The following is a 498,902-nucleotide window of genomic DNA, read 5'->3' on the forward strand; positions in this document are numbered from 1 at the left end:
CTAAAAAAAAAAAATTGAAGGGAGGTGTTGGCGCCCGCAGGCAAATAGATTTTAGAAAACATAAAAAAAAATTGGAAAAAAATTTACAGTAGATACACACATTACGAAGTTCAAACTAAAATGTCCCGAATCTTAAACAGAAAAAAACTTTTCAAAATATTTAGTTCATTAAAGAATTATTCAAAGGGTACCAGATTGTCAATGTTAAAAATTTGGGTAGAGTGAAAATAATAAAAAAAAAATTGAAGGGAGGTGTGGCGCCCGCAGGCAAATAGATTTTAGAAAACAAAAAAAAAAATTGGAAAAAAATTTTACTTTAGAAACACACATTCCGAAGTAATTGTTGAAAAACATTTTAAATGTTTAAAGAATTTGGCTACAATGAAAATCATAAAAAAAAATTGAAGAGAGGTGTTGGTGCCCGCAGGCAAATCAATTTTAGAAAACAAAAAATAAAAATGTGGAAAAAATTTTACTTTAGGAACACGCTTTAGGAGTACACGGGTATAGCCGGTTAATCTTAAAAAATATTTTTAGATAAAAATCTACTAGAGTTCAATGAATTGAAAAAAAAATTGTTTGAGAAATCTGCGTGAAATAACACTTAACAAAAGAATACGCTGGAAGCTAAATACTGCAATACATATTAACTACAATCCAAAAACTAAGTATTGTTTACATTATAATAATACGAACAGTTATTATAATCAGAGGTGTATCACCGTAATACATGTATAAGAAAATGTATAAAAACGAATGTAATTTATAAAGGATGCAAAAAAATTAAATGAGAAAAAGGTCCTGCACGGACTCTACTATTAGATTGTAATTTATGAAGGACATAAAATAATGTTTAATTTAAAATAATATTGTGTTTGGCTGGGTCTACAGTCAATATTAAATTACAAACTATAAAGTCTAAATGCAAATAAAAACATAGTTTTAGTCTTTGTAAATATGTGCGGAAAAAAATTAGATTTAGTACAATGTAAAAAAATGTGGAAAGGAAACCTTGAGAATTCTTTGAAAATAGGATATTAAAACACAAAACTATATATTAAATTAAAACTATTGATTTTATACATTTTCTATTTACAATAGGTAAAGTAAGCATTGAAAACCTTATAAAATCCTAATAAAATTATATTTTGTTATATTTTAAAATACTTTTATAATTTGTTGTGTTAAAAAAATCATTATTTAATGTTGGCTGTATTTAAGTTTTTAATAACTATACTGGTACAACTCTAGCTGACAGTCTTTAAGACCGTGTTAAAAACTATGATAATTAGTTAACGTCTAATTTACTGTCCTATCCTAACCTAACCTAACATAACCAAATTAATAATATTTAAATATTTTCTTTCATTGTTATGTTTATAATATCGAATACCATTATAATTTGTAGGAAAAGATCATCGCAAAGCTCATGACCAGTGATTGTAGTCGTCTATCATCGCACCATAGCTTCAACTAACCATAGGTTTACCTAACTAACCTTCTTATGACTTATTAGGACACTTGAATAAAAAAGATCCTGAGTTTCAGGTTGCCGAACTTAAGTGTTTGATTATCAAGTTGATCCTTTGTTTGTTGACACCTTAACCCATGCTATGGATGAAGCCCATAGATATGGATAGTCCACGCCTATTTTAAATACATTTCAGGCCGCGTTCCCGGAGGGAATATATTGATAGTCGATACTCGACTTGGCCTCAATTGTTCCCCTCGAAGATCAGACCGCTGATAAGACTATTATGTCCTATCCATTATGTTATATCTTTATTATCTATGATGGAGCCATACCCAGCTCACTCGTGTAAACAATTTGAAGCACATAAAAGCGATCAACGAATCTCTACCCATCTTGTAATGATAAAAAACAGAGTGCCCAATTTTAAGTGGAGCACTCTAGTTTTCATCATTACCAGCTATCCATCGACCGCCGCCCAGAAATACGGATTCCCCGACGGAACGCAACCGCCGCCCGTAACTACAGATGGCGCTATCCGAACGCGCTCCACCCGCGGGAAAAACTGAGATTTCCTTATGAAAATAACAAATTACAAGGACAAAAAGTACATATTCATAATCAGTGCTTTTCAAACTATAAGATGGATACTATCGAACACTTCAAACCTGTAGCTGCATCACAAAACACAGAGAAGTGTCACACGATATTCCAATCGGGACCGGCAAGCATTGTACTACATAAATACAGGCCGCCGACCGCCGTATCATCATTGCAAACCCTACCCACTCATGGGTAGGCCAACAATTTTAAATAACCACCCTCACCAACTTTCGTCCTACTAGTAGAGGCAAAACCCTGGTATAGTTAACGGCATAACCTTCAAAGCAAAGCAAAGCGTATCATCATCATTCTCCCCGCTGAGAAAAAGCGAATAGTGAGCCGGACGGTATTTTAATACCGCCACGAACGGACATTCTACAGTTTGTCCCGGCATATACCCTCCACCACCGCCGCAGTGAGTCGCGAGGTATATATTGTCGTTACGCGTCCACCGTTACTGAGCGCCGCCGTCCGAGCCGAGTCAGCCAGTTCCATCCGACCAACGTACGACCACCAACGGAACAGATTGTAAAAGGTCCAACACCGTTTGCCGTTTTTTTTTTATCAGCATACAGACATCCGAGCCAAGTCACACTGCTGAAGCCGCCCAGCTGTTCACGCCGGTAATAATTATATTACCGTGCTACTGATCCCGTCATAATGAACACCCGACCAAAAACCGTGAGTTTTATGTTCACGCCTTCCCCCCCCCCCCCCCATCCATGTTTTATGTGATCCTTTATTCAACTATTTTATCTGTACACTCGTAAGAGTATAATTAATTAATTCAAAATAAATACTGTACAACAAATTATTAAAATTGTGTCTGTATGAAAAATAATAAGTTTTTGAGAATAAACGCAACAACAATTCAACCAAAAACACCCTGCGTTTAATTTTCATTACAATCTCATATCTCAACCTTCATATTCTCTATGCAAAAAGTAAATTTAAGACAAATTTGTAAATCAATGCACAGTCTCTCTATTGTACTAATATTTGTGATTTCATTAATTTTCAGTATTTTGTATAGTTAGTAATGATTAGTAAACCTAACCTACTGAGGCAATCTTGAGGCATTTCCTTTTAGGAAATTAATTAAATCTTCAAACATAACTCTTAATTCAAGAGTTTGTAACTACTACAATCATAATATAATATGAGTATAGTATATTTCGTAATATTTTTTTATACTATTTACTGTTAGTGAAATATTAAGTTTGTATTTCTAATATAATATATTTTATGATATTTATGGACGACACTTGCACCATGGCCCCTCGATATAGTAATGTGGCGACCCGGCACATCTCTTTTAGATAAATGATTAAATACTTAATCAAGTCTTCCAATTTACTAAACATTTATGTTTTGTAGATGATTTGAAGAAAAATTTAAAATTGAAGAGAGACTGTGTGAATTAACAAAATTTGTGGTATGAAATGTTTATTTGAACACCTGTTATAATGTATTATATTGAACTTAAGTTAATTTTTTATAATGTACTATAGTAAACATTTGATCATTTATTACAATATACGTATATTATACATAGATTTCAAGTATGATTTTTTTAATTTTTTTTTTTTTGATAGTTACCTACCAACTACAATACAAGACACTTTATTTTTATATTTTGAAGCAATATATATTTTGGATTATTTAGATCTATATAAACTAAATTTCAGACCCATAGTTTAGTATTTAAAGTTTGTATGATCAAAGTCGTGGAACCAAATTTTATCAGACTCTACTAGAATGTTGTAGTTAAATTAAACTATAATAAGTATGCGGAATAACAGTACCTAACCTTCTATTATAATTTGTTATGAATATAATATTTTAAGTAATAACTCAAATTTAGCACTTTTACGATACTTAATACATTTTCCTAATATTTTAACAGAAATTAAAGAGCTAAAAATATGGAAATACCTATATTATGTCACGGTCCATAGTTCATAGTTTTGTTTCATTTATAATAATAATGCTTTTTAATATACTTTTTCATAAATTAATATTTATTACAGTTGGCTTTTATGATTTGTTTGAACTATTAGTACGTATTTTTTTGGGGAGATCCCTATTATTACAACACCGTTACCAATATGCGTTTTTTTCCGGTTAGTTAATATAATTGCATGTTTTCATGATTTCTTCGTATTTATGCTTATTTTCTTAAAATGTTTTTATATTTTCGGTTCATCCGTTACCTACCTACATACCTACCTACCAAGTGTGTAAATAAAGAATTTTTTGTGTAAACCAATTTGAATTATTATTTATTAATTTAAAAAAATTTAAATAAAAACGTTTTCATTCAGTATTTTTTTGAATATTTTTTAATATTTCAGTGCATATATTTGCCTGTTTTTAGTGCATACATGCAGGCAAATATTTAACACTTTTTCATTGCATTAAATTCACATCCCTGCTAATTACTTTTGTCCAATCATAATACCTACCACAATTAATGTTAAATGTCAAATTGTCAACAAGCAACTGCTTCTTCAACTTGATAACACTTAAGAGGATCAGTGGCGTATTTACGGGGGGGGGGGATATGGGGGATAGATCCCCCCTTGGCCTTTTTTTTTTTTTAGTCTGTTCCCATAAACCTTAATATACCTACTAGTATGCAAACCGCAACTGTAATTACCTGTAATCAGTAATCACAAATCACAACTAACGATGTATGAAATCTGATATTATTATAATTAATGAGGAGTGAATATAGGCAAAATTATACACAATCTCTTATCTCAATGGAACAAATGATAACGTTTGTCCCTGATTTGTATCCACAGTGTCATGTATTCTATTATTAGATCATAAACAAATGTACGATATTTTGATAATATGATCTAATATACCTAACCTATAGTAGGTAATATTCTATTACACAGTAATTGTTTATGATAACCATTAATCTATGCATACTATTGGGTGTTCTGTTTATACTTCATTGCTCAAATGATAATAAATTGAGTATTAAAACAACTATTTAAGAAATATTATATTAATTCGCGATTGAAAGTGATATTTTATGGTCAAATTTACTTTTATTTATATACGGTATTTTATTTTTCAATATAATTTACCTACTTTTTTCAATGACATCAAAAAAGAATACCTTGTTATCATTTTTCACAAGCAATAAAAAAATTCGAAGAGAAAATGAAAATAACAAGACTGAAGTAAGTGCTAATTTTTGTGAAATTTGAAATGTAAATTCAAGTTTTTGTGATATTTAGGTGAACTCACCAGTAAGAAAAATTACAGAAGTAAACAAGTCTGCATGTACCACAAATTCTTTAGAAAGTTTTAGTGAGGCATCGAATTCACGATTACAGCAAGTAATTAATTTCATTGAATATATAAAAAGTTAATTGTTCAAATTTCAAATTTGTTTACTTTGTTATTCTTAAAAATAAACTAAATTAGTTATGCTTATATAGGTTTATATGCTTTTATGACCAGTGGTCACAGCTTATAAATTTATAACTCACTTAAATAGATCTCTTAAATTATTTAGGCATTATATTATTTATATTATATATTATTATATATTTATTAGCTTCAAATAGCATGTTTTACTTGACATATGGAAACAAATACAATTTAATAATTTGGCTTAAAAATTGTTTAATATATTCTAGTTATTATTGTGGCATTAATATAATAATATGTTTCAATTATTTATTAAAGGATGATTTTATTTGTGAAAATAATCAAACGCTCGGCAATGCTAATGACATAGGTTATTTTGTAGAATGTTTATCTTTAACAGATGCTGATAAAAAGCTTGTAAGTTACTTACTAGTTGATAAATTATTTCAATACTTAACACATTAATATTTATTGAATTAGTATTTTTTTTAAATTATGCATATTTATTTTTATTTAATGTCTATATTTTAAATTTAATTTTATAATATTTATTAAAACTAATTAGTTTGTTATTTAAAATGATATTTATTCAAGGTGCTAACTAATCTATGGGTACCAGATGTTGAATATAAATTCCCATTGCTTGCAAAAAATGAAAAACGTGGCTTAAGATTTCAGCATAAATGGCTAAAAGAATTTAATTGGCTGGCGTATTCAAATGTCAAAAATGGGACATTCTGTAAATACTGTGTACTGTTTGCAAAAAATTGTGGTGTTGGAAGCCAGCCTTTGGGTAGCCTTGTTACTGTTGCTTTCAGCAACTGGAAGAAGGCAAAAGAGGTTTGATAATTTAAATGATTTATTCCAGAGACATTTGCTAAAATATTTAATACATTTTTTTTTTAGACTTTTCGGGCTCGTGGAAGTTTGAAATATCATACATTGTCTGTTCTAGACTCTGAACACTTTTTAAAATAATAGAAAAAAAGGAACTGTCTATAATAGAACGCATAGATAATAATAGGTAGGTAATATTAAATGCATAATATGATAACCCTTACTTTAAAGTTTAAATTTTTGAAGTACATTGATTCTGTGAATTTGTTTAGAATGGTACAAATTGAAGAAAATAGAAGGAAAATAGGACCAATTATTGAGTGTATAATTCTATGTGGTAAAGAAGAGTTGGCTTTGAGAGGACATAGAGATTTTGGTGATATCTTAGTAGATGGTAAGCATAAATATAGAAACTAAAAACTAAATTGTATAAACTTTTACCATTTAATAATAATAATACTTAAGTATAATTAAACTGAATTATCAATGTCATATAACTATTGGACAATAATGCTCCAGTCATGCTAATTATGGATTTACAATTATTATTGTAAAAAACATGTTATTATTGTTTGCAACTTTTAACTTTTATTTTTTAGATGATTCAAGGCAAGGCCATGGTATTCTCAAGTACAGAGCAAAAGGAGATGAATTTTTGCGTAATGTTCTTGAGGGTTCAGGGAAACGTAATAAATATACGAGTCCAATTATACAAAATGAAATAATTCAGTCATGTAACACAATTTTACTAAGGAAACTAGTTAATGTGATTAATAAATCTAAATGTTTCTCTGTTCTGGCTGATGAAACAACCGACATATCGACTAAAGAGCAACTCAGTATATGTGTTTGATATATTGATAAAAACAATAAGTTGCATGAGAACTTTTTACGATTTTTTGAAATTGATAGCTTGACTGGTTATGACTTGGCTAACTCAATATTAAATGGTAATTGTAAATAACACATTTATGATTTATTTATTTATTCACTTTATTTATTTATATTATTTAATTACATTTTTTTGTTGGTAGGCTTAAACAGATGTGGAATTGATTGCAATTATTTATATGGCCAAGGCTATGATGGGGCCAGTAATATGGCTGGTCGATTTAAAGGAGTACAGACTATTGTGAAATCTAAATACCCCAACGCTATATAATATGTACATTGTGCAGCACATTCGCTGAATTTAGCTGTTTCAACAGCTAGTGGCATAAAACCTATCAGAAATTGTTTGGGGGTGATCGAAAAAGTTTATAATTTTTTCAATACCCCTAAAAGAAATTCTGTTCTTTTAAATACCATTGAGAATTCAAATAATGCACCCCAAGTAAAACAACTCAAACGGCTTTGTGCTACTCGTTGGATTCAACGTTATGATTCTGTAAATGATTTTTCTGAACTATTTTCATTTGTTCTCAATGCGTTAGACATTATATCTGATTGGAAAGAATCAACAGATGCTGAAATGCTTCAGAAAGCGTTAAAAGATTCAGAGTTTATGATTTCTTCGATTGTTATAAAGGTTCAGATAATATCTATTTTATATACATTTAGGTACATATATTGTGTTATTTTTAAATTTTGTTTTAGGTATTATTTTCTTATGGACTTCCGCTGTGTAAACAATTGCAAAAAGTTCAAATTGATTTGAAAAAGACAATACTCATAGTAGAAAATGTAATAGCTACTTTAAAATGTATCAGAGAAAATAATGAAATAGAATTCAAAATTATCTATAATAATGTCAAAGTAATCTTTTACTTTAATATACTGTTTAATATTTAAAATAATATTTATGATGTACCTACATCATAAATATACCCCCAAATATTTATTAATATTTTACAGAAAATGGCAGATGATGTTGGAATTGAATTGCTAGAGAAAAGAATTTCTTCTAAACAAACACATAGAGCTAATCCAAATTTACAAAATCATTCTACCGAACAATACTATCGTGTAACAGTATTTTTACCATATATTGATTACTTTATATCACAACTTACTGAGCGTTTTATAAATCATAAAAGTATTTTTGAAGGTATAAACTAGTTATTACATATTTTATATTATATTTTCAAAAAAAAATCTCTATTGACATTATATTATTATAAATTATAATATAAGTACAAATACTGAATAGCTATATAAATAACTAATTTGCCAAAGTATTTTATTATTTGATATTTACTGTTATAGGGTTCGATTGCATTTTTAAAACCCAGCCATTGCCACTAGAGATAAATGACCGAGAACAATTTAATAAGCTTGTGAACATATATTCACCCGTTGTAGATAAATTCAATAGCATAGCCGAATTCAATATGTGGAAAACAAAACTATTTACAGATAATATCATTCTTAGTTCAGGATTACAGGCATTAGAAATTTGTGATAAAGAATTTTATCCCAACATTTACATGTTGATAAAAATATTTTGTACGCTTCCAGTGTCAACAACAACTCCTGAACGATCATTCTCTAATTTAAAAAGAATTAAAACTTATCTCAGGAATAGTATGAATGAAGTAAATTTGCAGATTTTAAATTATGATATATTATTGAAAGTATTTATAAAATTGTGTATTTCATTGTTATTATAGACTAGACTGAATGGCTCTATTAGCATGCCATACAGAAACAAAGATTACACCAGATGAAGTCATTGATGAATTGTCTCTGAAAAATAGAAGACTGGAGTTTGTTTTGTAAAATCACTGCAAATAAATGGCTATATGTGCCTATGTGTTATATATACCTATGTAGATAATAGATATCAATGATCAATATAATTATATGATATTTTACATTTTTACAGAACAAATTATTAATTAGCTAAATATTTTATAAATTTATTTCATTGTGTTGATTATTATAAATCTATATTAAGCTATTAATATATTTTTTATTCATTAGATTATTATGTTAAACTTAAAATGCTATTCATTGATTAATATTGTACCTATACTTGTACCTATATTGTATACCTATACTTGATTAGTGATTAAAAATTAGGGATTAGCAAAAAAAAAAAAGTCTTGCATGACTGGTTTCTTTGAAAATGTATTTCTAATTTCTATATCCCCCCCCCCCCCCCTCAAGAAAATCCTAAATACGCCACTGAAGAGGATGTCAGATTTTTAGCGCACCATTTATTTCTCTCTCTGACCCACGCACAATCATTTTAGTGTTTTCTTAATCGTACATTTGGTATGCTACGCGTGGGTCAAAGATGGAAAACAAATAGTGCGCTGACATCCCAACCAGCAACAAGTTTACACGAGTGAGCTGGGTATGGCTCCATCATAGATAATAAAGATATGGATAGGACATAATGGTCTTATCATCGGTCTTCGAGGGGAACAATTGAGGCCAAATAAAGTATACCTATATCGAGTATCGACTATCAATATAAAGGAGCCTCAATTGCCTTCCCCTCCGGGAACGCGGCCTGAAATGTATTTAACATAGGCGTGGACTATCCATGGTGTCAACAATCAAAGGATCAACTTGATAATCAAACAATTAAGTTTGGCAACCTGCAACTCAGGATCTTTTTATTCAAAGTGTCCTAATGAGTCATAAGAAGGTTAGTTAAATAAACCTATGGTTAGTTGAAGCTATGGTGATGATAGACGACTACCATCACTGGTCGTGAGCTTTGTGATGATCTTTTCCTACTAACCATCAAGGTATTCGATATTGTAAACATAACAATGAAAGAAAATATTTATCAACTGATTACGTTACGTATTACCTACGTATTGTTAACATAACTATTCTACCTTTACACTTTTTCTTCCCCCGTCTCTCACAGCTATATACAGGTTCAGCCACTCTCATTCCACTCCTCCATATGATCGGTATTCTGTCTATCCATCTCTTCTTCAGTCTTCTCGCCCCTCATTTCCCCCCTAAATTAACTTCTATAGCCACTCTCACTATCTCTTATCATACAGTGACCGAACCACCTAAACATATTCTCTCTTGTTTTCACTACAATATGTACACTACCCTTAATTAATTAATTTCTTATTCTATCCTCTTTTGTACCTTAACACCTAACTTATTATTCTCATATCTGCTACCCTCACTCCACTTACCTACCCTAACCTTACATTTCTTTTTCATCTTTCCCTTTCATACACCAAACATTCTGAAATCCTGTTGACCCATTTCCTTATCTTCGCCATATCACACACTTCCTAATTCCTATTCACTCAGTCTCTAGTTACCTACAAGTCATCGTACTTGATTCTCGGTGAAAATATTTAAATATTGAGCGAATTCCCTACTCGAAATAATTACTTAAAAAAATAACATACCTCGCCAATTTTCTAATTTTTAACACGACTCTATTGATAGCCGGAATAGTGTTATACCAGTATAATTACAATACAAATATTGAAAAATTTCGGGCAATACATCCTTTGATCAATTAACAATAATAAAAAAAAACTTACTGAGAAATAAGAAAATACATACCCCGTGACGGAATCAAAACTGCTACGGAACTTAGTCTTCGAAGCACTGAAACGTTCACACATTTCAATCTGCTTATGATATAATATTATTCCCAGTTTGAAAATTTTCACTGACGAATACCATTTCTGAAATAACACGCATCTTATGCAGTAAAATGTTCAACAATATTCTAATGACCTATTCGTTACAGTCTACAGATATTATATAAACCTACCAATAAATACCTAATATTAATTTTTATTACACAGAGTTTGTATTTTTAAATGTTGTATTCAAGGATTTATAATTTTTATTTTTATACCTAACAAAAATTACATTTATTCACAAGTCAGTTATCAACTAGAACTCGACTACGAGTAAGACAGCGTTTGGATTGTTCGGACTGGCGAATAATTTATTATTATTATACATTGCGCCTTTGGTAGGTAGTAAACGTATATGCTTCTACGTTACTGAGTTAACAGATTTTCCATGACAATAAAAATTTAATTCAAGTCTAAAAAGTAAGTAAATGTAAGCCCCAAAATAATATGAAAATAAACTAACACAACAATCGCTTAAAAATTAATTTAATTCAAATAATGAGATGAACCTTATTAGACCATTTAAATTTTCCAGAACAAGCCCCCAGTTGGTCGCATGCCAATTTTAACCATAACTAGACCATAAGTTTATAGACATTCTATAATGCATTATCCTGCCGGTGGCCCTAGACACTGTTGGGGAAATAATATTTCTTTAGTAATTAAATTACGATACGAATTATAAGTTACGTAGGTACTTATCCAATACTCGACTACCAGAATTTAAATTAAAGAATGTGATATACCTAGGTAACCTATCGATCGATTCTAAAACAGAAACTTAACCTAGGTACAAATAATATCATAATATCAAATAGTGAAATGTGAAAATTTGAAGAAAATTTCCTATAGGTATATCCCGTAAAACCCCCAAAATAAAACGTACGTTTGAGGTGTTCTCTTAAAACCCAAATGTTTAATACCCGTATCCGTGTGCGTCGAAAATGTATGTTTCACATTTAACGAAAACTAAAACTATCGTGACGGAACGGAATTACGAAGAACGTATAAGACAAAAATAATCGTCACCAAGTGGTAGGTATAATCTGCTATGTACTTACAAATCATATTAAATAACATTAATCATTATGTATTTTCTTATTTTATTAGGTATAGGTATAAAAACCTACCTTCCTACTTATAAAACCATTGCCTAATCATTGATTTCAAATTTTAAAAATTATTCTACTATAACAATAAATTAACAGTTGTAGGCAAAGTATTATAATTTAAGGTATTTTTCATAATATCTTAATTTTCGTACACCTATAACAACTGGATTTTAAAAACTACTCTACGCCTAGCGAGTATATAAGTTTGTCTGACAATAAATATTTACATTAAGTCTACCGCGTCAACAGAGTAGAAGAACAAAACTTACGTAATTATTTATTATTCCGGCGAAACGCGTTCCCTTCGAGTGTATAATATTGTCTAGTGTCAGAGCTGTGCATCTCCGCCAAGGAAAATGCATATCTCCGATCCAAAAGTTCAGTCTGGATGTATTGAGATTAATGACATTTATAAAAATAGGCACCTAGCTTAATAACCAGAATGGAACGAAATATGTGAGTACGTATTGGAATCGCTGTTCGTCTCAGACGATTGTCATTTGCCATAGATTATTTATAATTATAACCTCACCGTCCTAATCATAGCAAATATATATATGGTCCTAACCGATGGATGATGGATATTTTTACATTATCTTCAAAAAAACATTTATTTGTTTCTATGCGGTAAATTGAATTCAAATTTACAATATAGATAACGGTTTTTTTACTTGGTTTATTAACAAATTCTAATTGATATAAAATAATAATTAAATAAAAATAGTTTTATTGATCCCAATACTTAAAAATAATGTTTCAAATAAAATAATAAAAAGAATTTAAGAAATATTTTAAAATAAAAAACTTTGACAGTAATTCCATATTGGCAAGTGTTGTTTTCTATAGCTGAAAACTGAATAGTTATAGTATCGAACATAATGGGTACGTAAAAAATAGAAATATAAGTAAAATAAATTACCTTTATTTAATTGTATTTAATTTTTTTTTAATAAGTTTTTATAAAATTGACTTCAACCCATATAAATGTTCTAATTTTATTTTTCAATTCGTTGATAATATATGAAACGAATTTTTTGCTTGGAAAGCAATGTCATAGAAAATTCAGAAAATGCAGTTTATATTTAAATCCGTGGCCTAATTGTAAATAATAATTTCTGATGCATTGATGCTGAAGATTAAGGGGGTGGACAATCAGTCGTACCGAAATCAAACATCTTAAACACTTAATATAAACAATTTTTCACACACGCGTCATAGTATGAAAATAAAAAATATTTATAATTCATATTTATACCGATTTTCTACCGATTTATGCCGATCTTCTATATTAATAATAATTATAAATATATAGCAATAACAAATCATTTTTGAATAGCGGCCTACCGGAAAGTTCCCAGTATCCCGCCGGCTCAGTCCACCCCTGGTTCATATTGTAACCAAATAATCTATTATAAACACAGTTACTTTTTACAGATATTATAAGTTAAAATTTGGACGAAATTACATATTAAAACCAAGAATAACGATTTTAGTTATTTTGTTGTAATTTAAAAATAGTAGGTATTCGCGGATTTATGAAACTTTTAGAGTATATTATTATAATATATATACACGATGACACTTTCAAATGTAATTTTTTAGGCAAAAATGACTTTATCCTACTAAATTGTATGTACTAATGCCTAATAATAAAATAAATTACTTTAATCTCAATATTATTTATTAGTTAACGATGTCTTTGCTCAGAATCGTTTTTCGTTTGTTCGTTTTGTATTTTAATAATTTATCCATGGATATATTATTATTACTAATAATTATAGTAGGTGTGTTTGTTCTATTTCATTAATTTATTTAATACTATACCAATAAATGTATACGTCCCTAATCCCTATGATATAGAATATAGATATTAGGTGAACAATAGAAGTTAAGTATGTGACACTAAATTAATAGTTACCTATAACTTATAACGTTGTATTTGGAAAAAAAATTATCAGTTATTAATTAAAATTGTATCTTATGACTATTATCAGTTATAAGCTATAACATATATTTCTATAAATTAAACCAAAACATATATATATTAAGTACCTTATATAGGTAAGCTCCTATTAATTATAATTATTCTACGAACAGGGACTGGAAAAACGACGACGACGTTTATATCTCGCGTATTTTATACATTTCTAACTAAAATATGCGCATACAACACTTGGATAGCACATTTTTCGTGACATTAAATATTTATTTTAAGTCTTAAAAGTAAATTTAAGCCCCAAAAGAATATAAAAACAAACTTACTTTAATTATCGACTCTTTCGGCGGAATCCGTGACGTGTGTGAACTGTGACACCCATGAGGAAACGCTCCAGATTACGGAACTTAGAATATTGTAATTTATGAAAAATAAAATTATACGAAACGCAGTAAGTTTTTTGCTCAAATTTTCGTTGCTTATTGAAATTTTAGAATTTTTAATCGACTGTGTCTTCTGCAACGACTTGGAGATTTGCCATAGATAAATAAATAAATTATATAGATATTATACTAGGTACGTCAATATGATGAATCCACGGATATAATATAATGCAACTTTTTATATCAAAGAGTTCCGTGTTAAGGACCAATTTGTTTATTGAAATTTGATATGACAATAAAACCAAAATAGTTTATAATTTTGAATTTGAATTATAATAATATGATATAGGTATTATTTAAATTATTATTTTAGTTTATCAATTTAATTATTGATTAAGGTGGTGAATATATATCAGAAGCACAAGAATTTTTTTATAAGAGTATATTGTATTTTATGAATTATTAAATAAAAATGTGATTACTGGATTTTAGAGTTAACATAAAGCCAAACGTATACAGTAAATTCATCAAATACCATAATACCAACTAGATTTCTGAAATTCTAAGTATATAATTTTAGATTCTGAGCGGATCGATGACTGTATTAATTTTATAATGATGTGTTCTTAATTTTTTTTAAATTTTTAAATTATTTGTATTTATTTGTTAATAATAATTAAAACTTAAATATTAGCAGTAATCTTGTTCCTTTCACAAAATGTTTTTTAATTATTTTTAATTTAATTTACATTTATACGTTTGGCATTTATCCCAAAGTGATCTCTTAATTCAATTATGATTTAATAGTTACATTCTCGGTTACATTAATTGGATTATAAATTAGAATAAACTAAAGTTTCCAGCTTCTACTACAACATTATTTTATATTTTATTTTATGTTATTAATTTTTTAAATGCAGTCTGCACCTTGTGTTGGTGATTTTACACGTAATATAAAAAATGTATACTAGTGATGAGTAGGTTAAGTTACCAACCTGATTGTTTAATCAAATTATTTTCACGATTTCAATAAAAAAATATCTATGAAGTAAAACATCCGCATTTCTATTAACTATAAATTCATAATTGTATGAACTATACATGTTACATATATTTTTCGAAAAAATGATTTGTGTATTGTTATATTATATTATAATGAAATTAATAATTATAGTAAAATATATAATTGCAAGACATTTAATACCTATATCTATAGCCATCTATAGGGTATAAACTACACTAAAAAAGCTGTAAGTATGCTAATAAAATATATGGGGTGTATAATGTATTTATGTATATAAAAATATAAAATATAAAGATTAATAATATTATATTGTTTTAAATATATCGCGCAAACCTAAAGTGATACCCGGCGTATAGTATAACATGCAAAAAGTTGCGTATTAAACTTAACTAACCTATAACGAAGATGGTCTCGCGTATTTTATACATTGCGCTTTTGGGATTAAACTTATAAATGCTTCTACGTAACCCAGTTAACAGATTGTCCGTGGCAATAAATATTTAATTTAAGCCTAAAAAGTAAATGTAAAATAGTAATAATATGAAAACAAACTTACGCGTAAGCATTAACTCTTCCGGTGAAACCTGGCTAGAGTGCCGCCGTCACCGAAGAAACTATCTTTATCCATCTTCATCTCGCTCTGAACTGAAACTTGAAAGTATCAAAATATTTTATGAAAATAACCTGAATACCTGATCATAACGAAATGTGTGAGTTTGTGTTAGAACTTACATTATAATGTATACGGCTCATAACTGTCGGTCTATATCGATGGCTTATTACTTATTTGTTCACTGAAATTATTAAAATTGTTTATCGTCGCCGACGAATGTCGACAATTGACGATTGCCATAGATATTATAAAATATATTATTTACTATGATAAATCCATAGAACTTTATATTATACTAAGTATCTATACAGTCTATTGATAAATATTAAATCGAATGTACTTTTACAGAAAGTACTTTGTGATCAGCAATGTACCTATTCTGGTTATCTATTTCAGTTATAGTTTGCATGCCAAATGACTACCGGGATTTAAATAAAAAAATGTGATTTATAGGTAATCTATTGGCTATTGATCTATTATAAAATAGAAATTTAACCTATACCAATAATATCACGTTTTAACAAAATCAATTTTAGTTTTTGGTGTAACTTTAAGTCAAATGATCGTATAGATAGCTAAGGTACATGCAATTTCCCCTGATTGTTTATAATAGCATTTTCTATACACCACCAAAATATTTTGACTTGTTTTGGCTGTTTGCGGGCATTTTCAGTTTCCATTTTTTTTAGTTTTATTTTCTATAAATGTCAATAAAGTTTTAGTAGTGGGGTCAAAAAGCATGAACATTTAATAAAAGGCTCCTGATATATTGTTACAATAACATGTGAAATTTTTAAAATAAATAGGCACAATTTATGAACTTTAAAATTGAAAAATGATATTTCAACTTTTGTAGCTAAGGTTTGAAATTTGAAAACAAAGTTCCACGTAAATAGATTATTCTGTAACCAAAAAATCTAAAAAATTTTTTTAGAAAAAACACATTTTTTCTTATACCTAGTTATTTTATATTTTTATAATCAAATTGGACGAAATCAGATATTTAAACAAAGAAGAACGATTGTAGTTCGTGCTATACCTATTTTAAAAATATTATTCGTGGGTAATTGAAACGACTAAAATATATTATTATATACAAATATGACAATAAACAAATAATAATAATTCAACTTAACCGTATCTATTCATACGTTGCAGATCACAAAGATTTCTGTAAAAGAACACACAATTTATCAATTGACCATATAGGTACTGAGTATTATATAAGTTTAATGGATTTATCATAATATACCTAATATATTTTGTATCATCTATGATAATCGCCAATAATTATCGACATTAGTCGGAAACGATTAACAATTCTTTGATAATTTCGGTGAACAAAAAAAATAAAATGAGCCAACAATAGACGGACAGTTTGTTAAGCAGTAGGAATATATAATATTAAAATATAAGTTTATACCACGAACTCGCACATTTGAGTGCGTTCAGGTTATTTTCATAAAATAGATACTTTCAAATTTCAGTTCAGAGTACTTTTTAAACTTGAATTATATATTTATTGCCACGGACAATCTTTTTACTGGATGACGTATCTATAATCACTAGAAAAAATTATGTAAATAAAAATTTAAAAAACAACAAAATACCTAGATACTCAATTTGAAGCTTCTAACGCAAAGACCATACTGTGGCATCCACTCACTTCCGTCGCAAGATACCTAGATTGCATTGCTATACACAATAAATGAATTATGTAGGTATCCTAGCTGGGCCCTATCTAGTTGATGCTATGAACTGTGAATTATTGCTTGTCAATGAATGGTTTTATAGAATGACACACAGAGTTTAAAATCACGATAATTATTATATGATAAAAATTAAATAAATCAAACATTTAATAATTGTAATATATTTTTCTTAATCAATTATATAACATACATTTTATCTATGTCATTATAGGACCATCAAGAACAGGTTTATCCACAAATTTCACGGACAAATCTTGAGATGTACCTTCAAGTTCTAATATCACTAGTGTATTGGCATAAGGTGATGGTTTTAAAAAAGGAGCTGGCACATAAAGTGTAACTTGAGGTCCACCAAGTGGCCAATACCGACCAAGGTTTACATTGTTTAAAAACACTACACCCTGTAAATATCGAATATTATTTTTTAAATTGTAAATATGTGGATAAAAGTCGACTTAACAGTATTAACTTGTAAGAACACACCTTTGTCCAGCCTGAAGTGTCCAAATAAGTGTCTAAACATTTTGTATAGTTAACTGTTAATGTAAACTGTGTTTTATAAAATGCTGGTAATTTAACACTGTTGACGTTTTCAACTGATTTGATTGAAGAAATCCATGATGTACCATTCAAAGGATATGCAGTCATTTTCCAAGGGCTTAATATTTTATTTCCGAGAATCACTTGATCAAAAATTCCCTAGAAAATATAATTAGTATTATTTTACATACAATATTTTAATTCAGTAATTATACTCAGTTGGTAGTTAAAATAAATATAATACAATCTAATTCAGTGATTGTAAATATTACCACTTTTGTTTCTATAAAGGTAATGTAACCACTCGCCAGTCTGTACACAATTTATCAAATATTAACTTCTATGGTAACTGGTAAGCATTATATTATACTATAATACTATAGTATACTATTATAAATTATACTATTTCAGTCTCAGACCATAAATAAAAAAATTTATTGTCAGCTATTATTACCTTCCTATCTTCAATTAAGTCTCCAAAATTCATCCTTCCCTGATTCTCAATTAAAATGCTTAGGTTTTGAACAGTACGGTTAATGTTTAAGCTTATTGTAGTATTAGCTTTCAACCGATTCATAGTACCCACTTGTACCTAAAAAAAAATTTGAACACTCATGTTTCTAAAACTATAACTGCAATGTAACTCTACTTGATCCAGGTAAATGATTGCTCGATCTCTAACCGTGTTCACAGTTAGGTTTACTGGATTTTCAACATTTTTTTGATCATCTGTTAATGTTGTTTCATACATTACAAAACCAGTGTTAATATCTAAGTCCTCAAACGGTAAAGGAACATCACTGATCACTGGTTTAATACGTTGAGCAACCTTTTCAAATATGCTAACCAAAGGTCTTAAATAGAATTTTCCATAGGCACCTTTGGGTGCAGGATTTGGTGATATCTCGTTTGTCACAGCATATTTCTTAAAAATAATTAATTAATAAACTGTATATGTATATTGGATAGTTAACTGTTATTAAAACTCACGGCTTCTTCAAGTGTCTGTTTAATTTTGAAATACTTTTCTGTAGGGTCTACAGCTTCATCCAATGGAGCATTATAATCGTATGAGGTCAACTGTGGTAAGTATCCAATACTTTCTTTGGTGTCATTTGTATTCGCTCCCGATGTGAATCCAAAATTTGTACCGAAAATTTTAAACGAAGCATTAATTGCCAACATTACTTTCATTTGTTTTACAACATCGATGGGGTTGACTATAGATACTGATTCTTGCCAATGAGTTAACCAACCGGGATAGAACTCTGAGTTCACTAGTGGACCTCCTTTTTGAACCTTTCTCATGAAGTCAAAACATTGAGAAGGTAAAACAAACATATAAAAATATACTATAATTCAAATCTGCAATAAATTTAATATTTATTAATTCAATTTTATAAATTGGCACGTCTTTCAGTGTTTTGATGATATTTTTAAATTTTTTCACACACCAAATAATCTACTTTGACTTTTTGTAATACTAACCGTTTGATGAAATTCCAAAATCTACAGTTGCGTATACTTCTGGAATAACGCCACAGTCAAAGTATGACTGACCACATCCATCAATTGTAAAAAGCGCAGCCTTATTTTCTATATAACTCCTAAATAAATCACGTATCCATAATTTATACCCAGAATCGAAGGCATAAAAACTTCCATACTCATTTTCTACCTAATGAAATTTATATATATTTTTTTCATCCTTGATTGACAATAGAACATTAAAGATATCTACCAGGCAATCAGAAAAAAATTCCCAAAATATTAAAAAAATAATTTCTGAAAAAATTTCTAACGCTGTATAAGAACAAATAAATGTGGAATTGTGAAAATACAAAAACAAAAATGATTATATATACTTACTCGTTATTAGTTATTACTTGTTAAATTCCTGTTCGGTTTTTAATGTAGTATTAAAATATAATTTTGATCTGCAACATCATATTATGATTCAAGTTATTAACTTTGCTTATTAAAACTGCTTAGTACTGCTTACTTTCAACTTTTATCACTATTTTGTCACTAAGACAATAACGTTCCGAAAAGTGCAAAAACTAGGATTTACCACATTGTGACTAAAGTGATGAGTACTCACTGTTTTAAAACACTAATACCTTAAATATATCTTTAACATTAATTTAAATATCACAGTTGGATTAATTTAATTATAGCTTAACGGAACCAGTACCGGTTTTTCAAATTTTTCTCAATTCTATAAAATTTGAAAATTATTACGAAGTTCAAACTAAAATGTCCCGAAACTTAAACAGAAAAAACTATTCAAAATATTTAGTTCATTAAAGAATGATTATTCATGGGGCACCAAATTATCAATTTTCAAGTCAATACAAATTATTCAACTAGAGTTACAGTACTAAAAAAAAAAATTGAAGAGAGGTGTTGGCGCTGTAGTAAACCCAAAAGCCATTATACTATTTTAAATAAAATAAGTAAAATAATAAATTATACATAGTATAATTTATGAGTAGAAACGTAGGTATTAATATAATCCTAAATAACATAATCCTAAAGGGCTAAGTAGATTGCGCACATCTGTTGGTCACTATGTAGCGTACTGTAAAAGAGGGCCTAACAATTGGGAATTATTTGATGACACTATCAAAAAGTCAAAAGCAGTCAATCAAAATACAGTTGTATTGTGTGAGCTTCTGATTTATACAGTATAATAAAATAAATTATCAAAGCATTTGTATACCATAAAATGTACAAATAAAACATTTTGATTAACTGAATTCAAATTGTATAGGTACTACATTAAAATAACTTGACAATAAATTGTTATCTATTTAAAAAAATTCCAACCTCCAAGTGTAACCAATTTTAAAAAATAAAATTTAATAAGATTGTTTACGAAATTTCTATTAAACGTTTGAAAAACTCTGTGTAAAGTTCTAATAAATACTTAAATATAATACTGCAGAAGTGTAATGAGTGGGGAATAAAATACTTCATACCTGTACTTATACAATAGGTGCCTATACCAATGGAGGTAGGAGGTATTTTATGATTCAACCAGCTTCAGCTGCCTGAGAAGAGGCCGAAAACTTATTAAATTGGGATAATAAAGCAAAATTATATGTTGATTTTGATTCAACGTGGATGCGTCTGAGTAAAACTAAAGTTAAATTAATTAAAATATCAAATGGGGAACTTTATTTCAAAATTTTCTTAACCAGAAATTACGTTTCGAAAACCTTTAATTTAAAAATATAAACTTGGTGCAACTCGAATTTAACTTTGTACACAGTTTTGTATTATTACCAAAATTAAAATCTTAGATTTAAAACGAAAAATTTTTACGAATTCTCAACTCAAAATAATTTGCTAACTTTCGTGATTTTTGAACTTTAAATGCTTATAAAAAAAACGCGCGAAATAGTCGAACGTGGTTTGTTCGCGAACCAGACACGTGCGAATTTCCGGGTATATCGTGCAAATTCGTGCTAATCACGTGCTACATTTTGGTATATCGAGTTTGTTATTATTTTTAATTTTTCACGTTGGGTGGTGCTGGTGAGACGTCTCTCCAGCACCGCACATCATTTTTTGTCACAGAGTTGTATACTTTGTCATGCAAATTTTGGCGATAGTCATGCAAATTCATGCTAATTACATGCTAATTTCCTGTAAAAAAAAATCGTAAAATTTTTGAATGGGTGGTGCTGGAGAGACGTTCGTCTTAAAAATTCTGGGGGGCTACAGCACACCTAACAAAACTATTAATTTAAAATAACCTATAAACGCCTTATATCTAAATAAATAAGGAATATTTTTTGGAGGGGTCTGAATCGTAGTTGGGGGGTGGGGGCTATAGCCCCCCTCTCCCCTCCCCTGTAGTTTTGCCTCTATACATGGGCCCTATATATTTGGTCGCACACCCACCAATATGTACCAAGTTGCGGCACTGCTTGAAATCTATGTATAATATACGTATATTGTAATAAATGTTCAAATGTTTACTATAGTAAATTATAAAAAATTAATTTAAGTTCAATATAATACATTATAACAGGTGTTCAAATAAACATTTCGTACCAAAAATGTTGTTAATTCACACAGTCTCTCTTCAATTTTAAATTTTTCTTCAAATTATCTACAAAATATAAATGTTTAGTAAATTGAAAGACTTGATTAAGTATTTAATAATTTATCTAAAAGAGATGTGCCGGGTCGCCACATTACTATATCGAGGGGCCATGGTGCAAGTGTCGTCCATAAATATCATGACATATATTATATTAGAAATACAAACTTAATATTTCACTAACAGTAAATATTACGAAATGTACTATACTCATATTATATTATGATTGTATTAGTTACAAACTCTTGAATTAAGAGTTATGTTTGAGGATTTAATTTATTTCCTAAAAGTAAATGCCTCAAGGTTTCCTCAGTAAGTTGAGGGACCGTAGTTGAAGTGCTGTCCACCAATAAAGTACCCGAAAAAAAAAATAACGATTAATTCAAATATAGAAGGTACTTATATCATATACTTTTATCAAAGTATGATTGTGTTAGCCACAGTCTTGTGTAAATGATATTGTCTTATGTTTTCCCAATCTAATTATACAAAATACTGAAAATTAATGAAATCACAAATATTAGTACAATAGAGAGACTGTGCATTGATTTACAAATTTGTCTTAAATTTACTTTTTGCATAGAGAATAATATGAAGGTGGGCTGGGCTTTTAATATCAGAGTATGGGGGACAGGGCTGGGAATTCATATTATGAATTGAAATATTTAAATAATAATAGAGATTCGTTGATCGCTTTTATGTGCTTCAAATTGTTTACACGAGTGAGCTGGGTATGGCTCCATCATAGATAATAAAGATATAACATAATGGATAGGTATGTCCTTAGTCTTATCAGTGGTCAGATCTTCGAGGGGAACAATTGAGGCCAACTCGAGTATCGACCATCAATATAAAGGAGCCTCAATTTCCTTCCCCTCCGGGTACGCCGCCTGAAATGTATTTAAAATAGGCGTGGACTATCCATATCTTTATTATCTATGGGCTTCATCCATAGCATGGATTAAGGTGTCAACAATCTAAGGATCAACTTGATAATCAAACACTTAAGTTCAGCAACCTGCAAATCAGGATCTTTTTATTCAAAGTGTCCTAATAAGTCATAAGAAGGTTAGTTAGGTAAACCTATGGTTAGTTGAAGCTATGGTAATGATAGACGACTACTATCACCGGTCGTGAGCTTTGCGATGATCTTTTCCTACTAACTATCAAGGTATTCGATATTGTAAACATAACAATGAAAGAAAATATTTAAATATTATTAATTAGGTTAGTTTAGGTTAGGTTAGGATAGGGCAGGAAATTAGATGTTAACTAATTATCAATTTTAACACGGTCTTAAAGACTGTCAGCAAGAGTTGTACCAGTATAGTTATTAAAAACTTAAATACAGCCAACATTAAATAATGATTTTTTTACCACAACAAATTATAAAATGTATTTTAAAATATAACAAAATATTATTTTATTAGGGTTTTATAAGGTTTTCAATACTTATGAGTTTTTGTAAATAGAAAATGTATAAAATCAATAGTTTTAATTTAATATATGGTTTTGTGTTTTAATATCCTATTGTCAAAGAATTCTCAGGGTTTCCTTTCCACATTTTTTTACATTGTACTAAATCTAACTTTTCTCCGCACATATTTACAAAGACTAAAACAGATATCTGACTATGTTTTTATTTGCATTTAGACTTTATAGTTTGTAATTTAATATTGACTGTAGACCCACCAAACACAATATTATTTTAAATTAAACATTTTATGTCCTTTATAAATTACAATCACATAGTAGAGTCCGTGCAGGACCTTTTATCATTTAATTTCTTTGCATCCTTTATAATTTACATTCATTTTTATACATTTTCTAATACATATATTACCGTGATACACCTCTGATCATAATAACTGTTCGCATTATTATAATGTAAACAACACCTAGTTTTTGGATTGTAGTTAATATGTATTGCAGTATTAAGCTTCCAGCGTATTCTTTTGTTTAGTGTTATTTCACCCTGATTTCTCAAACAATTTTTTTTTCACTTCATTGAACTCTAGTAGATTTTTTTGTATAAAAATTTTTCAAGATTAACCGGCTATACCAGGGAGTACGCTGAGTACCTGTGTACATAATATATAATTTGAAAAGAGACTGGCTAGGTTCTCTCACGTTCCCCATTAAATTAATTTTTTTATATATTTAACTTTTTTTGATTCTTTTATATATATTTTTTTTTTAAACATATAGTGTGTACTGAAAGAATTCAGATTTGTTTGTTCAATTAATATAGTATTAAAACAATTTTGTTAATTTAACACAAGAAATCGATAATATTTTTAATATTTTTAAAAAAAATTAACTTAAATTATAAACTTGTATATTTTATTATGATTGCTTCTAACAGTAATTCAAGAAAGATAATGTGTTTATTGGTGCAAATGTATGTTTTCTTGCCAATTATAAAAATATTGAGTGCTGAGTGGGTATAATATTACATATAAATAATAATGTTTATTTTAGTAACAGTAAAAATCTGTATGAGGGATACATTTTCAATTCAGAATTAAATTAAAAGTGTAAAATTAAATGTTATACCCAAAATACGTATTATAAGATGTAACAACTAATAGTTATTAGGTTAAGTTGCGTTCAGTTGTATACGACTTAAGCAATTATTATATTAATTTATAACTTTTTATTTTTAAGTTAGTATTGCTAACCTGTGGTTATAATTTATAAGCGGTAGTTATGTTTTTAGATATTTTAAATTAAGATTTTTGTATTTTAGAAACACTGGTATTTAATTTTTAAATAACCTAGGAATATAACATAATATTATTATATTATTCATATTATTATAATACAATATTTAAATATAATATATTATGAACCTACTGCCCTACTATTTCTAGACGTTTACATGGCAATATTAAAATTCTATTAAACCTATTAGGTACGTAAACAACATTTATTAATATGACAAATATTTAAAATTTCAAAAAAGGAGACCCTCGTTTTAATACCCCTCACTTTGTTTTTTTGGATAGCGCTAGGAGTTTTTGTGCACAAACGTCGGGACCTGGTGCACATTTCTGCACAAACGATGCACAAACGTTTGGCACATTAAAAATTTCAATTTTCCAAAAAGAGGGTGTCTCGTTTCAATGGTCCCCCCACTTTGTTTTTTGGATAGTGCTGGGAGTTTTTGTGCACAAACGTCGAGACCTGGTGCACATTTCTGCACAAACGATGCACAAACGTTTGGCACATTCAAAAATCCAAATATTCAATGTGGGGGGCTACCGTTTCAATGGCCCCCCCCCCATTTTGTTTTAGGGATAGAGCTTTCAGTTTTTGTGCACAAACTATTGGACTTGGTGCACATTTCTGCACAAACGATGCACAAACGTTTGGCGTGGTCAGAAGTTCAAATTTCGAAAGTGGGGGGGGGGCATTGAAATGGACCTTACTGTTACTCTCCGGTAACATTTTTTTGGATAAGGTGGGAAATCTTCTATTAAAATGTCTAATGTTAGCCACGAAAGGGAAAATTTTCTTGAATTTCTAACTAAAAAATAGATTGAAAATATTCTTAAATTTTTTCAACATTTCAACTTTAAATACATATAAAAAATAATTGAGCTTATGTATTTTTTAACTTCCATTAAGGCACCCGGTGCCTATGCAATTTTGTCCTCAAAAATACACTCTGCGGGAATAACGATACCGCCTTGTAGAATCAACCAAATTTCATATTTTTTTTTAATTGCTAGAGGGAAATATTCTACAGCCCGCCTCGATCTCTGTTTTTCAATATTTTATTCTCAAACTTTATAATACGTCTAAAAAAAATACAAGATAAAAAGCATTTTTTTACAAATTTTTTAATACATTTATTTGAACTAAAATACAAGATCAGAGATCGATGCGGGCTGTTGGAAGTTTTCTTCTTTCAGGTAAAAAAATAGTCATCAAAATCTGACAATTCTACAAAGCTTGAGAGTTATTCCCGCGGTCAAGTCATTTTTTTCGATATAATACAAGTCAGTATGCGTGTGAAAAAGTATAGGTCTATTTTTCTCTAAAAAACAGAAGTGTGCGGAATCCCCTTAGTTAGGTTAGGTCACTTTTTTAAAATATTTTAGAGCAGTTTAGAGCTTTTTTACGCAATTTTATTACATTTTAACCATCACATTATATAGACTTTTATCGTACAAAATTAATCAAAATAAACACAATAAATCATTACAATATATTCACTAAATATTCCATTACATATTATATAAGAAATAAATGCACCATTTTTTTCCCTTTAAGATCCACTATCAAACTTTACTAATTTAAAACGAATTGCCTAAAATATATAGGTTGCCATAGACCCAGCATACTAAATACTAATCAATACGTACATACATAATTTGATAAAGGAAAACATATATTAAATCGTAATAATAATAATAGCAATATTAATGATACAATATAAAGGGAAAGAAGAAAATTGTGTTACATAATGTGGTTGTACTTGTGCAGATGGAATAAAAACTAAAATAAGTTTTAATTGTAATGTGTAAGGGATAATTATAATTATTACAAATTGCATCAAGGCTATAACATAAATGATAAATAATATGTTTAAAAAAGGGGAAACAAATAAAATACATTTATATTATCCCCCATCATGAGTGCAATTTTTTTTAAACAATAAGTACGAAAAAATCCATAATAATAATATTATATATGCTATTACGTAGGTACGTTTAGTTAAAAAGTTTTTGAAAAAAACCGTTTTTCGTTATAGTACAGAATCTTTTTATCCATTCTACTGGGCTCCAATCATTATCTGCAAAATAAATTGGTACTAGATTTGTGGATTGCATTTATTAGATTGTCCTACCACAAACTCGAAGATCCCGATTGCATACTTATATATGCATAGATATTTTTTATCACAGACCATGCAACACTTTATTTAACACAAATCGATTGTAATATTATTTTTACAGGGAAGATATTGACATTTTCATTTATCATAAACTAAAAAAATAATTTTTAAAATTCGTGATTTTAATAAATATCACTAGTACTTTTAACCAAGACATAAAAATGTTATAAAAATGTATTTTAAAAAAACCAAAAATATATAGTGCCCAACAGCACATGGCACCCCGGACTTGAGAATTAATATATTATGTCCCCAGGCAGGGAGAACCTGTTCTTGGTATGCCATTTACTTGAGTAGTTGGCAGTTGAGCTGGAAAGGCGATGAGGTTATTCACACTCTTTGCATTGTTTTTAAGTAGGAATATAACCCACTGATGTTCAATTATCGCTATGGCCGATGCCGGTAAAGCATTTACTGCTGAGGTCATCAAACTCTTTTATCATCATAATACTATTAAATATGTCATTACCAAAAAAAAACCTCAATAAATATCTGTACCCATGTACCCATTATATTACCCAAAATTATACACAACAACAACACTCAAGTCTACACGGTCTTTTTCGGTCTTTGTGTATTGTAATTTAATGTGGTTCGGTCCGGTTCGGTCTATAGTGATCTGCATTTTGAACGTCGATAGTATAATTTTACATATAATTTATATTACGTTGAAAAATCATTATCATGATAAAATGATCGTTCGGTCTGGCTTCATTTTTATTTTATCAGCCTGTTCCGGTCCGGTCCTAGTCTTTGCTAAAATGTATCGGACCGATCCGGTCCTGGTCTTTGTCAAAATATATCAGCCCGGTCTGGTTTAGCTTCATTTTTATTTTATTGGTCCGGTCCGGTCCAGTCCTGGTCTCTGTTAAAAATTATCAGTCCGGTCCGGTCTATAAAAAAACGGACCGTGCAGAGCTCTAAGTCTCATACTCATTATGAAATCAAATGACAATACAATATCTAATAAACACTATCAAAACATAATAAATATCTGTACCCAGGTACCCTGATATTATTCAATATGTACAAAAACTACTAATAACTAATAAGTAATAACCATTAACCATATACATATATATTATATATATATACATGTATAAATGTCATTAGTCTTATAAAAACGTATTTTTATTATACCCATGTACCTATGCAACAACAATTTAATATGGAACCACAAGGTATCAAAGGTCAATACTATAAGTAGAACCCCCATTTGATTATGTAAACACTATAATTAGTTACTATTACATAATCTAAAATAAATTAAAATTTTTAAAACACTTTAATATACTTCTCTTTATTTCTTCTTGTTCTGTGAAAATAAATTACACTGTACTGGTTTATCTACATTCTACATTAGGAATATAAGTCATCACTCATCAATAACTCTTTAGGTTAAATATTCAATAGATTCAACAAATAATTCATCAGGTATTCGGGAGTAATATTTTAATTGAATCTCCACTTTTATTCGAAACCTACAATCTTACTTATCTCGCTGTACGTATACATTCTTAGTAATCACGTATAAATTAAATTTAAATTTAAAAAAAAAATAAGTGTTTTATGTAACTAAACATTTTTTTATTTTTTTTACGTTGACAAGTACCTAGTTCTTTACTGGAATTGAGTAGTGCTAATTTTTCTGCAACTATCCATAATTTAGCTACCTTAACACGTCTTATTTTTAACACATCGTTAGCATACATTTAAACGATATTATTTAATGCACCAAATCTGATTTTGCGTTAATACCGTTGACGCCCAAAGAGAAATATGAATAATAGAAAGCCACGAAAGAACTTGTTTTACAATAAGTTAATTTTCCGTCACCTTTAGCACCAATATAAATGATTCAATCTTCACCTTGAGAGTAGATTATGGTAGAAAATGGAGTCTATAGACTTATAATAGTTTGTACATTTGGCCCGATTTGGGAAGGTTTAAGTAAAATTTCATGAAGTGGAAACAGTAAATAATATACTGTGCGTAAACAAAAATATTAACACAGTAATATAATATGTATATAAATATTTAGGTCATTTTAAATATAAAACAATAAAAAATACTTATTTAAAAAAACGAAAAATTGTACGCTCTAGAGATCACTTTAGCTTAAAAATTAGAGTAAATTGACCTCTTATAAAAATTAAAGGTAAGATTATGATCAACTATTCTAAACAATATCATAGGTTTTTTATTATATTTTAATTTTAAAGCGAGTTATGAGTATTTTAAGATGTCAAAGATGTATTTGCTTTGGGGATTTTTTTTCCGATTACCGGCTGGATATGGAACCCCTATGAGCCCCTATGAATCTTTAATTTATCACACCCTAGCCACTGTTATAAAACACGATTTCCTTATTGTATGTTATATTCAGTACCGGATCTAGAGGAGGTTGATACAGGGCCCATGTCCCAGGCGCTAATCATAGAGGGGCGCAAATTTCAAATTTTAAACTCATAAAGCCTATAGCATAGGGGTGCTAATATTATGTTGTGCCCCGGGTTACATAATTTGTAGATCCAAAGATATAACTTATATTATTTTTTATTTTACGTTTTTATGAAAAGAAAACAATTCAACAAGAGTGTTTCCTAACATAATTAATTCATTTAAAATGTCGGTTATAATTGCAATAAGTTCTGTTTTCTGCAACATGTGAACGTAGTTTTCTAGTATGCAACGAATTAAAAATTGGTTGAAGTCTGAGAACAACTATGTTGCTAGCAATGGTTTACTGACTTGTCCTTTTTAAATATTAAGAGGGATATTTCAAATAATATAAAAACAGAATCAGTGTTGGATTACCTCCAGTACAAAAACAAAGAAAATAGGTTTAAATTAATACATTATATCAGGGGTCTACACAGACTACAACCTATTTCTACGGCGGGCCAAATTTGAGATACGCTTTGGAAACGCGGTCCAACATTTTTATGTATTACTATTATAAGCTGTTATGAATGGCATCAAAAGAAAAAATAATAAGTTAATTTAATTCAATTAATTCGATTAATTAAAAACAATGAAAACTAAATGAGAATAGTATACCTATTAAATATATTATTTTTGAAACATTGATTAGCTTGGCGGGCCGGTGCAAAAACTTTGGTGGGCCGGATCCAGCCCGCGGGCCGTAGCTGGAGACCCTTGCATTATACTCTTTTTTCTTTTTTTTTTATTGATCTTTTTAAGCCTGGTGACTAAGGCTATTAGCTTGTTTGTAGGTTTATGCAGTAAGGTTGGAACAGTAGGTTTTTAACACGTGTGTGTTTGCTTGGCAGAATTTCGATTGGGCATTCGTAGGTTTCTACCATGCCCGGTCGGGGGATGGCAGCCACTCTCTCCAGACAGATGTTTGCCCGGCCAGAAGTGCCGCCCGTGACCGAGATTCGAACTGACGCCTTAGTCCGCCCGAATATATTCATATCAACCAATATCAAACGTCTATTATTTGGATTTGTTATATGGTTGTAAATTGTAAAATATTATTTTGTAATAATACGACAATTATTTACTTTGTAAGCGTAATAATATATACAATTAAATAGGTAATAAAGTTGAAGTTATAACAAAACGTTGTTACTAATGATTTTGTTATAAAGTGTTGCTATTGGGTGGCTTCTTTTTTCACGCGTCGCATGTCAAATTAATTAATGTATATCCGCATACATGCTTATTGTAAATTTAAATTACAGATTGTATGTTTTAAAATAAAGTTTAAGAAAAAAAAAAAAATGATTTTGTAATTAATGATAATTGATAGGTGGTGTGGGGGGAGGGGAAACCCTCCCCCCTCCCACGAGTTAAGTATACATAATTTTAGCACCCCTAAATTTAGCTCTAGTTGTTCCTATGCTCCGGCGTCTGTCCGGTGCTTTGTTAAAAGTCAAAAGCCCTGTTTGAGTGTCTAGTTATCCGCAGTTATTACACATTACCGGTGTAAATAGATAAACAACTGGGCAATTCCACTACAATGAATTTAATTATGTATGCCGTCGTTATTATGGTGATTTTTTGAGTGTAAAAAGGGTAAGTCAATAGCTGTATGCGATTATCTAGTTATCAGTCATCACTGGTGTAAGTCGAATTGCGTTGCAAGTCGCTGCAGTCTGTCTGTCAAGCTCTTTTTTGTGTGCAAACAAATTTAAAGTTAAATACCGCCCCGGACATTTTAAGTTATAAAATAGGTTGATTGTAAACTCAGCCAGGAAATTTAAAATAATAAAAAAGGACGGTTGTAAACTCGGCCCGATAATTATTTTGACCAATAAAATATAATAAGCACGATATAATTTAACCAACAAATAATCAGAGGTGTTCCCATAGGGTATACTACATATACGCCGTATACTCTCAAGATATTTTGTCAGAACTATGGGTATACTTGTATACTCTCAAATTATATACAAAAGTAAAAAAAAAACTGGTTTTGGTTACTCAGAAAATGCAACGAAAGTTAATTATTATTTATGACGCTGATAACGGAAATATGACACTTATATCTTACAACTATTATTAGATTCTCAGAAAACAAGAAACGAACTATCGCGTTAGATAGATTAGATTAGATGATGGAAATGCGTCTGACTCTGAACACGATTAATTTAATCAGTACATCCGTTACCGCTGACTTGTAACATTTTATTATTATTATAAATCGATTGTGCGTTGTGTGATCTACCGTTCTTTGTTTACCGTGAATAAGTTCTTAATTCTTTTATTAATTATTATTTACTAACGTATTCATTTTATTTGAGCAGTTTTATTAATTTATTTAATTGAGTTTAATTAACTATCCTAATCTGTTTTACTGTATAAAGTGTTATTTAAATTTTTATCAAATATGAGTTCGAATTTTAAACGTGAAAGCGGAACACTTGATAGTTTTTTTATGCCCCGAGAAAAAAAACCTAAAAATGCGACTAATACTGCCATTTGTGCTACTAGTTCACACGAGCTAGTGATGCCCAATGAAGATAATTTTGTTAGTGATAGTCAAATCGATAATCAAATACAAGATGTATGGGATACTTCCAAAATTTGGCGGACATTAGGTTTTTCTGAATTTGAAAGTGTAGTTGACTTCCGTTCAAGAAATGTTTTTTCTAGTTGCATGAAAGCATTAAATATACTCCCAACTTCAACAGCTGATTGTGAACGAGGGTTTTCCGATATGAATTTGACAATAACTGATTTAAGGACTAGATTAAACATTGAAAATGTGTCAGATTTGATGTTCATCTCTATCAATGGCCCTTCAATTGCAGATTTTAATCCTAGACCTTATATTAAAATTTGGTTAAGAGATCACCGTTCTGCCGTTTCCACTCCTAGAGGTAAAGAAAGAAAAGAAATAGACGACGAAAATAAGATGCAGAAATTATTTTTTAACAATTTATTTAATTAATTTTTTTAGTATTTGTATATTTTCATATTTTATTGACTTATAAAGGTAATTTCAAGCTTTTTTTAAAAGTTTGATTTTTTTTTCATATTTTTAACACATCCTTTATAATTATAGACCACAGTAAAAATATTTGTATATTATTAAATATTCATGTTTATTACTAAATCATGGATCTTCACCTTGACTAGAGTCTTAGTATACTCTCAAAAAAAATATTGGGAACACCTCTGCAAATAATAAATAACGTATCTATATTCTATATTATATTATCGGAACAATTTGTTGTTAACGAATGTTATATATATGTATCAATGAGTGAATACGTCAAACACATGGCTTTTTACTTTAAAAAATAGATTTATAGTATAAGTTATAACCTTACATTATTAATTATTACACTACAGTTTTACTTATATTTTTACACTTTTATACACTTACAATTTTATATGGATACATTTTACTTATACTTTTTAATACTGAAACATGTTACTTTTTACACAATTTTAGCGAGTTTTACATTTATATAACGAACTTCATACCTACTATGAATACAAATATGAAAATAATTTTTGGAGGATAATGATAATCGTCTCTTCATGGTATCCTCTGGGTAATGCTAAATGGTTCTTAAAAATATTATACATATATTTTTATTCGGGCCGAGTTTATACGTCAATCATTTTTGCCTGTAAAAACCCCGGGCTGAGTTGATATCTAAATAATTTTTAGCTGAAAAAAACACGGGCAGAGTTTACAATTTCTCGAGTACGTCCTATGCAGCTTATCGGGACACTAAATTAATTACAGTAATTAAAATCAATTTTAATGTTTAATACACACATCTTAGTTATTATACATACCGTAATTATTGTATGCTATTCTTATTTCTGTAAAAACAAATTACACTGTGACAGTTTTCATTTTAATTTTGGTTTACCTACACTCCACATTATATAAATCAGTTACAATCAGGGATATATATTCAATAGGTTCAACAAATGATTCATCTGGTGAAATATTTTAATTTAATATCCACATGTATTCGAAACCTACAAGGCTTATCTTACTTATGTCGATGTACGTATACATTCTAAGTAATCACGTATAATAATTGTATAAATACAATTGAAATTTTTAAAAAAATAAGAAAATAAGGGTTTCTGTATTTCATCAATAAGGTAAAGAGTTTTTATTTTTTTACGTTGACAGGTAATTCTTTAATGGAATTGAGTAGTGCCAATTTTACTGAAACTATCCGTAATTTACTACCTATATAGCCATTTTATGTATATTTTTTTAAGTGTTTAGGAAGAGAACCCTTTCATTTAAAAAAATTAATTCACACCAGGCCCCATAAATTCCTGAGCCGGCACAGATTAAGAAATATATTTTTTTTTAATTTCATAATTTTGATTCGCTACCAAGCATACCTATAACAACATATATCCATAAAATATATGACCAATAATATTATATTATACAAAAAATAAATTATAGTTTTTCAGGAGTCGTTTATATATACCACATTTACGTGTTGAATAGTAAAAAGTAAGTAATAAAAAAAAATAGATTAAGACACTTCTCCCATCAATTCCTCCGTAACCATTAACAGGTCTAAACTAAACAAAAAGTATTCGTTTTTCATAAACACGTCATTAAAATTAAAAATTCCAAAATTTGACTTCGAGACGCACATCCTTGGGTTTAGGTATATACCATATTTCAGAACCATGAGTACAATTGACTTGGCTGTGGATCGCTTATACATACATAAACATTGCTCTTTAGTCTTTATTATATAGATTATGTTATTGGAAAAGTATATTCTATAGTAAAGTTTATATCAGTTAGTATAAAGATTATTAAAAGCATGTTTTAATCATTTTAATGGTGAAAAATTAAACACGATGGTTACAAAAACGTTTTATAATAAATTAAATTGAATTTATACGTACGCCGTGTTATTTCCACTTTAAAAAGATAAATAATAATAATTAGTTATTAACGTGATATTATTTTAAATGGACCTATTGTAAAATATTAGACACAGAATAATAAAAATATTCCGGTATAATACTATTGAGAATGGCATTTTTAGTACCAACCTATCAATACAATTGATAAAGCTCGATTTTTTCCAACGTCAATACCTCATATTCTCATAAGTCATTACCGGGTAATTTAGTCACAATCCAACGACCGATTGACCCTCGGGGCGGGAAGCCGGGGGCTACGACACGATTGAACATAAAACACCTTTTTAGGGACACGATTGAGCAAATTTGTCGGCATATCAAAGGATATATAAATACAAAAGAAAACCTACACGATCGAGCATAAAAATCTCTGCAACGTTGCCATTTTCAACTATGAACTACCTATATTACACAAAAAATATTTATTTAAATAATTATAATAATTCAAAATATGGTACGAATCAAAAAAATAACATGATTTCATAGTAAATAATTATTATTATTTCGTGTCAAGCAACCTTGTATATTATAAATACGACTCGGATAAAATGAATTGAAAATTAAAATTAACAGCAATGAGTTGGTAAAATTAAATAAATAAATATGAATAAAATAAATCAAACAAATAAATAATAAATAAACAATAAATAAATATTATATAAAATAATATACGGGGTACAACGGTAGATCGCTTCCACGCAGTGTACTCCGGGAAACAGTTATCGACTAAAGACCGCTGAGCACGCAGAGAACCTTTTAGCTTTGCGTTAAAAGGTGCGCAATAAAATCTCTGCACCACAAGCATAACCTCCCTTTCTATAGTAGATAACGGACACATTTCATAATTATGTTTATCGAACAATGATATTATTTTTTTTAATTTTTTTATTATTTTATAATTTTGGAATTGTATCTTAATGATCTTATATTTTCCATCAATGCTAAATGTTTAAAACGTTGTAGTATATTATTAAGGATAAAACTAATATTTATTGCTCCGGAACTAATTTATTAATCGGTAATATTGTCGATAAAGCTGAGCTGAGCTCACGGCTCGCGGTTCGTTTAAGTTTGCAGTATCATAATAATTGGTGTAATGTTACGAAATTTCGGCAACGTGAATGTGGCAACGTTGCATAAAATATTCTATGCTCAATCGTGTTGCCAAAAAGGTATATGCTCATTGCTCAATCGCGCTTTACCGAAACCGGGACAGTGTCGCTACGGCAGGCGTGCGGACTGCGGGGTATCGGTTGCCTTGACCGTTGGTTGTAGAGAAATATAGATAGCGGTCAGTCGGTCAGTGGTAGACGTTTGATAGCAATCGCTGCAATCCGGGACCGTATCCGTAGGCGTATTCGCGTATCCAATATTGGGCCGCAAACCTAAACAGTGAACTGATTCATACCTATGATGCTACTCGGTGAGTAAACATTTGAGGATGGTTACAAAGGTTATGACTTATAATTAGACGTAAATTCAATAAATTGAATTGCAAGATTAAACACATTAAAAAATTTAAAATGCACATACTTTTTTTATCTAGAAATAAAATAATAAACATACCATTTAATAAATATTATGTAATATTGAACGGCGTATGATTCACAATCTAAGAAATATCAGGATGACCTAATATTTCCCTTCTACAAAAAATGTCATCACGTACAATTTTACAATGATCTATTGATGGGAGTCGAACACTTGCGTGATTTAAACTTGTGTTGATGTTGATATAATATTGTTAATTCAAAATGGTTCAACATTTAATTCATTCAAGTATTTATTTAAAGCAATTAAAAAAAAAAAAGGTGGACAAGTGGGTACCACTCTGGTGTACAGTAGTTTTTATCGAGTATGTCATTGAAATGGATGTTATATTTAAAAACTAAAGCTAGTGAAAAACGATTCTGCGTGGAGACGGTGTATCAGACTAGCAAATACTAAACAATTAATAAAAATAAAAAATATCTCGTGAGCCATGGCTATTAAAGCGTTACTTCCTAGTAAACTTTTTATTTGTTTTAAGTAGAAAATCATATAAAATTAATCGAGCCTCTGAATATTTAATATTTTTGAACAGCTATCAAAAACCTTATTTGGAACTTTTCAATATATTTTCAGGATTTTTTTAACAATTGAAAAATTATTTATCATTTAGGTATAATTCAAAAACAAATTTTATAACATCGAACATTTCTATAATGACTATAAATAACTCAAAAATAGTCAAAATATTTTGGAAATGTTATCATGTATGGTCACATTAATATTTTATGAAAATTTTAAGTGTCTACAATAATTAGTCTTTGAGTTCCACTAAAAATATTAAATTGATTTGTCGACTATTCCCTTGTTTCCACAAATTAAATTGTGCGTCTATAAATGCACCAACTATTGACTCACTTTCCTATCAGAAAAGATGCAAAAGTTGATTATCGAAAATCAGAAAATTTTTACTGGTCAAAAGTTGGGCCAGGGAAACGAAAAAACAAGGTGGGTAAGTGAGTGTCGCTCTGCTGTACAGGGAGATACAAGTGGGTCACTGTAATGGATGGTGTTAAATTTGAATTTAATGATATAATAGCATTGTATAAGAAAAATGATTCTGAATGAAGACGGTCAGTCAGCCTATGATTTTAGTATATTACTAAGTTTATTTGATGATATTATTGTAAATAAAGTAATTTATGAATAACCTATTTACGTGAAATTTTTTTTATTCATGTATAAACCATTTATTTAATGATGTACGAGTACAAGTAGGTAGGTAATAACAATGTAAATATAATATAAAATATTATTCTAGACTGACAAACCGTCTCCGCTCATAATCGTTTTTCGTATACAAATACAATAATATTATTATATCATTGAATTCTAATTGAATTCAAATCCATTACAGTGGTCAGTGAACTACTTGTAACTACTGTGCAGCAGAGCGGCATCAACTTACCAACCTTTTTTTTATTTTTCTGTTTATTAATTGATGGACGTATTGATACTCCCACTCTACTCTCCAAAATTAAATTTTATAAATATCTTTCACAAAAAATAACTCATAACGTACCTTCCGTTTCTGGAATAAAATACAAATTATAGTTATTAATTATTTAAAATAGGTATTCAAAATATTGTTCAGCTATAAGATCAAGGATTGAACTAAAAACTAAGAATCCTTAAAATTGAATAATTTAGGTACATAAAAAAAACCACATTAACTATCTGAATTATATTAAAAATAATATGAACAATAAACATTACTGTCTCTAACTCTATACAAATTTAAAATTCATCTAATAGATCATATTTTAGTAGGAGACCAACTTTGAAATTGTATAGTTTTTTAAGCTCTGTCTTGTACACTTATAGTATAGGTATATAATTTATAGTAGATTCGAGAAAAACTTTTTAATTTTTAATTTTTTTTTTTGGGGGGGGGGGTTTTCCGGCCTTTAAGACCATCCCGCAAAACAAATTTCCCTCCAATTTATTCTATTTTCTGCTATTTCCCTCCAGTTTGCTCCTGGATCAACCTCTTTAACATCTTTAACATCTTTCCTCACACAATCTTCCCATCTTAGGCGTGGTTTGTTTATTTTTAATTTTTAATACCTATATTAATTTATGGACGTATTGATACTTCCACTATACTCTCCAAAACAAATTTTAAAACCATATTTTACAAAATATAACTGATAACGTACCATTTGTATCTGGAATAAAATAAAAATTAAAGTTTTTAATTATAAAACATTCATAACATTTTACGATTAATGATGAAAATGTATAATCTATAATATATAACGACGATTATTACGACTTATATACCTTGTGAGAGTTCGGCCTTTTTAGGGGCTTATTATCCATCCACTACATGAGGGAAACACTCATATAGTGACCCACAGGCCACACCGCGTGTTGCCCCGAAAGGCAAGTCGATGAAACCCGTGGGCTTTGTACAGTTCACTTATAAAATAATAATTTAAGTAAGAATAATAGGTGAGACTCTTCATTAAAGTAAGAAATAATAAGTGAGAATGTTTTCAGGTAATTATGAATTTGTATTTTTAGGTTTCATACTTAATATTATGTTTTCAAAGAATAATAAGAGAGCATAATAAAAACCACAAGATGATTGAATAATAATTTAAAAGGGCAGCATGGAAAATGTTTTAAGTTAACAGGAAATAATAATATGTGGACAGTCGCCAGACGTACATTTTTTTAAGGGAAAGAGAATAATTTTTTGTGCTCGTTACAAGGCGTATACTTTTTTTGATGGAGATGAGCAGGGAAAGATAATATTTAAATAATTTGAGCCGCATAGACCACTGGGTCACCAGACGTCGGGCATTTTTTGGGGTCATGTAACAAGGTGAATAGATATGTTAAATCTATACTATTTTACGTAGAATTGTACATTCTTTCAAATTAAAACTTATAATTTGATGTGTCTTGTGCTTCTTTAAATATTTGGCAAAATTGTATACATTTAATACTTTAAAATCCGGTGTATGAAATTTAAATATCCAAATATGAAATATTTACAACCTCCAACCACTCTCAACATCCTCAAAATTTTAACGGAAAATGGAATTGAATTTTTGTGGTATAACACTGGTTATAAGGAAGTGTTAGAAGAATTATGACGAGGTTTGGCCAGATCTCAGTGTGAAATGCAGGTTCGTTACACATCATCAATGTCGACCACTGACAAGTTGTTTGGTTTTGCTTGTGTGTCACACTCACTTGTCGCCCGTATTCATGTTACCGAATATATTATCTTGCATGGTGGTCTTAAAAAGTACCATTAAAATAAAATATCATAGAAAAGTGGATTTTAATAAAAAATTATTTGGCACACGAATTTTTTTATACAAATTTGAAATTTCACGGAAATAAAATTATAGAACTAATAATTCAGTGAAACTATTATTTAAGTAAAACGTACCCATTGACACTAGAAAAAAAATATTTAAATTTTATTGTTAGTTATATAAGTTATACAATTTGATAACCTATGGTTTATTATGAATTATCAAGTATCAATATTTACAAATACATAGCAGGAGATTATTTTTATAATTTAGCATTTTATTGTTTTTAATTTAAACTATTCAATTTGATTTCTATATAATGGATACATTTACAGTGACTGGAATCAAAAGATATTTTTACAAAATATTTAGTCGCAAATTACGAGAACTACATTTTATTCACTTGTCAGCAAAGAAAAACCAAAAAAAATCGGGTAAGTGGGTAACGCTCTGCTGTACATTAAGTATCTATTCTCTAGAGAGTTACTGTAATGTATGAGTTGAATTTGAATTCAATAATGATTAATCATTGTATACAAAAAACGATTCTAAGCAAAGACTACCGTCGGCCTATAATATTGTTAAGTAAATTATTGTATGATATGATTGCGATTGAAGTAATTTATTTTACTATTAGGCATTAGTACTACAATGGGTTGGATTAATATTTGCCAAAAAATTGCATTTTAAAATGTTTTTGTGTGTATATTGTAAACAATATAATAATGAAATCCAAAAGTCTCAAGTACCCAAAAATAATATTTTTAAATTACATAAAAATAACTAGGTACCTAATATCGATATTCTTGGTTTTAATAGTATGTAATTACGTACAAATTTCAACTTAAAATGTCGGTAAAAAATAACTGTGTATGTATTTTTAGATTTTTCGGTTGCAGTATGAATTATTGATTTTTTTAAAAACTGATTTTTCGTAAAAGACCCAGTATGTATTTCCTTAATTTTTCGTTTGTTATTCCTGACACTTTTGAAAACTATTGGGCATATTTACTTTTGACCTCCTCAAAGTACCAACTAGATTCATTTTCTTATCAGAAGAGATGCTGTTGAAGAAAATTAAAGCATATTAACTGTCCCAAAAGATGATGACAGACACCAATAAAAAAAGTAAAATCATTCAGAATTCTATAGTTTTTTATTTTTTGGGCAAAAGTGGTTTCACTGATTAGTGATTAATAACTACGCCTACGTCCACGCTTCACTATCCATAATACCATTACAACTTATTTTGGTAACACCTATTGTATAACAAATTATTGTTTTCAAGCGAAAATATAAAAAAAATCAATCATTTGTAAATTTGAGTCACAAAAACATTCCAGTTTTTTTTTTATAAATTCATCTCAAGCATTTTGAATAATTTGTAGAGTTATTTTTAATTTTAACAATTAATAATACTAAAATACTAAATAGATCGAAGTTACTACTAAAATCACCCTGAATACTTAATACCCAAATAATGTAAATTCATGCCGAAGTACTGGATGGTTTCTTCCCTCAAGACACTCAAGCCATTACACATAATTTAATTTTAAAAAAACCATACATTATGCTTATTGTACATTTTTTTAGTATAGATTGTATAAAGTCTAAACTAAAAATAAAAAATAATAACCCTAAATGTGGCAAATAGAATCATTTTTACTATGTATTCCAAAACTCGAAATAAATAAAACACATTATTGTTACTGATACTTACTCCTATTATATATAAAAAGTAAATAAATAATACGTACATCCTAGTGCTTGTTCTGTTAACGAAAATGTTTAATTAATTTATAACTATATGTAAATAACATTTTCAATAAATTATATAATATTATATTCATATATACCGACTTAAATTATGATTAAAGTAAGAATTTTAGATTTTCAGAAAAAAATTCTCTCAGATTATTGTTTTTTTTTTTTGAACTCAAAGTTTGGTTTATTGCAACTCCAATTCTCCAATTTCAACGATTGCTCTCTTTTTCTTTAAGCTTTTTAGTATTGACTCTTGAACTATTTTCCAGCGTCTTACTCTAATCACATCTATGAATGTACGTTTTTCTCCCATAAATCTAAGTACTTCTTTGTTTGTTTATTTCTCCATCACACTTATCCTTTTCATTTCATTTTTTTGTATGAATAAGTCTGATATCGTCAGACCAGAAGTCACTATTATCTGGCCAGCGTATATCTAGTCTTTTCACCTCTGTTTTTTATATTTTCCAATTTTCTTGTTTTAAATATTATTTGTACGTTCCACGTTCCTATTCTCTGCATTTTACGTCCATCACATGTATTTTTTAGAGTAGCTCCCACCTGGATATCCGAATGGGGGGCTATTTTACGTCCGGACAAAATGTCTACACTGCGAGAATCCATTTCAGAAAACAAAAAAGTAGTTGCCTTTCTAGGGATATAAATGTGATGGTATACCCATAACCTAACTTTGCTATCAGCATTGCAGCACAAACCCTATTTCTAGGGGTTGGTGTCCAAGAATGTATACCCTTATTGGTTCGTTAGGAGCGCTGCTGTCCACTAGAGATTATTGTTATAAAATGTTATTCTAAACTTTAATAATGAATATGCCATATTAAATATAGTGCCGTTAATTAAATAGACAAATAAAAACTACCCTTATGAAAAAGGTTCAACGATATTTCGACACGAACAACAGTAGTTGTGAACAATATCGAATCGTATAGCCACTATAGCCACTCCTATTAAGACACGATATAACGCTAATAATATGTTCCGGAGTAATCTATACCAACTATATTTAACCAAAAATATTTATAATATTGCAAAAATGTGAAGCTATGAACGCCATACGTCATTCGTTTCTTCGTTTGTCAAAGTGATGATACCTAACTATAGTGAATATTTATTTTATGAATTAAAAAAACTGTAATTTTATTTTAGTCATATCGGAGATAAGCATAAACAATCACATTAGATTCCAAGAGTAATACCAGCTATAGCTTTAAAACCAAAGTCTCGGGACTCCCATTAAATCGTATGCTAGAAGCAGCTGGTACAACTCTCAAATGAAAAGAGATCAATGCTCATACTACCTACTGAATGATTATTTGCTTTTTCCATGTATTGGGTTTTGAATTTTAAAGTTAGATAATTAAAGACAACGATTTAAACGTCTATAATTAATAATAGTGTTTGAAAATCCTAAAGTTTTTCACGTCATGTTTGAATTATTTTTACATAACATTTGACGTTTTAATATCATCTAAACTGTTTTTCAAATTAATAAGAACAGAACCAATTACAAACACTGTGTGCTCTAACTGTTTTTGGATTTTCATCTGGTCATTCCAGAAGAGAAGAAGTAAAAATATGACAACAAACTTAAAATATACTTACTAAGATTGTCTGCAAAAAAATATTATATATAATATACGTTTGTATTGATAATATACATATAAAGTATACGGCTGTTATTAATAATATATATGATATATAATTTTTATTAATAATATAATAATATATGTTACAGTTAAGTGTTGAGTCTGTTATTTTATGAAATAACTAAAACGTATAGGTAATGTATGTGTACTATAATTTATATTTAAACAGCTTATTTTATATTATATTCCCGAGGTTCACTTCGTTATTGTGTCTAAATTGTACAAATATGTACAATATTGTTATTTTACTGTCCAGCATAATAATAAATCGGATAAGACTGACGTTCTTGTTCACCTTATTTTCTATTCAAATATAGAAACATTAAAAATAACAACAATTGAAATTTTCATTGTCAACGTGACATTTTTGGAAAATAACTTATCATATCTACTTAAAGAAAGATTTTAAGAACAAAATGTAAGTACTCTAATGTATTTGATCTTTGGTCTTCAATGTATATTTATCTATAAATGGACATTGAAGCTAAGACGAATGGATTAATATTTAATACTATATAATAATACAATCTTGAAATTTCACACAGAATAAAATATAACATTTTAATAATTTTTAAAAGAAAAAAATAATTTACGTACAAATCCGTGCTTGAAAAAAATTAAATAATAATGAATTATTATAGAAAATAGCTATATAATTTTGATGACTTCGGTGAAAATGCCATTAATTCATATTATATTTTTTTATATTTAATATAATATACTATGAAATCACAAAAAGTAATATTAATGGCATATAAATATACAATAAGTTCAATAAAAACACAACAATTACTTACTATATAATTTTTCTAGATAAAAAATACAAAATATGGTGTTGATTTAAGTTTTTATTTTTGTATTAATTGGAATACCACTTATTAAACATAATTTGAAAAATATAGGCAAGTAGAGCAGGTGTCTAGAGGTGTCAAACAATGTTATTAGAGTAATTTATTTATTTAGGCATTAACTTTCATTTGAAACTATCATGGTGTATGTACAATATAATAATATACTTAAAACTTTCAATTACCCACGAATAATATGCCACCACTTAGAGATGTCTGTCCAAATTACATGTATAATTTTACTCTACTGCACTGCAGGAACAGACTTTTGTTACATTACGATAAAATATAAAAATACAAGCCTATTAACCCGGCTTTGCTCGTCAGTTACATAGTTTACATTTTTTTTATATTCAATAACTTGTGGTAACATGTAATATGTTGATAGATTTTAAAATATAATAGAATATAAAATTAAAAAAAAATTTTATTTTATAGGCTATCAAATATCAAACATAATCATCCCGTCTATCAGTTCTATCCTCGGGTAAAAAATGGGAAATTAACAATACTATGTATATTGTAAGTATATATTTAACGCACTTTTTAGTAGACATAAAATTATATTTTCTTAAAATCATGGTTAGCAGGCAACCGGACTTTGCATAGCACTTTGAAAAATTAATTTTCAATAAATAGAGTTTGCGATCAATATTTTTTGGTTCAGTGAATTAAAAACAGCTCTTTGATTTGTCTATAAATTAGTATGTTTACATTGTTTTTTTAATTATTATTACACTATTTAAAGCCTAGCCATGTAATATATATTTAATTTTTATAATGTAATTTAATGTATGATATTTACAAATAATTCTAATGATTCTATACGCATATTATAGTGATTCTATACTCATATTACAATTATAATAATAATTTGTATAATTTAACTTGATTTATGATATTTACAAATGATTCTATACAGAGTTACTAATTCTAAAATTAGTCAAAACCTCTTGATAAACCACATTCATAGTTTTATTTTGAGGTGCATAAACGTGCATTTGAGTATAAAGGTCTTTCAACTCTAGAAGGATACTACATACAATTATCCATGTGAGAAACAGTTATTTTCCAAATCCATAATTTCACCTTTGGCGCAGTCAGTCAGAATTTTCAACTTAATGACGTTCTTTTTCAAAGACTTTACTTGTAACCTTGTGCCATTGAACAATTTTGGTACATTCAAATTCCGTATACAAATAATCGGAGCACTAATTTTTAAAGTGAGCTTGTGCGGTAAAAATCTGGGAGGATTCAACGAATTAAAAAATTCAACCGGAAAATACGTTGCTTGATGACGATCAACAACAGAATCTATAGAGAGGTAAGTGTCTTTCTGAGCTGTAAACACGCCGAGAATTTGTTCGTTGATTTTACAAACTGTGTCATTTTTGGGAGCTTGAATCACACGTTCTTCCATCCATTGGCTAGTTTTTTTAAAAAGATTTCCGATATACCCGGGTAGACTTTTGAAATTGATTTATCTGCTCCTGAAATGGAAGTGGTGAAAAAAGCATGAATTGCTACTGTAGAACTATTCTTGTGTTGTGTCCTGTTTCAAATATTCAACTGTCCCTGAAAATGTGGGTGCTCTGGTGTCAATTCCTAAAACTACTAGCATGTTTGTTGTGAGTTTTAAAATTTGAACATAAGACCATAGGATATGATTTTTTAAGATAAGTATTAATTTCGTTGCTTTTTGTTCCCCTTGGTAATATTTGCCTGAAGTCTCCCTTGAAAATTACCATTGGAGCGTGTGATCAAGAGCATCCATTCCAGCTTTATTTGCCATAGTTTCTTCGCCCTTACTATAAGGCTTGTTGCTTTAGGACTTTTGCCCATGAACTCTGCTTTTTATACTACATAATGGGCTATCCCTTGATTGAAGGACTAGTGGAAATTTAAATGCCGAATGAGCTGTTTTACCAGTTTTCGATGATTTATCTGCGATTCTAGATGATACAACTGTCAAAGATATTTTTCGTTGCATTCTCGGTTTTGAAAACAAAAGGTTGACGACAAATGTTTTGCTAGTTGTACTAGGCGCAAATAGAAAGAAGAGTTGTCCAGAGTTTTGACTGATGTTATTTAAAATGGTATTGTAAACCAATTTGTGCTCGTTTGATTGAACAAAAGGTGACAGTTCATCAATATTATAAGATGTTACTGTCAAGTTGTCACTATTATAGAGACCATCATCATCAGTTCTGGTAGGTGAAATCATTCCAAAGTAAGTCAAACGTTTTCCAATTATTTTAAGCGGTTCATTTTCGATAACGATCAGTGTTTCATTCAAGATGTCAGGATTAATATTTACTTTTAAATCACAGAATTCTTGTCTCACTCGCAGAAGAATATCGTATGACACGATTTCTTTGTATTTGTCCCACATCTCAACTGGAGTTGTAACTTCACAAACTGCGAGCATTATTAGAATAAATATATTACTTAATATAATTTGGCTGTAGTCTAGTTTAGAGCCAAACATGGGGTAATCCTTATTTTGTCACTCAACCTTGTACGTATAGCAACTGGTATCACCGAAAATGTTATCTTTAAAAATTAAATCCATCAGTTTCTAGACTTTTAAATGAAAAACACATGCAAAATGTCATGACGATCCTGAGGTTTTAGATTTTAGAAACAGGAATTTATTTCAGACCAATTGGGATTGCAAGTCAGTGTAATAAAGATATCTGGTTACCATTTTTGGTAACGTAAACCATTGCATCTTGCTTGCATTGTTGCGTATATCGAGGGCCAACAGTGAAGGATGATGGCAAAATCACCTTTTGGCCCATTTCCATTGGATCTTTATCTGACTGAATAGAATGAAGATCGAAGTAATTTTCAGCCTTTAAATTGCTTTGATTCGCTTTGAAGGTTATTATATTGCTCGAAGTATGATGTCTATTTTACTAAATGCTTGCCCAATAATAAGAACAGCTACTTCATCTAACTTTGGTGCATTAAAATGACCTATATGCTCGAGTGATGGTGTTCGATCTGCTCTAATAATTACTTTGAAGTCAATGGAGTTCAGTCTTATGTTTCAATAACAGTTTTAAGCATTTAACGTATGGATTAACACTGTGCAAAAGTTATTAGCCATTTTTTTGCCTGGCAATACTAACTAACCGTAGGTACTCATATTGCCAATAGAAACATGGGAACCATCTGCATAGTTGATCAAAGCATCAATGAAAGTTCATAATAATAAAATATGCTAATATAGCAAATATATAAAAACAATAATACTTATACCAACGGGCCCAGCATATTTTTTTTTAGTAATAAAATAGTAATAGCGTTTTGTAAAAACGGTAATATTAAAGGGGGAAGACTTTAAAATTATTTAAGGTCCTAAATTCCACGACGTTACAATATAATAATAATGATAATAAATTAAATATCAAAATAATAATAATATTAAAAATAGTAATAAAATACGTATAATAATGTCTATATTGTCATATTCAACGTTATATATTATGTGCATATTGGACATAAGTGCACGATAAATAAACTTTTGAATACACGGTATGCGATTTGGAAAGAACTCTATAAAAAGTGGCATGCAATTCGGACTTTTTTTTTAGTCATTTAGATAATATTAAATATACACAAATATGCAATAGGTAAAATAAAAAAAAAACGAACTTTTACAAAATGCTAGATAAAAAAACAAAAAGATGTAGTTAAGTTTTAGATTCTGAGCGAAGCGATGAATGTATTGATTTTACAATGATGTGTGTTTTTTTTTTATTTTTGTGTCTGTAATCACCTTTTAGGACAGGAGAGCTTGGATTTTCTTCTTCAGTAACTTTTCTGATAGGAAAGTGAATCTAGTTGGTACTTTGGGGGGTCAAAAGTAAAAATTTCTCAGTAGTTCAAAAGCTACGAGAAAAACAAAAGAAAAATTAAGGGAAACGGGAATTTTTACGCAAAATCTGTTTTTGAGAAAGTCGATTTTGGTTTTTGGTGTAACTCCAAAACAAATGATTGTAGGGACATGAAATTTTGACTGAATGTTTATAATTGCATTTCCTATACACCATAACATTTTCCAAATATTTTGACTTATTTTGAGCTGTTTACGGACATTGTAAATTTCCATTTTTTTTAGTTTTTTTTTCTATAGATATCATTAAAATGTTATCTGTTAAGTAAAAAAGCTTGAAAATTTAATAGAAGGCTCCTATGTTATTGTTTCAAAGGCAGATGAAAAAAATTTAAAATCCTTAGTCACCGTTTTTATTTATAAGCATTTAAAGTTCAAATTTTGACAAAATACGGAAAAATCACGAAAATTAGCAAATTATTTTGAGTTTAGAATTCATAAAAATTTTTCTTTTTAAATCTAAGATTTGAAAATGTAATATAAAATTACTCATAAGTTTGTCTACCTATAAAAAAAAATGTCTACAAGAAACTTAAATTAAATTTTTATGAGCGTCTGAAATTTATATTTTTACAACATTTGATATGCACTCGATTTCTCATGTAACAATTTTCTTATTTTATTGTAATTAAAAAACGAATGACTGTAGATACTTGAAAATTTCACTGAATGTTTATATTAGCATTTTCTATACACCATAAAATTTTGAAAATATTTTGACTCTTTTTGAACTGTTTACGGACATTGTCAGTTTTCAATTTTTTTAGTTTTTTTTTCTATAAATATCAATAAAATTTTATATGTTGGGTAAAAAAGCGTGAAAATTTAATGAAAGGCTCCCGATATATTGTTACAAGAGCAGTTGAAAAATATTGAAAATACATTAGCATAAATTTTTTTTAAAAGCATTTTAAGTTTAAATGTTGACAACATTTATCAAATTTCAAATTTAATAATTATTTTGTAGTTAAAAATTTATAAAATGTTCAACTTTTAGGGCTAAGGATTGAAAATTTAAAACAAGGCTCCACGTAAATAGGTTATATATAAATTACTTTATTCACAATAATATTATCAAATATACTTGGTAATATCATTGGCTGACTGACCGTTTTCGCTCAGAATCGTTTTTCTTATACAATGATATTATATCATTGAATTCAAATTTAACACCCATCCATTACAGTGACCCACTTGTAACCTACTGTACAGCAGAGCGACATCCACTTATCCACCTTTTTTACTTTAATTATAATATGTGTATATTTATTAAAAAAATAAATCTAAATTCATGAACCTATAAATACTCATTGATGATTGACGTTTTAAAATATTTTTCCTACCTACTAAGATTTATAAGGATAATTTTATAATTTATAATACCTATTCTTGTTTCAGTCTGGTAATAAGGATAATAGGGAACACTGTGTACTAACTACTAACATATTGGGCGTGTTTTACATTAGGCGCTTAACTAAATGTAACCTGGATACTATATTTTATAAACAAGTCGTTTTCGCTGTCTTGGTTATATTTTTGGTAATAGCTTTTGGTTTTGGGTTTCCTATAGACCTATAGACCTATATAAACCTATAGACCATAAACTAAGAAAAGTAGATAAGATTAAGTTAAGATTATTAAGATCTTCTTAGTTCATGCTATAGACTAATAAAGTTAATTAGTTTATAGGTCTATGGTTTTAGGTTTTTTGTAACCATCAAAATGAAATGGTTATATTGATCAAATACAAAATAAATCTCCTGGCGAACAAAATATTATTATCATCATCTCCCCATATTGTATATAATTTGCATATGCTTTGCATAGATATATTAAGGAACATTTGCTATAGGTATTCCAGGTATTTGACTTTAGTTCTTTATAATAATATGAACAAGGCGCGGCACTAAATATATTATATGAATTTATTCTGTATTATACTCGAAAACGGAAAATTAATCGTTTTGTACAATATTGTAAACTGAAATATCGTATCTACGGGTATGACGTTCCTGATTATTTACTATGGGCTTTATACCTATATAGACTGGAAACATCACAATAATAATTATTATGACTATTTCATAATATCTTGGTAGAAATCTGATTAGTTTAAATTAAGATCGTGCGTGCTAGACGTGACCGAATCCGCCGTTTGTAGTAGTGGTGGGAGAAGGAACCGTAGACGTCGTCACCGTCCTTAGGTGGCAGCACATTACGGATGAAAAATTAAATTCGACAACAAAAAACATGCCTACGAAACATGACAAATACAAAGGTTTAGAGTGATTTTAGAGAAAAATACCAAATTATCAAAATTAAAGAACACAACATTTTCTAGGGCATGACATATCCGTTTGTAGATTATACAACTGAAACGATAGGTATTTAAGATTAAAAAATTACAATTGTTGACAACATAAAAAGATCGTATTTCTGTAACAGATATGTCATTCCCTAGATTATATTGTGTTCTTTAATTTTGATAATAGGTTATACTACTACGCTTAGTATATTACTTTCGGAATAAAATCTATTTTTCGAAAATACGTTTTTATACCGAAATATAGCTGCGCTGACATCCTCTTAATATAAAATATCCTAGGCCGACAGACCGTCTCAGCTCTTAATCGAGTCAAAACATTTAATACCTATGACCAATATTAAATGTTAAAATTAAATAATTTATAATATAATACCCATATCTACAACCTACGTATTATATTGTATAATTATTAATTACTAATTATATTATATTATTATACAGGAGCTGTACGGTCAAAAACCTGAAAATTTAATACAAGGGTACTCGTAAGTTGCTGTTAGTGGAAGTTAAAAAAAAAATTGAGCGTAAATCCACAATAGTAGATTATGAGCGTCTAAAGTTAGAAGGTTGAGAAAATTATTTCGAGTTGTAAATGCATATCATTTTTTCTTTTTTATATCTATAAGATCAATACCTATATCTAACAATAATGGTGTTTAAAAAAATTAACCCGCTCGAAATTCTTCTAATGCTGCGGGCCGACGAGAAAGATAAACAAACTATAGCTGGCTAGTAGGTAATACACGTCGTCTGGGAGATTTTCTCGGAGATCGGTCTCTGCGTTGAAATATTAATCGTATTTAGCTCAATACCAATTCTCAATCATCCAAACGTGCACGTACAAATTATCTTCACCCAAAAAATAAAATATGGCAACTAACTATTACAACATCGCACGCTACGCGGCAAACGTCATATTACTCGAAACCTTAGAAGACATCGCAGTCAACAAAATGGAAGGCACTTACGCTGACGAAAGCGACGAATATCTCGTGCGTCTAGTGACCCTTCGTCTGTCTGCCATTGATTCGGTCGCACTACTGCGAGTGGCGACGATCAGACCCCGGAGTCGGATGAACAAAATCCGATTCTTGGAGGCGCAGATGGGAAGGAGTGTGACGAAAACGTCGAGGTGTTTCGAAAATTTCGGAAGCAGAAGAGGACCATTCCGTTTTGCTGGCGAACATTTGTGCGCCGTCGTCGTGCGGGGACGCGCCGTCCTCGGAGTCGGGGCCTGTCTATCCCACTCCGACTCCCGAGGGCAGACCGCTCGACGACGTTTTGGATGATGAGAACATCGGAAGAACATCTGGATACCCGGCGGCATCACACCCGGAAACTGCGATCCACTTCGTCGTACGAGGTGGAAAGGCGTCGGACGCTTTTTCCGCGGCCTTTGCTGCCGCCGATGAGAAGCCGTCTGCAGCTCGCCCCTGGGCTGAAGACGACGGACAGGATGACGGCGACGGAATGGAGGGGAGGATGCGAGAAAGAGCACGGACGGTGCGCGGCGGTAAGTCACCCGCGCACGTTCTCCGACCACCCGCGGCGCGACGGGTTCCGCTGGCGTAGCGCGCTCGATCGTCGTTGACGCGCGAGACCCTCTGGCGGCTCGGTGAGCGCCAGGCTGCAGTTACGGTCACGCGGAGCGGCGGCGACGGAAGACGGTGACGACATGGAGGCTATATAGTAGAGGTACCGGCGTGGGCAACGATTCCGCCCCGACGGTACACCGACTCGGTATGGCGGCGATGGTGACTCGGTACGACGGCAGCGGCGGAGACTTCGGCACGGGGTGAGAGGTATGGAGATTTGCGTGCTAGGAACACGGGGACGTCAGCGGCGCCGGACTCGCGGAAACTTAACTGTTTCACAGGATCTGGCGGTGCGCGACTTCACCGCGGCGGTGGAACGAAGACGCGGCTGAAGGGACAACGCCTGGGCGAAAATTACCGAGAGTCAATGATCGCGCTGTGGTCCGCTGACTTTCGCATTTTCGCTCAGCGGTAATCCCACATCGGCCGTTTCGCTCGTCCCCGCCGGTTCCGCAGCACAAAATCTCACATCGCTCGCTCCGCGTCTTGGTCTTCGCCGTCCGTCGGCCGAGTCGTCGTGCCGTCGACCGTCGACGCGCACGACATCGCGCTTTAGCCGCCGTCCGTCGCCGTCAACCGTTGTCGCTCCCATGGCCGTCTCGGTCTGGCCTCGCCGACTGGGCAAGGTCGTCAAGCGACCGAGCAAACGCGCCAGCGAAACTCGTCAATCCGCGGGACAGGTCGGAGAACGTGCAGAGGTGACCAGTGGCCAGCAAGACTGCATTTCGGCACCAATCGCCATCTCGCATTCTCCCCCCCCCCCCTTGTTTATTGTGCCTATCCTGTCCGTCGTATTTTTTTTTTTTTTTAATTTTATTATATTATTTCAAATTGTTAAATTGTTCACATATTATTGTAAATTTCGATTTTTTTTTCTTTAAATATCAAAAACGCATAATATTGTGTAAAATATTATATTTATATTTTTTTTTAGCTAATGTGCTAATTTTTTTGAAAATTGTTGTTCATACATTTTCTTACTATTTTTGGTTAATAATTAATAAACATATTTTGATGTGAACAAAAAAATATCTTTTTTTTTTCGTTTTGTCGAGTGTATAATCAATTGTTACAGATTTAACGACTAAAAAAATCGTTAAAATATATATTTTAAATAAAAAAAACTCTTTCGTCGATTATGCAATGTATAATTACCGTGGACCTGCAGTATAAACGCTACACGTATATTATAATATAATTTAAGCCATCAAACACTAAAGGCGACAAAAACTGCTGAATAAATCATATAATACCTAATGCATTACACCGGCGGTACGACATAAACGACCAAAACCAATACAAGAATTGTAAATAATAATAATATAATATGTATTATGTAGAACGTGCGAACGTGCGAACGTCAATATAGTCGAATAGTAATATAAAATAATATTTAAAAAAATTTAAAATTGAATTTTACATAGGTAAAATAATAGTATAATTTGTATATAATATAATAGCTGCATGTCGAAAAATCATATTGTTTGAAAACTTTCCGGTTTAGGTTTGAACCATTAATAGGCGTGCGCACGGGTGCAGCGAATGCTAATTTCGCTGCACCTGACAATTTATTTTGGATTTAGTGGGCTGGTAGATATTTATTTGAAAGGTATACATAGAGTGAATAATTGTAAACATATTGAGTTTATAATTAAACTGTGCGACGGCCAGGTCACGTCGTTAGGTATGCAATCCGACTGCGTCGAATCACGGACAGGGTTCATTACTGTCACCAAAAACCCAAAATTAAGTAATAAATTACGTGAAAAAAATTCATAACATTTGGGACGCATATATTCAAGCCTTTATATAGTAATAGTGACACTACGGCGGCCATCTCCTCGATGTCAATCGGCCCGGTACTCGTCAATGTCAAAGTACGGCCGTGCGCAGCCTATAAATTTAGCCGGGAACGCGAATACAATCCGAACGGGGTCGTACGAAATCCGTAAAGGCGGTGAAACTCGAATTTTCGATAAATATGATAAGGCAGAAGTGATAGCAAAAGGTAAATAACGAAAAAAATAAAAAAACGAAATAAAAAACGCGAAAAAAGAAAATTTGGTTTAACACGGCCGCCGCAAATTAATCACAATCCCGGAGGCCGTCATCGCAACCACGAACCGCATGTCATCCGCATCAACGCCTTACCTACCTACCTACCCGCCCTACTAACCTACCTACCTACCGAGTTGAAAACTGGAGTCAGATCTATGACTCTTAAACCGTTTCGACGTCCCGGCGAATTACGAACGCGGTTTAGGCGTCCGTCAAAGGGCGTTGTAAAGGGCGACGCGATCTCGTCGGACAGAGGACCACCGGCTCCGCCGTCGAATACGCGAAATTCGCGGAAAAAAACGAACCCTCCGACGCATGTACTTATGCCTGTATATAGTAATACCTACGCGACAGCGGCAATATTGGCCGTCTGCTTTCCGCGACGCCGCTCTGCCCCAGGATTCGTCGCGAAGGAAGTACGGCCACGCACGGCCTATAAATTTAGCGGGGAACGCGAATAAGTCTTCAACAGGGAGGGCAGACATGTCGAAAAGGGCTAAAAATCGAATTTTCGAAAAAATACGGCAAGAAAACCATGCGACGGCGATGCTCGGTTTGTACGTAATCTCCGTGGCGGCGGGCCCGGCGGGAAAAAAGTACGGCCGCGCGCGGCATGTAAATTTAGCGGGGAACGCGAATAAGGTCCGAGCGGGGACGCGGACAGTCCTCAGACGGAGTAAAGACGAAAAATCTGAAGAAATTTTGAAAAAAATCGTCAAAAGTGATAAGGAGCGGTGACAACGCAGCGACGGCTACGCCGCCGCCGGGAGACCGCCCATCCGGGAAACGCGATTTTTTCATTGCTCGTTCATTTAGTTCAAAAATTATACCTAGTCGGAACATAGATAATATTATATTATCTATGAGTCGGAATCGGAGCGCCACACGAGTCTCTGTTTTATATAGGTGGAGGATTTGGTATAATTTGTTACTAAACATAATATGATTAAGGTGGGCAAATATACACCACTCTGCAATGTCTCTGCTGTACTGTAGGTGTCTTGCGTGTTGACTGTAACTAATGTGTTACATTTGACTCCAATTATATAAAATCATTGTGAGAAAAGACTACGGTTTATAATAATTATTACTACTAAATATATTTTATAATAGGACTGCGTTTATTTATGTAATTTAGTTTATTACTAAAAATTATATTAAATTTGGATTTGAAATTTGAATTTGAAAAATTCAATTACCAACAAAATTTTAAAATTACATCGAAACAACTTGAAACGTTATTCTTCTTTAAAATATCTACATTTGACCAAAGTTGAACTTAAAATATCTATACAATAAACTGTATTTATATATTTTTTATTTTTTAGGCACAATTTCAACTACTTATGAGAAACTACTTAAATTTTCAATCCTTAGCTATCAAAATTGAACATTTTATATATTTTTAACTACAAAATAATATTAGGTAGGTATATAATACAATAAAATAAGAAAACTGTTCGACGAGAATTCGTTCGATTAAGAAGAAATATCTAATGTCAAAAAAATGTCAACTTCAAACACTAATAAAAAATTAATTAAACCTCCTAAACTTTTTTGTATTCAAATCTTGTATTTAATTTTCAAACCTTAAATGTAAATAGAAAATTTTTTAAGAATTTTTAACTATAAATAAATTGCAAACTTTCGTGATTTTAACGATTTTTGTCAAAAATCTAACTTCAAACGCCTTAAAAAATATTGTGGGTTTATAATCAACTCCAATTTAATTGTTCAATAACAATAACTAATGAGAAACCTCGTATTAGTTGTATTACATTTTCAAGATTTTTAACAAACCAAAAGTTTTTATTAACATAAATTTGAAAAAAGGTAGTCAAGTGGGTACCGCTCCAGTGGCGTTATTACGGGGGGATTTGGTTATCGTACCCTTCCAACCCATGACTAATTTTTTTAAACTGGCGAACCATATTTATATATTTATTTAATTATATAAATATTATTATTTATAAACTTATTTAATTACATAAATACTAGCTGATCCTATGCACTTCGTTGCCCGTTAAATGTACCAACTCTATATAACTCAAACTTTGTTAAATTCGTTATTTAATATTCGGTGTATGGTGTTCAAAATTTATCTTAACTTTTCTGTTGCCTAGAAGAAAAATTCTGATTCGCAGCAGCATATTATCAGGTAGGCAACCTACCTGCGGTAGATCGCGGACCCAGTGCTGTTTGTACGTAAGTGTATGATAACTCTAAAGTATCAAAGTTATACCAAATTTATTTTGATATAATACGGTGGATTAATATAATCAATTAATACATAATCCTAACTTAACCTAACCGTACTAAAATCCGATGAATAAAAAAAACAAATTTAACCCTTTTTAAATTAGATTATCTTCTTCCCAGAGATCTGCACACGAACATTCATTTATATATAATATAGCTGATCCTGCGCACTTTGTGGCCCATAAAAAATGAAAAAAAAATTGTGATTGTTCAACACCTTTTTGGTGTAACTCACTGCAATAAGTGCAACTCAGCCACCCTCGTAGGCAATGTGCGAAAATTCGATTTGATGCATGCTCATACCTGATCTGCGCGATTAACCAATAGTAACCATTTATAAACAAATATTTCCATCGTAAATCTCAAAATCCCTGTTTGAGCACTTCTATTAATTGGTCATATTGTGATGTTATATAGCCTTAGTCTTCCTCAATGAATGGACTATCCAACAAAAAAATAATTTTTCAATTCAAACCAGTAGTTCCTGAGATTAGCGCGTTCAAACACACAAACTCTACAGCTTTATATATTAGTATAGATTATTATTTATAGGTTACTATATTGTACTAACATAGTATATTATTTTATAGAAACAACAAATAAAAACCCAAATCCCCTATGGTAGCTGTAACTAAGATAATATTACTTCGTAACACATACATATAACCGTTCTTCTTAATTAACAAACACTAATCAATATTGCAATATTACACAAATATATTGAAATATTACAGTTTAACTCGAATTTTGTGAATTATTTTCGGAAATTCAAAGTTGTATTTCAACAAGTTAAGCACAATGATGGAATCAGAATATGTCGGTCTGACTTAGTTCCAAGGTGATAACATTTTGAAGTACGGGATTTTACTTATACTACGCATACGCAGAATATTCCATGAATCTACATAGAAAATGCAGTTTAGCTTCATGCAGAAGAACATTAGTGATTACTAACCTAGTCCAACACATTATTGTTACTGATACTTCCTCAATCTTATCAGAATCTAAAACTTTTAAAATATATGTTCTATTCAAAATAACATTACAGTGTAAGCCGTTCCCTGTTATATACAAAAAGTAAATATTAAATAACTTATACGTACAATCATGCTCTGTAAACAATATTGTTTTAATTAATTTATAACTGTAATATTATGTACATTATATTTTCCATAATTAGATTATGGTTAATTGATAGACTACGTGGAGATTAATAAATGGACAACTCATCGAATAATTCTTTTTCTTTTATCAATATGGTACGGTGGAGTCTCGGTGTTGTCGTTGTGTTGCTGCAACGACAACTAGGTTCAGACCATTTAGTCGTTACATGTTGCTACCACTCGTTAACAATACTTAAGAAGGCAGAACAAGACTTTGCTAGCTATAATACAAGAGATCTATATAAGAAGGTAAACTTCTTAAGTAAGGAATGGAAATAATGGAATCATCCCGAAAAAGCTCTAAGAGAAGTTGATGGAACACTGATCACACATAAAAAAGAGATAGCAAATAAATTGGTGAACTAATCTAATCAGTTATTCATCTGTACTATATATATCAGATATTTGAAAATATGAAACAATACAATCTGTCTGGCACCGAGTAGAGAGTTAACTCGGGGACAAATAAAAAACCTAAAGAACCATAAGGCACCTGGAGAAGATGGTATTCCAGGAGAATTACTTAAATTTAAAAGTATGGGAACTGGTTTGCTTGACCATGTGGCTGAACTTATAAAAAAAATTTTGAAATAAAAAGTAATCCCAGAAGAGTGAAAATCAGCGCTGATATATAAGGGATTATTATACAGGTTTTAGACAAAACAAATTTACTACCGACTAGATATTTATTTTGAAACAAATTTTCCAGAAATGTGGGAGTTTGATAAAGAAGTACATGTATTTATCGATTTTAAGAAGGTGTATGATTGCATCTATGATTGAAACTCTGTTGAATATACTAAGGCAGTTCAAACTACCCCATTAATTAATTACCTTGATAAACGCAAACATCTAATCACGGAAATATAGAATTGGCATTATTGTATCACAAGGGGTACCAGGAACGACTAGTTTAAGGCAAGGTGCACTATTGAAGAAAATGGAGTACGATTGGGTGACTGCATAATGGGAGTTACGGATGTAAAGTGTGGACTTAAAAATAATATAATATAATTAAGAAAACAAAAAAAGACTCCAATGGGCAGGACATGCTTTGAAAAAATAGAGAACTTTAATTCGGATGGTTCAGTGTAGAATACCATAAAGAAAAATACCACAAGGACGTCCATGACTAAGATAGGAGGATCAAGTCATAAAGGATGTACGAATGGTGGATACAAATGCAATGATTTACATATTCCACTAATTGATAGGGAGAAGTGGCATCAATTGTGTTTTGTTGTATGACCTCAATGGTCGACTATAAAAGAAGGAGAAGAAATTAATTATATCATCAAGAAAGTAACACATTTGAACGTGTCAAGAATTTTGAACGTGACATTTTTGGAAAAAACTTATCATACTTAAAGAAAGACTTAACGAACAAAATGTACTCTAATGTTTCTGATCTTTGATTTACAATGTCTATTTATCTATAAATGAACATTGAAGCTAATGGACGAAAGAATTAATATTTAATACTTTAATACTTTCTATAAATCTCACACAGAATAAAATATTACATTTTAATAATATAAAATAAAACAAAAATATACGTACGACACCATTCTTGAAAAAAATTGAACATTAATGAATTACTATTTACTATAGAAAAAACTGTATTAAAAAATTAGAAAAGTGGACTTTTAATTTAAAATTTCATAATTTATAACCTTTTTCAAAAAATACTGATAGTAAATAACATGCATAATATGAGTTAACATGAAATCTACTTTTTTAGTCGATATAGGTTATTTGTATGATGTAGTTTGAAGAAAATAATATTTAAAATGCATACAAAATAAGGAGCTGCCTATGATTTATTGTGACTATCAAATATTAAATAATAATAACAAATGTTCAATGGATTTGTTTTCTTTTATAGAGTATCCGGTTTTTGTATAATTTTAATGACATTGGTGAAAACAGCATTATATATGCATTATATTATATTATATATGTAGGGAAAGCGATGATTTCGAAGGACCATTCAATAGATTGACGTTATGGTAAGCGTATCTACCGAAATGATTGAAGGCGTCAGGGTAAGCAACTATATTTGCATGCACGATTAACGCTTCAGACAACGACCGTATGACAGCGCCTACTTCCAATAATATATAGGCAATTCAACACACAGCCCAACGATGTGATGGTGGGTAGCAATGACTCGACAACGGAAAACAAGGAACTGACACACACTGAAACGCGAAAAGGCTACAAGGTATACAATGGAAAATATGATTGTGCAGTTTAGTTGTACGGGGGTTTCCCTGTGGTCGGATCGGTATGGTGCAATGACCACAGAGTGCACAACAATATGATAGAATCTTACAACTAACTCATGCTACGGAAGTCTGTCCATTTGTTACGATATCGGTTGAACGATCCAAAATATCCACGAATCAGTGACTGAGGTGGAGGTACATGGTTGGTTGATCCACAACGTATTGCACCTGGACGACCTGAGTTGCCACTCACACAACGCACAATGGTTGCTGGCGTACATATGCTAACGGAGAGTGATGCCAATAATGAAGCAGATGATGCTAATTATATCGCGATGATCACCGTACGCTCAATTCTTATTAACTATACAGTCAATCCGGACTACACAATAGAGACGTGAGGTATAATATAACAGGGACCAAATAAATAAGTAATCGCTGAATTGTAAGCGATATATGATTAATTGGTAGTCGTTACATAAATTATCTGCAGATTGAATATCCGTGAAACCGGAGAAAAATACAATGATTATTGTGTCATCTTACTGATGCCGACAATCATGAATAGTCTAACATGTATATAATTTAAACGAATACGAACGAAACGGTAGGTAGCTGCATTAATAGCGAACGTACCCAGAATACGAACTATTTTAGGTTATGTTGACACAGCGTAAAAGAGAAACAAAAAAAATATATAAATTATAGCGCTGTTTACATTGATTTAGCAAAAACATAAGAATTACTTTTGTATGGAGTGGATCATGTGTATTATGCATGATGGGGGTGAAGAGTGGGGAGAAAAGAGTTGTCCATTGTGCATGCTGTGCGTTATCGTCGCTACAAATGTGGTAACGGAAATGCTGATGAAAGCGGCATGAACAATATACCTACTATGAAAAAGTTATCGCATAAAGCTGTAACTGCAAAAAACCAGAATAAAATGGTTTTTATCAAAACCATCAAATGGTTGGATAAAACAGGGCGTGATGGCAAATGAAAACAACATCGTTAAGCAACACACCCCATAGAAACGCGCACAGATGACGCGTCTAACGATATCGAGCCAATCAGGAGTATACAGCCTTACGTCTTCACTGCGGTGGTCGTAAGAACCCGAAGAGGTTCAGCGTCTCACCGGATATCACAGAACCTAAGAAGCAGAAACAACATGGTCGTCCACGTTAAGCACGTGAACGACGGCCAACGACGAACGCAGATCGGACCAATTACAACCATCGCCGAGGATGACAGTGACGGCAACGACTATTCAAAGCCCGCAGACCATCAGGCACGCACACAGCTAAAAAAATGGAGGTTCATAGTAGATTTTTGGGGAGGTCATAACCTATATATAAAATTAATTACACAACTATTAATTTTCAGAGGAGGTTGAAGTTGAACCACCCCCCCCCCCACACACACACTTGTATACGTGCCTGCCGACCATACCAACGCCGCGAAACGGACAACCAGATATCGACACGCCATATCCATTATCCACTGACGACGCGTTGCGAGTTGCCACCTCACCGACTAACGAAAATCATACGACGAGCACTTATCTCAGGGTTAATCGGTTATCGACAACGATCTTATCCAGACATCCGACGAATGCCCTCGACATGCCGCCGATCATGCCCACTCATCGTGAATTGAGCAGCCTCGGTACGTCGGGTGTATCGGTCGTGAAACAGCGGACACCAGGCAGCGGTTGAAGTGAACATCTGAGCGAACGCTCTCCCTCTGTACGGCTGATACCCCTATAGTGGCCGTGAAAAACCATAAAAACGGCCCTTTTCAGGACCTCCAAACCTGAGTCCTCCCGAGTGCACCTACTTAGGTCACGCATCCCAGCCGGCCCTTGTACTCAGACGCCACTTATTCGAACAAGACGTGCCTAATCCCTAATTGTACTAAAGACAGACATTCCTTAATTGTAAGCGAAGATCCCGCTCGCCGAATCGAAGTCATCGAGTCGATGGGCGTAAGATACTACGCACCCCGTATTTATGTAATTTATCTTTTAAATAGAAATAAAAACCTGATTACTTATAAACCTGAGGATTAAATTATTACGAAATGGCGACTCACCATTCGGGAGCACCGTCTCAAAGCGTAACACTATAGCACAGTAGCACACATACACTCAATATGCACAGTAAAAATTACAAAAATTACGTACTTTTAAATGCTTCTAGATAAAAAAAAACGATAAGTGTGAATAAGTTTTTATTTTTATATTAATTGGAAAAAAAGTTATTAACCATAATATGAAAAAGGTGGACAAGTAGACACCGCTCTGCTGTAGAGTAGGTGTCTAGGGGGTCGCTGTAAAGAATGTGTCAAATTTGAATTCAATGACATAAAATTATCATATAGGTTAGTTAACCTCTTCTCCCCCCAAGTACTGACTAATTCATTTTTCTACCAGAAAAGATAAGAACCGAAGTAGAAAATCAAAGTACTTTTACTGTCTTAAAAGATGACGACAACCACAAAAAAAAACCACACAGATCACTGTAAAATGAATAGATGTATCGCTCCGCTCATTATCTAAAAATAATATACATCTAATTTACTTTCGTAATCTATAAAATGATAGAAGTAGTATTTAGTTATAACTGTTTATAGATTCTCGACAGTATTAAAACTATATTTTAGCTATGCCACTCCATAACTTATGAAAGCATGATAAACATTTAACTTACCAAAGTTATCTATAAAATGTTGGAAATAATATTTAGTTTGCATATAATAACTGTTCATAGATTTTAGGCAGAATACAAAACTATATTTTAGCTATGTCACTCCATAACTTATGAAACATATGAAAATATGATTAACATTTAACTTACTAAGGATATCTATAAAATGTTAGAAATAATAGTTAGTTGATAACATCATTACCATTTACAATCATAGATAAGATCTTAGGTAGATCTTATAATATCTATGATATCCATTCTTATACTATCTATGTTTACAATACACAAATACAAATATGATTGATTATGATTTTATACAGGTTGAGAATCTTATATACCGAGTATAAGGTCTACGATTGCTTCAAACAAGTTTAAATGTTTGATTTGATTAGACTATTGTTTTGACGGCGAACGATAAAAACGGATACGATCGAAACGCAATCGTCAAGACAATGAATTTTATTGGCTGCCAAAAATAAACATCCTAGAATTCAGCAGAGTCTACGGGGTCTATTGCTCCTTCCCATGGACATCTTATGCACAGAGAAAGACCTGTAATGTGCCAAACCTGCGGAGAACCTCTCACAGTCAAGCACCTCCTCGTCTACTGCCGAAACCATATAGATACCATAGAAAAAGGCTATAAAAGCCTGATAACCTCGAAGCCCTTAGCCCAGTTCAAGACAACACCAACAAAATCATCACATTTCTAAAACTTATTGATGATATGTAAAACTTAATCTAAGGAAACTATTGCATTATTTATATTATGTAACTATTTTTTTATTTTTGTAGCAAGCTAATAACCTAATAGTTGATGCTGTACATACCAAGAATAATAAAAAAAAAATACTATTTCATACAGGGCCGTGGTAAACACGAGATGGGGGCTTAAGTTGTTCAAACCTTCCCACCTGGAAAGTATTGGTATAACTGTATTTACAAACATCTAAAACTACCAAAATATTTTAAAGTATTTTTATTATGATTTACTGATTAAATAATAATTTAGATTCATTAACACGATTCACGAATGACATGAGAATTTTTGAAAACCCAGAACCACAAAACAGTATACATTCTACCATCCATGCAATTTTTTGGTGTCATTTAATAACTCGTAAAAATAATAATAAATTAATTTATAAATATTTTTCTGTGTTATGTCCAAATAAAATCCAAGTATTATGTATAAGTTCCGGTACATCCGAATTGCATGCCAAAAAAATAAATATAAATCGGGTCGTCCGAATTACATGCCATCTCTTGGAGGGGTCTGTCCGAATTGCATGCCGTCTCTTGGAGGGGTCTGTCCGAATTGCATGCCATCTCTTAGAGGGGTATATCCGAATAAATAACTTACTTTTCAACTGGAGGATCGTGATTTTGTTACATTACAATAAAACATATAAATATTGTAGAAGGTGACACTGTGAATAAGAATCATAAAATAAAACTCTTTACAAAAATTTAGTTTTGTTTATTTTGTTGTCGGCAATGACATGTATGCCAACTTTTCTACATATAAAAGTCTATTAATTTCATTATTTTGAAATTCCGTCATCACTAAACTTATACTTTTTTCTTTTTCTAATATTTCCCGGCGTCTATTACTTAAATTTGAACTACGCAATTTTACATATATATCACATTGTACTTGCTTTAAGACATCAACTAATTGAAAAATATTAAGACTTGGGGAGTAAAACATGCTATTCAGCTTGGAATGGAATGATAGTAAATAAACGTGTGGTGTACGGCATGCAATTCGGACAGACCCCTCCAAGAGATGGCACGCAATTCGGACAAACCCCTACAAGAGACGGCATGCAATTTGGACATTTTTTTTTTTTTGGCATGCAATTCGGATGCAGCCATAAGTTCAATTACTTATATTTACCGTTAAGTTCATAAAATCAATGATTGTTTTTTTTTTTTATTAATCAACCCGCGACAACTTAGGCCACTGGGTGGGTTTTTAACTGTAGGTGAGGGTACTGTAGAATTAAACACGTGTGTTTGGCAGATTATTTATAGTCGGGCTCACGAAAAGTGAGCGCTGGCGGCCGATGGGTGGTGCTCAAATTATGTCTGGGCCAGGGGTTCTCAGATTTTCTAGTATTGTATGTTGAATGATGATATAATAAAATACGTATATCAAATATTTAAAAAAACGCGCAAAATTGTTTTGGTTATCACTGATGTAAAACGGCCGTTGGAGATCGCTGTATTCAGCGCTCACTTTTCGTGAGCCCGACTATAGTAGGCACCCATAGGTATCTGTCATGCCCGGGTGGGGGATGGCGGCACTTCTCTCCGGACACCATGACTTTTGAAGAAAAATGCCACCCGCAACCGAGGTTTTGAACCGGCGTCGGTGCGCGTCGCAACCGACGCCTTAGTCCGCTCGGCCACTCTGTCCCCCCAAATCAATGATTTAATTATATCTAATTTACTTCATAAAAAAGGATGTAATAACTATACGATTTACATAATAATACATTATGTTAGTTACAATTAACTTACCTTTGGTAGGAGCTACTTGCGTTACAATCTCTATTAAATTTTAAAATTATCCATATAAAATTATATACAACTATGATTGAGTAGCATAAGCCATAAACAATTGATTATTTTAATTATTTACGTATCTCTAATTATACAATTATGGGCTATTAAATATTGTATTAAAGACTAATAGCTTACAATAAATTGATTTATTAAATATTTAGTTATTGTTTTTCTTTTTATAGTCCGGCATTGATCTAACACGCTGGTACTGTCATGGTGTATTAATTAATATAAAAAAAACTATATGTGTTTATCCTCTTTTTTTGAATACAAGGGTCACTACTGCCGTTTTGAATATATCCGAAATACATCCGAAATTATTTGACATAATATTTTTAACACTGAAAATAAACAAAAATAAAAACCCATAATATTCGATTTTATGATTTTGTGCAGTGTAAGCCTGTAAATGTATCTCTATTTTAATACTATTGAGTGTAAATAGTATAGAAAAAGCTTGAAGTACAAAATACGCTACGTAGAAATGATTTCTTATAGACGGCGATAAGCAATTTCGTTTATAATAACTAACCATGTATAAATATATAATCAATGTAAATAACTCTCTTTTCAAAATATTTCTTTGGAATGCAAATGTCCTCCGCCAACACAAAAAACGAACTTCAAACTGTTTTGTTTGACCACAAAATCGACATTGCCTTACTAACAGAAACGCAATTCATTGCAAAATTCATAATTATCTCTTGTACAAATCCGATCATCCTGATGGAATAGCTCGTGCTAGATCGTGTATAATCGTATCCAATTCAATACAACACAATGTTCTAATACCATACCAAAAATCTTGATATTCCATGGGAATTTAACGCGTTAAACGGTCCGCACTTCCACAGTCGCATAAGAAGTATTCAATTCAATAAAATACATTAGCGATGCACAAAATAAAGATTCACTTTTTTAACATAATAAAACATTTAAAAAAAATGTGTATTAACTTTTGATTTAACCGAGTTAACCAAACATTAAATTCACTTTTAACTTTTTTTAACTTTATTTGAGTTGAATAAAAAATCATTAACTTGCCCAGCCTTGATAATTTGTTAACTAACGAATCTTTTAAACATTATTATAAGATATTATCTCGATAACTACTATTTTCCAGTTTTGTAAATTTATTCATTTATTTCAAAAAAAAATTTATTTAGGACAAGCCTTGAAAGACTTATTCTCGAAAACCATTTCCCAACAAAAAAAATCCTGAATATATTATTTTCCCGATAGAAATTTTCTGAAGATTTGCTTATAGTAGGTAGATACTTATAAGTTATAGCTACCTAATAAAATATTTTAAAATTTTAAAATGTAATAAGTACATATTTTGTGCTTTTATACTAACTACCTATTACTTTCAAATTATATTATTCAAAATTATTTTTTATTATTTGTTAATACATGTAACATTTATATACACACGTTTGAAGATTCTTTCATATAATAGCTATAATAATTTATGAATACGACAATTTTAATAATAATATTACCATTACATATATCTAAAAACAAAACAATACATTTTTATTAGACTACTTATATATTTACTACCTCATAATTACGATATAATAATGTTCACATAATAATAGACTATAAAAAAAATGTAACCTTCCGTCCAACTGTTTTGTATAGCTAGGAACGTTATTCAATTTTAAACAACTATATTATAAATTATGTTCTCAGCATATATAGAAAATAAATAAATATATTAATGATAATACTAATTCATTGTGGCTGGACTAAACCAAAATAATATTTCTCCAATATATCAAATAAATTATATGAATTATAGAATAAGCATAATTATACTTCAGCTGGATATACTAAAATTAATTTATACAAATTTGATATACAGAAAATGTAATGTTTTTCTTAAATCAAAAATATATCCAATTTTTAAAACATCTTTAGATATTACAATTATTTTACTACCTACATCATAATATTTAGTAGGAACATTTAAAATCTAATAAATAGCATACATTTTGTTTTTTTCTAAGGTGATAATAATATAATAATATTTGATTTTAGTTTTAGTTTTTACATTAATTCTAAACAAAATTGCAAAGCACTGATGTTAAATATCAACACAATAAAAAATTATAATTCGAATATAATATAATATAATCATAATATATCAATAAATTAATTCATACCTATTAGAGCATCTGAATTTGAAGTAACTGGCATAACCAAAATTGCCACGCTTAAAATTGCAAACGTGTTTAAACTAATCTTTGAAAAAATCATTTTCGTTTAGTTAGTATAATAAAATAATAAAAATAATGTGAACCTTGAACAATAAATGAAAGAAAATAATACTTCTCGATTTCTTTTATAATAGCGATCTACACCTATTCCTCAGCATAAAATAAAAAATGTTCACAATAGGCTGTTTATTTGTTTATCATACATGAGAATAATATTATTTTCCATTGTTGTCGACAGTCAAACCTGTTTTTTTTTTTAATGCCTGAGTAAATAATGTGTATTTAACATTAAATTCAATGCATGGATCCATACAATACCGTAGGCAAGAAATTAATGTGGGGCCCTGTCCATCATAGGCAAAAAATACTTTAAAATATTTAAAATAAATTAGGAATTATAATAGCCATAGCATATCAGTATGCTTTATATCCTATTTACTTCAATCGCTCATAAACAATAACATAAATAATGTTGTATTTAATTTACAAAATATAGACAGATAAGTTTAGATGGGTTATTAACTATGTTCATGTATACAACAATACAATATAGATAAATAATAGTCATCGAAAATCTAAAAGTGAACACCCCATCACAACGACGTAAGGACTAAGGAGTTATACGATTATTTTGTTAGGTAGGTAGTTATTTTATATAATTATACGAATTAATAAAAATTATAATGTTTAATAAATAATAATAGAGAATACTATGAATTGGTTATGAACCTATTTCAACAATCAAACTCATCCGGTAAAACTGTAAAAGTGTCACATTGTATTTCAATCTATTTCTCAGTTAACTCTGACTAGTAGATACTAGGTAGATACCTATTTATAAATTATGATCCATAAATATAAATACTATCGTCGATTTCCTACTGTAATCAACTAGAAAAATAATGCTATGATAATGTATATTGTATACCTATATACTTAATACCTATTGTACTTTTGTTATTATATTTAAAATTGAAAGACTTGGGAACCTATATTTTTTAATCATCTCAAATTTGAATGAAAAATATCTTCATTGGAGCATCCAGAATTTAAAATTTTATTGAAAACAGTATAAACATACTTATAAATTTAATTAGTGACTAGTTGAATGGGAAGAGGGAAGTACATTTTAGCCACTCAAGAAAAATGTTTGTGATAATTAGGCCACCCTAATTGTGTTATCGTACACCGTCGTTAGTGACGTTATTTTTATAACACTGTTGTTCACGTTTGAGCGAAACCCTCACATATTAATATAAATAGTATTTTTGATAGAAATAAATAGAAATAAATTTGTTTAATTATATAAGTATTAAATTATATTTAGTTCTTAAAAATAAATAATTAAATTTAAAATATATCGAAAATAATGAATGCTTTTAAGTTATAAATGACTTAGGTAAGTACCTATATAATTTTATTCTGAATATCAATTGTCCATATCAAGTTCTGATTATTCTGTATTTGTACATTCTGTACAAATATGAAAGGTGTGGATATCTAGCTTTGGCATTTATTTGAACAACGAGTCTGCAAAACATATTTTTTACTATTAATTTGTACATATTACAAAAATAGAAAAACTTGTAAAAAAAATGAATTATTTTACCTTTGTGAATCGATTTTTTTCTTGATGGACAGTAGTAACATTTCGTACGGCTTGTAACTACTATTGTATCACTTGCTGTTTCCTCATTCGACTTATATCCAGTCAATTTTATAATATTTTGACGAAGTGTAAATGATTTAGTAGGAATTTGTAAACGTCTAGTCATGTAATTTTTGGTTAGTTCTTTCCCTAATTATTTCAAAAAAAAGTCTTCGACGGATTACTTTCTTTGTATTCTTGTAATATATTATCTTAACTTTCATCAATCAAACCTTTTTCGTGCATTGTAGATATAGCATAACATTTTTGTTTTTACGTGGAACATAGGATAATAAAATAATATTTTTCCCATAGCCGAATATAGTTGAATTTACCTCTCTTTTCTTCGTACCTAGAAAGCATTTTGGAATTTCACGTTTATTTTTCCTGGTGGTTCCCACAATAGTCAATTTATGATTTTCCAATAAGTCAATGGCCTGTGGTATGCAGGTTGCAGGTATACCAATTGTCTGTATAGTTATGTTTCGTCCTGTTTTTTTATATTGGAGAAATTAACCTTTTTACAATTCTGGAGGGACTATTATCACGTTTGAATGGTCCATCTGGTTGGGTGCCAACGTATACTATAGTATAATTGGTATACCAATTTGACGTGTAATATGTTTTAGAGTCGACTAATGCTTGTATTTTTATCCCATACTTATTCGGTTTGCTCGGTATATATATTGCCGAAAACTGCATCGACCTCTAAAATCTTCCAACATCTCATCAATGGTGCAATTTTCACCGACGAAACAAATACAATATACATACAAAAAGGTGGGCAAGTGGGTGTCGCTCTGCTATTCAGAGGTTACAAGTGGGTCACTGTAAAGGATGGTGTTAAATTTGAGTTCAATGATATAATGTCATTATTGTATAAAAAAACAATTCTGAGCGAAAACGGTCAGTCAGCCTATGATATTACTAAGTATATTTGATGATATTATTGTGAAAAAAGTATATACAAACTATTTACGTGGAATCTTGTTTTAAATTGTCGACCCTTAGCTATAAAAGTTGAACATTTTATACATTTTTAACTACAAAATAATAATTAAATTTTAATATTGATAAATTTTGTCGAAATTCAAACTTAAAATGCTTATAAAAAAAATTGTGCCTATGTATTTTTAATATTTTTCAATTGCCATTTAAGCAATATATTAGGAGCATTGTATTAAATTTTCAGGCTTTTTAATCCAACAAATAACATTTTATTGATATTTATACAAAAAAAAACTAACAAACTTTAAAACTAACAATGTCCGTAACAGCTCAAAAAGAGTCAAATTATTTTCAAAATTGTGTGGTTTATAGAAAATGCTAATATAAACATTCAGTGAAATCTACAATCATTTGTTTTTTAATTACAACGATATAAGAAAATTGTTACATGAGAAATTGAGTGAATATCAAATGTTGTAAAAATATGAATTTCAAACGCTCATAAAAATTTAACTTAACTTTCTAGTAGACATTTTTTGGTACTTCCGTGTTATCTCGACTACCCAAATATTCCCAAGACTACCTGTTGGAATCATCCAGGTTATCTCGACTACCTCCGTAGACCGTAATTTATTAATAAATATATATTCCCGCGTTGTAATGTACAATAAGCAGATTAGTTGACATTAACCACTTTCTGTTTGGTTATTCCCGAACTGTAATCTGTATTATTGTTATGTACAATTTAATTTTGTCTTCGATGTACAATGGTTTTTATTTCGTCAGTCATTCGACAATCGTCCTATTTTCCGTATTGGAGCTACGTCTAGTTAAATATATCGTTTAGTCAATATGAATTTTTTTAATTTGCCATCGTCCGAGAAGGAGGCTGTTAATTTTCTCCAAGAACGCGGAGTGTTGCCAAGTGCACGGATTTGTCCGAACAATCACTTGGCAAAATTGTATTTTGGAAATGTAATATTAAAAAATGCCAAAAAAAGGTAAATATACGTAATGGTAATTGGTTTGCGAAATCACGAATATCGTTTATGACTGCTGTGCGATTTATATATGGGTGGTCAAATGAAATGACTAGTATTAAGTGGTGTGAACAAGAACTTAATATAAGTGAAAATACAGTTATTGACTGGAATAATTACTTACGTGAAGTATGTGCAATGGCGATTGAAAATAAACCACAGGGGAAAATAGGTGGACCGGGGAAAATTGTCGAAATTGATGAAAGTTTGTTTTCGAAAAGAAAAAATCATGTTGGGAGGGTACTTCCCGAACAGTGGATATTCGGAGGAATTTGTCGCGAGACAAAAGAGTCATTTTTATTAAAAGTACCTGACAGAAAAACAGGAACTTTACTTACGGCGATCAAAAACAACATTGAGGAAGGTACCACGATCTATTCAGATTGTTGGCGTGCATATAACACCGAATTATTAAAATCATCCGGCTTCCATCACTATACTGTCAATCAATTTTGTTGACCCAACCACAGGAGCACACACCCAAACAATTGAACGCCTTTGGGGATCGGCAAAGTGGCGAAACAAAAACCATAGGGGAACAGCTCGCCATCATCTAAATGCATACGGTATGAATGGGAGTTACCCGTTTCCGCCAAAAGCGTACCTTTCCTTTTTCCCCCAATTCACTTTTCCGCCAAATCAAAAAAGTTAGTCTAGTATTTAAATATTATGTATACAATATGCATGTCAGTCATATTTTAATATTTTATTATATTATATAAATTATTATTTTATTTTTATTTCATATACATGTCAGTCATATTATAATTTTAGGATTCATAAAAACAGTTTTTTTTTACTATTATTAAGAAGTTTATACTATAATGATATATATAATATAACATACCGTAATTTCAACTTACTGATAAATTTATCACTGATTATTCCTTGATATTTCCCAAACGCTATCGATTTATCTTGCTAATCTTGCTTGTTGTATCAGTTATTATATTGTTACAGTTGACAGTTGTACGATACGTACAAACCGACCGTTATTGTATAATAATAAGCAGCCTAGTCGCTTTCTAACCGTTCTCGATAAAGTATAACTTACTATTGAATTTATTACTTCTTTTGAACCTAATCGCGTTGTTAACAGTAAAATATAATATAACATTTTAGTGTATTTCGTGAATTAAATTTTTAATTTTGTCAATAAAAACTACATTTTTGATTTTGAACCATCTATAAAACACACACCGTAACAGAATGGCTGACATCATTGAATTCATTGAAAGTAAACGTGGAAAACCATTATTAGTTTTAAATAATTATAAATTTTGTATTGGATCAGTTAACAAATCCACTGGTTCAACTCGTTGGCGATGTATTACAAAATATTGCAAAGCAAAAGTGTACACGGAAAATAATGTTCTAGTACATGAGTACTTTTTTGATTTGGCGGAAAAGAGAATTGGGGGAAAAGGGAAAGGTACACTTTTGGCGGAAACCGGCCATGCCCGTATGAATCATACCTGACTAAATTTGTTTGGCGACAAAACCTTGGTAACGATCCACCGTTTAATAAGATTTTAATGGATATTAAAACCTGCTTTCCTCCTCAAAAAAATTATTAACTACATTTTTTATTTATTTTTATATTATATTATTACAATTTTTTCTATACACATGTTTATGCCATTTTATCGTGTTTCAAAATAGATTTATATTATTATTCAGAATAGATTTAACCTATATATTTTATATATTTTTATTGCGGTAGTCGAAATAACACGGTTGATCATATAATAGGTAGTCTTGGAAATATTTTGGTAGTCGAGATAACACGGTTGTGAACCTAAAGTAGTCGAGATACCACGGAAGTACCCATTTTTTTTTTGATAAAGGTAGACAAACTTATGAGGAATCTTGTTTTTAATTATTAAAATTAAAAAGAAAATTTTTTATGAATTTCTAACTCAAAATAATTTGCACATTTTCATCATTTTTACGTATTTTGTCAATACTTGAACTTTAAATACTCATAAAAAAAATTGTGACTATGGATTTTTAATTTGTTTCATCTGCCTTTAAAACAATATACTATTAAATTTTCATACTTATTTAACCAACAAATAAAATGTTATTGATATTTATAGAAAAAAAAACAAAAAAAATTGAAACTGAAAATGTCTGTAAACAGCTCATAATAAGTCAAAATATTTGGAAAATGTTGTGGCGTATAGAAAATGCTAATATAAATATTCAGTCAAAATTGCATATACTTACATCCATTTGTTTTAGAGTTGCACCAAAAACCAAAATCGATTTTCTCGAAAAAAGATTTTGTGCAAACATTCCCGTTTTTACCTTAATTTTTCTTTTGTTTTTCACGGCGCTTCTGAAAACTACTGGGAAATTTTTACTTTTGATCCCCCCCAAAATACCAACTAGATTCACTTTCCTATCAGAAAAAATACTGTTGAAGAAAATCTAAGCATTTTTACTGTCCTAAAAGATGATGACAGACACAAAAATAAAAATTTTTAAATTTAAAAAAAACACACATCATTGTAAAATAAATACATTTATCGCTCCGCTCAGAATCTAAAATATTACTAATCACACATACTTAAACAAAAAAGCCAGAATCGAAGATTTTATAATAAATAAATATCAGTAGATTAGATTTTGTAAAATTAGTTATTAATTTATTATTATAACAAAACATAATACATAATATATATTATAATAGTATCTAATTTTTTTACCACATTTTCGATAAGCGATTTTTAATGTCTGATTATTATTTGATTAATCGCATTTTATAAAAACTGTAAAATAATTGATAAAAAAAAATAATCATCGTAATAATCGATTAACCGAAATAATCGAACAGCCCTAGCACCACCAGCCCGAGATTACGCAGTCAGCGTCGCCGCACTGCCACGGACATTTCCGACGACGCGCTGAGGGCGCGGCTATGCTCCACGAAAAACAGCGAACTCGACGACGTGCCCATCTCAGGACTAATCGACTATCAGGGTTATCTAATTTATAGACTCCCGATGAACGTCCTCGACGTGCAGTCACGACGATCGTCCCGAGGTGTGTTGCGTCAATCGACCGCAACACAACGCCAGCGAAGAGGCGGATATCGACGAATCCTTCCTCGTCAAAGATTGAGCCACGAGAAAATCTAAAATTGCCCTTCTCAGGGCAACCAATTGTTGAGTCACGCCAAGCACGCCTGTCTAGGCCACCCCAACAGAACGATACCCACCGATCGGACGCCACTTTCATAAGTGGGCCGAACGTGTATGGTCCCGACCCCCCACCCAGCATTTGTACATATTATATTATAACAATATTCCCGATTTTGTACGAGAATCTTGGTCATCGTCTTGCACGCCACGGGGTTGATGATTCTCAACCCTTTATACTGTACATACATTTAAACTCTTGCGATAGAAATAAATCAATCAATCACGCACTGAACATTGCACAAGTTCTTACTTTATATACGAGGCGGCATCTCGCCCACCATGGGTAGCGTTTCATATTTTTATCTAAAAATAATGTAGTAATCTAAAAATGAATACCTATACTCAAACGTCAAGAGATATCAAAATTGAAAAAATAAAACTTTAGAAAATCTTTAATAATTGTTAAGAGGAAAAAATAGGTACTTATAATTGAACAATTTTTTTGTTTTATTAATATAATTAAAATATTAATATTATCATGACTTTAAATAGCTCAAAAGAGTCAAAATAGATTAAAATTGTACCATTTATGAAAAATGCTAATATAAATATTTGGTGAACATTTCAAGAGTCTAAGATAATTCGTTTTGGAAATACAACAAAATAACTAAAATCAATTCATGGGATTACCACTAGGTATATACCTATGTAATATCATAAAAATTATAAGTTCAAACACTCATAAGAAATTAATGTTTTGTTGAAGTAAACTTTTATTTTGTTATAGGTAGAAAAACTTTTACTGATTATACTTGTACCTACTTGGTTTTTTATTGTATATTTGTAACTTCATTAGCTTATTTTAAATATATTGCTTATTGTTTAAGAGGACGCTACACCCGCATGTGTTGTCTTCGTCTTACAAATGTACAACATAGCAAAAACTGTTTTGCGCGGGAAAGAACTTAAAAGGCTACATTCACAGCTAAGAAACGAGATTTCCACCACATAAAAAGGAGAACTTTGGCTGTGCAACGTTGTTTTTATTTTTTTGATATCACTTATTTGTAAATGTCTTAACTGTTTCAAAAACCATTATTGTTTGTGTTTTTTAAACTTGAAAAACATTTTTCATATATAAATGATATCAAAAAAATAAAAACAATGTTGCATAGCCAATATTTTCGTTTTTATGTGGTGAAGATCTCGTTTCTTAGCTATGAATGTAGCCTTTTCAGTTCTTTCCCGCGCAAAACAGTTTTTGCTATGTTGTACATTATTTTGTAAGACGGAGACGGGAGATAACACGTGAGGGTGTTGCGTCCTCTTAATTATGTATTGTCCAAGAAATAAAGTAATAAAAACTAACTATGATTTGTTTGAATTATAAGTATATTCTAATTAATAGATCAACTGTTCTATATATATATATAAATATAATATATCATTGTACCTACAATAATGCATACCAACCATCAGCATTAAGCAACAACATTAGTCGCTTCAGCTACATATTGAACTGAAAAAATTAATGCATTGTTCTATTATAAAAAGAAAATTATTATAAATACAAATCTTAAAGAGAGAATAATGCTGTTTCTTAAATATTAATATTTTATAAATTCTTACTTGGTAAGATAAAGTAATCATGATCGATCAAACGCTTTTGGAACTCCATTGTTTAATAAGTAGATTTTAAAAATAAAGTAGATCTCTAAAATCGGCGTTGGTATAAAAAAAATTAGGAACATTAATTGTTTAAGATAATTGACGTACTAAAACATTTTTTTTTTTTATTTTTAATTTTTTATTTACAATCCGTTACATAAAATGAACAATAAGTAAAATAGATAAGTGAATAAAAGTGGCTTGAGGAAAGGACAGATTTAAGAAGCCTTCCAGTGAAGACACTTTGTCTACTAAAACATAAATACATATTATATACATTAATGATACATTTTAATTTTTCGAACTCTACAATAAATATTGTATGTACAACAATAATATTGTACAATATTATTTGAATCAGGACCCAATTCTTATCACAGGACCCAACAGTCCCCATCACAATACGTTGGCAATGCTTCAAACTGAATCAGAAAAAATCTCTTATCAATTTCCTGACAACTTACTGCCATTATCCCGTCGTTAAACAGAATCATAAGAAATCATTCATTGGTAAGTTTGTCAAAAGCTATTTGGCTGTTAATAATTCATGTATTTACATAATATACTTTGGTAAAATATTAGGGTTCTTGAAAAAAGTATGTGAATTGTGATGTATGCAAGTACCTACAACAGTAGTTAGTAGATAATATTTTAAATACTCAAGAGTGAATATACTGTACTGATTTTCTGTCTGTTGTACCCACAGTCACAGACTAAGATATAATATCTTAGTCCGTGCCCACAGTATATTATGTAGAGATTTTTGAAGTTGATTAAGTGAAGAAATAAAATCAAAATCATTTTTGAACTTCGTGTGTGTGTGTATTATACATTTATACATAGTTGGCAGATATCTGATTCAAACTTTAACGTCTTAAAAGGTTATTTGAATTCTAGTTTAAAGATTTTTGATCTTGAAATTTTCACAAGCTACCATCGTTGGTAGGTATGTTATAATTGGGTATCAGGCACTTGTCCAAAAAGGGTAGACAAACATACTGTATATATATGATGATTACACAGAAAATGGTGAGGTATTAATGTATTATTAATATTTGTATTAATTTTATTTACAGAGCAATTATGAGGGAACGAGAACGTTATAAAGATAAAGGACATGATCGTACTAAAGATAAACATCGTGATCGTTCCACTAGTTTAACTAGAGCGCGTAGAGGTAGGTCTCGAAGCTCATCACCAAGAGCAAGGCGTGAACCACGTGAGCATTCAAGAAGTCCACGGCGTGTTCGTTCTCGAAGTACTTCACCGAGGGCAAGACGTGATGTGCGCAAAAGAAGCCGCTCTCGTCAGCGTCATTCAAGATCAAGATCACCAGTAAGACGACACTCAAGAGAGAGACGTCGTTCTAGAAACCGTGATTTAAGAAGATCGAGGTCAAAAACTCCACCAAAAAAAGACAAAAAATACACAAGGTCTGTCCAACATACTGCTCCTAAAGTTACAGAAGAAGATCTGCGTGGAAAAACTGCCGAAGAACAAGAAATGATGAAAATGATGGGATTTTGTAACTTTGACACAACTCATGGTAAAGAAGTAGACGGCAATAATGTTGGTGATGTTCATGTTATACTTAAACGTAAATATCGACAGTACATGAACCGTAAAGGTGGATTTAATAGACCTCTAGATTTTGTAGCTTAAGTATAACAGTATGTCTACTGTAAATTTAAATTAAATAATCAATTGTATAATATTTGACTAACGATAATACATTTTGCTTTTACTTTTACTTTTAATAGCACAAGTTTAATTATGTATGTAATAAATTATTCTGATTACAATGTCTATAGCATGCAATATAAACTAATTTTACTTTTATAAAACAGCATTTACAATATGCTACTATGTATAATTAATCATTTATTTTTTTTGAAATATTGAAAACCTAAATTTAATTTACTATAGTAGGTAATATTTTTTCTACAATACATTATCTTTAAGACAATATTAATATTTGTTTCTTTGGGATAAAAAAAATTTTTTATAAGTAACGTGTATTTGTATTTGCCTAGAATCTAGATCACCAAAATCAACATTTTTAGACTTTTTCAGTACCGTCGTTTGATTTTTTGAATGATTATAAATTTAAATAATACAATCAACATATAATATCTAGTATAATATTGATAAATATATTTTATATTCATGTGTTTTATTATCAAAATGATCATATCTACCCATACAAGATAAGTTTGTAATTACATTTATTTTGTTTGTGATTTTGATCCATTGTTTCTTCACTCTATTAATGTACAGTTTGATTTGTAAAATTCCGGCAAATTTACATTCCTTCAACACTATCTGTGTGAGCATCAAACGTTCTTCAGTTGTGATTTGTAATTATATAATGTAAATTACTAATAAATAATAATAATACATTATTATAAAAAAAATGTTACCTTTAGCGGTTGCTTATCTTGTTAAAACCCAATATTTTTTTATGTTTCTTGCCACTCTATCTCTCAAAACACCAGTAGCCAAACTTGAATTTGTTTATCTCAAAAATTGTATTTTCTCCATCCTATAAAATAAAATATCATTTGTAAAATTATGATATAGAAACCACAAGATAGTCTATCTTAGTCCTTGATTGAAACTCATAAAATGTGTAACCTCTATTCAATGCAACACAATCATCAGACTACTTATTAATGAGCTATTTTTATTTGCTTCTTTAAAATAACTGATGATATATTATCCAGTTAAAGTGCGAAATTTGTTCATCTAAATAGATAAGTGTTTTTCTATCTTAAAACTATTATTTGCGTTTTGAAGATGAATTTACTATGTCCATTGTCCACACATATCAAATCAATAAATTGAAAAATCGCTATTTAAACACTGTAATTCATTACAGTGTACTTATTTGTAGCTGTATCAATCTTAGTGTGACCGGACATCACACATTAGTATTATCACACTTGAAATCTACAGCATCTTCTTTTTCAAATGGTACCGCATTTATTCAATATTTTAATTTTTGTGTAATTATATTTATTATTAGATAAGGTTTAAGTTATAAAATATACACCATTGAGGCGTAGTTATAACTATAACTACCTATTAAGTAGTATTTAAATGCTATTTTACTATTTATAAATATTAACTTTGCATAAAAATAAAATGAATAGGCGTAGTAACTAAGTAGTAATTGTTTTATCCAATTGTCAGTAATTATTACTGTGTGTCTCCCTTTTGGATAGGACAATTATTATGGCCACAATAATCAATCTTGCTATTACTATACTCCGTTCAGAATAAGAACGCACCATGCTCACGCATACGGCAGGGCACATGGTGTCAACGGCAATGGTCTGTGGAGTGAAGAGGGTGCGCAAATTAGAACCAGACGTTGTCCGCCGCCCGATGCGTTCTTATTCTGAACATAGTATAGATAAAAAATTTAATTACATTTGCTCGTGGACCAGAGTCCAGAAGTTATGGAATAGAAGATTAGTTCCTATTGATCCTGGATTATTGTTTTTCTGTAAGACATGATTATTTTGTTTTTATAAAATGATATACATGCAAAATTAAGCATTCAATACATTTAGGTATAAAACTAGATTTATTTAATTTGAATGTTTATTTATTATTATTATTGATATACATAACTTACAATTATTTAAGATAGGAGTACTCAAATTAGTAATTACTCCTACACTACTAATTGTTGATAAAACTGTCAACAATGAATATAGCAGAATAAAATGGTCAAACATATTAAGGTAAAATAAAAACAATTTCTCCAAACAGAATGAAAATAATTTAGGAACGTAGGATTAAACACTGTGAACAATTCTACAATCCCATTTTAGTTTAAACAGGTAAAAAAAACAAATAAACCAACATTGGTTTTATTCATAACCACGATTAGTCTGTTTCAAGTTACTATTCACGAAGACGGAAGGTCCACCTCTACCCCTACGTCCTCTGTTGAAATTATTTCCACTTCTGTATTGTTCATCCCAGTTACAATGATGATCATTACGGATTCTATTTTGATCACTACGATAAGTTTTGTTATGTTCCCTGAAGTTTTCTTCTTTACTATAATTCTCATTACGGCCTCTATAATTATCGGTTCTAGGTCGGTGGTTATGACTGAAGTTTTCAAATTTCTGCGGTTGGTAAGAATTTTCCCTACTTTCGACTTTTGTATCTTTTGGCTTATTTTCCCAATCCTAAATAAAACAACAAAAAACAAATAGAAACCACTTAAAAATTTAAAATATGAAGAAAAAAAATTTAAGTAAACAAACTTTATAATGGTTTTGCTGTGGTGGTCGATTATCATTTAAAAATTGAACTGGTCCCATATGATTATATTTGTTAATGGTTGAATGTGATGATGGGGGAAGAGGAGCTGCACTTTTTTTGTTATCCTCTAATTTTTGTAAGTTCTCATAGTGTTGAAAGTCATCAAAAATCGAAGTTTCATGTCTATAAGAATGTATTATTCTTAATACTTGTACACCCTGATTATAAGGAACCTCTTGTGTGTCTCTAGAATGAGTCACTGGTTTGTTTTCATTGTTTTCCAGACGAATATGCCTTAATTGGTTGTTTGGTACGTCTTTTACATATATCCATCTAAAAAGAGTTAACAATTAAATCTCATAATCTATTTAACATTAACAATTGATTAAAATTACCGAACACCAAACTGCCCTTTCCATTTATCTTGACACCATACTGAACTAGAAGAATTATAATCAACAGCTGATATCATTTCTGCTACGCCACAAAAATGTCCAGATCCATTTACAGAGTACAAAAGAAATATTTTTTTTTTATCTGATGAACTAAATGCTTGATCTAATCGTCTATTTCCATGATCGGTAGAGCACCATATCTCATATTTAATTGATCGATGAATATCATCTTCAGAATAAGATTTAATAATAAAAAATCTTGATCCTTCAGGTGGATTAGAATACTCAGCAGGATTATAATGATTTTTCATTTTTAGTTCGTCAATTAATTTACGCTTGGTGTTTTCTTCTGTTGGAGAATTTAAAATCTGTAGTGGTGGTGGTGATGACATGATTATAGTTGGGGGCGGTACATGTCTAATATGATCGGGTGGAGGTATGTGAGTAGGTATTTCTGCCATAGGAGGAGCATTATAGGATGGAACATTTATATGATCATTCCAATTTTGAGGTTTTGTTTCCACAACTACAGGAGCTTGAATAACGGGAGCTTGAATAACAGGAGCTTGAATAACAGGAGCTTGAATAAGGGGAGCTTGAATAAGTGGAACTGGAACCTGTACAACTGGAGGAGGAGGAGGTTTAGATATAGCCTTTGATTCCCAGTGAACATCATTTTTACCAGATATTATAGGTTGTGGAGGCATACCCGGACTTTTCTTCTTGGTTACAGAAGGCAATGACATAATGGGTTTCACTGGTTGGTTTGGGACAGCAGCCCATGTTGATACTTTTTTCTGTTGTATACCACTATTATCTCTATAATCATTTACACTTAATGCTTGTACATCTTGTTCAATGGTTTTTATTTGTTCATTTACTGGAACTCCATACATTTGATCTCCAGCTCTATAATATCCTTCAAATGGCTTTTGAGCAATGTAATAGTTATAGCCAGCAGTAGGGGTAGGATGATTGTACTGAGCATTATAAACACTGGGTTGATTGTAAGTCTCTGGGGTAGGCAAATATCCTCCAACATAAGTTAACGCTTCAGGAGCATTTGTCCAAGATCGATCACCCATATTATATGCAGCTGGTGTTGGATATTGATATGGAGCTGGGTTTTGATACTGGTAATACTGCTCTGGTGTCATAGCATTATTATAACCCTGAAATATGTTTGTAAAATAATTAAAATTGTTAATTTAATATAATATATTATCAAATCAAATATTTAAGGTTTAAAAGAAAAAGAAAATTTATTTTGATAATATTTGTTACACAAACAAGTTATAATTTAAAAACCTATAATTGAATTTATATTACTAGGTACACAAAAATAATGATTATTATTTATTACTTACAGGTTGTTGTTGGAGTTGTGGATGCCAAACAGTTTCAAATTGTGCAGCCTCTTTTACTTTGTTGGGATCTTTTGCTCCATCGACTAATTTACAAAACACAGAAACAATTAATACTGGTTATAGGTATATTTAGCTTAAAAGATTTTTTCAGTAAAAGCAATTTTGTATGCTTTACTAATCAATATTAATTAAGTCTCCAATCTATGTACATCAGTACATACCAACCATAAAGTAAACTATCTACAAATTCGCTAGATTAAACCGGTGTGAAAAATAATGCACCGGGATGTTTGGACCATATCATTTAAATGGTTCATCATCTCGGTGCGGGATTATTTTAAACCTGTCTATAGTTTAGCGAATTTCTAGAATGAGACAATTCTCATGAAAACTGATGTAAGTATAGAAGGTATAAATTACATTATTATCGTTGTTGTCATATTTACCTTGGTGTTCTTGTCCCTTGACGCGCTGAACGAGTACATAGAACATGACAAATAAATACAAAATAATACCGAAATATTATAAATTGTACCAATCGCAACAGCCAGTACCTACGTAAGAATAATGGTTATATTTCACCTGTTCAGAAACGCCGGCTGACATTACGACCGTGTCTATAGCGTACGAATACCACCACCGCGGTCGTCGTGATCGGCAATCAATCACGTTCGACCAATACGACGAACGACTGCAGACTCTCTAGGTGCACTAGGTCGGGAGACTTCTGAGACATTCGACGTACTATAATAACAGGGAAATCGGCCGTCAAACACACATATACACAACAATGGCGGATTCGGGATTACGGCGAGCCGGAAAACGCGTAAACATTCGCCGAAGCAGTCAGAAACTCAGAACACAGATTGCCTGATGCGCGAATGCCGATATAGGTGGTTTATATACCAAGACGGTATAAGACGAAAACACCAAACAGTAAATAAACAATATAAAAACAAACAGAAAAAAACACACGGTACGATTGATAAGTAGTGGGGGTTATCGAAGAAGAGGAGGGTCGTGGACCGTGGTTGAATTCGTCGGCAGAGCGCGCGAGAGGGCGGGCGTCCCGCGCTTGTGAGATTTAAAAACTATATACCGCGGCCGGATAATAAAAAATGAATTTGTCATATTTTATCGATCGTAGCCCGCAGGTCATTAGGCCGTGCCGGGCAGTAATCAGGTTTTCAAAATAAAATACGGGAAAAAATGTACAGTAATTTATGCTCTTGCGGTGGTATACCTATTGAATCCGCGAAACAAATATATCATTTGACAGTTATAGTTGTCCACTTGTCCATATTATATTTTTTATGTCATTAGATGCGTCAAGCTTAATGCAGAATGTACTAATCCCTAAAATTACCTTATCTCCATAGATATTTCCATACTTTTTTTTCCCCTCATTATAACATTTATTACCTTATCAGAGGCTATAATATCTTATACCTTCACTAATGTTCAAATATACCGGTTTTGTATTTTTGTATCTGCCTAATTCAATTAGGTCTATTTTCATTACCCATATGACTATATTATTATTATTATCTATATTGTATTACTTTATCATGTTTGTTATCTTACTATATTGGCCGTAATATTCTCTTGTTATAAATATTTACACATAATTTATTGTCGAGCTATAAAAGTTGTACACTGAAAACTAATAAAAATAAAATTATAGGCACTATTTATAAAAGTCATTATTTATTGTTCTTAGCTAAGAACAATTTGAAGTTTTTATATAAAATAGTCAATGGTTATATGTATAAATCAGGCCCATGTGCAGGGTTTCTGAAGGGGGGATGTATATAAAATAGATATGGTTAAATAGTATTATTTAAGTATTTATATTAATTTTGTAAGTAGGTATATGAAAGATGTTTTAGTTTATATCAATAGTATACGACGACGCTCGGAGAGCTAGTCAATAGTATAAAATACAAATAGATTATTTGGCTATCTGTATTAATTAAGTATTGTTATTTTTTTTATTAACCTATAGCCCATAGGTGTGGTGTGTGTGTGTGTGGGGGAGGGGGTTAAGGTTGGTTGAGGAGCAAGTGTTTATGTGGTGCGAGGATTCATTGCTAAAAGCCGGATGGTCATCTAAGCAGGGTGCGCGAGCGACGCTGGACTATATGCTTGACTGCAGCACACTGCACAGCATAGAAAATAGATTAAAATGTCATGACTGGTGCATAGTCTGCGGCTAACCATGGTGTTACACGCTAGACCGCGTTAAAACGACATAAAAATAGCCAATAGGTAAAATTTTATTTTTAATAAATTTTTTTTTATTTCGATACTAGCTGGCCAAACAAAAATGACTCACCATAAAACAAATAGGAAAAATGAAATCCAATAATAGCCTTCCACCCCAGTGTAGTCGATCCAGACACAGTGACGGTTTTGTAAAATTTAATACAATCACATTGGAACAAGTCATTGGTCAGAAATTACGTGGTACTTGACATTTGACAGTGATTCGTATCAGAACCAGCCTCGTAGCTACAAAACATTCCTAGGGTGGGACAATATTGAATATTAATTACTGGTTATTATATTGTACTAGTATACTACTATTTAGAATTTGAGCAGATCGATGAATATATTGATTTTACAATGATATGTGTTTTTTTTATATTTATTTTTTTGTAGTAATACGTAAGTAGTCGAAATAATTCTTCGATTTTTAACTTGTGTATTTTTTATTCTTTTCCGGTGGTAAAGTGAATCTAGTATTAGTGCAACAAAAATATGACCGTATACTATATATACATAACATTTTTACTGAATGTTTATATTAGCATTTTTTACACCATAATATTTTGATTTATTTTGAGCTATTTGCTTATTTACAGGTATATGACATTTTTAAAATAATAAATTAAATTTTTTTTTAAATTTATGTCGGTAAAAATTTTTTGCTCTGTCAAAAACTTGAAAATGTAATACAAGGTTCCTCGTTAGTGGCAATTAAAAAAAAACTTGAGGGTAAATCTACAATAATAGATTATTTACGAGTGACTGAAGTAGGAATTTTAATCAAATTCGCAAAAATCACAAAATGTTGAACATTATTTTCAGTTAGAATTTTTTAAAAAATTTTCTTTTTATATCTTAGATTTGAAAATTGAATACAAAATACCTCATAATAGTTTGTCTATCATTATTAAAAAAAAAATGTCTATGTTTATTTAGAATTTTCTAAAGAAATAGAATTCTATAGAATTAGAAAAAAAAATATAACTATTTACTCAGTATCCCATACTAATTTTAATGTTTATATACTTATTAATCATAATTCATAATATTAATGAACAGTTATTACTTATTAATTATTATAATATTTTTATTAATTCATAGAATTACTGCTGAATAATATGCTGCTTGAAAAATATTTGATATTATATGTGTAGATAATTATTAATATACAAATAATGAATTTGATTATTATATTTTAGTTGTGGACCATTAGGTAACCAAATACCTAAATAAAATTAATTTAATTATTTTGTTGGATTTCATCATTGATTAAACTATTAAAATATTAATAAACTATAATGTATAAGTATACTGTATACAGCATGATGAATAGAAGTATAGAACATTGAAAATACGAAAGATATAACTATATAAGTTGTGGGCATGAATTAAGATATAATAGTATGTCTTAATAAATTCGTGGTTGTGCCGTTGTGGGCATCATTTAAACTTATAGTTGGCGGTAAATACTTTCTTGACAGGCGTCAACTAAACCAGTACCATTTGCTCGAATTTCACTTGGTCACACTGTGTTCTTACCAGTGTTTGGCGACTGCAACCATGGTCCATTAATATTAACAATACATTATGATAACACAACGCCCGCCCGCCACGCTGCGTACGGCAACGATGAGACCGTCATAGCATTAATCGTCGACGTCATCCCATGGTCTTTCTCGTTCGGCGTCCGCCATTCTCTTTTCGGTAGCAATTCCCGTACGTACGTGACGTGCCGCTTACCAGTCGGATTTTTTGTATTTTCCTCAAATTAGTTTTCACTAAACACCGACCGTAAACGATGGCCGCTGGAAAGAAACAGGTACGTTTTTTATACATGGAAATATGACCCCGTGTTCTTTTAATTTTGTTGTGCTACACGGTAAACCACGTGTTTTCACTGCCGCTATGTTAATAATTTGTAAACGGATGTATGGAATGACTAGATTTTTGGAGATCATTTAGAATTCTTGAGATGCCTTATTTGTTCACTGATTCACAGCCGTATATTGTTTATTCTGAACTAGGTAACTGATAATTTACCGGTGTTTTTAGGTTGGTTGAACACGATTTTGTTTTTCAAGAGCATGTAGTTTTAATATATTTTATTATACCCTACTACCCTATAACAAACTGATATATTATGTGTCTGTTAAACGCTTTTCCTATTTATTTTAGTTTTTTTTTTAATGCAGTAGGGTAGGTACTTTTAACTCATTAATCGTTATAGAATCCAAACTTTAAGATTTTCTCAATTTGTTTCCATACAGTAGGTAGATACCTCATCAATTTTAGTTGTAGGTGTACATCATAGATCATAAATCTGCTTTTCTGTAAGGTGAAGTCGAGTAAACTGAATTTTGAAAATTTAATTGTAATGTTCACAAGTGCGCTACCCTACTGTCATTTAATTGATTTAAGTAATTTGTTATAAATTGCCTCATATTTTAAATGTTTGTATATCTATTAAAATTAAAAATAATTTATTTTCATTTCCCTCTGCTTATTACTTTTATAATATACCTAACTTTAAATGTGTTTATTTACATTTACTCCAAAATGTCTGGTGCAAATGTTAAATTATTTAGCTTTGTTATTCAGAATTGTTCAAATTTGAAAATAAATATGTTAGTTATCCAAGTTGTACGCAGACATCCAACATTTTGTGATGTAGGCATCGCCCTATACATTTTGATGTAAAATGCATGACAATATAAATGTCGGCTGAAGTTTCATTTTTGCTATCATCGCGCATGTTCCCCATACATGAATGACAAGAATAATATAAAATGGATTATGTAGATTATTATAGCGTACAATTATTTAGCTTTTATTGAGTTTTATTCCAAGGCTGGTGAACATTTGATCACAATTGTATGCGCAGTGTTAACTAGCTGCCATGGCTGTTTATTTAGGTAGTCATAGTACAATGTACATAATATTAATAATATAATTTTTACCGACACATCAAAATAGGAATTATTTGTATGTACGATGCATCAAATAATAAAAAAATGTCATACACTATGTTTCTTAATCATGCCTCTTACAAATGTATCTCACTGCATACATAAGCATATTGTGCTTATTTTTTTTGTAACATGTATACCTGGGCAAATCATACAAAAAATAAACGTAAACAACTCAACTCCCGCCTCCATTTACTCCGACCTCTTCTAAAATCAAAAATAAAATATTAATTTACAAATCTATCATAAGACCAATATGGACCTATGGTATTCAAATATGGGGCCCAGCGAAACCTGCTAACATCCGTCCCATCCAAGCCTTTCAATCTATCTCATTAAGACTCTTAACCGGTGCTCCGTGGTATATCACAAATTCAGCTCTCCATAATGACTTAAAACTTCCAACAGTAAATGAACTTGCTAAAAACTACTATAAAAAATTCCATTCCAAATTAATTAACCATTCTAACCCCTTTATCAAAAACATGTCTTCTCTCACACTACCTCTTAATATTCCTCGACGGTTAAAAAGAAATTGGGCTAGAGACCTTCTAATCTAAATCTAAAAAAAAAATAAAATAATAAAATAAATTTCAATGCCCAACTCAAATTTTCTGAGGTTCTGTCACTGGACAGTCTCCTCTTCATGTGTTTCATGTCACCTTAATCACTATCATCATTGTTACTTATTGTTTTATGTGTAATAAACAGACTGTAATATATTTTTAATAAATAAAAAAAAAAAACATGTATACCAACAAATTGTTCTCTAATAGGCCAAATTATAATCATAAATAATTGATAATAAAAAATCCTAAAATGTTTGGTGTGTGGTAAACCAAATTTAACCAATATTTTCTATTAAAATACTTGTATTGTTTGAAGTACATTTCTACTTAAGAATCTAATAGGTACATAATCTTTTTTATGTAAATTACATATTTAATTATAGGTATTGCATTTTATTCTCATAAAGATAATATTGTTGTTTCCAAAATGTTAATTATATCGTTAAAAATTATTATTTTTAGAAAAAAGCTTTAGAAAGCATCAACTCCAAGTTGGCTCTTGTCATGAAGTCTGGAAAATGCGTCCTGGGCCTGAAGCAATCATTGAAAACCCTAAGACAAGGAAAATCTAAGCTGGTCATCATTGCTAACAACACATCTCCGTTAAGGTGAGACTGAGAAGTAGGGAAAACCCCTGTTTCTTATGGTTTTTATTTACAATTTCCGATTTTTGGGGTTTACCTATGGAGTAGTCTCAAGTTAAACCATGATTTTCTTTTTTTTCTGTATTACTGGTTTATTGAATGCTTAAGTAATATAGGTGGTTGAAACCTATAAAAAAAGGTAAACCAGGTAAAATCAATCACCTATATAACTATATCATAATATTTGAAAAAATATATATTTTTTTTTCCTCAGAGTATCAGAGATTGAGTACTATGCCATGTTGTCCAAGACTGATGTTTTCCAATACTCCGGCAACAACATTGAATTAGGTACCGCATGTGGTAAATACTTCAGGGTTGCTACGCTATCAATCACCGATCCAGGTGATTCAGATATCATCAAAACTATACCTACTGACCAAGCCAACCAATAATTGCTATGTGTATTTTGATTTAATAAATATTATTTCTCAGGATCAGTATTTGTTTATTTTATTATAGTCATAAGGACTTTTTTCTCAGCTTAGAATAAAAAAATGAATGTCAAATTAATTGCCCAGTACCTACTGTATCATAAGCCGACCGTTAGTGATAGATTTTTGTTTAGTTTTTACTATTGTAAATATTGACAAAATAACGCAAATCACTAATCAATTTGTATCTTAAGTTTAAAAAAAATAAATTTTTGATGACCTATTGTAGGTCTAAATGATTTTTATAAAATGTTCAGTTCTTCATATTATATTCTTTTAACTATTTAATAATATCAAAAATATAGCATAATATAATATACCTTAAATTTTTTAACAAAATTAAAAAACTCACTTTAGAGTTATGTTGATGGCTAAAACTTTTAAATTTGATTAGGCTTAAAAGTCTGATATAAGAACAAAGGTTCTTCATACCATTCTAAGGATATTGATAATAAAGTAGCACAACTCTTGGGATTCTTAATGGCAATTTGTTTGTTCTAACTACAAAAGGTGGTAGGTACTGGTCATTTATTTTTATTTTAGACCTCTAGCTTAATTAATAATTAACATCATGTAATAGATAGATCTGACCAATAAAAAAAAAAAATTTGGTACTATAATTAAACCATGAAAATACATATTATATCTTAATTCACGAGTTAAAGTATGACAAACATTAAATTGATAACAAATAATTGGTGCGAGGAAATTTCGAAAAAAATATATTGATTATTCTATAAAATTGTAGGAAGTAAATCAGGCTTCTGAGGCTTAGCAGAGCACGTAAGCTCCATTAGTTAAAAAATTACAGTGAATAGACCTCTTATAAAACTTAAAAGTAAGATTATTGTGATCAATCTAGGCAGTTTCATGAACTTTTTATTTATATTTCAATTCTAAAGCGAGTTATCGAGTATTTTAAAATTGTAAATTGTTTGTACAACTTAAAATACTTTAACTCTCTTTAAAATTAAAATATATTAAAAAGCTGATGTGATCGTCTAGATACTATTTGCTTTGTTATGCACTTGTAAGACGGAGACAACAAATGTCGGTGTAATGTCCTCTTGAGGAGTAATATTTAAGTAATTCGCAAAACAAACATTTGGAACATGGTGTGTTTCTAAGAATCTGTAAAGCCATGTCGGGCAACCGTCACCGGATGCAACTCACGAACGCACATGTCAATAGTTTGCGAAAAAAAATTTTATAATATTCTTGTTTGCAGAACTTTAAAAACTACTAAAAGCGGTAGTAAACTAAATATATTTCCTGAAATTTTTTTTAGAAAAAATGGCTGAATTTATAAGCTTTAATACTAGACTATGCTGTTTAGTCTTTAGTAATCACTGTTTAGTGTTTTCATTTTTTAATCAAAATCAGATGTGCCCAAATTAAATATAAATGTAATTTATTATTTCATTGGATTTTTTAGAAAAAATCTGAGTATTAATGACCTTTAAAAAAGTCTAAAAAACCAAGATACTTTGTCAGTCACATACATAAAAAATTGAAATCGGACACTGAATCATGTGTAATTTACCACCACTTATTGGTCTAGAACTCTAAAGCGTATGAAAAATACGTTATTAATATTTTAATATGTTTTTACCATTAAACTACATTTAAAAACTATTTGCAAATTGCCAAAAAAAAAAATGTTTAAATATTGATTAGAACGAAAGTTATTTTATTTTTTAGGTCTTCCTGTTACATCTTCTATACTCTATAGCAGGGGTCGGCAATTAATTTTTATGGCGGGCCAGATATTTAAAAAAACAAATTTCGAGGGCCAAAAAAGTCTTAAACATAATTTTATCATTGATGTATTTATTTTTGTATTAAAAACACATTTTAAGAGAAAGTATTTAATATTTAATTATTTATAAAGTAATATATTATTACTGCAGCACGTTCAACAACAACACAGATAATGATAAACTGTTATTATAGTCTCAGCGCCTCATAAAATCGATTTCAATATTAGTTTAATTTTTGTTGTGAAGGGTGGGGGGAGTGATGCATAGGATATATAGGAAAATTAAGAAAATTTTTGGCGGTCCATTTTTTTCCTTCCGCGGGCCGCCTATTGCCGACCCCTGCTCAATAGTATGTTAAATTTTTGCATAAAATAGGATACATATTATAAAAAATATATAAAGAAAACATTAGACAAAAGGTCTAAATGTAGTAGTCTTTTTTAAGACATGATTACTTTCATATGACTTTAAACCCTTATATTATTAGAAAATACTAGAAAATTATTTATACTTTAAAAACTATACTTGATTATTAAACTACTCATTCTTTAATAAGTGTTTAAGTAGAACATTTAATTTGGCACTAGAGAATTGTCTAAAAATGTTAAAAGACAAATTGTGTAGGTATGTCATAGACAGGCGCGGTTCTAGGACTACATTTTCGTATGGGCAACAGTAGATTTATAATTAGGTTTTAACCGCGAATAATATTCCTCATTTCCTCCCCCTTCCCCAATATGGGGCACCAGAAATTTTGGTATGGGCAGCTGCCCACCCTGTCCATACGCTAGAACTACCACTGGTCATAGATTAAATAACACTTTCATCTTATCCATTAATTAGTAAAAAAATATTATGCTTAAAATAGTACTGATTACCTAAAACATTTGAATATTTCTACATGAATTTAATAACTGTTCAAATGGGTTTTATTTTTTCTAAAATAGATGGTATTCAAAAATAACAAACAGTTTTGTACATATATTTCCACAAATTATATTGATTTATTACACATTGTAATATTTATCTCCTTGCACTAGTGTGTTTACCACTAGAGCAATTTATTTTCCATCTCTATCCTGTGTCTTGTAGGGATGATAAAACAAAAAAATATATATAATGGGTAGGTAACTAATTGTAAATATTTATATATTACTAACAATCATTATAGTAGCATTAGAATTCAACAAGGGGTAGTCATTCAAAGAAAAAAAAGGACAAAATAATAAATAACAAGGGTTAACATAAAACACCAAAACCAAACATAACAACCCCCAGAGAATAATGAAAAGAGTGAATCATAATAAATACAGCTATGGTGTATTATTTGATGGTAGAATGAATTATTTCTTTTGCCGCATTCATTATATCAAGAGCCCCCTTGGATATTAAATTCTCTGCTAACTCTGTACCCAATTTTAATGCTGTATCCAAATCTAAATAACTAATTTTCCCTGGTGTAACTCCTACAAATTGTCTAGGTTGTTTGTATGGACATTTCTTTGGTGGTTCTCCATCTTCACTTCTATACTGATCAATATGACTCTGTATAACTTTTTTATCTGCCAACTCTGCAGAAGATGAATACTGTAATTCTTCTGCACCATCAAGGCTCCATACGGCACCATCCAAAGACATAGCATTTTTTGTTAAACAAACAGTAGACCTTATACCAACAGGTGCACTGCATCCTCCGCCTAATCGTGTAAGGAAACCTCTTTCAGCAACAACCTAAATACAAATACAACAATGTAATATTGACATGTTAACATTTTTATTGTGTTAAATTTGAATTCTATGTGTCATTGTATATGAAAAATAATTTTGAGTGAAGATGCTGGGTCGGTCTAGGATATTTTATATTATATTAATATTAATATTGCTGGGCACATTATACTAATAATATGTAGTAGGGAATGCGTGGAATCGGAAGAGTTTTGGTCGAAAAACAGTACTGATCTCTTGTGAGCCGGAGTATATCAAATTAAAATTCATAAATAAAAACTAGTATTTATGCAGCTGGATCCACATGAATATATAAATATTAAATAATAAATTATAATATCCATCAATTTTTAATATTAGTCAAATATATTACTTGTAAAACAGTTTCATAGTGATGCAATGGTTCAAGCATTTCTAAAATATAATCGTCTCCTAAACGACACTCGACAGCCAAAGCTCCTTGTCCGACAGCATAAAGCATAACATCTGAATCAATTATTTGGGACACACGTTTTTCCCATCCCATCCTTTGAATTCCAGCCAACGCTAAAATTATGCCACTATAATTTGTATCTGAGTTATTACCAGTAGATTGACTACTGTCCAATTTCTTCAATCTTGTGTTTAAATTTCCACGTACATCAGACACTTGAAGATTAGGAAATTTTCTTTTCAACTGAGCTGTGCGCCTTAAAGAACTAGTTCCTAAAAACATAACATAAATATATTATACAGAATTTATAAGAAAATAATTAATGTATAGCATTCTTGATTATTCTTACACATTATAACTGTACATACTAGTACTACTATACTTTACATGATTAAGGATTGGATTAATATATTTTACCAGCAAAATGTTGAATCTGATATTCTATGGAATGCCAAAAATGAGCATGAAAATTAAATGTATTCACCTTACCTACTCTCCCAAATCCCTTTCAAAGTTCCTGCCTATTTTCTCAACACATAATTCCCTTTTCACTTCTTACCTTCTAAACCAATTATAGTTTAAATGAATCATTAATATGCTGTTATATGTTTATAGCCAATTCTGAACCATCTTTTCTTTATTGTAAATACACAATATGTATATACTTTTAAAATGTTATTAGATATTTGTTATTATTTTATACCTCTATGCTTTAAATAGGCTTACAATATACATACATTATTATTATAACAGTCAGAACTTCAAGTGGCACAAAACGTCAGAGTCCAATTTTATTTTGAGCATTCCTTGAAATGCTATCTTGTACAACTAACCTAGTATAATCACATATTTGCGTAATCAAAATTTTTATCTCTAAGTTTTATGAACTTTTTTTTTGGGGGGGGGGGGCTGCGCCCTCTCAAGCCATCTTAATTTCTGCCAATGCTATTGGAATAACTTTTTTTTTTCTATTTTCATTCAAATTATAAAATTTATGAAAAAACACAAAATAAATGTAATTCATTCAATAATTTAAATGCATATCAGTAAAATAAAACTGATAAAATAATATTAAAAATCTAAAATGCTTAAAATATGCAATAATGCAATATAAAATGTTATAATTGGATCCTTCATAAATAAAACAAAATAAGTACAGCACTATAATAGCTCCTAGTCTGTTATTTTTATTTGTATTCTATAGTAACTAACAAAACCTATAGAAATTAAGCTAAGTTTAGTCTATTAATTTAAATATATCACAGCTAAGCAAGATTTTTTAGTGACAGTAATACATTGACTGTCATATACTGATAAATTTTAATTGTAAACCGTTTAAGTGGTTTTAGATTGATATCAAAAATAAGAATTAACTCTGTATAAACAATATGTTTGAGAACTTTAATTTAAATAATAAGCATCTGTAATCAGTAAGCATGTCATGATTATTCACAAACTCTAAGACTAAAAATATCATGTAATATGTTCAACAGGTAAAGAAAACATATTTTTGTGTGGCATCCACTTAATGTTTTAAATTTACTGAAATATAATATATTTAATATTGTATAAGAAAAAAATGAACAAAATATTTTACTGATTTATATTTTTTTTAAATTTAGTTATTAGTCATAAGTGGTACATGACCATACTATACTGACCCACTATACGTAAATGTATTAGCCATTAGGAAATATGCCATAAAATATTTAGAACCTCTGTGCTACAAAATGTTATCTTTACTACACACTAAAATTCAGTTTATTTGGTTCTGCAATGATAAAAAAAAATTGTGATAAATGATTTGTTGGCCTATGATCTACAATTTAAATACTTTTAACTGTGATTAGTCATCAGACATAATTGAATATATTATTAACAGAAAAATATATCTAAATTGATTACAGGTTGGGTATACAGAGTGATTCACCAAGTATGTTCAGTACTCACCCTCTTTTTTAATTTTTCTGAGTATAAATTATTTATACAGGGTAATTCACCAAGTATGCTCACCCACTTTTTTCTTCAATAATGGAGTTATTAAACATGTGATTTTTGGAAATTTTAAATATACCTAGGTACTTTAAGACCATAATATTTTCAAATTCTTAAGGTTTTTTTTGTACTACTTAGGTAGTATTCTGTGAAGATACAAACTTCTATTTTTCAAACGAGAGCCACCTGTTCTACTGTAAATTATTTAGCAGATATTTCTGAAAATGTTGAAATATCAAAATCAAAATTTGAATGAGTAGTTGAGTTACTTTGTATTCTAAAGATTAAAAGTTCATGATGATGGATTTGTAAGAATATGTGGGGGCTACAGCTTGATAACCATATATTTCAATAAGTAATAACTGAGAAACTACTCATTCAAATTTTAAATTAATTTCATATACGTTTTCAGAAAAATTATCCATTATATAATTAAATTTGTAATTTATGTACAGTAGAAAAGAGGAATTCCTATTAAAAAAAAATAGCAGTTTGTATCTTCTTAAGAAGTACAAAAAAATCTTAAGAATTTAAAAATATTATGGCCTTTAGGTACCCAGGTATATTTAAAATTTCCAAAAATCAGATGTTTAATAACTCCATTATTGAAGGAAAAACAGGGTGAGCATGCTTGGTGAATTACCCAGTAAAAATAATTTATATTCATTCAAAGACAATTAAAACAATATTTAATATAGGTAATTCTTCCTTATTTTATATCTGGTATACACTTTAAATATTAAGGGGATTCGTACCGTGATTTTCTGTTTTTGTCTAACACACGCGCGACATAGTATTTTAGACGTGTTTTTTGCCAAACATACCAATTGATCTAATGAAGCGATAAGAATTCTAAAAACAAATTTGAATTTATCATTAAGTCTACTTTAAATCGACTTTCCTACATTTTTGATTTTTTAATTTTAACTTATTCGAAAATTGAAATAGAACAATTTTTAAATACTCTTTTTTAGGAATTTGGGGAGTTATATCAAAAATGTGGGAAAGTCAATTTCAAGTAGACTTGATGACAAATTCAAATCTGTTTTCAGAATTCTTATTGCTTCATTAGATCAATTCGTATTTTTGGCAAAAAACATGTCTAAAATACTATGTTAGACAAAAACAGAAAACCACGATATCGAATCCCCTTAGTAAAATGATTGTTGCTACTAAAAGTTGAATTATTAAGCATGTTATTTCAACTACTAAATTTTATATATGTACCTTATTACCAATATAAAAATTACTAATCAAATTAAAACATTACAGTTTGGGATATTCATAAGTGTTATCATACAAACAATGATAATTTAAATGGATCATAGAATTGTATACATATTCATTAAAGAGAAGTATATAAAAATATATAAGTACCTAAGCACATAATTAATATTCAAATTAGTATTGATAAAACAAATTATAAGTGCATGTATTAACAGACAGACAAATAGAAATGTGTACCTTTATAAACAAACAATACAGGGTGTCCCGCGAGGATTTACCCATTGCCATATCTCCTGAGATAATAAATATATCATAAATCTGTTTTTTTTTATTAGACTCGCAGAGACAAGGACTACACATATTTTATTTTTTAATTTAATTAAATATTTGATAAAAAAGTTAGAAAAATTATTTTTTTATTTTTGAAAATATTGAAGACAGCCATTTTATAGAGTTTATTTTCATTAATCTCATGGTTTTTAATATTTTTTTTAGTTTATAGGTAAAACGGCAAAAAACCGGTATTTGTCCTGGGTGCAAGTCCCCTTCTTCGGCTAATGGGTATATCCTCACAGGACACTGTATAATTTATTCATAACATATTAATACTTTATAGTAACAAATATAAAGAAACATATGGAAACTAATTTTCAGAAAAGATGATGAATATTCTTAGCATATTTATTAAGCATCGGGAATAAAACATTATAAGCTCTGTTTTCTTGATTTTCCAATCAATTTAGTATCATAGTATGACATTTTTAGAGTAATATTTAAAACTCAATAGAAAATAGATGTTTGCAAAAATAAAATTTATCACAGTAAAATCAATGTGGCTTTTCAGCTTACATGTAAAAATGTAACCTATAGTTTGTTTTATATTTTGAAACATTAATTAATTACAAATAACAAATTTATTATATTTACTATTTGGTATAACGTGTGTATCAACATCATAACATATTGTATGTCCTTCACACATTACATAATTATTGATTACTTACCAATGAAGCTCTTTGAAGGTAATGAGTCCAGTTGATATTCTTTACAATCATCTCGAAGTACTAAAGCATCTCTTGGATCATCTCGTTTTAATATAGCACCAATTGTTGTTCCAATTTCCATCACAGTTGGTAAATCTTTCAATGAATGTACAATGAAATCAACAGTACCGCTAAGTAGAGCAACTTCAAGATCCTTGGTGAACAAACTTTTTTCTCCAATTTTTGGTAAAGGCTTGTCCAGAACTCTGTCACCCATTGTGGTCATGGAGACTATTTCAAATTCTATTTCCGGATGTAATTCTTTTAACTGGCTAATAACAAACTTGGTTTGGATTAATGCTAATTCACTTTTACGTGAACCTACACGGATTGTCTTACGGTCGCTTCTATCCATGATCAATTTATAGTGAGATGAAAATTAGGTAGATAAATTATTGTCACTGCAATAGATTTACCAAGACTTATGAATACAAAATTCTAGACCATTATGGTGCCTGAAACATGAATTATACTTTTCGTTATAAACAAAAATTTACATACAATTATATCTATTGTACTCACCATTAGTCTGTTTTAATGACATTCGTTGCTGAATGGCATTACTAAGGCGAGTAAGGCCACCTAAGTGCTTATGTATTACGTAATTCAATAGTAATTTAATGTGTTTCAGATTTTAGAAAGGAAAAGCGAAAGGGGGAACTTTTGAAAGGTGATTACTTTATCAATGCCATCGTTATCAGTGTTGAAATGGCAATGCAAGATATTACAATTTCCGTTGGCTACACTGTGTACACATATGCTACCGTGGTTTAGTCATGTGATCAATATTTTGGAAAGTGTAAAACAATAACATAAGTCGTCAAAAAAAAAAAAAACATTCTGTTTTAGCCTTTAGAGTTTAGGTACTATTTATTTTCTTGCATCATGAATGAAACGAGAACCAATTCGAAATTGCCGAAATTGTATTATTGAACCGCCGTTGATGCGGCCCATCAAGTAAAGTAATCAATTAAAAAAATATCTGAGGTTGCAAACAAACTGCAACAAAATGCCGTCAGAATCTAAGATTCCTGCCCAAATGGAGAAACCAAATCATTATTCGTAAGACTTGAATTTGTTCATGATTTTCTGTTTATTATTTAGCCGTTCATTAATTGTTGCACATATAATACAGATTTAGTAAATAGTATTGCCTGATATCATCCAAACTTTTTGTATTATCGTAGATATTTAAAAGAGTTTCGCGTTGAGCAGTGCCCATTGTTTTTACAACATAAATGCACACAACATAGACCCTATACTTGTTTCAATTGGCATTTTATGAACCAGCGGCGTCGTAGACCAGTCAGAAAAAGAGATGGCACATTTAACTATAGTGCAGATGATTATTGTACACAATATGATGAGACCACAGGAGTTTGTACTAAAGGAGACGAGTAAGCAATGACCTATTGCATGTTAATATATATTTTACCTTTTTAATGAACCTATTATTGGTATTGAATGTGATTTTTTTTAATTTTAAAACAAGTGTGTTTTAAAAACTTCAATTTTTCCGTATACAGAACTGAATTAAAACTGTTACTTTTACTTCCCCCTAATAAAAACAATTTAATTCTGTTTATTATTTTAATTTTTAAAAACATTAAGTCATTAATTTGTATATTTATAACAAAATTAACTGTTTTTAGTACCTAACTTTTTGTTTGCTTATTCTGTATGTAGGTACTATTTAATTTATTATACAATATTAATTATTATGCAGTTTATTTCATAGGTATGTCACTCAAATTTTACATAAGATAGTTCTAATCAATGTATGTTATATGTACCTACTAATTGATTAAACTGCCCTTCTTTAAGTTTCTTAAATCTATTTCAATAATTGCCTTACATTTTACACCAAAAAATCTATTTATTCATTTTTCATATTACCTATATAAAATTATAGATATTAAGTGTAAACACAATAAATCTACAAATATTGCTAATTCTTTTAGTTATATATAATATATTTTAAATGGCAATTGCTCATAAAAAGTATAAATGTTCCATCTTTATATAAAAAAACAATGTATGATAAACAAATGTATAATAATCAAAATAATGACAACACTCAGGTGCAGATCCAGAAGGGGGTGCTCTACCATCTCCCTTTGGTATGTTGCTTCCTGGAAAACAAATAGGTACTCTACACAACATGTATTTGTCAGTAATCATTTCTAAACAGAATTGGTACCAAAAAAAAATTGAGTTGCCTTTTGAATAGTAAGCACATTCATTTTGAGGACTATAATAAGACTTACCATCAGTATGGTGTTTACAGAATACGAGACCTTAACTTTAGCACCCTTCATAAAGAAATCCTAGATCTGCCACTGGTAACTCTTAAACTCATTTAAAAAAAAATACAATTTAGTCATCTAAACATTATAGTTATTTCTTTTTTATTTCTACTAAGATTTTGAATTATTTCATTGTAACCAGAATCAACATTATTTATTTTATTAACAGTTATTATTTTAATGTTTAAATTTAATCTTAACACATTTGTATTATATACTTCTCCCCATACTGAACAATTTGGGTTTTAAATATATATATATTTATGTACCAATTTCACCTACGTATGAAATAATGCCTATAGGAGACACAGACAAATAACAAACAGTTTAACCATATTGTCGATCAAGTTATAGTGCAATGAATAACCAAGTACTTGACCAATTGGGGTTATTTATCAATATTTACAAATTATGTTAAAAAATTACATTAATTAGCATGTAAACATATTAAAAATGTTAAGGTATATATTTTATTGATATAAATAATAAAATGTTAATCTTTAAATTGAGTGCAAGTTTATCTCATACTATTTTTTATAACTTAAAACCTATCCAATATATATCATGTTTTTAATTTTTCGTTAATCTACATAAGTATAAATATATATAATTTTCTTTCACTCGTGATCATTGAACTGTGCTTGAGTGAACAAAGAAAGAAATATGACTATTACCTGGTTGTGTATTTTGCTTGTATTTAACACACATGTTCCATGTAGCACATTCAAAGTAATAGCTCACCCAATTATTAGATTTTTAATTTCATTTAAAGAAAATTTTTATATGATAATATTTTTAAATTTTTAACTAAATAAAAGGTGCCAATATTTACACCGAACAGCTGGTGATACAGAGAGACGTTACCATTTGAGATATTATAAGACATGCATGTGTGTTCATGATACTGACAGTAGGGGATTTTGTACAAAAAATGGGCCACATTGTGCTTTTGCACATGGGAATCATGATTTAAGACCACCTGTATATGATATTAACGAGCAAAAGGTATTTAAATCATTTTAGTGTTGAGTATTTTTAATAATGAATTCTATAACTTTTATTAGGTAACTGAAAATGATGATGATAATAATGTAGATTTAGATGGACCAAATGTATTAGATAAAGAAAAAAATTTAATGAATGAAGATCCTAAATGGCAGGGTAGGATTTGTATATAATTTAATCTCAATTATTTATATATAAACATTACCATTCAGTATTAATAAAATATATTTTTACTTCATAGATACTAATTTTGTTTTATCAAATTATAAAACTGACCAGTGTCAACGCCCTCCTCGACTTTGTCGACAAGGATATGCATGTCCTCAATATCATAATAGTAGAGATAAGAGAAGGAATCCAAGAAAATACAAGTACAGGCATGTTTTTATTATCGTAATAAATATTTGTAACTAACAAAATTAAAATAATAAATTAACTTAAATATTTTAGGTCTACTCCATGTCCTAGCGTAAAACATGGAGATGAATGGGGTGAACCGAGTAATTGTGAAAGTGGTGACTCTTGTGCGTATTGCCATACTAGAACAGAACAACAATTTCATCCAGAAATATATAAGTCTACAAAGTGTAATGATGTACAACAAGCTGGTTATTGTCCTCGTGGAGTATTTTGTGCTTTTGCACATGTTGATCGTATGTATTTACATTATAGTATTATAATCATAATGAATTGACTTAATGTAATAAATAATAATTAACTTAATTATTTAGAGGAAATGATTATTGCTCGCGAATCAGCTGCCGGATTAGATTCTTCAACAGATTTAGCGGATATATTATCTAACGCTGTGCCTTCAATAGGGACTGAATGTTTAAGATCTCCGGTAAAAAAAAAAAATAATGATAAAAATTGTTCATCGGTTAGTAATTTTTTAATTTTAAACACTCGCTCATATTTGAACGATGTGTTATGTTTGTAGAATGGAAGTGGAGATCTTTCAGAATGCACTTCAAGTATTGGCTCTCCTAATAAAGCTCCTGGTGCTCATTTGTCTAGATCTGAATTTAACGTACAACAATTTCAAATAGCTCATGAAGATACCATACAAGCTGTAATTATTTATTTTTATTATTTCATGTAATTTTCTATTTATATATTTATTAATTTTTAGCTTTTAAATTCATTTGATTCTCAATCATTGTTACCTAATGTTGAACCACAAAGAAGACATAGTTCCATATTTGGACCTGTTGTATCTAATGGTAATAGTAATTCTTCATATATGAATCATTTTTCTTCTTATCAGCCAACTACTACAATGAATGGTTTGTTTTTAATTTTTATTTGGTTAAAATATTTTTAAATAAATTAAAATATAATATTGTTTACATGTGTATTATTATTTTTATTTTTTTAGGTAATTTAGATGATTTAGTCATGGAAGATAATTTAAATTTCTCTGTTGATCGAGAAAATGAATCTCCAATATTAAATAATCCTCTTTCATCAAGTTTACAAGCATCTGGTAAATTAAACTAATTATACGCTTTATAAATCGTATAAAGTGTATAATTTTTTTCTTATGTATGAATATTTCTAGATATTTTAGGAAGTTCAGCTCCAGTTAATATTCCTCTTACACGCCATAATAGTATTGGTCATTTTTCACCAACAATAGCTTCTCCATTAAAACATATGCAAAATAATATGATACAAAAATCTAGGTATAACCAACAAGATGGTTTAGGTCATTTAAATATTGTTACTGGCAATAATTATGGCTCAACTGGTTTGTTTGGTATTGGTTCTCCAGGGACCGCAAACACATTTCCAATTAGTCCTTCAAATTCAAATGAAGTAATGATATTTTTTGTTGGATAAACCTTTTAGCTTAAGTCTTTTTGTCTGTAAAATGTCCCACAACTTTTTGCATTTCATTCTATTTATATATATTATATATATATATATATATGTTTGAATGTTTATGTTGTTGACTATTATCAGACCTTTTTCAGATATTTTAATGTTTTTTTTAAATAAGTAACTGATTAGAAATTACTACGTACATTTTACAAAGAGTACATTAATATGACAAAGTTATATTATAATATTATTATATTGCAATAATAATACTTATGTATGAAAAAAATAAGATTTTTCAATATTAATATTTAATTAAAAAAAACTAAATATTAACTTGATAACATGGATATTAATACTATAGTTTTTTTCTTTGGTTTTCATGTAATTTTACAAATGTTGAATCAATTTAAGTTTAAATTGAACTACAATCTATTATCAGCGGTCAAAAAGACAGAAGTTAATTGACTATAATGACATAATATAATTAAAAATAAATGTATTTATCAGCAGTTTGTTATTTTTAGGTTCAAAGATTGCAAGAAGAATTATTAAACTGTAGATCAAAATTAGTGTCTTGGGAATCTGAACGAATGACACAAGTTAGATGCACTTATGAAGCATGGCAAAGAGAGACTGAAGATTCAAATAATAAACTAAAAATTGCTGAGCAACAAAGAGATGAAGTGAATATAATTAAGTACAAATATTATTTTATGGTATTAATTGTAATATTTATAAGGCTATCAATCAAGCAAAATCATTACAACAAGAAGTAGATTTATTACAAGGTTCGCCTTATCTTCACGGACTGCGTAGGGTCTCAGAAATTAGAAATTTATCATTATCTGTATTAAAGTCATTACAGAGTCAAATGAGAAATGATTTAGAAGAAATCGAAAAGGTAAATATTGATCCTATGAAGTCAATATTAAATATTTGAGTTAAAATTTTTTGAAATTGATATTGATATGAATAAACTTATTTACAAGTATTAACAAACTATAATATGTATTTACATATTTATATATAACACTTCATATTATGTTCTTGTATTTAATAAATAATAACTTTTGTTTGGTTTAGGTTTTATACTTACAAACTGCTACCAAATGCATGTTATGCGAAGAGCGTAATAGAAGTGTCACATTGGGACCTTGTAATCACTTTGTGTTGTGTAATCAGTGTGTGGATACGATAAAAGATTGTCCTTATTGCTCGACTCCTGTTTTATCTCATACTAATACATCAACAACACAGGCATAGATAAAAAATTATATATTTTAAGCAATCAAAAACTTAATAATTATGATAATATTAATAATACTTGATTAAAATAACGTAAACCTTAGAAAGAAAAAAATTACAACAACTAATCAATGCTAGATGCATCAAGTATTATTATAATTTTAATACTGTATTAAATTATATATTAGCATTTTACAATATTAGTATGAGCCTTTTATATAGATTTATAGAATATAATTCTATAGAATATAGAATTTATATTTGATATTTTTTTTATAAAAAATTGTTTTTTTGAACTTTCTTTTTATACTAAAATATTTTACAGTTAATATATATTTATTAAATTTCTATAGTTTCAAGATAATATTTTAATTTAAATATTAGTATTAATATAATAATAATAAAACTTAAAACGAAAATTCATAACAATAATTATGAAATGTGTTTGTATTGTGTGACAAACCAATGAAAGTTACATTTAAAATATATATATATATAGTTTAGAACTAATATCATCAAATAATTTTGAAATATTCAAATTATATCTATATGATTAGGTAAATGCTAACTTTGTAATTGCTAACATATAATTAAATTGTTTAATAATATATTTTGAGTAAAATATTTTGCTTATATTCTTGATCGTTGACATTAAAATTATTTAACAATATTAACTTTTTACTGAAATCAGAAGAAATATTCTTGCAAAATTAGGTTTTCTAATTTATTTTAAATTAAACTACATTTCGTAATTCAAATAGTTTAAAAAATAAAACAACTTTTTTTCTTGTAGAGTGAATCATTAATTCCATTTTGCTTATAGTTTAAATAAAAATCAAATGAGAAAAATTATTTTACAATATTTGGAAGTTTGATAGAAAAATTATATATTTTATAATTAGTTTAAATATTTTTTCTAAACAACAAATATTGTACATATTAAGGTTTTATGTTAATCGATACAAAAATTTGCCCATTATATTATGACACAATTATCATTGAAATTCATTGCTTAAAATAATTTTTCAAATCTATAATTAATGATGTATACCTAATAAATTTCGATTTAGAACTAGTAAAGAATCATGTCTTTAACATTAGAAATTATTGTATTACCTATTTATTACATATGAGTGAATTTGAACAATCATATATTATATATTTTTATTTTGACATTCAAAGCATAACACAATTTTAAAAAGTATTAAAAAAAAATTTTATGAAGATCCTTTTAACAAATTTTATTTATTTTACTAGATCATTATAGTTGAAAAAAAATAGTATATGATATATGCATTGGTTTTATTTTAAATTATTTTATTGTTTTATATATTTTTGAATGTGATAGTTGTTTATCAGACTTTGAAAATAATTTATATTCTCATAAAAACAACTTTTCAAAGAAATTGAGAGATTTTAGGCCCTTTTGATTTTACCAAATCTTATTATTATTTATTGCCTATATTTATTTAAATTATTTCTGTGGTAATCATATTTAATTCCTATTTATGTCATAATATATTATTTTTTTTAAATTTAAGATTAAATATCATGGTTTTGTAGTGTTAAGCTGTAGTCCGATGTGTTTTACATTTTCATAAATACTGTATTTTTTTTATTAGGCCTACCAAATAATTGTGTGTTTTAGCGTGAATGGCCATTAATAATTTGTTGGTATAAAATGCCAAACTAAAAATGAATAAATTGCATTTTTTTCACAATTGTCTGAATTGTATTGATTGATGAATTATTTATATTCAAACATTCTTAAATATTTTTTGAAAATATAATGAATAATATACAATTATTGGCTTACAAATTAATATCCTCTTGATTATAGTTTCACTCGTCAGGTTTAATAACTAAATTACGAGATGAAAAAAAACATAATATTTATTTTATTGTGAACCACCGTGTTATTATTACATGATTATTTTGTTGTAATAAAATATCAGTATTATATTTTAAATTTAATTATGTCACGTGTATACATCCGCATAGACTATAACTGTGAACGTATTAATATTTTGTATAATTTAAAGTTATTTTTGTGAGAGTTTTGAGTGTATTTAATTTGTACCTGAATGTTTATAAGTCAGTTTAATTTAAGACGTAATGATTTTACACAAAAAGTTGTGACTATACAAAAAAATCAGAAATTCTGTTATAGGCTTTCATATTATGTTATGTTTGTCATACAAAATCCTAGAATGAAAAACATAATAAATGTACTGCACTCTGCAGACATAAAAATATACAGTATATTTTATGAACTTTATTATTCATGTAAATTGCCACTTTGGTAGCAGTAGCAGCTGTAAATTATTTGAACGCCATTTTCATTAGTCATTACTATTTAGTAATTACGTTTTAAATTGTAAATCCATAAGTCTACTGTTTAAGAATGTTTTGAACAATTATTTTATTTATTCCATATCTACCATAATAAATGTATGACTTAAGTATTATGACCTATATACTTATATTTTTCTCTATTTCTGTTCAAAATTATTTTTTTTGTATGTATCCATGTCATGTTTTTACAAAATATAGTAATTTACTATCATAATTATATTATAATCATTGCATTTCGAAAATGAGCTTTTATTTTACTTAAAAATATCCACACCAATGTTTAATATTCTCAACTAATAAAATACGACAACCTAACCGACAAGAAACTAATCCAGCCAGTAAAAGACAGTAGGAGAAGACAACCGTATGAGTGGTTTAAATTTGTCAGAATCAAAACATATTTTTAGTAAATTAACTTCCGAGGTACCCTTAAAGACTTATCTTCTATTCTTCTATGTTCTGTGTAGGTTATATGTACATATTACATTTAATTATACTGTAATAAATATATAAATAACTAAGTAGTAGGTATACAATCTTAAGCTATTATTTAGTATAGTAACCTCATTGGGCTAAGAGTTAGAACAAGTGGATTGTACTTAGTAAGTACCTACATATTAATATATTATATCTAAACTACTATAGGTCTTGTTTGTCCTTGTCCCCTGCTGCCTTATCATATTATACACTCAATCTAGTGATATGTTGAATTATTTTTCATTTTTCAACAATTATATATCTATAAAAATAAAAATAATGGGTAGGAGTGGTAGGACCTTTGAAATATATATTAATTTTCTGGACCCTTTAAAAAATGTTGATAATCCGTGTTAGCTTTCTTCTTCATAAGTTTCGTCAAAATATTTTAGTCATGGTAACAATATTGTACAGGTGCATACAGGGTGTTACAGGAAGAGCTGAAAAAAAATGATGCTACTTAAACGTATGACAAAAATTGGGAAAATTATACGATGAGTAAATAATTTAAGAAATATACTCATGTCAGCAAATTCCCAAAAATAATATTTTGAAAAAACTCATTATATACGTTCCAAATTAATTTAAACAAAAAAATGTTGACATTTTAAAAGATTCTAAAAATTAAGCTACTTGACTTAAATAAATGTTTTTACCATCAAAACTGTTCTTATAACCAGTTTCACAAATTTGCTATTTTGAATTTATCCAAAAAATTGAAATCAAATTTTTATTTTTTATTTTCAGTATTAAAAAAAGTGGATGTCGCTCTGCTGTACAGTAGGTTACAAGTGGATCACTGTAATGGATGGTGTTAAATTTGAATTTAATGATATAATATTATTGTATAAGAAAAACGATTCTGAGCAAAAACGGTCAGTCAGCCTTTGATATTACCAAGTATATTTGATGATATTATTGTGAATAAAGTAATTTATATATAATCTATTTACGCGGTGCAATGTTTGAAATTTTCAATCCTTAGCTATAAAAGTTGAACATTTTATAAATTTTGTTATTGTAAAAATATATCAGGAGTCTTGCATTAAATTTTCAAGCTTTTTTACCCAACAAATAGTGTTTTATTGTCATTCATAGAAAAAAATAAAATAAAATTGGAAACTGATAATAATTTTCAAAATTGTATAGTGTATAGAAAATGCAAATATAAACGACCAGTGAAATTTTCAAGTATCTACAGTCATACGTTTTTTAATTACAACAAAATAAGAAAATCGTTACATGAGAAATCAAGTGAATATCAAATGTTGTAAAAATATGAATTTCAAACGCTCATAAAAATTTAATTTGACTTTCTTGTATGCATTTTTTTTTCTGATAAAGGTAGATATACTAATGGATAATCTTGTATTACATTTTCAAATCTTAGATTGAAAAAGAAAATTTTTCATGAATTCTCAACTCGAAATAAATTGCAAATTTTCGTGATTTTTTCGTATTTTGTCAATATTTGAACTTTAAATGCTTATAAATAAAAATTGTGGCTAAGGATTTTGAATATTTTTCAAATGTCATTGTAACAATATAGTAGGAGTTTTGTATACAATTGTCAAGCTTTTTTACCCGACAAATAAATTTTTATTCACATTCATAGAAAAAAGGTAAGAAAATTGGAAACCAGAAAATGTTTCTAAACAGTTCAAAACAAATAAAAATATTTTGAAAATTTTATCGTATATAGAAAATGCAAACATAAACAAACAGTAAAAACTTCATGTATACGTTCATTTGTTTTAAAATTACACCAAAAACTAAAATTCGTTTTTGTCAAAAACCAATTTTGGGTAAAAATTCCCGTTTTTCCTTAATTTGTATTTTGTTTTTCCGGGCGCTTTTGAAAACTATTGAAGATTTTAACCTCCCAAAAAAACCAACTAGATTCACCCCTTCCCATCCAACAAGATACTGAAGTTGAAAATCGAAGCAATATTTTGACTACTATAATCGTGTATACAGACACAAAACAAAAAAAAAATAAATAAAAAAACACATTGTAAAATTTTAAATTAATATATTCATTGCTCCGCTCAGAATCTAAAATAAAATAGGGAACATATACCTAATTGTTGAGCTTTTCGGCAATCGGCATGTAGATTGGTATAAATGAAAAAAACACCCTTTGGTTTGCAAGCTGTCACCACGAGTGATTTGTTGCACTCGATCATCGATTTCGAATTCCATCATTATACATATTTTTGGTTTAGGATATATCAAGAAACTTGAATGCATTTAATGATAACTTATTGTAAAATAAGTTGTACATAGGCGCCCGTAGAAATTAAAGGGGAGGGGGAAATGTTAGGATTTGAAGAGAAATATTATAATTATTTTACTATATGTCTATATTAAAACAACCTTTTTTATTATATGAGTGTACATTTTATTAAGTTACAACTCATACAAGTATATAGGTACCTACATAATATAGGTAATGTTACCTTCATTGATTCTCAAAAACAAATCTAAAACATCTATATATATTATAGTTATTTTATATTTTTACAAGATTGGATATTCACTCGATTTCTCATGTAGCGATTTTGTTTTTTTATTGTAATTCAAAAACGAATAACTGTAAACACATGACAATTTTACTGAATGTTTATATTTTCATATTCTATACACCATAACATTTTGACTCTTTTTGAGCTGTTTACGGATATTATCAGTTTTTTTCTATAATCACTCAGCTTAAAAATGTATAATCATAGGTTCGTGTTAAGTTATTCTATTATTAGTCTTAATGTATAAAGTTTAATTGTATACATACACAATCATGTTTTTGAAATTAGCGTTTAAAGTTTAATTTTGACAAAAATTCATAAAAGCCACAAATATTTCAAATTATTTTGTAGTTAGAAATTTATAAGATGCTCATTTCTTCAACTAAGTATGTAAAACATATTCTCTTAAGTAGGTAGTTAATATTTTGCCTTACCAAAAACTTTAAAAAATATATTAACACATTATTCGTGGGGACTTATAAAATTAAAAATGTTACTACCTATATTATGCAATGATATTTTAAAATATTTACATTAATTTGAAATTTTAAGCTTTTACGTTTTTGTACCATGAACCTTTTCACACTGTTCTACACACAGGCGCAAAAAGTCCTAAGCCCTCCCCCCCCAAAAAAAAAAAACTAATGATCTTACTACTATAAGTTAAAAGCATCATAATAAAAAAAGGTGGGCAAGTGGATGTCGCTCTGCTGTACTGTAGGTTACAAGTGGGTCACTGTATAATGGATGGTATTAAATTTGAATTCAATGATATATCATTGTATAAGAAAAACGATTCTGAGTGGAGACGATATGTCAGTCTAGGTATAAGACATATTATACACTTATCTATAGTATTAAAAAAAAAATTGACCTATAATAAATTCCAAATTAATCATATCACAATATCCATTAGGTACATATAACGCGTTATACATCAACAACAAACCGTGATACTATCATCATAATATATCGATGAAAATATTACAAATTAGAAGTTTCAAGTGCCCACGAATAATATTATACAATCACAACAAAATAACTAAAATAGTTATTCTAGGTTTTTATGTAATTTCGTCCAAATTTGAACTTAAAATGACTATACAAATAAACTGTGCTTGTGTATTTTTTAGATTTTTTGGTAACCGAATTATCTATTTACATGGAATCTTGTTTTAAATTTTCAATCCTTAGCTATAAAAACTGAACATTTTATAATTTATTAATTACAATGGTTGATAATTTTCGAGATTTTGATAAATTCTGTCCAAATTTGATCTTTAAATGCTTATAAAAAAAAACTGTGCCTATGTATTTTCAATATTTTTCAACTGCTATTGTTAAAATATATCAGGAGTCTTGTATTAAATTTTTACACTTTTTGGCCCAACAGATAAAACTTTATTGATATTTATAGAAAAAAAAACTAAAAAAATTGAAAACTGAAAATGCCCGTAAACAGCTCAAAAAGTGTCAAAATATTTTCAAAATTGTATGGTGTATAGGAAATGCTAATATAAACATTCAGTGAAATTTTCATGTATCTACAGTTATTCGTTTTTGAATTACAAGAAAATAAGGAAATCGGTACATGAGAAATCGAGTGAATATCTAATGTTGTAAAAATATGAATTTAAAACGCTCATAAAAATTTAATTTGACTTTCTTGTAGAAATTTTTTTTTTGATAAAGTTAGACAAACTTATGAGGAATCTTGTATTAGATTTTAAAATCTTAGATTTAAAAAGAAAATTTTTTATGAATTTCTAACTCAAAATAATTTGCAAATTTTCGTGATTTTTCCGTATTTTTTCAAGATTTGAACTTTAAACGTGTATATTTTAATTTTTTTCATCTGCCTTTGAAACAATAACCTAGGAGCCTTCTATTAAATTTTCAAGCTTTTTTACCCAACAAATAAAATTTTATTGATATTTATAGAAAAAAAATTTAAAAAAACTGAAAACTGACAATGTCCGTAAACAGTTCAAAAAAAGTCAAATTATTTTCAAAATTGTATTGTGTATAGAAAATGCAAATATAAACAACCAGTGAAAATTTCATGCATCTACGGTCATTTGTTTTAGAGTTACACCAATAACCAAAATCGATTTTGTTAAAAATCGATTTTGCGTAAAAATTCCCGTTTTTCCTTAATTTTTCTTTTGTTTTTCACATCGCTTTTGAAAACTACTGGGAAATTAAAATTTTGACCTCCCCAATGCACCAACGATATTCACTTTCCCATCGAACAAGATACTGAAGTCGAAAATTGAAGCATTATTTCGACTACTTATCGTGTACACAGACACAAAAATAAAAAAATAAAAAAAAAATAAAAAAAAAAACACACATCATTGTAAAATCAATACATTCATCGTTTCACTCAGAATCTAAAAACACACATCATTGTAAAATCAGAATCTAAAATTTGACAAAATACGGAAAAATCACGAAAATTAGCAAATTATTATGAGTTGAGAATTCATGGAAATTTAGACATAATTTTTTTTTATAAGCATTTAAAGTTCAAATTTTGAAAACATTTATCAAATTTATAATTATTTATTAATTATTTTGTAGTTAAAAATGTATAAAATGTTTAACTTTTATGGCTAAGGATTGAAAATTTAAAACAAGGCTCTACGTATAAATAGGTTATAATTAAATTACTTTATTCACAATATCATCAAATATACTATATACTTGGTAATATCATAGGCTCATAAATTTGTCTACCTTTATCAAAAAAAAAAGGTGGGTAAGTGGATCTCGCTATGCTGTACAGTAGGTTACAAGTGGGTCACTGTAATGGATGGTGTTAAATTTGAATTCAATGATATAATATATCATTGTATCATTTACGTATTTTTTCAATATTTTAACTTTAAAAGCTTAAAAAAACTGACTGGATTTTTCATATTTTTTATCTGTCTTTGAAACAATATATTGGGAGATTATTGAGCAATTTATAGACATTTGTAATTTTGAAATTTTTTAGTTCTATAAATATCAATAAAAATGTTTCACTATGTCAAACTGCGATTTTGCTATTTTATTGTAATTCAAAAACGAATAACTGCAATAGTCTGTAAACACATGAACATTTTACTGAATGTTTATATTATTATGTTCTATACGCGATACAATTTTGAAAATATTTTGACTCTTTTTGAGTTGTTTACGGACATTGTCATTTTTAAATTTTTTTAGTTTTTTTTCTATAATTGTCAATAAAATTGTATTTGTTGGGTAAAAATGCACGAAAACTTAATACAAGGCTCCTGATATATTGTTACAATAGCAGTTTAAAAATATTAAAAATACATAGGCACAATATTATAAGCATTAATTAAACTTCGAATTTTGACAACATTTATCAAATTTTAAATTTTATAATTATTTTGTAGTCAACAATTTATGAAATGTTCAACATTTATAGCTAAAGATTGAAAATTTAAAACAAGGTCCACCTTCCACATAATAGGTTATAATATATAAATTACTTTATTCACAATAATATCATCAAAATTTATACTTAGTAATATCATACACTGACTGACCGTCTTTTCTCTCAGAATCATTCTTCGTGTACAATGATATTTTTAGTTATATTATATTTTAAGTTACAAGCACGAATTAAGATATATATAAATAATTAACTAATTAATTCGTGGTTACAAGACAAACTATATTATAATATATTATATATTAGTATGTCAGTAACATAATTCATTAATAATTTATTTAATAAGGTTATTTATAATATATTGTGTATAATATTATATTTACAATATATAAGATGATATTAATTCAGCTAAATAAATAATTGTGTACCTGGTTAAAATGAAAATCTTTTGATATAAGTGAATAGCAAAAATGTATTTAGCAGAGCGTGGTTTCGATCCACGGACCTCTGGGTTATGGGCCCAGCACGCTTCCACTGCGCCACTCTGCTAGTTGAAGAAGGGGTAATAAATAATGATATTTAAGCCCATGTACCATTATCATGATTCAGTTTATCAATTTAATATTTATCATAATAGTTTAGACTTACTTAATACTGAACATCACTTTTGTAATTTTGGCATAATTCTAGTTTAGCTACCTATCGATTTTCAAATTTTTTTTTCCCCCAAATTGTGTGTTTTAGGGTGCTTTATAAGAATGTAAAAAAAAAAAGCCCGGACAAATTTAGTTTTGAAGTTATTGATCGGAAACTTTAAAAACTTCATTTTTTCGTTACGCCCATTTTCTTAAAAAAAAATACTTAGAATTGAATATTTTTAAATTTTTTTTTTCAAAGTGTGTGGTTCTTAACGCTTAATAGATTGGTAAAATCAAAATTTACCTAACATACTTACTTTTGATGTTTTGCACGTAAACATTGAAAAATACCATTTTCAAAATTAATAATAAATCCTTTCTAAAATTACCTGAAAATCAGTTTTTTTAATATTTTTTTTTTTTTAATATATAGGTACAGTTTTAGATGGAAAAGTTTTTAGTGAAATCAGAATTGTGCTATCTGGCTTAGTTTTAGAGTTATTAAATTTCAATTTGCGGAGCGGAGCGTAGCGACGAATGCCGCTATATGCGTATTATAGGCATATATAGGATCACTTCTAAGGCCTTCAAAAATTAAAGTAAACGCGCCTTCGGATGAACGAGAACTAACTAAAGGATAAACCCATATTTTCCTGTTGATTTTTTTCTTCTTTTTTATCAATAAACAGTAACCCAAAAACAAAATAATGTTTTCGTCTGCCATGGTTGACATGTCAGCACATACTGAAGAATTTTTGTTCATGTCGCCAAGTTGAGAAATATTGTGCGGTAAAATGACGGTCGTGTGTTGTTCAATATTTTTACTGCACGTATTATTTTTGTTTATGCCGTAAAATGTCGCGTGGTAAAATAACGCCCGTGTGTTGCCTAGCTGAAATTTTTTACGGTTATACCTGACATTCTGTTGAAGGTTTTAGAACCACTTTTGTTAATAAAAAATAAGTATAAAGTTCTTGAAAAAATAAAAAATAAAGCTAATCTAATCCTTATATATATAAAAGAACAGGCATTTTTTATGTTCCAATTTTGTGACTACACTATACTTTTCCAATTTTTTTTCAAAGAGTTGTTCTAAATACCTTCCTGAGTGTCACCACGTCGCCCGATTTTTAATTTTTTTTGTTTGAGGGGAGGGAGTAGGGAATCTAGATATTATATACATAAAATCCAAATATCACTGACTCACTGTCCACTGATCGCTGTATCTCAAAAACTATACAACGTTGAACGTACGAACTTGAAGTTTGGAATAGTGGTTCTTCTAATACTTTCATCGTGCAATAAGAAAGGATTTGCCAAAATTCAAATTTAAATTAGGTGCTCAAACAGGGACATTGAAGTTCATATGGGAAATTTAATTTTTATTTATTAATAGTTCCCATTGGTTACAGTCAACAGTAGAAATTTGTGTTTATTTATTATTGGTTGCCATTGGTTATTTGGGCAGATCAGGTTTGTACCTGAGCTTGCATCAAATCGAATTATTGAACATTGCCTACCAAGGTGATTGGTGAAAGAGTTGCTATTTGTCCGCGTTCCGACGTAGTGGCTGAGTTGTACTTACTGCAGGCTGCTGCAAGTTACACCCAAAAGTAGTTGAGCAATCATAATTTTTTTAAGATTTGCGATTTTTTACGGGTAATGAAATACATGGGTTCTGCTATAAAAATATATTTACCATTAATAACGCTAGAAACATTTCAATACGTTTTCATTAACCGTTTTTTATATTTACTTGCCAATCACATTAAACGATAAAATTTGAATACAAAATTATACGTATCAGTGTATCACATAGTCCGAAAACAAAATAAACAACCTGCAATCACGGGAGAAGCTGTGACGGGTCAGGTAGTAATCTATATGTCGCATCCACATAGTGAAACCACTCATTTCATTAACTGGATATCCAGATAGTGAAATTCGTCCAGATCGTGAATTTTGACGAAAATACATTATATGGACATCCATTTCATGAAATGAACAATACCTATATCGTGTACTTTGTGTAATTATTATTTTATTATATAATGGTTCCTAAACTATCTTTATACATTTATACGTATATTATATTTAATTTTTCACGATTGATTACTATATAGGTAATTTTCTATATTGTTCTATACACAAAATTATAGCAATATTATAGTCAATAAATTATATCATATTACATTATATTTTTATTTTATTTTATAAACAACAGTGTTACCATGTCCTATATTAAGTGTTATAAAATATTCATGAAATTAACTATAATTATAATATTTATCTATACCTATATTTCTCTATTGTTTTATTACCTAACAAAATAATTAATTGATAAACTTAAACATACCTCAAACGGCTTAAACTTTACATACATTTTGTCCTTATTATTTATTTTTACACGACGATTGATTATGACATCGACTGTTACATTGCATATTATTTTTAAAACAAGCACACCTACTTGATTGGCAAGGATTTTTCGCCTTACACGAACAAGACAAAAATCCTTGACCTCCTGAAATTTTTTTAATCATTTCTCGCACCGAAAATTCAACATTTTTATCAACTTGATCAGTAGTGAGAAATTGAGTTGTTGATTTTTTTCAAACATTCACTACTGAACCATCCTTTGAGTAAACCATATTTTGTTCCAAGTTTATGTAATCTTTTTTTTTTTGTTCCGTGATCACACAAATTATGTTTGGGGGATCTGTAGGTCCCCTATAAACTTTTGGTACTCCAAATACTGAAATACAACACATTGATTTATTTCAAAATCGTCCGTTTTTTTGTTGTTTCCCTGCTTAGGGGAAGTTTAAGCCGTTTGAGATATGTTTAAGTTTATCAATTAATTATTTTGTTTGGTAATAAAACAATAGTGAAATATAGGTATAGTTAGATATTATAATTATAGTTAATTTCATGAATATTTTATAACACTTAATATAGGACATGGTAACACTGTTGTTTATAAAATTAAAATATAATATACGTATGGTTTATGAAAAATAAAATAAAAATATAATGTAATATGATATCATTTATTGACTATAATTGCTATATTTTTGTGTATAGAACAATATAGAAAATTACCTATATAGTAATCAATCGTGAAAAATTAAATATAATATACGTATAAATGTATAATGATAGTTTATGAACCATTATATAATAAAATAATAATTACATTTTTCATACATGGTACAATTTTTAAAATATTTTGAGTTTTATGGGTTATTTATAGAAATGTTTAATTTTCAATTTTTATTTGCTTTTTTCTAAACTGTCGTTTTTTTTGTGATATTTCAACATGTTTTTGAAAATTGAATACAGAGTTCACCATACGTTGTTACAATAGTATTTTAAAGATTTTAAAAATACATAGGTATGACTTTTTTTATAAGTATTTACATTTTAAAGTTCAAATGTTGACAAAATTCATCATAATTAACATTTAACACATCTCTTACTCCTATAGACATGTACTGTACAGAAAAGCTGAACGCGCACTCTTAAATTGTATTTACCTAAGGTTAGGTACTGCCGGTACTGAGTATATTTGTTGACTTAAAATGAGCGTAATATTTTTAGTAATGAGCGTAATTTTGTTGATAGAAGTTTGCCGAAAACAATGCGTGAGTCACGGCTTGACGATTTGTTTTTTACGGAGGTTTCGCTTGACGTTGTAGGGACGTTGCAGGAACGTTGCAGGGACGTTGTGGAGATTATAACGGAGGCCGATCAGAACACATGTAACAGGAGTGTATGTTGTGGTCGAGATGGCCGCCGAAAAAGTGGCTACGACGACTGCCGTCGCAATCACTGGCTCCAAAATCAAAGAACAGTAGCGAGTAGCGCGTGCGACCCTGGTACTCGGAGTCCGCAACGTATACCCGGGTCGCACTATCGCGGTTGCGCGGTTGCGCGCTATTCGGTAAAAACGCTTCGGTAAAAATTTGCTCGTTTTTGTTGGTGATCAGTAGGGCTCGGATGTTGTTGCACTAAAAATGTTATAAAATTGATTGCATTATTGCTTTGAAAAAAACCCAAAATTGCACTTAAAAATTGCAATAAAAAAATATTTTGTACCAAAAAAATTAAAAAAATATATTAACAAATTATTTTATGAAATGGATTAAGTCATTTTATTAAGTAATATTTTAAAGTTTTATTAGGTAGGTTTTAAACGAGTAGATAATAAAAAAGATTCAAATTCAAGTCAGTTGTCATTAAAAATCTGGTAAATTGTCCGGTTTTCTTATTTTTTCAGAAACCTACAAATAATTTTATCAAAATTTAAAACTTTTTATTTAAACTATTTTTTATTTTTTTTTTTAAAAAACTTTACCTTACCTTAAAAATTATTGCACTGTACTATAAACGACTTCTTCAGGTTCTCAAACTGTGATGACCGCGATATCTACTATATTAAATGATTTTTCCAGTTACCGCCGACGACGACGGTCAAATAAGCCGTCACGAGTCACAACCAACAAAGCCCGACATAACCATAGATTAAACCTGTATAATCTAACAAAAAAAAGTGAAAACACAAAAAAATACATAAAATTGTATTGAAAATGACGACAATCAACAAAATTGCAATAAAATTGAAAAAAGGTCAAAAATTGCAAAAAGTTGCACTTAAAATTTTTATATATTAATTGGTACTCGTTTGAAACAAATTTATAACCTACTTAGCAACGAATCCGAACAATAGAAAAAAAGTTGCAAATGCAACAACATCCGAGCCCTAGTGATCAGAATAGATGTGTGCTTACCCGATCACTATTTCCTAAACAGTATCAACAAAAATCGAAATGTTTGGAAAATTAGTTTTTCGAATTCTTTGTTTTTAACATTGAAATGTTATTTTCACTCACTTTTTTTTTTAGATTCTGTATTGGTTTTAGTGTTTTACAATGAAATAATGCTTAGATTTTCCACTTCAGTATCTTGTTCGATGGGAAAATGAATCTAGTTGGTACTTTTGGGAGGTCAAAATCCTTAAGTTCCCAATAGTTTTCAAAATCACCCGGAAAAACAAAATAAAAATTAAGGAAAAACGGGAATTTTTACGCAAAACCGGTTTTTGATAAAATCGATTTTGGTTTTTGGTGTAACTCTAAAACAAATAATCATAAGCACATGAAATTTTCACTGAATGTTTATATTAGCCTTTATTTCTATACATGAAAACATTTTCAAAATATATTTACTTGTTTTGAGCTGTTTACGGATATACTCAGTATCCAACTTTTTTAATATAAATGTCCTTAAAATGTTATTTGTTGGGTAAGAAAGTTTTTAGAATGACATTTGAAAGATATTAAAAATTAAATTTTTTTTTTATAAATATTTAAAGTTCAAATATTGACAAAATTTCACGGAAGTGTGCAAATTAAATTGAGTTAGAAATTCATAAAAAATTTCTTTGGAAAAGTAATATTATTATAAATTTCTCATAAGTTTGTCTTCCTTTATCTAAAAAATAAATGTCTATAAACAAGTCAAATAAAATTATTATGAGCGTTTGAAGTTTATATTATTACAACATTGGACATTTACTCGATTTCTCATGTAACAATTTTTTTGTAATTCAAAAACGAATAATTGTAGATACATGAAAATTTCACTGAATGTTTATATTATTAATTTCTATACACCATACAATTTTGAAAATAATTTGACTCTTTTTGAGCTTTTTACAGCCCATTTCAAATTTTAATTTTTTTAGTTTTTTTTTCTATGAATATCAATAAAATTTTATTTGTTGCGTAAAAAAGCGTGAAAATTTAATGCAAGGCTCCTGATAATATATTGTTACAATAGTAGTTGAAAAATATTAAAAATACGGATGCAATGCATGATATTATATCGCATTGAATTAAATTTTAACACCAACCATTACAGTGACCCACTCTACAGCAGAGCGGGTGTCGATTTGCCTACTTTTTTTTTTTATTAATATCTTGGAAAATATATTTATTTTTTTTGGTTATCAAACTATATTATTGTATGTAATGACATTGTATAAGACGTATCATGTCGTGTACCTACCTAGTTTTCACTACATAAATATTACTTACTAGTTACTAGTTACTATACTTAGAAGTTGTCAATAAACTAAACACAAAAATAGTCGTAAAAGACGTACGATTATTAATAAATGGAGATAAGTGATAACGATGACCGGTCGACAATCGCTTTGCCTTCCCCTGCAAGCCGCGCATATACCTAGAGGCTAAAATAGAATCAGATTTTATATTATCTTCATTCTTCGTCCTTCTAAAGTAGGTTGTTGGTACTCGGGTCAACGTCGTTATTACTTTTTTTTTATTATTTGTTATATACATGTCACACAGTGTATAATAATAAATATATATATATATATAATATATATTTAATTAGTAATGAATGTTATTTGATGGAAGAGTTGGGGGAGTGTGGGGGCGAACCTATTTTAAATAGTTAAGGCTTAAGCCCCCCTAAATTTAAGGTCTAGTTACGCCCATGGGCATTGGCACAACTAGTGGGGGGGGGGGGGGGGGTGCTTTGGGTACTTATTCCTTAACAACTCCTAAGTCAAAATTGGCACCCACTAAAAATAGTTTAAAAATTTGAAAAAAAATTGATAATTTTTCCAGTTAAAATATTATTACAACACAATAATAATTTTTATAATACAACAATTTGTTATTTATAATGTTGAATTGGATGTGTTGATTTCAATTTAGTAGAATTTTAATTTATTTTGTTTTAGTGGTTAATATAGGCAAACACCTACGTGAAACTGGCACTACAAAGTACAAAGTTGGGCACAATAATCTAAAACCATTCCAACAAATTCTACTCGGACTTGTTGGGATTTGTTGGAAGCTATATTAAAATTTATGCAATTTCAAATGTTGTAGTGCCAACTATACATGACTAGCACTACATATGCAAAAAAAACTTTAAAACTCTACCAACAATACTCATATAACATTGTTGGAACGTATTTCAAAAGTTATTCAAGTTCAAAGTTTATAGTGCCAACTTCACAACCAGCACTACGAATCAAAAAAAAAACGCTGAAAACAGATCCAAAAATATACTAATACAGTTTTGAGACATTGTTGGACTTTTGTTAGACATCGACTAAAAAAATATTCTGAATTTAAACAGTGTTAAGTAGTTAAGTTTGATTCATCAAAAAAAATGATATCTCAATTAAAATTTTTTAACTATCGTTATATTGGGATCTGGTGTCCAACAACTTTAAAACGTGGTCCAAAAAACTTGTTTACACATCGTAGAAGAAGAAAAAATACTCCAACAACTTTCCTAAGTTTTTAAATCACCATTTTCTTCTAGCACTATAATTTTCATTTTACACCTATAATTATTCATATTGAAAATTTTTTTTTTCGTTTTATTAAGTTCTGGTGTCCAACAACTTTAAAAAGTGGACCAACAAACTTGTTAACACATCATAGATAGATTTTTAAATCTCCAATTGCCTGCCTTGCAGCCCTACAAATTTTCATCTTATAATTGATATTCCTATTAAAAATTTTTATTTTCATAATTTTGAGACTAAAACTGAAGAAATAATTATGATAATGCAAATTAAAAAATGTTTATTTGTATAATGATTTACTTTTTATAACACTTTGACTTCACAACATTTGTTATTGTTGTTTTGTTAATAGCATGGTGTGTGTGGTTTTATCTTTCTTGTCTCTTTACATCTATTAACTCGTTGTTAATAGATGTTGTACTAGATGTTAACTAGTTGTTGGACACCAGAACTCAATATAATGACAGTGTAAAATTTTTAATATAAATATTAGGTGAAAAAACGAAAAATGTAGTGCCAGAAGAAAATGGTGATTTAAAAACTTAGGAAAGTTGTTGGAGTAATTTTTTTTCTTGTAGGTACGATGTATTAAAAAGTTTATTAGACCCCGTTTTAAAGTTGTTGAACACCAGATCCCAATATAATGGTGGTTAAAAATTTTTAATTGAGATATCATTTTTTTTATGAACCAAACTTAACTACTTAACACTGTTAAAATTCAGAATATTTTTTTAGTCGATGTCTAACAAAAGTCCAACAATGTCACAAAACTGTATTACTATATTTTTGGATCTGTTTTCAGCATTTTTTTTTTATTCGTAGTGCTGGTTGTGAAGTTGGCACTACAAACTTTGAACTTGAATAACTTTTGAAATACGTTCCAACAATGTTATATGAGTATTGTTGGTAGAGTTTTAAAGTTTTTTTTGCTTATGTAGTGCTAGTCATGTATAGTTGGCACTACAACATTTGAAATTGCATAACTTTTAATATAGTTTCCAACAAATTCCAACAACGTCCAACAAGTCCGAGTAAAGTTTGTTGGAATGGTTTTAGATTATTGTGCCAACTTTGTAGTGCCTGTGTCACGCAGGTTAGGCAAATACTGGTGTTTTTTTTGGGTCCCATTGAGCCACAAAAAAACCTAGAGCTTAAGCACCCCCTTGTTCAAATGTCTAGTTGCACCAATGTTTATGGGAATACACTAATACACTATACAACTTGCACCGTTGTAAGTTGCAAGTGATTATTGTGACTGTCTGAATTCATTAGTATGGCTATGGACCATTAAACTATTATAAAAGACCCATGCTGTTAACGCATAACTAAATAAACTAATATACGTATACCTACGTCCTACGCATAACAAATAACAATAAATAAAAATAATAATATAATATGGCAAGGTATCTTCTCCACATCGTGGGCAGTGACATGGCACCACGATTTATTAACAATTTCTTTTCTTGCAGCGACCTCTGGTCCGAATTTTGGGCGGCGAACAAGAGCAACAATTTTTTTGGTAGATAGCGTCCGCGGTCGTACGGTTATCGATCCGCCACAATCGATTGGTCAACTCCACTATCATTTTTCCCCACCGCTCACCGTACCATTGTTTATCAACACAAGTTTGAAATTCGATAACAGGGAACCCGGTAAAAATAAATCAATACGATATTACGATGATAAAATTCGGGGTATTCGTCGTAAATCATTGCCGTTCACCGACGATAAATTTGCCCGATTGACTTGCAGCTGGCCGTGCAAGGACTATGTCTTGACCGCCATCCGTCACTATGTTGCCCGAGGTGGACGGTATTGAACAGTTGTACAGGCGATTTTTCCAGGAAGCCCAAGAATTACCCAAGTGAGTTCTCCAACTTGACCACAACAATACGTCTTTGCCGTTTGTCTTTTGGTAAATCATCATAATTAATAATTACCCACGATTTGTCTAGGAAACAACATGCTAAAAAAAATTGTCAGAAAGCTCAAAAAGGATCAAAACTGTACAAGGTAAGGCTATCAATGTTATTATTGTTATTTAGTACTCAACTGAGCAATTATTATGAGTTTAATTTTCATAGGATGGAGGGTGGACCATGTACGTATCGGGAAATGCTTCATCCTTTGCAGTACTATCGGCCGCTCGATATGCTGTGTTTGATAGACATGCTAAAAAATCTGATGAAGCATACTGGAACTCATCATCAGCTCCAATATGTATCAAAACTCTTAACCGAGTGCTACAATCTTCAAACAATGTTCAGGCTATTTCGTGTTCAGAAATTTTCATCCCTAAGGCTAGTTAAAGAACATTTTATGGAACGCATTTTATAACTAATAGCTGTTGTTATTTTTAGGTAGTAGGCATAGGCTTACGTAGTGTATTTGAACTAATTAAAGAAAGTAGAGTACCTTCACCAGACATATGTACTAAAGCTTTAATGGCTTTGTTAGATATCATTCAGTACCAATCTCCAGAAGCTTTAAAAGATGAACCATCAGAAGTTATAGGTAAGTGTATACCAATTCAGAAGCTAAATTGTATACAATTTTATATTTTTAATCATTAATTATTAAAAATTGTATAGATCCATTATATGAACTTTTATTGGATATGGCAACTGGAAACTATGATAACGGGACTTATGATTTTAAAGCAGTTTCGTGTTCTTGTCTTATAAGTTTAGTAATAGTTAGAGGAGATACTGGTAAAATATTAAACACTTTGACAACATTAATCATGTGCCCAAATAATGCATCCCCTAGAAAAATAATTGTAAGTGGGTTTATAATTCTATGCATGGACATGTTTATTAATATGATTTTTTATAGTTACCAAAAGTCTTAACCAGTCTGCAAAAATGTGTCCGTGTTCTTACTCATGGGGATTATGAAACTCCTGATTGGATGTCTAATGGAGTTCCAAAATCATCTGAAATTATAACATTAAATTTGAACTATTTACAGAGTACTTATTAAACTTTAAATATAACTATATTCCAGTATAAATAAAATGCAAAGTTCAGTTTCTAAATTTTATTTTTTTTTTATAAGATGTCAAAGGAATGGTATGTGATGGAGATTATTTGTATACTTATTCAGAATACGGGTTTCATAAAATTGGTACTGGTTTTGGTGGTACAGTTAGTGGACATCCATATGTCAATGTAGCCCGTACATCGAGTCTTACTTTAAATTCTAGTGATGTTTGTCTTGGATTTTATCAAGTTAGTACAAAATGTTAATTTAATTACATCAATATGCATTTTTATTTTTTTTTTACTTCTGTTTCTAGAAAATGTTATACTTAAGGGTTTATTATGCAAACCAGACTTGCAGTCAAGAAATTGAGTTTTTAGATAGAGAGACATTTAAAAAATTAGGACGAGTTCAGCTAGATACTTCAGTAACATTAGATACATCTTGTAAACCTGTATTCAATGATAAAGATAGATTATGTTTCCTTGATCAATCTGCAGTAAGTATTTTATTAGTTTATAATACCTAAATATAATTAACATTTTTTCCCCTTGAATAGAACAATTATGTGATTAAGAGTATTGATCCTAGTACTGGGAAACTTGTTAATGAAGTTCCTCTTCTATTAAGCCGTCGTAATGTAAGAATTTATGGCGTTTCTGAATTATGGGATTCTATTACAGCTGAAAGTGCTATTAACAGTGCTACTGATGAAGAAGTATCTTCTGTTGCCACTTTAAAGGATTGTTTTATTATATCAGTTAAGTCTGGAAAAGTAAGTACAACATTTATGGATAAGGAGTTGAAATTCATATTTGTTCTTTATTTTCAAATAATTATTTGTTAGGCATTGCAATGGTTAAAATCTAATGGACAAAGTACTATGAATTGTTATCGTTCTGTATGGTCAGAGTTAAGTTTACCTAATCCATGTAAAATCATCAAAGTAGCAGCTGGTCATGATGGCTTACACTGCGTGTTGCTTTGCGACACGGGATCAGCTTATTTCTTAGGAGTATCACGACGTGGAGAAGATTGTGATAATGGAAGATACAGAAAGCAACCAAGAGTACTGAAGCCAAAAAGGATAACTAAAATAGATGGACAGTTTATTGTGGATGTAGCTTGTAATAATGGTACAACGGCATTAGTGACTAAAGATGGTCTTTTGTATATGTTTGGAAAAGATGATACTTATTGTGATATACATACTGGTAAATATTTATATTTACAATTTGAATACTCTTATTGATTTTTATCATTTGCAGGTCTTGTGAAAGATTTAAAGAATGCTAAAATTGTTCAGATAGCTTTAGGAAAAGCACATGCAATTGCATTGAGTGCTAAAGGACATATTTATAGTTTTGGCATTAATAACAAAGGTCAATGTGGACGTGATATATGTGTCCCTCAAACTAATAAAAACAGTTAAATATTATTTTTCTTTCTTTATCAACTTTTATAATGACATAAATTAATATGTTGATATAGATTATCCCGAAATAACCAATAATGAATCATTAAACCAAATTAGTTCTGTGGATGAACAGAGTATATTTGAGAATGATTGTGATGATAATAAACCTTGTGAAGATACTTGTAAACCAGGACAACATAACTGGAAACATGAAGTTTGCATGGTTTGTACTGTATGTGGTGAATGTACAGGGTATAGCTATAGTTGTCTTAGCAGCATACGATCCAATCGTAAATCTGGCCAGTAAGTTATTCTTAAATCGAGTATTCTATGTAGTCAACAAATAATTTACTAATTAGTGCTTTTGGTACTCATTACTAATTAATCATGAGTCATTATGAAACCTACTTAACAAAGAATTGTCTTTCATAGAATGCTACATATTGCACAATATTATGAGTAGATACCAGAATTGTATGAATTTCCATATTCATACTCAGTGTATGCACAATTATGAAGGTTTGAAATGTGGGCGTTTCAAATCATACTGATTTGATAAATGAAATTGTATTTTTTATTGATGTATATTTTAGGGGTTAAGGCCTATTTTGTTATTAAAGAACAGCATTTTTATATTTTATACACTTACAACTGAAGTTTTTGAAGTTTTTTTGTGCATTTAGGAGCGTATTTTTCCATTTCGACCATGCATATTTGCATCATATTTAGCACCTTCTTAGTGCATATAATTCTGGTCTCTGATTATAAGTTACCATTTTCAATTTTTTTCCTGATACCAGAAGTCACTATTTTAGTTCAATTAAATGGTTTATAGTAGAATAATAGTCACTCTACTATTTTTCCCACTTTAAAAAGAATATAATATATTCTATCAGTTTTTGTACAACTTATAAGTTAAAATGCACTGAATAAATCTGCAATAACCATAGTTTTTTTCTACCTTGATAATTGGTGTCATATATCAGTTTTCTATATATTTTATTTTTCAATTGTTTAGGGAATGCGGTTGTGGTGAAGGAGATGCTGGATGCACTATATGTGGATGCTGTCGTATATGTGCTCGAGAAGTTGAAGATAATTCAGAATTAGCTTTGCTTGGACCAAATGGCGCTGGTGATATAGCAGGAATGATGCGACTTGATGTCATATTTGGGATTGGAGGTATAAGAAGTTTAATTGATGTTCTTTGAGTAACATTTATAATTTTGGTCATTAACTTATAATTTTTGATCAAAGATAAAGCAAAAACATCCCAAGAAGCAAGGCTTGAAGATCATTTAAAAAAGCGATTGAATAAACGTGAACAACGACAAAAATTTAATTCAGTACTAGCAGATTCCTCTAGGGATGCAGATATTGATAGTAGTATACAAACTGCTAATAATACAAACATTCATTTTCAAACTCATAACAGTATAATAGCTCGAAGTTTTGTTGGTATATACTTAAATATTAAATATATCTTAAATCTTTAGTTTTTGTAAAGTATTAGTGCAAAGTATTATCAATGATATTAATACATTTTTAATTTATTAGATGATACAGTTAATAATCCAGGGAGTGATATAGAAAGGGATACTGCTAGAATGACTATTTTACCACCTGCCCGAATATTTTTACCTACAGACTGCCCGGTTATTCAAATTAGTTGTGGCTTACATCATACAGGTAATACGTTAAGACAAAATGCAATTTATTAATTTATTTAAAATGTCTATATGTTTTTATAGTATTGTTACTGAGCAATGGGAAAGTGATAACATTTGGTAGTAACTCTAATGGCCAACTCGGATGTAGTTTATCACTCAGTAGAAAAGGCCCAACTGTATTAAAAATACCTCGTTTAAAACATCCTATTATTAGCGTGTCAGCCGGTAGCAATCATACTGCATTGGTATCAAAAGATGGTAAACTTTATACTTTTGGAAGTTATTTGGTAAACAATTAATATTACATTTATTTATTTAATATTATGATGTTTATTATAATAAATTTTTGTAATGTAATACAGAAAAGTCAACTTGGTCGTGATAGTGGATGCAATCATGTACCATTGAGTGTAGAAGACATAAATCCACCTCACACCAGAAGAGCAAGAGTAGTTATGTGTTGCGGTAATCAAACAATTGTAAAAGTTGATGAGGCGTTAATAAATAGTAAAATTTTATCTATTGCTGCCAACAATGATACTATTTGTAAGTATTTTAAAATTAAACGATTTTAATTTAAACACTAACCATTCATTTTATCGCATGCTACTTAATCATTTATTTTTCTTAATTATTTGAATTGCTTTTCCAATAATCAGTGGTGATGACTTCAAATAAATGCTTAGCTATTAACAAACAAGACGGAACTTGTAATAGTTATTCAGGGAATAATCAGATACAATTTGACGAAAAACATACTGGAATGTGGTGCTTTGACTTGTTATATAATAACTTATGGCAGTAAGATATTTAATAATAAACTTCTATAATACAGTGTTTCACCAAGCATATTCACCCCCATTTTTCCCCTTAATAATACATTTATTTTTATTCTGATTTTTGGAATTTTTAAACTATTCATAATCATATATATAATTATTGAGATTTGTTAAACTATTTAATGAGTATGTACTAACTTCTGTTTTTCAAATGAGAACCTTTTTACCGTATATTATTTAGTGGGTTATATTTTTAAAAAATCTTAATATACTTAATTCAAAATTCAAACGAGTAGTTTTTTAATTATTAAAATGTTTATACTAAAGATAATATTTGTTGAAAATGGATTTCAAAAATATAAAATATAATTAATATTGAATCTAGTATTTACTATACTTTTACCATTTTTACAAATTGTAAATGTCTATGGATTAATATGGATTAATAACATTTTTAAATCACCATAGCCCCATAACTTCCAAAGTCCAAACCCATTATCATGGATTATTATCCTTAGTACATAAACTTAAAATAACTCCAAAACTACTCGTTTGAATTTGATATAACAAAATTTTTAGAAAAATTATTAGCTAAATAATTTGTGGTATAAAAAAAGATTCTCATTAAAAAAAAAAAAAAATAGAAGTTTGTTTCTCCATAGGACACTTCTTTAGTAATACAATAAATCTCAAGAATTGAAAATATGGTCTTTAAGTATAATTCAAAATTCTAAAAATCAGTTTTTTATAACTGCATTAATGAATAAAAAAAAATCATGAGCATGCTTGGCAAATCACCATGTATGTACTCAAAAGTTATAAGTAGAATACGGATTTATACGCTCTAAAAATGATTAAAATAAGTCATATAACATTCAGATAAAAATGAAAATGATGCAAATATCCAATGAATATTAATAATAATAAATAATAAATAATGTTAGAGAATTTTAAATTTAAAAAAGAAAAATAATTGTAGAAATAATAAATATTATGTAACATTAATGGTTTGAATAAATACTTTTCAACATTTCAAATAACAACATTATAATTATTAATATAAATGCTTTTTATTCTTTATTCTTCAAATGAACTATTAAATTGCTTTGATGTCTGTCTGTCTGTTAATAAATATATATACTATCTTCCATATACAATGAAATTAACTCATTTATTTGTATTATTCAGCTCTTACCTGTTTTCTTTTGTTGATCTAACTGATTTTGTTTCAAAAACTATGTTTTTCATTTATTTTATGTCACAAAATATTATTTTCATCTGAAAAAAATTGCTTGTTTTATTTGTTTACTTAGAAAATTAATTTATGTATTTTAAAACTAAAAACTACTAACTTTTGTCTTATAACATATTTTAGAAAAATTATAATTGAATACTATTTTAATGGTGCAATATTATTTTAATATAAAAGCTGTACCATTTAAGCATCTCAGTGTTAATTATTGACAGTACAGTTTTAATTACAAAACAGCTCACTATATTTTTGTTTTGTAACTCGTGGACAATAAGATTATAGATAATCCAGTAATATGTTTAGTATTTGATGGCAATCTCTCTCTACTTAACCTATATTTTATTTTTAATAATATATAGGCTAAAGGCTTGCAGGCAAAGGTACATAATATTTGTAAATTATATATTTAATTTCTCAGAATTATGCAATAAATATGAAAAATAGCATTTGTTAATGACTTGATTAATATGACGGATAAAGATTACTAACAAAAATCTTAAAATATAAAAAGAATAATAATATGCAATCCGTGATCTAGTTATAAGCTGGAACTATTAATAATAACATTTATACAATATTTATTTGTTTTATTTATTAATTTCAGTATTAGTGATATAAGTGAAAAAGTTGTGGTTACATGCTACAATGTGAATAGTGCTTGTAGGAGACATAATGATACTGGTTCTTTGTTGAATTATGAATTAGCATTACCACCTACAGCTGGGATTTCAGTATCTCGAATTCAAGTTTTAGTCAATTTACTGACTTGTATGGACATTTTAGCCCAAAATTCATCATTGTTTCCTATTGGTATAGCATCATCTCATAGTAATATACCAGTTGCATCAAATACGATAGAGCCAAAAAAAGAATTTTTACACATCAACCGATTTGCAAGTATGTGTAATACTTGCTAATTTGATTTAAAATATTATTATTCATTTTTAAAATTATATATATTTTTAGGTTTAGGTGGTGGTTGGGGGTATTCTGGACATTCAGTTGAAGCTATTCGGTTCTCAGTTGATTGTAACATTGCATTAGTTGGTTTTGGTTTATTTGGAGGAAGAGGAGAGTATACAGTTAAACTTAAGGTAATATAGATTCATCAATAATTGTTATAAGTTATAAAATAATGATAACATTTTAGTATAATATAATATTTTGTGTAAAATGAATTTGCCACGCTAATTCAATATATTTTTGTGTAGATTTATGACATTGGTGTAGAAGGTGGTGAGCGAGAAACTGATGGTGAACTGTTAGCAGAAACTGATGAACTTACTTATGAATGTGCTCCTAGACAAAAAAATCCAGTTTTACTTGATGACCCTATTGCTCTTTTTGTAATTATTATTAATTTAGATAAATTAATAATATTTTATAATTGTATTTTTGTATTTATTCAGGCAAATCGATGGTATGTGGCATGTGCTAGAATAACTGGTCCATCAAGTGATTGTGGGTCTAGTGGAATGTGTAGTGTTACGAGTGATGAACAGTAATATAGTAGTATTTATGTTCTTTAATTGTCATTATTATAATAATTTGTAATTTTATTTATTAGAATTACATTTACATTCAAATCATCTCGAAGATCAAATAATGGTACAGACATAAATGCTGGACAGATACCTGAAATATTATACAGAACTGTTATTCCTGATTCACTATCAATATCAACTATACATACAGCAAATAGTGATATTCATATTTTAAGTGATGCTTTTTCACACTCAGTTAATAAGGTATTGAATTAAAATCGATTTTGAGTAATAAATGCTTGTTTTAAATATTTATTAATTATTATTGTTTATTTGCTTTACAGTGTTTTGTTTGCTTAGTGGTTTACTGTTGTTTTGTATTATACTATCTTAATGTAAAAGTTTGTGTGTATGTAATATTATATTCTGTGTTTTATCCCCTTCAAAATAACTGTGTTGTGGTCTTAATTATTTCCAAGAACATAAAGGAAAAATTGTTTTATATATCATAATACGCCAGTAAAAATATTTGGTGAAAATTTAAAGTCTACAGTCATTTTTTTCTGACAAAAAAAAAAAAAAATGATTTTTCGAAAACTGGTGTTGCTCAAACATTCTTGTTTTTTGGACTATTAAGAAAAGTATTGGTTATTTCCTTTATTTTACCCTCCAAAATACCGCCTAGCTTAAAATGTGCTACCAGAAATGATGCTCAATGTTATAGATTGAAGCAAATGTGATGACAAAAAAAACATCATGGCATTGTAAAGCAACCTATCCGCTCTAAATCTGAAGAATGTATTTTTTGTATATTTGCGTTTGAAAAATATTCCATTTATCTCCACGTATAGTGCACTACACACTCACTCGCAGACACTAGTAATTTGGATTAACTAGAAATTGAAAAGTATGCTTGTACGTGACCAGTTTTTTTGCTCAAAAACATGCCTTACTGGAAAAACTTTCACGCCTCGTAAAGTGATCAGATTTCAATAGGTATATGTATATTTTTTTTATTTTGAAAGAGGAACATTTCTTACAGGGCGCATTAGACTTGGATTTTCAAAATTTTATTAATTGTAATAACCATATACGATTTTGAATATGACCGATTTTCACAAGCTTTTGTTATTTTTATTATGTTTGTTTTAAGCAACGAAATTCAAATTCGAAATCCAATGCCCCCTGTAGGAAATTATCCTGTTTCTAACGAAAAAAAAAATCAAATCAGATCATTTTACAATGAGTGATTTTTTCCTGTAAAGCGTGTTTTGAGCAAAAAGTTATGCTTTTTATTTTTGGTTGGCGATGCCATTGACGCCATGAGTGCGCATGCGGCGTGTGCGTAGATAGCCCGGTACCCGCTGCATCAAACTCACACTAATCATCATTGACGACTAATGTCAATGCCACGGGCGGCGGCAACGAAATTGCATATTGCCTAAACATTGGCCCTTATTAAAGACACACGAGCAGACCCCTTATTAATAAGTACAAACTATCCAACAACAAAAATCTAATTTAATATTTATTAATATTATAAATGCAAAATATAAATATAATGAAAACCGTAATAAATTGTAAAATAGGTACCTATTGAATAATTTATAGGTATAAATATAATTCTTGCGTCGAAATATTTTTAGTTACATATTTTGGTACGCGAGTTCATATAGGTTGGGCACTGTTTCAATAAACTGAGATACGTTTTTAGTTTTAAAATTAACAATTATTCAATAAATGAGTAATAGGCCTAACCTAACCTATAACCTATGCACTAATAGCCCTACAAAATTATTAATAATATGTATTGTGCAGGGGCCATTGTCTCGGCGGATAAGTATACCATAACGTTATGTAGTATGGTATTATTATTATTTATTTTATTATTTTGGCCTATATATTTTGAATTTGGGTGGGTAAGCTAATTTTAGATTCTGAGCGAAGCGATGAATGTATTGATTTTACAATGATGTGTGTTTTTTTTTTAATTTTTTTAATTTTTTATTATTTTTTTATTTTTTATTTTTGTGTTTGTCATCACCTTTTAGGACAGTAAAAGTGCTTCCTTCAACAGTAACTTTTCTGATACGAAAGTGAATCTAGTTGGTACTTTTGGGGGTCAAAAGTAAAAATTTCCCAGTAGTTTTCAAAAGCGACGTGAAAAACGGGAATTTTTACGCAAAATCTGTTTTTGTCATTGATTTTGGTTTTTGGTGTAACAAATGACAAAACAAATGACCGTAGGGACATGAAATTTTGACTGAATGTTTATATTAACATTTTCTATACACCATACAATTTTGAAAATATTTTGACTCTTTTTGAGCTGTTTACGGCCATTGTCAGTTTTCAATTTTTTTAGTTTTTTTTCTATAAATATCAATGAAATTTTATCTATTGAGTAAAAAAGCTAGGAAATTTAATTGAAGGCTCCTAGGTTATTGTTTCAAAGGCAGATGAAAAAAATTAAAAATCCTTAGTCACAGTTTTTATTTATAAGCATTTAAAGTTCAAATTTTGACAAAATACGGAAAAATCACGAAAAATAGCAAATTATTTTGAGTTGAGAACTCATAAAAATTTTTCTTTTTAAATCTAAGATTTGAAAATGTAATATAAGATTACTCATAAGTTTGTCTACCTTTATCAAAAAAAAAATGACTAGAAGAAACTTAAATTAAATTTTTATGAGCGTCTGAAATTTATATTTTTACAACATTTGATATTTACTCGATTTCTCATGTAACAATTTTCTTATTTTATTGTAATTAAAAAACGAATGACTGTAGATACTTGAAAATTTCTCTGAATGTTTATATTAGCATTTTCTATACACCATAAAATGTTGAAAATATGTTGACTCTTTTTGAGCTGTTTACGGACATTGTCATTTTTCAATTTTTTTAGTTTTTTTTTCTATAAATATTAATAAATTTTTATTTGTTGGGTAAAAAAGCGTGAAAATTTAATATAAGGCTCCTGATATATCGTTCTAATAGCAGTTGAAAAATATTAAAAATACATAGGCACAATTTTTTTTTATAAGCATTTAAAGTTCAAATTTTGATAACATTTATCAAATTTATAATTTATTAATTATTTTGTAGTTAAAAATGTATAAAATGTTTAACTTTTATGGCTAAGGATTGAAAATTTAAAACAAGGCTCCACGTAAATAGGTTATATATAAATTACTTTATTCACAATAATATCATCATTCATCAAATATACTTGGTAATATCATAGGCTGACTGACCGTTTTCGCTCAGAATCGTTTTTCTTATACAATGATATTATATCATTGAATTCAAATTTAACACCATCCATTACAAGTGACCCACTTGTAACCTACTGTACAGCAGAGCGACATCCACTTACCCACCTTTTTTGTAATATATATATATATATATATTTATTATTTTTAGTATCTATAATTCAACTTGAAATTTTTACAAATTAAAAACACATGTAACTAGGTACTTGTCTAGTATGGAACTAAATTCGCGCATCAGTTCATTGCTCACACGCATTGACCTAAATGAGTCGTAGTCGTGCTCTGTTAGGTTATCGAAGTTAAAATAAAAAGCAGTTTCCGCTTTACCATTGACACAATCGTCATAAAAAAATTACGTATATAATATTGTATGTAGTATTTAGTCAATCATCGGTTCTGTCTTTTAAAAGTTTTGGCAGTAAACCCGATGGACGCACTCGGGCTTTGGGAAAGGTAAATATTAAAAACAGGACGCACCCTAGACATCCCCAAAGTTGTAACCATAATTTAAAATTATAGGTTACATTACGAAATGATCAGCTGTCATTATTGTTATGTAGTAAATATATAGTTACAGTGTTTAATGTTTATCATTATTGTGTGGACACTGGGCACTGGACATCACTTGTCAGTAGTTGTCACCCGTTAATGTTTGTTTTGTTTTATTTATTAAAATCATTGTTAATTAAAATGGTTTAAATGGATTTGTTGTGTTTAGTTATTAGGCATTGCCATTTTACCCAACGAAATATTGGACGAATTAGCTGAGACGACGAGAAAAATAGACCTCGTTCGTAAATACATTTATTATAATTTATTTCTAAAAGTAATAACATATATTTTTATTGTGTTTTTTTTTAATTACCTTTTAATCACAATTTTTAACTCCCCTTTTTGCCTACATATACCATAATTTATATATACGCTACAACTGCATGTCCATATGTATCACACGTTCTTCCGGGCGTTTATATTGAAGACGTTTCATAAAAAACGATTACTAAGAACCTAATAGATATGCATATCAATGCATATTATATGGGGTACATCTTTTCTCGTCACGGCCGATTGATTGGCGTTTTTTGTCGTCAAATCCCTGTTTACTTAGGTACACGTCCTAACCTACCAGGTCCCGGATATATTACGCCATCAGACGTGTTTATTTAACTACCTACACTGGTAAAAAAAAGACGGCTTAATTAGGTGTATATTTGATTGCCTATACACAGTGCCATATTATACTTAAAAAGTTATAATATAGGTAACAAAATTATTATATGGACGTAATTCCAAAAAATGTTCTCTCAAATTAGTTTTAGAGAAAAATATATTATGAATAAAAATACTATTATAACGTCTGTATGCTTTTATCGTTTTGCTGACTTAAAATGTAGGTCGATGTATTTTTGATATGTTTTGTAGAATTGTAGATTGTGTAATGTGTTGAATGTTGTGTAAATTGTGTTGTATTTGTAAGTCTCTGGCCTAAAAGTTATTGTACCTATGTTAAATGTATAATTCATTTGTGGCGTTGCATAGTCGAACAGATTGGAAATTTTAAACAAGAGTGTCTAAATACCCATCTACTATTTATATTTTGACTGTAAATGTTTGTTCCCTAGGAATGTTTTAATGCTTTGATAACGTTACTTCGATGGTCATGGACAACAATCAATAAAAATATATCAGATATGTGTCTTCCATATTCACAGAAAAACTTTTATATGGATTTATCGAAAAAAGATACATCGTCAATTTGTGAACTTAAACGACTGATGTTTATAAGTAAATCGTGTTTCCATTTACTTCGTTCTTATATTCACGAGATATATCCAGACCAAGGTGCTGATGATTAATTTACAAAAAATATTTTAGTGTAAAAAGTAATCAATGAGTATATTTTATATGTATTTCAGTTGACAAAATTAAGCTACCTGAAACTGAAGCTCTCGCCAGTTGCGTTGTTGAAGTTCGACAACTTTTGCAAAAAATATTATCAGATATTCGTCCACACGAAGTCTTAAAAAATGTTGATAGGATATTTATTGACAATAAAGGTAATATAATTTGCACTACCTAGCTAGTTTTAGATTTCGATCTCTATTTTCGGTATACACTTGGAGTTGTTGAAAGTATGAGACCGTAAATTGATAATTAATTGTATCCTATTGATAATTTCTCTTGAAACAGAAGTTAATTAGTAAAATAATGGAATGACGTTATTTTATATTTCATGTTATTAGGATCTTTTCACTAATATGGTTAATTATGTTAGGAAGTTAAACGATTCAATGTCACTTCTACGTTGTTTCAAAAACATGACGTAGGTAATTTATCCTTATCAAAATAAGTGAACAGGAAAAGTTAATTAAACGTAAAGAATGAGATACTAAAATTAAATGAATAAAAATTATATTATAATGATATTATAATTTATAAGCTATGCGATGAAAAAAAAATCAACTTCCAAATTAATAACCAAGAATCAGATAATATTGCCATAAATCAACTAGAAATGATAACATTTAAATTGTATTTGTTTATAATGCAAAAAAAGATTGAATTAGTTTATAAAAATATATAAAAGTAGTTAATTTTTAAATATAAAAAAAAGTTAAGAACGATTGATAATACTTTGTTTAATGTTAATCTTTATATATTGATTAAATATTAATTTTAAACTAATATTAACATAATTTAAATTCATTAGAAACGTTGTTTAATGTTTATAGTTTATCCACATAAAATGTGAAAAGGTATGCATAGGGTAAGAAATTTTATTTGGTGGTGTAAATATAGTACCTACCTATAATGTAATAAGGGAGGGCTTGTTTATAAAAAGTATTGCAAAGTTGTAAATTGGACTATTATAACTTATAAATATAACAATTTGATCGTTTCAATAATTATTAAATAATTTATACAATACAATTTAATATGATATATTATATATTATACTACTAATAAAACATATCTACTAAATTTAAAATTTAGGTTAAGATGGGTTTAAAAACAAATTTGTTAGAAAAAATAATGAATTATAAAAAAATTAAGGAATTGCTTTTCTTTGTATAGGTATTGAATGACTAACCTCGTCATTGTGTAGGTCCCAGCAATCATTACAATGTACAGGTACATTTTATTTCAATGATAAATCATAGTTTACGATGAACAAAGATTCTGAGTGGATTAGTCAGCATAGGTACATTTCTAAGGATATTATTTTATTTTTGTGCTTGTCATCACCCTTTTGGGGCAGTAAAACTGCTTCGATTTTCTTCAACAGTATCTTGTTTGATGGGAAAGAGAATCTAGTTAGTGCATTAAGAAGGTCGAAATTTAAAATTCTCAGTAGTTTTCAAAAGCACCAGGAAAACAAACAAAAAATTAAGGAAAAACAGGAATTTTTACGCAAAATCGGTTTTTGACAAAAACGATTTTGGTTTTTGGTGTAATTCTAAAATAAATGATCGTTGATACATGAAATGTTCACTGGTTGTTTATATAAGTATTTCATATACACTATAAAATTTTCAAAATATTTTGATTTGTTGTTATGAACCGTTTACGGACATTTTCAGTTTCCAATTTATTTAGTTTTTTTTTTCTATGAATGTCAATAACATTTTATTTGTTGAAAATTTAATACAAGGGTCCCAATATACTTTTACAATAACAATTGAAAAATATTAAAAATCCAGTCACAATTTTTTTATAAGCATTTAAAATTCAAATCTTGACAAGATACGTAAAAATCACGAAAATGTGCAAATTATTTTTAGTAAATACATAAACAATTTTTCGTTTTAAATCTAAGATTTGAAAATGTAATACAAGATTCCTCATAAATTTGTCTACTTTTATCAACAAAAAAAATGTCTTCAAGAAATTCAAATTAAATTTGTGTATGAGTGTTTGAAATTCATATTTTTACAACATTGGATCACTCGATTTCTCATTTAGCCATTTTTTTATTTTGTTGTAATTCAAAAACGACATGTTACATGTAAATTTCACTGAATGTTTATATTACCATTTTCTATACACCATACCATTTTGAAAATATTTTGACTCGTTTTGAGCTGTTTACGGACAATTAAAAATTTTAATTTTTTTAGTTTTTTTTCTATAAACATCAATAAAAATGTATTTGTTGGGTCAAAAAGCGTGATAAATTAATAATCAGCTCTTGATATATTGTTACAATAGCAGATGAAAAATATTACGTTTTTTTTATAAGCATTTTAAGTTCGAATTATGACAAAATGTAATAATTATTTTGATGTTAAAAATTATGAAATGTTCAACGTTTCTAGCTAAAGATTGAAAATTTAAAACAAGGTTCCATGTAAATAGGTTATAATATATAAACTACTTTATTCACAATAATATTATCAAAATATATACTTAGTAATATCACACGCTGACTGACCGTCTTCGCTCAGAATCGTTTTTCTTATACAATTATATTATTGAATTCAAATTTAACACCATCCATTACTGTAACACTTGTAACCTACTGTACAGTAGAGCAACACCCACTTGCCCACCTTTTTTTTATTTGTAATACAGTATGTTGAACTCATTTTCAACCAAAAAAATGTAGCATTTGTTATATGTATAGTTATAAATTGTTATTGTAATATTATTTCATATAATATTACTATTTACCATCTGTAATCCTGTTATTAACTTATAAGTCAATTAATACCGATGTACCGTAGAATGGCGTGAATAAGTTCGGAATATAAATATTAAATAGTTTAAAGTTAATTTAAAGATTACTAACATTGAATTGAGTATAGTAATAAATAATAATAATAATAATACATAGTACCTATACTACCTGAATAATTATGTTTAAATTACAACAAAATAACTGAAATCTCAATTTTTGTTAAAATATCCGATTTCATCAATACTGAAGATTATAATGTCTATAAAAATGGTGCATTTGTATTTTTAGGAATTTAGTATCTCGTATTACATTTTTAATCCTTAAAAATTTGAATTAAAAATGTTATACATTTTGAACCACAGTATATTATTTTGCTGATCTTTGTGGTTTTAAAGATTTTGGCAACATTAGAAACTTAAACTTAAAAAATTTTAAATTTAAAACATTTTTTGGCCACTTTTTTAACTGTAGCGGTTGCTGAGTGCCAAGAAACTGGTTGAGTTGTAGTATATGTAATATGTATAGTATGCATTCTACACATAGGCATTGTTGTGGCACAGTCACTTAAATATTTTATGGAATTGATAACTGTTTGGATATGAGCAGATTTTTACATGACTTTTATGTTTTATGCATTACGGACATGTTCATAGCTATTATAATCTATAAACCCAGTATCTTAGTCCTATAAATATTGTAGATGGTTTTTTTAACTTTGTTAAATAATATTATCTAATACTACGGAAATTCAATCATTTTTATTGGATACAATTTTTTATATACTTAACAGATAAAACAAGATTTATAAAAGTACCTGTACATAAAAAAAGTAGGTAGCTGACAAAGGAATTTTGAGATTTTTTATGTAAAGTTATAATAATATTTTATAATTAATCTTGTATTAAAATGTCAAACAAAAATGACCTCTATAAAGTGCTTACCATCTGTGTCTACTTTCCAATCAATAAAAGGGTTATTTGAAACTTTTTAAGTACCTACCTCTACTCCAAAAAATATTAAACGAAAAAATAAATAATTATAATTTAATAATCCTTATAGCTATGGCTCAGAATCTAAAAATAAAATGTATAGAATATTATATTTACTTAATTTTTTTTCAAATTTTTTTTGACAGGTAGTGAAGTAGTGAAAATTATGAAGTGTATTAAATGGTTAAATCAAATATTGAATGAATGTCATATGACATTTGTGTCATGTTACCATGCATTTTACCCAACACCTCATTTGAAATTATATTCACTATGGGAACTATTGATGGACAAAAAAAATGTAAGATGTTTTTAATAGAACTGCCGTCTACAATATGCATTGTTTTAATTTTGTTATAATTTTGTTAGAGTGATCATAAGAATAAGCTACTCACTGCGGTAGTGGCTGCATTGTGTAACACTACATATAGACTTCGTGAACTTATGCCAATATTGAAACCAACTAAACTTGATAAATCTGGATCATCAGATCAAGACCACCAGTATTATTATCCATTATTAGTTAACGCTACCACATCAGCAGCCCATAATAGTTTAAAAAGTGAACCGAATTGGGAAGTATTACTCACACATCTTTTAGACATAATAGGGTTACCAGTGCGAAATGTGATACTGAACGGAAAAAAACCTGATAACGATTTGAAATCACTTTCTACTAATTGCTCGCATCTTGTCGCGAGGGTTGTAGCTGAACTATCATCTCAAGCTACTTTATCTGAAGTAATAAAACGGACTTACTTAGTTGTTCAATTTTAAGCATTACAATTTTCTTTTTTTTCAGGATGGAACAGAAATAGTTAATGAAAGAGAAATTTTGCTAACCACTCCATCTAGATTTGCTAAAATCAATCAAACCAAAACATGGAATGCTGGTAATGGTTCTCCTGATGCCATTTGCTTCTGGGTAGATCGTGCCGGTATTGCTATTGCCGGTTGTGGGGTGTTTGCTGGAATTGGAAATTACGAATATGAACTTGAACTGTTGGCTGAGGTTATAAATAATTTACTTTAAAAATATTTTTTTTATTTTACGATCAAAATATATGTACTTAATATTATAATTTTTATAGAAAAAACAGTTGGAATTTGATGAACCTCATGGTAATCGTTGGAAAAGTTTAATAGTAACTAGAGGGTCATTTGGGCCAGATGATAGTGCAATGAATTACGTTGCGGATCTAAAATTTGATCACCCAATACGAATTAAGGTAAAAAGGAAAATTTAATATTCGTAATGATTAAATGCACACATTTATACATTTGTTTATTTACAATTATTAGGAAAGAGTTAAGTATGCTATCCGTCTAAGAAACTATGGTGGCCGAACAAATAACGGTGACATGGGGTTAAGTTGTGTAAAAGGACACGACAATACACTTTTTTCATTTAATACATGCTCATTAAGCTTAAATGGAACCACCCAATCTCGTGGTCAAATACCTTATATACTTTATTATAGGTAACATGAATATGATGTACAATTTTAAATTGATTTCTAATTTTAAATTACCTTTTGTTAGTAACAGTCATGATAAGAATTGCGATTTTGAACGTAAAGTGTGTAATAAACTCAAAGCTCGGGAGAGTACATTATCATTGTTGAAAACAGTTGTAGAAAAGTCAATGGAGTTAATAAATATGAGCGTTGAAAAATTAAAAAAAGATCCACTTGTGTATAAATATTTAGGAGAATCGGCTATTGTGAATGTATTACTTCCGTTGGTGTTGGCGCATATTGGCCCGCTGACATCTTTTTCCAAAGACGCGAAGGTATAATAATCTTTAATAATTATTTATGTGGTATGATGTTAGAAGCTGTAGAGTAATATAATTTAACGATTTTTGCATGCATTATCCATTTCCAGAGCGCTATTCATGTCTTGGAGCTCATAAACAAGTTGCTACCGGCTGTGACGTCCATTAATTTGTACTCCGCTAACAAATTAGACGTAATGCATAAAGACCTGAGTGATAAATTGGATGGGTCAAAACAGTTCGGAAAGTTCAAATCCTCCAAAACTGAAATCAGAGACTCCAAATGCACAACAACGTCCCATCATTATGCATGGGTTGAAAGCGATCATCCATATACAGCTGCGACCGTGTCTAATTACAAGTACTTACCTAATTAATTTATTATCATTGTTGTTATTCAGTTATTATTTACTGTTAAATTCATATTAAATTACTTTGGTGTGTTTTTTGTTATTAGAGTTAAATTCCCAAAAGAAGTCAAATGGTTGTGTCTAGAGTTTGATCCACGAAGTTGTACTGCACAGACTGAAGATTCATTGCAACTTTACATACCAAATTATCGAGATTATAGTGATGATGATAACAAACACGTAGTTACTACTCCTTACATACCGGTTTTGAAAAAATTTAGTAATGACCCAATGGAGTGGCCGTTTGCTGCTGTTATGTTGCCCGGTATATATTATATTTAGATTTAAAATTTGTTAGGCACGAAAACATTTCGTTTTATCAATGTGTTAACATATAGGTAACGAAGTCATGTTTTCACTGGAAACTGCGTCGGATTATCTTAAGAACGACAGGATTTCTCGGTATGGATTTCGTTGTCTAGTAATTGGGTACGAAGTAGAAGAGCTAAGTAAATATCAAGCTCTTGGCTATGGTCTCGTTCATTTGGAAACTGAACTTTCGTTCCTCGGAGGGATGTGCGTCTCAACACTCTTAAAATGTGATATAATTTTACCCAACGGTAATTATACACCCTTGAAAAGTTTGAAATTTAAAAATAAATAAATAAATTTACCAAATTGTATTCGTAGACGATTCCACGCATGGCTTGGAACAAGGTTCAGTATCAGCTGCTGATCAGGTGTATGCTAAACACTCGGGGTTATTGAAAAAAGGATTTGCGTTGGCGCCATTTCTTAACATTCAGCAGGTCATGGACGGGGTTTTGCCATTGAGGTGAGTGATTAGAATAATATTACATTAGTCCTGCATGCACGTGGACTATAATCCATTATTCCATTGGTTATTACGTAATTTATCATTATAATTTATAAATACTCATCGGGAAGAATTGAATAGAGAATAGGATAACGAAAATACCCGGAGACCAGTGTTTTTGTTATAAGCGCAGTGTTTTGTTATAGTTTTAAGTTTAAATGTAGGAATAGAAACTAAAGTAACTTTGAAGTACTAGGTAGGTACTTAAATATTCAAATAAAATTGATTTACTACGACTTCGAGTGAAATTAACTAAAATAAAATTATTCAGAGTATTTCATTAATTTTAGATTCTGAGCGAAGCAATGAATGTGTTGATTTTACAATGATGTGTGTTTATTTTAAAATTTTTTTTTTTATTTTTGTGTCTGTCATCACCTATTAGGACAGTAAAAGTGCTTGGATTTTCTTCAACAGTAACTTTTCGGATAGGAAAGTGAATCTAGTTGATACTTTGGGGGGTCAAAAGTAAAAATTTCCTAGTAGTTTTCAAAAGCGACGTGAAAAACAAAAGAAAAATTTAGGAAAAACAGGAATTTTTACGCAAAATATGTTTTCGAGAAAATCGATTTTGGTTTTTGGTGTAACTCTAAAACAAATGACCGTAGGGACATGAAATGTTGACTGAGTGTTTATAATTGCATTTCCTATACACCATAACATTTTCCAAATATTTTTACTTATTTTGAGCTGTTTACGGACATTTTTACGGACATTGTCAATTTCCATTTTGTTTAGTTTTTTTTTCTATAAATATCAATAAAATTTTACTTGTTGAGTAAAAAAGCTTGAAAATTTAATAGAAGATTACTCATAATATTGTCTACCTTTATCAAAAAAAAAAAGTCTACAAGAAACTTAAATTAAATTTTTATGAGGGTCTGAAATTGATATTTTTACAACATTTGATATTTACTCGATTTCTTATGTAACAATTTTCTTATTTTATTGTAAATAAAAAACGAATGACTGTAGATACTTGAAAATTTCACTGAATGTTTATATTAGCATTTTCTATACACTATAAAATTTTGAAAATTATTATCAGTTTCCAATTTTATTATTTTTTTTTCTATGAATGTCAATAAAACACAATTTGTTTGAAAATAATTTGACACTTTTTGAGCTGTTTACGGACATTGTTAGTTTTCAATTTTTAGTTTTTTTTTTATAAATATCAATAAAATTTTATTTGTTGGGTAAAAAAGCATGAATATTTAATATAAAGCTCCTGATATATCGTTATAATAGCAGTTGAAAAATATTAAAAATACATAGCCACAATTTTTTTTTATAAGCATTTAAAGTTCCAATTTTGACAACATTTATCAAATTTATAATTTATTAATTATTTTGTGGTTAAAAATGTATAAAATGTTTAACTTTTGGTTAACATTTAAAACAAGGCTCCACGTAAATAGGTTATATATAAATTACTTTATTCACAATAATATCATCAAATATACTTGGTAATATCATAGGCTGACTGACCGTTTTCGCTAAGAATGGTTTTTCTTATACAATGATATTATATCATTGAATTCAAATTTAACACCATCCATTACAAGTGACCCACTTGTAACCTACTGTACAGCAGAGCGACATCCACTTACCCACCTTTTTTTTCTTAAGACGATTATTCGACTTTTGTTAAGTATTCTACAATTGTTCTTCGCAATACATAAATTGAATAAAAATGTATTGTTATTCAGAGATATTCTTTTTAAAATACAATGCATATAGCTAAAGTAATATATAACAGTAATGCGTGAATGATATTGGCGGATAAGCATTAATTAAATCGTAAATAGAAATAGTATTAAAAAAACTTATTTTATCTATAAATAATCCCATTATTTTTTTCAATAACAATTAGCATTTATCTATTCTGTGACCGTAGGAAATCCTTCAAAACATAAACCTACATTACTGGTATACTATCAAATTGAATTGAAATATATATAATATATGTTATAATTTTATTAACTTTTTAATTTATTCTCTTTTTCTTTGTATTTTCATAATTTCGAAAACTATTTTGATACAAACGATTTATGAATATTCATATTTGTTTTCAAACCAAAAATAATGTTCTGAATTTTAGTCTTGTATATTGTTTTGATATATTTAGATTTGTTTTAATATAAAAGATTAACAACAACAAGAACTGAGAAGTATACCATTTTAGACGCACTTTGAGTCAATAAATTAGTATAGAGTAATGAGTAATTTTAATTACGTTAATTATTTTCAAATGTGGCATAGCGTTAAATATACTAAATATAATTAATCTATATGACTATAAAGTTTGGTTAATAATTTTTTCATACCTTTTTTTGATGATACAGTTTTTTAGATTGTTATCTTTATTTTCTAATTTCTAATTTAAAATTGTAATAGTTCTATTAAATATTTTCTATCCGCTTTACTACAAATGTATGTTTTAAATTGTTAACATAAAAAATTAAAAAAAATTTTGACGTGAAAAATATCATTTATTAATTAGTATTATGCCGTGGAATGTCGGTCCTCAGTATTTTAAAGACAATGTCCTAATCTATAATATGTCATATTAAAGATTAAGAAAATAATACATAGCGATAAGTTTATTATCTCCTTGATATTTTAGAATAATGTAGTATTCGTTGTCTAATAGTTATCTAATGTCTACAATTAACTTATTAATTCAGTAAATGTGTTAACTGCAAGATTCAATTTTTGCAATTCCCCGTTTCTCGTTATTCCCTTAAGTTTTTTTTCTCATGATAAATTAAAATCTTGACAGGGCACAATGGGATAAATTAATTACTAAAATAAAATTTGTATACGTATGCACGTTTAATATTATTATAAAAGGAAAACATTAGATATTTATTGTTCAGAAGCAAATTGTTTAACTCAATAAAACACAACCCGTTTATTTGTTCACTGGCGACTGGTGGAGATAATAACATACCTAGTTATAGTATAATTATAATTATTATGAAACATTATTGCAGTCAGTCGTTTGCCTACAAAACATGATCACAAATAAAATACAAAATACCGATCATATAGAAACTGACGTCTTAGGCCAAATTTGTTCATTTGTACATAATATATTATTATTATATAATACGGAAAAAATCGGAATAGGTTACAAAAATCAAAAAAAAATCATAAATATAAATAAACACCATATAGGAGTCGGGAATAAAAACCCGTTACAAATCACTGGTCAACGGTTGTGTTGCTCTCTGATGTTGGTAATTAGTCGTAGACCTATACTGACTGTCCGTCGAACCCGTGCGCTCCACGATCACATGCAACTCCGTTTCTCTGTAAGTCTTTCCCTCGGGCATGACCATGACATGTCTGCGCTTGTCGCTCCTGCCGCCTCCACCGCCACCGCCATTCTTCAGTATCGAACGGTTCTTGAGCGGCGACGACGCCGGCACGTTGGTCCACTGGCCCCGTTTGCGCTTCTTGTACCAGGCCCAACCGACGAGCGTGGCCGTAAGTGCGGCTACGGCCACCACGGCCACGAACGTCAGGTAGTAACGGCCCATCAATCCGCCGCCGCGTCCGCCGCCCGCCGAGCAATGCGCCTCGTCGTACTGCTGCGCTTTGACCAGCTGACCGAAGTTGCCGACGCCGTCGTCGTCCGGTGTCGCGCACCACGCTGTCTGCTCAACCACCCAACTGGGACGGTCGGTGTTCCGCGGATAGTCCTTGGAGAATGCCACCAGGTCGGTGCGCCACCGTGCCGGGCACCCGCACGCACGTCCCACGATTAGCCAGTCCATGCGCGGCCTGAACCCGTTGGTGTCGAATACCAGCGCGTCGTCCTCGAACTCGGCCACCGTGTTGTTCTCAAACACGAACTCCTGATAATCGGCCTCGGCCACCTTGTGCGCGTCCACCGTGACCCCGGCAAATGCGCCGCGCTCCAGCCGGCCGAACGCGTTGTCTTCGACGAACGCGGGCCCGCGGCACTTGACCTCGAACGCGCCGCTTCTCACGCACCCCGCCCGGCTGTTCTGTACCCGGAACACCTTGGGCCCGTGCACGCGGAACGCATAGCTCTGGACCACCAGGAACGTCACGTCGTCCAGGCGGAACTCGTCGTGCACCGTGATCTCGGTGAGCATGCGGCTGGGCGCCGCGCCCTCGAACCGGCACCCCTTTAACACGAACTCGTTAACGGCGAACTTCTTGAACGCCTGCTGGTCTACCTGCCCGAATACTGTGTCCCTGAACTCGATCCGGCCCGTCGTCCCGGTCAGGCTGCTGAACGCGAACGGCCGGACCACATCGATCCGGACTTGGTTGAACGTGACCGACCGTAGTCGGCCGCGGAACGCGTAGCTGGGCACCTCCGGCACTGATGTCACGTTCGTTATGGTCACCGTGAGCCCCTGGTGGTGATGGTGCTGCTGTTGCTGTGGCGGCTGTCCCGTGCCGCCGCCACCGTTTTCCGACCAACCGAACGCTTCGTCCGCCATTTCCAGCCGGCGCACCGATTCGATTTCCACGGTCCACAGCGACCTTGCCCCGTCGAACGCCATGGCCATCACTTTGACCCGGTCGCATTGTGTCACGATCACATTGGTGGCTACTCGTGGCACGTGTCCCGGTCCTTGAGCTTTCAACACGAGATCCTGAAACATTAAACCGATAGTTGTTATCACTCATAATGCTTTTTGTGGATATTAATTATGTTATAACCAGGCTCGTTTAAAATCGAATTGCTTTTTATTTACGTTACAACGCGTGTATAGAGTGAGCGGTCTAGTGTAGGTGGTCTACCCCGTATGTATAATATGTTGGTACGAGTTTGCATGGGATCCGGAGATGTTATTTTGTTCTACACGAAAATTGGTAATAAATTATAGTTTATCCGGTGCCGTATAGCGTTGGGGCGGCTAGTACGACGACGGCGGTCAAGAAAAACAATGGTATACGCGCGACCGAAAGGATTAAATGGCCGTCCCGGACCCCAAACGATCCCTTTGTCAATTTTGGAGGTCTGCATTTCGCGTACAAAATGTGTGTTTGTGTGTGTACAGAGTTCTTGATGTTTCGGATTAGGTGGTGGCTTTTGTGGGGAAATATTGTGCAGTAGTGCTATTTGCAGCAAAACTTTCGTACAACGAAAACACGTCGGCTAAGTGCCTTCTCGGTCGCTGGAGCAGCTTGCCTTTACCGCTGCGGGGTGAAGGGTATGGCTAGAGGATAATTCCTTGAGTTTTATTTATCTGGGGTCGATGGGTGCATGGTGCATGTAGTCACAAAACACGATCGCTTCGGCGGTGGCGGAATTCCCAGTTCGCGGTATCTTAATCGTACGTTTACATTTCTTTCATATACTACAAACGCCGCCGTACACTTTAAACGAACACGCGGTTGTTATCTCACCTCGGGAATTGTGGATTCTTCTCCCCACTTGCCATTTCCCAGTAGCCTCCACCAATACTCGCACCCCACGAGCCACGACTAATAATTAATGTCAGTTTATTTAACGGTGCAGGGTGCCCTCTCCACGCCGCCACTGTCACCGCAACGTTATTTCGCGAGCTTCGGTATATTTTATTTTTTTTCCTCCCGGTCCGGGAAATACTTCGACAGCGTTCGCTAACGATGACATATGTGTACCCGACTGAAAATAGATGTTGGGCTTTACATCATTGAGGATTTTAAAAGTGACCCGAATGCGCTCTTATTTTGTTCACGTCCCGGGCTTTTGTCCCGATCGATCTTCCGCTACCCCGGAACCCCGTCCTCCTCTTTGTATACTTGGTTTTTTCTTTGGGTCTTCTCATTAATTAATCGCCATCGGATAATCGTGTCTCGACTCATTTCTTTAGGAAAAAAAATTGTTGAACCAAAAACCTGTCATTAAAAGAGGCAATGAGAAGCACCGCGTGTATTTTTTTCATTTATTATATAAATAACATTTCTCCCCCTCATTTATAATGTTATTATTAATGTAACAAAATCTAGGTAAAAGAAATCTTTTTAAAAACAGCTGGTCGAGGGTAAAAAATTTGCAGTGAGGTGACACTTTTTTTTTTTTATTTATATAAAAGGTTACCGGCTTACACAACACGCGAAAAAGTAATTTGTGTAGCGTTACGTTGAAATTATCATCAACTATGCGTTACGACACGCCCTTCTCTAAAAGAACGGTGCGACGAGGGATGGAAGGGCCCGAGTTAAATATATTTAAATGGAAATTTCAAAAATATCACAAGGAGAGGAGAAACATATCGTATAAAAAAAACCACACCTGTTCCAAGGGGGTCTAAAAGTTTTTTTTGCCAAGTTTTCCGTCATATCGCTTACACCGCGTGGTCGTATATACTCGTATACAATTTATGGAAGTAACGCCAGCTACCCATATTATACTCATATACACTCATTTTATTTCACATTTACGTCTATATTTTTTTGTGTCCGAATTGACATGGATTTACCTGCGATTCGTGAGGCACTTTGCGGCACGAGCACCGGACTTGTGACTGGGAGTCATCGCATTCGCACTGCGGTGTGTCGCATAGACTTTGAGCACTGGCCACGTGGCCACTGATTACCAGCACAGCCGCGACCAGTGCAGTCCACTGATGCAACGGCGTCATCGTCCGCCGTCGTCCGACCGTTCCCGCTGGTCATCGCCACTTGTCCATTTTAGGCCTGCCGCGCCGCCGTCGTAAACGCGTCTGTTGACCATTCACTGTACTGAAAACAATACACAACCGACACGTAATATTATACACATGAATAATGTTATTTGCTTTTCGCCCACTTATTCATTATATTTGTATTCCTACTTAGTACATTGCACACAGAGGTGTCACGTATATAATGATAATGACTATACCTAAAGATAACGAAAGAAAACATGCACTCGAACCCAATCGCACGAACTATTATAATATGTGTCAGTATTATAGTGCCTAGAATTAATACAATTTAAACTAATCTTTATAACTCAGTTTTTTCATGCGTTTTTTGTACGGAGGAATAAATAATATTATCCTGATTGTATTTCGGTTTTAAGACTGGGAAGGAATAAAAATAAACACAGCATTTAAGTACATTTTTCCGAGAGAGTTAATGGTGAAGATGGTGGGAATTCGGGTGTAATAATAAGAATTAAACATTACCAAGACAAGGAATAAATACGCCCTCAGAACTAGGGAGGTAGCCGAATTACATCTTAACTGTAATGACAAAGTGTTTGCACGTTTGAAAAACGAGCTCCCTTGCCAGTGATGGACGTTCCCTTTTCCCCTAAAAGCGCTGTAGATGTGTTAAAATAGTCTCGTAAAATATTATACGCTTATGAACTTTTGAGTAGGTACCACTTTGCTACATGGTTTTGTACAGTATATAGATAGTCACTTATTTCCCACTCTGTCGTGCCGTCCGTGGCATGTACGTGAATTAGTCGCATAAGTCGCTGGTTTCTTGTGTATATTCTCCCTGTGTATGCTATAATGCTTACGCTGGCTTGTAAATTTACCGTTTCCCCCTCTCTGAATCGATTATTCTAAACAAGCACTTAGATATCAAACAAATAATTTTGAATAACTTATTGACTCTGCTGTGAGCGTTTTAGTATGGAATAAAATAAAATATACGTTCAAGTACATGCGAAAAAATACATATTGTTCCTAATTAACAATTCTCTTTTGCACCGTTGTCGTCATGTGTTCCCCTGAGCATCCTTCCGGTGGAGCAAACATACTCGAATATCCTTTGACAACGAACCCTTGACCCAAATAAATTGTATTCCCATACAATGAGGGTGACAAAAAAAAAAAAATCATAATTCCGGTTTGCAACGTTTACCCAAACTCCCATAATAAACGTGCCGATTTCTAGTACAATGCGACGGTGACGAGGGTTAGGACTGATCGTTAAAACATTCTTCGACACTTTATGGGCCACAGGAGGCGCTTTTCCGCGGCGATTCCTGGCCGATTAAACGCTCCTAGGGTTTAAGTCGTAAAAAAACAGAAATAAAAAAAAAATGGATTAAGTCACGTTTTCTGCCTATCCCTAATAAAAACCCCTCTGAATAATTGCGGTATTAACCGTATCAAATATAAATAAAACATTCGTACGCCGAGATTTATTTATCGAATTTGTCTGGGTCTTGTATATTATTATTTTGTGTGTGTGTGATTTTTTTTTATCGTAAAATGTCTATGGTACCATAATATTATTATGTACTTATTAAAACGCTGGCTTGGGTTATGCATACAGCCCGAATATTCGTAAACAACCCGGTGTAACGTTAAACATATATTAATAATTTCCGAGACGCCGCAGAAAGTTCTTTTTACCTTACTGGCGGGAAATATTAAGAACGAAGCACATTTATATATACGGGAATACATTATTATTATCTACCTACCTACCCTCAGATAAGTTTTTTAGCTTTTTTTTTTAGATGCACGTCCGTATAAACCTAACCGTGCTATCCATACACAACGCGACAATGCGTAGTACAACGAGTAATTTAAAATGCTTTCAAACACGTGTTAGGAGGTGTAATAATATTTTATATAGGCACTTAAAGTTTTTAATTTCATGTTATTTTAATATTATTATTTATTGTAAACTCCTACTGCGTATAATAGTCTTGTCGGGCGTACCTCTGTGGCTCTGTCTAATCCGATGCCGTTGTTATATTATAAAAAAAACTATGATTATAAAGAATCTGAAAGAAATGATAGACGCGTATCGAATTTTGTTGTTGTAAATATAAACCTTGACGACATAAGTCAAGAACTCAGCGACAGCCGCTGTTCTGCAAAAATATTCGTTTATATAATACGATAATATTTTATATATATAATTATTATACAAATAACAGGTATTCGTTAAGGGCCATGAAATTCGCGTCTCTAAATGTGTTTTCTGTTTATTGCTTATACAGTTCTACAGTTTAGTTACAACTCAACGACGCTGGAAGCGTAATGTGTATATTTTCGAAGCACTTGACGTGATTATCAAGGAATCGTGGGGGGGAGTATAGGAGCTGCAGGTGTCGTGGGGTGTTTGTTTAGAATATGGAAAAACAATAATTTTCTATTTACTTAAAAATCACGCAATGTTTACCGCCGTTTTTTGCAACGGAAAGAGAGAGAGAGAGAGAGAGAGAGAGAGAGAGAGAGAGAGAGACTATAGCAAGTTGATCTTCACTTCTTCTTCGTTAAGATTTTTTTTTATTTTACCCATTTTACATTTTTTGTTTTTCATTGTACAACTCCTGTGCATTTTAAATTGCCATAGAATAGTAATGTTTTCCGGCTAACTATCGAATCGATAAATATTAGATATACATGCGGCGTTGATGCGAGTACATGACCAACGTGTTTAGTTGTTGCAATAATTAATAAATCATCATAATATTATAATACGTCCGATAATTGTGTTGACAGTTCACACACAATCGAATGTGTGACGTGTAATCACGTGCGTGTTTAGAACGCTGGAATAAAATATTGCTCAGACCTTTGACGAAAACCACCCGCGTATTCTGTAGAATAATATTATTATAGAAACAAATCCAAATCCCAATCATATGCACATAACAATATTATACACCTTTATTTAAACTATTCATTTTAGCTCATCCTTGTTTAGGTAGTTATTACCTATCATTAATACTTTTATCATATATTGGGTCGAATTTTTATTTTTATGGAGGTACGGACGATTATTCTACACTGTTTAACTATTGCCTATTGGGATATGCATTTATGATAAATCTTATTGAAAAACAAACATCACTATACGGATAGAACGTATCCACTGACCTACATTTAGGGTACTTTTGTTTTCGCAAACACGTGTTCATCCATCCGTGTTTTGATGTTTGTTTAAAAATATTATAATTGCAAGGCGCAAGTAAGTGGAAAATCCCTCAAAATTCTGCCGCGCGTACGCTGTTTTAATTTTTCAACCGATTATTTCTTTATAATGTATTTTTATATTTTTCAACCAGGAGGTAAAAGAAATTTGTAAATGCACATTAATTTAAACTAAGTGTGGAAAACTGGAAACACCGTCATCGTAGCTTTTCAAATAACTTCCGCCTAGGCAAATCTCGTTTAAACACACAAACTCCTCTACAAAAGATAAAACGTTGCGATGTTTTTCCCGTTCTATATAAATATACTATTATTCATAGTAGACGCGGTTGCGTGGATATGTATAGTGTAACTTTCTTAGAACCCCGAACTTAAACCAAAATTATTAACTTATTACTGCCACCCTTTGTCGGGTTAATGTTTTACGTATATATCCGCCCCCAAAGGATAATTAATCACCTTGTCGCCTGCATCTTTCCAAGTTCGCAAAACCGCCACGTCAATAATTACAGTAATGCAATTAAGATGCGATTTTTTACTGCCCACCACGATGTATATAGATCTATTGAAGTAAATAATATTTTATTATTTTAATGCAAATTCGATTGCTAAACGCAATTTATTATTACAAAACTAGGCTATTTCTCGCTGTGGTTACCAAGGGTCTAGATACATTTTGAAACATTTAAAATTATTTATACGATTTTCAGTGGAATTAAACCTTATCCGATAAAATATGAATGATTCAACAGCCGTTAAATATTATAATGTTTATACTGAACAAGTCCGTACCTCCTATTACTTTAATACTTTTGTCAGCTTTAACTTAAGCGTGTCAGAAACTTTTCACGAGTTTATCATATTTTAACTCTGTGAATTAGGGGGGAAAATCACTGTTTTGAATTCGAGTTTTGTGCGTTATTATCATCTTTGATTGGACTGTCTGTTTTAATTACTTTTTTTTATTACTCGTTTAATTTCGTTTATAAAAGAAAGTAAAAAAAAAAATTAAATTAATTCAGAGAAATTTGTATGAAATAAGCGACGACTTTGTCGGCAAAACTTTTATTTTTATTTATGATTAATCACTTTTAACTTTCATACCATGTTTCCTCCCCCCTCCTTCAAATATAACAATAACGACAACAAAAACAACAACAATAATAATGATACTATATAATATGTGAGTGTGATGTGTTTGGTGAACTGTTTGACTGTTATAATTAGCGGTGGGCAATGAATGGAAATATTATTACAAGGAGAGCAAAACTTCTATAATATGTACACCGAAAGTTTTTCGATTTTGCTCCGTCGGCGGCGATGGTAACGGTGGCTGCCTTTTCAGTTTTCACCGAACGAAATTGATTTCTACAAAATCCAATATAATATATATATATATATTTGTCCGAACACCGTGGAGATGTCGGTGAAGCTCCATTAATTTTTACCCCACACAATGCGCCCGCACGAATGATTAATGAAAAAACGTCGCGTTGTACTTAAATATGATATCGTATCGTTTAAACAAGTATGTGTGTACGTGTATGTATTTATTGTATATAAACGTTAACATTTATACACTATTGTATTTTCTCGAGGAAAAAGCGTTTACACGTGAGAGGATGAGGGTAAAAATGTATTTCTCTAAGTGCAGTGCGAATATATTATATGTTTTACCCGTTACCCGGTTTTGTTTTTACTCGCGTCTCGCGAGTTTGCTTATTTTTATTCAAATGTTTGTACATCGTGTAACCACGTTTATCGATTTTTTTTTTAATTGGGCGTGTATTGTTAAGCTATAGATCGTGTAATAATGTAATACATGTAAGTACAGGTTATTGTGGGTTATCGATGAAAATGGCTAAATATCTAAATTATACACTGAAGAGGTCGGTATTTCAATAATTGATGAATTAATTAACATTATTTGTATTTAATTCCACGAACGAGACACGCGCATTTTTTTTTCCTACACAGGTCTCAAAAGTTCACACGGTAATAAAATCGTATTTTTATTTTTAATCGTCCCCGCAGGTCGAAGTTTGCAACCGGCCTCCGGCATTACATTATACGTACATATTTTTACTACCTGCACCTATACCTATATAATATGCGTGTTATTGTCTTATCGTTAAGATTATATTACAATAATTACAGAATAATATTATACATAATATTATAATATCAATCTAAAATATCGACCCCATTATAGTATAATACGTATATACTTATAGACGGAACGTTGAAAATATAAGTGTGAAATACCTATGTCAATAAGATTTATTGTAGGTACTCTAAAGTATTTCGTCCGTGCGAAATATCCTCGGTAAAAAACGTTAAGGCGACGAGTTATGTACACATATTATGTTTATAACATTTTAAATTATTTTACGAAAAAAACAAAACTTGTCGATAAAGAAAATACGAAAAAAAAAATTTACGATCGCGTCGAACTTAACTCGCGCGCACTGTGTTTATTGTACCGCCGTTTTATTTTTGCGCACTGTTACTGATGGCAATGGACGACCGTACCGTCGGAACACCGTCGTGGACACTGATACCGTCGAACGAAACAGCGGCGGTCGCGGCGACGGCGGCGGCGGCTGGCGGACCGAGAGCGCCTCGGCCGCCGCACTTTGCGCGGTGAGTTTCACTGCACTCCGACTCATAAGCAGTCGAATTTTTTTCGAGCCGCGCGGTTCGTATTTATTTTTTCGACGAATTTTTTTCCTACTTCTGTTTGTCTGGCCTTCGTAGCGCGATAACAACAATAACGTATTATTATTAATTTTGTAACGCCCCAACGTTAGTTTTTTAATATATCACGTTTTCCACGATATTTTTGAAGGTATAATATTTTACCATATAAATGCATATTGTTTAGTTACCTGTATTGTAAAAGGTACCTACTTGTCTGCCGATATTTCTATCAGAGTTTTCTCCGTCTATTATGTTAGTCGTCATAATTTTTATCCGTGTTGTGATGGTACTATCACTGGTACAGTGGTATACATAACACCCAATACACACAGAACAACAGCGTATTATGCGATGGACGCGTCGTACTTTATCGTCGATTGTCATCGATATCGCAAAATATAATATATTATAATATCCAGAAAGAATGCGGGGACGATACATAATAAACTGATGTATAATAATAATATACACTTTATTATGCATATAATATTATATACGAACTAATATAGTACCACGACCGTCTTTGGTCTCGTAAACATTTGAGTTTACTGCTTTCCCCTTCCGGCTACGAATGATTTCATTTTTTTTTTTTTTTTACTGTGAATAATGTAATGAAGTCGTACGAGCCGGACGATTCGGAAATCCGATATAAAATTAGGAATTATTATTGTATTATCCAATGTAAATATAAATCTGCATATGCAGTGTCGTTTTGAAGGGGTTTATTGTTATAAAATATTTATTTACATAATAAATGCGATATTATTTCTTGACGATATCTTTCCGATTTGTCGTATAATATATTTTAAACTCATAATATTATCATAATATATTTTGTTTTTCGTTTTGTTTATTTGATATATGATCACGTGAACCCGTATGATATAATACACCTAATATGTATTATAATATATTGTAAATGTATATATTATATCGGCAGTTGTATACTATTTGTGCGCTTGCAGACTGCAGTAAAATATATAAATTATATTATATTGTGATGTCGTGCAACAATCGCAGTGCGAACAGAGCAGATGACTGCGCGGCGGATTTGGTTTTCGGAGAGCAATGCAGTATAGTCGTGTATTTATTTTACGGTTCGGCAGTCAATTCGGATTCTGCCAAATTCGCGAACGTTGTTTGTGGTGCAGGGGGAATGGGGAACGTGGGGAATTTTATACGGTGCCCTCATAAAATCTGTCGTTTTATCGTGTCGCGCGAATAGAACCGAAACGTGATAAATATAAATTGTTATCACGCGATTGGTGCTGCGGAGAAATAAACACGCGCGCGTGCTATATAATAATAGCTTAATATAAGCCGACGGACAGACAAACGGACGGACAGACGGATGGTGAGCGACCAGGGTGAGGATGAAAGACGGGACTTTATACAAGGCACTACCGACACACGCCAGTGGCGTACAACACTGGCGAACACGAGGTATATCCTAAAGGGGAAGCACACGCTAGGGGACGTATAATAGAGTATGGCCTATATATATTATTATTCGATATAATGACGGGGAAATGGCCCTGGGCCGTAACTGATTACGACGACAATGGCTAAACACAATATATAATATAATATATTATATATGTTTATTGTTTATTGTTTACGGACACAGTACTGCAAACATCAGCGCGTTGTCCAGCCGCTTCGATTTTTCGGTTGGAACCATTTTATTGATGTTTTTTCTTTGGTAGAAATTGATAAAACGCATTCTTTATTGGTTTTGAGAAAATTCAATCATATTATATTATATAAACATATTATGTACTCGTTTAACGGTTCTTTACTTTAAGCTATATTTTAGGAACCAATTGCTCACTACTGTATAATATATTTGTAAAGGTCGTATCATCGTCGTTGCGGTCATTCAATTTATAATTTACGAATTTACGATATAGGTGTTACTATATTAAGTTTATTGTTCCCATACGGCATACACGACACACACGAATAGAATTTACATACAAGCATGTTGATATTAAAAAAAAAAAATATTCATTTTAGACTAATAAATTCTGAATATTGACTGATGAGTGATGAGCAATAATTGATAATCAAGGAATAGACAGTTGTAAATTATGATTTTTTTAAAAACAATTTTAGTTATATTGTTATTGTCGTATTGCTTCCTGCACATATCCACATTTAGACATTTTGCTCTCCGGTGATATATACAAATTGACGCCTCCAACGGGGGCCTTCCCACGGGGAATATGGGAGATAAATCTTCATGACATTTTTAGATTTTAAGCAAAGAAAATAATCTATTGGTTTTTTCAATAATGACTTGTGCTTTTTTTAAAAAATATTGTTTAGTAATTTCATGAACCCTTCCTTTCGAAGATAAAATTGAGTATATTTCACTAGAGTCTTGACTTATTCATCATTTAAGTTGTTTTTTTTATATATTTAGGTAGATACTCTATGGATCATATATATCATGGAATATACTATATTATAAAATATACAAATTCATATTATATTTTTTCAATATACATAACTGATTATAAATAATTTTAATAAAAACAATTATTGTTTAGAATCTTAATAGTTAAATTGATGATAAAGTTTGGAACATTTTTTTATTTTATAATTATTATTGAAAATGTTAATGTATATGTATTATTATGTATTGTTTATGTATTATTTTACTTCCAAGTTTAAATAACCAATAGGTTTATGTTTGCATATTTTAGAATTTTAAATGTAGATTTTGAGCTTTATAGTGCAAAGTTATGAGTGTTTTTAATGAACTTAAGTCTATTGTCTATTGAATCACAACAAATTTTGGAAAAGGAACTATTATTAGGTATATTCTATTAGCCATAGTCCCCCTCCCCTTAAATGCTGCCCTGTGTATCGTAGTATATTTATGGTGGTGTTTTATGCGATATGCATAATGAATTTACAATATATTGTGTCGTGATTATTTTAATATCACTGGTATATTAAAACTCTAGGAATTTATAAAGCTGAATATTGCATGTACTATTATACATAAGATATATTATTATCTTTCATATCCCGGAAAAAAAACACTGATGTTTTCTCTTGTACTGTATTCTGTTTTGCCTTATTTGAGTTATTATATGCTTGGGTTTAATATATATATATATTTATAGGTATTTGGTAAAGTTGATTACATGTAAAAAGGTAACTATTTTTTAAAATCGATTTTATTCCTAGTTTTGTTTATTAGTTACGTTACATGTTGCTGTATTATATTATATAAATATCAAAATCGGTATATTATGACGTTTGGCATAATATAGGAATAATTATTTCGGATTATCGATGTCTAAATACTTACATCATGGCAACGTCTATACAGCTATATAAAAACAAAACGATGATGATAAAATTAAATGATAGATTGATACAGACATATTATTAGTGTATGTGTATCTATATTTTAATTTCATATATTATATTTAATAAAAAAATATATCTAAAAACCATTAAATAGTTATTATGTTTACCATATTAATAATAGCGCTGTTATTAATATTAATATCACGACTGAACCAAAAACATACACACACACATATATGGATTATATATTTATATGTATGGATTATAAAACGATAACAACTAATGAAAAAAGCAAATTAATATCATATAAATTATCAAACAAGACTACAAGAGATTAATTTAATTTAATTTTTTATGAATAGGTATATCATTAATGTTCGTAGTCTGTACAAATCTCAAATCATATTAAGAATTTCGTTATAAATAAATGAATAGTCGTATAATATTATATATATTTTTAAATATAAGTTAGTTTGGTCAATATTCAATTGAATATTGTGTGTAGATTGTAGGTGTATAAAAATACTTTTTAAAATCAGAAAATAACAAATACATCTGTATGTACCTATGTGTGTTTAATGTATTTAATATTTTAATAGTTAATCGTAATTCAATTTACAACTTCATTTATTATATTCCTTGTTGGGTATAATAAATAAATAAGGCCTTTCATTATTAAAGGAATTAAATACACGGTTGATTTCATTAATGCTCGTTAATTTGTTAATGAATAATTTAAATAAAATATGTTTTGGGTGGTTACTTTATTGAATCTTTGTTGCTCTAATTATGGATATTATACTAGACAGGCGCATAATATTATACTTTAATTAGCTAGCCGTTAACAAATTTATTTTTTAACGAAATTATGATACACAGTGGAGGAGTAGTGAAAGTGAAATTTAGATCTTAAGTACCTCCGGGTAATGCATGCGTGCACAGTTCCTATATAACAATGCTTATCATATGATATCGTTGTTAAGGCAACGCGTTATTTATAAAGTTTAAATTATATAAAATAAACAATTTTTGTCAAAACCGTAGGTGAATATCAGCACCACGCTATATTATATAATTGTATCGTGACAATGAGTTTTATTTGTTTTCCGACGAAACATCGTCACGCCGTCACGGTGTAAGAATGCGAGTTTGAAGAGTGCGCATGTAATGTAATATAAACGCGCATTAAGAAAGTGTATTATTGATTTACTATATTTGTATATTATATATTATGTATATGTTGGTTATCAGTAGTCGTATTACCAAAAAATAATCGATGGTTGGATTTCAAACACGTGTTTCGTATTGTGAAATCCGAACGGTTGATGATGTATTCATTATTAGAAATAATAAAATAGTAATACCTAATAAATGTAAAATGTAAACTACCTAATACTTATAAAATGTGTAATATTATTATATTGCGATTGCTGCAGAACTCGCACGTGTTGATTCGACAGTAAATAAGAATAATGCATAGGTATACATTCTGTGTATATATAGGCGGGTGACGTTAATATAAATCCATTACGTGCGCCGTTCATAATATATATTTTAGTGCGATGTCGTAATATTTAAACGATCTCAACCGGAAAACCTACAGTTATCGTCGTTGTTTATCGATATCGCAACCTTCGTCGTGTGGTATATATGGGGGGGGGGGGGGGATCAAGATGTAAATCCGAGAGGGGCGTGTGACTGTTATTGAGACTGCTGATAGATAGCAGATGCAACTGGCGGCCGCGTCGGAGCCTTTGTGGATAACTGCAGCCTCCCGGTAGATGTAATATTATATATATTACTATGTATACACTAATGTTAGTGTATTTGCAATGTAAATTTCGGTTTTAGACGCAAAAAAAACCATTTATATTGTTTTATAAAATCTATAAATAGAGAATATCAATATGCTTATGTGCTTCTATATAACCATCGAGTTTTCTATTTCTATTTAAAATAGAAGTTCGACATGTTCAACTTTTAAATTTATTTTTGTTATATTTTTAATCTTTTAGAGTTCAGACCATTTAAATTGAAATTTGTTACTCAAAGAACCGACACATTTGGTTCACATAATAGCGTGCTCTGAATAATAATTAATAACTTACTCGATACGGTCAAGTAAATTGTACTATGCAGTAAGAGGTGTGTAGTTGGGTATGTTAATATATTATTATAGAATATATAGACAATTTTTAATAGATGTGAAAGTCGCTAGTGTATTGAGGAAAAAACGATAATTATTTAAAAATATTTTCCTTTAATAAGTAACAGTTTCTTACCCAAAATAATGATAATTAAAATAAAAAATACCCATTGTGCTTCGTGTTATAGGTGTATTGTTTATCTGATTGGTTTTGTACTTTGTATTTATTCGAGGAAAAGTTTATTCATATCTATATATATACACATTTTATTTGTTGCATATCTCAATGGATAATCGGTAAACCGATCAGTTTTTATAAAATTTGTTTCGTATAATACCATTAATTACTTTCTATAGTTAAATACTTTCGATTAGAAACTGGTAATTATTTTTATTATTACAATTTCGCAAAGTTATTTTACTCGGTGAAAAAATATAATCAAAGGGCTTGATGAAAAAATGAATCGGGTTCTCTCTTTTTTATCACATGATATTGTTATTTTTGTTTAATATTTCATTACAATGTATTGTGGAACAAAATATATTCCCAAGTCTTTAATAAATATCGTTGAGGAATATGAAAAAATTATGAAACACCTATGAATATTGCAGATTGTACTCAGCGTTTTGTTTTCATGTCGTGTAGTGGAGTCTATGTTGAATAATATTATAATGTACTGAGAGATGACCAACCTACTAACCTTGCATCCTAATTATTTTGAAAAAAGGCATCTCTTACCCGTTCTGCTGCCGGAAACGATTTACCGGACCATACCTCCAATCTATACATCAAACAATTCAGTATTTTGTGGTTTAAAAAAAAAATAATAAGAATAAGAAAAGTTAACCGACGCCTTTGTCGATGTTTTCAATGAATCGGAAATGAAAATTTTCCCAATCTTTAAAACGAATTAGCATGGGTATACAGGCATATTACTAAAATATAAGGATAGAGGGGAAAATAGCACGGTTGACGTTTTTTTTTTCAGTGTATACCATGATAATGGCTTTGTAACTTACGATTAATAGATTTCGTGCGTGATCATTGCTATATCAATAGCCTTATCGAATCTCGACTAAACGTATGTAATAATCATAGATTGCAGTATTTTTTATTGATAGAGAAGGTTAAGTTATAAAATATTGAAAAAAGGAAAATATTAAAATAGCTATTATTAACGCGTACAGTCCATGCACATTTAGACAATTCTCTCCTATAGTCCTATAATATCACCGCCTGAGTTCACTCCTTTAGACATCCTTCTGAGTGTGTGTGTGTCTGCAATCTTATTATTATATAACTATTGTTATTGTTATTGTTATTGTTATTGCATCATTGTTTATACGTCATCATAGTATGCGCATTTATCGGGTATACGTTTATCGAATAGGCCTCGTATAAGACTTGTACTATTGTGTGTGATGTGTGTACATGGCACAATGCAAAAAGTCACGTATACACTGCGCGGTTTTATATAATGTTCTGCAAGGATCATTGACAAAAAAAAAAACAACGTTAGAAATCGCTCTTAATTTGATTGACGAAGAATCTTATATAGTTTTCTTTTTTCATAGTCCATAATTTCGCAACTCTCGCCCTTGTCTTCTGTACATCCTACAATTGATTAAATATAATTACCTGCAGTTAGTCGTTTAAATTTAACTTATATGAATTTGCATGCATGAAATAAACTCCAGGTGCTTTAAAAATATATACCATATACCACTTTAAAACAAGTGGACACTCTCATTTATTACTCTGAGTGTAAATAATAATAAAAAAATTGTATAGTATTAGCTACATGTTAGAGTATAATATATTTTAATATATTCATCACATTTATTTATATTTTTTCAGGTAAGTGTGAATTGAATGTATTTCTAATGCTGAAGTAGAGATGATTGTGAGTATATATACCGATTTGTACATTATAAATCTTCTAAAATAAATATTAAACTTTTTTTGGCAAGTATAAGTTTCATTAGACTATAGTAAGTTATTTTTACGGTGTACCACTGTACCTGCTGTGTTTTTTAAAACAGGAATTTTTAATAATACTATTATTCAAATATTTGTGTTAAATAACAAAAGTTATATTTTAACAATGATGAAAGTATTATACTTTAAAGATAAAATAATTTACTGCACGTATAAATGATTGCTTTTATTCACTCGTTTAAAACCTAGCTATATTTTAAAATGCGTGATATTATATAATTATTATTCATACATGATTAAAATATTTTATAAAATGCTTATAGATCTGTACGAATTTCTGTTCTGTAGACATTTTTGTTACGTTCACATTGTATAATAATATATATACAATCTGTCTAATTGTGTTGCGTTATACGCTCATGGCATATGCCAAGTCGGTCGGGAATCGATTATAGTGCATTCGCTCAATGTGACCGTTAGTATCAAATGCATTGCATTACTGAGAAAACGAATACAAAAACATTATTGAAATACACTTCTAAAGATTGAAAGCATACCTATTATATAGGTACAGACATCGGATGTCGGACATTTGTCCCGTTTCGCTTACATATGTATAAAAGTGCAATGTTGATTTTTTATTTCGTAATTAGAAATAAAAAAAGATATATTTATATGTCATATAATATGTACCAATATATATATATATTTTTTTTTTATTGATCATGAAGCACGGCAACTATGGCCATTAGCTGTTTGTTTTTGTTTGTAGGGGAGGAATTGTAGGTTAGTAAACACGTGTGTTTTTGGTTTGGCAGATTTTTTAGTGGGCACCCGTAGGTATTTACCATGCCCGGGTGGTGGATGGCAAAACTTCTCTCCGGACACCGTGATTTGCCCGAAGAAAAATGCCCTCCGCCGCCGGGTTCGAACCGGCACTGGTGTGCGTTGCAACCGACGCCTTAATCCACTCAGCCACTCCGTCCCCCCTATATATTTTTATATGCAAGTATATAGGTATGTTAGATCTACATTATTTGTAAATAATAATTCATTGTATCAAAAAGTCGCTACTTAGCGGAACATCATATTATAGCTCAGGCTGCTAGGGTTATATTGGGCGTTAAAAACCCAAAGTTATACGTATATCAACAATATTATCTTTATTTGTGAACTTATAGTATCTGAAGTACTTGTTGAGTTAACATTTTTAAAACTCTTAAAAATATCTGTTGTAAATAACGTTTTTTAGATGGTTTAAGATGTAGAAAGTAATTACATTTGTGTGCAGTTTCTAGGTTTTCTGAAATTAAATTTAAAACCTTAAATATAAAATCAAAAAAAAACAACAAATTGTATAGCGATGTTCTATAAGTTAAGTATATAAAGCATACATAACTAAATAAATTATGGTTGAAAAAGTAAAATCTCTTGGATTATAAATCATTGGTTATAATGTAATGTAGAAACGTTTTTATTTCAACTGATAATCAAACTATAGAGATACGTTGGGTCGCTGATTTTTGGTAGTTTACAGAAGATTGATAAAAATATCCGGATATTCTATAAATTACCTTCCTAAAGACATTTGAGTCCAATTTCTGACTAACTTATTATATAAAAGCTAAATGCGCAGCTTTTGAAATACACATAATATACTATATAGTATATATAAATTATATACCTTCCCTAAAAAGTAAAAATGTAATAAATATATTTACAGACTAGAAAAAGATAATATACTTTGTAATTGTAAAACTAATTTCATACAAAATCTTTAAGAGGATGTCAGCTCAATATTTGTTTTCTTTCTCAGACCCACGCGTAACATAAATAAAACGATTTTATATAAAATTTATGATTTTTTGAGTAATCTTGGATTAAAATCAGTTATTACAAAAATTAAAGTGGATAATATTTTTGAGGGTATGACATCAGTTTTATATTCTATTATAATTTTACTTTGTATTCGACTTTTAAATTAAAAATTAATGTTAGTAAATTTAAATTATATTTAAATTAGACAATATTTAGACAAATCGATATGTTATATACTGTTAAAAATATTATTCTCTATCGTTTTTGTAATGGTCAAATTTACTTAAGATTACTCAAAAGCGTAAAAAAAAATGATTCTGCGTAAATGCGACTTCTCCATGTTGCGCGAGGGCTAGAGAGAGAAACCAAACAGTGCGCTGACATCCTCTTAAGTGTTATTAAAAATAAGAATATTAAATTGAAATAATTTGAAAAATAATATAATATTAATTATAAATGTAAATTTTATATTTAAAAATAAACTCATTGTTGTATATAATTAATATGATAAAATAATAAGTAAAAACCCATATATCATCTGCAACATTATGTGTCAAGTTCGTAGAGATACTATACATCACGTAATTCAAAAATGCAACTTCTTTTATATTAACAATTCTTACGTGTACCTAACAATTTAACAGAAACTCTCAATGAAGAAAACAGATCGATTTAGATTTTTTAACTAAAATAAACATTGTAAATAACTTGTCAATTATATTACGTCATTGAGTCTTGTACGATTGTATACTAAAAACTTACATTTGTAGTTTCATTTATCTAAAATATTTTCTAGGCCATAGATAACCATAGATAACCATAGTTGTTGAATTATTGAAACCTAAATAATTATAATAAAAATCAGAATATAAGATAACAATTTTAACCATTTGTTACTAGTTACTACGTACAATTTATCTTTCAAATAAACAAATAATGTCGATAAAAAAAACTTCATATAGGTAAATTTTTTAGAAACTCCGAGTCCAAATGGGTGATACAAACATCAATTAATATTTTTTATCTTAATAGACATGGATAATGAATAATGATAGAACGTTTGTAACGTTTTAACGTTTGTATTTCTCTATGAAAAAAATAATTCAATTTTTCTCTGAGTATATTTTAAACATATAACTAAAACCAGAAAAAAAATATTAAAACTGTAATTATTGTTATTTTAAAATCGTTAACGGAATGATGTAGTTTTCTACTGTAAAATTTTTTAATAAAACTCACATTGATATTATATAATATTTCCTCTGTTATTCGTGCATGCGTTTTAACCATATAGCGTACAAATAAACGTTCTGTATTAAATTTATCCGGGGAACGAGGATGTGTTTTTTATCTTAGATAAACAAGTTATTGTATTATATACATATACTTACCCTAACAAGATGAAATTCTATTGCTCAACTATATATATAATATATATACGTGTTTCCATCTAGTTTGTAGTTTGTTTATTCGAATAAATATTATCTACAATGTATATCCATGTGACTGCCGCCAGTCGCCACACGTACATCATCGCATCAACTGCCGGTGGTATTGTGGAACGTTATGTTATGCACATACGCATTCGCTATTTGTCTTAAATGTTCCAAAAGCGATGCGGTTAACGTTCGAACGTATTATTTGGTTCTTGTATCATTACGTATACATACACGTTCAACAATAGGTATACCTATATACTTATTGTATGTACGCGCGCATATAACAGGGTTTCGTTTATTTATGTTTCATTGTAAAATTACATACTATTAAAGAGGAGAGGAGTGTGTTCGCATATGCGTCGGTGGTGGGGGTAGAAATGGTGGGTGAGAGTAAGAAAAGAAAAAAAAAACAAAACTACCCGACATTTATACTTGTCGGTAAAAATGTACGAAATTTATTATCCTTCCACGGCTATACCTCTATATATGCCATGTTTAATGTATATATATTTATATATATTATACAATATAAATATATGTAACGGTGGGTCACCACCGTTTGCGTGCTGCTCATCGCCGTGAGGGGTGGTGCCCCAAGTGTTCGGGTTGAAGCGGACGGCGAGTAGTTGACGACGGGGCAGAGGGATCGCGATGCGTTACGATTTTATAATATATATACGCGTGTTCCGACCTGGGAAATGTTAGAAAACAAATCAAACTCGATTTAAACGTTTGGTGAAATAATCTTTTTAGCGTCTTGAAAACCACCCGCGACGGCACGTAGAGTATAGGTACACACATTTACGCTTCACATACATATAACACAGACGTATTATATGTATATCATATATATACACGAGACGTATAAATCTCCGTCGTCGACCCGCCTCGAATGGATTATCAATTCGAACGTGTCGGCGACCGCTCTTTTCCCGAAAAGAGTTCGATTGAGAGAAGGAGGTTGGCAGTGAAGTATACCAGTTTAGACGGGTGTAGTGTATATAATAAATATGGTGTAGGTACATTATAATATTATATAGGTGATGCTAACGCCAAAAACGTACGTATTTTTATTATTTTTCATTTGCCAATTTACACGCTGGCGCGTACAGTATAAGGTACCTGTACATGGTACACCCCTCCATCGCAGGACCGGCACGAAATATCGTCAGTATAATATGAACGTGTTCTATATAATATATTATGTTCGCCGCAATATAATGCCCGTTATGACGATAGAGACAGTAGACAAATAGACCTGTTTATTCGTGCGATCATTCTGCTCCACCTGCACGCGTATAGCGTAGGTAACGTGAACACACATGCACGTATAATATGATATATATATATATATAACGTGGGTATACGAGATACGTGTAAGTTTTTTCCCCTGATACGTTTCGCTATATTACGCGAGTAGAATCGAATTCAACGACACGCAACCTGTGTTTTTTAGTTTCCGAATTATAAATGAATTACTGAAAGCTCTTAGTTTCGATTATATGACATACAGCACACGAGATATATAATATGTATATGATCCACTGAATCGGATCGCACCTGAAGTAATCGTCTACAATATATACGTTGGTGAACAGCATAGTATAGATGTGCGCATCGAGTGCAATTTTACTCGAGTCAGATTGGCTATTGGGTCCTGCAGACATCAATTGTGTAATAGACCGTTTGGTCGTTTTTATATCGCATCGTAATATGAATAGCGATTCTTCGCTATTTACCCCACCACTCCTCTCGTAGTATATGTGAATATAATATGTGTATAATATATATATATATATACATTTTCACTTCGGTGATTGGGTCGTTTTCCAAAAAGCTCATCCCATCGTCTTTCGTTCTCTCACTGAACCCACGGGTTGTCCCGTAATAATACCGATTGCACTCGATTCTCATGCGACCCAATACACACACACACACACACACACACACACACACACACACACACACACACACACACACACACGAGTTTGTCAAATTTAATATAATAAAACGAAATGCAGTATCGTCGTGCTCCGTGTCGATTTTTTTTAATATATACCTTCATAATAGTATATAATATAATATATTACAGTTGTCTACGTACTCCGCCGCCGTTTTACTTATATATATATGTAAGCTTAACGACTATTCTCGTTATTGTTATCGTTTGACAACGTGTGTGTGCTTTTTTTGGTTGTTTTTGTTTTTGATTCCTAAACGCATTTCTGGCGTGTGTCCGTTATATGTTAGTATTTTATCGTTTTGAAGTGAAACATATTATTCCGTGCGCCGTGGTGCCTCGGCGTAACTGTTTCTCCGCACTCTCAGAACACGATGCACAAATCATATAATGTACAGAGCCGATAACATCGGTCGTTTAATTATTTTATATAGGTACCTATGTGTAGTATCGGTCGGCGGCAATAGTTTCCCACTCTCGAATCATGCTTGTTACATCGTCGTTAAATAGCCCATTAAAAACCATTGCGACGCAATACTTAAACAGTGACTTCGTATATTACAGGTACACTCTAGCCGTGTTATCTTGTCCAGTAAAGAGTATGGTATATATTAAATACTTATATTAAAAAATTGTACTAAACATTAAAACTAGAAGACATTTTTATTTTTCATTATTTTATGCACTTAATATTAAATACATTCCTGATGAAAATAAAATATATAAATAATGTTTAGTTAACTAAATTCATTGGAAACTCCTGGGAAATTGTACCTACGATCAACATATTACTAACATACTGTTTTGTTATTATAATTACTACTGTGAGAACTTCGATTTACTATAATATTATCATTGATAATCTTATAAAAAATATCTCCCTTACGATGTTTGTTTAACCTGCTCTATGGTATTGTTTTATTGGTCGGTATTTATCACGTGTTGTTTAAATTTGTAAATTATATAACATTTTCCGTTTAGAATTTCGAATATGCTTATTGAATTTGGGTACGCAATCACACATAATAAAGCGTTTGGATTGGCTGCGCCCTGAATCAAATGATACAATCACAAACTTGTGCATTACGGTATCATTTCCCAAAAATGTACGAAGGCATTTGAAATTTAAATGCTAGTGTCAAAAATTGTCTTACTGCGCTTTATGTGGTTATATAATCAACGGTTTTCCAAACCTACTAATATTATTATAAAATTATGTGAATACAATAAATTATAATTTTTAAATAATATAATGGTAAAAAAGTATGAAACTATTTAGTCTTACAAGCAACCTATTTATGAATAATATAGGTAAATGTATCCATCCTATACCTTGACGCACAGCCCGTTGCGTAATATTTGGGAGACGGATGGCAGGTGTCTTCGGGCCGGAGGTGATTAAGACTTACCTTCAACAATGCACATCACCATATTATATATTATTAACATACACCTACTAAAAATTTAGAACTAACGTGAAAATCGTTTTCTAAGACTGGCCATTGGAAAGAATCGTGGATACCACCTTCGCCGTTGATTACCATAGACATTATACCACCTTCGCCGTGGAATGCCGTAGACATTATGGTCAACTTGTTTTACACAGTTACAAACTTACAGTGGTCTGAGTTTAGAACCTCATCGGATTTCTAAGCACGTGTCAATCTGCGTATTATTCCATAGTGAGGTTTTAGAAACTCGTGGCCTCCCGTACGCCAGTAACTACCAGGTAAGTTTGGTTGAGTCGACCGCTGTTCATATCACATTACATATTGATGGCCATAGATTTGCAATATTTTCCATCGGTCATCAATCATCAGGCTTCCAATAACAGTAGTTTTCTCCACGTCCATCTCCCCGCTGTTCGATTTACGATGATTTTGATCGAATCGTTTCTCCGTTTCTCCGTCGCTCTATAGTGATAGTAATGTGGTACCTATGCTACGAAATTGTAGCAAAACTAGTCTTAAATGAGCTTTTATATTACCTTCCGCCCGATGAAATATACCACCCATTTACCGAGGATTATACGCGCTGGTTAGATGGTTATGGTAAGATGCACATCAGTCACTTATATTGTTCACAGGATCTTAGTAGGACTTCCGAATAGCGACAATTTCATGCGCCCTAACGATGCTTATTTAGAATTTATTGTATTTACGTATAATTTATATGCAGGTATATACTTATACTTATATAACTATTAGACTATATTATATTACTACCTCTATCGTAAGTATATTGTATACAATATACATACAGATTTGGATAACCCAAGTAAACCTTGGTAAAATGATCTCATAACATATACTAAGTATTAAGCATTATTGTGTATAATCGTCATTCGTCACTTTGTGTTATACATAAACAATAAACATAGTGGTATGTACCTACTTCTATACTTAAATCTTATGTGGACATCGTACCGGATTCTATACATAATAACCGTAAAATAAAAAATTATGAACAGAAATGACCATCAATCATATTACCATAGGTATAGTTAATTATTCGAATGGCAATTATTATTAAACATTGTAAAATAAAAAAAGATTTTTTAAATATCAGTAAGTTTATACAATCATTTTATTAGTCGTGTATTTAATGGGATTATAAAAATATAATAACGTTTGAAAAATGGTATTAACTCTGATATAATAATAATTTATTATAGTTTATATAGCATGTTGGTTGGAATTTAGTCTTGGTTTTTTATTATTTATTAGTATATAATTAAAAATAATAATAATATACCTAACGCGCATTATTGAATATTCATGAATATGTAATACACAACAACATTGGTTAAATTTAATAAATTATTAAAAAATAATCTTATACATTTACAGATTCTAAAAATTTCTATTCATAATAATAATAATAATAATAATAATAATAATAATAAAAAGCGGGTAATTGGGTAACGCTATGCTGTACATTAGGTGTCTAGAGACTCACTGTTATGTATGTGTTAAATTTGAATTCAATAATCATTCTATATGAAAAACGATTATGATTGAAGACGGATAAGCCTATTGGTATTACTAAGTAAATTGTATGATATTATTGAGATTAAAGTAATTTATTTTACTATTAGTCATTAGTACTACTGTAGGTTAAATTAATTTTTTCCAAAAAATGCATTTGAAAATGTCATTATGTGTATACTGTATAAAATATAATAATGTACTCTAAAAGTATCAAGTACTCAAGAATATTATTTTTAAATTATAACAAAAAAACTAAAATCGTTATTCTTGATTTAGTTTGAAATTTTGTCCCAATTTAATTTAAAATGTCTGTAAAAAATAACTGTGTTTGTATATTTTTTTAGATTTTTTGATTATCAAATCTTAGATATAGAAATTGAACATTTTTTAATTTTTGAACTACAAAATAATTACAACATTTTCGAGATTTTGATAAATTTTGTCAAAATGTGAACTTCAAATAGGTACTTATAAAAAAAATGTAGCTTTGGATCTTATTAATGTTTATCAACTGCTATTATAACAACTTATAATGAACAAATTATTACATGTTCAAGTTTTTTGACCCAACTAATAAAATTCTATTGTCATTTATTTTATAGAATTAAAAACTAAAAAATTGAAAATTGAAAATATCTATAAATGAGTCAAAACGAGTCAAAATATTTTAAACATTTTACGATGTATAAAAAATTATAAAATTAACATTTGGTGAAAATGTCAAGTACCTATATATACCTTTTTTTTTTTTCCAGTTTTGAACCGACGACGCCTATATATACCTATACATACATATATATACCCTTAATAGTTTTTGAATATTAACAAAATAAGAAAACAGTTGTATGAGAATTTGTTCATTTACGGTTGAATATCCAATGTCAAGTACTCGTAAAAAATTAATTTGACTTTCCAGTTAAATTTTTTTTTTGTTATTAAATGTAGGTTAATTTAAGGGAAATCTTGTATGAACATTTCAAATCTTAGATATAGATAGAATAATTTGTATGAATTTCTAATTCGAAATAATTTGCCAATTTTCGTGATTTTGGCGAAGTTAAACTTAGGACGCTCATATATAATTATTTTGGAGTTACGCTTAACTTTTTTTATTTCCTCTTACAAAAACTTATGAGGAATATAGAGTCAAAAATAGTCAAAATGTTTTAAAAACGTAATCATGAAGAGGAAAATATACTAATAGAAATCTTTGTTGATAATGTCAAGTACTAATCTAAGGTTATTTGTTTTTGAATTAGGTACAACAAATTAGGAAAATCGATTTATCCAAAAACTGTTTTCGAGTAAAAATTCCCGATTTTCTTAATTTTTGTTTTGGATTTTCTGATTCTTATGACAGACCGAAAAAAAATACACACATTATTATAAAATCAATATATACATTGCTTCGCTCAGAATCTAAAATTGTAATATAATTTATCAATTCATATAATTTATAGAGTATTATGAACATTCAAATCCTGCATAGGATAATATTATTAATTATTATAAGTTATAATTTTAATGCTTTTAGTTATTTTCAATAAAAAAATGTATAATTTATCCAATGATATTATATGCAATTGCATTGACCATATATTTATATTTGACGGTACCCTTATACATTATAGGTAGGTACGCACCTTCGTGTTCATTTGAACCCAATCGTGAGTATAGTGAACTCGAAAAAAACAACTAAAACCACTCGTTATTGTACCGCAGTTTAATTTTTCAATTTTTCATCATATTGTATTTTATTATTTTAGTTTATAAAATATTCAATATAATAATATAATAGTAAATAGCATTTAATGGAATATTTTATCGAGCCTTTCCGGCAACAAATACGCGCATGTGCGTATTTTTATGGCATTTTGTAGGTCTACATGTAATATTAAAAATAATCGAATAATATTATATTGGTTATGGAACATAATATCTCCTTAAGTCCTGGTAACGAAATTCTTAGGAATTTTGTTATTAGTATATATTTTAATACATATAACTGATAGATTTGTATAATATACTGCAGCTACCCATCGCATTGCAGAGTTTGCTAGTTTGTTTGTTAGTAAATTAGTTGCTTGCAACTCCAGTAGTTTTGTGCTTAAGCTATATTGCAATGATAGTTTTTTTCTCTAGTATTTTAATTAATCAAAAAATATTAATATACCTATAGTGAATATGGTAAATAGTTAATAATTCGCACATTTTACGTTAAATAGATTTAACATTGTTTTGTATTTTTGTATACCTATATTAATTGTGCTGCATTGTTTTTGATCAAACTCGATTTACTTTTGAATTGAACTCTGTACGGTTAGGTTGAAGAATATAATAAATAATATTTTTAATGTAATAAATTATATTTTATATATTTATTTAGTAATACTGAACAAATACAATTATACCTATTATACCTAGGTTATGTTGTTTTCATTACATTTTCAAATAATAAAATTTACCTTTTTTTTATTTTTTTATTTTCATGTCTTATTATTTTAGTAAATACAAAAAAATAATATACTTTTTGACATAAATTGTAAAAAAATTACTATTTATTTTTTCTATAAAATCATAAATAACATTTTTTTAAGAATCGTATACGTAATTTCGATATTTATAATACTCACTTACACTCTCTACCTATACGTTACAAGACCTTAAAAATATTTAATGTATTTTTCGTCATGACACACGCTGTTTTCGTAATACGAGTTTACACTCTCTAGTGTACTGAAATGTGTTACAGCCATGTTTAATAAATTGCATATATAACACGCCTATAAATTAGTTATTTTATCATGATAAATTATATGAACATTTGTTCAAGGCACTGTAGTACTTGAAATATACTGTATAATATTGCCATTTGTTACGCAATATTAATTTTGTTTGTCAGTAATTATTGGAACTTAACTTAAAAGTTGCACATGAGATGATTCGATTTTTGTATTATTGTCGAACTATGCGCGTTTATTTTGTGCATTTATTATATTATACACCAAATGAACAATATGTCGATAGTTCTACACAGTACATGGTGTAACCTTATATGGATTCGTGATTTTTTTTAAATAGTGTATGCACAGTGAAAATGATTCAGAATATCGTTTTTGTTGTGAGCATTGACACGTTCTTCGAATTTTATTTCTTATATAATAAGCGTGTACACAAACATAGTCAAACTTTTCGGCAACTGCAGTGGAATGACGTCGCATTTGACGTTGCTCATTAATGACAACAGTATAAACATAGCACAGTCTACGGTATAAAAAAAAGCGACTTCAGAGACGTATATATTATATATAGGTTAGTTGTATACCTGTTCTAGCGGTTTTGGAGGTTGAACGAGAAGCGAAAAAGAGATGGAGAATAAAAACGTTTGATTTCTTATCGTTGGTAGTTATATATAATCGGCTTAGCGATGTTGCTCCTTTCGTTTGCTTGAATTATATAATAAATATAAGAACTTACTGCGGAAGGTTAAGGGGGAGAAAAAATAAAAAAATAAAATAGAGTAAAAAATAAAACTCCCGTATACCGCAATAAACAAAAAATAATAAACGGGTGTTTTTTTTTTATATATACAATATTTTACCTGCGGAACACCATTAGGGCGTATTGCCCTACCCCCGAGTAAGTAAGTTCATTCCGTCACGGGTTAACGGGCTGGTCGAAGGGACGAGTGTGATGGGGTAGCGGTGGCGGTGGGTGACGCCGGGGTTGGTGTGCCGCGTACGGAGACGACTAGGGGTGTGTGTATATATATATATATATTCTTGGGATTTTGTCGTCGTCTGCAAAACTTTTTCCTTCTCCCACTTCTTCTCCTTAGCGACAACCTATCCGCCCCGCTCCCGTCACCGGCCCCAATTGTTTACTACGACGGCGACGACGAGCCCGTCGGTTTTTAAATTGGCCAGTAAATCACGTTTATTCTTCTTATTCCTCCGAAAGAATAGAGATAGAGTATATGTGCGGCTCGTTAGGAGCATCTGCGACGGGTTCTCGTATATCTATACATCTATCCACATCCAAGCGTATATATATATATAATATGTATACAATATTATATATTTAATATATTATATAATACATATATATATATTATCCAACCGTCAGGGCACGGGCTATGAATCGCGCAATGTTGTTTTTATTGAGCTGTCCGGGTCGGTTATTTCTCGAGTCACGCGTAATTCGTTTACCCATTACCGTTATTATATTTTCAATAACATCAAAATCCTAGAAGACTTGACTTTTGTATATATATTATTTTTTTATTCCATCACAAACGATGGTTTTGTCATCATCGTAGATATTATAATATATAATATTATATTATGTGTACATCGAAAACACACGCACGTGACCTTTTGTTCCCGATGAAACGTATGTATTTATGTGCACCAAATACTAACTAAATTTCAAGTACAGTTTTCGTGTGTATTTAGGTACACATACCATGTTGAATTGGTATAACAACGGCAATCGAATATAATATAGGCAAACGTTCGGCGTTGGAGATCAAAATGTTTGCTCTAATGCTCAAATCGAGTAAACATTTGGTCGAACTTTATAGGTTTCGGGACATTGTGAAATATAACTTATACATGCGAAGTATAAAATATATTAGCAATTATAATAATACACACACAATAAACTTTGTATATATTTTAGTTGTTTACATTGACAAATAATTTCTCGTTTACATTGGAAACGTATAATTTAAATTGTTATTTTCGTAAACATTTTGATCGTGGGAAACGTTTCTTATTATCCCGTTGAAAACATTAAATTCACAGTACTATTCAGTACGCATTTTGCTTTAATATATTATTTACTTAGCGATGGTTGAAAACAATAGAACATGGTTATTTTTGAATGGATTTTTCATACTGTCGTTAGTATGTAACGTCCCAAGAAATGGTAAAATATGTTAGTTGTATTCTAATTCTTAATTTTAATTATATTCTAAAAATAGTACGCATATGTATTATTAATAAAATGATACTAATATATTCTAATGTGTAGTTACACTATAATTGGGCATTTTTTTTATTGATATTACAGTTTTTTTTTTTTTTGATTCCACTTTAAAATATTTTTAAATTATTTTATATAAAAATTTGTTTGCTATAATTATTTTAGGGCAGATTATCTGTAGACCCAATGAATTTCCTAGTAGTTATTTTTAAACACCTTGAGATCTAAAACATCGCTTTTGTAGTTAATTTTAAATGTAAGGGTCAGTTGCCACGGGCAACGCTGTAGTAGATGACTCCCAAGAAAACACGTATTTGTACTTGTGTACTAATGACTCAATACAGTTTAGGAGCCAAGAAGCTGACAAAACAAAAACAGACCTTACTAGAGTTGCATTCTGGGATTTGAAGTTCTGTCCTTATATTTTCTCTATCTTGACCAAATAAGCTAAATAAGCACTGTTTTATTGGCTAATGCTACAAATAAATAACCCGGTACAATTAGATGTGATTAAATTTCAACAACGTGTGTTTAACGTCTTCATACATGGATATAATATAAGGCATTTTATTATTTTTGGTTATTACGAGGATGGATTTTTTATTTCACGCATATGGTGCTTACCGCTTATAGTGTATTTTATTGATCGAAATGTAGCATATATTTTTAACAGTGTACGAAGTAAACTCAAATTTAAAACAACTACCCAAATTGGATATAACTTTTCTGTGACGATAAGAGGTTTAAAGTGTGTTCTTACTTGATTCCTTTCTCAACGTTCAACAGTTTTTGAGTTTTTCACGTATGTTTTGTTTTTATATTATTATTTATTACTATTACTATTATTCAAATCCCTTTCACGAGAACAATTCCTATGTGTATCTACTTTCGAACGGGCGGTTTTTCATGGGTCCTACTAGCATTGGACGGGTGAATATAAACTTCAGATAAATATGCAATTTTTCCTGCCATTTCACATCTCATCGGCGACCGCCCTTTCCAATTTATTTATAAGTTAGGTGACATACGGGCCAAATAGTTTTTGTGGGTGTGCAAAGTTCTTGGTCTTTCTCTCTCTCTCTCTCTCTTACCTTCTCGTAGTATTTTTCACTTGGATGGTTTTTTTTCCTAGCCCTAGACACGAATTCTCTCGACAATATATCCGGCTGCGAATAATTGAAACCGCCACGTTCTTTTGTGAACTACGACAAAATACGTGTGCACGAAAACTTTTTTGGCCGTCCAAGTTTCATAATTTGATTTCTTGCATACTCGTGCAGCAGCTCGAATTTCCATTGAAAAAACTATTCGTTAGACGTGCGCTATAAGAAATCAAACTCCGTCTATAATGAAATCGAAGGAGAAAAACACAATTGAACAAAACTTTGGAATATTATATATTTATATTAATTTTCATTCAGATTATTATTATATTCTTACATCCGATTTTGCTCATGTTGAATAATTGTAAATTGTCCTATTCAAATTCTTAACTCTTTATTCCACATTCTTTACATTATAACTACTATTTATGGTGATTAACTCTTGTTCTCGATAGTTTGTATTATTATTATTATTATTTATTATTTTTTTGTTTTGTTTAAAATAATTAAAAGACGTTGGAATCTACTTTGTATAATATATATATAAATATATTTATACCTTATATGGTTCTGAAAACCAAGTTGTCATGGTTGTTATAAACTCAGGACATGATTAACCTAAACTAATAATAGGTATATGTAGTTCAGTAGTTGGATATACTATTGCAAGTTCTCAGTGAACGGTTGTTTGAATTAAAAAATTATGTTAGGCCAACCATAGCATTAAGTTACTAAAATAGTGTAGAATTCAAATCATTTTATATGGTTATCGCAGCACAACTTATCATCTGAACGAACTTTGTGTTCCTGTCGAAGTAAAAAAAGTAGTGTGTATCACCTAGGTACTGTAATTTATAGTTCGGGTAACTAAATAAATGGTTAATGTAAGTTGTAACTTAATATTTTTTGTCCATGTTCACTATTAGTTTAATAAAAATATATGAAGTATCTGATGTCTTATCGTTCCTCCTATTTTAACAAACTACCTTGGGAATATTTATTATATTATTTATCTACTTAGAAATATGGAATTAAAAATAACGGCGGCCATTTTTTTGAAAAAAATGTATTTAAATATAAAATTATTGTGATAAAAAACAAAAAATAAATATATTTGTTTGAAAAAATGTAGTATTATGATCACTTCAAAAGAAAACCACGCTATACTGTAGCAGTGTAGCATGTTAAATGGATTGCCTATAGTACCTATATATAATGTATATACAATATACATCAATTCTCGTAGTTTTTTTACTCACGCACCACTGCAGATTTTTAATTACTCATCATATATATAATCTATATACATTATACAACTTATCGAAAAACGCAAACAAAAAATACTATCTGAAGTATTTCCAAGGACATATTATATACATTTTTTTCTTTAGGTACCTATATGGCTATATATACTCATAATTAAAATGTAACCTATATAATTATTTTCCCCATTTTTAGCTATTATGTACTGTTTTTTTCCATTGAAAATACCTTTATAATATATCTTTGATAGAAGTTATTTATACAGTGCGTAACTCTTACAGTTAGTAATGTACGTATGAAAAAAAGATTGTTGCACTATATTATAGTTCTTAAATTTTCTTTTTATCTTCAGGAAAAAATTACAAAGAGATTATAGCATCATCATATATCACATATTTGACTATCTATTTAGTATCCTATGATTATTTTTCTTCGACGACATTTGGCGTAAAGTCCTTTTTCCTAGATGAATAACTCAATGATTTATGAAGCTTTTGCTGTCACAATGCAGTTTGGATATGTTATTTTTTCATCGTATTGTATATTTCGTTGACTTTATAACTTATTAATTTAATTGCTGCCATTTTTAATTTTTTTTAAAAGTTTTATCTTTTTGTTTGAAAATATGAATATTCTATAAATCATAATATTCTACATAGATTTTATGCTTACACTTGGCGTTATTTTACTTTTACATAATATTTCAAAAATATTGTTATACAAACAAAAATAACTATCGTTTAATTTGTTTATTTTTAACTTAAGTAGATATTATATTTTTTTTTACATCTTACTCGATTGGTATTAAAATAGATTCTTCATTTTTACGTCTAAATACCAGTTTAATTTCTTTCATACAATTTTTAAATTTTTAAATGTATTTATATTTTGTATTTTATATGTTCTACAAAACGTATAAAACAGAGTATTGTAACGGAGTAATGTATTATACAATACAGTAATAGAGCGCTCGGCAAACAAATTGTGTCGTCTGTTTATCATATAAAATGGATTTAGAACGCTAAGAGCATTAAAAAAAGGGATTATAATGTGTGAAATAAAAGGAAGGTATAAAAAAGAATATTTGAAAAAGAAGTCATTCGCATGATCATAAAATTTAAACATCTCTTGAATGTAAGAAGGAGCAAAATAGTCCCCAGTGTCATTCAAAAGAAAAAAGAGTATAGTCCATTTTTGTGTTTTACTCCCGATGGAATTGAAATCGGACCTATCTAGATTTTCATAGAGTAAAAACTTTTAACACATAGTTTAATGTGTGTGTGTGTGCGTTTATTTATTTCTGAGGAATGTTTTCCCATTTTAATTTTTGCGTGTGTTAAAAACTGAAAAATAAGTATCTTACATAGTTACATATATTCACTGTATAATAAAAATAAATTATCAGTTATTAACACGTGATAGTTTTAATTTAGGTAAAAAATGTTTGTGCGATGCTTTTAAAAAATACTCACGTCACAACAATGTGACTTATTGTAAAATACGTAGTGGTAAAATGTGTGTACATCCACTATATTACTAGAATGTTTAATTAAATAAAATATATTTAGGATAATTATACATATTATAAGTTTATTATACATTTATACATACATTCTCATTGATTATGTATTTTCCATAAGTAGGTATATTGATGAAGTTTTCATGATGCTTATTTATTGACGGGTTTATTTTTAGCTCTAAAGAAGCATATAACAAACATAATCAGTCTGTAAGAAATTCGAGAAATTCTTCTTTTAAAGTATAGTTATTTTCAAATGTTAATGACACATAATGTCATAATAATTCATTGAAGTTTATTTATTTTTCAATTAATTTTTAATTTACATTTTATTTTTAAAAACGGCAATTGTGGTATTATATACCAATCGAATATACATAATATATATATGCATATAAACGTAACCTACTAAGCATATTTTATGTATAAATATCTTTTATTTTTATTTATCATTTGAAGACAACAACAAAACTGTTCAAAAAAGACTTGTTAAAAAATGCAATCCGATTTTATAGGTACAATTTAGCAGGGTCATAAATTATATAGCTGGTGTCCTTTATATTCAACCGAATTTAATATTAAATTATTTATTTATGATTTTATAGCGTATTTAATATGGGAGTGTGTGTGTATTTTTTATTTTAAAGTTTTTCACAAATAATACTTTAATAACAATATTACATTATATGTCTTACGCGTACCCATACAATATACATTAATAATATTACTCGTTTAAACTCATTTAAACATTACATTTGATATAACTTTTTTTTTTTGAACAATACCTACTTTTATTTTTGGTTTTAACACTGTGTATTGTGGTATTTTTGTTATTTATAATGATTGTAGTTAACACTTTCAGCGCAATCAGCAACAAACGGGTTTTTCTTAATTTTTGTATAGTGTAGTTTGTTTTTTTTTACGTTTGAAATAGAACTTGGTATAGAGTTTGTTTATTTTTGATTAATATATACGAACTAAGCACTTAATACATTAAGTACGCTAACAATTAAAGTTTTCATTTTACATATTTTTTGACTTATTTAAAACTAATTATAATTCATTAATACATATAAAACTTATAAGAGTATAAGATCTACATTGATGTTTGATATAATCAGTCTTAGAAACTCGTTGGCCATATAATTGTTGGTGGCATGTGATACTTAGGCTTAGGCGAACGGTGTGGTACCTTAAATACTGCAGAAAGACACAAGAGTAGACGACTGAATTTTTCTATTGGTAACCCGTCAAGGAAACTAAGACCCGCAATCCGTCTACGTTCAGTCATAGAAAAGCATATTGGCAGACGGTGAATAATCTTGTTGCGCGGAAGGAGTTTTAAGTAAATAACTGACAAAGCACAAAAACTTTCGCTGAACTCTTTCAAGTCGCCTTGATTTACCAGCAAAATATGTGGATCCCACTAAACGCAAGGATCGGTTGAACAAAGCACAAAACAACGTTTTAACGGACGTACTTAGTCGTATATAAACTTTACAACACACATTTGGGGGGGGGGGGGGAGGAAGCCCTGCAGGGTCATAGTTACAACTTAATTTAAACCCAAGATTCATGAATTAATACTCGTAATAACCACGAGGAATATTAGTCTCAATAAAAAAAAAATTAATAATAAATCATAATAGTTATCATTGTAGTTCTGCAATCGCACGTATATTAATTTATGAACCGATCAGTTATATATACCTAGGAGTTAGGCCTGTCCTAGGTACCTACTTGTATTTCTTTCCGTTACATTTTCAATGGATATTTGTTCTTCGAATTTTCAGTATACCGGATTGATTGTCCCTGGATATTTGTCTCAGTCCACTATTTCATACGGACATTTTTTTGTTTTGGTCCTTTTATCCATGGTCGTGCAGTTATTCAATCATTACACTTTTATGTATACTGTACAACTTATAACTTATAAGTTATATATACACACACAGTGATGCAACAGTATGTGTGGCATAATACCGTTGATCTTCAATGGCCTCATCAGCTTTATAACATTGTTATATATATGTTTTATATTATACTTTTGTGCAAATTCCTGATTCCAACTTTTAATTAAACCATAATTGTGTAATTAACAATTATGGGTCGTCGCTCATTAATCAGAGTGACATTTCGATAATAAGAATATTATAAAAACAGATTTGATTTTGTCCTTAAGTTTACTTGAGATCGACTATCTCAGATTTTTCATTTTTCATTTTAACTTCTTCAAAAATTAAAATATTCCATTTCTTTTTTTACAGTACGATTTTTGTAGGATTTAGGAGGATGAAACCATAAATGTGGGAAATTTCGATCTCAATTAGACATGACGACCAATTTAATTCTGTTTTTAGAATTCTTATAGTTTCACTAGATCAATTGGTACGTTGGAATGAAAACACGTTTCAACTATATAACTACCTATGTTCCACGCGTGTTAGCAAAATCATCGCTTCCAATCCCATTAAGGAGTGTCCTATGGAGGAACAAAATTCTGTTTTTCTAATGACGACTCCTCTTTTTTCTACTGTAAATTATTTATCGGATAATTTTTCCGAAAATGTTGATGAATCAAAATAAAAATTCGAAAAGGTGGATTGGAGTTAATTAACTTTGCGCACTAAGGATAATGGACGATATGAGTGATTTGAAAATGTAATGATTAATATTAATCATAAATTAAATCAGAATTTTTAATTTGTAAAAATGGTCCAATAGTATGATAAAAATACCAGATTCAAAATAACATTAATTTAATTTTTTTTAAAACCGTTTTTAAGGACTACTATCCTTAATATAAACATTTTAATAACGGGAAAACTACTCGTTAAAATTTTGAATTAGGTAACTATATCCAAATTTTTAAAAAAATGATCCACTAAAAACCTTATAGTAAAAGTGAGAGGGTGGGGGGAGGGTTAAAATCAAAATTTAAAATAAAAAACACCACAATAGACATTACTTAAGTAGAACGCAAAATCTCTAGAATTTGAAAATCTGGTTATTATATAATGCATAGGTAGTTGTGGTATATTCAAAAATTGCAAATATCAGAATTTGAATAAATTCATTGTTAAGGGAGAAACGGGATGGGGGGGCCGAGCAATGAACGTGCTTCGTGAGTCACCTTGTATCACTTGCTATAATTATTATTATCCGTGCGTTATTTTATCATTACATCGCATGTCCTCGCCCGAAATCGATGTACGCCGCCAAGCCCGCGTTCCGTTTAGGAATCTCGGATTTCGTTTTATTTTTTTGTCGAAAACTACGATACCGTTTCCTAAGACGAGACTCGTCGTAACATACTTATCGCGTCGTCGTATTTCACACAGGTATAAACGTGTATGTATATATATATATTTGTGTACCGGAGCGGGATCCAAGTAAATTGTATATAATTTATATAGGAACGCGTGCCTCATATTATATATATATAAGTTTCGTGCTGTAAAGCGCGCGCGTCTCAGGCGTTGTGTGCGTTCCACGAAAAGCCGGCGAAATAAATCGCCAGCGTTTTCTTCTCTCCCGTCGAGCAACAGCCAGGCCGTCAGCTTGCCTCGTCCGGGTGACGAGAGCACGTTTCATTAATTCCGCCGGGGCATTTTTTTCTGCTCGCTCGACTTCGCGGGCGACGGTGTATATACACACACACACACACACACACACACACACACATAATATATCTATAGGGGGAAAGACTCGTTTAAAATACGACGCGAGGGTAATGTTACGAAAACAAGTAGGTACCTACGCGGACGATGCGGATATGCGGGGACCGAGTGCGAAAGAGCGACGACGAAAACTTATATTTATATATTGTGTGTGTGTTGCATTATACGCGTTGGGCTTGCTTGTCATACGACGACAACGACTACGACGCGACTTACCCTACTTCCATACTCACCCGTTTTCGCTTTTCCGCAGTACCTACGTGTAAATGTGGGACATAGGACGTGTAGGTACAATGTGACGTGTAATGACTAATGTCACATTCTCCTTATACCGTCGTCCGTCGAACGGGTTGAAATTGTCGTCTATACCTGCAGGGCCACAGACGACGATCCGCACTATCGCCACCGATACTTGCCATCATCCACTCGGTGCGCACTGGCAACACCGGAAGTAGTTGCATCGTATTTCCTATATAATATAACTATGCATATACGCGCGCTTGCAGGTTGCTAAGTGGTTATATCATATTATTATTATACCGTGTGTGCGGTTGTTCTTCTCGCGCTCACACCAGAAACTTTATGTATAGTAACATAAACTTCGTATGTATATGTGACATGCGAATAGAGTATATATATATACTTACATAATATAAATAGTATGTATATACGCGCCGACCGGAAGTACTTCGCAAGTTCGGCCGTGTTCGCGCGTTTCAACATTTTATTATATACGAATTAATGTATATAATGTATATTGTGTATCCGCGTAAAAGCTTTTGTATAGTTTACGAGAATATTATATCCATATGATAATATATAATATATGGTTCTGGAAACACATTTAATTCCATTATATGCACATAGGCATTTCATAAAATGTCGATCGCGGATTAAGTCGATGTATTTAAAAAATTATAGTCTGTTGTTTATTTAACTCTAAATTATAAAGGTATTAACTATTAATGTTTCGTAAATATATCGTATACATTAATCTCACAGAATGTCAAAATAATCAGGAAATTAATTGTTTATGTACATGGTTATACAATAATTATCATACAATTTTGCAAGCTATCGTGTAAATAATATATTATAATATATTATCTAATATCATCTATATTTCTATCCATCTATCGACCATACGAGTTTAGACGAACCTAGATTTGTATACATTTTGACAACAATTTTAATATTTTTTCATTGTCAGTTGTCAACATAAATAACAATACTATAGCTGACTTATATATGGCATAGGTATTTTATTATATTATAGTGGATTTAGATACTTTACCAAGTACTTTTACCAAGGCGTTTAAAAAAAAATCATAGAAATCATGAACAATATGCTCTTCTAATATTATAATGTTAAATAATATAATATGTATAATACATACTTTAATGTATAGTATCGTCTATACTATAGTATCAGTGACTTACATACTTTTAGACATTCTATTATATGGGTTATTATATCGACTGGTAAATAATAGTTTTTTATGTTTGTCGGCAGAGTGGGGAGTGTTGGAGGAGTTGGAGGAAATCCAATTAAAAGATAACGTTTATTGCGGAATAATAATAAAAAATCTTTTATTTTTATTTTTATTTTAGCTAATCGCACCATAGTATTATTTTTATTTTATGTGTATAGTTTATTATAAAAACCTACTAATAAAATGTTATATTACATGACGTATGTAACACCAGTATATATTGTATGTATAATATTTGTATTTCGCTGTCTTCGAATAACAACGGTAATCAACCGATTAAGTACGCTCGGTAGTCATTATATTTATTTGATTTATTTGTGTAGGTTCATTTATGGTGCATTAATTACCCTTTTAATTTGTGGTGGTGCGTTCGTATATAATACACCGCTTGCAGCAGTGGTTCACAACTTACAAGTACTTATTTAATATACTTTAGTGTTCTTACACCTTTATACACTCGTATATATTATAATCGAGTCTGAAAATTAAACTTTTTGTTAATTATGCATATTGTTATAAATAACATTTTTTGTGTAATTTTTTTTTTTTTTTTGTTAAAATCTTGGATTTAAAAAAATATGAAACTTTGTAAAAGCACTTAGAATGTGTCATGTTTTATCTATTGAATCTCCAAAATCGCATACGTTCTGAATGTACTGGACACTGGTTTCGTCGTTTTTATTTTCATAATCTGAATTTACTACGTACGTTACACCAGCCCCCCCGCCCATTTTCAAAATCTTGAAATTGTATTATTCTAACTTTGAGTATGCTGTTTGTACATAAGCAGTGGCATAGTCGTATAATAGTATAATATTCGTATAAATACATTGTCGTTTGTGATTAATTGTTAATTCTGTATTACAAATATAATTTCGTATTCATTTTTTTTATGTAAATAGTAAATACTAACATTTAAAACGTGACAGCTTGGTCAATATGGATTAATTAATATTTGTTGGTTTATTTTTATTTAATTCCAAGTGCACATGATGTATAAATATTCAATTAGTCATGTCGTTTACCATTTATTACACAGCATCATTTTTAATATTCATTACATTTTAATATTGTCTTTTATTGTTGATGGATTATTCTTTAGTTAAAAAGAACAGTTTTATTATTATTATTTATTTTTTTAATGGGGTGGGAGGTTCTCCTCTACAACGTTAATGATTAATTATGGTAATCCTGAAACTGGAATTTTGAGTTAGTCTAGTCGAAACCCAGCCAACATAATATTATATTTTGTACCTATACGATGACGTCATTATAAGCGGATTTAATATTTATCAGTTGAATATTATTATTATTTATTACCTATGAATGTACTTAAGAGTGTTGTCTCCATCTTACATACGAACAACAGACTATTTGTTTTCACCAGAAACAATTTTGTGTAGTTAGTCAGGTTAGTATTATTCTCTTAATATTACAGCCAGTTGATCTATATCAAACGTATGTATTAATTAGCTGCACGAATTCATCGTTTTTACGAAATGTTGATGTTTAAGCGAGTTATGATTGTTTATTTAAAATTATCTTATCATGCTGCATATTTAATTTGTGAAGCAAAGAAGAAAATAATTTTTTTAAGACTCTAATCGTTTTTATCACAGTATTGTGATAATGAACACCCAGAAAAAAAAACATCTGCGTATTATGTCCACCATGTGTATAAACGTAGGACGGCATCCTTGAGTTTGCAATGAGAACTTTAAGGATTTTAAATGCCAGTTTGGAATTTATGTTTAGAATCTTTCACGGAGAAAAACTTGAGAAATATAAACAAAAGTTTCAGTAATAAATGGAGACTGGAGAGTTTTTTAATTGTTTTATAAGATAAAGTTTTGCACGTATCTTTTAATTTATAATATAATTAATGGCATTCCACAGAATACTTGTGTACATTATGCGTATACGTGTCAGTAGTCTATTTCTTAGTGTTAGATTATAGAATGTTTATATTTTCATTTCATTGGTATTGTTATTCTTGAAAAAAATTGAAAAATAAACCATTAGCTCATGATTAAAGGAAAGATACTTTAACATTGCATTTATAACATTACTCTATGTATATATGATTAAATTATTATTATTATAAAAACGTATTATTATTATTATATTGTATATTGTTTATTTATTTTTACATCCCACGAATATTTATAATGAATTTTATCTACCTAAACCAAATCTGAAATCTGTCAACAGTTATTATACTATAATCTCAAGGGATTAATGTTATATTATAATGTTTTCTGGAATCTTGTGTAAAGAAACCATCCAATGTTAGAACTTCATGGATTTAGTGTTTGATTTTAGTCACTTAAAAGGTTACACTATTCTTGCCTTAAACGTCTTATGGGTCACCTGGGGGTATTACAAACGGATATGTGGGATTTTAGGAGATTGTGGTGAATGGATGGTTTGGAGTGAAATCGTTTTTCGGTTTCAGTGACGTTTTGAACTGTTGGAATGGAGAGGTCATTATGGAATGTATTATTTGGTACATAGAAAGGGGATTTGGTTATTTGAGAGAATCGTTTAGGCTGGAATGTTTAGATTAAGTTTAAGTTTGAGGGCTCGGCTGATTCCCAGAGTTGGATTCTATATGACCAAATTGGATTCGAAGTTTATGTACGAGATTTAACAAATATTTTTCTATCGTTTTTAGTTATTTCTGTGACTATAATATTGGTAATGTTTGTATATAATTTCTTATTAACCATTGGCGTTTTTCGTGTTTGTTATACGTTTTACCATACTAGATAGGTCATAGCCTGCCTAAAGATCTGTTTAAAGCCATGTTATACACAAATTAAGAACATGTGTGTATTCTTATGTATTTTAAAAAATGTATAGTAAAATAACTTTAATTTTATTTTTATATAACTTTAAATTCATACATTTAATTTTAATCAATTATTATAATTGGAGTTTGGTTTCACTCCAATATAGGCACTATCTATATAATTTTCTTCAAATAATGCGTAACATATATTGCTCAAGTAATTATATATAAACTACATTTTTAATTTTATATGAAAAAAACAATTTAAAATAAGTATGTGTAAGTGTTTATTTAATAAAATTTAAACTGTTTGTATAAGTCATCATTTTTCATTTTTGCCGTTTTAAATTTTTTGAGTGAAACTACAGAGTGAATTTTCTTGTAGTTTTCAGTGAAAGCTGAGTTTAGATGTCCATCAATCATCGCCTTTGACAATTTCTTTCTACTATTATTCCTGCGCTTCATTTTTTTCTCAGACATGATTTGCTAATATTTTGAAAAACTACTCAAAAAGTTTTGTGTTTCAATATACCAGCAAAGATTTCTGAAATGCTGCTGCAAATCCTTCTGAATAAGGTTTCACAGCTTATAATCATACCTTGTGGCTTGTTTAATTCTTCCTGAACCATCGCTTGTCACGTTAATCTTTTATGTATTTTCACCTTATTTCTTAAAGATATGTGGGAGATTTTCTCACTGTAATGTTTTATTACAGATTAGATGAACACATCATTATTAGGTTATATATGTATGTACCTTGCGGTAATTGAAATAAATTTGCTTTAGAATTATCTGTATCTACCCCATTGAACCGTTAAAAAAGTATAAAACAATTTTAAATATAAACCGATGCATAATTTATTATAATATGTACATACTATTGTTTTTTTTTTTTCTGTTATATAGTATCTATTCCTATACAGATAATATTTTGTATCTAAATTAAAAATCTGATTTTTTTGACGTCCATTTATGTTAATTATAAATAGATATAAATTTTTTTTTTGGACTCCATGTTATTTATCATGTAGGCACATATTATAACCATTCAACTGTTATCAATACTATACAAAAGCTGTTGACGATCAAGATTTTTTCGCTGCAAGGTATGTGAGACATAATTTGATACACAACGTGCTAAAATCAAGTCGATATTTAAATTATTCGCTTTTCAATATATATATAAAATAAATAAATAATATATTCCAATTTAAAAAAAATATACTCATCATAAGTATATATTATACTATGATTTGAAATAAAAATCACCTTTCATTCAATAATATTATTGTGTTGAAGAACTTTTTAGTGTTGAAACATATTCAGCATATTTTAATTTGTACGAACAACAAACTGATTAATAATCATTAACATTAGTTTAAAATTAAATTAGGTGTAATACATTATAACAAACATAAACTTTACAAATATTAATCACTTTTTGTTTACTTTCAGTTCTTAAAGTTTAAATATAACCAAGTTAAAAATCAAAACGTTTAGTAGTGTGTTGAGCGCTGCGAGGGTGTACTTAATGACATTTTACGTGGTGTTTTTTTTAGATAAGTTGAACGTAAAACGTGAAATCCTTTAAAAGAAAAACAAGTTTACTTCCTTGGTAGACCTATTTTTTTTCATAAGTATAATAACGTTTCAGTTTTTATATATTAACAATTCAATTTTTCGTTTTTAAATACATTACCACTATTATTTACATTAATTTTGATAGTGCTTGTTTTCCTCATCGTGTTGACTAACGAATTATAGATTATTTTTCATTACATTACTAACCATGACCATTCAAAGTTTTGTAAATTAATTAATGGTTTTAATTAGTATAATTGATCTAAATTTATTCCACCGTCGTCGGTCTTTTTTTCTCCAAACACTTGAAACTGAAATCAGGAATTCATTGAAGGTTATATTAATTCCGTTTAGATATAATTTTGATAGTTTGGATTAAAACACTTATCATTAAAAAATATTTGCACTTATACTGTGAAATTTTATATTGTACTTATCAACTAAAATGTATTATCTTAAAATTTAAATTAAACATTCAATGCCCTTTACTTTTGATAAAGTATTAACAGGTTATTAACAGATGTTCCCGAACGAACATTTAGCTTATCAACAGATCTGAGAATGCAATGGATTAAAATAATGTTTTTTATTTTATTTTATGTTTGTGTATTTTACCTATATGTCTGAGATAGAATACGTGCTGCAAAAGTTTTGTGTTGCAACTTCTTAGATAGTTACAATTTTTTTGCGGGTACTTTAAGCAGGAAACGTTCGATGTTTTGTATTGCCCTTGATTGTAAAGAAGCAGTAGATACAGAAAATTCATAGCTCATAAGTTGAATCTGTTTTGAGTATAATGGTTTATTATTGCTACCAAATTATAAATGTTGATGCACTACAATTTTGCATCTATTGAGTAAATGAGAAAAGTACAAGGCAAGTCCTTTTTTTGTATATCTACGCACATATTTTTAATATATCATTCATATAATTCAAATATCTTGTCGGTTCTTGTTTTAGAACAAAATGTATCCGTGGACAGCATATAGGGAAATAGGTACAATATTACACTTCATAATATATGAAGAAACGTATGTTTTTGATCATTATACAATCCAATATAGCATATATTATAACATATAAAATCCACACATTTTAAAATTAAACATACATAAATGTTAATAAAATTACGTAACAAAAGTAAAAAATATAATCTTTATAAAAGTATAATTTGTCTTCATCTGTGTGGCAATATAGCATAATATTATGTTATATAAACTATTACCTTTCATAAAATATACAAGAAAGATAATATAAAACTATTTTGTTCTATATTATAATAAAGAAAATTCTAAACAAGTAATCTTGTCTTATAAATTCACATTATTATTAGCTTTACAACAACATAGCTTACTGAGGATTATTGGTATATATATATATATATATATATACAGAGCGTTCTGCGGTATTTTAATTATTTCCCGAGTGCAGTTATATTAATTGTTACGAGTTCCATTATAAAGTCCGTGCGCAATTACATTCTGTTTAATTATTTCAACCAAAAAGCAAGTAGTATGGAGTTATTTATTTTTTTTTTAATTTAAGAATGTTTTGTTCGTTATTGTTGAACGAGTACATATTATAAAGTTGTCGATTTCGAATGAAAACCATTTTTAACTTTGTCGTTTAGTAATTTTTACAACGCTGTAAAAGCTATTACGATCTTAATGCACTTTATAAGATTCTATCTCGGTTTATAACACTGCGGTCTATATTATACTGAAAGTTATTAGTGCTAGAGCACGGTCAAGTTAACCCGCAATACGACGAGTGGTCTTATCTTTATAATATATTATATAGTGTGTTTCTCGGTCTTGCAGTCTTGAGAGACGTTCGGAAAACTAATAATTCATCAAAAGACATAAATTTTTTAACTTTCATTTTAATTACAAACTCCCGTTAATTTAACATTCTCGTTGCGTTTATATCACTATATTACAGTGGATTGTGTAAAGGGTTCTATTTCTTTATGCAACGAAAATAATAATATATTCGTTCGTTATCATAACACGGGTTCAATTTAATTTTACATCATATTATTATTATTATATATATATATAATATATATGTATATACCATTCGTCGAGGAATTTAATTAAAATAATTTTATTCAGTCGGGCACGTCAATTGAAATGGTAGTTGGTATATATTTAAACAATAGTTGTTAACATTTAATTTTGTACGTTAATTATTATTCATTTTATAAAATACCATACTATATATTTATATAGGTGGTATACCTGTAACGGGCATATTGATAAAAAATCATACCTATCATGCTTATCAATTAACATAATTTCAATGTTTTTAGATTTGGTGTACGCAGGTATTCATTAAAAACATTTGTGGTACGTTTAAAAATATAAGATTATGTTTTTTTTTTCATTTCATGCAAGCCCTTATACATTTATATACATATTTTTCAACCAATTTTGTTTTTATGTTTTCTTTAAACTTTTAAGTACTTACTTATAACATTACATTTTTACTGTTTTTTTATATTGCTAATATTTAGTATTATTTAGTTCTTTATTTTTTTTTAATTCATTCTCTATAGACTATATTTCTCTATAGTAAAAAAAAAGTTGACGTTTAAAATACATTAAATATTGGACCAATAGTTAATCGTTTTTATTATAAGATTCTAAGTATTTGGAGTAAATATTATGTAAGGGTGTTGTAGTGCTGTTCAATTTTACCGTATCCTTTTTACTATTTTACCTTTCTGGTTTTCTTAATTCAACTTTAAAAATTATTAGTTATATTCAATAAACATCTTAATGTTTAATAATTAATATTTTTTACTAGAATGGTCACAAAATGATTTTGGTTCAGAACTGAGAAAATATCTATATTAAGTAAAAAGGAAATAAATCACGTAAAAAAATTTTAGAAACAAACTTATTACAAAAATCTACCTTCAATACACGAGCGTTTTCCGTTCAATAAAAATCACTCTGTTTATTAGGGATATTATATAATAGATGGCTGTAGAATTGAGTTTCCGATGCGGGTCGTGATGACAAACATTATATGCGATACTCCATAACATATAATATTAAACCATAGTATATAATAATAATAATAATATTATTATCTATTATGTTGGGGCCCACGTGAGTGGTATACGGCGGGACCTTTCCCGGGTCCATGATGCGGCGTTAGTGCAGAGGCGGTGCGCGGTCCTTTAATATTCCCTTTGAAATTCTGCTCCGTCGGAAAACTATTCCGATAACCCATTTAGCGTGCGCTTAAACCGAAATCGCCCTGAAAACCCGATACGATGCCGAGCGATATCGTTTCGTTGAAATGCACAGCAGCTGGTTTTCCTGGCTCGTCATGCAGTTACACGATACCCCTCATCTAACAACAACTACTATCTTGTACACATATTATTATTATTATTATTATTGTATAGTAACTCCGTTCCTACTTAAGTAGAAATCAAACGACGCTACGTCTAGGTTATGCGTAGGTTGTATGGGTGTCATGCAACCGACGAAATCCACTGATTGTTGAATAAATAATTATATTATACGCACGCGTGGTTTGGATCTCTCCACAGGAACTTATTCAGCTGAGTCGCGTGCAGTTTCGTTGAATATAAAGTATATAAAAACATTTTTTTGGACCCCGTCAATTCGCATTCTTTTGCTCAGACTTTGCGGAAGAAGTAGGAATTATAATATATACTAATAGAGTTTTAGATTTCCTAATAAAACAACATGTACACTGCAATTATTATATGTATAGTAAATATTTAAATAGCTTGTGAAATTTGGACCCCCTTCCACAACATGTTATTTTTATTGTATATTAATATCGTACCGTATATACCTATCATAACCTAACCTATATACGTTTTGAGCTGATATTTATTCTCTGCAAATTGCATTGCCGGTTCAATGAGACGGACACCTTCGCGTCGCGTTTCCATCATTTTCGTTATAGCAGGCTAACGTACACGCGGTAGTTTAATGATATACAATACGTGCAATATTATAGTACTGTTGTATAATGTATACATTGTATATACGCGATTTTTCGAATTATCCTCGACTGAGTGTTTATATTTATAATAATATATTATTTGTATTGATATGGGTATCGTCGCACAGAAAATACGTTTTTTTAAAAATCTCCTGCTCCTCTTCGTCCACCTCCTCCTCCTCGTCTGAAGGCGTGGCGTCGAGTGTCACCTCCTCGGCTGCCACTTTTACCCCTAGAGCACGAGTTTCCATAATTATATTAGTATCATATAGGATCACCAGACCCGCATTGAGCTCTTTTTCGGCTACCCCATTCAAAAAAGCTTTACTATAGTCATGGCATGGGTAATAATACGCCTGGCCCCTTACCCTCTTCCCGCTATTGCTGCCAACACCGCACACACACACACACACACACACACACACACATGCACGAACGCACGCACGCACAAAGAGAGTTCAAAAAGCCCGGGACTTAACTATATGCTATAATATGCTCTGTTATTATTATTATAACAATTACGCTTTGCGCGTCATATTGTTTTTGGAGCTTGGCCGTGAAAACGGCAAAACGGTTTGCGTTTACATTGTGTTTATAAAATATATACACGCACACAAAATTATATATATTATTATGCTCACATTGTATATTTTATGTAATTTACACGGTCTCGACATTATAATAATATGGTCATGTGTGTGTGTGATGACTGACAAATGTTGAAAAACAGTTTATTTCGTTTACGCCGGAATATAATATACAATATTATACGCGTTAACAGCACCTCGGCGCACCATCGTTTTGATAAGATGTGACATTATAATATATTGACATATTGTACACATAGACGACGGCTTTTCGCATAGTATCTGTTCGATCGGCCTCGATTAATATTGTCGAACGCACAAATTAATTTCGCCGCAGTACCTATACGCATTACGCATAAATTATATTTGATTTCCGAAAACGATTTCGTCAACCCTGCTCCGGATTAGAATTTTCGTTGGAAATTATTCACGATTTATTTCCAACAGCGACAGTAGTTAATATCATAACATAAGTATACGCGCTACGTAGACATGCAGTGCGCGCGCGCAATATTCTAATTTCGCACGTCGAATAATTATTATGTTATTCGCCATATGCATTCTGACGGTACACGTTTACCAAAGCGTCATATTTTAATATACATATAATAACTGTGTATACATTCTGCATAATATAATAATTTATACAGTTTGTTCCGTACAGAAATCAACGCATATATATGAGACGTCGGAGCTTGAACTTTCGTCGGGCATATTTTATAGAATCCGGTGGACTTTACCAACGAAATACGTCAATGCACGATGTTATACTGTATATGACGGCATGGGACGAAATCTGGCTGAGTATTGTGCTATACGCCGATAAAAATAACTATAATGGACGTGCGATTCCACGATCATATTATTTTAAACGTCGACCGTATACATTGTTTATAATACCTATGTATAAGCACTCGTATATTATATTGTGTACAATGAATTACTGCAACGACTCGCCATCGAAAATGATAAAATCGGTAAATGTTGACTATACCGCGGTCCACTCGAGTAAATACCTACATTTTATTACATTCACAACTTATTATAAACATTAACTATGCATAATATATTATGATGAGTATGCGAACACATAAAAGTTGTCAGATATGGAAACGGAAATTAATATTATAGTAACGTAGGTATTTCCATTTGTATTCGTATATTTTGTTATAGTGAAATTAATGTTTGGCGAGCTTTAATAAAAACGAAAAGTGGTGCAATATAATAATATATACACGTATACCTTATACCCATATACATTATTATATTCCTCTCACACATTCAAATGCCCAAGGATAATTCGCCCTTCAATCCCTCTCCCTCACCACCACCCTACCGCACGGTCGAGCGAATGCGATATTTTATTCGCCCTTTGAATTCCACCGCAAAAACCTGGTGGCTTATATCATGACCCAAATGATCCTCACCTCCGCGCACGCCGTCTTGCCTCTCAAACGACTTACAGTTCAACTGTATGGATATATCTGGAAACCATCGGTACACATACGCGCATATATATTACATATATATGCTAGCAAGCACACACGTGCCCCCATCCTCGAGCAGGGTCCTGTGAGCAGGAGACGTGACCTGACTCCCCATCGACTCTCTATCCGTCGACGTTGTCGGAACTCTGCGATTTTCGCTTTTTGCTCTGCTCTGCAACAACGGCAGCGCCCTCTCCTGCATCGCCAAAATCCCCATTACTCGCAATAGAATTCTCACACACGTGTATAAATATTTAAATGCGTTTATTATTCATATTTACACCCACCGCCGCCCTCGGAGTCTTTTCGCCGGCCTATATATACATGTACGGTATATCTTTTGCACACGCACACACACACACACACACACACACACACTCACACTGCGTTTGCTACTTTGATGTTACGTTCGTGAAAAGAGGCGAATTTTCGCATAGTGTGTCGAATGTGTACACAGACTACAGAGTGTGTGTGTGTGTTGTATTAATTCCAAATTTGCGGAAAAACGGTACACACAAGATTTTCGAGTGCGTTTCTGCCCCTCGTTTGTATATCTAGACGTTCCGAATATAATATGTATAAGGTTATCGTCGAGGGAACTGAGGGACATTTTGCAGTTCTGTGGCGGGGAGAGGAATGAGAGGATACAGTAAGGTGGTATATAGTATATATTATATATATATAGCGGCACGTTCCGGCGATAAATTGATGCGAATAAAGCGGGTCGTACGGAAGCCGTTAAAGAAAACCAATGAGCAATGACCTTCCGCACGCTGATTTCGCCTTGAAAAGTTAAAAATACATATTATACGCGTGATTTTTCGATGAAAAAAGAACCCCGCGGCCGCCGATCGCCGGTAGCGGTAGATGACACTATTTAGTTGTTATTAAAGAAAAAAAAATTACAAAATAGTTTTCATTGTATAAGAGCCATTATGTTTATTGCGTGCGTATACAAAATGTCTTTAGTCGGCCTTTGTGAGCGCAATTCTTCCGACGCGTTTTGGTTTGAAGTATCGCTGGTGTTGCAGACGTGCTCGGTGTGTGTCGTTTTATTTTCATGCGCTTTCTGCTATAAGTCTTGAAGAAACATAATTTCTACTGTACGATGAATAGTTGGTTGTCCGTTTTTTTGTTCAAACCGACGCTCATAATTAGGGACCTGAATTAAATGCGCTAAGACCTATCAAAAAATAACCAAAAATGTCTTTATGCCCTTAAAACTTACCACGATTTTTATTTGGCACTCAATTACGCATCCGACAGGAAAATTAACTTTCATAATTTTTAGCACTTTATCTTAACTAAAATAACAATACCTAGTACAAAAACTAAATACCAAAAAATAGCACGCACGCATGTATATGCAATAAATAAACATAAATACAGTATATTGAAAATAACCGCGATTGTGATGTATCTTCAACTGACCAATTAGTTGATTTTGTTTTTGTCCTGGTAAGACACCACATCCGCTAATCGCTGGGGATAGATAAATACGTTATCGCTATCATATATTATACATAGAGGTATAAAACGATTGATATTTGGTGCAGATGAAAAATATCTAAAATATGTATTAATACCTATAACATTAATTGCATTAAAAATGTATAAAATGATTTGAAAATGCTTGGAAAAAATAATTGAAAATTTGAGTAAAATGCAAAATTAAATTATAATACCTTTGAATGGTACCTGTTACACGAAACGAACTATGTACCAATTTGGAACGCATTGTCCTGGACCAGCCAATAAATAATGCATTTTGTGTTGAAATCCGGGCTGTACTTGTAATATATTATCGCGGTTATCGCTCGTTTTCAATTATTATACAATGTTGTTACCATCCTCAAGCTCTGAAAATCAAATTCAACTATGAGCATATAGTATTCTGTTGCATTATATTGTTTTTAAACAGGTTTTGAGTTTTCCTGAAGTTGGTGAGTGTGAATGAGGGTGTGTTGGCCCGCGGTTTTTCAAACGACGCAATTGCGGCGAAGGTTTTGCGTGCTCGCCACTGATAAACGATGGTGACGCATGAGTGTGTGTGTTCGCTCTGTATAATAAAAGTCTAAAAGTTTTGCGGCTCGAATGTGTGGGAGGCGTGCGAGGCGGGGACACTCCAATTTGCAGCTGCCGGCTGAATTCGGATAAAAAGTGTGCCTCCCCCTCCTCCTCCCCACCCCCGCCCATCATCACAGCAGCTTCACGCACGTGTATAACACCGCCAGGCGATATAAGCGAAAATCCCCGCGCAAACAAACCGTTAATCAAAAAGATTACATTATTATTATTGTTATTGCGATAACTGCGGTGCGAATTTACAGTGGGGCCGACATATATTATTATACTCGCTAAGCAGTGAAACGCGGTCGTATACAAGCCATAAAAAAAAAAAAATATATAATAATAATAATAATAATAATAAAAACCTAACCCCGGTAAAATATGCGTCTGTCGGGCACAGATTTTCATCACAAACTTCTTGGCCCAGAACGATAATCGCCCAGATGGGGAATCGTCCATAGTATTATTCCGCGTCTACTATACATATACATAATAATAAGAAAAATAAGATATAAGAATTTGAGACGCGTGGCGACAGGCACGCGTGCCCGCGGTTAGGTTAAGTTAAATATTTTTATTTTTATTTTTAAAGAAGACGACGGTCTTAGTCTGCAGCGTAGGAGTCAAAACTTTTGCAGGGTTTGACGTAGACAAATGTGTTTATTCTTTATTTTCGGTTACAAATATTTTGTTCATCTCCCCCCCCCCCCCCCCCGCCGATACTTTATACTTTGTTGTTGTCGCCGCTGTCAAGAAACAAACGTTATAGTTGTTAGATGGTTGTTATAGTGTTCGATCGCTTAGTTTTCGACGACTTTCTTAGACAATACAGTCACACGGGAAATTACTACGTCTTACCTATATATATATTATTGATACAAACGTTTTTTTGTAAAAAATGGCTGTGGCCTCCGTGTGCAAACAATAAGAATATCGAAATACGTTTTCATTTCTTAATCGAAATTTAAAAACTATACTTAATGGAAGTGTTGGTTTTTATATTTCAAAGGTTTTTGATACCTATTTGAGATTCCGAGTGGATTATTGAGTTGTACCAATTAAATGTTTCGTTTGATAATAATTAGTCAAAATCAAGTGAAATAAATATGAATAAATATGTAGGAAACGCGACCTTTTTTGGAAACTTAGCCTTAGTATAAAAGCTTCTTTTTTTATTCAATTTGATAAATATCACGTTTTTATGTTTAAAAAAAATAATGCAAACTATACTTTTGTAATATTATAATACATCGTTTCTTCATGTTCCGTACTAAAATAATGTTTGTATTTTTATAGTATGATTTTACACTCAAATTGACATGGTTATTTTATGTAATGAACTTTTTATTTTGAAAGTCGTATAAAAAAAATTATTTTCTTCTTCTTTTTATCAGCTGCAAAACATTCAGTCTAATCGAATTTCCCAGCTGTCTGCATGCTGATATAAGTGAATGAATACAATACGATTTTACTATGTGCATAATATACGTTCTATGCGTTGTATTGACTGGAGTGACTAGTTTAGTTTAGGTATATATTCATATGGAATAATGTACAAGTCCGTATTGTGAAGCATAATTGCTGTTAAAATAGTGCAACACGAATTTTGTTAAAGTATTGCGTGTTTATATTATATTATTTTAGGTATAATCGCTGTAGGCACAACATTGGGTAGTGCACATGAAATAAATGTGTTCATTACTCATATTACACTTGTTTCTCCGTGACGATAGTGCAGGTCATGGCTGAGGTCAGTTTTAATACACTTAATATTTTACGACCAACATAACTAAAGGTTTCGAATAAGTCTCCATCCAAGTCATTTATTTCACCAAACATTAATACCTACAAGTATTGTATACAAAAAAACATAAAATACGATTTTTTTTATTCTCATCAAATCACTTAATGTACCGTTTTAACATTGTTTTGATGTGCACCCAATATATGTTTATATGGTTTCATTCAACGCGTGTTCAACTTCCGATGTCGTATTTGTTTTATATATTTATAGCTTGCTGTCTACTACGTAGCGCATATATTGCACTGCGTGAATGTATTTTAATTTTGCGGCGAAAAATAAATACTGCACATGTAAGGGCACCTCGTCGCATCTTTACCACCCCGTTATGCCCGATGAATTATGTTAAAAACGTATATACTTGTATATAGAATGTTTGTATCCCACCACACGGTTTTGATCCCGTTTTTCTTTTGAGTGTACCTAATTATTACTATAAATATGTACATATTATATAATGCCGTAATAATATATAACGCATCATGTTATATTTTTATCATTTTTTTTCGGCACACCGTATAAACAAAAAAAAAATGATAAAACAGAATAAATATTAATATATTCTTGTCGTTCTCGGAGGTTCCGCGTAATAATATTATATTATATATACACCGTGATGAACGTCGAATTTATAAAGCTTTCATCATGCGTTTTTCGTATTCCGCGAAAAGCGTATTTTTAAAATGAATAATTAAAATCAAACTCTCTATACACTCGATGTAAGAGCAGAGGGCGCGCGACGGATGGTTCGTCCCGTGTTTGGAACTGTCTCTATAGCCGAATACTTATACACCGCCATTTAGGAATGTCAATATGTTATACGCAAATTTTGTTACGGGTAAAATTTAATTAAATCCTTTAGACACACACACACAAACCTCTGTACGTCCCGCCATCTTAAACGGAAACGTCGTCGTGTATGGTATATTATTGTAAACGTTCTACGAAATACCGACGTGTAGAATAATATAGGAGCATCGAGTGCAGAATATACGTCCGCGTAACATTATATTGCTTCGATTTTTACCGGTGATCTTAAGTCTCAATGGAAATGCGCCGCATCCGTCTCATGATTAATCATACAACAATTCGACTAATACGTTCAGCCAAAGTTAGGTATGTCTGTCCTAACTTGTAATGTATAATGTATTGTAATATTGGATTTGGATACATTGTAATTGTAACCACTAATCTGAGCCTGAGAACTATAGCCTGACATCTAGAGTATTTGACAAGTTTACAATATTCTCTGCAAACTCTCTTTGGTATTCGTTGCAAATAATATGTATTAGGTAATACTATTACATTTTACATTTTACGCTACTGTGTAGTTTTAGATTCTGAGCGAAACGATGAATGTATTGATTTTACAATGATGTGTGTGTTTTTTTTTGTGTCTGTCATTACCTTTTAGAACAGTAAAAATGCTTAGATTTTCTTCAACTGTATCTTTTCTGATAGGAAAGTGAATCTAGTTGGTACTTTGAGGGGTCAAAAGTAAAAATTTCCCAGTGGTTTTCAAAAACGCCGTGAAAAACAAAAAAAAAATTGAGGAAAAACGGGAATTTTTACGCAAAATCTGTATTCAAGAAAATCGATTTTGGTTTTGGGTGTAACTCTAAAACAAACGAACGTATATACATGAAATTTTCACTGGTTGTTCATATTTGCATTTTCTATACACAATAAAATTTTATTTATTTTTAACATTTTCAGTTTCCAATTTTATTAGTATTTTTTTCGATGGATGTCAATAAAACTTTATTTTTGGGTAAAAAAGCGTGAAAATTTAATGCAAGGCTCATGATATATTGTTACAGTAGCAGTTGAAAAATATTAAAAATACATAGGCACAATTTTTTTTTATAAGCATTTTAAGTTCAAATTTTGACAAAATTTATCAAATTTTAAATTTATTAATTATTTTGTAGTTAAAAATTTATAAAATGTTCAACTTTTATAGCTAAGGATTGAAAATTTAAAACAAGGCTCCACGTAAATAGGTTATATATAAATTACTTTATTCACATTAATATCATCAAATATACTTAGTAATATCATAGTTTGACTGACCGTTTTTCTTATAAAATGATATTATATCATTGAATTCCAATTTAACACCATCCATTACAGTGACCCACTTATAACCTACTATACAGCAGATCGACATTCACTTACCCACCTTTTTATGAATTGATTTCATCAAATCAATACGATAAAAAAAATTATTGGCCGCGAAATAATTGTTGAAAAAGTAACATCAAATCATCGGCGTTAAGCTTCGAATAGCATCAATCATTATTATGGTGAAATTTAAACTTTACGGAACGCGTTGATTGCTTTCCAATGCCTATCGAAGTAATGGTCTGAGTTTAATTGGATAATGGATTAAATTTTATAAAGATGAAAAATAAAAATTTAAAAATGATTTTGCACATTCTCAACAAGTAGAAAAAATGCATAACTGCTCCTCGTGTAAGTATTGACAGAATTTAAATGATATCGTTAAAATTACACGATTATATTCTATTCATATTCTATTTTATTGATATCCATATTCACTCAAAAATGTATATAGATATTCTGTTTTAAATTTATGAATGCGAGATTCAACGACTGGTAAACTATTATCAAGTATATTTCAGTGGTAGATTTTTTTACCAATAATAATTTATGTTGAATCGTCTCATTTACTAAATATTATAAAATAGTGTATATGCTAATAGTAGAATAATTATTGCAACAGTCACTTAAATTTGCATACCACTTTTTATTTTCTAACATGAACACTGTGAATTATTTGCTTTTCACACCCCACTTTAATCTTTTAATCAAATTATGTTAACGTGGCGTTTTGGATAGGCAATTTAGCTACATTACTGTGGTGGATATAATTTTTTCTATATTTTATCGTTAATATATCAAAGTACGATATAAGTGAGCACTGATCAAGAATAATTTAGGTACAATAATTAATACATAGGTTATATTTCCTTAACGAATATAAATTATATGTAATTCCAGAGAGTTGTTGTACATAATGATTATATTTTTATAACGACTGGCAATTTTTTGTAACTGAGAATGAAATAATTAGTAAAAAATATTATAGTTAACAATGTTGAGTAAAAAAAATTGTAATTAAAAATACAGTAGTATAACAACTATTTACTATAATTTGTTGCATATTTCAAAGTTGTAGTTTATTAATAGTGTTCGTCATCATAATATGTATTATTGACAATGCAAATTTGGCATAGTACATTTTATCGTTTTGGTGGTGATAGTATCCAACAATTCACGTACGATATTTAATATATTTAGATAGTTTTGAAAATATGAAAAATGCGTAAACATAATATGATGGCCGTCGTTGAAAACATATAATGAGTGTAGATATGTGCATTAAAACGCAGAGGTCGGAAACTGGAAACTATGTGTTTCGGTTGTGTAATTTTTTTTCTAGCGGGACGATAAAACTATTCCGTCTGCGAAACAGATTGAGTTTCAACGGTCGAAACGTTCCACGCACTGGTGGTCGAATATTTTCTGCGCGCGGAATCCCGTACTCGGTTCGTTTTTTCGTCCATATTTTCATTTTCGATCGTGGTTGTATAATATTTATTTTGTCAGCATTTTGGTATGGCAGTCCGAATGAATCTCGCATTACATTTTCTTTTCTATTCGGTTAGGCATGAGACTAATCTCTTCGGTTATTGGCCGATCGGGACCCAAACGATTTCCCGCGCTCCACAGCTGATCAGTATACAAACATGATATTATTATCGTGTAAAATCAGCTACGGGTGTAACCCGGCAACTACGCTGCAGTATACGTATAATATAAAAATTGTAGAATCCCATTCAATCGCGTTTATCGGATTCTGTCGGTGTAATCATAGGTTGTCATATACACGTTGATATACGATTCCGAGTGAGACCATCTCTGAGTATATTAGTTAGGAACTTCACACACACACACAAATAGTTGTGTATGATATATGTGTATATTATGTAACAGACACTCGATTTTTCCCGCACAGAGAACTTTATACAACAACAATACTCAGGCATGCGCGTGCCCGTTAAGTTAATTTGTTCGCATCGCTTAAAACGTCGTGCACTTCTACCTCCTCTCGACACCATATGCCAAGTCACTCAAATACTTCGTCTTGGTTTCCCGAGATTCTACACTTAGATGTACATAATACGCGCTAGCTAGGGGACAAATATAAGATATACGTCGCTGTAGTATAACATAGGCGTATCTCGGTTTTAGCGTGTGACTTGGTTCACAGGCCAATCGGCGTCGGTGTACTGTTGTATAGCTTCGTGAACTAATTCGACCGAGATCGGAAGTCACTGCTTGTATAGTGGTTTGGATAAATAAAGGTAATTGGTATATTTTCGAATGTGGTTCAAAATACTACTCCCTACATGACTTTCCTGGTTTATTTAAAATCGGTCGAATAGTTTTTTAGTATTTGAGATACAAACATGCATTCATTTATATATATATTAGGTATATTGAATATATATTATAAAAGTCTCTTTTATTTCTGTAACTATTAGCAGCCTTATATATAAATTTAAAACAAATATATTCGATTTTCGTGAACCAAAAATGAGCTGATGGCTTGCCAACTCTTCTAGAATAACAATTTAAGCACTTATTTAATAGAGGCTTGTTTTCAATACGTTATGTTATGTTGCAGTAGTTCGAAAATTGTTCGCCATACACATTGATTCGTGCATGTGCCTATGACGATATAGGTTATATTCCGGTGACTTATAGTTTTATTTGACGACACACCTATACGATATTAGGTACGTGTATATTTTTTTGCCGTTAATATAATGCGCCATCCTTAGTGATGTCCGAAATCGAAAACGGTTTCCTATCTATAGATAACAGAGATAGTGAACATTTTGTAGCAGGCGTATTTACATATTTTAAATCGATTTTCAGCCCTTACACGAACTCTCTTCCCTTGACGAACTCGGTGCGTTTAATATTGCGCTGCATCCGATGTCATTTTCTGTGTATTTTTGCATCATATGGTACAGTTTTATATTATTGTAAACGTACTACGCACAAACACCGTAGTAGGAATAACATTTTTATTGCAACACCCTGTATACATTACCATACGTTACACGTACATAATAATATTTATATTACTATTTTATTTATAAAATGGGACAAAACAAATGTGAATAATATGCCTAGGTACCGGAAATGACAAATAAATAACGCGCACATTTTTTTTCTAGTTTTTTTCATACCTGTTATAAAAACACAGAATAAATAAAGCCTTTGTCGGGGTCATGAAATTCTATTGTGGTCCCGTTATAATATAATCGGCCAACCAGAGTACTGCTTTAATTGTGTAGATGTAATCCATTTGTCTTTCACGTTTAACATACTGTATGATTTATCCATTCTGTTGTTTTTATATTATGTTTTTTGATGGTTATGCATTTATGACATAACAGGACCGGCACATTAGATCAACAGCGATCTATTATGGACAGATCAACCTGTCTTTCTTTTTTTAAAAAAATATTTTTTGGCATTTCTATAAGAACACTTCATTACTATCCAAAAATGTCCACATTTTAGTTTCTGATCAGAGCGATGCATGCTTTGGATTTACAATAATGTATGTGTGTATATTTTTTTTCTTGTTGAACGGTACTTTTAGATGCAGTAAAAATGTTTAGATTTTCAACACTGATGGTGGTTTCTGGAGGCAAAATGTTTTTTGTTGTTCTTTGAAAAAATTTTTCAAAATGATTCGGTAAAGCAAAAAAATAATTACAAAAAACGATAATCTTTTTAGAAAACCCTTAATAGACAAGTGTATTATAAGATTTGTTTTTGAAAAAAATTAGTTCAAACTAATGTATTGCGTAATAGAAAATGTAATAATTATAATATAAATATATAATAAAACATCCCTGGAGAAATATATATATAGGCTGACAGACGGTTTCCTCTCAAAATCTTTTTTTCCGTATGCAATTGAGAGTTCGAAAAAAAGTTATTTTATTATTTTACTAGCTTTCCCATCCGGCGTTACCCGACACAAAGATTTGTTTTTTTTTTATAAATATGTATTTGCCAGTTAAAAATGCCAACTCTATATGATTCAAACTTTGTTCAATTTGTTATTTAATATTTGGTGTAATGGTGTTCAAAACTTTAAAATGTACATCGATAATCTTGAATCTCATAATACTTGTGCAATCACCAGTTTACAATGTGAATTTTGGAAAATGCAAGCCTCAAGCTATCATTGTTTAGGCTCTACGTTGATCAGTCGGTGATTCAGTCAGGACACGTTCGATTATACTATATTATAGCCAATACATTATATAGTATACAAATATGCAATGAAGTATTATGGTCATCATGCCCGTGAGACACGCTTCACGCTTGTGATTATGTGAGCAATATATTTTAAGATAGGTACGATGTGCGTACATAATTAAGAATGTTTTATTAACACGTTGAGTGCCACGATGTTAATGATTTTGCATGTGTAGGTTTCCGGAACAATGGTCGAACAATTTGCGTTAGGAATACCATTTTTACTAAGTTATAACTTATATCGTTTTGATCAAATATAAAATACAAGTTTAAAATTTTATTCAATCATAATAAGTATTTTATTTTTGTGGCCAATTACAACTTTCATAATAAACAAAAATATAATATTATTTTGTTGTATTTTACATTCATCCCAATTTTATACTTTTCCGGTGGATTTTCCTAAAATTGTCTTTCATATAAACCTTTACGGTAAACAATTATAAACAATTACGAACTCAATAAAAAAAGAATCATCCAAATCGGTCGTGCTGTTTCGGAGTTTATCCTGAACAAAAAAAGTGACTTCATTTTATACTATGTATTAATGATTGATTCCACTATAGTTATACATAGGTATTACATAATTAATTTTATATTTGATGTAATTAGTAAATTGATACCATTTAAAATTTAATTTTTCCTCCACGTTCTTTTTTGTTATTAATTATTTAATATTTTAATTTGTCTGAATTTAAATATGAATTATTAAATTTGTAAATGTGAAAGTAAACGTTTTAAAACAAACAAAATCAATGCATTTATTAATAAATATATTATAAATAATAAATATTATACCGGTACTTATTATATTTTACAGTAAAGTATTTTTAAGTATAGACTCGAAATAATAATTTTTTTATAGAGTTTTCAGTTAAAACTATTCTATTAGTGAGTAACAACACATTTTGTGATTTTTTTTCTTTATAAATAAGTTAAAAGTAAAAATATTTAACATTCTATGTATGTTCCTTTTGTAATTGTGTAAAGTACTTATATATGACTGCAATTTCTATTGTGCTCATTGCTTATTCGTTCCACCGCAGAAGAATAAAGAATAAACTTTTGCTTCACTACATTAGTTCAACATCTAAAGGTCAATACGTTTTTATATTTATATTTGGACAAAAGCATTAAATATATTTCATGGAAATTATTTACGGTTTACTAACGATAAAATGTGTTTTTTAACACAATTTATTATACCTATATAGGGCGCGTCACCAAGCATGCATACCCAAATTTTTCCTTTAATAATAAATTCATTAAAATTCTGATTTTTGAAATTTTTAAATATACAAATTTTTTCAAATTCTTCAATTTTGTTGATGTACTTAAGGAGTGTCATGAGGGGATACAATTTTTTTGTTTTTCAAATGAGAACCCTCCTTATTAGGTACTGTACATTATAAAGTGGATATTTTTTTTAAATGTTGTAGGTACTTAGTTCAAAATTTGAATTAGTTGTTTCTTATAGTTTTTAAAATCTATGTACTAAGAATAATAGTTCTTAAAAATGGTTTTACAAAAATATAAATTGAAAAAATATTGGATCTAGTATTTATTATACTTTGAAACATTTTTACAAATTATTAATGTCGATGGATTAATATTAATGATTAAAATGTTTAGATAACCATCAGATAGCTCCAATGGCCCCATATCTCATAAACCCATAACAATGAGCATTTTATCATTAAACACAAAGATAAAAAACTCAAAATATACTATTACAAATAATTAGATTCTAATACGCAAAAATTTTCAGAAAAATTATCCACTGAATAATTTACAGTTGAAAGAGGTGTTCTATTTTGAAAAACAGAAATACATCTTAAACATTTGAAAACATTTTCTATAAGTAACTTTTTTTAAAAATTCCAAAAATCAGATTTTAAATAATTGCATTATTGAAGAAAAAAGGGGGTGATCATCATGCTTGGACATCCACTATAATGGATAAATTATGATTATGATTAAACAAGATTTTATCTACCTGCTTTAAACTAAATGCAATGATAACTGTTTTATATATAAAACAATTGAAATTATTATACCTATATCTACTCAATCAATTTTTCACGAATACAATTACGTATGATTTTTTTATGTCTATACCTATACAAAATTGAAAACAATATAATGTCGCAAGTATATAATATTCATATAATATATTGGCGTATACTCATATAATTATTAATTATAGCCATTGATTAAAGGAAGAAAACATATTTTCGTTTCGACATTTTTGGTTATAATATCATTATAAACCACCAAACCGTTGTATAGACGAATTATAATATCAATAGTAGTTTATTTTCACTTAAAATTATATTATAGGTATTGACATTTTGTGATTATATATATTTTTATACTCTTTGATCATATTTTATAATATAACATTTTCATATTTTATGTACTTACCTAGAATTTAGTGTTACATAATAAAATGTATAAAATATTATAATTGAAAACGTGATGGTATTTTTAATTGTCAAATTTATCAAATTTCGTACTGTTACCTAATTTAATAAATTGTTATTTTCAGAATATCAGTTTGAAATTATTCATTGCATATTTTAAATAAAAGTTTTAATTACTTATTGTGATGAATACAATTTGATAGACTTTTATTTTACTCTTATTTGTTTACGCAGCACAATACAACATTTGACAGCCATTTCCTTCCCTAGACGGGTCGTTGTTAATTTCACGCCGGTTTCGTTTCCGACAAATTTTAATATCTTATAGTGTCCATTTAAACGAGTGACTGGGGAAGTCCATTTAAACGGATAATATATAATATTTATATTTAATGGGTAGATATTTTTATTTCTGCAGTATAAGTAAAATAATTGAAAATAAAATAAATATGAATTTTTTTATACTATGTTTGGTGGGACCTTTATAATTGTTTTAAATTAAATGTATTTTAGAACATGCGAAAATCGCATTGAGTATTGAAAGTAAAAGCCGCATAGCTTTTTCAAAATATTAAAATTGATTTTAATTCATCTTACAATACCTATTTGGTTGTGCGTTCAACGTGGTTTGTTTTTAATCATATCTGTTAGGTATATAATACCTACTTATAAGTATTTCGGAAAAATCAGTAGCGTTTGTGCCAGTCGTTTATTTCGATGCAAATATTGCACATTCCTTTTTTGATGTACATTATTATACATTTTGTATAGAAAAAAACATATATTCTCAAAGGACGACATGGATAACAATACGAAACTTCACTTCTTTTGATTTGCCGCGATCGCATATTAAATCGACGCCATGGCATACACATTATTATTTATAATGTAGATTACATTTTTTTTTTATTAAGTGTGATAATGGCGGAAGGGTGATGACAGAGTAGTACAATTTACCGCCTCATAAATCTCCATCTAACATTAATTTTGTATAATATACTCGTTATTTATATAATTTTAATTAAGCGTTGATTCTTAGAGACAATGTCGACGAAATATGATAAAAACTCTGAATGTGATGAGATAATTATTTTTTTATTTTATTTTATGTGAAATTAACGTAGATATTTGATATCAGTTATACGAACGCAATCGGTGAATGGTTTGGGAGTGTGAAGTCCGAAGGGTTTGTGGTCGGACCCCTCTTTGACCCTCAGAGCTAGGACACGGCTGTGCTTTTATGGTATATAAAACACTGCTATATAGTGACTGGTTACACTGCGTTCGTGTGGCATTATATTATTTTTGTACATGTTATTCGCGTTTGTAATTATTTATCATTATCAAGATTATTGTTACCTGTGCGTCACAAAATAATATATTTCTCATCCAGAAGATCCGGAAAAATAAATAAAAATTAGCCATTTTGACTTTTTATGACATAATTTATTCGATATCGTTACAGGTATATATGTATATATTTCCATTATGTATATTTTATTTATGTCTTGTCGTCGAAAAATGAACGCGCAAGTTTTTATATAAATGCATAGTAATAATAATATATATATTATAGTGAAACCGCCGCCATTGTCGTCACCTGCTGTAGGTCTCGTCGGCACGGCTCGGGTTTTCATCGAAAATTCATTCGGTCGTGTTTATTATTTTTTCACAAGACGATTTCCGACTAAAAAACATATTGCACTTTGTTCGATGGGTTTATATATAGTATACAAGTCCCGACCGACCGTCCACCGTCGTATATATATATATTTATATATAATATATATGTGTATCGGTCTGTCCTACATACTGTTGAATTATTTATAATGTGACTGCTTTTCTTCCCCACCACACCCTTCCGATCTGTTGTAGCGGATAGATCTTACGCAGACACATGCGCACACATCGACTCATATTATATACGGTAATACACATATATATATTGCATATATATTGCTGGACAGACGACTAGCAATATAAAACGCGGTCGACAATCGCGGAGGTATTTTTTTCCATACATATATGTGTGTTTGTTTTTTTTTCTAAAATTCATTTAAAGCGACTTACAGAGACACTGACGGCGGCGGAGTGACAACTGACACATCAAAGGACGGTTGCAACCAGCCCGTCGTTTGTGCGAATTCGTGTTTTTCGTCGATCTTATCTATATATATATACATAATCCCGAGACTACAAAATCTCGTGTTTCGCCTCGGTCATTGTGAACGGCTCTCTGGTATTCTGGTGTGTGTGTGTGTGTGTGTGTGTGTGTTTGTGTGCCTCTCTTTCCACCCCTCCCTCCTAGTTATTCTCTCTTTCGTTGTGTCTTGTTGACGTGGTCGAGAGTCGCGAAACAAAGGATATAGCAGCTCATTAGTGTTTATTATAACTAAAATATGTTCGTTCTTTAAAACTTTTTACCGACTCGCAAAATTGCATTCGTTTAAAAAGCCCTCAATGTCGCAGTGTACGGCTTTAACTTTTGAATATTAAAAAAAAATTGTAATTTATACAATTTGTTCGTTATACATACCTACGCAGAAAACGGTTTTATAACAAAAATATATTCGTTGGTTAATTATGTATTTTTGTTGTGCTTCTATGTTGTATATCTTGTTACCATTGTCTATTTTTTTTTTTTTACCTCGCAGCTATATAATATTGGCGAACAAACTCAATATATTATGCGCAGAACCAAGAATTTATTGTTATTTTGATATATTTATTGAAGCAAACTTGTGGGGTGTTTTCGTATAATTGATACTAAGTATAGCAGTTTACAATATTTTAGATGTACAGGTATGTAAGATATTATTTTAGAGGAAAAAAATTATAATGACCGTCAGTCCAAATGTTTGGTAGTAGTTTTAAGTTTTTAATTATATGAACGTTCCAGGAATTTAATTTTGTTTACATTATTAAATCTTGTTGTTTATTTTACAAGAATACAATTAAATTATGATGATAATAATAATAATAATAATAATAATAAATAAAAAATAGATGGTTAAAGGTAACTGAAAATTGATTTGCATCAGTCAAAAATGTATTTTTAAAATATCATTATAACTTCTGAATTAAAAACCTATCCGTACAATTTAAAGCCAAGCTGTGTATTTAATATAATATGTAGGTATAGTATTTTTATTCATACATCGTGCAGTAACGAAAAATTGTGTTAGAATAATATTAAATAGACAATTTTTCGATAAAACAAGTCGTTATTCTGGAAGAGTATATACTCAGCAGGTATAAGAACACAATAATAATATGTTTTCGTACATAAAGGCCTTCATATTAAGTGTAATATAAATTCTGATTTATGAACTTGGGAAAAAATGGATTGAATTTTTATATTTAATAAAAAATGCAACAGCCATTCGAGCTGCTGATTTTTCCGATATTATATATTGTTTTTATTATTTTTTTAAAGATCAGAAATAAACACTAACGTAGTGCATATCATTATAATAAAACATTTTCATAAATTAGTTTTTGACGACGTGCGATCGCTAAAACTTGAATTTCGATAACACGAATTCGTTAGCTGTGCCACGTCCACACCATCCACAAACGCCTATTTGATGTACCACATTCCATGTCTTACACCGTCTCAGAAATAATAATTTCGTTTGTTGACCTGTTCGGAAAAGTAAGCGGGGACGTCTGCAGAACTCGGTGCACGTTTATATTATGATCTTATCCACAACGCCGCGCGATCATAATGTATTGAAATTAAACAGTTATCGGAAAAGTGGACTTTCGGCAGTCGCATATTTGAATTATCAAACAACCCCACATTGTAATATTAATTTTACCATCGCGACGCGACGGATAATTTATCATACTTATGAGTTATGAGGTTCCGGAAAATTGTATTTAACAATGTCGTCGTAACCATTTACCAACGCTTGACTCGTATGTTTTGTTGAAAATCTTTTCTGATTATACCTACCTAACCTATTATCTTAGTATATTATATTATATTCCTTCTGTCCGCGTGTAAGTATTCAAACTTCTCCAAAGCAGCTGCACCGATTCTGATGAAATTTTTTGTGTGTGCTTGAGTGGGTCTTCGAATGGTTTGGATTCACAATTGGACACGGTAGGCCTAAACCGGGGAGGTGCTCAAACAGGGATTTCGAGATTTATGTTGGACATTTTTGTCTATAAATGGTTACTATTGGTTATAAGAGAAATAATTAGTAGAAATTAGTATTTAATTATTATTGGTTGCCATAGGTTTTTCGGGCAGATCAGGTACAAGCATGCATCAAATCAAATTTTCGCACATTGTCTACCAAGGTGGCTGAGTTGCACTTACTCTAGCAAGTGACACCCAAAAGCAGTTAGACAATCACATTTTTTTTTGAGAGTTGTCATTTTTTACGGGCAACGAAGTGCGCGGGATCGGCTAGCATTATATATATTTTTTAACTAGCGCTTAACACTCGAAATATGAAATTTCCACAATTCAACCCAATGTCTGGATAATTTCGTTTACATCTGCGCGATTTCGTGTACAAACACGGGCATGGGGTGTTGATAAACAGACAGACCGAGGGAGAGAGTACAATAGTCGTTATAATGATTTTGCGAATACCGAACTTGTGCGCGTCCAAAGTCAATAGTATAGGCTTTTGGCGGATAAAGGCCACCACTATGTACATAATATACATTATATTATTTATGTATATTGCATACGCGGTAAAATAAACACGCGGGAATTAGTTCGAGGGGAGCTGGACGAGAAATATAGGAATTCGACCCGTCGTGGTCGGGACTTTTGTATCCGTGGTGTGTGTGTGCTCGACAATGGATTATAATATTTAAAGTGACTTGCGACGACGACGACGACGACGACAACAACCAACGAACACCTAACCTCGATGCATTATACGACGTATGTAGTGACGAATTATGTGCAGCTGAGCCCACTCCCACGGTGCCGAGAGTACTGCTGCTTACTATTACTATTATTGTCGTCGTTATTGCGTTCGCTAATTTTGCGTACGTGACCGGAGTAGTGTTCATTATACTATATAATATATAGGTATGTGGTCTTAACCGAACGAGCCCTGGCAAAACCGACGGCCGTGCGCGTCTTGAGTGCGCTTCGACGGGCGGACGACGAGCGCGAGTGCCTATTATTAATTATATATAATATATTATATACACGCGAGGTCCTCGTCCCAGACGATGTTTGCCGTTTATGTCGGTGTACAGTGTTTGTGTTTGTATTGTTTGACGTGCAAGTGACGTACACCATGCGAGTGTTAATAATATAATAAATAAGTGTTGTGTATACCGAAATGACGTATTGTTTCAATATAGGCGCCCCGATCACACAATGCGCATATCATTATTATATACATAATAATATATTACCCCTTTTTTTTGTGGTACCGAGGAGGACCGAATGGTATCGAGGATCGTATACTACCTGGAGTACCTCTACACTTACATATTGAGAGTGAAAGGTATAAGTATTATTCGATTTCGATCGACGCATTAAAGTTTTTGTCAAATATTGCTGCTCACAATATATATTATGTAGAGGATCGCAGACTCGATGGTACCGAAATGTGTATTGATCGGGGTGGGGTGAAGTTTGTATGACTGCTCGATCCGCGGTATAGGCCTATGATTTTTGTGAAACGAAAACTTGTCCTCGCTTTCGCGTGAAATGCCTATAGGTACCGCATTTCCCCCCGGAGAGCGAGCGCAGCGATTGTGTGACTGGGTGGGTAAGACGCATAAAAACGTCAATACTCAGTTTTTCCAGTTGTTTATCCCCCTCCCCCCCAGTAAACGAACAGACGTTAGAATATGATTATCGTCCGTTGGTGTCGAAGTCTTCGTGTTTTTCTTTTAACCCGGCTCTCGGGTCAACGTCGCCGGTTTCCGTGTACACTGCGCAGTGTTTTGCATAACAAAATAATTTCGGAATAAAAACTTTGCACATTTTTATTTATCGTCACAAACGTTTTTATTTGCATTGACATTTGACGTACATTGTTCGGGAGTTTTGCTATTATGTTTTTTTTTTTTAAACTCACTATACGATGGTCCTAATTTAATTTTTCGAAAAATGTGTATGCACACCTACTATAATTTCGCGTCATTGTTAAAAGTCTAATGATATTCTAGTTTTTATATTCAAGTTGTAATTCCCACCTGCAGTATAAAAACACCGGACTGCGCAGACAGACAAATAGACTATACTATATTATTTACAAATATTGCTATACCTAATATTATATTTTTGATTCGAGTTAAATATGCGATTAATCGTTCGAAATACCAAATGCAATTTAACGCAGTTTATATTTGTTCGATAGTGAATAAAATGCATTACATGTACATTTTTCGTTTCCATATACGTTAGCGTCTCCACACAATAATATACATCTAAAGTTTTCGAATCGAATTAATTCGTTTTAAGTCGTCTTATTCAAGCCGACCGTTGTTCACTTCTGGGCGAGTTTTTTAACGTCGTGGAAGGTAATCGAGTTCCGCCGACAAAACATTTTTGTTTAGCGTTCAAGAGTCTTGCAGCATGTATAAAGCCGCGGGTTTCGAACATTATATAGCATTCTGCATAAAACGATTTTTTTCCTCAACGCATAAAATCATGTACAAAAGTTCAAAGAAATGGACGGGCGAAATATAATTTTGAATATATTATACGGTACAAAAGCTTGTTGGCGACGAATTCCAGAGAATAACATATAATTGCGCGCTCGAATTCGAATTACACATTCGCGAGCATCCAGAGGATTGCGACCTCTGCTGCGTCTAAAGCTCAGGAGGATACTGCACGGACCACACACACACACACACACACACACACACACACACACACACACACAATCGAAGATATTATATTATATATGCTTCAAAAAACGTATTTTGCTTCCTTTCGAAATAACCATATTATATATAGGTATTATATGCTCATATTGCACACGTATATATTATAACATGAATTATGTCGAACGGGAATTCAAAAATTATTATTTTCCGCTTACCCGTATGGCGAGAATCGGCTGGTGGGTGTCGGTAGGGTCGGTCCGAAAGAGGTATACAATAAGCTATAATATTTGTAATATACGATGCACCCGAAATAGGTTTTATATTATAAGGTACGTAATATTTTATATCTTCGAAATATGCGCGTTTTCCTTTTGTCACATTATTTCGACGCTGTTCCGCGGCAAAAGAGTCAAAAGTCCGCCGTTATTTAGTTGTTACCTGCTGCTGATATACAATAATATCATAATATTATAATATACAGAGAGATCCGTTCAAAGTGTAGACATGCAGAGCTCGGTGTACTACAAATTTGCCATGTGCACGATAATAGTTATAAACTATATATAGTGCTCTAGACCTTTTGGGATGGAAATTAAAAGTCACCTCTCATAAAAAAAAAAAAAACATTCAAATCGGATTGGTTTGCTACCGACAGTATTAACCACACGGTGGCCGCCGGTTGGGTCCAACCCGTAGAAGTATATTTTTAATACTGTTCTATTTATACGATATATATTAAATTGCTGTCTCCCCGACTGTATATAACAATAATAATATTATTATTGTCTTGTCCGCGCACGTTTCGCGCTTTGTATTTCTTATTTTCCTTAAGTCCAAAGCATCCGGCGTGTCGTGCATCATCCGAACGGCAGCTGTGCGACCGTTCGCGTTGCCGGTCTCGTTTTCGGCAAGTGCTTTTTAATGAACGTCGCTCGGCCCTGTCAAACTCCGTTTTAATTAAACTCGTCCGCGCGAGAACGTCTCGAAACGTCATTGTCCGCGGCGCCGAGGAAACAAATACACAACAACAGTACACTGCTTCGTCATTTTTCATAATTTTTTGTATTTTCATTAAAAATAAATCACAATCATCGTTTTATACATTTTATAATATTTCGTTTTTATCTTTAAAATTATAATATATCGTTTGTAAGTATTGTGTGTATTAAATATTTTAATGTAGGTACCCATTTATTATTTATATAACAATATAATAATATAATAATATTATTTAAATAATAAATGTGTATATATAAATATATATATGTATTATATATTATATAATTATATTCTGAATGAATTTTTTTTTTTATCGTGGACTGGGTAATATTGTGGTCTGTGATGTTTGTTAGGGGGGGTGGGGGCTGAGGAATTTTAAACATTTTTTTTTTTTTAAACGTTTAAGAACGACACTATTTTAAATTTGTCTATGATTTCCTATATTATATAGTAGTTCTTATGAAAATGTGAAAAAAAAATATTGAATTCCTCAAGTTTTCTGATATATTATATTGCACGATTCACGATAAAACAATCATTCAGTATATTTACATGACACGTAAAAACAACAATACAAAAAAAACTAAAACAGGATAGAATAATAAGCATCACATAGAATATCGTGATGTAATCGTAAATCATAAACAGATTATATATATTATATACCGTGTGTCCTCGAAAACTGTGCACATTCAGTTACCTAAATCACTCAGTGCCCTATACATATTTTGGAATTCCGTCTGCGGGGGATTGATGATCAGACAGTCTAGTTTCATGTCCCGAAAACAGAATTCAAAACAGAATGTTTAAAGTACACCGAGTAATGTGAGTAATATAATTATACAGCGTAATCCTGTTTTCGAGGACACGCGGTATAAGCTGAGGACACACTATAATAGTAATAATAATAATAATAGCAATAATAATAATGACAATAATATTAATAATAATAGGTATGTACAAAATAACGCGTTTTTCGGCGCGTGTACCTCTTTCAAATATAGCTCGCCAGATGGCTTGCGGCGCTACTGTGCGGAGTTTCTCAGGTTAGAAATATAAAAATAATAAAACATTTATGATCGATAATATAAAATAACGTTATCGTATGTAAATCGTCCAAACAAAAACGAGAAACGATTGACGACGGCGAAATCGATCGATAGGAATAGTATAGGGTTGTAGCCGAAAGCCGACGAGGATGTGATTGGCAGCAGTGGAGAACCTTCAGACGAACGTAGGTTTGTCGGGTACCGGCGGCGGTTGCTGCGGCGGTTGGGGTGGCGGACGGTCTTCGGTGGTCGATCGTAGGTCGGTCAGCTCGCAGTAGATGTCCGTGTACGATTCATCGTCGCGCACATTTCCTGCGCCGCCGTACAACAAGTCCACCGGGTCCACGTAATCGCTGTTGACCGACGGCGACGGAGACGGCGGCGGCTGTGGCCGGCGAGCGTGGTGAACCGCCACGTCGGTGGACGCCCCCGCCCCGGCCATCTTGATCCTGGGCGTCCGGAGTCTATCCAGCGACGGCGCGCCCGTGCCCACCGACTTGACGTCCCGTGGCCGTCCGTCGCCCGCGGCCACCGCTTTGGTCGTCACCGTGGACGTCATGTCGTCCAGCCCCCCTCCGCCGGCCGAGTACCAGCCGCCGCCGACGCCGCTGTCGCCGCAGCAAGTCTCCTCCACCCGGATCAGGTCGTACAGGTGTTCGATTATGCCTCGCGCCTCAGCATAGTCGTCCGGGTCGTCCAGCTTGTCGCGCAGGTTCTGCAACATTTCGTGCGTTAGCTCTTCCGGTACCGTCTGCGTGCCCTTGTCCTGGTATACGATCACCCGCATGGCGCCAACGTCACTGCCACAGCCGCCACCAACGCCGCCGCCCAACTTCAGCCGCTGCAGTTCGGTGTACTCGTGCACGGACATCCGGGACAGCGAGTGCGCCGAAATGGTCCTGCAAGCCGTTCCGGCGCCGCCACCGCTGCCGCCGCCACCATTCGGAGTGAGCAGTGACCGGAGCTTGATGAAGTAGCCGCGGGCGTTGAGCCAGGTGACGGCGCTCACCGCGCACACCGCACCGAAACCGCACAGCACCAACAGCACCACCGTGGTGATGACTCCTCGTTCCGCGGTCGGTGTCAGATAGTCGATCGGTTGATAACCACCGTTGCCGCCATCCCGCGCCCCGGTCAGCCGGTCCCGGACGCACCGGTTGAACGCCGTCCCGGCGTCACGGTCGCACCCGGCCGCCGTCGTGAACTCCGTGATCCGCAAGTGGTCGAGCTCTGCGCCCGTCAGGTTTGCGCACTGCGCTCCAACCACGTTTACCCGGCAGTAGTTGAGGTCAGCAAACTCGTCGTCGTCATCGTCGTCGTCATCGGTACTGTTGTCGCCGCCGGCCACATCGACGAACCGCCACGGGCCGCAGCCGCATGACCCGACGAACGTGTTGCCGGTGATGTTCGTCTCGGACGCCGCCCTCTGCAGACGGACCGGAGGCGACCACTTGCCGCCGGCCGGAGACTGCAGGAAACTGTTGTCGCTGACGTGTAACGTCGTCTTTGTGGTTGACCCAGTTTCCGGGCTGAACGCGGTCGACTCGTAAAACGCCTCGGCCTCGATCTCCTCGAACGTGTTGCCGTGCACCAGTACCACGTGCAAGTTGTGCAGTACGAACCCGCGGCCGGCCACCCGCGTGAAAGTGTTGCCGTATAACTTCAGTTCTGTGGCCACCGCCACGGCCGAGCTTTCCACCGATTCAAACCTGCAACCGAAAAAAATTGTGATATTACTCAGGTTTAAGAGGCCGTAGTCGTACAGATTTATCGCAATACAGCGTATACAGAGTGATTGGATGCGCTATATCGCTGAGCAGGGCACCACCCTTCGTGCCGACCTAGCTGCAATGACCTAGGAGGGGGTAGGGGGGTTCAGCGGTCGTTCGCTGCTGCTATAACTTTAGGGTTGCGACAAATTAATCGCCCCGTTTTATATAATATTATGTATATATATATATAGGTCAGCCCGTGTAGGTGTGTATATATGTTCACGTAATAATATATTGTTTTATTTTGCACTGGAGGTAGGTATTTTATTATTATTTTGTAATCGTGTCACCGCGCACGCATTGCACTTCGGCGCGACGTAACGCGCTTATACGAATATAATATACGGTTTTTTTTTTGTTTTACACGACTATTACATTAACGCAATTCGTAGCTTCTCGCCTTTTATTTTATTTAATTTTTTTTTTTTATCGTAAAAATACTATTTGGCGAAAAAAATATAATTAATGTCTGTGTACGAGCTCATACCGAGTGTTTATCAGTCGTTCAAAGACCATTGAGTTTTTTAGCTCTCAGAGATTTGTCATTTTTATATATTATTTTGTATACGTGCGTTTTTCCCACAGCCCCTCCTCCGTCACTCGAGTGATGATACAATTACTGAAACAACTCTTCTAGTGGCTAAAGTGTATTATGCAGTTGTAGCGGCTGCGTCGGTATATAGTAATAACGTAGTCGAACACTCGATTTTCCATTAACCGTGCACAAAATTATGCGGAACAGAATAAATAAAAGAATGCATAAAGAGCGGCGGAGCCGTGTGCATACACATCCATTGTTGTCGTTACGACAAAAATCGTAGATTATACGCGCACTTCACGAAGTCTCGTGATAGATACTCTTGACATATACCCTTTAAAAGCTAACCATACAGTGATATGAAAAAGGGGAAAATATTTCAGAGAGAGAGAGAGAGAGAGAGAGAGAGATAGAGAGAGCGTAGATACCTACTCATGCGTGTACACGCATCGAGGAAACTTTTTTGGCCGTCATCCAATAAAGTCTTGGTTTGCAACTACCACGTGTAGTATTTGAAAAGATTTATAAAAAAAAAATGTATGAATGAATATCTATAAAAAATAGTAATCGCCAATATATATACAATCATTTTGTATCGGTATCGCCGTTTCAGTTTGAAAATGTTTTTTTTATTGGAAATCATTATGAAAAATAATATATTGAATGTAATAAATTATTATTATTATCATTATGAAATACGAATTTGCATTATTAAAATAATATTTGTCAACGATGCCATTAATCTTTTGAATTATATATATTTTTAGTCGTTATAATAATATGTATATACATACAATCTGAGAAAAAAGTACCTGTAGCGTATTAAGACGTAATAAATTTTACTTAAATAAATATCTGAAGTACGTTGTTATCTTTGTATTGCATATAGTTATTGAAACTTTTGAAGTACAAATTTATGTCCTTAAAGAACACATTATTTGCTGACTAATTCGTATAACCAGTATTTTTATATACATATAACGCGTATATATGAAGTGCACACAAATGATAAATGTACACAACTTTATAATAAACTCAAGTCGGCGGCAAACATAATTTTCAATATTATATAAGTCTATATAGGTAGGTACTATATAGTATTAATAAATATCAATATTAACAAATCATTATTACTAAATACGTAGTATAGGATTTGATTTTATGATAGTTAATTAGGTAAAAAGAAAATTAACCGTTTTATTAGCATAAAATTATAGTTGAAAAACAAATGTAAGTACTACACAATCCAATATTCAGTATAATAATAATTGTTTTTGACTAGTTTTGAAATAATAGTAGAAACACACAATGCAGTAGGTACTCTCTCTCTCTCTCTCTTTGTATATATACACACACATAAAGCGGGAGTTTTGGTAAACCGTTTTGGGGTGAAAACCGTTTAAGACACAATATAACGTATTTCATATACGTATATAGCTGTTCGTACGGCGCCGCGTCTTAAGTATGTATAGTCGTAATGATGGTTGACCGTCGGTGTGGTAGTGGTTGGCGGGCGACTACTACTGATTATTGATAGACCCCCGCGGGCGGCTCTCCGAGATCCTAGACCTGGGATTATATAAAGTGTACGCGGCTGTAAAACGTACGCGCCAGCTCGTCGATCGAGTGCAGACCATGAATAATGATTAATGGAATCGTTTGCGAAAGTGAGTGGATTCAATAACAGCGGAAAGCGAGCGGCCCCGCGAAGTTCCGGTCAACGGTGCGAGAGTGAATTCACAGGATTTCGTTTGAAATGGAACCGACGAGGTTGTGCACATCCATTTGTATAGGTACAGCTGGGAGAGCCGTAGCTGAGTGGTACACGACTACGATTTTCCGCAAATAACGGTAAAAGCGTGCTCGTATTTATACTCATATATGTATAATGCCCCGAAAACGATACTTTCGAAAACGCGTTTTTCCGGGATATACTCCCTTTTGTCCCCGTCCGCAATTAAAGAGGTATAGCCCCGAAGTGTATATACATATGTATAGGACGTTATACTGTGTAAGCTCATTCCCATAACCGTAGCGACCATTTGCAGGCTGTCGTTTTAATTCGATCCTATATCGCATACACGAACTATATATGACCCGGGCTCGGAGGTTATAAATTGAAAATAAATAAATTATTAGTTTTCACTGTTATTATGAATTTAAAAATTATAAAATATAATTTTGTATTCTAATTTTCCAATATTTTGTCACTCACATATTTACACAGAATTTATTGAGACTGTTTTTTATTCTATTTATTGTAACTCGACATTTTTTTTTATTAAATATTGAAAACACTACCTATATGATTGCAGCATTTAGAAGTATAAATAAGCAATATACCTAGTGTTAAAAACACAAAAATCGCTCAAACTGTTTTAACTTTTAAGGTTAGTCGCTGATAGAAATATGTTTATACGCATGCGTGAACGCTATAACTATTGATCCCTGAATCGCGGTACACGTAATAATACACTAATAATAAGATACAATTATAAAGATAATATCAACAAACCGGTCCGTGTGAGGACGTTTGTAAATACGTATAGGTACTCTTCGGCCGATATGTGCGACCAGCGCGATATCGCCGACTTTAGGGAGGAAAATTAATAATATAGCACGATAGAGACGTCTTACGCAACGCTTTTTACAATTTATCAGCAGTCCACGCTCGTGTGCGTGTACAATAATAATAACAGTTATATAATGCACGTCTTATCTAATGCACTTTTACGGCGGGGCGGAGGGGAGGAGGGAGAAAGGAGCTCGGCGACTCGAAAGCGAAAATCTCGTTAAGAAAACATTTTAGATTCTTGTCGCGTATAATGGATTGCTCGCGGTTTGATTGTATATTATTATTAATGTGGGTAAAAAAACGGGTTCGCGCAAAACACGTGCCGCGTACACCGCGTGACGGTCCGGACTCGCGGGGTTAGTTCCCACCGATAGTCGTCGTCGCCGTAAGTACCCCTATCATAATATTATCGTTATACATTTCAGAGTTGTTCAAAGTTTGTTCGGGAACGAGAGCCGCGCACATAGAACATTATATTATAATATCGCGTTGTGTGTAGGTATAGATGTATGAGGGGGGCGGGGGGGGGGGGAGGCGCACAGAGCGAGATGACGACCTGCAGATATTCGAGCGGAAATAAGAGTTTCGAAAACAAAAACTATGATTGTGCGCACCGCCGCAATAATATACTCCACGCAATTTATATACAATCACGGCGATAATGGTGCGTAGCGTCGCGAAATACTATGGAGTCGGGGACCACGGTTCGAAGGACCTGGAGCATCCGGCGAAAGATAATATGATGTAGGCGCGAGGTATACCGATAAGGACTTTGTCTACCGTATAATGCTGAATTCGTATTCGAAATAGTGCAGCCGCTGCACTATACGGATATCAGAATATACACCAATCGTTTAGATCGTCGAATTTATACTGAGATACTCGCGTCATCGAATAGCGGAATTATTATATTTTTTTCTAGAGTCGCGCGACTCTATTAAGACCGCGATATGGCTAAATGTGTTAATATTATATTATGAATAATGGAAACGATCAGCTGTTTCAGCCGATGTGCAGAGTATATGTTGTAGGTATACACGAAATCGTCCGGATTGGAAATATAATAATAATAATTTATGAGGTTTGAAAATGATCGATAAAACCGATTATAGATTACACGTCTCCATAATATTATTTCATACAGGGGGAGAGGTTCCTAGCTGACATTATACCGACAAAACCGAAAATAAATCGCAACGTCAATATACGGCTTATAGAAGCGGTTTTGAGAAGTTCTGGCGACGAGACAAGCCGCGCCAATTGGAAAAGTGATGGCAGCTTTAATTTCAGACGGATTTATTTAACCCTTATCATGGAAAACCGCGTACACGAGTGATGTTTCGCGGTGATGAATTTTTAATTAAAACGCAATCACTATAGATAGACGTGACTTCAGATTTCAGATTGAACCCGAAAAAAGTAAAAATCGTAAATCCGTTTTACGATAATATTCCAGAATCGCAAATAATAGTGGAATATTTTTGAAATCGTTAACAACAATAATATTATATCGTATTGTTTTCGCGCCAAACGGCAGTGCATTATACATTACGAGGCCGACGCTCGGCAAATGCTGCATACATGGTGGGCCACCGTGCTCTTCTGTTTCTCTTTCTGTTAACCTTATGGGAATAAACGGGAAAACACGGTGTCCTGCTATATGTATATATACAGTATATATTATAAATAATGTATTTTATAGTGCATATAACTGACGCCCGCGAGGGTCGGCGATATGATAACGTTTCAAAAACAAACAAACAGACAAAACAAAAAAACACAACTTTTGAAATCCCAGCGTACACTCGATATAGATATATTTAGGTATATAAATTATATATATATAATACAATATATAAATATCTATAGGCGCGCCACTCGTATATATTTTCTCTTTCCAGCTCCCTCCATATCCATTTACCGTACTTTACACCGCCGAGTGGTTTTTCCAGGACCGGTGCGCTTTATATACTTTATAATATATATATATAAGGAACTATATATGGCGTAACCGCTAGGGACATAAGTGCTCATCAAAAATCTTGACGTTTTTACGGTGTCTCTTCAATTATTATGACGTACCTAACCAGAGTTTCGACTACCCCCTCCCCCCACGACGCACATGTGGTGGACGGGCGGGGGTGTATCTGAAAGTAACAGCTGCTGTATATTACTCACATAGGTATAACATATTATATTATATACCTATATATATTTTACGGGCGCCTAGCAAAGATTGCTTTCCGAAAACTCACATCCGTCACATCCCATCAGAAAGCCTACTGGTCGTTTACGCACACAATATAATATATAATTTTTATTTTATTATATATACACCGCCACTATAGCCACTATAATATAATGCTATGGTGTGTGGAGTACCTATATGATGTATTTAATACATGTCGACGCACGTACCGGGTGCGAAGAGTGGGGACGTTGAGAAACTTTTTTCGCGCACCGTCGCACTAATGAGTAAGGTGGCTCGAAAACCGACGCACAAGCCGAGTGAGAGGGAGAGGGATAATATTATATTATTATGTGTACGAGTATAATAGTGTCCCCGTCTAATAAATTATTATCGTTGATTATATTTTTCACGTAGGCAACTATATTATTACGGAGGTACCCGCAGACGAATAAGGCACGGCGTGCACAGGGCGTCGTATTATTTATTATATTATCATATATTATAATACCAATGCTATGATATTGTTCGTTAATTATATAGGTACTGCGAGAAGGGACAAGTAAATAATGTGCCGCATACAATGTACATTATATATGTATTTTTTACGGTGGCTTGTATATCCGTTTCCATTTCGTCCGAAAGGTCGCCCCACAAACTTTATGTGTATAAGCTATACTCTATCCGACCCGAACGCGCCTAATTAATATTTGCCCATATATGTATATAATACGTGTATTGTGTGTGTGTGATTTAATGACCAGGTCCGCAAAACCGTCATCTATCACTCACCGGGTCTGGCGCGCATTTAATCGCGTCGTATATATAGATGATGAATATTGTATGTACAAGGGATGACCGCTTTAACGGACCAACGAGCTTCAGTATATTATATTTTAGTGTCGGGATGGTGCGCGAAGAGCCCGTAATGGTGTCGTCTGGAAAAAAGACCCTTTGGCCGTCCAGACGACGATATATTTTATGGCGACGACTGCGACTATACTACCAATAGCCGAGGTCATTTCTTTTTGTGCGAACGGCATTTTTTTGTTGGCGCCCTTTTTTCTCCCTTTTAATCTGTCACGAATCGACGTGCCGAAAAATTATGGTTTTGATATGTGGTGCTTCTCTCTGTCTCCGTCTCTCTCACTCCCTCTCTACGCCCTTACAACCGAGCATGTCCGCACAGCAACGGGGCACATCACTCATTTGCGTGAACACAGGAGGACATAAAACACTACAACTGCTCGCAAGTCCCCCCCACCCATCCCCCCAGCAATACGACCAAAATTTATTGCCCCGATTTCGATCCCAGGTAAATTGGAAAGAGAGCTGTATGATGATATATGTTCGGTTTAAACCACGAGTATACATTATATAGGTACGTATTTTTTTTTTTTCAATTACCGTTTTTTCTATGTCCCCGGAGGTTTTACGAATATTATTAAATTAATGTATTGCTGCAGTACATCGTCCGTGGTTTGATCGAAATCCGAAATCCTTTTTTTACGAAACAAACCCATTCGGTTAAATTCGATTACGTCGAATATGCATGAAAAAAAAAAAATACTACACAATAATTTGTTATATGGTAATATTATGTTATATTTATCATTATGTCATCTTTTATTATTATAATAACGATCCACTAATACGATTGTGTATATACTGTGCATATTATTATTATTAGTATTATACAACTGAGACCATATCGATCGACGGACAAGTTATACGCGGACGAGATTTATTTGCACAACGCTATCCCGTGTTTAGTTATTAAACGGCCGATCGAAGATTATTTATTTTAATTTCCATTTAATTGGAGGTCTCGATTATTATACATAATACATATAATCGTACGTACAATGTACATTGTGCAAACTAATGCACGTGATTCGATAACAATGTTATTTAATTATAATATTTTAGCCATTTATTAAATTTCTCTGTAGAATTCTAATCTTGTTCGCGTATTCGATTGTCTGTAATTATTATACTGCAACGATGAAATAATAATAACATAACCAAAAACCTATATGATAATGGTCCACACTTAACGACGTTTCGAACAATCGGCGCACATCGCGTTTGTTTGAAAAAGATAATATTATGTATATTATATTATATTTTTTATGCATTTTCAATATATTGCAATATTATAATATCGACGACTGTCGCAATAAATAAAAAAATTGTTAGTTTTTTTTTCATTATTAAAATCTCTTTATGCGAATTGAAACGAACACACGACCTCGGAAATAATACATTAATAAAATATAACAGTGTGCTGTTAACATAAGCATATAATTGCATGTCAGATGAATTTATTTCATAAGAAAATATCGTTGCGACACACAAATTTACGACGGCCGACTAACATATTATTCGCTACGGATCGGCGGAACGCGTTGAAACACGATTGCATATAAATTGTGCACTCGGCGGGCCAGAGGAATTATTTTTGCCGTCCTCCGGCGACGGAATGTCCACGGTTAGGGGACTTTGGGCGTAGGTCGACGACCTTTTTTATGCGGTCGAGGGTGGCAGATGGATCTGGGTTGTAACTCTCTCAACAATTTCGTACCCTTACCCCCCCCCCCCCCACCGGTTGTCATGTTTGCGCATTTCTATATATTATAGTTTACCATTGAAATCACGCGGTTGATATTATAATGTCGGAATAGTAAACTTATAGTGGACCACTGCCCCGTTGGACTGGATTAGGTACTTATGGTAATATTATATATTATGTTGATGTAAATCACTGCATTTTGCAGGAACTTATAAGTTATAACCCTCGGGCAGGATGTTAAGGTTCGTAAAAACGGCGAGATCTCGCTAATATTTCTTCGTGAGAACCGTATAAGCGTACTGCTAGGAAATTCAAATCACGGCTTCTCTTGAAAAAGTAGGCTCTTATATTATATTATTTAATCACTATATTATCCCGTCGTTTCTCGACTTCCATAGACACCAGAAATAGCTAAATGCTGTATTATATCATAAAAAAAAATAAAATTTTTTAAAATTTAAATTTTTGTAATTTCGTTTAATTAGATGGTTGTAATTGTTAAACAATATTTTTACCAACTTAATGTCGTATTTTTACACATTCGTAATGTTTTATTTCCGTAACAAGTGTATTGTGCTAGTGGTTTGTCTCATCAAGTCATAACATTAGTACAATTTATTACAAAGGCGTCGCGCGTCGTGAGGCGACTCTTTAATTTTTGATCTGTTTTAGTGGTCACGATAATCATAATATATTTATAGTGTACTATTCGAATAATATATTTCTGAACAAAAAGCATCGGACAAGCATATTAGTATATATACTATAAAATATTTTTTTTAACAAAAAATACCTACATCTATATAGTTTTCTTCGGTATATAATATTCCCAAGTATGTTTTATTTTTCGATAACGTTTAACGACAACATGTTTGCGTCAATCAATGTTTCTTACGGTTTTATGAGGGATTTATACTATATTAAATTTGGAGTAGCCTGGCACCTCCATCTTACCTGTGCTTTGGCCTGTTATTTCGTCTCCGCGCAGCGCAAGTTTACTACCTATATAATATAATAATAATACCAAACAGCGTTAATAACGTTTTGTCATTGATCGAGTGGCTCGGAGTGCGATGAGACACAATAACGTAACGACGTTATATATTATTATTATACAATTTTTTTGCGCGCCTGACTCGGAATCGTCGTCGCTTTGGATACGAATAATACGCTGTTATTATGATTTATGTTTGTTATAATAATCTAATTACAGCTGTATAAGAGTGCCGATCCATGTGCTGCAGTCGAATCGAGTTCCTGGTATTTAGTTATTTTGATTGCAATCTCTTGTAGTGGAAACATCAAAAATGATTACATAATATACTCGTGTTTAGTTGGCAAAAAAAAAGAAGCGAAAAATAACTCGATTGCCGCCGCGCATATTGTTTGATTATGTAATGCGAACGTCACTATTGTTGCTGCGCATCACCGTCACCACCTGACGTCATCATGCCCTGCACATTAAATAGAGGGAAATGGGGGGGGGCACTATTTAGTACCACGAGGCCAACATGGAATTGAAGGGCCCATCCTTTTCCAAACATTTTTTTTTGAATACTCATATTAAAAAAATAAAATAAAATATACATTTGTATCACGATAAATTATATATTTGTAAAACATTTGCTAGCATTATGATCACGTTTATTATTTAGATAAAATTGTGAGTGTGAACAATAGTTTCGCGTTTTATTTTTATCACAAAGAGGTGCCGGTGTTAATGTTTTTTAAAATATATATGTATAACAATAATACGCATAGGTACTTATAATAACTATGCTAAATGGTAGTATATCTAATCAAACTTTTTTTTAGAAGTGAAGAGAATAGTTAAAGTTTAAAATTTGGGCCCACATTTCGGTGCCCTTCAATGGATAAAAATCCGTCTACGAAATCACCGTTTATTATGACTGACTCATATTTCCAAATGATTTATTTTAGTGTAATAGAATATTAGTATATTAAACGACGCTCGTCGTCACCGCCATTGGTGACCGGCGAAGTAATATTATTACGAGTATAATATTATAACGAGAAACTGGAAATACACGTCCAATATTTTTGTCTGGAGATAATCGACGAAATGATTTCGATCAGAGCCGTACCTGCATACAATATTCCATAGTATAATACTTGATATATGTGTACATTGTGTGTGTTTTCCATGTACAACGGCGTGAACATCTGTGGCCGCCCCAGATGAGATTTTCGCTGTTACGACCATAATACATGCAATTCTTATTAAATCTCGTTTTGCCTACACTTTATATTTAGTTTGGTTAAGAATTTGAAATTTCTCGCCGCACAACACGAACCGAGGGTGATCACAACTCGCACGGTTCTGCTCAGAATTCAAACCCTCGTAGTACACACATACGCAGTTATACGCACGTAATATACGTCCGAGTTGCTTTTAAGAGTTAATAGATAGCTATCGCACATTTGTACAAATATTGGTTTTGCCTACGTGAATTTCCCGCTATAGCGCTATTATGTTCAAACATAATAATAGGTATAATAATTATCACGTATATGTATACAAACGTAATTGCGCGACTATAATTTTTAAATATTCTATAATACCCAAGTCGTTTTGCTTAGACAAACATAGTCCGTACTCAATTTTTTTTTTTATCGTATTGGACACGATCGCTTGTGTACTATGTGATACGATTCGTTTATCGAAATCGTATAGTGCATAGAATAAACGGATATATTATTATAACCACCGTGCATGCGAGGACGCGATTACATTATACAATGTGGTTAAAGACGTTATTATTATCACAGCTCAGTGGCGGGTCTAGAACGGGGACGAGTAACGACGAGATAAACCGAAGATATAATAAAGCCGTAGTAAATTTCATAATTTACTGTCTCGGAAGCAATTCACGTGTATGACACATAAATATAACGTCGCTGGTAGGTATATGTATAGTTCGAAACAATTTCGTTGCCCGGAAAAGTTTTCGGTTGGAGGAAGAGTTTCGATATTTTTTTCAAAAGCCACGTGCGAGTGGAGAGCAACATTATATATAATATATTATAAGGAAAATTGGCATTCGGTTGTGCGGTGTTGACGTTTCTGGTGAAGGTTCCACCGTCGCGGCGTACATGCCACCGAGTTGAAAAATGTAGTGTTATTTGTTGACTCGGCATGTAACGACGACGACGACGACGAGGACGAGAACAGTCGCGGAATTCGTCTCATTTATTCCGCCGCACAACAGTAGTTGTACCCTACAGCTCGGTTTTTAAATTAAAAAGTTGCTACTTAGTTTTTATTGTCCCGTGACGTTGTTGAATTAAAGAATGGGGAAAAAAAAGAAAGAAATAAAGAAAGGATGACGCAAAAAAATTATATATAAGAATGCTTAATAATGTGTACTTTTATCTCGTCGTCGCGGACAGAATGAAATAATGGCGAAATACAGTTTTTCACGGAGGAACGCCGCTGTACAGCTAAGCCGAGTGTAAAATTTTGTGAGAAATTCAGTTTTCTAACGTCTTCCGGCGGGTTCGCGTGCGTTTTAAGGAATGAACGCCCACCGTTCGCTTCGTCTGTAGTACCATTAAACAGGACCGATATATATTTAAACAATATTATAATAAAATATTGAGTGCAATGCGAACGATGAAGTCGAGGCGAGATGATGTGTGCTAATTTTTCAAAAAAAGGGACTTTTACGACGCGGGCTTTTCTCACCTAAATTATACACAGTAGAGAATCGTCATATTTTGTAACTGTACTTGTTGCAAATCGTTTATAAATAAAAAAAATGATAAGGCACCCCACCGAAACTTAAAATGTTTGCTAACGAAAAAATTACCAGTTGAACATTCGATTATTATTTGTTTATCAACATTTTTAGAAATGTGCAGAACATTAGAAACACATGTATCATAATATACTATTTTAGGCATACCTAGGTATACCTCTTCTAAAGGAAAATGTTCAAAAGAGATAATTTATTTTAAAACAGTGCGCATGCGGGTGTAGACCGTTTAAGTAATAACTCTGTATAATATTATATACTATATCATAATAATATATATTATATTTGGTAAAGTAAATCGAAAATGTAAAAAAATTACTATATTATGTAGGTACAAGACAATACTATAACGCGGCGATACGTTAAATTGGGATCCAGCAGCCATATAGAATTCGGTGGTGTTGGGGGGGGGGGGGAAGGCAGAAACGCCCTGTGATTTTTGATGCCTACGCGTTATATTTGATGACGTGTTTAATAATGCGTTTCGGTGCCGGAGTCAAGAGCCGTGTCAATTATTACGGTTCGACGTGTTCATATGATATCATAATATGTCATTATGGCGTGCTTTTGTAATAAGGGTGCTGCGTGCGTCGATCGATATATTATGCCGAATAACGGCTATTAACGCACGTCGCAAAGGCCAAACCGCGATACGTCCCCGTCGTCGATGTCGTTCGTAATAACAATAATAATTAATAACAGTGTGTAATATATAATAACACAATATATGCGCATATACATCGACACGCGGTTAATTTGATTGGATCATATACGATGTTATGGTTTGGTAGGCACATATATATATAATATTATAATAATATAGTCGCTAAATCATTACAGACGTGAATTCACTATAATATGTGTATATAGGTACATATCAATCGATTTGAACGCGTGATATAATAATATATACGATATTATTTTATAATACGAACGTTACCTCTCGCCGAGCACATGTCATCATCGTCGCATAATGTTATAATAATAATAATAATGTGTAGGCGCCCTCCCATATAATGGCACATTATAACATTTCGAAGTTTAAGTACATGCGAATATTTAAACAATTACGACGCGTACGCGTAGGTCGCGGTGTGGCGATAACACTAAAGCGGTATCTAGGTCTAAGAAAATGGCTACAATTTAAACGAAGTATTTATATAATTTCTACGACGAGCATATATATACGCATCACGTGTTTGGGTTTTGTGCACAATTCGTATTGCATATACGCTGCACACCGTAGGAACGCGTGATGACGGTGACGATGACCAAATTCATATCGGAATAGGGTCGTTAGAAGACATGGCATAATTAGGGAATTCTAGGTTGCTATATACATTTGCAATTTTTTTTTTGTTCCATTACGGTTACTTACAATTATTCAATTATATGCTTAATTAGCTACAGATGTGTTTTATTAGAACCCGGCATTTAAGGTATTTAAAATGCAATCTTTTTTTATCCACATTGTTTCGTTGCAATTAAATCTTGTCATTTTATCTCTATTCTAAATTGGATTCAACGAAAATATATTATTTAGTACATGCCTGAAAATGTTTTATTCATAATTTTTGGTATACAATAGTTTTTATATTTTTCTAGTTTTTTTTTTTATATCGTTGTAGGTATACCTCAGCAATCATCATGTGTGCGTATAAGTTAATGCAGTTAGAATAATATACACCATAACATAAATACATAGTTTTGTTAATTAAGAGGACTTGCGTACTACGCGTATTACATTAGTTTGTTAAGTTAAATAAAAAATTTAAAAAAATTAGCATACACTACAACACAAACACAGTTTTCTTGTGTGCTCACACGCACTATACAACTACGATTTCGCGTGTCATTTTCTATAATGAAGTTATCCGTTGTTTTAAAGCTACAGCGGCGCGATCCGATCAAACACGAATTTAATAAATAATTTAAAACACATGTTAGTATGATGATTACATTTTAAATATCATGCCCCGATATACCATATATAATAGTGACTTAAAATCATTACGGCGTGTTCGATGATGCGCATATTTTACGTCTCGAAAGAGAAAACGATTTAAATTTATAATTATTATTATTAATATATTTGAAAGTAAACATTTTTGTTTTCTTCAAAACTTTCGTATATAGAGATAGACGTTTTTGTCCGGGCATTATAATATTATAATTGTATTGAAGGTATTCAAGTCGCACGAGTGTCGTTATACTATCCAAAATCAAAACGTTCCCAGAAACGCGTAGGTACATTATAATGTATGGTTATTATCACTTTACTCACTTGGACTGTTCGATGACTATGCTCTGCACGACGGACATGATAGCGTGGCTCTGCATTTCCCGGATGATGCATCTGGTCATTCGCAGATTGGAGATCAGTGTCGAATTTTGGAACGCTTCGCCCTCCACCCGATCCACGGTAACGTTGGTAAGCGTCGCGTTGCCGATTTCATTGATCGGAAACGCTTTCCGCTCGATCGTGCCGAACGTACAGTTGGTGATCGACAGAATATCGATGGGCGTGTAGAACGCGTACGAGGGCAATTTTTCAGCGTTCAGGTTTTCCAATATCATCTGTTATAAAATTATGAACAATATGAGAACAGATTTGAAAAATTAGGTTTTTATCGGGCTTGTAATTGTAGGCGTACATAGGTACCTATAAATTTTTTTTAAAATGCAATATCACATATTAAAATTATATATCATTATTATACAAAATGTAATTAATAATTATTTGGGTTGAATTTAATTATTAAATTGTTGGTCAAAATATCAAATACACCATGATAAAAGACAGTGGAAAACTATATAAGAATGCTGTTAACAAATTTCCAAAAATAATATTTTTAAAAAAGTTATTGCGTTCCAAATTAATTGAATCAAAAAAAAATTCTAAAAATAAACTACTCGACTTAGATAAATGTTTTTACCATCAAAATCGTTATTATAATCAGATTCACAAATTGGCTATTTTGAATTTATTCAAAAAAATTTAAGTCAAATTTAAAATTTTTTATTTTCAGTATTAATAAATAAAAATAATTTTTTTTATAGCACGTGTAGGGCAAGTGGCTATAAATGATATGTATAAAAAAAAAATTAAAAATAATGATTAGAACAAAAGTTATTCTAAAAGTCAGTTCTTTCTGTTACACCCTGTATATATACAGTGCGGCGCAATGGAGATATTTATCTTTCCGTTTTATAGAATATTATTGAACTTCAATTCGTATAATTCGATATATATATTAATCAAACGGTTATAACTCATAAATCAAATATGGCGTATATAAAGTTGCGGTCAAGTTCGGTGCTGATGTAATTGTTATCGGGAGCCTATATCGCGAGTGTGATGGACGGAAAAGTCGCGCCGACGATTTTTCTCAGCCGTTAATCTGCAGGCACCCGAAATAGTCGCAGAAATTTTGTCGTGCAGGTATCTGTTAAAAACACTCGTGTGTCGCCACGAACTTGAGTTCCGAAAATTATTGCCGAGCATTATTATACGACGTGGGTACCTATATATATTTTAGTTTAAAAACGCATTATTCTCGCGCTGTTAGCAACGTTATATTATATATTTTTCAAAACTTTTAGGTCCGTAAAAAACCTACAAAATTTATGATCTCTATGTTATATATAATTCATTTCAAACTTTTAAACCTCTTATATAAACATGATAAGCCATAATATATCCGCGAGACCGTCGCCCGTAATGTCGTAAAATCTTCAGGGCTAATATAATATATAATATATTAATATTATATATAGTCGTTGTTTGACATTAATTCTTTGAAATTAGTTTTCGGTCGTTGAATTTCAACTTATGATCTACCGCCGGCTCCCGATGATGGCCGTTTTCAGAAAACAGACGAGAGTAACGACGAAGACATTCATCGATATCTATACAGTTGTACCTCGGACGAAAACAGATAATCTTTTATATGACTTTTACGAATCTCAATTGAAACGGATGTGATGGGTATAATAGCGGAACAGCAGATTTAGCTGTAATCATTGTACGGTCGATGATGCACAATAATAAGTGTATACGAATAGTTACAACGCGCAATATACGAGATGAAAATATGTGGGAAATTCGCAAAATGACAGGAAGCGTATAGTCACGAGGTCGAGCTGCGAACTGGATGACGAGACTATAACTGGGTCATTGGACATCGTGGGACCATATCGCGGAGTGGTTAATCGATAATGTAATCATTTGTTAAATACTTGCAGACACCTGCTAAGCATGTCGATTTACCGGAGAACTCGAAAACGGAGGTGGTGTTATCGTGGACTTATATCGGTTTATACGTAGGGATATAACGATAATAATATACTCGTGTTCGACAATAATCACCTTTTCGATCGACGAACCCGTGCCGGCGTTCTTGAACGTATTCTGGGACAAGTCCAGGACGCGGATCCGGCGGAACACGAACGACCGGAGCTTGGACACCACCTCGCTGCCCAGACGGACCACGTCGCAGTCCTCCACCAGCACGTCCACCGTGCCGTCGTGCGGATGAAACGCATTCGTGTCCAGATACAGCTGACGGACATGGCTGATGTTCACCGTGAAGTTTGTGCGGGCGTTCTTGGCCAGCACCCCTTGCGACCGGATCGTCGCCCGGTCGAACCCGCTCACGTTGAACAACCGAAGACCGGCGAACGACACGAGCACCTTGTGGTTTACGGTCAGATTGCACAGGCCGTCGCCGTTCAACTCCAGCACCACCAACGATTTGTTCATGTTCTTGTCCGGTTCCCAGATCATGTCCTATAAGACAGAACAAAACAAACGACTGTTAATAACAACACGACATTCAAGTATTGTCAAACTATATAGACAAAGAGTTTTAAAAATACACTTTTTTTTTTGAACAAGTTTCGAGTACTGAACCCAAGCGGGTATTCGTTATAGTTGCGTATTTGACAAACGTCTTACTAGACGACCGATACATAAAATTAGTACATTAATGAAATACAGCAATATATATAGACTTTTTATCAATATACTAATTTATAGTAATAGGTCCAAAATGTTTTGGTCGTGGAGTACGATAATATATTGGTGTATCTATTAGGTTCACAAAACACAATTGTGTACTTAATTCGCATAAAAAAATATCTATATATGTAAAATATATAATATTATCTATTGTATATAAACTGATTTTCTGACGTACCTACGTTATATTTGAACACGGTACTAAGTTATTGCATTCGATAAGCAAAAACTAATAATTTAAAATGAATGCAGGTCCTTGACAAAATTGCGAAAAAAAATCTGTGTACGGATAACGTGACACGAATATATATATTATATACTATATACAGTGTGTTATTGAAAAAACGTATTTTATTTTTATCAATATTTCAGTAGGTACAGATATATTTTAACATATTTCTTTTTATATAAAATGTAATCTTACTCGTCAACGAACTAAAACGGATCAACTGTAATGTTTTAAAATTGATTAAAACCAGCTGTTCTATACATTTTAAAGAATGTTTTTAGTTGGTACCTTATAAATTATATTAATTAACATATTTTATTTTTAAATTTGGTCCGACCTTTGATTGTACAGTTTGTTGGTATAAATAATTCAATACCTTCCAAACGAAACATTTCGAGCACGTGGTTTCGCGGTGTTGTACTAAAATAATCAATAAAACGCAAATTACTATAGTGGACATGACTGATTACGGTTGACTACGGGTACCGTACTATTTAACCCGAGAGAACCATTTTACACTTCCAGGTAAGTGATGGACAACCATATTCTTGCGTTTAGGTCAACTAAACCCGACTATTCAACATTTTCAGGGTTTCAGGCTTTCTAATTTGTCAACTCACTGTATTTTCGAAATTTATCATCAACAAAAATATATACAGTTGTCCTCGCGGGCTTCGTAATTAATTGAAATACCAATTACCATTGCACCTAATCCCAAGGACAAAAATAACAAATGTCAAAAGCTCATAAATCATATCCAAGTTTGAACGCATAAAGGTACTAGCGTATAATTATAATTTCTAATAGAAAGTTTTTCCTTCCTACTTATATGTATTGTACTAAAATATAATATTATAAAACCGTTGATTTAAAATCGTACGAGTAGCGCGATGCTACAATTTTAATATTTATATCCATATACATTTTAAACGTACCTGCAGATAATTACTCTGATACAAGAACGCAACTATCGCGATTTCTAACAATATACATTTTTTCATACGACTATAGTTTTAACATAGATTATATTGTATAATCTACTTAAAGGTGCTACACATTATGATAATATAAGTCATATTATAATAATTTACAGATATGTTTTCAATAATTTCATATCATGTATGATTGGTAGGTACACGAGTATACCTAATGATTTATCTGCTGAAGAAACCCTTCACATATTACATAATACACATGCGTCATGTTATTAAAATCGCATAGTTTATATTTTACGAAAAAAAATTGTATATACATTCTGATAAAAATGGTGTCTACGATTACTGCTGTGGTCCTAATGCCGAAATGCTCCATGAATTGCGATACTCCGGTTTTGGCACACGAACACGGAGAGCTGTGTAATCCCGAGGGATTACGCGATGCTTGACAAACGTGGTAGATTACGTGAAAAATGACGTGCACTGTTGCGCACATTATTTTCCTATTAAAATTGGCAGTGTGCGAGCATTCTTTTGTCTCCGTTCGGCTCGCTGTTTTGCTCGATCCTATCGCGACCGTAAGTCTGATTTAATTTATGTGGACGAATTCAAAGTCTATTGTAACGGAGCCGGTTAAAGTGTGTACACGTACCTACGTACATATTATTATAAACACTCCAACGTGTATTATGACTTTATATAAAACCATCATATTAATGTTATTTAAGTTTCAGTCTGTCGACTACAGTACCATAGACACCAGTGAGTATTGGTACATACATTACATTGCATAGTGACTTGAGCATATATCCACTGTATCATATTATTTACTATATAATATTATTATATTATGATTGCGGTTATATGATAGATACGCCATGCAGGGACGAGTCGACACAATTTTCATGTTACATAATGTTATTTTCAAATTTTGAGATCGTCGTCGTTGTCAAATCCGAACCAAGTCATGCGAGGAACTCTATATACGTTGTGTAAATAAATAGTTCCGAGAAATAGTAAAGTCAGAAAATTTAAAGCTGGAACGCGTCGATGTAAAATGTTCGGTACACGCTAAACGCATATCGGCGTAGATCTGATCGATCAGAATGCATTCATCAAGACGATCGAATGCTGTCGAAGATTGGTATATATATACGTAAAACATTGAAATGACAAGAAATACGATGTCAATGCACATCATCACGAGAAACGCTTTGAATGCGTTCTATAATAAATTGGAACTCGAGAGTCATTGAACATATATAGCTATATAAATCGAAAACATTTTTTATTTTCAAACAATTTTTATTTTGTGTAGTATATTAAAACGTAGTTTGAAATATTATACAACATAATACACCCATTTTCGATGACAAAAACATTTTTGTTAAGTTGTTAAGGATTCGTATATTTTTTAAACAAAAAAAAATCGTATAACGCGTCATTATTGGTTTGTATTTTTTTGAAATTCGATATAATATACATAAAAAGCGTATAAAATTTGTTCGTTAACTATACAACGTTATTTATATCTTAGTCTTACGACGTTTCGGCTTAAAGACCCACGAAGACCTCTCCGGAGTAATTTCATATCGATTGAGTGAATGTATAATATGAATAAATATATTTATAGCTGCGACGAGTGTTTTTTCTGTAAGCGCACTTAAAATTTCTCAATTTCCACCGTTGTCGTTTATTTCCGAGTGCGATTTTAATAATGCGCGGAATAAAGTTCACGATAATTGTGGGTGAAACGAGAGAATGAAAATATCTTTGAGAGACAACTGCATATATATATATATTTATATATATTATATATAGCAATCGTTATTTGCATATGAATCCCTAGGCGAAATTAAACTGGACTTTAAACGAGACACGGTAGTCTAATAAAATAGTTCCCCGGCGCTCGAATACATCGTTGAAACACTAACTTTTATGCTCACAATCATGTAAAATATATATATATATATGTTTGTACATTTTTTCTTTTCTTTCTATTTTTTTATTTTCGTCGTCCCATTTATGTACCATGGTACTTTATATCTATAATATATAATGTGCGTGTGTGTGTGTGTGTGTGAGCGTGTGTGTCGGCTGACAAAAAATTGCCTTACCATCAAAACCAGGACTAATATAAATCCGGTTTAATTGTATATCGGTTGATTGAGCACGGCGAACGGCGGGCGAGGGAGGTAGAAAATCGTAATGGTTCAAAGAGGCCCAGTGGAATTGTAAGAAACGATGTGCCTTTCCTTATTTTCTTTTCGACTTCCAGACAGCAGTTTTTTTTTTTTTACAGGATACAATTTTCTTCATGTACGTGATCCGAATGCTATTTTTTTTTTTACGATACCGCCCCCAGAGTTATGTCGGTAATTTTTTTTTTTACCTCTCAAACGAAATTTACGTGCCACAAAGGAGAGGTTATTTTTGGTAAATCACCAAACACTGATCTGATAGGTTAGTAATAAAGTTATCAATTTTTATAAAGTAATACTTTAATCTAGAAGAATGCCGTATTTATACCAGCTATACGCAACATCATGCGGTTTATAGACGTATATGTATTTTGAAATTGTATAACGTTCTGTTTAAGTTGCAACCATTAATAAAAACGAAAAAAAACTGTAATCCTCACTGATGCCTCTAAGCCTGCAATTTTTGTTTTGCATTAAACCGTATAATATAAGAGGGAATTATATTTTGACGGTATAAATTTGCCATTTGCCGAGCCGTATACTGTGTCACCCTACCGTTAAGGCACTTGGAGTTAAAAGCACCTTGTATAGTAAGAAGCTATTAAAAATCCAGTCTTAGGAAAAAAAAACCAGGCTATTTGGGCGGACAAGGTTATTTCACGGGTCATAGAACATAATGACTCATTGGCGGGAAGGGCGAGTCCAAAGAACAGAGATAAGTCGTAAAACAAAAGGACAAAGAGTTTGACCGTTCTTTTTGATCAAAATTACCACCCCAATAGGTACAAGTTCCATTCAGGGCTTTGAAGTTTTCACTGGACTGCGGTCTTTGTACTGCAGATAGTGCATGAAGGCGAGAAATACACCACATCTCATCATAGTATATTATATTCGACGGTTCAATTATTGTTTGCCATGATAATTTTTATTTCATCGCAGTTGTTAACTATTATAATTTTCCGAAACTCAATTTTCACAGTTATAAGGATAAAAGTAAAAATTATAATGAATGAAAAATTTTTTTGCATGTATAATATTTTTTAATATTACTGTCAGTAAGAAAGACAAGAAACATTAAAATTTTTTTATCTGAATTTGTTTGTTTTATAAAATAAATTACTATTTTCCAATTTGATTTAGATATTTTATTCACGGCATGATATAATAAAAATAACGATAATATATTAGAGCTTACTAGGAGATAATCATTTTTTTAAATACTTTTTCAAAATGCCAATTATAGTTTTTATAGCATTTATTAAAAACATTCCCAAACATTAATAATATGTAGTTATATATAAGTACTTTACACACACACACACACACACACACACACATATAGGTATATATACTTTGTATTTAATAACATACCTAAACCGAAAATCACTTGTAATTTAATTTTTATTAGCATTAAACCTAATAATCATTTGATGTGACGGCGTGTAATAACGTCTTAAACGTATTTAAAACGTAAGTCATACAATGTGGTGTCAAACAGAATTACAATATGATATTTTCATATATATTATAATATACTAGCTAAGCCTGCATAGAGATGTCCGTGTCAAATTAAATGCCCGTGGATTTACCCCCGTATTAAGCTTCATTAAATGTTGTAAGATTACACCCTAACCTATTTTTAACACAGTAATTTCGGTGGTTTTGACCAAATTTAAAATGCTGGTCTAACCATCATAACTATTTTCTTGTCCATAACCACGACGGCAACCCTAGATGAACAAAAAAATTTTTCGTTTCCCGCCAGCTGTCCAATATCCCCGTGTGACCATTTCTTTATTTTCAAAATTTGACAAAATCCTTTATTTTAGTTTATCCTTACACAGTGGCACGAAGGTACCATTAAAATTTAAAGCCTCTACAGTTATTATAGTTTTGGCTGTAGCCTATAGGTACGTCGTTTGTAAATTCATCAGTCAGGACGTTTTCTTATACATACCATTTCTTTAATATACATATTATATACTACTATATACAATTATACACCTATAGCGAAAATGTTTTATGGTATACGCATTCGACTATATAGTGTAGCATAACATTATTATGTTATTAACGGTGCAAACGGAATTCACTATGTAACCCGATTTAGACGTCCAGTTGGCGGTTGCACGCGTTTCTTCCTCGACGAGAAAATGTATGCGTACCACAGGAGGCACAGCCGAGTTGAGAGAAAAAAAGAGGTCGTAAATAAATTTGCTATTCTCTGCGTATTGGTGCCCATCATATCTATAGGTTGGGTTAGGTTATATATGTAATATATACGAAACACTCGAGTTGATTGAGCAACGGTGATGGAAGCGATATAGGAAAATCGCCAAAAAAACAAAAAAAAAAAACAGGTGTACGCAATATACAGTATTTTTGTATACCCACGCGAAGACAAACGTTTCCCACCCACACACACTCACGTTTAAATGCACCCGTTCCTATTGTTAAGGCCGAGTATATATTTATTTACATACACGTGTGGTGGCAGTGCACTGAATTCCGGTTCATTAAAATCGGGTGGCCCCGCGTGCGATTAAAATTCACCCGAAAGCGCGCACCGGAAGCGACGAAGAATAAATAACGCGGGTCGGGTCGTCGTAGTCGTCGCCATTTTACGATGTGATGGAAATTTAACGATGTCTGTATGTGTGTGGTGTGTTGCGTGCGGGTGGAGTAGCACTGGAAATGTATAATAAATGTATACAACGTGTGCTTTGTATGCTGTTCTTATATATATGTATATAGTTTTTACACGATAATATACAGGGCGGACGTTTCTTCGTCACATCGGCCGTCGACGATTTCAGGTAGACTCGATTTTGGTCTTCACCACTGTCGCGGTTCAATCAAGGGCAGGTTCGATCTTCTCGAGTTTAACCGATTTTCAAATTGTTCACCGTATAATGATTTCGCAATTTTTTTCTCAGCCGTTCTATACCTACTTATATAATTCGATATTCCTAGGTAGAACATAATAATATGTCGTTGCCTACAATAGGATTTCGACGGTTTCAGACCATAACACTATAGCTATAGTATATTCAATAATCGATCTTTATATGATATATTTATGGAATGTTTCTAAAATAATGTTCGAATACACAATGGTATGATAAAAAAAAAAAAAAAAATTGAAGACGTTATATCGTTAGGATGACTCGACAAGTGAATAATAAAACCGTAAATCAAATTTAATCTTAACTTTAAATCTACCGAAAGACCACTGGTGGCCTGCAATGACTGCCGAATGACCGTCTTGTTTATGTAGGGCCGATGTGCTGGACTATAGTGTCGGGGCGGAAGATGTAGATATATTCGTTCGGGACGTGTGACTAAACGAGAGACGATGGCTTCGCGAACAGGAAGAACTCTGGGGGAGGGGGAAAGGTTATAGTGGAAGGGGTGGAAGTGGGAGGAAAACACGCGTGCACAAAGCCCCCTGTTCTAATTACGTGCGAACCGGAGAATCACTTTACGGCGGGAGACGGCCATTAATTTAATCCAACCGTCACCGCCGCCGGTCATCGTCGTCGTCGTCGTCGTTTGGTCCGTATAATAATAATCCGGCGTGTTTATTAAAATAATAATAATAATAATAATAATAATAATAATAATAATAATGAACATCGGTCCTTTCTCCAGATTTCTGCTACCAGCAGAACCGCTACCCTTCCTCCATCGCTAAAACACAATCCCGGTCTTAACGGGATCCAACGAGCGACACGTCCGTCCGCCGCCGTACGCCCTGCGCGTGTCACACACGCCGGCCGACGCGGCATTAATTTTTATACGGTTTGGAAATAAAACTTACCGCCAGAAGACGGATAAATAAAAAAAAAAAAATACAAAACAATAAATCGTTTCCGTTTCTTTTCCGTAGTCGCACCGCCGACGACGACGCAGCTGGCAATCGGCCCGCCACCGCGACGGGTTCGTCGGACTGTGTGCGCGTGTACAACGAATATATGATGACAAAACCGAAATGCGCACACATATAGTCCACACGCGTCGAGTTATGGCCACAAGAACACGCGTTACGTAAAGTCTAGTCTCGATCACTCGAATTTTTTCTCGCCCCTCGTTGAAGTGTATTTAAGTTGTGATTTACGAGGCATGTATATAGGTAACTCGAACAACACACAAGTCGAATTTATTTCTCCATTCCCCTCGAGATTCGAGTTATCGCGACTCGACTATAATATAATAATATAACGAAGCGCGATAGTAGTGATCCGTTATATGCAACGCCGGCGATCGCTGCTGGTGCAGTGCAGTGGCGTCATTTATTTGAGGGAGTGGCAGGGTGGGAATTTGCCCCCCTCTTGCCATTAACGGGCCGGGTATGGGCTAGTTTGAGCCTTCACTTAATAGCTAATAGGTCATTTATTTAAGTATCCCTCTACATATGTAATAAGTATTTAGTCATTGTCATCTCTCGAAAAAATAGGTTATTTGTGCCTATATGATACTAGTAAGTATAAAATTATGCAATAAGGCTATTTTCATTGAGATGAAAATGCAATTGTAATGTGATGTAATGTAAATATTTAATTGTTAGCGAACGGTTTTTTTTAAGTTTTATTATGATCCGTTCAAAAATGTTGCCCCCCACCAACCTTGAAAAACTGAAATGACGACAGCAATGGCGCAGTGTCGTTTTCCGATACAAATTCATGGGTCGAATTCGGAGAAATATAATTAATTAAGTATGATCAACCTGACCAACATAATATACTGTCGACATGTAGAGACAGCGATCACAGACCCGGGAAATCTGTGCCTATCATCGGAATCGAATTTCCACAGATAAGCCGTCCGAACTTTGATGAGGTCACGCGCGCTTTTTCCGAGTGAATATACGTCATATAATACGCAGACGAAAATGCACGTGCAGTCTCTTAGTCTAAAAGTATTTACGTATAATAAATTCAACAGTATTTATAACATTTTTGGTACAATTTATGGCCGTTTAATAATCCACGTTCCGTTAAAATAGTATTCGAAACACTCGTTTACTTCGCAAATACCTGTGCGAAATAACGCAATAGCAATTTTCAAACTTATTTAATATACCTGCCTCCCGGAAGTTTGCTAATAAGTTTTCCACTTATTAGTAGTTATAAATTAACTTTAGATATTAAAATTATTAAAATGCGTTAAACTAGAATTTATTAATATTTATCATTAATTTATCAGAGTTACCTTGAAAAGCTCGGTGTATCAAAAGTATACGCTTCTCAAAAGCAACTAGGCTACAAAATATTGAATTAAACCGACAGCTTATTCGTTTATTATATTTAGTAATATAATTGTACCATAATGATAACACGAGTAAAATATAATTACAATTTATAATGAACGGTACGAACATGATATTTTAACGATATAAACGTTTCGGGTCAACAAGTCTATATTACTATTTAGGTATATGTATAATAAGAAAAGAACATATTTTTTGTTACTGAATGTTATGATTATTAATTTGCCCGATAATTATATTTAAACAGAATTCCTACATTAATGAACACGTGGTAAGAGTTTCTCGGTTTTTTTGTATAGCATTAAAATGAATAAGAGTAAAAAAAAAAAATTGTTTCGCCGTAGTATCATCCATTCCCCGTGTGTCCTTCTCGTCTTACATCAACGGTTTTATAAATTAATATTAATATATTATGTGTATATTATTATGATGGTGGTGTAGAAAAGGGAAATGTTTAGATTATTTATTAATATTTTACTGCTAATTATTATGCGTGGTATAACGAGTCTGGTACAAATTTTCATAAGACGGTATTAAATAGCCAACGAGAGAATTTCAAAGTAATACAACCATTCAAGTGGAAACTACATATAATTAGGATTTAAGATTACAATATTTACAGCAGGTAAAATATTGCAGAGCACTGACACGAGCTGTATAATAGGAGAACCTTAAACGTAAAATATAAAATGTGTTCAATTTTTATTTTTCCCGTATCGCGGAGTATTATTATTAAACGGTGTGATGAAAAAGAAAATATATGAATCACTCTTCGGTTGCATCATATCGTCAAATGTATTATTCCTTTTTTCGCACGTGGAAAACGTGACTCAGCTTCGTATTGTACGTGCTAAATATGAGGACTGTATCGACATTCGACGAGTGTATAAGTGATTTTTTTATACATCGCTATGAGTTATATCCGTCACGGCGAATAATGTGTTTTTGACAGCAGAGATACTATTACAAATGATTATGTATATACGACGCTGTGAAATATTTTCAAAAAAATAAACCCAACACGTATATATATATCCACGACAAATCGAGAATGATTTTGGAAATAGGATATTTTATCATTTCAATTTGCTCGTGCTTTTACGATTTCCTCTGAATTACTAACTTTGGAACGCTTATGTAACGTATTTTTATAATTTAATGACTTTCGCGCGAATCACAAAACAGAAATAGGAAACCTGCTTGACACGAGGAAATTATTATGAAAAATAGTGCTTATAATTATTAATGTCATAATATAATGCGATACCGACATCCGTATCAAATATTAAATAACGATATAGTGTGAATTCTGACTTGCGTGTTTAGAATATTATTATATTTCTGTCGCGTAATTACAATATTATTCCTGATAAAATAATCAAGGAGTTTCATTATATTGAACACAAATAACAATGCGTACGTGGTATACCTACATTGTAAGACATCAAAGTATAGTGTTGGCACACACACACACACACGTGTCATATTTAAGTTTTCTTGCCCGTAACACCGCCACAACTACGCCGCGATGAAAAATCTTTATCTGAGGTAAAGTTTTTATTATTATTATTATTATTATTATTTTTTATTAACGTTCTTTGAAAGGTGCTTACCACGTACGGGTTGCATAAAGAGTTGTAAAACGACGGTTTGGTATAAAAAAAAAAATAAAGGAAAAGGAATATAAAGGGGTTCCGAAATGGTACTATTAAGAAGCACTTTTCACAACTGCAGTATAGCGTATACCTTTATTTATTTATACATTTTGTAAATAAGATCGAGCGATGGCCGTTAATACGAGTGCGTGATGCAACTGGGAAGCTCTAAAAAAAAGTTCAAAAAAAAAAAAAAAAACCTTTAATAATATGGAATCGGACCTTTACGCTATATTTGAAGATTTTAATTATAGATAAGAAACGCGTTTATGATGATGATATTTGGAAAAGCCAATGTTTGTCGGCGGGTTCAAGAAGATGAGGAGGAGGAGATTTTTTTTAACCATAGCGTATTGTTACTATATTATTATATCGGTGCACTGGATTTGTCGCAAAGGGTGGCGCAGGCCCCTTATTTATATATATATAAAAAAAAAACTTAAATTTCAGCTTAAACGATTTTCCGTGTTCGTCGCTGTGGAGTGAGTAAAAATAAGATAAAGTCAAGGAATATATTGGCTTGTGGGATTTTTTTTTTTTTTATACAAGTTATGAATAATAATGTTAAATGTTTGCGGAATGTGTAAGTATGTATATATTTTTGAACTAACGTTTAAAAAACTCGCCGCCGTGACTTAACGCCTATATACACGCTTTATATTCTAAATATTTTACTTTAAAATTTAATAAAATGTGTGGAATATGAGAGACGGTTGTTTTTATACGGAAATTGAATACCTATACTTTATTGTATGCTAGCGTATAGGTATTACGGCGGATGACTATAATATGCATTGAAAAATAAATTTGATCTCACAATTTAAATAAATAATAAAAAAAATGTACACAATCAAATCTTGACGACGGGTGTTGTGCATAATGGTGACTTCAGTCGTCGTTGTCCTATGTATATGGGTATTATATCATATAATATAATGCCAGAAATGTGGAATTAATTACTATCCCTAGCAGGTTACCTACCTAATATTTTAATTACAAGCGTAGCAAATCATTTAATAATATACAAATATAAAACGCATCGACGATTCTAACCCTCCCACCAACATAATTGGCAGTGTAATAGCATAATATATAGCTTACTTATATGGTTATAGGCACCATAATCCTCTCCCCCCACCAACTGGCGTATAAATTATTAGATTAAACAATGCTATTTTTTTTGTTATCATGCGCACTACTAAGTTATAGCGTGTATGTTGTAAATTAACTATATATGTATATATTTCAAATCACAATTAAATAATAATAATAAAAAAAATATTTCGTAGATTAGCAGATTAGCAGTGTCAGACAAGTGATGAAAACGCCGATAATATTATGAGTGTATAGCAATGAAAACTCAAAATCCGTAAAATTGTATATTCCTATATGCGTTGTGCAAATGTACGATATACCATATACCATGCAGACCCGCATAGGTATATGCATAATATAATATAATATAGGTATATGTTTGCCAAACTCGACCCCATCGTCAGCCATGATTACCGCGAGCGCGGTAGGCGGCGAGGCGTATAGAACTATATAATAATACAGTCTAGAATATACGTAATACGCACAATATATTAAATAGTTGTACAAGAAGGCGCACGTCTCGTTATACCTTACTGCAGCAGGTTTATATATAGCGTCCATACTTAGGGTGGGTTAGAGAGGAATGATAAATCGCGATACGTCATCAACGCTGGCAAGCGATTTTGATTAGACGCCACCGGACAAAGGAGACAAAAACACCAGTCCATTTATCACGCGAGCCTTCAACCCCTTCGCCGACACTTCTTATCGGCTCCCAATTAAGTAGCGCGTTAGTACCTCTGTGTATCACATACATATACCATATCCAACGTATATACTCGACGCACTTTGTACGTACAGGGTGAGTCCGGAGTAAAGTAATTACTTGTTTTCCTATGCGGTGAGAACACACATTATATCGTTGTTTGCTCCGTAAATATAATACATTGCACGAGAACACCGCCACGCCCAATGTTTTAATTTCCACACCAAGAACAACAGTCGCGAAGTGTCCGATACATATTTTTTTAGGTTGTGGTGGCGGTCGGTGGAGGTGGAATATAGTGGTCGTCGTCGCGCTGGTGTACGGAGGAGTGCGTGCAAAACAACATAATTTTGCCCCAGCGGCGGCTTTGTGGCGTACCCCCACACCGCCCTCGACCCCGACCCATGGGCGTTAGTATTATTAAGCCATTATTATATCGTGATGCCTTAACCGTTCCGTTTTATGCATATACATACAACCTTCCGACGTAACGTTAAGATACGTATTATATGTGTGTGTGTACAAACTATTATATATATATATATATACGACTACCAGACTGCCACAATGTAGACTATACCACTACCACTATTATACCGCTGTAGCTGAGTTATTGGTACTGCCGCACTAAACGCCACCGCCGCGCCGCTGCTATATTATATACTATGCTAATGTCTACCTCGTCGTCGGCGTATCCTTCGGGACGGTTTTAATAATATTCGGTCGCCCTCAGGATAGAGGTCCCTTTTCCCGAAAAGCACACTGCACGCGCACGTTGTAAAGCGGTGGTGGGAAACGTTGTAGGGAATCGCTAATTAGGAGAGGTCCTCTCCACTCACCTCCCACGGTATTTGTCATGGGTGTGGTGCTCGAGGAGGTGGCCGTGGAAGAAGCTAAACGATGATGATCGAGCCGCTTCCCTTTCACCATCCTCTCCGGAATGAGATGTTTCGAGTTGTTCTCGGACCCCTTTCACCCCCGCCCCCACGCATAATTTACTGGCCACATAATTAGACCTCCCGAATCCCGGTCCGACTGACACACGTTAGATCTGTAAATTGCACAACGGGTCCAGCAGGCAGCAATTTACACGCGTTACGCCACAGTTGTCCTGACACTCGGTCAGATCTGTATGCGATTACGTTTTTATTTTTTACTTTTCCATTTTTTTAGTTTTGGTTGCATTCGGGAGAAGTTTTTAAGACGTAAAATCGCAAAGGTGTATATAATCCTTTTCCTTTTAGCACGCCCGAGTTGTATTTAATTAAAGTTGGCAAGTTGCATAATATACTTTAGAACAAATACACTATCTTTTAAACGTCAAGCTCACTTAATAAACGAATGAAAACAATTAACGTAATGCGAATACTATTGTACCTATATATCTTGTTTTTATTTACAAACCATTAAAGAATTATATAAAATTCAGAGGCAAGTGCCTTATAAAAACATTAAAAACTGTATCTCGGTCTCATCCTTTTTTATAACTTATGTGTAGCGCTCATATTTTATACTTGTATATAGGTTTCCAAATAATAAACGTCGTTATATGATCGCAATTCGGCGGTACATCGATCAAAACGTGTGTTAAATTATAACGTTATCCGGTAAACCTACTTGGACACGTGGCCGCTTATATGATAATATGTCTATTAAATTCGAAATGTCCTTAAAATAATATTGACACATCAGCTGTGTGCCTTGAAAACATATTAAAATATGTACCAAAATAATATTATGTATTGTATAGAATACGCAAACGTTTTAGTGATAAAATCTGTCTGGACGTTTCAATAATGCTAGTGCGGTCATAAACTCCCGGGTCAAAGCCACTGTAAATACTTAAAGTTTCCCGGATCCGTGTATATATATTAAATATCTCTCTATATATATATTGACGTAGATATTTATTCAAATACCCGAGAATCGGTTGATTTATTATTGCAAACGGTTTGCTTGGGATGTGCCGGCGGCCGATGTAACTATATATATATATATATATATACACATAACATGGAGTCAGTAACCTGGTAAAAAAATAAAGTGAAAAAAAATCACTTCTTTTCTATACCATATTTTTGATTTGTATTAAAAACAAAAAACTTGTATAGGTACTACATTTTAATATAATATAATGACCGTAGTTTTATGATAATAATACCAAGCATAATATATATCGATTTAGTGATTACTGATTAGTGATTACAATATATAGTATTCAACAACAACAATGCACCATCGCCTGATTCCGCGTATTGAGTAATAATAACGAATATATTATGTACCTATAGTCTATACAATACATAATTACAATATCATATCTACCTTAGTATTATACGTTATAATTTAATTTTTAACTAAGCAAATGTTATTTTAGCGTTTGTGCTTTGTAATCAGCAGGTTGTTTTTTAACGTCCACGTGCCAAAGAGATCAAATTATCTACAATACATTTTATACGGACAGTAATTCACGTTACAGGAAATGCGAGAGTGCCGCGCGTGTATATACATATTATATGACTCGAGGAAGTTTTCTTTGAACATCGATAAAATAAACAAAACTTTTGCGATGTGTGCTCACGGTAGCAGACCATTAATTCCGGCACTCTTTCCTTTCCATCCCAACGTACATAATGTCTATAAAGGTGCCTAAAAACCGTGTGTTTGAACATCGAAGTTTATATTAAAATCCCCGAAATTCATTACCGCAGCGTTACGCGTTCACTTTTGATATGCATTTTTTCTTTTTTTTCATTTAGACATATATTATAACATCCACCATGATGCACGAAATCGAATAATAAATCTGACAATATTATCGACCGCGTAATTCTACTAAATGTATGTATTTGTTTTGAGATCGAAAAAACGGTGAACAAACGAATACGAACAAGTCGTAAGAATTGGTGACAATATTTATGGTATATTACATTCCATTTTCTTGTTTTATTAATTAAACTAAACAACTGCATACGACTCTTTTGCCGATTGCGAGTATGATGTAGCGCATAATGGTTGGTGACGAGCGATGAGTCGGTATAATTACGTTCAGTGTGTAAGATGAAAATTAAATGCAGCAATCGTTCTACGCGCAATATATTACAATACGTAGCTTTTGTTTTTGGCATTGTCGAATAACCATTGTCTGTCGTACAGAAACAAAAAAAAAAACAATAATGTAATAACCAAATTAGGAAAACCGCGGTATATATTATATAGTAGCGTGGTAATTAACAGCAATATACGCGCGGGTACGCCCAGCCGGACGGGGTAGCCGGAAAAAACAGAATAATGATAATAATAATTCAAAAGTAATTTTCAAGATAATATATACGTGTATAATGGGAGGACGAGCGAAGGAGGAGAACTACAGTCGTAGCCGTCGTCGTCGTCGTCGTCGTTGTTGTTAAAGAAACACTTAAAATATCAATTATTAACTGCGGTAAAAGATCACACGGAGAGAAAGGGAGAAAGAGCGCGCGCAATGACTTTGGTGCAACGGGGGTGGTGCAGCAGCGATAAATTATTCACTTTTCGCGAGGTTTAAGCGCACGTACTGCGCGTAACTACACTATATTATATACACTATAGCTACGTCCCGGCGTAGGCTTTATAATTATTATTATTATTATTTCCATCGTTGACCGAAAAATGTTTTCTTCTCTTGGTTTCAGTTTGTGCGGGCATCGCAGTTATAGGGTCGGAGGGTGTGCCGGAGTAATGAAAATAAAGAGACCGGAATGGGGAAAAAAAGGAAGTATATTATTCTTTCGGACGATTTATTTCTCTTGGAAATGTTTTAAAGATAAAAATTTATTATAACGCAATACGCGATCTCGGTGTGTTGTGCTGCGCGGGGATATATAGATATAGGATGACGTGGAACGTGCCGGCTAGCCTGTATATACGATGGTAGTCACATGTATAGTCGGCGGGGAGTGCCGGTTGGAAATAGTCTTTGCCATCGGTAAAAAGTATTTTTTTTTTTTTTTTTTATCAGTGTGTATCGTTTAAAAGGCAAATTTTTCTGTTTTCCAGAAAATATGCGCTCAGCTTTAGATCTCCCGCCGAAAGCGATTTGAGCGCGTTCGTTTTGCAACTCCGTATATACGGGACTTTGCTTGCTATTGCGGATTCAAATTTCAAGGGAAACTGTTTCAGGGGAGTGGGGAGTAGGAGGATTCGAATAGCTTGTCGAGTTGTAATATAAAATATATGGTCGTCATATGTTGTTTCGATTATTCAATCTGAAATAATAATTTGAAATTCACTAAAAATATGCACAATACGCAGCATTCGTTTATATCCACAACGCAAAGCATCGCGATATCAGTGGAATCGTTTCATTTCTCTTTTTTCAAATAGTTGGTTTGAGTAAAATTTTTTAGTAGTGATAAATGCGAACGTTTAAACTGTATATTATCATAATTATTAAAATAATTATATGTGCACACTGAAGTGCATAATATTATAATATAACGTATCAATTATTATAATCTGGGTTCTAAGAAGAGCGTGGATCATTCTACTCCACGCCACCCTACCCCTTAAATTTGCTACTCTGTGCGTGATATATTATATCGCACACGCACACACACACACATATATATATAATATAATTATATATATATATATTTATATGTTTAATCATTTATATAGTGTGGTAATGAACGACGCCTTCCGTCCGCCGAGAGATTTGCTGTGCGCGCCGGCCATTTCTCGCGGATATATTCAAATGCTCCTAGTGGACCGGTCATTATAATATATACGCACTTAGGTCGGTCGGGACGTTCGTCTCGCATAGCCCATGTCGCTATATAGTGTACATACACTGTGCACTGCGCAGTATACACGTCGGAAGGGTGTCCGTAATACATCTATATTATATACTGCGTTGTTTTACATGCGTCTATGGGTTAGGTCAGGTATTAGCCCCGGACGAATCTCGTCATTTCCACACGAAAGAGTTTCACCTCACACGTGATTCGGACCCACGTCGTTGAATAATAATTTATCGTCGACGATTATCCAAACGGCCAAACGGAACTCGCGGTGCAGGTGCCCGGAGAGACACACGATTAATGTCCAACGATGATATCGCGTTGCCGTACACACTTTATTCATTTATTTATAATTTATTTTAATTACATATACCGCGGGAATTGGCCTAATTACAACATAGTGTCCTAATAGAGTATTCTAATGCGCGAAACGTTAGAGTTATTAAGTTCAAAATGTATCAGAAAAACAAATAACATTAATTTAGAGAAAAAATACATAAAAATAAGTTTTGTTTTACAAATTCGTAATTTAATTAGATCAAATAAACAAAGAAGTGTCTGAGTTAGACGTACATCGTACTAAAAGGTTCATGGCTCAAGCCATAATTCTTTGAGAATGGTGGGATGATAAAGGGTAAGAATGACATGACTTATGGGATTTATATATTGAGTCATGCAAAATGTGCGTTACAGTATACAGCTAGGGTTATATGGTTACACAATATTACGTTTACTGTTATTTTATTTTGTTACTCAAATCTAAGTCAGTGACTGGAGTTTTATAATTACAAAATGATAATTTATGTATGTAAAAAATGATATAAAAAAACGACCCCGTGCGAACGATTGCGCGTTCGTTTTTTAGTAAATAATTTAACCGAAATGCGTTCGTACCGTCGGGATTGCAATAATATGTATATAATATATGTATTGGAAGTCTGCCCCAGTGAACGTTTGCCATCCGACCCGTTTTCACTGGCGTCGCGTATATACAGATTTCATTTATTAATACAAACGAGCAAAGTTTTATTTTTTACTGTCCCTTTTGCTCGATTTATGTTAAAAAATTAGCTATTTTTTCCCCCCCAGTGGATAAAGTTGCAGGCAGCGCGTGGCGTCAGAATTGGGTACCGTGAACGGTGTACAAGTCATAATTAACGTCGCTGAATTATTGACAAACGTTAATTGATAACCCGTCGAGTTTATACCATACTCGTATATAGTGGTGACGGCGGTGGCGGTAAACTTTGAAGGCGGTGTTGGCATAGTAAAATGCCAACGACCGAAATTAGCCTTTGATCCGCGTATAATATTATACACATAGGCTGATCGCCCTTTTTCGCTAATGACCGACGTGCAACCAATTATCGTATACCACGTTTCGCTATGCAATATACCACAGAGGAGTGTACAGAGCACAGACGATTATAAAATATACATAAGTGGTCTTTAATTTGTCTAGGGGACCTTCTCAATAATAATAAACGTGTATTATACACGCTTGATATGCTAATCAAATTTATTTACTTTGCATCAGACCGATGCACTCGAGAACACGCCCTTTGCCGGTTTTTTCAAAACGGTAACTTGCTGTGAAACCAAAGAAAAATAATATTATATCATACAGTTAGTGATGAAAACCACCGGGGCGATTCGGACACTATAAATAATAATACGGTGTGTCGGTATGTGTGAACGACACGGTTTGAGATCAGATCAACGCGCTGAGTTGGACAACCCGACACTATATTGACTTCAAATTATGTTATTTTTGACACGGCGTTATGGATAGGCAATTTAGTAGCAGAGCTGTAGTTGGTGCATCTCATATGGGGTTAATAATAATAAAATATATTAAGATGGAAAGTAAAAATTCATCGAACTACCGATGTACGATATTAATTAAGGGAGCAATTACGTATTATAATAGTGAAGTGAAAAAATTACCAATTAGAAAATAATATGTTGTTTTAAAATATCATATATTATTCGTGTCAATATAAATAAATGAAATAATATACCTACCTATATATAATATAATTGTAATATATAGAAGATCGACCTTTCCACTTTTCGAATATCGACCACTTTTGTATATAACTGAGCGCAGACATCACGTTTCCGACGTAATATTATAACAATAATATAATATACAGCACGTACGATATACATAATATACGACGACGGTTGAACGTTTTCCATTAGTCATTCGGCGCGAGACTTCAACACACACAGACGAGCGCACCAGTTCCTCTGTCTTCTGGTCTTCCTCGTCTTCGTTCGTCGTCGTCGTCATCGTCTGTTAGGTCGGGGGGTTAGCGCATTAACGATGGTTATCTCACTCCCGACACCCTTTTCCTCTCAGATGGTTCACTCACCGCCGTCCCGTTCTTTATACAATACTGTATATTATGTATACATATAAATAAATAGCTGCAGCTCCTAGAAACTCAATCCCCGAGATAACCAAGAAACGGAATAAAATAAATTCGTCTCGATTATTTTTCGCCTTATCTCTCACTCGCTCCTATTTTATATAATATTATTAAACACATTCACCATTTTCGTGAGTACAATAACAATACGCGTGCATTCCATATCAGTCTCCAGGCTAACCCGGAGCACACGGTATAGACGGAAAACGCGCGCTCGACCTAAAACAATACTGCAACAATAATAACCTCCTGGATCTTATCGAATTGGCGCCGTATAGTCAGAAATCAGTGTTTATACAACATAATTAATTAGCGATATTAGTTATTATAAAAAAAAATCATCTACTCAAATTGAAGGAAATCGATTTAAAAGTGAGTCCTATATAATATGACTGACACGGCAGTTAGAGTGTTACGATTATCGATTTACGCCATTATCAGGTGCTGCTCATACTCGACGAGTGGCCACTCCGTTTTCGCTTACTTCAGTATTACATTCGCGATACGCCAAATATAAATAGGATTCCTCGCTTGGACCATTCTCTTTTTTCAGCCATTGTCGTATTTTCGTCCAACTGAGTGATTTTATTATCCCACAGAAGTTCAGTGGAACGTAGTACGAAGACAATAATTGTCAAAATGTTATACGCGTATAATATGTACGCGCGTTGTATATGGAGAAGTTCGATTAATTATTGCTTTTCGACGAGAACGCCCCGCGAGTGTGCGCGTGCGTTATGTGTGCGTCTGTTTGTATATACGTATATATATATATATAAGATACGGCGAGAGTTTCCCAAATGGATACAAACTCTAACGAAAATAGATGTGGCCCATCAATTTTGTTAAATTTTAGTGCGGCCATTAACGTCTCGAAGCGAACATTTGGCTCCGCGTAAAATTGATGATATTCGCCTTACAATACGAATTCGCGGGTTCATACTTTATATACAATCACGAAGCTCTTATACTCGACCTAACAGTCCCTATACACACACACATGCCTACACTATAACCTTCTACTCTGTCGGATGCTATATATAATAATAATATGTAGACCACGTATACGCGTGTAGGTACCTACTCTTTTACATTTTTTTAGGAAAATTGTCTGTAGTAAAAAGTACTAAGCACTAGGTAGGTATAGATGATAAAATATTGCGGCAGTACTGAGAGTAGGAAATTAAAATAATAATGTATATTATATACACATATATATATAGTATCTATACCTTGATGATAAATATAAATTGAAAAGGGTAAAATCCATGATTATCATATGAATAGATAATAAGCGTTATGAATGTAACTCGTGGGCTCTTGGCTATTAACTATTGCATTAAGATGGGCGACTAATGTTTCCACTACAAATTATTCGTTTTTAGTATGATCAATTTCAAATTTTTATCTTAAAATAACAATACGAAGTTCTTCGCAATTATTCTGACATTTTTTATGATAATATTTTGTACATTGTATGAAATTTAGAAATTATTATGAAAGTTATTGAAACGTTGTATTAAAATTCAAACTGAAAGTTTTTGGGAATATTAAATAAACCATTAGTTGATTTCAAGTTAATGCCGAGGAAAATTTGATAAGTTAAAATTAACTGAACTTATTAATCTGTTGATGCCCAGCCTAGATATTTAATTAAGCTGTTATACTATTACTTACTTTTTTACGTCGCTAACTAAACTATTTAACTTAATCCTTTGAATGGAATGTATATTTTTTTAAATGTCATTATATTAAGGTTTGAGTTATTATAAACTATTAGTAAATGACATAATAATTCGATATGTGTTGTACTCCAAAAAAAAAAAAAAATGAAAGTAATAAATCACGTTTCAACTCGAGTTTGAGTTTTTATTTTTAAGTATCGATTTTATTTATTACTGAATTATTTCGCACATATTTCGTACCTAATTTTATAATGCCAATAGTATTTAATATTTTTAAGGGCTTAGTGTTTAAGTGTTTAATGTATTTTACATGTTGTAATATTATTATATATATATATCATAATTTATAACATTTATTTATGTTTTGTTTTTCAGGTAAGTTTTTACTGAATTCATTTCTAATGCTGAAACAGAGACGATTGTTGTGAGTATTATATATTATGCATTACTTTGACCTACTGCTCATACTAAATATGTATAGCTGTATATAGCCTAGATTACATGATGAGTATACGTGATATGGATACGGTATGACGTATGTTATGTATTAAATTCGTCAACCACCTCGATTATACGTTTACCTACTATATGTGTACTTACGGATTCGTGTTTAATGTATTTATTTCGTCCATTCTGTGGAAAACTCGTTTTTATATCTTATACCGTCCGCCATAATATTTCCGTTCCACTCCTTCGCCGTACGCGTTTATTTTCGTCCGGTGGTTCTAAGTATAATTGTTATTCTACATTGTTAATGCACAATATTACCAGCGACTGAACTTCCAGCCGAGATTACGAAATGTAAATATTATATTACTGCGAATCCGAAGTATTAGCTGCAACCGTTTTAGTTTTAATTTTTTACATTATATTTAAGACTGCAAAATTAAACAATGTAATATATACGCGGTGCCAGGTACAATATGTATAGGTACACTCGTTTTTCAGTGTTTCTATACATTTAAAACAGTGCTTTATAAGATCTTATATTTTGTGTGCGTATATATATAGTTCGTGCACTGTGAATAAAAATTGTAATTAACTTTAATAGGAAAAGTGAATTTATTTTTAAGCTCAAGTCAAAATAATACAAATTAGTTTCAGATTTTTTAATTGTGCACACAGATGAAGTTATGACCCCACCTGTTTAGTGCTTTTCGCATACTGTATTACGCATGCGGTGTCGGAATAATACCGACAAAAAAAAAAAAAACGGAAACATTTACTTTGCCTTTAATTTTTTTTTTTTTTTAATCCAACTTTTAACTTTGCGCAGAGTTTCTTGCATAATTTAATTAACCAAGTATATTATAAATGATATATTAACTCTGAACTTTTAGAAATTTTTCTTTCTTTGGGTTGACCGATTTATGAAGATATCGCCGAATCATTAGTTCACACAGCTGCACGTGATATCATATCATATATTATTAGAATATATCTGATACATTATGTCAGGGATGGCCACTAACCTTAACTCTTAGGAGCCGCAAATTAATAAAGCCAATTCTAGGCTAGCCACATTCTAAGCAATGTTTATAAAATTAAGACACGTTTTTAATTTGATATCATTTTATTTTTTACACTACACATATACACTACTATAATTAGATTTAACGAATTTAACTATATAAGCGTTGTGTACTGCAATGATTCACATGCATAAGTATAGTGCCAAAGATCGAAATAAGTCTCTAAGCACACTCTTTTGTTAGTGGGTCTCCACAATTCGGGCTATGCATACTAAAAATCACCGCCACCGCCGCCGTTCCAATCTATAACGACGACTGCAATGATAACGAAACCGACGGTGATAAAAACCCTATCATGCCATTCTAACGGAACTATATTTATTAATTTTAGCCTAAGCTTGGTTCAAGAGCCACACGAAACCGATTTAAGAGCCGCGTTGTGGCCACCCCTGTCCCATATTAATATTTAAATACGATAACGTGACGTATGTGCGTGCACGTGTGCCTCTACATATGTATGCGCGTTTGTTGATAAACGTACAAAAACACAACTGACATGGTCGACGGGGGCGAAGGGGTTAAATCACGAGACCGCCATCGCGTATGCAGTATAATATTATTATCGTAATTTTCAATTCAGCGCGGTGCTAAAAACCGTTTACGTTTCGGCTCGTCGGAGCATATTTTATTCACACGCACGCGCACATATATGACGTTAAGGGCCCACGTCATATTATATTATATATAACGAGCATTGTGTAAAATAATACGATATACGCATAATATATATTATTTTCGCGTCTATATATATATGTTTTTCAAGTGCGAAGGGGGGGGGGGAGGGCTGCGAAAACACGACACGGTGCGTGCGCGATGAGTGGTGTGCGTTTGACTGAACAAATACAGAGACGCTGCAGCAGCCACCGCACAGATTTAATAAACGCGAACAAATGACACGGTTTTTGCACGCCCGCCGCCGCCGCCGCCTCTGCGCGAGGGCAGACGGGCGCCGCCGACGCAGTACTGCAGTTTTCGTGTTATTATTATCGAAAACCGTTCGAGTTATTATAAATTATTATAAATTATTATTATTCATTACGTAGTTATAATATTATAATATTATTATTATGACGGGCGGATTCCGGTGAAATATTTTGACGAGTCAAATAATATAATATTACATATTTTATACATAATATGATTATGTATTATGCACGATCGAGCGGAATATGCGGGCGGAGGAGCGTATACCGAAAACCGTGACGAAACATAGGGAAACGCGTGGCCCATTGTATAATTACGGTTCATAGTAATTCGACTATGGTATAATTAATCCGAGGAATCGAAGACGTGGAACATATTTTGGAAGACGCCCAGTTCAAAAAAGCGGAGCAAAATTAATGTAAGAATTAAAATCACGGGTTGATGGGATGTTCGACGAATGCTAAACAACGGTTCGACGATATGTTCGTGCTATTGGTACCCCGAAGTCATGATTTCGGCTATATAGCCCATAGCACTGCAGAAGTATATGGGGTCCACGTCGGTTTATTATTAGTAACGTTGAAATAATATACTGTGTTGGCCGAGCATTTACGGTACACTCGTTTCAATTTTGAACCGGCGCGCGGCTGATGCGCGTGTGTAAATCATTTACATTTAAATGGTATTCGACCGCCACGACTCGGTGCGTTGGCATGACGGTTTTTCGACTTGTTATTTCTCAGTGTTTTTTTTCGTTTCGTATTTTGGTTTCTTTCGACTCGCGCAAAGTCGACGGGTAAAAAAAAAAGAAAAGAATATCTCGAATATCCGTCGTTCAGACTTACGCTCACAGCTGGAGCTGTCTGGTGTGGACAATAATATTTTTCGACGGTCCGCAAGACACGTGTCAACCCACACACACGTGTGTTTATAATATAAAACGCATTCATAATATTATGCGTGTACAGTGCATCATCTAGCAATTTCTGGAACGCTGCTCGAGTTTTAATAGGAGATCGCCGTACAACACGGTCGGTCGCGATGGTTTGTGATTTATTCGGTGCATGCATTATTATTATTATTATTATCATCCTCATACTTGTCACAGACGTATAATGTTAATATAATACTCGCGCGAGTACTATACATACTAAGCATCGAGTTGAGACTTCGATATAATATTGTGATATTGTGTTGCATATTATCAGCCCTAGTGTATTATTACTATATAAGGTTATAGGGTCTAGAATATATTCAACAGTAAAACATACCTATGCTAAAATATACATTGACATAACCAATAATTTCCAAATTTCAATCGGTGAAACTGAAATATATTTTCATTTTTAAATAGATTGAATGAGAAAATCAAAGTTACTTCTTAAGTAAGCTAAATCGTTCTTGTTGGTCTTACTTTCATACAAATCCATAGCAATTTTAATAGATTTTCACATTTTATTTTTTTTTAAAGATAAAATCACTGATTTTATGAAATTTAAATTAACAGAGTAATATGACGTAGATTCCAGAGCCTTTACAGACTTTATATAACTTCCGTTTAAATAAGTATAATCAACATAAAACATCAATTTTTCGTTTATATAGTTCAAATATATTCAATAATATGCTTAATAACAAATATTTGTATCTCGTTTAAATATATGATTATTCGCAGAAGTTACTAAGTAAAGTTGTTATATCTTGGGAACAGCAAAAAAAAATTTAAAAATATATATCAACGCATATAAATCCTAAGCCTAACTATTATTATTTCATTATGTTTATTATATACTATTTATTATGACTCGTGATAAAACATTTAAATAAATTCAATAATATGATAATATTTAATAATTTATTTAGATATATATATTAGTAATATATACCTGCAACAAATTATTCCCATTAACCACTATATTAAAATAATTTCGAATTTACAAGCATTCTATTATATAGCTATTGTGTACGATTACGTACTATTGTTTATCATTATTTCAGTGCCGTGAAAATATTTTGATCAATAATACACCCGACGGCGACATTGTCCTAACTAATAGGTACGCATTCAGTTATTGACTATTGTGGATCAATATATCTATACCAAAAAATTCCAAAGGTTCAAATAACCCTGCAATATTATACTATGATATAGTACGATGTATACACAAACATACCACTATAACATATATATATAATATATATATATCACAAATAATAATATTCATTATTCAGGGTAATTCGCCAAGCATGATCTCCCTTTAATCATTTATTCAATTTCTGATTTTTGGAATTTTTAAGCATACTTAAAGAATATATTTTCAGAGTCTAATGGATATTGTATATCAGTTAATGAGCAGTATCCTGTGGCGATGCGGACTTATTTTTGTTCTAAATGAGAACCACCCTTTTTTAGTTTCAAAGGTTAAGCACTTGATTTTTTTTTTTTGAAAATGTTGATTTGTCTAAGTTGAAATTGTTGAGTCATTGAACTTTATGTATAGGTATTATAAGGATAATAACCCTTAAAAATGGTTTTACATGATAAATTAAATATATGTAATATTTAGTCTAGTGATTTCAATACTAATACAATTTTTACAAACTATAATATGTGAATATAGATTATATGGCATAAATTATTATAGTTGGTCATATTAATTACCTGCTTTAATTATCAAAACGTTATTGCTGCAGCCATATATTTAAAATACCAATCTACTATTCTTATAATAGGTACGTACAACCTATAAATACAGAAACTATATACACGTTCGAATTTCCATTTGTATACTTCAACATTTTTATAAATCATCAGCGTAACAGTTTATAGTTGAAAAGTACCGTTACTATGTGAAAAAAGTTTGTATCACCAACGCGGGACATTTCATAAATGGTAAAAACCATCAAAGTATTTGAAAATATGGTCTTAAATTATACATACAAATTACAAAAATCAGAATTAAAAAAAACTACAGTATTTTAAAATAAAAATGGGGGTGGCCATACTCCACGAATAATATTGTATACCTATATAAAAATTTTACTATCTTTTTTATTTTTAATCTTTTTTATTTTTGGTATTTTTTACGTTTTTGCATGACTTTGTGCATTTTAATTTCGTATTGCGAAGGAAATTATATTTTTAATATAGCTTATATGTATACAAATCGGATTTTGAAGCTGTAGTTAATTAGTTAGAACTTGATTAGTAATTTAAACTTGTTATGAGCGGAGTGAAGTGGCAACACGGGTACCTGCCTGCAAAATGTTGCTCTACTATTCTGCTTATTTGAAAACTAAATAAGTACTTAAAGGTTAACTAATTAACTATTCGTTCTAAATTTGTTATTATACTTGAACATTTTCAAAAATATTATCTAATTCGTAATATTAAAATTATAATATGCAGTCTTTCAAAAATGTAAGCAACTTAAAAACTATACGAATTATAGCGTAAGGCATGTATTTTTTAACATTCTTTAACGACTTCAAAATATTACGTGGAAACGTTATTTTTCGAAAGCAATTATACTTTTCGAAATAATAATAAGTGTTTCAAGAAACTGTACCCTACAGTAAGTATATGCACGATAAAATATCGAAATATGGCCGCCGAGAAGCGATTCTCGAGAGTTTTCGTAATATTTTAAACTTTTGACTGTTACATGAAGTATGTTCGTTTTAACAATACATAATAATACCATGCTAATACCGCTTATTAAAATATTTGTCCAATAAACGTGCGCTGTTTCAGTTAATCTGTGCTGGATGTACCGAACTATAATGCCCAATTTTAAACCCATACACGCCTTTACATCCATTCCGTATTAATTTATTATAATTGTTTTAATCTCACCCTAATATATATATATGTTTATTGGTACTTATTATGTATAACAATATCATATTATATAACCACCGCCGTTCCGATATATGATAATTTTGTAATCGTACAGCCGAATATGTTCGTGCGTTAACTGGCTCATCGGCGACCGAAACGAAAACGTTTTTCGATTCGTGTAATGACGCACGCGTGCTACAACGCAATGGCTCATTATTATTTTAATATTATACACATCGTATTGTTATTATTATAATTAATATTTGCGACGTTTCATTTTTCGTTTTATCGAATAGCCCTACGCCATCATAGTCGGACGAGCCATTTTCCGATGTGCAAAAATATGTATTACGTTTGGCCGTGTCTGCTGCTGGTCGGGTCGGTTTCGGATATTTTAACGTCCGCACAATAATAATATATTATTATGCATTTCTGTATAAATCGACCGTACAGTATATGTATATAGGTAGTACCTATTATAATATATTATTATGACATTCGCGCGCGACTATCGACGATATCCGCCAGGCGCCGCGTTTATTCAAAGCAAACCGAACGATATTTAGCATATTAGTATTATTATATAACCGGCGCGGTGCATTGTTTTACATATCATTATTATTATATTATTATTCGGCACGTTTCGCGTGTGCTGTTCGTGGGCACCTATACCTATATTAGCTACAACCGCGAGTGCGAGACCCGTTATTGCTGCGGCACGGTGACTGTCGCAGAACGAACTTAAAATTTCTACAAACAATTTAGATCGAACGGTTGCATTGCTGCTGGGTCATATCGGATTTAGGATTGCAACTCTGCGTCCGTTATGATAATATATGCATATAGTGTTTTTCCGCGTATGTGTGTGTGTGTGTACCGCAGCAACTTCCGTGTGGAACAAAATAACATTTCATCGTAATTTTATGATTGGAAGTTGTCCGCAGAGTCGCATATTGTGACATAATAATATATCGTCCGCGCGCTCCCGTCCGAAGCCAATTTGAAAATTCGACTGTTTGAAAAAAAAAACGCAAACACACTAATAATAACTAAAATTACACAGTACTGTTTTCTCGTTACGATGAAATTCGATTCAGCCTTTAATAGCAATATATTCAATTAATGTTGATATTATTGTGTTTGTTATTCCACAAAAACTCGTGTTCGTCATAGAATGTTTGCGGGTGAATATACAGGTGTCACAGTATTGTGTCGACAGAATAGTGCTCAAACGGTTGTACGAGCGTTCTGCAAAAAACACGGCTTTTTATTTTAAGCTAATAAACATGTATAATACATAATTATGTCTTAAATAGATGTTTTTTTATGCTTCAACAAAACATTCATTCAATTTTTTTTTATGATAAAACGAGTGATAAACCTACTAAAAATCGATGAACGGAGCATGGCGATATGTTTGCTTGAATTTGACAAGCCCTATAATATAATATACAATACGTTTTGATAATATGTGTAAATACATTACAGAAACAAAAATAACCCACAGTAATTGTTCGTGTTTTTATATTATTCTTGAAATAATTGTACATTAAACGTAACAAATTTTGTAGGCGGCTATTTTATCGTAGTGATCTATATAGGATTTACTGAAAATATATCTAGACAGCGTATTACAGTATAGACACTCATAATATAATGTTAATTAGGTAGTAGGTAGGTACTTATAAACACAATAAATTCTAAATAACATCGACGGTGCTTGAAGATGCATACGAATAATAGCTGAATTGGCATGCTTACAAATAATTTTTGAATGAATAGGTATTTTCTGACATATAACTGTATAAGTTATATGATATCAAGTTACCATGACGTACCGCCTTCGGTTCGCCATCCTCAGGAAACAAATGAGTTTTGTATTTTAGAGTACAACTTAAAAAATGGTCACAACGTACGATATTAGCGCAGGGTTAAAATTATTAATTATTCTCCACGTATTGCGGTATGTAAATAATATTGTAGGTTAGGTTAGAAATGGTATCCGTATATGCGGCTCGTGTGAAATACAATATTGTTTTCGTAAAATAATTTTACTGGGTGTCAATCAGTGATAGAGCTACTGAAGTACAAGTGCAAGTGTGTGTACATATAAATATATATATATATATACACGAATACACGATATAATGCTATATGGTGAGAGTGTTAGTTAAAACCAAAACTTTTCAGATGTAAAACTGGAATGTACGTATTAAAAGTGATTTAATATTCACGCGTTAACCCAATATGTTATCGTATTAAGAGCAATAAGTTAGACACACGGGAAAATGAATATAAGTATATATTATATTGTAATACATATATATGTATTTATATCGTAGCACGCCTGTATATGCAAATGTACGGGCAAACGTCAAGTCTAATTATCCCTTTACGCTGCGCAGTCTCTGGAGTATTAATTGTAGCACATTCGAGCTTTCACCGGTTATAACTGCCAATATAGGCACCTATATATTTATACATTATATTGTTTTAAAACAATTATTATACTTATCAAATTCAGATATGGAAATAATTATTTATTTATACAGGTAGATTATATATTATAATAGTTTAGAAATAACGATTAGAAATTTAATCGGGTGTAACGTAGCAGTGTCTGAACGAATATTAAAAAAAAAAAAAAAAAATGTTTTTACTACTAGCTCGAAGTTCACGCTCAGAAAAGTTTTTTTTTTCCATGCGACGATTTATCAATGTTTTCAAATTTAATGTCATAACACACCATTAATTGCTTACGAGTGGACGAAGCGAGACGCGAGCGCACAACTTTCAAATTTCTGGTTTTTCAGTTTTAGAATGGAAAATCGACAGTCTTCGGAATAAAAAAAAAAAAAAACCAATAACGTTTATCGCCGCAGCGAAAACCCGCTAGCCGTATACGTATAATATAATATAGTACAGAATAAAAACGGTTTGTTTTTCGCAGACCTATGTAATACACGCATGACATAATATTATATTTGCGGCATAACGGAGTATGATTTCAATTACCGAGATACGAAAACAATTCGCTAGCCTTAAATTCGACGGGACACAAATATACGCTTTTTAAACGAACATTCTTCAAGATCTCGCCGCAATTGATAAGGGTCCCATCCCGACTGGACGGTGTACAGAGGACGAGGGCGCAAAAGAAACGTACTTACTTAATATATTATTAAGAAGAGGAACACAGAATATATTATTATACTTGGTGCGTATATCTAATATCATTATGTGTAGTAATAACAATATAATACGGATAGCGTTATTTTCGGACGCGCTTTATGGATTCCGGTCAGGGCGCGAACCCGCGGCAGACAACTACACTATAATACGGCTTTAATTTTTCTCTGTTATATTATATTATATAACTTCCATAGATAATATTATATTATACAAGCTGCAGTTTAATTAGATTTTTCGCCGTTTGTATTTATTTATACACGCACGTCGCGTACGAACGGTTTTTTTTTTGTTCACTTGCAGGGTAGGTAGGTATTTAGTGTGCCGTGCAGTATAGTAGAGTAATAATTGCAGTAGAGTGCGCAGAGTAATTAACGCAGTTTTTTTTTTTTTTTTCGAAAGAAATTGAAAACAAACAAATTAGTTCTCATTAGAATGGTGTATAATATCATCATCGCGGATAGAAGCGCCCCCCGAGAGCCTTTAAATAACGGCGGCCGTAAAACTCGCCGAAGCTATTACGTCGCATAATAGAAAATTTCAATCAGTATACCTGTTCGCGAGCATATAAGAACTGAATGCCGCGTTGCTATATTATGAATATATTTTAATATATGTATAAATACGAGTTTACTCATAAAATAATCCCCGTTGTACCTATATCCTTTGGACGCGAACACTGCAGTGTATGGCGTGCGTATCTAAAAGCCTGCAAGAAGGGTTATAAATTCTAATAAATGCTTTTAGGTATTATTATTTTTATTTATTCGTGTATGCGCGCGTGTGTGTATGCAATTCAATTAGGTAAATCTTTTGAAAATATTATCTCGGACAGACGAGATGTATACTGTAAACGTAACGAAAACGGCGAGTGATGCTAATTTTCCATTTCGAAATTTTATGGTCTTTTAGAAATTTCCCTTGTTTATTATAATTATGTTACGACGTTAATCGCGCCGTTACAATGTCGTAATAAACAACTTTTGCACTCTACCCGAAATAACTATATTTATATTTTAAACAAATGTCTTCAACTAGGTATGTAAAACAACGAAAAAAAAATATGGGACGATTTAATTTTGAAAATATTTCAAAACCTCTCACTTAAACGGTGAATTATTATAGCTATCGCGTGCCACGCGCATTATATTCTCTAAGCAGTCGACTAAGTGCTTATAACACGACTGCGTGTCGAATGAATCGCGCGTATAATATAATCACTATACATGGGCTGTATATATATATATTATAATATATATACCTGCCCGCACAGAAGACAGAAGACACGTGTAATTTCGTTTAAAAACCACCTCGTCCAAATATTGTATATTACACCGTCTCGTTTGCAAACGTCTGTCGGCACTCGTACACACACACACACGCGTTGAATGTGAATATTGACACGATTTTCACCACGGCGATATACATCTTTACACGAAGAAACACGCGAATTATACGCATCGTTCGAAAGCGTTTATTTATATTGTCGTCCTCCGAGTATAATTCGTCTTGTACACTTGTATAAATAAGACGTCGCCCGTAAATGGTTCCTACCTACGTTATATATTATTATAATTTTATGCTGTTTTAAAGACTATCGAAAGGGTTGTGTTTACAATGTTTGCACGTGTCTTGTGGCTACGCGTCTGCAGTCGGAAAACGATGTTGGCGAAAACGGTCCCGCGAGAACCCGATGGTCTATACTCTGTAGACTATACACCCTTATAGTGAAAATAATATATATTGTATATAAATGCTAGTAACGACTGTTGGCAGGTAACGACTATTGGCAGGCCGATTGAGTGAGTGCACGCCGCAAACAACGGTTTATGTCTGTCCGAGTTAGACCGGACAATTTTTTAATTTTCAATTACACAGGTATCATCAATATTTTCTTATCCCACAGCTCTCGAGGGGTTATACCAGTTTATACGATATAAAATACATAAGCAATTTGAATATCGTAATAATCGAGGAGTTGCGCTGGCAGTGTTCTGAAATTCAGGTATACCTAGGCACGTTAAATGGAACAAATTTCCGTGCACGATCTTGGTTAGGTACCTAACCTATTGTATAAATAAGACTTCGGGCGCGATGTAGGTATATTATACTTTATTATAATATGCTGTTTTAAAGACTATCGAAAGGGTTGTGTTTACAATGTTTACACGTGTCTTGTGGCTATATAGGTAACCGCGTCTGCAGTCGGAAAACGATGTTGACGAAAACGGTCCCGCGAGACCCGATGGTCTATACTCTGTAGACTATACACCCTCATAGTGAAAATAATATATATTGTTTAAATGTGAGTAACGACTATTGGCAGGCCGATTGAGTGAGTGCATGCCGTAAACAACGGTTTACGTCCGTCCGAGTTAGACCGGACAATTTTTTTTTATTTTCAATTACACAGGACGTATTATCAATATTTCAGACGATTCGAGTAGATAGGCATGTATAAATCGTATTCCCATTAAAACCACGCGCCGCATATAATAATAATTATGTAACGTGCACGATAAATGCGTACCTATACCGATTTTACGTCATATAGTTTGTCGAGTTAAATAGATCGGTGACTGAAGCGTTTAATGTTTCGTAAATCTAAATCGCTTGATCGGAAACGGTAAAGTATAACAACTATATTATAATATTACATAAACGACGGTTAAACGCATTCATTTCACTATCGGTTTTGAAAACAAATGAAATCCTAATATAATTTTTGGATCCTTAAAACGGCAAAGATCAATATGATGGCTATTATAATACTGTGTACGTGCAATTGTTATTATTTTCGTAGATCATTATTGGTTCGTGTTTCTTTTTCGACGATGCGATTGTAATATTATAATAAATAGCTAACCTACGTGTAAGCGCGCGTATAATATGTTTAACGACATTATTATTGTATAGGTACAAATGGCAGCGTCAACGACGAACGCGTAATATATTAGTTTATGCATTATCCACGTATAAAATTGCCTTTATAATTTTTTTTTATTATTATTTTCAACTGCTCTACACAAACGTTAATCACGCGGTGTTGTATTATGGGTGTCCCAAATTGTCTTATCCCGCAGCTCTCGAGGAGTTACACCAGTTTATATGCGGTATAAAATCCATTAGCAATTTGAATCGTATAATAATCGAGGTGTCCGAGGCTGGCAGTGTTTTGAAATTCAATTATATCTATATCTATACCTAGGCACGTTAAATAGGACAAATTTCCGTGCACTACCTTGCAGGTTAGTTACCTATATTATAAGCCCGGTGATACACGTTTAATTATGTGCGTGGAAAGGGATGCTCCATGAGATACATCGGTGGATATTATCCAGATAACCGTACAATATCATATATTGTACAGTGACAAGTTGTAACAGAAGCATCATCGCAGCGTGTACAAATCAATTATGTTCCCCTAATTTCCGTTGTACACGCATTGTTGTACCTACAACATATTATTATTAGCATCATCGCTGTTATACTGTACGAAATCTCATCGCTCGATGTTTGAAATAGGACACGCGCACCTATATAATATATATATTTCGCAGGGCTTAAATCACAGACAGAGGACACGCGTGTAGAGTATTTGATTCGACACACGTTGGCATGCGCAAATAAAACCGTACGAATGACAGTACATAATATAATATTATTAGTGCAATATATGTACAATATGTATAATATGTTAATACGGGAGAGAGGTGATGGATGGGAGGAATAGTCTGTTCGTATGTATAGTTGAAAACTACACCTACGTTAGCGTTTAATATCATGCACGTGTATTTACCCTTAGCTGTACGATGCGTTGTGAAGTCGACAGAGAGATGGAAAGAGAACGACGGAGAGATAGAGAGAAAGAGAGAGAGAGAGAGAGAGAGAGAGAGAGAGAGAGAAATTGGTTCTGCACATATTATTATCGTTTGGCCGGCTCGACGTCGTGCGGTCAATCGCTGCAGCTCTGTCACCGTCATTATAATATTATAATATTGACACGTCCGCCCGAATCTAAAGCAGACGACCTCCTACGACCCCTTGCCCCAAACCTCTCACAATAACCCTAAACATTCCGTTCTAGTAATATACGATGGTATACAATAGGTATATAACACACAAATATTACATATAAATTCGTATCCGTTCGATGGTATACAGTGCAAGCCGCAAGGATGCATATCGTTACCAATATAAGCCTTCAAAGGCGCAGCAATACGATATCATGATAATATGCGCGCGAGAACGTATAAATATTATATACAGTGTATATTGATAATATATTCAGCTATTGTATAGTTGATTTAATTTATATTTGTTGTGTACGATTTAAAAAAAACATAACTTCTTATAAGTTATATAGTTTTCTCGGTAAACTTTGATAGGGCGTTCACAGAAAGCACGACTTGTCCATAAGTTATTGTGAATAATATTGATTCTAGAACTTTTCATCGTTATTATACGTCGTTATAATGATGCGTACTTATATTAAAATCGTCATGAAAAGATGATTTAAAAATTTGAATTGTTTTCTACGTTGGTGATAATATTCGAACACTGTGTATAAATAACATATTAAAAATGCACGTTATTTGTGTTATCAACTGTATAATATACCTTATGTTCATCTTATAAAATTATGACAAAGTGCGTTATTATAATGTCAACAAGATGTTTATTTAAAAGTATATTTATTACATCCTGCATCCGTGCTTGTAATGTTATATGTATATTGCAATATAAATTCTTAGTATAACTTTTTGCTATACTTTTATATTAATGATTATTGATTTCCAATACAAATATTGCATTACAATTGTTTTCAAGTGATAGGTAGGTATTAAAATTCAAATGGTACGGACTTATGTATTTATTACTTTTATATAACATAATCTATTATAGTGCGTTATGTCAGTCACGGTGTTACATTAATAGTTGTGATTTTCGAGTAAGATTTTTTCATTCCTATGCTTTAGTTTATTTAATCCAAAAATCTTTTTTTTCTGGTTATCAATTATAGTTTACTTACAGGATTTATAGGTTTCATTCGTTTCTTCTTTAGTGTGAGAAAATATAAATGTAAGTAAGTTGTTTATGTTTTTACTCCTTAAACTTAGGTTGCTACTCTAAACGAAAAATAACTACCTATTACATTTTAGACAAATGGTAGGAATTAATTTTATAACCGTCTTATATAACTTAAGGACATAATAAATATTCGTTCTATTTGACATATTTAATATTTATCGAGTAAAAGACGATGGACTGTTAAAATCATGACCGACACGATTAGGTTCTAGTCCGAATAAGAAATTAAATAAAAATAAAAAAACTTTTAAGTTTTTATTATTGGGTTCTATATTTATATTCGTAGAAGGTCCGCTGATGAGATGTTTCCAGTACAATGTTTACTTTAATCGTTTTTATTTATTTTGTTCTTTTTCCATTGCAACGAAATATTCAAATTCGTTCGGATTCAACTCCACTACGAGACTAAAAACTGTATATTAATCGCACAATTTGACGCGGTCGCAAAAATAATATAAACAGTAAAAAAAATGATTTTTTAGAACAAAATAATATTTTATACTTAGATTGAGTCGGAACCTATTCGCAAATTGGATGGTTAGAATATACGTACCCAATCCGCGGGCTCGAGATAAATAATATTGGGGTATAGTGTTGTTTGTAGTGCGATGGAGTGCGGCGCTGACGAGAAGATATTTCGCATAATATTCATGTCCGGCGAATCGGATCGGTGGAAGCGCGTGACTCATATCATTATGGCCAGAATTTATTAGAGAACGGAAGTTTTCGCGTGGACCAAATTGAAACAAATTGTCGCGACGACTCGCCGGGTGGTGCGGGATAACGAACGTAAAACTGCGACCTTTATATTATTATCATTATTATTCCGTTCGTTAGCAGCCGTTCCGAGGGTCGTTTTAAATAATAATAATAATAATAATATTCATTTTGTGTTATTGCGCGTATTGTAATGTATATTATTATTATTATGTGTCCGTTCAACGTGCGAGCGTTAATCGAAACGACGACGACGACGATTATAACAATAACGGGCCCAGTACAAAAGTCATTTTTCCGATATTGTGTGCGTACACCACCGAAAATGAGAACGGTTTTGCGAGAAACGCACCCCGACGCCGATATTATATATTAATATCGCAAACTTAAGGAGCGACAGACCGACGATTCTAAAATGTGCAAAGTACCGGCAGCTGCAACGGAATTAATAGTATATTAATATACGTTCATAATTTGTGTGATAATTATAATAATAATAATTATTATTATGAAAACCGAATAACTGTAAGTCGTACTGCGGGCGGGGCCGAGAATCGTCGTCGATGCAGTCGTGAAATTTAAATCATATTACAAGCTTGATAATATTATTAGCTATAATGCATATTATAACTATAGTCGAGATGTTAACAAAATATATTATGGTATTACGCGGCTGCGTGGGACTTTTAGGCGTAAAACGTATTATAATGATTACAATAACGGGTAGGGGAAAAAACAAATTTGGCAACACGCCATTCCAGTCAAATAAAATATATAATATAATTAAAATGACAAAAAAAATATATTATCGTACAATGTATACGTAAAAAAACAAGTTCTATTTATTAGTTTCTTTCTTTTTTTTTTTTAAATTACATTAATGTATTATTATAGATACGCGCGGTATCTATATAATTATTACGCGTGTTCGGAGGCCGCTAAATTTAATACTGTCTTGTTCTATACAGTAAACACACGGTAAATGGTAATATTATATATTACGTAGTGTAACAACTACTGTATTACAATGTTATACAGTTTTATGACATTCAAATTTATATTCATTACGATGTACGTCTATTGATATTATAATATTTATCGTATTTTTATCATTATTCATTATTAATAGGATGCGATGTACCTATTACATATTATTATAATTGTTTCGAACTACTAGTGGATACGGTCCAAAAAATTGCGTAGGATTGTTTTAAGTGACTTTTAACGAAAAAATGCGATCGATAGTTGGAGAGATGTCGTTACGTCGACGTGACCAAATATATGGTTCGTCTTTGTACAAAATGTATCTAGCTAGTTGTTAACGTTGCAAAGTGCAGTAATAAGTACCTATTATGATTTTTTTTAAAGCAAATAAAATATATTAAACTGCAGTTTCACTATAAAATTGACTGATCAGTGTTCTTTTAAAATTAAGTCAGTATTTCCAATAGCATATCGATATAATATAATATTAATATAGCTCGTATGTATATAATGTACCTACACATGATATTTAAATAAAAAGCGTCACAGTATGGTTAGGGAAAATTATCATAATTATCGAAACATATAAAATACAATTTTCCAAAAAGCTTAACCAGCAAAACAAGGCAAACAATGTTTTTTTTTGACCGCTGCTGCTTGTCAAACGCACCTAAACAATTTTTTTTTATTAATCGCTGCGTATCAGGGTCGGTACATATTATCATTATAACATTAAAAAAAAGTATGAATATCCGTTGAAACGGAAATTTTGGATTTGCAAAACTATACGGACATTTGTACACGGTTTTGAGCGAGTGCCGCGGCGGGCATTATACGTCATATTATAGATTATTTTTGTTCTACCGTAATGTATAACGTAGGCAGGTGCATAACTGCTGTGTATATATTATACAAATAAAAACATTTTTTGTTTGGAACAACATTGTTATTATAAACGCAGTGGACTAAGCTGAGAATGTATTGCGGGATTATCCTATATGCGAATGTTTTAATTAAAACGCGTAGGTATACGTAATACATTGAGCTAATTGTGACAACCGTAATAATGAAATCTAAATATGTGTTTTGGATTATATAGGGCTCGTCGGATAAAAACAAGTCATTGAAAAATTGCGACTTGCGTTAAGGCGTAGGCACTATATACAGCTGCACTGTGTTAGAATTGACTAAAGGTACCTATTAGGACCGTTCACCTTATTATATTCATTGAAAAAAAAATTGCGTACGACCCGATGCGGTTACCTATATATCATAATTCATAAATGTCTCTATTAATTTTAACTAGGACGAGGATTAGCCTGTAATAAAAATAAATTTTTGATATAAATTATTGTATTGACTTTATTCGAAACAGAATCGTACTTAATTTTCTAGATTATAACTATTATCATAATATATCGTCTCGCGTACGCCGTATAAACGTTTTCTGCTCCGTTAACAATGTTATTACATCATGTCTGTGTGTGAGTATTGTCCGTATATATATGTATTAAATTGATAAAGTACCCACCATAAAAAAAGGGAAAAAAGGATAAACTATAAATAATAAATATTTTATTGTATTATTGTGCAACGATACAACACACGAGTATATAGCGTAATGTTGTATAGTTCAAAAGTTATTTTCAAATTTTTATTTTTAAACTTTTGACCAAACTCTAAAGTCCCCACCGAATGCTATCGTATATATAAATAGTAATAATACGTCTACATACCTATATGGTGCCCTGCAGGAATGGCTTACTTCATAATTATATTACTAAACGTGGATCAATCGAATTAATTGCTGAAGTTAGGTTTTACCCATGACTAAAAAAAAACCCCGTATTCGACATTTTATTTTATTTGCTGCGAATCTAAAAGTCAATGCACAGCACATGTGTGTCAGAGTATATGTATAGACCATCATTAAAAAAAAACTGACGTTCAAAGTATGTGTCGCGTATTTACTCTTCTCTCTCTATTAAAACCTTTGGCGAGTACAGCACATACACACGTTAAGTCCATCATTATATGTATATATAACGTGTGTTGAATCGATACCTACAACACGTATAAGAATACACACACACACATGTATACAGTAGTTTATATTTAAAACTGACTAGGCCCGCGCTGTCTAGGCATCCGAATTATTGCGTTCGCCCCTCCCCGGCCGACTTTTATTATTTATTTATTTTGTTTCATTTCGGTTTTTTTTTTCTTTTTTGGAAACCTTACAGAATACAGATTCTCTCGGCCGGATTGTTTCGTGCGCCGCCCGGGGGATTGATCGGGGCGCGTCTTTCTTGGCTCCGGAAAGTCCCAGAAGTTATTTATCGCTCGTATGCGCGTCCGTCTACACATTATATAGGTACCTATATACATATGAGTATACACTTGTATTTTGTACATAAATGTACGTACATAGCGCTGCCACACACACACACACACACACACACACACACACACACACACACACACACACACACACACACACACACATATATTGATATTACATTTTTTTCACGAAAAAGAAGCAAATAATAATATCGTTGGTATATACACCGACCATCTCAGACCCGACGGCGATACGCGTATAACAGCCGAGACGGGCACCGGCGCAACCTCATCATTCGCATCCATCGAATATATATTATTATTATTATTGAAAAACACTAAATGCATTTCTCGTTTTATATGCAAATCAAAAATATTATAATATACAAAATAATACTATGGACGTCATAAATTTTCAGCGGTCGTCATCGACTGCACCGCGTTGGATTCCGCTACAGTAGGCACAATCCGAGTCGCAGGTTTATATTTACATAGTTTATCCTTGTGTTGTGTATTCATACCTGCAGTGGTGATGAACTACTATTGAAATAATATAGTCCTTCGAAAAATCATTGGAATGACTTTCACAACGCACGACCAAACAGTTTATACCTTTATACATTTTTATGGTAACCAAATAATCGCGAAAACTCAAAGCTTTTTTGGGGGGTCATACAGCTATGTGGTTTACCTACTATTTTACATATTATTTGGGATATTAGTTTCCTATTACAGTATTACTGTATTATAACATTTGAAAATCGCTACGGTAGAAAATTTCCAGGCTGAAAGTGCGTACTCAAATCCGTATTAGGTATGTAACACGTCATATAAAAAAACAGCTGTGGATATTATGTAGGTACCAAAATACACAGCGATATTATAATAATCTATATGCACAAATTCAACGACCCGTATTGGCAAGTATCCATTGCTATTCGATTCAAGCACCTGTAAACTACCGACATTACCACCCGTCAAGAACCCACCCCCCCCTTCCCGCATCACTACCCATCAAAATGAGGTCTGGCACCGGCCAGACTAAAACAATTTAGGTGCTTGGCGCCACTGATGCACACGTCATGGACATCGTAACACGCTCGAATAAATAATAAATTGCGCGCTAACTGCAAACGTGTCGCGCACAAGCCGACGGCGGGTTGAAAACGCCACTGAAATTACCTACACGATTCCATATGTGTATATACATACCTACACGCAGTACGAATACATATATATATATATAAATAATATAAGTTCGACTGTCGCGGTACGAGGCGGTTACACCTCGCTTGTATATTATATTGTCTCCGAGCATAAACGAGACAAGTTAATTTACGCACCACCGCCGATTTCCCTGCAATAAACTCGGTCACGTGACCCTCACGGTATATATTTTGCCAGAGCCGCGAAAATCGGGTGGAAAAATGCGATCCGGGGAGGAAATGAATTGCTCTTCACCGCAGTTTCCGCACGCCTATCGCACGCCGCTGTCACTCTGATGCAACAGCATCTCTCTCGTCCCCCGATGACGCCGCCGGCCGTCACTTGATCTAAAAGACGTGTTCTATATATATATATGTCGGAAAAATTTACTAATATATTTTTTTCCCCCACCACATTCCTGCGCGTATAAACGACAGACGTGTGTATAACAATACAAGACAATTAATAAGTTTTCATCTACGTATCTGTATATTTTGTACTTCATGTATATAGGTATACTCATATAATATTATGTTGTGTCATATTTATTGAATTTAATTTTTATTATTTTCGAGTATTGCGTCCAATTAGAGCAAAATATAGTTCTAAAGTTAGTTAAAAGGATAGAGAAAAAAACAATTTTTTAATAATTATATAAAAAAAGTAAATATTAATATACGTATACATATATGCCTATAGTAATAATAATAAGAATAAAGGTGGTAGTAGTATAAGTTTTAAATTGTAATTGATTTGGTAAAAATTGAATGAAAATATATATATATATATATATTAAACTTAGACCGTACAATATGAGAAATGCGCCACACTTGACTAGGCTTTTGTTATTGTCTTTAGTGCATCATGCACTAATGCAAGACGGCAGACCAAATAGAGTTAAAGTATTGAAAAAAATAAATAGATATCGTCTAATAGAACTTGATTATTAGTATAAAAGTCGAAGAACCTATAAATTGCCTTACGCATTATTGTCAATAAGATAACTATTTAACGTAAATTCTTATAATATATTATGCGTACGCAATATCGTTCACGTCGGTCGACGTAACCATAGTTGATATCAGGACGTAAAGATCTATAATAAAAATCTGTAAAATATATACATGTATATTATATGTTCTTCATTATCGTTATTGAACTTTTTCAACCGGAGTGTCGCCACTGTATTCTTGGGTTCATCCTTTTTGCGGAAGGTCCATTCGTCGTATGTGCATATAATAATATAACGTTTCTTTGCGTTCTTATCTCGCACTGGAAAACACACAAACACGCACGCACCCACATACACCCACAGGGGCGTTCGCGTTTTTGTCGTCGCGCATAATGCTCCTAAACAAACGCTCTCTAGAACATGAAAAAAAAAAAAATTGAAAACGCGACTGATGTTTTTTTTATCTCCGTACATCACACGGACGGCGGCGGCGTCGAGTGATAAGAGTTCACTCCGCAAATGGAAGCACACAGGCCATATCACAATCACGGTTATACGCAGCCACCAGCACGCGTTACGATACGATTATCGAGATGATAATATTATGATCTCCTGACCTATATATTATACGGGTATTATAAACGACCGGGAACGGAAACCGAAACTCGCGGGCGCCGTTTCATTAGCATAATATACTTACTTATATTTTGCAAGTCGGACGCGCGAGTCTGTGTACCGTGTCACGGAATGTTTTAAGTCGCACACGATATTGCAGTGAAATTAATGAAACGAATCAGATCCCGCCGATAGGTCTTGCCGTTGCGGTGCGATACAGATACTGCCAATATTGTTATCCCCTGCACAGCTCTCGTCGTGAAAATGTGAAATTAAATATTAGATGCTACGTAATATATTCTCGCGGCTTGCGATTCACTCGATTTAGCAGTTGAACATATTATTCTGCGAATTTATATCGCGTAATAGATTTTCTTATAATATGGTATTATAGGTACGTCGTACACTGAAACAATATATCGCAAAACAATGCGCGTGTGTACACATATTGTATCGAGTATTTACATATTATCTTATTGTCGAGCAAAACATAATATAGTCAAAACGAACACGAAATGTCTGATAGTGGGATAAAATAATTAGAGATTAAAATAGATCGGTAAATCTAGATAGCGTGGGGTCGCGGATAGGCCACTAAACGTACTTTTGGCGACGACGGTGCTTCTTTGAAGTATTTTATTTTTAATTAGTTACTTTTTAGCAATAACATCGATAAATCTGTGGTTCGACGTCGACCAATCGACAAGTACCGTACAACATACACTGAGACGTAGCAGATTACTGCAGCGAGTTTAGTCTGTCTCTCTCTGTCTCTCTCTCTCTCTCTCTCTCTTTCTCTCACTCTCACTCTCACTCTCTTTCCTTCTCCTTCTTCTCGTTTATTTTATTTTATTTTGTAATTACTGGTAAAACTTTTTTTGTTGCGATAAGAGCGCGCAACTATATTTTATTGTACAGAGTATAAAAACTTCTTTGGGCTTCACTTCAGCGCATTGAACATGCAGCGCACTAGACATGCTCCGCCAAAATCGTATTGTTTTTAAAGGCGATGGGTTAACGTGTAAACTATTGTTGTATTATAATTTATAATAAACGGACATAATGTAATCGGAACGCACCGCCGTTTCGCAAAGGACATACGCCACTCAAGTCACCAGTCGTGTATTATTTTAGCGTTTATTGTTTTATTTTCTGGTGCATTGTTTTCTGCCCGTACAGTACCGCTATAAAGTAATATTGTTAAAATTAATTCGGTCGAAAAATCTCTGAAAACTTAGTTTCTTTTCTTTTGATTTTTTTTTTTTATAAATAACCCGGAACAATTATTGTGCTCCGGTAGTCATCCCTTTTTATCGCCACTATATTCTCCTGTGTCATATATTTATGAACATTTCAAATTAAGAACAAACTTACACTAAGTTGTCTACAACTATATTAACTACATATAGTTGGTTGAAAAAGTATTTGTTAGCACGTTAGTGAGATATCAAAATTGTTAACCATCATACCACAAGACGTGTAAAACTATAATAATAATTGTAGAGCGAAATAATACGCTAATATATTACATTTATAAACATATAAAGTTCTAAAACTTTATTTATTCTTTGTTTGACATTTTATTAATTATTATCAAACAAGATTATCGCGTTATTGTTAATGTTGTTATGTAAATGTACATTATTTAAATTACGATTTTTAAATATTATTAACACAAAAACTGTCTGTTGTGGTAGAAATCGTTGTTGATACGAAAATTAAAATAGGTAGCTAGTAATAATTTAACTTTTAATTAAGAATAAAAATCACTTAAAACTTTTATCTATGTTCTATAAATGTAGTTAAAAATATAGCTCTTATAGGAATAATTGAGGAATTGGAACAACAAATATAAGGGGGTACAAGATATGCTTAACACGAACGTCGAGTAATAAAATGTGTCAGTTATTCATGCAATACCATACATTATATATTATACATAATACAATTTATTATTATTATATTTATTATATTTATGTATATAATATCTATAATAATATATATTGACACTTCAGAAAAAACACGCATGATGTTTGGTACAAAAGGACTTTGGTCATATTTATATTAATATAATATAGTAGCTATAATTATACTTTTTTCAGCCAACAGATACTATAAATGGTTGTACTGATAACGGATATTACTCTGGTTATTACAATATTATTGCAGAACAAATAGTTTACAAACTTCAAATTGCTCAAAACTAACAGTTTCTGAGTTGTATCGTTTGTATCAGGCATCAGAGGCATCAGGTGATTCGATTTTCAAACAAAATCAGCTGTTCAACGAGCTCATGTTCAATGGTGTGGTATGCTTTGTATTAATATTATAACATAAGTCTATGTTTCACAATAAATTCTTGCACACACACTTATGTACTCACAATCAGTGGTGAAACGAGCCTAAAATAACCACTTAAAACATAAAATCTACCCACTCACTCACCACCAGTAGCGGATTTGATTCGTCTTTTAGGGTGAGAGGGGGAGAGGAAATATCCTTTTGGTCCATAAATTTTACTTTTAACTATTTACCCACTTAGGCCTGTACAGTTGGAAAAACATGTATTCAATAGTAAATTTTATAAGCCATGATTATAACTTATAAACACTCTGAACCAATACCGATATTTGAAAGAAATTATTATTTATATGTAGTTTATGATGTCTAGGGGGAAGGGTGCATGCCCCTCCCCCCCTTTAACGGTGTACCCGTAGTCACCGCAAATCGAATATTCAATACCATATTTTTTTGTTTTAACAGGTTGTTAACATTTTTAGCTATCACATAATTTCCTAGTACTAATACATATTTGTTGTTTTTCACTATCATATTGAGCACACACCCCCACCTCTAAATCCTGAAAGAGAATCCAAAATCAATAACGGCTTTTCAAAGTCCACGTCGGTTTTGCCACTGTACACAGTATTAATAAATACCAATGGGCAAAGGCATTAAATCAGTAGCGTGCTAGTCGATACTCGGCGTCAAACATCAATTAATATACCGCGAGGTAATAATTTTTAATATAATATGATGATGCGTTCAATAATAACTGTACAATGATTCGTTTAATTTTATCAACGATGCATATTAATGTATACGTTCACATTAGAAAAGAATAACAGAACGACTGCAGTGTAATGTGTATAGGTATACTATATATATATATGTATGTGTGTGTGTCTTTTGCCTGTTAAAATTTAATTCGATTTCGCTCGTTTTACCTGAACCGTCGCGACGTATTTGGAATCCGTCCAAATTACTACCTCTGTAATACTACCACTCGGGAAGGCTTTGTTCGTCCGTGTTGATATATATACGATATATATATATATCGTATAGATACCATACGGTCCAAACGGTTTGCCAGAATCCCCGTCTACCTTATACTATGCAGTATACCATAATGATACGGTACAGCAAAGAAACGTCATTTTAAAACGCAATTCCCTCTCATCCTCCAAACTGTGTTTAAAAAAATCGGTTTCTTGTTTTTTTTTTTTGGTTCAATACGTCTGACGATGACGAGCTTCCGATAAATTTGAAACCCGTCATTATTTGGATATCGTTACTTGTTTTATGTACACGGGCACGCGTTGCTTGTTCTATATACTTCTATCGGACGCACTATAATGCGTGCCAATTGTTCACGGAGATTCGATATTTTTATTTAGCAAAATGTATATTATATGCGATTCCTTAGCAAACTCAGCCACGTTCGGTGTTTTTTCATAGAACATTTATCAATCGACAAATATACAGGATAAATATGGGCGGATAGGCAATTTTTGGCCAATCGGGAAATTTAAAAAACGACCGCTACACGAATAGAGCCCGCAAGGAGTCATTGCGTCAAACGATAGAAAAAAGGGCCCTGTAGCCCAAATGTGGAGGGGGCACATCAGGAAATTCCTAAATTCCCCTATATCCGCCCATGGTAGTTGCAGTATTGTTCACGAGAGACGTATAAATGCAGAATATTTAGAACTGCATTACCTGCATGGAAATGTCGTTATCTTCTCGTTTTTTACATATATTATATATAGGTACAGCGAGTATACTCAAAATCCGTCCAGGGCAACGCTAATGAAAGGTCGTGTACGTTTTCAGACTGTAGAAATCCTCTTACCAAAAAATTTCAATCCGATAAAGATTTTCTCGAAAAAAAAATAACATAGAGTAGGTGCGGTTGCGGTACACATCGATGACTACATTTCTCGATTAGGGTTTCGTTTCCGGTTAAACTTTTGAAATCGTATCAACAAAGTAGACTTTATAATATGCAATTTGTTAGAGGTTAGATATAGGTAACACATTGTCGTATACAGGAATGCGAAAGCAGTTATGGCGCGTATTACATAAAATATTTCATCATTTGCATATTTTAATACAAACTATTATATCCAATAACATATAGATACCTTGTAATGAAAACACATTTTTTCCAATTTTGTCAGGTCTTATATTATATTTACATATGAATATTATAACTTGCATAAAGTAAATAATATGGCATTTATTAATGATATATGTTTAGGGAATTTAAAGTTTAAAGTACTGTTTTACGTATTATATTAAATTCTCATATTTATACGTTACGGAATTCGGAATACACGTCATGATTGGAACACATTGGAAAACAAAAATTGTACAAATATTTCTAAAACTATAATTTTAACTATTTGAAAAATGACGTTATATATAATAATAATAATATGTGGACTGTATACTACTGTATACTTGACGTGAAATTATTACGATCTTGTTTTCCATGAAATTAGGTATCCGGCCGGTGAACAAACTAGGACATTTGTTAAACGAATCGCACGGAATTTATAACGTCCTTTATCGAATCGATATAATAATACAACAGGGACGCAATCTGAATTTTGGTGGCTATATAGTATTTTCATTTTTGTTTTTGTCGTTTTATATTGCGTTAACCGTCTCCGTGTGCGCTTGCTCTTAAAACGGTATGAAAAAAAGTCGCCGAAAAGTTTTTCAACATTTCATGCGTGCGAGGACCGTGGAAAACACAAAATAAAAGCGCAATAAAACAGTCCATTTTATCTGCTCTACTCGGCTTTTAATGTCCAACTTTGGAAGACCGCTATTGTCGGGCGGGAGGGGCAAATAACTATCGTTAAACGTCGCTTTGCGTCCAAATCCTATACCGCTGTTGGAAAATGGCTATACACGTGTGAGTATATATATATATATTTATTATATATACTATGTACACACACATAGTGTAGAAGCGCCTCCGTCGTGGCGATATAAAACGGTCGTGATGGTGTACGCACGGCCGTCGCCCAATTTTTTTGAAAATTTCCACCGAAAACTTTATATTATTACATAACGTGTCACTGCAACGTTGTAACTTTGATATTGAAAAAGTGTTATTTTTATTAAAAATGTATATTAAAAACGAAGCCCACGCCTAACGTTTCGACAAAAATTAAAAAGATAATTAAAGTTAAAACGCTATGTTGTTTTTGTTTTAGTTTTCGTACCTGACATTATTAATAATATAATACAAATTAAACAGTAATGATGCTATATATATATATATATACGCTTATAGAAAAATACGTTATAATAACCGTAACACTTTCTTAATTACAATATGTGATTATGTGATACCTATATTATAATTTTTTCTAGAGTGCCGCGAATTATTAGAAGAAATCTGACTTTTAGATAATGTTTCCGTAGAATTTATAAAAATCGTTTATTAAATGTAGGTTTATATACCGTAGGGACGCACGTGCAATTCTCCAAAAAAGATTTCAGATTATTATTATGCTCATCGTAATTAGTAATGCTAAGTTATTTAGTCGACGATCTCAAAATAACGACAATTATCATTAACTCGTTATGCTAATGTTTTCGTGAAGTAAAACCTACCAGGGATTATAGTTATTTAACTAACCAATATGTATATTTATATATACAAGGTGATCCATTTAAATGTATACGCTGATTATTTTAAACATTTTTAACTTTTTTATAGCAGTTTATTACATAATTAATTTATGTCTTACAATATAACATTTTAGAAAAATAATTTTAATCGTTATTATTTTTGGTGTTTTTTTTTTACATTTTTAATGACAACATTTCGAATGAGTGGTGAATTAACGTTTAGAAAAATGGCACAGCGATATTCCAAAAAATGTCTGTCTTGCTCATGTAATATATAAATTCTAAACTTTAAATTTTGACTATACTCATTCAAAATGCTATTTTTATAATACGTCGAAGTATCTACTCATAAAAAACATGTTATGCATCGAAAATGAAATAAAAATGTTGTCATACAAAAAAGTAAAAAGTTAAACAATGATAATGGTTTTCAAAAATGTTGTTTTGCAATAATTAATCTAAACAAATAAATTATATAAATTTCAGAATAATTAAAACTTTGAAACTATTGTAGTGTAAAATACATTTTAATGGACTTGTACGTTGATTACTCGAGTGCGTTCACCGTATTACCTAAACGATCAATGGTCGTTAGAAGTTGTTATTTAAAAAATAATATTCGTAACTACTCGTGTAAAATAGGTATGTTAACCATGCACGTTATATAATGTGGTCAGCTGGGTCACCCCTACGAGTTCACTATGGTCGGGCAACTGTGTTGTTGTTGTTGTTGTTGTTTTCAAATCTGCGAGGCAACCGAGTCAAAACTTGAGTTTGACACAATAGTTTTGCTGATTTTAACTTTGTCGGAAACAACAAAGACACTAATAATGTGTAGGCACTTGAAAACGAAATACATCTATAATGTTGAATTTCATTATACAATTACGCGGCCATAGAATAATTTGGAAATCGTCACACATAGATGCAGCTGAAATGGCGTAGTTCACATCTACTAAATTTTTGCAAAATTTTGCCACCGAATTGTGCAATATCCATTACCCATTGTGTGATACCTGTACACTTATTAGTTATTATTGACCGACTTGATGCGTACTACATACCTCGTGCGTAACTCACGACGACTTGTTTTTATTCATGTTTTTAATATTGTGGTACGTATAATATAATATATATATAAAAAATAGTTAATTCAAATATATTCCACTAATATCGCAATAATTCGAATTATCGCATGTAAGCGTATTTTAAAAATTGTGATATCAATAGTATCATAAATTACAGAGGGTCCTACGCACGTTTCGAATATGTCGCATAATCCTGTGATACGCTGCATTGTATAATAGTACGTGTGTTATCATAATGTCGATACAAATATTGACATTGTCTTTCCGGGTACGTTTTCCCTTATCAGTATGATATTGTTTATTTATCATAGACAGCTGGTGCGACGTCGCAAACGGTTCATTTAACGTAGACGAGAGCATTATTAAAATACTCTGCATACAACAATTTCGCGATGATTTATGAATGTTATGCGAGTTTAATATTATGATATACGATGGTTAGACAGTGTAATCATAATGACAATATTATAACATTATCCGCACAGGCTTTAAATAGGCTTTCAAACGATGACATTTATTGCACGTCGTTTTTATAATCTATAACAAACAATAACACTGCTCCAGTACAATAGGGAATTGTAAATGCGTTTGATAGCTAAAAACGTCATAATGTAGCAGATGTCTTCTATATATTCATTGTTGACAAAGGAAGTTCAAAAACAATTTCATATTCGTAGTTCCACCTCGGCGTCTTGATCTCTCGTCGATCTGCTTCGAAGTACGTATGAGGTCGCGACAAATGCCGACATAATATATCCGATCTACTGATGTGCCTTCGTCCGTCTGTAATAGCTAATATGCAGTAACTATCTTCAGGAAACATTACTGAAGCCCACCGAAGTACACGATCGAAATATTGTAATATAATATTGTATTATTGTATATTGTATATTTTATAATATTGTTTGTAGTTTGTCTTCGAAAAACGAGACATTAACGTTAAGAAAAGAACACACAATATGTGTTTATTCACTTACACGTCTTATATATATATAATTTTAGCGTTTATGCGATTTCAAAACATTAATTTCCGTAATTCATAAACTCCTAACGAATTCGATGAAATTGTGCTTCTGTTAACATTCTTACTCCCACGGACTAAAATATTATGCTGTAATGTTTAGAGGAGATAACTCGTAGATTGCTCTTAGCGTATGTATATAATTAACTGTATCTTATACAATAACTGCAGTAGGTAATAATATATTGTGATGAAGGAAGACTTAGTAGACGCTATAAAGCTTTTGTTACAATTATAATATTATTACGATGAGAAATTTTTTCTACGAAATACTTTTATGTGCATACATTCGTGTACTAAAACCTTGTAAATTGGTATTACAATTTTTAATCCGTTTAACGGTATTACCTCGAAAACGTTAATACGACTTGTTTGTCCGCTCGTCGAAAATCATCATGAAATATGTTCGGTCGAATATAATGACTTTTCCGAAAGATTTTGCGTTCCGAATAACTTAACGACTCGGTCAAATTCAACCGTCCGAACGACCGCCGTATAATTATTACAGAATAACATGGCGAAAATAATATAACGTTTTACATATTTTTTTTATAATGATGATAACAATAATTGTTGTGGGTTAGCATTCTGTCGTGTTTCGTGTGGAGGATACACGCATTCTGATATTATTCTGATGACATACATTGTACAGTGTCATTATTGACCGACTAAATAAGATGGGAAACAGGTTTCACACATAAATAACGAAAACATTGAACTCGCGCGCGTGTGTGTGTGCAGGAAATATTTTTTTACATAAATAATGGTTGTATTATAATATTATTATAGACGAATTTGATTAGTCAAGAACGATGGAAATTGTAGAGGTCTCGTTTTTCGTTCTTTTTTCGTTTGCTTTAATCTCTTCGAAAATTCTCTCGGAGTCGCTTTTTGCGCGAGTCCCCACGTCCGCACTTGTGTCGAAATCGTGCTCGGTTCTTACGCCCATTCCGAATTATATAGTGTCCATTTCGAGCACACCCGGAGATCGTTTTCAGATTATATAACGTGGGCATTTTTCATGTCCTCGCGAAACGACGAAAAAAAAAAAACGCACGATAAATAAAGTCCATACCGTCTGTGTTTATACAATAATAATATATTCTTAGTCGGCGGTCGCACGTACAATTTATTCGGGACAAATAAATAGGCACAGCTGCAGCAGCAGTGGTCAGGTGGGTATGTTGGGTTATTTTGTTTACAAATGGAGGTAGATTTCTTCAGCGCCCGAACTGTGCTAAATTGGATTTGGACTTTTTCTATACACCTCGGCAAAGTGTCGATGGGCGTTTAAACGCAAAACCGATAATGGTGTACATATATTATAATATACGTTTGAAAAATCCTCACGATTTTCAGCACCCGAAGTGCGAAACGCTCGAACGACGCGTTACGATTTTTTTCACACGACATTATATTATTATTACACCAACTATACACACGGCGGCATTCACCCCACCCCCTCCCCCTCCTTCCCCATCGACTAAAAAGAGCGCATCTCCGTCACTCGTAAAAACCGATAGCGCTGTGTGTCACCGCCGCCGTTCCCGAAGAAGAAGAAGGCTAAAAAGTTTCCGGGAGACTGATAAAAATGTAAATATAAAAAAAATTGTTCGCACGCGTCGATGTGTGACGTATAGGACTTGGACCGTTCATAATGCACTGCGGAAGGATGTGATTTCCACGACAGCATATATCATCAGTCGCATATACAGCTTCACATAGAGAAAAAAAACCACGTGTATTATATTATTATGACGTCTGTCTGGTTTGCGGGAAAAACGATCGAAATAAACTATAGAAAACACAAACGCCGAATAGTTTTTCGTTTCGATAAATCATTGAAATGTATTTATTCACATCGATTTCGTTGACAAACGAATCCACGCTACGAGGTCCGTGTTCGCTTATTATGTATACATGCGAATAAAAGAAAAACTATATAAATGATTATACGTTTCATAAAGAACGATTTCCGCCGTAACATAATAATATATTGTTTCGTTTCGTCTGTTGTTCTTCGACAAATTAACATTCGTCTCTCTTTGAACGTCTTTTATTTACTTTCGGCTGCGCAATAAAACCAATTCAAACAATGCATATACATATTATTATATTAAAAGCGAGCGCGTGGCATCCGGATAAAAATGTTTCTACTCGACGATCAACATTATATTATAAGTTATTCCTACTTTCTGCGCACAACGCACCATAATAATTGTACACAGGTCGTGTTTAAATATTCCAGCGGGTTTTTTTTTATCGGTCAGCGTGTCACAAAGTTCAAAACGAGATGTACAAGTTTATAATATTATTATGCCAGCCATATTACCGTGAGACAACAGCACTAACAGTAGGAATAATAATATTATATTAACAATCAGTGTTATAATAATGTATACAACGATAAGAACAAATGAACAATAAATGTAAATTTAATACACTCCGGCCGCACACCCGTAATGATTGAGATGATAACATAATATACCAGCTAGGTAGTAGATACATAAGACGCGGTTTATAACCCCCACCATAATATAAAAATATTGTAACCGATATCATATCCATATACCACAAAAGTAGTAGTGTTCCCCCAAGGCGTTGTATTTTTTTTTTTTTAGATTGTTTGACTATTATATATATATATAACACATACCGGTGGGGAGCGAAAAAGTGGAAAAACAGTGTTATCATCTTCTAACTGAAAACGGAGATAAAAATAATATTTTTCTTCTTTTTTTTTTTTAAATGTGTTGTGTTTGAAAATTGCTGTCTTATCCCGTCGTTTCCCTCCCTCTCTTTCTTTTCGTTCGATCCCTTCGATTATTACGTATGCCTGTCAGGCACCGTTCGCGCCGATCGGTATGACTATTGAAAACGCGTCTATACATATACCTGTATATGAACATAATAATAACGTTCATCCTTATATATAATATAGCACACACGGCTGAATATCAAAAACGAAATTTTTCTTTATATTTCCCCTCACAGGCCATGTAGGTATAACAAGGAAAAAATATATAACGCGTTTGCTCTGAACAATATACCTTGAACATATTATATATTATCGTTCTATTAAAATGGTACGACGTTTGTTATGTATTACATATAAATAAATACAGAAGACTTAGTATTAGGTCAGACAATTCGTTCATCTAAATAGATTTGAATACCTATTATGACTTATTCGATATTTTTCTAGTACCTATATCGATGTATTTATAAGCCGACTAAAATAAAAAAATGTAACATTAACGTATCCTGGTATTTGGTATACTCAATAGTTATAGCATAAGGACAATAATTTATAATATTAATCTATTTGAATTTGCTTTTTTGGTTAATCGCGTCAAACATTATTTTGATCGAACTCTATAAAAAATTCTATTATGTCTATTTTCTTTTGAACACGATCCGCGTTTATTTTTCAGTTAAATATATTCGTGTTTTTTATAGGTTGGAATAATTTGCTCGGAATTTCATCACTGAATATCTAATATTATTGTAATATACAAGAAATCAATAAATAAAAAAGACACGTGCAAGACAAATTCACGACACAATTACTGGGCCGAGTTTTACGCGTATTTAAATAATTGCTCTGTATAATATACTCTCTCGATAGATTGCAAGGTTTATATTATAATAAAATAAAAAAAAATAAATGTTTTTAACCAGTTGAAGAATACGTTTGTGAATTGATAACTCGCCAACTTGATTTTACACTTTTGTCAACCAAAACGTTGTGTGGTTTCTATGCATACAATATTAGAAACCTCTTCGTTTTGTTAATTTGTAAAACAAAGCTCGTCAACCGTTTCTTGTACGTCACTGCAGTTGTACCTAGTTATAATAGTTTACGTTTTATATTTTTAATATTACTATTTATTTTTCATTGTTCTATGCCATGTCGTACTATATTAATATACTAATGTCTAATAGTAATTGTTCTTGACGTAAAACAATATCGCGAATCTACGCTGCGACAACGTTATTATTTGACAGACACAATAAAAATTCGAATAATCATTATCGATTATATTATTCTAATATATAGATAATATAGGTACATTATATATATGATATGTAGTTTAACAAGCGTTTTTTTTTTTACAAGTATATTGTCGTCGTATAATATATATATTATATTATTAAAGCGTTATTATATTTCACTTTCATTATGGGCTACATTATATTGTTCGGCGATAGATACTCTCTCCCGTAAATTTATATAATTGGTTCGAAATACTGCTAATGATATATAAATTAATTACACTGTCCAGAAAAAAGTAATAATTCATGGCAAATGTTGTTAATTTCGTTAATAATGATGATCGATTATAGCTGACAATTACACGTAGAGGTGGTATATACCCTATCGCAGTTGACAATGACTAATAGCGGTTCAAAAGTATTGTACAGTGCAAACGACTTGCACGGTATTGGAGATTAAGTGTTCCCCTTTAATACCTACCACGGTGAATCGCTAAACGTGTGAGTTCGCGACAATGTAAACATCGTTAACAAATTTCATTGATATTTATATTAAGCATAACGTAGGTGTACCTACGTATATATTATTATTACAAAAGCGAGCAAGTACCGAGTCTTACTCTCGTTTTTAAATAATATTATAATATAATCTGTTGGTTAATTGTATGATTATTAGAATATTTTTCTCTCGAACCCGTGAATTATGTACAACTACTTTTGTTTATAAATATTCTTATTATATTTGTGGACCGAAAAAAATGTCTCGCAAATGCTGCATTGCACATCGCTGGCTTTCGTGGTTGAGAGTGTGGGGCCCCGAGTGTCGCCTGTCACATCACTCTCTGCCATGGAAACGTCAATGGATTTCCACGGGCCCGGGGTCTTTATCGTCATATATACAAGCTCGCTGCTTGCAGTCGCCGAACGTATTCGTGCGACGGTGCTCTGGCTCGGTTTAATGTAATAATATATTGTAATGATAAAAACGCCGTGGGAGCAGATGTTCCGGAAGCGATGCGTATTTTCAGGCTCGGTTTCCACTTGATTAAACCCGGCGCGGAAAATTAAACGCAGCTCTAGGGGTAATTAGACCGAAATTCGCGGCAACAGCAGCGCGCGTGTGCCACACACACACACACACACACATATCCAAATGCTTGCGTATAATATATCCTTGTAAATGTGTATAGGTGTATGTGTGTGTGTGTTTAATTCCGAGTGGTCTATTCGGAACAGACTCGCTCCGGGCTCGATAAACGACGAGGGAAAACGTCTCCTCAGCCGCGCTTGTGCACGTACATTTCGGTAGACTGTTTTAGGTTTGTATTTCGAGATTGTATACGAGACGAAAAAAAATTCTCGACAGCGTGGATGATATAAACTCGTATGAAGATGATATAATATATAATATGTGTGTGTGTGTGAGTTACAGTAAAAAGCTCACAAAAGGTTTTGTCCCGGCCGAATGCACAAAAGTAATATAACGCGTGCATTCGTATTTATATTATATAGTTAATTCTATAAATAATATATAAGTACCTACATAGGTAGTTAATAATACTCTGTTTCATATAGATGGGGCAGCAATATGGACGGCAATACAATTATTATTATGTTTCTATGTCAATTCTTCACTCCTATTTAAAAAACCCTTCTAAATTGAATCGTTATTAATATAACAATAGGATTTCAATAAAACACTACTGTTTGGGCTTAAAACAATGCACTATACATCCAAATACTTCACTGTACATTATGTAATGACATGTACCTATTTAAGTCATTTTTCGTACAACTTATTGGTTGATATATTATAATTAATGTTTAAAATATCATCATGTCGAGATTTCAATAATAACAAAAATGGGTGGCCAAGTGTTTAGAAATAATAGATAGGTGGCACATGGCAATTTCCGCCACGGACTGTCGTAAATTATTTTAGTCCGTCCTTTGCATTCAAATGTTTCTATTCGGGTTTCACTGATTTAAGGTCGAATAAATAAATCGTGATTGGTGGGGACAAACTCAACGGGACGAAAAAAAGACAGCCCGGCCGGCGACGACAAACTAAACGCGCGTAACTTGCGTACATATATATTATTATATTATAATGATTTAGTGCGTACACATAGACACGGCGTGTATAGAGAGTGGTGAAAAAGTGAGTGCCCGAGTGAGGACGACAATAGTGCGTATACGAATATAAAAATATAATGTTTGAGATGAGCGGTTGTTAAAATATGTATTAATATACACGCGGTTGCGGCCTATCTCCTCGAATAGCTCGGCATAATTATATCGTACACACACACACACGCACAAACAGCCCGTTCGGAATGTCGCTAATGACCGACGATTCTGCCGCACAGACTCCAAATTAAAATTCTCGACAACCCTATATCCGGCCGCCGAAGCCTCGACGACTATTATACATACACGTATATATATATATATATAGGTATTCGCCATTAAACTCCTCTTCTACGCGACTTCCGCGTGTATATATCATTGTATTATGTGTGCATATCATCATGTATGTGTGTATATTATATACGATCATCGGAAAGCTCTGTGCACTCTGGAGCTCCTTAACAAGTGTATCCGTCGTCGTCCCTAACATATATTATTTATATATATATAGGACATAGGTACAGAGTGAAATGTTAAGCGCGATCACCAGCTCGTTCTTATACATGATTAAATCATGTGCAGTATGCGTTCATTCGAATTCTGATTTTTAAGTGTATATGAGCTGCAGTACTTATAAACAGCATATATTATATTATTATATTATAATAACTATATATACTTGGATTTGTACGGGACTCGAGGACTGGTGAAAGATACCATTTTTTTCTTCAAACGAGTCTAGTAAATCCATAGACTTATAATATAAATCTATAAGTACAACACTCGTTTCACATTTGGTGTACTGCAGTTTCGATGCATCACAATTTTTACAAATAAAATCATCTGCTGAAAAACAGAAGATATCCTCACTTGAAGAATATAAAAGGTAGTATCGCCGCGGGACATATAATGAACTAAAAATCAGAATTTCAATCTCGTTGAAATTGGATTATTAGCATCGTGCTGAAAAAAAACCACTATAATATGTATACGTGTACACATAATATGATCCGTATAATAACTTAACCTTTTTTTTATACCGTAAATTATGAATAAATATAATGTATACAATACAAATTATTATGTACCTATACAACAGTCGTATACGATAGTCTGTGGAATTCGTTTCGGTGGATCACTTTCGTCGCTGACCATTGCTGGTCATCATATACCGTAGCTCGCCTACTGTCGTGCGAGCGTCTCTACACTGTGCAACATTCTTAATATAATATAATATTGTCTATATTATTACCATTCAAGTCAATTCGAAAGGATCGGGACAATGGCGTATTAAAATATTATAGGTGCGCGTGTACAGCTAACAATGCTTGGGAGACGGCGCAAGGCAATTAAGGCGATTGTACGTTCCCGTTTTGTGTAATTGAAACAAAAGACGGTTTGATTAAATCTGGAAAGTCCCAATATTGTGTTCTCGATAAGTACCTAATAATATCTACCTATATAATACAGAATGCTATACCGTGCGTTTTATTAGAATACGAGAGTATCCATATGCAGCGAATATAATTTCAACGCATTTTAGCCGTTCCAATATCGCGATAATGATAATTATTTTTTTTTTTATGTATTTATTAGGATAGCAACTTTTAGTGTTGAATTAACGACGCCGTCGCGGTCGACGATATATCTATTGAAATGTTCGTTCACCTAACGCATTTTTTCAGTGGTGGTTTTCGATACGTTATAAATATATTGATAATTATGCCATCGTTTATTAGGTATATTGCTATGTACACATTTAAAGTGGAACGCATTAAAGCTCTCGTATGTATTATATTATACATAAGTCGTACATAGTAATGGCAAACACGTCGCTGTCATTATATCCGTATAGAATATTATAATATAAACGATAAGTGGTGCTGCAGTGTGTCATGTGTATGTGTCTATAACGGAAGCTTTTTTTCTCTCCTACACACGACCTCAGACATCGATTTCTCGAACGAAAGGGCGATAGAGAAAAAAAACTCACCGCCACTATACTTTGATACGAGAAGTACTTGGAGCAGAGCGCCCGGGTTTATAGGCTTCTGTTGGAGAGAGACGTGTCCCGCAACCACTGATCTTAACTAATATCAGAATATATACCTAATACCAATACATATGCCTACATCGTATATGTAAATGCCAAAGACGAGAGATGGGAAAATACATTTTATATTTTTGAGAAATAAAATATATAAATATATAGATATCGCGTGTACCTATATACGAGGGTCTGCCTGCGAGATAGGCGCATTAAGATCAGCCTACACTCTTTCAAGCTTCACGACGCCCAAATTCAATAACCGCACTCGTATGCGGTAAACCCTGTGGACCGCGTTATTCCTATGTATCAGCCATATCAGGTCTTTTCCATATTATACAGTGTGTTTGCGGTGTCATTTATACACTGCTGCTGGGGCATTATCGGACGACAGAGTTGGATATAATACTCGATTTCCGTGCGCATAAAACTCGTCCGTTATGTATATATAGGTGGGTACAACAGATTTTTTTTTCAAGACGTTCCTCCGCAGTGGTGCGCAATATTCTGTTAATTGGATTCCTATATTATCAACGCACAACGTTATAATACTATTATAATATCTGCAGTTATGTTTATATTATAAACATATAAAGTGTCGTAAAATATCGATTATTTTTTAAAAGCTGTTAGAAGAAAAATCCGTTTCACCACTCCGGTGAATTCAACACACGAGTTATTATATATCCCTCGCGCAAATCAAAATCCCATCGGATTTTTATTATTTACATTTTAAACGGTGTAATGAATATCATATAAACTGTTTTGGTTCAATATTGCAGTTATCGACATCTCGACCAAATAAATACTATATTACCCCCCCCCCCCCCCCCCCCCCCAATAGTATAATGTCCGTACGGTTTGCCGAAAATACAATTCTAAATCCGTTGAATCATCATTTGGCAATGTTTTCACAGTGTGAACCCTCTGTATATTGTTCAAGACTACACGCGATTCCGTCCGCACAAACGGACACGTCACTATCGTGGGGGACCGGCGGAATGAATAAAAGCCCTTTGAAAACTATATTTATGTTTATGTATAGTATAATATATTGACTCTTTCACGCGGTTCGTGGAGAACTTTTATTTGTTCACCCTATTCTTTGCGCGCGCATCAATATTCATTATGGTATTAAAACAGATTAATGGTTATATAAAAAATAATAAAAATAACATGTTTGTATACGAACATTGACGGGAGACAGGTTTTTGTTTTGAATTCGAAATTACAAATAAAATATATAATGCTACCCGGCTACGCAGACAATTGAACAATCCACTAAAATCTAAAAGCGAAATTTCACCGTGGTATTCTACTGTTATGATTTATTAATTATTCTTATGTTAATTATTAGCCGTTATAATTTCTACGTCTATTTCAATGAACTCTATTTGATTCATTTTAAATGATATACTAATTGAAAATAAAGTAGGTTCCTATAGTACCTACATTATATTATTATGTTTCTAACTCACCGAACCAAGAATTTCATGACGTTCATTTATTGTTCATTTTTCTAAATAACAAATTTAATTGTTTTCATCATACCTAGAAAAAAAAATAAAAACCGTTAATTTTTAATAATTGTCACGTATGGTATTAGAATAATGTATACATAGTGTATGTGTGTGTGTGTGTATCATTGTTTATTTATTGTAAACTTTTTATAATATCACATTTACTATGTGGTATACAATGATATTGGACGAATATATTTTGATCTTTACCTGTCATATGATCATAAAATATTGCTAAGATTTTTCCTAGTACGTGGGTAATACATTGACGACGTATGTGTATATAGTTCACAGAAAGACGAAAGTAATAAATTTATAAAATAAACATGTGCCTACAGTAAATATATAATAAACAGTAATATATCAGTTTCCCTCAAACCGTACGATTTTTATTCAAATTTTCGATTTGATATGCTTTCTCTTCCGATGTGCAAGTAGAAAGAAACGTAAATAAATTATTACCCGTCAACAACGCAGTCAAGTTCGTTTATTTTTGTTCATCTCACGTTTACGCGAAGTAAAATTTGTGCTATAGGTTTACCTAATATATTATACAGCGCGATAAACAATAGCAGCTCAGCGTCCTCAATTAAGCAAGTTGTTGATTATTATATATCACTTCCTATAACAGTATGATAATATTTGTTATGGAATGTGTATTATGATATTATTATAAGAAAATAATGTTAATGAAAATCATTTAGTGTGGCTTTGGCTAAATATCAGTTGGACGTTTCAAAATAAATATAGGCTGCAGTTTAAAGGTCAAGACATTTATGGATGAAACAAATACCATGATACTTTTAAAAGACACCTAATTTATATTCAAATAAGCTGAAGTGTTGTCGCTGGATAGTTTCTCCGACCAATCAACATGTATTACTATTATTATTATATTAGTTCTCATGCTTAACGTACCACTAAAATAAACAGATTGTATGGTAAAAAAAAAAAAAATTGAAAAGAAAGTGTTTAGATACAATTTTATTGCCGACAGTAATTATTTTTACGAAAAAAAAAAAATGTGTACATATTAACGGAAGTCTAACGCAATATTATAATAGCATGAATGCATGATAAATATTTCGTTGATACCTACCACCTAGCTACTTGTAAAACAGTAAAACAAAAAGCATCGCCATTTTCCTATTTGTGTTTTCGTTTTTAAATACAGTTTAAATAAATCAATTTATTATGCGTTTAAAATAATTGTAATTATACTATGAAGTGATCTTCGGGTGTCTTAAAAATATCTATTGAACTAGTTATAAAATGTAAAAGAGTAATCGCACTAATCATATCAAGCAATAAACTATAAATAATATATCAATAATAACTGTTATAGTTTATAATATAATATACAGATACCTATACACTATAATACACATAATAATGTATTTTATCATCCTTATCGTGCAAAAAAGCTTTTTAACTTGGTAAAATCTATTAACATTAATAATAATAATTAAAAGCTATATTATGTTCTGTAGGTATTCAGTTTGATTATTCTATTATTTTTTTTCTATAATAGTGGATATTATATAATATTAATTATTAGCTGATTCAGTATATATTTTCTATTCGATAATAATGTACATACTATACAGAGAGTTTATGTTTTTAATTAACTTATGATCTTATCAAATGCATTTATATTATGCAAATTTGTTTACACGAATTTACTAACAGCATTTATATAATTTAATAATCAACTAAATCATAATTATATTTTCCGTTTTTGTTTGTCCTTCGAATACTCCATTATTATAATACCCTATAATCTATATTTTCACTATAAAACTTAAATTAGAAATGTATTTCTCAAATTTTGTTTTAGACGAAAATTACGAACTAAGTAGGTATAATAATCAACTAACGAAATTACTGTCATCTGAAAGTGGTGATAATAATTGTATGATATACAATTATTTAACTATAATATTGTTACATTAGTCTATAATATAATTTTGAAACGATATTTTGAGCTCATTTCTTAAGTCAACAAAAAAAAATCTTAACATCCAAACATCAATGATTCCGGAGACTCCTAATATAATACAATTCGTCATAATTCTTCGACTAATTAATAACGAACCATCATATAGCGGTTATATTTGACCGCTTCAACTTTCACAACAATATGTGTGTACACTGTGCATGATAAACAATAAAGACGGTGCGCGATGGTGTAGAGCACTCTTAACCTTAAAAACGATGCTTTGTGTTTTCTTTCATTTAAAAGTATTTAAATTGTGTACATGTACAATGTGTACATTTTTTACTGCAATATAAGATTATGTGTATATAGTATGTTACATACAACAGGTTTTTTCATTTCGAGAATACACGCTACACATAATACAATATGTTTATAAGTTGGTTTATCACACAAGAGGTACATAATATGTACATAAGTTGTTTTTGAAAATGTATTTTTATATTTAATTACAAAAAATCATAATATAACTATTTATTATTTATAATATATTTAACTTAGTTATGTCATTTTACAAAATAAACACGTTGTATCACTTTTCATTTCATCCTGTTTTTAAGTTTTGTAAGTGTTTTTTTTCTATTATTTCAAATTCTAAGGTAGGGCAGAATGGCTTTTGGAAAATGTTAACAGCATTTACAATTTAGAAGAGTATAGGGAATGAGAATGAGTATACCTATAGGTATAGAAAAAAATAAAAATAGTGGGTTAAGTATTCTCTTTACAAGTCAAGTGTATACTATATATATATATAATCGTGTATATAATCTCTCTTTGTATATATGTAATTCATATATATATATACTTATAAACAAATTTGTATTGCATGAAAATTCATTACATCTATAATGTATCCAATACATCAATGCTCTATATAATCCAAACACAAATTTTAGATCACATTTAGCGACAAAATTCTAAAATACCATTATATTATAAAAACATTGTACAAATAATGAATTACACAAGTTAACCGTGTATATTATATATATTTATATTACTTTGTTAGCACAAGAGAAATTTGAACTTGTGCAATTTTTTCTTTCGTTGTATAACATTGATTATATACTGATAAGTATGTAGGTATAGATTATTACGATAGAACAAAAAAAAAAATACAATCGATTATTCACGCGCTCCCAAGATCTACATTATACACAACGATTACGGCGACGATTCGAAGATAAAAATTCGATAATTTTCCGTCCCTGCAACTTTCTATAATGTTGACGTTAAAAAATATTTTCATATATTATATAATATTATATTATAACTCGGTGGAAAATAAAAAAGAAAACAAAGCGGCATTTAATTATTTATGTTGTTCCGGTGTAATTACTATTTGCTTTTTAACAAGATAATATGCTTTTTTCCGTTTTATTTATTTTTCCACTGTATATACGTCCGGACTACCGACCCCAGGGATACTACGGCATCGTTAAATGTACAGAAAAATACGCCGAAGTATCGTTGCGTATATAATAATATAACAAAAGACCAATAATAGCGTCATTTCGCGTTCGGGTGAATGGATTAAATATAAATTAAAACGGGTAGGTAGGTACATAATATTGTATATATACATATATATAACCTAACCTATGTATTATGGGTATACTGTATTATACATAGCTACCGCATGGTAATCTTACAAACGTTTTATATTATAACATGTTGTCAAACATTTTATTTATTTTCATCTTTTCGTATAAGTACATAGATGTATATTATGACGTATATAATACGATATTGCGTTGTATAGAGGAATATGCCTATATTTGATAACTATATACATAATGTCTATTCCATATTCGTGGTAGATAATATGATAATATATAGGTTGAATTATTGTTAATGCGATGAAAGACATTGATATAATAAGAAATTAAAAAAACAGAAATAGGTGCCAGAAAATGTATATTAATATTATGACATTGAGTGTATTGAATAAATACTCAAATAATAGTAAATACCAATACTACGGACTTTGTCGACATATAAATTAAAACCTGTAGGTACATAATATTATTTATATATATATATATAAACTAACCTATGTATTATGGGTATACTGTATGTATGTATGTATATATACCACATGGTAATCTTATAAACGTTTTATATTATAACATGTTGTCAAACATTTTTTTTTTTTTCATCTCTTTCGAATAAGTAAATAGGTATTATATAGTATGACTTATATGATACGATATGGCGTTGTATAGAGGAATTTGTCTATATTTGATAACTATATGCGTTATATCTATTCCATATTCGTATAATATAATATGATAATATATAGGTAAAATTATTGTTAATGCGGTGAAAGACAGCATATAATAATAAGAAATTAATAAACAGAAATAGGTGCCAGAAAATGCATGATGATACTGAAAATCTATTATGAGACCGAGTATATTGAAAACACTCGCACAATAGTTAATACCAATACCACGGACTTCGCCGACAAGATGAATATAATATTATACGACAATATAATAATATGCACTCGAAAGTTTGACGGATGTAAAAGGTGATTTAAAGTTTTGGAAAACTATTTCGTTCACATTTTCTACGTTATTCGTAAAATATCCTCGAGTTTCACATCTCAAATCTAATTTATTCATTGTGTCTTACAACCTCAGTTCCGAACTTAATGTTACTCGGTCGTCCCAAATTCCACTGAACAAAATAATATTTAAAAAAAAATAAAAAATATTATCTTTTAAATTAAATGTAAGTTGAGGTACAATACACATAATATTTATTATATACTTGGGTAAAATAATTTTTTTTTTTAATTTCAAGCAATTGAAAACCTCGACAACTGCACTTAATTGCTTTTCGGAAATACAATTTATTATTTTGAGAAAAACTATATCGTAAATTGTTGAACTAATTACTATATATTTGTGTATAGGTAGTATATACATAGTACCTATTTTTATTTAATTATTTTGTAGTACTCAGCAAAAATATCAAATACACGAAAAATACAAGTGTTTCAATCAAAAATCCTCCGACTCATAACCAATGCTCCACCATATATTTCAAACCATACTCTTCATACAGATCTTCACGTTCCTAAAGTCACTGATACAGCCAAGCTATATTACAAAAATTTAGGAATCGCTTTCAAAATCACACCAATCCCCGTATGAAAAGCTACTTTCTATCTCTATCAAAGGAAATCCTCCCAGAAGACTCAAACGACAATGGCCCCGTGACCTTATAAAGTAAACATAATATGAATACTTAATACCTAAATAATGTAAATTCATGCCGAAGTTCCTTCACTGGATGGTTTCTTCCCTCAAGACACTCAAGCCATTACACTTAATTTAATTTAAAAAACATACATTATGCTTATTGTACTTTTTTTAGTATAGATTGTATAGGTTCTAGATTAAAAAGAAAAAATAAATTTATTTTGTAGTAATAAATCTATTAATATTATTTATGTAACAATATATATATATATATATATATATATATGTTTGAAATAAAAACGCATTAATTAAAAGTGCAATAAATGTTTATGTAGTAACATATAAATAGGTTAAATACAATAATATTATGTACTAATTACATTATATTATGTTATTGGCAAATTGTATGATTATAATATCATGATAATAATATAATCTATAAGGCCTATTATAAATAGTTACTATGCCTACACACAAGTACACAACTATCGGAATTGTATAAATTCATCAATATTATAATTACCTATATAATATAACAATATATTTATTATATATTTATGCTACAGAAAAAGTACGATAACGACTAAACTTAGAACAATTGATCTACTACCAACTATATCGGTTAATATCCAAATTTCGGGTCTTTACTTATCGATCTTGGTAGATCCTAGATTTAGATATACGAAATAATTTCGTCCAATTCGGTATGATTAATTTAGTTCGGGCGTTTATAAATGAAAGTTGTTAAATCTTATAATACAGCATAATATTCGATTTCATGGTTAAAGTATGTTTAAGAGTTTAAGAACCGATGTATTATGTTAAAAAAGAAAATATTCAAGTCCAATGCGACGAAAGATATGAATGTATTTATAAAATATATACAGGTGTAATATTATGTAAACAAATACAATTTATTAATTTGTATAGTTAAATTAAATTTTTTTTTTAATTCTTTAATTATGTAAACATACCTACCTATACCTAAACCTATTATAATTAATTAAGATTTATCTTGCCATTTGAGTAGGAATAAGTAGCAACATTTATAATACAACAGTTATGTGAAGTTTCACCATTTTAAAAATATAACAGAAAATCAAGATGATTATTAGTTATTACTATTTACTTTCTAGTTTCTATACATTATTCATTCATAACGAAAAAATAATATTAGTATTGTGTCGTCTAGACTAAAAATATTAAAATCAATATTCCTTTATATTAATATTACAATTTTGTTCTATGTATCTATTGATGTAGGTAGTATTTTCTAATATTACAAATTACAAAAATACAACATTCCATTTGTCTATTTAAGAAAATCTAAAATCTTTATAATATCATCAAAATAGTATTTCTAAATAATTTTATATTTTCCAACATATTTTACAATTGTATTTATCAATAAATTAGTTGAAATTAAACATGTAAAACAGTTTTAAAATACTAATTTTAAAATCATTGTAAGTGGGTACTTGATTTGGGCATTTTGTTTTTTTAGCATATTTTTTTTATTCTTGGAACTTTTACCATAGTTGATTGATTATCCTAAGATTTACCATTTTTTGTAAAAGTTTTTTGTAAAAGCCCAAACTTAAATAATCATTCGAAGTTTGACCGAATTAATTTGTATATCTTAGAATCTGCCATCGTTAAGAGTCCGAATTCGGACATTTACCAACTTGGCTTTAAAGGTTTTGTGTACTCTTACCGTAGGTAACTTAAAATACATAATATATATAGTATGAATAATATTCAAATTCATAGAACTGCATTGTAAACCGGTAAATAATAATAATTGTGGACGACGCGTAAATGAATTTGTGCAAATAATAATTTTACTATCTAGCTGTAAAATTTAATATTGAAATTCTTTCAGTGTTTTCCAATACACAAATTTTTCGGTTTAAATAATCGCGTATAAAAAAAAGTTACCAAAATAAATCCCGTCTATTGTTACTATAAAATATACATTTTCATCGACGATAAACGTATTTATTAAATATTATTATGTAATATTGTTAATGGAATTTAATATTCAATCCGTTTCAATAACGATAACATTATTGCGTTGTAATGTACGGTGTTCCGGCATAGTATTTTTTCCTATAACATTTTTTCAACTAGCATTTTGTTTGTGCCCTTTTTGACTAAAAAATATCCAAATTAGTTATTTTAATACAATACATAGTATATAGCTGCAATATTGTATAAGTATTTTTGTAAATACATCATTAATTTATTAAGTTTTTAAACTGTATACAATTTAAAAATATATATATATTATATAATATTATATACTCAAATGTATATCATCGTGCAGTACAAGCTTATGCAAGTATGTACCTTGTTTCTTAAACTTTAAAACTATCTATCTCCTATTGTTTTTCGTTTAAAAATGGTTACAACAATGGAATACTTTATATTTTAAAACCCTATAAAAAAACTGCCTTACAATAAGTACGTTTTAATATATATAATGCATTATATTATATAGGTAGGTAAGCACCTAAATATGAAATTCAAATTCTTCATTTAAATATCGTATACGGGTTGATAATACGATGGTTTCTTGATAATTTCTATGTAATTTTCAAGGGAAATTCAGTCCACAGTAGCCATAAATAATATAAAATATAATGTTTGCATTATACATATTTTACATCCCACACACAATAATATAGTAAAGCCAATGATATTATATACACACTATACTCATAGTCGTTTATATTATTTAGTAATATAGTTAGTGCATTTATGTTGTTATGCTATAATAACTATAGTTATACGTTATACCATATTATAGATTTAAATAATTGCGTTTGTGCTATCAGTTGCATAACTAACCAATTTATATATATCATGTGCGCAATAATAATAATAATTAATATACTATATATAGGTACGTATAGGTACTCCAAATTTGTGGAAATTAAATATACTCCCTGCAGGGAAGTCGTACTGCACTATATATATATATACCGAGGAGCATTGCCCTCATAATGCCCACGTACTAATATTATGATAATAATTATCGCATTCGAGTAATAATCGCTTTTATATTTGCGTACTAGTTATGTGTTACACACTGATACCATCGATCTATGGTCAACTGCAGTGTACGGTGTAGTTATTAAACCCTAAAAAACAAGACGAAATCGTTCGAAGTTGTTAATATTATATTATAGTTCATCGTTTAAATAATGATATTTGATCGTACTCCAAAAAACAGACGATCCCGCGTTCCGCAATAATTATGAACGAAATTTATTTATTTATTCAATTTAATAATAACAGACCAAATTATTTGGAATATATTAAACTACCCAGATATATTATATAAGTGCCTATATTACCGAACGAATGGTTTGAAATTGTTATCATGATTATACAATAATAATTATAATATTATAAAATATAGTATGGAATCGAAAACAACGTGTACCTACGTAAAATTTGACTGATTCAAATTAAGAATTGTATGTATTCGATACAACGGCATTGAAATGGTATTTCTAATAAATTGTTATATAATAGCGAGTTGTTTATGGCCGGAAAATAATTTTGAAATTAAAAAGGGAAACTTTTACTTCGCAGTTGTAATTTTTTGCTCACCAAAGGTTTTCTCAAGACAGCATTCGCGTATGCAGAACGTATAGTATAGTGTGTATACGGACATAAATTTGACATAAACTTTGTATATATGTATATATAAGTTGGTCACATTCTTCAGCCACAAGTTTTATTATTAATAAATTCAATCGTAAAAAGTTTGGTTATTGAAAATACAAAAAAAAGTTTGTCAAGTGTCCGCACATAAAATACAATTTTAATACGAGTGTATGTACTCATATAAATAATCCGATTTAATATGAGTGGCAGTATAATATACTATAAACCCGATGCCAATAATATTTATAATCTATTTTGATTGGCCGTTGCATATTATCTAACACTCGACGACAGTAGAAGAAACTATAATGGATTCAATTTTGTTTTCGTAAAACATATTATATTATACGAAACGTCACGCTTAAAAACGTTGTCTTTCCGACAAATAATTATCACGGCATTATAAATGCACTTTTCGTAATCTCATTTAACAATTGACTGGCGATGATGATTATCGAGTGATGATAATCGCAGTGTATCGATGATGATATTGTATACTATATAATATAGTATATTATTATGTTATATAATTGCCACGCCATCGACGTAACGTTTTAAAAGCGAAAACAAAGACAATTAACCATTTTTTTTTTTGTGTTCTCAAGGCGTATGAACTAATTATAAATCTTTTTATCCGTAAAGATTATATTAATATTATTATGCACTTTAATTTCGTATGCGAAGCGGGTGAATCTAATCGTTAAGATGTCATCATAATATGACCCGTTGAATCATAATATGAAAAACGAGACGGTTTTTTTTTCCAAACACCAAAAAGACATGTGTTAGGTACCTATATAAATGTTTATTGTCCAATTAAAATAATAAATTGTAGATTCTTGCTAAATATTTTAAGGATTTCAATATTTTTTTTAAAATTATAAATACCTACGTGTTTTTTGAATCTGAATGTTTTCGAATATTTATATGTAAAACTGTTTTGATAAAATTCGTGGTTGCGTGTGTAAAATTGCGGTGCGCTCGTCCTCTAGTTTAAACTTTAAATGCGCTTAAACGTAATTCAGGTTTACTATATTATAATTTTATGATTGTATACAAAAATGTATCGACGTCGTTTTCAGAAAGAATATTAACTTTAGGCTCGTCCTCAGGGTTTTGAAGTAAAATATTTGGGTTGCTGGTAATAAAAAAATTGAGAAAGATTTCAAAATAAAAATTATATATAATATATATTTAATTTGTGTTCATTTATTTTGTTTTAAAAATACGACGACCGTCAAAAAGTGTCCACTACTATACAAACATATTTGCGCCTTGAATTAGTACCTATCTTTACTGATTAAACAAAACGTTAATATAATACAGAAACTTGGTGGTAGTGAAAAGTCCGTTCATATATAGCTATATAGGAAGTTCGCATTTAAAGACAACGTGGCCGCACACGTGAACTAGATTATTATTTACGACGACGAGGCACGAGCTCGCAATTCACATATTTACAGCTATATAAATGTAGACGATATGTAAAATATAATATTATTATTATATAATTGACGTGCGCATCCCGAAAATCGTAAATGAAATATTATCTTATCGTTTTTGCGTGCTGCGCGGAAAGCGAAAAGGCCTTTGCCGCATATATACCTAACATATTATACCGTCCGGAATATTACAACCGTGACGTGTGTATCTTTTGGTCGCACCGTACGTGTCATATACAAACATATTATATATTTCGTATATGCAGAGGGCACCTCCCCAACACGATATTATGATGTCGTGCGTGCATGCCTATGGTTCGATTTACGAGCCTTTGTGACACTGCTGCGAGATCCGGTGCCGGCGGGTGGTGGCCGGATAGCGGACGAATTTGTCCGCCGAGCGGAAAACCAGTTGCGATTACGAATTTTCCGGGCGGCGGCGACTTATCCGGAAGTGCGCAGGCGACCCTGCGGGGCGCGTTTCCGACTCCGGAGGCCGTCGGGAAAACGAGGAAGTCGCGTGAACGAATCGCCGGGGGCGGTGTAAGGGGGGGGGGGGGGTATATAATATTAATGATTTAATATAAAATATGCGTAATATATATATACGTGCAAATATCGCGCCTAACAAATGACAACAATAAACGCCGTGGAAAATATAATATATGCGCATGGGGACCGGTGAAAAATTCAGCGGACCGTAAAGAAAATTCTCGCCCCGGGGTGGTACACGCACATATGGTCACCGTCTGCGCAGATCACGTATCCGCCGCACCGCGCACACGCCGATCCGTATTATATTAATATATCATTATTACATCGATATTTTAATAATATTATTATGATGATGCTTGATGGACGCTGCGGCGACGGTTTTATAATATTTTATACTATATATACGTGCGCAATCATATCATCGTTATTATGTGTATAATATAATATATGTATGATTTTTTTTAGCCGTCGTCACACCGTGATTGCGCTCGCGTAATAATACAGCTGAGTCTGCAGAAGGTTATTTTTTTTTTACAATCCATTTTTTCTCGCGTTTCGCTGTTTTTATTTTAATTTTTCGCTCGTCTACCGTACCAAAAACCGTTTTCGTTATATACACACGAGCTCTCGTTTAATACGACATTATAATATTATTATATCGTCGCCGTATTGTTTATCACAGTGGAGTTTTTCGTCGATCTTTCCCGCCCAAATATAATATATAATGTAATAATAACTAGTCCAATCAACGAAAACCATTTTCCGCGACCGTGTCACGTACCTATATATATAATATATATATCATAGTGTAATATCATTCCATCTGCGACGAAATGAACGACTTATTATATTATTATTATTATTTATCAAACGATAAACGCGCCTAAATGAGAACCTGATTTTCTCCCGTTTCTTTTATCGTTATTATGTCATCATTATATTATCGTCGTCGTATTATTATTATTATTATTGTTGTTCGTTTATAATATTATATAGACTGTTATTGGATGGTTTTCGAGCCGAAGGATTGCGCGTTATTAAATACGAAGGATGACAAACATGTTTATATTATATAATAAACGTAGCACCAAAGGACTGCCTACACGTATCCAAATTATATCGAAGAGCGTTTCAGTCCGTTCTGCACGCGCACGACGATTATCTCCGTGCGGATTAGCGGGCACGAAGTTAGGTATAGAGCAGTAAAACTGCAACAGCAGACCGTAATATAATCGCTGAAATTGGTATAATATATAAGCTCGTGTTGTACATTTAAATTTATGATAATTGAATGTACCGCAACGTTATATAGCTACGAAGAATAATACGAATTTCATAGTGTCCGATGATCCGGACACACTTCTATATCGTCTATCGGCCGGTTTGTTGTTGTTAGTAAGATCTTCGAGTCGAGTCCTACCAACGCAGTTCAACAACTCGTTAAAGTCCAATTATATTTTGGCCAATAATTTGTAAGCACAGATGCTTTAAAGGAAACCGTCAAGAGGCAGAGAAGTCTTATATATTTATAAAAATATTTATTATGTAAGAGACTTTATGATTGCAAAGGTATAATAATAATTTGGATCGCATCTCACGCATGGAAAATTACCCATAGTATAATATATCGTGTACCTACCTAGTTATTATTTATTGATATTATGAACTATAAGATCCATATATATATTATACATAATTATTTATTATTTTAGTAGACTTGGTCAAAATCATTGATCTCTACGATTACACATATAATTGTATATTATTAAAATTGGCTTATTTACTATATGTAAGATTTAGGTACATATTAAACAAAGGCATGTAATATGAGCTAATCCTAATTTTCAGCCACTCTTCAGAAACTTCATTTATCTAATATAGGTAATACAGATTAGAATAGGCGTACTTCCATTTTTTCCGTTTAGAATTAAAAACGATGGGAAACTGTTTCCACAGTGCTTCTCTACCACAGATTTATCCACAAGGTACCTGACCTGGTTATGTACTTATATTATCCAGCGGAGTACTTGTATTCATTTAAATTTGCTGAATAAATATTGAAGATGGAAGAATTGTATTTAATTACCTACTATATTAGACGTATGCATATTCACCGGCTCTTTAGTGGCTATCGATCCCTGTAATCCTTCCTTCTCCCCGTAATTAAGCCACTGTATTACAGACTAATCTATAATATTAGTGTACATAAATTTGATGAAGGAGAGAGGAGAAAATATGAAACAGCCATTATATTTAGGCTGCTGTTGACCGTCGTGGCCTACGTAATGTCTTCCAATTATATACGTTATAATATATACACTGTTGTATATTAATGTCCACATTATAACCGTAATTTTAGTTTAACGCGTTCGTTATGGAAATATCCCATAATTATGGCATGATATATTTATGAGATCCAATTAGGTACTTATACATTTTGTTATAATGTAATATATAATATTATTATGCAGTGGTCATCAGCCGACGATCAATTCCATTATCGATTCCCGCGACGTCGTACATATCATAATATCATTATAATATATTATACAGTTTATGATGTGTCTCCCATTTATAATATGTTACCATACATGCGTCGAAAGCAGCATCCGTATATAATATAAAGTGAAAAAAGAAAGAAGATTATTAAAAAAAAAGTTTTTTAATATAAATAGACTTATATTAGGGAACTATGCTCCGCGGGTTTGTCGATAAGACTTGTAGTGTATGATCAACTGAAAACATCCAACCATTCTTGCAAGTTTAAGTGAGTTTACCGTTACTTCAACACTATGATAACCTCGCGAGATGTGGAATTGATGACTTAGTTTATTGTATACATACACATCAAGACGCCCGGATTTCACTGAAGACATACTTTGGTTACAGCTAGGGAACAAGTGCAAAGTTTTAGTCACAAACTTTAGCGTTTGATAAACTCAAAGTCAGTTTATATATGTATTACCAAACATCGCGCAGCTTGATACCTAGTATACAAAGTATATAATATATTATATAGGTACATATATATTATTATTTCAGTTTTTGACATTTCGACTCAAGACTGCAGGTGCAGTGTAAATGTTTAAATTTGAAACAAAAAATAGGTATATTGGCAATATTAGGTATATTTGGTATATTTTTACTCAACAATTTGGTATACAATTTTATAATAAATGTATAAATTATTGTACATGTATTCATGTATATTGTCTTTGAAATATAGTATAATATTGCGCAAGAAAAATAATGTATAATATAATGACGTGACCAAAATACTAATAATTTTATCCAGGACACTATATTAAAGAAATACAATACTTTTATTTAAGTGGGTTTTTTCTTATATTGAAAAACTCAAATTACAGTGTACGTATAATACTATAATGTGACTTTTAATCTCATAATATATAGGTATATAGCTATTATCGAAGCACATACGCGTATGATTCTGATGGTCCCTGTGGCTTATTGCAGCGGACAATCGTACAGAACTTCTGAAAACCATCAAACTTAAAACCGAAATAAAGGGGAAAAGCAATAAATAGGCTACATAAAGTTATATAAAACTCGTATATAGTTGTTCAAACTTCGGATTGATACTTAGAAACTTACACTTACAAAGATTGCTTAAATCGAACAATGTCCAACTCAATTTTGAGGATTAACGGCACTCGTTCTGAAGTGGAAATCAATCTGCTGCAGGGCCAATGCAATTATTGTATGTTTTCTATGTCCATTCAATCGATGAAATCAAATTAGAAAATTTTTTCCCTCGACGCCCTTTGCTCGCGTGCGGTATTTAATATTTTATAATATATCTACAGTATTATAATATGCAGTCACCTGCAGTCTTAGGAGTTTTGGATTTTATATTCATAAATACAGTGTTGAAGAATAGGTACCTATCGTACCTACCTATGTAGTAAAATAATTTTCCTCAAACCCGTTTTTCATTGTCATAGATCCTGTACACGTGTACCTACTATTATATATTATTTAATATTATGTATATATATATATATATATATATATATATATGAAACGCGCATTCAATTTAAGCTATTTGATGCGTTATATACATGTTATATATATATATATTACTGTGGTAGAATGTAGGTAAATAACTTCGACGGCGGCATGTAGCGGAGCAGATTGTACTTTACTACTTCGGATAACTAAAGTACAAAACATTCGACGTATAGTCTGCAGTGGAATTGAAATTGGAATATCTGTGGTTGATCGGGGGCAAGGTTCGTTGACGGCGAGGAGAGGCAATGTGACGGATGCTATATTATTAGTTGTGACAATTTATTCCTCGTTAATAACAAAAGCCCAATTTTACAGTATTCGCGCGAATTTCTAATGGAAATTGATCTCTTTGCGTTCAAAGTCAATACGCGAGACGGATTGCATATATTATTATCATGACGTACCTATACGCCACTATTTAAACGTTTTAATGGATTTTGCGCGATGCAAAACAAAATTCAATCGCTCAAATATCTAATAATTAACATTTTATCAGGTTTGTTTTGGGAAAACATTTATATCTGTATTTTGATTATGATAAAATTGTTATCATGATGCTGGATTTAGACGGGGATCTAATCATTCTTGCAGTACCTACTCGCTAACGTGGTTGGTACCTGAGTTCACAACACTATATTATTATAAGCATATCAATCTACAAATATATTTTCGGCAAACAAAATATTTCTATCATAGTTTTACCAACAAAAAAATCTTAGTATTTAAATATATTAATAAAAAAAAAAAGATATTTATTTTTATTATTTACACATAGATTGTGATGACGAAGAAATTAAAAACTGATCTCGATACATTAAAAGTCAAAAAATCATAGTGGTGAAATATAATAATCATTCGTTGTATCTTATTTTAATCTTGATTATTGCAACTTGCAATTATAGGTAGGTACTATTAAATTACTGTATGAGTTCTTCTAAGTAATATAATATAATTATTTTTTATCAACGAAGAAAAAGGATTTTTATCACACTTACAGAAATAATATATATTTAGAATGTTTTAGAATAAATGTAAAGCACAGTGTTTTTTATTTTTTATTTTTAAGTGCATAATTTGCAGGGAAGAGTACCTATATAATATAATACATGGCCTATATAATTCTAATCCATACACACAAAGAAAAAAATATATAAAGCTTTAGTTGAAATTTATGAATACGTAATAATATTATAATATGATATTATTTAACAGGAAGCTGACTTTTTAATTTATTTTATCACTCGTTACATTGTGTTTGTATGCATTAGTGATAAAATAAAAATTGAATACTGAATTAATTGGTTTAAAAAGTTTCGAGTTATCCATGCTATGACTCATGAAATAAAATTCCTAAAATTATAATGAATTTGTATAAGACAAAAAATAATTAAAACCATAAATATCGTATGGTATGATGGCCGTCGACTGAAAAGTAAAATCCAAACACTTATACCACACGTGTTGTTGGTCATACACTCAAATACGTGAGAACCGATACATTTCTGGCAAGGGCCCAAGTATAGATCTCTTGGGCTACACTTTGCAGTCGTACGTAATTGTAATAATTGTTTTCAGCCAGGATTAGAGTTATATTAAAATAATACTCTTATCACAATCACGACGAAGGCACGTTGGTATATATTCTATATACCTACATACAATCGATTTGTACTACGAAAACACAATCGTCGTTAAAATAACAATGTTATCTTTGATTTAATAATATAATATACATGGGGAAATTTTTTTTTCGTGATTCGTGCAAAATCTCATCATTAATTATATTACATTAATTAAAATATTTTATTGTTAAAAGTGAAATTATTAACAATTTTTAATAAGCAAACAACATTTTTAACAATATTTCAAAAATATGGAACAGACGAACAGTATACGTCATACGATAATATTTTCAGTTGTCTAAATAATGATGATGCGCCGCATAAACAAGATATGACGCATTGTCTGGGCTTCGCGATAAAAAAAAACCACCGGTATACAAATTATCATATGCGTACCAACCCCCGACCTTAGAAGCTAAATTATAACATAAAATATAATATCAAAAACCTCGCCAATATGGAAATAATAAGAGACTATTATTGAAATACATCCGAAAGCGTATATTAATCACAACACAGTAGCGGAAAACGAGGACCGCGGAGTGAACGGAGAAAGCCGTCGATGGTCGTCGGGAAACCGCCGTAGACAATATATGGGTCGTTGACTTAAACACGGGAAAACGATTAAGAGATTCGTCGACACTTCAAAACCCGTCGCCGCCGAAAATTTTGGCGTAGATAATATCATATTATTTACTATTATTTTTTAAGCCGTCGACTGCGTGCGGTTATTAGCCTGCTGCAGCGTTAAATTATTTACATTAGAAATACGATGAATTTATACATTACGTTAAATTACTATTATATTATATATATTTTATATTCGTACATGTAGTTTTTTTCGGAAGCATATAATTAACAAATTAGACAGCCGCGGGGTTCGGCTTCGATGATGAAATTCATTAGGTTTCTTGATGTCTCCGGAGTGGTCGCAATGGTATATCACATATGGTATAGTAGTTATTGTGTGATGCGTGTTTCATTGTACTACGGCGGCATTCGAGGAGTATGTGCTTGACGTAGAGCACGAGGATGGGTCTTAGTGGCGTATTTGAGGGGTAGTGGGGCCAGTGGTGGCGAATGCCCCCCGCATGACTTGAAAGATAATAGGTTTTTATATAGTTGTAATAGGTACATACTATGATATTAAGGCGAAACGAATTTTTTTTTTATATTGCACATGTTTTCATAAAATAATATGAAAACATATTATGTTATAGTTGACTGGAGTTTCTAATAAATTTGTTTGTGCGTCCTGATGATGAGCGTTTACTTTGTAGTAGTCAGAGCAATAATCTTATCGCATAAACAGTTACATTATCACCAAGCCCGGATAACAGGGAGCAGGGGGACACGTATATGTAAAGGGCCCATAGTCTTCTCGGCTTAAAATGACATTGAGTAGTAATTTGTACTTTTTATGGTGTCTACAAGAATATTAATTTTTTTCTTGTTTGAACTAACAGGCGTTGGGGCCCGTCACCACCCACTTACCATGTTCACCACCACGGACATGGAATGTGGGGGCACATGACCATTTTTTCATTAGTTGGTTTTGTGTATTATGTATTACCCCTGGGCCCATAGACTTCTGGGACACCAATTATAATAATTTTTGTGCCCCCCCCCCTTTTATAAAACTTAGGTATAATAATATAATATGATAACATGCCATCGAATACACAACACTATATTATAATATTTAATTATAGGGTTTTTTATTGCTCTAGGTGTCGGCTATTTATTTATTTTCTCTGTTTCGGGAGCATTACTATACGTGTATAGTTTGCCGTTGTGCACAGTAATTAAGCACTATTGTTGTCGACCGCGTAGTCCACGTTGTCGAATTGTTACCATAAACAATGTTATTATGTATGCGCCGGCGTGAGATCTGGCAAACACAGCTGTCGCGGCCCGTGGAGTACATCGATCAACAATAACTGCAATATCGTATATTGTACGTAAATAATATTATAATATAGTATCGAATACCGACTGAAACTTGAATGGACCCGGCGCATTAATCGTTTTAGCACTCGGGCGACGATCTAACGATATAATATAATAATAGTAATAAAAAACATCGCTCATGAGAATAATATATTGACACTCTGTTCCTCATAATAACACTATACACTGATTTATGGCAAGCATAATATTATAATATATGACATTTACGATTTACCGTAGGGTTGCCATACGTCCAGGTTGTGAAAATATAGCGCCCCGATGTCCCGATAAAGTGTTTCGGGACGGCTAATTTTCCTGGGATTAAACTTTATTAATCTATATAATATGTTACCTAACATTTTGTGTTTTACTAAATAGGTAATGATATTAAAACTGTTGGTTGACCTTAGAAGGGTGGTAATTTTTACCATAAAGATATTGTACAAAAGATGTTTGTCTTATTTTAAGTGAAAAAATAATATGGTATCCCCAGTTAACCGTACCTACCTATATAGTATAGATATCAATGTTTTAATTCAATATTAATGACGAAAGTTAAAAAAAAATCCTCATAACTACCTATATATAATGTTATACTGCAGAGTATTCACCGTGCACCACTTAACTTTGATCAGTGATTTACTTATGACTTATTATCGAAATTTAAAAAGGGTCGTCGTGTACTTACTCGGTGTATAGTTTCTTCTCTGTCATACTATGCTCAGTTAAAATCACGGCAGAGAATAGATAGTAACAAATTCGTTTCATATAATAACGAGTATAGAAATGAAATTTAACTATGCATATTTCATAGATTTTTGGTATAAACAGACATTTAGAGGTGTTTGGCAATTTTTTATGGTACTCATCTGCGCATGATTAGATTGCAATTATTTTATTTTTTCGACAGTTTAACGCAAAACGTCGTTTATACATCAATCGCTTGGCCACATACGTCTTTAACGCACACTCATCAGACTAATATGTATTCATTATTGTGTATCTATTATGTTAATATAGGTAATCACGTTTTGGTATTATTTTGTAGTCATTTCATACCTATATTATACATTACTATTCAATCTATCTATAAAAACCATATAAAACGTATAAGTATACTGTGATACCTAGTGTGTAAAGTATTATATATTGGTACCTACTTGTATTATTTGCAATATTCAATCTCATAAAAATCAATTTTTCTCCGCGTATCTGATCCATATTATTGTGTCTAATGTCTATGCACGATTTACGAGCACTGCAGTACTTGTACATATATGGCTGATATTATCGTACTTAAATGCATTTGCATACATGCATATCGTTTTCAATTATTACTCACTACTACGCCTGATCAGCCACATTCGTCGACACGCCAATTAGACGACTTGTGCTGGGGCACTCGATGTGTGTGTGCGTGTGCGGCAGTGTATATTATATTATAATATGCGAATTTATTGAAACCATCACAAACGGCCAAATAGTATTTGATATCCAAAATAACCTGGTCCTCGTCTCATGCTGCGCGCTTAAAGTCCTAAGTCACAAAACGCAGCTACTGCAGGCTATATTATATTCACACTTCACGTTCCGATATTTATCCACATATTCTTTGCCCGGCTCCTCGACGTAATATTATTCTTATATTCGGACGACAACCGTTGCGACCCACAGATTGTTACGTAAGTAGTTACACTTTTTTTACTATATAGACAAAACCATCGCGGATTCGTATATATTATTATTTTACATAGATCAGCGTACAGTTTAAATATAATATATATTATAGTTGATTTTATTAAACAAACTTTGCGCGTATAATATGTACAATTACAATTAAAATCGAATTGTACGAACTTGCATAATATATACCTACGCACTTTAATATGTAAAATAATTTCTAAACGCATCGCGCTGGAATTTGTACGTTTCAACAATATCGATTCGCTTACAATTTCGAGAATATTCGTAGGGCTTTTGAACTTTTACTCGCATCTATTATTAGTTATTACTAAATGCATACCTAATATACATTTTGAGAGTACGCAGCTATAACTATTAATAAACAAATAGATAAAGGGACCCTTTGCAGTCTAGGGTCTTCACAATAATAACAATAATTATAATAATACATGTTCACTTTATATTGGCTTTAATAAACTGTGAAGCATAGTATGTCCGCCGCATATCTGCAGAACAACAAAATTATTAAAACAATTTTGACCAACGTGATATATGTATATTCTGTTGTATCGGTCGGTTTTTTACGGATAAAATTATTCTTGATATTTTAATAATTTTAATATTTATATAGATACTCGCGATAGGTGCAGTGGACATAAATCACATAAACGCATTTGTATGTGTCAAATGTGTACAACAAATGCATAGCATATTATTTTGCTTTCACAAAATAACGTCAGTTTTTAACTGCATGAAATATTATAATCACATATTTTACCATCAATATACTTTACAATAATATTATTACCGAATTGTGCAAAATGTGTTGTGATTTTCATATATTTCACATTATAATATTATAACAACGCGCGTTGTATACAAGCGCATCGCACATGCGCAGTATAATAGTAATCGCTGTACCTATATATAATAATCATATAATATAATATTTAAATATAAAAAAACTTCGTGCACTGACAGTCGTCATCGCGGAAACCCATCCAAACATAATACATCGCGTCTCCGTCGGTGCCACCAAGCATGATATTAGAAAAAAATAAACTAACTTTACACTCATAAAAAAATCATTCGAAGCGAAACCTACGAGTGGTTCGGTTGAACGAAAAAAAATTCGAAACGAATCTGAAAGATATCTGCAAGACGTATTTATTATATTATAGTTACCGGCACGTGTGGTAGAAAGCTCACGGGCATCGTGCATCTAACCCCCGAGCTTATATTTGATATAAAAGCTACAAAGCCTAAAAAATGATAACCAATAATATTGCATGTATTGACAAATTCGATTTCGTTGAAGTGTTAACACTGTTGTACGCGAGTATTGTGTCACAATAATATTATTAATAGTACACTTACTTAGGTACTTTATTTAACAAAAAAAAAATCACAGATATCGCGACTACCTTTGAAAACAAAACCGCTCTATTCTATATAATATTAGTTTCCAAACGGATAAAATGCGTGTAACAAAATATCGCACAAGTCTTCGAAAAACGCGCCTCTCGTGCTTGGGTACATTCATTCGCATCGATATGTGTGTAATATTATTATAATCACAATACGACGATATTATTACCTATAATATTATATTAATTTATAGATAGATACCTATATTATACGATTGGCGCGCAACACGACTCATTCGACTTAATCCGCCGCTAATCCGCGACACCCACGTGGGCACGTTTCGTGTTATCTAAACGGACGCGATGATATCATGACTGTACGACGTGGGTACAACGGCCGAGGTATAATGATAGCGATAACAATAATATTATTATTGCACGGGATCGCATTTGCATATAATATCGGCTATACTGCGGCGAGGTGCACAGACACCGCAGGTACACGGTACGCGTATATATATGACGATAATATTATGCTATATTAATATTTGCCCTCGTCTCTGTACACGTCGCGTACAATATTATAATAATTGCACAGGCGCTGCACAAATATAAATAACAACTGTGTGTGTGTGTGAGTGGGTGTAGGCGGGTATATAGGTACAGGCGAATATCGCGTGGTTCGGAGGGGCTGCGAAACTTTGTCATCTATGTGTGCGCTCGCGACGGTAATAGGAGACACTCGAGGCACGTGTGAGGGTGCAAGTGTACGATGTAAATATATATATATATTGTACATAATATAATGTGCGTGTGTATATTGTGTTATTACTATATTATAATGTATACGCGGCGCTGTACGAGCGCAGAGAGAGAGAGAGACTCGAGTGGCCCTCGTAGTCGGAAATGATTACGGTACAAACGGACAATCCGCCGTGCAATACACGACGCATAGGTATATAATATAATATAATATCACAGACATTATATTATAACAACAACAATGTGACGCGTACCACCTATTTCCGCGTGTTCGTTGTTTTTACAAGTGATATATTATACTACGGTGCCTATATACGATGATGAGCGCCTGGTTCGCGGTACACCGCGTCATTTCTGTTTATATTATATTATTATTATTGCGTAGGAACAAGACCCGCGTGCGTTGTTTGTGTATATTATTGTATAAATGCAGTGTGTAAAAGTGTAAAAAGTAAAGCCGAGCAGCGTTCTCTCTTATGTATAGCGAGTGGTGAAAATTCGCGCAAAAGCGAAAACGAAACGCTCGTGGCACACAAACATAAGTATATAATATATACCTACGGGCGACGAAGAGCGTGTTGAATACAAAGAGAGACTACAGGGGAGGCCTTTTTTTCGTTTTTATTTTTTATATATATATAAATATTCGTTTGCGCCGTATATTATAATAAAGTCTGTCAATCCCAGAACGCTACCGTGGTCCCGGCGGGACGTTAATTAATATATATATACATATATATACGCTGTGCGAACAATACGCGCCACGCCATTTTGAACAAACAGCTTTTGGGTCGCCCGTCAGTCCGTCGTCGTTGCAGCTGCAGCAGACCGAATATATATGACCCACATACATATAATATATTTGTGTGTGTGTGTGAGAGTGTGTAGAAGTAAATATATCCGGATCTATATTAATGGTTGTTAAGAATTAAAGAAAACAAACAAAACTTAACTAGGACATTATTAAAAAATAAATAAATATTTTCTTCTGACAGTTGATCATTAGCCTCAACAATCAATTGGGAACTTTTTTTGTATTAAAATCTGTCGTTTGAACAGTTCATTCGAAAAATGAACGTTTAGATATATTTTACCACACTTAAATAAGTACCTATAATATTATAGTTATCATAACTAAAAAAACAAAATGTTTTGTCACAGTATCACAAAAATATATAATTTTACCACAGTCGAATGTTACTAAAATAGTTCAACTTCGTGCGGGTAAAAATAAAAGCTCACGAGTCCTCGATTACTCAATCGGATGTTGGATGTTTCATATTATTTGAACAGACGATAAGAAAAACATTTATAAGTTGATAATAAATACACGTCGTCCAAATGACGACGATTCTTATGTTTTTCTTTTCATTCAAACTCAACTATATATTATATATATATATCGATATTGTAGAAACAACAGACGCGGTAACGAAGATAACGGACAATAATATATGTTCGTCGACATGGATATTTTATCAAACTTTTTATAAGAGAACGCGTCGGCGACCGTCATGGGTGCGGATGATAACGTATATTGAACGATTCGTAGTACATGCCACATAATAATTGGACTAAAATCGAATTCTGTAGTATAATAATATTATATAACCGAGATGATAATTGGTGTGACGCCACTTTGGAAATATGACATCAGCTGAATACGTAGTGGTGAGTGTTTGAATAATATAATATATCTGCAGTGTACAATATATATTATGCATAATATATATTTCAATATAATATAGTGCGTGTCACATTAAAATCTTCGAAAAATCGTAGGTTCGCGGCAGTACATAGGTAGTGCAATCTGCACATCGCAGTCGTCTGATAATATGGTTTTGCGGTTTTTTCATTTGCCGGTCAAAAAAAAAAAAAAAACGAAAAAAAACTACCCACCGCGAGCTTACCAGCGCGTTTCGGTCGCGATATTCATCGGAACGCGAAGAGATCCGCCGCGGGATGTGGCTCCAATGACAAGACGTGGTGGAGCGCGCGGGTAAACAGCAGCATCATCAAGCCAGCTATATTATATCTACGTGTTAGGTATAATAGGTATATATATATATAGGTACCTACGTCGATATATAGGTATCTAATATTGTACACGTCGGTGACGAGCCTCTGCAAATCGTTTCGGATGATTTGATACGAATCGAAACCGTCGGGACATAGATATAATATATATAGCTGCAGTGTTGTAGACGAGTATAATTATAATAATATATCTATATAGGTACCTGTTATTTGCAGCATTATAACGACGCAGCTACATTCGAAGACCGGCGAGTTTTTTTTTTTGTTCCCATATATATTACGACGCTCATTTTCTCTATATAATATGCCGTTTATTGTTTTTTTTTAATTTCAAATAGCTGCAGCGGGTACACAAAACTGCACTTTTGAAACGACAACAACAACAACAACAAAATGCTGTGTTTGAGACTTATTATTTGACTAGTTGCAGACACCGCGATTTTCGAAAGCATACACGCCCACCTAATATTACGCATACCAATCCGAACAATTTTCGTGCATTTATAATATTATTATAATATTTAATAATATCGAGTGTTCAAAACTTGCAACGGCTGCGACGCAGTGTATTTATAAGCTTTTGAATTGTTTAGACGAGCGGGATAGTAGTACCACAGATTATATCAAACGTTTTATATAATCTGTGGTAAAGTAAGTATATAAAAAATATTGGCGAAAATAATGTCCACTACCGTTCCTCCCATCTATAGTAACACGCTTGTACATGTGCTCACAAATGCACTATTGTTTCAATATGAGATGTTATTGAATAACAAAACGTGCAGTGTGTGTACAACGCACAATTAAGAAAACCCGTGTAGTGCAGGTTAGTTTGGGGTGTGTTTAATGTGTATTGTAATATACAATTTCAAACAATTATCTATAAGACGTATCACTTATATGTATCAATTTATACTGATTATCAGATTATCTACTCTTCCTCGTACGCTTTAAAATCCAATACATTCTCCTGTACACTAGTTTCGTTCAAAATCTAGGTTTAGTATCCTGCATAATTAGTGTTAAGTTCAAATCTAATAACAGGAGCTAGGCTAGGAGCGTGTATACGTCGATTGAAATGATTTTTATAAACGTTTAGAGAAACAAATGTTTTCCAATGGAAAAATACCAAAATCATTTAAACCTTAAAAATATGTTGCTCAGATGATATTGATGATTATCATTCATCCCTCGGCAGTGCATAAAGGGCTTGTTAGCACAATACTCGCTGCAGCCATCGGTCTGTTGCAACAAACACGTCGTATATATATAAACCTATATATAACATATAAAATATTGTTCTTGCCATGAACTAAATTCGAACGTGCTGCAATACTGCAATACTTACGGTAGTTCTGGAATAAATAGGTTCGTTTAACTGGACGTGACGAAAATAATCGAGACAATTTTATTTTAGTTTTCACCGATGTACACAATTTGTCGACAGCCGCAAATTTAACGAACGAGAGAGAATAAAGATAAAACAATATGAATAATGTATATATATAATATACATGACGTATATAAATATATTTTTCTGGTATAAACATTTTTCCGAAAACTTTGAATACAAATCAATCTGTCAGTATGTATAGGAGGTGCGTAATTGAGATTTATGTATATAAGGACGAGGTAAAGGAAAAACGAATTTTTTCGTGTGAACTGTAAATATATAATATTATATACATAAATGTACCGCCACAGTTAGTTTTCAATACAAAATCCAAATACACATTCGTCATATACCACTCATATAAGACTATATACAAGTGTATATCAATGCAAGTTAACGCTTATAATAATATAATATGGGTGGTAAATATACGCAATATCCGTCAAAATCGTTTTCTCTGCGCTGCGAGAAAAAAAATCTGAAACACGACGTGCACACATATATTTTAAATCACTTACGCCGTTTAACATAACAACATTTAAATTATATATTTTATAACAAAATGTACGCAAGATTACATCCAGCGCGATGGATTTCGTCCGAAACAGCGGCGGCGGTCGTTCGTATTCGAATACGATGTATAAAGAATTTACATTATTTTTCTTGGCCTTTACACATAACACTATATATCATTATTATAATATAAATACGGTCGACTCTCCTTAGATCTGACAGTCCAAGGGTAACAAAACTCTAGTTGAGAATTCCAGCTATCGATCCCACTTAAACGCAACTTATTGTTACATAATATTATATGTATCTGTCATCGCATACTAAGCATATTTTTTGCTCGGCAGATCCCATGCAACACTATAATATTATGATAATATACAGGATTATTATTATTGTATTGGGTATAGCCGAGGGTATAGCGGATAAGACGATAACAATGTGTATAACCCCCCCGTGGTCAGAATCCCGTATGATCTACATCAAACATATAGGTCTATTTAATGAAATGGACTGATGGCAATATGTTGAAAGAGAGGTCTAGGGTCTGAACACCATCTATTTATTAGAAAATGATAGCATACAACTTGGTCCATGTACACATTAATACCGAGAGAGGGAAAGAGAGTGAGGAGGAGTGAAGTTTAACAACAGAGGTCAAGGATTACAACATTTTTCGAAAAAGATAGAATACACTTTACGTCCTATCTTTTGTACAGGACTATCTCTTTTTAATCAACGTCGATACTAGGCAACCTTTGGCGGGTACTGAGGACGCTCACTATATAATATACCTAATACGACTATAATATAACATCAAACTATAGAAAAGGTAAGTAAATGCAATTGTAGCACCATATAAAAGGCGTAGCGTGATGAATTTATATTTTCCATGGGGGGAGGGGGCTATGGCATATAAGTTATAATATATTAATTTATAATAATATGTACTTTACAATATTTTACATCGTATTGGTTGTTAGCTACGAGTTTTATTATTTGTTTTAAAATACCTAATTAAATGTTACATATTTCGGAATACTGTTTGCCGGCGCGAGTTGTGGTCAATCACTGTTTACCGACATTTTGAAATCGATTTAAAACTACTTGTCGTTGCTTGACCAGCCGTACGAAATTGAAATAAATATATTGTTATGCCGCGTGGTGTGATGAATGGTATCCGGTACGTTTTTGGCGACCATTCGGCATTGTTTGAAGCCGATGTTCGGTCATGTCCGAATCATCTTTATTGTATGCCGTCCCAAATTTTTTTCATTGAATATCATACTATAACGACAGCTCGCGGCAACGTCGCGAAATGGCGCATCGTTTGAAATTTTCAATTTTACCATGTGAAGCCTCTATTCGAGCCTCGAAAACCAAAATAAATAAATTGTGTGATGTAAAATGTATTGTGTACAGTTTGTTTTGTATTTGTCTTGACCACGAGACCCGTGGTATCGAGTGGGTGCAAGGGGTGGCTTTTAAGTGGTGAATTCGTCTCGAAATCGATTTTTACTGGACTACTATAATAATCGAAAATACGCACATTATACTCTTAATATTTAGTAACCATATCACATAAGTATTATTTGAAATACATAATGGTTTTTATATAACGAATAATATAATTCAACATCGAATAATATTATTTATGTTTCATAATACTATATCATATGTTTTTGAAAAAAATTTGCTTCATAAAATCCTGGCCCTTTCTATATACATTTTAAGGGTCATCAGGCGTTAGTCGTGGCACTACAGGAGGGTATGATACAATAGAATATGTTGGTCTTAAATACGTACGCACCGACAGGCAACAACACGCATAATATTCGGGGACCGGCACAACAAGTGTTCTCGGAGACCGGTTTGTTTACGACCATATGCGGTATATACACACGTATATATGCGTATATATCAAATATTTTTTTTCTGGTTCGACGTCTTCCTCGAGCATAGTTACACGCATGACATTGAAATTATTAGAAACACGTGATCGTACACTGCGGCAGCAATAGTATAATATTATAGAAATAATATTCTCGTAGCATTTCGAACGCATTTAATACGATGACAACCACGGACGGGCTTCGAGAATAATTATTTTCCGAGTGTGTTGTGTGTATTATATAATACTGTGTACATAATAATAATAATAATAATGTATAACATGTATGCGCGTTGCATATTACACGCAATTTGAGCAGTATAATATACACCATAACAGAGTAATATACAATAATAAACTGGCGATCGATAGTGAATTAATATCCATAACTTTTGCCATCCGCAGCATTTCGCGCACTACGAAATATATAATATGTCACTAACCATTAATCGTGTTGTGGACTTACCACAGTGACGTTGGACATGACTGTGAAATATAATAATAATAATAATAATATAATATAAACATTATTATGCGTCAAATTTAATGAAACGCACTATGCCTTGATCACACAATGCGCAGAAACGTGTCCAACGCGAATAACGCACTCACCATATTATTATTACTATATGTATACCTAATCATATATTTTGTTAATTGGATTGTATTATAGTAGGTACGTATACTCATTTTATATAGACATGATGTACATGATAATGTGATGGTTTGTTTCAATGTATACGTTACATTTTGATCGAAATATTATAAAAGCGACAAAATCCTCCACCAAAAAAATAAAAATAAAAAGGTTGGGTTGGGTTAGTAATTTTATTATAATTGTATATTAGAGGGTAGTTTATTGAACATAATGTTTTTGAAACCACTCAACAGTTGGAATTCAAGTAAAATACCGATACTTTTGTCACCCCATAATAGAATATTATACTGCAGTTTGTATACAAAAATGCACAGTAGATATTTCCACGAAATCATCAACGACCGATATATGAGTAACAGGACAAATCGCCAGCCTAACCTTCAGGCAGCCCTTTTATATAGTAAGGCATACGCGTGTAAATGCGATTTAAAATGCTAACATATTTTATTCATTATTCATTTTATTTTTTACTAGTTATAATAGTAATGAATAATGTTATTTTGTTTCGAGGTTATTTTATCGATGTTGATTTCCGTTATGTGGGGGGAGTGGTGTATTCCGTTGCACATAAACCTATACGAAATCATTTAAAAACAATATATACTTTCGTTATCAGACCGAAACTTACGCATATAGTACCTACTTCGTTTTCTTCGTGGACAAGGATAATATTTAATACTGTAATGTAATATAGCACAACATAATATAAGCCTGCACTAATAAGGGGAGTGTTTTTTTTTTTCCATTTAAGAATACGCGCAATATAATATATTTATGTACGAACTACTGAACATCTGCTTTGTGATCCTCTACACATCAATTCATATTAATTATGTACTTACTGCAGTTTTATTTTTTATTTTAGATTTCCTAGAAACGCATTTAAATATGCAAGTAAGTACAGCAGATTTGCTCTCCGTCGAAAATCGAAACTCAAAATAACCCGTTGCATGTATAGACTAATTCACACGGGTCGTCAATTTCTTCTTACTTTACTATATTATAATATTGTCGTTATTTTAACTTGACATTTTAGTCGTTATTTCATATTATGCACGGTATGTAATGGAATACTATTATTCATAGCAAAATATCAAATATCAAACCTACAAAAATGTCTTCAATAAAATCGAGTTCGGAAAACATTTAATTCAAGTACATATTAATATAGTAACAGTAACTACATACTACCCAGTTACATAAAATATAGCGTATAGACAAATACGTATACTTAGGTAGTTACATCCTAAGTTAGCAATGAATGCATTTTTTTCTACTCAGATTAGAAATACTCGTAACTCGTAAGTTATAATTATTATTAATTATTACTCACTGATGTTGTAAACGCATTAAATGCCAATGCCTATACTCAAAACTAGCTATAGTGTGCGTTAGTCATTATTTGTTTTTTTAATTCGGTAAAAAATATAGGTGCGAAGTGATTAGTAAAAATAGTATTACCACAATAATATTCTTTCACCTTTCGTTATTTTCGATTCATAAATGATGTTATTAAATTTTTTTTTCACGCATGCAAGCATAATATTATAAAAATAATTAATCAATAAAACGCATTTGAAAAGTTTTTGAAAGTCTAAACGAAACGTTTTGTGGCGTAATAAAATATGTGTACCTAGTATTGTAGTTAGAAAATCATGTGTCTTAATAATGACGGGCTAGTTATCGTCAACAAAAAAAGTGTATATTTTTTCGAATGAAATAAAACGTTTTTACTAGATAGATTTTTGATGACCACCTAACCTTGATCATCGATGGCATCAATTTGTATGTGTTTTATTTTTTGCTTTTAATGTTTAAATCATTTTTATCTTGTTATAATGTCCAGAAATATAAATATAATATATTAACCGGTTTGAATATCGCCCGTGGGTGTTTATAACAGAGATTAAAACCGGGAAAAAAACCATTTACCTGCAGACTCGATTAAAAATTTAAAAATTTTAATCCATTTTCACTGTCACTGTCAATTAATACAAGCATATAATACTATGAATATCGAGCAAATCTGAACGAACCTGCAATATTTTATATATATTATATAAATTTTTTAAGGTAGGTTAATTTTGTGTATACATTTTAAAGGAGGTGTGGCTCACTCGGAACTTATATATATAATATCATATTATTATAATAATATTATATCTTTGTACAATAGAACGTTGTGCGAAGGAAACCGTACGCATCGTTTTAAATTCATATATAATAAAATATGCATATTTTTTTTATTAACTTTGACTTGCATACAATACTTTTTGGTTGACCGATCTATGAAAATAAAAAATAAACTCCGATCGGTAACGGAAATCTGTATAACAATGCGGAGCACGCAGAAAACTGCGTGCACATATATATGAAGCATTAAATTTAATATATTTTTTTTTTATTATAATATTATTACACACACGTACATGTATAATATAATATATAAGCGTATATATAAGAATCCCAATAATAATATAAAAAACGGCCAAAAAGCGCACATAATACATACATAATACATATTATAATATAATATATGCTTTCGACGGTTTGCGATGCCGGTGCAGCATCACAAAAGGCGTTCGGATAAAACCGATAAAAATGTGACATTTCTTTATTTTTATCCCGATCTACGTTATTATTATTATTATTATCATATTATGCTATTATAATAAACCCGTTAAGAAAAGGAAAATATCCGTCTCCGGGACGCTCGCTCGTCCGCGACGACAATAAAACGGACATTTTTTTTTTCATCATCGAACCCGCCGCCACCGACCCGACGCGCCATTTCCGGTCTGCGCTAGAGGAGATATCAAAAAACCAAACGACTATGGGATGCTCGTCCGTACATATTTATATATATCGTACGTATCATATATTGTGGTACGCATCGCGGCGATATTCTTCACGGATTCCGCTTTTAGCCGCTGTGGTGACGGTGGTCCACGTGCCACCGGGTCCGTTGTAGTCCTTATAAAAATATAATAATAATACGGCGCAGTACATACTTTTTTCTCCCTCTCGGGTACCCAAGAGACAGTGACAACTATAGCTACGTCACTAGACGATTTGTTCTGCATCAGCGTTTTTGGAAACAGTCTTTATATAATATATAGGTACGATTGGACCACGGCTCGCGTTTTTTTAACGGTACACCGCAACAACACTCTTCTAATCCAAACTTTTGAACAAAAAACGCCTATGTTTATCTATGCGTATTGGTTAAACAATATTTTGTACACAGAAAAAGTATGCAGCTCGTTGAAAGAGCGCAGCTTATTAAAAATAAAGGTCGGTAATTCGGCGGAAGTGTCAGTTTAACCGAAGAAAATTTCAAAATAATCAATTCGAATAGAATATTTTTTAACTAACTTCAAGTTTCTCCACTGATGACACTTTAAACTATAATTGTTTCAGGTGCAATGTATTAGCATACAAATTAACGCTGGTTTTAGTGTCGGAGTGAATAGAAGTATTTTGGAGAAGGAGTGAGGAGGGGGTTTATGTGTTTATGGAATTATGTGTTTATTGATTTAGTGGTTCAAGTCTCCCATATTGTCGAAAATTTAAAAAAAAAATCCACATAATATATTTACGAAAAAAATGCGTTTCATACACGTGTGAAAAAAGATAAGAATTCTGGTTCTCACTTGACGTCTCGGCGTCTAACCCTCCGTCTATTATAATTATAGAAACCATGCCGGTCTGGTTCTGTATACATTATATACATACTATTCGTCGTCGTTGCGTATGTTATAGTCTTCGCTTATACACACCACCCTCGTTCGCCCAACCTATAGCCATGCACCCCGGCGTGTTTTGACACTCGGCGTGTACGTGACCGTGTGTCACAAAAACGTATACAATAGTAATAATAATATATTATAAATCGTTGTTTACGACATTTTTTTTTCTCCATACGGCCTATAATATGTGTATTATATTATACGACGACAACTATGAGAGACACACGCACGCGAGCACACACAAAGAACCGTATATTGTATAAATACCTACCGTAACCAATCGTCGCATAAGATACGCGTGCGTCATGATTAGAAGAAAAATCACAGACAGATATTTCGACGACGGCGACGACAACGAGCTATTTTTCAATACTATACATCTAATGACGCAATAATAATTATTATATAAATATATGGGTACCTGTGTTATTCGATATCGAGACTATAATGGGCCTTGTTGGAATACAACGAACGAAAAAACGGTCGATTGATCAATAATTTTAAATAGGTAACTATTGTATGGCCGTGAGTTTATGGTGGACTAGTTTATTATAGTTTATATATGGACAATAATACAAGATGATATGTTATTCAAACGGTAAATCTGTCGTATTATATTCAAATGAAATTTCGATATATGTAGGTACACCTAGTAAGTTCAAAAGTTGTCTGATCTTCCCGATATTATATCTTGCATAAAATGCTATAACTGTTACGGATCCGCGCAAATAGTGATTGAAATTTGTGAGATTTTGCCCCTAAAGCAGTAAACTCCAACCCCCTATTTTAACTTATACGCGGATCAGCTTTTATTTGGCGAAATTATTGTAATTTATATAGGTACGATTATAATATAAGGAAACGTTCGCTTAGATAAGTATATGGTTATTATTGTATGTATATATATATATATTTATGACACACTGCTTTGTATGAAAAAAAAAACTCTTCTGCTCAACTAACTTTACACTTGACTTGCTCGTGTACATATAATATGTTTGATTTTAATTTTTTAATCCGTTCAATTAATAAAACACCGTGACCTCCTCCGATGGCTGACGTGTCGTCGATTTATACTTCTGACTGAGCTCGGTGTATAACTGCATTAGTATACTGTATTTGCTGCAGCCCAGCATACACTACCAGACCCAAACACAAAGGAATTTTTACGTCAGATTTTGTTTACGGTCTGTGATCTTATATATATTATACACCACCGCCGTGTTTCGTACATAGTATGTATGGTGCGTCGGAGAAAAATTATTTCGTTCGTGTGTCCATGAGAACGGAAGTCGAGCACTGTGGCAGGGTCTCCTAAAATGTTGCGGTTCTCCGTGCCTACCGTCGTCCCTGCAGTTGTGTATATGTCACCGCAACTATGGTACCAAACTAAGTAAATCCGTTCTAATATTTCTGTAAAGTGATTTCTCAAGCGTAGAAGTTGTTTTTTTCGGTAAATCAATGTTAACAATATCATAAACTATTTTAATATACGTTAATTTTTTAACTATTTTTTATAAACTCGTTTATTATACGCAAATATTAGTTGCCTACTCGTTGTAAAAAAGTTTGTATCCACCACATGATTGGGGGGCTTGGAATATCTCAAAAATCAAAATTTTAATAAATGCATAATTTAAAAATATATAGGTAGGTACACTCGGTTGCTTAGAAATCACCCTATAGGATGTACAAATGCACTTATCCTACGTATAGAAATTTTATAATACGTTTAATCGTAATATTATATACCCTTATTTTTTCGATACACCATGATGACGACCAGATGATATTTAATATATATTTTATACTACTGACGATTGCCACCGGGCGCGGTGTATTTATAGTCGACATTGTACGACTTAAGCATGGCCTCCGACGCGTAAAATATATATATAATACTACGCGATTTTACGGACTAAAAATACAGCCAATAAAATATACTACATATATATCGGTATCACCGCCAAGACTGCCGTTTTTAAGTCACGGCACTATTTTTGGAAAATTTGATTATAGTCGTGTTATATCTGCAAATTACGCGGAATAATTATTGGAAGCGACAGATTCAAAAATACTTAAATTAGTTTCTAATTATGCCAAAAAAAAAAAAAAAAAAATGGTAAGTATATCTACTGTAGGTAGTGACATAATATGTTTTATCGGAAAAATAACATCTACACAGGTACTACATAATATTATTATTATAATTGGATGTGCTTAGAACAATATAGTTATTCTGTTCACCAATATAGGTACTGTGCATTTTTTTCACACAATTACATAACAAATAATTAATGTACATAATTTTATAACGCATGCATATGTATTAAAACGGAAATTAAATATTGATTGCGTTTTGTGTTTATTCACAATAAATGAACACTAAAATGCTATAAAACCAGTAAATAGTTATTTAATATCATTTGTAAACATAAGCCGATAGCTGTAATCATGTATGTTCTTACAAACGTTGATTCAATTTTTAGGGAACTATAAAATATACAAAAAACTTAGAAAATTAATATTAATCCAGCAACCATTCAGCCATAATAGACAACTCAAAGGATGTCAGACAACTTAGTTTGATAACACCATTATTTATGTACATATGAGTAATTTCAATTAAAATATAACTATATATAACTAGGTATAAATAATAAAAAACATCTAAAAAAATTAATTTAAAACTGCAGCTTATAAACCATTAATAATTTTGATTCATTTAAAACAATTATTTAATTGTGCTTTTATTGATTCTCTGAATAAACCTAAAATTTCCTATAAATACCAACATCAATGCCATTATTAATACATTAAAATAAGTTTGTATTTTAACGAGTTTTATATTCTAAAAACGTGTTATAATTGTGTATACGGAAATTATTTGTTATAATAATATGATTAGTCACTATAACTGCAATTAATGCGTTTTATCAAAAAGAAAAAAAATCTATGTAGGTACATTTACGATAATTAATATATTCTAACGACAGGTGCTATATTTAATATAATATAATATATAAATACCCTAATATTATACCATACCTAGTCCATAGTCTATTATACAATATTATAATACATTAATTATAACATATAATTATGATTGAACTATTTAGAACTCATTAAACAGGCGCAGATAATTGATAAGTATAAACGTTAATGCTATAATTAAATAAATTAAGTTGTCTCTACCAAGAAATACTTTTAAAAACAAATTACGCTTTTAAACAATAAATAATTGTAGCCATAAACAATGAGCATAAAGCGGAGGTATTAGGTGTACAATACATACCTATCTATAAATACGTATATATATTATAATATATTAGAATGCATATCCACTTTTTAACACTTTTCTTAAGTTTGGTTTCACGTCTGTCTGTGATCAAATCTTGCGCGCTCGATTTGAGGCACTTTTTGAAGATGAAAAATTCTGAAAATTGGTATAGACCTTGGTCTTGGATGACAATACAATAATCCGTTGTCATTTTGGGACATGGACCAAAAAAAAAAAAAAGGATTGTCCCCACGACGTCGCCGTAATATCTCTCGCAGATATTGAACTTTCTCTCTTCCCCAAAAAAAACCGCAACCTCTTACGAAGCAAGTATAGGCGTGTCCTATCCATTATTATAATATCTATGGTAACAACGGTAATTATTACCAAATAACATTATACCGGTATTCTGATATAGGTACCGAAAACATATTTCTTAAACGTTTAATAAAAATATTTACTTTCAACTAAAAAGTAGAAAATAAAAAATAAAAAAAAAAATTTTAAAAACACACTTTTCCATAAAAACATTTAAAAAAAAATTTTAAAAATTGCACTAAAAAGACAAAAATAATTCTCTGTACTTAAAAATAATGAAAAATTTATTGATGAAAAATTTAAAAGTGTGTGGTGCTCATACACTTGACATATATTCCCAGTCACTATCTTATAAACATGATTGAACAAAGAAGTGTATGTGAGACTTTCCTTGGCTTTTAAATTTTTCATCAGTAAATTTTTCATTATTTTGCTCTTATACTTGACATAATATACTGCCAGTCACTATCTTATAAACAGGATTGAACAAAGAAGTGTATGTGAGACTTAGCTCGGCTTTTAATGTTTTGTATGATGCACCACACACTTTTAAATTTTTCATCAATAAATTTTTCATTATTTTTAAGTACAGAGAATTATTTTTGTCTTTTTAGTGCAATTTTTAAAATTTTTTTTTAAATGTTTTTATGGAAAAGTGTGTTTTTAAAATTTTTTTTTTTATTTTTTATTTTAGAATGCATAACATTTTACATTATACAGGGTGAAAATATTGATTTATCTAAAACAAAATTCGAACGACTTGTTGCTGATTCGTTATTAAACCTAATGTAGAAATAATAGTCTACGATATTAGATTTAGAATAGGTGTAGGGGGTCAGCGACAGGTTAGGTTACTTTCAGTATAATAGTTAGTTAATATTACCCTAATAACATTTTGTATTTTGTAAACATTTTCCTAGTACAATCTAATTAATAACAAGTACTAGACTAAAAATTACAACTATTTTATATTTCTTTTTATATAAAACCATTATTAAGGATTTAAGGACTGTACTATTGTAATAGATTAGTGCACAAAGTTTAATAAATCAACGAATCAATACATTTTGATTTAGACGCATCAACATTTAAAAAAAATACATTTGATTAAACAATTTAAAAGGATGGTTTTTGTTGAACAAATTGTTTCACCACAGAGTACTGGCCTTCAATATTACATGTATGTATTTCAAAATATGTAATCTCTCATTTAAGAGTTCAAAAATTATAATTTGATTAAATGCATCGTTTAAGGATAAAATGCGGGACTTATTGGTGAATTTACCTATATATATATTATATATTATTTATAATGTAGGTCCGGCGTTACGTCATGACGGTGTTCGTGTTCACAATCCGCGGTCTCGTCAGGACGTGTACCTAGTATAATACGTTCGTGAAAACTTAAAAAGTCACACGAATCGCTTGAAAGTATTATAGAAAAAGTATAAATCTACGTTAAAAAAATGACAAATAACTTTACCGTCCTATACAAAGTGAATATTATTCTTATATATATTTAATAATATCTATACATGGCACTTACATGCTGAAAACAGCCTTCACTCGCTCCGCTTAGAATATAATAATATTATTATTATTATAATACGCCGTCGTCGGAAAAAAACATATTATATGATATTATAGTATTTTAAACGAGAAAAACGCATAAATCACGTCGATAAGCGGACGGAGAGAAAAGGAGTCGGTAAAGGATATTATGAAGGATTTCGCGGCAAAGGCATGCGAAAACATATATATTATGTTATATTATATATTTACGCTACAGTATAATATAATATATTATGGCCGTACTTATAATATATGGTAGAAGAAGTAAAATGCGTATGTGTGTGACATGGAAATAGACATCACAGTCGTTCATCGGTAGTTTATTATACGTGAAGATCTCGCGGGTTAGACTTTATTATTATACACATAACATTGTAAACCTTTCGCAAAGTCAAAATTTTCGATTCAAGGTTTTCCAAGAAAGGACATTATTTTTTGAAGTCTTAAACGATATTAAAAGCAGAGACAAGAGACCATTCTGTGAAATAAACGTAATAATTGTCAAATAAAACGATCGTTATTCAAGCATAAAAGCGACGAAAAAATATCAACTCTGACTGTAATCATATCATGAATTATAATGAATTATAAATTATAATATATAATGAATTCAGCAATTTTTTTAAAAATATAAATTTGTTATCTGAGACAACCATTCTAGATGATTATAGCACATTAGTTATCCATAAATAATGTAATAGATGAGTAATTTCTTATTCATATAGGTAAGATAATAGATGAGTAATTTTTAATATTGTTATAAATCACTGATTGATCGTCTCGTTAGTTGTTATTCCTATACGGTTTCTTAAATTCAACTATAACGCGAAACGCATTTTGTGCAAATTCCATTCACTGCAAAACTTACCTATCATTATTGGTGCGTATAATATTGTTTAAACATGTAAATATGATGACGATAGTAATTATCTTTTTTCCGGAATTAGTATAATATTTTGCATCGTATAATATTATCTGCTTTTTTCTCCGTCGAAACCGGACCCGCGGTAGTATTTTCGAATAATAATAATATTGAAAGTCGGCGACCTCACGAGTCCGGGGAAATCGACAAGTTCATAATAACATACTTTACCGGGAGTCGTATACGCTTGTATACATTATAAATACCTCCGCCGATGCGTGTTTAGTGTTTTCAAACGACAATCGCCTCCTCCTGTATAACATTATGTAGACAAGCCGAAACGATTGAATCCGTTTACACTCCGTAGTATAACATACAATGATCGTCTGCCGCCGGACGCTTCGGGGGATAGATATATATATATATATATATATAATATTATGTATAACACAACACCGGGCGTGCGCGACGTATTCTATACGCACCCAACCCGTTGTAATGACGGTTTTATGGAGCTATTAAAACCAGTCTGTATATACACGGTCGCGTCTACGATTTTAATATTCCAATATATGTATATATAAGAAAAAAAACGTGTAAGTCAATAAGTCGAACCGTACAAATAATAACGATGTCCCTTCATCGCGGTCTACATATAATAATATGCGCTCAGTACACGCGCATACGTAATAATAATATAATGCACATTGTAATACATTGTATAATAGAGTGTAATACGCGCAGTCGGTGGTTTACTCGTTTTCGTCTAGCTCCGGTTGCGATGTGCGCGCGGTGTATATATATCTCATGATATTTATATAAATATAGCGACCGACGAGGGGTGTGTGACGTCGTATGTCGTATGCTGGACGGTTACACGCATCAGCTGATCACATTTAAATATCACGATCGATAATAAGTTGTTATATTATGTTTATAGGTATAGGTATTGTAATATAATTTGGTGTATCACAATGGGATAGACTATATTATTTGAGGTTGTACATGTATAGACTTCGAGAATGATGATTTTATCAAGTTATATAGACTTTCAGGCATCGGCATGACGTGCGTATAAAAATAAGGGTTTTGGAGACAACAAATCGAAAATCGAAAAAGCAACGAGTTTAAAATTGAACGAGATCGAAAGATTATAAGTACCTGGCCCTTAAAAAACCTACATACGTAAAGTAAGTTTTCAATTCCATTCGCATTGGCTAGTTCTCAAAGTTTGTACTGCACAACAGGCACTCTGTATATTATCGTATACACGGTCGTATATCAGGTGCAATGTCCGACTCTTATCAAACGAGTTTTGTTATTTTATTATATATATATACTATTTACTTTATAGATACATGTAATGTGTTTTAAACGATTTCGTCGGTAAACGGCTCCTGCTACAACACCGTCTTCGTCGCTCGTCTCAATGTAGTTTATATTATTATTATTATCATTACACTTTGTCGTCTTTGTGTGTTAATCACACGCACAATTCAATTCTAACGTGAATCGTACACTGCACTGCGTGTATTTCATTCTGAGTGATTATTTTAATAGTAAGCACTCATTATCTCGAAAAGTATTATTAACGTTTTTTAGAAAATGTTATTTTGTATAATGAAAACAAAATTCAAAAACATAACTAATACTTTTCGAGATAATGACTTCGTTTACTTTTAAAATAATGGCTAGTATTTTAAATAATATCGTGATGAATAATATTTAAATGTCTATAACATATTATTATAATATTGTATCATAATACAGCCTTACGGTTTTTGTGTAAAGTGAAATAATAATATTATGCTCTACCATTCGGCTACCGGTACCCGGTATGATATGATGCTCCCCCACATAGCTCGTCTGGGAATATAATGTTGTTTTATCATTGTTTTTCCCCTCAGAACGCAATCTCGTGGGTTCCATATGTTCATAGTATCAACAGTAAGACAATATCAGTGTTTGGATAGCGGTTTAGACTCGAAAGTCCAGACCGTACCAGGCAATATTCGCTATACCTACAATCGAATTGTTATAATAACTAAATTCTATCCAATACGGTCAAACGTTACTTCTGATTTTATAGTACCAACCTAGTAACAGCGTGTTTTTTTCATTCAAAATTATTCGATTCATATATTAATAAATGGTAGTTACAGAGAAGATGATGGATATGATAAAAGGTGCCTATATAATATTATAATATTAATAAAAATAACACAATCCTATAGTATAATGTCAATATGTCATATATTAATATATTATTGTACTTAAATTACTACGTGTCTCAAACTTATGTCGTTAATATGAATCGGATTTAACTAGGTAGGTACGACAAAAGGTATAATACACATTTTCGGTATTCGTTAAAAGACAAAAATTTAACAACAAAGTATCAACCTATAAGTATTTAACATTAGGAAAAATTACAACTTTAAACAGCTTCGCCGTTAACAATAATAATTATAGTTTCAATGTCAAGTAAACAAGTCAGACCTTGTCCGTTTGCAATATGGTATTAAAAAAAATATACATACATATTGACGAATTGCCATTAAAGCTTTCAAACGAAGTTCACGGTTAACTACAGCTGATGTACACTATTGAAATGAAAAATTATATTTTTTATGTTTAACAATTAACACATATACCGATAAAGAATATATTATGATGTGTAAGACATTTTTTTTAATGCAACAATTTATGTTAGAAGTCATTACGACTGCATCATAAACTTTGCATAGAAAATGAATAGTAATACATAGTACCTACCTCTAAAATTAATTTGATTTTTAATGAGAACTATTATAATACGAATTGACAGGGCACACATATTTAATATTCAATGCCATCAATATGATTACCATGATGCTTGCAATTATATGATCGAGTTTATAACCATATTCGTTTAAAAATCAATGGCGTTCTATAGTTCCGGCATAATGTGATCTTTCATACATTTTAATTGCATATTTTATTTGATATTTACGTTAAATATAAAAAAGAAATATTACGAGATACAATCAACTACCTATATACTGGAAGTTCAACAAAAAATTCAAATCTAAATTACAAAATATATCTTGAATCTGAATAACAACTGAAGCCGTTTGATTCAACTTCGTCCCGTGTCTTACACCTTGAGTATACAATATATACTCAAACAGAGGAAATAAATGTATTAAGAGAAATATCGAGTGTCCATATTGTTTTTAAAAATATATTAATAATATTACACAAATTTTAAATGAATAGGTGAACCGAACTACCAACTATAGGCTATACACCGTATATTTGTAATGATTAGTATTGAACCAATATACTGTCCAATTTATATTGGTATCTTAATTTTCAAAAGATTTGTTTTTATCTTCCAAATATTGACCCTAAGTAGGAGATTGTATTATTTAGGACATGTATTTTTAATCCTAGATTGATTGTTATAGATACAGTCGTGTTACGCAGTGCGTTTAGACCCTCTCGGATTTCTGTCTTAATTTATTAGCGGTAAAATATATATATACACATATATTATATTATGATGGTTCTCCACGGACAACAGACGTAATACTTCGCAGTACGCGTACGATGTACATGCCGTCGGTGTATTGACGAGGCATAATTCAAATTACGAATTTGATGATAATAGTGATTTATCGCAACGGCCGAACAATTCATTCGCCTGAATAGCAGCGCCGTATACGTACGAGAATCTGGTCGGACAGATCAAATCAATTAGCGCTTATCAAGAACACAACGGTCGTGTGTATATTATATATTATATAATTTCGTAGTGGTTACCCACTTGCGGGGGGCGACCGGGATACACCGCGATCGGTGCCGCTCGGACGTTGTAACAACAATATAAATCTACACGAGCACACACACACGCATGAATGACCTCTGCGGCCCAGGTCTAAACCGGTGTCGAATTAATCACCGCGCACTGTAATAATGGTATAACTACACACAGTCGTACTGCTGCAGACGTACGGCAATAATATATAAGGGAGACAAGTAATCCGACAACTATACGACTGCAGTTGTATCAGAGATCGCTTGCGATTCGATTCGGTACCCATTAAAATCGTTTATAATTTTATATTATTTTATATTATTATTAAACCGGCGATCTGCAGTAACCGGTGAACGAATTCCCGGCGCAATCGATGCAAATCGCGGCCTACAAAATGTCGCATAATTTACTATCGCGATAGTAATCCGAGATACTGCGTGTGCGATGTGGGTTTACGATCGGTGTACGATACCCGCCCACCCGCAATACCCGTCCAACAGATGTCCGTATTGTCTAAACAAGCGTACGACTTTCGGAGTGACGCGCGCGATCGTCTGTGGCTATTGGACAGGATGTTCGAGGGGGTTGAGGAAACCGCGATTTAGCGGTTACGCTGACCGTCGAGATTATAATTATAATAATAATATTATACATATCGAGTATCGCACTCGCCCTCACATGATAATGATAATAATATAAAATAATTTATTATATATCACGTGTGTTAGTTTACCGAGAAAGAAGAAATCGCGATAGCTCGTCCAACATCCTGAATACCTACCATAACTACCTACTGGAAACCGCCACCGCCGCCTATTAGTAGTCGAGAATAAATTATAATAATAATAAAAAACCTAGACCCGAGCCTAGACCAATTATTTGGATTCACATCCGTCAGAATGATAACGTCGTTCCGAGATGGGTGCCTGGATCCACCTATACATGCATTGTTCATTTTATTAACATAACAGGCTAGGCTCGAAATACAAGTAACTTGAATCAACAATGCCATGTAACGAGTCATTACAATGAGATAAATTTAGTCATTTAAAGATACGACACCTGGTCAAATAATATCAAGATTTATATGAGTAGAGTATGTCACAATATATTGGGAACCCCTTTGTCATAAAGTGGAATTAGTAGGAGTATCAAGCAATGTCGTCGTCAATTTGTCGTCACACATGCATTGTAACTTGTAAAGTACGTCTTCACACATATTACAATATCCAAATTATTATCTAATCTAGTCTTTTTTTAAATCGTGTATATTCTCAAAAAGGGTTGTACCTTGTACCAAGTGCCAGTGGATAATGCATGGTAATACTTGATATTTACATAATATAATATGTAATGTTATGCTGCTATAATAAAAATCTGCTCGTTACGTGATTGTTTTTACTATCTAAGGTTCTGCTCTAATTTTTTGAACTGTATCTATTATGATAAGTAATACATAAAATATATATTTTAATTTCTGAATAACAGACGTCAAGTCGTAATAAATTATTTATTCCGACAGTAGTGGAAGGTTTTTTTCTGGGGCCCCCGGACAAATAAAGTTTATGGAGTCCTAACTTAAGGCCACTAACTTTAAAAGCGGGATGTGTTCCTGGGAAAATGCTCATTATGCCCCCTCCTCCCCTAGCACCACCACTTAATACAGACGAATAATATAAATATGAATTTGTGCTTTCAATCTTGACGCATCACCTAGCGAAGAATCCTCCGAAAACTGTCCTACAGCAATCGATCAAGACTCGTTTCGTCTGCACCTTACAATAGATTGAACCACACACTCGCAAACGGCGATGCAAATACATTCTGTTATAGATCCACGGCCAAGATTTTGTCGCAAAACACATTACTAGGCTTACATGTGTAGCAGCTACGCACACGCAGATGTTAAAAACGTGAAAACTGTGAAGTAGAGAATGGGATGGTGGTGGCTCCGGAAAATCGGGAGCGACAAATGTTGCAAGACTGGCCGACGGAAAATCCCTGTACGCAGTAAGTAGGTACCGTGAACAAAATTGTCAGCGGTCGTTTCGGCTATGCTTACCACGGTCGAACTGCGCAAGTCTACCTCACTGGGTTTTGGCGACAGCATTTCGAATGTATCAATTCGCCAAAATCCATTGTGAGATTCCATAAATCCACGGTCTTCCGTATGACAGCATCAGAGGTATTTTCGGCCAAGGTGCCCGCCTTCCATATTATCATCGTGTACGATATCGTTGTGATATAAGCTGTTGACCACGATATTTTTTATATCACTGGTTGTTATCGCCACCGGCCGATTCACGACGATTTTCGACAGAAATGTTTTCGCGTCACATCCATTACTGCATAATGTATATATTATTGCGCAATAGGTACCGCCAACCATAGGCGTGATCTGGGGTAAACCTAAAAATCTATAAGCTAAGAGGACACTATTGCCCACCCCCAGATTATGTGCCTCAATTCCAATCACGTTGTCGACCCATATGTCCTTTCCTCCCGAAGAGCGGTCTACCTCACTGCCTATATCCGTCTATTTACCGTCTTGGAAGCCTAAAGAAATAATCTCAAATAATTGACTACCTAATGACTGATATTAGTTAAATCATATATTATATACATCGTAGGTGCTCTCGGGCCTCGGCCTACCCGCCACATACTGCCCACTAGCTCAAGCTACACAGTGGAATATATTTTGTATCTTATATGGTCTAGCTACATCTATTGTACTCTGGTAATCGACTAAAAAGCTAACCTTTTCGCCGGAAAACGCGCACTTGATGGTCAAGCGGTTTTCGTCGTCCTGCTCGCACTTGCATTCTTCTCTCTGGCACCACGAGGGCTGCTGCTGACCGTCGTCGTCCCGCGGTCGGACGCCGTCGCCGCCGGTCGGCAACAGGAGGCACGCGAGCACAACAACGACGGCTAAGGTCGGCCACTCGGCGGCCATTTGCTCCTTAGCCGTACATAGATGAATACGGACAGAGCCGCACCGCGCGAAGACGACTGCGGATACGAAACGGCACTTTTGCGTTGCGCGAGGCGACGGACACCGGATACGACGATGGCACGTGGAGGGGGGGGGGGGTCGGTGCAGCAGATATCCTCGGACGGAAAACAATATTATAATATTACGATTTTTAACGGATGACAATAACGACAATCATAATGAACGGTCGACGGTAACATGCGAAACGCACACGCGAAAAACGTCGCGACGGAATCGCACGGAGAGCGCACTAGGCCACCGGTGCCAAACAGCAGACGGACGCCAAGACAGACTCGCGGACCGTACACGATCGACGGACGCGCACTGACGCAGCGGCGACCGGTAGACGATTTTACACACTGTTTGTCGTTACACACGCGCAGGCACGCGACGTTTTGTCGTATTTGCGTACGGCCGCCGCCGCCGCCGGATCCGTTTCTCCCACTCGAAAAACTGGTTTCGTCGGCCCGCAGCAGCAGCTGTAAGCACGCCGCCGTCGCCACTACCGAACGCCACCGCCGCCGCGACCGACCGCCCACGAGACGAACGCCGGCCAGACGGTTAGCTATTATGTTATTATTATTATTATTATTACTACTATTATCATTTCGTACGTACGTGTTGCATATTGTATAATACTTTACGTATATGTATATATATATATATGAGTATAAAACACGACGCCCCTATGATATTATTATACGAATATTTTTTTATCTCCCGTTTTGTTAACATTATTATTGTTATTGATGTATTATTTTTTAAATTTTTTTTTTTTTTACGAGCTCGTAATTGAAGGATTGTATTTCGGTGTGATGCGCCGAACGCGAAACGCGCACACTCCGTCGGAACATAATAATGTCGTATTATTATTACACCTTCTATAATACTAGTTACTACTGTGTAGTGAGGCGGTATTTTCGGAGTGGGGTTATATTGTAGAGACGATTTTTTTGGAGCGCACACGTAGCTACTGCGTCAATGTTGTTTACTAGCGTTACCGTCCCAGGTATAGGTTTAGGTACTTACGCAGTTGTATTTCCATTGTCGAGGGAAGCTCTGTAACATACATAATAATGTATAATATGTAATACACGGGATGATCGATTTTATTCTCGGATAGTTCGAAATCTTAAAAAAACTGACTTTATACTGATAGATACTAGATTTAGAGAAAATCATGTATAATTATGCCAGGTACATAATGTCACCTGTACTTCGAATCTAAATTCTAAACCAACGTCAATCGTTATAGTGTTTAACTCCAATACATATTTTTTTCATTCCTATAGGATGGTGTCGCAAAATGTGGAATTGGGACTGATGATAACATCGTCCATGTAGAGTTATTATCTTCTCCCATATCCTTAAGTTGTATTAGTCAGCTTAAAGTTTATTTTACTGTTTACATAATATTGCAGTTAGGCATAATATTAGTATCAATAGACTTAAATATACGTTTCATATTTGTGTTTTAATGTTGTAATTAAATATTGAAATTGTTATTATAGGTATGTCCACGATAACATTTTCGGGGCATGATTGTCAAAATTGGGCAAACATGTCCGTGGTAAAATATTGTCAAAGATCAAACATGTTCATGATCAATGTTGTCTTTATGACTTTATTATAACAGCCAGAATACAATTTCTGGTTTTTAGAAACAAAAAATCAAATAATTAACACATACCTTATAAATGTGAATAATAAATATTTTGAAAAATGTTCGATAAGTACTTCTTTGATTATTTTTATGCACCAGACATATATTTAAATATTTTTTTTGCAAATTAATATTCATTTTTTGAATTTCATTTGTTGACGTAGTTCATGTATTTATAGAGGTATTCCGTATTCACAATATAAAAGATGTTCTATAGCGATTGACTAGAAGGTTAACTAATGTTCCAGGATTTCCTTTTATTCCTTTTAGATACTATTTAATCATTTTGTGATTTTATGGAACCAGGGACCTTTTTGATTTTGGAAAATTTGACTGTTGTTATTTTTGTAGACTACCAGTATGTTTATGTATCAATGTATGCATATATGTATGTATGTATGTATATATGTATGTATGTATGTATGTATGTATGTATGTTCATTGTACCTATGTGTGTGTTATTTGTATGTATATTAACTTCCGATGATTATAATAATTAATGGAAGAGATGAATTATTAATATAATAGTTACATTATTTTATCAAATTCGTATGAATATTAATTGTAATAGATAATAATAATTGTTTTCAAATAAAGGCTTATGAATATCTTTAATATTTCTTGGGAGTCTTTGATATTAAAAATATCTATTTTTAAAAGTAAAATGCAAAATAATTAATAAATTCTCTGAATTTTATACCTAACTACGCAGAGTAATTTAATGGATACTACAAAATGCATTCAAAAATAATTTTTGTATTCTGTATAATTTATACATCGAAATACGTGAATGTATAACAGTGGAACGATTTTTCCTGTTTAACAATTTTTATTTGTTTTAATATTATTTAAATTATATACAAATACAACCTTAGTACTATAGTCTAAAGCCAATATATACATACATATTACAGAATTACCAATAGGCTATAACTAATGAATGAATTGACAACTTGTTATTATTAATAGGAATTTGAGCCGGTTCTGGTTGTAGGTGCAAAATGCTATAATTATTTTAATTGAACAATATCGGTATTAATAAAACAATTGAATGTAAAATATTTTATCATAAGTATTATAAAAACGTTATAAGTTATAAGTTATAACATATAATAAAATATAAATATCATTACGTTGGTACCTAATGTACCTATTGTACTCATAAAATAATATTATGAACCAACAATATAATATATTATATCGAATCATTTATATTTGCAAGTGTCTATATATTATATAGTATTTATATTGTCATATCTCAGAATTTTGGTATAGCAATAAGGGCCTAAGTATAACTAAAAAAAAGTTTATGCATAAAAATCATAAAAACTGTAACTTATTAAAATTGTATTTAAAACCAATAAAACAAAATAATAAAATCCTTTAAAAATAGTTTGCATAATATTAAAATTTTGTTTGAAGTACAACAAACATAAAACGAAGTGTGTTTTTTTCTAATAATAAAAATGTTATTTATTATAGCCTCGTTAACCTTTTCATCGCAGAAAAAAATAAAAAATAATTTTAAATTACGGAACATTTTATAATTATATTTACAAAGACTATTTGATTAATGAAAATAAAATGAGTTATTCATTAGTAGACAATTCTATTATTTAATTCTGACATACCTATATTGTCGTGCAATAGATAACTATAATGTTTAATTGTATATCGTATTCGATTCTGACATAATATAATATGTAAGATACTAAGATGTACCCTTGTATTTTATTTTGAATCAATAAACACAATAATATTGTTTGAAAATATTTCTATTGATTAAGTACGAACAATTCCTTATGAATTACATCGAAAATGTATGATATAAAAATATAAAATCATACACCATGGCATGGGGCGTAATATATAATATTATATAATCATATCGTTAAGTCGAAACGAGTACTCATACGACACTGAGATTGTGCTGAAAAGTAGACGCGACAATCAATGTTTTTGGGACATGGATGATAATTTATTCTATAAACTAGGTTAGTTTATCTACTTGTATGTGTATGGGTTTTACAGGATCATATACCTACTATATTAAAATTACATTAACATATTAATGAGTTGACACCGTCGTCGTCGGAGCGATGTTATAGTTGGCCGAAACTGAGAAAATTATATACTATACATAATAATATGTATGCACTATGCAGCAGAGTTGAGTGTAGACTATATTATATTATACCTATACTTAATAATATGATATTATGTACTCATAACTCATTTACATAATATATTATATGAGAATATCATAATGAATTATGGGGTATTTGCAGTTTGGACCACGCATGTTCGCAAAAATTGTAAAATTAAATTTTACCACCCTCGGACGCATAATATAATGACTAATAATTCAATTAATGCATTATATTATGTGTATCGGTTAGTGATGACATTACGATGCGAGATGAAACGAATTATTTTCTCTTTTGAGACGTGTGTCAGTATTTTAATAATATTATAATAATGTAGATACATACTCACATGCTGTCAACTATATTAATTGAACGTTCGAAATTATATTACATCGAAAATTGAATTGAGGCTGGCACTAACTTTTTGGTAGTGTACGTTTTTGTGGTATTGGAGGTAAACCCTTGTCCGCTTAATTATTTCAAGTGCCCGACAAAGCAACAACCTTCGATTCCATCAATTTAGACCTTTCCGCGCAATAAATAATTTCATATTTGTATTGAAATACTCATAAATATGACCTTTTTCTGTATAAATCGACGATCGAAATATGGTACATTTTAAGACGTAATATTATATTAGACGCATTATATATATATCATATAATAATATACCTATATAGTTGGTGAATAAACCTATACAAGTTTTGTCACCGAAATCGTATACTTAAATATTTTATTATAGATGGTTTGAAAGTATATATAGAAAGCAGGTACCTACTTATTTATATTTTGTACGTACCTTTTCGTATTGATAATATATATTTATTTGAGAAACAAGTTGGAAAAGCTCATTATGCGAGCGTTTAAATTAACGATTTCTAAACGTATTTTAAATTGTAATACAATGCTATACTATATAATTCGATTCACTATATAAAATTAATTTGGTAACCTTTATATTTTGGTATTTATATTTATTAACATTGGCGAACATGAATCTAATATACTATTCTATGTTAATACTCATATATTTTGATATTTTTTTAACATACATTTTTTTTTTTGGACTGGGTACAACCATTTTTATTTAGTAACTGATTTTGGGTTACACGTTGCTTATCACCATAGAAACAAAATAAATGTAAAAAAAAAATTTCCACTAATTATATATTAGGTACCTGTACAATTGATAGTCATTTATTAATACATATTTATGATTTATAAATTTTCTTCGAAGTGGAAAATATCGAGTACCGTGCTAACAGACAATAGACCATTTTTTTTTCATCTCAATATCATCAATCCTAATTAAATTTCTTTATACCTACAATACAGCGGACAATAAACAAATATATTAATATTTCCAACAAACGTAACGTTTTACTGATAACTAACGGACGGCTCGAAATATCAACACAATGGGGTTATTATGTGTTCTACATTTTTATTTAGAAACCTAGAGCTTTAGGTATGATATATTTATATATACAGAATTAAATACAAGCAATCAGAGTACTCGTATAAATCACAACATGTATATGGGCAAAACATTGTTAATTAAATTAATCCTGCTAAGAAATATTAGGTACGTTATAAATAAAAATCATTTGTTTTGTTTTTTAAACATGTTTAATGTTTTTATAATGTACAACTCAAATAAAATGAATCAATTTTGTATTAAGAACCAAACGATGGATGTATTAATTTAAAAATGATCAGTGTTTTTTTAGCGTCTAAATAGCCACCTTTAGAAGCAGTAAAAATGCTTAAGTCTTCAACATTATGAGAGGTTTCTGGAAGAAAATTGGGTCTAGTAACTAATTGACTAAATTCTAGTTCATAAATCCTTAGTATTTTTGTCAAAAACTGAAAAACGGGAATATTTACACTTCCAACGTCAGTTTTTGCTGAAATGTGGTTTTTTTGTTGTATTTAAAAAATAAACACCTAACCGTAATTTAAATTTTATTTTATTAAGTATATTTTTTTTTAGGAATTTGAATAAGTGTTATTTATCATGTAAATTATCACCTATAATAATTTAAATAAAAATATTAGTTATTTTTAATAATACCATTTTAAAATAATAACGAACTACCTATCATTGATTGTAATAATTATGTATTGGTGATAAAAATTATAACGTGTTTTTGAATAAAACGTAATATTAAAATTAAACTTAAGTTACTAATTAGTAAACAATAAATTAAACAAAAAGATTTTTTACTTAAAAATAAAGTATAATTGAATTATTTTATATTAATCAGAGAAATAACGTTTTAATCAAACTGATCCAAGTCATTTAATTTTAAAAGAGCATTCACATAGACAATTTTTTTTTATTCTTGATGCTATTTCCGTCTTTATTGTACTAATGAGTTTAAATTAAAATATTATCACTATATTTATTAAAAAGAGTAAATTAATATTATTGTCTATACTCTTATTTAGATTTTAAATTTGTTTAGATTCAAAACATTTTTAACATTAAATTTGTTTGATTATTTTTAAGTTAGTAAGATATACCTATTTATTTTATATTTATATATTAATAAATAATCATAAAAATTCTGCAAATTAAAAAAAAATATAGTATAAGTATATATTAAATAACTGATTAAGAAAACACATACGTATTCAAATTAAGATAATTTAGCTTAATTAAATTCGTATATAGTATTCGGGTTATGAATTGTTACCTCTAAAATATATTAAACAAACTACTTATATTTATGTATAACTATAGTAACCTAGTCACTAAAATATGTTGGATACGTGTTAAAGATGTCCCTTAAGATTAACTATGTAACAATGTTTACAAATACGTTGTAACTTGTTATGAATTGTTTATATTTTATGTAAGTCGTAGGTAGTAGATACTGTATTATAATTGTTTGGTATTATAGGTAGTTAATGAAATATTGCTCGTTAAAATTAATGTGATTTATTCATCGATGTTTGAATTATAGCCTACTATTATACACCTACTTGGCTACTCATATCGAAATTATTAATAAATTACCTTCAGATTATATATGTTCATATTAATAATAATATTATTAGGTATACCTGTCTACATTCCTCACGTTTATTATACCGGGCGATACGAGTGATAATACATAAAAAAAAGCTGTACAGTGTAGCCTGAAACTCAAATATTGATGTACAAAATATTCATAAAAATTTACTAACTCATTTAATGATGAAAACTTTTAATATATTTTAATTATTAACGCTATTCACAAGGGTTAGAATTGAAGCATATTTGGTGGCGTAACGATTTTCCGTGGAAGTCAATGGGTTCGAAAATATTGTATTTTAAATTTGTATCTAAACTAAACATGTTCAAATTAATATTTTTAATAATCAGCCTATACAATTTTTATCTTTTTTTTTATTTTGTTATTTCAATGTACCTACGTCGTGTTTTATGTGAATCCATTTATGGCGACAACTGACGAATATGCATAAAATATATAGTTTTAAGTACTATAATAGAATTTGCCGGTGATTAGGAAAAATATCTGCATATATGCTTATATTAATTTTCGTCCAAAATGTAAATGGCTGGATTAGTATATAATATTATATATTATGCTGCAACTCGATTAAGGGTGATTTTTCGGATCTATATATTTATAATAACTAATAAGTATTATATAATTAATATAATATATTATAATATATACATATAACAACCGAGATAAAATAAACCATTTTTTACATAAAATATATTTTGCTGGTACGTATTACTGGCGGCCATGTAATATATTATTTATATTATGTATTACTGTATTAGGTATAGGTACACGTCGTGTACAATATATACAGCATTATTTTCTGCAGCTATACACATTTGATTCATAGCGAAATCTCTGCTGCGAATACAAATCGTATCCTGGCATCATTTCACAAAACATCTATACATATATTATACTCATCCTTGCACTGTATGTGTGTATATAATACATTATGGCCTACCCTTGAGAGTTAACCACATTAGAGATATGTTAAACTTTTAGGCAAGTGTAAAATTGGTCCCGCACGTGTCGTTCGACTAGCAACAGATTAGTCGTTATTTGCTGTCCAAACGAATTAAATGTACGTTTATTCGAAAACTGGTATTTACATTTTATAATATACATGGTAATGCCTATATACTAGGCCTGGATAGGACACAATAATGAAATACCAAACGGTAACGTGAGCGTTTATATAAACGCGAAAATGGCAAGCTGAATACAATATACTTCGTGTTGGTGTGGTTTATATATTTCAACAAAAAGCACATTATAAACTTACACTATAGAGTACCAATATATTTTAATTTAATACAATTAATATACAATTTAGAGATCATGACTTTTAACATATTTTTATTGAGTTCCATTCCGTATACTATATTGTATTATAATTAACTGTTTATATGCATTATAATGAACTAGGACAATGAACCGATGCCGTTGAATTGATTCCGTGGCTATTATAATAGGTGTGTTCGAGTTGATTCCCATTTCCCTTATTGTTGTATATCAGTAACGAAAATACCTGTTATTTTAATCCAATAAAAGCCAAGAAAAATAATTTTTTATGATAGAATTGATGAACAATTAGTTTTCTGGTTCATTACCAAATGTCAGTTTTTAAAAACAATGTGTTTCAAATTCTTATCTAGTGCAAACTAAAATATGAATCCCTATATTTGTTTTACTATCACTTACCTAAAATATACAAAAAAAAAAATCGTGTCATGTTCCATGGTTAGTTTCAAAATATGAAGAAACTAAAAAGAAAAACATTTTTGAGAGATTTGTCAGCCAACCTCATCACGGTGTCTCTTGGGTAGGTAATGCAGCTAATATAGGCTGATGTGTTCATTCAACACATTATTATATGCGTTTATTTTATTACTGCGATCTACAACAATAGGATAATCAACTGGTACATATCTTTTAATAGCTCGGGAATCAACTAAAACATAAAGTAAGTCTCGGGGATTAACTTGACAACAACGACTTTTGCTACTTTTGATTAAATTACCTAATTCCGATCCACACGCTTGATGGCTTGATGGCTTATTGAAATAAATTATTTTGCATACAACTTCATTTACCTCGTTTTTACTCTTACTATATAATATTGTTATTAGTCTGATTTTGTAGTATAAACATGTATTGCTTTCGTGTTTGTATAGACTTCAACGAGACATTGTATGAGAAGTTTTTGGCGGGTGCAGTCGGTTATAATATGTCAGGCGTCAGCTGCGCTTTGATCGCCGTAACTTTAAATTTTAAACTTGGTATTTGATCTCAGATTATGGTTCCGGCCTCTTGTTACCTATAGAAAGAAAACAAAATATCAAATTACATCGCAGCACGAAATTGAACGAACGGATTTTGTAATGTTATTAAAGCTAAGAGCACACCCCAACGGGTAACGGAAAACAATAGGGGAAATATTGGAAAACGTTTTATACCAAAGGTTTGCCAAAATGTGCCCATGCCATACTTATACGTTAACAGTAAAAACTGAAATACTTCATTCAAGTACAGCAGTATATTATTAGAGTAGCCAAATTTTTCCAATGCCCCAGTATACATATTATTATGTAACTATAATATTATGAAAAACAGACACGAAACATAATAAATTCAAAGATATTTAGTATAGTACTCCTATCCCCTAGTTTAATTAAATTCACAACATATACTTTTAAAAGTCCTGCTTTTACGCGAAATTGTTTTGAAACGACCAAAACTAAGTGTAAACAACAATTAAACGTAGTAACATATTTTATTTATGAATATTATTATGATATGCTTAGACAGTTCACGGTTCGGTAGATAATATCCTACTCGTCATAAACTTAAGGTTGGAAGTCTTTTAAGCCCAACTGACGCGTATATAACTTTGAGAAATTAAATACATATGGTCCTTGAATACCTTAATAGATCATAAAACGTTTCCAAACTATTCACAACGAATAGCACACATTATATATTATATAGCAAACTTATCAAATATTGCTAAAGAATAACGATAAAAAAGTTTAATAGTAATTATTATTTTGGCGATTGTGATATAGATGTTGAAATTTGATATTATATATTGAAAAGAAAAAAACAATAACCTATTAATTCTCATTCTATGAGCTCGAAATCAACTCTGTTTAGTATCAGATAACGAAATAAGATTAAGTAAAAAATATATTATATTATAACATTTCTGCAGTTTCTCAGTTCAATATAATATGTACATAACATGGGTATATTATATATATAGTTTATAATAGAGTTAGTGATGTTTAAGTATATATAACATTATACAATTCGTATATATAATATATTATATTATATTATGTTGTGCAGACGGTTGTACACTAATGACGTGTATTGACACGTAATAACGTCTCCGCGTCAGTTGATCTCCTCGTCTGTGAATTCGCATATTCGACGGCAGTGACATAAAACATTATTATTATACATCCGCGATAGGATCTCTAGACCTCTTCTTCTTCTTAGGCGCGATATCTTATCCAAAACGGTTTTGGAACGTCGTTGCGTGCGTTTTATTTTCTCCATTCGTCCACGTCCGTCGACGGTTTTTTTCCTCATTTACCCTCGCGCACCGACCCCTTTGCTGGCTGCTGTCGTCTCCACGTTCATCGATCATCGGCAGAGGCGGTGCGGTGGAAAAAAAACCGAACGCGCCGAAAACCACCATGGGAGGAGGCTGGAGAGGTACCGACGACGAGACGTCGTCCCGGACCGCAATAAGGGCGTGAGCGTGACGCTGACAAATAGTCAAATTGATCGGAGACGTGAGCCAATTTAAAAACCTCTCGTCTATTACGTCACCGCGCCTTCTCGACCGGGCTTGTTATTATTTCTGTCGTTTATTTGCCCAAAGAAGTGTTGACCTGCCGCTTTCTGAGTATATACGTATTAATAATATATATATATATTATGTATTCAGTACAAATGTACAATAGTATATAATAGTGTGATGCAAGTCCCTCAGCGCTGTATACTGTATCACTTAACACCTTTCGAAACGTTCAAAATGTGTTTTTTGGCTCATAATTCGTTTTCTCTTCCAGCCAGAACATTTAATTTTCCCTGCACTCACACTGAACTCTTGGACGAGTGATGCTGCGCTGCAGATGTTCTCTAAACGAGGAATCCATATGAACACGTGTGTTTATGAGTACAAATAAAACGATCCAGAGTTGATATATATACAGAGGCATATACTCGATTTTTGTAACGGCGTTAAATTGTTTTGGGTCTTATTGTCGCGAAAAAACGACGAGTGGATAAGTAACGATTGAACTACGCGACACATTCGTAAAGAATTGCAGAGGGTATTTACACACCCCCTGCACATGTGGATACACCGCGAACGATTTCGTTTTTCGAACATTCGCAATTCGCATATTATTTAAATTAAACCGTGTTCACCCGTCACCTATAACTCGATAGCGTGCTAACCGTTTTTCCGTCAGACAATGGTCCCAATCAACTGGCTTTTATCGGCTCTACGCGTTCCATTGAAACTATAAATGTATATTATATATCGGGAGGCTGCTACACTACACCGTAATAAATTGTAAGTTATACCGTACATGATTATGTGATGTTTCTGTTCCGGTACATATTCGAAAACCTTGGCCGTTTCTCGTATATTACATTACATTTAACTTAATCTACAAACACGTAATGAGAACTTATTCAAATTATTAAGAGATTCGTATTGATATATATATTAATATATTATAATAACATTAAACATCACTAGGTTATTTATCATTTATTTTACGAATTATGCCGCTTTATAGCTCCAGCTTAAGACGAAAACATGGATTTCGCGTATTTATAGAACCTAATGTGTGTGTTGTGTGTGTGTATGTGTACCCGTGTTGAGGACGGGAGCCCTGTACATATATAATTTCATATAATATATGATAAATTGATTTTGTTTGACGAATATTTTACGACTACAATATTTGACCATTAGCGTTAAATTAAAATGCTGTACCTTTATTGATAAAATTTCAGGTCGGGTATTCCACTGCGTATATATAATTCGTTGACCGTTGTACATAATATATGTCGTGTATATATATACGAGCGGCTGATGTTAATATCGAGGTATTGAAATGGCAGTCCAGCTATAAAATTAAGTATTAATAAGAAAATATAAGTTATTTGTTAAGACTTGTTGATGATATATATATTATCATGTGTACTTGTCTGTAATGCAACGTGTCAGCGTGAGACCTGAGCAGTTGCATTTGCAACTTCGGTGCACTTAATTTATATAAGTTCGTGTTTGTCCGTTGTATCAAGCCACGAGTAGAATTTCAAACAAATCTCCCTGCGGGCCCGCTCGCTATACGAGTTAGAATGGTTTACTGCAAATTTATCGGTGGTTTATTTCCAGTCATAAACAATTTTATCGTGTCATGGCCATTAAACGGGACGCACTTAAATACGTGTAGATTCGTTTGCGAATACGAAGAAACGGAAAAGTCTTTATCATCGGGTAGTGACAATATATACATAGGCAGGTGATGATTAATAAATCCACCGCTGCGTTGTTAGATGATTTTTGCCGGTTAAAAAATTCACGAAAATGTGCGTCAACGCCTCTCCGCGTACAATATTATACATTTATATTGGCTATGATTATATATAGGACATGTTTACTTTATGCATCCTTTTACGTGACTGCATTAAGTGCATATATATGTGTGGCCACTACATGACGGAACAATTTTTGCACGGCTGTTTTTTTGTCGTTATTGAGCAAACGACTTGGATATCCGGAGAAAAATGTAAACGCTTTTAAGGATACGAAAAAAAAAATGGAAAATGTATTCATAAATGATCCCATTAGCTAGCACATAATACCTATACAGTATAACATACACATTTGTATAAACATATATTTCAATATAAATCTAAGAAAGAAATATATTATAACGAACAAATCGATTATTAGTGACAATGACATTGTTCGGTATAATCTGTGGTGATTAAAAGTTGGAAAATTCCAATCAATTTTCAAGATAATGAATGTTACTGATCACTGATGAAATTTTCGATAAGCTCATAATAAATAGAATTAGTACTTCATTGAGACTTAGTATTTTTAAGTCCCATAGTAAATATTGTCATCAAACAATTTGTGTTAAACATTTTTTTATGTGTTTTCTTCTTGAGGATCTTCTCAGTGTATGAATATTGCTGTTCAAGTATTCCAATCATATTCTACAAACTAACTAGACCGTTTCGCGATTTTTTTCCTATTTAATATCGCTGCATGTGGTAAAAAAAAAGTGGGTGTAGTATACTCGATACCTAAAAAACACCGGCATATATAAATAATATAGAGTTTTGAATAATCTCCTGTGACTTTGTTGCTCTACGCAGTTCTTGTTTGTTTTATATAAACTATAAATTAATTAGGTTTTTTTTACTTCGATCCATGCTAAATCGCGCGGCGTTGCGTGAACACAACATTATTTTTTAATAGCAATAATATATATTTTATTTTTTCTTCTATACGATTATCTTCACTATATAATAACAAATATTATACAATGTATCATTGTCTCCCCCGACTCGTCACCTGCACGGCTTATTATACCCTCGAGCCCGCAGGAACCACAACAGTATAATAATATGTTTGTCTGCGGCCGTCACGTAAATGCATAATAATAATGATGTAACACACGGGACCGCATATAACGACGTCGATTCGTAACTTGGGGCGCGGCAGACTTGATAGGAGTTATACGCGGGCGGTATAATGTTCTATAATGGATCGACCCCGTTTGGTAATAATAATATTACCGACATTAGAGGTAGGTATAATAATATAATGTGCCACGACGACGACGGGGGGATTGGTGTGAATGAGACTCGACCACAACCGTGGTTTATACATATTATACGATACATACATTATCGCAGCTGTTATTATACTATCGTACTTACGTTTTACTATAGTTTTAGTGTCAGAATCGCAAAACGTCGTATAATAATATTATATATACACTACAAAGTATATTATATAATATCACACATATTGATCGTCGTCAATCGATTGGTATAATAATAATATTATACTCTCCTCGAGGCCGCATTAATAGCATTTAATTTGTTACCATCACAAAGTACTTGAGCGTAGGTACAGTCGTCGTGTCGTCGAGGAGTCACAAAACCAACCCCTATACCTCCCCTATGCATCCAAGATTCACCATATTATCCGAAACCCGATGAATGGCACTCGCAGAAAGAGATAATATATTATTGTACGAAAGTGTGTGTGTGTGAGTGGTGTATACAATGTGGTTTTTATACGACTTGACGTTCACCCAAGCACCGCCACGGCCACCCTTCAAGATTTGTGCAAATGGAAAACGTTCAGCCGGGAAATCCAATTACAAAAACCACTATTCAATTGTCTAAAGGTCTTTGTGAACAGAGTCCGTTGTTTTCCCTAAACTAATCTCGAAAATTTATTATATATTTTTTTGCCGCTTCATTCCAAACTGTTGCCAGATTACATTATTATTATTATTATTTTTATAGGATACAAAAATGTGTATTTATAATATACATTTACACTATTAATTTTTTATACGGTTTCCATTACGCGTTCCGTAGTCATAATGTAGCCGTTGTAAATTCTGCTTTAATACGACCCTAATGCAATATGTTATCTATATTATAAATTATAATATTCCATGGTTTTAAATTAAATCATAATGCATACGAAATATAAATATATTTGTGGAGTTATGCGAAGCTTACAGTAATGTATATGTTTATTTATTTTTATGACAAAATCGGAACTCCCACTGAAACAAAACAAAAAAAATTACGATAATAAAAGCCATAGTGACAAACTTTTTTTAAAACGAATTACATATTATGTTTCAAGACAAAACAATATTATTATAATTTCATTCATGAATAATAATACCATAATATACCTTTGCTGTTACTTAACAATCCGCAGCAACATTATTATATTTACTATATAGTCTTCCGCTGTTTAAAAAACAACCGTATTTAAAATGAAAAAAAAGAACAATTATAGCTATATATGATTGAGATTTTAAATCTTCGTCCGTAGAGTTGAGTACCTGAATTTTTTCCAACAATTTGAATCGCGAAAGGATGTAATAATAATACGTCATAACGTTACATATTATACAACTATTACTATAATATATTATAGTTACTACTTACTATACAATATATTATACTTACGTATATAACGTGTTGAGCTATGTTACGTTGATCATTGTATTGTCAACGTGCAATTTATTATGTAAATGACGTTTTGTACGTTGACGTGTATATAGACTGTAGGTATCGTTGACACACACGCGCTTAGATGTGGATCTTTTTTCGTCTTACACGTATAATTATTATTATTTTTAAAAGAAATATACAATCTGTACCCGGAGGGCACAATAAAAGAACATGTGCTAATTTACAGTTGAATCACTCGCTAGAAGAAGTCACCCAGTAGTGACACTTCCTGTTGATTTTTTTTTATTAGATTATTAGACTAATTATTTTAATTTATTAAGAGGTCTCTGCACTATTTCCTTTTTAGGCAACTAGGAGGATGACTACCAGGAATTTCATTACATGATAAGTTATGGACTAATAGATTTGTATGAGGTATAAGATGATCGCGAAAATGTTTATAGAAGCGTTTTGCTTCATCTTGGACGGTTTTTGATTGAGCTCAGTGCGAAGTGTGTAATCTGATATGTATAGAGGAGAGTTGGTAATTTTTCTTGGAGTAATATTTTGAAACGTCTGTATTTTTTAAGATTGGATATTTTGGCATTGTCTCACAGTTGAAGACCATGTAGGTTTTAATAGGGATTTGTACATAATTAGTTTAAAGTTGGTTTGTTTATTTTTAATAAGGAGTATCTTAAGCATTATAAATTATATTTTGTTGTTATGTCTACGGTTTCAGTGTTGACTTTTACAGTCACACACGCGTTTGGTGCTGTTTTTCCTCTCACGATTCGTGTCGTCCTGTTTTATTGTTATTATATATAAAATATTTATATTTTTTTCGTTGGATCAATAACAAAATAGAACACACGCGAATATATTATTATATCAAACATGCATACGTAGGTATTTTAGCCTTGTAAGTATACAATATAATATAGTAAAATATTTGTGTGGTATTATACTATTTTGTATTGTGTTATCATAAGGGATCGGGTATAAATGCCCTTAAATGTTTTCTTTAAAAAAGTGCATTTACGACCTAAAATCTCTAAAAATGCCTTAAAAATATCAAAAAATACATTATTTATTAAATAAATTAAAATTATTATGAAAAATTGTAGGTATAGGTAGGTACGTTTATAATTATAAATATTAAAAAAATGATAATATATTATAAATTATTATCACTGTAAGATAATACTCCGATAAAAGTTGTTTAGTTGTATGCAATGAAATCGGCTGATTGGATGGCGTGTGACATGAAGTTAAATTCCATACTTGTCTAAGTTAAAAATGAAAATAACTTACATTACGTTGTGCTATGTAGTACTTATATTTCAATGAAGTCAATATTTTTAGTCATAATACAAGAAATTAGGTCAAAAATGTCCTAAAAAGTATAAAATCAGCTAAAAATGCAAAAAAATTTGTGGTTAGAACACGAAGTACTTGTAACACATTTTTAGCTTGGAATGCATCGTGCGTAAGACATAACAAAAAAAATATAGTTATTATTAATTATAACGATTACATTTTTATTTTCTGTTATTAAAGTAGTGTTAGTTTATTGATTATAATATCAGGTTTATTACTATAATAACCTAATTTATATGCGTATACGTGTAATATATAATATATTAGGTATTTAATCATAATTCACCATCAGAATAGTAAGAAGTTTTACGATGACGTGTATTTTAACACGACGAGTAAATAATATTATCACAAGCATTTCATGATTTCAATTTTGAACAGCTAACGAGTCTTTAAGCCATTGGGTAGTTGAGGGGCGAACACTACTCTAAGCCGCATCTCCCCACGATACAGTGAAACAAGAAGACGAAAAGTACGTCTACGCTTACTTGACTAATAAATAACCACGACTCTCGACTTTAAATTATTCAAAGTGTCTGTATCCTTATTAAAATCTATAATTCACACATGCGTGTTATTAAGTCGAATTCGTAATACGGCGGACCCGCAGTAAGTGAAATGTATAATATATAATAATAATAATAATATACTCAGTGCGAACACGCGTATCCTGTTATATATATATATATTATATATATGGACACGAAAAATAATCGTCGTAGTGTTTTTTAGTTATTTATTTATTTTTATCATGAACTGCGTCGCCGTCGCCTAAACGTTGTTTTTTTCGTCATATTATTGTGTATTTTTTCGGTTGTGGCGCATCGCTGTGATATTGATAGAATACGATCATTTTTGTAACCGCTACTGAATTTTTTATTACTGACCTAATAATAGAATATACTGCTAATAGAACCACGCTGTTTAGATATAATAATACAAGTATAATAAGTCGAATGACAACTATCGCTGCAGCAGCTGCGTATAATATGGCATATCCGTCGATCTACAATAATAGTATAGGTAGAATATAATATGTGAGAGTACCCAAGCTTCAAGGTTTTTTCGAGCTATTCCTCCGTAATGTCATCATGTCGCTGGTTTATTTCAGAGAAATAATATTTTAGATGGAACATATTATATTTTATAATAATAGTTAATGCCGCATTTAGTTCTGTTTTCCAGGTTAAATACGAGCATTTTCACGGAAAAGTAATATTTTCCGGACTTATCAAATATAATCACAATATGGATCTGAAAATCAACAACGATTCGTATGGCATTATTGCAGAATACTATAAATAAACATGTACATACACCGAGCCCCTCGCGTACGTGCGTTTTGCAAAAATTATAGTGTTTGGAAAATTTGAAGACTGCCATTTCGAACACTGCAAACACATAATATGAGTACCATATCATATAGTATATTACATTAATCTATATTCAATAGGCATTATAAATCACGTACGTTCCAGTCGCCGCCCATTTATTTAAATAGGTGTGTACACCGAGTGCGGCCTTTATATATTATTATGTCAATTTCGATTCAACCGTTCCATTCGTTTTAAATGTCTAATAAATATATTATATTCGAATGATATTGATTGTTAATGGCGGGGTTTTTATTTAAAAATATTTTTTACGAGCAATTAAAAATACGAATCACTAATACGAAATCTCTAGTTGACTAATTTTTATGAATTCACCAAACTGAACAAAGATAAAAAAAAAACAAATAAAACAATTCGTCATTTTTTTAATACTCACTATAGTCACTATTTTTCACGCATAAATTTATTACCAAACTTTTATTACTCTTTATCTTAATAAACATCATAATTTTCCATTCGTTCGTACACAATATTATTCAAACTTATTACTTAAATAAATTATACACGCTGTATATTTAATATTATGTATATAAATATTACTACAGCGTTTAAAACGAGAGTAGCTTTAAACTGTATAGTTTTTAATTGTAATATTTTATAACGTTTTAGTGACTTATTCAGTAAACATAAGTACGTAATTACTTTTAAGTTATAATAACTACAAAATGTGCATCGTCATAATGAAATATTAAAATATATGCTCCATATGTATATGCACGAAAATATATTTCGTATTATTACTGCAGTCATCACCTAATATGTAACATTCATACAGATATATGAATAGGTATTATACTTATACATAAACATATAATATACACGATATTCATAATATTATAATCGTTATATTATAATATTATTGTTTGAGTGAAATAATCAAAATAATAATTAATATTATAATATAATTACCGCATGACAGTAAATACGTTTTTTTTTTTGCAAGTACGCATTTAATAATAAGAAAAAAAAACGATAGGTACCTTACCCATACAATTTATGCTGTACGCGCAGAAATATTTTAAATCGTAATAATAATGATAATTATATTTTTATTATCATCCAAAACGTTAACGATGTCGAGTATAGTAATATAGCAACTAGAAAAATGATATTATTGTAAAGTACTCAAATTAATGGGTGACAAATATATATACCTTCTACACGGAGACAATAATATAATAGTATATTGTTAGTAATTATTTTTAGCCTTTCGATATCGTTTTACAAACTTTCATTTGGCATTGGCCTGGCCATTCGTCACTATCGTCGGTCTTATTATAATATTATGTTATTATAATACGCGGCGTAAGCGGATTCACGAGAGATCGTTCCTCGGTCTGTTTAAGTGCAATATTATAACACAATAGGTTTATTATAAATAATACATTTTAGATACTGAGCGTAGCGATGAATGTATTGATTTTATAATGACGCGCATTTTATAAAAATATTTTTATTATTTTTTTTGTTTGATGACACTTTTTATAGTAGAATAAATGCTTCAATTTCCATTTAAAGTGTCGTTTGTGGTAACAACAGTTTGTACTTCGTGTGGTGAAAATTGAAACATCTTTTTCATAAAATCAGGGATTACAAAAAAAATACCAAGAAGATGGACCATCTTCTCTCAGGAGAATATATATATATACTTATTTATCATTGAATTCAAGTTACACATCCATTACAGTGACCTATTTAATGAGGAGTTACACTCAACACCTACAACTGTACAACACAGCGATTACCTCCATGGCGGATATTTAAAAAAAAAAAATATATATCGTCACAAAAACACTGATTATTATCTTAGAAGTGTAATATTTTTACATGTATGTAATTCACATCGGTGTCGTTTCATTACAGTTTTTACAGTTTTTAGGGTCAAAGGTTATATGAGTGCTTATCTTTAATGTTATCATTAGAATATACCAATCATTATCCACTGCTAAAATCATCCGCGTTATAATATAACTTACCTACTATAATACTATTATCTGCAGGTACCTAACTTTTTTTATTAATGTTGTGGTATCCGACAGTCATTTTTCCGAAATGTCAGATGTTGTTTTACGGTCGCGCTTTCAGGTTCACGTCGTGATTTGGCAAATCGGGTCCGCGCAGGCAATTTATCATTCTCAAAAACGCAGTGCGCAACCTACGCGCGTTTTGTTTACAGCACAGTTGGAATGGAAAACATTATTTCTATGCGATCAAATAATAGTAAAAACACCGTCGATATACGTTTAAACCCGGTAACCGGTATAGGGACACCAGCCGAAATACGAACGCAAATTGGGTGTTTTAACGTCAGACGACACTTGATTTATTTTCAAACACTGCGTGCCCGAGAGAGAGAGAGAGAAAGAGATACAAAAATATAAAAACTTGGTGTACTCGTCTTTTTCCAAGTTGCGAGAGCGTGTCCCGTGAACAACAATATCTATGCCTATATTGGTATCCAGCTCAAATACGGTATTATTATATCTGTTTTTTTTTGTCCAGACACAATTTTTTACCTATCATTTTTTATCACGATGAACAGTAATTTTTCTCTTCGCGACGGCGCGTCTCCTCGCTTTATTCTTTCCATCGAACATTTTGAATGTCAAAACGGTCAGTGACGATATAATATAATATCATAAACAATATATATACACCTGTTGTTCTATTAAACATCGAGGTTAATAATAATATTCGACACCGTGATGCGTTACGTACCCATTCTTTAGTAATTTTTTCTCTCTATTATTAGAATGTTTCATACGTCTCCAACTTCGTCGATTAACCGATACTGTTTTTCAAATGTCAAAGAATAATAATTTTGAAAATTTTCTACTGACTCGTCGAACCTTGAGAGACGTGCTTGTCCTCCCAAGCTACAAGCAGTACAATAGATTATGCTGACAAAAAATATTCATACATAGCATAATACCTAGTAAATGGTTGTCATATTGTATATAAAACACTATTATATTATTATACTTACCTGCTATAGCACCAATGTATAATTTATTGTTAATTTCAAAATGTCTCAATCTATATATTATAATAGATATGAAACAGTATTTAACGTTATGACGGTTGTACACGGCAAAAAGAGATGTACACGAATAGGAAATGCGTAGGTACACATCAAAACATGTCTTATTTCGTACCCCGTAAAATGTTATGTCGTATCAAAAATAACGTTGAATATGATATAATAATATACATATAATAGTAGAATCTAATATAATAATAATGTAAAGTACATAGGTACTTGAATATAATATAATAATAATGTACAGTACATAGGTACTTGAAAAGTTAAAACACAATCGTCTCTTTGGTGTTTGTATTACAATAATTATTAGATAACCAATACTTATTTATTTTTCTAATTCGTTGTTTTTATCGTGTGTGTTTACAGCGTGGACGGAAACGAAAACCGATTTCTCAGAGAGTTCGTTAGTTGCGCGCCTCATTCGGCCGGTTGTCGGTTGGCCAGGTGGCTCCAACCAGAGTCGGTCGTCGAACCGGATTCGTGCGAGCTTTCGCTGTCCACGGCCGAGGTGCGGTGTGGATGGCCGGCCAAATTCACCGTCCGGACGCGTGACCAGTACGGTAACCCGGTTCAATCGACCGGGTTAAAGGTATATAATATTAAATGCTTGACATAATATTTATTGTATAGCTGTACAGGCGGCAGCACACGAGATATTTGAGATTTAGTTGTGGCGAGGTGAGTCCGGAATTAATAACGTTCTACTAAGTCCTTCAGATCTAGAAAACATAATATCATGCTCGTCCTCGCTGTAAATCGTTCACTCTCCTCGTTGATTAAAGTAACTTTTATAAAGAAACGAATGTATTGTATTATTTTCCTGCTTTCAATACATCGAGAGATCAGTTTTTGAAAAATAAAACGTAATATTTCAACCGATCAATAACGTTCTAATTATTTCAGTCGTTAAAATTATAAAATACTATTAAAAACGATACGGTTGTGAAATGTTTAAATTACAGTGATATTAATACGAGGTCTTACAGTACCGCGCGGCGTGTTTCTATAATTTTAATAATAATTTCTAAATTCTAATGTTTAACAACGAAATGAGTTAATTAACCTATTTAAATTGGAATACAGTCTTGTAAAAATATTAGAATTAATTGTTTTCGTGAAAAGTAATCATTTTAATGTATTATATTTCAATACAAGATAAATGCCAAGAGTGTGATGTCGACAACAAAATACTTTTTACTCTGCCGCATTGAAAATTCATAGAAATCTGTTACATTATTGCTAGTGCGACTAAATACGGTGAACGCATTAAGTGAATGAGGGAATTTTAACAAAATAAATGTAACAAGTGTTTTGTATTACCTATAGGTATCCACTTTAATTAATAAATTGTGTACGCTTTTCTTAAGGGGGTGGGTGCGCATATTCCTTAATTTCCTACCCACTGTAACACCGCAAAAGATAATAATGGCATAGAGTTAACGGTACGTCGTTTTTTTCATTAGCGATGAAAATCGTGTACCTAGCCAATACGTAAAATAGTATAGGTACGTTTTTATAGTTATAACACTGCAACCGTTATAAGGGTTTTGTTATTTGCAAGGGTTAACAAGACGTCGGTATATATCTTTTGAATGCGATTTCGTTTATTACTTTTGAAAACCGTTTCGTTTATTAATTATTATTATTATTGCTAATGTTTTTTACATATATAACAATATATAATAGGCCGGCTGTGTTAACGTTTGTTCCATGCAAATTATAAAATTAGTGTTAAACAAGTCATTAGGAAAACATAATGAAATATTGCTGGCAACAGTGAGTACGTTTCTATGAAAAAGGTTTTAGTGAATTTAATTTCCATTTAATAATAATAGTAATAGGAATTAAATACGTTTAACATTTGTTTTACGCTCGGGTTATTTTTATTTTTAATAAAACTTATTTGTTTTGAAATTGAACGATAAAAACTCTATTTTCAATTTAAATTAATACAATTTTATATTCAAACTTTAATTAGTATTTAACATACGTATAATACGATAGTTAATTAAATTTGAGATAAAAAGAACTGTCGGTCATAAAGTTGTTGAAAAACCTTAACTTTCATATACTTACGGAAAACACTTAAGCTCGCTAGCAATACTGAAGTAAGTACCTTTAATATTCCTGTTTACTGATTTAAAAATACATAACAGTTTAAAAAATATAGTTATTGATTGTTTGCATTCCACGATAATAAAATTGATTAGTTCCGTGCACCTACCCATTTCAAAATTAATTGACTTTTCGTAACCAGGTTATCTGAAAATTAATAATATGACAAATGTCAATGAAATAACTATAATATTACGAAGTAAAAAAATTTAGTTATATGAAATAAATTGCAATCTTTTTTTTAAAATTTTTTTTTATTAGATATATGTACACGCTTCAATGAAATAAATTATTATTCTAAAAGTGTTAGATTATATACAAATTGTGACAGATTTAAGTTATAGTATTTTATCTGAAATTATGTGTTGGAAAAAATTAAGTATAATATATTCTCACTGTTGAATTGATTGAGGAAATTCTGATATTGATGGACTGTTGAGAAGATGTTGATTAATATATTGATACTTGGAATATTTTAATCCGTATGTCTGTTTACTTTCGCACTTCATCGAAAATATCTGAGATATATACCGGATAGTTGTGTCTATATTATAGTGCACATGCGAATTAATATAATATAATACTTTTTTGTCTAAACACAACAGGTGGAATTCTTCACTCAATCGAACTGCAAATCCAAAGCCAACCCATACATAGACAGGGGCTCTGGTGCGGTGGACGACAAGTATTTCGGTGGACACCCTGTTCCAAAAACTTACGTCCCATACGAAACGGTAGTCAAGGACAAGTTCAGATATCAAACCATTACATTCATGAAAGTACGTGGATATGATAAAATAATATATTATTAGTTATATTACTATTTACCATCATCGGTGATTTGTCGAAAACACAATCCATAAACTTGCACGCGCAGTTGTGTACATATTATTATTAATTAATCTCAAGGAACCTATCGAAAGCTTATTATTGTAATGCTTTTGCTCTTGTCGGTCTCACGTAGCTGTTCGTATTCGCCGTTTCCGACGGCAGCGAGTTATGATGGTAATTAATTAAGTCCGCGTTTAATCAGAATCATTACGGCTTAAAGGTTTTCCGCCCGACGAGTGCAACTAGCGAACAGTGCCAAACAAAAATACATATATTTTATTAATTCCGTCTCTGTGAACCACCGTATATACACTTACCTACATGAAATATAATCATTTATATACTACATTATACACAACGTCATCGGTCTATTGTTGTACGGTATTATATTATGCACTGCCGAGATAAAACAACTTTATTATAATATTATGTTGATTTTAATAACTCAATCTTTGTATCATTGACGGAGTCTGTTATTGTACGACTACAAATTATTATATGATTAATTGATAGAATCAAAACGTCTACGGATCTTAAACCATAATAATATACCGTATGTCTTATATTATTTTACAGCCGTTATGCTACAGCGATAACACTTATAGTTTAAAAAAAAACCACTCATCAAATTATATGCAATTGTATTAACCTATATAATGTATTTCAGCATTACGAGAATTATTCGTTTGAAGAACTCCGCCTGGCGTCACCGTCGGCAAAAGGCGACTCGGAAAAGCTGCCGATGGAGTCGCAAGGCAACGGTACTTACACCGTGTACTGGACGCCGATTGCCACCGGATATTACGACATCAGGGTGGAAGTGGACGGATATCCACTGACGAAACAAGTATTTAATACCATACGACATTTAACGTAATAATGTACCTATTATGGCCTATACATAATATTATATATATTAATGTCATCTGACGTAATAATAATTGAAGGAAACCACGTGTATTTGAGAAGTGTTAAATTAGTATCATATAATTCGCTCGCATACTAATCGGCTACATAGGAACCATATAGGTAATTTTAGTTTATCTTATTTCGGTGCGTCAAAGCGAAGAACGTATTGGGATTTTCAAGGGGTTGCGCGTGAGCAGTGCAACTCGCTTTGCATATTATGATAATATTTATGGTCGTGATAAATCGAACGCGTCGATCGGACGGCGTATCCGCCCCACGTCCTTCCCGCCGCAGAGTATTTATCACAAAAATCACATCCACCTAAGAGCGAGCCCACCCGGTCTTAGACAAATGTCGAACAATTTCTCAACGGGCATCAGCTTCGGGATCTTTTTTTCGAACGCGATGATTGCTTTTCGCAGAACGTTTATTATAAATAACATAATACCGGCACACCCGCCCACCGCGACCCGTCCGATTCGAATAAACGCGCATCGAAAAAAAAAATACGCCGCTTCGTCGTACCACGATAAAACATATATTATTATAATGTTATTTTATATACGCGCGCACGTCCGCTATTCCGACGAACAATAATTTCCATCGACTAACTAAATAAATAAAAATATGTGCGCAGAGTGCATACACCATACCTATAAATCATTATATAATAATAAGACGACGCGACGAGCTTTTACAACCTTAACCACATTACCGCTGCGCGTGTTTACAGACGAAACACATCGACGTGAAGGAAGCGCCTTTCAATGGCGCCAAGCCCCCGGATCACGGGCAGGCGCTATCGTCTCCCGCCGCGAAATTGCTGCAGCACGTGGGCAAATACAGCGCTGGACTTCGGATCCGCACGCACCCGTCCCTCCAGTCCGAGCAAATTGGATTCATCCCCGTCAAAGGGATCATCGGGTACACCGACGAGGTGAGTGCTCCTCCGGACAGACGACAATAATATTATTGTCTGCAGCGCGCGAATTTATAAGCTAACAACATTATATTATGATATTGTGATGTTGTCGAGACAAAGGTCGCGTTCTGTGACGGAGAGCATACAGATGTAATTTTATTTTCTATAACCGATTTTGCGGAACGCTTATTGTTTCGTCACCGTAGAAACGAATAAAATGTAAAAATTACCTACTGTGTACTTATTAATACATAATTATAATTCATACATTTTCTTCGGAGCGGAAAATATATCGATTATCGTGCTACGTTTATCCATTTAGACTCTGATTTTATCATGACAGTAATAATATGGTTTGTAAATGCACACAAAATCAACGATTGTATAATTAATTAATAAAAAACAACACGTAGTTGTAAAAAAAAAATGATTTGTGTCACTAGCTGATCACTGTTGAAAATAAATAATGAATAATGTTATTGATTATTTTCAATAAAACTGGCACAATTTGATTTGTGTCACTCTTCATGATAACAAACTAGTGACTATGCAATAAGAGATGAACGACTAGATAGCCTATGATAATTTTGATATTTAATTAAAATGTCATTCTTGCACATAAAAATATGAGTATTTTTAATCGTTTTTGATTACAGTACACACTATTATTATTTTTTAATAATCTATTAATGTAATGCTGTGACCCATTATTAAGCAATGTTTGTTCTTGATGGTAATTTTTTCTATTGTTACCTTCTAAAAAATTATTACAATAATGAATAGCTAGACGAATTGTTTCTGATTTCAACTTCCTATTTTGTTTTCGTTTGCAGGTACGTTTAATAATAGGATTTTTCATTCAACTTATGGTACTTATCAAATCCACTACAACCCATTTAAGTGTACACAGCTCACACTTTATACGTGACTTCACCCTATTTCGTTTCAGTATTCATAACTTATATTGAGTCGATTTTTCTGGTATCTCATCAATACTATGATATTTCCTAAACGCATTTTAATAATCAAATTATAGTTACTCGGCGTTTTGAATAGGCAATTTAGCTACACTCCTGTCGCGGGTGCATTTCTTTGGTATTATGTGTTTTGAATAGGTTGAAAAATAAAAACAATAATAATATTTACAGTTTATATAATATTATATACAGTATACATTGCATATTTTCCAATAAAGCCAACACAGAAAACTATAAGACCTTATCCCCCCCCCCCCCCCCTTAGCAGTCTATCCTGTATTCTTACCATAACCTGTAGTATATTAGACGTGTTCATGAGTTAACAAACGTTTATCGCCGTCATGGTGTTTTGCATAGCGATCGAGTCTGTTTTATTTTTAGTTTTTACCAAATTAAAGCGTTCTGCAGTCATGTTTTATTTTCAATTTCCAGTTGTTTCCCATGTGGCGTTTAAAACTTTAAGCCGCTAAAGGCTAAACAGAATTTAACATCAATACAGTTACACGATGCACATTATAATGGCTGTAGTGAAAAAAATGTACAGTATAATAAGTAAACTCGAATAAAACTTCGGGCTGTGACGAAATGACGGCTTATCCGGATATTGGCTAAAATAATCAAAAGCAAAAATGCGAGCAACCTGTTATCAATTAATATGTTAATTGAGTTATATAATATTCTGAACAATTTTATGGGTGGAAAAAATGTATAATTAATATGTACATTAAAAAACCATTTATTTTATTTTTATTTTTGAGTAATAAAAAATAACAGTTTTATATTGAATGGATTTTAATTTGAAAACGAATAAAATAATGATTAAAATTTACTACATAGCTTGTATAAACTGAATATTTATAAAATATATCAAATTAGTAGATTACTTATTATCACTTATCAGATTCAATATTTTCATTTTTAAGTTCCGCATTCCTTTTAGTGATGCATTGATTACTAATAAGTACCTATACTATATACTTCTCTATAGCATTATTTATTATTGTAATTTTATTTTATCGATAATGTTACTCAATGGGAGTTGCCCTACTCAATAATTACTATATACCTCTACCTATACTTAGATAATATATTTATGAACACTTATATAATATGGCTACAAATATAACATCTTTGGTATAGCTTAGTTAATTATATACAAAAATATTTGTCTAATAAAAATATGTTTGTCATGTAAAATAATGGTTATTGAATCAATTAAATTACCTATAATATACGATAGAAACCATTCGTAAGTTCGTAATTATTTTTGTTATGTGTTTGAAAAATATTTAAGCTTTTCATAATTACAATACAATTGCGATCGTTCGTATGGACGTAAAATTAAACGACTTGTTTAGATTTTCAAATAGCAGCAAATCTATAGTTTTTAGTAATTTCGGTCCACGTAAAAATAAATCCACCAGTTATTTATACAATATATTATTATATACTCTATATGTACGTGGCACTATAGATTTCCGTTATAGGCTTATGATATAAAAATAATATGTGTAACCTAATATGAATCTCGGGTTGAAAGCATAGTTTTGAAAAAAACATTAATTTTATATCATCTAGTTACATTGCTTTCGTTTAGTTTTTTTTTAAAATGTTTTTGCTATTTTTCCTTCGTCTCGTTGATCGCAAACACAATCTTCACAGATGAGCAACGACGACGGTGATTGGGTTCTGTTAAACTCGGAATCGGTGGAACGGCATTGCCAGCGGAGCGCGCCGCACATCGAAGCGTGGTGCATGAGGGCCAACAAATATTTGAACAGCGAACAGTTCTTGTTGCCGGTGAATGGGAAAACCGGTGGACCGAAAGCGCCCGCCGCAGCCAAGGGAAACTGCAGCGACAAACGTGCGGTCGTCGCGATTCCGGACATACCGAAGCCGCCAAACAGAGAAATGTACGTACTTACCAATATATAATATACAATATTGCCATATCGGTTATAATATTATATTTTTGAAGGTTGTGTGATGTGCGTACAATCAGTGGTCTTTGGGTTGGGGTTGGGGTTGGAGAACCTGTTATTAATACGGTTAATTCGGTGAGAGGATTTTTAGAGCCGCTTGACTAGTAGTCGTGACTGTAGTTGGAGAGATCCAAGGAAGATGGTTTAAATAATCAGCTAATATATTTCGTACATTTACACACCCTCGTCTGGAAATTTCAGCTAGTGGCTCGACATTTTTCCTATTTTAATTTCAGAAATAAAATATTGCGTTTTCTATGCTTGCGTAGAATATATAGCTGCTTCACTATAAACAATTTTAAAGAGTCGAGTGCGAAACTAGTATCGAAATAATTATTAATATAATAACAATTAACATATTTTGTATAAGTAACACAACGGGCATTCTAAAAAGGCATAATGATTAGTGATTATTATATGGTTGAAAGTGTTGAAACATTATTCTATCATGTTTACCGTACAATGACACTATGTTAATAATGATTATCAAAAACAACAATGTCATAATGGTCCGTGTTTTTTTATATATTATTATTAATAATGAGTAATGACAGTATTTTTATTACTCGTTTTAACCATATTTTTATAACATGAACTATAAATAAAATTACCTTTTACATTTTTACCGGTTTCCAGAACTAATGGAATAATAATAATCTCGTACAATATATATATGAAAATGTAATTCGAAAACAAATCCAAAGTTAGAATTGGACAGCATTTTCACTTTCATTCATTTTTAATTGTACATTTGTTACAAAACGTATATATATATATTATAATATATACAAAAAGATGATTATTATTTTTTTTATCTCTTTTAGTTTTCTTATAAAATGTAAAACAACATTAAAGTTTTTTAATCAAACTTTGACATAATTTGAAATTGTTTAGACGTTCGCGGGACGAGCAAAATCAATAATTCGTTTTCAATTATACATTCAGATTTATAAGTGTTGTATTAATTCCTTAGTGCATAAACTCGAATAAATATTTAAGGCAACGTCCTTTACGTTTCCATTACTATATTATACGAGTGTGTATTATAGCATGAGTGCTATACGTAATTTAATCATTATGCAAAGCATATTTTTATTTAATTACTCGCTCCGGATTTTAATTGACATTACTTTAATTGAAGAACAAAACTTATTTATAGTTGTGTACCTAAGTTACGTATTAAAGTTATTTGCTCAATGTATGCAGTTTTGTGCATACATAAATCCGCGACTTCAAATATGTACACGTATTTGCATATTGTGTTATTTTTAGTCGTTGTTATGAATGTAGCAAAACCCTATCGTGTACCAGCAATATTTGTTTTAGAGAACCGCGTAAAAAGTAAAACAGGTTCGGTTGCATGCGCTTGAAAAAACCAAAAACGAAAACGTAAATATCATTATGTATATCGATCTCTATATTGTTACGAATAAAACATATCTACGAACAAAAATCAATGCGAAAACGCGATCCGGTCAGTTATTCAGTTCATTGTACAAACAGATGGCCGTGTGTATAAATTATATTATATATCTGAATTTAATGACGGTCGCAAAGTCCATATAATTTCTAATAGTAAATACAAATGACGTTAATGGTCACTAAAATGTGGACTCGGAATTTCCGAAACACAAACTTATTGCATAAACACCAATACCTAACCTATAGGTATATATTAGCGTATATACGCCAAATTCGTTTTTCTTTAATTTAAAAATTATTACTGCACAGCCGTCACACACGCATTATACATACACACTACACAAAATTATAGTACTTGCACATGTATTATACATATTTGTATATACTTTTCATGAGCATCCGTTAATGTGCTCTAATGTTGGCACAAAAAAAAATGTTAAATTAACGGAATAATATAAAACGCTTGATGTCGCTATAATATAAGTTATGTAAATAAATAGCTTTTGTCTTTAAAATCGATATTAGTAAATAATGAGGAAAAAAAATCGGGAAAATGTTCATTCCCACCGTTATTGGCATCGGAATGACTAATATAATATACCTGTATACGATACACATATTTACATATATTATATTTGATGACTTATTATTTCCATCAATCCTTCTCCTTAGGCGTCATATTATTATGGCCATTAATAAAAATATATTTATTCATTATGTTAATAATAATATGAGGTATCAACGCGGTAGGCTGGGTAAGTTATTTCGATATTGTTAAAATGAACCATTATTTAAAAAAATAGACTGAATTATGGAATAATGTTAATTATAATAAATTAATTAATAATTTAACCATGACATTTTTATTGAAATTAGATATTTTTATTAAATATTATTTTTCATTCAACCTGGTTTTTTTAAATTAATAATTATAGTTAAATTAAAAAAATCCTTATAGGATAACAATTTAAAAAGGATAAAAAAGCTAAATAATAAATTGATATTAAAAAAATGTAATTTCAATCAAAAAAAGTTTAGTTAAATTAATAAACCCTTGTAGGAAAAAACTAAAAATCTAAAAACCTAAATAGGATAAAAAAAAATCAGTTGAATACTGGTGTGAACTTGGCAGCGCAACTAGAAATTTTTTACCGGTGAAAATAATGTCCAACAATGATTGTAAGTTGTCCAACAATGTCCAACAAATTTGTTGTATTGATTGGATCGATGTCTGCTAATGTTGCGCTGCCAAGTTCACAAGGATAAAAAAATGTTCACGTAATACGTAATGTAATAACTTATAATACATAATATATTCGTCAACATTTTTTTTTTTAGTTATAGTATTCTTAGAATATACTATATATAGTTGCGTTAACAGCAAAATACAGTTTAAAATTAAATATGAAATTGCATTGAATATTTCTCACTCTGCCATACATGATGTGCAGGGGGAATTGAAAAACGGGCGGGAGTTATCGTTGCGCTATAAGACGTTATATCTTTCCATTCGTATTTTTGTTTTATTTTATTTTTAAGTATAGTCATTATTAACTCTGGTTCTTAATTTATGGTTTGGGATACGGAGTGGACTACGGCCGCGGTGTCAGTTGTAACGCACACCGTCACCGGTTTGAATTCCGGCCACGGGTGGCATCGCTCTCTGGGCAAGCAACTGTCTAGACGGCGAGACCACCATCCCCTAACCAGGCATGGCAGAAACCTACGGGTGCCCAAATAGAAATTCTGCCAAATAGGCGTCCAAACTCTGCCTTTGGGCCTACTCCCAGATATCGCGCCGAAAAATCGATGGTTTGACTATTTCAGGTGTGATACCGTCTAAACATGAGTAGGTACCGATAATAATTGTCATTACTCATTATGCCTGATTTTTTTTTCAACGTCTCTCCGACCTAAAGACTCACGACTCACCACTGCGTATAATATTGCGTTTATCTTTATAATGTAATGTGTTGCATTTTGTTGCACTTGCAATAATTATTATTCCTACTCTGCAGACCCAAGTCTTCATCGATGCTTCCACCGCCACCACCGCCGCCACCACCACCACCACCACCTCCGCCACCGCAACAGCCGTCTCCTGACCACTCTGCAGGGCAGCCAGTCGACTACAAAGTCGTTGTGTGCGGCGCCTCGGGACACAACATCCGGAATCAGCCGACGTTCAAGGCCACACCGGTCGGTATGCTCGTCCAGGGCAACATCGTTCAGGCCGTGGACAGGGTGACCAACGGCGAGGGCGTGTGGGTCAGACTTTCTGACCAGTGCGCCGCGGCACACTGCGGCGTTTCGTGCGCGACAGCCTGGTCGCTGGCGGCTGACACGTCGCAAGTCATCTACTTGAAACCGGAAAAGGATCAGAGTGAGTTGATATTAAAAGCAGTATGTCAGGGTGCCTTTTGTTTGTCTCTCTCCGGCCAACGCGCAACATAGACAAAACGCATTCACTCAAAATATATATATATATATATATATATTAGTAATTTCAAGAGTAAAATCTTAAATCACCCATTTCAGTAATTATAGAAAATAATATTTTTGAAGGTATATCAATTTATGTAAACAATGTCACAAAAAATATTCATTTAAATTTAAACTTTTTTTTATTATATTAAAAACGAATTTAAAGTCAAATAATAATAAAATGTAAAATCGATATTTCAAACCATCAAAAATATTATAACCTCAATAATTTTCGTAAGATGCGTTTTTACTCTAAGATTAATTAAACATTATTAAGATTTGTCGGGAATGTGTTTTGCGTTATATCTATGATATTCTATATGTCACTCTGTTGTTGTGTGTGGGTCTGAGAGAGAATAGACAAATATTGGGTGTGCATTTTTTTAATGCTAATTATAAACAGCAAATATTTTTAGTCATTATTGTGCGTTCCCTCAAAAGCGCCTATGGTATGGACCATTGCAAACGTTATAGTGTACTCCGTTTTGAGAAAATGTGGTCACTTCGCGCATACGACTAGAGCTGAGGAGTAGGTATTTTGGTAGTTGCGGCGGGGGAACGACGCGTTTTGGTTTTTGCGTAACCACATTCTCTTGGCGAACGGAGTATATAATATTATATAGCTATATGATAAGGAGCGCCATTAAACGTATTAATATACAATGAATATTCAATATAGGTATAAACAATACACTTATTGTTTATAAACGTTGAAAAATAAACTGAATACAATATTTTTAAGTTTTCCTTCAAATATAATGTTGACTGCATTATCGTTGAAACTAGTCGAATTTTAAGGCCGTCTATTGGGAGTGGTTTGTAGTAATCTCATGGACAGCTAGTCCCCATAATAATCCCCTGCCATAGCCATCGTCTGACTAAATCCATGCAGGTCAACTGTGTGGTCGAGTGCACCGTGGCCACATCGAGACTGTATTTTTGTTTCGCTTGTTTTTCACAGTGTATTATTATGCCCAGCTATAATTTTGATTTTAAAAACGATTACGCAAATTGAATATTTAAAGAAAAACAATTTATCATTTCGAGTCTATTAAATCAAGTCTTGAAGCCCTGAAAGTTTGACCGGTCATTATTGTATTAATGCGGATGCATTAATTATAAGCCACTATGTCCCTTATCTTCTAAAACCCACTGCTAGGGTAAAGGCTTTACTGCAGGAAAAGCGGTACAATTAATCAGGATAACCTAACCTATCTTATTGTACCTACAATATGTGAGAGTTCAATATTCATAGATATAATAAAATATCCATACGACTCGATGCGGAAGAAGCAACCTTTTTACACACCACTGCGCCTTTTTGGTAACGTATAAAATTATAATTAATTACCTACGCATTTGGCATATTATATTAATACTACTATATTTTATAACGCTGTTTAATGCGATAGAACTACACAAGTCCGTTATCATTTTGATTGAAATTAATCAGTATAAAGTCGTAATGATTGATAAGTAAACGCCGTTAATTTTTATTGAATATTGTTCGCCAATATGACATATTGATATGAAATATTTCAATTTTAAATAACTTATGAAATTATTACAATTGGTACATATTATTTTTGCATATACTCGTTTCAGTATATTATTATTTTTTTATATTTTGTATAATATGTAAATACAATTATAAAATCACGTTGTAGAAAATTTTTAACTATATAAATGTTCAGAATAAATTACTAAACACAGGTGTATTTACTGCACTTTAAAAATCAAACTCATAATCTCACGCAAAACTATGGTCGTTTAGAATAAAATTATTGAAATTCCATATTCCAGTAAAAAAAATTCTGTACATGTCTGTAATGTTACTATTTGTAATGATCGTATAGATAAAACTACCGAACTAAATCGTTTTCTACCCAAGGCTGGAGGAAAATACATTTTCATCAAAACGAACGTCACACAAAAGTACCTATATTTATTAAATAAACTGAAATGCAAATTTTCTAATAACGCGCATTGCTTGGTATAGTTAAACTGTCTGAAATACTATTACTAAGAGTCGGCATGTCATTCATGCATTTAGACTGTCAAAGTTCATCAAAATATTATTCAGACATATTATATATTTATAGGTTAGTACGCATATATTTGAGTATCGAATAGGAAAACAAACAAATTTAGTTAATATATAAATACATTTTATTTAACAGTTTAATTTACGTTAACCCGTCGCCACTCGCCAGGATACTGTAACGTTCGTTATCGTTTATTAAATACTATAAAATACAATTAGACCCACAGTGTGGGTACGACCCATCATGTTATCGTCAATTATTAATTTTTTAAAAATCAACTTTCAATCAACTCGTATATGAGCCATACTTATAAACTGATATATATATATATATATATGTATATATTTAATAATAATATGTGCTAATGTGGTATAAGTAATTGTATATCGGTAACTATATGTAATATTGTGACATAATATATTCAAATCAACGTGGTTTTAAAATGTTCAATTTCTTGTGTACGAAATACAATAATATAAAATACTAAAATAAAGTAAAATTTTAAATATAATATGTATATTATAATTTATAACCATCGATATGCTAATAATAATAATATTATTACAATAATGCAATTATAATTATAGCATAACTTGTCTTGTACCTATAATAGTGGGTTTGTGGTTTTATGTTGGTTTTAATTAATTGCTCGATTTCGTGATCGTGAAAGTTTTCAAAAACATAAATTACGAAATTATTTAAATTTTAAAAAATCGCTCGAATGTCGAAAAAATAATAAACGACCGCTCTGTGCATACCTACAACACATCACACACACGTAAAAAAAAAACCAAAGTAGGTTACTTTGAGGGGTGCACATGACCGACGAACTGCAGTCTGATTTACTCACGGTTTAATAACAATTTGACGATAGAGTATCAAAATTCAGCGGTAGGACTACAACCACCGTTGTAATACCTCCATGTGCACATATTATTATTTTGATACATATAATAATATTATAATATAGTGTACACAAATTTGGCTAAACACACTCCTCTTTCGATGAAAACTTAAACAATAAATATCGCACACACACACACAACATTTCCATTGTTTGCCATATCATTAGTGCACAGAACGGTACCTGCAACCGACCTTCCTTCCACCTCCCCTCCCCTCCCCCCCCCCCCCCCCGCCAACAAAACGCCAGCGCGATGCCGTGAAAACGTTTCACGTTGATGAATTCCGCGACTCGAACATGGCTAATTTGTTTGTTGCACTCGTATGTATTATAATAGTGTTACAAGCGCACACAGATTGTTTCGAATTTCGGTCGGTAAATTAAACGCGTACAGTAATTCAATTTGCTGCGGCGGCAGCACCGGCAGACGGACGCGCGCATCCGTTAAACGATAATTAAAATCTCCGCGTGCGTGTTAAAATATTATAAACGTGTAGTATAGGTAAATACGGTAGCGAATTTCGCCGGAGTCGGAATTTAATAAATCGACGTGTGCCCCATAAGCATCTACCGCCAGCGACGAGGTCCTTATACCTAACCTGTGGTAAATACCCGCGCTGAAAAAGGGGTTACACACTCGCGCGCCGCGATCGGGCCGCGTGCCAGGCGACTTTAATATATCTGGACGAAAGCCCAAAATTATCAATTACTATAACGCTGCAAGTATATATAATATATATATATATACATTATAAATGCTTATTTTACGCGATATATCTTGTTAATAAGTCACCGCGGGCTCGTAATATATATATATATATATTTATAAATTATATATTGTAGCTGACGCCAAATTATCGATCAAAGACTGCGCGGCAGGTACTCGCTGGCCTCTATATTAGGTATGTCTTGTGCTGTTTTCGATCGTCTTTTAAAAGGGAAAACCGTTTCGCGAATCCACGACCAGTCGACGTCCATCGTTTGCTGCTGCAGATATAAACGAAAGCCCACTCCGCATTTATGATGACATTCATATAATCATATCTCAGATTTGAACAAGATACGTGTCTTTTTGTGCACACTAAAAAATGAACCTGTTCTTAGTAACCAAAACTTCGAAAGTACATTATAATTATATTTTTATTTGGTATACATATTAATATAGCTAGCTCGTATAGCTGGTACCCATGTGAACCCCATGACCCACGAGCCGTGGCGCGGGTGTAAGTTAAGCCGTATAGTGCGTATAATGTTTTTTTCGCAAATACTTAGCACATTTGTTTTACGTAGACAGTCGTCGGTATTTCGTTCAACATAATATTACATAAACTCAAAATTTTCTCGGGAAAAGATAATTGGGGCCTTTAAAGGTAAAATGTCTATGAGAAGATCATGAAAAACGCAAGGAGTAGAAGTTTTTTCTTTTGCTGCAATACTATAATACGAATGATTTCACATATTTTCTCGAAAGTAATACATTAATTAATTAATTTTAAATAATTATATTTTATATTCTTTGATTTTTTAAAATTAGATTATGTCTGAATTGATAAATTATAACAATATGTAGGTATAGGTATACATTTTCTTTTTTAATTTAACTTCAAAATCAAATATCTTTTCCGATACATTTTTCGGAGATGCTAAATGAACCAAACTCTTACCTATTTTAATGACTTTAAATGTAAAATGGCAGATATCCAATCCCCTTAACCCTATTCTTTCAATCTTATTTTATTTTATATTTTTGAAAAATCGAAATGGTACTTATAAGTTAGTTAAACCAAAAACTATATTTAACCTTTTAAATAATATTTTTCTCAATAACCAAATCCAATAGTTATGGCCAACTTTAAACTTATTTGATATTTTTTATTCATTAAAACTGTAAGTATTTATAGTACTTTTAGGTATATTTTTTTTTTTTTTTAAAAATCAAGAAAGTAAAATATCTGAAGGTTATTATTATTAGCCATTTATATTAAGTTTTTAATATTAATAATAAATACATAGGACGTGGATTACTTTTATCATAACTGGCTCAAACAGCAATTACAAATTTAAAGTGCTTTTATTATATATCTTAACATATTTTATTATAGATGTAATTTTTTTTTCTTTAATATTTTTTTTTTACAAACGAAAGCAACCACATAATATTCTATTTATTTCTAAGGATTTGTATTTAGTCTCTTATTTTTCAAAAATGTGGTCAGTAAATATTAAATTATGAAAAATATATAAAAAATATACAACTGGCTGCCGTCAATATTAATGATACAGTTGATTAAGTTTGAAATAAATTTGAAGAGCTTCACGTATATTTACATTGGTCGTAATGTTGTTTTAATATCTAATTAAATGATTATTAAAATAATATACTTCCACGTAGTTCCTACTTTTATAACTATATGAAGTTATATATTTTGTTTTAATTAATAGAAAAAATAATAGTCGTGAATGCAAATTGTACACATTAAGTAATTAAACGCTTCATAATAATATTATAAACATTAAACATATTACTGCTGGTAATACATGGACAATGACATGGATCGTATTTAGATCGAAGAGACCAAATACAAAAGTAATGTTGAGTTACATATCGAGTTTTTGTAGCATAATGAGGGTTTGTTATAATACAGTGTGCGGGAAATTTCAAGAGGACTTTTTCTTTGTAATTGTGGAAGTTTTTGAGTTTTAAAGTTCTGCTGGTTTATCATAGCTAGATATGTCTATATCTCGGTTTTATATATGTACTCGTTTTAACGAACTAGATATTATGGTGAACGCACAGTGCTATAGATTGGCCTGTACGCTGTTTTCGATAAAAAAATTATAAAATTACGTACTATAAATTCTGTAACAAGGAGGAGGGGGGGAGTTAAATTATCAAACATTTCGTGTACCTACTTATAGACTATAGTTAGACTACATAATAATAGTATTATAATGATAATACTGTGGTAAAAAAAAAATTACAATTGTTTAATCGGAATTAGGTTTTAAAAAATTCGTAAACAATAAACATATTATATCTATCTATTTTAAGCTACTAAACATAAAATTTATGATTTCGTGTATTACGGTGCGATTTTACGCATTAGGTACATTACAATAATAGAGCGTTAACCAATGAGCAACATGGGTACCTATATATGTACATCAGTATAGTTTTCGGCGAGCGGTTAGAGATAGATTTTAAAAATTTTCCAAACGGGAACCACTTGCCCAAGTGTCTACTACATATCTGTCTACCCCTGTGCCGGTCTTGACGAAACGCAAAAGCGAAAGTCCTTTGAACCGCACCAGTCTATATTATACGCATAGCCTCTGTATATGATATGTATATACGGTGTATCTAATATACAACAGCAGCCGCCGCAGGTGGATCTCCGGTTCGCTTTTCCCCGCCGGTCTCGTGTTTATTTCATATAATAGATTAACTCGACTATATATATTATTATAATACACTGTACCTACCTACCTGCAGCGTAATCTTGGTCGGTCTCTTATATATTATATCCGTCGTCGCGCGGCCGGCAACTTTGTACACGAGAAAAACGTCAATAGCACACACGTTGACGACTTGTAAACAAAATTTCAAAGGACACAGTTAAAGAGCTTTGGTCGGAGTTAGTGCGGCGGGCTCCCTCGGGCTTAAGGCTTCCCGGTTTGTGTACACCCCCACCCCCACCCCCACCCACACCGCGCCACGTTACCTTCGGCGGCTACCTCGCACGCGTTTCTCATTCTCTTTTTGTGGCCACGCCGCGCCCGTTTGTTTAAAGTAAATATAACTACCGTATATTATTATTATTATTATGATGATGAAAAAAAATGTTCTCGAAATGTAATTTTCCGTTTGACATAACTCGACGAAACGTAATATTATCTCGTTTACGGTATAATAATATCTTTGTTATTATATTACAACCCGCAGATATGATAATGCGACGACTTATAAATAATGTTTTTTTCAACAAAACGTCAGCCGGTATATAATAATATTTTATTTAAAGGTGCTGCGCGAGTGTCTTAATCGTGGTGATATTTGTTCGACATTAGCGTTTGAGTTGCAGAACACGTCGTAAAAAACACACACTTCGAAAACAAATTTCGTCGACAGCTGTAGAGTTACCCAAACCTGACCTGACCGATTAGACGACCGAGTCTCCTGGGAAAATATTATATCATATGACCAGCTGTTTAGTCTATAATTGTTACACGTAGGGTTTTGAATTTGAAATATTTAACTTGAAATAGGTATTTCAAAATTGAAAATTAGGGGTTCTTCGGCCGGTACAATATATTAAATAATAATATACAGTTTCTTTCCCATAAATACGCATCACGATTATACCACGTTTACCATGGTGAGGTTACACATTCACTTAGAATTAATATTCGTCCACACACGTCATACCTATAACTCTTATGATTTTATGATAATCGCTTATTTTAAATGTGGATTTTTCAGTACCTCGAGATGATTTCATTATATAATGTGTGCACAGCGTACATATATCGTTATTGTTTCCGCGTACTTTTAGTACGGCCTTTGCAACCACTATTAATATTGGTGTTTGCGTACCAGCCATAATAATATTATCATGCAGGTACGCACGCGCGTGCGCACTGGCGTGTTGTTATTATATTTTCTTTCCGTGGTATCATTTTCGCTAAAAACTTTACAAAATGCTACACAATTTTCAGTGCCACACACGCATACTTACATAATATTATTATCATACGTACGTATTATGTCGTCAGCCGTTATCCACTCGCGGTCTTCGTATATAATATACATAGTTGCCATCTCGGCTACCGAAATATCATTATCTATAGGTATATAATTTTGTTTTGTTTTTTCAAACGACGGAGTCGGTACCGAAAACGTAAACGACTGCAACCTCCCAGAAAGGACATTTTGAAAGAACGCATAAAAATAATAATATAGTAGGTAAAAACATATTATAATAATATTATATAGGCTATTCGCATCCTTGGGAAAATACGTAAGAAAACCGGGTGGGCATACCTACCCGCGTTGTCACGTCATGTTTATAATACATTCTCGAATTCTCGATCACCGTTATAAAATATTATAATAAGTTATATTATTGTTGTATATTATAGTAATATGATAAGTTCTCGTTATAAAATCAAACGCTCGCAAACTTAAGCATTGTCAGTGCGGGCAGTGCGACGTTTCCTCTGCAACAATATATTATTATATTATTTCCCATTTCCTGCTCGGCGAATCGTCGCCTTAAGCTCTGTTTTATGATTGTTGTAGAGACAGCAAACCACGTCGCGACGGTCCCGCTCATGATTTTTCCGGCCATATTATATTATATTAATTTAATTAAATACCGTACACGCGTTATTCTAGACACGAAATTTCCCGGGCCAGCGTACGAATCGCATTCCTTTCCGGTCGCAGCATGCGTGCTCGGGGAAAAATTATTAATAGACAAATATTACACACATATAGGTACGACGTACGATTACATGCCACTACCGCCGCCGTATAGACGAAAATGACCTCAAAACAATGTGCCTGGGGGTGTATAGGCAATACACGAGCACGAATATCGGTATCAACGGAGGATATACAAACCATTCTATTGAAGTGTTACAAAGAATGTCGATGTAATAATTGTTTTTCACATTACATTAGCGTTTTTCGTTTAGGAGTACCACCCATCCATCTATAATAGTGATTGTTTTTGAAAAAGTAGAATATTTTAGAAAATTACAACAACGACTATATAACTGTAAGCTTAGGGACTTCTAGTATTTGCATATTTTTTCTGAATTGTTTAAAAACTATCAGAGTCAAATATAAATCCTATTCATGTTATATAGAATTTAAATACACAATTTTACTGCGCATATTTTTGCATATTTGAATGTTTTTTCTTATTATAGTATATTTTAACAGCGTGTAGTTTTCAAGTTAAGTTTTCACTAGAGGCCATTTATGAAGGCTTCTATTAATGAAGACGATTTACACTGTTTAAATTCATTCACACCATCGTGCATATCATCGCCTATGAATAGTATAGTATATTATAATACCATGTACACTGTACAGTATAGTATATCGTATTTCCCACCTGAGGCCCAAATTTAACGGCGATTAGATAAAATTATGTACTAAATTAATAATTGTATAGACCGATGTCTATCGCTTTTACTTGACGTGTACCTAGGTTTGTGTTGTTTAAATGTCAAAGGTACAACAATCGACTAGAAAACGTCTAAAAAGTTTTGTGATTGAGTTTAAACTTTTAAAGATGTATTTTCATCGGATGGACATATTTTCATATGACATATGCTATTATTTTTTTACACTCTATGGAATAAAAGTGGAGAGTAATAACTAACAAGTGATTAAAATATGTTTTCCAACATCTAAAACTGGAAAACAAATCCGAGCAGTTCAGCGAAATGAAAATAAAAATAACTAGGTAACACAACAATTAGTTACAAATAAAAACGCAGGAAAAAAGAGTTCTTTTCATCGAGATTTATGCGAAGCTTTGCTTTCGGAAAATATCTCCCTAAATAAGTTATCGAATAACGATTTCAAATTATTTAAATATACCTAACCTAACCTACTAAGGTTGAACATGACAACGTCTTATTGGTTTTAAGCTATGCAGCCGCGTGTAATATGGTCAACGTCGGGATTCCGATACAGACCCTCTAATCTAATTTATTTAATGTGCTCTGCTCCTGCTCTGCATCAACTAGCTGAAAACCTACGAGATAGATTTCCGGATGTTGGTTAAGTAGTATCTTCTGTAAAACAGGTATTTTGAAAAGCGCACCTATACGTACACAGTCATTTAAAAATATTACAAACAATGAAATACCATTACCGCCAGAGCACATATTATAACGATATGGGGTTACTTGGTTTAACGCTATATTGTATTATTGTGAACACATTGCGGAAATTCAATCAGATGTACAGACGTTAACGAAGCTGTTTCAATTCGCACAGCTAAAAAATTTTTGGAAAATAACAGTCTGCCATGTAATTTAACATTTATAAAATTAATTAGGTATTATATTGATATACCTAGTCTATAATAATAGTCACCTTCGCTAATGAATAATTTCCTGCAGCATACACCGAGGAATTCGGAGTCAGTGGCGTATACATACATTTTGTTTAAGGGGGAAGGGATCAGACAAAAATTTAAACCTAGGTACCTGCACATTAAAAGAATAAATAACAAAATGTATGTAATATATAAGCATTTATTATAGGCTATAGCATATCTATAAACATTTAAATTTTAGTGAAAATAATTTAAGTACAAAGTTTGTATTATTAGATAATATATTAGATTAATACACGGAAAATAAAACGATTAAACTTTTGAAGCAAAAATTTATTTTTTATAATAATTATTATAATACGATATATCGGTCTGCTGAACCTTTTTTCGATTACTTACTTATAGTTGTCAGTAGCCCTTTCAAAAATTCGAAATTGCGCCCCTGCATCAAACAATTATAGTACAAATTGAATTGAATTTTTTTTTTTGATGTTTTCTTGTAACGCACTAACTCGACTAAGAACACTATTTTATAAAATTAAAGAAAAGGCCTACAGAGGGATATACCCCTCACATCGCCTCTTGTATACGCCCCTGTACTTAGGACACACTCAATCGGTTACATTCAGCAATAAGGATAATAGTATGATATTATATAGCCACCCAAATTATCAATAATATTAATCGTTATGAATACGATTGTCTACAGCCCGCAGGTTAGGTTAGCTAATTGTGGAGATAAAAAAAAAAAATCGCCAATAATTGTAACGAAATCTGTCAAACCAGTCATCGATGATAGGACTCAAAAACGGCGTAGTAGAAGTATCGAAATCATTATCACTATCACTCAATTACTGCGTATTCCCTACGACAGTAGTTGTTATTATATCCATGGTTAGCCATGTAGGCATATAAGTGTGATAATGCGTCGAACGAGCACTGCTCGTCCATCGATGAATATAATATATTGAAGGCGCCACTCGATGGCGTTTCGGGCGCATAATATTATTATTACGTACATGTCGTCGTAAAATCAATCGAAATTTACATTCGAAATTGTTTACAGAAATGGAGCGACAAGACCTGCAGTGTTTCGTGCAGCGAATAGACAACGAGGTTAGAGACCCTAAAGTGACCAACAGGAGCAACAACGCCAACACGCAGCCACCACGTTTCAACACGAGTTCGTACGTGATCGAGCAGTTGGACATGATGGGTGAGACACCGTGAAGTTATTATATCCCATCGTGTTTGTTAACGATAACCTATAACTATAGTAATTTAGTACAATCACGCTGCGTTTCTTCTATTATACTATCTATGTATTCACTATGTTTCTTAATATCAATTCCTATTTTAATTTAATTTCGAAGTCCTACAATAATGATAATATTATGTTTTCGAAGACTCTATAGAGTTAGCTATAACACGATATTCTAGACGATGAGCTAAAAGGTTTTTCGTGGCAGGTATATACTTTTTATGGTGACCATTCCTATTTTCAATTCAAGTACTGGATACTCCCAAGTCCCGATAATGATAAACTTCTGCAGACTGCAGTAATAGATATGAAATGCGTCGTTTTTTAATTTTCAGACGATAACGATATCAAAATCGAAAAATTGGAAAAGCAGTACTCGCCTAAACGGAAAAAGGACGCGAAAGCGATAGAAGGGTAGGTGGCGCGCGATCGTCGATGGTGTTAGTCTTGTTTGCACGAATTGACTATAATCTCTTGACTTTTCCAGACTGAACGCCAACCCTTTGCCGATACCATATCATCGACCCGTAGGCCAGGACAGTCGTTTGAGCAACGGAAACATGGTAATGATGCCACCGAGTAGTCCACGCAAGACGGCCGGCAATAAGTACGCCGCGGAAAAGGCCAAACAACAACCGTACAAAATCGCGTGCAAAGTAGACGTGACGGGTGAGTAGATTAATTCATATTTACTATAATATTATTATTTATTACTACCGACGGTTTGATAATTATTCCGCCCAACGGCGTATTTGGGTACCCCCTCATAGTCCTATCACCATCCGAGTTACATTAAAACTGTAATAACTTAATAAAGTCATAAATAAAAAAAAATAAAAACATTTCGAACATTATATATTAAAATATAACCAGTTATTTATATGAAGTTGTAAATTATTTTTCTAAAACAAAATATATTACATTTTACAAAATATATAAGTGGAATTTAAACGTTATTACTTTATAATTTCAATTTTAAATAGTCAAAGTATAACATTAATATATTTAATACAACATCCAATTTTATATTTTTTTAGATTTTTTTCATCAATGACTATACATTTGAAAAAGTTTTTTATATTCCGGTGCCAATATCGACTATTCTTATCTCTTACTCATGCATGATCGTTTAACTAGTTGAGTCATTATATGTATATAATATTATCAAGTATTATAATACCTATAATTTGTATATAATATAATATAGTGTAAACATTTAGAATGTCTCATGTTTATTTTCTCAGAAGTCAGAATCAATACATTATACACTTGATCATTATTTTTTTTATTATATTTACTATTCGTCGACATACTATTATCAACTTAAAACGTACATAGGTACCTGCGTTTTTTTATGCATTATACAAAAATACCCATCCATGAATAAACATTTTATTGGAATGCAAAAAATTATGATAAATATATCAAGGTGGTGTCAAGGGTCACACCGTATAAACGCTTCGGATTATGTTGATAAATACAAAGATAGATTAAGCCAAAATACGATGAGATGGATACCGGAAAAGAAAACTTACAAGTCACAACTCAAATACTGAAAGTACATTTTCATAATTTAATTAAAAAAATAATAAGTCAACGATTATTTTGAGATAAATAGGTTAAATCAGGATAATTAATTAGTCAAGTTAAGTCAGCTAAGTTAATAAGTTTAAAGATTTCATTATTTCATTATTTACATATTTTTAATTAGATTTTTATTTTTTAAGTCTACGGCAATAATGAATAATCTGAGTTGAAAAGATTAAGATTTAATTTCCAATTTCAGTTTCAACTTTAATTTGTAAGACTTATCACAGTCGAATAATAAATATATTATAATATAACTGTGCGCATGTACCTAGTTCATCTATGACTGTGCATACTAACCATAATGTAACTATATATACGTTCCAGGTTCCAGAAGAACGACGTACAATCATTCGTTATCGGCGTCAAGCGATACCACAGCACCACCGACCACCAGTTCATCCTCGGTTGATACCCATATGACCTCAAGCTTGTCCACGTCCGTTGAAAGCTCAGCAGATCAACCGGAATGTTTGACTGTACGTTACCACATCCATACCGCATTATTGATGTCAAATGTCGACAACCCTTGACCCCATCTCGCCGATGGTTAATAAACGAAAAAAAAATGTAGTAATCCCTCTTGGTTCTGACGTCAATCATTAATTGAGGAGCCTCAAATAAAACGCACTTTTTCCATTTTTAAGAACATATTTTATAAAAAAAGTTTCCAGGGAATTTCGTTAAAATGTAGTGGTGCTTAAAACAGATTTATAATTCTTATACGATTATTGTTCAATGGCACATCGTGAACAATTAATTTGTTTCAGAATCAAACATAATTATAAATGTATAAATTAATACATTTGTGTTTAATTTAAAATTATGCCTACAGAATAATTACCTACAGAACTATCGAATTTTTTTTTAAGTATTTAAAGTATTATTACATTAACTACTTATACATTTTATAATAAAAAAAATAAATTCTTAAACAAAACCTACATATTTTAATAACGATTATTGTCTGTTGTGTTAGTCACTCACTTTGCTATAATGAATCTAAACTTTAGCATAATCTCCTTTCGTATGGTCTACCCGCATTAGTGGCTTTTTAATTGTGAAACAAGTTTGTTAATTTGGTCATAATTAAATCAGGAAACAGAGTTCTAAAGAAACCTTTGTAGCAGTATAAGTTATCTCAATTATTTTGTATTGTATTTTTTGTAAACAGAAAGTAGAAATTTTCCCTGGCGTTGCACAAGCAGCCACACAAACGACGCCGGAAAATGAGAGAGTCAGTTTTGTACCTAATAGTAAAATAAAACAGAAGTTGACACTAAAAAATCGTTCAAATTCAAAGAATGGATTAAAAACTGATCCTGTCTCTTCACCAGAATCCAAAGATCAACCAGATATAACCTTACAAGAACCAAAGTAAGTTAATTTAAATACATCAATGTTTTACTAAATAAGTCGCTGGTTTAAACAAATAGCGATTAAACATTAACCACTTTTAAAATGCAAATATATGTTATAAAAATTGAATAATTATAATTTCAATTTCCGTCTGATAACTATATTTCTAAAATAATGTTCTGTGGAAATTGTATACTTAAAGTAGAATATTATATAGTATTTGCATACTGTTAAAATTAATTAATTTTATAAATGTATTTTAATAATATATTATATTAACTGAGTTTATAATATTAAGTTTGTTATATCCGCATAGAGTTCATTTACAAAGACAAAAAACCGTATAAATAATATAAAAATAATAATATTTACATCCCCGCAGGTATTGTTTTTTAAATGTTTTATTATTTCCACACCAACACGGTTTTCTACAATTTCTAGGTTACATCGAAATTTTTCTTTTTTTGTTTGTCGATGATAATTATTTTTTAGAAATGCCTATAAAGAATGTACCTACTTAAACCGTTATGTTATACCAACTGGTAAATCAAAAATCTAAGACTAATAACTAATAATTGACTGAACAAGATTGGGTTGGAAATATCTTAAACATTAATTTTACAGCAACTAATTGTGTGATTAATTATACGATTTAGACAAACCGTGAAAATGGCGTTAAGTCCGTCGATGGCAGAGAGCCTCCGTGCCGTGTTTGCCGCGTTCCTGTGGCATGAAGGCATCGTCCACGACGCTATGACCTGCGCGTCATTTTTGAAGTTTTATCCGAGTCTTCCCAAGAACGGAGCGGTGGTGACGAAACGGATGACTGAAAGGTATGTGTTAACAGGCACAGAATAATGCAAATCGCGTATTTATATTATTAGAATATCTCTGATGTGCAGTACGTATTAACGAGTTTAAAAATTTTGACTTATAGGTATAATATATTATTATATTAATAGCAAAAACGCTGTTTTACACATTAGTATTAGATACATATTTGATTATCTTTTTATCTATTGTATCTTATCCAGATAATTTTGTTGGATATCTTTATACAATACCGAGTCCCTTTAGGTATGAGAACTATAATATTATGTATTGTTAAAACATACATAATAATATTATGTCGGTGATCTAAATTTGGTTAGACAAAATAACAAGGGGGGTATCGCGTTGAAATCGTGTGCGGGATCACAGCCAATTTTTCAACTAGAAATCTGACCCACATATTGTATACCATAGAGCTACACCCGGATTCTAGATCATGCGGCATATTATTACGATGACGCGATTATGTGAAATTTGATGTTACACCTGCAGGAACAAGGACCGCGGCCCGCAGAGGCATTCGGTGGAAGTGACGACCGGCGCAGGCGGTTACCGGCACATCCGACCCAACGAAGTTAACCGGCCGAAACCCGGAATGGCGTTACCCGCCGAGGGAGCCATCACCGAGGAGAGCATGACCAGTTCTGGTAACTCGGAACTAGCAGACAGCCATCACGCGCAACCGGAACCGTCCGGTGGTGGCGGCGAGTGCCGGACCACCGTCAACTTTCTGCCGCCCGCCCTCAACTGCATGGTCAGGTTGTGGGATCAGATCGCGGCCGATATGCTACAGGTAAGATCTCTGATATATTATTATAAAAACATACTTACGACAAACCAATATTATGAGATACTCACAATAGAGTGGAAACGTGATGTCGTTTTTCAAATTCGTTAACATTTATTATTATTACATTATTATAATATATTATTTACTATTTATTAACATTACACTAACCCCCTCCTACAAATAAAAATGTAATACCTAATTCATATTATATCTACACTCTATACTGGAATAATGATCATGTCCTATACAATTTAATTTGATGGTTATTTTTTCTTTTTTAACAAACAGACTGTAATATTCTACAGGCCAAATTGAATTCCGTTTTTAATTAAAATATAAAATATAGTTTTCGGTTACCTGAATGTCATGGTTTTTTTTTAGAAAATACAATCGAAATACAATCATTTCATTCGTACACTAAATAATATAATTTAAAATATTTGATGGATAAGTAAACGTTGCTATTAAAATTTAGTACAATGGCATAAATATTTTACGGAATAAAAGTCACAATGGTAACAAATGTTCATGGAATAATAATGTTCTCTTTACGACATTCGTAAAAGTTATGTTCATCGTACAATATAAAATATTAAATACGAATCTGTTATAATTTATTAAAATTAATTTTCCCATTTGTATTTGTTTAGTTTTCCATTATTGTCTTTATTGGCTGGTTTCGCATCAGTATTGTTACATTTAGAATAATATAACAAAACAACGAAGGCAATAAAAGAAAGACTACCAACAGATCTTGTTGAAAACGATGAGTTTTTTTTCTATAACTAAACATGTTAAATATTGGTAAAATAATAAACGAAACGCTTAGATATAAATAGTTGTATGTATCTATTACGGATGAATAAACCGACGTGCGTAATATTATTCCGTTAGATTTATGTACGTTCTTGTGCAGTATTTTGCAAATATTTTCTAGGACTTTTTCATACCCTTTGACTGTAAGCTTGGATTCAGACTGAATTTATGAGGTTGAAAGTGTTTTATGGACTCTGAGAATAGTGTCCAGTTTTAGTGTCTGAATAATAGACGTTTATTCAAACTGACGTTTTTTTTTATCCAAGTTCAAAAAACACATGGTACTGTTTTATTATACTATTATAAGAACACATTTTTTTCCACTTAAATATGTTATAAAATGCAATTATAGATTTTTATGCTACACCTATGTTACTCCATATTTCTATTCAATAATAGAATACATTTTAAAAACGTTATCTATATAATAGTTTATTAAAAAGACGAAAGTAAAAATATGATTATTAGCTAATAATTGTTACCTATATAGTCAAATAGGTGTGTAGCCGTAACTATAAAAGTATTTTTTATCTCTGATACCGCAGTCTATATCAGTGACAGATAAATACCAAATAAGGAAAACGTAAGGATTTTGATATTACTTTTGAATATTTGATAAGATAAATATTAATACCAAAGAAAATTTAACATAATCTGTTAAATTTTCTTTGGAATATTTTACTTTACAATGCAATAGCCGGGTAGAAACATACGGAGAAACAAACGAGACTGCTGTGGAACGTATATTTGTTGCGAAACAAAAAAAGTTTACTATAACTTTAGTAGATTTTTCAAAAATAGTTAAACTTATACAGCTATAGATATAGAATTGATAATGCGATGAGGGGTTTATGAATAGGGGGAAATTGCTCATTTGGTGTTTGTGGTCATAAGTGTTTGGGGGCAAGGTTAGGGAAAATCTGAATTATTTTCTATAACTATGAAACCTATAACATTATAATCTACTAGAAAAATATAAATTTTGTGTTTCGCAGATAATAACTTCAGTTGGAGTGGTCCGCAAGTCTTCTCCTAGGCGGACAGCGGACGGTAGCGGTGAAAACGGCGAAAACGACGGCGACAGATCGTCAGTGGATCCGACCACACACGCTCACAACGAGCGGATATTCCGGCGACTGATGCCCAACTACCAGGCCAAGGAGCCCATGTCGTGCGAGCTGTGCGGCGACACGTTTGCCGTGCCCGTGTCCTATCACATGCTTACCACTCACCCGGGATGCGGTCACAGCAGCGGCGGGCGCGGTTACACCAGCAACGGTACCTACAAGACCGGTTGGTCGGGCGCGTGCGGCGAGGGTGGTATCGCGTGGTATCTGCTCTGCGAGTCCTGCCGCGGCGGTTACATGAAGCGCGCCAAACCGCCACAGCCGTCGGCCGCCGCTTCCGGTTCGGCAGGATCGGCTCCTCGGGCCCGGAAGACCGGCGCTCGACAGACGGTGATCACCTACCCCGCGGCCAACGACGACGACGACGGTCATGATTTCTCCGACTCGGACGACGAAGGTGACGACGACCGTGGTGGCTGGAACCCCAAGCCGCTGCAGCCCAAACAGCTGCACGGTTAGTACATTATTATATCCATCCCGACCACCCACTTCGTCGAGCGTCGTCGCGATCATCACAATGTTCCGATGTGACAGATTTATCCGTCGCGAATTCTCGGAATCGAATTCTACGGTTATATCCGACGATTACAGCGTTTTTAAAAGTTGTTCGAAATGTTCAGGCGGAATGTTATGCGTCAACATTGTGCGTGCACGATGATTTATTGATTTTACGAGAAAGTAAAATATATAAAAATTAGTTCTCAAGTCATCCGCGATATGAAACTGAAATTATTATTTAAACTACTCGAGTAACAATAATTATCATGGTCAATGTACGTGTATAAACAAGGTTTATGAGTTCCTATAACACTGCCAAACGTGAAAAAATTAGTGACACGGCGTAATGTATAGATAGTATTTAGATGCATATAAGCGCTGTGAATGGTTACTGCAATTCGACGAAATGTATTATACTATACGTTGTTAATTTCTGTGGAGCTATTCGTTAGGTTAATAATAATAAAGTGATTTATATTTCTTAAGATAATGGATTTCCAAATGCTCATATTGTTGGATACGTTCATTTTTTTTTTTTTTTTTAATGTGTAATTGGATCTAGAAAGACCTGAAAAAACCTTTTTTTTAATCAATATTTTTATTTTTATAGTTTATTGACACTTGTGTTACATGTATAATATAATTTTTTTTAATTTTATTTATTAATACTGAAAATTAAAAATTAAAAACTGATGTTTTGAAAATTCAAAATAGCCAATTTATAAGTCTGGTTTTTAGAAAATTGTTGATTGTGAAACATTTTCTTAAGTTATGTAGTTAGTTTTTTTTATTTTTTTGAAATATCATAACTTTCGTTAAACTTGATCTAATTGTAAAAAACATTTTAAATTCAAAAAGAGAATTTATTAGTAGGCATTCGTTAAAATCTACATATTTTTCAAAATTTGTTACTTTTCAAATTAGTCTTACTTCAAAAACTATTGACATTATAAAAAATCATAAAAATTAAACCACTTACTTAGATAAACGTTTTTACATTAAAGTTTTCTAAAAATCAGATTTATATTGGCTATTTTGAATTATTCAAAAAACAATTTAAAGTTTTTGTTTTCAATATTAAAAATAAAAAAAAAATTATATTATTATATACTTGTAGCTCAAACATCAAAAAAAAAAAAAAAACAGAAAAATATTGATTAGAACAAAAGTTATTTAATTTGCCAGGTCTTCCTATTACATCATGTATACCTATAATATCATTAATATTTAAACATTATAATTTGTGCATTTTAATCAGGAATAAACTATAACGACGAGCTGGTCGACAGCCTACACGTGACGTTCAAAGAGAACGCAATGTTTCTGTTGGACTTGGCCAGCACTAGCGGCGGGAGACTGACCGGCGACGAACCGACCTCAACATCGGGACCTTGGTCCGTAGGCGAGTTCAAATGTCTGGGCAGCCTCGAGACTCCTGCAGCCTGTAAAGAACTGCTGCATTCCGACACCTGCAACGATGCTCTTCTACAGCAACTTCACGACTGCGATTCAGCGGGGGTACATATTTATTCATCTCAACCTCAACAGGAGTTTTCGTTTTTATTTTTAATATGTTCTTCTGCCCGTCCAGATTTTGTCCGCGGGCCAAGATGTAGTAGATGGAACCGTGATGCGGAGCTTTCACCGGTCTGTGTCGATGGACATCGAGAAGTCACCGCTAAGACGCCAAGACATGATTAACCGTCGAAAACGGATCAATAGTGCCATCGACCCTGGTACGTAGTCTTTGATCAACGTCAAACTGGACACGGTGGAGTGCATTTGTACTATATCGGACAGTACACTTCGCGGCAACTTTTTCGATTTTCGTGATTTTTTTCATATTTTGGAAAATAGTTATTTTCTGGTACATTTTCAATACAGTGCTATATAAAACACATTTTTCTGACACATAAAAAAAACAATTGACAACTTTAATCTGGGTTAAAAAATATTTTTTGATTATTTCAATTTTTAACAACAGATGGGTATATTATCAACTGTTTATTATTCCGGTTTGAGTTTTTAGTGATTTACAATAAAAATATTACATTGTAAATATGAAAATATGAACTCTTATAACATAAGCAAAAATATGCAGAATCAGTAAGATATTTTGCTGTATCATATTATGTAATACCGTTGATTATAGAATAGTATAGTAAGTTATAGAATACAATCAATGGTAATACAATATAAGAACATGTATAATAATATAATATATAGGCCATTTAGTGCAAATGACTCTGGTCTCTGCCAACTTAAAATAGTTATATAATTTAAAATATCACGAGTGAATTCACGATAGCGTATCACAAAATAGATGAGGAGGAATAAAGACATAATATTTTTATTTTATATGATTATCTTCTAGACAATGGATTATCAATGGTATGTATGCCCTCGGCGGCCCTACAGGCGCTCGTTCCCAGCGTCGACAACACTACAATGGTGGGTTGTTCAGCCGACGGTATAGTATCGAACAACGAAAATGTGTCCGAAATAAACGTTTTCAACAGACCGTCGATGGCGTTTATTGTCGAAGCACACAATTTGGCCGATCTCAAATGGGCGATGAAACAAGCGGTGAGGAAAGCCGCATGCCGCAGTTACGCTCTACAAGTAAGAATAATAGTATTAATATTATGATTTTACTGAATTTGAGAAACTATATGTTTTTAAAAATTCACAAATACGTTTGCTATAACCAGTAGGTACTGTAAGTGTTCAATGTCTAATGCTTTGAGCATATGCATTTTTCTTCAGAAAGTAAATTGAATACAATTTATAAATTTTGTTATATTTACCTGCATACTATATATCTTTATAAATCTATATTTTCTGTTTTCTTCTGAACTACTCTCCAGTGGCACAACTAGGATTTATTTTCAGAGGGGGTTGTACAGAGTATTATAAATTTACCTATAAAACAATATTATATCATATTCAATTGATTTTTTTAAACTTTTCAAGTTCAACTTTAAACTTTTTTTTTTGGTTTCCTAGTTTAATTTTTTCATTGTATTTTATCAGGCACTTAACTGGTTGCTGCATGAAGTGTCTCGAGCATCGTGTCTGCACGATCTCTTGTGGTGGTTCGTGATAGCGCTGTCTGCCGAAGTCCGCACGGTGGACGGGACCAATGACTCCACTGACCCACGATGTCGACATCCTCTAAGTGATTTATACCTAGCTGGTGAATCCGTCAACCCACTACCGCAGGTGTTCTATCAGTTTTTGCAGACTGTCTCCGATCTGATGCTGTACTTACCACCGGGGTCTGCGCTACAGATGATGGCCGTCCGCTGTTGGGATATTAATTTTACCGCATCCGATCACATGTTTTTGCACAGGTAATTGACAGTAATAATAAATTAATATTTTGGAGTTATATTGAATTTTTATTCCGGTTTTTTCGCTCTCAAGGAGTAAAGTATTTAGTAATATCAGCAAAATATTGTCGCACAGTGAAGATTATCAAGACATTTGCGAAGACACTCAACCAGGTGTATCTTTAGTAAGCGATCATGAATTTATTATAATTAGCGTACTTTTATGGGGAAATAAACGTTACTGTATTTTACTTAACAGACTGATAACTTCGTTGTGTCGTCACTCAAAGATATAACAGAAAATACAGAAATCTCTGCAACTAGCAGACCGGCAATGGTCCCAAATTTAATCGATCGGACGACCGAAACGTTTTGGGAATCAAGCGAAGACGACAAAAACAAATTCAAAACAATCACGATACAATGCAATCATGCGTCTGAAGAACCGAAAGCACTTTACGTTCATTTCGATAATTGTCGCGATTTAAATGTAAGTATATACCACATTATTCGCAGAGTGGGCGTTTATGGGTCTTAAAAACATTTTTGTTTAATTATTGTTTTTGAATAGAACAAAATATCGACGGTAGTATTTTCGTCCGGCCAAACCATCGAACAGCTGAATAAAATACAAACAATCGATGTCGATACTCGATTCAGTGGTTGGCTTGGAGTTTACATACATGGTAATTTGCGCGGTTGTTAAAAGACACAAACCATTGATTTATTAATATACGACTTATCCAATATTTTCGCAGACCAATCGCACAAAGTCCTCTGCGTCGAAACACGAGGGGCAGACACGTCGGTGCGTGTAAGACAAATCAAAGTTCTCGGAACTGTGTCGGGAGAGTCTCTCTCGCACGGTCGCCAATACAGTTATTCTACCATACAACATCGGCAATGTGAAAATGAAACACTAAAAGTGTTCCGATCTATCACATTCCAGGTAAAGAAAAAATATTTAAAATATTTACACATGAATCGTTTTACAATAATTCAACTGTCATCTTAAGGTTTTCGGGAAACTAATACAAGGAAAAATGACGTCAATGGATTCTAGTGTTGAAGACAGCAAAGATCTAAAAGAGCATATGGTCGGAATTTTGTTCAGTCAAAGCAAATTGACCCATTTGCAAAAACAAGTAACCATTTTCAAACCCTTAATGTGATCGACACGTTTTGCTTATAATATTTGTAATATTTTTTTGCGCCAGGTATGCACTCACATAGTAGACGCCATCCAAAAGGAAGCAATCCTAATGCGCGAAGAGTGGGAAAAGTCCGTTTGCAAAAATGATACCACATCCAACAATGGTACGGTCACACCGACTGACTCTTATTGTTTCGAAATGCTGTCGATGGTATCAGCTCTAAGCGGGAGCAACGTCGGTCGATCTTATCTAGCAAACCAATACGATCTGCTGTCGAACTTGTTGAGCTTATTACACACGGGCAGTGCCAGAGTCCAAAGACAAGTAATGACTTTTTGGACGATATTAATTTTTGAAAGATAATAAATATAAACAATATAACAATAATATTAACAATTAATTAAAACTCAACTGATTTCCAGGTAACGTTATTGCTCAAAACGAGTATTGCCTGAAGTATCTCCAAGCGCGTTGGCTTCGTTGACCGGATCTCGACTACCTTCTACCGGGTTTTCCATCGAAAGCCCACCGTATAAAACCTACCAGGTAGGACTGCTCGATAGTTTCTTGGGCATCATTGCGAAAGCGTTGATATTGCAAGTGAAAGTGAAGGGTGCGAATGGAAGCAAAGTCGTTAATTCGCTGAAGCTCCATGACGTCGATTTGGACGAAGACGATTCGTTGTGGTATCTCAAAGGGGTTTCTCACAGAAAACTGGCCGATGACATCATACAGATCTTATGGGATTTGTCAAACGTAAGGCCATAGAGGGCTGGATGCAGAATAAAATAACTAATAATCTTTTGATATTATTTTTGTTTAGGGAAAGTTGGGCGGTAACAAAAACTGGATTGACACGACCCGGGCAGCGATTGCCGAAAACATTCTGAAATTGACAAGAATAAGCAAAGAGCATAGGACAATGGATTCGTGCATCAAAAATTCCGTATTGTGGTTGGCTCTTGCTTCACACTGCGTGTTGCATCCGGAGCATGCAGAGAGGTTATCGTCTGGTCAGTGGTTTAAACCGGAAGATTCGAAGCCAGTTCCACCGAGAGTGAGTATAATATCTCAAGAAGCTAGGCGTTAGACCGTATGACCGTAGGTGACAATAAAATGTCTGAAGCTTCATTTAGACAAGACTTAGGACAATTATAAGACCCAGTGTAAAAATAATACGGTAAAAAAGACTTTCCCATAGTTGTGGTTGAAAGTTTGAAACATAGAAACCTGCATGTTCCCAGGCAGACATCATTGAAATTAAAAACTTAGTTTACTCTGTTAGGTTATTGTCGATTTGTCGACCCGACAATTTTTTATCAATACACTGTACCTACGTATAATCGAATTAATCCTATTCAATCTGACTATTTGGAATAATTAGCAACCACGACTTACGTTTTTGAATTTATCTGTCGGTATAATGGCATTGCAGTATTGCTATGCTATATTATAATACAATTAAGTAAACGGATAAAATACATTTTTAGCCGCTGTGTACGAATCACGACGACGGCGAGACCGCAGCATCGATACAATGTCTCACGTGTGGAAATCTTTGTGTTGACTGCGACAGGATCTTACACTTGCACAGGAAAACCAAACATCACCAGAGACAAGTAAATACGTTAAACACGGTGACGACACATACGTTACTATCGTTACACGCTTGCAAGATTAGAGACACGATGACAAATAATACATTATTAACGTTTTGCGTTTTTAGGTGTGCAAAGAAGAAGAAGAAGCAATCAGAGTCGACTTGCACGAAGGATGCGGACGGACCAAACTATTTTGGCTACTTGCGCTAGCCGACAAGGCCACTTTGCAAGCGTTAGTCGAGTTTCGCGATACGACGTCCGGCTCTTCAGACTTATCGGCACCGGTTGCCAGGGCCAACGTGTTGCAACTTGCCAGAGTCGGAGTCTGTCGGTATTGTGGCATGGTCAGCAACGACGGATTGCTCGCCATCGGTAACGTCTGCGCCAACGACGAGTGTCAGGTATAAAAATGGATATTATCGTCATTACTTGTACATATTCATTTATATTTCTAGTCCCCCACACAGTGATATGAATAAAAAATAAAAAAAACAGCGTTTATAATTTCGATTTAAACAGTTCAAACGTGGTGTTCGAAATCAATTTTATTCCGATCGTACAATTTTATGAACATAATATTATATTATATATTAATTTTTTTTTTCAATAACTACGTTTACTTTATCATATTTTCATTTCCGTTCGATCACTTTGTTTAAATAAAATTATTTACAGTTACACGCGCAAACCGGATGTCAAAGAATATTGAAATGTGGTCATTTGTGCGGGGGCATCAAAGGTGAGACGAAATGTTTACCGTGTTTGCATGGGTGTGCCTCCGACGAAAATCCATCGCTCAAACAAGACGCCGATGACATGTGTATGATTTGCTTCACGGACGCCCTGTCTGCTGCACCGTCCATTCAGGTATAACTATATGGTCAGAGACAATTTACGATAATAATGATCGATTGCGAGTATAAACGCAAAAAGTAGATCAACCTTCGATGCGGCGCAGAATGTGAAAAAAATGTCTATAAAAAACATTATTATCGTTTCAGCTAATCTGCGGACACGTGTTCCACTATCAGTGTTGCAAGAGAGTGCTGATCAACAAATGGGCAGGACCCCGGATCACGTTCGGATTTCAACAGTGTCCTATCTGCAAGGTGAGTATCGCGCGTGTAGCATAATATATTATTATCGACACCAATCGATTGACCTCTTTATATTTGTGCTCGTGTGACAGACTCAGATCGAGCACGCGTGCCTTGCCGAAGTCCTGGACCCGATCAGGGAGCTGATGGCCGACGTCAAGCGAAAGGCTCTGATGCGTTTGGAATACGAAGGCGATTGTACGATGAAAAGCGATCACGCGGCCGTATATGCCATGGAGAAGTATGCGTACTATGTGTGCTTCAAGTGTACAAAAGTAAGTTGAGCACATCGTCAATCAGGGCGCTCGCAGACAATTTCACCGGGTGGGAGGGGGGCAGGCATGGCCACTCCCGTACCCCCGTGGGCGCCCTTGTCGTAAATATATAGTTTCGTAATCACGAATCGAAGGAAAAATAATATCACTGAGAGCAAAATTGTTTTAAAAAAACAAATATATCGAAATAATATAAACCAAGTTAGGAGGATGTTTATAAACACGAAAAAAACTACATTCTTATGTTTATTAAAATTTTTTGTAAAATGGGATTTTAATGTTATAACCACGTTTAATTACTATCACACAAAGTTGAAGTTACAATATTTAATACTAAAGAATTTTTATTTTTAATCAATATTTCATCTTAATAATATTATATGTGTTTATCCAAACTTATTTATTATAGTCTTTAGCATTTTGAATACTTCTCACTTCTCAGTTCTATGCGTTTTATAAGTTTATTAATACAAATTCCTTAAACGTTATAAAACTATTTACAATATCGATTACTAATTACTTTACCAGACTAACTGTATAGAGTTCACCTACGCACGAGTCATGGTCAAGTCTCCCGCGTGATGATCCTTGACTCGGATTTCCCTTAATTTAAAATCTGTATGGATACTGTTTTGCAAGAATACTAGTACAATATACGATATCATCACACACACACACACACACACACACGCACACACACACACAAACGAGATTTTAATAAATCGTTTCGTTGCGTTTCGCAGGCCTACTACGGTGGCGAAGCTCGATGCGAGTTGGACGTGGGTGGGACCGATTACGACCCCGCTGAACTGGTGTGCGGCGGATGCAGCGACGTGGCCCGAGCTCAGATGTGCCCCAAACACGGCACCGACTTGCTCGAGTACAAGTGCCGGTACTGTTGTTCGGTAGCCGTGTTCTTCTGCTTCGGGACGACCCACTTTTGCAACGCTTGCCACGACGACTTTCAGCGAGTCACCAACCTGTTGCCCCAGGAACTACCACCGTGCCCCGCAGGTATGCGATTATTGTTGTAATAATAATAATACATATATGATATTGTTCCGTTGTCTGCCTAAAATATTTACGTATGTTTCTGGCATGAGGACATACCTAACACCCAAATTCACATGTACTCGGTATGAAAAAAAATAATCATAAACACTACATCGATTTTAATCTCGTCTAATATTAGACTGAAAAAAATCAGCGCATGGTTTTTTTCTATAATTGTGCACTGACTATCTCACAAATACAATGTACATTTTTTTTTAAAAATAATATCATTTGACGTGTTCAAAATTTTTATTGTTTTTCACTTGTAATTACTGTTAACCCAATTAAAAAATATTACAAACTTACTCTACCATGAAAATGTACTGTATCATCATTCAAATGAGCTTGAGAAAAATCATTTTCGAAAAATAGATGAAATAAACAGTAAAATATATGACCATTCAACAGGGTGATCATTATCTACCTAGAACATTGACCAAAATCATATTTTAAAAATGTTTTGTCAACTAGCTATATCGTTTATTGACATTGTCTTTGTTTCGGCAGGCCCGAGAGCGACGGCTTTGAACGTAGACGAATGCCCACTGCACGTCAAACATCCGCCAACGGGTGAAGAGTTCGCGTTGGGGTGTGGAGTGTGCCGAAATGCTCATACGTTTTAAGAAAAACTATAACGACTCGATATCACAATATTACTGTATTGTAACATTTATAACACTGCACCAGAACTCTGCCCGGTCCATAATAATTGTTGTTCATCCATGTTTGTAAAAATACCCATACATTTTTCTGCCTTCTGTCTTTCTGCTGCCGTTTCTGTGACAAGCCAGAAGGTCGAGAACCACACTCGCGAAAAATACTGCGATTGTTACTTCTCAAACAACTCCTTAAAAAAAAAAAAAAAAACACTTTGACAGCAATCGATTCCTCCTCGCAACAACAAATCAAATGCCACACACATGCCACCTTTAAATTAAATCCGTACCCATAGAATCGTTATAATAATAAATGCGCTGGAACTCCCAAATGGAACCGGTATCCTCTGGTATATAACATTATACGGATCGAGCAGAGTTCTCGTAATATTACGCGTCGTCTGCAGTCAAAATACGTATTCGTAGACATATTGTTAAATTTTATAATTTATTTACGTTGTCAGCTTTTGCAATATTTCGATACACTTAGCATTGTGTGACTATCTTGATTATATTACGTACACTTCATTATAATCCGCAATGTCTGTACTACGCGAATCTTCACATAGTTTAATTTATTATTATTATTATTATTATTATTATAATTATAAAATATGTTCGTTTGTTGTAGTTAAAAAAATTATTATGTTTAAGTGTAGTGTGCCAATGTCGATATGATATTATTATTGTCTCCTTTTATGAATACCTAAGTATTATTGTTATCGTGTATAGAACGATAATATGATATTATTATTAAATTATATGTACCGCGTACACGTACTTATCGTAGTCGCGTCGCGGTCGTATAGGGTAAAGAAAGGTCTGTTCGTGATACAGTAAAATAACGACATGAAATTTATAAACTGATAGTAAACAATCAGCGTACCCAATCAACGATTGTACGTCGACCGACAGTATTACCATAATAATATCGTTATCATTTGACGATATTCGTACGTTTACCGGTTAATAGGTAATAATATTGTCGTTATGCAAATGCTGAAAGAAATATCACGAAAATACCTCTCTTTACAATAATATAATAATATATGCTCCACTAACCCACCCGTCCATTGTCCCCCTCGATTGAATCTCGTTTGAATCTCAGCGTCGTCTCTCTATAGTACAATTATTTTCGTCTGTTACGTTATGTTTGTCGATCGACATTTATTCTATTGCGCAGCAGTTTCGATACGATTAGACAATAATATTATTATAAATAAGCGTGCAGTAGGTAGTTTAAAATTGAATTATTAATTAACTTCGAGGGTACCGACGCGTATAACATACGGCCGGTACCTATATATATCGGAAAGGCGAAGTACCCGACCGAGCTCAGTATCTTTTCTCTAATCTGCCTGTGTATATGATCTATATTATTATCTATATAAATGCTAACGAGTGTTCGTCGATTGCGCCGAGTATTTTATGGACCACCGCGAATCAGAAAGTTACACATAAATTGCGCTACAAAACAATGAGACATGATATATTTTAAATGAATTATTTGCGGAATTTACATTTTATATTATTATGATGCCCCGAGGCTTTTGTGACTTAAAGAAAAAAAATAAAAATCAATTGTAATATCCGTGTAAACGTAAATAATTGTAGTTTACATTAGTACAAAATATATTTATATAGGTACATAATTATAATATAATAAACTGTGTGAATCTTATGCGTTGTTGTACTTAAGGTTTTTTTTACGATTGTGGATTGCTATATATGGAATTTAAAAAAATCGAAAAGACGTGTTTCTTTGTTTTTGACGGGACATTTTTTTATCACAATATCGAAAATTTTAAGCACGTATTTGTACCAACTGCAAAATCAACTTTATTTTTTGAAATTGTAACGACTATATGTAATAAAATAAATGCCTATAAAATAGTTAGCAAACACGATTGTCAAAGATAGATCATTATTTTTAATTTTAATATACGAGTACACTCATAAAATAAGTACTATTATAATAGTATAATCATAATTAATTCATAACTCTAAATTTTCTTCTTCACAGTTACTTCATGCATAATAGTAAGTTAGTCAAATTTAGTCAAAGTCAAGGTAGGTTTCTTGGAAATTCCGTTTATTGACTATCTATATAATCATTAAAAAAACTTCGCGTACAATGACATAAGATACCCAGTATCCACTCTATACGGATCAAAAGTAATCTAAACACACGCATGGACACAGAGGTCATACGTTCAACGGAACAATCACACTATGACGATTTATTTCGAAAAAAAAAATATTGAGTCAATGACCAAACATTGTTCTGACCCCAGCGATATCTAATATGATAAATAATAGTTTTATTAACTAGTGATTCGATAACGTACAACACGTAGGTACAACCCAATTTCAATAAATCATTAATGTTGTATGAATCGTATAATAATTTAACTTGGTCAGCGAGATTAGATACTTTATAATATTGATAAAACTAAATAGGATCCGAATTAACCTTTACTGTAAGTTTCACCTAAAGTCACCACATAATAATACTATACGAACCCATCGTATTACTTTACCGAATGATACACAAACACACATTGATCAATATTATTATGTTCTGAATTAGGTCGGCGCAATTGATGTATAACCTTTTTGTTTCGTATATTTAATATTATAATTTGTTTTTTTATTTTGCCTTCGATTATTGGCGCAATCGATTCGCGTCTTCGACCACAACTATATAATGTTTACTAATACTATATAGTTTTCTTATTTTTTTTTGTCGGAAGTAAAGAACTTCAACGTTCACTCAGCAGTTTTTTCTTACATATTGTTGCGCACCTTACTTCAAACCGTTTAGAATATAATAAATAAACATATAACAATATGTACATCGCCATATCGGTGTACGGTTATTTCTTTTTTCCACCGCTCGTAAAATGTTTGGCACAATACGCTCCCGAAAACTAAGAAAAAAATTTGCTCATCACGACGCTGCTACAATAATATACCTTATAATATGTACAGCTCACGTGATTTTTCGCTATATTAAAAATATGTTATTGAGTTGAATACTCATCAAAGCGCCTGTAATCGATTGTTATAAAATTGTATTTATCGATGCGATTGTTTAATGATAATAAAAAAGTTTTAATTTCTATCGCTGTCCCACATCGTCGCCCCCCCCCCCACCCCGTCGCCCCCCGTCGTCCAACTGCGTTTTAAACTCGGTTTTTGATAAACATGTTTCAAATAGAGTTTTTTTTCGCGTGATTTATTTTATTAATTTGTTTTCATCAAATGTATTCGTTTAGAACAAGATGTAATTCCAAAAGCTTAGCATAATATTATAATGTTTATTACGTTTTGGTTTTTCGTTTGTGTTTTAAGTTGTTTGTAATTATTTTTTTCCTCAATTATTATTACCTTATTATTAATAGTTATATTATATTTACTTTTTACCAAAATCTAAATGTGCAATATATTATGTGTTCGATGTTTTAAATAAAATGCAACTATGATCTAATATAAATAGATGTTTTTTTTTTTGTTGTTGTTGCACTTACTCTCGAAAAGAGGCTCCAATTTATAAATAGTCCGCAAAAACAGTTTCCTACGGGAAGAATGACTTTGAATAAAGGCAAATAGATACAACATAATTGTACAAGATTATAGAACAATAGATTCTACTGTGTCGTAGTTTTTTTGTCATTATTTATAAAAACTAATTATTAAGTTCACAATCTCGTAGAGCCTGTTTGTAGTATGAAACAAGCTGCATTGAAACTTCTAAAGTCAGGATATCCTTGTGGCTAGTGATCAGATTGTTAAGACTCATTTCTCGTATGATGACATATAAAAGTCTCAAAACTTTCAATCAGAACGATATAATTCTCATTGCTGTGTTTAAGGTAATAACTAGAACTTCACTATAAAATAAATTATATTTATCATCCTCTAAGCGGCTTAAATATTCATATATAAATCATAATATTAACTAATTTAATTTAAAATGTTCAATTGACAATAATTATTCAAGTTGTAGGTGATAAGACGACGTTGACTCCTTACTGCAGTAGAGATCAAATCGTACGACGAGCAGTTCGTAAAGGTCAAATCAAGAATTATAAATACTGTACCAGTGCCGCAACTTGGTACATATTGGTGGGTGTGCGACCAAATATATAGGGCCCATGTATAGAGGCAAAACTACAGGGGAGGGGAGAGGGGGGCTATAGCCCCCACCCCCCAACTACGATTCAGACCCCTCCAAAAAATATTCCTTATTTATTTAGATATAAGGCGTTTATAGGTTATTTTAAATTAATAGTTTTGTTAGGTGTGCTGTAGCCCCCCAGAATTTTTAAGACGAACGTCTCTCCAGCACCACCCATTCAAAAATTTTACAATTTTTTTTTACAGGAAATTAGCATGTAATTAGCATGAATTTGCATGACTATCGCCAAAATTTGCATGACAAAGTATACAACTCTATGACAAAAAATGATGTGCGGTGCTGGAGAGACGTCTCACCAGCACCACCCAACGTGAAAAATTAAAAATAATAACAAACTCGATATACCAAAATGTAGCACGTGATTAGCACGAATTTGCACGATATACCCGGAAATTCGCACGTGTCTGGTTCGCAAACAAACCACGTTCGACTATTTTGCGCGTTTTTTTTATAAGCATTTAAAGTTCAAAAATCACGAAAGTTAGCAAATTATTTTGAGTTGAGAATTCGTAAAAATTTTTCTTTTTAAATCTAAGATTTTAATTTTGGTAATAATACAAAACTGTGTACAAAGTTAAATTCGAGTTGCACCAAGTTTATATTTTTAAATTAAAGGTTTTCGAAACGTAATTTCTGGTTAAGAAAATTTTGAAATAAAGTTCCCCATTTGATATTTTAATTAATTTAACTTTAGTTTTACTCAGACGCATCCACGTTGAATCAAAATCAACATATAATTTTGCTTTATTATCCCAATTTAATAAGTTTTCGGCCTCTTCTCAGGCAGCTGAAGCTGGTTGAATCATAAAATACCTCCTACCTCCATTGGTATAGGCACCTATTGTATAAGTACAGGTATGAAGTATTTTATTCCCCACTCATTACACTTCTGCAGTATTATATTTAAGTATTTATTAGAACTTTACACAGAGTTTTTCAAACGTTTAATAGAAATTTCGTAAACAATCTTATTAAATTTTATTTTTTAAAATTGGTTACACTTGGAGGTTGGAATTTTTTTAAATAGATAACAATTTATTGTCAAGTTATTTTAATGTAGTACCTATACAATTTGAATTCAGTTAATCAAAATGTTTTATTTGTACATTTTATGGTATACAAATGCTTTGATAATTTATTTTATTATACTGTATAAATCAGAAGCTCACACAATACAACTGTATTTTGATTGACTGCTTTTGACTTTTTGATAGTGTCATCAAATAATTCCCAATTGTTAGGCCCTCTTTTACAGTACGCTACATAGTGACCAACAGATGTGCGCAATCTACTTAGCCCTTTAGGATTATGTTATTTAGGATTATATTAATACCTACGTTTCTACTCATAAATTATACTATGTATAATTTATTATTTTACTTATTTTATTTAAAATAGTATAATGGCTTTTGGGTTTACTACAGCGCCAACACCTCTCTTCAATTTTTTTTTTTTAGTACTGTAACTCTAGTTGAATAATTTGTATTGACTGGAAAATTGATAATTTGGTGCCCCATGAATAATCATTCTTTAATGAACTAAATATTTTGAATAGTTTTTTCTGTTTAAGTTTCGGGACATTTTAGTTTGAACTTCGTAATAATTTTCAAATTTTATAGAATTGAGGAAAATTTGAAAAACCGGTACTGGTTCCGTTAAGGTATAATTAAATTAATCCAACTGTGATATTTAAATTAATGTTAAAGATATATTTAAGGTATTAGTGTTTTAAAACAGTCAGTACTCATCACTTTAGTCACAATGTGGTAAATCCTAGTTTTTGCACTTTTCGGAACGTTATTGACTTAGTGACAAAATAGTGATAAAAGTTGAAAGTAAGCAGTACTAAGCAGTTTTAATAAGCAAAGTTAATAACTTGAATCATAATATGATGTTGCAGATCAAAATTATATTTTAATACTACATTAAAAACCGAACAGGAATTTAACAAGTAATAACTAATAACGAGTAAGTATATATAATCATTTTTGTTTTTGTATTTTCACAATTCCACATTTATTTGTTCTTATACAGCGTTAGAAATTTTTTCAGAAATTATTTTTTTAATATTTTGGGAATTTTTTTCTGATTGCCTGGTAGATATCTTTAATGTTCTATTGTCAATCAAGGATGAAAAAAATATATATAAATTTCATTAGGTAGAAAATGAGTATGGAAGTTTTTATGCCTTCGATTCTGGGTATAAATTATGGATACGTGATTTATTTAGGAGTTATATAGAAAATAAGGCTGCGCTTTTTACAATTGATGGATGTGGTCAGTCATACTTTGACTGTGGCGTTATTCCAGAAGTATACGCAACTGTAGATTTTGGAATTTCATCAAACGGTTAGTATTACAAAAAGTCAAAGTAGATTATTTGGTGTGTGAAAAAATTTAAAAATATCATCAAAACACTGAAAGACGTGCCAATTTATAAAATTGAATTAATAAATATTAAATTTATTGCAGATTTGAATTATAGTATATTTTTATATGTTTGTTTTACCTTCTCAATGTTTTGACTTCATGAGAAAGGTTCAAAAAGGAGGTCCACTAGTGAACTCAGAGTTCTATCCCGGTTGGTTAACTCATTGGCAAGAATCAGTATCTATAGTCAACCCCATCGATGTTGTAAAACAAATGAAAGTAATGTTGGCAATTAATGCTTCGTTTAAAATTTTCGGTACAAATTTTGGATTCACATCGGGAGCGAATACAAATGACACCAAAGAAAGTATTGGATACTTACCACAGTTGACCTCATACGATTATAATGCTCCATTGGATGAAGCTGTAGACCCTACAGAAAAGTATTTCAAAATTAAACAGACACTTGAAGAAGCCGTGAGTTTTAATAACAGTTAACTATCCAATATACATATACAGTTTATTAATTAATTATTTTTAAGAAATATGCTGTGACAAACGAGATATCACCAAATCCTGCACCCAAAGGTGCCTATGGAAAATTCTATTTAAGACCTTTGGTTAGCATATTTGAAAAGGTTGCTCAACGTATTAAACCAGTGATCAGTGATGTTCCTTTACCGTTTGAGGACTTAGATATTAACACTGGTTTTGTAATGTATGAAACAACATTAACAGATGATCAAAAAAATGTTGAAAATCCAGTAAACCTAACTGTGAACACAGTTAGAGATCGAGCAATCATTTACCTGGATCAAGTAGAGTTACATTGCAGTTATAGTTTTAGAAACATGAGTGTTCAAATTTTTTTTTAGGTACAAGTGGGTACTATGAATCGGTTGAAAGCTAATACTACAATAAGCTTAAACATTAACCGTACTGTTCAAAACCTAAGCATTTTAATTGAGAATCAGGGAAGGATGAATTTTGGAGACTTAATTGAAGATAGGAAGGTAATAATAGCTGACAATAAATTATTTTATTCATGGTCTGAGACTGAAATAGCAGTGTTGGGAAAGTTCCTTTTAAAAAGGAACTCGTTCCCGTTCCTCGTTCCTACTGTAAGAAAGGAACTCGTTCCCGTTCCTCTTTCCTGTCCCGAAATAAGAACGCGTTCCCGTTCCTTTTTAAAAAGGAACGCGTTCCCGTTCCTTCATGTTCCTTTTTTTGCAATTTGAGTGGTGGTCAATGGTGTATTTTGCGAACAATTTTTAAGTCAGAAATAATCGAACCAAGAGAGTTAACCGATTATTTCTGACTTAAAAATTTTTCGCAAAAAACACCATTGACCACCACTGAAATCGGTTAACTCACTCCTTTCTAGGAGCACCGATTTTTAACAAAAATGATTTGTCTTAGATTTTTTTTGTTATAATTCAAAAGTTGTATAGCGTAGACTTGAAACTTTATATATATACATTCATATTGCATAATTGCATAATATTATACATTTATATTACTATAGTAGTATAGTATACAGTGTATAGTGTGTACTATACACGATACACCACACATAGAGACATGCTATAGGTTATAGGCTTATAGCCCATAGGAGTATAGGACATAGTATGATACAACAATCTGTTTTTTTTTTTAATTCAATTTATTTGAAAAAATATTTTTATACTGACATTTTGTTTTGTTTGAGAAGAACTAATTTGGCGCGCGGAACCGGAAACGACCCGGAACACGACACGTAGTCGACCGACGGCGTCGCGGCTCAGTTTTGGCGCGGAAACACACTATATGCGCTTCATAAAATATACTGTGGCACTCAACGTGTTAAAATTTTTTCATTATTTGAGGAACGGAAATTTTCGTTCAAGTTCCTTCAAAATAGGAACTCGTTCCCGTTCCTCGTTCCTATATTTTAAATGGAACGCGTTCCGAGCTTCGTTCCTATAAAAGGAACGCGTTCCAGGAACGCGTTCCTCAAGGAACGCGTTCCTTCCCAACACTGTGAAATAGTATAATTTATAATAGTATACTATAGTATTATAGTATAATATAATGCTTACCAGTTACCATAGAAGTTAATATTTGATAAATTGTGTACAGACTGGCGAGTGGTTACATTACCTTTATAGAAACAAAAGTGGTAATATTTACAATCACTGAATTAGATTGTATTATATTTATTTTAACTACCAACTGAGTATAATTACTGAATTAAAATATTGTATGTAAAATAATACTAATTATATTTTCTAGGGAATTTTTGATCAAGTGATTCTCGGAAATAAAATATTAAGCCCTTGGAAAATGACTGCATATCCTTTGAATGGTACATCATGGATTTCTTCAATCAAATCAGTTGAAAACGTCAACAGTGTTAAATTACCAGCATTTTATAAAACACAGTTTACATTAACAGTTAACTATACAAAATGTTTAGACACTTATTTGGACACTTCAGGCTGGACAAAGGTGTGTTCTTACAAGTTAATACTGTTAAGTCGACTTTTATCCACATATTTACAATTTAAAAAATAATATTCGATATTTACAGGGTGTAGTGTTTTTAAACAATGTAAACCTTGGTCGGTATTGGCCACTTGGTGGACCTCAAGTTACACTTTATGTGCCAGCTCCTTTTTTAAAACCATCACCTTATGCCAATACACTAGTGATATTAGAACTTGAAGGTACATCTCAAGATTTGTCCGTGAAATTTGTGGATAAACCTGTTCTTGATGGTCCTATAATGACATAGATAAAATGTATGTTATATAATTGATTAAGAAAAATATATTACAATTATTAAATGTTTGATTTATTTTATTTTTATCATATAATAATTATCGTGATTTTAAACTCTGTGTGTCATTCTATAAAACCATTCATTGACAAGCAATAATTCACAGTTCATAACATCAACTAGATAGGGCCCAGCTAGGATACCTACATAATTCATATATTGTGTATAGCAATGCAATCTAGGTATCTTGCGACGGAAGTGAGTGGATGCCACAGTATGGTCTTTGCGTTAGAAGCTTCAAATTGAGTACCTGGTATTTTGTTGTTTTTTAAATTTTTATTTACATAATTTTTTCTAGTGATTCCATCACCACATACCAGATGACGATACGTCATCCAGTAAAAAGATTGTCCGTGGCAATAAATATATAATTCAAGTTTAAAAAGTACTCTGAACTGAAATTTGAAAGTATCTATTTTATGAAAATAACCTGAACGCACTCAAATGTGCGAGTTCGTGGTATAAACTTATATTTTAATATTATATATTCCTACTGCTTAACAAACTGTCCGTCTATTGTTGGCTCATTTTATTTTTTTTGTTCACCGAAATTATCAAAGAATTGTTAATCGTTTCCGACTAATGTCGATAATTATTGGCGATTATCATAGATGATACAAAATATATTAGGTATATTATGATAAATCCATTAAACTTATATAATACTCAGTACCTATATGGTCAATTGATAAATTGTGTGTTCTTTTACAGAAATCTTTGTGATCTGCAACGTATGAATAGATACGGTTAAGTTGAATTATTATTATTTGTTTATTGTCATATTTGTATATAATAATATATTTTAGTCGTTTCAATTACCCACGAATAATATTTTTAAAATAGGTATAGCACGAACTACAATCGTTCTTCTTTGTTTAAATATCTGATTTCGTCCAATTTGATTATAAAAATATAAAATAACTAGGTATAAGAAAAAATGTGTTTTTTCTAAAAAAATTTTTTAGATTTTTTGGTTACAGAATAATCTATTTACGTGGAACTTTGTTTTCAAATTTCAAACCTTAGCTACAAAAGTTGAAATATCATTTTTCAATTTTAAAGTTCATAAATTGTGCCTATTTATTTTAAAAATTTCACATGTTATTGTAACAATATATCAGGAGCCTTTTATTAAATGTTCATGCTTTTTGACCCCACTACTAAAACTTTATTGACATTTATAGAAAATAAAACTAAAAAAAATGGAAACTGAAAATGCCCGCAAACAGCCAAAACAAGTCAAAATATTTTGGTGGTGTATAGAAAATGCTATTATAAACAATCAGGGGAAATTGCATGTACCTTAGCTATCTATACGATCATTTGACTTAAAGTTACACCAAAAACTAAAATTGATTTTGTTAAAACGTGATATTATTGGTATAGGTTAAATTTCTATTTTATAATAGATCAATAGCCAATAGATTACCTATAAATCACATTTTTTTATTTAAATCCCGGTAGTCATTTGGCATGCAAACTATAACTGAAATAGATAACCAGAATAGGTACATTGCTGATCACAAAGTACTTTCTGTAAAAGTACATTCGATTTAATATTTATCAATAGACTGTATAGATACTTAGTATAATATAAAGTTCTATGGATTTATCATAGTAAATAATATATTTTATAATATCTATGGCAATCGTCAATTGTCGACATTCGTCGGCGACGATAAACAATTTTAATAATTTCAGTGAACAAATAAGTAATAAGCCATCGATATAGACCGACAGTTATGAGCCGTATACATTATAATGTAAGTTCTAACACAAACTCACACATTTCGTTATGATCAGGTATTCAGGTTATTTTCATAAAATATTTTGATACTTTCAAGTTTCAGTTCAGAGCGAGATGAAGATGGATAAAGATAGTTTCTTCGGTGACGGCGGCACTCTAGCCAGGTTTCACCGGAAGAGTCGATGCTTACGCGTAAGTTTGTTTTCATATTATTACTATTTTACATTTACTTTTTAGGCTTAAATTAAATATTTATTGCCACGGACAATCTGTTAACTGGGTTACGTAGAAGCATTTATAAGTTTAATCCCAAAAGCGCAATGTATAAAATACGCGAGACCGTCTTCGTTATAGGTTAGTTAAGTTTAATACGCAACTTTTTGCATGTTATACTATACGCCGGGTATCACTTTTAGGTTTGCGCGATATATTTAAAACAATATAATATTATTAATCTTTATATTTTATATTTTTATATACATAAATACATTATACACCCCATATATTTTATTAGCATACTTACAGCTTTTTTAGTGTAGTTTATACCCTATAGATGGCTATAGATATAGGTATTAAATGTCTTGCAATTATATATTTTACTATAATTATTAATTTCATTATAATATAATATAACAATACAGAAATCATTTTTTCGAAAAATATATGTAACATGTATAGTTCATACAATTATGAATTTATAGTTAATAGAAATGCGGATGTTTTACTTCATAGATATTTTTTTATTGAAATCGTGAAAATAATTTGATTAAACAATCAGGTTGGTAACCTAACCTACTCATCACTAGTATACATTTTTTATATTACGTGTAAAATCACCAACACAAGGTGCAGACTGCATTTAAAAAAATAATAACATAAAATAAAATATAAAATAATGTTGTAGTAGAAGCTGGAAACTTTAGTTTATTCTAATTTATAATCCAATTAATGTAACCGAGAATGTAACTATTAAATCATAATTGAATTAAGAGATCACTTTGGGATAAATGCCAAACGTATAAATGTAAATTAAATTAAAAATAATTAAAAAACATTTTGTGAAAGGAACAAGATTACTGCTAATATTTAAGTTTTAATTATTATTAACAAATAAATACAAATAATTTAAAAATTTAAAAAAAATTAAGAACACATCATTATAAAATTAATACAGTCATCGATCCGCTCAGAATCTAAAATTATATACTTAGAATTTCAGAAATCTAGTTGGTATTATGGTATTTGATGAATTTACTGTATACGTTTGGCTTTATGTTAACTCTAAAATCCAGTAATCACATTTTTATTTAATAATTCATAAAATACAATATACTCTTATAAAAAAATTCTTGTGCTTCTGATATCTATTCACCACCTTAATCAATAATTAAATTGATAAACTAAAATAATAATTTAAATAATACTTATATCATATTATTATAATTCAAATTCAAAATTATAAACTATTTTGGTTTTATTGTCATATCAAATTTCAATAAACAAATTGGTCCTTAACACGGAACTCTTTGATATAAAAAGTTGCATTATATTATATCCGTGGATTCATCATATTGACGTACCTATAGTATAATATCTATATAATTTATTTATTTATCTATGGCAAATCTCCAAGTCGTTGCAGAAGACACAGTCGATTAAAAATTCTAAAATTTCAATAAGCAACGAAAATTTGAGCAAAAAACTTACTGCGTTTCGTATAATTTTATTTTTCATAAATTACAATATTCTAAGTTCCGTAATCTGGAGCGTTTCCTCATGGGTGTCACAGTTCACACACGTCACGGATTCCGCCGAAAGAGTCGATAATTAAAGTAAGTTTGTTTTTATATTCTTTTGGGGCTTAAATTTACTTTTAAGACTTAAAATAAATATTTAATGTCACGAAAAATGTGCTATCCAAGTGTTGTATGCGCATATTTTAGTTAGAAATGTATAAAATACGCGAGATATAAACGTCGTCGTCGTTTTTCCAGTCCCTGTTCGTAGAATTATTATAATTAATAGGAGCTTACCTATATAAGGTACTTAATATATATATGTTTTGGTTTAATTTATAGAAATATATGTTATAGCTTATAACTGATAATAGTCATAAGATACAATTTTAATTAATAACTGATAATTTTTTTTCCAAATACAACGTTATAAGTTATAGGTAACTATTAATTTAGTGTCACATACTTAACTTCTATTGTTCACCTAATGTCTATATTCTATATCATAGGGATTAGGGACGTATACATTTATTGGTATAGTATTAAATAAATTAATGAAATAGAACAAACACACCTACTATAATTATTAGTAATAATAATATATCCATGGATAAATTATTAAAATACAAAACGAACAAACGAAAAACGATTCTGAGCAAAGACATCGTTAACTAATAAATAATATTGAGATTAAAGTAATTTATTTTATTATTAGGCATTAGTACATACAATTTAGTAGGATAAAGTCATTTTTGCCTAAAAAATTACATTTGAAAGTGTCATCGTGTATATATATTATAATAATATACTCTAAAAGTTTCATAAATCCGCGAATACCTACTATTTTTAAATTACAACAAAATAACTAAAATCGTTATTCTTGGTTTTAATATGTAATTTCGTCCAAATTTTAACTTATAATATCTGTAAAAAGTAACTGTGTTTATAATAGATTATTTGGTTACAATATGAACCAGGGGTGGACTGAGCCGGCGGGATACTGGGAACTTTCCGGTGGGCCGCTATTCAAAAATGATTTGTTATTGCTATATATTTATAATTATTATTAATATAGAAGATCGGCATAAATCGGTAGAAAATCGGTATAAATATGAATTATAAATATTTTTTATTTTCATACCATGACGCGTGTGTGAAAAATTGTTTATATTAAGTGTTTAAGATGTTCGATTTCGGTACGACTGATTGTCCACCCCCTTAATCTTCAGCATCAATGCATCAGAAATTATTATTTACAATTAGGCCACGGATTTAAATATAAACTGCATTTTCTGAATTTTCTATGACATTGCTTTCCAAGCAAAAAATTCGTTTCATATATTATCAACGAATTGAAAAATAAAATTAGAACATTTATATGGGTTGAAGTCAATTTTATAAAAACTTATTAAAAAAAAATTAAATACAATTAAATAAAGGTAATTTATTTTACTTATATTTCTATTTTTTACGTACCCATTATGTTCGATACTATAACTATTCAGTTTTCAGCTATAGAAAACAACACTTGCCAATATGGAATTACTGTCGAAGTTTTTTATTTTAAAATATTTCTTAAATTCTTTTTATTATTTTATTTGAAACATTATTTTTAAGTATTGGGATCAATAAAACTATTTTTATTTAATTATTATTTTATATCAATTAGAATTTGTTAATAAACCAAGTAAAAAAACCGTTATCTATATTGTAAATTTGAATTCAATTTACCGCATAGAAACAAATAAATGTTTTTTTGAAGATAATGTAAAAATATCCATCATCCATCGGTTAGGACCATATATATATTTGCTATGATTAGGACGGTGAGGTTATAATTATAAATAATCTATGGCAAATGACAATCGTCTGAGACGAACAGCGATTCCAATACGTACTCACATATTTCGTTCCATTCTGGTTATTAAGCTAGGTGCCTATTTTTATAAATGTCATTAATCTCAATACATCCAGACTGAACTTTTGGATCGGAGATATGCATTTTCCTTGGCGGAGATGCACAGCTCTGACACTAGACAATATTATACACTCGAAGGGAACGCGTTTCGCCGGAATAATAAATAATTACGTAAGTTTTGTTCTTCTACTCTGTTGACGCGGTAGACTTAATGTAAATATTTATTGTCAGACAAACTTATATACTCGCTAGGCGTAGAGTAGTTTTTAAAATCCAGTTGTTATAGGTGTACAAAAATTAAGATATTATGAAAAATACCTTAAATTATAATACTTTGCCTACAACTGTTAATTTATTGTTATAGTAGAATAATTTTTAAAATTTGAAATCAATGATTAGGCAATGGTTTTATAAGTAGGAAGGTAGGTTTTTATACCTATACCTAATAAAATAAGAAAATACATAATGATTAATGTTATTTAATATGATTTGTAAGTACATAGCAAATTATACCTACCACTTGGTGACGATTATTTTTGTCTTATACGTTCTTCGTAATTCCGTTCCGTCACGATAGTTTTAGTTTTCGTTAAATGTGAAACATACATTTTCGACGCATACGCCATACGGATACGGGTATTAAACATTTGGGTTTTAAGAGAACACCTCAAACGTACGTTTTATTTTGGGGGTTTTACGGGATATACCTATAGGAAATTTTCTTCAAATTTTCACATTTCACTATTTGATATTATGATATTATTTGTACCTAGGTTAAGTTTCTGTTTTAGAATCGATCGATAGGTTACCTAGGTATATCACATTCTTTAATTTAAATTCTGGTAGCCGAGTATTGGATAAGTACCTACGTAACTTATAATTCGTATCGTAATTTAATTACTAAAGAAATATTATTTCCCCAACAGTGTCTAGGGCCACCGGCAGGATAATGCATTATAGAATGTCTATAAACTTATGGTCTAGTTATGGTTAAAATTGGCATGCGACCAACTGGGGGCTTGTTCTGGAAAATTTAAATGGTCTAATAAGGTTCATCTCATTATTTGAATTAAATTAATTTTTAAGCGATTGTTGTGTTAGTTTATTTTCATATTATTTTGGGGCTTACATTTACTTACTTTTTAGACTTGAATTAAATTTTTATTGTCACGGAAAATCTGTTAACTCAGTAACGTAGAAGCATATACGTTTACTACCTACCAAAGGCGCAATGTATAATAATAATAAATTATTCGCCAGTCCGAACAATCCAAACGCTGTCTTACTCGTAGTCGAGTTCTAGTTGATAACTGACTTGTGAATAAATGTAATTTTTGTTAGGTATAAAAATAAAAATTATAAATCCTTGAATACAACATTTAAAAATACAAACTCTGTGTAATAAAAATTAATATTAGGTATTTATTGGTAGGTTTATATAATATCTGTAGACTGTAACGAATAGGTCATTAGAATATTGTTGAACATTTTACTGCATAAGATGCGTGTTATTTCAGAAATGGTATTCGTCAGTGAAAATTTTCAAACTGGGAATAATATTATATCATAAGCAGATTGAAATGTGTGAACGTTTCAGTGCTTCGAAGACTAAGTTCCGTAGCAGTTTTGATTCCGTCACGGGGTATGTATTTTCTTATTTCTCAGTAAGTTTTTTTTTATTATTGTTAATTGATCAAAGGATGTATTGCCCGAAATTTTTCAATATTTGTATTGTAATTATACTGGTATAACACTATTCCGGCTATCAATAGAGTCGTGTTAAAAATTAGAAAATTGGCGAGGTATGTTATTTTTTTAAGTAATTATTTCGAGTAGGGAATTCGCTCAATGATATTTAAATATTTTCACCGAGAATCAAGTACGATGACTTGTAGGTAACTAGAGACTGAGTGAATAGGATTTAGGAAGTGTGTGATATGGCGAAGATAAGGAAATGGGTCAACAGGATTTCAGAATGTTTGGTGTATGAAAGGGAAAGATGAAAAAGAAATGTAAGGTTAGGGTAGGTAAGTGGAGTGAGGGTAGCAGATATGAGAATAATAAGTTAGGTGTTAAGGTACAAAAGAGGATAGAATAAGAAATTAATTAATTAAGGGTAGTGTACATATTGTAGTGAAAACAAGAGAGAATAGGTTTAGGTGGTTCGGTCACTGTATGATAAGAGATAGTGAGAGTGGCTATAGAAGTTAATTTAGGGGGAAATGAGGGGCGGGAAGACTGAAGAAGAGATGGATAGACAGAATACCGATCATATGGAGGAGTGGAATGAGAGTGGCTGAACCTGTATATAGCTGTGAATGACGGGGGAAGAAAAAGTGTAAAGGTAGAATAGTTATGTTAACAATGTGTAGGTAATACTTAACGTAATCAGTTGATAAATATTTTCTTTCATTGTTATGTTTACAATATCGAATACCTTGATGGTTAGTAGGAAAAGATCACAAAGCTCACGACCAGTGATGGTAGTCGTCTATCATCACCATAGCTTCAACTAACCATAGGTTTATTTAACTAACCTTCTTATGACTCATTAGGACACTTTGAATAAAAAGATCCTGAGTTGCAGGTTGCCAAACTTAATTGTTTGATTATCAAGTTGATCCTTTGATTGTTGACACCATGGATAGTCCACGCCTATGTTAAATACATTTCAGGCCGCGTTCCCGGAGGGGAAGGCAATTGAGGCTCCTTTATATTGATAGTCGATACTCGATATAGGTATACTTTATTTGGCCTCAATTGTTCCCCTCGAAGACCGATGATAAGACCATTATGTCCTATCCATATCTTTATTATCTATGATGGAGCCATACCCAGCTCACTCGTGTAAACTTGTTGCTGGTTGGGATGTCAGCGCACTATTTGTTTTCCATCTTTGACCCACGCGTAGCATACCAAATGTACGATTAAGAAAACACTAAAATGATTGTGCGTGGGTCAGAGAGAGAAATAAATGGTGCGCTAAAAATCTGACATCCTCTTCAGTGGCGTATTTAGGATTTTCTTGAGGGGGGGGGGATATAGAAATTAGAAATACATTTTCAAAGAAACCAGTCATGCAAGACTTTTTTTTTTTTGCTAATCCCTAATTTTTAATCACTAATCAAGTATAGGTATTTTAAAAGACAATATTAATCAATGAATAGCATTTTAAGTTTAACATAATAATCTAATGAATAAAAAATATATTAATAGCTTAATATAGATTTATAATAATCAACACAATGAAATAAATTTATAAAATATTTAGCTAATTAATAATTTGTTCTGTAAAAATGTAAAATATCATATAATTATATTGATCATTGATATCTATTATCTACATAGGTATATATAACACATAGGCACATATAGCCATTTATTTGCAGTGATTTTACAAAACAAACTCCAGTCTTCTATTTTTCAGAGACAATTCATCAATGACTTCATCTGGTGTAATCTTTGTTTCTGTATGGCATGCTAATAGAGCCAATCCATTCAGTCTAGTCTATAATAACAATGAAATACACAATTTTATAAATACTTTCAATAATATATCATAATTTAAAATCTGCAAATTTACTTCATTCATACTATTCCTGAGATAAGTTTTAATTCTTTTTAAATTAGAGAATTGATCGTTCAGGAGTTGTTGTTGACACTGGAAGCGTACAAAATATATTTATCAACATGTAAATGTTGGGATAAAATTCTTTATCACAAATTTCTAATGCCTGTAATCCTGAACTAAGAATGATATTATCTGTAAATAGTTTTGTTTTCCACATATTAAATTCGGCTATGCTATTGAATTTATCTACAACGGGTGAATATATGTTCACAAGCTTATTAAATTGTTCTCGGTCATTTATCTCTAATGGCAATGGCTGGGTTTTAAAAATGCAATCGAACCCTATAACAGTAAATATCAAATAATAAAATACTTTGGCAAATTAGTTATTTATATAGCTATTCAGTATTTGTACTTATATTATAATTTATAATAATATAATGTCAATAGAGATTTTTTTTTGAAAATATAATATAAAATATGTAATAACTAGTTTATACCTTCAAAAATACTTTTATGATTTATAAAACGCTCAGTAAGTTGTGATATAAAGTAATCAATATATGATAAAAATACTGTTACACGATAGTATTGTTCGGTAGAATGATTTTGTAAATTTGGATTAGCTCTATGTGTTTGTTTAGAAGAAATTCTTTTCTCTAGCAATTCAATTCCAACATCATCTGCCATTTTCTGTAATATATTAATAAATATTTGGGGGTATATTTATGATGTAGGTACATCATAAATATTATTTTAAATATTAAACAGTATATTAAAGTAAAAGATTACTTTGACATTATTATAGATAATTTTGAATTCTATTTCATTATTTTCTCTGATACATTTTAAAGTAGCTATTACATTTTCTACTATGAGTATTGTCTTTTTCAAATCAATTTGAACTTTTTGCAATTGTTTACACAGCGGAAGTCCATAAGAAAATAATACCTAAAACAAAATTTAAAAATAACACAATATATGTACCTAAATGTATATAAAATAGATATTATCTGAACCTTTATAACAATCAAAGAAATCATAAACTCTGAATCTTTTAACGCTTTCTGAAGCATTTCAGCATCTGTTGATTCTTTCCAATCAGATATAATGTCTAACGCATTGAGAACAAATGAAAATAGTTCAGAAAAATCATTTACAGAATCATAACGTTGAATCCAACGAGTAGCACAAAGCCGTTTGAGTTGTTTTACTTGGGGTGCATTATTTGAATTCTCAATGGTATTTAAAAGAACAGAATTTCTTTTAGGGGTATTGAAAAAATTATAAACTTTTTCGATCACCCCCAAACAATTTCTGATAGGTTTTATGCCACTAGCTGTTGAAACAGCTAAATTCAGCGAATGTGCTGCACAATGTACATATTATATAGCGTTGGGGTATTTAGATTTCACAATAGTCTGTACTCCTTTAAATCGACCAGCCATATTACTGGCCCCATCATAGCCTTGGCCATATAAATAATTGCAATCAATTCCACATCTGTTTAAGCCTACCAACAAAAAAATGTAATTAAATAATATAAATAAATAAAGTGAATAAATAAATAAATCATAAATGTGTTATTTACAATTACCATTTAATATTGAGTTAGCCAAGTCATAACCAGTCAAGCTATCAATTTCAAAAAATCGTAAAAAGTTCTCATGCAACTTATTGTTTTTATCAATATATCAAACACATATACTGAGTTGCTCTTTAGTCGATATGTCGGTTGTTTCATCAGCCAGAACAGAGAAACATTTAGATTTATTAATCACATTAACTAGTTTCCTTAGTAAAATTGTGTTACATGACTGAATTATTTCATTTTGTATAATTGGACTCGTATATTTATTACGTTTCCCTGAACCCTCAAGAACATTACGCAAAAATTCATCTCCTTTTGCTCTGTACTTGAGAATACCACGGAAATGGCCTTGCCTTGAATCATCTAAAAAATAAAAGTTAAAAGTTGCAAACAATAATAACATGTTTTTTACAATAATAATTGTAAATCCATAATTAGCATGACTGGAGCATTATTGTCCAATAGTTATATGACATTGATAATTCAGTTTAATTATACTTAAGTATTATTATTATTAAATGGTAAAAGTTTATACAATTTAGTTTTTAGTTTCTATATTTATGCTTACCATCTACTAAGATATCACCAAAATCTCTATGTCCTCTCAAAGCCAACTCTTCTTTACCACATAGAATTATACACTCAATAATTGGTCCTATTTTCCTTCTATTTTCTTCAATTTGTACCATTCTAAACAAATTCACAGAATCAATGTACTTCAAAAATTTAAACTTTAAAGTAAGGGTTATCATATTATGCATTTAATATTACCTACCTATTATTATCTATGCGTTCTATTATAGACAGTTCCTTTTTTTCTATTATTTTAAAAAGTGTTCAGAGTCTAGAACAGACAATGTATGATATTTCAAACTTCCACGAGCCCGAAAAGTCTAAAAAAAAATGTATTAAATATTTTAGCAAATGTCTCTGGAATAAATCATTTAAATTATCAAACCTCTTTTGCCTTCTTCCAGTTGCTGAAAGCAACAGTAACAAGGCTACCCAAAGGCTGGCTTCCAACACCACCATTTTTTGCAAACAGTACACAGTATTTACAGAATGTCCCATTTTTGACATTTGAATACGCCAGCCAATTAAATTCTTTTAGCCATTTATGCTGAAATCTTAAGCCACGTTTTTCATTTTTTGCAAGCAATGGGAATTTATATTCAACATCTGGTACCCATAGATTAGTTAGCACCTTGAATAAATATCATTTTAAATAACAAACTAATTAGTTTTAATAAATATTATAAAATTAAATTTAAAATATAGACATTAAATAAAAATAAATATGCATAATTTAAAAAAAATACTAATTCAATAAATATTAATGTGTTAAGTATTGAAATAATTTATCAACTAGTATGTAACTTACAAGCTTTTTATCAGCATCTGTTAAAGATAAACATTCTACAAAATAACCTATGTCATTAGCATTGCCGAGCGTTTGATTATTTTCACAAATAAAATCATCCTTTAATAAATAATTGAAACATATTATTATATTAATGCCACAATAATAACTAGAATATATTAAACAATTTTTAAGCCAAATTATTAAATTGTATTTGTTTCCATATGTCAAGTAAAACATGCTATTTGAAGCTAATAAATATATAATAATATATAATATAAATAATATAATGCCTAAATAATTTAAGAGATCTATTTAAGTGAGTTATAAATTTATAAGCTGTGACCACTGGTCATAAAAGCATATAAACCTATATAAGCATAACTAATTTAGTTTTTTTTTAAGAATAACAAAGTAAACAAATTTGAAATTTGAACAATTAACTTTTTATATATTCAATGAAATAATTAATTACTTGCTGTAATCGTGAATTCGATGCCTCACTAAAACTTTCTAAAGAATTTGTGGTACATGCAGACTTGTTTACTTCTGTAATTTTTCTTACTGGTGAGTTCACCTAAATATCACAAAAACTTGAATTTACATTTCAAATTTCACAAAAATTAGCACTTACTTCAGTCTCGTTATTTTCATTTTCTCTTCGAATTTTTTTATTGCTTGTGAAAAATGATAACAAGGTATTCTTTTTTGATGTCATTGAAAAAAGTAGGTAAATTATATTGAAAAATAAAATACCGTATATAAATAAAAGTAAATTTGACCATAAAATATCACTTTCAATCACGAATTAATATAATATTTCTTAAATAGTTGTTTTAATACTCAATTTATTATCATTTGAGCAATGAAGTATAAACAGAACACCGAATAGTATGCATAGATTAATGGTTATCATAAACAATTACTGTGTAATAGAATATTACCTACTATAGGTTAGGTATATTAGATCATATTATCAAAATATCGTACATTTGTTTATGATCTAATAATAGAATACATGACACTGTGGATACAAATCAGGGACAAACGTTATCATTTGTTCCATTGAAATAAGAGATTGTGTATAATTTTGCCTATATTCACTCCTCATTAATTATAATAATATCAGATTTCATACATCGTTAGTTGTGATTTGTGATTACTGATTACAGGTAATTACAGTTGCGGTTTGCATACTAGTAGGTATATTAAGGTTTATGGGAACAGACTAAAAAAAAAAAAGGCCAAGGGGGATCTATCCCCCATATCCCCCCCCCCCGTAAATACGCCACTGATCCTCTTAAGTGTTATCAAGTTGAAGAAGCAGTTGATTGTTGACAATTTGACATTTAACATTAATTGTGGTAGGTATTATGATTGGACAAAAGTAATTAGCAGGGATGTGAATTTAATGCAATGAAAAAGTGTTAAATATTTGCCTGCATGTATGCACTAAAAACAGGCAAATATATGCACTGAAATATTAAAAAATATTCAAAAAAATACTGAATGAAAACGTTTTTATTTAAATTTTTTTAAATTAATAAATAATAATTCAAATTGGTTTACACAAAAAATTCTTTATTTACACACTTGGTAGGTAGGTATGTAGGTAGGTAACGGATGAACCGAAAATATAAAAACATTTTAAGAAAATAAGCATAAATACGAAGAAATCATGAAAACATGCAATTATATTAACTAACCAGAAAAAAAACGCATATTGGTAACGGTGTTGTAATAATAGGGATCTCCCCAAAAAAATACGTACTAATAGTTCAAACAAATCATAAAAGCCAACTGTAATAAATATTAATTTATGAAAAAGTATATTAAAAAGCATTATTATTATAAATGAAACAAAACTATCAACTATGGACCGTGACATAATATAGGTATTTCTATATTTTTAGCTCCATAATTTCTGTTAAAATATTAGGAAAATGTATTAAGTACCGTAAAAGTGCTAAATTTGAGTTATTACTTAAAATATTATATTCATAACAAATTATAATAGAAGGTTAGGTACTGTTATTCCACATACCTATATTATAGTTTAATTTAACTACAACATTCTAGTAGAGTCTGATAAAATTTGGTTCCACGACTTTGATCATACAAACTTAAAATACTAAACTATGAGTCTGAAATTTAGTTTATATAGATCTAAATAATCCAAAACATATAATATTGCTTCAAAATATAAAAATAAAGTGTCTAGTATTGTAGTAGGTGGGTAACTATAAAAAAAAATCATACTTGAAATCTATGTATAATATACGTATATTGTAATAAACGTTCAAATGTTTACTATAGTACATTATAAAAAATTAACTTAAGTTCAATATAATACATTATAATAGGTGTTCAAATAAACATTTCATACCACAAATTTTGTTAATTCACACAGTCTCTCTTCAATTTTAAATTTTTCTTCAAATCATCTACAAAACATAAATGTTTAGTAAATTGGAAGACTTGATTAAGTATTTAATAATTTATCTAAAAGAGATGTGCCGGGTCGCCACATTACTATATCGAGGGGCCATGGTGCAAGTGTCGTCCATAAATACCATAACATATATTATATTAGAAATACAAACTTAATATTTCACTAACAGTAAATAGTATAAAAAAATATTACGAAATATACTATACTCATATTATATTATGATTGTATTAATTACAAACTCTTGAATTAAGAGTTATGTTTGAAGATTTAATTAATTTCCTAAAAGGAAATGCCTCAAGATTGCCTCAGTAGGTTAGGTTTACTAATCATTACTAACTATACAAAATACTGAAAATTAATGAAATCACAAATATTAGTACAATAGAGAGACTGTGCATTGATTTACAAATTTGTCTTAAATTTACTTTTTGCATAGAATATGAAGGTTGAGATATGAGATTGTAATGAAAATAAAACGCAGGGTGTTTTTGGTTGAATTGTTGTTGCGTTTATTCTCAAAAACTTATTATTTTTCATACAGACACAATTTTAATAATTTGTTGTACAGTATTTATTTTGAATTAATTAATTATACTCTTACGAGTGTACAGATAAAATAGTTGAATAAAGGATCACATAAAACATGGGGGGGGGGGGAAGGCGTGAACATAAAACTCACGGTTTTTGGTCGGGTGTTCATTATGACGGGATCAGTAGCACGGTAATATAATTATTACCGGCGTGAACAGCTGGGCGGCTTCAGCAGTGTGACTTGGCTCGGATGTCTGTATGCTGATAAAAAAAAAACGGCAAACGGTGTTGGACCTTTTACAATCTGTTCCGTTGGTGGTCGTACGTTAGTCGGATGGAACTGGCTGACTCGGCTCGGACGGCGGCGCTCAGTAACGGTGGACGCGTAACGACAATATATACCTCGCGACTCACTGCGGCGGTGGTGGAGGGTATATGCCGGGACAAACTGTAGAATGTCCGTTCGTGGCGGTATTAAAATACCGTCCGGCTCACTATTCGCTTTTTCTCAGCGGGGAGAATGATGATGATACGCTTTGCTTTGCTTTGAAGGTTATGCCGTTAACTATACCAGGGTTTTGCCTCTACTAGTAGGACGAAAGTTGGTGAGGGTGGTTATTTAAAATTGTTGGCCTACCCATGAGTAGGTAGGGTTTGCAATGATGATACGGCGGTCGGCGGCCTGTATTTATGTAAAACAATGCTTGCCGGTCCCGATTGGAATATCGTGTGACACTTCTCTGTGTTTTGTGATGCAGCTACAGGTTTGAAGTGTTCGATAGTATCCATCTTATAGTTTGAAATGCACTGATTATGAATATGTACTTTTTGTCCTTGTAATTTGTTATTTTCATAAGGAAATCTCAGTTTTTCCCGCGGGTGGAGCGCGTTCGGATAGCGCCATCTGTAGTTACGGGCGGCGGTTGCGTTCCGTCGGGGAATCCGTATTTCTGGGCGGCGGTCGATGGATAGCTGGTAATGATGAAAACTAGAGTGCTCCACTTAAAATTGGGCACTCTGTTTTTTATCATTACAAGATGGATAGAGATTCGTTGATCGCTTTTATGTGCTTCAAATTGTTTACACGAGTGAGCTGGGTATGGCTCCATCATAGATAATAAAGATATAACATAATGGATAGGACATAATAGTCTTATCAGCGGTCTGATCTTCGAGGGAAACAATTGAGGCCAAGTCGAGTATCGACTATCAATATAAAGGCGCCTCAATTGCCTTCCCTCCGGGAACGCGGCCTGAAATGTATTTAAAATAGGCGTGGACTATCCATATCTATGGGCTTCATCCATAGCATGGGTTAAGGTGTCAACAAACAAAGGATCAACTTGATAATCAAACACTTAAGTTCGGCAACCTGAAACTCAGGATCTTTTTATTCAAAGTGTCCTAATAAGTCATAAGAAGGTTAGTTAGGTAAACCTATGGTTAGTTGAAGCTATGGTGCGATGATAGACGACTACAATCACTGGTCATGAGCTTTGCGATGATCTTTTCCTACAAACTATAATGGTATTCGATATTATAAACATAACAATGAAAGAAAATATTTGGTTATGTTAGGTTAGGTTAGGATAGGACAGTAAATTAGACGTTAACTAATTATCATAGTTTTTAACACGGTCTTAAAGACTGTCAGCTAGAGTTGTACCAGTATAGTTATTAAAAACTTAAATACAGCCAACATTAAATAATGATTTTTTTAACACAACAAATTATAAAAGTATTTTAAAATATAACAAAATATAATTTTATTAGGATTTTATAAGGTTTTCAATGCTTACTTTACCTATTGTAAATAGAAAATGTATAAAATCAATAGTTTTAATTTAATATATAGTTTTGTGTTTTAATATCCTATTTTCAAAGAATTCTCAAGGTTTCCTTTCCACATTTTTTTACATTGTACTAAATCTAATTTTTTTCCGCACATATTTACAAAGACTAAAACTATGTTTTTATTTGCATTTAGACTTTATAGTTTGTAATTTAATATTGACTGTAGACCCAGCCAAACACAATATTATTTTAAATTAAACATTATTTTATGTCCTTCATAAATTACAATCACATAGTAGAGTCTGTGCAGGACATTTTCTCATTTATTTTTTTTGCATCCTTTATAAATTACATTCGTTTTTATACATTTTCTTATACATGTATTACGGTGATACACCTCTGATCATAATAACTGTTCGTATTATTATAATATAAACAATACTTAGTTTTTGGATTGTAGTTAATATGTATTGCAGTATTTAGCTTCCAGCGTATTCTTTTGTTAAGTGTTATTTCACGCAGATTTCTCAAACAATTTTTTTTTCAATTCATTGAACTCTAGTAGATTTTTATCTAAAAATATTTTTTAAGATTAACCGGCTATACCTAGGAGTACGCTGAGTACCCATGTACTCCTAAAGCGTGTTCCTAAAGTAAAATTTTTTCCACATTTTTATTTATTGTTTTCTAAAATTCATTTGCCTGCGGGCACCAACACCTCTCTTCAATTTTTTTTTTATGATTTTCACTCTACCCAAATTTTTAAACATTGACAATCTGGTACCCTTTGAATAATTCTTTAATGAACTAAATATTTTGAAAAGTTTTTTCTGTTTAAGTTTCGGGACATTTTAGTTTGAACTTCGTAATGTGTGAGTCTACTGTAATTTTTTTTTTTTGATTTCTAAAATCTATTTGCCTGCGGGCGCCCACACCTCCCTTCAATTTTTTTTTTTTTAGTACTGTAACTCTAGTTTGTGTTGACTGGAAAATTGATAACTTGGTGCCCCACGATTAATCCTTCTTTAATGAACTAAATATTTTGAATAGTTTTTTCTAAATTTTTTTCCAATTTTTCCAATTTCTAAATTCTAAAATCTATTTGCCTGCGAGAGCCAACACCTCCCTTCAATTTTTTTTTATAGTTTTAACTCAGCCAAATTTTTTAAACATTGACAATCTGGTACCCTTTGAATAATTCTTTAATGAACTAAATATTTTGAAAAGTTTTTTCTGTTTAAGTTTCGGGACATTTTAGTTTGAACTTCGTAATGTGTGTTTCTACTGTAAATTTTTTTCCAATTTTTTTTTATGTTTTCTAAAATCTATTTGCCTGCGGGGGCCAACACCTCCCTTCAATTTTTTTTTTATGATTTTAACTTAAGTCAAATTTTTTAAACATTGACAATCTGGTACCCTTTGAATAATTCTCTAATGAACTAAATATTTTAAATAGTTTTTTCGGTTTAAGTTTCAGGACATTTTAGTTTGAAATTCGTAATGTGTGTATCTACTGTAAATTTTTTTTTTTGATTTCTAAAATCTATTTGCCTGCGGGCGCCCACACCTCCCTTCAATTTTTTTTTTTTAGTACTGTAACTCTAGTTTGTATTGACTTGAAAATTGATAACTTGGTGCCCCACGATTAATCCTTCTTTAATGAACTAAATATTTTAAATAGTTTTTTCTACATTTTTTTCCAAATTTTTTTTTATGTTTTCTAAAATCTATTTGCCTGCGGGCGCCAACACCTCCCTTCAATTTTTTTTTTATGATTTTAACTTAAGTCAAATTTTTTAAACATTGACAATCTGGTACCCTTTGAATAATTCTCTAATGAACTAAATATTTAAAATAGTTTTTTCGGTTTAAGTTTCGGGACATTTTAGTTTGAACTTCGTAATGTGTGTTTCTACTGTAAATTTTTTTCCAATTTTTTTTTTGTTTTCTAAAATATATTTGCCTGCGGGCGCCCACACCTCCCTTCAATTTTTTTTATTTGTACTGTAACTCTAGTTTGTATTGACTTGAAAAATGATTAATGAACAAAATATTTTGAATAGTTTTTTCTAAATTTTTTTCCAAATCTTTTTTTGTTTTCTAAAATCGATATGCCTGCAGGCGCCAACACCTCCCTTCAATTTTTTTTTTATGATTTTAACTTAAGTCAAATTTTTTAAACATTGACAATCTGGTACCCTTTGAATAATTCTCTAATGAACTAAATATTTTAAATAGTTTTTTCGGTTAAGTTTCAGGACATTTTAGTTTGAAATTCGTAATGTGTGTATCTACTGTAAATTTTTTTTTTTGATTTCTAAAATCTATTTGCCTGCGGGCGCCCACACCTCCCTTCAATTTTTTTTTTTTTAGTACTGTAATTCTAGTTTGTATTGACTTGAAAATTGATAACTTGGTGCCCCACGATTAATCCTTCTTTAATGAACTAAATATTTTGAATAGTTTTTTCTAAATTTTTTTACAATTTTTCCAATTTCTAAATTCTAAAATCTATTTGCCTGCGAGCGCCAACACCTCCCTTCAATTTTTTTTTTATGGTTTTAACTCAAGCCAAATTTTTTAAACATTGACAATCTGGTACCCTTTGAATAATTCTTTAATGAACTAAATATTTTGAAAAGTTTTTTCTGTTTAAGTTTCGGGACATTTTAGTTTGAACTTCGTAATGTGTGTTTCTACTGTAAATTTTTTTCCAATTTTTTTTTTTGTTTTCTAAAATCTATTGGCCTGCGGGCGCCCACACCTCCCTTCAATTTTTTTTATTTGTACTGTAACTCTAGTTTGTATTGACTTGAAAAATGATTAATGAACAAAATATTTTGAATAGTTTTTTCTAAATTTTTTTCCAAATTTTTTTTTTGTTTTCTAAAATCGATATGCCTGCGGGCTCCAACACCTCCCTTCATTTTTTTTTTTATGATTTTAACTTAAGCCAAATTTTTAAACATTGACAACCTGGTACCCTTTGAATAATTTATTAATGAACTAAATATTTTGAATAGTTTTTTCTGTTTAAGTTTCGGGACATTTTAGTTTGAACTTCGTAATGTGTGTTTCTACTGTAAATTTTTTTTTTTGATTTCTAAAATCTATTTGCCTGCGGGCGCCCACACCTCCCTTCAATTTTTTTTATTTGTACTGTAACTCTAGTTTGTATTGACTTGAAAAATGATTAATGAACAAAATATTTTGAATAGTTTTTTCTAAATTTTTTTCCAAATTTTTTTTTTGTTTTCTAAAATCGATATGCCTGCGGGCGCCAACAACTCCCTTCAATTTTTTTTTTATGATTTTAACTTAAGTCAAATTTTTTAAACATTGACAATCTGGTACCCTTTGAATAATTCTCTAATGAACTAAATATTTTAAATAGTTTTTTCGGTTTAAGTTTCAGGACATTTTAGTTTGAAATTCGTAATGTGTGTATCTACTGTAAATTTTTTTTTTTGATTTTTAAAATCTATTTGCCTGCGGGCGCCCACGCCTCCTTTCAATTTTTTTTTTTTTAGTACTGTAACTCTAGTTCGTATTGATTTGAAAATTGATAACTTGGTGCCCCACGATTAATCCTTCTTTAGTGAACTAAATATTTTGAATAGTTTTTTCTAAATTTTTTTCCAATTTTTTCAATTTCTAAAATCTATTTGCCTGCGGGCGCCAACAACTCCCTTCAATTTTTTTTTTATGATTTTAACTTAAGTCAAATTTTTTAAACATTGACAATCTGGTACCCTTTGAATAATTCTCTAATGAACTAAATATTTAAAATAGTTTTTTCGGTTTAAGTTTCGGGACATTTTAGTTTGAACTTCGTAATGTGTGTGTCTACTGTAATTTTTTTTTTTTAGTACTGTAACTCTAGTTTGTGTTGACTTGAAAATTGATAACTTGGTGCCCCACGATTAATCCTTCTTTAATGAACTAAATATTTTGAAAAGTTTTTTCTGTTTAAGTTTCGGGACATTTTAGTTTGAACTTCGTAATGTGTGTTTCTACTGAAAATTTTTTTCCAAATTTTTTTCCAAATTTTTTTTTTGTTTTCTAAAATCTATATGCCTGCGGGCTCCAACACCTCCCTTCATTTCTTTTTTTTATGATTTTAACTTAAGCCAAATTTTTAAACATTGACAACCTGGTACCCTTTGAATAATTTATTAATGAACTAAATATTTTGAATAGTTTTTTCTGTTTAAGTTTCGGGACATTTTAGTTTGAACTTCGTAATGTGTGTTTCTACTGTAAATTTTTTTCCAATTTTTTTTTTTTGTTTTCTAAAATCTATTTGCCTGCGGGCGCCCACACCTCCCTTCAATTTTTTTTATTTGTACTGTAACTCTAGTTTGTATTGACTTGAAAAATGATTAATGAACAAAATATTTTGAATAGTTTTTTCTAAATTTTTTTCAAAATTTTTTTTTTGTTTTCTAAAATCGATATGCCTGCAGGCGCCAACACCTCCCTTTAATTTTTTTTTAATGATTTTAACTCTAGCCAAAGTATTTAAACATTGACAATCTGGTACCCTTTGAATAATTCTTTAATGAACTAAATATTTTGAAAAGTTTTTTCGGTTTAAGTTTCAGGACATTTTAGTTTGAAATTCGTAATGTGTGTATCTACTGTAAATTTTTTTTTTTGATTTCTAAAATCTATTTGCCTGCGGGCGCCCACACCTCCCTTCAATTTTTTTTTTTTTTAGTACTGTAACTCTAGTTTGTATTGACTTCAAAATTGATAACTTGGTGCCCCACGATTAATCCTTCTTTAATGAACTAAATATTTTGAAAAGTTTTTTCGGTTTAAGTTTCAGGACATTTTAGTTTGAACTTCGTAATGTGTGTTTCTACTGTAAATTTTTTTTTTGTTTTCTAAAATCTATATGCCTGCGGGCTCCAACACCTCCCTTCATTTTTTTTTTTTATGATTTTAACTTAAGCCAAATTTTTAAACATTGACAACCTGGTACCCTTTGAATAATTTATTAATGAACTAAATATTTTGAATAGTTTTTTCTGTTTAAGTTTCGGGACATTTTAGTTTGAACTTCGTAATGTGTGTTTCTACTGTAAATTTTTTTCCAATTTTTTTTTTTGTTTTCTAAAATCTATTTGCCTGCGGGCGCCCACACCTCCCTTCAATTTTTTTTATTTGTACTGTAACTCTAGTTTGTATTGACTTGAAAAATGATTAATGAACAAAATATTTTGAATAGTTTTTTCTAAATTTTTTTCCAAATCTTTTTTTGTTTTCTAAAATCGATATGCCTGCAGGCGCCAACACCTCCCTTCAATTTTTTTTTTATGATTTTAACTTAAGTCAAATTTTTTAAACATTGACAATCTGGTACCCTTTGAATAATTCTCTAATGAACTAATTATTTTAAATAGTTTTTTCGGTTAAGTTTCAGGACATTTTAGTTTGAAATTCGTAATGTGTGTATCTACTGTAAATTTTTTTTTTTTGATTTCTAAAATCTATTTGCCTGCGGGCGCCCACACCTCCCTTCAATTTTTTTTTTTTAGTACTGTAATTCTAGTTTGTATTGACTTGAAAATTGATAACTTGGTGCCCCACGATTAATCCTTCTTTAATGAACTAAATATTTTGAATAGTTTTTTCTAAATTTTTTTACAATTTTTCCAATTTCTAAATTCTAAAATCTATTTGCCTGCGAGCGCCAACACCTCCCTTCAATTTTTTTTTTATGGTTTTAACTCAAGCCAAATTTTTTAAACATTGACAATCTGGTACCCTTTGAATAATTCTTTAATGAACTAAATATTTTGAAAAGTTTTTTCTGTTTAAGTTTCGGGACATTTTAGTTTGAACTTCGTAATGTGTGTTTCTACTGTAAATTTTTTTCCAATTTTTTTTTTTGTTTTCTAAAATCTATTGGCCTGCGGGCGCCCACACCTCCCTTCAATTTTTTTTATTTGTACTGTAACTCTAGTTTGTATTGACTTGAAAAATGATTAATGAACAAAATATTTTGAATAGTTTTTTCTAAATTTTTTTCCAAATTTTTTTTTTGTTTTCTAAAATCGATATGCCTGCGGGCTCCAACACCTCCCTTCATTTTTTTTTTTATGATTTTAACTTAAGCCAAATTTTTAAACATTGACAACCTGGTACCCTTTGAATAATTTATTAATGAACTAAATATTTTGAATAGTTTTTTCTGTTTAAGTTTCGGGACATTTTAGTTTGAACTTCGTAATGTGTGTTTCTACTGAAAATTTTTTTCCAAATTTTTTTCCAAATTTTTTTTTTGTTTTCTAAAATCTATATGCCTGCGGGCTCCAACACCTCCCTTCATTTTTTTTTTTATGATTTTAACTTAAGCCAAATTTTTAAACATTGACAACCTGGTACCCTTTGAATAATTTATTAATGAACTAAATATTTTGAATAGTTTTTTCTGTTTAAGTTTCGGGACATTTTAGTTTGAACTTCGTAATGTGTGTTTCTACTGTAAATTTTTTTCCAATTTTTTTTTTTGTTTTCTAAAATCTATTTGCCTGCGGGCGCCCACACCTCCCTTCAATTTTTTTTATTTGTACTGTAACTCTAGTTTGTATTGACTTGAAAAATGATTAATGAACAAAATATTTTGAATAGTTTTTTCTAAATTTTTTTCCAAATTTTTTTTTTGTTTTCTAAAATCGATATGCCTGCAGGCGCCAACACCTCCCTTTAATTTTTTTTTAATGATTTTAACTCTAGCCAAAGTATTTAAACATTGACAATCTGGTACCCTTTGAATAATTCTTTAATGAACTAAATATTTTGAAAAGTTTTTTCGGTTTAAGTTTCAGGACATTTTAGTTTGAAATTCGTAATGTGTGTATCTACTGTAAATTTTTTTTTTTGATTTCTAAAATCTATTTGCCTGCGGGCGCCCACACCTCCCTTCAATTTTTTTTTTTTTAGTACTGTAACTCTAGTTTGTATTGACTTCAAAATTGATAACTTGGTGCCCCACGATTAATCCTTCTTTAATGAACTAAATATTTTGAAAAGTTTTTTCGGTTTAAGTTTCAGGACATTTTAGTTTGAACTTCGTAATGTGTGTTTCTACTGTAAATTTTTTTCCAAATTTTTTTTTTGTTTTCTAAAATCTATATGCCTGCGGGCTCCAACACCTCCCTTCATTTTTTTTTTTTATGATTTTAACTTAAGCCAAATTTTTAAACATTGACAACCTGGTACCCTTTGAATAATTTATTAATGAACTAAATATTTTGAATAGTTTTTTCTGTTTAAGTTTCGGGACATTTTAGTTTGAACTTCGTAATGTGTGTTTCTACTGTAAATTTTTTTCCAATTTTTTTTTTTGTTTTCTAAAATCTATTTGCCTGCGGGCGCCCACACCTCCCTTCAATTTTTTTTATTTGTACTGTAACTCTAGTTTGTATTGACTTGAAAAATGATTAATGAACAAAATATTTTGAATAGTTTTTTCTAAATTTTTTTCCAAATTTTTTTTTTGTTTTCTAAAATCGATATGCCTGCGGGCGCCAACAACTCCCTTCAATTTTTTTTTTTATGATTTTAACTTAAGTCAAATTTTTTAAACATTGACAATCTGGTACCCTTTGAATAATTCTCTAATGAACTAAATATTTTAAATAGTTTTTTCGGTTTAAGTTTCAGGACATTTTAGTTTGAAATTCGTAATGTGTGTATCTACTGTAAATTTTTTTTTTTGATTTTTAAAATCTATTTGCCTGCGGGCGCCCACGCCTCCTTTCAATTTTTTTTTTTTTAGTACTGTAACTCTAGTTCGTATTGACTTGAAAATTGATAACTTGGTGCCCCACGATTAATCCTTCTTTAGTGAACTAAATATTTTGAATAGTTTTTTCTAAATTTTTTTCCAATTTTTCCAATTTCTAAAATCTATTTGCCTGCGGGCGCCAACAACTCCCTTCAATTTTTTTTTTATGATTTTAACTTAAGTCAAATTTTTTAAACATTGACAATCTGGTACCCTTTGAATAATTCTCTAATGAACTAAATATTTAAAATAGTTTTTTCGGTTTAAGTTTCGGGACATTTTAGTTTGAACTTCGTAATGTGTGTGTCTACTGTAATTTTTTTTTTTTAGTACTGTAACTCTAGTTTGTGTTGACTTGAAAATTGATAACTTGGTGCCCCACGATTAATCCTTCTTTAATGAACTAAATATTTTGAAAAGTTTTTTCTGTTTAAGTTTCGGGACATTTTAGTTTGAACTTCGTAATGTGTGTTTCTACTGAAAATTTTTTTCCAAATTTTTTTCCAAATTTTTTTTTTGTTTTCTAAAATCTATATGCCTGCGGGCTCCAACACCTCCCTTCATTTCTTTTTTTTATGATTTTAACTTAAGCCAAATTTTTAAACATTGACAACCTGGTACCCTTTGAATAATTTATTAATGAACTAAATATTTTGAATAGTTTTTTCTGTTTAAGTTTCGGGACATTTTAGTTTGAACTTCGTAATGTGTGTTTCTACTGTAAATTTTTTTCCAATTTTTTTTTTTGTTTTCTAAAATCTATTTGCCTTCGGGCGCCCACACCTCCCTTCAATTTTTTTTATTTGTACTGTAACTCTAGTTTGTATTGACTTGAAAAATGATTAATGAACAAAATATTTTGAATAGTTTTTTCTAAATTTTTTTCCAAATTTTTTTTTTGTTTTCTAAAATCGATATGCCTGCAGGCGCCAACACCTCCCTTTAATTTTTTTTTAATGATTTTAACTCTAGCCAAAGTATTTAAACATTGACAATCTGGTACCCTTTGAATAATTCTTTAATGAACTAAATATTTTGAAAAGTTTTTTCGGTTTAAGTTTCAGGACATTTTAGTTTGAAATTCGTAATGTGTGTATCTACTGTAAATTTTTTTTTTTGATTTCTAAAATCTATTTGCCTGCGGGCGCCCACACCTCCCTTCAATTTTTTTTTTTTTAGTACTGTAACTCTAGTTTGTATTGACTTCAAAATTGATAACTTGGTGCCCCACGATTAATCCTTCTTTAATGAACTAAATATTTTGAAAAGTTTTTTCGGTTTAAGTTTCAGGACATTTTAGTTTGAACTTCGTAATGTGTGTTTCTACTGTAAATTTTTTTCCAAATTTTTTTTTTGTTTTCTAAAATCTATATGCCTGCGGGCTCCAACACCTCCCTTCATTTTTTTTTTTATGATTTTAACTTAAGCCAAATTTTTAAACATTGACAACCTGGTACCCTTTGAATAATTTATTAATGAACTAAATATTTTGAATAGTTTTTTCTGTTTAAGTTTCGGGACATTTTAGTTTGAACTTCGTAATGTGTGTTTCTACTGTAAATTTTTTTCCAATTTTTTTTTTTGTTTTCTAAAATCTATTTGCCTGCGGGCGCCCACACCTCCCTTCAATTTTTTTTATTTGTACTGTAACTCTAGTTTGTATTGACTTGAAAAATGATTAATGAACAAAATATTTTGAATAGTTTTTTCTAAATTTTTTTCCAAATTTTTTTTTTGTTTTCTAAAATCGATATGCCTGCGGGCGCCAACAACTCCCTTCAATTTTTTTTTTATGATTTTAACTTAAGTCAAATTTTTTAAACATTGACAATCTGGTACCCTTTGAATAATTCTCTAATGAACTAAATATTTTAAATAGTTTTTTCGGTTTAAGTTTCAGGACATTTTAGTTTGAAATTCGTAATGTGTGTATCTACTGTAAATTTTTTTTTTTGATTTTTAAAATCTATTTGCCTGCGGGCGCCCACGCCTCCTTTCAATTTTTTTTTTTTTTAGTACTGTAACTCTAGTTCGTATTGACTTGAAAATTGATAACTTGGTGCCCCACGATTAATCCTTCTTTAGTGAACTAAATATTTTGAATAGTTTTTTCTAAATTTTTTTCCAATTTTTCCAATTTCTAAAATCTATTTGCCTGCGGGCGCCAACAACTCCCTTCAATTTTTTTTTTATGATTTTAACTTAAGTCAAATTTTTTAAACATTGACAATCTGGTACCCTTTGAATAATTCTCTAATGAACTAAATATTTAAAATAGTTTTTTCGGTTTAAGTTTCGGGACATTTTAGTTTGAACTTCGTAATGTGTGTGTCTACTGTAATTTTTTTTTTTTAGTACTGTAACTCTAGTTTGTGTTGACTTGAAAATTGATAACTTGGTGCCCCACGATTAATCCTTCTTTAATGAACTAAATATTTTGAAAAGTTTTTTCTGTTTAAGTTTCGGGACATTTTAGTTTGAACTTCGTAATGTGTGTTTCTACTGAAAATTTTTTTCCAAATTTTTTTCCAAATTTTTTTTTTGTTTTCTAAAATCTATATGCCTGCGGGCTCCAACACCTCCCTTCATTTCTTTTTTTTATGATTTTAACTTAAGCCAAATTTTTAAACATTGACAACCTGGTACCCTTTGAATAATTCTTTAATGAACTAAATATTTTGAAAAGTTTTTTCTGTTTAAGTTTCGGGACATTTTAGTTTGAACTTCGTAATGTGTGTTTCTACTGTAAATTTTTTTCCAATTTTTTTTTTTGTTTTCTAAAATCTATTTGCCTGCGGGCGCCCACACCTCCCTTCAATTTTTTTTATTTGTACTGTAACTCTAGTTTGTATTGACTTGAAAAATGATTAATGAACAAAATATTTTGAATAGTTTTTTCTAAATTTTTTTCCAAATTTTTTTTTTGTTTTCTAAAATCGATATGCCTGCAGGCGCCAACACCTCCCTTTAATTTTTTTTTAATGATTTTAACTCTAGCCAAAGTATTTAAACATTGACAATCTGGTACCCTTTGAATAATTCTTTAATGAACTAAATATTTTGAAAAGTTTTTTCGGTTTAAGTTTCAGGACATTTTAGTTTGAAATTCGTAATGTGTGTATCTACTGTAAATTTTTTTTTTTGATTTCTAAAATCTATTTGCCTGCGGGCGCCCACACCTCCCTTCAATTTTTTTTTTTTTAGTACTGTAACTCTAGTTTGTATTGACTTCAAAATTGATAACTTGGTGCCCCACGATTAATCCTTCTTTAATGAACTAAATATTTTGAAAAGTTTTTTCGGTTTAAGTTTCAGGACATTTTAGTTTGAACTTCGTAATGTGTGTTTCTACTGTAAATTTTTTTTTTGTTTTCTAAAATCTATATGCCTGCGGGCTCCAACACCTCCCTTCATTTTTTTTTTTATGATTTTAACTTAAGCCAAATTTTTAAACATTGACAACCTGGTACCCTTTGAATAATTTATTAATGAACTAAATATTTTGAATAGTTTTTTCTGTTTAAGTTTCGGGACATTTTAGTTTGAACTTCGTAATGTGTGTTTCTACTGTAAATTTTTTTCCAATTTTTTTTTTTGTTTTCTAAAATCTATTTGCCTGCGGGCGCCCACACCTCCCTTCAATTTTTTTTATTTGTACTGTAACTCTAGTTTGTATTGACTTGAAAAATGATTAATGAAAAAAATATTTTGAATAGTTTTTTCTAAATTTTTTTCCAAATTTTTTTTTTTTTCTAAAATCGATATGCCTGCGGGCTCCAACACCTCCCTTCATTTTTTTTTTTTATGATTTTAACTTAAGCCAAATTTTTAAACATTGACAATCTGGTACCCTTTGAATAATTCTTTAATGAACTAAATATTTTGAAAAGTTTTTTCTGTTTAAGTTTCGGGACATTTTAGTTTGAACTTCGTAATGTGTGTTTCTACTGTAAATTTTTTTCCAATTTTTTTTTTTGTTTTCTAAAATCTATTTGCCTGCGGGCGCCCACACCTCCCTTCAATTTTTTTTATTTGTACTGTAACTCTAGTTTGTATTGACTTGAAAAATGATTAATGAACAAAATATTTTGAATAGTTTTTTCTAAATTTTTTTCCAATTTTTCCAATTTCTAAAATCTATTTGCCTGCGAGCGCCAACAACTCCCTTCAATTTTTTTTTTATGATTTTAACTTAAGTCAAATTTTTTAAACATTGACAATCTGGTACCCTTTGAATAATTCTCTAATGAACTAAATATTTAAAATAGTTTTTTCGGTTTAAGTTTCGGGACATTTTAGTTTGAACTTCGTAATGTGTGTGTCTACTGTAATTTTTTTTTTTTAGTACTGTAACTCTAGTTTGTGTTGACTTGAAAATTGATAACTTGGTGCCCCACGATTAATCCTTCTTTAATGAACTAAATATTTTGAAAAGTTTTTTCTGTTTAAGTTTCGGGACATTTTAGTTTGAACTTCGTAATGTGTGAGTCTACTGTAATTTTTTTTTTTTGATTTCTAAAATCTATTTGCCTGCGGGCGCCCACACCTCCCTTCAATTTTTTTTTTTTTAGTACTGTAACTCTAGTTTGTGTTGACTTGAAAATTGATAACTTGGTGCCCCACGATTAATCCTTCTTTAATGAACTAAATATTTTGAATAGTTTTTTCTAAATTTTTTTCCAATTTTTCCAATTTCTAAATTCTAAAATCTATTTGCCTGCGAGAGCCAACACCTCCCTTCAATTTTTTTTTATAGTTTTAACTCAAGCCAAATTTTTTAAACATTGACAATCTGGTACCCTTTGAATAATTCTTTAATGAACTAAATATTTTGAAAAGTTTTTTCTGTTTAAGTTTCGGGACATTTTAGTTTGAACTTCGTAATGTGTGTTTCTACTGTAAATTTTTTTCCAATTTTTTTTTATGTTTTCTAAAATCTATTTGCCTGCGGGCGCCAACACCTCCCTTCAATTTTTTTTTTATGATTTTAACTTAAGTCAAATTTTTTAAACATTGACAATCTGGTACCCTTTGAATAATTCTCTAATGAACTAAATATTTTAAATAGTTTTTTCGGTTTAAGTTTCAGGACATTTTAGTTTGAAATTCGTAATGTGTGTATCTACTGTAAATTTTTTTTTTTGATTTCTAAAATCTATTTGCCTGCGGGCGCCCACACCTCCCTTCAATTTTTTTTTTTTTAGTACTGTAACTCTAGTTTGTATTGACTTGAAAATTGATAACTTGGTGCCCCACGATTAATCCTTCTTTAATGAACTAAATATTTTAAATAGTTTTTTCTACATTTTTTTCCAAATTTTTTTTTATGTTTTCTAAAATCTATTTGCCTGCGGGCGCCAACACCTCCCTTCAATTTTTTTTTTATGATTTTAACTTAAGTCAAATTTTTTAAACATTGACAATCTGGTACCCTTTGAATAATTCTCTAATGAACTAAATATTTAAAATAGTTTTTTCGGTTTAAGTTTCGGGACATTTTAGTTTGAACTTCGTAATGTGTGTTTCTACTGTAAATTTTTTTCCAATTTTTTTTTTTGTTTTCTAAAATATATTTGCCTGTGGGCGCCCACACCTCCCTTCAATTTTTTTTATTTGTACTGTAACTCTAGTTTGTATTGACTTGAAAAATGATTAATGAACAAAATATTTTGAATAGTTTTTTCTAAATTTTTTTCCAAATTTTTTTTTGTTTTCTAAAATCGATATGCCTGCAGGCGCCAACACCTCCCTTCAATTTTTTTTAATGATTTTAACTCTAGCCAAATTATTTAAACATTGACAATCTGGTACCCTTTGAATAATTCTTTAATGAACTAAATATTTTGAATAGTTTTTTCTAAATTTTTTTCCAAATTTTTTTTTTTGTTTTCTAAAATCTATTTGCCTGCGGGCGCCCACACCTCCCTTCAATTTTTTTTATTTGTACTGTAACTCTAGTTTGTATTGACTTGAAAAATGATAAATGAACAAAATATTTTGAATAGTTTTTTCTAAATTTTTTTCCAAATCTTTTTTTGTTTTCTAAAATCGATATGCCTGCAGGCGCCAACACCTCCCTTCAATTTTTTTTTTATGATTTTAACTTAAGTCAAATTTTTTAAACATTGACAATCTGGTACCCTTTGAATAATTCTCTAATGAACTAATTATTTTAAATAGTTTTTTCGGTTAAGTTTCAGGACATTTTAGTTTGAAATTCGTAATGTGTGTATCTACTGTAAATTTTTTTTTTTGATTTCTAAAATCTATTTGCCTGCGGGCGCCCACACCTCCCTTCAATTTTTTTTTTTTTAGTACTGTAATTCTAGTTTGTATTGACTTGAAAATTGATAACTTGGTGCCCCACGATTAATCCTTCTTTAATGAACTAAATATTTTGAATAGTTTTTTCTAAATTTTTTTACAATTTTTCCAATTTCTAAATTCTAAAATCTATTTGCCTGCGAGCGCCAACACCTCCCTTCAATTTTTTTTTTATGGTTTTAACTCAAGCCAAATTTTTTAAACATTGACAATCTGGTACCCTTTGAATAATTCTTTAATGAACTAAATATTTTGAAAAGTTTTTTCTGTTTAAGTTTCGGGACATTTTAGTTTGAACTTCGTAATGTGTGTTTCTACTGTAAATTTTTTTCCAATTTTTTTTTTTGTTTTCTAAAATCTATTGGCCTGCGGGCGCCCACACCTCCCTTCAATTTTTTTTATTTGTACTGTAACTCTAGTTTGTATTGACTTGAAAAATGATTAATGAACAAAATATTTTGAATAGTTTTTTCTAAATTTTTTTCCAAATTTTTTTTTTGTTTTCTAAAATCGATATGCCTGCGGGCTCCAACACCTCCCTTCATTTTTTTTTTTATGATTTTAACTTAAGCCAAATTTTTAAACATTGACAACCTGGTACCCTTTGAATAATTTATTAATGAACTAAATATTTTGAATAGTTTTTTCTGTTTAAGTTTCGGGACATTTTAGTTTGAACTTCGTAATGTGTGTTTCTACTGTAAATTTTTTTTTTTGATTTCTAAAATCTATTTGCCTGCGGGCGCCCACACCTCCCTTCAATTTTTTTTATTTGTACTGTAACTCTAGTTTGTATTGACTTGAAAAATGATTAATGAACAAAATATTTTGAATAGTTTTTTCTAAATTTTTTTCCAAATTTTTTTTTTGTTTTCTAAAATCGATATGCCTGCGGGCGCCAACAACTCCCTTCAATTTTTTTTTTATGATTTTAACTTAAGTCAAATTTTTTAAACATTGACAATCTGGTACCCTTTGAATAATTCTCTAATGAACTAAATATTTTAAATAGTTTTTTCGGTTTAAGTTTCAGGACATTTTAGTTTGAAATTCGTAATGTGTGTATCTACTGTAAATTTTTTTTTTTGATTTTTAAAATCTATTTGCCTGCGGGCGCCCACGCCTCCTTTCAATTTTTTTTTTTTTAGTACTGTAACTCTAGTTCGTATTGATTTGAAAATTGATAACTTGGTGCCCCACGATTAATCCTTCTTTAGTGAACTAAATATTTTGAATAGTTTTTTCTAAATTTTTTTCCAATTTTTTCAATTTCTAAAATCTATTTGCCTGCGGGCGCCAACAACTCCCTTCAATTTTTTTTTTATGATTTTAACTTAAGTCAAATTTTTTAAACATTGACAATCTGGTACCCTTTGAATAATTCTCTAATGAACTAAATATTTAAAATAGTTTTTTCGGTTTAAGTTTCGGGACATTTTAGTTTGAACTTCGTAATGTGTGCGTCTACTGTAATTTTTTTTTTTTAGTACTGTAACTCTAGTTTGTGTTGACTTGAAAATTGATAACTTGGTGCCCCACGATTAATCCTTCTTTAATGAACTAAATATTTTGAAAAGTTTTTTCTGTTTAAGTTTCGGGACATTTTAGTTTGAACTTCGTAATGTGTGTTTCTACTGAAAATTTTTTTCCAAATTTTTTTCCAAATTTTTTTTTTGTTTTCTAAAATCTATATGCCTGCGGGCTCCAACACCTCCCTTCATTTCTTTTTTTTATGATTTTAACTTAAGCCAAATTTTTAAACATTGACAACCTGGTACCCTTTGAATAATTTATTAATGAACTAAATATTTTGAATAGTTTTTTCTGTTTAAGTTTCGGGACATTTTAGTTTGAACTTCGTAATGTGTGTTTCTACTGTAAATTTTTTTCCAATTTTTTTTTTTGTTTTCTAAAATCTATTTGCCTGCGGGCGCCCACACCTCCCTTCAATTTTTTTTATTTGTACTGTAACTCTAGTTTGTATTGACTTGAAAAATGATTAATGAACAAAATATTTTGAATAGTTTTTTCGGTTTAAGTTTCAGGACATTTTAGTTTGAAATTCGTAATGTGTGTATCTACTGTAAATTTTTTTTTTTGATTTCTAAAATCTATTTGCCTGCGGGCGCCCACACCTCCCTTCAATTTTTTTTTTTTTAGTACTGTAACTCTAGTTTGTATTGACTTCAAAATTGATAACTTGGTGCCCCACGATTAATCCTTCTTTAATGAACTAAATATTTTGAAAAGTTTTTTCGGTTTAAGTTTCAGGACATTTTAGTTTGAACTTCGTAATGTGTGTTTCTACTGTAAATTTTTTTTTTGTTTTCTAAAATCTATATGCCTGCGGGCTCCAACACCTCCCTTCATTTTTTTTTTTATGATTTTAACTTAAGCCAAATTTTTAAACATTGACAACCTGGTACCCTTTGAATAATTTATTAATGAACTAAATATTTTGAATAGTTTTTTCTGTTTAAGTTTCGGGACATTTTAGTTTGAACTTCGTAATGTGTGTTTCTACTGTAAATTTTTTTCCAATTTTTTTTTTTGTTTTCTAAAATCTATTTGCCTGCGGGCGCCCACACCTCCCTTCAATTTTTTTTATTTGTACTGTAACTCTAGTTTGTATTGACTTGAAAAATGATTAATGAACAAAATATTTTGAATAGTTTTTTCTAAATTTTTTTCCAAATTTTTTTTTGTTTTCTAAAATCGATATGCCTGCAGGCGCCAACACCTCCCTTCAATTTTTTTTAATGATTTTAACTCTAGCCAAAGTATTTAAACATTGACAATCTGGTACCCTTTGAATAATTCTTTAATGAACTAAATATTTTGAATAGTTTTTTCTAAATTTTTTTCCAAATTTTTTTTTTTGATTTCTAAAATCTATTCGCCTGCGGGTGCCACACCTCCCTTCAAATTTTTTTTTATGATTTTCACTCTACCCAAATTTTTAACATTGACAATCTGGTACCCTTTGAATAATTCTTTAATGAACTAAATATTTTGAAAAGTTTTTTCTGTTTAAGTTTCGGGACATTTTAGTTTGAACTTCGTAATGTGTGTTTCTACTGTAAATTTTTTTCCAATTTTTTTTTTTGTTTTCTAAAATCTATTTGCCTGCGGGCGCCCACACCTCCCTTCAATTTTTTTTATTTGTACTGTAACTCTAGTTTGTATTGACTTGAAAAATGATTAATGAACAAAATATTTTGAATAGTTTTTTCTAAATTTTTTTCCAAATCTTTTTTTGTTTTCTAAAATCGATATGCCTGCAGGCGCCAACACCTCCCTTCAATTTTTTTTTTATGATTTTAACTTAAGTCAAATTTTTTAAACATTGACAATCTGGTACCCTTTGAATAATTCTCTAATGAACTAATTATTTTAAATAGTTTTTTCGGTTAAGTTTCAGGACATTTTAGTTTGAAATTCGTAATGTGTGTATCTACTGTAAATTTTTTTTTTTGATTTCTAAAATCTATTTGCCTGCGGGCGCCCACACCTCCCTTCAATTTTATTTTTTAGAACTGTAATTCTAGTTTGTATTGACTTGAAAATTGATAACTTGGTGCCCCACGATTAATCCTTCTTTAATGAACTAAATATTTTGAATAGTTTTTTCTAAATTTTTTTACAATTTTTCCAATTTCTAAATTCTAAAATCTATTTGCCTGCGAGCGCCAACACCTCCCTTCAATTTTTTTTTTATGGTTTTAACTCAAGCCAAATTTTTTAAACATTGACAATCTGGTACCCTTTGAATAATTCTTTAATGAACTAAATATTTTGAAAAGTTTTTTCTGTTTAAGTTTCGGGACATTTCAGTTTGAACTTCGTAATGTGTGTTTCTACTGTAAATTTTTTTCCAATTTTTTTTTTTGTTTTCTAAAATCTATTGGCCTGCGGGCGCCCACACCTCCCTTCAATTTTTTTTATTTGTACTGTAACTCTAGTTTGTATTGACTTGAAAAATGATTAATGAACAAAATATTTTGAATAGTTTTTTCTAAATTTTTTTCCAAATTTTTTTTTTGTTTTCTAAAATCGATATGCCTGCGGGCTCCAACACCTCCCTTCATTTTTTTTTTTATGATTTTAACTTAAGCCAAATTTTTAAACATTGACAACCTGGTACCCTTTGAATAATTTATTAATGAACTAAATATTTTGAATAGTTTTTTCTGTTTAAGTTTCGGGACATTTTAGTTTGAACTTCGTAATGTGTGTTTCTACTGAAAATTTTTTTCCAAATTTTTTTCCAAATTTTTTTTTTGTTTTCTAAAATCTATATGCCTGCGGGCTCCAACACCTCCCTTCATTTTTTTTTTTATGATTTTAACTTAAGCCAAATTTTTAAACATTGACAACCTGGTACCCTTTGAATAATTTATTAATGAACTAAATATTTTGAATAGTTTTTTCTGTTTAAGTTTCGGGACATTTTAGTTTGAACTTCGTAATGTGTGTTTCTACTGTAAATTTTTTTCCAATTTTTTTTTTTGTTTTCTAAAATCTATTTGCCTGCGGGCGCCCACACCTCCCTTCAATTTTTTTTATTTGTACTGTAACTCTAGTTTGTATTGACTTGAAAAATGATTAATGAACAAAATATTTTGAATAGTTTTTTCTAAATTTTTTTCCAAATCTTTTTTTGTTTTCTAAAATCGATATGCCTGCAGGCGCCAACACCTCCCTTCAATTTTTTTTTTTTTAGTACTGTAACTTTAGTTTGTATTGACTTCAAAATTGATAACTTGGTGCCCCACGATTAATCCTTCTTTAATGAACTAAATATTTTGAAAAGTTTTTTCGGTTTAAGTTTCAGGACATTTTAGTTTGAACTTCGTAATGTGTGTTTCTACTGTAAATTTTTTTCCAAATTTTTTTTTTGTTTTCTAAAATCGATATGCCTGCGGGCGCCAACAACTCCCTTCAATTTTTTTTTTATGATTTTAACTTAAGTCAAATTTTTTAAACATTGACAATCTGGTACCCTTTGAATAATTCTCTAATGAACTAAATATTTTAAATAGTTTTTTCGGTTTAAGTTTCAGGACATTTTAGTTTGAAATTCGTAATGTGTGTATCTACTGTAAATTTTTTTTTTTGATTTTTAAAATCTATTTGCCTGCGGGCGCCCACGCCTCCTTTCAATTTTTTTTTTTTTAGTACTGTAACTCTAGTTCGTATTGACTTGAAAATTGATAACTTGGTGCCCCACGATTAATCCTTCTTTAGTGAACTAAATATTTTAAATAGTTTTTTCGGTTTAAGTTTCGGGACATTTTAGTTTGAACTTCGTAATGTGTGTGTCTACTGTAATTTTTTTTTTTTAGTACTGTAACTCTAGTTTGTGTTGACTTGAAAATTGATAACTTGGTGCCCCACGATTAATCCTTCTTTAATGAACTAAATATTTTGAAAAGTTTTTTCTGTTTAAGTTTCGGGACATTTTAGTTTGAACTTCGTAATGTGTGTTTCTACTGAAAATTTTTTTCCAAATTTTTTTCCAAATTTTTTTTTTGTTTTCTAAAATCTATATGCCTGCGGGCTCCAACACCTCCCTTCATTTCTTTTTTTTATGATTTTAACTTAAGCCAAATTTTTAAACATTGACAACCTGGTACCCTTTTAATAATTTATTAATGAACTAAATATTTTGAATAGTTTTTTCTGTTTAAGTTTCGGGACATTTTAGTTTGAACTTCGTAATGTGTGTTTCTACTGTAAATTTTTTTCCAATTTTTTTTTTTGTTTTCTAAAATCTATTTGCCTGCGGGCGCCCACACCTCCCTTCAATTTTTTTTATTTGTACTGTAACTCTAGTTTGTATTGACTTGAAAAATGATTAATGAACAAAATATTTTGAATAGTTTTTTCTAAATTTTTTTCCAAATTTTTTTTTTGTTTTCTAAAATCGATATGCCTGCAGGCGCCAACACCTCCCTTTAATTTTTTTTTAATGATTTTAACTCTAGCCAAAGTATTTAAACATTGACAATCTGGTACCCTTTGAATAATTCTTTAATGAACTAAATATTTTGAAAAGTTTTTTCGGTTTAAGTTTCAGGACATTTTAGTTTGAAATTCGTAATGTGTGTATCTACTGTAAATTTTTTTTTTTGATTTCTAAAATCTATTCGCCTGCGGGCGCCCACACCTCCCTTCAATTTTTTTTTTTTTAGTACTGTAACTCTAGTTTGTATTGACTTCAAAATTGATAACTTGGTGCCCCACGATTAATCCTTCTTTAATGAACTAAATATTTTGAAAAGTTTTTTCGGTTTAAGTTTCAGGACATTTTAGTTTGAACTTCGTAATGTGTGTTTCTACTGTAAATTTTTTTCCAAATTTTTTTTTTGTTTTCTAAAATCTATATGCCTGCGGGCTCCAACACCTCCCTTCATTTTTTTTTTTATGATTTTAACTTAAGCCAAATTTTTAAACATTGACAACCTGATACCCTTTGAATAATTTATTAATGAACTAAATATTTTGAATAGTTTTTTCTGTTTAAGTTTCGGGACATTTTAGTTTGAACTTCGTAATGTGTGTTTCTACTGTAAATTTTTTTCCAATTTTTTTTTTTGTTTTCTAAAATCTATTTGCCTGCGGGCGCCCACACCTCCCTTCAATTTTTTTTATTTGTACTGTAACTCTAGTTTGTATTGACTTGAAAAATGATTAATGAACAAAATATTTTGAATAGTTTTTTCTAAATTTTTTTCCAAATTTTTTTTTTGTTTTCTAAAATCGATATGCCTGCGGGCGCCAACAACTCCCTTCAATTTTTTTTTTATGATTTTAACTTAAGTCAAATTTTTTAAACATTGACAATCTGGTACCCTTTGAATAATTCTCTAATGAACTAAATATTTTAAATAGTTTTTTCGGTTTAAGTTTCAGGACATTTTAGTTTGAAATTCGTAATGTGTGTATCTACTGTAAATTTTTTTTTTTGATTTTTAAAATCTATTTGCCTGCGGGCGCCCACGCCTCCTTTCAATTTTTTTTTTTTTAGTACTGTAACTCTAGTTCGTATTGACTTGAAAATTGATAACTTGGTGCCCCACGATTAATCCTTCTTTAGTGAACTAAATATTTTGAATAGTTTTTTCTAAATTTTTTTCCAATTTTTCCAATTTCTAAAATCTATTTGCCTGCGGGCGCCAACAACTCCCTTCAATTTTTTTTTTATGATTTTAACTTAAGTCAAATTTTTTAAACATTGACAATCTGGTACCCTTTGAATAATTCTCTAATGAACTAAATATTTAAAATAGTTTTTTCGGTTTAAGTTTCGGGACATTTTAGTTTGAACTTCGTAATGTGTGTGTCTACTGTAATTTTTTTTTTTTAGTACTGTAACTCTAGTTTGTGTTGACTTGAAAATTGATAACTTGGTGCCCCACGATTAATCCTTCTTTAATGAACTAAATATTTTGAAAAGTTTTTTCTGTTTAAGTTTCGGGACATTTTAGTTTGAACTTCGTAATGTGTGTTTCTACTGAAAATTTTTTTCCAAATTTTTTTCCAAATTTTTTTCCAAATTTTTTTTTTGTTTTCTAAAATCTATATGCCTGCGGGCTCCAACACCTCCCTTCATTTCTTTTTTTTATGATTTTAACTTAAGCCAAATTTTTAAACATTGACAACCTGGTACCCTTTGAATAATTTATTAATGAACTAAATATTTTGAATAGTTTTTTCTGTTTAAGTTTCGGGACATTTTAGTTTGAACTTCGTAATGTGTGTTTCTACTGTAAATTTTTTTCCAATTTTTTTTTTTGTTTTCTAAAATCTATTTGCCTGCGGGCGCCCACACCTCCCTTCAATTTTTTTTATTTGTACTGTAACTCTAGTTTGTATTGACTTGAAAAATGATTAATGAACAAAATATTTTGAATAGTTTTTTCTAAATTTTTTTCCAAATTTTTTTTTTGTTTTCTAAAATCGATATGCCTGCGGGCGCCAACAACTCCCTTCAATTTTTTTTTTATGATTTTAACTTAAGTCAAATTTTTTAAACATTGACAATCTGGTACCCTTTGAATAATTCTCTAATGAACTAAATATTTTAAATAGTTTTTTCGGTTTAAGTTTCAGGACATTTTAGTTTGAAATTCGTAATGTGTGTATCTACTGTAAATTTTTTTTTTTGATTTTTAAAATCTATTTGCCTGCGGGCGCCCACGCCTCCTTTCAATTTTTTTTTTTTTAGTACTGTAACTCTAGTTCGTATTGACTTGAAAATTGATAACTTGGTGCCCCACGATTAATCCTTCTTTAGTGAACTAAATATTTTGAATAGTTTTTTCTAAATTTTTTTCCAATTTTTCCAATTTCTAAAATCTATTTGCCTGCGGGCGCCAACAACTCCCTTCAATTTTTTTTTTATGATTTTAACTTAAGTCAAATTTTTTAAACATTGACAATCTGGTACCCTTTGAATAATTCTCTAATGAACTAAATATTTAAAATAGTTTTTTCGGTTTAAGTTTCGGGACATTTTAGTTTGAACTTCGTAATGTGTGTGTCTACTGTAATTTTTTTTTTTTAGTACTGTAACTCTAGTTTGTGTTGACTTGAAAATTGATAACTTGGTGCCCCACGATTAATCCTTCTTTAATGAACTAAATATTTTGAAAAGTTTTTTCTGTTTAAGTTTCGGGACATTTTAGTTTGAACTTCGTAATGTGTGTTTCTACTGAAAATTTTTTTCCAAATTTTTTTCCAAATTTTTTTTTTGTTTTCTAAAATCTATATGCCTGCGGGCTCCAACACCTCCCTTCATTTCTTTTTTTTATGATTTTAACTTAAGCCAAATTTTTAAACATTGACAACCTGGTACCCTTTGAATAATTCTTTAATGAACTAAATATTTTGAAAAGTTTTTTCTGTTTAAGTTTCGGGACATTTTAGTTTGAACTTCGTAATGTGTGTTTCTACTGTAAATTTTTTTCCAATTTTTTTTTTTGTTTTCTAAAATCTATTTGCCTGCGGGCGCCCACACCTCCCTTCAATTTTTTTTATTTGTACTGTAACTCTAGTTTGTATTGACTTGAAAAATGATTAATGAACAAAATATTTTGAATAGTTTTTTCTAAATTTTTTTCCAAATTTTTTTTTTGTTTTCTAAAATCGATATGCCTGCAGGCGCCAACACCTCCCTTTAATTTTTTTTTAATGATTTTAACTCTAGCCAAAGTATTTAAACATTGACAATCTGGTACCCTTTGAATAATTCTTTAATGAACTAAATATTTTGAAAAGTTTTTTCGGTTTAAGTTTCAGGACATTTTAGTTTGAAATTCGTAATGTGTGTATCTACTGTAAATTTTTTTTTTTGATTTCTAAAATCTATTTGCCTGCGGGCGCCCACACCTCCCTTCAATTTTTTTTTTTTTAGTACTGTAACTCTAGTTTGTATTGACTTCAAAATTGATAACTTGGTGCCCCACGATTAATCCTTCTTTAATGAACTAAATATTTTGAAAAGTTTTTTCGGTTTAAGTTTCAGGACATTTTAGTTTGAACTTCGTAATGTGTGTTTCTACTGTAAATTTTTTTTTTGTTTTCTAAAATCTATATGCCTGCGGGCTCCAACACCTCCCTTCATTTTTTTTTTTATGATTTTAACTTAAGCCAAATTTTTAAACATTGACAACCTGGTACCCTTTGAATAATTTATTAATGAACTAAATATTTTGAATAGTTTTTTCTGTTTAAGTTTCGGGACATTTTAGTTTGAACTTCGTAATGTGTGTTTCTACTGTAAATTTTTTTCCAATTTTTTTTTTTGTTTTCTAAAATCTATTTGCCTGCGGGCGCCCACACCTCCCTTCAATTTTTTTTATTTGTACTGTAACTCTAGTTTGTATTGACTTGAAAAATGATTAATGAAAAAAATATTTTGAATAGTTTTTTCTAAATTTTTTTCCAAATTTTTTTTTTTTTCTAAAATCGATATGCCTGCGGGCTCCAACACCTCCCTTCATTTTTTTTTTTTATGATTTTAACTTAAGCCAAATTTTTAAACATTGACAATCTGGTACCCTTTGAATAATTCTTTAATGAACTAAATATTTTGAAAAGTTTTTTCTGTTTAAGTTTCGGGACATTTTAGTTTGAACTTCGTAATGTGTGTTTCTACTGTAAATTTTTTTCCAATTTTTTTTTTTGTTTTCTAAAATCTATTTGCCTGCGGGCGCCCACACCTCCCTTCAATTTTTTTTATTTGTACTGTAACTCTAGTTTGTATTGACTTGAAAAATGATTAATGAACAAAATATTTTGAATAGTTTTTTCTAAATTTTTTTCCAATTTTTCCAATTTCTAAAATCTATTTGCCTGCGAGCGCCAACAACTCCCTTCAATTTTTTTTTTATGATTTTAACTTAAGTCAAATTTTTTAAACATTGACAATCTGGTACCCTTTGAATAATTCTCTAATGAACTAAATATTTAAAATAGTTTTTTCGGTTTAAGTTTCGGGACATTTTAGTTTGAACTTCGTAATGTGTGAGTCTACTGTAATTTTTTTTTTTTGATTTCTAAAATCTATTTGCCTGCGGGCGCCCACACCTCCCTTCAATTTTTTTTTTTTTAGTACTGTAACTCTAGTTTGTGTTGACTTGAAAATTGATAACTTGGTGCCCCACGATTAATCCTTCTTTAATGAACTAAATATTTTGAATAGTTTTTTCTAAATTTTTTTCCAATTTTTCCAATTTCTAAATTCTAAAATCTATTTGCCTGCGAGAGCCAACACCTCCCTTCAATTTTTTTTTATAGTTTTAACTCAAGCCAAATTTTTTAAACATTGACAATCTGGTACCCTTTGAATAATTCTTTAATGAACTAAATATTTTGAAAAGTTTTTTCTGTTTAAGTTTCGGGACATTTTAGTTTGAACTTCGTAATGTGTGTTTCTACTGTAAATTTTTTTCCAATTTTTTTTTATGTTTTCTAAAATCTATTTGCCTGCGGGCGCCAACACCTCCCTTCAATTTTTTTTTTATGATTTTAACTTAAGTCAAATTTTTTAAACATTGACAATCTGGTACCCTTTGAATAATTCTCTAATGAACTAAATATTTAAAATAGTTTTTTCGGTTTAAGTTTCGGGACATTTTAGTTTGAACTTCGTAATGTGTGTTTCTACTGTAAATTTTTTTCCAATTTTTTTTTTTGTTTTCTAAAATATATTTGCCTGTGGGCGCCCACACCTCCCTTCAATTTTTTTTATTTGTACTGTAACTCTAGTTTGTATTGACTTGAAAAATGATTAATGAACAAAATATTTTGAATAGTTTTTTCTAAATTTTTTTCCAAATTTTTTTTTGTTTTCTAAAATCGATATGCCTGCAGGCGCCAACACCTCCCTTCAATTTTTTTTAATGATTTTAACTCTAGCCAAATTATTTAAACATTGACAATCTGGTACCCTTTGAATAATTCTTTAATGAACTAAATATTTTGAATAGTTTTTTCTAAATTTTTTTCCAAATTTTTTTTTTTGTTTTCTAAAATCTATTTGCCTGCGGGCGCCCACACCTCCCTTCAATTTTTTTTATTTGTACTGTAACTCTAGTTTGTATTGACTTGAAAAATGATAAATGAACAAAATATTTTGAATAGTTTTTTCTAAATTTTTTTCCAAATCTTTTTTTGTTTTCTAAAATCGATATGCCTGCAGGCGCCAACACCTCCCTTCAATTTTTTTTTTATGATTTTAACTTAAGTCAAATTTTTGAAACATTGACAATCTGGTACCCTTTGAATAATTCTCTAATGAACTAATTATTTTAAATAGTTTTTTCGGTTAAGTTTCAGGACATTTTAGTTTGAAATTCGTAATGTGTGTATCTACTGTAAATTTTTTTTTTTGATTTCTAAAATCTATTTGCCTGCGGGCGCCCACACCTCCCTTCAATTTTTTTTTTTTTAGTACTGTAATTCTAGTTTGTATTGACTTGAAAATTGATAACTTGGTGCCCCACGATTAATCCTTCTTTAATGAACTAAATATTTTGAATAGTTTTTTCTAAATTTTTTTACAATTTTTCCAATTTCTAAATTCTAAAATCTATTTGCCTGCGAGCGCCAACACCTCCCTTCAATTTTTTTTTTATGGTTTTAACTCAAGCCAAATTTTTTAAACATTGACAATCTGGTACCCTTTGAATAATTCTTTAATGAACTAAATATTTTGAAAAGTTTTTTCTGTTTAAGTTTCGGGACATTTTAGTTTGAACTTCGTAATGTGTGTTTCTACTGTAAATTTTTTTCCAATTTTTTTTTTTGTTTTCTAAAATCTATTGGCCTGCGGGCGCCCACACCTCCCTTCAATTTTTTTTATTTGTACTGTAACTCTAGTTTGTATTGACTTGAAAAATGATTAATGAACAAAATATTTTGAATAGTTTTTTCTAAATTTTTTTCCAAATTTTTTTTTTGTTTTCTAAAATCGATATGCCTGCGGGCTCCAACACCTCCCTTCATTTTTTTTTTTATGATTTTAACTTAAGCCAAATTTTTAAACATTGACAACCTGGTACCCTTTGAATAATTTATTAATGAACTAAATATTTTGAATAGTTTTTTCTGTTTAAGTTTCGGGACATTTTAGTTTGAACTTCGTAATGTGTGTTTCTACTGTAAATTTTTTTTTTTGATTTCTAAAATCTATTTGCCTGCGGGCGCCCACACCTCCCTTCAATTTTTTTTATTTGTACTGTAACTCTAGTTTGTATTGACTTGAAAAATGATTAATGAACAAAATATTTTGAATAGTTTTTTCTAAATTTTTTTCCAAATTTTTTTTTTGTTTTCTAAAATCGATATGCCTGCAGGCGCCAACACCTCCCTTTAATTTTTTTTTAATGATTTTAACTCTAGCCAAAGTATTTAAACATTGACAATCTGGTACCCTTTGAATAATTCTTTAATGAACTAAATATTTTGAAAAGTTTTTTCGGTTTAAGTTTCAGGACATTTTAGTTTGAAATTCGTAATGTGTGTATCTACTGTAAATTTTTTTTTTTGATTTCTAAAATCTATTTGCCTGCGGGCGCCCACACCTCCCTTCAATTTTTTTTATTTGTACTGTAACTCTAGTTTGTATTGACTTGAAAAATGATTAATGAACAAAATATTTTGAATAGTTTTTTCTAAATTTTTTTCCAAATTTTTTTTTTGTTTTCTAAAATCGATATGCCTGCGGGCGCCCACACCTCCCTTCATTTTTTTTTATTTGTACTGTAACTCTAGTTTGTATTGACTTGAAAAATGATTAATGAACAAAATATTTTGAATAGTTTTTTCTAAATTTTTTTCCAAATTTTTTTTTTGTTTTCTAAAATCGATTTGCCTGCGGGCGCCAACAACTCCCTTCATTTTTTTTTTTATGATTTTAACTTAAGCCAAATTTTTGAACATTGACAACCTGGTACCCTTTGAATAATTTATTAATGAACTAAATATTTTGAATAGTTTTTTCTGTTTAAGTTTCGGGACATTTTAGTTTGAACTTCGTAATGTGTGTTTCTACTGTAAATTTTTTTCCAATTTTTTTTTTTGTTTTCTAAAATCTATTTGCCTGCGGGCGCCCACACCTCCCTTCAATTTTTTTTATTTGTACTGTAACTCTAGTTTGTATTGACTTGAAAAATGATTAATGAAAAAAATATTTTGAATAGTTTTTTCTAAATTTTTTTCCAAATTTTTTTTTTTTTCTAAAATCGATATGCCTGCGGGCTCCAACACCTCCCTTCATTTTTTTTTTTTTATGATTTTAACTTAAGCCAAATTTTTAAACATTGACAATCTGGTACCCTTTGAATAATTCTTTAATGAACTAAATATTTTGAAAAGTTTTTTCTGTTTAAGTTTCGGGACATTTTAGTTTGAACTTCGTAATGTGTGTTTCTACTGTAAATTTTTTTCCAATTTTTTTTTTTGTTTTCTAAAATCTATTTGCCTGCGGGCGCCCACACCTCCCTTCAATTTTTTTTATTTGTACTGTAATTCTAGTTTGTATTGACTTGAAAAATGATTAATGAACAAAATATTTTGAATAGTTTTTTCTAAATTTTTTTCCAATTTTTCCAATTTCTAAAATCTATTTGCCTGCGAGCGCCAACAACTCCCTTCAATTTTTTTTTTATGATTTTAACTTAAGTCAAATTTTTTAAACATTGACAATCTGGTACCCTTTGAATAATTCTCTAATGAACTAAATATTTAAAATAGTTTTTTCGGTTTAAGTTTCGGGACATTTTAGTTTGAACTTCGTAATGTGTGTGTCTACTGTAATTTTTTTTTTTTAGTACTGTAACTCTAGTTTGTGTTGACTTGAAAATTGATAACTTGGTGCCCCACGATTAATCCTTCTTTAATGAACTAAATATTTTGAAAAGTTTTTTCTGTTTAAGTTTCGGGACATTTTAGTTTGAACTTCGTAATGTGTGAGTCTACTGTAATTTTTTTTTTTTGATTTCTAAAATCTATTTGCCTGCGGGCGCCCACACCTCCCTTCAATTTTTTTTTTTTTAGTACTGTAACTCTAGTTTGTGTTGACTTGAAAATTGATAACTAGGTGCCCCACGATTAATCCTTCTTTAATGAACTAAATATTTTGAATAGTTTTTTCTAAATTTTTTTCCAATTTTTCCAATTTCTAAATTCTAAAATCTATTTGCCTGCGAGAGCCAACACCTCCGTTCAATTTTTTTTTATAGTTTTAACTCAAGCCAAATTTTTTAAACATTGACAATCTGGTACCCTTTGAATAATTCTTTAATGAACTAAATATTTTGAAAAGTTTTTTCTGTTTAAGTTTCGGGACATTTTAGTTTGAACTTCGTAATGTGTGTTTCTACTGTAAATTTTTTTCCAATTTTTTTTTATGTTTTCTAAAATCTATTTGCCTGCGGGCGCCAACACCTCCCTTCAATTTTTTTTTTATGATTTTAACTTAAGTCAAATTTTTTAAACATTGACAATCTGGTACCCTTTGAATAATTCTCTAATGAACTAAATATTTTAAATAGTTTTTTCGGTTTAAGTTTCAGGACATTTTAGTTTGAAATTCGTAATGTGTGTATCTACTGTAAATTTTTTTTTTTGATTTCTAAAATCTATTTGCCTGCGGGCGCCCACACCTCCCTTCAATTTTTTTTTTTTTATTACTGTAACTCTAGTTTGTATTGACTTGAAAATTGATAACTTGGTGCCCCACGATTAATCCTTCTTTAATGAACTAAATATTTTAAATAGTTTTTTCTACATTTTTTTCCAAATTTTTTTTTATGTTTTCTAAAATCTATTTGCCTGCGGGCGCCAACACCTCCCTTCAATTTTTTTTTTATGATTTTAACTTAAGTCAAATTTTTTAAACATTGACAATCTGGTACCCTTTGAATAATTCTCTAATGAACTAAATATTTAAAATAGTTTTTTCGGTTTAAGTTTCGGGACATTTTAGTTTGAACTTCGTAATGTGTGTTTCTACTGTAAATTTTTTTCCAATTTTTTTTTTTGTTTTCTAAAATCTATTTGCCTGCGGGCGCCCACACCTCCCTTCAATTTTTTTTATTTGTACTGTAACTCTAGTTTGTATTGACTTGAAAAATGATTAATGAACAAAATATTTTGAATAGTTTTTTCTAAATTTTTTTCCAAATTTTTTTTTGTTTTCTAAAATCGATATGCCTGCAGGCGCCAACACCTCCCTTCAATTTTTTTTAATGATTTTAACTCTAGCCAAAGTATTTAAACATTGACAATCTGGTACCCTTTGAATAATTCTTTAATGAACTAAATATTTTGAATAGTTTTTTCTAAATTTTTTTCCAAATTTTTTTTTTTGTTTTCTAAAATCTATTTGCCTGCGGGCGCCACACCTCCCTTCAAATTTTTTTTTATGATTTTCACTCTACCCAAATTTTTAACATTGACAATCTGGTACCCTTTGAATAATTCTTTAATGAACTAAATATTTTGAAAAGTTTTTTCTGTTTAAGTTTCGGGACATTTTAGTTTGAACTTCGTAATGTGTGTTTCTACTGTAAATTTTTTTCCAATTTTTTTTTTTGTTTTCTAAAATCTATTTGCCTGCGGGCGCCCACACCTCCCTTCAATTTTTTTTATTTGTACTGTAACTCTAGTTTGTATTGACTTGAAAAATGATAAATGAACAAAATATTTTGAATAGTTTTTTCTAAATTTTTTTCCAAATCTTTTTTTGTTTTCTAAAATCGATATGCCTGCAGGCGCCAACACCTCCCTTCAATTTTTTTTTTATGATTTTTACTTAAGTCAAATTTTTTAAACATTGACAATCTGGTACCCTTTGAATAATTCTCTAATGAACTAATTATTTTAAATAGTTTTTTCGGTTAAGTTTCAGGACATTTTAGTTTGAAATTCGTAATGTGTGTATCTACTGTAAATTTTTTTTTTTGATTTCTAAAATCTATTTGCCTGCGGGCGCCCACACCTCCCTTCAATTTTTTTTTTTTTAGTACTGTAATTCTAGTTTGTATTGACTTGAAAATTGATAACTTGGTGCCCCACGATTAATCCTTCTTTAATGAACTAAATATTTTGAATAGTTTTTTCTAAATTTTTTTACAATTTTTCCAATTTCTAAATTCTAAAATCTATTTGCCTGCGAGCGCCAACACCTCCCTTCAATTTTTTTTTTATGGTTTTAACTCAAGCCAAATTTTTTAAACATTGACAATCTGGTACCCTTTGAATAATTCTTTAATGAACTAAATATTTTGAAAAGTTTTTTCTGTTTAAGTTTCGGGACATTTTAGTTTGAACTTCGTAATGTGTGTTTCTACTGTAAATTTTTTTCCAATTTTTTTTTTTGTTTTCTAAAATCTATTGGCCTGCGGGCGCCCACACCTCCCTTCAATTTTTTTTATTTGTACTGTAACTCTAGTTTGTATTGACTTGAAAAATGATTAATGAACAAAATATTTTGAATAGTTTTTTCTAAATTTTTTTCCAAATTTTTTTTTTGTTTTCTAAAATCGATATGCCTGCGGGCTCCAACACCTCCCTTCATTTTTTTTTTTATGATTTTAACTTAAGCCAAATTTTTAAACATTGACAACCTGGTACCCTTTGAATAATTTATTAATGAACTAAATATTTTGAATAGTTTTTTCTGTTTAAGTTTCGGGACATTTTAGTTTGAACTTCGTAATGTGTGTTTCTACTGTAAATTTTTTTCCAATTTTTTTTTTTGTTTTCTAAAATCTATTTGCCTGCGGGCGCCCACACCTCCCTTCAATTTTTTTTATTTGTACTGTAACTCTAGTTTGTATTGACTTGAAAAATGATTAATGAAAAAAATATTTTGAATAGTTTTTTCTAAATTTTTTTCCAAATTTTTTTTTTTTTCTAAAATCGATATGCCTGCGGGCTCCAACACCTCCCTTCATTTTTTTTTTTTATGATTTTAACTTAAGCCAAATTTTTAAACATTGACAATCTGGTACCCTTTGAATAATTCTTTAATGAACTAAATATTTTGAAAAGTTTTTTCTGTTTAAGTTTCGGGACATTTTAGTTTGAACTTCGTAATGTGTGTTTCTACTGTAAATTTTTTTCCAATTTTTTTTTTTGTTTTCTAAAATCTATTTGCCTGCGGGCGGCCACACCTCTCTTCAATTTTTTTTATTTGTACTGTAACTCTAGTTTGTATTGACTTGAAAAATGATTAATGAACAAAATATTTTGAATAGTTTTTTCTAAATTTTTTTCCAATTTTTCCAATTTCTAAAATCTATTTGCCTGCGAGCGCCAACAACTCCCTTCAATTTTTTTTTTATGATTTTAACTTAAGTCAAATTTTTTAAACATTGACAATCTGGTACCCTTTGAATAATTCTCTAATGAACTAAATATTTAAAATAGTTTTTTCGGTTTAAGTTTCGGGACATTTTAGTTTGAACTTCGTAATGTGTGTGTCTACTGTAATTTTTTTTTTTTAGTACTGTAACTCTAGTTTGTGTTGACTTGAAAATTGATAACTTGGTGCCCCACGATTAATCCTTCTTTAATGAACTAAATATTTTGAAAAGTTTTTTCTGTTTAAGTTTCGGGACATTTTAGTTTGAACTTCGTAATGTGTGAGTCTACTGTAATTTTTTTTTTTTGATTTCTAAAATCTATTTGCCTGCGGGCGCCCACACCTCCCTTCAATTTTTTTTTTTTTATTACTGTAACTCTAGTTTGTATTGACTTGAAAATTGATAACTTGGTGCCCCACGATTAATCCTTCTTTAATGAACTAAATATTTTAAATAGTTTTTTCTACATTTTTTTCCAAATTTTTTTTTATGTTTTCTAAAATCTATTTGCCTGCGGGCGCCAACACCTCCCTTCAATTTTTTTTTTATGATTTTAACTTAAGTCAAATTTTTTAAACATTGACAATCTGGTACCCTTTGAATAATTCTCTAATGAACTAAATATTTAAAATAGTTTTTTCGGTTTAAGTTTCGGGACATTTTAGTTTGAACTTCGTAATGTGTGTTTCTACTGTAAATTTTTTTCCAATTTTTTTTTTTGTTTTCTAAAATCTATTTGCCTGCGGGCGCCCACACCTCCCTTCAATTTTTTTTATTTGTACTGTAACTCTAGTTTGTATTGACTTGAAAAATGATTAATGAACAAAATATTTTGAATAGTTTTTTCTAAATTTTTTTCCAAATTTTTTTTTGTTTTCTAAAATCGATATGCCTGCAGGCGCCAACACCTCCCTTCAATTTTTTTTAATGATTTTAACTCTAGCCAAAGTATTTAAACATTGACAATCTGGTACCCTTTGAATAATTCTTTAATGAACTAAATATTTTGAATAGTTTTTTCTAAATTTTTTTCCAAATTTTTTTTTTTGTTTTCTAAAATCTATTTGCCTGCGGGCGCCACACCTCCCTTCAAATTTTTTTTTATGATTTTCACTCTACCCAAATTTTTAACATTGACAATCTGGTACCCTTTGAATAATTCTTTAATGAACTAAATATTTTGAAAAGTTTTTTCTGTTTAAGTTTCGGGACATTTTAGTTTGAACTTCGTAATGTGTGTTTCTACTGTAAATTTTTTTCCAATTTTTTTTTTTGTTTTCTAAAATCTATTTGCCTGCGGGCGCCCACACCTCCCTTCAATTTTTTTTATTTGTACTGTAACTCTAGTTTGTATTGACTTGAAAAATGATAAATGAACAAAATATTTTGAATAGTTTTTTCTAAATTTTTTTCCAAATCTTTTTTTGTTTTCTAAAATCGATATGCCTGCAGGCGCCAACACCTCCCTTCAATTTTTTTTTTATGATTTTTACTTAAGTCAAATTTTTTAAACATTGACAATCTGGTACCCTTTGAATAATTCTCTAATGAACTAATTATTTTAAATAGTTTTTTCGGTTAAGTTTCAGGACATTTTAGTTTGAAATTCGTAATGTGTGTATCTACTGTAAATTTTTTTTTTTGATTTCTAAAATCTATTTGCCTGCGGGCGCCCACACCTCCCTTCAATTTTTTTTTTTTTAGTACTGTAATTCTAGTTTGTATTGACTTGAAAATTGATAACTTGGTGCCCCACGATTAATCCTTCTTTAATGAACTAAATATTTTGAATAGTTTTTTCTAAATTTTTTTACAATTTTTCCAATTTCTAAATTCTAAAATCTATTTGCCTGCGAGCGCCAACACCTCCCTTCAATTTTTTTTTTATGGTTTTAACTCAAGCCAAATTTTTTAAACATTGACAATCTGGTACCCTTTGAATAATTCTTTAATGAACTAAATATTTTGAAAAGTTTTTTCTGTTTAAGTTTCGGGACATTTTAGTTTGAACTTCGTAATGTGTGTTTCTACTGTAAATTTTTTTCCAATTTTTTTTTTTGTTTTCTAAAATCTATTGGCCTGCGGGCGCCCACACCTCCCTTCAATTTTTTTTATTTGTACTGTAACTCTAGTTTGTATTGACTTGAAAAATGATTAATGAACAAAATATTTTGAATAGTTTTTTCTAAATTTTTTTCCAAATTTTTTTTTTGTTTTCTAAAATCGATATGCCTGCGGGCTCCAACACCTCCCTTCATTTTTTTTTTTATGATTTTAACTTAAGCCAAATTTTTAAACATTGACAACCTGGTACCCTTTGAATAATTTATTAATGAACTAAATATTTTGAATAGTTTTTTCTGTTTAAGTTTCGGGACATTTTAGTTTGAACTTCGTAATGTGTGTTTCTACTGTAAATTTTTTTCCAATTTTTTTTTTTGTTTTCTAAAATCTATTTGCCTGCGGGCGCCCACACCTCCCTTCAATTTTTTTTATTTGTACTGTAACTCTAGTTTGTATTGACTTGAAAAATGATTAATGAAAAAAATATTTTGAATAGTTTTTTCTAAATTTTTTTCCAAATTTTTTTTTTTTTCTAAAATCGATATGCCTGCGGGCTCCAACACCTCCCTTCATTTTTTTTTTTTATGATTTTAACTTAAGCCAAATTTTTAAACATTGACAATCTGGTACCCTTTGAATAATTCTTTAATGAACTAAATATTTTGAAAAGTTTTTTCTGTTTAAGTTTCGGGACATTTTAGTTTGAACTTCGTAATGTGTGTTTCTACTGTAAATTTTTTTCCAATTTTTTTTTTTGTTTTCTAAAATCTATTTGCCTGCGGGCGGCCACACCTCTCTTCAATTTTTTTTATTTGTACTGTAACTCTAGTTTGTATTGACTTGAAAAATGATTAATGAACAAAATATTTTGAATAGTTTTTTCTAAATTTTTTTCCAATTTTTCCAATTTCTAAAATCTATTTGCCTGCGAGCGCCAACAACTCCCTTCAATTTTTTTTTTATGATTTTAACTTAAGTCAAATTTTTTAAACATTGACAATCTGGTACCCTTTGAATAATTCTCTAATGAACTAAATATTTAAAATAGTTTTTTCGGTTTAAGTTTCGGGACATTTTAGTTTGAACTTCGTAATGTGTGTGTCTACTGTAATTTTTTTTTTTTAGTACTGTAACTCTAGTTTGTGTTGACTTGAAAATTGATAACTTGGTGCCCCACGATTAATCCTTCTTTAATGAACTAAATATTTTGAAAAGTTTTTTCTGTTTAAGTTTCGGGACATTTTAGTTTGAACTTCGTAATGTGTGAGTCTACTGTAATTTTTTTTTTTTGATTTCTAAAATCTATTTGCCTGCGGGCGCCCACACCTCCCTTCAATTTTTTTTTTTTTAGTACTGTAACTCTAGTTTGTGTTGACTTGAAAATTGATAACTTGGTGCCCCACGATTAATCCTTCTTTAATGAACTAAATATTTTGAATAGTTTTTTCTAAATTTTTTTCCAATTTTTCCAATTTCTAAATTCTAAAATCTATTTGCCTGCGAGAGCCAACACCTCCCTTCAATTTTTTTTTATAGTTTTAACTCAAGCCAAATTTTTTAAACATTGACAATCTGGTACCCTTTGAATAATTCTTTAATGAACTAAATATTTTGAAAAGTTTTTTCTGTTTAAGTTTCGGGACATTTTAGTTTGAACTTCGTAATGTGTGTTTCTACTGTAAATTTTTTTCCAATTTTTTTTTATGTTTTCTAAAATCTATTTGCCTGCGGGCGCCAACACCTCCCTTCAATTTTTTTTTTATGATTTTAACTTAAGTCAAATTTTTTAAACATTGACAATCTGGTACCCTTTGAATAATTCTCTAATGAACTAAATATTTTAAATAGTTTTTTCGGTTTAAGTTTCAGGACATTTTAGTTTGAAATTCGTAATGTGTGTATCTACTGTAAATTTTTTTTTTTGATTTCTAAAATCTATTTGCCTGCGGGCGCCCACACCTCCCTTCAATTTTTTTTTTTTTAGTACTGTAACTCTAGTTTGTATTGACTTGAAAATTGATAACTTGGTGCCCCACGATTAATCCTTCTTTAATGAACTAAATATTTTAAATAGTTTTTTCTACATTTTTTTCCAAATTTTTTTTTATGTTTTCTAAAATCTATTTGCCTGCGGGCGCCAACACCTCCCTTCAATTTTTTTTTTATGATTTTAACTTAAGTCAAATTTTTTAAACATTGACAATCTGGTACCCTTTGAATAATTCTCTAATGAACTAAATATTTAAAATAGTTTTTTCGGTTTAAGTTTCGGGACATTTTAGTTTGAACTTCGTAATGTGTGTTTCTACTGTAAATTTTTTTCCAATTTTTTTTTTTGTTTTCTAAAATATATTTGCCTGTGGGCGCCCACACCTCCCTTCAATTTTTTTTATTTGTACTGTAACTCTAGTTTGTATTGACTTGAAAAATGATTAATGAACAAAATATTTTGAATAGTTTTTTCTAAATTTTTTTCCAAATTTTTTTTTGTTTTCTAAAATCGATATGCCTGCAGGCGCCAACACCTCCCTTCAATTTTTTTTAATGATTTTAACTCTAGCCAAAGTATTTAAACATTGACAATCTGGTACCCTTTGAATAATTCTTTAATGAACTAAATATTTTGAATAGTTTTTTCTAAATTTTTTTCCAAATTTTTTTTTTTGTTTTCTAAAATCTATTTGCCTGTGGGCGCCACACCTCCCTTCAAATTTTTTTTTATGATTTTCACTCTACCCAAATTTTTAACATTGACAATCTGGTACCCTTTGAATAATTCTTTAATGAACTAAATATTTTGAAAAGTTTTTTCTGTTTAAGTTTCGGGACATTTTAGTTTGAACTTCGTAATGTGTGTTTCTACTGTAAATTTTTTTCCAATTTTTTTTTTTGTTTTCTAAAATCTATTTGCCTGCGGGCGCCCACACCTCCCTTCAATTTTTTTTATTTGTACTGTAACTCTAGTTTGTATTGACTTGAAAAATGATTAATGAACAAAATATTTTGAATAGTTTTTTCTAAATTTTTTTCCAAATTTTTTTTTTGTTTTCTAAAATCGATATGCCTGCGGGCGCCAACAACTCCCTTCAATTTTTTTTTTATGATTTTAACTTAAGTCAAATTTTTTAAACATTGACAATCTGGTACCCTTTGAATAATTCTCTAATGAACTAAATATTTTAAATAGTTTTTTCGGTTAAGTTTCAGGACATTTTAGTTTGAAATTCGTAATGTGTGTATCTACTGTAAATTTTTTTTTTTGATTTCTAAAATCTATTTGCCTGCGGGCGCCCACACCTCCCTTCAATTTTTTTTTTTTAGTACTGTAATTCTAGTTTGTATTGACTTGAAAATTGATAACTTGGTGCCCCACGATTAATCCTTCTTTAATGAACTAAATATTTTGAATAGTTTTTTCTAAATTTTTTTCCAAATTTTTTTTTATGTTTTCTAAAATCTATTTGCCTGCGGGCGCCCACGCCTCCCTTCAATTTTTTTTTTTTTAGTACTGTAACTCTAGTTTGTATTGACTTGAAAATTGATAACTTGGTGCCCCACGATTAATCCTTCTTTAGTGAACTAAATATTTTGAATAGTTTTTTCTAAATTTTTTTCCAATTTTCCCAATTTCTAAAATCTATTTGCCTGCGGGCGCCAACAACTCCCTTCAATTTTTTTTTTATGATTTTAACTTAAGTCAAATTTTTTAAACATTGACAATCTGGTACCCTTTGAATAATTCTTTAATGAACTAAATATTTTGAAAAGTTTTTTCTGTTTAAGTTTCGGGACATTTTAGTTTGAACTTCGTAATGTGTGTTTCTACTGTAAATTTTTTTCCAATTTTTTTTTTTTGTTTTCTAAAATCTATTTGCCTGCGGGCGCCCACACCTCCCTTCAATTTTTTTTATTTGTACTGTAACTCTAGTTTGTATTGACTTGAAAAATGATTAATGAACAAAATATTTTGAATAGTTTTTTCTAAATTTTTTTCCAAATTTTTTTTTTGTTTTCTATAATCGATATGCCTGCGGGCGCCAACAACTCCCTTCAATTTTTTTTTAATGATTTTAACTCTAGCCAAAGTATTTAAACATTGACAATCTAGTACCCTTTGAATAATTCTCTAATGAACTAAATATTTTAAATAGTTTTTTCGGTTTAAGTTTCAGGACATTTTAGTTTGAAATTCGTAATGTGTGTATCTACTGTAAATTTTTTTTTTTGATTTCTAAAATCTATTTGCCTGCGGGCGCCCACGCCTCCCTTCAATTTTTTTTTTTTTAGTACTGTAACTCTAGTTTGTATTGACTTGAAAATTGATAACTTGGTGCCCCACGATTAATCCTTCTTTAGTGAACTAAATATTTTGAATAGTTTTTTCTAAATTTTTTTCCAATTTTTCCAATTTCTAAAATCTATTTGCCTGCGGGCGCCAACAACTCCCTTCAATTTTTTTTTTATGATTTTAACTTAAGTCAAATTTTTTAAACATTGACAATCTGGTACCCTTTGAATAATTCTCTAATGAACTAAATATTTAAAATAGTTTTTTCGGTTTAAGTTTCGGAACATTTTAGTTTGAACTTCGTAATGTGTGTGTCTACTGTAATTTTTTTTTTTTAGTACTGTAACTCTAGTTTGTGTTGACTTGAAAATTGATAACTTGGTGCCCCACGATTAATCCTTCTTTAATGAACTAAATATTTTGAAAAGTTTTTTCTGTTTAAGTTTCGGGACATTTTAGTTTGAACTTCGTAATGTGTGTTTCTACTGTAAATTTTTTTCCAAATTTTTTCCCAAATTTTTTTTTTGTTTTCTAAAATCTTTATGCCTGCGGGCTCCAACACCTCCCTTCATTTCTTTTTTTTATGATTTTAACTTAAGCCAAATTTTTAAACATTGACAACCTGGTACCCTTTGAATAATTTATTAATGAACTAAATATTTTGAATAGTTTTTTCTGTTTAAGTTTCGGGACATTTTAGTTTGAACTTCGTAATGTGTGTTTCTACTGTAAATTTTTTTCCAATTTTTTTTTTGTTTTCTAAAATCTATTTGCCTGCGGGCGCCCACACCTCCCTTCAATTTTTTTTATTTGTACTGTAACTCTAGTTTGTATTGACTTGAAAAATGATTAATGAACAAAATATTTTGAATAGTTTTTTCTAAATTTTTTTCCAAATTTTTTTTTTGTTTTCTAAAATCGATATGCCTGCAGGCGCCAACACCTCCCTTTAATTTTTTTTTAATGATTTTAACTCTAGCCAAAGTATTTAAACATTGACAATCTGGTACCCTTTGAATAATTCTTTAATGAACTAAATATTTTGAAAAGTTTTTTCGGTTTAAGTTTCAGGACATTTTAGTTTGAAATTCGTAATGTGTGTATCTACTGTAAATTTTTTTTTTTGATTTCTAAAATCTATTTGCCTGCGGGCGCCCACACCTCCCTTCAATTTTTTTTTTTTTAGTACTGTAACTCTAGTTTGTATTGACTTCAAAATTGATAACTTGGTGCCCCACGATTAATCCTTCTTTAATGAACTAAATATTTTGAAAAGTTTTTTCGGTTTAAGTTTCAGGACATTTTAGTTTGAACTTCGTAATGTGTGTTTCTACTGTAAATTTTTTTCCAAATTTTTTTTTTGTTTTCTAAAATCTATATGCCTGCGGGCTCCAACACCTCCCTTCATTTTTTTTTTTATGATTTTAACTTAAGCCAAATTTTTAAACATTGACAACCTGGTACCCTTTGAATAATTTATTAATGAACTAAATATTTTGAATAGTTTTTTCTGTTTAAGTTTCGGGACATTTTAGTTTGAACTTCGTAATGTGTGTTTCTACTGTAAATTTTTTTCCAATTTTTTTTTTTGTTTTCTAAAATCTATTTGCCTGCGGGCGCCCACACCTCCCTTCAATTTTTTTTATTTGTACTGTAACTCTAGTTTGTATTGACTTGAAAAATGATTAATGAAAAAAATATTTTGAATAGTTTTTTCTAAATTTTTTTCCAAATTTTTTTTTTTTTTCTAAAATCGATATGCCTGCGGGCTCCAACACCTCCCTTCATTTTTTTTTTTTATGATTTTAACTTAAGCCAAATTTTTAAACATTGACAATCTGGTACCCTTTGAATAATTCTTTAATGAACTAAATATTTTGAAAAGTTTTTTCTGTTTAAGTTTCGGGATATTTTAGTTTGAACTTCGTAATGTGTGAGTCTACTGTAATTTTTTTTTTTTGATTTCTAAAATCTATTTGCCTGCGGGCGCCCACACCTCCCTTCAATTTTTTTTTTTTTAGTACTGTAACTCTAGTTTGTGTTGACTTGAAAATTGATAACTTGGTGCCCCACGATTAATCCTTCTTTAATGAACTAAATATTTTGAATAGTTTTTTCTAAATTTTTTTCCAATTTTTCCAATTTCTAAATTCTAAAATCTATTTGCCTGCGAGAGCCAACACCTCCCTTCAATTTTTTTTTATAGTTTTAACTCAAGCCAAATTTTTTAAACATTGACAATCTGGTACCCTTTGAATAATTCTTTAATGAACTAAATATTTTGAAAAGTTTTTTCTGTTTAAGTTTCGGGACATTTTAGTTTGAACTTCGTAATGTGTGTTTCTACTGTAAATTTTTTTCCAATTTTTTTTTATGTTTTCTAAAATCTATTTGCCTGCGGGCGCCAACACCTCCCTTCAATTTTTTTTTTATGATTTTAACTTAAGTCAAATTTTTTAAACATTGACAATCTGGTACCCTTTGAATAATTCTCTAATGAACTAAATATTTTAAATAGTTTTTTCGGTTTAAGTTTCAGGACATTTTAGTTTGAAATTCGTAATGTGTGTATCTACTGTAAATTTTTTTTTTTTATTTCTAAAATCTATTTGCCTGCGGGCGCCCACACCTCCCTTCAATTTTTTTTTTTTAGTACTGTAACTCTAGTTTGTATTGACTTGAAAATTGATAACTTGGTGCCCCACGATTAATCCTTCTTTAGTGAACTAAATATTTTGAATAGTTTTTTCTAAATTTTTTTCCAATTTTTCCAATTTCTAAAATCTATTTGCCTGCGGGTGCCAACAACTCCCTTCAATTTTTTTTTTATGATTTTAACTTAAGTCAAATTTTTTAAACATTGACAATCTGGTACCCTTTGAATAATTCTCTAATGAACTAAATATTTAAAATAGTTTTTTCGGTTTAAGTTTCGGAACATTTTAGTTTGAACTTCGTAATGTGTGTGTCTACTGTAATTTTTTTTTTTTAGTACTGTAACTCTAGTTTGTGTTGACTTGAAAATTGATAACTTGGTGCCCCACGATTAATCCTTCTTTAATGAACTAAATATTTTGAAAAGTTTTTTCTGTTTAAGTTTCGGGACATTTTAGTTTGAACTTCGTAATGTGTGTTTCTACTGTAAATTTTTTTCCAAATTTTTTCCCAAATTTTTTTTTTGTTTTCTAAAATCTTTATGCCTGCGGGCTCCAACACCTCCCTTCATTTCTTTTTTTTATGATTTTAACTTAAGCCAAATTTTTAAACATTGACAACCTGGTACCCTTTGAATAATTTATTAATGAACTAAATATTTTGAATAGTTTTTTCTGTTTAAGTTTCGGGACATTTTAGTTTGAACTTCGTAATGTGTGTTTCTACTGTAAATTTTTTTCCAATTTTTTTTTTGTTTTCTAAAATCTATTTGCCTGCGGGCGCCCACACCTCCCTTCAATTTTTTTTATTTGTACTGTAACTCTAGTTTGTATTGACTTGAAAAATGATTAATGAACAAAATATTTTGAATAGTTTTTTCTAAATTTTTTTCCAAATTTTTTTTTTGTTTTCTAAAATCGATATGCCTGCAGGCGCCAACACCTCCCTTTAATTTTTTTTTAATGATTTTAACTCTAGCCAAAGTATTTAAACATTGACAATCTGGTACCCTTTGAATAATTCTTTAATGAACTAAATATTTTGAAAAGTTTTTTCGGTTTAAGTTTCAGGACATTTTAGTTTGAAATTCGTAATGTGTGTATCTACTGTAAATTTTTTTTTTTGATTTCTAAAATCTATTTGCCTGCGGGCGCCCACACCTCCCTTCAATTTTTTTTTTTTTAGTACTGTAACTCTAGTTTGTATTGACTTCAAAATTGATAACTTGGTGCCCCACGATTAATCCTTCTTTAATGAACTAAATATTTTGAAAAGTTTTTTCGGTTTAAGTTTCAGGACATTTTAGTTTGAACTTCGTAATGTGTGTTTCTACTGTAAATTTTTTTCCAAATTTTTTTTTTGTTTTCTAAAATCTATATGCCTGCGGGCTCCAACACCTCCCTTCATTTTTTTTTTTATGATTTTAACTTAAGCCAAATTTTTAAACATTGACAACCTGGTACCCTTTGAATAATTTATTAATGAACTAAATATTTTGAATAGTTTTTTCTGTTTAAGTTTCGGGACATTTTAGTTTGAACTTCGTAATGTGTGTTTCTACTGTAAATTTTTTTCCAATTTTTTTTTTTGTTTTCTAAAATCTATTTGCCTGCGGGCGCCCACACCTCCCTTCAATTTTTTTTATTTGTACTGTAACTCTAGTTTGTATTGACTTGAAAAATGATTAATGAAAAAAATATTTTGAATAGTTTTTTCTAAATTTTTTTCCAAATTTTTTTTTTTTTTCTAAAATCGATATGCCTGCGGGCTCCAACACCTCCCTTCATTTTTTTTTTTTATGATTTTAACTTAAGCCAAATTTTTAAACATTGACAATCTGGTACCCTTTGAATAATTCTTTAATGAACTAAATATTTTGAAAAGTTTTTTCTGTTTAAGTTTCGGGACATTTTAGTTTGAACTTCGTAATGTGTGAGTCTACTGTAATTTTTTTTTTTTGATTTCTAAAATCTATTTGCCTGCGGGCGCCCACACCTCCCTTCAATTTTTTTTTTTTTAGTACTGTAACTCTAGTTTGTGTTGACTTGAAAATTGATAACTTGGTGCCCCACGATTAATCCTTCTTTAATGAACTAAATATTTTGAATAGTTTTTTCTAAATTTTTTTCCAATTTTTCCAATTTCTAAATTCTAAAATCTATTTGCCTGCGAGAGCCAACACCTCCCTTCAATTTTTTTTTATAGTTTTAACTCAAGCCAAATTTTTTAAACATTGACAATCTGGTACCCTTTGAATAATTCTTTAATGAACTAAATATTTTGAAAAGTTTTTTCTGTTTAAGTTTCGGGACATTTTAGTTTGAACTTCGTAATGTGTGTTTCTACTGTAAATTTTTTTCCAATTTTTTTTTATGTTTTCTAAAATCTATTTGCCTGCGGGCGCCAACACCTCCCTTCAATTTTTTTTTTATGATTTTAACTTAAGTCAAATTTTTTAAACATTGACAATCTGGTACCCTTTGAATAATTCTCTAATGAACTAAATATTTTAAATAGTTTTTTCGGTTTAAGTTTCAGGACATTTTAGTTTGAAATTCGTAATGTGTGTATCTACTGTAAATTTTTTTTTTTTATTTCTAAAATCTATTTGCCTGCGGGCGCCCACACCTCCCTTCAATTTTTTTTTTTTAGTACTGTAACTCTAGTTTGTATTGACTTGAAAATTGATAACTTGGTGCCCCACGATTAATCCTTCTTTAATGAACTAAATATTTTAAATAGTTTTTTCTACATTTTTTTCCAAATTTTTTTTTATGTTTTCTAAAATCTATTTGCCTGCGGGCGCCAACACCTCCCTTCAATTTTTTTTTTATGATTTTAACTTAAGTCAAATTTTTTAAACATTGACAATCTGGTACCCTTTGAATAATTCTCTAATGAACTAAATATTTAAAATAGTTTTTTCGGTTTAAGTTTCGGGACATTTTAGTTTGAACTTCGTAATGTGTGTTTCTACTGTAAATTTTTTTCCAATTTTTTTTTTTGTTTTCTAAAATATATTTGCCTGTGGGCGCCCACACCTCCCTTCAATTTTTTTTATTTGTACTGTTACTCTAGTTTGTATTGACTTGAAAAATGATTAATGAACAAAATATTTTGAATAGTTTTTTCTAAATTTTTTTCCAAATTTTTTTTTGTTTTCTAAAATCGATATGCCTGCAGGCGCCAACACCTCCCTTCAATTTTTTTTAATGATTTTAACTCTAGCCAAAGTATTTAAACATTGACAATCTGGTACCCTTTGAATAATTCTTTAATGAACTAAATATTTTGAATAGTTTTTTCTAAATTTTTTTCCAAATTTTTTTTTTTGTTTTCTAAAATCTATTTGCCTGCGGGCGCCACACCTCCCTTCAAATTTTTTTTTATGATTTTCACTCTACCCAAATTTTTAACATTGACAATCTGGTACCCTTTGAATAATTCTTTAATGAACTAAATATTTTGAAAAGTTTTTTCTGTTTAAGTTTCGGGACATTTTAGTTTGAACTTCGTAATGTGTGTTTCTACTGTAAATTTTTTTCCAATTTTTTTTTTTGTTTTCTAAAATCTATTTGCCTGCGGGCGCCCACACCTCCCTTCAATTTTTTTTATTTGTACTGTAACTCTAGTTTGTATTGACTTGAAAAATGATTAATGAACAAAATATTTTGAATAGTTTTTTCTAAATTTTTTTCCAAATTTTTTTTTTGTTTTCTAAAATGGATATGCCTGGGGGCGCCAACAACTCCCTTCAATTTTTTTTTTATGATTTTAACTTAAGTCAAATTTTTTAAACATTGACAATCTGGTACCCTTTGAATAATTCTCTAATGAACTAAATATTTTAAATAGTTTTTTCGGTTAAGTTTCAGGACATTTTAGTTTGAAATTCATAATGTGTGTATCTACTGTAAATTTTTTTTTTTGATTTCTAAAATCTATTTGCCTGCGGGCGCCCACACCTCCCTTCAATTTTTTTTTTTTAGTACTGTAATTCTAGTTTGTATTGACTTGAAAATTGATAACTTGGTGCCCCACGATTAATCCTTCTTTAATGAACTAAATATTTTGAATAGTTTTTTCTAAATTTTTTTCCAAATTTTTTTTTATGTTTTCTAAAATCTATTTGCCTGCGGGCACCCACGCCTCCCTTCAATTTTTTTTTTTTTAGTACTGTAACTCTAGTTTGTATTGACTTGAAAATTGATAACTTGGTGCCCCACGATTAATCCTTCTTTAGTGAACTAAATATTTTGAATAGTTTTTTCTAAATTTTTTTCCAATTTTCCCAATTTCTAAAATCTATTTGCCTGCGGGCGCCAACAACTCCCTTCAATTTTTTTTTTATGATTTTAACTTAAGTCATATTTTTTAAACATTGACAATCTGGTACCCTTTGAATAATTCTTTAATGAACTAAATATTTTGAAAAGTTTTTTCTGTTTAAGTTTCGGGACATTTTAGTTTGAACTTCGTAATGTGTGTTTCTACTGTAAATTTTTTTCCAATTTTTTTTTTTTGTTTTCTAAAATCTATTTGCCTGCGGGCACCCACACCTCCCTTCAATTTTTTTTTAATGATTTTAACTCTAGCCAAAGTATTTAAACATTGACAATCTAGTACCCTTTGAATAATTCTCTAATGAACTAAATATTTTAAATAGTTTTTTCGGTTTAAGTTTCAGGACATTTTAGTTTGAAATTCGTAATGTGTGTATCTACTGTAATTTTTTTTTTTTAGTACTGTAACTCTAGTTTGTGTTGACTTGAAAATTGATAACTTGGTGCCCCACGATTAATCCTTCTTTAATGAACTAAATATTTTGAAAAGTTTTTTCTGTTTAAGTTTCGGGACATTTTAGTTTGAACTTCGTAATGTGTGTTTCTACTGTAAATTTTTTTCCAAATTTTTTTCCAAATTTTTTTTTTGTTTTCTAAAATCTTTATGCCTGCGGGCTCCAACACCTCCCTTCATTTCTTTTTTTTATGATTTTAACTTAAGCCAAATTTTTAAACATTGACAACCTGGTACCCTTTGAATAATTTATTAATGAACTAAATATTTTGAATAGTTTTTTCTGTTTAAGTTTCGGGACATTTTAGTTTGAACTTCGTAATGTGTGTTTCTACTGTAAATTTTTTTCCAATTTTTTTTTTGTTTTCTAAAATCTATTTGCCTGCGGGCGCCCACACCTCCCTTCAATTTTTTTTATTTGTACTGTAACTCTAGTTTGTATTGACTTGAAAAATGATTAATGAACAAAATATTTTGAATAGTTTTTTCTAAATTTTTTTCCAAATTTTTTTTTTGTTTTCTAAAATCGATATGCCTGCAGGCGCCAACACCTCCCTTTAATTTTTTTTTAATGATTTTAACTCTAGCCAAAGTATTTAAACATTGACAATCTGGTACCCTTTGAATACTTCTTTAATGAACTAAATATTTTGAAAAGTTTTTTCGGTTTAAGTTTCAGGACATTTTAGTTTGAAATTCGTAATGTGTGTATCTACTGTAAATTTTTTTTTTTGATTTCTAAAATCTATTTGCCTGCGAGCGCCAACACCTCCCTTCAATTTTTTTTTTATGGTTTTAACTCAAGCCAAATTTTTAACATTGACAATCTGGTACCCTTTGATTAATTCTCTAATGAACTAAATATTTTTAATAGTTTTTTCGGTTTAAGTTTCAGGACATTTTAGTTTGAACTTCGTAATGTGTGTTTCTACTGTAAATTTTTTTCCAAATTTTTTTTTTGTTTTCTAAAATCTATATGCCTGCGGGCTCCAACACCTCCCTTCATTTTTTTTTTATGATTTTAACTTAAGCCAAATTTTTAAACATTGACAACCTGGTACCCTTTGAATAATTTATTAATGAACTAAATATTTTGAATAGTTTTTTCTGTTTAAGTTTCGGGACATTTTAGTTTGAACTTCGTAATGTGTGTTTCTACTGTAAATTTTTTTCCAATTTTTTTTTTTGTTTTCTAAAATCTATTTGCCTGCGGGCGCCCACACCTCCCTTCAATTTTTTTTTATAGTTTTAACTCAAGCCAAATTTTTTAAACATTGACAATCTGGTACCCTTTGAATAATTCTTTAATGAACTAAATATTTTGAAAAGTTTTTTCTGTTTAAGTTTCGGGACATTTTAGTTTGAACTTCGTAATGTGTGTTTCTACTGTAAATTTTTTTCCAATTTTTTTTTATGTTTTCTAAAATCTATTTGCCTGCGGGCGCCAACACCTCCCTTCAATTTTTTTTTTATGATTTTAACTTAAGTCAAATTTTTTAAACATTGACAATCTGGTACCCTTTGAATAATTCTCTAATGAACTAAATATTTTAAATAGTTTTTTCGGTTTAAGTTTCAGGACATTTTAGTTTGAAATTCGTAATGTGTGTATCTACTGTAAATTTTTTTTTTTTATTTCTAAAATCTATTTGCCTGCGGGCGCCCACACCTCCCTTCAATTTTTTTTTTTTAGTACTGTAACTCTAGTTTGTATTGACTTGAAAATTGATAACTTGGTGCCCCACGATTAATCCTTCTTTAATGAACTAAATATTTTAAATAGTTTTTTCTACATTTTTTTCCAAATTTTTTTTTATGTTTTCTAAAATCTATTTGCCTGCGGGCGCCAACACCTCCCTTCAATTTTTTTTTTATGATTTTAACTTAAGTCAAATTTTTTAAACATTGACAATCTGGTACCCTTTGAATAATTCTCTAATGAACTAAATATTTAAAATAGTTTTTTCGGTTTAAGTTTCGGGACATTTTAGTTTGAACTTCGTAATGTGTGTTTCTACTGTAAATTTTTTTCCAATTTTTTTTTTTGTTTTCTAAAATATATTTGCCTGTGGGCGCCCACACCTCCCTTCAATTTTTTTTATTTGTACTGTTACTCTAGTTTGTATTGACTTGAAAAATGATTAATGAACAAAATATTTTGAATAGTTTTTTCTAAATTTTTTTCCAAATTTTTTTTTGTTTTCTAAAATCGATATGCCTGCAGGCGCCAACACCTCCCTTCAATTTTTTTTAATGATTTTAACTCTAGCCAAAGTATTTAAACATTGACAATCTGGTACCCTTTGAATAATTCTTTAATGAACTAAATATTTTGAATAGTTTTTTCTAAATTTTTTTCCAAATTTTTTTTTTTGTTTTCTAAAATCTATTTGCCTGCGGGCGCCACACCTCCCTTCAAATTTTTTTTTATGATTTTCACTCTACCCAAATTTTTAACATTGACAATCTGGTACCCTTTGAATAATTCTTTAATGAACTAAATATTTTGAAAAGTTTTTTCTGTTTAAGTTTCGGGACATTTTAGTTTGAACTTCGTAATGTGTGTTTCTACTGTAAATTTTTTTCCAATTTTTTTTTTTGTTTTCTAAAATCTATTTGCCTGCGGGCGCCCACACCTCCCTTCAATTTTTTTTATTTGTACTGTAACTCTAGTTTGTATTGACTTGAAAAATGATTAATGAACAAAATATTTTGAATAGTTTTTTCTAAATTTTTTTCCAAATTTTTTTTTTGTTTTCTAAAATGGATATGCCTGGGGGCGCCAACAACTCCCTTCAATTTTTTTTTTATGATTTTAACTTAAGTCAAATTTTTTAAACATTGACAATCTGGTACCCTTTGAATAATTCTCTAATGAACTAAATATTTTAAATAGTTTTTTCGGTTAAGTTTCAGGACATTTTAGTTTGAAATTCATAATGTGTGTATCTACTGTAAATTTTTTTTTTTGATTTCTAAAATCTATTTGCCTGCGGGCGCCCACACCTCCCTTCAATTTTTTTTTTTTAGTACTGTAATTCTAGTTTGTATTGACTTGAAAATTGATAACTTGGTGCCCCACGATTAATCCTTCTTTAATGAACTAAATATTTTGAATAGTTTTTTCTAAATTTTTTTCCAAATTTTTTTTTATGTTTTCTAAAATCTATTTGCCTGCGGGCACCCACGCCTCCCTTCAATTTTTTTTTTTTTAGTACTGTAACTCTAGTTTGTATTGACTTGAAAATTGATAACTTGGTGCCCCACGATTAATCCTTCTTTAGTGAACTAAATATTTTGAATAGTTTTTTCTAAATTTTTTTCCAATTTTCCCAATTTCTAAAATCTATTTGCCTGCGGGCGCCAACAACTCCCTTCAATTTTTTTTTTATGATTTTAACTTAAGTCATATTTTTTAAACATTGACAATCTGGTACCCTTTGAATAATTCTTTAATGAACTAAATATTTTGAAAAGTTTTTTCTGTTTAAGTTTCGGGACATTTTAGTTTGAACTTCGTAATGTGTGTTTCTACTGTAAATTTTTTTCCAATTTTTTTTTTTTGTTTTCTAAAATCTATTTGCCTGCGGGCACCCACACCTCCCTTCAATTTTTTTTTAATGATTTTAACTCTAGCCAAAGTATTTAAACATTGACAATCTAGTACCCTTTGAATAATTCTCTAATGAACTAAATATTTTAAATAGTTTTTTCGGTTTAAGTTTCAGGACATTTTAGTTTGAAATTCGTAATGTGTGTATCTACTGTAATTTTTTTTTTTTAGTACTGTAACTCTAGTTTGTGTTGACTTGAAAATTGATAACTTGGTGCCCCACGATTAATCCTTCTTTAATGAACTAAATATTTTGAAAAGTTTTTTCTGTTTAAGTTTCGGGACATTTTAGTTTGAACTTCGTAATGTGTGTTTCTACTGTAAATTTTTTTCCAAATTTTTTTCCAAATTTTTTTTTTGTTTTCTAAAATCTTTATGCCTGCGGGCTCCAACACCTCCCTTCATTTCTTTTTTTTATGATTTTAACTTAAGCCAAATTTTTAAACATTGACAACCTGGTACCCTTTGAATAATTTATTAATGAACTAAATATTTTGAATAGTTTTTTCTGTTTAAGTTTCGGGACATTTTAGTTTGAACTTCGTAATGTGTGTTTCTACTGTAAATTTTTTTCCAATTTTTTTTTTGTTTTCTAAAATCTATTTGCCTGCGGGCGCCCACACCTCCCTTCAATTTTTTTTATTTGTACTGTAACTCTAGTTTGTATTGACTTGAAAAATGATTAATGAACAAAATATTTTGAATAGTTTTTTCTAAATTTTTTTCCAAATTTTTTTTTTGTTTTCTAAAATCGATATGCCTGCAGGCGCCAACACCTCCCTTTAATTTTTTTTTAATGATTTTAACTCTAGCCAAAGTATTTAAACATTGACAATCTGGTACCCTTTGAATACTTCTTTAATGAACTAAATATTTTGAAAAGTTTTTTCGGTTTAAGTTTCAGGACATTTTAGTTTGAAATTCGTAATGTGTGTATCTACTGTAAATTTTTTTTTTTGATTTCTAAAATCTATTTGCCTGCGAGCGCCAACACCTCCCTTCAATTTTTTTTTTATGGTTTTAACTCAAGCCAAATTTTTAACATTGACAATCTGGTACCCTTTGATTAATTCTCTAATGAACTAAATATTTTTAATAGTTTTTTCGGTTTAAGTTTCAGGACATTTTAGTTTGAACTTCGTAATGTGTGTTTCTACTGTAAATTTTTTTCCAAATTTTTTTTTTGTTTTCTAAAATCTATATGCCTGCGGGCTCCAACACCTCCCTTCATTTTTTTTTTATGATTTTAACTTAAGCCAAATTTTTAAACATTGACAACCTGGTACCCTTTGAATAATTTATTAATGAACTAAATATTTTGAATAGTTTTTTCTGTTTAAGTTTCGGGACATTTTAGTTTGAACTTCGTAATGTGTGTTTCTACTGTAAATTTTTTTCCAATTTTTTTTTTTGTTTTCTAAAATCTATTTGCCTGCGGGCGCCCACACCTCCCTTCAATTTTTTTTTTTTAGTACTGTAACTCTAGTTTGTGTTGACTTGAAAATTGATAACTTGGTGCCCCACGATTAATCCTTCTTTAATGGACTAAATATTTTGAATAGTTTTTTCTAAATTTTTTTCCAATTTTTCCAATTTCTAAATTCTAAAATCTATTTGCCTGCGAGCGCCAACACCTCCCTTCAATTTTTTTTTTATGGTTTTAACTCAAGCCAAATTTTTTAAACATTGACAATCTGGTACCCTTTGAATAATTCTTTAATGAACTAAATATTTTGAATAGTTTTTTCTAAATTTTTTTCCAAATTTTTTTTTTTGTTTTCTAAAATCTATTTGCCTGCGGGCGCCCACACCTCCCTTCAATTTTTTTTATTTGTACTGTAACTCTAGTTTGTATTTACTTGAAAAATGATTAATGAACAAAATATTTTGAATAGTTTTTTCTAAATTTTTTCCCAAATTTTTTTTTTGATTTCTAAAATCTATTTGCCTGCGGGCGCCAACACCTCCCTTCAATTTTTTTTATTTGTACTGTAACTCTAGTTTGTATTGACTTGAAAAATGATTAATGAACAAAATATTTTGAATAGTTTTTTCTAAATTTTTTTCCAAATTTTTTTTTTGTTTTCTAAAATCGATATGCCTGCAGGCGCCAACACCTCCCTTTAATTTTTTTTTAATGATTTTAACTCTAGCCAAAGTATTTAAACATTGACAATCTGGTACCCTTTGAATACTTCTTTAATGAACTAAATATTTTGAAAAGTTTTTTCGGTTTAAGTTTCAGGACATTTTAGTTTGAAATTCGTAATGTGTGTATCTACTGTAAATTTTTTTTTTTGATTTCTAAAATCTATTTGCCTGCGAGCGCCAACACCTCCCTTCAATTTTTTTTTTATGGTTTTAACTCAAGCCAAATTTTTAACATTGACAATCTGGTACCCTTTGATTAATTCTCTAATGAACTAAATATTTTTAATAGTTTTTTCGGTTTAAGTTTCAGGACATTTTAGTTTGAACTTCGTAATGTGTGTTTCTACTGTAAATTTTTTTCCAAATTTTTTTTTTGTTTTCTAAAATCTATATGCCTGCGGGCTCCAACACCTCCCTTCATTTTTTTTTTATGATTTTAACTTAAGCCAAATTTTTAAACATTGACAACCTGGTACCCTTTGAATAATTTATTAATGAACTAAATATTTTGAATAGTTTTTTCTGTTTAAGTTTCGGGACATTTTAGTTTGAACTTCGTAATGTGTGTTTCTACTGTAAATTTTTTTCCAATTTTTTTTTTTGTTTTCTAAAATCTATTTGCCTGCGGGCGCCCACACCTCCCTTCAATTTTTTTTTTTTAGTACTGTAACTCTAGTTTGTGTTGACTTGAAAATTGATAACTTGGTGCCCCACGATTAATCCTTCTTTAATGGACTAAATATTTTGAATAGTTTTTTCTAAATTTTTTTCCAATTTTTCCAATTTCTAAATTCTAAAATCTATTTGCCTGCGAGCGCCAACACCTCCCTTCAATTTTTTTTTTATGGTTTTAACTCAAGCCAAATTTTTTAAACATTGACAATCTGGTACCCTTTGAATAATTCTTTAATGAACTAAATATTTTGAATAGTTTTTTCTAAATTTTTTTCCAAATTTTTTTTTTTGTTTTCTAAAATCTATTTGCCTGCGGGCGCCCACACCTCCCTTCAATTTTTTTTATTTGTACTGTAACTCTAGTTTGTATTTACTTGAAAAATGATTAATGAACAAAATATTTTGAATAGTTTTTTCTAAATTTTTTCCCAAATTTTTTTTTTGATTTCTAAAATCTATTTGCCTGCGGGCGCCAACACCTCCCTTCAATTTTTTTTTTATGATTTTAACTTAAGCCAAATTTTTAAACATTGACAACCTGGTACCCTTTGAATAATTCTCTAATGTACTAAATATTTAAAATAGTTTTTTCGGTTTAAGTTTCGGGACATTTTAGTTTGAACTTCGTAATGTGTGTGTCTACAGTAATTTTTTTTTTTTTGATTTCTAAAATCTATTTGCCTGCGGGCGCCCACACCTCCCTTCAATTTTTTTTTTTTTAGTACTGTAACTCTAGTTTGTGTTGACTTGAAAATTGATAACTTGGTGCCCCACGATTAATCCTTCTTTAATGAACTAAATATTTTGAATAGTTTTTTCTAAATTTTTTTCCAATTTTTCCAATTTCTAAATTCTAAAATCGATATGCCTGCAGGCGCCAACACCTCCCTTTAATTTTTTTTTAATGATTTTAACTCTAGCCAAAGTATTTAAACATTGACAATCTGGTACCCTTTGAATAATTCTTTAATGAACTAAATAGTTTGAATAATTTTTTCTGTTTAAGTTTCGGGACATTTTAGTTTGAACTTCGTAATGTGTGTTTCTACTGTAAATTTTTTTCCAAATTTTTTTTTTGTTTTCTAAAATCTATATGCCTGCGGGCTCCAACACCGGTCATTTTTTTTTTTTATGATTTTAACTTAAGCCAAATTTTTAAACATTGACAATCTGGTACCCTTTGAATAATTTATTAATGAACTAAATATTTTGAATAGTTTTTTCTGTTTAAGTTTCGGGACATTTTAGTTTGAACTTCGTAATGTGTGTTTTTACTGTAAATTTTTTCCAATTTTTTTTTTTGTTTTCTAAAATCTATTTGCCTGCGGGCGCCCACACCTCCCTTCAATTTTTTTTATTTGGACTGTAACTCTAGTTTTTATTGACTTGAAAAATGATTAATGAACAAAATATTTTGAATAGTTTTTTCTAAATTTTTTTCCAAATTTTTTTTTTGTTTTCTAAAATCGATATACCTGCAGGCGCCAACACCTCCCTTTAATTTTTTTTTAATGATTTTAACTCTAGCCAAAGTATTTAAACATTGACATTCTGGTACCCTTTGAATAATTCTTTAATGAACTAAATAGTTTGGATAATTTTTTCTGTTTAAGATTTTGGAGATTTTAGATTGATGTTTGTAATGTGTTTTCCCACAATATAATTTATATAAATTTAGCCTAACCTGGTGCCATACGAATATTCCTTCTTTAATGAACTAAATATTTTGAATAGTTTTTTTTGTTTAAGATTCTGGGTATTTTAGTTTGTACTTTGTAATGTGTATTCTTACAGTTAAATTTTTTCTAAATTTTTTTTTGGTTTTCTAAATTGCATTTGCCTGCATTTACCTAACCTAACCTAACCTAACCTAACTGTATGATAACACATTAAAAAGTACAATCTAAAATACCCAGAATATTAAACAGAAAAAACTATTTAAAATATTTATTTCATTAAACAAGGATTATTAAAAGGGTACCAGATTGTCAATGTATAAAAAATTTGGCTAGAGGTTAAATCATAAAAAAAAAATTGAAGGAGGGTGTTGGCGCCCGCAGGCAAATGCATTTTAAAAAAGAAAAAAAAATTAAATAAATTATATTGTGGGAATACACATTACAAAGTACAAATTAAAATGCCCAGAATCGTAAACAGAAAAAAATATTCGAAATATTTAGTTCATTAAAGAATGATTTTTCATAGGGCACCAAGTTATCAATTTTCAAGTTCAATACAAAATATTCCACTAGAGTTACATAACTAAAAAGAAAAAATTGAAGGAGGGTGTTGTCGCCCGCAGGCAAATGCATTTTAAAAAAGAAAAAAAATTAAATAAATTATATAGTGGGAATACGCATTACAAACTTCCAACTAAAATGCCAATAATCATAAACAGAAAAAAATATTTAAAATATTTAGTTCATTTAAGAATGATTATTCACAGGGCACCAAGTTATCAATTTTAAAGTCAATACAAAATATTCAACTAGCGTTGCATTACTAAAAAAAAAAATTGAAGGAGGGTGTTAGCGCCCGCATGCAAATGCATTTTAGGAAACCAAATAAAAATTTGAATTAATTTTACTGTATGATCACACATTACAAAGTACAAAAACTAAAATCCCCAGCTTCTTAAACAGAAAAAACTATTTAAAATATTTATTTCATTAAACAAGGATTATTCAAAGGGTACCAGATTGTCAATGTATAAAAAAATTTGCTAGAGGTTAAATCGTAAAAAAAAAATTGAAGGAGGGTGTTGGCGCCAACAGGCAAATGCATTTTAGGAAACCAAAAAAAAAATTTAACGGTAGGAATACACATTACAAAGTACAAACTAAAATGCCCAGAATCTTAAACAGAAAAAACTATTTAAAATATTTATTTCATTAAACAAGGATTATTCAAAGGGTACCAGATTGTCAATGTATAAAAGTTTGGCTAGAGGTTAAATCATAAAAAAAAATTGAAGGAGGGTGTTGGCGCCTGCAGGCAAATGCATTTTTAAAAAGAAAAAAAAAATTAAATAAATTATATTGTGGGAATACACATTACAAACTTCCAACTAAAATGCCAAGAATGGTAAACAGAAAAAAATATTCAAAATATTTAGTTCATTCAAGAATAATTATTCACAGGGCACCAAGTTATCAATTTTCAAGTCAATACAAATTATTCAACTAGCGTTGCATAACTAAAAAAAAAAAATTGAAGGAGGGTGTTGGCGCCCGCAGGCAAATGCATTTTAGGAAACCAAAAAAAAATTTTGAAAAATTTAACTCTAGGAATACACATTACAAAGTACAAACTTAAATGCCCAGAATCTTAAACAGAAGAAACTATTCAAAATATTTAGTTCATTAAAGATAAGGATTATATAAAGGTACCAGATTGTCAATGTTTAAAAAATTTGGCTAGAGCTGAAATCATAAAAAAAAATTGAAGGAAGGTGTTGACGCCCGCAGGCAAATGCATTTTAGGTAAACAAAAAAAAATTTGAATTAATTTTACTGTATGATCACACATAACAAAGTACAAACTAAAATGCCCAGCTTCTTAAACAGAAAAAACTATTTAAAATATTTATTTCATTAAACAAGGATTATTAAAAGTGTACCAGATTGTCAATGTATAAAAACTTTGGCTAGAGGTTAAATCATGAAAAAAAAATTGAAGGAGGGTGTTGGCGCCCGCAGGCAAATGCATTTTTAAAAAGAAAAAAAAATATTGAATAAATTAAACTGTATGATTACAAATTACAAAATACAATCTAAATTACCCAGAAAACCAAACATAAAAAACAAATTTAAAATATTTATTTCATTAAACAAGGATTATTCAAGAGGTACCAGATTTTCAATGTTTAAAAATTTGGCTAGAGGTTAAATCATAAATAAAAATTTTGAAGGAGGGTGTCGGCACTTGCGGGCAATTGCATTTTAGGAAACCAAAAAAAAAATTTAACGGTAGGAATACACATTACAAAGTACAAACTAAAATGCCCAGAATCTTAAACAGAAGAAACTATTCAAAATATTTAGTTCATTAAAGAATGATTATTCATAGGGCACCAAGTTCTCAATTTTCAAGTCAATACAAATTATTCAACTAGCGTTGCATAACTAAAAAAAAAAAATTGAAGGAGGGTGTTGGCGCCCGCAGGCAAATGCATTTTAGGAAACCAAAAAAAAATTTTGAATTAATTTTACTGTATGATCTCACATTACAAAGTACAAACTAAAATGCCCAGCTTCTTAAACAGAAAAAACTATTTAAAATATTTATTTCATTAAACAAGGATTATTCAAATGGTACCAGATTGTCAATGTATAAAAATTTTGGCTAGAGGTTAAATAAAAAAAAAAATTGAAGGAGGGTGTTGGCGCCCGCAGGCAAATGCATTTTTACATTATTAAAAAAAAAATTAAATAAATTATATTGTGGGAATACACATTACAAAGTACAAATTAAAATCCCCAGAATCGTAAACAGAAAAAAATATTCAAAATATTTAGTTCATTAAAGAATGATTATTTACAGGGCACCAAGTTATCAATTTTCACGTCAATACAAAATATTCAAGTAGAGTTACATAACAAAAAAAAAAATTGAAGGAGGGTGTTGGCGCCGGCTTGTCAGTGTTTAAAAAATTTATATAGAAAGATTTAGATAGGAATTAAATAACAGAAAAAAATTCTCTGAAGACTTACAAATTTAAAAATATTCATATTAAAAATCATAATTGAATTAAATTTATGAAAAAAAATTGAAAAGGGAACGTGGGCTACCGCAGGCAAACGCATTTTAAGAAGCAGATAAAAAATTTTAAAAAAATCATATTGCACCAGGTTGTTAGTGTTTTAAAAAAAGATATATATAAAAGAATCAAAAAAAGTTAAATATATAAAAAAATAAATTGAATGGGGAACGTGAGAGAACCTAGCCAGTCTCTTTTCAAATTATATATTATGTACACAGGTACTCATCGTACTCACAGGTATAGCCGGTTAATCTTGAAAAATATTTATACAAAAAAATCTACTAGAGTTTAATGAAGTGAAAAAATAATTGTTTGAGAAATCTGGGTGAAATAACACTAAACAAAAGAATACGCTGGAAGCTAAATACTGCAATACACATCAACTACAATCTAAAAACTAGGTGTTCTTTACATTATAATAATGCGAACAGTTATTATGATCAGAGGTGTATCACGGTAATATATGTATTAGAAAATGTATAAAAATGAATGTAAATTATAAAGGATGCAAAGAAAATAAATGAGAAAAGGTCCTGCACGGACTCTACTATGTGATTGTAATTTATGAAGGACATAAAATGTTTAATTTAAAATAATATTGTGTTTGGTGGGTCCACAGTCAATATTAAATTACAAACTATAAAGTCTAAATGCAAATAAAAACATAGTTTTAGTCTTTGTAAATATGTGCGGAAAAAAAATAGATTTAGTACAATGTAAAAAAATGTGGAAAGGAAACCCTGAGAATTCTTTGACAATAGGATATTAAAACACAAAACCATATATTAAATTAAAACTATTGATTTTATACATTTTCTATTTACAAAAACTCATAAGTATTGAACACTTTATAAAACCCTGATAAAATAATATTTTGTTATATTTTAAAATACATTTTATAATTTGTTGTGGTAAAAAAATCATTATTTAATGTTGGCTGTATTTAAGTTTTTAATAACTATACTGGTACAACTCTTGCTGACAGTCTTTAAGACCGTGTTAAAAACTATGATAATTAGTTAACATCTAATTTCCTGCCCTATCCTAACCTAACCTAACCAAATTAATAATATTTAAATATTTCCTTTCATTGTTATGTTTACAATATCGATTACCTTGATAGTTAGTAGGAAAAGATCATCGCAAAGCTCACGACCGGTGATGGTAGTCGTCTATCATTACCATAGCTTCAACTAACCGTAGGTTTACCTAACTAACCTTCTTATGACTTATTAGGACACATTGAATAAAAAGATCCTGATTTGCCGGTTGCTGAACTTAAGTATTTGATTATCAAGTTGATCCTTAGATTGTTGACACCTTAATCCATGCTATGGATGAAGCCCATAGATAATAAAGATATGGATAGTCCACGCCTATGTTAAATACATTTTAGGCCGCGTTCCCGCGAAAGGCAATTGAGGCTCCTTTATATTGAAAGTCGATACTCGATATTGGTATACTTTATTTGGCCTCAATTGTTCCCCTCGAAGACCGCTGATAAGACCATTATGTTATATCTTTATTATCTATGATGGAGCCATACCCAGCTCACTCTTGTAAACAATTTGAAGCAGTGGCGTAGCCGGGGGGGAGGGCAGAGGGGCCATGCCCTCCCCATCGACCGTGTTTTTTATTATTATTATTCTTATATCAGTACGTCCATAGTATTAAAAAAGTAGAAATGTTATTCATTATCACGATTTATGATGGTCTTCTTAAATCGTGTTTATTATATATATCTGTGCCGCTGTAGTTGTACCTATTCGGTTACAAACGTGAGTGTGGTGATACGTCGTGGTATCACCACTTACTAACACGTCTAATGTTACCAATCGTTTTGTCTAGGTTAACCTAACCGGCGCGACCAATTTTATCTACATTGTAGTTTCTACAGCCATCGTGATCAGTCGTGATCAGTCAAATTAATACATTTTAAAATATGTTTTGTGAGTGTAAAACGATAGTTTGTATATTTTATATTTATTTTTATATGTGTAGTTAATAATTTATTTAAAAATAATTTTTGAAAATGTAAGCCGATTTAATTTTTTTTCATTTGTAGTAATTATTAAGTTAAGTATTAAATAAAGACATTAAAATTATTATGTACAATAAAAACGTCGTTAAATATGAAATTATATACCTATACCTAAAATTTTGATTACTTAAAAGTAAAAAAAATTTTTATGGCCCGCGGTAAAAATTTTTTTTTTTTCTGGCGCGAGGTAAAAAAAGTTTGGCCACCACTGGTCTAGGCGATCAGCAGTGAATTTTATATATCGTCGGCTACCCAGTAACCCACTGTTTTAGTCATTCTTTAAACCTCTGTCTCTCAAAGGCATGCGAGGTATCTTCAATTAAAAATATGAACGGTATAATTGGTACAGTTGCTACATTTTTTTCTTATTCAGCGAAACGTATGGATAAATTAAAACATTTCATTGATGCAGGTAATTCTAATAAAAGTGGTCATAATACAAAAAAAACAAAATTAAAAAAATTTTGTGAAACACGATGATCGACAACGGTTGATCGACATGATTCACTTATAACATTCAAAGAACTGTACATTTATATAATTTCTACTCTAGAACATCTTGAGAAATATGATACAAATCCTGAAACGTCAACCAAAGCGTCGTTATATGTGAGTGCTATAACTAAGAGTGATTTCCTTATCTCTCTGGAAGTAGCTGTAACTTGCTTCTCATACATAATACAATTAAGTCAAGTACTACAAAGTAAACAGCAGGACCTATCTAAAGCTTTAAATGATGTTATGATTGTTAGAGAAGCTTTAGAAGCCATTCGAGAAGATGCTGATAAATCCTTTAAGGAAATAATGAAAAATGTTACCACAATAGCTTCTGAACTTGAAATTGAAATACGCATGCCTCGAATCTGTGGGAGACAAACTGCCCGAAACAATGTCAATGCCAAAGACGCAGAGGAATATTATAAAATAGTAATATTTATACCATTTCTTGATAATTTAATCTTACAGTTGCATTCAAGATTTGATAAAATACTAGAAACAATTATACCACTAGAAGGACTCATACCATCTAATTTGTCACATTATGATGACCAAGCAATCTTAGCTGCTGTTTCTATTTACGAGGATGACTTTTTAGTTAGCATGAATACATGTTTGAGAGTCGAGTTATTCATACGGAGAAATCAATGGCAATTGAGAGAAAATTTACCAGAGACTGCTGTAGAAGCAATTCAACACTGCACAGAGCTTTTTCCAAATATAAAGAAGATTCTTCAATTATTTGCTACTCTGCCTGTAACATCAGCTACTCCAGAACGTACATTTTCAGTTCTTAAAAGACTGAAAACATATTTAAGAGCTACAATGAATGAAGAAAGGTTGAATGGTTTGGCCTTAGCTACAATAAATAAAGATGAATTGGAATATGAAAACGTAGAAAAAGATATAATGACTGCATTTATAAATAAATCTCCTAGGAGGATGAAAGTTGTAGATTGGACATAATAATAGTATTAAATATATTTACCTTATATTTATTAAGTTGTTTGCAATAAATTATTATAAATAAAAAGTTGTTAAATATTTTGTTAATTTCAGCTGGATGTATTTAGTGTTTTATGTGGTCACATAATAAGTATACGAATTATCTCAATTATTTTTTATAATGAAAACAGAAAAAATTTAATTTTTATAAGATTTTTTTTGCCCCCCCCCCCCCCCTTTAGAAATCCTGGCTACGCCACTGATTTGAAGCACATAAAAGCGATCAACGCGTCTCTATTAATGATTTATCAGCGTCTAAGCCCAGCCCACCTTCATATTATTCTCTATGCAAAAAGTAAATTTAAGACAAATTTGTAAATCAATGCACAGTCTCTCTATTGTACCTACTAATATTTGTGATTTCATTAATTTTCAGTATTTTATATTATTAGATTGGGAAAACATAAGACAATATAATTTACACAAGACTGTGGCTAACACAATCATATTTTGATAAAAGTATATTATGATATAAGTACCTTCTATATTTGAATTAATCGTTTTTTTTTCGGGTCATTTATTGGTGGACGGCACTTTAACTACGGTCCCTCAACTTACTGAGGCAAGCTTGAGGCATTTCCTTTTAGGAAATTAATTAAATCCTCAAACATAATTCTTAATTCAAGAGTTTGTAACTACTACAATCATAATATAATATGAGTATAGTATATTTCGTAATATTTTTTTATACTATTTACTGTTAGTGAAATATTAAGTTTGTATTTCTAATATAATATATTTTATGATATTTATGGACGACACTTGCACCATGGCCCCTCGATATAGTAATGTGGCGACCCGGCACATCTCTTTTAGATAAATGATTAAATACTTAATCAAGTCTTCCAATTTACTAAACATTTATATTTTGTAGATGATATGAAGAAAAATTTAAAATTGAAGAGAGACTGTGTGAATTAACAACATTTTTGGTATGAAATGTTTATTTGAACACCTGTTATAATGTGTTATATTGAACTTAAGTTAATTTTTTATAATGTACTATAGTAAACATTTGAACATTTATTACAATATACGTATATTATACATAGATTTCAAGTATGATTTTTTTTAGTTTTTTTTTTGAAAGCTACCTACTACAATACAAGACACTTTATTTTTATATTTTGAAGCAATATATGTTTTGGATTATTTAGATCTATATAAACTAAATTTCAGACCCATAGTATTTAAAGTTTGTATGATCAAAGTCGTGAAACCAAATTTTATCAGACTCTACTAGAATGTTGTAGTTAAATTAAACTATAATAAGTATGTGGTATGACCTTCTATGATAATTTGTTATGAATATAATATTTTAAGTAATAGCTCAAATTTAGCACTTTTATGGTACTTAATACATTTTCCTAATATTTTAACAGAAATTATGGAGCTAAAAATATAGAAATACCTATATTATGTCACGGTCCATAGTTCATAGTTTTGTTTCATTTATAATAATAATGCTTTTTAATATACTTTTTCATGAATTAATATTTATTACAGTTGGCTTTTATGATTTGTTTGAACTATTAGTACGTATTTTTTTTGGGAGATCCCTATTATTAAAACACCGTTACCAATATGCGTTTTTTTTGGGTTAGTTATAGAAAAATAAATTACATTAATAGCAATAATATTAAAAAAATATGGTTGATAATTTATTGCTTTTCGTATGATTTTATATCATTCAATTCAAACTTAAAACATCCTACAGTGAGTAACTTTTACTTACCTAACATACTCCTGTTACTGAGTTACTCCTATAAATTGCAAGGTACTATTTACCAACTGTACAGTAGAGTGGCAAAGTTACTTATCCAACCTTCTTTTTTTAGCTTTAAAATAATTAGGGTCATGCTCTTAGTAAATAAGATATACTTTTAATAATATATTTTTATTCCAATTATAATGTAACTACTAATTTCTTTTCTTTTTTAGATTTCATTAAGTGGACCATTGATATCGAAACAATTAACAAATATGCGCATTCCAATTTCAAAAGAAGAAAGGCTGATTAGGATTGAAGCAATGAATTTGATTTTTAAATGTTTTTACAAGACTACCGCTAGCGAACCGCGGCGGCCAAACCGCGCGTCTGAACAGGTCTATTGGAAAAGCATTGTTTAATTTTGGAGAGCGGAAGCGGTCGACCGCTCGAAAATTAAACAAGAGCGGTCGCAAGCAGCCGACCGCGCCGATCAGCAGCGCTGTTTTTCCCGTATGAATATGCCAATTGAATAACCCGTGTTTAATCGTCGGCGGTTATCCGCCGTGGATAAAAACCGCGACCGCGCGCGGCCAAACCGCTCCGTGTGTAACCAGCTGAGGATGTCAGATTTTTAGCGCACCATTTATTTCTCTCTCTGACCCAATCATTGTAGTGTTTTCTTAATCGTACATTTGGTATGCTACGCGTGGGTCAAAGATGGAAAACAAATAGTGCGCTGACATCCCAACCGGCAACAAGTTTACACGAGTGAGCTGGGTATGGCTCCATCATAGATAATAAAGATATTGATAGGACATAATGGTCTAATCAGCGGTCTTATTATCTATGGGCTTCATTCATAGCATGGATTAAGGTGTCAACAATCAAAGGATCAACTTGATAATCAAACACTTAAGTTTGGCAACCTGCATCTCAGGATCTTATTATTCAAAGTGTCCTAATGAGTCATAAGAAGGTTAGTTAGGTAAACCTATGGTTAGTTGAAGCCAAAGAGTCAATAAGGCCTTTGCAATTCAAGATCTTTTCCTACGTATTCGGCATTGTTAACATAACTATTCTACCTTTACACTTTTTCTTCCCCCGTCTCTCACAGCTATATACAGGTTCAGCCACTCTCATTCCACTCCTCCATATGATCGGTATTCTGTCTATCCATCTCTTCTTCAGTCTTCTCGCCCCTCATTTCCCCCCTAAATTAACTTCTATAGCCACTCTCACTATCTCTTATCATACAGTGACCGAACCACCTAAACCTATTCTCTCTTGTTTTCACTGCAATATGTACACTACCCTTAATTAATTAATTTCTTATTCTATCCTCTTTTGTACCTTAACACCTTACTTATTATTCTCATATCTGCTACTCTCATTCCACTTACCTACCCTAACCTTACATTTCTTTTTCATCTTTCCCTTTCATACACCAAACATTCTGAAATCCTGTTGACCCATTCCTTATCTTCGCCATATCACACACTTCCTAATTCCTATTCACTCAGTCTCTAGTTACCTACAAGTCATCGTACTTGATTATCGGTGAAAATATTTAAATATCATTGAGCGAATTCCCTACTCGAAAGAATTGCTTAAAAAAATATCATACCTCACCAATTTTCTAATTTTGAACACGACTTTATCGATAGCCCGAATAGCGTTATACCAGTATAGTTACAATACAAATATTGAAAATTTTCGGGCAATACATCCCCTGATCAATTAACTATAATAAAAAAAAACCTTCTGAGAAATAAGAAAATACATACCCCGTGACGGAATCAAAATCTGCTACGAAACTTAGTCTTCGAAACACTGAAACGTTCACACATTTCAATCTGCTTATGATATATTATTCCCAGTTTGAAAATGTTCACTGACGAATACCATTTCTGAAATAACACGCATCTTATGCAGTAAAATGTTCTACAATATTCTAATGACCTATGCGTTACAGTCTACAGATATTATATAAACCTACCAATAAATACCTAATATAATTTTTATTACACAGCGTTTGTATTTTTAAATGTTGTATTCAAGGATTTATTAGTTTTATTTGTATACCTAACAACAATTACATTTATTCACAAGTCAGTTATCAACTAGAACTCGACTACGAGTAAGACAGCGTTTGGATTGTTCGGACTGGCGTATAATTTATTATTATTATACATTGCGCCTTTGGTAGGCAGTAGTAAACGTATATGCTTCTACATTACTTAGTTAACAGATTTTCGTTTGAGGTGTTCTCTTAAAACCCAAATATTTAATGCCCGTATCCCGTATGCATAGAAGATGTGTGTTTCACATTTAACGAAAACTAAAACTATCGTGACGGAACTGAATTACGAAGAACGTATAAAACAAAAATAATCGTCACCAAGTGATAGGGTATAATCTGCTATGTACTTACAAATCATATTAAATAACATTAATCATTATGTATTTTCTTAATTTGTTAGGTAGGTATAAAAACCTACCTTCCTACTTATAAAAGCATTACCTAATCATTGATTTAAAATTTTAAAAATTATTCTACTATAACAATAAATTAACAGTTGTAGGCAAAGTATTATAATTTAAGGTATTTTTCATAATATCCTAATTTTTGTACACCTATAACAACTACTCTACGTCTATCGGGTATATAAGTTTGTCTGACAATAAATATTTACATTAGGTTTACCGCGTCCACAGAGTAGTAGGACAAAACTTACGTAATTATTTATTCTTCCGGCGAAACGCGGTCCCTTTGAGTGTATAATATTGTCTAGTGTCAGAGCTGTGCGTCTCCGTCAAGGAAAATGCAGCGCGCGTCTTCATATATCCGATCCAAAAGTTCAGTCTGGAAGTATTGAGATTAATGACATTTATAAAAATAGGCACCTAGCTTAATATGCTTAATAGCACCTAACGAAATATGTGAGTACGTATTGGAATCGCTGTTCGTCTCAAACGATTGTCATTTTCCATAGATTATTTATAATTATAACCTAACCGTCCCAATCATAGAAAATATAATATATATGGTCCTAACCGATGGATGATGAATATTTTTACATTATCTTCAAAAAAACATTTATTTGTTTCTACTAGACGCAAATGCGGTAAATTGAATTCAAATTTATAATATAGATAACGGTTTTTTACTTGTTAACAATTTATTTATTACTTGGTTTATAAACAAATTCTAATTGATATAAAATAGTAATTATATAAAAATAGTTTTATTGATCCCAATATTTAAAAATAGTGTTTCAAATAAAATAATAAAAAAAATTTAAGAAATACCTATTAATTAATATGTATTACCTAAATAACAAAATAACTAAATAAATTCGTGTTTTTTTTTAAACATTTTCACGTCCCCCCCCTCCCCCTTACGAAATTGTGTCACTCCTCCTTAGAGTGGTGCGCCCCTTAGGTCAAGAGCCCTTGAAATAGTGCATGTTAAAAAATCAGCTATATCCTCCCCCCCACCCTTTGACAAAATCATTTGACTCATTTAGCTACTTTATGAATTAAGAACGATACATTGAATGTACAAAACTGTACCTACCTACATAATAGTTATCAACCTATTAACCCATCAATAATATTATATTTTTTATTGTGTACACTAATCGATTGGTATATACAAAATAACGTTAAGTTATAAATAGGACGTGGATTTAAATGTATTAAAAATAAGAAAAATGTCTTAAAAATACGATTTAATGCACTTATATTACAAAGCTTAATAAAATGGCCAGAAAAATTAAAAGTCCAATTTAAACGAATATAAAATAGAATTTAGATAAGTGTATAGGTAGTGTATTCGTTATATTTTGAGTTTCATTATAGCACATCAGTCGGATCAGATGCTATTTAATATTTTAAAATAAAAAAATTCGACAGTAATTCCATATTGGCAAGTGTTGTTTTCTATAACTGAAGACTGAAGTTATAGTATCGAACATAATGGGTACGTAAAGAAATAGAAATATAAGAAAAAAAATTACCTTTATTTAATTGTATTTAATTTTTTTCTTATAAGTTTTTATAAAATTGACTTTATCCCATATAAATGTTCTAATTTCATTTTTCAATTCGTTGATAATATATAAAACGAATTCTTTGCTTGGAAAGCAATGTTTTAGAAAATTCAGAAAATGCAGTTTATATTTAAATATTATAAATAATAATTTCTGATGCATTAATCCGGAAGAGTGAGGGGGTTGTCCACCCCCTATGAAAATAAAAAAATATTTATAATTCATGTTTATACCGATTTTCTACCGAAAAAATAAATTACTTTAATCTCAATATTATTTATTAGTCAACGATATCTTTGATCAGAATCGTTTTTCGTTTGTTCGTTTTGTATTTTAATAATTTATACGTGGATAGGTATATTATTATTACTAATAATTAGTAGTTGTGTTTGTTTTATTTCATTAATTTATTTAGTACTATACCAATAAATTATATATTAATTAATAATTTTTAAAACATTGTGTTCAAAAAAATAAAAAAAAATGTGATTGTAATTAGAGTCTTGTAATGTACCTACCTATATTTAAAAAATAAATAAATATAATAATAACTATTGAACTTTTAGGGACATAATAGGTAACCCATTCGTGTATGTAGTATTACACTATTTATATAGGTATATTTATATACCTATACGAGTATATGAGTAGGTATATTATTCATAAGTGCGCACACGTCAGGATAGGCAGTTGACCATTAAACCAAAATATTTAAATATTTATATTAAGTACCCTGTATAGAGGTATTCACCTATTAATTATAATTATTCTACAAACAGGGACTGGAAAAACGACGACGGCGTTTATATCTCGCGTATTTTATACATTTCTAGTCCGGAACTAAAATATGCGCCTACAACACTTGGATAGCACATTTTTCGTGACATTAAATATTTGTTTTAAGTCTTAAAAGTAAATTTAAGGCCCAAAAGAATATAAAAACAAACTTACTTTAATTATCGACTCTTTCGGCGGAATCCGTGACGTGTGTGAACTGCGACGCCCATGAGGAAACGCTCCAGAATACAGCCAGAACTTAGAATATTGTGATTTATGAAAAATAAAATTATACGAAACGCAGTAAGTTTTTTGCTCATATCTTCTTTGCTTATTGAAATTTTAGAATTTTTAATCGACTGTGTCTTCTGCAACGACTTTGAGATTTGCCATAGATTAAATAAATAAATGATAGATATTATACTAGGTACGTCAATATGATGAATCCACGGATATAATATTATAATGCAAATTTTTATATCAAAGAGTTCCGTGTTAAGGACCAATTTGTTCATTGAAATTTGATATGACAATAAACCAAAATAGTTTATAATTTTGAATTTAAATTATAATAATATGATATAGGTATTATTTAAATTATTATTTTCGTTTATCAATTTAATTATTGATTAAGGTGGTGAATAGATATCAGAAGCACAAGAATATTTTTATAAGAGCATATTGTATTTTATGAATTATTAAATAAAAATGTTTATTGTTTGTATTAATACCTACACCATAATAGGGAACTAAAATTTTGTAAATGATGTACAAATGTATTTTTGGTGTTTTAAGGCTGCAGTAAGATCAATTTATGAGAATCCTTGCATTAAATTGTTAGGATTATTTGATATGAATAATTATTTTATTACATATAGGTTTATTACATATTGGTAAGTCGATCAGAAACTATATTTACACTGAATGTTAATAGTAAAAAGCTATTAAAAAATCTATTATTTGTATTTATTTGTTAATAATTAAGACTTAAATATTAGCAGTAGCAGTAATCTTGTTCCTTTCACAAAATGTTTTTTAATTATTTTTAATTTAATATACATTTATCCCAAAGTGATCTCTGAATAATCATTCAATGATGAATTTAATAGTTACATTCTCGGTTATATTAATTGGATTATAAATTAAAATAAACTACAGTTTCCAGCTTCTACTACAACATTATTTTATATTTTATTTTATGTTTTTAATTTTTTAAACGCAGTCTGCACCTCGTGTTGGTGATTTTACACGTAATATAATAAAATTGATACTACTGATGAGTAGGTAAGTACCGTATTGTTTAATCAAATTATTTACACGATTATTAACTAAAAAAATATCTATGAAGTATAAATATCCGCATTTCTATTAACTATAAATTCATAATTGTATGAGCTATACATGTTACATATATTTTTCGAAAAAACTATTTAAAAAAACAAGAATAATTCCTATTTTATGTCACACGGGTTGAACTAGCAAATGACTGCTACGACAACTGTGCAATTTTTTTTAAGCATAATACGTTTTGAAAACGTCCAGAAAAGAGTTTGTTTTAAGACTGTCTGTCTTGATAACAACTAATTTAATTTAGAGTGTATTGTTATATTATATTATAATGAAATTAATTATTATAGTAAAATATATAATTGCAAGACATTTAATACCTATATCTATAGCCATCTAGGGTATAAACTACACTAAAAAAGGTGTAAGTATGCTAATAAAATATATGAGGTGTATAATGTATTTATGTATATAAAAATATAAAATATAAAGATTAATAACATTATATTGTTTTAAATACTTCGCGCAAACCTAAGGTGATACCCGGCGTATAGTATAACATGCAAAAAGGTGCGTATTAAACTTGGCGTGGTGAAACGAAGACGGTCTCGCGTATTTTATACATTGCGCTATTGGGATTAAACTTATAAATGCTTCTACGTCACCTAGTTAACAGATTGTCCGTGGCAATGAATATTTAATTTAAGTCTAAAAAGTAATTAATGTAAAATAGTAGGTAATAATATGAAAACAAACTTACTGGTAAACATCTACTCTTCCGGTGAAACGTAGCTAGAGTGCCGCCATCGCCGAAGAAACAGCTATCTTCATCCATCTTCATCTAATCACCTCACTCCGATGAACTGAAACTTGAAAGTATCGAAATATTTTATGAAAATAACCTGATCAAACGAAATTTGCGAGTTTGTGTTACAACTTATCCGGTTTAACGAACTGTCCGTTTATATTTGTAGCCTATTATTTTTTTGTTCACTGAAATCAAAATATACAATATATTATATTTATAATACAATAGTATTTCTGAAACTATTAGAATTGTTAACCGTCACCAACGAATTTCGACAATTGACGACTGCCATAGATATTATAAAATATATTATGCCATAGATATTATAAAATATATTATTTATTATGATAAATCCAAAGAACTTATATATTATTATATAAGTACTCAGTTTACCTATACGGTATGTTTATAAATCGTATGTTCTTTTACAGAAATCTTTGTGATCTGCAATGCACCTATTCTGGTTTTCTATTTCAATTATAGTTCGCATGCCAAATTTAACTATACAAACTGGTCCGCAAGTTTATAGACATTCTAATACATTCAGTGCCAATAGACAAAGTGTTTGAGAAGTTATATTTTTTTGGTACCTAATTAATTTACAATATGAATTATTATAAGTTACCTATGTAGGTACTTGTCCAAAACTCGACTACCTGCAAATCATTGGTTTTTATGGTATAGCCTTACGAAGTTCACGATTTTCGGTGTTTTACGCACACGTACAACGCTTAAAGTTTACCGAGCTTAAGTATTACAAATTAATTTTTTTTTTAATCTAGGTAAATCAACGTTTTAAAATTGATGATGCAAAAATAATTCTGACACCCACCCATGGTGGTTTTACATAACAAGTCGAGGGATGTTTTTGATTTTAATTGTTCGAGCAAGCGCAGTGTGGTACACCGGGTACATATGAAAATACCAAAAATTTCAATTAGTTATAATACATATAACTTAAAAATAAGACTGACCGCCAAGTTCAGACTTCCCTGACGTTTTCAGTTAAAAACTAATGATTTCCGGCAATTATTTTTTGCAATATCGTTCTTAATTCGTTGTTACTTGTAATATATACATATGCCTATTTTAAAAATATTATTCGTGGGTAATTGAAACGTCTAAAATATATTATCATATACAAATACGATAATAAACAAATAATAATAATTCAACTTAAACGGCTACGGTATTAATGATATTTAATAATATCAATATAAATATAGTATACAATATCCTAGGCTGACAAATCGTCTCCACTTAAAATCGTTTTTCGTATACTATGACATTATATCATTGAATTCAAATTTAACACTATCCATAACAGTCACCCACTTGTAACCTACTGTTCAGCAGAGTCACTTCCAATTTTTTTTTTTAGATTCTGAGGTAAGCGATGAATGTATTGATTTTACAATGATGTGTGTTTTTTTTACTTTTTTTTGTGTCTGTCATCACCTTTTAGGACAGTAAAAGTGCTTGAATTTTCTTTAACAGTAACTTTTCAGATAAGAAAGTGAATCTAGTTGGTACTATGGGGGGTCAAAAGTAAAATTTTCCCAGTAGTTTTCAAAAGCGACGTGAAAAACAAAGGAAAAACGGGAATTTTTTACGCAAAGTCCGTTTTTGAGAAAATCGATTTTGGTTTTTGGTGCAACTCTAAAACAAATGACTGATTGCTTATATTAGCATTTTCTATACATCATAACATTTTCCAAATATTTTGACTTATTTTGAGCTGTTTACGGACATTTTCAGTTTCCATTTTATTTTAGTTTTTTTTTCTATAAATATCAATAAAATGTTATTTGTTGGTTAAAAAAGCTTGAAAATTTAATAGAAGGTTCCTAGGTTATTGCTTCAAAGGCAGATGAAAAAAATTAAAAATCCTTAGTCACGGTTTTTATTTATATGCATTTAAAGTTCAAATATTGACAAAATACGGAAAAATCACGAAAATTATCAAATTATTTTGAGTTGAGAATTCATAAAAATTTTTCTTTTTCAATCTAAGATTCAAAATTTTAATACAAGATCATCCATAAGTTTACCTACCTATATCAAAAAAAAAATGTCTACAAGAAAGTCAAATTAAATTTTTATGAACGTTTGAAATTCATATTTTTACAACATATGATATTCACTCGATTTCTCATGTAACGATTTTCTTATTTTGTTGTAATTAAAAAACGTATGACTGTAGATACTTGAAAATTTCACTGAATGTTTATATTAGCATTTTCTATACATGATAAAATTTTGAAAATAATTTGATTCTTTTTGAGCTGTTTACGGACATAGTCAGTTTTCAATTATTTTAGTTTTTTTTTCTATAAATATCAATAAAATTTTATTTGTTGGGTAAAAAAAGCGTGAAAATTTAATATAAGGCTGCTGATATATCGTTCTAATAGAAGTTGAAAAATATTAAAAATACATAGACACAATTTTTTTTTACAAGCACTTAAAGTTCAAATGTTGACAACATTTATCAATTTTATAATTTATTAATTATTTTGTAGTTAAAAATGTATAAAATGTTTAACTTTTATGGCTAAGGATTAAAAATTCAAAACAAGGCTCCACGTAAATAGGTTATAGATAAATTACTTTATTCACAATAATATCATCAAATATACTTGGTAAAATCATAGGCTGACTGACCGTTTTCGCTCAGAATCGTTTTTCTTATACAATGATATTATATCATTGAATTCAAATTTAACACCATCCATTACAGTGACCCACTTGTAACCTACTGTACAGCAGAGCGACATCCACTTACCCACTTTTTTTTAATTGACCTCCCTTTTTATTTAATTCCTGATAAACGAGTTTTGGATAAGTACCTACCTACATAATAGGTACCTGTCCTACCTATATTAATTAAAAACTATTTTTAACACGACGTATTTACTTATTATTTTTGTCTTTTAGTTTATCTAATTTTGTATGATTAAAATATGTTTCCTTTATACCCAAATGATTTTTAAGTACCTACAAATAATATAGAACTCAATTTTATTTTAACAATAAATACTTTTATTAATACAGTGTTGAATTTGTAGATGGGTAGTAATAAATTAACTGTACATTCAGGATTACATGCATTCAGGTGAATAATTATAAGATTGCAATGATCGATGTAAGATGTAAGATGTAAGATGTATGGTTGATTCATCAATACGATGCTGGGCGGACTTGAGGACTTCCCGCATGTTCAGCGACCGGCGTCGACCCGCCTTGTGGCACAGCGGAAACTTTGTACAGCTGACAAAGACACAGTTCGACAAAGACATTGTAATATTATTTGAAAAATATTATTTCTACTTAATCGTAATAACTGAGTATAATGAGTTTAATATTATATTATATTACAATAAATATTAAGTACCTATATTATTAGCTTCTAATAATTGGGACCAGTGCCGCAATACTTGGTACATATTGGTGGGTGTGCGACCAAATATATAGGGCCCATGTATAGAGGCAAAACTACAGGGGAGGGGAGAGGGGGGCTATAGCCCCCACCCCCCAACTACGATTCAGACCCCTCCAAAAAATATTCCTTATTTATTTAGATATAAGGCGTTTATAGGTTATTTTAAATTAATAGTTTTGTTAGGTGTGCTGTAGCCCCCCAGAATTTTTAAGAATAGTTGCGACTATGGTCATGTACCAATAGGTCATTAAATACATATTGCTTGTTGTTTTTAGCTATTTATACGTTATATTATGTAGTTAATATAATATACAGTGCTTACAGGTAGGTGAAGAGCATTGAACACATTGCACATTGTATTGATTGTACACAGATAGGTGAGGACTGAGGAGCAAAGTAGTATGCGGCCCTTAAAACCAATTTATTTTTTTTCTTGTCCCAATTTAAATGTAATAAATCATCAGCCGTCACAACATAGAAAAATTAGGAAATTCGAGAATATGACATTGGAGGTATAATTCAGCCCCCGGCCATTCGAAATTATTATTTTTATTATTTTGTTATAATTATAGTTAGGACTTTGTTTTATATTATAATAAATATTAAATAATAATAATTATGATTCTAATGTATTCATTTTTTTTTTTAATTTTCATATACATATGAAATACTGGGCCCCACTGAAAAAACTCGTGTGGGGGCCCAAATTCATTAGTTTATATTTTTTGATAAAATAATAAGATAGTAAGATACCACTTTGTAAAACACATTAAAATAATAAAAAGTTCCAAATAGTTCGGCCACTGGCCCTGGGGTCCATTGTTATGATTTAACGGGGGCCCGGGGGTTCTTTGCACCCCTAGCACCCCCAATTGTTGCGGCACTGTACTGTACCATCGTTGCATTCTTCGTGTAAATAAATCTACAGGATTGAATTGTAATGTACTTGAGTGTGATTTATAGTTTATACTATATTTAGTAAAAGTTTTAAAATGTATTTTAAATTATAATACTTTTTTTAAACTTGTTTTCAATTATTACTTAACTGTTTATTAATATTCTATTATTGTATACCTAAATAACACTCGAAGAAGTATACACTTTTAATTTATTTTAAATAACTACTGATTTATAAATAGTAGTTACTAGTTAGTACTTATTTTTTTTTTAGTTTTATGGATATTACTA

The 498,902-nt window shown here is 31.2% G+C and overlaps 13 protein-coding genes, 2 long non-coding RNA genes, 1 other non-coding gene and 1 pseudogene across 24 annotated transcripts; 8 read left to right on the forward strand and 9 right to left on the reverse strand.

Moving 5' to 3' along the window:
- Positions 1-5,333: 5,333 nt before the first annotated feature.
- LOC132943351 (52 kDa repressor of the inhibitor of the protein kinase-like) lies at positions 5,334-9,200 on the forward strand. The gene is made up of 11 exons (XM_061012315.1): positions 5,334-5,430; positions 5,783-5,881; positions 6,059-6,304; positions 6,371-6,488; positions 6,574-6,695; positions 6,901-7,251; positions 7,336-7,829; positions 7,898-8,056; positions 8,156-8,348; positions 8,507-8,835; positions 8,911-9,200. The coding sequence occupies exons 7-11, from the start codon at positions 7,773-7,775 to the stop codon at positions 8,965-8,967; spliced, it is 795 nt and encodes a 264-aa protein (XP_060868298.1). The 5' UTR covers positions 5,334-5,430; positions 5,783-5,881; positions 6,059-6,304; positions 6,371-6,488; positions 6,574-6,695; positions 6,901-7,251; positions 7,336-7,772; the 3' UTR covers positions 8,968-9,200.
- An 8,632-nt stretch (positions 9,201-17,832) lies between these two features.
- On the reverse strand, positions 17,833-19,514 carry LOC132943259 (beta-galactosidase-like). Its single transcript, XM_061012163.1, has 5 exons — positions 19,186-19,514; positions 18,845-19,120; positions 18,650-18,787; positions 18,139-18,354; positions 17,833-18,056 (listed from the first exon to the last, which is right to left on the reverse strand). The coding sequence occupies exons 1-5, from the start codon at positions 19,501-19,503 to the stop codon at positions 17,853-17,855; spliced, it is 1,152 nt and encodes a 383-aa protein (XP_060868146.1). The 5' UTR covers positions 19,504-19,514; the 3' UTR covers positions 17,833-17,852.
- Positions 19,515-31,913: 12,399 nt separating this feature from the next.
- On the forward strand, positions 31,914-32,750 carry LOC132943964 (uncharacterized). The gene has a single exon (XM_061013143.1). The coding sequence runs from the start codon at positions 32,065-32,067 to the stop codon at positions 32,626-32,628; it is 564 nt and encodes a 187-aa protein (XP_060869126.1). The 5' UTR covers positions 31,914-32,064; the 3' UTR covers positions 32,629-32,750.
- A 3,172-nt stretch (positions 32,751-35,922) lies between these two features.
- On the forward strand, positions 35,923-62,618 carry LOC132942516 (uncharacterized). The gene is made up of 3 exons (XR_009664293.1): positions 35,923-36,027; positions 44,142-44,225; positions 62,262-62,618. It is a non-coding gene; the product is annotated as an uncharacterized LOC132942516 (long non-coding RNA).
- A 12,930-nt stretch (positions 62,619-75,548) lies between these two features.
- LOC132942832 (U4/U6.U5 small nuclear ribonucleoprotein 27 kDa protein-like) lies at positions 75,549-77,188 on the forward strand. Of its 5 annotated transcripts, none has more exons than XM_061011483.1 (2): positions 75,549-75,694; positions 76,261-77,188. In XM_061011483.1, the coding sequence occupies exon 2, from the start codon at positions 76,268-76,270 to the stop codon at positions 76,844-76,846; it is 579 nt and encodes a 192-aa protein (XP_060867466.1). In that variant the 5' UTR covers positions 75,549-75,694; positions 76,261-76,267; the 3' UTR covers positions 76,847-77,188. The 5 variants fall into 5 exon arrangements, with proteins under 5 accessions (XP_060867466.1, XP_060867470.1, XP_060867467.1 ...); XM_061011487.1 differs by lacking the exon at positions 75,549-75,694 and adding an exon at positions 75,800-75,819; XM_061011484.1 differs by lacking the exon at positions 75,549-75,694 and adding an exon at positions 75,860-76,130.
- A 1,566-nt stretch (positions 77,189-78,754) lies between these two features.
- LOC132942831 (YTH domain-containing family protein 1) lies at positions 78,755-82,183 on the reverse strand. 3 transcript variants are annotated; one of them, XM_061011480.1, is made up of 6 exons: positions 81,786-82,183; positions 81,674-81,698; positions 81,228-81,310; positions 79,861-81,032; positions 79,468-79,798; positions 78,755-79,389 (listed from the first exon to the last, which is right to left on the reverse strand). In XM_061011480.1, the coding sequence occupies exons 1-6, from the start codon at positions 81,831-81,833 to the stop codon at positions 79,063-79,065; spliced, it is 1,986 nt and encodes a 661-aa protein (XP_060867463.1). In that variant the 5' UTR covers positions 81,834-82,183; the 3' UTR covers positions 78,755-79,062. The 3 variants fall into 3 exon arrangements, with proteins under 3 accessions (XP_060867463.1, XP_060867464.1, XP_060867465.1); XM_061011481.1 differs by having other exon boundaries at positions 81,810-82,182; XM_061011482.1 differs by having other exon boundaries at positions 81,782-82,181.
- A 2,950-nt stretch (positions 82,184-85,133) lies between these two features.
- Positions 85,134-88,114, forward strand: LOC132943959 (large ribosomal subunit protein eL30). Its single transcript, XM_061013139.1, has 3 exons — positions 85,134-85,314; positions 87,493-87,638; positions 87,889-88,114. Exons 1-3 carry the CDS (start codon positions 85,294-85,296, stop codon positions 88,067-88,069), a joined length of 348 nt encoding a protein of 115 aa, XP_060869122.1. The 5' UTR covers positions 85,134-85,293; the 3' UTR covers positions 88,070-88,114.
- A 2,715-nt stretch (positions 88,115-90,829) lies between these two features.
- Positions 90,830-96,969, reverse strand: LOC132943957 (porphobilinogen deaminase). The gene is made up of 4 exons (XM_061013138.1): positions 96,814-96,969; positions 96,253-96,746; positions 91,967-92,298; positions 90,830-91,599 (listed from the first exon to the last, which is right to left on the reverse strand). The coding sequence occupies exons 2-4, from the start codon at positions 96,644-96,646 to the stop codon at positions 91,192-91,194; spliced, it is 1,134 nt and encodes a 377-aa protein (XP_060869121.1). The 5' UTR covers positions 96,647-96,746; positions 96,814-96,969; the 3' UTR covers positions 90,830-91,191.
- Positions 96,970-97,102: 133 nt separating this feature from the next.
- On the forward strand, positions 97,103-104,476 carry LOC132943956 (RING finger protein unkempt). 3 transcript variants are annotated; one of them, XM_061013135.1, is made up of 14 exons: positions 97,103-97,353; positions 97,479-97,688; positions 99,416-99,602; positions 99,662-99,758; positions 99,844-99,979; positions 100,053-100,255; positions 100,334-100,482; positions 100,543-100,674; positions 100,735-100,888; positions 100,981-101,088; positions 101,164-101,420; positions 101,951-102,109; positions 102,166-102,327; positions 102,510-104,476. In XM_061013135.1, the coding sequence occupies exons 1-14, from the start codon at positions 97,301-97,303 to the stop codon at positions 102,687-102,689; spliced, it is 2,187 nt and encodes a 728-aa protein (XP_060869118.1). In that variant the 5' UTR covers positions 97,103-97,300; the 3' UTR covers positions 102,690-104,476. The 3 variants fall into 3 exon arrangements, with proteins under 3 accessions (XP_060869118.1, XP_060869120.1, XP_060869119.1); XM_061013137.1 differs by having other exon boundaries at positions 100,334-100,446; XM_061013136.1 differs by having other exon boundaries at positions 99,844-99,973.
- A 7,438-nt stretch (positions 104,477-111,914) lies between these two features.
- Positions 111,915-111,986, reverse strand: Trnam-cau (transfer RNA methionine (anticodon CAU)). The gene has a single exon. It is a non-coding gene; the product is annotated as a tRNA-Met (tRNA).
- Positions 111,987-121,797: 9,811 nt separating this feature from the next.
- On the forward strand, positions 121,798-402,494 carry LOC132943468 (E3 ubiquitin-protein ligase MYCBP2). Its single transcript, XM_061012481.1, is given in 66 exon segments — positions 121,798-121,943; positions 122,021-122,208; positions 122,265-122,400; positions 122,487-122,659; positions 122,728-122,910; positions 122,971-123,186; positions 123,259-123,625; positions 123,680-123,838; positions 123,903-124,131; positions 124,847-125,010; positions 125,086-125,286; positions 125,386-125,517; positions 125,580-125,785; positions 125,861-126,044; positions 126,158-126,299; positions 128,134-128,426; positions 128,496-128,623; positions 128,741-128,875; positions 128,939-129,030; positions 129,097-129,277; positions 133,913-134,132; positions 134,207-134,347; positions 138,104-138,258; positions 138,327-138,698; positions 138,760-138,969; positions 139,049-139,186; positions 139,260-139,438; positions 139,506-139,749; positions 139,845-140,095; positions 140,192-140,409; positions 140,483-140,704; positions 140,775-140,919; positions 360,261-360,483; positions 362,615-362,788; positions 363,508-363,687; positions 364,483-364,686; positions 367,311-367,561; positions 371,071-371,435; positions 382,628-382,777; positions 383,158-383,236; positions 383,310-383,491; positions 384,737-384,888; positions 385,584-385,786; positions 386,425-386,601; positions 387,092-387,392; positions 389,201-389,786; positions 391,089-391,348; positions 391,422-391,566; positions 392,205-392,452; positions 392,864-393,183; positions 393,257-393,347; positions 393,422-393,652; positions 393,734-393,848; positions 393,921-394,111; positions 394,179-394,307; positions 394,380-394,640; positions 394,739-394,753; positions 394,755-395,072; positions 395,140-395,373; positions 395,807-395,935; positions 396,043-396,318; positions 396,593-396,784; positions 396,919-397,026; positions 397,107-397,289; positions 398,033-398,303; positions 398,850-402,494. Coding segments are annotated over 66 exon segments (13,134 nt in total). The 5' UTR covers positions 121,798-121,873; the 3' UTR covers positions 398,966-402,494.
- LOC132943469 (uncharacterized) lies at positions 143,781-153,472 on the reverse strand. The gene is made up of 3 exons (XM_061012482.1): positions 153,090-153,472; positions 147,417-147,678; positions 143,781-145,601 (listed from the first exon to the last, which is right to left on the reverse strand). Exons 2-3 carry the CDS (start codon positions 147,576-147,578, stop codon positions 144,165-144,167), a joined length of 1,599 nt encoding a protein of 532 aa, XP_060868465.1. The 5' UTR covers positions 147,579-147,678; positions 153,090-153,472; the 3' UTR covers positions 143,781-144,164.
- Positions 214,149-339,352, reverse strand: LOC132942994 (uncharacterized). The gene is made up of 4 exons (XM_061011740.1): positions 338,767-339,352; positions 232,944-233,363; positions 230,859-231,151; positions 214,149-216,862 (listed from the first exon to the last, which is right to left on the reverse strand). Exons 1-4 carry the CDS (start codon positions 338,959-338,961, stop codon positions 215,329-215,331), a joined length of 2,442 nt encoding a protein of 813 aa, XP_060867723.1. The 5' UTR covers positions 338,962-339,352; the 3' UTR covers positions 214,149-215,328.
- A 3,223-nt stretch (positions 402,495-405,717) lies between the features above and the next one.
- Positions 405,718-408,362, forward strand: LOC132943233 (beta-galactosidase-like). The gene is made up of 5 exons (XM_061012121.1): positions 405,718-406,046; positions 406,112-406,387; positions 406,445-406,582; positions 407,841-408,056; positions 408,139-408,362. Exons 1-5 carry the CDS (start codon positions 405,729-405,731, stop codon positions 408,340-408,342), a joined length of 1,152 nt encoding a protein of 383 aa, XP_060868104.1. The 5' UTR covers positions 405,718-405,728; the 3' UTR covers positions 408,343-408,362.
- An 8,541-nt stretch (positions 408,363-416,903) lies between these two features.
- On the reverse strand, positions 416,904-419,743 carry LOC132943293 (52 kDa repressor of the inhibitor of the protein kinase-like; annotated as a pseudogene).
- A 474-nt stretch (positions 419,744-420,217) lies between these two features.
- LOC132943294 (uncharacterized) lies at positions 420,218-421,187 on the reverse strand. The gene is made up of 3 exons (XM_061012226.1): positions 420,945-421,187; positions 420,786-420,887; positions 420,218-420,430 (listed from the first exon to the last, which is right to left on the reverse strand). Exons 1-3 carry the CDS (start codon positions 421,026-421,028, stop codon positions 420,284-420,286), a joined length of 333 nt encoding a protein of 110 aa, XP_060868209.1. The 5' UTR covers positions 421,029-421,187; the 3' UTR covers positions 420,218-420,283.
- A 67,932-nt stretch (positions 421,188-489,119) lies between these two features.
- LOC132943775 (uncharacterized) lies at positions 489,120-492,434 on the reverse strand. The gene is made up of 3 exons (XR_009664367.1): positions 492,352-492,434; positions 490,084-490,211; positions 489,120-489,255 (listed from the first exon to the last, which is right to left on the reverse strand). It is a non-coding gene; the product is annotated as an uncharacterized LOC132943775 (long non-coding RNA).
- Positions 492,435-498,902: the final 6,468 nt, after the last annotated feature.

This window comes from Metopolophium dirhodum, chromosome 4 (assembly GCF_019925205.1).
Source record: "Metopolophium dirhodum isolate CAU chromosome 4, ASM1992520v1, whole genome shotgun sequence".
Classification (NCBI taxonomy): Eukaryota; Metazoa; Arthropoda; class Insecta; order Hemiptera; family Aphididae; genus Metopolophium; species Metopolophium dirhodum.

Excerpts from the sequence above, each read along its gene's own strand:
- LOC132943351 (XM_061012315.1), top strand. The coding sequence starts at position 7,773 with ATGCTTCAGAAAGCGTTAAAAGATTCAGAGTTTATGATTTCTTCGATT. Across the intron at positions 7,830-7,897 it reads TTTCTTCGATTGTTATAAAG|GTATTATTTTCTTATGGACT; the intron begins GTTCAGATAATA and ends ATTTTGTTTTAG. Across the intron at positions 8,057-8,155 it reads TTATCTATAATAATGTCAAA|AAAATGGCAGATGATGTTGG; the intron begins GTAATCTTTTAC and ends AATATTTTACAG.
- LOC132942994 (XM_061011740.1), bottom strand. The coding sequence starts at position 338,961 with ATGGCCGCCGAGTGGCCGACCTTAGCCGTCGTTGTTGTGCTCGCGTGC. Across the intron at positions 231,152-232,943 it reads CGGGTTCGTCGATCGAAAAG|ATGATATTGGAAAACCTGAA; the intron begins GTGATTATTGTC and ends ATTTTATAACAG. Across the intron at positions 216,863-230,858 it reads ATAGTCATCGAACAGTCCAA|GTTTGAATCGGTGGAAAGCT; the intron begins GTGAGTAAAGTG and ends TTTCGGTTGCAG.
- LOC132943964 (XM_061013143.1), top strand. The coding sequence starts at position 32,065 with ATGAGTTCGAATTTTAAACGTGAAAGCGGAACACTTGATAGTTTTTTT.
- LOC132942832 (XM_061011483.1), top strand. The coding sequence starts at position 76,268 with ATGAGGGAACGAGAACGTTATAAAGATAAAGGACATGATCGTACTAAA.
- LOC132943956 (XM_061013135.1), top strand. The coding sequence starts at position 97,301 with ATGCCGTCAGAATCTAAGATTCCTGCCCAAATGGAGAAACCAAATCAT. Across the intron at positions 97,354-97,478 it reads GAGAAACCAAATCATTATTC|ATATTTAAAAGAGTTTCGCG; the intron begins GTAAGACTTGAA and ends GTATTATCGTAG. Across the intron at positions 97,689-99,415 it reads GTTTGTACTAAAGGAGACGA|GTGCCAATATTTACACCGAA; the intron begins GTAAGCAATGAC and ends ACTAAATAAAAG.
- LOC132943259 (XM_061012163.1), bottom strand. The coding sequence starts at position 19,503 with ATGAGAAAGGTTCAAAAAGGAGGTCCACTAGTGAACTCAGAGTTCTAT. Across the intron at positions 19,121-19,185 it reads AACAGACACTTGAAGAAGCC|AAATATGCTGTGACAAACGA; the intron begins GTGAGTTTTAAT and ends ATTATTTTTAAG. Across the intron at positions 18,788-18,844 it reads CAATCATTTACCTGGATCAA|GTACAAGTGGGTACTATGAA; the intron begins GTAGAGTTACAT and ends ATTTTTTTTTAG.
- LOC132943233 (XM_061012121.1), top strand. The coding sequence starts at position 405,729 with ATGAGAAAGGTTCAAAAAGGAGGTCCACTAGTGAACTCAGAGTTCTAT. Across the intron at positions 406,047-406,111 it reads AACAGACACTTGAAGAAGCC|AAATATGCTGTGACAAACGA; the intron begins GTGAGTTTTAAT and ends ATTATTTTTAAG. Across the intron at positions 408,057-408,138 it reads ACACTTCAGGCTGGACAAAG|GGTGTAGTGTTTTTAAACAA; the intron begins GTGTGTTCTTAC and ends CGATATTTACAG.
- LOC132942831 (XM_061011480.1), bottom strand. The coding sequence starts at position 81,833 with ATGTCAGCCGGCGTTTCTGAACAGGTGAAATATAACCATTATTCTTAC. Across the intron at positions 81,311-81,673 it reads CAAGGGACAAGAACACCAAG|TCGATGGAGCAAAAGATCCC; the intron begins GTAAATATGACA and ends TTTGTAAATTAG. Across the intron at positions 79,799-79,860 it reads AAAGGGCAGTTTGGTGTTCG|ATGGATATATGTAAAAGACG; the intron begins GTAATTTTAATC and ends AACTCTTTTTAG.
- LOC132943957 (XM_061013138.1), bottom strand. The coding sequence starts at position 96,646 with ATGGATAGAAGCGACCGTAAGACAATCCGTGTAGGTTCACGTAAAAGT. Across the intron at positions 92,299-96,252 it reads ACCTTCAAAGAGCTTCATTG|GAACTAGTTCTTTAAGGCGC; the intron begins GTAAGTAATCAA and ends TTATGTTTTTAG. Across the intron at positions 91,600-91,966 it reads ACTATGAAACTGTTTTACAA|GTTGTTGCTGAAAGAGGTTT; the intron begins GTAATATATTTG and ends ATTTGTATTTAG.
- LOC132943294 (XM_061012226.1), bottom strand. The coding sequence starts at position 421,028 with ATGACATCAAAAAAGAATACCTTGTTATCATTTTTCACAAGCAATAAA. Across the intron at positions 420,888-420,944 it reads ATGAAAATAACGAGACTGAA|GTGAACTCACCAGTAAGAAA; the intron begins GTAAGTGCTAAT and ends TGTGATATTTAG. Across the intron at positions 420,431-420,785 it reads CGAATTCACGATTACAGCAA|GATGATTTTATTTGTGAAAA; the intron begins GTAATTAATTAT and ends TATTTATTAAAG.
- LOC132943959 (XM_061013139.1), top strand. The coding sequence starts at position 85,294 with ATGGCCGCTGGAAAGAAACAG. Across the intron at positions 85,315-87,492 it reads TGGCCGCTGGAAAGAAACAG|AAAAAAGCTTTAGAAAGCAT; the intron begins GTACGTTTTTTA and ends TATTATTTTTAG. Across the intron at positions 87,639-87,888 it reads AACAACACATCTCCGTTAAG|AGTATCAGAGATTGAGTACT; the intron begins GTGAGACTGAGA and ends TTTTTTCCTCAG.
- LOC132943469 (XM_061012482.1), bottom strand. The coding sequence starts at position 147,578 with ATGACGCCGTTGCATCAGTGGACTGCACTGGTCGCGGCTGTGCTGGTA. Across the intron at positions 145,602-147,416 it reads AAGTGCCTCACGAATCGCAG|GATCTCGTGTTGAAAGCTCA; the intron begins GTAAATCCATGT and ends TTAATGTTTCAG.